The 482,141-nt window shown below is 52.0% G+C and overlaps 175 protein-coding genes and 1 non-coding gene across 176 annotated transcripts; 84 read left to right on the top strand and 92 right to left on the bottom strand.

Annotated features, from left to right (window-relative positions):
• Positions 1 to 835: 835 nt before the first annotated feature.
• Positions 836 to 1,486, top strand: PFLUO_LOCUS3835 (uncharacterized protein; the record flags this gene model as incomplete). The annotated part of the gene is made up of 1 exon (XM_073781124.1): positions 836 to 1,486. One exon carries the CDS (start codon positions 836 to 838, stop codon positions 1,484 to 1,486), a length of 651 nt encoding a protein of 216 aa, XP_073637910.1.
• A 576-nt stretch (positions 1,487 to 2,062) lies between these two features.
• PFLUO_LOCUS3834 (uncharacterized protein) lies at positions 2,063 to 3,273 on the top strand (the record flags this gene model as incomplete). The annotated part of the gene is made up of 3 exons (XM_073781123.1): positions 2,063 to 2,744; positions 2,832 to 3,192; positions 3,252 to 3,273. 3 exons carry the CDS (start codon positions 2,063 to 2,065, stop codon positions 3,271 to 3,273), a joined length of 1,065 nt encoding a protein of 354 aa, XP_073637909.1.
• A 1,041-nt stretch (positions 3,274 to 4,314) lies between these two features.
• PFLUO_LOCUS3833 (uncharacterized protein) lies at positions 4,315 to 5,212 on the bottom strand (the record flags this gene model as incomplete). Its single annotated transcript, XM_073781121.1, has 2 exons — positions 4,315 to 5,183; positions 5,209 to 5,212. 2 exons carry the CDS (start codon positions 5,210 to 5,212, stop codon positions 4,315 to 4,317), a joined length of 873 nt encoding a protein of 290 aa, XP_073637908.1.
• Positions 5,213 to 6,510: 1,298 nt separating this feature from the next.
• On the bottom strand, positions 6,511 to 10,488 carry PFLUO_LOCUS3832 (uncharacterized protein; the record flags this gene model as incomplete). Its single annotated transcript, XM_073781120.1, is given in 3 exon segments — positions 6,511 to 8,700; positions 8,751 to 9,894; positions 9,911 to 10,488. 3 exon segments carry the CDS (start codon positions 10,486 to 10,488, stop codon positions 6,511 to 6,513), a joined length of 3,912 nt encoding a protein of 1,303 aa, XP_073637907.1.
• A 269-nt stretch (positions 10,489 to 10,757) lies between these two features.
• PFLUO_LOCUS3831 (prephenate dehydrogenase (NADP(+))) lies at positions 10,758 to 11,873 on the bottom strand (the record flags this gene model as incomplete). The annotated part of the gene is made up of 3 exons (XM_073781119.1): positions 10,758 to 10,913; positions 10,970 to 11,101; positions 11,151 to 11,873. 3 exons carry the CDS (start codon positions 11,871 to 11,873, stop codon positions 10,758 to 10,760), a joined length of 1,011 nt encoding a protein of 336 aa, XP_073637906.1.
• Positions 11,874 to 13,091: 1,218 nt separating this feature from the next.
• PFLUO_LOCUS3830 (ribosomal 40S subunit protein S14B) lies at positions 13,092 to 13,879 on the top strand (the record flags this gene model as incomplete). Its single annotated transcript, XM_073781118.1, has 4 exons — positions 13,092 to 13,158; positions 13,230 to 13,302; positions 13,502 to 13,662; positions 13,728 to 13,879. The coding sequence occupies 4 exons, from the start codon at positions 13,092 to 13,094 to the stop codon at positions 13,877 to 13,879; spliced, it is 453 nt and encodes a 150-aa protein (XP_073637905.1).
• Positions 13,880 to 14,476: 597 nt separating this feature from the next.
• On the top strand, positions 14,477 to 15,979 carry PFLUO_LOCUS3829 (uncharacterized protein; the record flags this gene model as incomplete). Its single annotated transcript, XM_073781117.1, has 1 exon — positions 14,477 to 15,979. The coding sequence occupies one exon, from the start codon at positions 14,477 to 14,479 to the stop codon at positions 15,977 to 15,979; it is 1,503 nt and encodes a 500-aa protein (XP_073637904.1).
• A 201-nt stretch (positions 15,980 to 16,180) lies between these two features.
• PFLUO_LOCUS3828 (uncharacterized protein) lies at positions 16,181 to 17,098 on the bottom strand (the record flags this gene model as incomplete). The annotated part of the gene is made up of 1 exon (XM_073781116.1): positions 16,181 to 17,098. One exon carries the CDS (start codon positions 17,096 to 17,098, stop codon positions 16,181 to 16,183), a length of 918 nt encoding a protein of 305 aa, XP_073637903.1.
• Positions 17,099 to 18,099: 1,001 nt separating this feature from the next.
• PFLUO_LOCUS3827 (uncharacterized protein) lies at positions 18,100 to 18,561 on the bottom strand (the record flags this gene model as incomplete). The annotated part of the gene is made up of 1 exon (XM_073781115.1): positions 18,100 to 18,561. One exon carries the CDS (start codon positions 18,559 to 18,561, stop codon positions 18,100 to 18,102), a length of 462 nt encoding a protein of 153 aa, XP_073637902.1.
• Positions 18,562 to 19,262: 701 nt separating this feature from the next.
• PFLUO_LOCUS3826 (uncharacterized protein) lies at positions 19,263 to 20,776 on the bottom strand (the record flags this gene model as incomplete). Its single annotated transcript, XM_073781114.1, has 2 exons — positions 19,263 to 20,711; positions 20,768 to 20,776. 2 exons carry the CDS (start codon positions 20,774 to 20,776, stop codon positions 19,263 to 19,265), a joined length of 1,458 nt encoding a protein of 485 aa, XP_073637901.1.
• Positions 20,777 to 22,136: 1,360 nt separating this feature from the next.
• Positions 22,137 to 23,669, bottom strand: PFLUO_LOCUS3825 (uncharacterized protein; the record flags this gene model as incomplete). Its single annotated transcript, XM_073781113.1, has 1 exon — positions 22,137 to 23,669. The coding sequence occupies one exon, from the start codon at positions 23,667 to 23,669 to the stop codon at positions 22,137 to 22,139; it is 1,533 nt and encodes a 510-aa protein (XP_073637900.1).
• An 834-nt stretch (positions 23,670 to 24,503) lies between these two features.
• PFLUO_LOCUS3824 (uncharacterized protein) lies at positions 24,504 to 26,721 on the bottom strand (the record flags this gene model as incomplete). The annotated part of the gene is made up of 6 exons (XM_073781112.1): positions 24,504 to 24,924; positions 24,992 to 25,327; positions 25,381 to 25,536; positions 25,608 to 25,759; positions 25,820 to 26,488; positions 26,542 to 26,721. The coding sequence occupies 6 exons, from the start codon at positions 26,719 to 26,721 to the stop codon at positions 24,504 to 24,506; spliced, it is 1,914 nt and encodes a 637-aa protein (XP_073637899.1).
• Positions 26,722 to 29,010: 2,289 nt separating this feature from the next.
• PFLUO_LOCUS3823 (uncharacterized protein) lies at positions 29,011 to 30,345 on the top strand (the record flags this gene model as incomplete). Its single annotated transcript, XM_073781109.1, has 3 exons — positions 29,011 to 29,428; positions 29,497 to 30,107; positions 30,163 to 30,345. The coding sequence occupies 3 exons, from the start codon at positions 29,011 to 29,013 to the stop codon at positions 30,343 to 30,345; spliced, it is 1,212 nt and encodes a 403-aa protein (XP_073637898.1).
• A 361-nt stretch (positions 30,346 to 30,706) lies between these two features.
• PFLUO_LOCUS3822 ([4Fe-4S] proteins maturation) lies at positions 30,707 to 31,751 on the bottom strand (the record flags this gene model as incomplete). Its single annotated transcript, XM_073781108.1, has 2 exons — positions 30,707 to 31,075; positions 31,425 to 31,751. 2 exons carry the CDS (start codon positions 31,749 to 31,751, stop codon positions 30,707 to 30,709), a joined length of 696 nt encoding a protein of 231 aa, XP_073637897.1.
• A 225-nt stretch (positions 31,752 to 31,976) lies between these two features.
• PFLUO_LOCUS3821 (Kynureninase (L-kynurenine hydrolase)) lies at positions 31,977 to 33,605 on the top strand (the record flags this gene model as incomplete). The annotated part of the gene is made up of 4 exons (XM_073781107.1): positions 31,977 to 32,166; positions 32,219 to 32,565; positions 32,622 to 33,102; positions 33,157 to 33,605. The coding sequence occupies 4 exons, from the start codon at positions 31,977 to 31,979 to the stop codon at positions 33,603 to 33,605; spliced, it is 1,467 nt and encodes a 488-aa protein (XP_073637896.1).
• Positions 33,606 to 34,110: 505 nt separating this feature from the next.
• Positions 34,111 to 35,710, top strand: PFLUO_LOCUS3820 (uncharacterized protein; the record flags this gene model as incomplete). Its single annotated transcript, XM_073781106.1, has 2 exons — positions 34,111 to 34,383; positions 34,436 to 35,710. 2 exons carry the CDS (start codon positions 34,111 to 34,113, stop codon positions 35,708 to 35,710), a joined length of 1,548 nt encoding a protein of 515 aa, XP_073637895.1.
• Positions 35,711 to 36,009: 299 nt separating this feature from the next.
• Positions 36,010 to 36,695, bottom strand: PFLUO_LOCUS3819 (uncharacterized protein; the record flags this gene model as incomplete). Its single annotated transcript, XM_073781105.1, has 3 exons — positions 36,010 to 36,085; positions 36,141 to 36,493; positions 36,558 to 36,695. 3 exons carry the CDS (start codon positions 36,693 to 36,695, stop codon positions 36,010 to 36,012), a joined length of 567 nt encoding a protein of 188 aa, XP_073637894.1.
• Positions 36,696 to 37,394: 699 nt separating this feature from the next.
• Positions 37,395 to 39,792, top strand: PFLUO_LOCUS3818 (uncharacterized protein; the record flags this gene model as incomplete). Its single annotated transcript, XM_073781104.1, has 4 exons — positions 37,395 to 37,642; positions 37,689 to 37,764; positions 37,819 to 38,183; positions 38,235 to 39,792. The coding sequence occupies 4 exons, from the start codon at positions 37,395 to 37,397 to the stop codon at positions 39,790 to 39,792; spliced, it is 2,247 nt and encodes a 748-aa protein (XP_073637893.1).
• A 571-nt stretch (positions 39,793 to 40,363) lies between these two features.
• PFLUO_LOCUS3817 (uncharacterized protein) lies at positions 40,364 to 41,899 on the top strand (the record flags this gene model as incomplete). The annotated part of the gene is made up of 3 exons (XM_073781103.1): positions 40,364 to 40,874; positions 40,939 to 41,689; positions 41,833 to 41,899. The coding sequence occupies 3 exons, from the start codon at positions 40,364 to 40,366 to the stop codon at positions 41,897 to 41,899; spliced, it is 1,329 nt and encodes a 442-aa protein (XP_073637892.1).
• Positions 41,900 to 42,166: 267 nt separating this feature from the next.
• Positions 42,167 to 43,663, bottom strand: PFLUO_LOCUS3816 (phosphatidylinositol kinase- protein kinase tor1; the record flags this gene model as incomplete). The annotated part of the gene is made up of 2 exons (XM_073781102.1): positions 42,167 to 43,448; positions 43,635 to 43,663. 2 exons carry the CDS (start codon positions 43,661 to 43,663, stop codon positions 42,167 to 42,169), a joined length of 1,311 nt encoding a protein of 436 aa, XP_073637891.1.
• Positions 43,664 to 44,196: 533 nt separating this feature from the next.
• On the bottom strand, positions 44,197 to 47,844 carry PFLUO_LOCUS3815 (assembly of actin patch protein; the record flags this gene model as incomplete). The annotated part of the gene is made up of 3 exons (XM_073781101.1): positions 44,197 to 45,998; positions 46,051 to 46,134; positions 46,194 to 47,844. The coding sequence occupies 3 exons, from the start codon at positions 47,842 to 47,844 to the stop codon at positions 44,197 to 44,199; spliced, it is 3,537 nt and encodes a 1,178-aa protein (XP_073637890.1).
• A 902-nt stretch (positions 47,845 to 48,746) lies between these two features.
• On the top strand, positions 48,747 to 49,763 carry PFLUO_LOCUS3814 (uncharacterized protein; the record flags this gene model as incomplete). Its single annotated transcript, XM_073781100.1, has 1 exon — positions 48,747 to 49,763. The coding sequence occupies one exon, from the start codon at positions 48,747 to 48,749 to the stop codon at positions 49,761 to 49,763; it is 1,017 nt and encodes a 338-aa protein (XP_073637889.1).
• Positions 49,764 to 50,260: 497 nt separating this feature from the next.
• Positions 50,261 to 50,868, bottom strand: PFLUO_LOCUS3813 (40S ribosomal protein S17.e.B; the record flags this gene model as incomplete). The annotated part of the gene is made up of 4 exons (XM_073781098.1): positions 50,261 to 50,341; positions 50,405 to 50,602; positions 50,658 to 50,783; positions 50,848 to 50,868. 4 exons carry the CDS (start codon positions 50,866 to 50,868, stop codon positions 50,261 to 50,263), a joined length of 426 nt encoding a protein of 141 aa, XP_073637888.1.
• A 255-nt stretch (positions 50,869 to 51,123) lies between these two features.
• Positions 51,124 to 52,536, bottom strand: PFLUO_LOCUS3812 (uncharacterized protein; the record flags this gene model as incomplete). The annotated part of the gene is made up of 1 exon (XM_073781097.1): positions 51,124 to 52,536. One exon carries the CDS (start codon positions 52,534 to 52,536, stop codon positions 51,124 to 51,126), a length of 1,413 nt encoding a protein of 470 aa, XP_073637887.1.
• A 231-nt stretch (positions 52,537 to 52,767) lies between these two features.
• On the bottom strand, positions 52,768 to 53,927 carry PFLUO_LOCUS3811 (methylglyoxal reductase (NADPH-dependent) gre2; the record flags this gene model as incomplete). The annotated part of the gene is made up of 4 exons (XM_073781096.1): positions 52,768 to 53,565; positions 53,613 to 53,745; positions 53,796 to 53,847; positions 53,906 to 53,927. 4 exons carry the CDS (start codon positions 53,925 to 53,927, stop codon positions 52,768 to 52,770), a joined length of 1,005 nt encoding a protein of 334 aa, XP_073637886.1.
• Positions 53,928 to 54,438: 511 nt separating this feature from the next.
• Positions 54,439 to 61,717, top strand: PFLUO_LOCUS3810 (phosphatidylinositol kinase- protein kinase tor1; the record flags this gene model as incomplete). The annotated part of the gene is made up of 3 exons (XM_073781095.1): positions 54,439 to 54,565; positions 54,638 to 61,269; positions 61,328 to 61,717. 3 exons carry the CDS (start codon positions 54,439 to 54,441, stop codon positions 61,715 to 61,717), a joined length of 7,149 nt encoding a protein of 2,382 aa, XP_073637885.1.
• Positions 61,718 to 62,241: 524 nt separating this feature from the next.
• On the top strand, positions 62,242 to 64,029 carry PFLUO_LOCUS3809 (uncharacterized protein; the record flags this gene model as incomplete). Its single annotated transcript, XM_073781094.1, has 4 exons — positions 62,242 to 62,537; positions 62,625 to 63,054; positions 63,119 to 63,255; positions 63,303 to 64,029. 4 exons carry the CDS (start codon positions 62,242 to 62,244, stop codon positions 64,027 to 64,029), a joined length of 1,590 nt encoding a protein of 529 aa, XP_073637884.1.
• Positions 64,030 to 64,326: 297 nt separating this feature from the next.
• PFLUO_LOCUS3808 (uncharacterized protein) lies at positions 64,327 to 65,477 on the top strand (the record flags this gene model as incomplete). Its single annotated transcript, XM_073781093.1, has 2 exons — positions 64,327 to 64,608; positions 64,737 to 65,477. The coding sequence occupies 2 exons, from the start codon at positions 64,327 to 64,329 to the stop codon at positions 65,475 to 65,477; spliced, it is 1,023 nt and encodes a 340-aa protein (XP_073637883.1).
• Positions 65,478 to 69,489: 4,012 nt separating this feature from the next.
• PFLUO_LOCUS3807 (uncharacterized protein) lies at positions 69,490 to 69,732 on the top strand (the record flags this gene model as incomplete). Its single annotated transcript, XM_073781092.1, has 1 exon — positions 69,490 to 69,732. The coding sequence occupies one exon, from the start codon at positions 69,490 to 69,492 to the stop codon at positions 69,730 to 69,732; it is 243 nt and encodes an 80-aa protein (XP_073637882.1).
• Positions 69,733 to 70,486: 754 nt separating this feature from the next.
• PFLUO_LOCUS3806 (uncharacterized protein) lies at positions 70,487 to 71,468 on the bottom strand (the record flags this gene model as incomplete). Its single annotated transcript, XM_073781091.1, has 2 exons — positions 70,487 to 70,543; positions 70,599 to 71,468. 2 exons carry the CDS (start codon positions 71,466 to 71,468, stop codon positions 70,487 to 70,489), a joined length of 927 nt encoding a protein of 308 aa, XP_073637881.1.
• A 584-nt stretch (positions 71,469 to 72,052) lies between these two features.
• PFLUO_LOCUS3805 (H/ACA snoRNP pseudouridylase subunit) lies at positions 72,053 to 73,109 on the top strand (the record flags this gene model as incomplete). Its single annotated transcript, XM_073781090.1, has 3 exons — positions 72,053 to 72,413; positions 72,473 to 72,853; positions 72,910 to 73,109. The coding sequence occupies 3 exons, from the start codon at positions 72,053 to 72,055 to the stop codon at positions 73,107 to 73,109; spliced, it is 942 nt and encodes a 313-aa protein (XP_073637880.1).
• A 308-nt stretch (positions 73,110 to 73,417) lies between these two features.
• On the bottom strand, positions 73,418 to 78,052 carry PFLUO_LOCUS3804 (uncharacterized protein; the record flags this gene model as incomplete). The annotated part of the gene is made up of 1 exon (XM_073781089.1): positions 73,418 to 78,052. One exon carries the CDS (start codon positions 78,050 to 78,052, stop codon positions 73,418 to 73,420), a length of 4,635 nt encoding a protein of 1,544 aa, XP_073637879.1.
• A 1,054-nt stretch (positions 78,053 to 79,106) lies between these two features.
• PFLUO_LOCUS3803 (uncharacterized protein) lies at positions 79,107 to 82,757 on the bottom strand (the record flags this gene model as incomplete). Its single annotated transcript, XM_073781087.1, has 1 exon — positions 79,107 to 82,757. One exon carries the CDS (start codon positions 82,755 to 82,757, stop codon positions 79,107 to 79,109), a length of 3,651 nt encoding a protein of 1,216 aa, XP_073637878.1.
• A 4,221-nt stretch (positions 82,758 to 86,978) lies between these two features.
• PFLUO_LOCUS3802 (uncharacterized protein) lies at positions 86,979 to 87,899 on the top strand (the record flags this gene model as incomplete). Its single annotated transcript, XM_073781086.1, has 1 exon — positions 86,979 to 87,899. The coding sequence occupies one exon, from the start codon at positions 86,979 to 86,981 to the stop codon at positions 87,897 to 87,899; it is 921 nt and encodes a 306-aa protein (XP_073637877.1).
• A 1,099-nt stretch (positions 87,900 to 88,998) lies between these two features.
• PFLUO_LOCUS3801 (Polygalacturonase 1) lies at positions 88,999 to 90,130 on the top strand (the record flags this gene model as incomplete). Its single annotated transcript, XM_073781085.1, has 2 exons — positions 88,999 to 89,622; positions 89,672 to 90,130. The coding sequence occupies 2 exons, from the start codon at positions 88,999 to 89,001 to the stop codon at positions 90,128 to 90,130; spliced, it is 1,083 nt and encodes a 360-aa protein (XP_073637876.1).
• Positions 90,131 to 90,336: 206 nt separating this feature from the next.
• On the top strand, positions 90,337 to 91,205 carry PFLUO_LOCUS3800 (uncharacterized protein; the record flags this gene model as incomplete). Its single annotated transcript, XM_073781084.1, has 2 exons — positions 90,337 to 90,586; positions 90,643 to 91,205. 2 exons carry the CDS (start codon positions 90,337 to 90,339, stop codon positions 91,203 to 91,205), a joined length of 813 nt encoding a protein of 270 aa, XP_073637875.1.
• Positions 91,206 to 91,326: 121 nt separating this feature from the next.
• Positions 91,327 to 93,100, bottom strand: PFLUO_LOCUS3799 (uncharacterized protein; the record flags this gene model as incomplete). The annotated part of the gene is made up of 3 exons (XM_073781083.1): positions 91,327 to 92,273; positions 92,322 to 92,954; positions 93,001 to 93,100. 3 exons carry the CDS (start codon positions 93,098 to 93,100, stop codon positions 91,327 to 91,329), a joined length of 1,680 nt encoding a protein of 559 aa, XP_073637874.1.
• Positions 93,101 to 93,657: 557 nt separating this feature from the next.
• PFLUO_LOCUS3798 (ribosomal protein S15) lies at positions 93,658 to 94,499 on the bottom strand (the record flags this gene model as incomplete). Its single annotated transcript, XM_073781082.1, has 4 exons — positions 93,658 to 94,024; positions 94,135 to 94,192; positions 94,402 to 94,420; positions 94,482 to 94,499. The coding sequence occupies 4 exons, from the start codon at positions 94,497 to 94,499 to the stop codon at positions 93,658 to 93,660; spliced, it is 462 nt and encodes a 153-aa protein (XP_073637873.1).
• A 594-nt stretch (positions 94,500 to 95,093) lies between these two features.
• Positions 95,094 to 95,474, bottom strand: PFLUO_LOCUS3797 (60S acidic ribosomal protein P2; the record flags this gene model as incomplete). Its single annotated transcript, XM_073781081.1, has 2 exons — positions 95,094 to 95,264; positions 95,316 to 95,474. The coding sequence occupies 2 exons, from the start codon at positions 95,472 to 95,474 to the stop codon at positions 95,094 to 95,096; spliced, it is 330 nt and encodes a 109-aa protein (XP_073637872.1).
• A 457-nt stretch (positions 95,475 to 95,931) lies between these two features.
• On the top strand, positions 95,932 to 97,080 carry PFLUO_LOCUS3796 (uncharacterized protein; the record flags this gene model as incomplete). The annotated part of the gene is made up of 2 exons (XM_073781080.1): positions 95,932 to 95,937; positions 95,992 to 97,080. The coding sequence occupies 2 exons, from the start codon at positions 95,932 to 95,934 to the stop codon at positions 97,078 to 97,080; spliced, it is 1,095 nt and encodes a 364-aa protein (XP_073637871.1).
• Positions 97,081 to 97,282: 202 nt separating this feature from the next.
• Positions 97,283 to 98,649, top strand: PFLUO_LOCUS3795 (uncharacterized protein; the record flags this gene model as incomplete). The annotated part of the gene is made up of 6 exons (XM_073781079.1): positions 97,283 to 97,376; positions 97,431 to 97,470; positions 97,519 to 97,565; positions 97,617 to 97,627; positions 97,681 to 97,713; positions 97,765 to 98,649. The coding sequence occupies 6 exons, from the start codon at positions 97,283 to 97,285 to the stop codon at positions 98,647 to 98,649; spliced, it is 1,110 nt and encodes a 369-aa protein (XP_073637870.1).
• Positions 98,650 to 100,110: 1,461 nt separating this feature from the next.
• Positions 100,111 to 100,470, top strand: PFLUO_LOCUS3794 (uncharacterized protein; the record flags this gene model as incomplete). Its single annotated transcript, XM_073781078.1, has 1 exon — positions 100,111 to 100,470. One exon carries the CDS (start codon positions 100,111 to 100,113, stop codon positions 100,468 to 100,470), a length of 360 nt encoding a protein of 119 aa, XP_073637869.1.
• A 319-nt stretch (positions 100,471 to 100,789) lies between these two features.
• PFLUO_LOCUS3793 (DNA replication licensing factor MCM7) lies at positions 100,790 to 103,393 on the bottom strand (the record flags this gene model as incomplete). Its single annotated transcript, XM_073781076.1, has 4 exons — positions 100,790 to 100,864; positions 100,916 to 102,833; positions 102,886 to 103,019; positions 103,076 to 103,393. The coding sequence occupies 4 exons, from the start codon at positions 103,391 to 103,393 to the stop codon at positions 100,790 to 100,792; spliced, it is 2,445 nt and encodes an 814-aa protein (XP_073637868.1).
• Positions 103,394 to 103,691: 298 nt separating this feature from the next.
• Positions 103,692 to 107,531, top strand: PFLUO_LOCUS3792 (Peroxisome biosynthesis protein pex1; the record flags this gene model as incomplete). Its single annotated transcript, XM_073781075.1, has 4 exons — positions 103,692 to 103,802; positions 103,862 to 104,101; positions 104,162 to 104,240; positions 104,302 to 107,531. 4 exons carry the CDS (start codon positions 103,692 to 103,694, stop codon positions 107,529 to 107,531), a joined length of 3,660 nt encoding a protein of 1,219 aa, XP_073637867.1.
• A 3,218-nt stretch (positions 107,532 to 110,749) lies between these two features.
• Positions 110,750 to 111,703, top strand: PFLUO_LOCUS3791 (uncharacterized protein; the record flags this gene model as incomplete). Its single annotated transcript, XM_073781074.1, has 1 exon — positions 110,750 to 111,703. One exon carries the CDS (start codon positions 110,750 to 110,752, stop codon positions 111,701 to 111,703), a length of 954 nt encoding a protein of 317 aa, XP_073637866.1.
• Positions 111,704 to 117,781: 6,078 nt separating this feature from the next.
• PFLUO_LOCUS3790 (uncharacterized protein) lies at positions 117,782 to 119,170 on the top strand (the record flags this gene model as incomplete). The annotated part of the gene is made up of 1 exon (XM_073781073.1): positions 117,782 to 119,170. One exon carries the CDS (start codon positions 117,782 to 117,784, stop codon positions 119,168 to 119,170), a length of 1,389 nt encoding a protein of 462 aa, XP_073637865.1.
• A 3,364-nt stretch (positions 119,171 to 122,534) lies between these two features.
• Positions 122,535 to 122,826, bottom strand: PFLUO_LOCUS3789 (uncharacterized protein; the record flags this gene model as incomplete). The annotated part of the gene is made up of 2 exons (XM_073781072.1): positions 122,535 to 122,739; positions 122,813 to 122,826. The coding sequence occupies 2 exons, from the start codon at positions 122,824 to 122,826 to the stop codon at positions 122,535 to 122,537; spliced, it is 219 nt and encodes a 72-aa protein (XP_073637864.1).
• A 560-nt stretch (positions 122,827 to 123,386) lies between these two features.
• On the bottom strand, positions 123,387 to 125,862 carry PFLUO_LOCUS3788 (uncharacterized protein; the record flags this gene model as incomplete). Its single annotated transcript, XM_073781071.1, has 5 exons — positions 123,387 to 123,471; positions 123,522 to 125,132; positions 125,190 to 125,663; positions 125,720 to 125,788; positions 125,840 to 125,862. The coding sequence occupies 5 exons, from the start codon at positions 125,860 to 125,862 to the stop codon at positions 123,387 to 123,389; spliced, it is 2,262 nt and encodes a 753-aa protein (XP_073637863.1).
• A 1,235-nt stretch (positions 125,863 to 127,097) lies between these two features.
• Positions 127,098 to 129,443, bottom strand: PFLUO_LOCUS3787 (uncharacterized protein; the record flags this gene model as incomplete). Its single annotated transcript, XM_073781070.1, has 2 exons — positions 127,098 to 127,867; positions 127,928 to 129,443. 2 exons carry the CDS (start codon positions 129,441 to 129,443, stop codon positions 127,098 to 127,100), a joined length of 2,286 nt encoding a protein of 761 aa, XP_073637862.1.
• Positions 129,444 to 131,061: 1,618 nt separating this feature from the next.
• PFLUO_LOCUS3786 (Hsp70 ATPase ssc1) lies at positions 131,062 to 133,412 on the top strand (the record flags this gene model as incomplete). The annotated part of the gene is made up of 5 exons (XM_073781069.1): positions 131,062 to 131,088; positions 131,148 to 131,274; positions 131,336 to 131,401; positions 131,507 to 132,238; positions 132,373 to 133,412. The coding sequence occupies 5 exons, from the start codon at positions 131,062 to 131,064 to the stop codon at positions 133,410 to 133,412; spliced, it is 1,992 nt and encodes a 663-aa protein (XP_073637861.1).
• A 2,506-nt stretch (positions 133,413 to 135,918) lies between these two features.
• Positions 135,919 to 137,573, top strand: PFLUO_LOCUS3785 (uncharacterized protein; the record flags this gene model as incomplete). The annotated part of the gene is made up of 2 exons (XM_073781068.1): positions 135,919 to 136,308; positions 136,371 to 137,573. 2 exons carry the CDS (start codon positions 135,919 to 135,921, stop codon positions 137,571 to 137,573), a joined length of 1,593 nt encoding a protein of 530 aa, XP_073637860.1.
• A 1,300-nt stretch (positions 137,574 to 138,873) lies between these two features.
• On the top strand, positions 138,874 to 139,571 carry PFLUO_LOCUS3784 (uncharacterized protein; the record flags this gene model as incomplete). The annotated part of the gene is made up of 3 exons (XM_073781067.1): positions 138,874 to 138,913; positions 138,986 to 139,113; positions 139,203 to 139,571. The coding sequence occupies 3 exons, from the start codon at positions 138,874 to 138,876 to the stop codon at positions 139,569 to 139,571; spliced, it is 537 nt and encodes a 178-aa protein (XP_073637859.1).
• Positions 139,572 to 148,219: 8,648 nt separating this feature from the next.
• PFLUO_LOCUS3783 (uncharacterized protein) lies at positions 148,220 to 148,669 on the top strand (the record flags this gene model as incomplete). Its single annotated transcript, XM_073781065.1, has 1 exon — positions 148,220 to 148,669. The coding sequence occupies one exon, from the start codon at positions 148,220 to 148,222 to the stop codon at positions 148,667 to 148,669; it is 450 nt and encodes a 149-aa protein (XP_073637858.1).
• Positions 148,670 to 148,814: 145 nt separating this feature from the next.
• PFLUO_LOCUS3782 (uncharacterized protein) lies at positions 148,815 to 152,083 on the bottom strand (the record flags this gene model as incomplete). Its single annotated transcript, XM_073781064.1, has 5 exons — positions 148,815 to 150,330; positions 150,392 to 150,495; positions 150,859 to 151,577; positions 151,806 to 151,967; positions 152,032 to 152,083. The coding sequence occupies 5 exons, from the start codon at positions 152,081 to 152,083 to the stop codon at positions 148,815 to 148,817; spliced, it is 2,553 nt and encodes an 850-aa protein (XP_073637857.1).
• A 586-nt stretch (positions 152,084 to 152,669) lies between these two features.
• PFLUO_LOCUS3781 (putative NRPS-like protein biosynthetic cluster) lies at positions 152,670 to 154,993 on the top strand (the record flags this gene model as incomplete). Its single annotated transcript, XM_073781063.1, has 5 exons — positions 152,670 to 153,109; positions 153,173 to 153,198; positions 153,254 to 153,649; positions 153,699 to 154,843; positions 154,904 to 154,993. The coding sequence occupies 5 exons, from the start codon at positions 152,670 to 152,672 to the stop codon at positions 154,991 to 154,993; spliced, it is 2,097 nt and encodes a 698-aa protein (XP_073637856.1).
• A 431-nt stretch (positions 154,994 to 155,424) lies between these two features.
• Positions 155,425 to 156,714, bottom strand: PFLUO_LOCUS3780 (putative secondary metabolism biosynthetic enzyme; the record flags this gene model as incomplete). The annotated part of the gene is made up of 3 exons (XM_073781062.1): positions 155,425 to 156,146; positions 156,292 to 156,409; positions 156,499 to 156,714. 3 exons carry the CDS (start codon positions 156,712 to 156,714, stop codon positions 155,425 to 155,427), a joined length of 1,056 nt encoding a protein of 351 aa, XP_073637855.1.
• A 548-nt stretch (positions 156,715 to 157,262) lies between these two features.
• On the bottom strand, positions 157,263 to 159,032 carry PFLUO_LOCUS3779 (uncharacterized protein; the record flags this gene model as incomplete). Its single annotated transcript, XM_073781061.1, has 1 exon — positions 157,263 to 159,032. One exon carries the CDS (start codon positions 159,030 to 159,032, stop codon positions 157,263 to 157,265), a length of 1,770 nt encoding a protein of 589 aa, XP_073637854.1.
• Positions 159,033 to 160,523: 1,491 nt separating this feature from the next.
• Positions 160,524 to 164,738, top strand: PFLUO_LOCUS3778 (Antiviral helicase ski2; the record flags this gene model as incomplete). Its single annotated transcript, XM_073781060.1, has 6 exons — positions 160,524 to 160,753; positions 160,812 to 163,356; positions 163,414 to 163,693; positions 163,750 to 163,937; positions 163,989 to 164,168; positions 164,238 to 164,738. The coding sequence occupies 6 exons, from the start codon at positions 160,524 to 160,526 to the stop codon at positions 164,736 to 164,738; spliced, it is 3,924 nt and encodes a 1,307-aa protein (XP_073637853.1).
• Positions 164,739 to 165,097: 359 nt separating this feature from the next.
• On the top strand, positions 165,098 to 168,600 carry PFLUO_LOCUS3777 (Nonsense-mediated mRNA decay protein 5; the record flags this gene model as incomplete). Its single annotated transcript, XM_073781059.1, has 6 exons — positions 165,098 to 165,187; positions 165,288 to 165,366; positions 165,433 to 165,896; positions 165,955 to 166,139; positions 166,208 to 168,372; positions 168,428 to 168,600. The coding sequence occupies 6 exons, from the start codon at positions 165,098 to 165,100 to the stop codon at positions 168,598 to 168,600; spliced, it is 3,156 nt and encodes a 1,051-aa protein (XP_073637852.1).
• Positions 168,601 to 169,363: 763 nt separating this feature from the next.
• On the top strand, positions 169,364 to 169,963 carry PFLUO_LOCUS3776 (uncharacterized protein; the record flags this gene model as incomplete). The annotated part of the gene is made up of 2 exons (XM_073781058.1): positions 169,364 to 169,452; positions 169,723 to 169,963. The coding sequence occupies 2 exons, from the start codon at positions 169,364 to 169,366 to the stop codon at positions 169,961 to 169,963; spliced, it is 330 nt and encodes a 109-aa protein (XP_073637851.1).
• A 194-nt stretch (positions 169,964 to 170,157) lies between these two features.
• On the bottom strand, positions 170,158 to 170,793 carry PFLUO_LOCUS3775 (uncharacterized protein; the record flags this gene model as incomplete). Its single annotated transcript, XM_073781057.1, has 1 exon — positions 170,158 to 170,793. One exon carries the CDS (start codon positions 170,791 to 170,793, stop codon positions 170,158 to 170,160), a length of 636 nt encoding a protein of 211 aa, XP_073637850.1.
• An 848-nt stretch (positions 170,794 to 171,641) lies between these two features.
• On the bottom strand, positions 171,642 to 174,950 carry PFLUO_LOCUS3774 (putative NRPS-like protein biosynthetic cluster; the record flags this gene model as incomplete). Its single annotated transcript, XM_073781056.1, has 2 exons — positions 171,642 to 174,605; positions 174,654 to 174,950. 2 exons carry the CDS (start codon positions 174,948 to 174,950, stop codon positions 171,642 to 171,644), a joined length of 3,261 nt encoding a protein of 1,086 aa, XP_073637849.1.
• A 644-nt stretch (positions 174,951 to 175,594) lies between these two features.
• On the bottom strand, positions 175,595 to 176,503 carry PFLUO_LOCUS3773 (Protein vip1; the record flags this gene model as incomplete). Its single annotated transcript, XM_073781054.1, has 3 exons — positions 175,595 to 176,180; positions 176,258 to 176,344; positions 176,421 to 176,503. The coding sequence occupies 3 exons, from the start codon at positions 176,501 to 176,503 to the stop codon at positions 175,595 to 175,597; spliced, it is 756 nt and encodes a 251-aa protein (XP_073637848.1).
• Positions 176,504 to 176,769: 266 nt separating this feature from the next.
• PFLUO_LOCUS3772 (uncharacterized protein) lies at positions 176,770 to 177,828 on the bottom strand (the record flags this gene model as incomplete). The annotated part of the gene is made up of 3 exons (XM_073781053.1): positions 176,770 to 177,456; positions 177,509 to 177,546; positions 177,630 to 177,828. 3 exons carry the CDS (start codon positions 177,826 to 177,828, stop codon positions 176,770 to 176,772), a joined length of 924 nt encoding a protein of 307 aa, XP_073637847.1.
• Positions 177,829 to 178,160: 332 nt separating this feature from the next.
• On the top strand, positions 178,161 to 179,747 carry PFLUO_LOCUS3771 (uncharacterized protein; the record flags this gene model as incomplete). Its single annotated transcript, XM_073781052.1, has 1 exon — positions 178,161 to 179,747. The coding sequence occupies one exon, from the start codon at positions 178,161 to 178,163 to the stop codon at positions 179,745 to 179,747; it is 1,587 nt and encodes a 528-aa protein (XP_073637846.1).
• Positions 179,748 to 180,404: 657 nt separating this feature from the next.
• PFLUO_LOCUS3770 (carbamoyl-phosphate synthase (glutamine-hydrolyzing) cpa2) lies at positions 180,405 to 184,085 on the top strand (the record flags this gene model as incomplete). Its single annotated transcript, XM_073781051.1, has 3 exons — positions 180,405 to 180,765; positions 180,861 to 183,916; positions 183,978 to 184,085. The coding sequence occupies 3 exons, from the start codon at positions 180,405 to 180,407 to the stop codon at positions 184,083 to 184,085; spliced, it is 3,525 nt and encodes a 1,174-aa protein (XP_073637845.1).
• Positions 184,086 to 184,623: 538 nt separating this feature from the next.
• PFLUO_LOCUS3769 (uncharacterized protein) lies at positions 184,624 to 186,303 on the top strand (the record flags this gene model as incomplete). Its single annotated transcript, XM_073781050.1, has 3 exons — positions 184,624 to 184,887; positions 185,008 to 185,304; positions 185,368 to 186,303. The coding sequence occupies 3 exons, from the start codon at positions 184,624 to 184,626 to the stop codon at positions 186,301 to 186,303; spliced, it is 1,497 nt and encodes a 498-aa protein (XP_073637844.1).
• Positions 186,304 to 188,481: 2,178 nt separating this feature from the next.
• On the bottom strand, positions 188,482 to 190,136 carry PFLUO_LOCUS3768 (uncharacterized protein; the record flags this gene model as incomplete). Its single annotated transcript, XM_073781049.1, has 2 exons — positions 188,482 to 189,964; positions 190,030 to 190,136. The coding sequence occupies 2 exons, from the start codon at positions 190,134 to 190,136 to the stop codon at positions 188,482 to 188,484; spliced, it is 1,590 nt and encodes a 529-aa protein (XP_073637843.1).
• A 284-nt stretch (positions 190,137 to 190,420) lies between these two features.
• Positions 190,421 to 191,915, bottom strand: PFLUO_LOCUS3767 (uncharacterized protein; the record flags this gene model as incomplete). Its single annotated transcript, XM_073781048.1, has 3 exons — positions 190,421 to 190,659; positions 190,714 to 191,177; positions 191,443 to 191,915. The coding sequence occupies 3 exons, from the start codon at positions 191,913 to 191,915 to the stop codon at positions 190,421 to 190,423; spliced, it is 1,176 nt and encodes a 391-aa protein (XP_073637842.1).
• Positions 191,916 to 193,867: 1,952 nt separating this feature from the next.
• On the top strand, positions 193,868 to 195,172 carry PFLUO_LOCUS3766 (uncharacterized protein; the record flags this gene model as incomplete). Its single annotated transcript, XM_073781047.1, has 1 exon — positions 193,868 to 195,172. One exon carries the CDS (start codon positions 193,868 to 193,870, stop codon positions 195,170 to 195,172), a length of 1,305 nt encoding a protein of 434 aa, XP_073637841.1.
• A 1,058-nt stretch (positions 195,173 to 196,230) lies between these two features.
• Positions 196,231 to 198,105, top strand: PFLUO_LOCUS3765 (uncharacterized protein; the record flags this gene model as incomplete). The annotated part of the gene is made up of 1 exon (XM_073781046.1): positions 196,231 to 198,105. One exon carries the CDS (start codon positions 196,231 to 196,233, stop codon positions 198,103 to 198,105), a length of 1,875 nt encoding a protein of 624 aa, XP_073637840.1.
• A 475-nt stretch (positions 198,106 to 198,580) lies between these two features.
• On the bottom strand, positions 198,581 to 199,196 carry PFLUO_LOCUS3764 (uncharacterized protein; the record flags this gene model as incomplete). Its single annotated transcript, XM_073781045.1, has 3 exons — positions 198,581 to 198,916; positions 198,986 to 199,066; positions 199,122 to 199,196. The coding sequence occupies 3 exons, from the start codon at positions 199,194 to 199,196 to the stop codon at positions 198,581 to 198,583; spliced, it is 492 nt and encodes a 163-aa protein (XP_073637839.1).
• Positions 199,197 to 200,579: 1,383 nt separating this feature from the next.
• PFLUO_LOCUS3763 (uncharacterized protein) lies at positions 200,580 to 201,951 on the top strand (the record flags this gene model as incomplete). The annotated part of the gene is made up of 2 exons (XM_073781043.1): positions 200,580 to 201,889; positions 201,948 to 201,951. 2 exons carry the CDS (start codon positions 200,580 to 200,582, stop codon positions 201,949 to 201,951), a joined length of 1,314 nt encoding a protein of 437 aa, XP_073637838.1.
• Positions 201,952 to 204,632: 2,681 nt separating this feature from the next.
• On the bottom strand, positions 204,633 to 205,706 carry PFLUO_LOCUS3762 (uncharacterized protein; the record flags this gene model as incomplete). Its single annotated transcript, XM_073781042.1, has 3 exons — positions 204,633 to 204,893; positions 204,950 to 205,494; positions 205,562 to 205,706. The coding sequence occupies 3 exons, from the start codon at positions 205,704 to 205,706 to the stop codon at positions 204,633 to 204,635; spliced, it is 951 nt and encodes a 316-aa protein (XP_073637837.1).
• A 3,234-nt stretch (positions 205,707 to 208,940) lies between these two features.
• Positions 208,941 to 209,939, top strand: PFLUO_LOCUS3761 (uncharacterized protein; the record flags this gene model as incomplete). The annotated part of the gene is made up of 1 exon (XM_073781041.1): positions 208,941 to 209,939. The coding sequence occupies one exon, from the start codon at positions 208,941 to 208,943 to the stop codon at positions 209,937 to 209,939; it is 999 nt and encodes a 332-aa protein (XP_073637836.1).
• A 3,811-nt stretch (positions 209,940 to 213,750) lies between these two features.
• Positions 213,751 to 214,839, bottom strand: PFLUO_LOCUS3760 (translation initiation factor eIF3 subunit g; the record flags this gene model as incomplete). The annotated part of the gene is made up of 4 exons (XM_073781040.1): positions 213,751 to 213,806; positions 213,877 to 214,048; positions 214,134 to 214,758; positions 214,823 to 214,839. The coding sequence occupies 4 exons, from the start codon at positions 214,837 to 214,839 to the stop codon at positions 213,751 to 213,753; spliced, it is 870 nt and encodes a 289-aa protein (XP_073637835.1).
• A 3,474-nt stretch (positions 214,840 to 218,313) lies between these two features.
• PFLUO_LOCUS3759 (uncharacterized protein) lies at positions 218,314 to 219,337 on the bottom strand (the record flags this gene model as incomplete). Its single annotated transcript, XM_073781039.1, has 2 exons — positions 218,314 to 219,173; positions 219,262 to 219,337. The coding sequence occupies 2 exons, from the start codon at positions 219,335 to 219,337 to the stop codon at positions 218,314 to 218,316; spliced, it is 936 nt and encodes a 311-aa protein (XP_073637834.1).
• A 655-nt stretch (positions 219,338 to 219,992) lies between these two features.
• On the bottom strand, positions 219,993 to 221,707 carry PFLUO_LOCUS3758 (Purine-cytosine permease fcy21; the record flags this gene model as incomplete). Its single annotated transcript, XM_073781038.1, has 3 exons — positions 219,993 to 221,095; positions 221,169 to 221,385; positions 221,444 to 221,707. 3 exons carry the CDS (start codon positions 221,705 to 221,707, stop codon positions 219,993 to 219,995), a joined length of 1,584 nt encoding a protein of 527 aa, XP_073637833.1.
• A 1,339-nt stretch (positions 221,708 to 223,046) lies between these two features.
• PFLUO_LOCUS3757 (uncharacterized protein) lies at positions 223,047 to 223,298 on the bottom strand (the record flags this gene model as incomplete). Its single annotated transcript, XM_073781037.1, has 1 exon — positions 223,047 to 223,298. One exon carries the CDS (start codon positions 223,296 to 223,298, stop codon positions 223,047 to 223,049), a length of 252 nt encoding a protein of 83 aa, XP_073637832.1.
• Positions 223,299 to 223,360: 62 nt separating this feature from the next.
• On the bottom strand, positions 223,361 to 224,345 carry PFLUO_LOCUS3756 (uncharacterized protein; the record flags this gene model as incomplete). Its single annotated transcript, XM_073781036.1, has 3 exons — positions 223,361 to 223,898; positions 223,973 to 224,234; positions 224,333 to 224,345. The coding sequence occupies 3 exons, from the start codon at positions 224,343 to 224,345 to the stop codon at positions 223,361 to 223,363; spliced, it is 813 nt and encodes a 270-aa protein (XP_073637831.1).
• A 740-nt stretch (positions 224,346 to 225,085) lies between these two features.
• On the top strand, positions 225,086 to 226,580 carry PFLUO_LOCUS3755 (trifunctional dihydropteroate synthetase; the record flags this gene model as incomplete). Its single annotated transcript, XM_073781035.1, has 3 exons — positions 225,086 to 225,280; positions 225,331 to 225,539; positions 225,599 to 226,580. 3 exons carry the CDS (start codon positions 225,086 to 225,088, stop codon positions 226,578 to 226,580), a joined length of 1,386 nt encoding a protein of 461 aa, XP_073637830.1.
• Positions 226,581 to 227,233: 653 nt separating this feature from the next.
• PFLUO_LOCUS3754 (ER-Golgi transport) lies at positions 227,234 to 228,990 on the bottom strand (the record flags this gene model as incomplete). The annotated part of the gene is made up of 6 exons (XM_073781034.1): positions 227,234 to 227,262; positions 227,318 to 227,635; positions 227,696 to 228,411; positions 228,473 to 228,656; positions 228,708 to 228,843; positions 228,925 to 228,990. 6 exons carry the CDS (start codon positions 228,988 to 228,990, stop codon positions 227,234 to 227,236), a joined length of 1,449 nt encoding a protein of 482 aa, XP_073637829.1.
• A 318-nt stretch (positions 228,991 to 229,308) lies between these two features.
• On the top strand, positions 229,309 to 230,118 carry PFLUO_LOCUS3753 (mitochondrial import inner membrane translocase subunit tim21; the record flags this gene model as incomplete). Its single annotated transcript, XM_073781032.1, has 3 exons — positions 229,309 to 229,575; positions 229,628 to 229,812; positions 229,878 to 230,118. 3 exons carry the CDS (start codon positions 229,309 to 229,311, stop codon positions 230,116 to 230,118), a joined length of 693 nt encoding a protein of 230 aa, XP_073637828.1.
• A 363-nt stretch (positions 230,119 to 230,481) lies between these two features.
• On the bottom strand, positions 230,482 to 231,964 carry PFLUO_LOCUS3752 (L-galactonate dehydratase; the record flags this gene model as incomplete). The annotated part of the gene is made up of 3 exons (XM_073781031.1): positions 230,482 to 231,687; positions 231,760 to 231,864; positions 231,920 to 231,964. 3 exons carry the CDS (start codon positions 231,962 to 231,964, stop codon positions 230,482 to 230,484), a joined length of 1,356 nt encoding a protein of 451 aa, XP_073637827.1.
• A 394-nt stretch (positions 231,965 to 232,358) lies between these two features.
• On the bottom strand, positions 232,359 to 234,690 carry PFLUO_LOCUS3751 (uncharacterized protein; the record flags this gene model as incomplete). Its single annotated transcript, XM_073781030.1, has 3 exons — positions 232,359 to 233,951; positions 234,011 to 234,618; positions 234,687 to 234,690. The coding sequence occupies 3 exons, from the start codon at positions 234,688 to 234,690 to the stop codon at positions 232,359 to 232,361; spliced, it is 2,205 nt and encodes a 734-aa protein (XP_073637826.1).
• Positions 234,691 to 235,672: 982 nt separating this feature from the next.
• On the top strand, positions 235,673 to 237,383 carry PFLUO_LOCUS3750 (glucose-6-phosphate isomerase; the record flags this gene model as incomplete). Its single annotated transcript, XM_073781029.1, has 2 exons — positions 235,673 to 236,172; positions 236,222 to 237,383. 2 exons carry the CDS (start codon positions 235,673 to 235,675, stop codon positions 237,381 to 237,383), a joined length of 1,662 nt encoding a protein of 553 aa, XP_073637825.1.
• A 306-nt stretch (positions 237,384 to 237,689) lies between these two features.
• Positions 237,690 to 239,041, top strand: PFLUO_LOCUS3749 (uncharacterized protein; the record flags this gene model as incomplete). Its single annotated transcript, XM_073781028.1, has 3 exons — positions 237,690 to 237,865; positions 237,920 to 237,935; positions 238,040 to 239,041. The coding sequence occupies 3 exons, from the start codon at positions 237,690 to 237,692 to the stop codon at positions 239,039 to 239,041; spliced, it is 1,194 nt and encodes a 397-aa protein (XP_073637824.1).
• Positions 239,042 to 239,607: 566 nt separating this feature from the next.
• On the bottom strand, positions 239,608 to 241,230 carry PFLUO_LOCUS3748 (uncharacterized protein; the record flags this gene model as incomplete). Its single annotated transcript, XM_073781027.1, has 3 exons — positions 239,608 to 240,147; positions 240,205 to 240,933; positions 241,009 to 241,230. The coding sequence occupies 3 exons, from the start codon at positions 241,228 to 241,230 to the stop codon at positions 239,608 to 239,610; spliced, it is 1,491 nt and encodes a 496-aa protein (XP_073637823.1).
• A 1,597-nt stretch (positions 241,231 to 242,827) lies between these two features.
• On the top strand, positions 242,828 to 243,608 carry PFLUO_LOCUS3747 (uncharacterized protein; the record flags this gene model as incomplete). The annotated part of the gene is made up of 2 exons (XM_073781026.1): positions 242,828 to 243,129; positions 243,203 to 243,608. The coding sequence occupies 2 exons, from the start codon at positions 242,828 to 242,830 to the stop codon at positions 243,606 to 243,608; spliced, it is 708 nt and encodes a 235-aa protein (XP_073637822.1).
• Positions 243,609 to 245,133: 1,525 nt separating this feature from the next.
• Positions 245,134 to 245,892, bottom strand: PFLUO_LOCUS3746 (uncharacterized protein; the record flags this gene model as incomplete). The annotated part of the gene is made up of 1 exon (XM_073781025.1): positions 245,134 to 245,892. The coding sequence occupies one exon, from the start codon at positions 245,890 to 245,892 to the stop codon at positions 245,134 to 245,136; it is 759 nt and encodes a 252-aa protein (XP_073637821.1).
• Positions 245,893 to 246,132: 240 nt separating this feature from the next.
• Positions 246,133 to 246,621, top strand: PFLUO_LOCUS3745 (Cdc25 phosphatase Ibp1; the record flags this gene model as incomplete). Its single annotated transcript, XM_073781024.1, has 2 exons — positions 246,133 to 246,247; positions 246,311 to 246,621. The coding sequence occupies 2 exons, from the start codon at positions 246,133 to 246,135 to the stop codon at positions 246,619 to 246,621; spliced, it is 426 nt and encodes a 141-aa protein (XP_073637820.1).
• Positions 246,622 to 247,045: 424 nt separating this feature from the next.
• On the bottom strand, positions 247,046 to 248,780 carry PFLUO_LOCUS3744 (uncharacterized protein; the record flags this gene model as incomplete). The annotated part of the gene is made up of 5 exons (XM_073781023.1): positions 247,046 to 247,959; positions 248,010 to 248,214; positions 248,322 to 248,410; positions 248,441 to 248,579; positions 248,640 to 248,780. The coding sequence occupies 5 exons, from the start codon at positions 248,778 to 248,780 to the stop codon at positions 247,046 to 247,048; spliced, it is 1,488 nt and encodes a 495-aa protein (XP_073637819.1).
• A 317-nt stretch (positions 248,781 to 249,097) lies between these two features.
• PFLUO_LOCUS3743 (uncharacterized protein) lies at positions 249,098 to 250,178 on the bottom strand (the record flags this gene model as incomplete). Its single annotated transcript, XM_073781021.1, has 4 exons — positions 249,098 to 249,361; positions 249,428 to 249,814; positions 249,880 to 250,040; positions 250,112 to 250,178. 4 exons carry the CDS (start codon positions 250,176 to 250,178, stop codon positions 249,098 to 249,100), a joined length of 879 nt encoding a protein of 292 aa, XP_073637818.1.
• Positions 250,179 to 250,913: 735 nt separating this feature from the next.
• On the top strand, positions 250,914 to 253,172 carry PFLUO_LOCUS3742 (uncharacterized protein; the record flags this gene model as incomplete). The annotated part of the gene is made up of 3 exons (XM_073781020.1): positions 250,914 to 251,026; positions 251,083 to 252,589; positions 252,642 to 253,172. The coding sequence occupies 3 exons, from the start codon at positions 250,914 to 250,916 to the stop codon at positions 253,170 to 253,172; spliced, it is 2,151 nt and encodes a 716-aa protein (XP_073637817.1).
• A 338-nt stretch (positions 253,173 to 253,510) lies between these two features.
• On the bottom strand, positions 253,511 to 255,000 carry PFLUO_LOCUS3741 (uncharacterized protein; the record flags this gene model as incomplete). Its single annotated transcript, XM_073781019.1, has 2 exons — positions 253,511 to 254,378; positions 254,441 to 255,000. The coding sequence occupies 2 exons, from the start codon at positions 254,998 to 255,000 to the stop codon at positions 253,511 to 253,513; spliced, it is 1,428 nt and encodes a 475-aa protein (XP_073637816.1).
• A 174-nt stretch (positions 255,001 to 255,174) lies between these two features.
• On the top strand, positions 255,175 to 256,082 carry PFLUO_LOCUS3740 (copper chaperone; the record flags this gene model as incomplete). Its single annotated transcript, XM_073781018.1, has 4 exons — positions 255,175 to 255,192; positions 255,245 to 255,317; positions 255,371 to 255,505; positions 255,559 to 256,082. The coding sequence occupies 4 exons, from the start codon at positions 255,175 to 255,177 to the stop codon at positions 256,080 to 256,082; spliced, it is 750 nt and encodes a 249-aa protein (XP_073637815.1).
• A 2,092-nt stretch (positions 256,083 to 258,174) lies between these two features.
• On the bottom strand, positions 258,175 to 259,103 carry PFLUO_LOCUS3739 (uncharacterized protein; the record flags this gene model as incomplete). Its single annotated transcript, XM_073781017.1, has 2 exons — positions 258,175 to 258,903; positions 258,978 to 259,103. The coding sequence occupies 2 exons, from the start codon at positions 259,101 to 259,103 to the stop codon at positions 258,175 to 258,177; spliced, it is 855 nt and encodes a 284-aa protein (XP_073637814.1).
• Positions 259,104 to 259,661: 558 nt separating this feature from the next.
• On the bottom strand, positions 259,662 to 260,537 carry PFLUO_LOCUS3738 (uncharacterized protein; the record flags this gene model as incomplete). Its single annotated transcript, XM_073781016.1, has 4 exons — positions 259,662 to 259,817; positions 259,951 to 260,289; positions 260,405 to 260,432; positions 260,533 to 260,537. The coding sequence occupies 4 exons, from the start codon at positions 260,535 to 260,537 to the stop codon at positions 259,662 to 259,664; spliced, it is 528 nt and encodes a 175-aa protein (XP_073637813.1).
• A 1,684-nt stretch (positions 260,538 to 262,221) lies between these two features.
• On the bottom strand, positions 262,222 to 265,002 carry PFLUO_LOCUS3737 (uncharacterized protein; the record flags this gene model as incomplete). Its single annotated transcript, XM_073781015.1, has 1 exon — positions 262,222 to 265,002. One exon carries the CDS (start codon positions 265,000 to 265,002, stop codon positions 262,222 to 262,224), a length of 2,781 nt encoding a protein of 926 aa, XP_073637812.1.
• Positions 265,003 to 266,297: 1,295 nt separating this feature from the next.
• PFLUO_LOCUS3736 (uncharacterized protein) lies at positions 266,298 to 267,965 on the top strand (the record flags this gene model as incomplete). Its single annotated transcript, XM_073781014.1, has 2 exons — positions 266,298 to 267,791; positions 267,852 to 267,965. 2 exons carry the CDS (start codon positions 266,298 to 266,300, stop codon positions 267,963 to 267,965), a joined length of 1,608 nt encoding a protein of 535 aa, XP_073637811.1.
• Positions 267,966 to 268,076: 111 nt separating this feature from the next.
• On the bottom strand, positions 268,077 to 270,165 carry PFLUO_LOCUS3735 (uncharacterized protein; the record flags this gene model as incomplete). The annotated part of the gene is made up of 2 exons (XM_073781013.1): positions 268,077 to 269,191; positions 269,277 to 270,165. 2 exons carry the CDS (start codon positions 270,163 to 270,165, stop codon positions 268,077 to 268,079), a joined length of 2,004 nt encoding a protein of 667 aa, XP_073637810.1.
• Positions 270,166 to 272,340: 2,175 nt separating this feature from the next.
• On the top strand, positions 272,341 to 272,895 carry PFLUO_LOCUS3734 (uncharacterized protein; the record flags this gene model as incomplete). The annotated part of the gene is made up of 1 exon (XM_073781012.1): positions 272,341 to 272,895. One exon carries the CDS (start codon positions 272,341 to 272,343, stop codon positions 272,893 to 272,895), a length of 555 nt encoding a protein of 184 aa, XP_073637809.1.
• Positions 272,896 to 274,321: 1,426 nt separating this feature from the next.
• On the top strand, positions 274,322 to 276,206 carry PFLUO_LOCUS3733 (uncharacterized protein; the record flags this gene model as incomplete). The annotated part of the gene is made up of 5 exons (XM_073781010.1): positions 274,322 to 274,336; positions 274,395 to 274,544; positions 274,593 to 274,928; positions 274,976 to 276,112; positions 276,177 to 276,206. 5 exons carry the CDS (start codon positions 274,322 to 274,324, stop codon positions 276,204 to 276,206), a joined length of 1,668 nt encoding a protein of 555 aa, XP_073637808.1.
• Positions 276,207 to 276,629: 423 nt separating this feature from the next.
• PFLUO_LOCUS3732 (uncharacterized protein) lies at positions 276,630 to 278,009 on the top strand (the record flags this gene model as incomplete). Its single annotated transcript, XM_073781009.1, has 3 exons — positions 276,630 to 276,758; positions 276,830 to 277,677; positions 277,769 to 278,009. 3 exons carry the CDS (start codon positions 276,630 to 276,632, stop codon positions 278,007 to 278,009), a joined length of 1,218 nt encoding a protein of 405 aa, XP_073637807.1.
• A 480-nt stretch (positions 278,010 to 278,489) lies between these two features.
• Positions 278,490 to 279,937, bottom strand: PFLUO_LOCUS3731 (cytoplasmic; the record flags this gene model as incomplete). The annotated part of the gene is made up of 4 exons (XM_073781008.1): positions 278,490 to 278,585; positions 278,650 to 279,492; positions 279,558 to 279,689; positions 279,761 to 279,937. The coding sequence occupies 4 exons, from the start codon at positions 279,935 to 279,937 to the stop codon at positions 278,490 to 278,492; spliced, it is 1,248 nt and encodes a 415-aa protein (XP_073637806.1).
• An 800-nt stretch (positions 279,938 to 280,737) lies between these two features.
• PFLUO_LOCUS3730 (uncharacterized protein) lies at positions 280,738 to 282,696 on the bottom strand (the record flags this gene model as incomplete). Its single annotated transcript, XM_073781007.1, has 5 exons — positions 280,738 to 281,185; positions 281,250 to 281,793; positions 281,845 to 282,229; positions 282,298 to 282,311; positions 282,684 to 282,696. The coding sequence occupies 5 exons, from the start codon at positions 282,694 to 282,696 to the stop codon at positions 280,738 to 280,740; spliced, it is 1,404 nt and encodes a 467-aa protein (XP_073637805.1).
• Positions 282,697 to 283,211: 515 nt separating this feature from the next.
• On the top strand, positions 283,212 to 285,206 carry PFLUO_LOCUS3729 (uncharacterized protein; the record flags this gene model as incomplete). The annotated part of the gene is made up of 4 exons (XM_073781006.1): positions 283,212 to 283,279; positions 283,333 to 283,654; positions 283,709 to 284,306; positions 284,365 to 285,206. 4 exons carry the CDS (start codon positions 283,212 to 283,214, stop codon positions 285,204 to 285,206), a joined length of 1,830 nt encoding a protein of 609 aa, XP_073637804.1.
• Positions 285,207 to 285,877: 671 nt separating this feature from the next.
• Positions 285,878 to 287,137, top strand: PFLUO_LOCUS3728 (uncharacterized protein; the record flags this gene model as incomplete). The annotated part of the gene is made up of 1 exon (XM_073781005.1): positions 285,878 to 287,137. One exon carries the CDS (start codon positions 285,878 to 285,880, stop codon positions 287,135 to 287,137), a length of 1,260 nt encoding a protein of 419 aa, XP_073637803.1.
• A 433-nt stretch (positions 287,138 to 287,570) lies between these two features.
• PFLUO_LOCUS3727 (uncharacterized protein) lies at positions 287,571 to 289,121 on the bottom strand (the record flags this gene model as incomplete). Its single annotated transcript, XM_073781004.1, has 1 exon — positions 287,571 to 289,121. The coding sequence occupies one exon, from the start codon at positions 289,119 to 289,121 to the stop codon at positions 287,571 to 287,573; it is 1,551 nt and encodes a 516-aa protein (XP_073637802.1).
• Positions 289,122 to 292,155: 3,034 nt separating this feature from the next.
• PFLUO_LOCUS3726 (Aminopeptidase 2 mitochondrial) lies at positions 292,156 to 294,910 on the top strand (the record flags this gene model as incomplete). The annotated part of the gene is made up of 3 exons (XM_073781003.1): positions 292,156 to 292,307; positions 292,372 to 294,733; positions 294,788 to 294,910. 3 exons carry the CDS (start codon positions 292,156 to 292,158, stop codon positions 294,908 to 294,910), a joined length of 2,637 nt encoding a protein of 878 aa, XP_073637801.1.
• Positions 294,911 to 295,671: 761 nt separating this feature from the next.
• PFLUO_LOCUS3725 (uncharacterized protein) lies at positions 295,672 to 299,043 on the top strand (the record flags this gene model as incomplete). The annotated part of the gene is made up of 3 exons (XM_073781002.1): positions 295,672 to 296,436; positions 296,490 to 297,312; positions 297,362 to 299,043. The coding sequence occupies 3 exons, from the start codon at positions 295,672 to 295,674 to the stop codon at positions 299,041 to 299,043; spliced, it is 3,270 nt and encodes a 1,089-aa protein (XP_073637800.1).
• A 380-nt stretch (positions 299,044 to 299,423) lies between these two features.
• On the bottom strand, positions 299,424 to 300,615 carry PFLUO_LOCUS3724 (uncharacterized protein; the record flags this gene model as incomplete). Its single annotated transcript, XM_073781001.1, has 7 exons — positions 299,424 to 299,510; positions 299,561 to 299,628; positions 299,689 to 299,719; positions 299,783 to 299,874; positions 299,986 to 300,153; positions 300,235 to 300,465; positions 300,540 to 300,615. The coding sequence occupies 7 exons, from the start codon at positions 300,613 to 300,615 to the stop codon at positions 299,424 to 299,426; spliced, it is 753 nt and encodes a 250-aa protein (XP_073637799.1).
• A 2,957-nt stretch (positions 300,616 to 303,572) lies between these two features.
• PFLUO_LOCUS3723 (uncharacterized protein) lies at positions 303,573 to 304,913 on the top strand (the record flags this gene model as incomplete). The annotated part of the gene is made up of 1 exon (XM_073780998.1): positions 303,573 to 304,913. One exon carries the CDS (start codon positions 303,573 to 303,575, stop codon positions 304,911 to 304,913), a length of 1,341 nt encoding a protein of 446 aa, XP_073637798.1.
• Positions 304,914 to 307,039: 2,126 nt separating this feature from the next.
• Positions 307,040 to 307,387, top strand: PFLUO_LOCUS3722 (uncharacterized protein; the record flags this gene model as incomplete). Its single annotated transcript, XM_073780997.1, has 2 exons — positions 307,040 to 307,073; positions 307,176 to 307,387. The coding sequence occupies 2 exons, from the start codon at positions 307,040 to 307,042 to the stop codon at positions 307,385 to 307,387; spliced, it is 246 nt and encodes an 81-aa protein (XP_073637797.1).
• Positions 307,388 to 308,995: 1,608 nt separating this feature from the next.
• On the top strand, positions 308,996 to 310,175 carry PFLUO_LOCUS3721 (uncharacterized protein; the record flags this gene model as incomplete). The annotated part of the gene is made up of 3 exons (XM_073780996.1): positions 308,996 to 309,003; positions 309,168 to 309,702; positions 309,765 to 310,175. 3 exons carry the CDS (start codon positions 308,996 to 308,998, stop codon positions 310,173 to 310,175), a joined length of 954 nt encoding a protein of 317 aa, XP_073637796.1.
• Positions 310,176 to 310,603: 428 nt separating this feature from the next.
• PFLUO_LOCUS3720 (uncharacterized protein) lies at positions 310,604 to 311,540 on the bottom strand (the record flags this gene model as incomplete). The annotated part of the gene is made up of 2 exons (XM_073780995.1): positions 310,604 to 310,877; positions 310,948 to 311,540. The coding sequence occupies 2 exons, from the start codon at positions 311,538 to 311,540 to the stop codon at positions 310,604 to 310,606; spliced, it is 867 nt and encodes a 288-aa protein (XP_073637795.1).
• A 168-nt stretch (positions 311,541 to 311,708) lies between these two features.
• On the bottom strand, positions 311,709 to 312,188 carry PFLUO_LOCUS3719 (uncharacterized protein; the record flags this gene model as incomplete). The annotated part of the gene is made up of 4 exons (XM_073780994.1): positions 311,709 to 311,777; positions 311,919 to 311,983; positions 312,036 to 312,067; positions 312,127 to 312,188. 4 exons carry the CDS (start codon positions 312,186 to 312,188, stop codon positions 311,709 to 311,711), a joined length of 228 nt encoding a protein of 75 aa, XP_073637794.1.
• Positions 312,189 to 312,303: 115 nt separating this feature from the next.
• PFLUO_LOCUS3718 (biotin holocarboxylase synthetase) lies at positions 312,304 to 314,526 on the top strand (the record flags this gene model as incomplete). Its single annotated transcript, XM_073780993.1, has 3 exons — positions 312,304 to 313,640; positions 313,691 to 313,962; positions 314,018 to 314,526. The coding sequence occupies 3 exons, from the start codon at positions 312,304 to 312,306 to the stop codon at positions 314,524 to 314,526; spliced, it is 2,118 nt and encodes a 705-aa protein (XP_073637793.1).
• Positions 314,527 to 319,054: 4,528 nt separating this feature from the next.
• Positions 319,055 to 320,622, bottom strand: PFLUO_LOCUS3717 (uncharacterized protein; the record flags this gene model as incomplete). Its single annotated transcript, XM_073780992.1, has 3 exons — positions 319,055 to 319,155; positions 319,210 to 320,311; positions 320,362 to 320,622. The coding sequence occupies 3 exons, from the start codon at positions 320,620 to 320,622 to the stop codon at positions 319,055 to 319,057; spliced, it is 1,464 nt and encodes a 487-aa protein (XP_073637792.1).
• Positions 320,623 to 321,605: 983 nt separating this feature from the next.
• Positions 321,606 to 323,237, top strand: PFLUO_LOCUS3716 (uncharacterized protein; the record flags this gene model as incomplete). The annotated part of the gene is made up of 2 exons (XM_073780991.1): positions 321,606 to 322,010; positions 322,071 to 323,237. 2 exons carry the CDS (start codon positions 321,606 to 321,608, stop codon positions 323,235 to 323,237), a joined length of 1,572 nt encoding a protein of 523 aa, XP_073637791.1.
• Positions 323,238 to 323,676: 439 nt separating this feature from the next.
• PFLUO_LOCUS3715 (uncharacterized protein) lies at positions 323,677 to 324,701 on the bottom strand (the record flags this gene model as incomplete). The annotated part of the gene is made up of 2 exons (XM_073780990.1): positions 323,677 to 324,579; positions 324,636 to 324,701. 2 exons carry the CDS (start codon positions 324,699 to 324,701, stop codon positions 323,677 to 323,679), a joined length of 969 nt encoding a protein of 322 aa, XP_073637790.1.
• A 513-nt stretch (positions 324,702 to 325,214) lies between these two features.
• Positions 325,215 to 326,321, top strand: PFLUO_LOCUS3714 (uncharacterized protein; the record flags this gene model as incomplete). Its single annotated transcript, XM_073780989.1, has 3 exons — positions 325,215 to 325,243; positions 325,302 to 325,451; positions 325,508 to 326,321. 3 exons carry the CDS (start codon positions 325,215 to 325,217, stop codon positions 326,319 to 326,321), a joined length of 993 nt encoding a protein of 330 aa, XP_073637789.1.
• Positions 326,322 to 327,303: 982 nt separating this feature from the next.
• PFLUO_LOCUS3713 (uncharacterized protein) lies at positions 327,304 to 332,170 on the top strand (the record flags this gene model as incomplete). The annotated part of the gene is made up of 5 exons (XM_073780987.1): positions 327,304 to 327,969; positions 328,098 to 331,322; positions 331,388 to 331,471; positions 331,533 to 331,924; positions 331,996 to 332,170. 5 exons carry the CDS (start codon positions 327,304 to 327,306, stop codon positions 332,168 to 332,170), a joined length of 4,542 nt encoding a protein of 1,513 aa, XP_073637788.1.
• A 1,508-nt stretch (positions 332,171 to 333,678) lies between these two features.
• Positions 333,679 to 333,773, top strand: PFLUO_LOCUS3712. The gene has a single exon. It is a non-coding gene; the product is annotated as a tRNA-Leu (tRNA).
• A 1,403-nt stretch (positions 333,774 to 335,176) lies between these two features.
• On the bottom strand, positions 335,177 to 336,685 carry PFLUO_LOCUS3711 (uncharacterized protein; the record flags this gene model as incomplete). The annotated part of the gene is made up of 3 exons (XM_073780986.1): positions 335,177 to 335,899; positions 335,951 to 336,341; positions 336,390 to 336,685. 3 exons carry the CDS (start codon positions 336,683 to 336,685, stop codon positions 335,177 to 335,179), a joined length of 1,410 nt encoding a protein of 469 aa, XP_073637787.1.
• A 1,850-nt stretch (positions 336,686 to 338,535) lies between these two features.
• PFLUO_LOCUS3710 (uncharacterized protein) lies at positions 338,536 to 339,387 on the bottom strand (the record flags this gene model as incomplete). The annotated part of the gene is made up of 1 exon (XM_073780985.1): positions 338,536 to 339,387. One exon carries the CDS (start codon positions 339,385 to 339,387, stop codon positions 338,536 to 338,538), a length of 852 nt encoding a protein of 283 aa, XP_073637786.1.
• Positions 339,388 to 341,617: 2,230 nt separating this feature from the next.
• Positions 341,618 to 342,284, bottom strand: PFLUO_LOCUS3709 (uncharacterized protein; the record flags this gene model as incomplete). Its single annotated transcript, XM_073780984.1, has 2 exons — positions 341,618 to 341,959; positions 342,033 to 342,284. 2 exons carry the CDS (start codon positions 342,282 to 342,284, stop codon positions 341,618 to 341,620), a joined length of 594 nt encoding a protein of 197 aa, XP_073637785.1.
• An 808-nt stretch (positions 342,285 to 343,092) lies between these two features.
• Positions 343,093 to 344,063, bottom strand: PFLUO_LOCUS3708 (uncharacterized protein; the record flags this gene model as incomplete). Its single annotated transcript, XM_073780983.1, has 3 exons — positions 343,093 to 343,472; positions 343,536 to 343,717; positions 343,780 to 344,063. The coding sequence occupies 3 exons, from the start codon at positions 344,061 to 344,063 to the stop codon at positions 343,093 to 343,095; spliced, it is 846 nt and encodes a 281-aa protein (XP_073637784.1).
• Positions 344,064 to 345,096: 1,033 nt separating this feature from the next.
• On the top strand, positions 345,097 to 347,279 carry PFLUO_LOCUS3707 (uncharacterized protein; the record flags this gene model as incomplete). Its single annotated transcript, XM_073780982.1, has 9 exons — positions 345,097 to 345,105; positions 345,165 to 345,180; positions 345,230 to 345,728; positions 345,781 to 345,864; positions 345,917 to 345,993; positions 346,047 to 346,079; positions 346,130 to 346,269; positions 346,319 to 346,825; positions 346,890 to 347,279. 9 exons carry the CDS (start codon positions 345,097 to 345,099, stop codon positions 347,277 to 347,279), a joined length of 1,755 nt encoding a protein of 584 aa, XP_073637783.1.
• A 344-nt stretch (positions 347,280 to 347,623) lies between these two features.
• PFLUO_LOCUS3706 (uncharacterized protein) lies at positions 347,624 to 349,412 on the top strand (the record flags this gene model as incomplete). The annotated part of the gene is made up of 2 exons (XM_073780981.1): positions 347,624 to 348,571; positions 348,627 to 349,412. The coding sequence occupies 2 exons, from the start codon at positions 347,624 to 347,626 to the stop codon at positions 349,410 to 349,412; spliced, it is 1,734 nt and encodes a 577-aa protein (XP_073637782.1).
• A 1,511-nt stretch (positions 349,413 to 350,923) lies between these two features.
• Positions 350,924 to 352,035, bottom strand: PFLUO_LOCUS3705 (uncharacterized protein; the record flags this gene model as incomplete). The annotated part of the gene is made up of 4 exons (XM_073780980.1): positions 350,924 to 351,177; positions 351,234 to 351,517; positions 351,644 to 351,879; positions 351,934 to 352,035. 4 exons carry the CDS (start codon positions 352,033 to 352,035, stop codon positions 350,924 to 350,926), a joined length of 876 nt encoding a protein of 291 aa, XP_073637781.1.
• Positions 352,036 to 353,024: 989 nt separating this feature from the next.
• PFLUO_LOCUS3704 (uncharacterized protein) lies at positions 353,025 to 354,697 on the bottom strand (the record flags this gene model as incomplete). The annotated part of the gene is made up of 4 exons (XM_073780979.1): positions 353,025 to 353,671; positions 353,728 to 354,206; positions 354,259 to 354,430; positions 354,487 to 354,697. 4 exons carry the CDS (start codon positions 354,695 to 354,697, stop codon positions 353,025 to 353,027), a joined length of 1,509 nt encoding a protein of 502 aa, XP_073637780.1.
• A 1,698-nt stretch (positions 354,698 to 356,395) lies between these two features.
• On the top strand, positions 356,396 to 357,346 carry PFLUO_LOCUS3703 (uncharacterized protein; the record flags this gene model as incomplete). Its single annotated transcript, XM_073780978.1, has 2 exons — positions 356,396 to 356,578; positions 356,663 to 357,346. The coding sequence occupies 2 exons, from the start codon at positions 356,396 to 356,398 to the stop codon at positions 357,344 to 357,346; spliced, it is 867 nt and encodes a 288-aa protein (XP_073637779.1).
• Positions 357,347 to 357,680: 334 nt separating this feature from the next.
• Positions 357,681 to 358,163, bottom strand: PFLUO_LOCUS3702 (uncharacterized protein; the record flags this gene model as incomplete). Its single annotated transcript, XM_073780976.1, has 1 exon — positions 357,681 to 358,163. The coding sequence occupies one exon, from the start codon at positions 358,161 to 358,163 to the stop codon at positions 357,681 to 357,683; it is 483 nt and encodes a 160-aa protein (XP_073637778.1).
• Positions 358,164 to 359,035: 872 nt separating this feature from the next.
• Positions 359,036 to 360,010, bottom strand: PFLUO_LOCUS3701 (uncharacterized protein; the record flags this gene model as incomplete). Its single annotated transcript, XM_073780975.1, has 3 exons — positions 359,036 to 359,172; positions 359,244 to 359,822; positions 359,887 to 360,010. 3 exons carry the CDS (start codon positions 360,008 to 360,010, stop codon positions 359,036 to 359,038), a joined length of 840 nt encoding a protein of 279 aa, XP_073637777.1.
• A 599-nt stretch (positions 360,011 to 360,609) lies between these two features.
• Positions 360,610 to 361,209, bottom strand: PFLUO_LOCUS3700 (uncharacterized protein; the record flags this gene model as incomplete). The annotated part of the gene is made up of 3 exons (XM_073780974.1): positions 360,610 to 360,725; positions 360,774 to 360,884; positions 360,942 to 361,209. The coding sequence occupies 3 exons, from the start codon at positions 361,207 to 361,209 to the stop codon at positions 360,610 to 360,612; spliced, it is 495 nt and encodes a 164-aa protein (XP_073637776.1).
• Positions 361,210 to 362,215: 1,006 nt separating this feature from the next.
• Positions 362,216 to 366,528, bottom strand: PFLUO_LOCUS3699 (uncharacterized protein; the record flags this gene model as incomplete). The annotated part of the gene is made up of 3 exons (XM_073780973.1): positions 362,216 to 363,697; positions 363,754 to 366,078; positions 366,133 to 366,528. 3 exons carry the CDS (start codon positions 366,526 to 366,528, stop codon positions 362,216 to 362,218), a joined length of 4,203 nt encoding a protein of 1,400 aa, XP_073637775.1.
• Positions 366,529 to 369,150: 2,622 nt separating this feature from the next.
• PFLUO_LOCUS3698 (dual specificity protein kinase yak1) lies at positions 369,151 to 372,229 on the top strand (the record flags this gene model as incomplete). The annotated part of the gene is made up of 8 exons (XM_073780972.1): positions 369,151 to 369,721; positions 369,785 to 370,047; positions 370,102 to 370,301; positions 370,352 to 370,511; positions 370,568 to 370,827; positions 370,887 to 371,006; positions 371,067 to 371,425; positions 371,484 to 372,229. 8 exons carry the CDS (start codon positions 369,151 to 369,153, stop codon positions 372,227 to 372,229), a joined length of 2,679 nt encoding a protein of 892 aa, XP_073637774.1.
• Positions 372,230 to 373,195: 966 nt separating this feature from the next.
• On the top strand, positions 373,196 to 375,850 carry PFLUO_LOCUS3697 (Translation initiation factor 3 subunit c; the record flags this gene model as incomplete). Its single annotated transcript, XM_073780971.1, has 2 exons — positions 373,196 to 373,523; positions 373,584 to 375,850. 2 exons carry the CDS (start codon positions 373,196 to 373,198, stop codon positions 375,848 to 375,850), a joined length of 2,595 nt encoding a protein of 864 aa, XP_073637773.1.
• A 1,193-nt stretch (positions 375,851 to 377,043) lies between these two features.
• PFLUO_LOCUS3696 (uncharacterized protein) lies at positions 377,044 to 378,961 on the top strand (the record flags this gene model as incomplete). The annotated part of the gene is made up of 8 exons (XM_073780970.1): positions 377,044 to 377,097; positions 377,171 to 377,474; positions 377,548 to 377,674; positions 377,727 to 377,772; positions 377,838 to 378,136; positions 378,190 to 378,233; positions 378,327 to 378,707; positions 378,759 to 378,961. 8 exons carry the CDS (start codon positions 377,044 to 377,046, stop codon positions 378,959 to 378,961), a joined length of 1,458 nt encoding a protein of 485 aa, XP_073637772.1.
• A 1,066-nt stretch (positions 378,962 to 380,027) lies between these two features.
• PFLUO_LOCUS3695 (uncharacterized protein) lies at positions 380,028 to 380,549 on the bottom strand (the record flags this gene model as incomplete). The annotated part of the gene is made up of 1 exon (XM_073780969.1): positions 380,028 to 380,549. The coding sequence occupies one exon, from the start codon at positions 380,547 to 380,549 to the stop codon at positions 380,028 to 380,030; it is 522 nt and encodes a 173-aa protein (XP_073637771.1).
• A 1,895-nt stretch (positions 380,550 to 382,444) lies between these two features.
• PFLUO_LOCUS3694 (ESCRT II complex subunit Dot2) lies at positions 382,445 to 383,294 on the bottom strand (the record flags this gene model as incomplete). The annotated part of the gene is made up of 2 exons (XM_073780968.1): positions 382,445 to 382,757; positions 382,825 to 383,294. 2 exons carry the CDS (start codon positions 383,292 to 383,294, stop codon positions 382,445 to 382,447), a joined length of 783 nt encoding a protein of 260 aa, XP_073637770.1.
• Positions 383,295 to 383,565: 271 nt separating this feature from the next.
• PFLUO_LOCUS3693 (60S ribosomal protein L7) lies at positions 383,566 to 385,225 on the top strand (the record flags this gene model as incomplete). The annotated part of the gene is made up of 4 exons (XM_073780967.1): positions 383,566 to 383,582; positions 384,237 to 384,348; positions 384,546 to 384,712; positions 384,766 to 385,225. The coding sequence occupies 4 exons, from the start codon at positions 383,566 to 383,568 to the stop codon at positions 385,223 to 385,225; spliced, it is 756 nt and encodes a 251-aa protein (XP_073637769.1).
• Positions 385,226 to 385,952: 727 nt separating this feature from the next.
• On the bottom strand, positions 385,953 to 387,291 carry PFLUO_LOCUS3692 (uncharacterized protein; the record flags this gene model as incomplete). Its single annotated transcript, XM_073780965.1, has 5 exons — positions 385,953 to 386,125; positions 386,196 to 386,311; positions 386,388 to 386,411; positions 386,480 to 386,991; positions 387,121 to 387,291. 5 exons carry the CDS (start codon positions 387,289 to 387,291, stop codon positions 385,953 to 385,955), a joined length of 996 nt encoding a protein of 331 aa, XP_073637768.1.
• An 845-nt stretch (positions 387,292 to 388,136) lies between these two features.
• Positions 388,137 to 391,011, top strand: PFLUO_LOCUS3691 (bifunctional hydroxyacyl-CoA dehydrogenase/enoyl-CoA hydratase fox2; the record flags this gene model as incomplete). Its single annotated transcript, XM_073780964.1, has 4 exons — positions 388,137 to 388,292; positions 388,345 to 388,572; positions 388,625 to 388,823; positions 388,880 to 391,011. The coding sequence occupies 4 exons, from the start codon at positions 388,137 to 388,139 to the stop codon at positions 391,009 to 391,011; spliced, it is 2,715 nt and encodes a 904-aa protein (XP_073637767.1).
• Positions 391,012 to 391,497: 486 nt separating this feature from the next.
• Positions 391,498 to 393,921, top strand: PFLUO_LOCUS3690 (uncharacterized protein; the record flags this gene model as incomplete). Its single annotated transcript, XM_073780963.1, has 1 exon — positions 391,498 to 393,921. One exon carries the CDS (start codon positions 391,498 to 391,500, stop codon positions 393,919 to 393,921), a length of 2,424 nt encoding a protein of 807 aa, XP_073637766.1.
• Positions 393,922 to 394,746: 825 nt separating this feature from the next.
• Positions 394,747 to 396,774, bottom strand: PFLUO_LOCUS3689 (uncharacterized protein; the record flags this gene model as incomplete). Its single annotated transcript, XM_073780962.1, has 7 exons — positions 394,747 to 395,068; positions 395,126 to 395,179; positions 395,228 to 395,293; positions 395,339 to 395,528; positions 395,590 to 396,383; positions 396,442 to 396,575; positions 396,628 to 396,774. 7 exons carry the CDS (start codon positions 396,772 to 396,774, stop codon positions 394,747 to 394,749), a joined length of 1,707 nt encoding a protein of 568 aa, XP_073637765.1.
• An 878-nt stretch (positions 396,775 to 397,652) lies between these two features.
• On the top strand, positions 397,653 to 399,329 carry PFLUO_LOCUS3688 (uncharacterized protein; the record flags this gene model as incomplete). Its single annotated transcript, XM_073780961.1, has 3 exons — positions 397,653 to 397,845; positions 397,899 to 398,728; positions 398,799 to 399,329. The coding sequence occupies 3 exons, from the start codon at positions 397,653 to 397,655 to the stop codon at positions 399,327 to 399,329; spliced, it is 1,554 nt and encodes a 517-aa protein (XP_073637764.1).
• Positions 399,330 to 400,673: 1,344 nt separating this feature from the next.
• On the top strand, positions 400,674 to 402,484 carry PFLUO_LOCUS3687 (uncharacterized protein; the record flags this gene model as incomplete). The annotated part of the gene is made up of 5 exons (XM_073780960.1): positions 400,674 to 400,786; positions 400,840 to 400,903; positions 400,952 to 401,139; positions 401,351 to 402,421; positions 402,478 to 402,484. 5 exons carry the CDS (start codon positions 400,674 to 400,676, stop codon positions 402,482 to 402,484), a joined length of 1,443 nt encoding a protein of 480 aa, XP_073637763.1.
• Positions 402,485 to 405,422: 2,938 nt separating this feature from the next.
• PFLUO_LOCUS3686 (uncharacterized protein) lies at positions 405,423 to 406,879 on the top strand (the record flags this gene model as incomplete). The annotated part of the gene is made up of 3 exons (XM_073780959.1): positions 405,423 to 405,671; positions 405,776 to 406,660; positions 406,727 to 406,879. 3 exons carry the CDS (start codon positions 405,423 to 405,425, stop codon positions 406,877 to 406,879), a joined length of 1,287 nt encoding a protein of 428 aa, XP_073637762.1.
• A 557-nt stretch (positions 406,880 to 407,436) lies between these two features.
• On the bottom strand, positions 407,437 to 408,501 carry PFLUO_LOCUS3685 (uncharacterized protein; the record flags this gene model as incomplete). Its single annotated transcript, XM_073780958.1, has 2 exons — positions 407,437 to 408,232; positions 408,311 to 408,501. The coding sequence occupies 2 exons, from the start codon at positions 408,499 to 408,501 to the stop codon at positions 407,437 to 407,439; spliced, it is 987 nt and encodes a 328-aa protein (XP_073637761.1).
• Positions 408,502 to 408,819: 318 nt separating this feature from the next.
• Positions 408,820 to 410,266, bottom strand: PFLUO_LOCUS3684 (cystathionine beta-lyase; the record flags this gene model as incomplete). The annotated part of the gene is made up of 3 exons (XM_073780957.1): positions 408,820 to 408,882; positions 408,946 to 409,989; positions 410,051 to 410,266. 3 exons carry the CDS (start codon positions 410,264 to 410,266, stop codon positions 408,820 to 408,822), a joined length of 1,323 nt encoding a protein of 440 aa, XP_073637760.1.
• Positions 410,267 to 410,837: 571 nt separating this feature from the next.
• Positions 410,838 to 414,183, bottom strand: PFLUO_LOCUS3683 (Transcriptional activator of fatty acid utilization; the record flags this gene model as incomplete). Its single annotated transcript, XM_073780956.1, has 6 exons — positions 410,838 to 410,886; positions 410,947 to 412,642; positions 412,693 to 413,620; positions 413,679 to 413,696; positions 413,863 to 413,887; positions 414,044 to 414,183. 6 exons carry the CDS (start codon positions 414,181 to 414,183, stop codon positions 410,838 to 410,840), a joined length of 2,856 nt encoding a protein of 951 aa, XP_073637759.1.
• Positions 414,184 to 415,495: 1,312 nt separating this feature from the next.
• PFLUO_LOCUS3682 (Glycosyl phosphatidyl inositol anchor synthesis) lies at positions 415,496 to 418,704 on the bottom strand (the record flags this gene model as incomplete). The annotated part of the gene is made up of 4 exons (XM_073780954.1): positions 415,496 to 416,373; positions 416,423 to 416,667; positions 416,717 to 416,904; positions 416,959 to 418,704. 4 exons carry the CDS (start codon positions 418,702 to 418,704, stop codon positions 415,496 to 415,498), a joined length of 3,057 nt encoding a protein of 1,018 aa, XP_073637758.1.
• Positions 418,705 to 419,101: 397 nt separating this feature from the next.
• PFLUO_LOCUS3681 (uncharacterized protein) lies at positions 419,102 to 420,172 on the bottom strand (the record flags this gene model as incomplete). Its single annotated transcript, XM_073780953.1, has 1 exon — positions 419,102 to 420,172. One exon carries the CDS (start codon positions 420,170 to 420,172, stop codon positions 419,102 to 419,104), a length of 1,071 nt encoding a protein of 356 aa, XP_073637757.1.
• Positions 420,173 to 421,026: 854 nt separating this feature from the next.
• On the bottom strand, positions 421,027 to 422,019 carry PFLUO_LOCUS3680 (uncharacterized protein; the record flags this gene model as incomplete). Its single annotated transcript, XM_073780952.1, has 2 exons — positions 421,027 to 421,506; positions 421,564 to 422,019. The coding sequence occupies 2 exons, from the start codon at positions 422,017 to 422,019 to the stop codon at positions 421,027 to 421,029; spliced, it is 936 nt and encodes a 311-aa protein (XP_073637756.1).
• Positions 422,020 to 422,786: 767 nt separating this feature from the next.
• PFLUO_LOCUS3679 (uncharacterized protein) lies at positions 422,787 to 424,385 on the bottom strand (the record flags this gene model as incomplete). The annotated part of the gene is made up of 3 exons (XM_073780951.1): positions 422,787 to 423,010; positions 423,062 to 423,487; positions 423,539 to 424,385. 3 exons carry the CDS (start codon positions 424,383 to 424,385, stop codon positions 422,787 to 422,789), a joined length of 1,497 nt encoding a protein of 498 aa, XP_073637755.1.
• A 235-nt stretch (positions 424,386 to 424,620) lies between these two features.
• PFLUO_LOCUS3678 (mitochondrial dynamin GTPase Msp1) lies at positions 424,621 to 425,941 on the top strand (the record flags this gene model as incomplete). Its single annotated transcript, XM_073780950.1, has 2 exons — positions 424,621 to 424,686; positions 424,742 to 425,941. 2 exons carry the CDS (start codon positions 424,621 to 424,623, stop codon positions 425,939 to 425,941), a joined length of 1,266 nt encoding a protein of 421 aa, XP_073637754.1.
• Positions 425,942 to 426,743: 802 nt separating this feature from the next.
• PFLUO_LOCUS3677 (uncharacterized protein) lies at positions 426,744 to 428,657 on the top strand (the record flags this gene model as incomplete). Its single annotated transcript, XM_073780949.1, has 1 exon — positions 426,744 to 428,657. One exon carries the CDS (start codon positions 426,744 to 426,746, stop codon positions 428,655 to 428,657), a length of 1,914 nt encoding a protein of 637 aa, XP_073637753.1.
• An 877-nt stretch (positions 428,658 to 429,534) lies between these two features.
• On the bottom strand, positions 429,535 to 430,946 carry PFLUO_LOCUS3676 (Chitinase 2; the record flags this gene model as incomplete). The annotated part of the gene is made up of 5 exons (XM_073780948.1): positions 429,535 to 430,408; positions 430,457 to 430,575; positions 430,626 to 430,639; positions 430,712 to 430,777; positions 430,844 to 430,946. The coding sequence occupies 5 exons, from the start codon at positions 430,944 to 430,946 to the stop codon at positions 429,535 to 429,537; spliced, it is 1,176 nt and encodes a 391-aa protein (XP_073637752.1).
• A 3,357-nt stretch (positions 430,947 to 434,303) lies between these two features.
• PFLUO_LOCUS3675 (Fork head 1) lies at positions 434,304 to 435,076 on the bottom strand (the record flags this gene model as incomplete). Its single annotated transcript, XM_073780947.1, has 6 exons — positions 434,304 to 434,343; positions 434,405 to 434,446; positions 434,548 to 434,568; positions 434,637 to 434,697; positions 434,798 to 434,865; positions 434,943 to 435,076. The coding sequence occupies 6 exons, from the start codon at positions 435,074 to 435,076 to the stop codon at positions 434,304 to 434,306; spliced, it is 366 nt and encodes a 121-aa protein (XP_073637751.1).
• A 570-nt stretch (positions 435,077 to 435,646) lies between these two features.
• Positions 435,647 to 437,878, bottom strand: PFLUO_LOCUS3674 (uncharacterized protein; the record flags this gene model as incomplete). Its single annotated transcript, XM_073780946.1, has 4 exons — positions 435,647 to 435,889; positions 435,974 to 436,510; positions 436,577 to 436,749; positions 437,437 to 437,878. The coding sequence occupies 4 exons, from the start codon at positions 437,876 to 437,878 to the stop codon at positions 435,647 to 435,649; spliced, it is 1,395 nt and encodes a 464-aa protein (XP_073637750.1).
• Positions 437,879 to 438,502: 624 nt separating this feature from the next.
• Positions 438,503 to 438,955, bottom strand: PFLUO_LOCUS3673 (uncharacterized protein; the record flags this gene model as incomplete). Its single annotated transcript, XM_073780945.1, has 3 exons — positions 438,503 to 438,551; positions 438,664 to 438,791; positions 438,908 to 438,955. The coding sequence occupies 3 exons, from the start codon at positions 438,953 to 438,955 to the stop codon at positions 438,503 to 438,505; spliced, it is 225 nt and encodes a 74-aa protein (XP_073637749.1).
• A 460-nt stretch (positions 438,956 to 439,415) lies between these two features.
• Positions 439,416 to 440,685, top strand: PFLUO_LOCUS3672 (uncharacterized protein; the record flags this gene model as incomplete). Its single annotated transcript, XM_073780943.1, has 3 exons — positions 439,416 to 439,552; positions 439,741 to 440,299; positions 440,383 to 440,685. 3 exons carry the CDS (start codon positions 439,416 to 439,418, stop codon positions 440,683 to 440,685), a joined length of 999 nt encoding a protein of 332 aa, XP_073637748.1.
• Positions 440,686 to 442,006: 1,321 nt separating this feature from the next.
• Positions 442,007 to 444,607, bottom strand: PFLUO_LOCUS3671 (multicopy suppressor of a budding defect; the record flags this gene model as incomplete). Its single annotated transcript, XM_073780942.1, has 1 exon — positions 442,007 to 444,607. The coding sequence occupies one exon, from the start codon at positions 444,605 to 444,607 to the stop codon at positions 442,007 to 442,009; it is 2,601 nt and encodes an 866-aa protein (XP_073637747.1).
• A 1,946-nt stretch (positions 444,608 to 446,553) lies between these two features.
• Positions 446,554 to 447,158, bottom strand: PFLUO_LOCUS3670 (uncharacterized protein; the record flags this gene model as incomplete). The annotated part of the gene is made up of 3 exons (XM_073780941.1): positions 446,554 to 446,667; positions 446,761 to 446,910; positions 446,994 to 447,158. 3 exons carry the CDS (start codon positions 447,156 to 447,158, stop codon positions 446,554 to 446,556), a joined length of 429 nt encoding a protein of 142 aa, XP_073637746.1.
• A 644-nt stretch (positions 447,159 to 447,802) lies between these two features.
• On the bottom strand, positions 447,803 to 449,050 carry PFLUO_LOCUS3669 (uncharacterized protein; the record flags this gene model as incomplete). Its single annotated transcript, XM_073780940.1, has 1 exon — positions 447,803 to 449,050. One exon carries the CDS (start codon positions 449,048 to 449,050, stop codon positions 447,803 to 447,805), a length of 1,248 nt encoding a protein of 415 aa, XP_073637745.1.
• A 1,592-nt stretch (positions 449,051 to 450,642) lies between these two features.
• On the top strand, positions 450,643 to 452,622 carry PFLUO_LOCUS3668 (uncharacterized protein; the record flags this gene model as incomplete). The annotated part of the gene is made up of 4 exons (XM_073780939.1): positions 450,643 to 450,817; positions 450,891 to 451,188; positions 451,261 to 451,402; positions 451,462 to 452,622. 4 exons carry the CDS (start codon positions 450,643 to 450,645, stop codon positions 452,620 to 452,622), a joined length of 1,776 nt encoding a protein of 591 aa, XP_073637744.1.
• Positions 452,623 to 452,956: 334 nt separating this feature from the next.
• Positions 452,957 to 455,050, bottom strand: PFLUO_LOCUS3667 (uncharacterized protein; the record flags this gene model as incomplete). The annotated part of the gene is made up of 1 exon (XM_073780938.1): positions 452,957 to 455,050. The coding sequence occupies one exon, from the start codon at positions 455,048 to 455,050 to the stop codon at positions 452,957 to 452,959; it is 2,094 nt and encodes a 697-aa protein (XP_073637743.1).
• A 383-nt stretch (positions 455,051 to 455,433) lies between these two features.
• On the bottom strand, positions 455,434 to 457,352 carry PFLUO_LOCUS3666 (Vacuolar protein-sorting-associated protein 36; the record flags this gene model as incomplete). Its single annotated transcript, XM_073780937.1, has 3 exons — positions 455,434 to 456,993; positions 457,054 to 457,189; positions 457,252 to 457,352. 3 exons carry the CDS (start codon positions 457,350 to 457,352, stop codon positions 455,434 to 455,436), a joined length of 1,797 nt encoding a protein of 598 aa, XP_073637742.1.
• A 378-nt stretch (positions 457,353 to 457,730) lies between these two features.
• Positions 457,731 to 459,371, top strand: PFLUO_LOCUS3665 (uncharacterized protein; the record flags this gene model as incomplete). Its single annotated transcript, XM_073780936.1, has 3 exons — positions 457,731 to 457,800; positions 457,858 to 459,109; positions 459,158 to 459,371. 3 exons carry the CDS (start codon positions 457,731 to 457,733, stop codon positions 459,369 to 459,371), a joined length of 1,536 nt encoding a protein of 511 aa, XP_073637741.1.
• A 1,231-nt stretch (positions 459,372 to 460,602) lies between these two features.
• On the top strand, positions 460,603 to 462,627 carry PFLUO_LOCUS3664 (bud emergence protein 1; the record flags this gene model as incomplete). The annotated part of the gene is made up of 4 exons (XM_073780935.1): positions 460,603 to 460,608; positions 460,679 to 460,789; positions 460,902 to 461,663; positions 461,719 to 462,627. 4 exons carry the CDS (start codon positions 460,603 to 460,605, stop codon positions 462,625 to 462,627), a joined length of 1,788 nt encoding a protein of 595 aa, XP_073637740.1.
• An 886-nt stretch (positions 462,628 to 463,513) lies between these two features.
• Positions 463,514 to 465,477, top strand: PFLUO_LOCUS3663 (ATPase; the record flags this gene model as incomplete). The annotated part of the gene is made up of 4 exons (XM_073780934.1): positions 463,514 to 463,922; positions 464,000 to 464,456; positions 464,508 to 465,024; positions 465,088 to 465,477. 4 exons carry the CDS (start codon positions 463,514 to 463,516, stop codon positions 465,475 to 465,477), a joined length of 1,773 nt encoding a protein of 590 aa, XP_073637739.1.
• A 9,140-nt stretch (positions 465,478 to 474,617) lies between these two features.
• PFLUO_LOCUS3662 (uncharacterized protein) lies at positions 474,618 to 476,611 on the top strand (the record flags this gene model as incomplete). Its single annotated transcript, XM_073780932.1, has 7 exons — positions 474,618 to 474,896; positions 474,963 to 475,061; positions 475,122 to 475,195; positions 475,248 to 475,347; positions 475,403 to 475,824; positions 475,887 to 476,010; positions 476,063 to 476,611. 7 exons carry the CDS (start codon positions 474,618 to 474,620, stop codon positions 476,609 to 476,611), a joined length of 1,647 nt encoding a protein of 548 aa, XP_073637738.1.
• A 78-nt stretch (positions 476,612 to 476,689) lies between these two features.
• On the bottom strand, positions 476,690 to 478,705 carry PFLUO_LOCUS3661 (uncharacterized protein; the record flags this gene model as incomplete). Its single annotated transcript, XM_073780931.1, has 1 exon — positions 476,690 to 478,705. One exon carries the CDS (start codon positions 478,703 to 478,705, stop codon positions 476,690 to 476,692), a length of 2,016 nt encoding a protein of 671 aa, XP_073637737.1.
• A 1,361-nt stretch (positions 478,706 to 480,066) lies between these two features.
• On the top strand, positions 480,067 to 481,094 carry PFLUO_LOCUS3660 (uncharacterized protein; the record flags this gene model as incomplete). The annotated part of the gene is made up of 2 exons (XM_073780930.1): positions 480,067 to 480,088; positions 480,121 to 481,094. The coding sequence occupies 2 exons, from the start codon at positions 480,067 to 480,069 to the stop codon at positions 481,092 to 481,094; spliced, it is 996 nt and encodes a 331-aa protein (XP_073637736.1).
• Positions 481,095 to 482,141: the final 1,047 nt, after the last annotated feature.

Below are 482,141 nucleotides of genomic sequence, written 5' to 3'. Positions count from 1 at the left end.
CAAAATCAATTCCCCCGATATTTTTTAGGGATATCTCACTGTTTCGTTAAATCGCAGTTGGATTTGGGAAACGCATGTGATCTATACGAGCGTGTAGGGATTTGGTTGAATTTGACCCATCGATTTCAATGAAGACCTCTATTTAGAGGACGTTTGATGGGTAGATTCTAAGAAGGTCATGTGATCGACGATGCTGCCAAAATTCCAAGACCACTCTATGGAAATGAGTATCTCGACGTGCAGCTCTCCGTCTTTGCAGGGTGCTCGATCAACAAATATGAGCATGACAAACCTGGACCCGTCGGGCGGCATAGGGCAGGCTTGAAATCCCAAAATGGTTACATGACTAATCGGACAATTCCCAATCAAGTAATCGGTGGGCAAAAGACCGAGTGTTCAATGTCCCCCCCTACGTAAGCAACAGGCTTTGTAATTCCCCGGACTCTGCTTCTAGCGAGCCCCGAGCGACCACACGGACTTTTGACTACGGAGATGGCCGCAAACGGACATATTGATGATGGCAACAACCTACGCGTCGCTTGCTGCCTTCTGGTAGCTGAGCAAGCACTAACTAGGCTGTACAACATGTCCAAGACGATATTGTAAGCGGCCCTTATGTGGACTCAGACCTGATATCCTTGGTAAAGTTGATACCACAGCTATATATACCGGGTGTGAGCTCGTCAAATATGTGTTATTCCAAAGCATCCATCCAATTTATCATCAATTGATCTCAACAAAGTTCAGATTAGCATTTTACCACGGTCTCAACCCAACCACGCCCCCAACACTGAACAAAAGTCAGCATCTACCACAACGCAACAGCTTCTTCAACATGCGTGTCCTTGTTATTGGTGGTAATGGGGCAACTGGCCGTTTCATCGTCGATGAAGCATTACAGCGTGGCCACAAGGTTACAGCCTTGATTCGAAACCCCTCTACACTTCCCGCCAAGGAAGGTCTCACCATCGTGAAGGGCACCCCAGTGGAATCTTCGAACATTGAAGTCGCTTTCAATGCGGTCAAAGGCGACCCCCCAACTGCCGTGATCGTCGCGCTTGGATCCCCGAAAGTCAAGGGGACTCGAGTCATGACTACCGCGCACGAAAACCTCATCGCTGCGATGAAAAGCCATGGTGTTTCCAAAATTGTGACAGTGTCTTCGTTTGGCGTTGGGTCTTCTTTCCCGAATATCAATGTGCTGATGAGATTCGCCATCTCCCACACCAGCTTGGGGCATGGATTCGTGGACCATAATCAAGTCGATGAGATGCTCAAGAAGAGCGGACTGGATTTCGTATTGTTCCGGCCAGCGAGACTGGGTGGGGCAAAAAAAGCGCCCGTTCACTTCTTTGGCGACGATGGGAAAGGACTCGGTGTTTTCGCGGGCTTGGGTGGGATCTCGAGGGCGAGCGTGGCGGAGTGTGTGGTGGATGCTACTGAGAAGAGCACTTGGGATCGAACCACTCCTGTGATCACGAACTAATGGGTGGTCAAAGGATCGGTACTCTTTACAACAGAACTCAATGGCCTCTTGACAGAGAAAGATTCGCCATGAAAGATTGTGCTTTATGAAGCCTTATCTATTAGTTAATGTTATGCTCTCGGACATGATATACTTCAGTCAGTCATTCCATTTTGAGGCGGTGTATATTATCCACCACGAATCGCACTAGTAAATTCCAGATGGGGGCGAAAATCACAAGATAGAAGAAGTCTGGCATTCTGTGTATAATCTAGCTATCCCTTTTATAATACAGAACGCATAGTAAGCGAAATGAGCACACAATTTCAAGAATATCAAAAATCAAAAGCAGTTTAGTGCTGTACAAAACTTTTATTCACGGGTCCTTCATGCGGCCACCCTGGCATATAAATTAGGCGCCCTGTGTATTAGGCGGGGCTGGTCTTAGGCGGGGCTGTGTATTAGACACCCCGCATATCAGCCGTCCTAGAGATTAGGGAATCTTAAAACCCGGTAGATATCATTGATCCTAATTCTGATGGTATAGTGTATTTCACCTTGGAATCTTCCTGTCCAAATTCCGACGAACAATTTATCATGTCATGGTCCAAAGTGAGCGAACAACGATATGAACGTCCACTCGGCGAAAATGAAACGTTTATCAAGATCCTTGGCGATACCGCTCGTCCGTTCAATCGTGAACACTGGGCTATCAACATCGTTGCATCGGTAACTCCGCTAGGCTCACTCGCCAAAGAAAATCAATCCTTTCTCTTCCGCGAGGCATGGAAGGCTTTACGCTTCAGTCACCCCACGATCGCCGCCTATATCGTGGACGAAGAGAAATATGTCTACGATATCCCCGACCTTACCGCACTTGAAAAATGGGCAGCGGAAACCTTTCAGGTGATTGAGGACAAGACGGCCGATGAAGTCATCGCATCTGCCACACGTGTTCCATACGCGACTATGACCTTCCTCCCCCAGACGGGTGAGCTATTGGGCCGCTCACAACACTGGAGAACGGATGGCATCGGGGGCTTGATTCTAATGGACGACTTCCTTGACCTAGCCGCACAGTCTGCTATAGATACTTCCTCCCTGCCATGGGGGGAAGAGACCGTCCGCTTAGCGCCGTGTGTTGAGGAAGCGTCGTCCAGTTTTATAACGTCGGAGAAGCAAGACAAGCAATTAGCCCAACAGTATGTTGCAAGTTTTGGCCATGCCGCTGGGGCCATCGGAATCACCTCTCGCGCACCCGCCGAGACTTCCCCAGGTGGTACGTGCATTAGCCGTCTTCATCTCACTGAGCAAGAGACAAAGGCTGTAGTACAAGGCTGCAAGGCTCGGATGCTCTCGGTAACAGCAGCAGTACATGCGTCAATTGCCGCAGCCAACTATGCGCTAGCTACTGCTGATGATCAGAGCAAACACTACACGAGTACGATACGTTACAGTTTACGCCCGTTCCTACCAGAGCCATACTCTGGTCGCCAGTATGCCAGCACCATCTTCACGACAGGTTGGATGTTCCCTATTTCATCCGAGTCGTCATGGTCAGACCGAGCAAAGGCGTACCATGACGAGTACCGCAAAGGTCTCAGTCATGCATACATTTCGGCGCATCGCGAATACGCTATTGGGCTATGCAACCTTCTTCGCAGTTTGCCGAAGGACACCCCTTCATCAACCGATGTGGACATCAGCAGCCTCGGTGTATGTGAGAGGTTTGTGGCGAGAGAAAAGGGAACTGCAGAGCGGAGAATTCGCATCGATCGAATCTCAGGCGGCTTGGATATGATCAATAGACAATCTGTGTGTCATGTGTGGACTTTTCGAGACCAGCTTTGTTTGAACTTGGCATATAATGAGGCATTTTATGACAAGGCGGAGGGGGATTATTTTTTGCAGATTGTTAAAAACTCCCTGCTGCATGAGTTGAGGTAGATGCTGGCAAACATCCGGGTCAGACAAACCAATTATATTTGCTTCTCCTATACCTCTACATCATTATTGCATAAAGGATACGAGAATCCACGACACGATATACAGCACCGAAGATTGTCGCTGTAGGTCCCAAGTCAATCTGCACGAATGTTGTCTTCGGTACCAATGGGAAAGCGCCAGCCATGAGATCACTGCAAAATCGGGGTTGATCTTGTCTAGATATCTCGGCTAAGCTCCATCCCACGCTTCACGTAGTATGTTCTCAGGCTAGATCCAAATTTCACAGTCCACATACCATCCAGGATCGAGGTGCAAGTGAGCAGGTTGAAGGACTTTATATACAAAATAATCAATTGATTCATCCATCTCCCTCTGCCTCCCTCTCCCCGATTTGATTCTCATTATCATTCCCATTGATACGCTGATTCTCACGATCAGCCCGTAAAGGCCTTCGCATTTCCGCCTCAATCGCCCTCCGCCGACGTGCATCCCGCAGAACCTGCAAGAAATTGACGCCCACCTGTGCCAGGAAGATCAACAGAAATACGCCAATCACCAGCGTCTGCGAGACATACGCCTCCGAATTCGACTCCGACTCCTGCGCAGACTGGGGTTGACTATCACTATTCTGCTGGCTATTCGTGAACACCGTGGGTCCGCCACCACCAAAGGAGACGGATATCGAGAAGGAGAAGGGTGTCAGCGATGTTAGGAAGCTGCTGGATGAGGAGTGGAATGCCGTTGAGTATGGCGATGAGATCAATGGGATGAGACAGATTATGAGGAGAGGGACGGCTAGTCATAAGACAGACAGGAGCGATGAGCCGGTGGACCTGATGCCACTCATCCATGTTAGTGTTGTTCTGTGGATCGAGAACAAGAGAAGAAAGGGATTCTGGAACCTACAAATCTCGAGCCTCGATCTCCCGTCCCCAACGCGCTGCGATCTTGAGTCTCTCGCGGACGCTCGTCGCCGCCAGAATCGGGTACTTCTCTTCCTCGGAGAGGGGCAGCACGCAAGCCAACCACCAAGGATACCGCGCTGCGTCGTTGGGCACCGGTCCGTAGGCCAGCATGATGCGCGGATGGAGCCACGGAGCTGCGGCTCGGCGCTGGCGGCCGATGAACTCGCGCGACGCATCCAGCAGCTGCTGGGTCGACATCGAATCCACCGGCGGGAGGGAATCGACTGCTTGACCCTCCGGCTCTGACTCTGGTGCCGGGTTGGCTGGCCCAGAAGTCTCCGCCAACTCGAGCCGTTCCTCCTCTGCCAGCGAGACGTCGTCAACGCGCTCGACTTGTCCAACATGATACCCGTCTAGCACCCCAGCCTCCAGCACCTTGAACCGCGACACACCGTTGGCAATCACCAGGCTGCGTCCGTCAGGAAGTAGCTCATACCGCTCAATCAGCAAAAGCGTGCCGTAGCACATATACTCCTCTGCGCCTGGCTGTGTCCGCGACCGCCGGTTATACATGACCATGCCGAATTTACCGTCGCCGTTCTCGACGACACGTCGAATCATGAGCCGATACCTCGGCTCGAAGATATGCAGGAACGTCGGCATCGTCGGGAACGACAACGTGCAGATGAAGAGCGCCAGGTTCTTCTCGATGTCTAGCCCCGTCTCATCCTGCGCGAGCGCTTCGCGCCGGGCCGAGACCTGGTCAGGGAAGAAATGGTCGATTATCCCTGCTAGAGTTTTGTTCAGTGGTTCTGCCTGCACGGTTGGTGGTAGGCCCAGCTTGCGGCGGCAGATAGGACATAGATCTGTGTGGTCGAGGACTCGGGCGACGCATTTGCGGCAGAAGGTGTGTCCGCATGGAGTTGTAAGGGGGTCGAGGATGAGCGCGTAGCAGACTTGACAGTCTAGCTCGGCGCGCAAATTTTCTTCTAATGATTGGCGAGTGAGGTGATCGCGCTCGTCTGGGAGATCCCCTTCGTAGACCACCTCGCGTGCACTCCAGGGAAACCGTCCCTGAGACGCCAATTCATATATACCCTCCAACCGCCCCGCGCGTTCAATCTGCGCCGAATGCTGCTCCTGCGCCTCGGTCTTCCATCTGACTACCAGGCTGCACTGTTCTTTTTCATTTTCCAGCCCGGTGCCCGCACCCGACAGACTCCCCTCATACAGCGCAACAAGCTTGCTCAGCAACACATCCGCGCCACAGTCACCAACACAGTGCTCCCCAGCACATCCATCCCTTCCGTCCCAATGACAAAGAAACCCTTCCTCCCTACCTGCCGCGATAGGGTATGTGATGCCCGTCCGCGGGCGCGTCGGGGGCAGACACGCGCGGCACACCGTGTTACCGCACGGAAGACGGAGTGGATTCTTCAGGGGACACGAACAGCGATGACATTGGATTAATTGGACGATGACATGCGGCGCATCTGGTTGTTTTTCTGGTGACCTCGGCACGTCCGTCATCATCGCGCCTGGGTCAGCGGTGACATGCGGGGATTGCGGAGATGGGGGTGTGGTGGCTGCATTCTCCATCGCATGACATGAGACTGGGGGTCTCGGGTTTATAGAAGTTGAATATATATATATGGTCTGGTAGATAGGAGTGCATTCGGGATATGTACTGAAGACGAAGAAAAAGAAGGCGTTTGGGGTGGAGGGGCTCGTGATCAGCAGAGGCGGGCCAGGCGGGCCGAGTCCTGTAGATCGGCGAATCGGAAGTTTCTCATCCATGACATCTGACGGGCCACTACCAATCTCCTACTTCTACAGAATCATGCCAATACTGCAGAGATGTAATTCATGTTTCATTCCAAGGTTAATCCGCCCACCGCCATGCCAAAGATACAGATGCAGGAACCCAAAAAAAGTCAAACCAAACCAAAAAAGAATAAACCGAGCCCGCACCGTGATTGCTCGCCAGGCCCGCATTGCAAAAAAGAGGTCATAGATAGATGGATAGTAGAGGGGAGCATGCACATAAATCGTGGCACAGAACGACAGAAATTCAGAACGTGACGCACCGTCTCGTGTTCGGGGGGGTATAGTATTGACGATAGGTTCATCAGGAGTCAAGGAAGAAATGCCCATGCGAAAGAAAAAGAAAAAGAGTGGGAAAAACCAAATCGACTAGTCAGAGTTGGAGGACTCAGAGTCCGACGAATCTTCTTCGAGAACAATCCGCCGCATCACGCTTTTATCGAATAGATCCAGGGCGAAGCGGCGGGCGGGGAGCCGGAAATGGTGACTCTCGAGAATGCAGAGGGTTTTGCGGAAGAGGTGGACTTGGTGGAATCGTTCGGGCTGTTTGGATTTGATGCTGTGGAGGTCTGCGGCCGAGCGTTTCGACAAGACAGTGTTGCCCATGTCGACGATCAGCTTTAGGATCTTTTGGTTGACTGAGTCTCGGTCTGTGGTGGCTTCTTTGAGTTGCTCGCGCGGGGTGCGATTGGCTTCTGCGTCGAAACCGGGGAAGGAGATCAAAAACAGTTTGCGGAAATCGGTGGGAAGACAGAGACCCAGTGAGTTGCCCTTCTGGTCCACAGCTGAGTCCCATCCCAGATTTCGCAGCACTTGCAGCCCATGGCGACTGCGGGAGATGAGCCCCAACACGAAAAACGCAGTACCTCGCATGGTCACGACACCGGCACTCGTTGCGATCTGCACAATCCGCTGCACGATTTCCGATTCCAGGAACGGGGCGCCGAATTCCATGGAACCAACATTGCCAACGGCCCAGAGACACCCCTTGACTTTGAGCAGCGCCTCGGTGTCTTCCTCGTTCAACTGGAAATCGCGGATCGTCCAAGCAAAATCATTGAAATGGCCTGACTGTTCCAACAATTTACACCCTTCGGCTGTCCGAGCCAATTCCCGGTAGAAATGGGGAGGAACCAGGCCAATATCTCGGAGATCGACCAGATCCTCGGGCGCATAGCTGCTGCGTCGTGGCTGGTCGACATAAGCCCGGGAGAGAGCAGCCTCCACCATCCCAACGTAGGAATCGTTTCGTCCAAGGAACCAGTCGTCCATTTCTTGGGTGATGTAGTCCAGGCCATCCAGATAATGATATCCAACTGACGTGGACAGGAACCGCAAAAGAAGCGGCGCGCCAATCTCTCCGAGGTGATCAAGTGAGGGCCGGCACCTGACCACGAACTCGAGGTAATCGCGCTGGTTGCATGCCTCCTCGAGAACTTTGACGGCAGTCTGGCAGACCGTGACATCTGGGTCATATAGTTGAGTCACCAGCAGTTTGATGACCCATTCCGCATTGCTGATGGCTGCATTAGCCGGAAGACTGGCATCCCCCACGGCGTATTTTCTGAGGAACTTAGTTGCAAAGATTCGAATCTCCTTGGAGCCAATAGTGAGGGCCTTGGACAGCATGACTCGAAGATGGCTTTCCTGGGAGTAATCCATATTCCCCAAAAGTGTCTGGATCAAGTCGTTCCGATCTCGGAGCTCGGTGATATGGTAAAACATGTTCAGCATATGCCATCTCTCCATCATGACCAGTCCATTGGGCTCAGCGCTTAGAGTGCCTAGCATCGCAAAGTAACCACCACTCAAGGTATTGATCATTTGCTCTCGCGAGAAGAGAGGTGAGGCGGAAGTGAGACCACTCATCCGGTCCACTTGTGCCAGACATTCAGCGACCTGTCTCAGAAATTTATTCTCGGCCAGATATTTGGCACCCTCGGGAATTTGGACCAGTATGCGCATGAGGGCACAGCCGGTCCGAACGTAGCGTTGGTTTGGTTTGGTGTTGGGAACCATGGAAAATCGATACTTGAAAGGCCGGTAGAATCCAATAAGACGCTTCATGAACTTAGACCCCTTAATGGCCTCGTCCAGTCTCTTCGGGTTGGTCAGAGGTCCTTCAACCAACCGATGGATGAGATCCCATTTCCACTTGAGGTAGTTGACTGTGTTAAGCACATGGGTCTCCAAGATGGCATTGCGGAATTGTTGTTCGTCCATAGCAGGGCTCAATTTGTCCTTGCCCTGGTCAACGGGTAACAGAGACGCCGATAGATCAGCGTCCATGTTGTATCGATTTGCTCCGTTGTTGAAACCACCAGAGCGAGCCATCGTTCGGTTAATGCTGTCAATTTGGAAGATAGTTGAGGTGGATACGTCGTGGTTTTCCATGTCAAAATTGATTGCTGATGGAATCAAGTGTGCAAGGACTTGCAAATTGGCGCTGATCGCCTGAGGCAAAGAATGATGCGCAAGTTTGAGTACCTCGGTCAAGAGCAAGGTTGCCTTGCGTCGGAGGGAGGGATCGGATTCGTCTTCAACAAGATCAGAAAGCGCCTGGAATCGAGTTAGTTTTATAAATCAACTGAGCGAGGGCCAAGAAATACCTTTGGTAGTCCTGCCTCAACTAATGCTGCCAAAATAAGAGTCGAGAAATGTGCCGTAAGATCGAATCTGTCGCTCCTGGTGTCTGAGAAACCGCGAGAGAATTTGGGATCCGGGTCTGAACGCAGATTTGAGACTCTGCCATAGGTGGTGAGTCTCCTGCCAGCCAGAAAAGAGGACGACCAAGAAGGAGGCTTGATCCGAAGAGCGTCAAATAATAGCTCCATGATGAGGTCGCGAGCCAGAGGATCGGGATAGTGGAGTGAGTCGAGAAGGGAGCGTAATGGCTGGGATTCGTGCCTTGCAAGAACCACTAGACCCGGCCAGGTCTTTAGCATTGCAGATATCGCTCGCGCGGCGGACTTTAGCCGCCCATTGCGCAATGAATCAGACAAGGAGTCCGTGAAGGGTGCGAGGACGGCTTCAAGCTCACACCCTTGCAAGTACTTTCGACTCCGAGGGGTATCAAGAACATGCAAAAAGCTCGAGATCAAACTCTCCGAGGCACCAAAAGTCCCCTCGGCCAAAGCATCGTGCAGCGCGGAGAACCCGCCGGCGGAAGCGACCAACTCGGGGTCTTTGACCAACATCTCCGCCAAAGTCATGATCGATATGTTCCGAAGTCGGTCCTCGTGGTGCTCCGCGACGGAGACGATCGTTCGCACGATGGCGCGATCAATCTCTTTCACACCGTCTTTGACATCCAAAAACGCCCTTACAAACTTCAAAGCCTGTTCCCTTTCGATACTTGCTTTGCTTTCTTTGACCAGAGATAGTATGACCAGCTCATCGGTATGCAGCGACCGAATCGTCTGCAAAGACTTCCGGTCCGCGATGGCATAGCGAGTCAACCGGTATCCCGCGGCCACAACTTCCTTGCTGTCGCTCAGCAGCATGACCTGGACGCGCAGACCGAACACCGGCCATGCCAGATCATATTTCAACGAGGGGTACCGCTTGAACAATTCGACCAAGCTGTTTGCGCGTTCCACGTAGAAATCGGGCGACATCCCTTCGATTTCCAGTGCTTGTAAAGTTTCCGTCAGGACAAAGGTTGGCGACTCCATGTCCCCTTCGCCATCCTCCGCATATTCTTCATCCACCGGTCCACCGCGAGTGTCATTGCGCGACGGCGAGCGCATGGGACTGCTGCGAAAGAGACCCGAGAGGCGACTGCGAGGAGGGGGGGGACGACGGCGCCTGCGCACGTAAGAGTTCATCCTCCAGTTCCTGTTGCAGCTCCACCAGTTTTCGGTTGGACGAGCTGAGTTCGGACTCGACGCGTAACCTCTGTTCCTTGGTCTGTTTTGGGGGTTTCGCCAACAGGGCCTCCAGCATATTCTCGGTCCCGGTCTTGATCTTCATTTCCTTGGCGATCTTGTCTCGGATGACGGCCTGGCGCTCCTCGGTGTTGGGAAAGTCGTCCTCGCCGATCGATCGGCTGGCTCGGCGGGCGGCGAACGTGCCATCTGGTCGCGGGGTGACGCTCCTGGAATTCATACTCTTGAGCTCGGCACTGAAGCTGCCGGGCCCGCCAAAGGAGGGAGCCAATGACGCCCTGGGAGCCATGGTGGCACTGCCCCCAGACTCAGACCGATCATTCCGCCCTGTTCGTGAGCTCGCATCGTGCCAGCTACCGTCAGCGGAGGAGCCATCCTGGCTGAGAGATGAGCGGCCCTCGCCCAAAACACGGTGCTGGGTCGAGGTGGTGGAGAAAGCTGAGTTGTGCCCGGAAGCCATCGAGCTCCATCCAGCCCGTGGGAGGGTTGTCTAACACCAGTCACGAGGATAGGGCATTGAGAGCGGTGGGAAGGGAAGGAATGGAGCACAGGTAAGTTACAGAGGGGGCAAGTCACGGGTTGCGGGCACTGAAGTCGATCCGATCGTGATCTGACTAAGGGAGCCACGCTAGGATGTATAGCCAGGGCTGAAGCGGTTTGTTTGTTTGTGTTTCCCAATTGATCGATTAACCCTAAATCATACACGGCGTCTATCTCTATCATACACCATTATGCCTTGTTCTCCGTCTTCTCTAGAATCGTCTTCATCATCTCATTGCCCAGTTTGGCCGCTTCTGGGAACTGAGGCGAGAAGTACTGCTGGATCCGCTCGAAGCGGTCCCGATAGGATTCAAAGTCTCCAAAGGACACGCAGTCGGACCAAGCCTAGATGTCAGTCAGCACGCGTGCACGATTTATCAATCCCGTTCTTCTGAACTCACCCGTGCTGCAAAGGTAAACTCCAAATCGTCTGACCGGAAAGTGTTGTCGTCAATCGCCGTGTCGAGTGCTTCATCGAGCAGCCCCGGGTTGCGGAACAAGTATTCCGTGACGCCCAGCCAAAGACGAAACAGCTGTACACACATCAGCAACATCCTTGACTTTTTCTGCTCTCCTACATACCGGAGTCGAGCAGATCATGTGGTCATAGGGAACAATCCCCAATTTCGACCAGCAGTCCACAATCGCCAGCAGACTCAAATGGCTGTTCGGAGGCGACATTTCACGCGAGCAATTAGACAGAGAAAACCGATCCAGCACCTCGTCCTTCAGCAAGAGGTCTTGTCCCTCCGTGCCAGCCTTGAAGACCGATGCGCCGGCCGCTTTCACGCGGCGCTTCAGCTCATCCCGTTGTCCCCCAATCATGAGTTTATACAGATCGGTGACGGACTGTGCGTACTGGCGGATCTGCTGCTTGGCCGCCGGGTTGAGGATGGCCAGGCCGGCATAGACATGCCATTTGTTCGAGTAGATGCGGAGGGTGATGTTGATCTTGACGTTCTCGATCCCGCCGACCCAGCGTGAGATCTCCCAGGGGAACTGTTGGTTGGCTTCCCACGCGGTGCCCATGCTGAGGAACGCGGCGTGTGTGACGGCTTGGGTGTCGGCGGTGATGCGGTCATGCAGCTCGCCGGTGAGGTAGACAATCTTGGACCCGAACGACGATAGGATCTCTTCGACGAATCGCAGGCTTTCGTCCGAGGCTCGATGTTGGATCAGGACCTGAGGATGGATGATGGCAACGGTTATTTCAGGCACGTCCGGTCTGGGATGAAATCCACGTTCGGGCTGAGGAGGAAGGGTCCCATACCAGCGGCTGTCCTTCGGGATTGACCTTGGGGCCATGGAGTGAATGGCAGGATACAATCTCTACATCCGGGGGCAGGTGTTTTTCGAACGCCGCGAGCTCGGGGGCCTTGCAGGACGTTTGGCCGCCGACGATCGCGCCGGCCTTGGTTGCTTTTCCAACATGTCAACGATCCAACAGCCTCGAAGCACGGTGTGCAGAACATACAGGGCCCGAACTGTGCCACTACCTTGTCGATTATCCCGGCCTCTACACTGTAAACAATGAAATCGCTAAGTCTGGAAACGAGATGCCCATTCGGCAGGATGGTGACCCTTGGCTATGTACGATGAGTCTCTTGTGTTTTGCCATTGACCCTGGCAGGGGGACGTACTTGAGAAGCGAACTCTTGTTGTAAGGATTCATAGTTCTCAGGTCTGTCACAGGCGTGGATCCTTGATTATGGTTAGTACAGGTACGAAGGAGCATTCACGGGCCTATGGAATCACTCGTTAGCACGGATTCCCAGATGTCGTGGCAGAACAATCCAAAACAGCATCGAAGATCGATCAGACAATAAAAAATAAGGTAGCGTGGTTGTTACATCAGTGACAGTCCGATAGCCAACTACCGACCAGAATGGCGAGGTAGTCGACCGTTGGACCATGCTCGAGCCAAATGCACTCTAGTCATCATTCGAGAGGGAGAGAGGGTAAAGAAAAGAAAGAGCCAAGGCTTACCATTTAAAACCCGATTCTCGCCGTTCGACTAGAACGACAGAAAGATTTACCTCCATCCGGCATCACTCAAGCGCTGGGCATACATCTTGCCCATATCGCCCATGCCAATAATGCCAATCGAGGCATTGTCCTTCGCGAGTCCCATGTCGGGCAGTCGCGCACGCCCACCCGGGGACGATCGTTTCACACACTGAAGTGGAGCAGGCAAGATGAACGAAGAAATTCGCAGTGGCTGGTGTTTGTCAATTGAAATGCCAAGTCCACGCACTGGATTTCTGGGTCAATTAATTGCCAGGTTGAAGAGGAAAAGAAGGAAAGAAAGAGGGAACGGACAGAAATTTAAATAGCGTGGAAGTGACTCGCTCGGCCCGACTCCCGATCCGGACTGACACCTCAGCTGTCAGGCCGCAATCTCGCTTGACCCACCCGCGCCTAGGGCACACACTAACTCCATTTAATCTTGCGAATCGCTTCGTCTCTTTTTTTTTCTTCTTCTTCCATATTCCATCCACTAACCCCCCAACACCCACAGTCGCAATGCCTCCCAAGAAAGCCCCCGCTCCCGCCAAGGAGAACGTCTCCCTCGGCCCCCTGGCTGGTGATGGTGCGTTAGAAAACTTTTGTCGTTGTACTGCTGTGGTCATGACAGGCTGACCAGAGACATCTCACAAACAGGCAAGCTCGTTTTCGGCGTTGCCCGCATCTTCGCCTCGTTCAACGACACCTTCGTCCACGTCACCGATCTGAGGTTCGTCCATGACATGACACCCGTGCGATCTACACCCTGCGAGCCGTGACGGTGGTGTAAAAATCCCACCCGCGCCCAATTTGGTACATCTGGAACTGGAATTGGACGGGAAACGGGCAAAACAAACACACCTCGCGCTCAATGGAATGGTCTCACATTTACTTCCGGATTACATTGGCTGACTTGGGTTCTACAACAGTGGACGCGAAACCATCGTCCGTGTGACTGGTGGTATGAAGGTCAAGGCTGACCGTGACGAGTCGTCCCCCTACGCCGCCATGCTTGCTGCCCAGGACGTCGCCGCCCGCTGCAAGGAGCTGGGCATCAACGCTCTGCACATCAAGATCCGTGCTACCGGTGGTAAGTTATCCTTCCCCCCAGTCTAGCTGGCAGTGGAATCGGAATCTCACAATGCTTGTCAACAGGTAACGGCACCAAGACCCCCGGCCCCGGTGCCCAGTCTGCTCTCCGCGCTCTGGCCCGTGCCGGTATGCGCATCGGCCGCATCGAGGACGTCACCCCCACCCCCTCCGACTCTACTCGTCGCAAGGGTGGTCGCCGTGGTCGCCGTCTGTAGGCGTGTGCGGGACTGTCTTTCTCTCTTTCCTGCTTGGTTGGCTGGATGGGAGGCTACACGCGGGTTCTTTGCGCCTGCAACTGTGGATGGAATAAACGCGAGGAACGGCCCTTATTGCCTGGTCTTCAATTTTTTTCTACCCTGAAAAAGAAAATGTTCTCTGTCTTGGGTTGAGCTGTTGAACTAGGTAGTTATTAGTCTATGACCGCTGAATCAATGACTGAATCTGAGAATATTTGGGAGTATTGTAAATCCGCTATGTGTAGATGTCCGTAGGTAAACCGGGAGTGCGGGGAGGGCGGAGAGCTCGAACAATCTCCAAACCAACCGTACCACATACATCCATTAACACTACAACTCCCCCAAAGTCAAGGCGCAGCCCTTGTCCCATTGACATGACCTGTTGTGTCGAGCTGTGATTTCGATCCGAGCTCCCCACCTCGAGCTGACGTCGGACCCTCCTCCATCTTCGCAGCCGATTTTTCAAGCCGAGCACTCTAGTCCAAGACCACTACGACCGATACACATTATTGAACACAAGTGCGACACACACAGCAGCTGCCATTCCACTGACCCGATCCGGTCCGATCCGCAACCATGCCTCCTCCTCCATCCCTTCAGCCGTCCCCAACAATCCTCCTCCCCGACCTCCCGCCCAAGACATTTGTCGGTATCGACCTGATCACCTTTACCTCCACACCCAATTTCCACGGCATCCGCGATTTGCCTGAAGGATGGCATTTTCTCTACACAGGCACAACGGAGAGCTTCTCCCTGCGCAGCGGCGCGTGGTTCTACGTCGGCGATATCAGTCGCGCGGGGTCGGGCTCCAACTTCAACGATCATGGCGCCGGGACCGCGCTGGTGACGACAACATCCCGCCAGAATGAGCCACAGATATACATCTGGAGATGGAATCGCAACACCGAGGCCCTGGATTCTCTTTCAAATACGGATCCAGAGCGCCAGGAGGCCATGCGCTACAAGGCGAACCTAGGCTCTGTCTGGCAGCGCGGTGGCCTATTTCGGTATCGAAGCCGCGTGTCAGCGTCGATGTTGTCTAATCAAGGTCAATCGGGGGAGTCTCCTACCACACAAGCTGAAAAGGAAGATGATGATGACAAAGAAGACGAGACAGAGGAAAGCGGGCGGAGGGATTGGCAGGGACTGACGGATCGAATTACGCCCGACCTCCTGTCGCGCATTGTAGGCAGTCCTCAGATGGATGTGGATGGGCATCCACGGTGGACTGTTACCTCGGCGAGCTCGGCGAACCGGGACGCGGACCATATACCGGGCCTGGATGCTCCGAGCGAAGGCGCAGGCGCAGAAGGAACAGAAAGAGGTGCAGTAGCGGAGGAGCTACAAGAACGCGAGTTTGGGTTTCTCCCCATCGACCTAAAACGCACCTGGCGAGAAGGTGCCGTGGGACGAGAGCGAACGGAGGCAGCGCAGGATCGATCATGGGCGCTTGGCGAACTGGTCGAGCGCCACAATGCTGGTTCTGGTTCTGGCGATCAGCAACAAGCAGGAGAGACACAGCTGCTCGGCGAACTGCAGTTTACCTTCCTAATGGTAATGACGATGATGAACTACTCATGCCTACAACAATGGAAACGACTCCTCGAATTAATCCTCACGTCTCGGCGAGCAATACACGAACGAGAAGGGCTGATGAGCGCCGTGCTCCGACTACTGCTACTGCAACTCCAGCGCTGCGACGACGTGGAAGGAGGACTATTCGAGATAGACGGCGACGAGGGCGGCGCGTTCCTGCGCAACCTGCTTATGAAACTGCGGCGGGGTGTTGATGAGGTTGTTGCAGGCAGCAGTGGTGCGGCTGGGTCGATGGTTAAAGCGGAGTTGGGGAAGCTTGAGGCGTGGGTGAAGGCTGAGTACGACTGGGAGCTGCAGCGGGAGGCTATTGTGAGACGCGGGATGATTCAGTTGGAGGATGGGGAGGAGGTCGAGATGGAGATGGATGGGAATGATGAGGATGAGGAGACCGGGGAGTATGCGCCGCTTGTGGTTGATTTGGATGGTGGTGATGGTGAGCTCCAGGATGATGGGAAAAGGAGGGATATGGAGATGGAAGAGTAGGTATGTAGGTTGATTGTATAGTAATAAGATCATTCTTTGAGGTGATATTTCTTCTTCGGTAGTCATTCACTTTGCATGGCATGGAGTCTGTAGTTTGAGCCGGGTTCCACGACTGCTCAAGAAACGAGGAGCTACGGAAACTTATAAATAGCAGTATAGTACCGAAATTAGAGCTTTGACTGAGCCTATCTACCTCATTTATTAATCCAAGTTTAAGAAGCTCTCCACCAGCGCCCTCAGACCAGCCTCATCAAGCGTCTTCACACCTAATGACTCATTGTCTAAGCGATCCGAAAAGTCACAACCATAATCCGAATTCCATGATGCACAGATACAAAACCCGTACATGGCTGCATCGATATCTGCCTCCGCACCTTTGCTTAGCTCGGCCATACTTTCCTGCCTAATCGCCTCAGTATCCCTGCAGGTAGCCTCCCAGTCTTTGCCGTCTTTATCCTTTGCATACTGGATCAATCTGTTTTGTGTAGTCACAGCGGAGTGGATGTAAACAACGCGATTGGCAGTCTGGGCTTGGTTGTGGATAACGCCCAAAACCGCTTTTGCTACATCGGCAAGATTCGTGGCGCTAAAAGGGACGTCGCCGCCGTTGTAAAGCGTTGCAGTATGTTTGGCTGGATTAACAATAAATCCGAACTTGAGGCCCCAATCTAGGAATAATCCATTGGCTATCGCCGTGTAGGTGAAGTTTGGGTTGGCCTTGTGCTTCTCAAGGAGATACTTTTGGGTGGTGACTTTCGGTACGCAAACAGGTAACACCGCGCACAGCGGGTTCAAAGCGTCCATCCCAAATTCTGCAGGAATGAATCGTTCCACGCCGGCGGCTTCGGCGGCATCGATCAAGGGGTTCTGGTTACCTATCGCTAGTGTGGCGAGGCAAGCGACAACGACTTGGACTCCCTGTAAGGCTGGGATAATATCCTCAGCGGAGCCGAAGTTGACTTCCTTGACGGTGATGTTAGGATGAGGCTTCAGTTTGGCGGAGCCTCCACCAACGCGGGAGATGACTGTGACAAAGAGACCTGCGTCGAGGAGGGCTTTAAGAACGGGGCCGCCGAGGTTGCCAGTCGCACCAGCGAGGGCGACTTTCATAGGAGCCATTGTGCCTGGACGGATGATTTCGCCAAGGAATTATTCTCTAAGGAAGAAAGAGTCAAGCTTGAAGAGGAGACGTGGAGTTGAGGACCCAGCTTGAAAACCAAGCGACGTCAACAATGCTCCCCAAATGGTATTTATATAGACACCATTGGAAAACTTATCGCCCCACAAGCACTCTAGTATGTGGGCCACACTAACCACATCCGGTTTCGGATCCGGTGTGACCATTTCTGGCAAGACCAAGCCCTATCGAGGTTTTTGAAGAGGGCACCCTTTCCCCTCCTCGAAATTAACAGTTCAACCCGATGCTACAATGTTTAAGGATCTTATCGTATAGCTTCTTTAGCACTACGGAAGATAGCCCAAGCCTAAATCTATTCTAGTTCATAGACAATGCGTCATTTCACTGGTCTAATCGAATTGCGCAGATGTGTGAGGAAGCGGGCGTGAAATTGATTTATCTATCGCCCTACTCTCTAGACCTAAACCCGGTTAAGGAGTTTTCCGCTGCGCTCAGAAGCTTCATTAAAAGCTTCTATAAAGAAGATGCTGACTAAGGAATTGATACCTTCCTCGAATGGTGCATTAATGCAATTAGTGCAAAAAAAGAGACTGCTAGAGGTCATTTCCGACATTCGGGCCTGAAGATTGAAGTTTTAGGTTTCTAGGTATGATCTCAGTTGAGAATACATCTCTATGAACGCTCGAGAACCGATCCCTATTATGGATGCCCTATTCTATCTTTGTTTACTTTCTTGAATATCCCTCCGTCGTGATATCAATTGATATACCATCAGATTATAGTCATTCTTGAAATTACCCTGACCAATACACACTTGATCACTCTTTTCTAGCTCCATCACTAAGGCTATGGCGCAGATAAATCGTTTTAGGGTGGCGCATATGCGATCAAAATTATAATTGATGTATTTCCTAGCTTGTTACAAAACAGCAGCGCCCACACATTCAGTCTCTTTATCTGTAAAGTTTCATCTCATTTCTACCTAGTTGTTGTAATAAAGACCCCAATTAACGTTCGTAACCATACCTGCTTCAACCGCGCAGCTCATATCACCCTCCATGCTTATTAGATCATTCCACGAATATTGAACGGAAGAATCGATCAAATCAATGATATCCTGGTTACCAATCTGCACAATGCCCGTAAATGATGTTTGCGTCGCGCCGAATGCACAGCTGCCGTATTGGAGTAGCTGGTGCTGACTCCCATCGGTGAGTGTCCATACTCCGCCGCCAGCGATGTTGGTCGCGATCTGTTGGCAGTCGGAGACGCTTGGAGAGCCGCCGGTAGTTTGGCCGGTAAAGCTTGAATTGCCGCAGTAGTTCTCTGAGTCTCTGAGGACGAGCTTGTTGGCTGGGTGGATAGCATCGTCGCGAGTGGTAGGTGCGGCGCAGGCTATAGTAGCGAGGAGGATTGCGACGTTTGCAAAGATTTTAAACATCATTTTGGTAGTTTGGAGGTGTGCGATAACTATACTCTTCTCGTTGTATAGGTGGACTAATGATAATTGATTTGGGGTTCGGGATTGAGAAGCCTCTTATATACCATGCCCTAGCTAACCCCGGCCCGAAATTAGTTGAGCAGGGCCGTAAACAGGACTTCCGTTGAGATGTTAAAGATAGGTCAACCTCTGAACTTAAAAGCTGCTCTAGTCCAAATAGTTCTTCGTCGGCCCCTAAGTACGATATTGCTGTTCCGAATAGGGTTATCTGGCCCCTTCCTTCCATACAAACTTCTTCACACCAACAATTTGGGCCCCCTCTAAATTTTGGCCCCCACTTACTTCGTATGCGTCGTGACCACCTAAGGGACGGCGAAGACTGGTAAATGTCTAAACGCTTTTACCTCGTTTTGTCCTTAGAGGCTGTGTCACTCCATTATGACGGGATGCTGAACTCATAGGTTCTCCCCGAGCTCCTATGATCGAGGCGACGCGTCAAGCTGAGACCGAGTGGTCAGAGCTGTGTTGCATCCTGGCCAAAGCGACCTTGTTCTGGGAGACGGCAAGCTGGATATTCGGCACCAACGTGGCAGGAAAGAAGCCTACAGTCAACTTCTACTTGGGCGGTCTGGCGGCATATCGAGAATGGGTGCAGCAGATTGTGCAGAATGGCTTGGAGGATTTCGAGCGAACCGCTCACTCAGTCAACTAGCATCGCCAGGCGGGATGGTGTTGAGTGCAGCATCGGTATCGGCGTCTTGAACTAGCTGTTGCAGGTTCTGGCGTACAGTGAAGACTGATTTTGAGCTCTGAGGGAGCTGGTCGAGGGCACGAAGAATGATGGATGAGAGATTAGTATGGACTTCGCGAGTGATGGTTCGCTGTTGGTATTTGCGATGAATGGCCATATAAATAAGTTGTACAGATGCCAAGACATAGTCCGGACAAGGGTCAATGCCGATAAAAGATAATCCATTTCGTGGCTGTGCCGAGGACGAAGGTAAAGGTGTCGTGTGTTGTCCAGTCATGGATTGTGTGCTCCGATGTGACTCTGGGTCACCCACGACGTACGTGCTCTTCAGACCAAAGTCCAAAACGTTCAACGTTGCATGCTCGGCCTCAAGTCTTGTTTCGTGGATAGACGTGAGCAGATCGGAGCGATTGGCGGTTTCCAGGGCATGAGTAAGGATCAATGTGCCCAGATGATGGTGCAAGACCATTAGGTACCAATTCAGACGGTTGGTCTGATTGAGGAAATTAAGCTGTTTCTCACAACGGCTCATAAGGGGCTCTATGGTCATCTTGAATACCTCAATACCATCGCGGAAGGAATCCCACGCAAACAGAACCCGGTCCTCGTCGACTCCTTCTCGCAAGGCTTCCTTGACAGAAGCAATAGTCCGCCACAGGTACGTTCGGCAGACCCCTGCTGCCGAGATGATCTGAGAGGCAATCTCATCAGTCAGCTCGAAGCTAGCGTGGCGCCAGGCTTCCGTCCTAGCGTGAAAAGACTTGGTCAAGAAGCCTCGTGCAAGAACCCAAGCGGGTTCAGCGCACGCACCTTTTAGTCCGGTAGTCAAGGTCGAGTTGAACTCCAAAGTAACCGAGGACGCGGTGTCCCAGGTGACAGCAGCCCAGTAAGCGCGGCCTTCCAAGTCGAGAAAGGCCGGCCTAAAATCGGTGGTTGGCAGGGCAGACGCTGTCGTTAGCCCGATTGACCAGGCGGAGACATCGGAGCCGTAATATTGGCAGCTGCGGAGCCGCGAACGAAGCTGCTGGATCTGTAGCAGAGCGGCCTGGACACAAACAACGCCGTTGATGCCATCAAGCTCCTCCTCTTCGGAAATGCCCGAGGGCACTGGGGTCTGGCTGAAGAGGTACAATGCAAGGGCGGAGCGGTAAGAAACGCGGTTGACGACTCGTAGCATGTCTTTCCTTGTCGCACGCCAGCTCTCGCGGATGAACCTCTCGAATCGGCCAGCATCATCGCCAGGATTGAGATTCGGGGTGAGCGAGGGGAGCCAACGAGATGCGAATGCATGCGTCGCGCACCGCAAAGACTCATCTATTTCGTGGCTCCTTCGCTCCTTGCGTCGCAATGCTTCGTCGTCACCAGAGTGGTCGCATGATCGTCGTTCGCCTTCCCGCGTTTCCTCCGTACAGGCATCAAGATCGCGGAAAAGACGTAGAGGGGGAATGCTAATTTCACCCTGGGCATCTTGTCTAACGCCAGTTCAACGACGAAGCTTTCTTCAATACGCGAGGAAGCTTCACTTACACGACGGGACAGCCATGTGAGCCCACCCAAAGACCAAACAAAGTCCCAAATCCCGCATCGAAGATGTGATCACACCATCTCCCGATCTGAGCTTCAACCGAATCTGGACCCGGCGATCCATTGAGAGAAGTGGACAGGCCATCATCGCCATCGGCTGTCACGGGTGACGAGATTGACACCGCGCCAGTCACATCTCCATTTGCCTCAGTTTGAGCAACAATGGGCGGCCCAGATGATGAAGGGCGCCGAATGGGAGGGATGAACTGAGCTCTTCAAGGTGCGACGCTCTGGCAAGATTTCTTTTTGATTGTCCCGGATCCACTGGAACAGGCGTCAGTTTCGTAGGCTTGAAGCGAGATAGATTGATTTCGTTGTTACGTTGAAGGTGCACGGGCGTTGTCTGTCCAGGCATTTCGAGCATGAGCCAGACCAGTTGATATTGCCAGGTTGATACCCAAGTCGGGATGCGTCGCACGCGACGCGAGCTAGGCGACAGGCGTCGCAACTTGAGAATTGCGTCCTTTTTAGGAGCTCAGGAACCATGTTCTCCACTGAGAAGGCTTGGGGCGTGAGACGGAAAGAGTCTGGGCTTGACAGTGGAGGAACACAGAAAATGGCTCTGTTGGGTCTTTACCACCCTAGAGCCAGCCACCCACCATCGACCCCCACTTTTTTCTGGGATTATGAATGGGTTCGAAATGCCTTCGTACTCTAGGAAGCTAACGTAATTAACTAGCGAGCCGATCAGCTAACCATGATCGCGCCCTAACACGTCCCTTTCCCGTTTCCTACATGTAGATAACAACAAGGGTGCAAATCGATCTTGATCTAAGCATGTCCCTATGAAAATGAGTTGAACCAGTAATTCGTTGATCTATTTATCTCATCAAGTCTCTTTTTCTCTTCTGCTCGACAACATATTTTTTCTTTCCAGATGGGCAAATCGCCCAACAGCAGAAACCAGGGCAATGGCAAACATTGTACGCCCTTCCAGTAAATCATCCGACTTTGATTTTGAACCCGCGGAACCTGAAAACGTCGGGTTAAGGTAAGCAAGCAACAACAACAAAAAAAAGAAACATGAGTATGCGAACTGACAAAGCAAGGGCGAGGAGTGGAGGCGATGAGAAATAAATTGGGAATGAGAAAGGGGAAAGGGAAAGAGAGAAAAAGAAAAGGAGGAAGAAAAATCAATCATCTCAGGTCGTTGTCCGTTCCTTCTCGCATGCATGCAGACTCCTCCGTTCTTCGCCGTCAAAATAAACGAGTCAAATCCGTCCACAGATGGCAGACAGATCCTCTAGTAGACCCGGGCAAGGTTGCGCAGGTACCAGTCGACCAGACGACGGCCGGCCTTGGTCTCACTGACATGGATGAGGTCGTTCTCAAGCGCATAGTCGAGGTCGTTGGCAATAGCGGGCTCGCCATCCAGCAGGCCACCGTCGATCCAGCGGATCTCGCGGCTGCGCTGCTTGTTAACAAGCAGCCACGAGCGAAGCTTCTCGGGCTCGACCTCGAGGAAGCCAGCGAGCTTCTTGAGGTCCATAGTAGTATACAGCTTCAGGTAGGAGCGGATAGTGGGGTTGAACAGGGTGTTCTTAATCTCGTCCATGAATATGGAGGTGTGGTGGTCGACTGGGTCGACGTTGGAGGCTGGGTTGTCAAAGTCCGGCGGCGTAGGGCTGATGAACTTGGGGCAGGCGGAGCGGAAGAGCTCCTCGAAGATGGGGAGAGCATCAGGCCCGCCGCGCTGCATGCGGTAGAACTGCTCGCCGTACTTCTCGCGCACGGCCGAGTGGATGGTGTCGTCCAGGCGGGTCGGGTGCAGCGCGACGCAGATGGCGATCAGGGCGTACATCTGGTCGTTCTTCTTGGCGATGGCATCGTAGCTGTTACCGCCCTTTTGGAAGTTCTTCGTCCGCGACACATACACCAGGATGTGGCTGAACATGCGGATCGCGTCGGCGTACCGCCGCATCATCATGTACGAGAAGCCCACATAGTAGTACGTGGTGAAGTGGGCGGCCATCACGCGCGCGAACATGGCCTTCTTGTTCATCTCGATGTCGTCGAGTGTCTTCAGCGCAAGGCTGAAGTCGCCCAGCAGGCAGTGAACCCGCAACAGGCCGATGATCGAGAAGTACCCGAGCATCTTGTACAATGGCCGGGAACCGTACTCGCCGGCGAAAGCCATCGGGTCTTCTCCCCTCTTGATGGCAGCCTGCTGTTCATTGATCTGCGAGCGCTGGATGAGAGAGTACAGCACGTTCAGCACCGAGTAGCAGCCCCATGTGTTCGGGTTCTCGCGGAGCACCTGGGCCTCCTCCTCGTTGGACCCGCTGCGAGCAACCCGGTTGCGGTAGCGGCAGAACGACTCGAATTGGTAGATGAACTCATCAATCACATCCCAAGCCCAGTAATACTGATTGTCAGAGAGAATGTTAGTCTTATACAAAAAAGGAAATGCCAAGACCTTTCCCGTCCGTTCAATCGAAGAATGGGGGGGGGACAAAGAAACACCTACCGAGGGAACCTCCAAATCGACAGGACCATCCGAGTTCAGAATGTAGTGGAAGAGACTGCAGTAGTTGTCATAGCTGGCGAACTTGGTCTCTAGAGTAGCCTGGTACTCCAGCGGGGTAGCGGCCGCGGCGAGTTGTGCCTGGAGGTCTTGAGTCTGGGATTGGCCGCCGAGGGATGTCGTCCGGTCCAGCTCGCTCATACTATCATCGAAATTGACCTGCTCGCGATAGTCGTTGACGAGAGCCTCCTCCTCAACATCGGATTCATCGTTCAGGTTGGGGCGCGCATTGGCGCGGTCGTCGTACGACATGCTGGGTGGGGAGAGATTTTCTTGAAAAGCGGATCAGAGGGATGTCGGAGAAGGGGAGGATGACGAAAACAAAAGTCGGTTGAATGGCCGCAACAAAGGGCGCGGAAGTCGGGGTTGGCAGGGATCGGGCACAGTGGGTTTTGGCGGGAGAACGAATTTTGAGGGCTTTCGCTTGTGGCTTGTTATCTTATCAGCTGACTCATCGACAAACATCCAGGTCTATATTCCGCAAAATCAAGATGGCACGGTGGTATCTCCGAACTCAATACTATAGATCCTCTATGACAATGGCAACATCTACGTTCGATGGCCACAACCTTCACAATTGAACCCCCAAACCCGCAGCGGGGGGTACCTATGCAGTTATGTGTCCTCGTTAGCGAGGAGGGAGGCCACCGAAGGAGGGCTGACTGGAATCAAGCTACCCAGGAACAAACTACGTAGATGCGGCGAAAAGTCAAGAATTGAATCTTCTTCGTTTCTCTATCAAAAAGGACTATACCATTCTGATCTAGTGGGCAGGCCGCCCATGAGGAGTGGTCCAGGAAATGCTTCCGGGCGTGACAATCACACAGGGTATTCACACTCCGCGAGGCCGGGACCCTGTCCACGTACAATCGTACAATACAACGCAGCCCTGCCATCTGGTTCGAGAAGGTACGATGGCAGGGGAAATAGAACATCACATTCGACCCTACCGCGACAACCACCCTCTCTTCCCAGCGTCTCTTGATATCGGCTGGACTGCCGGCCACCACACGAGTGACTCGATGATCAATCATCCCATCTGAAATAGCGACGCGATGCATGCCAAACTTAACCTACGACGATGCTTCAAAGCCCTTCTCCGTGCTCGGGATCATTGATCTCAATCACTTCAGCGGGTATCTCGACGACGCCACTCTGGGCCATCAATCGAATCTGGCGGATAGTTTCGGCGATCGGTTCGAATCTGTGGTCAATTGCGGTTCCAAATCGCCAAAGCTCGGCGAACGGTTCTCTCGCTTCCTTCCAGGTTGCCAGCTGGTGTACGAGGACCAGGAGACCGGACCGAATGGCGCCGACCATTTGGCGAGGGATATACCGGATGCCGTACGACTGGCGATGGATACGGAGGCACTCGGCCGTCTCCTCGGCGGATCGGGTCTGGAGTACCAATGCTTCCTGTCGCCAAATGAGATTAGACGAAGGTCCTTGCTCATCGCGGCGAACCAGCATTTCAAAGAGAGCCATGATTGCGTGGAGACATTTCAAGCTTTCGTTTCATTTCCGTCAGCAAATGCCACTTACATCGCCTTTCGTTTCGTTGGGCGACTGCTTACCGCAAAATCAGGAATCCCGAAACCGGCTGGTCTTCAATCTGTGATACGTCGGGGCAGCGACTCAGCCAGTCCACAAAGCGATTGTATGGGTCTTGTGCTTTGACCCATAAATCGTCGATGCTCAGGGTCAAATTGTCCAAAAAGAGGTTTTGAACATCTGCCACGATTTCCATCAACTCGGAAAGTCCATCCTGCAGATCTGGCAGATGCGCTTTCTTCCTCGGATATACCAGCTGATTCAATCGTGGATACGGGACCCAAGCAACGTCGCCTATGCCGACTTGGAACCCCGGCTTTTCCAAATTCGGCGTCTTCTGCAGCTCCATTGCCATTTGTCTAGCACGCCAGTCAGCCATGTCGCAGATCTTACGGTGACGTAGGTCCCTTACGAATTCAGATTGAAGATACCCCAGGCAGTGGTTGAGCGAACTCGTTGCATCTCTGGCGAATGATTCGCCTCTGGAGGGAGAAACAATCCCATATCGTGGGCTAACTGGACCGCTTGTCGGAGGAGAAGCCAGCCCAGGTTGGCTTTGCCTTGACATCTATGACTGCAAACTTGTTTAGTCCTGGAAGAGCACAAACTGTGTCGATAATACTTCGGTAGGCGACATACACGCAACATATCAGAAGGAGTGATTGGACATTCGAAAGCGTTGGGCGGCCTTCTTCTGATTTCCACAAGCTTTCTGCCTCGGACAGAAAGAGCTGTCCTCGGAAAGCGCTGTCTTCTTGCTTGGAAATGACTTGCGGGCTATCGGAATAAACCTATATTGAGGAGTCAGCCAGGCTCCAGTCGGCAATGGGTATTCGTGGCGCGATTCGTACGCTTGCCATTGCGAGAAGGCTATTGACCAGGAGTGGGGTGCAAAACTCCGATGTCAGATCCTTTGCCTTGATGTGTTTGAGAAAAACGTCTTGATCAATCAGCTGGGAGCATGGATGATCCCAGGTGAGGTATAGCGAGATCAAGTGCGAAACTAGTTGACTGTCATTGGTGACCTTGGTCCACGGTTGCGCTGGAACCCTAAATCGGGGGATATCGCAGAGGTTTTCCAGCGTGACACGAGCATAAGGGTCGACGGTCCTCTGTGGCGGCAAGTCCAACCATTCTACGTCGTCCTTTTCCTGCTTCACCTGGACGTCTTCCCCTGAAACGTCCATGTCGTGAGGGTCCGGGAGCAACTGGGGGTGGGTGGAAGCGGCGATCGGGCTTTCGACAGCACGAACCACCTCCTCTATATCGAAGTCATCCATGCGAATCATCTTCACGACCCGGTTGACCTCATGCCTGTGCGGTGACCGAATCCTTGTGATCAAGTCGTCCAGCAAATGCTTGTAATTATGCAGCTCCTCGATCTTCGCCTCGAGGCCACTGATCTTGGCGGTATGCGCCTCTTTGCGCCGGAGATCGAGCGTTGGGTCGAACTCGCATTGGGTACCTGTGGCCTTGCACGCATTACACGGCGGTTTCGGTGGTTTGCCAGCACCACTGCACTATAGCCAAGCCGTCAGCTAGAACCAGGCAGCGGGGGGACGAGAGCATTTACCTTTCTCTTTGCAGTCTTGCATGCCTTGCAGGCCATGGAGGTCTTCTTCAGGCGCTCGATGCTGGCGGACGACTGCGGCGCAAATTTCCGGGGCCCTGGCAGCAGATGTGGAAAGGGCCTGGTCATATCGTCCTGGCTCTTCCTCTCCAGGGCCATACCCGTTATGTCTTCCTGGCTCATGATGTTCTCCGGGGCCACCAGAGGCCTTCCTTGGGGATGATGGGGTACCATAAGCATCAGGGGGGGGTTTCTTCCACAATGCAATCGCTGGCGGTGGGCGGTACCTGGCACTCGAAGATGCGTGTCAGCCACCCACCGGATTGTTTGAAGAGGGACAGGGATTAGAGGGAGACCAACCCGTTTAAGTCATGGGATTGTTTGACTATTGCTGGCCCGTCAAACTTTCCCTCAGGTACTTGAAAACCAAGTACCTGAGAAGATGCTGGTCATTGCGATTGAGGTTGCGACGGTGGTGGTGGTCGAATCGGAATGGAAGAGGGCGAGAAGCATTCACTCTGGCAGAGGACGAGTCCGGACGGGTGGTGGATGGAAAAGAGAGAAAGGGGAACGAGGTGTCATTCTTCTAGACCAGCCGTCACACAGATTATCCTTGATTGCAATCTGATACCCACGGACATCCTTCCGCCTCTGCTCCACTTTTCCCCTTCTCGCCTGAAAGAAACGGTGTCGTGGCAATTGGCCCGTGCTAGGGTGAAGCTATACGAACTAGTGCCATCACTGATCAGTCCGGGAACGAATCACACCCGATCCACGTCGCCCTTAGGGCCGGAAAAGGGTTCAGTACCGGCCAGGGTTTGTACGCAGTGGCGACATCCCAAGCATCTCGCTTGATGACCTGGAACCAACAACGTAGTGGCGGCCTGCCCAGGGGGGGGGGAGAAGGTATCCAAATCCTGACAATGATCTCCGGGCGTGTGATCGCCTATACATGCGGAATATTCGTCCACCAATAATTAATATATGAGCGGGCTGGCCGCCCGCCAATAATTGAAGGGTTGGACCAATTCCTGCTTTGGACGAGTCCTCCACTTTGGCACTAGGCGGCTCGGCGGCGATGAGATGATGTCAAAAAACATCAGGCTCATTCCACATAAATTCCACATCGTCAGCAAGCCCACCGCCCAAAGCTTGTTTCCCTATGGAACTACACCCATCCGTCTCCGCCCAGACCTCCTCGCCGGCGCTGACGTGCATCACCCGTCCGTTTCGTCCATTCCTTGCACAAAACTAGTTTTTCGTCCGAGTCTCTGGTACCTACGGACGGGGACGAAGCACGGTGTTCAGCGCGGGGCGTGTGGTGATTGTCTCCCCAATGGAGAATGGAGATAGGCGAGATTCTGCCAATTCGACCGGAAAAGAGGGCGACGACTACTAACTAGGGGATCGGCGGATTCTCGCATTCACCCACTCTCGGAGGAGGCGAAGCACGCGGCAGTCTCCCCTATGAAATCGCCGCGGAAAACCTATGGAGCATGGATAAACATTGTTATCCACGAAGGTTTGAGGCAAACTGATGTCACATTATTAATACGGAAAATACATCCATTCAAGAATCCGGTTTCGTGGCGGGGAAGGAAGTATGAGAGATGCCTCGATAGCTCACTTAGCAGCATGGGGATTTAGTATTCAATCATCGCGAGGCAGTAGTCACTAGTGAACGAATCACGATTGTTTTCACCATGATTTTTACCCATCGATAGGGTACCGACAGCCAGACAGAATCAAATCATGGGATCCCTCTTTCCCTTTGCTCTCTGTGGAGCGGCCCGACCGACACAGCGCAGATGCATCTTAGCGGCGGCCTTTATCTCAACGTCTTCCTCTCTTCTAGCTAAACTAACCATTCCCCATAGCTTCTATAGTTCGTTCCTATTTACACGGCTATCCTCGGACAGGAGTCCAAAAGTGGGTCTCCCTTGTTCCTCTCCGATCGATAAGGGGCCATCCTCGTTATCAGTCGCTGTCATTCACAGGGCGCGCGTCTGCCCTACGCTACTCTGCCCCTACATATGCACGTTCGACGATCGAGACTTGGTGACTCAGACATGTGTATTCCCAGATGTATCTTTGTCTGTACTCGAGACCGAATTCGAATGCTGAATTCATTTCCATATATCATAATTCGAATGGCTGTGTCTGCCGATGGCAAATGTGTATCCGAATTTTTTTTTAATTTTTTGGCTCGGCCCGCGTTCTTAGAGAACGGATGGCCGGGGCAAGCCGCGCCCATATAAGAGAGGCCCGTTCCGGAACTTCGTTTCGGCTTGTATTTTCTGAATCACAAAAGCAAATCCAAAGACTACACGATTTTCTGTTCGGGCACGGGAATTCTCGAGCTAAAACTCTGATAAGAGTGACTCACTCCATCCACTCCCCACATACTACCTTAAGTCATTGAATTGCTGCAATTGACTCTCCTCCTCTCCATCTCCATTCAATCCATCAGCAATGGGCTCCATCACCTCTCCAAGAATCGGCGAGCTGGACGCCTCAACCTGCAGCCTAACCCGTACCACCACTCCCCGCGATGTACCTGCGCCCGGTTCGCCTGAGGAATTGAGCCACTCCTACTGCACCGACCACATGGTCACCGTGCGGTGGACCGCCGAGACGGGCTGGGAGACGCCGCAGGTCAAGCCGTCCGAGAACCTCAGCATCCCCGCCACGGCGGGCTGTCTGCACTATGCGACGCAGTGCTTCGAGGGCATGAAGGTGTACCGTGGGTACGACGGGAAGCTGCGCCTCTTCCGGCCGGATTGCAATGGCGAACGGCTGAGTGGGAGCGCGGTGCGCTCGTCGCTGCCGGGGTTCCAGCCTGATGAGTTGAAGAAGCTCATCGCGAGGCTTATGGAGGTTGATGGCCCGCGTATGTGACTCCCCTCCCTTCGCAAGATATCTTCTGTGTCGGACTATAAATCTAATATCATGGTATAGGCTGGCTCCCGCGAGACCGCCCGGGCTCGTTCCTGTACCTCCGGCCTGCGATGATCGGAAACGGCCCACACCTGGGTGTCCAAGTGCCAAAGGAAGCCCTCCTCTTCATCATCGCCGTCCTCTGGCCAGATGTGAGCAAAGTCAAGAAATACGGGCAACCGGGCGCGCCTCAGGGCCTGCGCCTCTACGCCTCTCACCCAGACAACATCCGCGCCTGGCCCGGTGGCTTCGGGTATGCCAAGCTTGGCGCGAACTACGGCCCATCGCTGCAGGCGCACGGTGCCGCGCAGGCGCTGGGCTACGATCAGATCCTGTGGCTGTTTGGTGCCGAGCGCCAGGTGACCGAGGCCGGGGCGAGTAACTTCTTTGTTGTGATGCATAATGCCGATACCGGTCGTTTGGAGATGGTTACTGCGCCGGTGGAGAATCAGCTTATCCTGCCTGGTGTGACGCGGCGGAGTGTCTTGGAGCTTTGTCGTGAGAAGCTGGCGGACCGGGCTGTTGGGGGGTTGGCGCCTGTGCAGGTTGTGGAGAGGGCGTTGACGATTGGTGAGATTGAGGTGGCGGCGAAGGAGGGGCGTCTTGTTGAGGCGTTTGTCTCTGGTACTGCTGTATGTGTTTCTCTGTCTGGTCCTTTTTTTTCAACTTGTATCATGAGCTAACAAGAACAACCAGTACTTCATCACGCCCGTCGAGCTGATCCGCAGCGGCGATGTCGATATCAGCACCCTCGGTGCATCGGGTGAGCCGGCTGGGTACGCCTCCCTGATCAAATCGTGGCTTGAGGCCATTATGTATGGCAAGGAGCAGCACGACTGGGGATATGTCATTGAGAACGAGGAGAAATAGACGATGTATAGTTATACATCTCACGATTGGACTTTTTGGCGATAATCTCTCCTCGGTTTGTTAAAGATGGTCTTAGTTAATTTCAGGCCCGCTTTTCTGTATATACGTACGTTGATAGAAAAAATCTCGATTCTTTTCGCACATACAGACTAATATACTGAGCTTGGAATGGCCCTTTTTATAGCATTGAAGAATTTCGGTAGTAGTAGTGTATGTAACGAGAGAAAAGCATGAGAGAAGAGAGAGGTATAATAAGCCATTGTTCTATCTTCGCAGAGCACACGCATATGCCATACAAATCATGTTCTGGATGTACAGGATTGATCATGATCAGAATATAAATCATTGACCACCCAATCGATCAGTCAGTGACATCAAAACTCGTTCCACAACCGCAATTACTCGTCGCGCGCGGGTTATCCACAATCTTAAACTGGCTCCCAATCAACTCAGTCGTGTAGTCGATTGTGCTACCATGCAAAAGCTCCAACGAGGGCTCATCCATCACAACCTTCGCCCCCCCGCCCGGTGCATCCGTCATGGTTACATCTTCCTCGCCCTCGAAGATGGTGTCTTCTTCCGCGTCGATCTTGGCCGCGGACTCCAGGGACATCAGATATTGGAAACCATGGCAGCCGCCGCTGGTGACAGTGATGCGCAGGTGGTGGTAGGGGTTTTCTTCTCTAGTGGCGGAGGGGGAGGTGTTTGGGTCTGTGATTTCGCGGAGGCGCTAGATGATGAGGTTGTTAGTTTGAAAAAGAAGTAGACAGTAAACGAGAACAATAAAAGATCAAAAAAAAAAGAAGAATACATGCAACAGTCAGGATTCGCTGGTGGTCACCCACCCAACTACTAACTGACCGGCGTGTGGCTTAAGTACGGCTGAGCGGACGGGAAGCCCTGTTCTCCACACCCTGTGGTCGCATGTACTGAGAACATCCGTAAAGCTGCTCATACCGGGCTGGAGGTATGGTTATGCTCCAACTCAAGAGAAAGCCAGCACCACCACTACCCAAGTATTTCCCATCCGCTCATCCTGCCAAAAAAAAATGTGAAACCAAAGCAGTAGTCAAACGTACCTCGATCGCCCGTGGCGAGAGCTTAATCATGAGCGTGTCGCCATCTTCCCCGGCGCGCGGGTTCTGCGTGACTATTGTAGCGGATCGGACAGTCGAGGAGGAGAAGTAGGCATGTTGCGGACGGAGGAGCAAATGCCGAGGAGTTGAGGTTCTTGACAAACAGCGCGGGGCGTTTTGGTGAATGTGAATGTATTGCCGGCAAGCCGTGAGTTTGCCGTCGGGGAATGCGGAGAGACGCTGCGCCGGACGGGAGGTTGAATAGAGGCGGGTTTGCGGGGCTTGGGACAGCCGTCGAGCAGCGGTTGATGAGAGTAAGGGCCGTGACATGATGAAGACTGGGGTGTTTTAGGAGGAGAACATGGCGAAGGCGATGGATAATCTTGCTTAGATATCCATCGGCCATCGATTCGGCAGTATTGTCATTGGTCCGAGTCAGGCGGAGGGATGCGGCAGAATAAATGGGTGGGAAGGGTAGGGATCGGCGGTGGGATGACATTGCTCTTCTTTGCAAGTGGAAGGTCCGGTATACTGCTGCTCGCATCTCTCTACAGGATGGGCTCCAGACAGCATGGCCAGGATCCCAAGCATGGTCTCCCGCTCTCCTACCGCGATGACGTGAGCGCCTACACCAGAGAGTATGCCGAAGCACTCGATTCCCAAGATCCGCTGCGACTCTTCCGGGACGAGTTTATCATTCCGACCAAAAAGGACCTGAAGCGGAAGGTGTTGGCTAGGGATGAAGGTATATTTCTCGTCGCTTTTGCCGATTGATTATACTAAACAGCCCCCAACAGGCGAGGACGAATCCTCGGCTCCAAAATGCATCTACTTCTGTGGCAACTCCCTCGGAGTCCAGCCGCGCAGTATCCAGCAGTATATCGAGCGGTATCTGCGCACGTGGGCTACGAAAGGTGTGACAGGTCATTTCGTACCGCATGAGGATCAGCTCCTACCTCCATTTGTGGATGTGGACACCGCGGGAGCGAAGCTGATGGCGCCCGTGGTTGGTGCTTTGCAGAGCGAGGTCGCCGTCATGGGGACCCTGACTGGTAATTTGCACTTCCTGATGGCGAGCTTTTACCGCCCAACCAAGGAGAAATATCGAATCGTTCTAGAGGGGAAGGCGTTTCCGAGTGATCATGTATGTGTTGCCGTGATATATATATTGTCACAGCATACTGATTTAAGCACATACAGTATGCGGTCGAATCTCAAATCCGCCACCACAATCTTACCCCGGATGATGCCATGGTTCTGATAGAGCCAGAAAGCACAGACTCTCCCATTCTGACAACGGAACAAATTCTTAAAGTCATTGATGACAACGCCTCGAGTACTGCGCTGATTCTTCTCTCGGCCATCCAATTCTACACAGGACAGTACTTTGATATTGAACAGATTACCGCTCACGCCCATTCCAAAGGCATACTGATCGGTTGGGACTGCGCCCATGCCGCGGGGAACGTGGATCTGCGGCTCCATGACTGGAACGTTGATTTTGCGGCGTGGTGCAGCTACAAATATCTCAACAGTGGACCCGGTGGCATGGCGGCATTGTTTGTTCACGAGCGGCACGGCCGTGTGGACGAGAAGCAGGCTGATAGCGACGACACATTCCGTCCTCGATTCTCTGGCTGGTGGGGCCATGATAGCAAGACGCGGTTCAATATGGAAAATAGTACGTGCTTTCTTGCTGGCCCTCATGGATTGCAAGACTAACCCAATGCTCTAGAATTCACCCCCCAGCCCGGCGCCGCAGGCTTCCAACTCTCGAATCCTTCGGTCCTGGACATGAACGCCGTAGTTGCCTCCCTCGAAATCTTCGACCGAGCGTCCATGGCTGCAATCCGCCAGAAATCACTCAGTCTCACGGGCTACCTGGAGCACCTGCTCCTCACGTCCCCGCTCGACGCAGCCGCGGAAGACAACAAGCCGTTCACTCTCATCACACCATCCAATCCACACGAACGAGGCGCGCAGCTGAGTCTACGCCTTCAGCGCGGTCTGCTGGATTCGGTGTTGAGTCATTTGGAGGAGAATGGGGTGGTGATCGACGAAAGAAAGCCGGATGTTGTCCGTGTCGCGCCCACAGCCCTGTACAATACATACGCCGAGGTGTGGGAATTCTGTCAGATCTTCCTGGAGGCGTGTAGATTGGCAGTCCGGTCTCGGGGCGTTTGATGTTATCCCGATATCGCTACTGGTGTCCAATGAAATAAATAGAAATTAGATCTCGGCCTGGAGCATCAGTCGCCGAACTGCATTTTCCCTTCGAAAGAAGCCAAAGAAGCGAGTGTGGAGATTTATAGATCCGTCTAGACGCAGCTGCCTAGAGCTGCCTGGAGTGGGACCTTAGAAAAGGTTGACCGACTCGCAATGTTCATACTTTGCGTCCTTATCGGGACCTGACCCCCCCACCCCCGATAAAGCTCAAGTAAAAGAGGGTTCGGCTTTTCGGCACAGACCCAGTTTTGCCCCTCCGCAAATCAGGAAACGGGATGCCAGGAAAAAAAAATTCCGGCGCCGCTTGTCGCTGGTTTCGCTTCGGATTTAACTACGGAGGGTACTAGTTCAAATTAATTCTTCGTAGTGGGGTTTCTTCCTTCTCAACATGTTCTCTTCGCCGTTTAAATCGGCAAGCTTGGTGCTCGGATGTTCTCGCACCAACTGAACTGAACTGAACTGGATGGCCGAGCCTACGGAAAAGGACCTAGAGTCTGCCGCTGCTCAGGATGCCAATAATGCGGGGAATCGTCACGGAAGTAGTGGGCCCGACGTCGCTGAGGTCGACTACTCCGTCTTCACGGAGTCGCAGCGTCGATATATTGTCTTTATGGCCTCGTGGGCCGGCTTCTTCTCGCCGGTTTCGTCGCAGATCTACTTCCCAGCCTTGAATACCTTGGCCGAGGATCTGCATGTCACAAGTTCATTAATCAACTTGACCCTTACAAGCTATATGGTGAGTATCTCGGAAGGTTCTATTCTTTTCGTCTCAAAGCTCATGTCCCCAGATCTTCCAAGGTCTATCGCCCATGTTCATTGGCGACTTCGCCGACAACGCAGGACGACGACCAGCGTACGTTGTATGCTTCACTCTCTACATTGCAGCCAACATTGCTCTTGCCCTACAGAGCAACTACGCAGCCCTCTTCGTGCTCAGGTGTCTTCAAAGCGCCGGGATCAGCACAACCATTGCCCTCTCCGCAGGCGTGGTATCCGACGTGGCCACCGCATCCCAGCGCGGCTCATATATGGGCTTCGTCACGGCGGGATCACTCCTCGGACCCTCCATTGGACCAGTGATCGGAGGCCTACTAGCGCAGTATCTGGGATGGAGAGCCATATTTTGGTTCCTCGCTATTTTCTCCGGAACGTTTATGATCCCGTTCCTGATTTTCTTCCCCGAGACCGCTCGCGGAGTCGTTGGGGATGGATCACTGCCTCCTCAAAAATGGAACATGTCCTTGATCAGCTATCTCAAGTCCCGCAAAGCTCGCGAGGAGGGTATCACCTCTGACTCGTCCAGGAAAAAACTATCCTTCCCCAATCCTTTCCAGACGCTGTCCATTGTCTTCCAGAAGGACACGAGCATTATCCTATTCAGCAACGCAGTGCTATTCGCTGGGTTTTACGACGTCAGCGCCTCCATACCAGCCATCTACCGCGATCTATACGGCCTAGACGACCTCCAAATCGGTCTCTGCTACATCCCCTTTGGGGTAGGCGCCACCATCGCTTCCATCGGCAACGGCAAGTTCCTAGATTTCAACTACAGACGCATCGCCAAGAATTTAAACTTCCCAATGGTCAAGAACCGACACACCGACCTCCGGAACTTCCCTATCGAAAAAGCGCGGCTGGAGATCGCCTTCCCGCTCTTGGCGATCGGAAGCCTGAGCATCCTGGTTTTCGGCTGGTTCTTGAATTTCGGAATCCATCTCGCCGCGCCGACAACCATCCTGTTCCTCATGGGCATGTCCCTGACCGGGGCGTTCAATACCGTCAGCACGCTGTTGGTCGACCTCTACCCGGAGCAGGCGGCCAAAGCTACCGCCGCTAACAACTTTGTGCGCTGTTTGCTGGGCGCGGGAGCTACGGCCTTGATCGATCCCATGCTCAATGCTATGGGCAGGGGCTGGTGCTATTCTTTTATTGCATTTGTCATGTTGAGCACGTCGCCGCTCCTGTTGTTAGTGATTCGGCATGGACCGAGATGGCGTGAGGAGCGGAGGGTGAAGCTGGAGGCTCGGAATGGTGGGAGCGATACGCGGGCTAATAATGAGTAGTCATGAGAAACGATGATGTTGATGTCCCACTAAGACTATTAGATCCAATAAAATCTGTTCTGCACTGGCATAATAATGGTCTTTCGACTTACTATAGAGGACTTAACTTAGGATATTCATATTCAGCTTTAGACTATTCTTCATCGAACGTATTTCGAAACTACAAGTAGTAAAAGTGTGATGAGAATAATGCCTTCCCGGCACATGGTTCTGCGAATGGGCATTCGATGAATCAGGACGAAAGCAGCTTCAAATTATTCAGAAACAATCTATTTTGCCTCGTATGTCTCCTTCCTGCATCAGCTAAAAGCAAAATAAGCCCGCTCCAAAGGTTGCCGTTCTGACTCCCAGGCCAACCAATCCGACCTCGTAGTCCTGTCCACCCAGTCAGTTCAGTTCCATCAGAAAAAGATAAAGGATAAGAGCATACGGCAAAAGACCCATGGCATTAACCTTCCAAATCCCCAGAGCCAACAGTCCCAGCTGCATCAGTACATAAACCGCCTTGACACCGACCAGCTTCGCGCGCGTCGACTCGGTGTCAAATTTGGCGAATGCGGCATTGGTATTGAACAACCCCTGGATGGGACCCTTGAAGAGCATGAACACCATCATGATACTAAAAATCTGCAGGCTATTGCCGGACATGTACATCATGATCGCGTTCATGGGGATCTGCTTGGACGGGGCGATGGCGATTTCCCACGCTTTCTTGATCTTGAGCGCGTCGGTTTCTTCGGGCTTCGAGGTGGTGGGCTGCTGATCCTTTTGTTGTTTTTCGCGCTGAAGAGAGAAGGGGATAGAGTGAGCCTAGATAGTCTGGGAGTTGCGTGGAACGGCTTCTCACCTGCTTGCCTACTGCTTTGCTGCTCGAAAACCCGGGCGGGTCAGGGATGCTGGAGGCCGCCTTGGTAGGGTTGGGCATGGGCGAGTTGAGTGCGACGACCCATTGCGGTGGTGGAGGGGGAGGAAGAGGCTGCGACATGATGGCGTGGTGTGTTGCAGTGAAGAAGATGGATGATGACAGGGAGAGAGAGTGCGTCAAACCAATTCCTCCGCAATCCCGCCCGGCCACTCCGCCTTCTTCCTTCTTCCTTCATCTCTCCTTCCTCCTTTCTTTTTCTTCTCCCGATCCAATTCATTTCTTTTTCTTGTCGGGTGCAATTCCCCTTGCTATGACTACGAGCAGCATTACCGTCCATCCTCCCAGGCACTTTCGATCTCTCTGAACGCTTTCCGAACCCGGTTCCTTGAAGAACCCACCACGGACCCTTTTTTCTTGCCAGCTCTCCTCGACCCCAGCACAACGCACAACCTTTCCTAGCGCCCCGTCGGTACCTAAATCCAGTGCTGGCATTCTGGCACTTGGCTGGACTCTTTCCCGCTCGTTACGCATGTGATTTTATCGCACGGCCAGGCTAGTCTCGAATCCGTCGCTCTCAAGCGTTCCGCACCGGACCCCTCCTCCGTTGATTCGCCCACGCAATCATGAGTACTTCCGGGGGTGATGCGAAGTTGTTCGCCAGGGTATGTGATCGTGCTTTTGTCTCTTTTGTGTGCCCTGCTGCCCGTCGTGGCTTTTTTCTTCCCTCCTCCTTCCCCGCATCTTACTCCCCTCGACTATGTCTGTTCTCGAAGGCCTCACGCTTTTGTTCTCTACTACTGCCCCAAACTCTGATACCCCATGTTCATCGGCTTCGCCCCCTATGCTGGGACCTACAGCTCACTCTTTCCTCAATCCCGACAGGGCAAAGTCGCCGAGCTGCGACAGGAGCTCAGTAGCGGCGGCAAGAAGGACAAGAACTACTCCGCCAAAAAGATCGCGCTGAAGAAGATCGTTGCCAACATGACCATGAGCAATAACGATATGGTAGCCCTGTTTCCGGACGTGATCGACTGCATGAATTTATCCAGCTTGGAGATCAAGAAGATGTATGTCTGGCAGTCACACCGGTTAGTAACGTGCTGACATCTCTAGGTGCTTTTTGTTCCTGGTCAACTATTCAAGGATGAAGCCCGATGTCGCGCTGAAGGCGCTACCGATTCTGGTCCATGTATGGCCCGCATACCCATCAACCAACGAACTATGTCTGACTTTGGCTCAATAGGATATGGAGGACACCAACCCGCTGGTGCGCGCACTCGCATTACGAACCATCGCCTATGTACATGTCCGCGAGTTCGTTGAAGCGACCTTTCAACCTCTCAAACGCCTGATGCAGGACAACGATCCCTATGTCCGCAAGACAGCTGCCTTTTGCGTGGCAAAACTGTATGAGCACGACAAGAAGATGGTGGAAAACTCCGACTTGATCGATAGACTCAATCGCATGTTGAAGGACGAGAACCCGACAGTTGTTTCCAGCGTTTTGGCTTCGTTGGTGGACATTTGGGGCCGGAGTGAATCCATCTCCCTTACTATCGACTACGTCAGCGCATCGAAACTGGTTTCGATTCTGGCGGACTGCTCTGAGTAGGAACGAAACCCTTTGTATATGCGAATGACAGCTAACAGCCTTCGCAGATGGGGTCAAACCTATATCCTCGAAGCATTAATGTCTTACGTGCCCCAAGACACCGCCGAGGCGCTCCTGCTGGCAGAGCGAATTGCACCACGACTATCTCACTCGAATTCTGCGGTTGTCCTCACTTCTTGTCGAGTCATCCTCTATCTCATGAACTATATTGCCGACGAAAAACACATCACTTCGTTATGCAAGAAAATGTCACCACCCCTCGTGACATTGCTCTCTAAACCCCCTGAGGTCCAGTATCTGGCACTGCGAAACGCCATTCTGATCCTGCAGAAGAGACCTGAAGTCCTGCGAAATGATATCCGGGTGTTTTTCTGCAACTACAATGATCTCATCTACGTCAAGGTGACCAAGTTGGAGTTGATGTTTATGTTGACCACCAAAGAGAATATTTCCGTGGTCTTGGCGGAGCTTCGAGAATATGCCACTGAAATCGATGTGCATTTCGTGCGCAAGGCAGTCCGCGCCATCGGAAAACTAGCCATCAAGATCGAGTCGGCCGCGCGGCAGTGTATCGACACTCTTTTGGAGCTGGTTGACGCCAAGATCCCGTACATTGTCCAAGAGGCAACGGTGGTGATTCGCAACATCTTCCGCAAATATCCCAACCAGTACGAGAGTATCATCGGACATGTGATCCAAAACATCGATGATCTCGATGAGCCCGAGGCCAAGGCAGCCATCATCTGGATCATCGGTCAATACGCAGACCGGATCGAGAATTCAGACGGTCTCTTGCAGGATTACCTGGCAACCTTCCACGATGAGACCATCGAAGTGCAGCTCGCACTGCTGACAGCCACCGTCAAGCTTTTCATTCAGCGGCCCACCAAGGGCCAACAGATCGTCCCAGAGGTGCTGAAGTGGTGCACCGAAGAAACAGACGACCCGGACCTGCGCGATCGCGGCTACATGTACTGGCGTCTGCTCTCCACCGACCCAGCATCCGCCAAAGAAGTAGTGATGGGCCAAAAGCCCCCGATCACCGCAGAGAGCGAAAAACTGGACCCGCGCACCCTCGAAGAGCTGTGTCTTAATGTCGGCACCCTGGCCACCGTCTACCTCAAACCCATCCACCAGGTCTTCCGCGCTGCCCGCCCCCGTCGCCTCCAACCCAGTCCGGCCCTGCAGCGCCCACCCCTCGAGGACGGCACCGCGGGCATGCTAGACTACAACCCACCATCAGCCACTGCTGGAGCAGCCGGAAACACAAGCAACAGCGGCCTGGCTACCATCGTTACGACAGGAAACCCCATCAGTCCCATCAACCCCGCCCCTCCACCTAACTTCCCCGTCGCGGCGCCCGGCACCGGCCCCAACGCGGCCACGGGCCAGACATCCATGAACGACGCCGTCAACGCCGCAGACTCGTACTTCAGCGGCGTTGGCTCCCAGCAGATGGCGTCGATGGACCTTGGCGGACGTGATGACGGCATTGGCAATGGAGGCGCCCAGCAAATGCAGTACGTTGTCACGCAGAATCAGCAGCAGGTGTATCAGCCTCATTTGGCCGGTGGGGCTGCGACGGGCGAGTTGTTGTTGCTATAGTTGATCCACTTGGGGTTCGTCTTTTTGTTGTAATTATAGATAAAGCGATTGGCAATGGCCCTTCAGTATCCTTCATGGTCCAATTATCCGGCAGTCAAATTATCATCTCCTCCTTTCCCCTAGAATTGATGCTATTCACAGCGCCATCCCTCCTTTGTCTATACAATAAAGTGGCTGTCCGTCATCTCAGGTCCACGCCAACCTCATGTCTTTCCTCTAGCCCAGCTTCTCGCTTCCACGTAAAGCTGAAAATATTCTTTGCACTGCGCCAGGATGGAGGCTATACATACTACAAATGTAAAGAAATTAAATTCGGGACGCACGCCTGACTCACCAGTCCCTATCCGTATACTTTGCATTCTGATCGTTAACTGAGGTGTACCCAAACAAGCCAAAAATAGTAACGTGATTTCTGACCCTTCCTCTTCATATCGACTTCCTTCCAAGGGCATTCCTCTGCACCACAACAATGTCTGTAGCCAGACACCTAGTCAGATCAATAGCATATCGACAACCCCATTTCCTCCAAGCGCGACTGATTTCAAACACCAACAGAAACATTGTGAACCCAATGGAGCCTAGCAAAGTCAAGTACGAATATGTCGATCCCGACGAAGTCGAGCGCCTGGACTACTACGTTCCCGGCGGCTACCACCCGGTCCAAATTGGCGACAGATTTCACGACGGCCGGTATGTGATTGTTCATAAACTCGGATTCGGTCGATCTGCCACAACGTGGCTGGCAGAAGACAAGCAGGATAGTCGACTCGTTGCTCTTAAGATCTCCACTGCGGAATCAGCCGAGCGAACAGTGCACGAATCGCAAGTTCTGACACGGCTGGGGCAGGCCAAATCACGACTCCCTGGAAAGGCTGTGGTGCAGACCCTGCTTGATTCTTTTCCCTTGTCGGGACCGAATGGCCGCCATCGATGTTTGGTCATGGATGCTGCAAGGATCAATATTGATGAAGCTAAAGAGGCAGCATACCATCGTCTGCTTCATCTCCCGGCCTCGAGAGCTATTGCCGCACAGCTTGTACTTGGGGTTCAATTTGTCCATTCCCAGGGAATTGTTCATGGTGGTATGTCTGTCTCTGAAGCTCCCAGTGACGTGGAATCGAAGAATCTCACAGAATGAACATACAGATCTTCACCTTGGAAATGTTCTCCTTCGCCTCCCACACAGTCTGCAGCATATGACCCGTAAGCAGCTATATGAAAAGACTGGCGAACCCGCAAAGGAACCTGTGGTTCGTTGTGATGGTGCACCTCTTGGCCATGGAGTTCCCTCAGAACTCATTGTCCCCCTCTGGCTCGGACTTGGAAGCGACGAAATCACTTTGACCGATTCTCCTATCATGCTTGCCGATTTCGGAGAAGCATTTGATCCCTCTATCACAAAGACCTTCACCTGTCATACGCCGCACCTGCTTGCACCCCCAGAAGCGTTTTTCGCAGGGCCCGCGATGGACGACCATCTTTCCTTTCCAGCTGATATATGGACACTTGCATGCACCATCTGGGACATCCTAGGACCCGCACCCCCCTTTGAAGTGTTTGTCCCTACTCTTGATAGTGTCACAAGGGAACATGTCGAGACGTTTGGCAAACTACCCGATCGGTGGTGGGGGAAGTGGGCGAACCGGAACAACTGGTTTGATGAAGACGGACGTAAAAACGTCAAGGAAAATCTGAGGCAACATTACAGCAACAGCGCTAGGGGCTGGGATCAACGGTTTCCGGCATGCATACGGGGTGCACGACGGCGAGTAAGCAAGGCGGAGGAGACGGACTTTGAGGTCTTCGAGCAAGATGAGGAGAAAGCCTTTGGTGATATGGCCAAGTCGATGTTAATGCTTGAGCCGGGACAGAGGGCTACAATTGAGGATGTAGTGAGGTGCGAGTGGATGCAGAGATGGGGGTTACCCGCGCTGCAGAGGATGGAAGAGAAAGTGAGGGAGGAAGAGACTCGAGTTTTACATAAGAATTCATGATAATACGTTCTTATCTGCCTTTTTTGATGCTGACTGCTCTGCTCAGCTTCGTGCGAGCTGCCGTTTCCTATCCAGCGACAGCCCAGGTTGGTACATCTTTAGGCCGTCGGTGATATAAGCGTGCAACCCCCCGAGAACGAAAAGACTCGCAACACTCAACAATAGCAGTATTTGCATGGTCTGGGTAGAAATATGAAGTGTGCATGACAATAAGAGGAATATCCATTGAACTAATATCCATAAAGGTATTAGAATCCACAGCCACAAGCTGGGAAAGTTGACACCAAATACTAAGAAGCAAAGGCATATGTCCTTGCACGAGACGAGGAAAGGTTCGTTATGAAAAAAAGAAAGAACCAACGACGTGAACGATGAACCTCTCAATCCGCTTCAATCTTAGCATATCCACCACGCCCCCTCCGAATGCGTTCGTCCAAACTATCCTCCTGCGCGCGCTGATGCAGCTTCGAGACAAACCGGCCCTTATCCGAGCGCTGACGGTCATCAACCTCCTGCTGCTTCTTTTCTTCGGCGGAGATCTCAGCGATGCGGTCGCGGCGGATATGCTCCATTTCGCTGGCGTTGGATTGCATCTCTGCCAGCTTGCGGCGGCGCTCTTCGTCTAGATCTTTCTGGTTCGGTGCGGGTCTGCCGTTCTTGGGGATGTTGTTGGATGGTGCAGAAGCACGGTCTCTGTCTCGCCGGTTGTTGTTGTTGTTGTTCTTGTTGCCGTTGTTAGAGTACTCGCGGTTGTTCCGGTCTTGCGTTGGACGCGGAGATGGTGAGCGTCGCCGCGTATCTGAGTCGCGTCGTTCATCGCGGGGGCGGTTAGAATATGAGTCGCGTCTTTCGCGGTGGTCTCGACGATCTCGTTCACGGTCTCGATCACGGTCGTCTCGATGGTCACGATCATCTCGACGGGCTCTGTCGCTGTCCCTCCTGTCACGGTCCCGATCACGATCTTCTCCGCGCCGTCGGTCATCTCGACGTTCACGGTCTCGCTCACTCCTGTGTGGACGGTGCGACGACCTCTCCGGCGAAGCAGGCGACCTCGACCGATGACGGTGCGACGAGCGGTGGTGGTGCCGATGCCGACGATCATCCTCGGCCTCATCACTGTATCGTCTGCGCTTGGAATGGCGATCCCGTTCACGCCCGGAATCACGACCGCCACGTTTCTCCTCCCTCTCCTTCCTCCTCACCTGCTCCTTAACCGCAGCTTCATAAGCCGCCTGCTCCCTCTTCTTAACCTCCAGCAACGGATCATTCATAACCTTCGTCATGGTATCCCTCGCCGAAAGCACGCCAGGAGTAGGAGCAGCACCGTCTGCTCCATTCGCAACATCCGCCCCCTTCTCCAACTTCTTAGTGTCCGTATCATTCTTCAGCAAGACCCCATCAATCCTCCGCTTGCCAAGTAAGTACCCCTCCATCTCCTCAGTATACTGGCCCGTCGCACCTGAGGGCGCCTGATACATCCAATCAACGCGGCTCTGCTGCTTGCCCTTGCCGGAGGATTCTTGCAGACGTTGCAGCTCTTGGATCTGGCGCTCTTCTTCACGCTCGCGCCGAAGCTGGTCGATCCGTTTGCGCTCATCGAGGGCTTTCTTTTCCTCGGCCCAGACGCGCTCTTGGTTGCGCAGTAGCGAGGGATGCCATGATCTGGTGGGGGTATGGTGGTTAGCTTTTTGAGTTTGCGAAGAGACGGAGAGAGAGAGAGAGAGAGAGAGAGAGAGAGAGAGAGAGAGAGAGAGAGAGAGAGAGAGAGAGAGAGAGAGAGAGAGAGAGAGAGAGAGAGAGAGATAAAAGAGAGAGGGAATAAGCAGGGATGGCGTTCAGAGTACTCACTTCTTCAGGTTCAGATCACCGCCACCCATTTTAAAGTCTGTGGTGCTAATGAGAGACGAGGGGTGGGAGAAAAGCTGACGGTTGGGTTGGGTTGGAGAAGTTGCGATAGTCGCCCGATACGGAAATGGGATAAGCGCCACTGCTGCCTCAGGCTAACGAATCATGTGACCTGCATCAACCCGGGGAAATGGACTGAAATCATGTACATCGAGATAAATTCGATTCACTAACACACACACCTGTGAAGACTAAAGCGAAAGGAAGATCTCGGTGGAGCCAGAGCACAACCAAGTATAGGTAGAGTCATGCAAAAATTTACCACATGAAAGAAAAGGAAAAGAAGAACGCTCGCTCAATTCTCCGTGACACAAAAAAGACATCTTTGCTGCTTTCTCCCCCATTACCCACCCGGCAGCAGCGGGGTGACCCCCTAGATACAAGGGGACACGAAGAAGACAGAAAGAACAAGAAGAAAATAGACAGGAGAGAGAAGAGCCATATTCCACTCATACAACCACAATCCCCACCCAATCACCGATGTAGAACAAACAAGAATGAGGACTTATTTGCTGGTCTCCCAGCCCACCCAGTTGCGCGACATCACGCGCCACACTTTGCACTCGCCACTGCGCAGGTCACCCAGCTTGAAGCTTTCCATCTTGACCTTCTTGCTCTCGCGACCCTGTTCCCAGGCCCGGATCTTCTTCTTTGTACCGTCCCAGTCAACGACAACGCCGACGTGGTCCGGCTTGCCCACCTCGGTACTGTACTTCTGGTGCATCGTGCCGCGGTGTCCCTGGAACCGGGCATTGCGGAAGCTGACGATGTCACCGGCGCGGATCTCGTCGTTCTGGGAGACAGACGCGTTGGCCAGGTTCGAGTAGACCAATGCGCCATAGGCTCGTGTGCCGACGGGGAGTAGCGCATCAGGCAGTGGGCTGAGCAGATGCTGAACCAATCCGAAGGGAGTACCGTCAGCCACCGTTGTGTTTTGGATTGAATTGATGGCTTCGGAGATTCGGGTGCCGAGCTGGATGTGCGCCTCTTCTAGCTGGTCCTGACGGGGCTGGAGAGGCGGGGGTTCCTGACGCTGCTCCAGTGTGGCGTCTGCAGGGTTTTTGACATCGAATTGCACCGTCACCACGGTCTGAGAATAATCAAGGAACAGCACATAGACATCCTTGGACACCGTTGTCTTGCCACCTCGCTTCGTGGAGGAAGACTCTTCGACCTCATAGAGAAGATCTTTGCGGTTCTGGAAAGCTGGCGGAGGGGTATTGGGCTGAGTCCACCAAAGGGTACTCTCAGCAAGATCAACGTCCTGGGCAATGCATCCCTGGTCCACAGACGGACGAGAAACATCCATAGATCGCCGGACGCTAGGCTGGGCTCTCATAAAATCCATAGACTGACGCTGGCTTCGAGATGCGGATGGAGACGGAACGGCTGGAGCTTGGCTCGGCGGCGGCGGTGGCGGTGCGAGAGGCCGTTTCTCACGTTGCGCTGTAGAGTAGCTTTGCGGGCTCTGCACGGGAGAAGCATCGTACAGATCATCCTCGTCATCGGCGGCCGGTGCTTGCGGAATCGGAGGAGGAGGTGCCTCTGGTCGCCGACCCTGAGGAAGAAGCGGTGGAGTAGCCAGGCCGTGTTGAGGGGCAGCGTAGTTGAAAGGATCGTACTCCTCGTCATCACCAGCCGATGACTCCTTGTGCGGCGGCGGCGGAGGCGGTCCTCTAGGCGTGTCGATGGAGGCGCGAGCATTTCGCGGTGGCTGGCTCGGAGGAGGTGGTGGGACTGCCCTGGGGGCAGTTGGAGGCGGCGGTGGAGCCGTGCGGGTTTCCTGGGGGGGTTGGGGGGAGTGGAGAGAATGGTCATCGGTGATCATGCCATCATCGAAGCTGGAGTCACGCTCGTGGGACTTCAGTGCATCCTTGAACTTCGCTGAGGACGCAATATCGGTGTCATAATCTCCGTCGTACTCCGTGACCTCGCCTTCTGCTTCCTCGCCTGCCTGCCGGGGTGCGGAGATGGCACTACCGCGACTATCAGTAGTGGACCGGCGGCGTAGCTGATCCCGGGGTGGTGGGGGAAGAGCGCGGCCCTGCGATGGTGGCATAGGCGGATTTTGCGGGATGGGAGGAGGGGGGCGACTAAGTCTCTTGTCCTTCTCCGTAGTTGGAGTTGAAACGGTAGACGGCGTGTCGTAGACTGAGGAACGACGGGAGTCAAGGTGGTCAGGGATTGCTGGTGCGGGAACTGCTGGGGGAGCAGCGCTCAACGAAAGATTCTTCGTATGCACAGAAAGCTCATCATCGGACTCATCTCCAGTGTCTGTGGGTTTAGGGAGCGGAGGAGCCGGTCGACCTGGTACTAAACGTAAGCATTTCCACATGGGAAAGGAGTGGGCATGACCTACTTCCAGGAACTGGCGGAGGAGACGCAGGATGCTCAACTGGCACAGGTGGGACGGGGCGGGAGTCTCTGGGTGGTGGGGCGGGAGCTGTGCATTATGCTAGGTTAGCTGGCCATACGACAAAACAGTTATACAAAGCAACTTACCGCGAGACGGAGGAACTGGTGGAGCCCGGTCAGTAGACCTACGAGGCAGAGCACCCTCGTGGACCGTATCTTCCACGTCAGCAACCTCATATGCAGGATGCTGCTCAGAGACAGGGGTTGCCAAGGGTTCTGCTTCTTCCTTCTCGACATCGTCAGGCTTGCCGCCCATGTTCATCCCAGGCATTGGAACCATAGGGACCGGGGGAGCATTGGTAGGAGAGGTAACCTCGGGCTCTCCAAGTCTCTTCTCCGATTCGCCAGGAGTCTTTGGCTTGCGAGCTCCAGGAGCAGGCATGCCACCGGGAGGTCCGAAGAGACCCATCATACCCATACCACCGCTCATCTTGGCCATGCGGTTTCGCAGTTCCATCCGGCGTCGGGTTTCGGGGTCCATATCTTCCTCCTCCTCTTCTTCTTCGCCGGTCTCCTCTTCAACATCCGCCTCGTCGCCTTGCTGTTCAACAGAGAGAGACGATGGCTGACGCTGGATGCTTGCATGAGAACGCTCCTCCTCCTCCTCCTTGCTGGTGGAAGTTTCTCCAGCATCCTCGGAGTCTGCTGCAGCAGAATAGTCGGCATCATTGGTATCACTGACCATCTCCTCTGGCGGCGAAAAGGGCGTGGGCACTTGGGGAGCAGGAGCACTACCCCTCAAAGTATCAACGCTAGGATCACGCGCAGCCCCCGAAGCTTCAGTTGTTTCAGGTTCTTCAAGTTCCTCTCCAGGCGTCGCTGGTACAGCCGGTTCCTCAGTCTGCTTCTTCGGAGGAGGTCGCGGCTTTTCTTTCTTCGCCGCATCCGCACGACGTTGAGCCTGTTCCAGCTGTTGTTTTTGCAGGAGCGCAATCCTATCCTTAAGACTGGTGGGTTTGGGCTGATCTTCTTCGCTCTCCGCCGGCGCTTCAGCTGGAAGCGGGGGCGGCGGCCGGCTCTCAGAGACGGCAGGCTCGCGAGCAATTTGTTCCTGGACTTGAGGGTCTTCCTCCCGCTTGTATATTTTGGGGGCAGGTTCCCTTGGTGGAGGGACGTAGGAATCCTTGCTGGGAGGAGCCGGCACAAATGGTTTCTTAATGAAGGACGACGATGAGCCGCCGGGCTTGAAAGGTGTCACTGGTGCCGCGGCGGGCTTGTTGAACGCGGCAATGCGATCCTTGAACGACGAACCGCTCGGCTTCTCTGCGACAGCCGGAGGCGGGGGCTTCGAGGCTGTAATGGGTTGAGGGGCAGCCGGTTGTGCCGCCGGCGGCGACGAGGCCGCCTGCTGAGGAGATTGAGTAGGAGCTGGCTGGGGAGACGCAAGCTCTTCTGCGGCGGCCTGCTCCTCTACCTCTGGCTCCGGCAGCGAGCTGCTCTCCACGACAGGGGATTCCACGGGAGCCGGATCGGGCGGGGGAGCAGGCTCAGCCTCTTTCTTCGGCCTGGCCGGGCGCGATGGGCGCGGGGGAGCGGGCGGCTCATACCGCTCGACGAAGTTCTTGGGGAAAATACCTTCCTGCTTGGCCCCCGAGCCGTCTGTGTATACACCATAGTACCACTCAGCATCCTCCTCAGCGGTGACGGTCAGGACCTGACCAATCGGAAAGCTAAGGTCGTCATCATGGCCCGACGCATACTCGAAGACGGCTTTCACCGTGAACGGCGGGCTGGACATCTGGTCCGTTGGAACTCTCGCTCACGACGGGACTGAGAGGAGGGGGGAGGGGCAGAACAATGGGCGATGCGGAACAACCGGTGTGTAACGGTAGTCACTGGAGAGGGATGGCGGGCTGTACAAGACGAAGCACCAGATCTGAGACCTTGAGCATGCAGTAGGAGGATTAAATTGCTGTGTCACGGACGGAGTGAGGACAGTCAGCGTGGATGAAACATAGACGGGGGGTGCCTACCAGGAGAAATCACGGTGAGGGGGGGAGGGGGGAAGGGTGGATGGGATGGGGGAACAGTGGAAACACACCAGTTGAAACACAAAGGACCGAGCAGCCTTGGAGCAGGCCAGAGATTGTAAATCGGGGGAGGGAAGATGGGAGGGCCAGGGCGATGGAGAGGAAGGAGGGTGGAAGAGGATGGGGCAAGGAAGTAGTTAGTGAGGTGGTCGGTCGTCACTTGGCGGGATGAGATCCACTAGGGCAGATCGACTACGAACGCTGCTATTATTATTGTAGCGTTGGTTAGTTATAGGGACTCTGATTACACATGATCATAGTCCAAGAGGGATTTTTATTACCAGGATGGTCTGTCTGCCGGGTTCGTGCTCTATACCCCCCGTCCGTCAACCTTCCGAGGCCGACGTCACCAGATGTATATAAGAGTCGGGATGCGCGTCTCATTCGCAGAATGGAATGGACGAGAACTAATGCATAGTCCACTAGTTAAACTGAGTATTACCACCCAGACTGCCAGCTCAGCACCCAGCTCATTGGGCGCCCTCCATCACAATCCGGGGGAAATTCGCCTCTTTGCTCACGACCCAAACTTCTCACCTCGGCCACCTTTTCTCTCTTTTCCTCCAACCAACCAACCTAAACCATCCCATCCCACCCCCCATCGCCCACCATGACTACCCCTCCAGACCGAGCACAACAGTCCACCCTGAAAACCTCACTACCCACCGCCTACGCCGCCGTCAACGCACAGCAACCGCGCCCAGCACCACCCTCCGAACTCACTCCCGACGAGCAAGAAAAGTACCTCCTCGCCCGACCCGGCGCAACAGCCCAACACCTAGACATCGCCCTGCAGCACGCCCACCAAATCCAAGCCCAGAAAGACGCCGAGAACCTGATTCTCGACCGGATCCTGGACCTAGTCACGCTCCCGACCTCTCCATCCGCCGATCCCGCCGCACCCTCCGCCGAAGACGCGCGCACCTTCAAAGCAGCCCTGGTCCCCTTCCGCCCCAGCGACTACGACAACCTGACCCTGGAGCGGAACTACGACCAGCTCTGCGGCTACGGACTCTGTCCGCGCAGACATCGCAAGGAGGAGTGTGGTCCCGGGTCGCAAGGTAGTTTCAAGTTCAAATGGGGTGCCAAGGGGAGTGGGCCTGGTGGCCGTGGACGCAGTATGGATATCGTCCCGCAGGAGAAGTTGGAGAAGTGGTGCTCTGATGATTGTGCGGAGAGGGCGCTGTTCATTCGGGTGCAGCTTGCTGAGGAGCCGGTTTGGGAGAGGCGCGCGGGGGATAAGCGGAATAGGAATATTCTGCTCCTGGAGGAGGCGCGTGCGAAGCGAATGCAAGAGACGGCTGCTGCTGCGACTACAGGCTCATCTTCAAAGGATGTGCAGGGGAAGGAAGATGTTACGGCGGAATTGGATTTGGGCAACTTGACGTTGCAGGATACCAATCGCGGGAAGGAACTTGCTCTGGAGCGTGGTGATGCTGGTCTTGTATTCCGGGATGGTCGTGTGGATGTTCAGATCAAGGAAAAGGAACGTGAGCTGCATCATCCAGTTGCTGCTCCTCAGCTGCGGCCGGAGGATGCCGCTGGAGGTTCCATTGAGGGCTATGTGCCTTCGGAGGACCGGGGCAAGCAGCCAGCAGATGATGGAGACGTGCTCGATCAGATTTGAGACGGCGAAGGCCGTGGCATAGCATTTGAGCATTGCGATGCTCTCGGGCGTTTTTACTTTTTGCCATTGCTTTTGTTTTTATACCCAGGAGGCAGCAATGTGTACATTCGAAACCCTACATCTCTACAAATGACAATTCGGTATTGTTTTGCAGAACCTGCATAGAAAAATGCAAAGTCCTCGCCAACAGCGGGTCTTCTTCAGACAGGCCATCAGGCTGCTGAATCCTACGTATATCTGCCAGCGAGACAGACACGGAAAGGAAGAGTGATTGGCAATCAAGCGTCAACCCTCATGTAGAGAGAATCAGCGACACCGATCTCAGAGAATCATAGTTTTCATTCCTCATCTGTGCATAGCCTCCATTCTTAGAACCTAAGATAAGTCGAGCTAAGACACGCAAGCCAGTTGGTTATCGGATAAACGCCAGGAGTTGACCGAACAGAGACAAGACATGAATTTGGTTTTTTTTTGTTGCGGGTAGGGTGTGGGTGCGTTTAGCGGGGACCGAAGCGACGAGGGCGCTCAGCAACCTGCTGCTGGCTGACGGTGACGACGTTGACCTTGAGGTTGTCGAACTGTAGAGATTGTCATTTAGTAAATGCGGGTTTAGAAAGTGTAGGGGGTTGGGGTTGACTTACGCCCATCGACTTGAGCAGATCCTTGGTCTCGTTGTCGACGTCCAGCTGGCCGGACTCGGTCTGGGAGACGTCGAGAGCGGAGATCTCGGGGACGTACTGGTCCTTGCGCTCACGCTCCTCCTCCTGGAGCTTGAAGGAGATACCGCGGACGGGGCCACGCTGGATACGCTTCATCAGGTGGGTGGTGTAACCAGCGATCTAGTCAAAAAAGTCAGTTATGGCAGATCATAATATGGGACTGTGTGTTTCTCACCTTGTTGCGAAGACGCTTCGACGCAATGATGGCGATCTCATCGCAGATGCGCTTGTTGGTCTCGAAGTCGAGAGTCAACTTGGGGTAGTAGCGCTCGATGATGACCTTGGCGGAGCGCTTGACGGTCTGGAGGAGAAGAAAATATTAGAGGGGTGTTCAGTGGGTGAGTATTTCACGATAGTATGCTCACCTTAGTCCTGACGCGACCCATGTTGGCGGTTGTTGGCTGGATGAATGATCGGAGAGAGACAGACAGAGATCAGACTTGGATGGGTTTCGCTTGTGTGTGACCAGCCCTAGCCCTAATCGGTCACGTGAAGGGAGAGTGGTTACATAATTCGTGCCTGATAAATTAGGCATGAATATAGAGGACAAATGAAATGGAGGCTCGATTTAACTATATCACAACAGGAATAATGATGGGAGTGGCCCTACGCCACCAGTTCTAATAGTACAGTATTGTGCTCTAAGATCCAAGTTTCTCCACAAGGCTGCGAGCGACATCCTCCGTGCCCTTCATGGGCTGTCGAGTTGGTCGGTTCGCCGGAGTCATCCAACGCGCCTGGTTCAACGGGGTCCGGTCCAATCGAGGGACCCGACCGTGAGCACCACGGGCAACGTCTGAGACATTCGTGCCTTCGGGCGGCTTGTATTCTTCAACACCGTAAGGAAGTTTAGCCATTTCCGAGGCGCGATTAGACACTAGGCGGATTCGGCCAGCGGCATCAATGGAGGCCCGGATGGGACTGGCCCAGTACTTGGCACCGCCGGGGATGGATGCGTCAAAGGACATCAGGCCAGCCGGCATGTCGGTATGGAAGGTCATCCCGTTCAGATCCTCCACTGCAATACCACCCACACCCGCAACGGCCCTGGACGCCCGCCCCCTGAACCGGCCCTTTGGACGCAAGATGCGGGCCTGGACCGGCTTCTGGGTGACCTGCGGTCCGTACTTGGGGTGGTTGTATATCAGCGCGTGCGATCGCGAATATGACAGACCAGCAGAGGGATGTGTGCGCGGAGGACCGTTCTTAGCGTAGTCGATGGCTGCCAGACTGGTCCCGGGAGCCTCGTAAGCTGTGTTCGCAACGCGGTCATTGGGCCGATCCGGAGACGATGAAAGGTCCAACAATTTGAAGAGAACGGGTCCCATCTCGGTCGGGTTTGCGCGCAGGGTCTTGAGATACCGTCGGAAATCCTCTTCCGTGATGGTGGGAGATGCCAGCGTTTCCAAATCCTCTCCTTTGTCTTGGGCCTTCTTCCGGGCCTCGGCGATGCGCTTCTCAACCAATTGCTCACGCAGTTGACGCAGAAGCTCCGGCTTCCGACGGCTCACTGTGTTCAGGTAGGTTGCGAACTCGGCTTCCGTCAGTCCAGCCAGCCAAGGTCCGGTGTGTCGGTATTGCTTGACTCCCGGTTCGCCCAGGCCCTTGCTCGTCTCGGAGTTGTCGAGGGATTCTTCGAAGGGACTTCTGTGCTCCGGCATAACATTTGTCGCATATTTCATCTCGAAGGGGAGCGATATAGGCATGTGCAGCTCCTGGAACTTTTGAAGGGTAAGGGTGTGGTCCGTGGCAGAGTCAAAGTCGGTGACATGTTCATAGGTGTCAAGAGCGTTCAACCGGACAATCGGTCTTGAAGATTTTTCTGACGTCGACTTTGCCGGTAGCGCCCGCTTCAGACCCCAATCGCCCTTGGCTAGTGATGTTCGCGGTGTCACGATCGAGGCTCGGATCGGGTAAGGGAGCGTCGCGGTGTCGGATTCGCGGACAGCCTTGGACGTTGGCGGATCCTGAGGTGGGTTTAAGGCCGGCGGAAGGGCAAACAAACGAGACTTCCGCAAGAGATTCGCCGTTGGCGATAACCTGGCGGACGCCATCTTGCTGTGACGATGGAATTGGACCGATTGAGTCGGAGAGGAAAAGTTGAGGGTGTGGATCTGGCAGACCGTAGACACCAAACGCGCAGGTTTGGCAAGGGGAAGTAAATAAGGTCGTTAGTTCTCGTAGAGTATTTTGACCTTGCATCTCTTTACAAAGAGATAAAACAGAAATTTCTAAAATATTCGGAATTTATCTTTCGTGTATATGTATCTCCTCCATCTAACAATCTAAGCGCCAACAGCCTGCAATGAAGTAACCGTGTCTGAGACCGTCTCCTTCAGCGAGCGATATTTAAGCCCCAGCACCTCCTTGGATCTCGAGTTGTCAATGCCATAGATGTCGGAAGGCAGGTCATCGGGGGAGTCTTTGGGAGGAAGCTTCGACTCCAAATCTGGGTGGGTCTCACGGATGTTATCCGCCAGCGCCTTGTTGGAGTAAAAGCCAGCCGTGACAAAGAATCTCTGCCCGCCAGCCTCGGAGACTTCGATGGCTCGGACGTGTGCAAGTGCTACGTCCCGAACATCCACCCACAGGAACGTTCCCGTCGGGGTGAGGCCGTCCTTCATCTTGCCCTGGACGAGATCTCGCATGCGCTGGTTGGACGTATTGATGGCCTCGAGGGAGTTGAGGTAATGAACGATTGGTCCCAGCACGAGGGGCGGATTGATGGTGGCAATATCGAAATTGGGCTTTTCATTCTCGACAAAGTCCCAGGCTGCTTTCTCTGCAAAGGTCTTGCTAGCCCGATAGACATTGGAATGGTCCATGGCCTCATCCCAGGTGACCGGATTCCAGTTCTTTTCGCTGTAGAGCTTGGGATGCTTTTTCGGGTTCACAATTGCCGCAAAGGACGAGGTGATGACCACCCGCTTGACAGTTGGCGCGTAGGCTTTGATTGCTTTGAGGATTCCCGTGGTTCCATTGATTGCGGGGTCCAGGAAGTCTTTGCGCGGGTCTGCAACATTGAAATGGAAAGGGCTTGCAGTATGAAGGACATAGGTAAATGGAGGATTGGATTTGACAGCCTGTACAGGTTAGTATCCAGAAATGATAAAACAGAGTCAAGTGTTACCTCGTCAAAGGCACCATCCTTGGCGACATCTTCTACAACCACATAGGATAGCTTCTCCTTGGGCGTGTCGGGATGAGCATCGAGAATGCGCTTTCCCTTCTCTTCAGAACGAACTGTGACGACAGTATCGAAGCTGATTTTCCGGTCAGACTTGGTTATGTTGATTGAGAGAGGGGTTCATACCCATGCTGCAGCAGGATATCAACAATATGGGCGGCAATGAAGCCACTGCCTCCTGAGAATATAGTGAGCCAATGCCCACCAATCTAGGCCTAGAGCTGCATAGTGCATACCAGTCAAGAGTACCTTCACCATGATGATGTTTATGTTAAGAGTGTGAGAAGAAAGTTGGGAGGAAGGGAGACTTTGGCTTTATCTTCGTCATATTCCCCACTAGCGGGATTACAAATACCGCATTCCCGTTCCCTGGCTGTTTTGCCTGAATCCTATCATTGGATTCTGCCGATAGATCTGCAGTTCCCTACGGCTCGGCCTGAACGAGGAGATGTCCTGTTTCTGTGTGCATAGTTTGTGAGTCTATATCGTACTGGCCATATGTCTCATACCCAGGATTCAAAATCACAATTCATGACTGAGACATAATTAATCACAACGATAAGACTGAATAATAATCACACTTCGCATACTACTAGGTCTAGGGCCGTAGTAGTTAACTAACTAGGCCCTGCTCTCGTGGTGACAAACACCAAGTGGACCGTGCGCCCGACACGACCTCCCCCGACCACCTGACCTCCGTCCTTCCCACCTTTACTTTCCACTTTCTCGACATTGGCTTCAATGTCTCTGGGGTGTGTTGTGGCTCACCATGGCACAAGCAGGTCCCATCACAGATGTGACCCAGCGGCTGTTCACTGAGCTCAAATCCAAGAACGAGGAGACCAGGGTGCGAGCTGCCTACGAGCTCTACGACAACGTTCTCTCCGTCTCACGGGGTATGTGATCGAGCCCACTTTGACCCCCCCCCCCCAAAGCATCCTACTGACCTTTCTCTTCTTTCCATCCAGACTGGGCTCCCGAGAAATTTGTCGAGTTTTACAACACGGTCAGCCAGCGCATCGCCCAGCTGGTTGTGACCGGCAGCGATGCCAATGAGAGAATCGGCGGTCTCCTCGCGCTCGACCGCCTAATCGATTTCGATGGAGTCGATGCCGCCCAGAAAACCACTCGGTTTGCCAGCTACCTGCGCAGCGCCCTTCGCAGCAATGATAACGTGGTGTTGGTGTATGCGGCCCGGTCGCTGGGCCGTCTAGCGAAGCCTGGCGGGGCCCTGACGGCGGAACTGGTAGAAAGTGAAATCCAATCAGCGTTGGAATGGCTTCAGTCGGAGCGTCAGGAGAGTCGGCGCTTTGCCGCTGTGCTCGTCATCCGGGAACTGGCCAAGGGATCACCGACCCTGCTCTACGGCTTCGTACCGCAGATCTTCGAACTGGTTTGGGTCGCGCTGCGGGACCCCAAAGTCCTCATTCGGGAAACCGCTGCCGAGGCCGTGGGCGAATGCTTCGAGATCATCGCGGCCCGAGATATTCAGGTCCGCCAGCAGTGGTTTGCGAGAATCTACGATGAGGCTCTGCTAGGCTTGAAATCACACAATGTCGAGTGGATCCATGGATCTCTTCTCATTCTCAAAGCCCTGATCCTGAAAGGCACAATGTTTATGAATGAGCACTACCGCAACGCCTGCGAGATTGTGCTTCGCCTGAAGGATCACCGCGATCCGAAGATTCGCACCCAGGTCGTCCTGACCATTCCTATCCTTGCCTCCTACGCCCCTGTCGATTTTACGGAGATATATCTGCACCGGTTCATGATCTACCTACAAGCGCAACTCAAGAGAGACAAGGAAAGGAATTCGGCCTTCATTGCAATCGGGAATATTGCCAACGCAGTGGGTCCCGCCATCGCGCAATATCTGGACGGCATCATCATCTATATCCGGGAGGGTCTTGCGATGAAAGCGAGAAACCGAGCGGGTGTCGTCGAGGCCCCCATGTTTGAGTGCATTAGCATGCTTTCCCTAGCGGTGGGACAGGCTCTCAGCAAGTACATCGAAGCTTTGCTTGACCCGATTTTCGCCTGCGGTCTCAGTGAGTCTTTGACGCAGGCGTTGGTTGACATGGCACACTACATTCCTCCCATCAAACCTACCATTCAAGAAAAACTTCTCGATATGCTAAGCATCATTCTCTGTGGCACGCCGTTCCGGCCCCTCGGATGCCCAGAAAATCGACTTCCGCCAATGCCATCTTTCGCAAAGGATTTTGCACTTCACGAGGTCCACTCGGACTCGGAGATTGCACTCGCTCTTCACACTTTGGGAAGCTTTGACTTTTCTGGTCACATCCTGAATGAGTTTGTGCGCGATGTTGCTATCAACTACGTGGAAAATGACAGCCCCGAAATTCGAAAGGCGTCGGCTCTCACCTGCTGTCAGCTGTTTGTGCATGATCCCATTATCAATCAAACCAGTGGACACTCAATACAGGTCGTCAGCGAGGTCATCGACAAGTTGCTGACCGTCGGGGTCGGCGATCCTGACCCGGAGATCCGCCGCACAGTTCTGTGGTCACTAGATCGCAAATTTGACCGTCATCTTGCACGCCCCGAGAACATCCGGTGTTTGTTCCTAGCCGTCAATGACGAGGTTTTTGCTGTCAAAGAAGCCTCAATCTGCATCATTGGCCGACTCTCCAGTGTCAACCCGGCCTACGTTTTCCCACCACTTCGAAAATTGCTGGTCAATCTTCTGACAGGGCTTGGGTTTGCCAACACGGCCCGCCAGAAGGAAGAAACAGCCCAGCTCATCAGCTTGTTTGTCTCTAATGCGACCAAATTGATTCGGTCGTATGTCGATCCCATGGTGACCGCACTGCTACCCAAGGCGACGGACGGCAATCCGGGTGTGGCGGCTACTACACTGAAGGCCGTGGGCGAGCTTGCCAATGTAGGTGGTGCTGAGATGAGGCGATACTTGCCGCAGATCATGCCCATCATCTTGGATTCTCTTCAGGATCTTTCTTCCCATACAAAACGGGAATCCGCTCTGCGCACACTTGGACAGTTAGCCAGCAACTCGGGCTACGTGATCGAACCTTACCTCGAGTATCCTCATCTGCTTGCCGTGCTCATCACCATCATCAAAACGGAACAGACAGGGTCCCTACGCAAAGAGACCATCAAGTTACTTGGTGTCCTCGGTGCCCTTGATCCATACAAATACCAGCAGATCAGTGAGATTGAGCCAGATGTTCATCACATCAACGAAATCCAGAATGTGTCCGATGTCGCTCTGATTATGCAGGGACTCACGCCGTCCAATGAAGAATACTATCCTACGGTGGTCATTCATACCCTGATGCATAATATCTTGCGCGAAACCTCTCTTGCTCAATACCACTCAGCGGTCATCGATGCCATTGTCACCATTTTCAAGACTCTGGGTTTGAAGTGTGTGCCATTCTTGAGCCAAATTATCCCTGGCTTCATCTCGGTGATCAGAAGCTCTCCGGCCAGCCGTCTCGAATCTTACTTCAACCAGATGGCCATCTTGGTCAACATTGTCAGACAACATATCCGCGCGTTTCTGCCAGAGGTCATCGAAGTCGTACGTGAATATTGGGATGCTTCATATCAAGTACAGGGCACTATCGTGTCGTTGGTGGAAGCCATTGCCAAGTCGTTGGAAGGCGAATTCCGGAAATACCTTGCTGGTCTGGTGCCTTTGATGCTGGACACACTTGAGAAAGATACTACACCGCGTCGCCAACCGTCAGAAAGGATCCTCCACGCCTTTTTGATATTTGGTTCCAGTGGAGAGGAATACATGCATCTCATCATCCCTGCTATTGTTCGTCTGTTCGATCGATCGCAAAACCCGCACAGCATCCGCAAGTCCGCAATCGACAGTCTGACAAAACTGTCACGCCAAGTCAATGTTTCTGATTTTGCATCTCTCATGGTGCATTCCCTATCTCGTGTTGTGGCTGGCAGCGACCGCGTCTTGCGCCAGGCTGCTATGGACTGCATTTGTGCTCTCATCTTCCAACTTGGCCAGGACTTTACTCACTACATTCATCTTTTGAGCAAGGTTCTCAAGCATCATCAGATCACTCACGTCAACTACCAGGTTCTGGTCACGAAGCTCCAGAAGGGTGAGGGGCTCCCTCAGGATTTAAACCCGGAGCAGAACTATGCCTCCATGACCGATGACAACAACTTCGCTGAAATCGGACAAAAGAAGATTGTGGTGAATCAACAACATCTCAAAAACGCATGGGACGCCTCACAGAAGTCCACCCGTGAGGATTGGCAAGAGTGGATACGTCGTTTCAGTGTTGAGCTTCTCAAGGAATCTCCTTCTCCGGCCCTGCGAGCCTGTGCCAGCTTGGCCGGTATCTATCAACCATTGGCAAGAGATCTTTTCAATGCCGCGTTTGTGTCATGTTGGACTGAGCTGTATGATCAATACCAAGAGGAGTTGGTCCGATCGATTGAGAAGGCTCTTACATCTCCGAACATTCCCCCGGAGATCCTGCAGATTTTGTTGAATCTTGCTGAGTTCATGGAGCACGACGATAAGGCCCTTCCCATCGACATCCGTACCCTTGGTAAATACGCCGCCAAATGCCATGCCTTTGCCAAAGCTCTTCATTACAAAGAGCTGGAGTTTGAACAAGATCAGAACTCGGGTGCTGTTGAGGCGTTGATCACCATTAACAACCAGCTGCAGCAGTCCGATGCGGCCATCGGTATCCTCCGCAAAGCTCAAGCATATCGCGATGTGGAGCTTAAGGAAACCTGGTTCGAGAAACTCCAGCGCTGGGACGAAGCTCTCGCTGCCTACAAGCGGCGAGAGAAAACCGATCCGGATTCATTTGGCATTACGATGGGTAAGATGCGATGCCTGCACGCTCTTGGAGAGTGGAAGGTGCTTTCAGATCTTGCTCAGGAGAAGTGGAACCAGGCATCCTTGGAGCATCGCAGGGCTATTGCCCCTCTGGCTGCTGCCGCCGCTTGGGGCCGACGCCAGTGGGAGTTGATGGACTCTTATCTTGGAGTCATGAAGGAACAGTCCCCCGATCGATCGTTCTTTGGGGCTATTCTCGCCATCCACCGCAACCAATTCGACGAGGCCAACATGTATATTGAAAAGGCACGGAACGGCCTGGACACCGAACTGTCAGCGCTGCTTGGAGAATCATATAATCGCGCTTACAACGTCGTTGTCCGAGTCCAGATGCTTGCCGAATTGGAGGAAATCATCACTTACAAACAAAACGTTGGTGATCCCGAGAAACAAGAAGCCATCCGCCAAACCTGGAACCATCGCCTGCTGGGTTGTCAGCAGAACGTAGAAGTCTGGCAGCGGATGCTCAAGGTTCGGGCCCTCGTGACTGCTCCTCGCGAGGATCTCGACATGTCTATCAAGTTCGCCAACCTGTGCCGCAAATCTAACCGCATGGGTCTCGCGGAACGATCGCTCGCGGCATTAGAGACAGTCATCACTGATGAAAATGGCACGCGAACTATCGCGCCTCCCGAGGTCACTTACGCACGACTCAAGTTCAACTGGGCAAGTGGCCAACAACAAGACGCACTCACATCACTGAAAGAGTTTACCTCTGGGTTGACCGATGACCTGTCCAAGTACAATGCGCTCGCGCATGCCGCCGACCACCACGGTATCAATGGTGTCAACGGCATCACAGAGTCGAACCATGCAGATGCCTCGGGTGTGCGCGAACGGATCGGCGACGTTGCCAAATTCCGGAAGCTTCTTTCCAAGAGCTACCTGCGGCAAGGCGAATGGCAGACAACCCTTCAGAGAGGCGATTGGCGTGCAGAGAATGTCCGTGATGTCCTCAGCGCGTACTCGGCAGCGACCCAGTACAACCGTGATTCGTACAAAGCGTGGCACTCCTGGGCTTTGGCCAACTTTGAAGTCGTCACGACAATTGCCAGTCAAGCGAGCCGGGACGGTGTACCTGCACCAGTTCCAGCACATATTGTGACGGAGCATGTCATCCCTGCCATCCGCGGTTTCCTCCGGTCTATTGCCTTGTCTTCAACATCGTCTCTGCAAGACACTCTGCGTCTGCTGACGCTCTGGTTCACTCACGGCGGTGACCATGAAGTCAACACGGTCGTCACGGAAGGGTTTACCGCAGTCAATATCGATACTTGGCTCGCTGTTACTCCTCAGCTGATCGCGCGAATCAACCAGCCCAACATACGGGTTCGCGGATCCGTTCATAGATTGCTTGCCGAGGTCGGAAAAGCACACCCACAGGCGTTGGTGTATCCGTTGACAGTGGCAATGAAATCGAACGTCACTCGGCGCTCACAGTCTGCGACCAACATCATGGAAAGTATGCGCCAGCACAGTGCCAAACTCGTCGAGCAAGCTGATCTTGTGAGCCATGAATTGATCCGAGTCGCGGTATTGTGGCATGAACTCTGGCATGAAGGGTTGGAGGAGGCCTCCCGTCTCTACTTTGGTGACCACAATGTCGAAGGCATGTTCGCGACGCTTGCGCCTCTCCATGATATGCTGGACCAGGGGGCTGAGACGCTCCGAGAGGTGTCTTTCGCGCAAGCTTTCGGGCGCGATCTCGCGGAGGCTAGGCACTACTGCATGCTCTATCGCGATACGGAAGAGATTGGCGATCTGAACCAAGCATGGGATCTCTATTACACTGTATTCCGCAAGATCAGCCGTCAACTTCCCCAGCTTTCCATCCTTGACCTCAAATACGTCTCCCCTCGACTCAAGGATTGTTCCGATCTTGACCTTGCTGTGCCGGGAACGTACCAGAGTGGTCGCCCAGTGATTCGAATTATGAGCTTTGATCCGATCCTGCATGTCCTCCAGACCAAGAAACGGCCGCGACGCATGACGCTCAAGGGCAGTAACGGAAGCTCTTACATGTATCTTGTCAAGGGACACGAGGATATCCGACAAGATGAGAGAGTCATGCAGCTCTTTGGTCTGATCAATACTCTTCTCGACAACGATGGCGAGAGCTTCAAGCGCCATCTCTCAGTACAGCGCTTCCCCGCCATTCCGTTGTCCCAGAGCTCTGGTTTGCTGGGATGGGTGTGGAACAGTGACACTCTGCACGCCCTCATCAAAGAATACCGCGAGAGCCGCCGCATTCTGCTCAACATCGAGCACCGCATCATGCTTCAAATGGCACCGGACTACGACAGCCTCACTCTCATGCAGAAGGTTGAAGTGTTTGGTTATGCCATGGACAATACTACCGGCAAAGATCTGTACCGCGTGCTATGGCTCAAGAGCAAGAGCTCCGAGTCTTGGCTGGAGCGGCGTACCAATTATACTCGGTCTCTCGGAGTCATGTCCATGGTTGGGTATATCCTTGGTCTGGGAGATCGGCATCCTTCGAACTTGCTTCTGGATCGCACAACTGGCCGCGTTGTCCACATCGATTTCGGTGATTGCTTCGAGGTGGCGATGCACCGGGAGAAGTATCCCGAACGGGTGCCATTCCGACTTACGCGCATGTTGACTTTCGCCATGGAGGTCAGCAACATTGAGGGAAGCTATCGTATCACCTGCGAGGCTGTTATGCGTGTCCTGCGGGAGAACAAGGACTCGTTGATGGCTGTTTTGGAAGCCGTAAGTTTCCTTTTCTTTTTTATTTATATGTCTACCAGCTAACTAATTTCCTATCTAGTTCATTCATGACCCCTTGATCAACTGGCGTCTCGGTGCACAAGAGTCCCCCGACCGCGTATCACTGACGGCTGAGCGCCGACAGTCAATCATCGAGGGTATCAACTTTGAACACGGAGTGCAGCCGAGCAACTTCTCTCGCCCCCGTCGGCCATCCATCCTCGAGGGCGGTACTCTCGATGCCCAGGAAAACGTCCCCCAGGAGGCGCGTGAGGCACAAAACGCCCGGGCCCTGCAAGTGCTTGCCCGAGTCAAGGAGAAGCTGACGGGTCGCGACTTCAAGCACTACGAAGAGCTGGGTATCAGCGACCAGGTGGACAAGTTGCTCGCACAAGCCACAAATGTCGAGAACATCTGCCAGCACTGGATCGGATGGTGTAGTTTCTGGTAGTTCTTGGTTCTTTCTGACTGGACTTGGGAGTTGTTGGAGTCTGTTAACGATGTGATTACGAGTGTTTCCGTCTCTTCATTTCCCTTGTATCTAGAGTTACTTGTCCGTACCCCTTTTTGCTTGTTGGTGTTTGGCCTCTTTTGGGCTGCCTGTTCGTGGTGGTTTCTTCTTGCTCTGTCAGCCCCGTCCTTAATGATTGATATCCGGACTTAAGCACTTGAGTATACCCAGCACTGCGCATGTGAAATCTGGGGAAATCCTGGGGAAGAGCCATCCCACGCTCTCCGGGACATCCAAATCAACATACCGTAATCCGACCAGGTATTTATTTAAATTCTCACTGCAAACCACTTAGTCCATCCTAGATCCAACGTATCCATCCAGTCAGTCGCTAGCTAGGCGACCCGACCAACCCGAATAACATGCCGAGGTCAACTGAAGCGGAGACAACCAACTTAGTTCCCTCGTCATCCTCATCTCTTTCTTCCCTTTCTCCCTTCACCCTTCACCCCACCACCACAACCATGTCCACTGCGGACACAGCCGATGCCAGCGATGTGCCCCCCGTGGTACGCGACTTGCTTCGCATTTCTCTCAACGCCAAGGAATATCGCTTCCTCCACAAAGCCGCCCTCTCGCGCTTTCCGCCAGCTCTGCAGAACCAGCTACCCTCGCCAGCACGATACGATGCCATAGCCCGTCCCAGAAATAGACACAGCGAAGCCGCTGTCCGCGCGTCGCTGCGTGTGTTTTTGGGATCGAGCCTGGCGCTCAAGTTGACAGATTTGGTTCTTGCGAGGGTGAGAGGAGGCGCTGAAAAGTAGGTCTTCCTTGCCCTTCTGCTTCAAAGAATATCTTCGGTATCTTGACATCAACCTACTTACACATCTATCTTTGGTTTCGTCAGGTCAAAGACGCGCACCCCTTTCCTCCGCTCACCAAACTTCCGCCTCTCCATCTCCCTCTCTCTCCTCCTCCTCATCCATCGGGTCCTCTACCGCTTCCTCGTCCGACTGCGCGCAAACCTGCGCACGGAAGATGCCCGTCCCTTCTGCGAGCGAAACCCACAGATCTCGCGCGCGTTAACCTCACGGTTCGCCCCTGCCATCGGAGCCAGTCTGGCAGGTTTCGCGCTGGGTATCTGTCCGCAGGACCAGCTCCGTCTCACGGCGGCCATCTACACCAGCACGCGCAGCTTGGAGTTTCTCTTTAATGTTCTCGATGAAAAGGGGTATCTGGATAAGCGGCCCTGGTGGTTCGGCAGCTGGCTGCTAATGCCCGTGTCGTGTGCGCAGCTGTTTCACGCTTTTGTGTTTGATCGGGAGACTACACCTAAGGTAGGCATTTCTTTGACGTTGAAGGGGACTGGGGAAAATACAGTGCTAATGATGCGATCAATAGTGGTTCGGCAATGTCATCCTGAAGCTCTCGCCGAGCTATATCCAGAGCCGACCGGAGTCGCTGCCCGGCAATGTGCCCTGGCCAGAGAAGGAGGAGATTGTGGACTCGCTTGCTTCTATTGCGGATCTGCGCTGGCCGTAAGTCAAATGAGAACGGGTCCAAAGCCATTGCTAATCGATCCAAGCGCATTCGTGTCTCCCATTCTACACCCCGCCGACCCCAACACCCTGCCGTCCTTGGTCAAGGCTATCTCCCCAATCACCGGTCCAGCTCATCCCTCGATCTCGAATCTGTCCTGTGCGTTGCTGCACCCTAATGTCCCGACCTGCAGCACGGCCTTCCTGCATCACATCCTCCTGTCAGTGCCGAAGCTCGCTCGGTTCCTCACAGCGGTGACCCTCGCTCTGAGCATCCCCCGCATCAAGACGATCCTGACCCAACCGATCACCTCGGTGAACACCCTATCCAAGCGGATCATAACCCTAACAGCCGTGCTCTCCGCAGCGGTTGGCTCTGCCTGGGGCAGCGTCTGCCTCCTGAACAGCTCCCTGCCCCGCTCGACATTGCCAACAAAACGGTTTTTTCTCAGCGGTGCGATCGGTGGACTACCCTTCCTGTTCTTTAACAGCCGCGGCACCTTCCTGTACTTCTTCCGGGCGGCCGTCGACTCCGCTTACAAAACGGGCGTCAAGCGGGGCCTGTGGAAGGGCCGAAAGGGCGGTGAGCTGGCGCTCTTTGTGCTGTCGTGGGCGGTGATGGGATCTATTCTGGAGGCGAGACCGTCGGCGGTCCAGGGCGGTGGGCTGCGTAAGGGCTTGACCTTCTTGCGGGGAGATGGGTTCGCTGATCCGGTGGAAAAGGCGAATCGCAAGATCCGTCGGGGGAAGAAAGCCGAGGAGAAGACAGAGTAGTCATTTGTTTAGCCTATCATTAGTAGTCCTCTCTATAATCTTTTTTTTTTCTCTCTATCTAATTCGAGTGTTGTTGGAAGTCTCGGAAAGTGGCTTCCACCCCGCGAATTCCGATCATGTGTGGGGAACTGTTTAACCTCCGCATGCAGCACTACTTGAGACTCCCCTTTCACCTTGTTCTCCCTTCAACTCCTTCCTTCAACTCACCTCCAATTGATTGCAATAATCCTCCTATACAACAAAACACAAAATATGTCCGCCCACAGACTCAAAATCGGTTGCGCCGGCCTCGGCAGAATGGGCAAAAGGCACGCTCTAAACTTCCTGGAACGAACCCCTCGCGCAGAGCTGGTCGCCGCCAGCTCGCCCGACCTGGCTGAACTGGAATGGGCCAAGACACACCTCGCCCCGTTCGGGGTCAAATTATATCAGAACTACGACGATATGCTGAAGCAGGAGGGGCTCGAGGCGGTAGTTATCGCGAGTGCCACCAGTGTTCATGCCGAGCAGGCGATCAAGGGTATGGAAGCCGAGAAGCATGTCCTGTGCGAGAAACCACTGAGTACCAGCGTTGAAATTGTATGCATTCACTATCTTCCAACAATACAAATGAGCCGGACCGCCATGCGCAGGCAAGCATGGCAGGCGGGGCGAGCGGCGGCGAAACAACCACAGATATTGATTGCATGAGGCTAATGGATGTACAGTCCCAATCCGTCATCGACGTAGCGGCCAAAAAGCCGCATTTGAAAGTCATGTGCGGGTTCTCGAGGCGATTTGATGCCAGTTATCGAGACGCCGAACAGAAGATGAAGGCTGGGTCAATCGGAGTCCCCTCTGTGCTGCGCAGCCAGACATGCGACAAGCTCGACCCGACAGGCTTCTTCGTGGCGTACGCGCAGTTCTCAGGCGGGATCTTTGTCGACTGCTCGATTCACGACATCGACCTGACGCTGTGGTTCTTCGGCGCCGACAGCAAGGTCAAGTCCGTCTCCGCGGTGGGCAATACCGCCGTGGAACCCGACCTCCGCAAGCACAACGATCGCGACAACGCGGTGGGCCTGGTCGAGTTCCACGATGGCAGAATCGCCTATTTCTACGCCTCGCGGATGATGGCCGCGGGCCAGGAAGATACCACGGAAATCATCGGCACGCGCGGCAAACTGACGGTCAACTCGCAGCCGGCGATCAACCATGTACATATCTATGATGACACGGGCGTGCGCAGGGAGATCCCCCAGCATTACTATGACCGCTTTGAGTACGCGTTCGTCACGGAGGCGAACGAGTTCACTGCGGCTTGTCTGGATAACACGCCGCTGCCGCTTGATCTGGAGTCTGCGGTGAAGGCTGTGCGGATTGGTTCTGCGCTGCAGGAGTCGCTGATTACGGGGAAGAAGATGTTCTTTGACCTCCAGGGAAACCGGACGGAAGTTGCGCACCTTTAGATTTGCGGGTAGGATTATGACGGCATGATAGACCTTGTGTGATAGAAGGTACATACATTTAGCACAAATTGACCAATATACGTTCTGCTGCACCTTGCCAGAAATAGATTTGTGGATGTGCATACACATGTTGATCCCACGAGCTCGGGAACCCGTTTCCGGGGAAGAAGTCAATCAAGATAGTAAAAATACTATGGGCGCAAAGTTATATTAATTCCGACTCATAGGCAAGACTAACAGACGATCGACTTCAGGGCCATGGGTTCTCCCTATAAACTTGCGGGGTCGTGCTACTCGTCCGACAAAGCCATCGCCCTATTACATATGTAGCGGAACAGAAAGTGAGATATATATAGCCGTCTGGCAAAGGCATCGTCTTGCCTATAGGTTTATCTACACCTAGAATATGGGGACCTGTGAAATTGACGCCGAAAATGGCCGGTTCTAAGGCCTTTCCACTCGTAACACCTAGAGCGAGTCGCCGCTTAATCGCCGTGTGGCACCACTATTCTACACCTGCTGAGCCCTTTTAATGACCCTCCTAACCTAATAGTTAGTAACTTAGTTGACGGACGGTTGGCCCCAGTGGATCATGGGCCCTAGCCTAAAGTCCACTAGGAATGTGGGCCACGGTTAGGGACAGTTGGACCTAAATCATTGGACTTGTGTCTTTGTCCTTCGAAACGCAGCCCTCCAACCACGGCCACTCGACCCTGTAAAACTATGCATTTGCGGGTCTATTAGGATCGACCCGCTTCCGAACCGCGTAGACTCGTGGGGCGGTGCGGTTCTGAGATAGGAGAGTTGCGGATCTACGAAGGGCGGTTCTGGGTTCAAAAATTTAGAACCGCCCGGCCCCATCTCGAGGCCTATTCGGGAGAAGGGAATTGCCAAGGTATACACAGCGACTGTGGGGCTTGGGCGGAATGGGGTTGGATTCAAGCACGACACAAAGGAGCAAAAGCGCCACATTCAAATCCTTGCGCAAATCATTTTAAAAGGACTCTGCCAACTTTAGACTGCTTTCTCCACCCATCTATCTACTTCTGGCGGAACAGCCGGATAGCCTGTTAATCGAACTACCAGTGGTGAAGATCAAGGGGACCGACCAGCCTCTGGTGTGGTGTCGTACAGCGTTGAAATGGCTGCGGCATTATTTTGCGACGCCTTTCTTGGATCACAAATAGGGAGGAATCCTATCATACTTGAATTCCCGGACCCTAATATCAAACACGCTAATCTAGATATGGCATAGTAGTAGATCCTTAGCTTCGCAGGATTAGGCTTGTACCTTACATGACATCAGCGAGACTCTGAATATTGTATTTTACACGACACTGCTACCTCTTTGTGCCCCTCCTTACCTTCCGTCTACCTCAGCTCATTTCCCGTTGAGCGAATACTTTTGCAATGCTCCTTCGTTTACCAAATGAACTGCTGCAGTGCATCGCAGAGGATCTGGAACTCGCGGGCCATATAAATGCTTTTGCTCGAACAAATACCTACCTTTACAATCTCATGAATCCCTATCTTTATCGTTATGATGTACAACAACTTGGAAGTTCGGCATTATCGTGGGCTGCAAAACATGGGCAAGAAGCGACAGCTCAAAGATCGCTAGATCAAGGAGCTCATGCCCAATCTCTATCTAAAACTAATGAAACGCCGCTGTCACTAGCGGCACGGAATGGACATGAGGCGTTGGTCAAGCTATTACTCGCAACAGAGGGCACCAATCCTGACTCCCAAGACCCTGACGGACGAACACCCCTATCATGGGCGGCTCAATATGGCTACGAGGCAGTGGTCAGGCTACTGCTTGGCACGGAAGGAATCAACCCACATTCCCACGACTTTAACGGGAGGACGCCACTATCGTGGGCGGCAATGAATGGACATGAAAAAGTGGTCAAGCTACTGCTCACCATGGGGGGCATGGACCCAGACTCCCAGGATTTTGGCGGACAGACGCCCCTATTGTGGGCTGCAATGAGTGGACATAACGAGGTAGCCAAACTACTGCTCACTTCGGATGGTGTCAACCCTGATTCCAAGAATTCCAATGGAGAGTCATCACTATCGTGGGCGGCACGGAACGGGGATAAAGCAATGGTCAAGCTGCTTCTCTCCACGGAAGGCGTGAACCCTAACTCCCAGGATTCTGACGGATGGACACCACTATTGTATGCGGCCGTGGGAGGGCATGAGGCAGTAGTCAAGCTGCTGCTCGCCTCGGAAGTCGTCAATCCAGACTTACATGCTTATAACGGACGGACGCCGCTGTCGTGGGCGGCAGAAGAAGGGCATGAGACAGTAGTCAAGCTGCTGCTCGCCACAGAAAACGTCAAACCTAACTCCCAGGATTCTAGCGGACAAACGCCGCTATGGTGGGCGGCAGAATTCGGGCACGAGACTATAGTCAAGCTACTACAATGAGAGTGACAATGTAAATTGTTACAGAGGTTGCCTTTAATGCCATCTATTGCGACGAAACCGCTGCGAGATTCTATGGACAATTCCTATAAGCCCAACCGATTCCAAGTGAGCAGGGATTGTTGAGAAGTAGATTGGACTCTTATCACTCTGTTGGAGTCTGAAGGTCCCAATGGCCCCAACAGAAGGATTCTCTTGGGCAATCCACGTTCTCCACTCCTGACCTCACTCCAGTTCTTAGCGGATAGTCTAAGCTTTGATAAGAACGTAAACAGTAAACCGTAAGTTTTATAGGCACAAATTAGTTTTGAACTATATTTATCCCTGATCCCACTGTCGTGGGCCAAACCCACCAAGCAGCCAAGGTATAGTTATGCCACCTTCTGGTTCACGACAGCAACGTCAGATTGCGCTTATCCACTAACATGAGGAATACAATGGTTAATGGTTGCTTTAAGTACAGGCAGGTTCAAAATGATTACCTGCACTATCTAGCGCCTACAGTATCAGAGTCAATAGTGTAGCGATTGAAAGACAGAGGATTTTGAAGGACTGAGGATTCTTACAACTACGGCCCACCGTAACTTCGGGCAATGACAGGATCAGCTTGTTAGCGTTAAAATAAAGAAACTACGTTTCATGACCGAAAGGAACTAAAAGGGGGCCATATTCAAAACCGAACTCGAAGCCACGACTGACCAAATTTTCAAAACGATTTAAGCCGGGAGCTTTCTATCCTTTCTGTTGTTCTTCTCTTCCTTCCCTCAGTCTGAACAACAACCCAGAACCCCTCGTCTGAACCATCGATACAACAATCCGAATATGTATATCCGCTCGGTGAAGTTGCTGGTGGCCATCGCGGCGTTTTCTTTCTGTTTATCTGTCTCAGCTAGAGCTATCCATGCCTTAAACCCTGAGATTGGCAGGACAGCGAGAGACATCGGATCCCGTGGTGAGTGCGCTACAACTTAAGATACTCGTTACCTTGGGTCTAACATGTCGTGGCTTTCACATAGAACCAATCTATAATTCCAACGACCATCCAAGTTCGCGAGCCAAATCCGTGCGGGAAACATTCTTAGACTTTCCCGAAGTGTCTGATGTGGACATAGAGAAAAGAGATCAGCAATTGTCTTGGGCTGAAGCCGTGCAGAAGGGGAGAGCCCTTTGGGCGAATCTCCAACGTTATATCGCTCTTGACAACCCTCCCGCGGGTATCAAATACCCAGGCAGACGGCTGAAGCGATATGAGACTATAGTAGACAACACAAACGCACGTCCGCCTAATGTGATGGTTGCTCCCCTCGAATCGGACGGGGTGAACACGCGCAGAGGCTGGGAGTATATTGATGTCCGGCAAGATAACGTGGGGACATCGAACTATAAAAACTACTATTATTTCGACACTGCCTTGCAAAAAGGGGTCATTCTTGCCGATCATCAGACTCGCGGAGCAAATGCGCTTCTCCCTTGGTCCGAAGTTGCCTTCCAGCAGTACAAGGCCTTCCCAGGCAGTGTTCTTTCCAGATTGAGATACATATACAGGGTTACCATCTCCACGACGAGCACTCTAGTCATCATGGAGGAAGCAGTCCGCCGACGGGAATACCAGAAACGGTACGAGGAGTGTGGCGACACCTGGTACGGTTTTCGTCCTGGGAACCCCCCCTCGGAGTCTTTCCTCGCACTTCTGGGCTCCAAGAATGGCCGCGGAGTTGCCCACATGCTCATTGACCACTGCGCTGAATTAGGCAAGAAAAGCATTAAAGAAATCCAGGTCAATTTGGATATCTCGTCTATGAAGTTTGTCCTGACAAGTTAAGGGTCGATTTCTTGTTGAGGCTGGGAATGATGTGGCCTTCGGGGCTGTTAACCAAATGAAGAGGAAGGCGCACCCTGTTTCGCGTTGGGACAGCTAGCCTCAATGCAAATTTCTTCCAATCGATACATGACTGCCCTACCCCATGGGGGTAATTGTAGTCCGTCTGACTGGATTAGACTTCGGCAGAACCCATCGGGCCCATTACCCGACCCGACCCAACCCGCGATGGGTAATAGGTTCAGATGGGTAACCCGCAGGACCCATCAGGTACCCGAATAGGTCACAAACAATGCAAATATCAGGCAGCCCTATGACTGTATAACTGGCATTTTTCCTCCGGACAATTGCCGTTTGACTATTGGCACACCAGGACACAGGTTTTCAGATCGAGGTCATCGCTGGACTGCGCGACGGATCGACCAGTATCTCGTTTGGGCGAGCGGCCACCTAATAATACATTCTGTACTTATGTTTATAGCTTCCATGTTTTGGACATGCTGTCTAATGAAATTCGTATCTCAGGTACTGAGGACGGACCAGAGCTGGCAACCGTACGGAACATTGTCACTACAGCACCGTCTCCTCGTGATGAATTTGTTTGTGGGTATAAAAATATCCTGACACGTAAGACAATTACATCATAAAAAAAAACAGGCTCATGACATGAATGCTTCTTGTGAAGTGAAGAGTAATATCAACACAAGATGGGAATCTAATATAGAAAACAAAACAAAAAAAAGCACATTATAAACATCTACCACTTGATGACCTTGTTGGGGAAGTACTCGTCAATGAGTTCAAGGTAGTACGGCTGCAAGATAGTTAGTTACCTTGGAATTGTACCGAAAGGAGAAGAAAAAATTTACCTTGAGTTCTTCGATGCTGGGAATGTCATCGCTCTTGCTGTACAGATCATACGGGTTGAATGCCTTGACGGCACGCAGCATGTCGCGGTCATGGTCGTCCATCAGCTCGTGGTAGGCGCCGGCGTTGTGCCAGGGATAGAACGAGTGGTAGCGGATCATGGCGAGGGCCTCGGCGGGCAGGGTGGACTGCTCCTTGGCAATGTGATACAGATACTCATCATGGCCCCAGGAGAGCATGACGTTGTCCAGCCCACAGCCGGGCGAGTAGATGCCGAACTTGGAGTCGTAGATCTCATGCCCAAAGTCCTCGTTATCGCAGAACGAGTCCCGACCATAAATAATCCGGTCATCGAAAGCGCACCCGACAGCAAAGGTATCGCCAACCACATCCCATTGCCCGCGGGCATCAAAAAAGAAGAGCAGCTTGCCGAGGTCATGAATCAGCCCGGTCAGCTGCATCCAGCGAGGCTTGCCGTCTCGCCGGATCGCTTCGGCGGACTGTAGCAGGTGCTCGATCTGCGAGAGGCTGGTGTCGGGATCAGACTCGTCAATGAGCGTATTCAGCTTCTCCATCGCTTGCCACACCGTCATCTCCGCGCGGGTCTTGCGGTGAAACTCGTGTCGGGCCTTGAGGTTGTACGCAACCGTCTGCTTGGTGTGTTGCTCCTTGTAGAAGTTCTTGACTCGGTCGCAGGCGTCTTCATATTGTCGGAACTGGGTCTTGTCTTTGTTCTTGTCGAACTCGGATGCCTCGTAGAGATCTTTATTGGTTGCCTTGAGCACATTCACCTCGTCGATGGCGTCAGACGTCTCTTCTAGCGCCTGGCCGTCGCGCTTCGTATTGAAGGTCTCTGTGGCGATGGGTGCCATGGTGTTGCAATGTATTTTTAGACCAATTTTTCAAAAATAAGGTGGGTATATGTGACGTGCAGAGAGCTGGCGATGGCGCATCCATATATATTGCTCTCGATCGGTGGATCGCGTCTACATTTCCGACATTAATTTGCACGGCGGCGACTCCCCAGACATGTGGTGCCACAGAGCCAATCATCGTCGCTCTGTTGGCATCATTGTGCGCCTGGTGGAAGCATTTTTCCACTACATCGCGGATTCTGGCTTCCGAGACGAGAGGAGTGGATCTGCTATTATGTCAGGGCGATCGGCCCAGGATTCTGGTTTCCGATGGAATGACTAAGCCTGGAGTTTGGAGTGACCGCCTTCCATGGAGCAAATTCTGCCGGTTCCTGGTGGGTTGTCGGCCGTCGGCTAAATCAATCGGATCGAGTAGCGAAACTGTGATTGATGGAGTAATCATTTTCCTGTGGGGGTGGTTATGGTGGGGGTTGTAGTGGGGGATGGGTTACTTGTTCATTCCTCTCCTTCTTTGCTTCCTTCCTTTTCACACCCACCCACACACACACACACACGCACACACACAGACACACTCATACAGAATGGCTGCTGCAGACATCCACTTTAAGCTGAACACCGGCGCTGAGATCCCTGCCCTAGGGCTTGGGACGTGGCAATCTGCTCCCGGTGAGGTCGAGAAAGCGGTCTTTCACGCCATCAAGGTGGGCTATCGTCACATCGACACCGCGCTGTGCTACCAGAACGAGCACGAGGTCGGCCAGGGCATCAAGGAGGCCATTGACGCCGGCATCGTCAAGCGCGAGGACCTATTCGTCACCACGAAGCTGTGGAATAGTTACCACGCACGTGTCTCTGAAGGACTCGACACCAGTCTGAAAAACCTGGGGTTGGACTATGTCGATCTCTACCTGATGCACTGGCCAATTGCCATGAACCCGAACGGTCAGCAACGACTCTGAAACTACTGCTGAGACCAACAGTATTGATATGATCATGTACAGGCAGCCACCCCATCTTCCCCAAGCTCCCCAACGGAGAGCGCGACATCATCCACAGCCACTCACACGTCACCACCTGGCAGAGCATGGAGAAGCTCGTCGGCTCCGGGAAGACCAAGGCCATCGGTGTCTCCAACTACTCCGTCCAGTACCTAGAGGAGCTCCTGCCCCAGGCCAGCATTATTCCTGCTGCGAACCAGATTGAGAACCACCCCTCGCTGCCGCAGCAGGAAATTGTGGATTTCTGCAACCAGAAGGGCATCCACGTTACGGCGTACAGCCCGCTCGGCAGCACCGGCAGCCCGCTGTTCACGGCCGAGCCGATTGTTGAGGTTGCGAAGAAGCGCGGCGTTTCGCCTGCGACGGTTTTGCTTAGCTGGCACAGTATGTTTTTTATACCCCTTTGATTGGGGGAACAAATCTGACGTTAATGTTTACAGTTGCCCGTGGCTCCTCCGTCCTCGCCAAGTCCGTCACTCCCTCGCGCATCGAGGCGAACCGCACCGACCTCATTAAGCTTGATGCTGATGATGTGGCTACCATCAAGAAGTACAGCGATCAGCTGGCTGCCTCCAAGTCTTTCCAGCGCTTTGTCTTCCCTCCCTTCGGTGTGAACTTTGGTTTCCCCGACAAGATGTAAGCGGCGTTTGTCTATACATGCCTGCTTGTTTGAAGCGTATATACAGTTTATATAGAAAGGGCTACGAAAATCAATCGAAGATACGGGAATTACTACAATAGTGGAAATGAAAAGTAAACTCAACATGGTTGGTACACAATACAGAAAAGAAAAGAAGAAGAAAACAAAAAAAGAAAAGAAATTGTACATGTCGTCGTAATCACATCTCTCAATCAACACTCCCAGTTAATCTTTACACATTCCACGCTCGTCTCACATCTGATCGTCAACTGCCGCCGGAGTGACGGCCATTTCATTCGTTTGATGGTTTAGTTGGCATCACCCGTAGCCGCCGTAGGCCGGTTAGAGCTAGCCCGGGGAATCATGTCGTCCATGCTGAGTGGATCCAGACCCTTCCACTCCCGCTTCAGCAGACCGGGGCGCTGAGCAGCCGCCTGGGGAGTGTCGCCCTCCTGGGCCGGAGCCGGGACCACGAACTCACGGTATCCGAGCTCGTTCAGCTGGTCCTCCGGGATGGGATCCAGCGGGTAGGGCCTGTTCTGGTTCTTGAAGCGGATGGCGCGCACACGGCGTTCCTCACGCTCGGTGACGATCTTCTTCAGAAGGTCGTTGGTCAGGGCCTTGCGCTTGCGCAGAATGGCCAGTCCACGCTGCAGGGTGGCGTAGGGGAGGGTGATCAAGGCGATGCACGGGATGATAATGAAGGACTCGGAGGGCTTGCCGTCATTGATGGAGGGCATTTCGCCGAAGCGAACGTTCAGCAGCTCAGGATTCATCATCATCGAACTGGGCAGGGTGCGAATCGGGATGGGAATGCGGTCCGGCACGATCTCGGATCGGCCCTTGGTCCACAGAGGAAAGTCAGGGTCCACGGCCTGCAGGACGTACTCCAGCGAGTAGTTCGTCATGCGTTCACCCCAGACGCGCTGCAGCTGCTTGTTCTGCGCCTCGAAGTCGAAGGCGGCAGTTGTGGTCACGGGAGCAACGTCGAGGCAGCGGATGAGGTATTCGTTGATGCGTACGCCGAAGCTCAGGAACTGCTCGATGGTGTCCCATGACACCATCGTGAAAGCAATGTCCATGCCGCGCTGCACGATATCAGAGTAGCCCAGGAAGGCACCAGTGGCCGCGTAGAAAAAAGCGTAGTCGACCATGGCCTTGTCGAGATAGAGAGGGTTCACGGTGGGGTGAGCCACGGAGGGCTGCTGCTCTATGCCCATGGAATGGAGAGTGCACACGCGCAGGTCATTGTTGGTCAACAGGGGCCAACTGTACAGGTGTTTCAGGGCCATGCCGAAGGCGTGCATGCCGCGATACAGAAAACCGCCATGGACGTGGATCTCGTTGACCTCGGCGCCAGCACGGATGCTGAGCTGGGTGAAAATGTAGTGCAGAGTCGGGTTGCTCTGGACCATGAATTTGTGGACGGGGTGTGGGATAGACGCTAGAGGTGCCCAGTCCAGGTGCAAGACGATCTCCAAGTCCGAGATGCTAGTATCGCCATACATTTTGCGGACGTGGATAGCAAGAGGGGGCATCGGAGGCCTGGCCAGAATAAGGTTGTCTGAGTAGTAGGTTTGAATATTGCTGAGTGGAGGGTGAAGGTGTGGAGGAGAAGGGGAGTCGCGAGGTGGCAGGAAAGAAGAAAATTCAGGTGTCTGAGGCAGCAGAGGACCATGAAAAACAGGTCGAGGGTCCTGCCACTGAATGTGCTGGTACTCGTTGAAATGATATGGTTCCTGCTCTTCAGTCGAATTGCTTCCTCCTCCTCCTTCTCCCCCATTGCCATTGCCATTGCCTGAATCCCCAGCACCATCTGCATTCTGCATATCACCACTCTGCTGCTCATTGTTCGGCATATTTCCAGACCCTGCTGCATCTTCTTGATTTTGCGAAGGTGCCTCAGCATCTGCAGCCGAAGAAGCCTCTCTGTCCATCTCTTCAGCCCAGCTTCCTCCCCCCTCCGGATTTGCACAGGCTTGCTGCACAAAACTGGGCGCAACCATCAACCGCGTGTGTTCCACGGCCAGTGAATCAGAAGAAGGAACTCGAGAAAACATCATCTCCTTGGGTTTGCACGCCGGCTGAGAATGGGACCGAATCTCACGGGGGACATATGGCCGGAAAACGGGACGTCTGGTCTCAGGTTCATCGTCGTTCGATTCTTCTTCCTTTTGCTGTTTGTCGGGCTGGTTGTCAGCGCCATTGTGCGACTCATCCGCTTTCTCATTCTCATCTTTGAGCTCTTTCACCAGACCATCAGACTTTTCGTCCTTCTCCTTCGCGTTCTCCTTCTCATTGCCCACATTAGACTCCGCCGCCGTCTCCGTCGACGCGCGAGAAGATGACGGATTGATTGCAATGCTGATCGGCTCTAGTTCCTCAGTGAGATTATCGGGCAATGGCACTTGCCAAATCACTTGAATGGGTGGATCCTCTTCGGGATGTTCCTCTCGCTGCTGAGCTTCTGTCCCTCCCTGAGCATGTTCCTCCTGCTGCACAGTTTCTCCATCTTCCTGAATATGATCTTCCTGCGCCACAGGCTCCACCACTTCAGGAGTGTGCTGCTCCGACTGACCTGGCTCCGCAGGTTCATGAATATCTCCGGCCACATTGGAAACATCCAATTCCTCATTGTCAACCTCTGAAGGAAGAGCAGGATACGGCACCTCAGTATACCGAGGCGCCTGACCGTCAATAAGAATCATCGTGCGTCGGAGCCCGTCTCCCCAAGCCCGGACCGTTGCCGTCACGGGCCCGGAGGAATTCATAACGCTTCCGAAGCGGGCAAGCATATTTGAGAAGAGTCGAGAATCGAATCCAGTTTCATCGAATTCAGGTTCATCCTGCTCGTCTACGAAAGGATCGTCAACTCGTTCGAGAACAATCGGAGGCGGTGGCGGGCTGGGAGTTCGACTGCGCAGATCCTCAGGCACATAGGGCAAAGTGACTGTTCCATCGAAGTGCTGGTAGACAACTCCACTACTCTCTGTCTCCATGGAGTGGCATTGGCAACAATCGCCAGCGTGGTGCATGCAGCAGCACGACCGACCAGGAGGACGCATGCCGTAACCTCGCGGCCGATGGTAGCAGCATGTCGGGTGGAAGCCGCATCGCGCACGAAGGTGGTGCAAAGCAGTATCATTGGGCCACACGGCTCGAGGATTGACAACCGGATAACCCTCTGCATAGTACAGGGTACGCGATCTGGTGGGTCGCGGCGGAAGTGGAGGGGGACTTGGCGGCGATGGGGGGCGCGGCCGCGGCTCGCCGGCGAGCGGTGTATTAATCGGCTCGTTGACCACGGTAGTCGAGCCGCTTGAGTTGTCCACAGCAGTTGTCTCGAAAGATAGTTCAATGGCATTGCCTGTCTCCTCCACAATATGGACGGATGCGCCGATTTCCAACGAAGAAGCGTCTTCCTCGTTCTCCTCCACTAAGGCCGTCAGAGGACACTCAGGGCTCACACTGGTCTCAATATCATCGATCGACACGTGGACATTCAAATCAACCGTCAAGCTGCTCACGGCCGACTCCTCCGAGCGGGTTTCTTCGACCACCTGTTCAGGTTGATGCGCCGAGCCAATTTCCGCAGGCTCTTGATCACCATGCTGAATCTGAGCGATTGACTGCTCGTCTTCGGGAGCAAAATTCTCGACCGCTGAAACAAAAAGCGAGCTCTCCTGTTCAGGCACTTCCTGCTCAGGCTCCATCTGTGGCCCCTTTGCCGTGGCTTCCGACCCAATGGATGCAAGTGGGATGAAAGGATTGTATGAGGCTCCAACAGCAGCAGTACGCTGCGCGAGGCGCGCAGCCTCCCGCACGGCATTCTTCTTTCGCTTCTTCTTCTCCTTCTTGCGCCGGCTCTTTGAAGGCTCTTGAATCTCAGGCTCAACGGACTCTTCGTCGTCGTCGGTCGTATCCCGGCGTCCACGCCGCTCAGACTCCGGCAGCTCGTCACCGGTGATAATCTTGAAACTATCATCAGTATCATACTCAGAATCCGTTACGTCTGTCTGAGGACACGAAGAGCCAGGGCAAATTGCCACAGAGGAATTGGCCGCCTTGTCTGCCTCGTCCTTTTCAGATTTGGCATCGTCCTTGATCTTCTTTTGGTCCTGGCGAGCTTTTGCCTTGCGACGGGTGCCGATTACCTTCTTTCGAATCTGTGACTTCTTCTTGATATGGTTTTTTTTCTTCGTGCTCTTTGGGCCACTCTTTTGAGGCTTTGCGCGAACATGCTCACCAACTTTTGAAGAAAGGGGGCCAGCCGTGTCAGATGCAACTGCAGTCTCACTGTCGGTCTCTGCGGCCTCTTCGTTGCCGTGGCTGCTGCTTTCCTCAGGCTCTTTCGGCTCGTAGTCCCCCGTCTCCGTCTCGGCCTCGCTGTGGATTGGTTCTTCTTTTTCCTTGTTGTCAAAAGGAGTAGTCGAATCCGCTGGATAAGTGACAAGAATGGTCTCAGTCTGGCTGGAAGCAGCTTCTTCCTCTTCGCCGCGCTCGAGGCCCAGACCCGGCGGATATCTCGGGGTCTGTCGCGACGGACCCGCCTCGGAGGAGCCATCAATATAGGAATAAGCCTCCTGCGCTTCCAGCAGCTTTTGATTCAGGATGGTCTGCATAACGACATTTGCCTCATCATCTTCAGTGGCGATATCATAGATCTCGCGTCTGGCCACTGTGACGGCCGTGCATGCAAGAACCCGCTGTGTCAAATAATCCTTCATCACGTCCTTGATGTCTCGATTCTGCTCTGACGCCGTGGGCGAGGGAATTGGAGATTGCTCGCCCACGGACTCTGTGGGAGAGGAAGGGACGGAGGAGACCTCCTCCCCATCGAGGAACTTCAACACATGTCTTGCTTTCCTTGCTTTCTCCTTGCGCTCTTCCCAGGACCACAAATCCGTGGTGCTGCTTTCAAAGCGCGAGTGAAGGGGCGCCATGCTGAACAAGTGGGGGAAGGCTTGGAGGGGTGGAGTGGAGTTGAGAAGGGGAGTTAATGTCGAGGATGGAGGTTCAAGGAGGAAGGGCTTGAGAAGAGAGAGTGAGGACCTGGTGGTCCCCCTGATGGGGTACAAGATGTTGTTCTTTGAAGATGAGGCTTTTGGGGGTTGAGAAAAGCGGGTATGGAGATGAGTTGATGAAAGGTGATGCCTATGAGACACAGGCGTGGGGGATGGCGAGAATGATGAGAAGTGGTGAAGAAGAAAGAAGAGACTTGGGATAAGGGGATATTTTGAAAATTATCATCGTGGGTTACGCCGTATTGCGACGAGCCGTTACCAAAAACGCTCTACAGATGAAGCCGAACATGCGGGCCGTATTGTTCACAGTTCCGCCCACGCACGCCCACAACAAAGAGTGGAAGTGATTTTCACTACATGGAATAATTTCTTGTTGTCTGCTTTTATCATTCTAGGTTTTATTTTGTGAAATAAGGCACTCTCGTTGGCGCTTCTAGCTACAAATGCTCTGTATCCAGATATTTAGGCAGCGGAGTAGGGCTAGCATCGTCCACGTGATACGCCCATGCGACCAAACCAGAGTGGCTGCAGTTGCTGCCTCAGGCCAGATCCTCAGGCAGCGCTATGGCTACTGTACGTCTCGAAATCTCGAAACGGGTGTCCCCATCTAGTCATTGATTGTCTCTCGAACCCTGATGGGACTACATTGCTCTATTTAAAAGAACATGACAAACCACAGAAAAAAGAATATAATGTATATGTTTCCACTGTGCTACTCCATATGCCTGCACTTGCAAGTGGAAAAGAAAGGTAGTAAAAAAACAAACGCTCAAGAAACGCACCAGGTGGTATATAGGCAGTCATCATAGTAAAGGAAACAAGAACGGAAAGAAAGAGCCCGAAAAAGGGATAAATGGAGAGAGATAGGCACATCACACTGTGTATATACTCCACAAAGACATGGGATGACAAGGAGGTGGTTTAATGTTAGATCTGTATGAAGAGCGTTTAAGAAAAAGCAGCAGTATATCAATCAGAACATGCCTCCATCGACAGGGATCGCAGGAGGCGGGTATGCAGGGACGGCGGGAGCAGAGCCAGATCGCGAGTCCTTGCGCGCGCGTCCGTTCATACCACCGCCCTCGCTGGACATCTTGCGCAGACGGTTGCGAGAGCGGGGGCGCTTGTCCTCGTCTAGGAATGTGCTCTGTTCGTCGACGGTGGGGAACGGTGAGGAAGTGCGCGAGTCAGTCTTGTCACTCTTGAATGCGTCCATGATGGTCTGTGTGCCTCGCCTGCGTGGGTTCCGTGGTGGTATAGGGGGAGTCGGGGATTGGCTTGAGGGCGAGGGCAAGCCGACGGTCGGGACGTTGGATGTACTGGACAGGAAGGTCGGCTCGGAGATCTGCTTCTTGTTCACTGGCCGTTTCGGGGGTGCGTTATGGCCCGCTGCGCGTTGAGAGAGCACGTAAGAACCGCCGCCTGCGGCAGAGCCAGGCCTAGAAGACTGCTCAGAGGGTATGTCGTCGAGGGGAGGAGTGGCGTTGGCAGAATAGGGTGGTGCAGCCGGTGAGGGCCGTGGGGATACTCCGATCATGGAGGGCGGGGGCGGATTGCTGCCAGGCCGAGGGAACTGGAATGGTTGCTCGTACTGGAAGCTCGGGGTGGCCGCACCAGAGCGGCTAGCGCTGCGGTATCTGCCCGAAGCAGCAGACGCGGTGCGGTCGAACAAGGGGGCGGGCTCGCTTGCCTCCATTGAGGGACGAGCCGAGGAGGGGACTGAAGGGACGACGCGAGGTTCGAAATTCTCTGGCGCAACGAAGTTCTCGTGCGCGATAACCGTGCCCTCATCCACGGTTTCAAGGTCGTCGCGTTCAGCACGGTATCTGCTTCGGCTTTTAGACCGGCTCGCTGTCGCTGAGGCATCAGATCCAGAGCGAGACCTCATATCGCCGGCAGGCGAACCATCACGGCTGCGGCTGCGGCTAAGAATCGGCATGCGGGACCGGATCGACCGTTCGCCAACATTGGGGGAGCTGGAGCTGGAATGGCGGCCAAAGTTGAATGAGCGCGACTCCTCCTCACGCGGTGCGTCATCCTGCACCAAGGAGGGCGCGGAGGTATTTCCATAGCCAAACATCTTCAACCTGGAGTCGGATCTCTGGAAGCCTGGCTTGCTGGGTTTCTTGTTCAGCAGTGCGAAGGCATTTCCAGGTCTCGGCTGATCCGACTCTGGGGTCTGTTGACCTGGGATAGGACTGCTCGATCGGCTGTCCATTTCGGTCACGCTACGCATCTTCTCCTGAACCTTTCTGCGTCTCTCAGCCAGTTCAATGGCAAACTCTTCTCGCTCCTTCTGTGTCTCGGTGCTACCTTCTCGTCGATGGTGGAGTGCCAGCTCGTTTTGCCACGAGGCGTCATTCAGCATTCTGGCACTTTCGGGCGAGGCGCGTGGTTCAGCTGAGTCTTCGCTATCACGAGGGGTTGAGTCGTCCCCGGACTGTCTGGAGGCTGCTTGAGACCCGGACGTTCCAGGGCCGACATTCAGGGGCGACACAGCGTCTTCTTCGAGGTGGCTCGGCATAGGCGGGTTGGCCGACTCCCGAAGCAATGAGTCTTGGGTGCTCGAGTCGCTCATGCCGCCACCCTGTCGGTACGTGGGAAAACCGGAAGATGAAGAAGGTATGTAGATGTCGCTCTCGCGGCGTAATTTAGCTTGAACCATTCCAGACAAGTCTGCTCCAGATGGTTGCATGGTCGGTGAATCAGGCCGTTCGGCGGTGATATGCGTGTCCATACTTTCGTGCTCCTCAATTGGTTTGAGGTCGCCCACTTCCGAATACGTGACTTCAGGGAGAGTTTCCAGATGATCTCCGGTTGGGGTGGCCGGCTTGGATGCTGTGGTAGTGGAAGGGTGCATAGAATGGCCGTATTCCGTTGCGAAAGACGTTGCAGATGACACCTCGTAAGAGCGACGTTCGTCTCGGTCATCTCCAGATTCACTGGCGGTGGATGCGGCATAGAAACTGGTCATGTTAGGTCGACGGGGGGAGGCCTCCACGCTCGAGGCCCTGGAGTGATCAAGACTACGATTGGGATCGCTGCTGTAGTGCGACGAAGCAGACTCGGCTCGAGATCGGACACTGGACTTGGAAAAGCCTCTAGGACGGCCGGCAGGCTCGGGTGGTGGAGCTCGGCGCGGAGGCGATGGGCGCCGCAATGGAGGTGTGTTCCGTCCCTGATACATCAGGAGCTGGCGACGAGAGAATTGTTGTTCATCAAATGCGGTGGCAGGTTTGTTGAATAGACCCATAGCGGTGGCTTTTCCATGATCTTCCGGTTGGACAGCGGCAGCCAGTGCCGCACCGTCTTCCGTTTCGCTTGTCGGTGGACTCAGTGGAGGTGTCATCCCGAATCCGGTAGCCGTTGGTGAGAATCGTTCCTTGGTCAGCGTCTCTGTGGAAGGTTGGTGCCTCGATGACCCGGATGGCGAAGGGCTGTTGTCGCGAGGCACGGGTGGCGCAGAAAGAGGCGCGAAGCCGGGATCTGCGACAGCGAGCTTTTGCAGCCGGTCACGCAAACTGGTCGCGCTCTTGGAAAAGTTGCGGTTCAGTGGAGGAAAATCGGGAGTGCCAGCACGAGCGCGATTGAGGCTTTCTAGGCGACTCAAGGTCGAAGATTGCTGGTTCTGGGCTGCCTGGGCTAATCCTTGGCCATACATGCGGTGGGAACGCAGGGGCAGTGGCTTTCCCGTCCGGGCAGTATCGGCTGGGGGTTCAGGAGTTGAACTCAAAGGAGTCAAAGCAGCCTGGGGTTGGATGTTATGCGATTCGTCAATCGAAGTTGCAACGGTCGAAGTGCGGGCGTTGGTGGCGGGCCCGGAGGCAGTGGAGGAGTAGGTGGTACGCTTCGTGGACGAGATAGTCGAGTGAGCATCGTCTGATTCCCGGGGCATTGCGTCCCGTGCCGCTTGCTCGGCCGCCTCTCTCTCTTCCTTTTCCTTCAGTCGCAGCCGTTGGAAAGTGGACAGATTCAAATCGTTCTCGTAAACAGCCTTGCCCATTGCTCCGCGAGGACTGGCCTCGTTCGGGTTCGGCGAAGGGCCGGGCGAGCGGACGGGAATCTTATAGACCTTCTGGCGTCCCCCAAACAGGTTGTTGCCTTCCGTGCGTCGGCCACGACTCATGATGCCCCCGCCGGGTGATCGGTCGCCGGTGCCGTATCCTCCATCTCCGCCAGACACACCAGACACCCCAGACAAATAGGAATCAGCGCGGCCCAATGCGAGCGAGGGTCGACTGCCGTCGTTGGATTCGACTTCATCGATGTCCGCCAACGCATTGGGGGTATGGCTCAGCAGATTCAGACGCGAGACCCGCTTCGGAAACAGAACGCTGTCGTCGCTAGCCTTGCCGAGTTTTGAAGATGGATCGTCCTGTTCTCTCAGCATGCTGAATCGGGCGGACAGCTTCGGCATGAGCAAGCTGGTGCGAAAATCGTCGGAGGAAGGGAGGGCGGACGACAAGTCCAGGTTGGGGTCGGTGTTGTTGGAGGCATTGCTGTGCTTTATTTTCAAACTCTCAAAACTCAGGGCCGGCGGCGGCGCAGTATCCTGGCCACCTTCTAGCCCGTCCAGGGTCTCCTTGACCTCCTTGGCCTTCTTATGTCGGCGGAACCGATTCATGGCGAATGGTGCCGGGGTCGGCGAGGTGATTCAGATAGTTGCGGCGGCACAATGGACCGGTAAAAAATAGCCAGGGGGCTACATTCACGCAGCCCTCGAAATGGGATTGAAAGGTGAGGCAGGGGGATGGATTATCATTCACTAAGAGACAGACATGGCAATCAGTATCTCTGGAGGACGGCAAGTTTCGTGCAGCAGCAGACATACGGCGACGTGCTCAAGAGCGCGAGGTGGAAAAGAAGGGAATGCGGGTCTGGATCGCGTACCTGAGTTCAGTTCCCGTGTCTGTTTTTGTCAGCCGATCCGGAGAGACCAATCAGTGCCCCGATGACGGCGGTTGGACTTGTCAGAAAACGACGTGTATGGTGGGGAGAATTATTTATTGATTCATTCCTCTGACAGGCTGGAATGCCGGAGGAATGGAGTTTCAGAAAGAAGAAGACCAGAAGGCCCAGCAGTTCAAGTAGTCGATCGATAATAAAATCATCGTCTATTACTCTAGTTACGCGCTGTGGTACCTGCATCCCTTGTCGCAGGATGCCTGCAGACTGTCCCGTAGACAGACCCTTGCCGGACTTGTACTCCAGCATCGCATTCAAATTATTCCCATAGTCCTACGCGATGGCTCGAGTATTTTACCATCTGTAACTATATTTCCCGAGGGCGGCGGAATCCGGCAACGAGACCAAAGTAAAAAGAACAGACTTTGCTAGCGTCACCAGGGGTCTGGCCAGCGGGACCCATTGGAAGCCCTGTCGGGCGATGATAATTATGACCAGCGGCTTGGCAGATCCCCTAAAGGATGGATGGATGCGCTCCGATCGAACTCCTTACCTCCGCCTGACGGAAATCATCTAATATGCGTGCCCAAGACCCGGGGTGCAGAGGGAGCAGTGATAGCACGATCTATAGGTCGTGGCACTACTGGCACCTGCATCGGACCATACTCCCAGATGCAATATTAATTATTATTACCCCCGTCACCAGCTGCTCCAATCGCGTTGAGCCTGCCCCTGGACCGCTCGTTTTCGTGGATCCAGGCAAACCACGGTTAAGCCCCGTTCAACGCGGTTATCCACCCCATCCCCCATCTCCCCTGAGAACTCTTTTTTGGTGGTCTTTTTTTTTTCTCTCTTTCTCTCTTTTTTTTTCAGCCGAAGGTAAGGGAAAAAAAATTAGTGAAATAAGCAACGGGCCAAAAGTCCGGATTCTTCTCGGCAGTGGAACCATGATCTCATAGCGTGGGTATGAGATGAACAATAATAATGAAGATGGAGACCGGGACCACCGACTACTGACACCGGACATAGCGAAGCCTGAAAGGGGCAGGCAGGGGGGTGCGCTGTGTGGGCTTACAGCCGTTGTTGAGGACCCAGAGTGGACTGACTCGCTTGCTCCGACGGGCGTAGTGTTGGTCTTGCCCCTGGACTAGTCTTAAATAGTGCAGTCCAAATCAAGGAATCAGGCATCTCATGGTCTGTACATTGTCATACATCAGGTGCGTGCATCTGGTACGACAGATCTTGCTTTTTATTTGATCACACTTGCTAGATTAAGCAATATATAATTATTGGACGAGAATTGAGGGGCAAAAACGGGACGCTTTTCCGCATCTCAACGGGAGTGGAGCGCACAGTTAGTGCCCACCGGCCTCAACCTGTCTTAGTTATAGTTACTGTACCGTACAGTCAGTGTGTGCTGTTCTTCACACAGGTCAAGTTGTAAGCTGCGATCGGCTTCGGGGGCAATCGATCGTAGGCATTTATTGAGGAGGTAAATCGGTCGCAGATCTTGGTACAGATCCAGCACGAACCCGGCTAAGAAATCACAGGAACTATTGGGGCCGAACGGGGAGCTAAGTGGATGGGATCTAGTCCCGGCACTTTTCTGCCTCGTGTTGTTGGTTTCCACTTGACTGTTGTTTCAGCACTCGGTCAAGTATCTTTGGTGCCCAGCGCTCTCCAGAGAAAGTGAAATAGGGCTGCGCGACTAAGGATGTTGTACATATGCTGGCATCTGATTAATTAATCTATTCCGAACACTGTGTAATTCTAGACCGTGTGTCGGGACAGATAACCCGATCCCTCAAATATATATTGGGAGGCTTTCTCGCAGATTACACCGATCTAAGCCTGGCCGAAACGCTCGGACACCCTTCGCATGAGTTGAAGAAAAGTCTCAACTCCGCAGATGTGTTCAGATTTACAGGTTTAGGACGAATTCAGTTCTTGAAGGCTATTGTTGTCTGTGGTCCGATCTCGATGACTGTTTAACTACAGAATTGATTGTTGTCCTATTGAGAGACGCACAATGCTTATGAAAATGAAACCAAGCAGATTCAGGGACTACCTAAAAAGCCAAACATGTTCATCCTGCAGACATGCTTTCAATCCTCAAATGAAAGTCGCGACCGTTATTGCCTTCCATATCCGAAACAGAGAGGCCCTTTCAAACGCAAATCACATGATGCCACAATGATTTCACTAGTCGGCTCAGCCGCATCTTCTAGATATCCTGTGAGGATGACCTATATTTCTGTTGACGATAATGAGACTTATCGATTTGACTGCCTGATTTGTGGTAAAGAACTCTCTCGTATACCCCGCCCTCAGGTACTCCGATGGTGAATGTGGGTCGTATGTAATATGCCCATACCCGGATAACAACGTTCGAAAACCCTGATGGCTCTCTGTTCATGCGAAGTTCGAGTGAGACATTAAATTGCTCCACCTGCATCTAGAATATATCCATTCTACTTCTTTCTTGGTTTTTACTCTCGGTGCAGTTGAGCTACGGTGTATTTAGACAAACCCCCAATTGGCATAAAAACATAACTCTAGTCATTCCTATATCACTCCCTAACACATACTAAACCACCAACAGATATCTTCTCTTCCCTTGATTCTCATACCAATCTCATTCAGTTTGATGGGGAGAAACCTTCACAAACATCAAACACCCCTCTTCCGACGCCCGGTAAGGCCCATGCTCCATTCCAGGCTTGCGATACGCGTACGCACCAACGCCCCACGATTGGCCTAGTCTCAGATCCTCTAGACCACCCTGGAGAAAACACACCTCCTCGGTGAAGGTGTGCGTGATTATTCGACTGGGGTCTGTAGTGACGTGCGGTTCCCACCACTGTAGCGTGGAATTATCCTCGCCTGAGCCGTTTAGCATCAGTGCCCATATTCCGGCGCCCACGGAATACCACGGCTTTGCGATGGGCGACCAGATTGGTGTTCCTGGTGGTGGTGGACGAGGCGGGTTGATGAATTCTCTTTGGTGGAAGGTCATAATCTTTGAGGACTATAAATAGGCTGAAGTTGGGGTGAATACATAGGTATTAAGGTGAGATTGATGCTGAAAATATTGTTGTTCCTAACAGCTTGAAATGGACATTGGATCCTCGGCCCTACTTTAATGGGAAGACATGATTTCCCAAGGGAGGGGGGGGGGGGGGGGGGGGTGTGGTAGGAACATTAAGATATCCGGGGATTTGCACCATGTTGAGATTACATGATTGGTCATGTGACACTCCCTCGCGAGAAGCCGGTTAGATAGTCGAGGGAAGGCATGAAACCCTTAATCTGGATTCTCTTCAAACGCTGACCAAGTTTTCTGATGTAAGCCTTAAGCCCCGCAAAGAACTCCTCGATAGAGTTAAAATCCGGAAATAAAGGCGGCAGATATAGTAATTTGACTCCCGCATCAAAACATGACTGCTTGATTCGGTCCGAATGATGGAAAGAAGCGTTGCCTATAACAAGCACGACTTGGGTATGGACTGATAATACGTCTATAAATGGCAGAGACAAACATAAGCCCGCATAAAGGTGCGCATCTACATTGCCAGCCACGTCAAATAGTCTATTCCTGAAAATTGGGAACTCTACAACAACCTCGCCCTTTGCATACAGGATGTCACGAAACTGGCGACACCACGTGCACCCTTCGATTGTTTCTCGAACTCTAATGCCAAGACTTGTCATACTCGTCCAACCGTGTGTTAGGTACCATAGTTAGCCATATAACTGCACTTTGTAATCTACCCCAACTTAACGCTAATTGGTCAATTCGGAAACAAGAATTCGTCACCTTAGAACCGAATCCTCTCAGAAGGTAAAATAAAAGGCGGAGATGCACTTGTAGAATACATATCGATTAATTATTTCTCCTTCAGCTTAACTGGATCCGCAAATCCATATCGAGAAAAACAAAATGTCCTCACCATCATCTACCACCGACCTCACCCAAACCTTTCACCACTGCACTGCTACCCACGAGTATCATATCCGCTGGGCATCTCTTGGTGATCCTAAATTACCACCTCTGATATTTGTGCATGGTACCCCATGGTCTTCACGGGTCTGGAATACCTATGCCCGATCGTTTGCCAAATACTTCCATGTCTACCTCTTCGACAATCCAGGTTTCGGCGACAGCCCCCTTGGCAAGCCGCTTGACGACAAAGAGGAGACGATCGACAAGAAAGCCGCTCTAGATGCAGAACTCGCACTTCAGACAGAGGTGTTTGCTGCGCTCTTTAAATTTTGGTCGCTAGATTGGCGGCAGAAGCCCCATGTGGTTGCGCATGACCATGGCGGCTTAATGAGCTTACGGGCTAATATCTTACATGGCTGTGACTATGCGAGTCTGTGCTTGATAGATGTGGTTGCGCTAGGGCCGTTCTGTCAGCCGTTGTTTAAATTAGTGGCTGAAAACGAGGGAGTGTTCAATGCGTTGACCGGGCCAGTGTTTGAGGGGGTGGTGGAAGCATATATCCGCGATGCAGCCCACAAGGACCTGGGGAAACAGACGATGGAGATGTTGAAGAATCCGTGGATCTCTTCTGACGAAGGAAGAAGGGGGTTCGTGCGACAAATGATTCAAGCTAATAGCCGTAGCACTGAAGAGGTCGAGGCTCAGTACTCAGGGGTAGGAGAGAAGATACCGGTGCAGATCATCTGGGGAAAAGAGGACCGATGGATTCCTGTGGAAACGGCGGAGCGCTTGAAGGAGAAGTTGAATGCTGAGCGTGTGGTACTAATTGAAGACGCGGGGCACCTGGTGATGTATGATCAGGAAGCAATGTTAGGGGTCGAGCTGGGCTGGTGGTTGAATCATGCCAGTCATCTTTAGGCAGGAACTCTCCGGTCTACTATTAGGTTTCACACAAATGCAACTCTAGAGTACATACACATCCGTCAATGCCTGAACGCATGGAGAGCGCTTTCCTTTAAAACTATAAAATACACCTCTTCCTTCTTCCCTCTTCAGCAACTTTATCCTTCTATCCTTGTTGATGGGTGACGACTTGCTCGTTACTAGAATTTGATGAAGATAACTTTGCACACGAGAGCAGAATTAGGCACAGCGGGAATAACAGCAGCAAGTAGCTGGCAGTTACAACGGTCGCTAGAGGATGCTTCGGAAGGTGTTCAAACTTCTGATCAAACAGAAAAGTCACATGGAGTGTGATAGATTAATGAATAATAAGCCAGGTTTATAAAGTGAACTACTAACGGGCTAAGCCTTTCAATTGTAGGGCATGACCGAAGACACTAATTTTAGCATACTCGGGTAGCTAAGATCAAGGCATTATTATTCACCCGTGGTAGCATCATAGTTAATTTGGAACATACCAACTGACCTACATCCCTCAAAGTGACCAGTTTGAAGTTGAGTGGTGAAACCAACTCTCCCGCTAGTCCCCCCCACATAGGTAACGGTGCTGTGCATCTTAGCGTACTCATTGGCCAGCGGGCGGAGGTCTAGAACTGAAACAGTTTGATCCCTCTCCAAAAGAACGCCGGCGATCGCTGAAAATAGCCTTTTGTGCGGCGGACCCCGTTGTACGCACAATTATTTCTGCGGTGAATTGTAGGTTAGTAATTAATGGGTTGACAAACAAAGGAAAGAAAGAGGAAGGATGGATACATAATACGCTGGTTCGGGTTGACAGGTCCACGTCGATGTGCAGGGGAACGGGTGAGAGGCGGGAAAAAGTCAGCCTTGGTATTGTTTCACGATGACTGGTGCGGCGCTTGTCAGCTGGTGTCCAAGTACAGTATATAGGCTATCCACCGCCGGGCTTGGTCTTGGTTATTCAGCTCCACAGTAATCGAGTCGTTCTTTTTTGTTCCCTTTCGCGTTGAGGGTAATACCCCGCCGTTCTTTTCAACATTCGTTTCTTTCTTGTTTCTCGGGTCTGTTGACCAGACCCTCGTTTTCCTTTGAAATGATTTTCCTGTCGATGCTGGTCATTGGCATATCGTTAGTCGCTGCACTCCCGACACCTGTTCAAAAAAGGACGGATTGCACGTTTACTTCTGCGGCCAGCGCCATCGCTGGCAAGAAGTCCTGCTCCAGCATCGTTTTGGAAGACATCCATGTTCCCGCCGGAGAAACGCTGGACTTGTCGGACTTGGAGCCCAAGACCAAGGTTGTCTTCGCAGGCGAAACCAGCTTCGGTTATAAGGAGTGGGACGGCCCGTTAATCCGCGTGTCGGGCTCGAACATAGTCGTCCTCGGCACCACGAACCACATCATCAACGGCGGCGGAGAGCGGTGGTGGGATGGCCAGGGCACGAATGGAGGGAAGACGAAGCCAAAGTTCTTCTACGCGCATGGTCTGGACAACTCGCTCATCGCCGGGCTGAATGTGAAGAATACGCCCGTACAGGCGTTCAGCATTGAATCGAACCATCTGCTCCTGACCCATATCACGATCGACGACTCCGACGGCGATGACCTTAGTGCCCACAATACCGATGCCTTTGATGTCGGAGATTCTACCCACGTTACCATAAGGAAAGCGAATGTCCATAACCAGGACGATTGTCTTGCTGTGAACTCTGGCTCGGTATAGTCTCTCTGCATTATATAAGAAGAGCATCGCTAATAGGATATAGGATATTTTGTTCACAGGCGCCTACTGCTCTGGCGGACATGGGCTCTCCATCGGGTCTGTAGGTGGGCGCTCGAACAACAAAGTCGAGAACGTCAAGATCGAAAAGTCCACCGTGGTCAATTCGCAGAACGGCATCCGCATCAAGACCGACTACAAGCAGACGGGTCTCGTGTCTGGCGTCACGTTTTCAAACATCCGCTTGTCCAACATCTCGGACGAGGGCATTGTTATCGAGCAGGACTATGAGAATGGCAGCCCGACTGGCACGCCGACTACGGGAATTCCGATTACAGACTTGACTGTCGAGAAAATCAGTGGCTCCGTGCAGAGCGATGCGGCGCCGGTGTATATCTTGTGCGGAGAGGGGAGTTGTTCGGACTGGACGTGGGAGGATGTTGATTTGAGCGGTGGGCAGGCGAGTGATAAGTGTGCTAATGTGCCTAATGGCATTGAGTGTTAGTCTAGATAACTTTGAGCCAATCTACATATTTATCGGTTGTGATTAACCTTGGGGGCCAGCTCATGACGCCATTGGCCCGGCCCCGCCGCCATCCGTGTGACATGGTAATGATGATATAACTAGTAGCCGTCAAGGGGATAAAGCAGTTAGTTCGTCAATTTTTTCTCCTTGCACACTTTTCCTTCATCTTCCTCACATCTTCCAAAATGCAAGTCCTCCTACTAGGCGGCCACGGCAAGGTGGCCCTCCGCTTGACACCGCTGCTTTTGAACCGGGCATGGCACGTTACTAGCGTTGTCCGCAACCCGGAGCATGAGAACGAGATACTAGCGTTGGGAAAAGGCCACAAGGGCAAATTGGATGTGATGCTCTCAAGCCTGGACCAGGTGAAGAGTACATCGGACGCACAGAAGATCCTGGACGCCGTTAAACCAGATTACGTAGTGTGGAGTGCTGGTAGGTTCAAACATGCATATACCCGCAGTTACGCACGAAATGCTAACAACTCCCAGGAGCCGGCGGCAAAGGCGGCCCCGAAGCCACAATCGCCATCGATCAAGAAGCAGCGAAGCACTTCCTCGGCGCATCCTTCGCCTCCGCTTGCGTGAGCAAGTTCCTAATGATATCTTATCTTGGCAGCCGGGTCAAGAAACCAGCCTGGTTTCCCGACGAGGACTGGGCGGATACCATGCGGGTCAACACAGAGGTGCTGCCCACCTACGCGAAGGCCAAGCTTGAGGCCGATCAGTACATGACCGCGCTGGCGGCGAAGCGCAAGGCAGATACGTCGGCGCGTCCGTTCCAGGCTATTAACCTGCGTCCTGGGTTTCTGACTGATCAGCCCGCGACGCGGATGGTGGATCTGGGTAGGACCAAAGGTAAGGGGAGTGTGACCCGCGAGGATGTTGCTATTGTTGCGGATCAGTTGCTTGCTAGGGCTGATGTCGAGGGGTGGATTGATCTTATTAACGGGGACTTGCCCGTTGATCAAGCCGTTGAGAAGGTTGCAAAGGAGAAGAAAGATGCGGTCGAAGGGGAGGATGTTGATGGTATGGTTAAGAGGTTTTTCCCTTAGCTGGAGAAAATTGTATAGGGCTTTAGGTTGGTAGGTACTTATTTTTGGTATGGAACAAATGCATCGAATCAATTCGGTCTAATTTTAAATACAACAGATCTGAATATGTAAATAGCAAAACTTACAGTTTGGCCTTAAGGGCTGCGCCCTTGAACTGTTCCTTCAATTTTCTCCTCAAAATCTTACCGCTTGGGTTCTTGGGAATAGATTCTACCCAACGCAAGCCGCCACGCAGACGCTTGTGCGGCGCAACCTTGCCCTCCAACCACTTGGCGATTTTGGCAGCTTCACCTTCGGCGCTGACGCCAGAGGACTTGCTTTTTGCGCTGCGGACGGCACACGCCATTGGAACCTCCGACCCGTGGCTGTCACTCTGCACACCGATGACGGCAACATCGTCAATGGCCTCATTGTCGACGAGGATTCCTTCCAGCTCGGCGGGTGGGACTTGAAATCCCTTGTACTTGATCAGCTCCTTGACCCGATCCGTGATGTAGAAGTTGCCCTTGGCATCCTGGTACCCGACATCTCCGGTACGGAACCAGCCGTCGTCTGACAGGCACTCCTTCGTCGCGGCGGGATTGTTATGATATCCCAGGAAAATGTTCGGGCCTCGTAGGTAGAGCTCGCCGACCTCGGGAGCGGAGACCTCGCGCGGCTCCGAGCCATCTTCGGGCATGGTCATGTACTTGGCCTCCATGCTGGGCATGAGTCGGCCGACAGAGCCGATTGACTCGCGCCACTCTTCCCACGGTTGCGTGTGCGTCGTCGGACTAGTCTCGCTGAGCCCGTAACCCTGTTTGACGCCGACCTTGATGCGCGAATACACAGCCTCAACCAGTTCCCGAGTGAGCGGAGCCGCTCCAGAGTTCATCAATCGCAAGCTGGACAGGTCGTACTTCTCAACTGCCGGGTGTTTTCCCAGCAAAAGAACGACTGGGGGGACGATGTAGCTAAAGGTGATTCGATACTTTTCGACATGCGCGCACCACCTCTCAATGTCGAATTTCTCCATTACCACCAGATGGTAGCCTTTGTACAGAGTCTGGGTGAGGAGACAGGTCAACCCTAAGCTATGGTTAGTCTAATTCATTGCCTGTAGTGAAAAAGACAAACCGTAGATGTGATAGAAAGGTAAGAACGCCAGAAGCCGATCACCCTTGCCATCTGCGCCTCCGTTCCAGCTCAACTTGCCTCCCTCACCGGTAACCTGCTGCAAGATATTGGCTACGATGTTGCGATGGCTTAGCATAACTCCCTTGGGGACACCGGTGGTTCCTGATGAGAAAACCAGAAAGGCAACGTCCTCGTGGGCAACCTTGGCCTTGCGATACCGGGTAGCCCGAGAGATGTTAAGGACACTAGAAAAATGCTTGTGGCGGCCAGTGGGATCGCGCTCATCACCGACGAGGATGATGTGGTCTTCCGGGATCCCAACCTTCTTCGCAGCCTCTTTGGCAGTAGACAGCACTGATGCCTGGGTTGCAAGGACCTTAGCACCGGAAGTCTTCAGCTGGAAGGCCAGCTCGTCGGCCGTGTAGGCCGGATTGGCAGGAGAGATCACTCCGCCAGCCCAGAGCGTTCCCCACATCAGTACGGGGGTGTCAATACTATTGGGCGTGAACAGGGCCAGGACATCGCCCTTGTTCCAGTCGTAAGTGGCCCTCAGGCCTTTGCCGAACTCCAGCGAGGCATCTTTCAAGCTGGCGTAGGTGTAGTGGCGCTGGGTCTCGGCATCCTGGTAGAGGACTGGGCGGAGTTAGCATGGAAGATAGAAATATTGTTGCAGACTAACTCTTGTCGTCGGGGAAGGGCCGGTCTTTGCGCTCGAACAGGAACGTCCACAGGTCCACAGGCGGGATGGAGACTGGAGGATAGAGCGATTGTACGACCATTGTGGGGAAGATCTAGGATCGGGGCGGACGAGGGGGTGAGTATAAGAAGAAGAAGAGGCTATTCGTGTTGCAAGGTGTCAAGAGAGAAGAATACTGGAGCAGCAGAAGTTCGCCCAAGTACCTTTTCGGCGTTCTCGGTGGTCGGTTGGGGTAAGTGGGATAGCCTCGGCCCCGGGAAGTGGCTTGTCCCACTGACGGCCGACCGACCGGAATTAGGGTCGAACTCGGCAAATTGCTGGGGTACGGGGCTATTGTTATTGGACGGATAATAGTGAGTTATCATTGTTTCTGGAGGATAGAAAATACCGGGAACGGTTAATCAGGACTATGTTGTGTAGTGCACTTGGATATGGTTACAAGACTACAATCGCAGAGTGAAATTCAGGTCGTAAGATTGGTTTTTGTTTTGGTGAAGGGTCATCCAGCCGACAAAATCTTATATTGAAATGGCGGCTGACCCGCACTGGAAATACATGAACCCAAGAACCATCGAGTCCACCTTCATCAACACCATTTCCTCCACGCAACACTCCAAGGGAATCGTTTTTCGAAGTCGTTTACTTGAGGGGAATGAAACGGGAAGAGTGGGTGGCACCGATACCGGGACGACCGTGCTTGACGGGCTTGTAGGAGATGGAGAACTCAGCCAGGTAGTGGCCAACCATCTCGGGCTTGATCTCGACCTGGTTGAACTCCTTGCCGGAGTAGATGCCGACAACGCTGCCGATCATCTCGGGGACAACGATCATGTCACGCAGGTGCGTCTTGACAAGGTCGGGCTTCTCGTTGGGCTTGGCCTCCTGCTTGGCCTTGCGGAGCTTCTTGATCAGACCCATGGGCTTGCGCTTCAGGCCACGGTTGAAGCGGCGGCGGGCGCGGGCGTGGACGACATCACGGAGCTGCTCCGAGGAGAGGTCAAGGAGCCTATCAATAACAGTCAGATGTGTGATCTTCTGGTAATCCATAGCAGAATGCCATGCAAGTCCGCTTGGAAGTTGACACCATAGGTGTCGCTCTTGTCTGGGTGAACGTACTGGTCGAGGTCAATGCCGCGGTAGGAAAACTTGCGGAACTGTCTTCTCTTCTTGATCTCTGTAGGGCGAGGATTCTGTCAGCGACTCTGTTGTCTCGTTTCGTGTGTGCGTGCCCATCCTGTGTCCAAGTTGACGTCCACATTTCCATCTCTAAACGGACCACACAGATTCCATCTCATCACACATTCCATCAAAAGGCAACACTCCATCTCTTTGACGTTCCAATCGGGCGATATGGGGCAGGATGGGATATTGTTCAGAACGTACCGGCAGCCTCCTCGGCGTTCTAGAGACTTCATGTTAGCGGGTCGAACGAGGGCACAATGAGCAAGAAGGGGAGAACTCACGTATTCGCTGTCAGCCATTTTTGCGGGTGTTTCCTTTGAGGTCGCTTTTCGGACGTGACTCGAAAAGCGAAGGAAGATGGGTTGTCGGGTTGGTCGGTGTCGCTGATCGGTTGGGTGGGCACAAAGAATTTGGGGGGTTCGGTTAGGCACTCACATGATTCGGACAGCCCTAGCCCTTGAACGGGTCACGTGATACGGCGTCGTCCCTGAAGGATAGCGATCCAGTTCTGTTATTGTCGATTTATTTAATGGTTTTATGGAATATTTGCAATTTTCTGTTATTGGAAAGTGTACAGGGTCCCCTGGTAATTGTTAGGAGTTAAGACACTGCCAATCGGCATGGATCCTTGTGTAGTTGTGGATGGGCGTTCGAAGGATGTACTGTGAGGCTCAACAATACCTTGAGATCACTTCTTTACTTACCCGGCGATCCTATGGGCGACAGAATTTACAGCAAAAAATAATGAGAGCAGATGATCTGTATTGACTAGGAGCTCATTCCAGCTCACACATGGGAAATTCGTAACTGCATCGTAACAGCCTGAACCATACACAATTTCAGAAATCAGGCCCTCCAATTCATCATTTTTGAGGCTCCGCGAGGGAAAGCGCTTAGTCGAAAAGACCGAAGCCCATGTCCTCGTCGGACTCCTCCTCCTCCTTCTCCTCCTTCTTCTCCTCAGCAGGGGCAGCAGCGCCACCAGCAGCGGCGGCGGCAGGGGCAGCACCACCAGCGCCACCGGAGGGAACGGAAGCGAGCTTGGTGGTACCCTCAGCGATCAGCTGCGTAGCGAGTCAGTATTGTCCTTCCTTGATGTATCCAAAGTAACTAACCTCCTGGAGGTCCTTGCCCTTGAGCTCAGCGATGAGCTTGTCGAGGCGGTCGGAGTCAGCGTCGATACCGACGGAGGACAGAACACCCTTGACATCGGCGGCCGAGGGGGACTCGTTGCCGGCAAGGGCGATGAGCAGGTAAGCGGCGAGGTGCTTCATTTTGAAGATGCTGTTCAAAATTTGTTAGCGTCGGTGTAGAAACGGCGAGTGCAGCGCATACGTTTTTGAGAGATCGAGAACAAGAGAAACAATCGATTTAACCGCGGTTTGGGCGGAGACTGCAACGTCGAGTTCGAGGTGGTTGAAGAGTGAGTGGATGCGGATGAAAATTGAGGGAAAAAGTGCGATTGTGTAAGCGAGTTGGTCATGTGATCTCCTCCGGCTCCGATAACAGATAGACAGGGTTGGCCACGCGTTGTGAACTTGACCGTTTCACCGTATCTGACAGCCGACTGACATTTCGTCAGAAGAAGGGGCTCGCTACTCGGCCAGAGACTCGCTCTCGTGGTGTTGTACTCGGAGTCATGAAGCTGCCCCGTCGAACGAACCATCGACGGTGAAAGCTTCCCCTTCATCACTCTTGATCAGCTAGCTGAGCTTGCTTTCACCCTTCAACATGAGTGTATGTTGCCAGTCTTGTCACTCTGGTTAGCCTATGTTCTAACCCTCTGCTTAGTTCCTCGACTCCATCCTCTCGTCCATTCAGACGGACAAACCGTCCTCGGCGTCTCTGTCACAGCCGCCCGCTCCCCCGGCACCCTCCTCCACTTCGAAAAACAATGACCGCAAACCAGCACCAGCACCGCGAGACATCCCAGTGCGTGGGAATGTCAGTGGTGGAGCAAAACGTAAGGCCGAAGAATCGTTACCTCGTCCCACGAAATCCAGCAGCCAAGCACCCAGCAGACCAACTACACCACGGCCCACCGTTTCGCCTGCAGCTTTGAAGCCTGCGCCCAAGCCCATATCGAAATCTGTGCCCAATCCCATTTCGAAGCCTGCAGCTGCTTCTCAAACCCCCAAGCCGGCTGCACCGGTATCGAAAAATGGCGCGCCTGCCATCACAAAGACAGCACCAGCCAAGCCCACATCAGCCAAGACCGTGCCAGATCGACCCGCGCCGATGAAGGCCGCTCCTGCTCCTCCGTCGAAGGCACCACCAAAGGGATCCTTTGCAGATATCATGGCCCAGGCGAAAACACTACAACAGAAAGCGCCGACGCAAGCTGGTATGTTCCGGCATCAAGCAGTTCCCAAGGAACGTTTGAGCAAACTGGAGCGCAAGAAGCGGATCATGGAGGCGCAGGCGAAAGAGAAAGAACAAGCGCGACTGGCCAAGAAAGGCACCCCGATTGCTGCCAAGGGCAGAGCAGACGGAAAGAGACCGGAGCGGGAGGATGTTTCCTACAAGGGCACTGCCAAACAGTTGCAGCCTCCTGAGCCACCTGCGTATCGCGGAACATTAGGCATGTCTGCCGCTCGCGGGGCATATGATCGCAAGCGACATGGCCGACGACCCCGGGCGGATGAATACCTAGGCACGGACGAAGAAGATGAAGGGGACTACGGTGGTTATGAAGACGGATGGTCAGATGCATCTTCTGATATGGAAGCCGGCTTAAACGATGTGGAGCAAGAAGAGGCGGCGGCTCTGAGGAGCGCTAGACGTGAAGATGAAGAAGAACAGCGGGCGGAGGAGGAGGCCAAGAGGGCGAAGCTGGAGCGCCAGAAGAAGCTGGCTGCGCTGGCGCGGAACAAGCGTTGAGCCTTTCTGGGTGCTTTGTTACTAGCATTTGAGCGTTTTTCCCTGTCAATAACATAAATCGAACTTGAGTTGGTTGCTATAGATCGTTCTTTGTCAGCCCCACCCATGAGTGACATCACACCTTCCACGACTAACTTGTCTCCTCGATCTTCCATGCTAGACTCTGCAACTTGCCTTCCTCCTCCTACCCTTGCTCGCAATCATGGAATCCGTGCACCATGTGTCGACCTCGTCGAAGATCCTCTTCGGTAAAGTCCGCAAGATCGTACCGCCTATGCTTGAGAAGTTCCACAAAGGTTAGCTGGTAGTGCTGGGACCCAATTACGGTCTGAACTAACAATTGCACCCAGGACAACTCGGGCGTGTGGCCGTCATTGGAGGCTGTGTTGAGTAAGTGCGGTCAATTGCTTCTGGGTTTTTTGACTGACTAGTATAAAGCTACACCGGAGCCCCGTATTTCTCCGCGATGGCATCGGCGAAACTAGGTCAGTGGTGTTGATGTTTCGGTCATTGCCCAATTACTGACTCAAGTGCAGGATGCGATATGGTATTGCTGGCACTATGTCTTTCTGCCATGGTACGCTAACGACGACAATCCAGAGCCATGTTCTCTGTGAACGCTCCGCGGCACCTGTAAGAGAATGCAATCTTGAGCTTCCGACTTAAATCTGATATCGCGACTAGGTCGTCAAGTCCTACTCCCCGAACCTAATGGTACACCCAATCCTGCCAAGTGTGGACACCGTCAAAGACCCGAAATCTATAGACGCGCCGTCACTCGCCAGCCCAATCATCAGCATGCTCTCCCGGCTCCATGCGCTAGTGATCGGCCCAGGGCTCGGGCGCGACGAAGTGACTCTCAAAGTCGTGGCGGAGGTGATCAAAGAAGCACGAACGCAATCCATCCCGTTTGTGTTAGATGCCGATGGGCTTCTTATTGTGACAGAGCATCCAGACCTGGTGAAAGGGTATAAGCAGTGTATCCTAACACCCAACGTGGTCGAGTTCGGGCGCCTAGCCAAAGCCCTCGGAATCAAAGTTGCCAGTCAGGCGGACATCGCCAAGAACGAACAAGATGGCGATAAAATTAACAAAGAGACCGAGGCGTGTGAGCAGCTTTCCAAGGCTCTGGGCGGCGTCACCATCATCCAGAAGGGCTCTCACGATGTCATCTCGAACGGCGCCGCGAGTATCATCTCTGATATTCGAGGTGGCTTGAAACGCAGCGGCGGCCAAGGCGACACTCTGACAGGGTCACTGGGGACGATGCTTGCCTGGCGAGCCGCATACCATGCTCGAATGTGGGACTCGGATGAGAAGGATAATGACAAGGAGGCCGAGAACAAGGATGACGTCCGCGCGGAGCTTGAGGACGAGAATAAGCGCATGTCGCCCGCCACTACCCTGCTTCTGGCCGCGTGGGCTGGAAGTGCTATTACCAGGGAATGTTCGCGACGGGCCTTTGAGGCCAAAGGGCGTAGCATGCAGGCGAGTGATCTGACCGAAGAGGTGCATGGGAGCTTTCTGCGGCTTATTGGGGAGCCGGAGGCATCCAAGACTCATCTTTAGGCCTGACCCAAGGTTTCTTTCCTCGGGACAGTATTTATCGGGGTATAGAATCAGTCCGGTTTCTCTGTCTTCGAAATTGTTATTCGCTGGCTCTACCTGCATTCCCTTGCGGGATCCAGCCTTAGGCCCGCCACATCCAATACACCCTCAGGGGTCTGGTCTTTGTATTTTGATTCCAACCATGCTGACCTCGTACAACGTATATACGTTGATTGTAGTACAAGGGACCCTGAATCTGATATAGATATCTGGAATCAGAAAGCCTCTGCTCAGCTGCTTAAGGATCGTCCAGAATGGTGCCCGATCCCCGACTTTCACAGAGACGCACATACCTCTTGGTATACCCGCTATATGTGCATGAAATCAGGCGTCCGATGTAGGCTGGTGTAGCCGAGTTATGCAAGTCGCTGGCGATAATATGGACAGTACAACTCGGCTAGCATAAGCTATTATCGCATGTAAATCGTGATTGATTCCAGCGGTGAAGCCGCACTCCCGGAGATGCATCAGGCGTGGTATTCGGCTAGGGTAAGAACAGGCGCAGGGCTGCAGCTGTTTTGCATCGGTTTTTAGTCATGGGTTCTTCTCACCTTCGCGTTCACAGCGCTATCCTTGGCTAGGTTCCAGAATCAGTCTGCGCCAGTCTACACTCGGGCACATTCTGCGCCGCTATACCCAAATTTCTCTCGGCCAAACCGGAATAGCATATCATGAGCAGCACCTTAAACATGCGGTGGCAGACCTTTGCAGCAGCCGACTACATGTACCAAACTCTCTCTCCACCAGAATAGGGCTATATATAGGTTCCGCGGTGGTGGGAGAGACAAGGTCTGTATTTGGTCTAGGGCTTTAGCGGGGATAGGCTGCATGCAGGGACTTTGACTATGACTGCCTGAGACATACTTATAGTCACCCCGCTTTCCCTTTGTTGAGTTGGCGGACTTGAGTTGGCAAGGCATGCTGACAAGCCATCGACATCACCATTATCGACCATCTATTGGTGGTCTGTCGAGGGATTGTTTTACATCTCGTATTCGTCGCATCTCGCGCCGTCATGGATTGGTCAACCTTCTCAGGAGATTAGATGCATGAGAATGCCCAGAAACTAATATGTTGGAAAATAAACGAGTTAAAAAAAACAAACTAACAGATATTGCTGCTACCTACCGGTACGCGGTGCTTGGCGAGATGAACCGTGGAATGTGGTTAGCGAGAGAGACAGACCCCGTGGTCCGCCTGAACAGGTCAGAAAAATGAGGCGTTCATGCAAAAAAGACATGGTCATCCAAGCATTGGCAGCACGCCGTGTCAAGCCGAGGGTGGTGAACTATATAAAGACAGTTGAGAGCCCGTCAAAATATATACTAGATCAAGTCTAAGCATCCAATCAAACCAACCAAGCCACCCTTCAATCTATATACAAACAGAGCCTCACACAGCTGAGCTCCCCAAACCCTCATCATGAAGTCCACAACCACCATCCTCCTAACCCTCCTCTCCGCCACCCTGGCCATCTCAACCGCAATCCCACCAAACCCCAAGTGCGGGACCTGCAATCCGATCTCAGGCCAGAACAGCTGCGACATAACGACCTCGTGCATCAGCACGGGTTCAACCTTCCACTGCGCCTGCCGTGCTGGCTACAAGGCCTCCCAGCACAACCTCAATATTCACAACCAGTTCCGCCTGCCGATGCCCGAATATGAATTCCTTGTCTTTGTCCCAGAGAACACGGCCTGCAATACCCTTTGCGATAACCCTTATGCGGCGCCTAATGAGATTTGCCGGGAGGTTGAGCTTTATGAGCGTTGCTCGCTTTAGTTGAGGGTGGTTTTGATAGGTGGGATGAGATGTGGGATGGAGGGAGACCTCGTTGATAGAGACAGAAGATAAATCTGTCTAGTCACTCCTTAATATACTACAATACTGCACGGACAGAAAAAGAAAATATCTTGATTTAGTTACCCTAATCAGACTCCCTATCTCCAAGATTCGCAACACCAAAAACTCCCAGCCCAAAGCTCTACCGGTTCCGTTGCAGACCCTCATGCAATCTCTCGCAAAACAAGCCCACAGAAAACATTAAGAGGCACAGGATAAAAACAATTTAGCTAGCAGATTGACAGAAACAAAAAACAGATTACAATCCCATCTCGTCGTCATCAGCAGCAGTAACAAACAATAGACGCGAGCCATTGCCTGTAACTTGCCAGACCTAAGAAAATTGTCAGGAAATGTGATAGCAAAAAGATAAATAAAAACTTACACTCATTTCGGCATACTCGTTGATCGCGGTAGTGAGCTGGTCGTCGGTGAAGCCCTTGGCCAGCACTCTCTCGCGAATGCGGCGCATGCTCAGCTCACCCTCGTCGCTGTCTCCCACCGCAGCGGCGCCGCTCTCCATCATACCCCGGATCAGGGTGTAGATCTTGCTGGTCGGGGTGTGGTCGGCACCGGCCTCGCCGTCGTTGAGCAAGGATGCCTTGCTGACCTCGATAAGACGCAGGGCCTCGTCGACATCCTCGCGCACGACCTCCTCACTGAAACGAAGACGCGCCAAAGCCTGAGAGAGACGCACAATGCCCAGCAGGGTACGCGGAGAGACATGCGAAAACTGCTTCTTCCTGGCCTCGTCGGCCTTTTGCTTCTTGCGCATCGACACGTACGCGCCCACCATGTAGTCAGACACATTGGATGGCACCACGGGGCGGTATGTTCGTGCCTTGGCAACGTACTGTCGGACTTCGTGGGGGGTGAACATGACCGCCGCGTCCTCACTCTCGGGGTGCTTGTTGTGCATGTGAACGTAGGTGACGTGGTTGGCCAATTCCTCGTCGGTGTCGCGCGACGGGGTGTCCAGAAGCAAAAACAAAACGTCGAAACGCGACAGCAGCGCGGCAGGCAGATTGATATTCTCCACGGGCGAGATTCGAGGGTTGTACCGGCCGTATAGCGGGTTGGCCGCGGCCAGGATCGAGGTGCGAGCATTGAGCGTGGTCGTGATGCCTGCCTTGGAGATGGAGATGGTTTGCTGTTCCATCACTTCGTGAATGGCGGTTCGGTCCGAGTCCTCCATCTTGTCGAACTCGTCGATGCAGCAAATGCCGTTGTCTGCCAGGACCAGCGCTCCGCCTTCCAGCATCATCTCGTCCGTCACTGGGTCCCTCATGACCGCAGCAGTAAGACCGACACCACTGCTACCTCGTCCGGTAGTGTAGACGCCACGCGGGGCCACCTTGGTAATGTATCGCAACAGCTGAGATTTGGCCACACCAGGATCACCCATCAGGCAGATGTTGAGGTCACCACGGATGTGCATACCATCTCCCATCTCTTTCGTGACACCACCGATCAACAGCAAGAGCAGAGCCTTCTTGACGTCGAGATGACCATAGATCTCGGGAGCAATAGACCGAGAAAGGTATTCATACATGTTGCCCGAGCTCTGGTACTGCTCGATTTTGCGAAGAGTGCGGCTGTCCATGCCCATGTCGGTGTAAGACTTTTTGTGCTGGGTGATGTGCTGGGCCTCTAGGTATGTGTCGGTGAGCAGGCCTGCGCGAATGGCGCGGAAACCAGTGTAAGGAGTGGGCAGAAAGATGCCGGCAACGTCAACCATGTCGCCGGGGTTGAGCTCGCGAGTGAGAGCGCCGTGGCAGTGAATAGTCAGAGACCGGGGGATGTGGCCCACAGGCACCTGATCCGCCATCTCTTGGATCTTCACTTCTTGGAAGGGAACGAACTTCGAGGCACGAGTGGAGAGGAACAGCTGGCCCTTGGAATTGTTCTTCGTACACTCCTCCGACAAGCACTCTGAGAGGGGAAGGAATTGCTTGGTTGTAATCGGCTGGAAGACTTCGCATCCGCAGCGGTCACAGGTGTAGGCATTGATCTGAACTGACGGCTTGACGTCCGACACACGGGTGGTGATACCGCGGACGGTGATCAAGCTTCCGAGGTGTTCACCCTTGACATTGCGGACTGCCATCGCTTTAGAGTCACGTTGGTCGCTGGATCCCGAGGCAGTAATCGGCTTGAAGTTGAGCGTATACCGACGGGTGAGCTCTGGTGGGAACATCGTCGGTGCAGTCGCCGCATCCATGTCAGCTTCCACGGCCATCTCCATCGTTTCGTTGCGCTTCTCGCGTTGTGACATGATCACATCTAGCACATCATCCTTGAATCTGCACCAGGGTCAGTCGTCGGAATCGTGGATAGTCGTTAGCGTTAACGTACGTGACATCTTTTGTCTCCTTGGGCATAATCTCGTCGACCGCCTGCGACAGCACATCGATGTAGCGCTTGGTATTCTTCTGGATCGAGTCCACCAGTTTCAGATCCTGCTGCTCATCCGGAAGCGCTTTCTCGAACTGTTGCAAAAACCATGAGCTATGACTGCATACCCCAGTGCAACGCAAAAACTTACCACCGACAAATCATCCAGCTCAATCAGAATGTTCGATTGATCCCGGTTTGCAACATCTTGCAGGACCTGCATATACTTGAGCTTCAGGTCTTTGCGCCTCCGCGCTGTGTTGGTCTGCCCGCCCTCCGCCTCGTCGGCATCGTCCATGAAGTCATATTCATCGCTGGAGCGCTCGCCATCGATGTTCAATTCCTCCAAGGCCTCGGTGGCCGCGGCTTCGGAAGTGGACTGGAAGGTCTTGAAATGCTTCAAGAAGTCCTTGAAAGCATCCAATTGCTTCGTGTAATCAACCGGCGCGGGGTACTGCAGCAAAGCCATGATGAAAGGGGGTGAAGAGGGTGGAACGAGCGCAGGGTGAGAAGAGTGGATGAGCCCTTGAGAAAGAAAGACGGAGCTGTGGTTACGCGACAAAACACGACCCACACACGAAGGGGACGCGTGAGAAATGCACCATACCGGAAGGGGACTGGCGTCGATCGGAACGGATCAACCCTCGGTCCGAGCGCCGCGGGCCGAGTCAGTTCCCGGGAGAGCGTGACTGGCGGAGTCCGGGGTGTTTGAACCAGACACAACTCTCCCAGCTTCTGTGTGCGCCGTCTCATCTGCGCCTTCCAGTATGGCGCCCAAGAAGCCCTCTGCCACGGCTGAAGTGGCCCTCGTGCCTCTCAAGAACTGCCTGGTCAATCTGCCATCGTCGCTGGTCGCCTTGCTGGTCAATGCCAACACGGTCAGTCTGTCACTTCCCCGCCATGCCTCCCATCGCCGGCTAACAAGGTCCTACGACAGGCTGCCCAGAATGTCATCATTGAGTTGCAATACCGGTCGACGTCTCCGAAGGCCAATGGCGCTTCCCCGCAGCAGCAATCGTGCTTCTTGGGTTGGACGGGAATGCCGAGCCGGCGAAAGCTCGCGCCTGTCGTGGGCCGGGAGGGCATTAGCAGTGGCTTCTCCAGAGAGCAAGACATTTCCACCGTTGAGCTAGATACGACTTTTGGAAGGCTTCTCGGTCTTGCGGAAGGACAAAAGGTATATACATTCCTCCCCTGCTTCGTCGTCCCACGTGGGCATTCTCACACTCCTTTCCAGGTCGGGCTGTTCATACACCTGGATCCGCCGGTCGCGAATACCATTAATATCGAGCCACTGACCCCAGAAGACTGGGAAAGTATGTTCCATGGCACCGCTAGCCTACTATACGACGTCTTACTGACCCGTTTCCGTCCTAGTCATCGAGCTTCATGCCACATTCCTGGAGCTCAATCTGCTCTCGCAGATCCGTGCTCTACCAAACCCTACCTACAGCGCAGCACAATCGGAACATATGCACCCGCTCGCATTACACCTCTCTCCAACCTCAACCGCGAATATCGTTGTCACTTCTCTTACGCCAACTCTGTCAGAGGATTCGCCGTTTGCCAAAATTGCGCCGGATGCCGAGGTGATTGTGGCTCCAAAAACTAGAGCGAAGCCCGGGAAAGGGTCCCGCACAGACAGCCGAAGTGCAAATGGCAGCCGCAAAAGTGGTGGTGGGAGAAGTGCTGGAAGCACTGTGCGCCCGAAAAGTCGCTCTGACTCTTCCACCCGAGGCTCTCTCTACCTGAGAGGTGTGGACCGAACAGTGGCGAGCCAATGGTTTGATGAGGAAATGGAAGAGGATGCAAACGACGGCCTCCGTGTCTGGGTTGACCGGGACCTACTTGCAACCAATGAGCTTCGAGGAGCGACATGGGCATGCGTGTCGGTAGTTCAGCCATCTGGTCTCAAACCTCCGCCAGATCCCCAAAAGCACCTTGCCCAAGCGGAACAAAAGTCAAGCGAAGCCGGTTCTCCGACAGCGAAGCTTGTGGCGAAGCTGATTCCCTGGGAGGAGGCACCGGACTGTCGGCATGCGGCGATGTCCTCTTTGTTGTGCACGGCCCTCGGGGCGGAAAACATTGTGGGAGGAATTGTGCGTGTCGAGGCCGCGCCACCACAGCTGCACCGTTCAACAGTGAAGACCCTGAAGGTGTATCCTTTTATGGTAGATGCATCGAAGAAGAAAGATGGACTGAAGTTCGGTGCTGACACTGCAGCGTCTCGGGATGCCTTGGCCGAGCGCCTCAAAGTAATCTACGGTAGTACTGGGTCCGATATTGGATTGTTCTCGGGACCCCTGACCGATGGCATGATCTTGCCCAAGGCCGAGAACCATCCCTCTGTTTCTTCGTTCGATGGCGCCATCATTCGATTTGATCCGCCCTTGAAGGGTAGCACTGAAGATGCAAAATCGATGTTTGGGTGGCTGCTAGGCTCCGAGGCGAAGTTGAGCGTTGAAGTGCAGGCCGAAATACCCAAACCAACCGATGCAAGTGCATCACAACTTCCCACTGATGACCCCGTTCCGGATAGAATGCCCCAGCTGGTGGGAATCGATTCTATCATCTCTCAATCTTTGGGCAATTTGACCAAATCTTCGTCAATTCTTTTGACTGGCGGTCTCGGGGCCGGCAAGACGGCTCTTAGCTACCTCTTGGCCCACCGCCTGCGCAAGGAACATCTGTTCAACGTCAAGTACTTTTCTTGCCGCAAGCTTGTCACTGATGAGACGCGAATCTCCAACATCAAAGAGGTGTTGAATCGCCTCTTTATGTCTGCATCATGGTGTGCTCGCCTTGGTGGTCAGGCAGTGGTGGTTCTGGACGACCTTGATAAACTCTGCCCCGTTGAAACCGAGTTGCAAGTCGGCGGAGACAATGGTCGAAGTCGCCAGAACAGTGAGGTCATATGCTCTATGGTTCGGGAGTTTTGCTCAATGAACTCTTCTGTTGTCCTATTGGCCACTGCGCAGGCCAAGGAATCATTGAACAATGTCATTATCGGTGGCCATGTCGTTCGTGAGATCATCAACATGAGAGCCCCGGACAAGGATGGGCGACGAAAAGTCCTGGAGAAACTGACCAGCCAAGACAAAGCGGCGGATTCGCTCAATGGCCATTTTCGAACCACAAGCTCTTCCACGCATTCCGCACATGACTCGTGGCTCGATCCCTCGAATCCAGGAAGCCGCCCCAGCTCATCTGGAGGGGATGGCTTTGTCCTCAGCAGAGATGTTGACTTTTTGGATTTGGCGGGCAAGACTGACGGCTACATGCCTGGCGATCTCGTGCTACTTGTTTCTCGTGCGCGCAATGAGGCGCTTATTCGCTCCGTTCAAGACTTGTCTGCCGAATCCAAGATGATCACGCTCGCCTCTGAGGATTTTGACAGCGCCCTAAAGGGCTTCACTCCGGCGTCTCTTCGAAACGTGACCCTCACCTCGTCTACCACCACCTTTTCCGCCATTGGGGGTTTGTTCGAGACTCGTCAAACTTTGCTCGAAACCCTACAATATCCTACGAAATATGCGCCGATCTTCTCACAGTGTCCGCTGCGGTTGCGCTCCGGTCTCTTGCTGTACGGTTTCCCTGGTTGCGGCAAGACGATGCTGGCGAGCGCGGTGGCTGGTGAATGCGGATTGAATTTCATCAGTGTAAAGGGCCCCGAAATCCTGAACAAGTACATTGGTGCAAGCGAGAAGAGTGTTCGCGACCTGTTCGAGAGAGCGCAGGCCGCCCGCCCTTGTGTCCTCTTCTTCGACGAGTTCGACAGTATTGCCCCGAAACGTGGCCACGATTCCACTGGAGTCACTGACCGCGTGGTCAACCAGCTCCTGACACAGATGGATGGTGCTGAAGGTCTGTCAGGCGTCTACGTGCTTGCAGCAACGTCTCGCCCTGACCTGATCGATCCGGCCCTGCTGCGTCCTGGCCGTCTAGACAAGTCTCTGCTCTGTAACATGCCGTCTCACGCAGACCGAATCGACATCATTCGAGCAGTAAGTGAGAAACTGAAGATGAGCGACGAGGTCCGCTCTCGTTTCAGCGACATTGCCGCCGAGACAGAAGGCTTTTCTGGTGCAGATCTGCAAGCCGTCGTGTATAACGCGCATCTGGAAGCAGTTCACGATGCGCTGGGTGATCGATCCACAGGATCTGATAAGCCCGCCGCAAAATCAGGTGCTGCCAAAAGCTCCTCCGCAACCGCCAACAGCAAGTCATTCATCCAATTTCTTTACTCCTCAACCGAAGAAGCATCTGGTTCCGCGTCTATGCCTCCTCCTGCCGTGATTGCAGCCAAACTGGAAGCAATCAAGAACTCTCGCCGCCGCCAGCGCCAACTGGAACAGGGAAGTAGCGGTGCCGCTGCAACCCCGATGGCTAATGGTGCAGCGGAGGCCTCTGCAGATGAATTGCGTGACGAGATCATCGTTCGCTGGGATCATATCGAACGCTCGCTGGCTACCACGCGCTCTTCTCTCAGTGCTGCTGAACGTAAGCGCTTTAATGCTATCTACCGGGAGTTTGTTGTTGGCCGCAATGGCGAGATGCCCAATGGGGAAGCTGGAAATGAGATTGGTGGCCGGACTAGTCTGATGTGATCCGTCTATCGCTCTGGCTTGTTTCTTGTCTATATACTGTTTTTACCTTGTAGATATACTGCATTTGCATCTTCAATCGTTTTTTGTATTTATTGACATGATATGTTAATAGACATTGTACACTTTTTGTTTTACGAGAATATTGCTAGAGTCTATGGCTTCTTAGCTCTCCAAATTTTGAGACAAAGCAGCCACACAGCAGCCCCCAGATACATGAACCCGGCAAACAACTGCACTCTCAAATACGAATGCGCATCTCCGGCCTTATTTCGTAGCTGCACGGCAATGGGCTCAGACACAGCCGTGGGTGGAGCGAGAATCAACCAAAAGAACGCCAATGCACCAGCTAAATCCTCGAGTCCGACAATTTCCGCAGCGATTGGAGCAGCTGCCGCCCACAATGTCCCCGCTCCCAGGCCAACAGCGATTGCAAAAAAATACAGCACTCCGGCAGATGCTGCAAATGGCCACACGACCAGGCAAAATACTCCACAGAACAGAGAACTGATGAGGGGGATCTCAATCCGACCGAAAGAGTCACTCAATCTGCCCACCATGGGACGACCGAGGGCCTGGCCTAGATTCAAAAGAGCACTAGCAAGGCCTCCTTGCTGCTGTGTCAACCCAACTGCCACTGCATAGCTCGATAGACTGAATAACAACGCGATATAGCCCAAGCCGCTACATACACCCCACAAGAGATAGAAGATATATTTCGGTTGTCGGAATAGTTGCACTCGCATGAGATTTTGACCAGTTCGTGGAGCAGAGCTCGGCGGCAGCCGAAGGAGATTGCCACAGAGTACAATGACGACGAAACAGATGATACCGAGAATGCGCATGGCCCATGGATAACCGAGACTAGAGATCATAGCGTTCACTGCAAGCGAATATGTCAATCCACCAATCCCGGAACCAGCAGCGACAATGCCATTAACCAGACTTCGGCGTTTATGGAACCAGTGCGACACAACACCGACAGAGCCGACGAACGAAAAGCCCATTCCCAGTCCAAAACATACGCCCTGGGATAAAAAGAGCTGCCAGTTTTGGTGGACGAAGGAGGTACAGATGAGAGACAAAGCTATTAGTATGCCTCCGATTGATGTCACGGGTCGGATTCCGTAGATATGCACCATGTATGTCGAGAGAGGCGATATAACGAAGGCCATGGAGATACTTAAACCACCGACGAATGCATATTCGAGGGTGCTGGTGTTTGGGAATGTGTGATCGGAAAGGTAGTAGGAGAGAAGGACCCCGTAAGCCTTTCGGGTTTGCCGGTTAACTTTCACTGAATGTCATAGGTGGGGTTATAGTTCGGGAATGCATACGCTGTTGATACCCCATGTATGCCCATTGATGAGAAACACGGATACGGCGCATACCCAACCGTAGCCACCTTCAGGTAACTGCTTCGCTGATTCTCCAGCTTCGGGGGCTCTGGTCTGGAGCTCGACAACTGTGTCAGATGAATTGCCCTCCAAACGGCCATGAAAGCCACTAGGAGACGTCATCATGGGTTGGTGTATAGGAACTGTTTTTAACAGGAATTTAGAGGCCAACAAGTTTATAGCGTTTATAAGGACCTGGTATAAGACTTCTATTGTTGCTCACGGCCTCTTCGGCCCCGCTGCACCGAAATCGGTTCTTTATATGTCAATTCCCAGAACCGTTGGAATACTGAGATATGCTTTCAGCACATTTGATGACCAAGCAGTTTATTCTCATTTCTACGGAATCAGCAGATCACATTATAGTAGGTATTGTTGGAAGTGTATTCATTTCGTTCTCTGTGATTAGAGTTATGAGCCGGGTTACATAATTCGCTCATTAGCGGGCCTACCGGGCCCGAAAGAGCCGAAGCTCCAACGTGAGTCAATCTACACTTACCAAGCATCCTGGGAAGATACTTGGAGCATGACGACCGATACAATGGATAGAGAGCAAGATGATGCCACCGATCGACATGCCCGCACCAGCGAAGCTGGCCGCTCATGTGTTAGATGCTATCGAAGGAAGACGCGATGCGATCGCAAGAGTCCTTGTTCGCAGTGCGCTCGCATGAGGGAGATTTGCACATACCCGAGTATTCAGCGTGACACTGAAAAGAAGAGCTCATCATTACAGGATATCTCTGATCGCCTGCAGCGACTTGAGTCACTTCTGCTTGGTCAAATGAACAGAGAACCCCCATCTAGGGCTCCACCACCACCGCTGCAAGCAAAGCTATCAGAGTCAGCGACTTCTCCGGCTTCATATCTTTCTAAGTCGTCACCTGCGAATCCGTCGAGATCATGGGAGATTCTCTTGAAAGATGGCGAGAGGGTTCATTATGTCGACAACGCCAACTTACTAGATGTTTTTCAAGATGTGCGTGCTACACACCAATCAACTGGACAATTATCAGCTAATCATCTCGTAGGAAGAACGCATGAAGCCTCCTGACCGCCAATTTGACTGTGGGAAAGCTGCGAGCACCTCCATGGATCTAAATTTAACAACTGGAATATCTCCAATAGCACATGACAGAACCGGAAGTCCAACGGACCTATACCCGGAACCTCAACTAGCACTACGGCTTTGGAGAGCGTTTATCGAAAACGTGGACCCCGTCGCCAAAGTTCTGCATATTCCAACTACTCAATCATCCATGATAACTCTGGTAGCCGACCCGTCTCAAACCATATCATCCTTCTCAGCGCTGGCTTTTGCAATATACTTCGCTGCCACAACCAGCTTGAACGAGGACGAGATATCGAAAATTTCCTCGAACAACCGCTCGGAGTTGCTGGAGAAGTTCAAGAATGGATTGAATCAGATCATTATCGAGCTGAACCTGTTCAACGAACCCGACGTTACGACTGTTGAGGCTGTTGCCATTTTTGCGGTGAGCCAAAGAACCCTTCCGCCCGAGGTTTGCGGTCATGTTATCTAATTCAAAACAGACAAGTCTGCGAGTTCACGATCCTGGGCGTGGCGTCTGGATCCTAATCGGCACTGCCATCCGGTTAGCGCAGTCCATTGGCATTCATCGAGACGGGGCCGCTCTAGGGTTGAGTCCATTTGAGACTGAGCGCCGACTCAGACTCTGGTGGCATCTTAACCTACTCGATCACAGAGCGCCTGAAGATCATGGGTTTGCCTACAGTTTTGATTGGCACCATCAAGGACTGAGACTTCCACTCAATGTCGACGACGACTGTTTGTTCCCTACGATGGAGACACTGCCATCAGAATCAGATGCCTGGACACAGACATCCTTCGCTTTGGCTCAAATTGAAGGCACAAAGCTCTTGCAGCGTGTGCTCGGTACGATAGCAACGGCCCAAGACACCGCCGACCTTACAGGCGATCTTGAAGAAAGAAGAATGATTATGCGCGAACACAAAGAATGGTTCGAAAAGAAATTCTTTCCCCACAAATCTCTATCCAAAGTCCAAGAAACTGCTGCGGGTCATTACGCGACTGCACACATCAAAATGGACTTTATGTTGCAGGCTCGCGAGCATCTCATCTCACAAACAGACCACAAAAACTGCTCGACGCCTTCTCCTTCGAAGGGGCTCTGCGAAATAGCTTTTTCCACGGCCTGCCGCACGATTGAGAGTAGTTATTCGCTACTCAATGGCAAAACAACTGGGAACTTTGCTTGGTTATTCCAAACGTACCCACAGTGGTACGCTCTCGCATATGTTTTGCGTTTTCTATGCTCTTTCCCTTTGTCGTCGGAGACTGAGAAGGCCTGGGATCTGGTAAACAAGACATTTGATGCATTGTCGTACTCGGACGACTTGTCAGCAGTCGGTACTGGAAGAGGGAGCATCTGGCGATGTCTTGCTCGGATCCGACACCAAGTTTGGATTTCAAGAGGCGATTACAGACGATCTGCATCGGGAACACGTAAAAAAATCAACAAGGGGGTCTCGCAGAGTTCTCATGTCGATAAAGCAAACTTTGCAACTCACAATGGATCACCAGAGGATACGAATATCGAGTATGAGCAGAGAGATGAGAGCATGCTAGAGCCTGAATGGCCCAGCCAAAGAATGCCATCGTCGGATCTGTCTTGGAACATTGAGGGTGATTTGTTCAGTGACTCGATGCCAGATATGCTCTACCTGCCAGAATGGAACGATATTGTGAATGGAAGAAGGCCAGCCCCGACTTAGCCTATTCCAAGTGCCTTTAATCTTTCTCTAGCATCTACTTAGCTCTCGCCAGATTCAACAATTCTGCCCAGCCAGCTGCAGCGACATCCCTGATGTTTCATCGCTGAATGCGTAAAGAGGGTTTCTCTGATGCCTAAAGATCTGTCCAAAGTCTAGATTGATGCACGTGAGTGCATGTTCGACGCCCTCGGCCTCCCCGAACGAAGATAGACCTTCTTTTCACCCTCACAGACTTATCTAGATCCTTGAACAACGAACAACGGGACCCACCTCACTGGAAATGGCTCAAGATTGGGTTGCAAAACGTAGCATCAGCATTCCACTTAAGGAAAGAGACCTGGAAAAGCTTACATGGGGATAGGCACGCTTCGCTGCGCCCCTTGCGAAAGAACCCAGGTTGACAAGGATGGGGCGGATCCGCGAACTTGTTGGTAATTTCTTTCGGAAAATACTAGGCCACCACATTTTAAAATCCTTTGGATTTGTCTTTTATTCCTCCGCTAATGTGGACTGAAGTGGGACAAGCAAGATACATGTGAAAGGCGTTCATGACTTTCCGGGGGCCACGATGGCAAATTATTGGATCGTGTGGTGGGACACTCGAGGCAATCGACGAGAAGGGAAGTTCTTGGTAAAGGAGGTTGCCGTTGAGCACATTTCTCGAGGGGCGTTTTGTTTTCTTGGCTGTTTCCTTCGTGCTACTCAAGCCCGAGTCCGGGTTGGTCGCTCGGGTGCCAGGGAATAGAATGGAAAGATGAAGACAAGCATCTGGTCGCCACACTGGCGGAGTGGGAAAACAGACGTTTGTCTGTTCGTCCTGCCGGCCGTCTTTAACCGGACTGCATCCAACGTCAATCATCCAGAAAAGTTGGTGCCCGCCTGACAAGCTCTTGACATCGCGAGACTAGATCAACTGACCAATTGTCGGCTTTTGTTGCCGGCTATATCCCTGTCTTGATATTATCCTGCTGGGCATGTCATGCAATCTCAACAGCGGCGAAATACTTTCTGGCTTTTATTCCCTCGGGATCCATCTGCCGAGAGGGCACATGGGTTATGATACGACGCGATCGAATGTTGCCAGGCTGTAGATCCAGATGGATCAAAGTTTGGGATGACAGGATGACCTGCCGCCAATGAGAATATGCATCAGGTCCACTACATGGATTGAGGGAGGACAAGTAGGACCATCGGCGAAACATCCTTCACTGTGGATATCAGCAAACAGGTTGTCGATCATAAGAAAGTAACCCTCAATCTCAGGATCCATGGTACGCAGGTGATAGCCCAGGAACTTTGTGTTCAAAGGAGTAGATGCCTTGGAATCGGAGGCGCTGGTACAGGGCAACTTGATGTGCCAATCTTATTGAATGTATTCTGAAAAGGCTGAGGAATCAATAATGGCGGAATTGCCGGCCTTGCCGTGACAGTTCCAGTAGTGTGAATGGCCCGCGCGATGCTTGCTGCCATATTCCGTTAGACGTTGAGACAAACGCCCAGCGAACCCTAGAACAACCGGCATATTGAACCAGGGTCGCGGAACAGGAGAGTTCAAGAATATACAATATGCCACCCCGGCTGCTGCCTTTTTCGGAGAGTCTTGGTAATGGACTGTTCCAATGCTCTGAAAGTCTAAGTTTTCAAGAGCCCGCACACGAAACATTGGCTTCTTTTTTGTCGCCTGATGGTTTCAGGTTCTTCCATGCGATCCGGAAATGGGCCGCGGGATCAACCACGGTTCATCGTTGCTCGGCAGCGAATGGCCAGCGTCACACAGGGATGCTCGTCAGGACGTCGAGATATCAATACAGCCCCCCAACGGGCGGCAAAAGGCATCCGACAACGGGGCATGTGCCTTCGAAGGCCAGGCTGAGACAATGATGACTACTTCAGTCCATGGTTTGTTTGATGAAAATCCATGCGGTTCTCGCCCTAGTGGCGGGATCCCACCTAGCAAAAGTTAAATCGAAGTATAAATTTAGCACCCTAAAACTCATCTCAGAGGTACCTGCAGCGACGGATGTACCTGGTAGGGCTCGCTAGAGCAACCCTAATAATTATTCGGACAATTACCCTGCTTTATGTGTCGCGTGGAAAAATGTAGCCTTTTCGAAGTGATAGATCACGAACAGTGGAGCCGGAGAAGGCTCGTTCTCCGAGGTGGAGCTCCGGCACGGGGAGTGGCCGATCTACTACACACTCCATCCTATCTTCATGGATACAGCTTATAGTGATTTGGAACTGGCGGAGGAAACTCACCGCCCCTGAACGTGTCGACAAGGAGACAACATTCTCATCACTTCTCGGCAGTGTCAATGGCTTGCGATCTGCTATTACCTAGCCCAAAGTGGAAACAGCCCCTGTCCTATTTAGGATTGGCACGGCCATTGACCTCGGAGATATGTATGGAGTTCGAGAGGAAGAGTGAACGAATGATGCACAACATACCCCAAATCACCACGGCCTTCTATTGACTGCCTCCCCGACCAATCATTAGCTGTCGGGTGCTTTTCCAGAGTCCTGCGCTTTGCACACTACTTACCCAACTAGCCTGCTGCAACCTGGCCGATCTGCCCACTAATGCAAGTTCCGTCGACACGAATCGGACCGCAGTCCCACTTCGGGGGCTGGGATCTCTGGATCTATGATTATTCCTTCCACTCTAGATGTGTATTTCCACTGCCCTAGTAGGCCGAAAATTCTTTTCTGAAAAGCTGCCGTGTACGCCTTCTATTTTACCTTTCTTGCCCTTTCTTGTTTTCAGACTTCCTTGTGGGGGCTTTATCCGGATTAGGGCCCTCTTGGTTTGACGGAGACAAGAGCCCCAGGCTGGGGGTCAAAGCTCTCTGGAAGGTGGAGCGGGATGTGTCTCGGGCCGTCCATGGCTGCATACAGTCCCCAGTGCCGCCTCGTTATTTTTCTCGCTTCACTTTGTCGGTGAGGATGTCGCCAGCACAGGGCAATGCATTTTTTGTGTAGAGAGCTGCCGATCGGCCGATCTAATTTTCCTCATGCAGGATGTAAACTAGTGCTCGTGCTTAAGTATTTCCACAATCAAATAATTGCCACCCCTCGGTGACTATTCCGACAGGCGTGTCAGAAGCACCAAAGAGTACTGTAGTGAACATTAATGGTTTTCTGCTTTCTCACTGGCACTTTCCCACAGGGCTGCGATGAGGAGGGACCCGCTTATTGGCTCCCGGTGAGTTCCATGGTCTGATACATCATTCTCTGTCATGCAACTGGGGGCTACACGGGTAGCCTGGGGGGTTGATCATCACCTCTAGCCTTTTTCGTTTCATCTTATTTCATTTTCATGCAGTGACCCGCTTATCGGGTGTTCGCGCTGCCACATCTGACTTCATCGGGGCCATTTGGTCGTGGGCAATACACCCTAGTTGCCTGTCATTGAACAATCACCATACTGTTCCTTGCCCATCTCGGATCGGCCGCTGTCCGTGCAGCTGGGTTTCAGCCCATGAGACTTGGTTTCTATAGCACTGAACATGGTGGATCTAACCAATGACATGCGTCATCAACAATTACATTGATCGAGATGACTCCGATGACTCGATGCTACAGTTCCGCCGATGGGTAATCACCTCCATGCCTTTTGCGTCTCCATTACGTGAACAAAAAAATAAAATAAAAAGCAAAAATGGAATTCCAAAATTATCTTACAGAACCCGTGGGCTGGACCGCTCCAGTTGGACCCCTATGCACACTGCCTGCTGGCACCCATTCTTTGCCTCCCGAATACAACGTATCTCCCATGTCCCTGGCTGTGTCTGACCGAGCCTAACCACGGAAACCTGTGGCAAATGTGATGAAAGTGTCGTCTTTTGGCTCGACAGTGATGCCTGGCAAGACTAACTGGGGGTTGTGTCCACAGTAGGAAAGCTACCAGGGTCAGGAGAGCCAACAGCGGTCTGGTTCTGGCAGGAGGGAGGGCAATCCCCCAGTGCAGAAAGCTAGAAAATAGAAACTCGTCACCACCCAGACACATTAATCAGTCAAGGCACATCAAATATCAGTTCGTGAGGCACCATCCCCCTTGCCAAAGATCCTAAAGGCCCTTTATTCAAGCTGCAACCGGTCGTTGGCTCCATCATCAGCCCAGCCACAGTCCTGCACTAGGACCCTCCAAAAGAAATTACGTGCAATCTGCCACTGGGGTTATCCTATGCATTTGGCATCGGCACATCTATGCTTGGTTGACCTAGCTTCTCTTTCCTAGCGAGATCTTCTTCAATACAGTGCATGCAAGCTACTTGCCCGTCAATGCCACTGGTGGCTTGGTCTGTTAATTTGTACACCCAGTCGCACTATATTACATCAGTAAGTTCCTTTTTATTACTACACTTTTTTCCTTTTTCTTTTCCCTTTCTATTGCTGCCATTATTATTTTTATTTTTTCATTCTGCGCTTGCCATTCCACGATCTTCCTCATATCTCCCGGCCTAGTGCCCGCGGACCTTGCTTCTGCTTTGACCATTGTTCCAATTAAGCTCTTTAGCAAGCTGACCACAAAGTCCGCGAGTCTATGTGAGGCCTCTCAATTAAGACATCATGCAATTTGCCAATATCCGGTGACCGCATTTGTGGACGAGTCAGCGAGCCCCATTTCTTTTCTTTCTGTCTTCTGCTCACCCTCTTACTTGAGGCTCGACATATTCACTCTCTTCAAGCATGCCCTCATTTTATCACTCACTTCCAATCTCTTAATTTTATTCCCCACTCCCTCCGTTTTATTCCTTGCAAAACAGCGCCGGATTTCCACATATCCCTCTTTTCTCCTCAATAACACGTCGGCTTCTCATCTCTGATACCTTTGGTCCAAAGTCCGCGCCTTTCCTGCTTTAGAAAGAGCTTTGCCACAAATCCTCGCACAGTTTTGTGAGAAAGCCCCCACTAACAACCTTGTCATGGACCCAGTTATTGACCCTGTTACCAATCTAGACACCGGACTTTGCCACAAAAGACATCAAGGGCCAGGCAACGGCTTAGGTGTCTCGCTGGTGTCACCTTACCTGTCCATACTTAGGGTCCACGAGGAACCTGGCAAAACGCCGCTCGGGATGGATCCCTGTAAGTGTCTCTTGCTTCCATGGTTGTTCCGTCATGCGGTTGGTTAAATATCACCGCTGGTGACCTTGACCTTTTTCGCATTTTTTTTATCATCATCATCATCATCTTTTCGGCTCTTCTGACCGACGACATTCACAGCGTCTTTTCTTCCAGACCCCTTTCTGAGCTGCCCAACCACCTCCTCAGACGGTGACTATCTGGGTGGGCAAGCGCTGTGGTCCCATCTGCCGGCGTTTGGGACGGATGAAGAAGACAACAGTCAGCGAGTCGGAGCTTTCGCCTCGATGCCTGTTACCAACGGCGTGAGGTACAGCGTACAACAGCCAGCTATGCAGGATTTGCAGTAAGTCGTTCTATTCTTTAAATCTGGACTGTCCTTGCGCGCCACTTGGCCAGCCTCCCCTTGTCGATGCGCTTCCTCCGGGTCCAGGCAGCTTGGACTTTAGTCCGGCCTGTTTTCTTACCTTCCATACCCATCTGCTGCGTGCATGCGTTTCTTCCGATGCCTTGGCCCTTTTATCTGAGTTCATCTCGTGCTTTCCGGCTTCTTTCCCCCCTCGGCTCTCCTCTCTTTTTACACATCATGATCTCCGTGCTGCGCTCGGGTTCATCTGAATTTCTGGCTTTTCTATTGCTAAGCGTTCGCTCGCGGAGATTGTGTGGTGATGTAATTTGCTGAACGGGTCTTCTGCTTATAGGTTTCCTATCTCGACTTCGGCTGCAATGACACCACCGGATTCCTGCTCTGGTATGGCCTAGCCTCATTGATCTTCAATATGCCTTATGTTTTAACAAGGAAATTTTGCGACATACTTAGATTCCTTTTCTCCCATTTCCGGTCCTCTTTTCCCTCATCCTCCTCAGCATCATTCATTCGATAGATTCGGAGATTTTCGAGGCCTACCACACACTTTGTAAGTATGTCCACTTGTGTCTCAGTAGCTATGATGGCTTACAAGACTCGGTATGCACTTTAGACAACCTCCCGCTATGTCAACAACGATGCAGACTCTGGGACCCTCGATCAACTCTATTCCGGCATTTATGGGACGGAATAACGCCTACTCACCTTCTTATTCTCTTCAGCGGGGGCTGGGATTCCCCTTGGGCGATGCTTCTCGGGCCCACCAATACACGACCACTCGAGTTCTGGACACTGGCTTTGACCGGAGCCAGAATGCCTTGGCTCAGCCCATGATGGAACAAACTCAACGATCCCAGCCACAGGCCGACAATAACTCTGCTCCACCGTTTGAAGAAACGTGCGTCCTTGAGTCCATCGTGGCGGATATGGCAGGCACACAGCACACGATTACACCTGAGCTCCATGCCAAAATGGGTCGAGGATTCTTTCCTTCTGAAGGGAAATGGACCTGCTATCGCCGGAATTATTTCGCTGTCACCTGCTCATTTACACTGCAGCCCTGGCTGTCATCGGTTCCCCTGTATCTTCGCAAGCCAGATCAGACTCTGGAACCCATCCGAGGTTTTGCCATGTCCATCTCTGCAATCGTGAACGGGCAATATGGCGAAACTCGGGATCTTGTGCAGCATACTCCAAAGAGAGATAAGCAGTCTGAGACCAGGCCTGGTCGAGTTATTCTCCAACCCGCGCCACCCGTTTCGCTATCTGCAGGATCTGTCGCAAATGGTAGCAATTCGGGATTTTCGCAGTCTATGGACTACAATACATCTTTTACGAATACTGCTCAGCCCTGTCAGCCACCTACGCAGCATATTTTTCAGCGAATTCAGTTCCAAAAGGCAACTGCCAACAATGGCAAGCGCCGCGCACAGCAACAAACCTACAATCTGATTGTTGAACTCCAAGCTGAAGTTTACAGCCCTATTGATGGTAAAGCTCGTTGGGTCCATATCGCTCGACGCCAATCACATGCAATGGTTGTCCGTGGCCGCTCTCCGGGTCACTACAAGGATGGTCGCCGGGACAGCGCCGCTAGCATGGGCCCCGACACTAATTCCGGCGATGGCTGCGGTGGTTCTCTCCCTCCCGGACTCGGCCAAGCAGCGCGATCCCATCTTCTCATGTACGATTCGGGCCATCGTGGTCCTTTTGGCAGAACAGATTATCGACACATGCCAACGGCAGAGCATTCCCCGTTAAGCGACAGTCCTTTGATTTCGTCGTCTTCTTCGTCAGGCTTTGACTACTCAATCATGAATGATACGATGGATCCGATGGATACGCTGAAGAATGATCCCTATCTCAAGAACGATCCCTACCATGACCCCACCTTCACGGGGGTTGCCAGCCACCACCAGCACAGGCAGCAGCCCAGTACTGGAGGATATGACCCTGTCTACTCGACTTATGGCCGCTACGATCCCATTCAAAATCCGCACAGCTTGTGCACCTAAGCGACAATTTTTTTGACCGCACGGAACGAACCCAATTATGGACTGGAGCATGAAGGCGCGGAAGATGATTCTATGGCATTTGCTTTCTAGTTTCTGGTGCTTTTTTTTTCATCTTCGGTTTCTATTTTTCTTTTCTTGTGCCTTATTTTGAGCCTCATTGGTCTTCTTTAGTTCTCCGGAAGGACTAAGAAGATGGTCGGCATGAGCTGCTATCCTGCATCTCGACTTGCGAGTTAACACCACCCAGGGTCTCACACGCTGCGAAAAATCGGCCAAGGATTTTTTTTTACCTGAATTTTTCTTTTCTTGCCATGTGTTTTTACAATTAAGATGATCCCTTTCACAAGGAAAGCGAGCGTGCAGAATAATGCCACCGAAGAATGCGATCCTTCTCCCCCTCCATTCAAATTTCTCCATGGACAAGCTGCTAATTTGCGATTGGCCACAATCCACTCCTACTTGCAGCCTGACCCTGGTCAGTTCCGATCAATTTCAGTGGAAGCTGAAAATCTGCAGCTTTGCTTTTCCCCTACCTTGTTTTTTTCTTGCATCTTGCCTCTCTTTAAAACCAATAAACTTCACGCCTGCAGAAACATTTCACACATTCTGTTTTTAATATCCATGCACCCGTCTGCGGTACTAAAGAAATACAAAAATGAGTAGGGGTCCGCGAAGGCTGGTGGACTTTTATTGATTGTCCGAATGATTAACCTGGAAAGGAAAGTCGAGAAGCCAAACAAACGCTGCCAAGGGAAGACCCAGGGCTACGATGAAGGCATATTTCGCCAATCAGCGAGCGCGAGCAGTAGCCTTTTTTGGCCTTTGCTAGGCAGCAAGAATCTGCTTCTTTTGGCAGATGTACATGTACAGTTCAAGATGTATAAAGAATGTGCAAGTTGTGTCTTTGCTTCTTTCAACAAATCGAGATCGAGCATTGAGGTCATCGGGTGATCGACGTTGGATGATCGACATTCCAATGCGGGTCGTGGGGTATATTGCATGCTTCAGCTAAGCCTTGTTTTGACCTGCCGAAACTTGAGACATCCGCGGTGGCAATCAGAGACTGCACTAGGAACAAGCTGAGATGCAGAACTAACTAGTGTGGATATTATTACGTGTCTTGAATTCTATTGACCTCATACATAATCCTCCGATGGATGTGCAAGGCATGTTTCGATCATCCGCAGAACTAATTACTGAACATGAATGCAGATAAATATTGTCAAGAAAACAAAATCTTCCGTCTGCACGTCCGCACCTATTCTTCATCCAGTGCTTGATTTCCAAACACTACAGGCAAAGGAATCATTAGTTGATGCATCTCGTGTGGCTTGAAGTTCGGACAACAGATATTTGCTAAATATTGCCACTATGGAGAAGGTACATTTAAATAACAAATCGGATTATGAAAGGAAATATTTACTTGTATTTAGTCGGATATTCTTAAGGTGGTAGATGACGCAACAGCTCATCCACGCATTTCTTGTTGATCGTCTGTAGCAGCAACTATAACCAATAGATTGTGTAGAGACGCTGGCCTAGCAGAAGAAGAAATCGGATTTTGAATTATGCGCACCTGATCCGCACGACTTTGCCCTCGGTCCTGTACGTTGTACAAGTTCATCTGGGCGAGCAATTGAGACCAGTCTTGATCACCTGCCCCCAGTTTTTATTTTCATATTTTACTGTCTGTGCGCAACTACCTGGGGATGGAATGGACTGAGTCCAAGACAGAAGACCAGAGAAGAGAACGAGAAACATGCACCAGCACGGACCTTCTGCCCAACAGCCGTTGTAGAATCTCTTCGAATCCGAGTTTGTTGCACCGCAGATTCGGAGCTGACGAGAAACCACTCCCGCTACAAGAATAGATGGATTGAGATTGGCTTCGTTCAAAGGCTTAGTAGCGCACTGCAGAGAGTATGTATATCGGGAGAAATAAACAAGGATGGAGACACGTTCTTAGATGCTGAGAGGCTGGGAAAGTGCAAACAAACTCAGCATAGGAAAACGGAATGCATTTTATCCTAGTCAACAAGCCGGATAGGGCATAAAGTACAGCTAGGGAACAACCCATTTCTTTGATCCTGGAGACACGACATCCACTAGACCCTGGGTTGGTGGTGCGACAACCGTGAGCTGCAAGGCTTCTTCACTTTCAACTTATTGAGATTTCGATCGAGCCGGTGATTAAATTGGTTCGCCATTCATTCTCATCCTCATACTTGGATGCCTGTCTTTGTCTCCAAAGGGTCGAACCATCCTTGTCCTTCATGCCGCTTTGACGTTCGGGGCCCAAGCGGCGCAGCCAACTCTGTCTTTTCTTCTCATCAAGACAGGATTTGGTTGGTCGTGGAAGAGCGCAGAACATGTCCGATTTGCAAAACAACACTCTGCGTTTTGAAATGCAGCTGGGCATGCTTATACAGGGACATATGCTCGATCTCCTCCGGGTTTCACGTCAACGGCTTCCGAGTAGCCTGTCTCACGCGGACAAATATCCCGAGAAACACGTGAAGGAGAAGAAGAAAATATCCCGGGATGGCCATGGGCCCCTGACAATCCATCCCCGGTGCAACATGCACCGCCAAGTCCCTGAACTTTTTCTGAACCTCAACTAGCCCCGACGTGTCCTTTGCAGCAATATTGGTGTCTGTTCGCCCATCATTCAAATCACCATTCCATTTGAAACATTGGCAAGGCCATAGATTAAAATATGGGCCCCTATGTCATGGTTGGCTGCTGCTGCGCTGAGGGGCTGGCGGCTCTCGATCCGGACCGGGACACGCAGTTTGTCTCACTATACAGGACAGTTCCGGTGACGTCCGCCATCAGGATCAAAGGCCTGCAGCCTTCACACAGGGACTGTCAAACAGGCTGACCGGCCGTAGATAATCGGAACGGAAGACCGACCGTTTGCATAGTTGCTGGCGCACGTGGATGATAGCGCTCAATCATAGAGGCAAGATCGCGGCAGAGTAGCTAGGGCCTCTCCCCAAACGAGAAACAGCCCGGTCTGATTCCTCTTGGAAGGGATATGTGGAATGTGCTTTGGCAAAAGCGTGGGCAGGTCGCAATCTGGTCCTCCCAATTGGACAAAAATATACATCGAAACAGGGTTGAGTTTGGTTGGCGTTCACTCATGACCTCACAATGCCAACCCCGAGCCCAGCTCGGTCCGAGTCCGACCCTTGCGGCGGCGTGAGCAGCACATTTCCTTTCCCCCTCGTAGCTTCCATAGGGCTGAAAAGACACTGGGTCGGTTGTTTCAGCCCATGGAAGATATGAGAGGCCAGAAAAGTGCGCTTGCCATAAGGATGGTGTAGAGTAGTGTTGCTCGAGCCCTCATGACCAACCAGCGAGCTCATCGAGAGTTTCCCTTCTCCTCAGCACCAACCCTCGAAACCTTCAGCGCCAATTTCCGATCAAGCGCCTCCTGCTCTTCCTTTGAGGCTTTCATTCCCATCGCATCCTCGACCTGCGGTGCAGTCCACAACCCGATCGTCGCCCACGCCATGACGCCGATGCCGAACAGGGCCCGTGTTTTCGGCGAAAGAGAACGGTATGAGCTAGATTACTGAGAGTTAGCAAGAAAAGATTTTTGTGTTTGAGTAACCTACTTCTCCATCAATGTTTACTTACCTCAAGAGAGACATTGAAACTGGGTCAATGTTTGTTTTTGAATGGGCGTGTCGGTGCGAGAACTAACGAGGCCGTATGTCACATGATCAATCTTTATGCCTGAGGCCGAAAAGGGTTCCACGTTCTCGTAACAAGAAGTAGTAGCTTCGAATTGTCATTGTTACAATTAAAAGGAGACCATAATTAGTGCCGAAGGGAATATACCACGAGATATTACTTGAGGATATACAGAAATCGGCGAAGAGCCAGTATGTAACCGAACTTTTGTACCTAGCTAATCGCCATAGAAACTGTGCACGAAGAACATACAGATGATTGGTGCCATGTACGCCTCTGAGGCGCCTCAAGCAGATGCAATATAAAACAAGGCAGACAAGAGCAAGAAGACGGTGGGAAGATCCCCTTCAGTAGTGGTACCTTACCGTGTTCATTGCGGTCTGCTGTGCCTCCGGTAGGAGAATGTTGTTTCAGATTTGCAAGGCAAAAGGGGATCATTAAGTATTGATAAAAGTGGGTGAAACGTAGACCTGGCGGGGAAGAATGAAGGGGACCTGGCGCAGCCAGTAGAAAAGAATCAGCGACAGGAGAAAACAGGGAAAGTTTTTCGGTCCTGGACGTTGATCTGGAATTCAAAGATTCCTTCCAGGGTCGCAATGTACCTGCAAAACGTCAGTGTGAGCTTAATTAATACCTCAGTTTGTACACGTACAAGGTTCTGCCATCGGCTCCCCAGCCAACGCCAGCAGTGGAGTCTGGCTCTTCAGCACCGGGACCATGCATCAAGCTTCGGTCTGGGAGGTCATTGATGATGTTTCTGATCCATCGGGGGGAGTGTGCCTGTTCAAATCCCAGGAATTGCTGACGATGTCGATGCTCCCGTTCAAATGAGCGGTTATGTACTTCGTTTGCGATCTGCCGTTGGCGCCGAAGCCGCTCTGCGGCTACATTCGCTCGGATCTCGTAGTTGCTTAGACGTGATGGGTCATATCGCCTTTCCGGGCCACTAGGGGCCCGCTCGGTCCGTCGGGGTGTTGAGCTGGAGCGCTGGGACCTTAGGCGAGTCATCCCTTCCGAAGAGAGTCCGAAATCCAGCGTGGCGGGAGTAGGTCCCGTCACCTCGGGGGGTCTCATTGGCCGGCTACTTTCATGTCCGACGTCAATATCAGGGTCAACATTTCGTGAAGTACTATCAGATTCGGTAGACTGCAGTTCAGAAGGTGGTGTTGTCCAACTGAGGGTGATACTTGGCTGGCGATCATGGCTTGAAGTACCCGTTTCCGAAGAACGGCTGCCCTGGGACAGCACAACGGAGCTCTGGCGCCGTGGACTGGGACCAAGGTCGCCGTCACGCGAAATATTTCGGGGAGAATCGTAGAGATTCGGAGGAGACGTAGGACGCGAAGCTCGGATGGGCCCATCTGTAGAGCCATGGACTCGCATACGCACCGCTGGGTGAGGTTGGAGAGCTACCCTAGCTGGCCTTTCCGGTCGCTCGGTTAGTCCCTCTTCCAACCTGGATGTGAAACGTGCGTTGTTCAAAAAGTCCATGATCAATCTCTCTCGTTCTGTGAGATCTTGGATCAAGGTATCGCGTAATGAAGCACGATCAACGCCTTCTCCTGATTCATTGAATTCCTCGCCGAGTCTAGTTCGAGAAGTCGTCCCCATGCTTTCATCTTCCATGCGGTGGCCTTCGGAATCGTCTGAAAATGGCTCCATATGTACTTCTTGCAAACCAGGCGCGTCGGCATCCAGTTGAAGGATTTGCCTGCGTAAGAAAGCTTGGCGTACATCCGCGACTCCAGCCCTGCCATGGCCTTCCAACCAAACCAAGAGATCCCATGGTTCTGGCGAGAAGGTCATGCAACGGACAGCACCTCCTTCAGAACAGGACCTGGAAGCTGGGAATTGACAGACAATCGGGTCGCTGTTTTCCGCATCGCCAGCTTTTTTGTGAATGGTTTCAGTATCGAGGACGGTGATGATCCCCGACTGCGATCCGACAGCACACAGATGACTTGATGGGGAGAAAGCCACAGTAAAGCAGGTTGCATCATCCGGTCGTGGGCCGATATCCATTTCGACACACCATGTAAGATCGAAATTCCACCCTGTCAGTCTTTTGCCTGAGTCTGTGATCGAGGTCGATTCCCAGTCACGAGAGATCTTATAGAAGTAGGCCCGGTCTTCATCTCCAACGGCGGTCAATAATTTGCAGTCAGGGGAGATGGTCGCATAGTTCATGTATTTTGGATGGTCAAGGACCTTGAGTACTGTAGCACGGGTCAGTGAATAGACAGTAACTGTGCAATCGTTATTGCTATATGCAATAGTCAGCTTGGCAGTCAATGATAAGGTCGCTGTCTTTTGTTCTTACCTCAGGACCATCACATCTTCATCGGCTAGGCTGTCTTTGTCTCCCGGAAACCGATGGATCGTCACAGAATTCACAATACTACCACCAAACTTGTGAAGCTCCACTTCTGGAAAGTGATCGTGAAGAAGACCGCGAGCTCGTGGTGAGTGCCCATTCGTGGTGTCTGGTGATGCTGATCTTGCAGATGGGTTAAGGTCTAGTGGAAGCGCGCTATCGACATCGGAGTGTTGCGACAAGGAACCATGAACCCGCATGCCTTGGTCACCGATTTTAATGAATGCGCATTCGCCATTCTCTGGACCGCCCACACCGATCCAGCCATACGCAGCAGCCAGACCTCGGGGCTCGAATGGAATGGCAGCTATGCTCTCCCGCTTCTGGGCCGATATGTGGATCGCGTAAATGATTCGCTCAACAATGACATAAATCCTATCGGGGTCGGCAGTGCTGATGTAGTGGCGAAGCTGCGTGTGGCTAAAAGAAAGTCAGTTCTGCGGAGAGCGCAGCTCCGGGAGCGGGGGTGTACGGACAAGTTGGGGATTCTGAAGGGGAAGAACCGGCGCTTGGCCGAAAGAATGAGAGCATCAGTCGGATGGTGGCTGTGCGCATTGAAGATTAGCTCTGTCGTGTGCCAGTGTGGAGCGACTCACAGCAAAGTCGAGTCCGAGGTCATGATGCTAGCTTGGCCGGTGGCATTGTTCGAATGGGTGGGGGAAGTATGGCGCTGGCTTGCCAGGTTGACCGTAAGACGGATGGATGGGAGGGAGAGGCGTAGGCCACCAAATTTCACACGACAGAGGTTACAAGACAAGAGATGAAAGCAATAAAGTAGCGCCGCCTGATAACTAACTCTAGCTCATCGGGGTGATGACGTAAGGCATTGTCCGGGGATCGGATGCGGGTGACCGCAAGCAGTGACATCGCGATGAGATAACCTGAGAAGTATATCCTAATAATAAGTATTACCTCGATAGTTGACTAATTTAGTTGGTTTTCACTATGGACTGTGTTTGATAGCCTACTATTTCAATTGAATGCATGTGGATGTATATTTTGTGCTGTGAAAGGTAATTAGCATAGTTTGGTTCAAGGCGGCGATAGAATCTCTTTCACATTTAGTTTCTCACAAACATGTAAGAAATTGCACATCCCACAAAAGTGCATAGAAGTCTGTCAATAAGCTAGGGTGATTTTTTTTGAACCTCAATCTGTCCTTCCTTTTGCATTTGCCTAATCCCCAGCGCTGGACGCAGACATCATCCAGGGGCAATCAATCAAAGCTTAGACATTGTGAGTAGTAGGCGTGCTGCTCTTGGCAGGTGTACAGCTTAGCGCAGGTTGTCGGGCTGTGTTGAGCTAGCAACTCACGCAAATTCAGGCTCGTTGAAGAAGCTCACAAAGTCGATGGCAATGCCCTGGCTCGCGTATTCTTGAATATACCTCACGAGATAATTCGCAAATGCCTGTCTTTAATCGCTTGAGGAGCAGGTCTCTCTAGCCACTCCACAGAGGTCTCCACCAAATCGACTCAAAGTGAGTACCTTGACAAGAGTTAGGGCAGGACCCATTGATATCTACATGAAAAATAAAATAACTAAATAAATAAATAGGTAGATTTAATAGGACGCAAGAAAAGTATAAATTGCATCTAAAGAACCTCAAGCTGAGGCTACCGTAAACCTCGGACCATGGCCAAGCAGTGGGGAGAAGCCTTTTCAGAATGAGGAGGGTCTGATATCTTCTCCAGACCCCCACTGGACTAGTTGTCTGGGTTGAGGTGAGGGTGAACAGAAGTAAATGAAGTAAATGATAAGGCAAGGAGTATAGGATTTGGAAGGTGCGCCTGGGAGACAGTGCTGTCTTTCTGAGAAGAAGCAAAGGCGGCATACCCCAAGTACCAGGAGTCAATCACCACTTGATCTCCCAGCTGTCTTCCCAGGCCCCCTTGGATGTTCTCGCCTGCAAACCCGTGATCTGAAGCAACTGGCGAGACTGATCGTAAGACACCTGTTGCGAGTCCACATGCGCTCCATTGAACCTGACAGAACCACTGAATTTCGGCACACCCATCACGGTCACGTTGGCGAGGGGCGTCACCATGTCAAGCATATAGTCTCCATGTACCTTGGCCACTAAGCTAGACTGCCGAGCCAGGAAGCTAACATCCTTTGCCTGGGAGGGCTTTAGGCTTTCACCGTCATCAATATACAGAGATCCTTCCGCACATCCGTCGCTATCGAGCGCCACAAGAACACCCCATGGGTTGCGTCTGCTTTCCCTCAGAGTGTACGAGGGCTGTTGCATAGGCACGACGTAGCCGCCACGCACATACAAGGGGATATGGCCGAGAGGGGCATCGATAGTGGTATTGGCGAGGTGCGAGGATTCTGGAACGGCAGTCTGATTATACCAGTCGTACCAGGGTTGAGTTCCGGGGAACACGCCGTCCACGGTAGACACGTTGCCGTTCAGTACGGGGATGACCATGATGGCTGGACCAAGCAGGAATTGCCGATCTGCGCCAAACAGGCTGGGGTCGTCTGGGAACTCCCACTGCAAGGCGCGCATGACAGTACTGCCTGTCGTAGAGGCGGCGTGGAAGAGCGTGTAGATGTATGGAATGATCGAGTAGCGGATTCTGATCGTGTCTCGGCTCCATTCAGCCACGTCAGGCCATCCTGTAAAAAGAAGCTCTGTCAGTCTCGAAAGTCTGTATATATCGAGGAGGGAAAACATACTCCATGCCTCTCGTGGCTGCTCGCCTATCCCATAGTGATTCCGGTAGAAGGGAAAGAAGGCAGACAGCTGCATCCACCGACCACACTGCTCAGAAGTCGTATTGCCCCCAATGGCACAGGTATCAGGACCGAACATCGGAATACCAAACAGTGCATTCGTGAGCGCCTGCGGAATCGACCAATACATCAGCTGCCAGGATGCATAATTATCGCCCCCCCAGTGACCAGAATATTTCCCAACCCCTGCAAAAGTCGATCGACCGATGATGAATGGTCGTTTTCCGGGCATGGCTTTCTGTAGACCGGCGTTTGTCGCCCTGAGAAGTCCGTAACCAAAGATGTTGTGAACATCATAATGCTGGACTCCACCATATTGAGTGGCATTTGTGGCCACTGTCTTCGCGTTGAGATCTCCCTGGACATTATTAATTGCGTAAGGGGGCGAATTCACGTTTCGTTCGCCAGGCGCAACAGGTCCAGCAGGGGGCGACTTGGTTCCACAGCTGCCAGTACAGAAATTCGATGGCTCATTCATGTCATTCCAGATCCCATCAAATGGGATCTTCTGATGGAAATCAGCAATTTCGGTCGCCCAAAACCCTTCTGCTTTGGGGTCGAGCCAGTCTGGCCACACGGCATTGCCAGGCCACACCTGGCCGACAAATTCGGAACCGTCAGGATTCTTGATGAAAATACCGAGGTCATGACCATGATTGTAGCTCGTGTAATTTGTCAAGTTCCCTGGCCACCAGAGCGCCGCGTCAACGATGGGGATGAAATGCTGGCCATTATTATGAAGCTTGCCGATCAGAGCCTGGCCCTCGTCCACGGGAAAATTGACGGGATCTGTGGTAAAGTCCGCATAGGCATCCATGTAGTCAATGTCAACCCACTGCGTCTCCAGAGGGATATTGTGGTCCCTGTACTGGTCGATGTTGTTCTGAACAGCGGACCAGTTCGAATACCCCCAGTGACACTGATGAAAGCCGAATGTCCAGTACTGCTGCATGGCAGGCAACCCTACAATACCTGAAGTGTACTGGGCCGTCACATCAGCAGGAGTAGGACCGTCCATGAAGTACAGCTCGATAGCTCCACCAAGGGCCCTCCAAGTTAAATTAGTATCGCCAAAGACAGCTTCCAGCCCATGTGAATTCCGAAGATAAACGCCGTGGGAGACACCTTGCACTTCACCACTCTTGGCATTCTGGGAATAGCGCGTCTCCATGTAGAATGGATGCGTGCCGTACATGTTGCGGTCGACGGGATCTGCAATATCGGCGTTCCAGTTTGTTGCCACAAAGCCCGGTTGGAGCCTCAGGGCGTGAATGTGTTCTCCCAGGCCTGAGATGTTATAGTTTGACGGCAGCTGCGTCACGAACTCGAGGAACTGGTTTTCGTAAACCAGTTTGGAGCCTTGCGTGCTGAAGAGTGACTCATTAGTGAGCTTTCGCCGCACACTGAACCAGAAGCTGGGTGTATTGCCCCAATCGAAGGCAAGATCAGTGTCAGGCATTGATGTTGAGCTTTGGGGTTTGTCCACCAGGCCTGGAGGCAGAACATAATAGGATTGATTGCTCGAGTCCTTGCAGGAATAAGTAACTGGCTCCGTATTTCCATTTGCTCTTCATCTGAAAGGAGCATAGCGCTTACCATGTGCATCGGTTCAATGTTGACTGCAAGTCTATGGGTGTCTTGATACTCCACCGTGAGCTGAAGAGTCTCTATATCCGTTCCATAGGCATTGCACGCTGATCCAGCCAGTGCTAGTGTGGCCGTAAGCTTATTGGCATTAACATGCATGTCCTGAGCCTGATATCCAGGACAGGACGATTGAGCATTGGGGGAATTGGGGTTTGAAATTGTCGGAGTATAAGCAGAAGCTAAAGAAGCAGCCCAGCAAAGGCGAACAGCCGCTTGCTGGAAACTTTGCAACATGATCGCGGCTTTCGTAGTTGCTTGTATTCAAACCGACGAGCAAAGGAAAACACGAGCTCTCGGAACGACTTTTGCAGAGCCAAGGCGCGGAGCTTTTTCTATCCAAGGGGTTTAAGCTCGGACCACCACGCACTGACTTGCCATGACGATGACGATCGAGATCGTTGACCGGTAAGCCCAAAGAGAATGCGGGGAATTGGTGTGGTGCAACGGTAGCAATGCTTGACTAGATGATCGCTCAGGCACTGTTTTGATCCAAACCCCGCCTTTCATCGGGGCATTCCACGCCGAAACTCGCCAATGCATTTATCATGCTCATCAATTTTGATGATGGCCACAAAAAAGACACAAGAGCGTCCTTGGGTATACCTGCTCCAGGTATTCAATTGCATCTTGGGAAGAAACGGAGTACAATTTACATATTGTTTTTGAGCCTCGATCGGACTCAATTTGATCTTTTCCGACGCTGGTTCGTTGATGACGATCGTGCTACCATCGCGCGCGAAACGTGGGGTCGATATGTCCGTGCAGGGTGATGACCCTTTTTAATTCCGAGAAGTAATATGGGTGCTATAAGAACATTTGCCACATGAAAATAGTTAGTTACATAAGTAATCAGGAAATCAATTGCGAGTACGAGATTTAATCAAGTTCATTGAGAACTATAGAGAACATGAACGGTAAAGCATCGAGTCGTCTCGTATTAGTATTTCGCCAAAAAAGTTCCTTAACCTTTTCTCTCATTGCCTAACCGGTCTAGTCCTTCCTTACATAGAAAATGATATATGTGAAGTTTCCGTTGTTCAAGTTACTCGGTTTGCAAAAGCCGGCAGGAGAGAATTCCTCCAGTTGACACTTGGAAGGGCGAAGAACAGCGCGAATATTTGGAGCATCTCCCACAGGAGAAAGAAAAAATGATTGCACCTGCCTGGTGAAGACAGTGTATATACTCCAGGGCTCCGGCAGAAAAAAGACGGTGAGTCGGTCCCGTGACCCGCGGGATTTCCACCAGCTTCGACGGCCCGAAGCTTCCCGCGCAATTAAATTTCTACCCTCCGTTTTTCCTCCTGTTTCCATCCCCTTCATCTCCATCTCCATCTCCCATCCTCCCTTCCACCCGCCTCACTCCTCTGCGACTGAGCCGTCGGATTATATCCCCTTTCTCTCTTTGCTGTATTATTTAATTTCTCTGCACAATGCTGGCGTCTCGCTTTGCTCGCGCGGTATGTTTTTCCGAGGCAAACGAAAAAATGGCCACGCATAACTGACTTCATCGCGACAGCTCCCGCGCACTGCTTCCCTTCCTCGCGCCCCCGTCTCCAGATTCCCCGGTGCTGCATTCCGGCGATGGAACTCGACGGAAGGTGGTGAGGAGAAGGTCAAGGGTCAGGTCATCGGTATTGATCTGGGTAAGTGCTCGCGTGGCCACGAAGAGTCTTTTGGGCCACTGACTGACAACGTTGCTTCTAGGTACCACCAACTCCGCTGTCGCTGTGATGGAGGGAAAGGCCCCCAAGATCATTGAGAACGCTGAGGGTATGTGAAGACAAGCTTTACCTCGCCGGCGCTGCTCCCATGCTTGGTTTTCAGGGGAGCTTTGCCAATTGGTTTTTACAATTTGCTAACCTAAACACACGATAGGTGCCCGTACCACTCCCTCGGTTGTTGGTTTCGCTGAAGATGGTGAGCGGTTAGTCGGTGTTGCTGCCAAGCGCCAGGCTGTGGTCAACCCCGAGAACACTCTGTTCGCTACCAAGCGTCTCATCGGCCGCAAGTTCACCGATGCCGAGGTCCAACGTGACATCCAGCAGGTTCCCTACAAAATTGTTCAGCACACCAACGGCGACGCCTGGGTTGAGGCCCGTGGCCAGAAGTACTCGCCTTCGCAGATTGGTGGTTTTGTCTTGACCAAGATGAAGGAGACCGCTGAGGCCTACATGAGCAGGCCCATCAAGAACGCCGTCGTCACTGTCCCTGCGTACTTCAACGACTCTCAGCGTCAGGCTACCAAGGACGCCGGTCAGATCGCTGGCCTGAACGTCCTGCGTGTCGTCAACGAGCCTACCGCCGCTGCTCTTGCTTACGGTATGGAGAAGGAGGCCGACCGCGTGGTCGCTGTCTACGATCTGGGTGGCGGTACCTTCGATATCTCGGTTCTTGAGATCCAGAAGGGTGTGTTCGAGGTCAAGTCAACCAACGGTGACACCCACCTGGGTGGCGAGGACTTTGACATCACTCTGGTCCGCCATATTGTTGAGTCTTTCAAGAAGAAGTCTGGTGTGGACCTTTCGGGTGACCGCATGGCCATCCAGCGTATCCGTGAGGCTGCCGAGAAGGCCAAGATTGAGCTGTCTTCTTCGCTCCAAACTGAGAGTAAGCTTGCACCCCATGAGTCTTTGCAAACAATTTACTGACCAACATCAACAGTCTCGTAAGCATGCACCTCAATAAGTCTTGGAAACGGTTTACTGACAATACAATTAGCCTCCCCTTTATTTCTGCCGGAGCGTCCGGTGCCCTTCACATCCAAGAGAAGATGACCCGTGCCCAGCTCGAGTCTTTGGTGGACCCCTTGATCAGCCGTACCACTGAGCCCGTCCGCAAGGCGCTGAAGGATGCCAACCTCCAGTCCAAGGATATTCAGGATATCATTCTGGTTGGTGGTATGACCCGTATGCCCAAGGTCACTGAGTCCGTCAAGTCCATGTTCGGCCGGGATCCCGCCAAGTCGGTCAACCCCGACGAGGCTGTCGCCATTGGTGCTGCCATTCAGGGTGCCGTCCTGGCCGGTGAAGTCACCGACGTTTTGCTGCTCGATGTCACCCCCTTGTCTCTCGGTATCGAGACCCTGGGTGGTGTCTTCACCCGTCTGATCAACCGCAACACCACCATCCCCACCAAGAAGTCGCAGACCTTCTCGACTGCCGCTGACTTCCAGACCGCTGTGGAGATCAAGGTTTACCAGGGTGAGCGTGAGCTTGTCAAGGACAACAAGATGCTGGGCAATTTCCAGCTGGTCGGCATTCCTCCGGCCCACCGCGGCGTCCCTCAGGTCGAGGTCACTTTCGACATCGATGCTGACTCGATCGTCCACGTCCACGCCAAGGATAAGTCCACCAACAAGGACCAGTCCATCACCATTGCCTCCGGTTCCGGTCTGTCGGACTCTGAGATCCAGTCCATGGTCGATGACGCCGAGAAGTACGGTGCTCAGGACAAGGAGCGCAAGGCCGCCATCGAGGCCGCCAACCGTGCCGATAGCGTCCTGAACGACACCGAGAAGGCTCTCAAGGACTTCGAAGACCGCCTGGACAAGACCGAGGCCGAGCAGATCAAGGAGAAGATCGCCAGCCTGCGCGAGTTCGTCGCCCAGAACCAGACCGGCGAGGGCACTGCTACCGCCGAGGAGCTGAAGCAGAAGACCGATGAGCTCCAGACTGCCAGCCTGACCCTGTTCGACAAGATGCACAAGGCCCAGAACGAGCAGCAGCAACAGCAGCAGGAGCAGGGCCAGCAGGGTGAGCAGCAGGGCGAGAAGAAGGAGTAAATCTTCTTTCGACTCTCAACCTGACTTGTATTTTTTACTTTCTATTTTTCTTTTGTGTGTAAGAGACCCTATTCCTGTTTGGCACCTCATTTCGCATTTACTGTACACATACTTCCCACAAGGCCCTTGTTTCTCTGATCTCTTTCGGGTGTACTGGTGTTTTGATTGACAGCCCTTTGTACGACTTTTTCTTCTTGTTTTCCACTGTGCCCTTGATACACTCCGCCGAGTGTATCGCCGGGATTGTCTACAATTGTATCTAATGACATGACGGCAAAAGGGGGGCCGCCAAAAAAAGGACGTGGCTGTGGGCCTGGGTTATTGGGTGCATGTGACAATAGAAATCGGACACTTCTCCTCTCGTTTTAACCATTCTCATCTTCATGTAAAGCCGTTGTTGAGTAACCTGCATTGCAACGAGGGCTGCCTTGGTCTGCATGCAACCGCCGGTGGAAGCATCAAAAGAAGCCCCGTCAACAGGCCATAGGTCGGACAGCTCGGTCCGCCTGCCGCGGCTTGCTTCGAGCCTCGTCTGCTGTGTGATCCCGGGTTGGCCAGTCTGAAACCCCTTGACCCTCCCTTTCCCCCCCTATTATTACTGTGGATCGGAAAGAAACGTTGCCGCTAACCTATATTGTCTGCTCACACATGATCCGTCATGATGCTAATGGACCAATAGTCTGTAACGACTCGATTCCTTGCATGCCAGACGCACACTATTTGCTTATATCGTGGTGGACAGGTCAACATTGTACTTTGGTCCGTCCACTTTCTAGGGCCACGCAAAACCCTCCTCCTCTTACTCCTTCCTTGAATGAAGTCATTCGACATCCAGTGAGGCGACGGTGCAAGCGCGCAGTGGCCAGATTCTTTGCCCAACCCATGCGCAGTCACATCATAGCGACGCAGTTATAGTTAGCTAGCAAGGAAAAAACTTCTGAACCTGCTCGTTCCGCCAATCCAGACTCGCGCTGGTGGTGATTGAACAAGCGTTCGTGCAGGTTTGTTGGCGGCGCAGCTCCGACGGGCAAATCACCGTTATACACACACCAGCTGGCGGGGGTCGTCCGGGTGCTTGGGGCTTGGGGGGCTTTGGCTTAGACTTGGTCGTGGTGGTGTCAGTGGGTCTCTGTTTCTTTTTTTTTGTTTTTTTTTTTTTTTTCCTCTTTCCGGGTTTACGGGGGTCGTCGTGTGTTTTTCTCGAACACTCAGTACATACTAACAAAAGACCTCTAGTATTGTGTGTATTCCGTACCATGCGAATCCACAAGTGGAAGGCCTAGTTATAATTTTCTGCGTGTTGTGCCTTACCATCATTCGTCGATCATGTCCTGCGAGAAACCATCGGCCTTAGCGCGCCCCTCTCGCTCTCCGAGACTGGACTGTCCATTGATCCACCGTTTAGCCACATTTCCTTCCCTGCTTTTTTTCTTTTCCTTTCTGAGCGTAGAACGTCTGTTTCAACCGATGATAGTGCGTAATTTCGTTGACTCCATCCCAGGTCACTTGACCCAATAACAAGTTCCCCGGAAAACGTTGGTCAATGGGCGCCGGCGTGATAGTTAGGCAACGGAGTACGTGGTCCGTACAAGTAGTCGATTTTTATTATTCACGGCCTGATGTGATTCGACCGGAAACCCAGATTGTGACCACTTTGCCCGGCCTCACAAATCAGAATTACTAACACGGTGCCTGACAAGTGAACTAACTATTATTTTTGTGTGAGTTACATAATGATCTCCGCGACGGGGCTTGGCAACAACGAGGATTAGATCTAGTGCATACGATTGGCGCCTTCAGGATCCAAGTGTTGTCAGTGCCGCGAGATTGTATGGAATTAAGGGGCTAAGCCCTGGCCCAGCGCTGTCTGATCTCTCCAAATCTCATCGGTATTATGAAATGACAGATCATCTCCCCTCCCCCTTCTGACTAGGCCATGTATGTATACCTCGTGAAAAAACAATTATTGACCCATCACCCCTGATTGTGATTGTGATTTGATTACATCCCCCACTAGCGCCCAGCAAATCCATGGGTGCAACTGTTGTTGACTGACCGCAAATCCCCTGGTTTTACTTCATGCTAAACACGCTAGCCTCAGTACAATTAAATTAAAATGATCATCAGCGGTGCTGTGGGACATGTGTCGCACACTGACTCAAATTCCTCTATTTTCCAGTCTGTCATAATGAACCCATGAATAGAGGCAAGGTGATAAGGGAGGACAGTAAACAGTGCTAAAGGATCCGATCCCTTACTTGCAATAACAGCAGCAACGGGGGTCCCGTCAGTCGCGCTTATTTGATGATTATTTTTAATTTTCCCTGGGGATGTCAATCATTGCCTAACCGTCAGGCCCATAGATCGGAACTTTCTGTTTCTTTCGATCCTAGCCCTTTCCTCCACTTTGTTTTCTTTTCTTTTCTTTTTTTTCGAAGTATTATTTTTCTTTCCTCTCCAACCTCGATTTCCGTAGTATACTTGAGTATCCCAAGTATCTACGACCATGACAGCTGCACCACCGGTGCTTCACCATGGCCCCGATAGTGGGATGAATGGTGGTCCGACACATCTCCAGCACAACCACCCTCGCTACCACCCGATTGCCATGAACCCCAATCCGCCTATTCATCCGTCAATGCCTCCGCCAGACCAGATGGTGCAGAACCACCATTTCCGGCATTATGCTGCCCCGCCGTTGCATGAACAGCATCCGCCAGGACCACCACCGCTGCCTCCCAGCCCGACGTCGATCGACCAGATCGAGACACGGCTACGGCAGCTAGAGCACGAGGAGATGAACCGTATGGCAACCCGTAGCCACATCCTAGCGGTACGGAAGCGCGAAGATGAAGAATTCCGACGGATGACTGAGAGTGCTGAGGCAGAGGAAGAGGTAGCTTTTCTTGATATCATCTGATTTTTGACCCCGAACATGGCTAACATGTCCACACCCAGGACCTTCGACGACAGCGCAAAAGACTCAAAAGGGAGTCCATGGGCCTGGGCGTCAACTCGGCGGCCGACTCGCCGCCGCTGCGACCTACGCCTCCTCGGCGATTATCAGAAACCAACGCGGCCACGACGCTGGCCTTTTTCAAGCAGCAATCCCCGCCAGAACCCCGGCAAACACCTCTCCCGTCTTCTTCCACGCCGGTGCCTCCATCTCACGCCCAGGCACAACCACCACCACCTCATAGTCCGATGCCCCCGCCACCAACACACCATCTTCACCCACCACCGCCACCGCACCACCATCATCACCACGCACCTCTTGCGCCGCCTCCTCCCCACGGCCCACCACCGCCACAGCACCACCCGATGGTGCAGATGCACCACGAACCTGTCAGTAGCACAGGCTCCGTCCGGCGCAAGCAAAAATACACCATCAAGAACGTCGAGGCCTGGGGCGAGCGCCACGGCCGTCCCGCCTCGCACGATCCCTCCGGCCGCGCGCTGTGGAAGCGTCCCTCGGACGGGAGTCTTGTCTACCTCACCTGTCCGATCCAGGGCTGCGGCAAGGCAGACTTCGTTACTTTGCACGGGTTCATGTGCCATCTCACTAAGAAACATAAGGACCGCTCGCTCGGGAGCCAGTCCCGCGCTCTGGAAGTCTGCGGTGTCGTTTTCGATCCTACTGCGCCGTTGCCACCTGTTTCGGGAAAGCGTGCTTCCACCGAGGAAAAGAGCCCGCTGGAGTCTACACCCATGGATCAGGACCAGGAGCCCGACGATCATGATCAAGACGAGCATGAAGTCGATATGGACTCCGACGAAGCCGACGACATCGACCCGGACTCTTCCTCATCATACCGCGTCAAGTCCGAAACAACCGACCGCCCCATGCCAGACGCACACGAGTCCTCATCGACCCCAGCCGCAATGGCTAACACCCCCAACAGCACCACCATCACGCCTCCCAAGCCGCAGCCGCATACCAACGGCTCCTCCGCCAAACAGTCCATCTCGTCCATCATCGACCGCAACCCTGAAAACTCCGCCGAAAATAGAGAGGCATTGGCCGATGCCTCGGCGCAAGGCCTTTCCCCTTTCGCGCCGGAGTCTGCGGTGCCGCTGAAGCGCAAGTATGAGTTTTCGCCGCCGGCTGCGGAGAAGGAGAATGCTGAACCGCGAAGGGAAGAGAGGGGTCGTGTTGCGTGATTTGTATCTGGCTGTCACCTAATAATCTTATAGCGCTGCCAAGTTATTCTTAATATCTGTTCATGCATATGGGTCTGTGCTGTGTTTTGTATTGATTTTGTTTTTGTCAATACCCTCTGTTTATATCTGGGTGGCTCTTTGCGTCTCTTGCGCTGGTTGAATAGCGTGTCATGATGTTGTGGAGCGGTTCAATAATATTGGTCTTTGACCACAGCGCTAGACGGTAAATGAGGCACCAAAAATAGATACCTTGGGCGCCATATTACCCCATCCAAAGTCTTTAAGAATCTTTAATTGAGGGTCTCCAAAGCCTATTCAGGTCATTTTCACCCCTCTAGGTGTGAACTGTGGGAAGATGATGATATTGGTAACGCTAAGTGAGCACACTACTAATATGCGGGGGAAGCGGTAGCTGGAACTCAATATGCTGGCATATCCATTCCTTACGGGTGGCTCTTTAATTTGATAATGTGGAGCCCGGAATCCGGCGAAGTCACTGTGTAAATATCCGATCGGAGGGCCAGTACGAGATCAATATCTAGAAAACCAGATAATTTTCTGAGTACGGGGAATGCCGTAGTGTAATCGAGTTAAAGCTAGAAAGCCCGATTAATAGACTAGTCAAGCTGATCATATAGTATGATCTATCGACGATCACCTAGCGCTGCTCCTCGCTTTAATGCTTTAGTCTGACTCTCGACCGCATAGAAGGGGATTCCGAAGAAGTCGCTCTATATAGAACTCTGGGTTTCTTGCCGCAACTGAAATAGGTCTCCTTAACATTGCAAGTATCGGCGAGCTGGGACTTCATCTCCTATGACGATGAGGACTACATGATTGACCCACGTTTTGACGACGAGTTTGATCAACAAATCCCAAACGACACCGGATCAGAGGCGTGTAATGGTGCGATTCGAACACGTCTAGTTAATTGTGCGGTAGATCAAGCCCTAGGCCGAGCCGTCTTTCGTGCGATCTCCGTGGGCAAGCCCAAAGGCTCCGTCCCATTAGAGAAATTGAGTATACGGACGACTAATGTAGAGGAGTTTGGGGAAGTTGGGTTTCCAGTGCTGTTGAGGCCGGTGCTTAGGCACCTGAGCAGACCCTTGCAAGTTACGCAGAATGTCCGCGACGACAGCCGTGATGAGTTGCTAGTGGAGCAGAAAGAACCTAGTGACAAGTTCCCACCGGAGATCCCTGAATGGCTTCAGGTCATCTGGCGCCGCACTTGGCCCAAGAAGCTGGCAGATGAATGGTGGAATGACTGGCACAGCTTGCCTCTTGCTTCGGTAGACGCTTGATGCTTGGTGTGCGATGTATCGAGAATGAGTCAATGCGATGTGAGCATGGCGTCCCGCCGCAGGGGATTCGGTGCCACCTTAGCTTGAAGAAACATTGCTCCCACCCAATAGTGAGAACGGGCCAGCAACGATCCGCGGCCGCCCAAGAGGCCTGGTCCGTCAACCCGTGGGACCCGCAGGTCGAGCTGTTCTGTCCGCCGCCGCTGGACTCCCTACCGATGCCGGAGCTCCCTATATACGTAGGTTACGCCTGCCCTGAGGACGGATGCGATTCATACGCCGCGCGGACCCCTAGTTCGCTACACCACCATCGGTATAAGATCTATAGCATCCGCTGTCGTCTAGGGCGCCTAAGCCTCTCGAAGCCGTCGCAGCAGCCAGCACTACGTCCCGTGAGCTGCCAACGATTCTTCCCAACGGGCGGGGAAGCAGCTATTTTATAGTGACGCCCGCTGCGCAGGTCCAGCAGACTCAGCAGGTACTCGAGATGAGCGAGGCGGAGTTCGTACAGACGCAGGTAGCGGACGCGCTCCAGCGCTCGGATAGGCTCATGCGAGCCGACGAGGAGATCGCGCCTACGCATAGCAACCCGACCGAGTACTCGCCGTGGCTCGAGCTACGTAGTGGCCAGAGTACGTGCGCGGGCACGCCTTCCGTGATCTTGCGGCACTCGCGGCACTGCCCGACCCCACGATAGAGCCGATCCTCCATGCGGCCGAGATGAACATTGGTCGGCTAATCCAGGCGATGTTCGAATCGATCACTGGTCACCGCATCAACGAATTAGACTAGGTGAAGATTAGTTTTGAAGCAAAATTATAAAAATAATAGGAAAATGACGAAATTGATGAAAATGATCGTGACTTCCTAGCGGCCAGGGGCAACCGAAGCGATTGAGGCCGCTAAACGGGTGGACGAACGTGCCCGCGGTATCTGCCGATTGATCTCAACAATTTCGCCGATCTAGCCGCATCGAGTAGGAAGTCTTGACGTGGACACAGGTACAGTACTAGCTATGCTGATCCTCCAAGCGAGCCTTGCGCTGTGCTGTAACTGAGGGAGATAAAATCCCACTTGGATTTTGGATATGCTCGTTAGAGCATGCGATATGGGCAGCCAGACAAGAATACAAAACATGGAAGCACATACCCGTACAACAGCAGATCCTGTGCTGCGCGATGATGGTTTTTAGTGCCATTTTGATTCCTCATTTCGGGGCAATGTCAGCCGATTGCAGCCCCTGGAGCCTTCGCGTAACAAGCTTCAATCAATTTCCAAATTGTCGGAAGATTATCTCATAGTTCTCCAAAACAATGGGAGTATTGCCAAGAATCAAGAGATCCCTTTGTTCAGAGACAAGATTGAAGCCAGGGTAGACAACTCCTTCAGCAGGAAGTTTCCATCGGTTGTAGACCTCACTGATAATGAAAATTAGCATGGAGATTATCCAAGCTGGACAGATCTTATTCAAGCGAATCTTGGCCAGATGAGCCCTTCCGATGACCTCAAGTACCGGTGTCATGTCCGTGGAATATCGCTTGAGATATCAAAAGATGATGATGACGCGCTTTGCTCTCCGGTTCTCCGAAAACTGCCTCAGAAGTCAGACCCCGAGGACGTGCAAAAGGAACGAGAGACCGGATCCAAAATTATGGCACAAATGATTCGGCTCAATGAGGATCTCTTGCAGGGTAAGCGAATGTACAGATTGTACCAATTTATTTGCAGAATTAGCTGACATGATCAGGAACTGCCAATGTTGAGAAAGTTCTACAATTACTGCACTATGAACCCAGAATCTGCACTTCTGAAGAGCGTTAGTCATCATCTGCTCTTCCCTCTTTCCAGCAAGCGCAACAGTCTTGCATCCTTATACCACCAGCAGAATCCGCCAACGATTCGATGACAGTCGATAATGAATTTGCCAGTGAATTTGGAAAAGAGTGAACGGAAGACTTCGTCCCACCTCATGAAGAAAGCTCTACACAGCTTGGAGCAAGTTTTGATTATACGCAGGCTACTGCTGATCTCTCGCCCAATCAAAAAGGCACTGCCGGGACTAAGCGACGCAATCACGAGCGGTGGGGTCGGAGTCCTTCTGAAAAGGAAAAATTATCGGAATTTCTGCTTGATCGTGAAGGCTTTCCTTTGCAGCAAACAGTGGACGAGTATCATCAGCGTTTTGGGCGTCAACGCACTAGAAGCTCTATCAAAGGCCAAGATTTTTGTATGGGATTTGACACGTCCAACGACAAGACAAAACGTGCCAGAATGAGGCACCACGGTCCATTAGTGTTGAAAGTCAGCGCCATTCTACCGGACGGTTGCCATTCAACGCTCGGAAGGGGCGTTGGCGGTCAGGATATGTCGGGGGGGAAATAAAAATGAAGAGGATCGTCATATTGAGCCGATCCCATCTAGGCCAAATCCTAATCAGCAGCCTCCGACATCACCAGACTTTTCGGACAAGAGCTCTGCGGGAAATCAAAACTTACATTCGACTGAATTTACAACAACAACATATCTTGATCGGAATTCCCAACCCAATGACACATGCCAAGGATCTGAAGGAATTGGTTCATGGAATCCGGGTACTTTGAAAAAAAATCTGAATTGAAAACATGCTTTCATTCTAGGGTGGAGTTTGCAATGCATAGAATCATTCCTCGAGTGCCTCTGGGGTAAGCCAGAATTCCCAGTCAATCCGATTTTCCTCGTGATTGAAATGACCGGTATCCAATAGAATTTCGTCTCGTCTTTCACAGGTTGACGAAGTTAAATGTATATTCCCGCCGTCACAGGACCCGTCGGGAGCGCCTGTAGGTATTAAAGCTCAAACAAAGAGATCCTGATCAAGGCACCATAAATGTAGCAGACAGAAATCCAGCGGTAACAGCAACGACCCATCTCGATGGAGAGAGGTAATCACCTGCTCCGCTATCCTTGGGAGGATTGTATCCAAAGTAATCTGGGTCGTAACCCACTGTGAGGTTCCACGATGGGGCGGGACCGCTAGGTATCATAACGTCCGAATGCCACGAGTCGATCTTTCCATTGAACGTAATCTTCACCTTGCCATTGCGCTGGAGAGTATAATCAGGTGCGATCATCCAGGCAGCTGGTGAATTCCATGTAGCAGTAAGCTCACTTCTATCGAATTCAAACCCGAAACTCGGCCAGTCGGACCCATTGTATCCTATATGAGATAGATCTTTGAAGTCGATAGTAAACCTCTCGCTTCCAGTTCCATTGCATGCGGGCAAATAAAAGGACCCCATAGACAACGTATAGCTTGAGCTTAAGTTGCCTATGATATTATAATGTCCATTATTCGCATTTTCTATTGTGAGTGGGAACATTTGGGTCTCGATTGTATCGTACGTTAAGAAGCTAGGGACACAAGGGCTATTAGGTACACTTATCTCCATTCAAATGTTTAGAGAATAATACTCACTGAACAGAACTCTCTTCCCATTTCATCTCCTTCCCACCTTCTCCCACGGCGTTGTTGCTAGTGAGTATCTCATAATTATCCAAGAGAGCCTGCCCTTCGGGTAATGCGGAGATCTCGTGCCAGAGAGTCCAGATTGAATTAATAGGATTTGTAGAACTATTACTACTCGCAGTAGGCACCACAGCAAAAATACCTGGGAATTCAATGGTGATCGTTTTATTGTCAAAATCGTTGCAAGTCGTCGGAACCATACCAGGACCTCCGTACTTTAGCGTGCGCGTAACATCGAACTCGACTTTTGCGGTGCCGTTATAATACCTAGCCTATTAGGTGGTGGTTATCTTGCGACTTAGAGAAGACACTCACGATCCTGTCCATTGATATATATCTGATGAGCTGCCTCCCGGTGGCGTGTTGGTCGCATTGTCTGGGCGAAAGAAAGGGGCGATGTTTTCGCTCCACGCAGTGCGAGCGGTGATGCCACACAGGACCGCAGAAATAAGCCAATTGCGATGCATGATTTTGTCCCGGATTTATCTTCAAAGAGAGAAAAGAGTAGAAACGGGTTCAGGGTCCTTTATAAGCGATAGGGGCCGCCATAATTATCTCTGAACAAGCTCAGCCCCAATTTTTCTGGGGCAATAATACTGTAATAAATGGGCAGAAAATACAGCGCTTGACCTTTCTGGTTTACGACTGGCAGATCTTCTGATCAGCTAACGCGGGGGCGGGAGCTGACGATGCACGTGTTTCATCCAAGTACGCCACGATCCCTTAAAGTAACGTTAACGTATTTCCTGAGTGAGTGGGTCACTCACCCAAGTGAGCGGGTTAACCCAAAACGCCATAGTAAATGCATTATGTTTATAACTCGATATTTCAACAACCACAAGTTAATTTTATTGGATTATTAGTATACTAGTATTATTTACATACCCACTTTGACAACCAATACCACTGACGTCCATGCCGCACCAGTCTGGTGCGTCGAAATTTTGGCGAGGACAGCCGCCGCTGCCGTCCTCGGGGTTAACTCACAATCACCGTCTTGGGCGATGACCTTGGTTATGCGTGGAAGCAAACTGTTTCCCTTCCAACCGACATTTACTATAGCTAGTGATCCATATGACTGAGGGCACTGTCTCCCTCACATTCTCCTCACACTTGACAGCTTTCTGGTCTGGAGCACTTATTGCCTGAGAATAGGCGAACTATCTGACGGGATTCCGTGGGTTTTGAATTCAAGTTTTTTTTAGTCAACTAAGAGGCTGTTTGTCGACGCCGCCAAATTATTATGTTAAGAGCATCAAAATGTCTACGAGGAATTACACACAACAAACGTGGACATTATGGGGAAAAGTACAATATGTGACTTGTTCTCTGGCCGTCGTCGAACGTCACTCCTGAAGAAAAAAAAATCCTAATCGAAGCCGCTGGTTTGGGTGACGTATGTGCAAAAGGTCACCGAACTTTTCAAGGAACATTTTGTGGAGTGGGAGGAACACTAGAGGGCAGAGTCGTCTGTTGCGCCACTTGGGGGTAGGGGAACATGGTACCATTAACTTCCATTGCCCAACAAGCTTGGTTGATAATCCATCTGAATGATTCCTTCTGAACGTTATTGACTGCCAGATAAATTTCGGGAGATTGAAACTCACCAGAGTAGTGGAAGGATGACCAGCAAAGCTTCCCACGGGTCCGGGCCATGCACCTGCACTTTTCAAATAGTCAAGGTCACATACCGGAACATTCGACATGTAATTGTTTGCAGGCTTCCAGTCTGACTGTAGGAATTGAAGAGTCTGCGTAATATCTCGAACAGGTTCCCAGCAATTGCACTCAATTTGACTATTGTATGCAGAAGTTGCAAAATCCGTGGCATTCAAACCAAACTGACTTAGCTTGTCAAAGCCAGTCACAGGGTCGTACGCAGGTGCCGAATCGTAATCATCACTATAAGTATAGCTCTTGGTGTTTTGGATGAAGAAAAATGCTGTTGAGCCGGAACAGACTCTGGCAGAAAGATCCTGTGAATCCGAAACATCCAAATCGCAGGGGTGGACACCATCAATCTCTTCGGACACTTTCACGATAAATACCTGCTTTTGAATCCACAGCCACGATAATATCCCACTATTTATAGCTGCTCTAGCTGAGGAGCCAAATTGGTCAAGGTCGGCAGGTGAAGGAGAGGCTGCAAAATGGCCGCCCTTAATAAGCTGGGGCGGGCTATTTGGTTGATCAGGGTAATAGTTATACCACCCTGAATCTGGATTGCCAATAGAGCTACAGTTGACAGGTTCGTTGAGAGCTCTATTGGTAAAGTGTTCAACTGCATGTGTAAAATGCATTTGATATTGGGCGATGCGATCACCAATATTGGCTGAATCGTTAAATGCGGTAAGAGCACTATAACTTGTAAGCTTACTTCCCGAAGATTATCGAACGAAAAGCCTAACCTTATATCCGCCGTACTTGAGTCTGCAACAAAAATTCCTGTACCAAGACCCATGCCACCACCGGCTGCTCCTGCCGTAGATGCGGCGTCTCCTGCCGCTGCCTCTGCTATCACTCCCTCTGGTAAAATGCCAAACAGCGCAGCTAAGGCACCGAGTATAGCGGATAGGATAATGAATGCGGCTTCTTCAGAAGATGCTTGATGACTCTTTGTGGCACAAGTCCATTAGTATTGCAGAAATCCAAAAGGATTGTTCAGGGCATTCTCACAATGGGGTGTGTAGCGTCTGTAAAAAACGTGACCATCCCTTGCGCTTCGGCGGCGGAAGCCTGACAAACGTCTTTAAATTTTTGGTTCACCTGGCTTAAGTATGTTTGGAGATTGACGACAGCATTGAGAATCCACATGTAGGCTGGATTAAGGCCCTGCCTGCATAGTTCGATGCTGCCATCCGCATCCGCCCAGCCAAAGTTGCAAGTAAAGCTAATCCTCATTAGAAATCAGAGCGCTAGATGTGAATAGAGACAGGAAAACGAACATGTCGCACGTAAATTGTGATAACCAGGGTATCTGGTTATTCATTGATACCTGGTATACCATTCCATCTATGTAAGTTCCATGGTAACAACGGCTTGACGACATAAAGGTAATATCGGACCTTATCATGAATGTAAGCGAGATGGACATCTAGAATAAAGGGTAATAGTTTTATCATATAACTCACAGCATATCCACATAATTATCCATTTGGTACTCCTTCCATTTCTCAGCTGTCCTTTCATTCTGGTTTTGGCATAGACCTTCCCACTTCGGGTTAGGGTCGTGTATAGGTGGAGAGGTGGGCGACGCGAACGGGGATGATGGCGAGGAAGCCGTAGCGGCGCTACTGGAAGCGCCCCTTCCGGGTATTCCCTTAATAGAAAGGGCTGTTGTGCTCGATGTGGTGCTGGATGTGGTGCTCGATGTTGTGCTTGACGACGATGACGACGTGGATGAGGTGGATGCGGTGGAGGTGGATGGGGTAGTCGAAATCTCAGATAGCTGAGAGAGCCGTGTCTTCGATTTCCTAGAGCGAGTACACAAAGTCGACGAGCCCGAAGGGTGAGACAAAGTGATTGATGCCTTAGACTGGTCAATAAGCCGAGCGTCGACGATGGTCACAAGCTCAGTGATAGAAAGCCCAAAGAGCAGTATATCCCCCAATGATGGTAAAATCATCTTAGGGCACAGTAGGACAGTTGACTAGAGAAACCTTTCCTCTGAGTATGATCCGGACAAAACGGACCTCATATAGGACTATAAATACCCGGCTCCACCCTGTTTCACACCCTGCAGGGACTATGTCTAGGGATATGCTAATGGTATGACTACTTTCGCGGAATTGAAGTACTGCAAAATAGTCAGCCTTCTTGTAAAATGTTGTGGATAGTGTGTGATTACCCCAAAAACTGCGGGCTATTAGTTTGGCCCGTAAGTATAGAGGGCGGACAAGCGCATAAGGTTTAGGTTAGCGAATCCTTTAGCATTTATGCTACTCCATTTGGCCTCTATAGTAGATTTCCTAACTATAAATAGCTGGTTGTGGGGTTGTAGTAGTAATATTGCCCTAGATATTAGCGGGCGGCAACCTAATGTTGCTATACCGCACTAATCCTTATTCTAGGGCCATACTATGATTAGGTACATTTTTAGTGATAAATACTAAAATATCACTAAATAATCATTATTTAGAGGGTAGGCCGCTTACTTCCCATAATAAAGAGTACGGCCTATGAAAGGAAGCCTAAGTACGGTAGGCTACTAGCACCTAAAACAGAATAAAGTAGTAGTAGTCTTAGTAAAAGATATAAGCAAATAATTTTAGGTAGTCTAAAGATAGTAGATATAGTATAAGCAACTTAGCCTAAGTAGTATTAGCTTTCATGATCATAAAGCCAGCTCTTCCTACCTACTCTTAGAGTAACAAAATTTCCTAGTAGAGATATTTGAAGCTAATCCTAGGAAGATAGGGAAGTCAATTACCGTATGATAAGGTCGCACGGTGCTCCTACGATTAGGCCCTATGAAGTAGAGATCCATATAGAACATGCGGTGCCTAAACGTATGTTAGTAGATTTCGATGCGAGGCTCCAGAGGAATCTTGGTGAAATCGCTCTGCCTAGATTCGTCTAGTTAGTCGGTGAAGTCGGGCTAATCGGTCTTTTCGGTCCCGTTGTCGCCGGACTGAGTCACTATCGAATATCTAGAGCCTCTCGATCACAGAGTGGTAAGCAGATAAGCAGATCTTAAAAAGGAGTGGCTTTGCGCTATTAGAAAAAAAAATTTGATTAACTCTTCCTCCTTACTATTCATTACTACTTTCACAATGTTATCTACCACTAAAACGGAAAGAGCAAGTCACGGGGCGCCAGGCATTATCCGGTCTATATGTACATTACAAACCCTAATGATGTTATTCCATAGAAAATCGAGCTCGCCACGCTACCCACGGGAACGGTGGCCCACACAATACAAACATAGCGAATAAACTAGACCCACGAGTCAACAGTGATACAGGTAAAGCTTTCTTAGGGCGTAGAATTTCTATACACAAGAAGACTAATTAAATTGTTAGATAATCGGGATCCTGCTGATAAGCACCTTGGCTCAGTGCATGATTATGGCAAGGGCGGCACGAAGAGTAGCACGACCAGTCCTCATAATAGCAACATCGCCAACAAGCTTGACCCCCGGGTCCGCTCCGGCTAGGTCAACTGCGGCTGGCATGAAGCTAATGCAGGCAGCAGTTACGCCAATGCTAATGTGGAGCTACCGCCTCTCTTTTCACCTTCTCAGCAGTCCAAAAGGGTTCAATTTAGCCGCCTGATCAATACGTTGAAACGCGCAATTTTACTCTATTTAATAAATACATTGCAAGAGGCCATTCCAACCAAGTTCATCCCCTTACTAATGGTGTGGTTCGATTTGGTAGAGGGGGGCCGGTTAGGGCCAAAACGTTAGATGATTGCTATAATAAGAACGAGGCTGTTAGAGCCTCTATTGTGATTAGGGTCCGATAGATTGTGAGTGCCCGCCTAAGGTCAGGCACCTAATGATTGTGCGTCTCTTAAGGACGTCTAATCAAGTGCTCTGTTAGGAAGGTGGGTCGAGACCCACAATATGATACTAGGCAGCGAGATGAACAAGTCGCACTGCTCAGAATACCCTATCCGCCGTTCCTACACTATACTGTCGTGAGAGTCTATTAGATTCTTTCTGTCCTGTTACCTGATTGTTCTTATCCCTATCTCACCTATACTTTGAAAGATGGGAGGTATCCTATTTCCCGTAGTCTGCGCCGCTCCGCTAAGCAAAGAGGTCAGTGCCGTCTTCCCTCCCTGCTCTCCCTCCTTAGCCTTAGCTCAATACTAACCCCTAGTGAATTTTGTAGGTCATGGATCGTTTCATTGAGCAAAAGGGCGTTGACGAGGATCAATGGAACCTTACATTTGTGGATAGCATTGATGACTATTATTATGAGGCAGCAGAGGCACCAATCGAGGATGAAAGCAGCCCAAATTCCCCATTCATCGGGAAGACGCCTCAAGAATGTCACCAGCTGCTCTTAAAGCTTCTTGAGGATACAGAGTCGGAAATTATGACCGACTACTTTGCTATCATGGACGGGAGGTCAACACAAGACGATACTGTCCTGCTCGTGTGCGCAGAGAGGGATCTTGAGAACGAAGCCTTGGCCTGGCCGACTGTCCGTGCTACCTTCCAGGTTACGGCTGCCTCGCTGAAGTGCTATCATTCAGGGCACAGCAGTGTAGGGGAGGATTTGGAGCGTGCTGAATGCGAACACGACAATGTCTATCGTGGAGAGTGGTCTACTTGCAAATGATCGATCTTGAGGATAAAAGTATACGTGTAAATTCTATTTCCCTAAAAGTAAATACAATACGGCTCTCAAATCTATCGTGCGCAGTTCTTTGTCTCGGATTTGGATAATGCTTTGGCTTTTCTCCTGGATGGTCCAAAGGAAAGCCTCAAAAATTGTCCAGCCGAGGATCTGTCTTCAGCAGCTTCTCCATCAATGGAAACCTCTTGGCAGCAATGGTGAAATCACACCAGAATCCACCATTTGCCTTGCACATAATCGATGTATTAAACCTCGTTGGATAATTGCGCAGTACCGAATGCCCCAAAACAAGAGGTGGAGCCGTAACGCATTCACCAGAATCCTCCCTCGGTACAACAGCCGGACCGAAGTCGATATTGCGCCACGCACCGCACCAATTGGTACTTGAGTAGCTCAATGTATCCGGCTCAACGATATGGAAAGACTGCTTCTGTTTGTAGAGTTCCTTGGTGACTGCCCAGTGCCGCTCAATAGTTTCCAATCGCAGTCCTTCAACCACTGCGAGACGGTGCTTGTAGGCCAGCTCAGCGAGGGGTACTTGGCCTGGATTAGGCGTAATCAAAACACCGTAGGATACCGCATTGTGAAGAAAAGGCTTGTCGGCCGGAAGTAAAGGGTGCCTTCCACGGGAATTCATAGCTGTGGCGACGGCCACAGTTCTGGAGGATTTCCGGCCAAGCCAGGCCAATTTCATCAGAAGCGCAGCAATAACATCGTTGCTCGTCAATGGTGGGGTTTCCTCCCCGTATTTAGTTTTCAGAGCCTGTGAATGACGGTCGCGCAGGCTTTCGACCAGCTTGATGGGCAAAAACAACAAACGCCGAGTTTCCTTGCGGTGGAGAATGATATCTGGCACGTGGTTCATTACTCCCTTCGCTTTCTCCGATTTACGCATTATGCGGTACGTATTTTTCTTTCGGAGCACCTCCTTTGAAGGGTTCTTCAGACCGTCCAATGCGCCAGGCTCCAGCTGCAGAAACTCGGCCGGTGTCTCCCCTTTGACAATCTGCATCCAAGCGGTGATCAGGCTCCCCAGGCCCATCTGGTCGACGACCATATGCGGTATATTCAACGAAACCACAGTGGCGTCCGCATATTTAGTGACATGTACGAGAAGAAGTGGCGTATCCGGCGCCTCATATTTCCGCTCTGGAGGCCAAGTGGAGGGCGTCCACGCTCGTTCCAGTTCCGGGATCGAGCAGGGCCCGTACGAGATATCACACTCAGCTTGTGCCATATCGGGCAGCAACTGGGCATCTGCGAACGAAGACTCAACAGAGTCATTTGACCACTGAAACAGACGATAGTCGGCTGCAAAGCTCTTCGGTAGGCGATACGCCAGGCCTCCATCTTTGGAAACCTCGACGCGAGCTCCGAGAATCGGTAGGTGGTTCCTGATGAGTCGATCCAGTGCGACACGCATTGCTTCTTCATTGAGGATCTCCGGGACGACCAGGAAGAGGAACGTGCGGATCTGATCGATTGGCAGCCATTGGTCCATTGGTTCGATGGGGATGATCTTGGATTCCCCATTTGTCAGGACGTCGGATTCGTTTTTGCCTGCCATCGGGTGCGACTCGGGGGCTGAGAGCAATCCAGTCCGTTCTTGAGATATGAAAATTGAGGCATTCAGGAGGTCGCGGCTGTCAGCAGGATAGATGGCTGTCAGCCCTTGGCCCCTTTTAGACCGGGCTGGCGGTATACTGTCGATCGTTGCCGTATCTGGTAATCTTTTCACCAGCCCGGTTCAGGAACGCTTCCAGTGGCACCGCAAAGAGCTGTGACCCCCAAAGTATCGCGCTAATAGTCTGCCGGCAATTAGCGTCCGAGGGAGGCGGTAAAGAGAGGTACTTTGGGGGGTCACAAGACTTGGGCGGTGCCCCTGTGGCAGATAAGCAACTGCCTGAACCTAATAATGCAGTCTCTACAGTTGAGCCGCCGAAAGTATCCAGCCGCTTGTTTATCACAGTATAGAGGGTCAAGCCTGGGAAGACCAATCTATGTACTACCAACTGTTGCCAAGCTCCAGTTTCTACCCAAAAGGTATAGATATGAATATACCAGCATGAAGATCAAGTCTCATATTTATTCCTCACTAATAAAAAATGCACCACAAACCCTGTCCCGCCACACAAGCCCTCCCCCAAGACATCATCCCTCGCCCTCCAAACGCGAAACTCGCGCAGGGTCTCCCGCAGCCAAGCCTCGAATACCTCAGGCGACCGCTGCTGCTGTGCAACGATGCAGATCGTGGGGTTGCACGGGGAGGAGCTCGCAGTCGAGGAGGAGAGAAGGGGCTCTTCGGGTGAAGTGGCTACATCTACGCCGGGCCGTAGCCGGCAGAGTTCGGCGCAGGTGCGCACAAAGGGCGTGATTAGGGCGTCGTTGTAGATGCAGTCGCAGGAGAGGAGGAGGTCGAAGCCTTTATCTTCCTCGTCTTTGTCGGCCTGGGCATCGATCTGGGCATTGTCGGACTCGATGCAGCTTTTCAGCAGCTCGGGCTGATCAAGTTCCCAGTCCAGGGTGGTGAATGTGATATTGTTTGTTACTGCTGCTGCGGGCGGTTGCTTTTGCTGTTGTTGCTTTTTCCCCTGTCCAGGCCTACCTTTGGTTTTACTACTGCCTTTGCTTTTCGATGATGATGGTGATGATGACGGTACATTCAGTGAAGCATTGGCGTCCAGATTCGTCCGGAAGAGTCGGCGCACATACTCCTGATCAGTGGCGATGTAGTGCTGCACGGCCGGCGCCAGGGCCAGGGCGAGGAGAGCGGAGATGCCGCAGCCTAGTTCGGCGACGACTGAGGCGGCGGAGAGGAGCGAGTGCGTCCAGAGAGGATTGGAAGGGGAGGAAATCCATTTGGCGAAGAGGGGGGTGATTTTCCAGAGGACTGTTACCGTGGTTGTTAGTATATAATTGGCGAAAAGAGCTCTGATCGCAACGATTGCACCCCCGACGTCAGAAGCCACCCTCGGCTCGGCGCTCGGGAAACTAAGAAGCTGGGGAGCGGAGTAAGAGACCGTCCGTGCTCTGGGGTCTTTTTGCCCCTCCAGACCAAAAGGTCTGTGAACGGGAATTGGGACTGCAGATCAGGGATCGCGGAAGGAACTACACTCACCGGCGCCAGTCGTGCCCCCGGCTCGACTGGAGGATAGCAGAGTGGGCGACTGATGGATACAGTACTCGTGCTCGCCGATCACCAGGTCGACCGTTGCCGCGCGAGAGTCGACGAAGCCCAGGTTGGCGGAGGGGATGTCCTGTGCGAAGAGGAGGAAAGCTTCTGCAATCATAATAATCATATTCATGGGTCAGTGCGAATTCTATCAGGTCTATAGGATACTGACCCTCCTCGGCATCGGTGACTTCCTCGCCGATGGTTGCGATGAATTGGTCCATAGTATGTCGTAGAGGGAGCAAGTACGTAGCACGGGAGACCAGGTTCCCAGGTGCACGAACAGGAGTCGCTCCACTCCTGCCCCAACGAAAAACCACCCGGTCCTGATCTGCTCTGCAGTCGACACCGGTAGTCTCCTACTGCATTAGTATTATTGATTATTGATTAGGATGGTTAGAAGAGACGCAGATTGGAAGCCATAATTAATTAAGTGTCCTCTCTCTGTCTAGCTCGATTTACATGTCGCGTCCCGTCTAGTCCCAGTCCAAGCTCCTTCGTTCCCCAGCCACTTTTGTCCCTGCTCGTATTTGCTTTCTTCACCACCTCGATTAAGCTCGGCTTTCTCTCTCTCCCCCCTTACCCTTGTCACAATCACCATTCTCTGGTGCCGGGTGAGTTGCCCTGCCCTGACTCAGCTCCGCCTCCCCCAGCTCCGGAGCTCTCGTGTTCCCCTCCCCCGTATTCTCCGGAACTAACGTCACCCAGGATTTTCCACAGCCAACCCTCCCAAACTCCCTCCTCCCAACTTCCTCCTCCATCCCCCTCCTCCCACTTGAACCGCTCACCCCCTGAGCAAGCTCCGCCACTATGTCGAAGCGCGATCTTCACATCCAACCGCGCATGGCCAAGAAGGGTCCCTTCACCGTCGAGGCGCCCGGCTATGAGCACAAAGAGGGAGAGACCATCCCTCGACGACACCCAGCAGCCAAGGACGGGCTCATTCTGCGCCCCGCAGAGGATGTCGCAACCACCTACGATAACTTTCGTCGCTCAGCCCGGCTGTTCGGCAACTCCAAGGCCGTCGGCACTCGCAGCCTGATCAAGACTCACGTCGAGAACAAGAAGGTCAAGAAGATTGTCGACGGCGTGGAGAAGGAGGTTGACAAGCAGTGGACCTACTTTGAGATGAGCGGCTACACCTACAAGACTTTCCTCGAGTACGAGCAGCTCTGTCTCCAGCTCGGCTGCGGTCTGCGCAAGCTGGGTCTGGAGAAGGACAGCAAGATTCACCTGTATGGTGCGACGAGGTAGGCGAGCCGGAACCTTTGCAGATGGGAGAGGCACATGCACTAACTCAATCTTCCTTATAGTGCGCACTGGCTGGCCATGTCACACGGTTCGCTTGCCCCTCTATTTGATGAGATTTTTTGTTTGACTGACGTCAAATCTAGGGGCTGCCTCGCAGTCGGTTATCATTGTGACCGCATACGATACCCTGGGCGAGGAGGGCCTGAAGCATTCCCTGGTTCAGACCTCCAGTAGCGCCATCTTCCTCGACCCCTCCCTGATCAAATCGCTGTGCAACGTACTCAAGGACATCCCCTCGATCAAACACGTCATCTACAACACGGATACGGAGGTTTCCCAGGCGGACCTGGATCGCCTGAAGAATGACTTTAGCCATGTCAATGTGTTGAGCATCGAGGAGCTGCGCAAGTCGGGTGAGGAGAATAACGTTGACCCGGTCCCGCCCAAGCCGGAAGACCTTTGCTGCATCATGTATACCTCGGGCTCGACGGGTCCTCCCAAGGGTGTTCCCCTGACGCACGCCAACGTGATTGCTGCCAGTAAGTCCACCGTCACCGTGGAATACACCCAGGCTAATTCCCTCTCCAGCCGCCGGTGTGAACGAGATCGTCGGCCCGTACATCGGCCCCAAGGATTCCCTGTTGACTTACCTCCCGCAGGCGCACATCCTGGAGTTCATGTTTGAGAACCTGTGTCTGTTCTGGGGTGGCACGATGGGATACGGCAATCCTCGCACCTTGTCGGATACGTCCATGCGCAACTGCAAGGGTGACATTCGCGAATTCAGCCCCACTATTTTGGTCGGCGTGCCCGCCGTGTGGGAGTCGGTCAAGAAGGGTGTGCTGAACAACCTGAACAAGAACAACTTCATTGTGAAGAACATGTTCTGGGGCGCCATGGCGGCCAAGAACTTCCTGATGGCGACTGGGTTCCCCGGCTCGAGCTTTGGCGCCTCGATCTTGGACGCGGTGGTTTTCAAGAAGCTGAAGGAGGCTACCGGTGGCCATCTCCGGATTATGATGAACGGTGGCGGTCCTATCTCCAAGGACACCCAAAAGTTCCTGTCCATGGCGATCGCTCCCATGATCGGCGGCTACGGTCTGACTGAGACCTCCGCTATGGGCGCCCTGAACGATCCTATGGCCTGGAACCCCAACGTCCTCGGCGAGGTGCCCGCGTCGGTGGAAGTCAAGCTGGTGGATTTCCCGGATGCCGGGTACCTGGCCAAGCACTCCCCACCGCAGGGTGAGATCTGGATCCGCGGCGGCAGCGTGACTTCAGGTTACTGGGACAACGAGCAGGAGACCAAGGAGGCCCTGGCTGACGACGGGTGGTTCATGACCGGCGACATTGGCGAGTTCGACGTCAACGGCCACCTGCGCATCATTGACCGCAAGAAGAACTTGGTCAAGACCCTGAACGGCGAGTACATCGCTCTCGAGAAGTTGGAATCCGTGTACCGCTCCTCCCCTGTTGTTGGCAATATCTGCGTCTTTGCTGCAGAAGATCAGGACCGCCCCGTGGCCATAATCGTCCCGCTGGAGCCTGCCCTGAAGAACATTGCCAGCTCCAATGGCATCTCGGGCGACAGCCTGGAAACCCTTGTCCACAACGAGAAGCTCAAATCCCTTGTCCTGTCGCAATTGCAGCAGGCCGGTCGCGCAGGTGGTCTGCGGGGCATCGAGATCGTTGGCGGTGTTGTCCTGTCTGACGAGGAGTGGACTCCCCAAAACGTAAGTGGCCGACCTTTGGTCATTACCAAGTAGCTCAGTTTCAACTAACATATTTCATAGGGTTTCATGACTGCCGCACAGAAACTACAGCGCAAGAAGATCGTCAACAAATACAAGGCCGACATTGACAAGGCCTACGGCAAGAAATAAGGGAGATATATCTTCTGTGTTTTTGATATATCTTTCCCTTGATTGATGTCTTTGCTTTCTGCCTGTTATCATCTCCCGCGTTTGTTTGTATGTTAAGTTAGTTAATTGCTGCTTGTACCGTGTTATCCCCCCTCCTGTTGATACGAGTGTTCTTGTTATTGTTCTGACGACATGGCCTGCCTGCCTGCCTTTTGTGCAGCCTCTACGACGTAGATGAGATAGTAATGAATGCAGACGTCTATGCCTGACTTACCTTTTGACTTTTCTTCGGCGAAAACTTCTTTATCGGTAGCATATCGATTATCTTGAAGATAGTAAACAACTCCGTAATCCACCTATCACCAGAAACAGAGAAAGAATCTCCATAAATGGCATGACATGGCACAGCTACCAACCGACAATTACAATAAGTAGCAATGCCCGCCTACCTTCTATTCACCATTCCCATCAACCGTCTTCAGCGCCGGCGTATCCGCAATCCGAAACACGTACTTCACCGCACTCGCCTTCCCACCTTTCAGATCCACCAACCCACCCTCAACTCCATCCAACCCACCCTCACGAACCTGATACGGATGACTTCGGAACCATCCCTCCGCGAGTCCCCGACCAAAATACCGGAAATATACAAATCCAAAATCAGGATCCCCCTCCCGCGCCCCAGGCTGTCCATGCACGCTTCTCACATTTGTTTCGGTGATTTGGAGCGTAGGCGGTAGCTGGGCAGACGACGCAGAGAGCTGGGACTGAATCGGTAGAACAAACGCAGCGCTCCCTTGGTCATGCACCACGCGTAGCACGTTATCAACACTTCCATGCGCGCAGACTGTGTCAAATACATGGTACAATTCGTCAAACCCGCGCTCGCGCAACGCCGAGTGAATAGCTTCAACTAGAGCATCTGGATCCTGTCGATAATCTATGATCGTATCGCCTTTAGACCAGTCGAGGAGGGTCTCGACGTATGCAGTTCCTCCTCCTGCGACGGCGATGAGAGGGTGAATGTTGGCGCGCACTGCTAGCTTTAGTGCGAATGAGCCCACGGCTGTTGCGCCGCCGTATATTAGGACTGGCGTTGGCTTTTGCTTCTGGTTGTTTTTCCATGGATCTGGGAGGTCGAGCCGGGAAAAGAGGCCGAGTGCTGCTGTCATTCCTGCGAGGCTGGGTAGGTGGACGAGGTTTAGTATGGAGATAATTGAAATATAGTATCGCACTTACGGAATTGTTGCGGCCTCTGCAGAGGAATACCTAGTTAGCGTAGGAAACTCCAGTAGTTCCAGCAGATATACTAAACACACCTTCAAACGATGTATCCTTGGGGATATGAAAAGTCGTATATGCCCACGCCACAGCATACTCCGCATAACTACCCCCAGATGTCATGATCTCATGAAACGCAGCGACGCGATCCCCAGGCTATTTGTTTTGTGTTATTTCTCGAGTCAGTTACTAGTTTCGTGCATTATACCACCCAGCTACCTAAACCCTTTCCGGTGGATATTTACCTTGAATTCAGTCACGTTCTTCCCAGTCCTGTGCACAATCCCGGCGATGTCGTCGCCCTGGTTGATGTGCACGTCGAACCATTCGGGCCGCTTCCAGTCCTTGGGATTGCTCCCGGAAACCACTACTTTGATCACGACCTGGTCGTCATTGGGAGTGGGGATGGGGGAGTTGATCAGCTCGGTTTTAGGACCGGGGTGGATCAGTAGTTCGAGCATCTGGGCTGAGTTGGTTCTGGAGGTATTTGGTTCTTCGAAGCAGTTTCTTAGATCTGTCGGGTATTTAGAAGATAGAGAGGGCTTGCACTTATAGGTGATGATGTTGTTGGTTTATTTAAATTATATTGTCAATGTCGTGGTTGGATTTCGTGCTTTATCTGTATTACAAATCCAGCATGAGGATGCTTGGCCTAACTATGTCGGATACGGTGCCGAGTGAGAGGGGCTCTGAAACTCGTAACCTGCCTATTGTTGGTCATTATGTGGATCAATGGGGTCTAAGATTATTATTTTCAATCAAAAAGCATTATTAATGTCGGATAGGACATGCAATTATGAAAACATGAAGATAGATTTGAGTATGTAGAAGGTGAGTATAAAATCAGCAAAGAAAATTGAAAGAAGTGTGTATAGTTGTCATTGTCTCTTTTTGCTCCAACAAAATCAAGTATTTATACCCATAACGGGGCATTCGACTCGGACAGACACAAAGCAGGCCATACTACCTCAAAATGTCCCTGCTCTCGAGTCCCCGCGCGTGTGCACGCTTAGTACACGGGAAGCTTGAAAGCCGGGAACTCATAAGACCAGCTCTCATACGAGGCTCTGTCATAGACACAGTCAAAGGTGGAGTTGTTCTTCCACAGAGGGCGCGAAGGCCATTGGCACAACATCTGGGTTTCGCCTTCATATTTGCCGGCAGTAACAGTGGAATTCAGGCGAGAGGGCTTGACACCGTTCTCAACCCAGTTGATCATGGTCTGCATGTTGTCCTCGGGGAAAGGGCCAGGCTGGAGGGGGTTTGTTCCGCAGTGGGCAGCACCGGGGATCAGATAGAGCTGGTACCAGTCCTCGAGCTTGTGGAGGCTCTGCTTGTCAGAGAGACTGGGGTACATGATGGAGCGGACAGACTGCCAAAAATGGATCGATGAGGCGGTGGGTACGCTCGGGTCGGATTCGCCGTGGTAGTGCAGGAGTTTGCCGCCAGACTGCTGGAAGGGGGTCAGGTCCGGGAGGGTGGTCTGCAAGGAGTCCATGTAGCGGACCATGGCAGTGTTCATCCATTCGACGAGGGTGTCGTACGTGACCCCATTCAGGTTGGAGAGGTTGTCGAGATTGACCAGCTCGACGAACTTGGTGACGAACTCACCGCCAGTGGAGGGGATGTCTAGCTCCCACTTCTTGGTATTGTTGTTCCACTCGGTCTCGGCGTCGGATAACTCAGCTCCGATCTGCCACGATAGGTAGGCACGCTCGCCCTTGCTGTTGTGTAGACCGTCGTAGATGACCTGGGCAACGGCGACATCCTGAGCAGAGACGGTGCCGCTCTGGGTGGGCTGGTAGCTAGTGCTGCTACCCTCGCCAGCACGCTTGTTAAAGCCAAAGCCAAGGGAGGTACTAGACACAGCAGCGCAGTGGTACTTCTCGCCAATAATCGAGGATAGGTTGAAGTGCAGCATGCAAAGATCACTGCGGGAGATGACGCCGTCGGTACGGCCATCAAGAGGGTCACAAGCAGCGATTGTCGCGTTGATAATCTTGTCTAGGGCGCAAGGAGGCGGGTAGTAGTCCAGGGTCTTCTCGACGGCAGACGAGAAAACGTGGTTGACCTGCTGCTGGCCGTAGCGGAAAGCCGGGGCACCGGTGATCGCTCCGTCGTACTCGTCTCCATAGCGCTGGATCTGGCTCATACCCTCACGGCCACCGTCGGAGCATCCCTCGAAGTAGGTGTAGAGTTTGGAGCTCGAGGACTGGCCGTAGAAACCCTTGGTGACGTACTTGCCGAGCTTGGTCATTTCACCAAGAGCCTGGTAGCCGAACATGTAGGTGGCATCCCAGTTAATGGAGCCATTGCCGTAGAGGACAACCTCATCGTAGCTAACACCATCTAGAGCGTCGTAGCCAGCAGAGGTGGCACCTCCGACGGCACCATACTCAAGACCACCGGTAGCATCGGTAGACAGAGAGTAGCCTCCACCGCCAGCAACATAAAAACGCTTCTTGTAATCGGAAGGTTCGGGGAAGGCGTAATTGACAACTACAGTGTCGCCCTTGCCAGGGTGAGTATAAGTGATCGTCACATTGCAGAAGTTGTAAGTCTCGCTGCTGGCGGTGCTGGTGGCACCCATCATGCCACTGCCGCCGCTATAGTTGTAGACCGTGTTGGCAGTAGAGAGCGAAGGTAGCACATTTATGCCCAAAATGGTGCTATTGGAAGGCAGCGCAGACTTGACATTGGACACGGTGCACACATCGGTGAGAGAGGTGGCTCTGGCCGCCGCTGCGAAAGCCGCAAAGGCACTTTTCTGGAGACGCATGTCAAGCGAAAGAAGTAAGAGAACAGAACAAAAGAGCGAACTGAGAATAGCACGAATGACAATGGACGGACGAGTCCGTTCTTATAAGGGCTTGCGTCGACTACAGGCCCGTGTCTATCAACCCCGTGAATAATACGAAAGCGCAGAAACGGCCATATTTCCAGTTTGGGAAGGGTATTTACTAGATACACTATTGATCTCCCGGGCAGAGCGACCCTAAACCGTGGAACTAAGCTCGGTACTGGTCCTCCTGGCCCTAACGAGCTTCTGGGTCCTCACCAGCGTCGTCATCCCAAATCGGCACGGCCGGATTGTAGATCATACGTTTGGAATAGAGCACGAATTAGATCGCCACTGGAGAATCGGGTTAGAGCGAAGGGTGTACGACGCCTCTAGCACTGTGGCTCCGGTGTTCCTTCCAAAAGAAATAAGGTGTTTCGTGCAGAGGACGCGAATCGGGTAAATCATCGACCGGCTTGGCTGCGGGATCTGCAGAGGCTTACTCTGCGGGACCGCGTCACTCGCTCTGCGCCCCTGGCGATTCCATGTTGGATCCCGGATGGTCGACGGTTTGGAAGAGTTAGATCGACTTTTGGTCAATAAAAGTCAGGCATTAGGGGGTCCACTAGGATAGTAGTCGAGAATACAGTGGTTTGTTGTAAAGGTATGGCAGGTATTCTTTGACAATGGATCAATCTGAATGCTTTCCAGCAACGACGCGAAAGATAAACGAGACCAATCCCAGTGTATTGGTGATGCCTACCGCGTTAGATATTTCCCGCGGCGCTGCAGAGCTGGCGTCATCTTTTCTTCAACCTTGGAGGACTAAGATCGAACGCGACATGCGTGGGGCCGTTGCCATGCAGATTTTCAGATTTATGTGGGAAATTGAGTCCAGTACAACGGCATTGCGGATGAAACTAGGTATGTTTCCAGGCTTGAAAGGATTACATATTATACAGAGAGTCACATCCTGAAGAGCTCGAATCGCCTGGGGTCCTTCGTCAATTTTGAATGAAATATATATAGTTGTCGCTCAATCACAGTATAGTTTCAATTTGCAAGTAACAAATCAGCCAATTGCGTGGTGGACATGTACGCTCCACTATTTCAGTCTTCCCATTCTTTCCCTTTTATCAAACACTCTATAGCAAACTATGAATGTTGTATTCTACCTCGCATATACTCAGTGTGAAGGGCGTGGGTTATGACTTAATACTGCCGCCCAATGCCGCCCTGCCCTGCTCTGCGCGGGACACAACCAAGTCCTCCACTGATTGAGCTCTCCCTTCCCCACACTCCTTTTGAATCGAAGCGGCATTAGCAGCTGCTTGATGTTCGTTGGCCCTCGCGTGGCTTAGCACAATTTCTGCTGGACACACCGGTGCCCACTGCATTGTCTTGCACCATCTCGGGGTGGGGTGGGCTGAATCGAAAGCATCGGACCGCCGACATACATATTTTGACCCATCGTGCAGCTCACAGCGAGCTATGGCGGACTTTCTGGCCTCGGCTATGGGTCAGCTGAGATTGAATTCCAATGATCTCACCCCGTCGGCCTTCGATGCGCGACTTGCAGAAGAAGAGAATGGCACACATGATGACTTGAAGCCTCGCAAGCGAACCCAACCAAATGCCGAGGATCTGTTGGCGGAGCTAGAGAATGATTTCTTGACACCGTCACCACGGTTTGGTATCAAATGGTTGAACCATCTGCAAAAGTGCGTTGTTACCTGAGACTCTTTTTACTTCCGTCCATGGCTAACGCTCCTCATGCAGGCGATGGGATGTCTCGGCCGACTACACCGACCTCTTCGAAATCGCTTCGACACAGACGCGCACCGTTACTCGGTTCACACGGGAAGGATTGGAAGGACGGGTGACTGGATACCACGAAGTTACGGTTCCTGCTACGAGCACAAATGCAAAGAACTCTACGTCCCTCCTTCGCCGACCTGCAGGCCGTGCCGATTTTGTTAGGGGAGCGGCGGGTTTCTTTCCCTTTGCGCCAGGTGGTTTGGATGGTGTCGAGGCCCTTGCAGCCATGGAGGCCGATGCTCAAACGACAGAGCAATCGCGAAGTGGTGGGAAACAGTCTGGTCTAGACCGAATTATTGATTTTGGGTCGGAGGGTGGCCTATTGACCATTCCGCCAGGGTTTAGTCGCGGTTTGAAGCTTGAGGAGGCAAAGTCCAAGGAAGGCGCCGAGGGAGACGAAGAGGTCGAGCATGCTCTTCTCCAAGAGGAGAGCCATCTGCAAGTTGACGAAGCCGAACCAAAACCAGACGTTGACGCACGGTCAAAGGTTGAGGGTGAAGGCGAAATCAGCGATGAGGAGGAGGAAGAAGACATTGATGCCTTGCTTCCCGTCGAGTTCCCTGCTCTAGAGCCACACAACCTATTATTGGCAGGAGTTCAAAAACAAAGAGGCAGAGAATGGGCTCACGTTGTTGACGTGAACAAAGATATTCCTAACTTCAGCGAGCTCGTCCCGGATATGGCCAGAGAGTGGCCCTTCGAGCTGGATACATTCCAGAAAGAAGCTGTCTACCACCTTGAAGGTGGCGATTCAGTGTTTGTTGCAGCCCATACTTCCGCCGGCAAGACTGTCGTGGCTGAATACGCAATTGCTTTGGCGGCCAAGCACATGACGAAGGCAATCTACACATCTCCCATCAAAGCTCTCAGCAACCAGAAATATCGCGATTTCCGAACTACATTCGATGATGTTGGAATCCTGACTGGAGATGTCCAAATCAATCCAGAGGCAAGCTGTTTGATTATGACAACTGAGATTTTACGAAGTATGCTTTATCGAGGAGCTGATCTGATTCGCGATGTCGAGTTTGTCATCTTTGATGAAGTACATTATGTGAATGATCTTGAACGAGGTGTGGTCTGGGAAGAAGTTATTATCATGCTTCCTGAGCATGTCACTCTGATCCTCTTATCTGCCACTGTCCCCAACACATACGAATTCGCATCCTGGGTGGGTCGCACGAAGAAGAAGGATATCTATGTCATTTCAACTCCCAAGCGACCCGTTCCGCTCGAACACTATCTCTGGGCAGGGAAGGACAAGTTTAAGGTCGTCGATTCAAATAAGCGATTCCTGGAGGGTGGCTGGAAGAAAGCGAACGATATCATGACAGGCCAGGATAAACTCAAAGCTCAAAAGGCTGCCGAATCCCAAGCGCAGTCCCAGGCTGCGCGCGGAGGAGGCGGGCCTCAAGGACCTCAAGGACGAGGCCGCGGACAGCCCAATGGTAGAGGGGGCGGCGCCCCTAGAGGCAATGGGCAGCGAGGAGGCCCACAGCAACGAGGCAGAGGGCAAGGTGGACGAGGACAACCCTCTAACCGAGGCACTGGAAATATTGCTCGCACTGGCCGTGGAGGCGGCAGGACGTCAGCTGCTCAGGACAGGAATGTTTGGGTGCACCTGGTATCCCATCTGCGCAAAGCGGACTTACTCCCCGGATGCATTTTCGTCTTTTCCAAGAAGCGATGTGAAGAAAATGCGGACTCGCTCTCCAACCAGGACTTCAGCACTGCTTCAGAGAAGAGCTTGATTCATATGTTTATTGAGAAATCTCTCACCCGGTTGAAGCCCGAAGATAGAACGCTTCCACAGATTCTCCGGCTTCGTGAACTGCTGAGCAGAGGAATCGCTGTACACCATGGGGGTCTTCTGCCCATCATGAAAGAGATTGTTGAGATTCTGTTCGCGAAATCTTTGGTAAAGGTTCTGTTCGCCACAGAAACGTTTGCCATGGGTTTAAATCTGCCAACTCGAACGGTTGTTTTCTCGGGATTCCGAAAACACGACGGCAAGAGCTTCCGGGATCTTCTTCCTGGTGAGTATACGCAGATGGCTGGGCGTGCTGGACGAAGAGGCCTCGATACCGTGGGATACGTTATCATAACTACCAGCGGCAGAGACGAGGCACCCCCCGCTGGTGCTCTGCGGAAGATGATCCTTGGCGATCCGACCAAGCTTAGATCTCAGTTCCGGCTGACGTACAATATGATTTTGAACCTGCTACGTGTGGAGGCTCTCAAGATCGAGGAGATGATCAAGCGGAGTTTCAGCGAGAATGCCACACAAGCCTTGCTTCCAGAGCATGAGAAACAAGTCCAGCTCTCGGAAGCCAGTCTCGAGAAGATTAAGCGGGAGCCCTGTGAGATTTGTGATTTGGATCTGGCAGCTTGCCATGCGGCCGCGATGGAGTACCAAAGACTCACGAATGAGTTGCATGCGGGCCTGCAATCATCGCCTGTAGGAAAACGGCTCTTTACAATCAAGCGACTCGTGGTTTATCGAAAGGTCAGTGCAGTTCATACCGTTCTTCATTATGAGATATGTCTACTAAACCTAGTGCAGGATGGATTGCGTACCGCCGGTGTGCTTGTCCGCGAGGGAGTGACCGGTGGAAATATTCCCTGTCTGCAGGTGTGCGAAATTGGAACCATCAGCAACAAGCGCCACCCGAGCGATATTCTCCCCTTCTTACCAAAATTCCGCCCTTTCTTCCAGCAACTGCCCACCAGTTCTGCCAATATGCACCTGAAAACATGCAAAATCCCGCTGGCCGATCTTGAGTGCGTTACAAACACCCAGGTGAAGCTCGGAGGTCCGATCTGGTACTTGAACATCAGGAAAGGTATATACCCTCGCCGGCATCACCCCTGGGTTCTCGAACTAATACTTTTCACATAGAGGCCGTTAAATTCGCAGAGAAGGAGCTCACCAAGTACACCGAATCATGGACCGACCATACGTGGGATGAGCTAGATTGGGCGCGAGTCAAAGAATTGCAAGTGCGAGATATACTCGATCAGCGACAAGCTCAGGCCGACATTGCCCAGTCCTGCCAAAGTTTGAAGTGTCCCAATTTCTTGAAGCATGTAAGTGACGCCGTTCTTGTGTATACGGCTCGTGCTGATTCTTTCTTGCAGTTTGAGATGCAACATGACGAGTGGCAGGTCAAGGAGAATATCTCGCAGCTTAAACAGCTCATGTCGGATCAAAACCTCCAACTTCTACCGGACTACGAGCAGCGTATCCATGTGTTGAGGGAGCTGGGATTTGTGGACGAGCAGTCGCGTGTGCAACTGAAAGGCAAGGTAGCATGCGAGGTATGTTTCTTTTTCTCTCCCTGGTTTTCTTTTTACAATTCTATTTCCAACTACTAACCTGGTGTCAAGATTCATTCCGCCGATGAGCTTGTTCTCACCGAACTGATTCTGGAAAACGTGCTGGCCGAATTCGAGCCGGAAGAGATCGTTGCCCTCCTCTCGGCCTTTGTCTTCCAGGAAAAGACCGACAACAAACCCACATTGACCCCACGTTTGGAAAAGGGCCAGGAAACGATCGTGCGAATCTCGGAGAAGGTCAATGACTTCCAGGTGCTGCACCAGGTCATCCAGTCCAGCGAGGACTCGAACGACTTCGCCAGCCAGCCGCGCTTCGGGCTTGCCGAGGTCGTGTATGAGTGGGCCAAGGGGATGTCCTTCAATCGCATCACGGACCTGACGGATGTGATGGAGGGGACGATTGTGCGCACCATCACGCGGCTGGACGAGACGTGCCGCGAAGTCAAGAACGCGGCCAAGCTGGTGGGCGACCCATCGCTGTACACGAAAATGCAGCAGGCGCAGGAGCTGATCAAGCGGGATGTAATTTTTGCAGCGTCGCTGTACATGTAGCCGCATGAATCAATCATAGTTGCTTGCAAGTCTGGTAGTAAATCAATGTCGAACCTGTTGTTCTACTGTCTAGTACTAAATACTCGGTCAGTGGCTGATTAGCGGCGGGGCGACCGCCCGACCCAAACCCAGGGTTGGTTCTTCCCTCACTTTTTTTTTCCCTTCCAGATCTGTTGTTGCCCACCCGCTTGTCCCTGGACTCCCTGTCCAGTCTTGTTCTCTTATTTGGGTCCTCTTGGTCCTGTTGGTTCCTCTTCACTCTTTGATTCTCCCTCCCCTCCTCTTACCGCCTTCCCCCTGCTCTTTGGGGCCGATTGCTCGGCGTTTGGTGATTTCAGGCGCTGGGGTGTGGTGCGATAATGGATGTCACAGCCCTCCGAGACCGCATCCAGTCGACGCTGGACGCAAATGCGGAAATTCGTCAACAGGCGGAGCTGGATCTGAAATATGTATGTTGTGTGTTGCTGGACAAGCTGCTGGCGGGGCAGCGAGGGAGGGAGAGAGAGAGAGACAGAGACAAACTAACACACGTGGTGCCCCATTCTCTAGGCCGAAACGCAGCCCGGGTTCGTCAATGCCCTACTAGATATTCTGCAGGGGGAGCAGAACAATGCCATTCAACTGTCCGGTGAGTGCCGTTGCTCCGAGGTCGGATTTTTTTGTTTGTTGTCGCTGACTCCCTCATCCCACACAGCCGGCGTTTACTTGAAGAACCGCATCACCCGAGGATGGTCGCCGGCCGAAAACACCTCGCACTACCAAGCGAGGATCCCCGCGGAGGAGAAGCCGGGGTTCAGGGAGCGCTTGATTCCCGCTCTCGCGTCGGCACCAGCCAATGTCCGTAACCAGCTGGTTCCCCTCCTCCAAAAAATCCTGCAGCACGACTTCCCCGGGGAATGGCCGGGATTCCTGGACTTGACTCTGCAGTTGTTGGGCACAAATGACGCCAATACCGTCTACGCGGGCCTGCAATGTCTGTTGGCCGTCTGCCGCACATACCGATTCAAGGCCGGAGAGAAGCGCGATGAATTTGATAAGATTGTGGAGCATTCGTTCCCGCAGCTGCTCAGCATTGGGTCTAGACTTGTCGATGAGGAAAGTTTGGAGGCTGCGGAGATGCTGCGCATTGTGGTGAAGTCGTATAAACATGCAATTTACGTGAGTGACCACCATCCTACCCCAATTCGCATCCATTCTGACCAATTCCGGGGATTAGTTCGAGCTCTCGCCGGCTCTCCAAACCCATCAGGCCACTGTTGACTGGTGCACCCTCTTCTTGCGAGTCGTTGCCAAGACACCCCCAGCGATCGGCATGGGAGATTCGAAGGAAGAGAGGGAGCTGAATCACTGGTGGAAGTGCAAGAAATGGTCATATGCCAACTTGAACCGTCTGTTTGTCAGGTAAATTCTCTTTCCATTGGTCCCAAATTGGGTTGCAAACCTGCTCACATTACCCCTGCGCGCGATAGATACGGCAACCCAACCACCATGACCAAGTCCTCCACTCCCGACTACACGCAGTACGCGAAGACCTTCATCAGCACCTTCGCCCCCGAAATCCTCAAGGGATACCTGCAGGAAATTGACAAGTGGGTTTCCAATACCCAATGGCTTAGCACCCCGGCACTCTCCTATACCCTGGCCTTTATGGAGGAATGTGTCAAGCCGAAGGCAATGTGGGATCACTTGAAACCCCACATGGATAACCTGATCTCGCACTTCGTTTTCCCGATCCTGTGTCAGTCGGATGAGGATATCGAGATGTTCGAGGATGATCCGTCGGAATACCTCCACCGGAAACTGAACTATTACGAGGAAGTGTCGGCCCCCGACCTTGCTGCCACGAATTTCCTGGTCACCCTCACCAAGAACCGGAAGAAGCAGACCTTTGCGATTCTCACCTTTGTGAATGGAATTGTGAGCAAATATGAATCTGCCCCGGATGATCAGAAGCTCCCGCGGGAGAAGGAGGGTGCTCTGCGGATGATTGGCTCACTCGCATCGGTCATTCTGGGCAAGAAGAGCCCGATTGCGGATCAGGTTGAGTACTTCTTCGTTCGTCATGTTTTCCCCGAGTTCCGCAGCCCCCACGGATTCCTTCGTGCTCGTGCCTGTGACACTTTGGAGAAGTTCGAGCAGCTTGACTTTAAGGACCCCAACAACCTTATGGTCATTTACCGGAATATCCTGGAGTCAATGACCGATTCGGAATTGCCCGTCCGTGTGGAGGCTGCTCTTGCTCTGCAGCCTCTTATTCGCCACGACATCATCCGGACCTCGATGCAGCAGAATATCCCGCAGATCATGCAGCAGCTCCTCAAGTTGGCCAACGAGGTCGATGTGGATGCTCTGGCAAACGTCATGGAGGACTTTGTCGAGGTGTTCTCTGCCGAACTGACGCCGTTCGCTGTGGCTCTGAGTGAGCAGCTGCGCGATACCTACATGCGTATTGTGGGTGAGCTCTTGGAGAAGAACTCCAACAAGAATGGGGAAGAGGATACCTATGGTGACTTCTTGGATGACAAGAGCATCACCGCGTTGGGCGTGTTGCAGACCATTGGCACCCTCATTCTCACTCTGGAAAGCACCCCCGACGTCCTGCTGCATCTCGAGACTGTTCTCATGCCCGTCATCAGCATCACGCTCGAGAACAAGCTCTATGATTTGTACAATGAGGTTTTCGAGATCATCGACAGCTGCACCTTTGCCTCTAAATCCATCTCCCCCACTATGTGGCAGGCGTTCGAATTGATCCACAAGACCTTCAAAGCTGGCGCGGAGCTGTACCTGGAAGATATGCTGCCAGCGCTTGACAATTTCATTGCCTACGGCTCAGAGACGCTGGTTCAAAACCCGGCGTATCTTAATGCTGTAGTGGGTATGGTGGAGGATATCTTTACCGATGAAAAGGTCGGCGGTGTGGATCGGATCTGCGGGTGCAAGCTCGCAGAGACTCTGATGCTGAATCTCCGTGGTCACATCGACCAGTACATTCATATCTTCATCACTTTGGCCATGCGGGTCATCGATGCAGGAGAGGCCCGGACCAAGTCCTACCGGATCCACCTGATGGAGATGGTTATCAATGCCATCTACTACAACCCCGTTCTCAGTCTGCAAGTCTTGGAAGCCAACGGCTTGACGAACAAGTTCTTCAGCGCCTGGTTCTCGAACATCGATAACTTCCGGAGGGTTCACGACAAGAAGCTGTCGATTGCTGCCATCAGCTCGCTTCTGACTCTGCCGCCGGATAGTGTTCCGGAGAGTGTTCAACAGGGCTGGCCAAGATTGCTCCAGGGTGTGACAAGGCTTTTCCAGACCTTACCTGCTGCCCTTAAGCAACGCGAAGACGCTACCCGGGAATCCGACTTCACACTCGAAGACGATGGTGAAGAAGATGAGGATAACGACTGGGATGGCGAGGTCGAGTGGAACGAGGAGGAGGCTGAAGAAGCTGTGGAGGGAGATGTGGCCGACGAGAGCGCCGCATACCTCGAGTTCCTCAACCAGGAGGCGGCGAAGTTTGGCTCGTTTGCCGATGATGATGACGACGAGGATCTGGACGAGGAGAGTCTCCTTGAGACACCTCTCGACAAGGTGGAGCCTTACGGCATGTTCAAGCATGTTCTGCTGAGTACGTGACTCCTTCACATCTCCACTGATCATCTATTTACTAACACAATTTCCAGGCCTTCAACAGGAGCAGCCCCAGCTGTATGAAAACCTGACCAAGGTCCTTGGTCCTGAAGAACAGCAGGTCATCCAGGCTGTCTTCCACGAAGCCGACGCCAAAGCCATGGCGGCGGCCGCCAATGCCGAAGCCGCGGCGGCGGCGGGCATGCAGTCCAATGGCAACCAATAGACTTAGAGTCGTCCCGGGAGGATTCCTACGTTTAGAAGCCTGGTGCCCTCTTGCACATTGGTTTCTTTTGGGGGATTTTGCTTCTCATCCCGTCTCTACATGCCCACGAGCCATATGCCCCCAATATCATGTTTAGATCATTTACTTGATCTGCTGATGCTTTTCTTTTCTTCGTTTCTTTCTGTTTCTTCCCTCTGTTTTGTCCTGTCATGCCCCCCTCATGTCTCTGATGTATGCACAAAAGTCCCCCTTTTACCTACCCCTCCCCCTCGCTTTCTCCTCTGCCCTCCCCCACCTAATCATCTTCGATGCACAGGTTCCCTGAAGGCGATGATTCCTCACCCATGACAGTATCTCTATCATATCTGCATGAATTGTTGTCAACTTGTGAAATCGTAAAGAAATACTCACTATCCGTGAAGCTTTTTGAGTGGTCTATCTGATTGTTTGGTCGGCAAGGCTCTCTGTCGGCTGCGAATAGCTTTGCGTGAGTTCTTCTATTTATTTAAATACGGAGATTTTCTGGTCTCCGTCAAATATACTACGTATGAATTCTGAACACTGTCTATTCATGTATAGTCAGTCTACTCATTCTTATCCCATTCAGTATCCGGACAGTGGACAATAGAGACCATCACGTGATCAATTTCGATCCTATCCCAATGATGTCACCGGATAAGATATTCTTCAGTCAACAAAGTATAAAGCAGCTCTAACAGTTAGAGTACCCTTTGGATAGAAGTGACTAGCCTATTAGCATAGAATGAAATTCAAACAGCTTAAGAACAAGAAGCGGGAGGATGACAAGGCTGGGAAAAGACGTCATGATGATGCACAACCAGGCATGTTTCGGTATAGGGTTCTTGCGGCTGATAACGTCAGTCGTGGACATCAATTCAGGGCAGTTGGTTAAGAAAGCTATTTAACCTTGAATATTCTTGTCTCTTACATAAATCAATCCCTCTATCTCTACAATTTGACACCAACGCACAGACTGTCCACCAAACCATACCTGCCACCATTCCAGTCAGTGAGTTGACCTCCTCGTACCGACCACATTTCTCCCCCAACAAGCGTCTCACACGGGAGCACTATCAAGCATCATAGCTAACTCCATTCAAGACGGAAAAAAGCTCCAATCAAAATAAAATGTCTGCCCCCCTCTCCGGCCGTCAATCCCCTCCCCGAAGAGCGCCAAAGCGGCGCTCAGCAGCGTGACCCTCCGGCCAGCGGCAAGACCAACGTCGTGGATCACTCTACGCCGGAATCTGCGCAGCAGAAGTCTGAAGAGCATAAGAAGGTCGGGCTGCAGAGTAACCCGGTACACCCGTTGGAGAATGTCGAGGCGGCAAAGTACAAGTGATGTGTGTCGAGGGGGGTAACTATCTGGGATAGAAAGAGGAGAGAGAGATTGGTTGAGCAAAAGAGTGAAAATCTATTTTGTTGATTAAGAGTGCCTGAGAATGTTAAGTCGTTGCATACATCAGGCGCCTCCATATGAAGAAAATGATCAGTTTGAATTGTTTTTTTTTGGGGCATTTAATAGCCATGATAGTACTACTCCGCGGACGGTCCTTTCTCTGTAGGACTATTACACCTCGATGTGCAAAGGCGGAACATGATGGCTGGGTGCATTTTCGACAATACCTTTTCGGATATCCTTGCCGACTTCGCACCTTTTTCAAGTTTCTGCTTCCAGGATTCGGGTGTTGTGTGCGAAAAACGCGTAACGCTAAAAGCTTGAGAATTTTGTTCATCGGCAAAATCGTAGAAAGCATCAATTTTTTCCCGGTCAAACACGGAGACAATTTGCACGGTTGCATCACCTAGCAACCCGAACAGACCTGTCTGTGCACCTTCTTCGAAGCTAGCATGAATAATAACGACCCGCATGATGACCCAGCAGTTAGGCATATCGTCGAGAACATCATATCTCTCCTCATACAGACTGCGACTCCACGCAAACCAATCGGCCATAAGTGAAGGACGACCCGCTACTTGGCGACATTGCCAGGCAAAACAGGCCAGTGCACTACCGTCGCTTCTTTGGTAAATTGCTTGGTACGAAGGACCCCAATTCAGATGCGCAGCGTCTCGCGTGCGGTCTATCCAGGAATTGCCGAGAAATGCAGTGCTTGTACCGGGAATGAATTCATCGTCGTCTGGTAAATCGTCATGGAAATCCTCTGGCATAATGCCCCCTGATTCGTGGGCAACGTGGCGTGACTCTTGACAAACGCGACTGATAACGGGTGGAAGGGCATTCAGAACAGCCGAAGATAGAAGTTGACATGGATATAAGCCTTCGGCATTAGCTTGAAGATCAAGGCCTTCGCAGATGCCTTCGTAGGTTGGGTGATCCACTTCCCAAACGCGATATGGGAGACATAGCCGCCAAATTTCGAGTCGCAGCTCCGTGGGGAGCCTAGGAAAGGGGTGAAAGGATTTCTCGGCCATGAGCAAGAGTTTGAACTCAGGTTTGGTAATAGCAATGGGGCTAGGTGGATAATGCAGCCATCGAATATGAATGAGAAATCAATCAAACATAGTTCATGCAGGGTTGTTCCGAGGATTATCCCGCACTGCATGCCTGGCATGGACGCATTGGAAGTCCTTGGCAATGCTGTAACGGGGTATGGATCGTCCATAGTGGAGATGTTATGGCTTAGTGACCTCGACATTATGAATACCGAGAGATGATAGTGACTTGGCGTTTGTTTGAAGAAATTCCTCCACAAAGACTCGCATCGTATGGATCGAACATAAAATCTAGCTCGCGTATGTTTATATCAACGTGGGACAACAATGCCAGTGCTGAGTTGCTTCGGAGAAGCCGTAGGCTTCTCGCATACTCCATCAGCTCAGTAAGAAGAATCGTTAAAAACTGTGTGTCTAGCTTTCGCCATGGGGTATCAGCGGGTAGTGATAGATCGACGAGTTGAATTTTGTTAACATGTACACTGCGGTCACTTGCAGATTTTAGAGCGGCCAACACCAGCTGGATATGGCATTCATAGGGCTTTTCATGCATTGTCATCTATCTATATGCTGGTCCACCGTTTCACCCATGATTCAATGTATCTCAGTATCAATCCCTCAGTAACAGGGTCTTTGACAGCGGCCAGTAAAGAGCAATCTTTGACTGTCTGGTGAGTTTCGAAGGTAAGACCTTGGAGTTCTTGCTGGCCCTGTTCCGTAATGGCAGGAGCTGACTGCGGCTGACCATTACCCGCATACTTTGATCGCCAGAAATCGAGTAGTTTAATGCTTGGATTCTTCTCTGGATCCTGCACACTGTCTGCCAATTTCTGTAGCCACACCTGCGCGGACACAATCTCAAAGTCTGGCAGAGCTGAACCGTGTTTCAAAGCGGGAAGCAAGTCGTGCTTCCAGCTGAATGTTCGTGGATTGACGAGATGATACACCAGGTTGACATCCGATGAAAGCTCGGCAGTCCCAAGAGCTAGTTCTGCAACTGTTCGAGCGCATTCGTCGACAGGTAGCCAGCTGGTTTGCTCGTCCAATGCCGGCAGCACACCCGTACTCAACGCACTACGGAACATGAGCGCTACAGCTTCGGTGTCATTCCACTGCGCAGTGACGGTATCGCCACCAAGCTGACCGATTCTCAAAACCCGGGCATGCATGCCAGTATGCCGCATGGCGTTGCGGGTGATATGCTCCGTAACGAGCTTCGATCGCCCGTAGCCTATAGTCTGTGCGTGCTCCAGATTCTCGATAGCGGTCTCTGGAATGGACGCTGGCTTGGGGGTGTTGCTTGCAGCGCTCACGCTCGAGCAGAAGAAGAACCGTGCCGGAGTAGGTAGCTTGGAGCGCAGACAGAAATTGATGAGGTTGTAGGTTCCGCGGATGTGCTGTTCCTCAAAGGACCGCACGCCCAGGTTGAAGTTGACAGCCCAGGCACTGTGGATGACACATGTCAGGGATGAGAGAAGCCGTTCGAGGGTATGGGTGTCCAAGCCTAGATTAGGTTGAGACAAGTCGCTGGGGACTGCGCGAAGCTTTGCGGCCTCATCGTCAGTGAGAGCGATACTGCGATCTGATAGAGCGTTCATCAGACGGCCACCTGCTGCAGCTTGCCCAGGGGCCCGAACCAGTGCCCAGACCTCGGATACTGTTGGTTGTTTGAGGATTTCCGAGACGATAAAAGCCCCTAGATTACCTGTTGCACCAGTGACAAGCACGACTTCTTTCTCTGGCTTTCCCGTCATAGTGGGAAAGTGCTGCGTGAAGTGGGAGTATTTCTCGATCATCTGCCGCATGATCTGATATTCATCTTCCTCTTCATATTCTTCGCCGGTGCGCAGCTGATACAAATGCTTCACGAGAGCGCTGATGGTTCCTTTCTCGAAGACAATGTTCTGGCTCACTTTGTCCCCTTGCTCTCCAAGGTCAAGATCACGCACGATGTATCTCCATATCTGTGTGGTCTGCAGGCTGTCGACACCAGCCGAGAAGATATCGGTCTGAACACTTGGCAGCGGTACACCGAGGTCGTCGCGAAACTTGGCCAATAGCCACTCTTCTAGTTCCGGCACGTCGAGTGCAAGAGTTCCCTTCCGCTGACCGCTGCTTTCGAACTTGGCGTAGGCAGCTTTAATGTCGTCCTCGAACAGCTGATAGACCTGAGCGCGAATGCAAGTTCCCTTATCCGTCCTAGGATAAACAACATCGGCACCCTTGACCACGACTAGCTCCTTGGGGATGCGGGAAAACGTCTCGGCACGAGAATTTGCAGCCTCGACGGCGGGCCATACAGCTTCCAAAAACTCATCATCGCTCTTTTCCGGTGCCTTGTCAGCAGCACGGAAGATCAGGGCCCCGGGAACAGTTCGCTGAAAGCCAAAAACAACGCACTCCTGCACGAGTGGTTCCTCTCTGACGCGGCCTTCAATGGGGATAGGAAGCACCTTCTCACCGTTGACAAGGGTGATTCGATCATCCAGTCGACTCAGATACTTGTAATAATTGCTTCTTTGGGGGTCTGGGTGCCGCGTGAACAAATCAGCTGTTCGGAAACTATTCTCTGGGTTCTTTGCGCTGTACGGTGGTTTTGAGTTCGAGGGGCCTTTGCTCGGAAGACTGTCCAGCGCGACACATTCGAAGACTCCAGGGGATATTTCATCCATTAGGGTATGGTCGGCAACGGGACGATGCAGGCGCATGTATTGCCACTCGGTGTCACCCGGGGAGCGGAAAGAGGTCATGATCTGCCCTGTCTCAGTTGCGCCGTAGTTCGCAACCAGATTGACGCCCTGAGCAACAAGACGGTCGCCCAGGTCATCTGGACAACTGGATCCCCCATACAACACAAGTTCGGCTTTGGCCAACACCTGGATACCTTCCGGCTTTTCCGCCAAAAGCTTGATAACATAGGGCACAGCGCTGATTTGCTGAGGTTGCGCAATTTGCAGGGCATCGTAGAGGTTTTGATACGTGACTGGGAGAGAGTGGTTTCCCAGGTATGCTGTTGCTCGAGTATAGAATGCTCGGCCAATCTCCATCAGTCCGTGCGAGTGGAATAGCGGACTGATATTGAATAGGCGGAAGCCGAAGCTCTTACGGAAATTGGCCAAGGATTGGAGGTTGGTCAGGAATATTGGTTTCGGAAAGCCCGTGCTTCCAGAGGAGTGCAAGATCCATGCCATCTTCTTGCCCTCTCGCACAGGATCTACATTTGGGCGCTCGAATCGAGGTGAGCTTGCTGGGCGATTGAACCAGCTTTCTCGTTGCAATACCGAAAAACTGCGGCATCCGGGCCGCTCCACACAGATATCAGTGGCCATCTGCTGGAATTGCTCCGCAAGGATGAGCTGTCTGCAGTCTGCCATGTCCAGCAGGCGCGCGTAGGCCGGGGCAGTGAGACGAGTGGACAAAAAGAGCACGGCATAGCCGAGGCGATTGATCGCGAAGAAAGTCAACACTACTTCGAAGCTGGAGCCCGCAAGCAGAGCAATGACAGGTGCTTTATCGAGAGCAGGATCCTGGGAAACAATAAGCACTGGTCCAAGCAGCATTATAAAGGGACCTACCGCTGGTGGGAGTCCTTGCTCCATGTAGTAACGGACGGCGGCATCGGTATAGCGGTCGATATCACTAGCTGTATGCTCTTCAAAGTCGGCTGCTCCACGGATAGGATAGCAGATTAATGGTCTTTGGGCTTCGTCTGGCTGAGCAGCATGAGACTTGAGCAAGCCATCGATGGTCATGAACTGCTCAATAGGCGGATAGTCGGCGTGGAGAGTGCCATTCAGCAGGCGAGTTGCAATATCTTTGGTTTGAGACGGTTGCACGACCGCCGTGGTAGCAGTCTCAGAGGTTGATGCCATTTTGCCTGGAGCAAATTACCTACCTATTATCTCATTCGTGACATTTAATATGTATTTATATGGCTCTAAATCCAAACGCCGAGTGGTCATCCCACGTCCGGGTGTGGGGTGGGCTTTCGGATATGTATCCGCTTGAGTTTCTCCCCTTGATGGCCCGGAAAAATTAACATTTCCCGCCTACGAAAGTCCACACCCACTATGAAAATGCTTTTTTCGCGGATTTTAAATGCATTCTCTAATTGGGGAATTTGGATATTTCAAATTTTAGGCTCCTTTTTGATACAAGCTACAATCTTCGTATCGTATCGCCCTAGGTCTGTGCTGTTTTCATCTAATTCACCCAATAACCTCTTTTTCAATCTTCCTCCTCTTTTCTTTTATACGATGTGCTCTACTAAGCTATATAATAATGAAAAGAGGTGCAAAATAGGTATGTTGATTTGGTTACTGTATTAAGATACCTCGCGAGAGAAGTAAATATGACAGGAGCCGCGAGTAGTCAGATCACATCATAAGCGTAAAGACGTCTTGCAAGTTAACTACAACGAAAGCGAAACCGGAAAGACCCAATTCACAGCGCACAACAGAGCATGGACATCATCAGCGTAGAAAGCAGCAGAAGCACATTTTCCAAACCAACTCAATCACGCCTTGGGCTCAGTAGATGGCACCGCACCAGTAGGGTCGGAGCTAGCAGCCTCTCCACTCTCCGTCTCACTGCTCTTGCCCTGCTTCAGATCCGCCAGACGACGTGCCTCATTATGAATATCGCGGACCTGCTTATCAGTCTGCGCGTAGAAATCGCGCAGCTTCTGACCAGAGGGGTTGTTGAGCGCCTTCTCAAAGTACGAGTTCAGACCCCGCCAGCCCTCCACGGCCTTATCAGTGATGCTGTAGTTCTCGTCGAGGCCCTTGGCCCGATCGGTGGCATTGAACTTCTTGTCGAAGTTGCTTAGCGCGTTGGTGAACTGGGTCGAAAAGCCATGCTTCTGGTCCAGGGCGATCGCCTTTTGGATCGCGTTGTCGCTGACCACGTAGCCGTGGGCGAGGTACTCGGCAATAATGCGCGAGCGAGGCAGGTCTTCCTGGGAGATCCCGTCCTCGCCTTCCTTGGACTCGACCGCTGCGGCCGTGGGGCCGGCGACGTCGTCGAGAGTCGAGGCGCCTTCGACGTGCACGGCCGAGGTGCCCAATTGGGTCTGGTCGAGGAGAAGCGCGGTCTTTGCGGCGCTGGATGGCGTAACACGCGTTAGTGAGATCTCGGTGAAACGAAACGAGGTGCGGGGTAGTTGGGGGAGAGGACTTACGCATCTTTCTCGAAGGTGACGCTGGCGGATTTCGGCGCGTCCGGCTCGGCGGACGAGGGGGTGATGGTCAGCGCGGTAATCTTGCCACTGCAGGAGTGAGGATATTGTTAGTTTGTTTTGCGGGGTGCTGAGCTGAGCTCCACGGGGTATGGCGATGACGTACCAGAAGCTGAAGAAGTCGCGGACTTCCTTCTCGGAGGTGGCAGGCGAGATGCCCGAGACGTGAACGGTGGCTTGGCTAGGCATGGTGTAGAAGTGGGATGATAGTAGAGAAGGTGAGAAGAATTTTCAGGGAGAATGAAAGAGGAAAGAGGAAGCAGGCAGGATAATGCGATGTATTTATTCAAGCTAGCTACACGAGCGCCACACCATGACGTCGGCGGGGCTGCACGGCCACAGAATGCCGATGGATCATTGGATCGGGAAAGAGAGTTTATGTGTTTGCCTGCAAACACCGTCCGGAAGAAGAGAAAATCGTCGTCGCAGAAGAGAACCAAAAAAAAAAAAGAAATTCATGAATCAATCAGCAAGCGCAACTCCGACGATGATGTCCCAGCTAACCCCGAGACAGTCCCATCGGGCACCGAATCAAGCTCCTTGTACTTCTTCAAGGTGCCCTCCAGCTCCCTGACCCGTTTCCGCAGCTGGTCATTCTCCCGCTTGATCACATCCAGCTCCGACTTATGCTGCGCGGCCTCCTCATAGCGCGCCATGGGATTCGAGGTGGGAGCACTGGGCTGCGGCTGCGAGATCGAGGTGCGATACGGGTAAATCGAGGGACCATTCCCGTAATGAGGCGTGTGATGGTCGTTGTTGTGCTGGTATTGCGGGAAGGAGGTGAGCGAACTGACGGACGGGCGACGAGACATCGTGAGCGATGGCTCGCGACTGCGCGTGCGCTGGGGTAGGTCGGCGTGGTTTCGGGAGGAAGAATGGAGATTATTCTCGCGCCAGGGAGCGATGCCCGTGACGTTGGCGGCCATGGCACTCTGTGCCACTTGGGCGTTGGACCCGACGCTGGATGAGGATCGGTGCCGGTGCGAGCTGTTTGAGTGTGAGGAGGACCGGGCGAGGGTCGACGAGGACTGTACTCCGTCGGCGCTGGCCGGCTCGTTCAATGTGGAGGCGGAGGATGTCGTCGATGCCACCGAGGCCGTGTGTTGTCGCAGAAGAGACAGCTCTCGAGTCAGTCGGTTGACCTGGATTATTAGCTCTTTCGTGTTCATGGTATCGAGAGCGATTGTAGCTTACCATTGCTTCTTGCTCCTTCTCTAGCACCAAATGAAGGTCTGAGGGGGTCAGCGGTTTCGGATGTCGGAGTGGCCCTGGCCATGTCAGCTAACGCCGGACAAGTATCTTTCAGAGATCCTACCCTGCGCCGTGCTCGTGATGCCATTCTCTCCTGATCCGAGCGGCGGACTGCCGGGACTCAGCTGGAGAGGACTCGTCGGGACCTCGTTGAGGCGCGATAGAGGGGAAAACGGCGCCAGCATGTCAGGCAAGGCAGGCACGGTCGTCGTCGCAGAGCGAGAGCGAGAGGCTGGAGTTATACTGGGGTTGTCGGGGGCCATTGCGGTGATAATTTCAATGAATGACGAACAACGGCCGATGGGTTGGTTGGTTGGGGGCGGGCAACGTCACGGCTAGGAGCAGCAACACATCCCTTGCGGAAACATGTGCTGAAACATGCCTCAGGGGGGGGAGATAATGAATAGCCCCTGGACCCACGAGAGAGGCTGCAGATGCTACACAGAGTGGACAGATGTAATTGTACCAAAGCACCTTCACGACGTTGTTGCCCTATCTAGACAAGCTCCTGACTAAGACGCCCAGAACGGCAAAACAATAACTTTGCCTTCGTCCTGTCCTCGTTGACTGAAACATACATACATATATCGAAGTCATGCCCCCCGACATTCCTCCCTTCGCCGAACCCCTGGCTCCGTACGTCCACTCCCGCCAAGACGCCCTTCGCATCCGCCAGGCCCTGACGTCCTACCTCCGATCGCTCGTCATTTTCGTCCCCCACGCGGAACAATCCGCCCACCACGCTCACTCGCATCTATCGCTGTGTGCGCCGATCGACGCCGTCGCCGAGGTCAAACGGGTGCCCGCCGAGATCTCAGGCCTCAGGAAAGACTACCTCCAGGCACTGCAGGCCAACGTTGCCGCGCGCAAAGAATGGAGCTCCACGTCCGAGGAGGTTGCCTCTCGACGACGGCGCCAACGCGCCCCCAAGATCCATGACGAAGACGATCTGCAGGGTCCCGGGGCCGAACTGCGCGACTACCTGACCCTGCTCCGCGATCGACGCCGTCATGCGAGGATGCAGGTGTTTGAGCATTATCTCGATGAACTGCAGGCGCGGGAGGCCGTCGACGTGAACACCGTGGGGGCTGCAGTGGATTTTAGCCACCTGCCATGGGACGCAGAGGAATCTGGTCGCGATGGCGATAGCACAGACCTTGATGAACTTGTCCATCAGCTGGAGAGAGCTGTCGTGCGCGCAAAGACCCAGCTCGATCGGGAGAAGCAGTTGTTTAAGGAGATCAAGGCGCGACACGACACTATAACTGATAAACCCTCGCCCGCGGTTAAAGTCCTCGCACTCCAACGAACGCGAGATGAATTGGTACAGTGGGTGGAAGACCGGCTAGTCAGCGAGGGCGATCCAGACGACAGCATACTCCAGGAGCTGCCACCCGAGGAACTCGAGGAGGCTCAGCGCGTGCTGGAAGATCGCAAGATGCAGATTGCACAGCAATACGCCTCCTATCTACAAGCTCGGCGAGAACTGCTGGATGCCGCCGCCAGAGCGTGCCAACCGGTTATTCTCCCGGGCAAAACTCCCTCTCCATCAGTCCCCAAGAGCGACCTCGTAGCGGAGGAAACATCACCGCCCAAACCACTGGATGTCCTGTCCTACGCCAACGAATCCCTCCTCCCTCTATCCCAAAGCCAAAAGGCACTCGCGCTCCAGAAATCCTACTTATCTGGGCTCCTCACCAAGGAAAAGGCCACCACACTGCGAGCCCTGCACCGTCTCAGGGACGAGAGCCACCTGCTACCGGAATACCCGATTCTGGCTCGTCAGCCACGCTTCAAGCACGCCGTGGCAGCCCTCAATTCTCGCAACCCGTCCTATGCTACCTCAATCGACGAAACGGACGAGACAGTCGCTCTCGCCGAGGCATGGGCATTTGCCTCGGAAGCGGCATCTGCCAGCGAGCGGGAGTACGTCCAGCAGAAAGTAGTATTGGGGAAGGAAGTAGCGCAGGACGCGCGCAAGACGCTGGAGGAGGTCTACGGCATGCTTCACCAGGACCTCGACGAGGTGTTGCACGAGGATGAACGGACTGAACCGGAGGGGTCTGACATTTGGGCCTCTCAGGCGCAGCAGTCTACTCGGGGCAGAGTCAGTGGGGGCAGGACCGAGAAGAGACCCAAAGGGCCGTGGTCTGGGCTGAATGGCAAGGTGGGCGTGGAGTAGTTGGTTAGGGTAGGGCTATCAATCCGGTCTGTGTCTCTCCCGTGATCTCGATCTGGATATATTCCTTATTCCTCGCACGGTGTCCAAAGTTGCATCATCGTAGATAAGGGAAGGAGATTGGCGAGCGTTGGGGTCCGGCATCGGCGGGATCCTCTTTGGTGGGGAGGGGGAGAACATGGCCTCCCTTCTCCAGGGCAGACCATAATACTAACCATCTATAGCAAATAGATAACTATATTTGAGCGGCATATGATGTTTTATCTGTATCCCTCGTATCTGAGCCATTGAGGGTATCCTTCACACAGTATGAGAATGATGGTGGAGGAGCCCACTAGCAGATGGAGTCCGGTCAAGCCCACCAGGACAGCCGTGATTGACTCATCCCGGCCAAGGGAAAAAAAAAAAAAAAAAGCAAGAGAAAAGTAGTTCAGATCGTCAGAAATCTCCCACCCTCGTCCACGATTATCCTTCACGAACTCCGATTTCCATCAGTCGTGTGCTCTGGTTCTCGCGTGGAGCGGACGGTGAACCACGGGCCAATTAGCGAGCACGGGGAAGAAAAAAGATCGAGAAAAAAAGTGTAGACCGAACACTGCTTCCTCACGTCCCCCAATTCGCTCAACCAAACACCCATTGAACCATCCCGGGCAGTGCGCAATGGTTCTTGCTGCTCGTGGTGGGCAGGCCGCCTCTCTGCTGCGCCAGCGCTGCCTCGCTGGGGCTCGCCCTGCGCTGCGCCCATTCTCCTCGTCCTCGTCCTCTCTCCGCTCCGTGACGGCATCCCCAACCGCGACTCTGCGCCTGCAGAAGCTCACGCCCGCCCGCTCCGACCAGCTGCGCTCTTTCTCGACGACACTACACCGTCTCGCGGCGGATGCCCAGACGGCCCCCCAGGCCGAGTCTTATCTCGCCAGCGGCGTGGTCAAGCCCGGCAGCAACCTCGTCGATGTGAAGAAGGTGCTGGTCATCGGTAGTGGTGGTCTGAGTATTGGTCAGGCTGGAGAGTTTGATTATTCTGGTATGTATGACTGACAGAGCGTCAATGCTGGCTTGCTTGCGTTGCCCGTGGAAAACCCCCAGCCCAGTGACTGACTCTCCGGTTCTGCGTCACAGGCTCCCAGGCCCTCAAGGCCCTCAAGGAGGCTGGCGTCCAGTCTGTCCTGATCAACCCCAACATCGCCACCATCCAGACCGACCACAAGCTCGCTGATGAGGTCTACTACCTACCCGTCACCCCGGAATACGTCACCCATGTCATTGAGCGCGAGCGGCCCGATGGCATCCTGCTCACCTTCGGTGGCCAGACCGGCCTGAACCTGGGTGTGCAGATGAACCGCATGGGTCTCTTCGAGCGCTACGGCGTCAAGGTGCTCGGTACGAGCATCCAGACCCTGGAGACCAGTGAGGACCGTGACCTGTTCGCCAAGGCCCTGAACGAGATCAACATCCCCATCGCCGAGTCGATCGCTGTCGGAACCGTCGACGAGGCCCTGCAGGCCGCCGAGACGGTTGGCTACCCCATTATCGTCCGGTCTGCCTACGCTCTGGGTGGTTTGGGCTCGGGCTTCGCTGCCAACCCCGAGGAGCTGCGCAACTTGTCCGCCCAGTCCCTCACTCTCTCCCCCCAGATCCTGGTCGAGAAGTCCCTCAAGGGCTGGAAGGAGGTCGAATACGAGGTTGTCCGTGATGCCGCCAACAACTGTATCACCGTCTGCAACATGGAGAACTTCGACCCTCTGGGTATCCACACTGGTGACAGTATCGTCGTGGCCCCGAGTCAGACTCTGTCGGACGAGGAATACCACATGCTCCGTACCGCTGCCATCAAGATCGTCCGTCACTTGGGTGTCGTTGGCGAGTGCAACGTCCAGTATGCCCTGCAGCCCGATGGCCTCGACTACCGCGTCATTGAGGTCAACGCCCGTCTCTCCCGCTCGTCTGCTCTGGCCTCCAAGGCGACTGGTTACCCGCTCGCCTACACCGCCGCCAAGATCGGTCTGGGCCACACTCTGCCCGAACTGCCCAATGCCGTGACCAAGACCACCACGGCCAACTTCGAGCCTAGCTTGGATTACATTGTCACCAAGATTCCCCGATGGGATTTGAGCAAGTTCCAGCACGTCAACCGCGACATTGGCAGCGCCATGAAGTCGGTTGGTGAGGTCATGGCTATTGGCCGTACCTTTGAGGAGTCCCTGCAGAAGGCTATCCGCCAGGTCGACCCCAAGTACATTGGTCTCCAGGGTGACCACTTCGAGAACCTCGACGAGGTTCTGCAGAACCCGACGGACCGCCGGTGGTTGGCCGTCGGCCAGGCCATGCTCCACGAGAACTACTCCGTGGACAAGGTGCACGACCTGACCAAGATCGACAAGTGGTTCCTGTACAAGATCCAGAACATCGTGGACTGCCACAATGAACTCAAGGAAATTGGAAGTCTCTTCGGTATCAAGAAGGAGATGATGATGAAGTCCAAGAAGCTTGGTTTCTCCGACAAGCAGATCTCTCTCCTGGTTGGCTCGACTGAGGATGACGTCCGCGCTCGCCGCAAGTCCTTCGGTGTCACTCCGTGGGTCAAGAAGATCGACACCCTGGCTGCCGAGTTCCCTGCGGACACCAACTACCTCTACACCACGTACAACGCCACCTCGCATGATGTAACCTTTGATGACCACGGCACCATCATTCTGGGCAGCGGTGTGTACCGGATCGGTAGCTCTGTCGAGTTCGATTGGTGCGCTGTCAACGCTACTCTCTCCCTCCGCAACATGGGCAAGAAGACCGTTATGATCAACTACAACCCCGAGACCTACTCGACCGACTTTGACACTGCCGACAAGCTGTACTTTGAGGAGCTGAGCTACGAGCGTGTGATGGATATCTACGAGCTCGAGGCTGCCAGCGGTGTTGTCGTGTCTGTCGGTGGCCAGCTGCCGCAGAACATTGCTCTTCGCCTGCAGGAGAAGGGCGGTGCTCACGTTCTCGGCACCAACCCCGAGGACATTGACAAGGCCGAGGACCGTCACAAGTTCTCCCAGATCCTGGACAGCATTGGTGTCGACCAGCCCGCCTGGAAGGAGTTGACCTCCGTTACTGAGGCCGAGCGCTTTGCCGAGTCTGTTGGATACCCTGTCCTGGTCCGCCCGAGTTACGTCCTGTCCGGTGCCGCCATGAACGTCATCTACAGTGTTGATGAGTTGAAGGAGAAGCTCCTCAACGCTAGCGCTGTCTCCCCGGACCACCCCGTCGTCATCACCAAGTTCATCGAGGGTGCTCAGGAGATTGATGTCGATGCTGTCGCCTCCAACGGCAAGCTTCTCCTGCACGCCGTCAGCGAGCACATTGAGCCCGCCGGTGTCCACTCCGGTGACGCCACTCTCGTTCTGCCCCCCGCCAACCTGGAAGAAACCATCATGGCTCGCGTGAAGGAGATCGCCGAGAAGGTCGCCAAGGCCTGGAACATCACCGGCCCCTTCAACATGCAGATCATCAAGGCCGACCAGGAGGGCGCCGAGTCCCAGCTCAAGGTCATCGAGTGCAACCTGCGCGCCTCGCGCTCCTTCCCCTTCGTCAGCAAGGTCCTAGGCAAGAACTTCATCGACGTCGCCACCAAGGCCCTCGTCGGCCGCGACGTCCCCGAGCCCGTTGACCTCATGCAAGAGAAGCGCGACTACCTCGCCACCAAGGTGCCGCAGTTCAGCTGGACCCGTCTAGCAGGCGCAGACCCCTTCCTAGGCGTGGAGATGTCGTCGACCGGCGAAATCGCCTGTTTCGGCAAGGACCTCATCGAGGCCTACTGGGCATCTCTGCAGTCGACCATGAACTTCCGCATGCCCGAGCCCGGCGAGGGTATCTTGCTGGGTGGAGATATCCACCAGCCCACCCTCGCTAAGATCGTCGAGTACCTCCAGCCCCTTGGATACAAGTTCTTTGCTGCTAGCCCTGAGGTTAAGGATCACATCGAGTCGACCGCTAAAGACGCCGTCACTGTGCAGGTGATTGAGTTCCCGAAGCAGGACAAGCGCGCTCTGCGGGAGGTCTTCCAGAAGTACGATATCCGGGGCTGCTTCAATGTTGCCAAGACTCGTGGCAAGACCCTCCTCGATGAGGACTACGTTATGCGCCGGAATGCTGTTGACTTTGGTGTGCCTCTGTTCATGGAGCCCAAGGTATGTTCTGCCCTCGTCGTCTCTGCCAGAACAAACGACAGTTTTGCTAATGAATATCTAGACTGCCCTCCTCTTCGCTCAGTGCATGAACCAGAAACTCCCCCGCCAAGAAGGTATCCCCAGCGAGGTCCGCAGCTGGTCCGATTTCGTGGGCGGCAAGCTGTTGTAAATTGTTCTTGAAAATCCTTCCCCCCCCCATCTCAATTTTCTCTTGCACAAAGAAACAAAAGCCCGAATCAATCTGTCGACACAAAATTTGACTTGTGTATGGCGTAGTCGGTAGGGCATCTTATCTTGTTGATAACTAGATGGCGTGCATTATCTTTTCTTCTTCGTTTTTGATTTCGGGCTCTATTCGTTTTCTGTTCGTGTTTTGCTCTGCCTTTGCCTGTTAGGTTGCGTAGTACTCTAGTTAGTACTTTTTTGGAGTGATGAAATAATTTAGGTCTTCTTCTTCACCTCCATCTTTCAACCATAGTCCATGGATAATACTCACGCGACATACATTGAACTTATACCAATAAGTAGATACTTCACACAAGTGAATAGAAAAACGATGCCATTGGGAGATGTCATTTTCCGATTTCCTGGACTTCTGATTTGCCTAGAAGGAATGTCCTGAAACTACTGACTAATCACCGACAACGACATCAACAAAACCACACATTATGATTCTAATATTGACCCTATAACCACCGTATCTCAAGATGACGTCCTCTCCATCCATAACAACACTCTCCACCAAGACGGTCTCTCGTGACGTAGGCAATGGCATGGGAAATGGCCTCTTCGCAACAGGTGACATCAACACTGGCGAGAACGTGCTGCATGTCAAATCGCCCTTTGCAGCGGTTCTCGATACGCCCCGTCTGGAGGATACATGTTCTGCGTGTTTTGGGAGGCGGCAGCTAGAAGGCGTTACTGAGTTGAAGGCGTGTACGGGGTGTCGGGTTGTTAAGTATTGTGATAGGGTAGGTGCTTTCTTTCTTTTTGTTTTGAGTTTTCTGTCTGAAAATGAATCTCTATCAAACTATGTATTTCTATTTATAATACAGTTATTTTTGGCGGAGCTTTACTAACTTTCTATCCAGACCTGCCAAGCCAAAGACTGGAAATTCGCCCATTCCCTCGAATGCTCCATTTTCCAGACTCAAAAGCCGAAGATTCTACCGAACAATGCGCGGGCCATGTTGCGCATGGTGCATCGTGCCCAGAAACACAAGTATCATTCCGAGGAGATGGATCTCTTCTCGAATCTCGAGTCTCATCTGAGTGAGATCCAGCAGGATGAGGAGCATATCGGCCGGATTACCATGGTTGCCAAGGCGGTTAAATCGTGTGCGAAGACTGATTTGGATGAGGATGCTATTGCACAATATGCTGCAAAGGTACTTGATTAACACTTAAACCAGTTCTTTCTGAGGGCACACACACTAACGAGGTGGTTTTAGCTGGATGTCAACTCCTTCAATCTCACAACCTTCACCTACGACCGCGTCGGACTATATATGCATCCCTATGCAGCACTGATCAACCACAGCTGCGACTACAACGCCTCTGTGGGCTTCGACGGTGACGAGCTCTTCGTCAAAGCCATCCGGCCCATCAAGAAGGATGAACAGGTCTTCATCTCGTACGTCGACGTCACGAACCCCACCTCCCAGCGCCGGAAGGATCTATCAGAGAGATATTTCTTCGACTGTATCTGTTCCAAATGCACAGCCGAAGAAACCGAGATCCGCGAAACATCCGAGGAACTTCGCCAGGAAGAAACCGATGCCCTGCAAGCAGCACAGAAACAAGCCACAGAGCTCTTCCAAAACCCCACCACGGACTCAGACGCCTCATCCGAAACAATTGAAAAGCTCGAACGCTTCCTGCACATCTTTCACGAAACGACCATCTGGCCTCTCCACCGCCAGCCCTACCCCTCCATCCGAGACTCATTAATCCTGTCCCTCCTATCCGCCGGAAACTTCCCGCGAGCGTTCCTCCACGCCGCAATCCGGTACATGAAAATAGACCCCCAGCTCTACAGCGACGCCCATCCAATACGCCACCTGCACGCCTGGGTCGTGGCCAAGCTAGCCATTTACCTCTCCCAGGGCTACCAGCCCACCCCCCAAGACTTCAAGGATCCCATCCCGCTGCACGAGTTCGGGTTCAATTTCCACTATGTCATCTGGTACATCCTGGCGGATTTGACCAGTAAGCAAGCGGAAGGCTGTACGGTACCTAGCTTTAAGAAGCTTGTTGTTTCGAACTTCGCGACAGTTGATGAGGAGTTTAAGAGGAATGGTATTGATCCGAGGAATGCGAAGGGGACCGTTTCGGCGGAGTGGACGAAGTTTGAGGCGTTGATTAATAGGGCTTTGGAGAGGGAGTAGATTGGAAGCTGGAAAAATGGACTATGTTCTGGTTTAGAGTTGCTAAGAGGGCACTCTAATGTGGTTCACTTTTGTGGCCACTGTCTAAATCAAAGATTGTCCCTGGACTCGTCATCGGCAATGACGGGGCCTCATGCATTCATAAGTAGATACGCAGCGCTCAATTAACCAAATTAAAACCGAGGCATTCGAAATTATTTGCAAGAAAATACTGTGAGATTAAAACATAAACAGACTTCAACATCTCAGGACGAAAGTTCGTCTGTTGAGTAGACTTCCTCTCCACTGCGGAGAAAGAATCCATATTGTAAGATCAAACAGACACTCGAGAAATAACCACAGTGTTCTTGAGTTCACTACTACAAGTCTAGATCGACAATGAACTTACTCAATTCACCAGTGCGGAAGTACATCCACGAGATCGAAGGTTTAGTATGCACCCAACGGCAATGCTCTTAGACTAACAATCATCTCAACAATCAATTTCCTCTGGCAGCGGCATTATCATGCACGTTACCGCCCTGGCGAGCTGACTGCTTGGGTATGAAACACAGTGCGCACACCAACGTTCGAGAATGTTTTATGCTCCCTCCTCCGTAAGTTTTTCCTAATACGTTCATTTTTACGTCTCAGCTTGAGGGCCGATTTTACAATTTGAGCTACAAAGTGAAGCTGGAGTCTAGTGGGAGGACTCTATTTGTTGACCGGTCGATGTGTTGATGTGCCTCGGCGGCTAATAATATACATTTAGTTCAGGTTTCAGGGCGGTCCGTCCCGGTTCCCGTAGCGAATAGCACTTCCGAGGCGAAATCATCTATCAGGCGGGGTATGTACACTAGATTAAAGAGGAAACTACAGCGCCAACTCATCTTCCCTCGCCATCAAACAGCTCGTCGACTCCTATCAATAGTGCTAAGCTGCCAGCACTTTCAGCGAAGCGAAAATGGTCCAAGACGCGACATTGTCCTCGTCTTCAGCGAGCCCCAAGCCAATGGCTAACTACTCCGCCACGGCGCCAGACAAAAAGGACCATCTGGGCTATTGGCCAAACATTGCCAACAAATATCAAATTCCAAAATGGCTACGCGACAATGACTATATTATAGAGGGTCATCTGATGCCGACATATTCCTATCGACGCTCGTTTCGTCTGTGGCGTTGCTGGCACATGGAGACCATGAATATCTGGACGCACATGCTCGGATCGACAGCCTTTGTGGTGACCGGCTTCGCTCTTTATCGATATGCATTGGCATCTAGGAGTCTCCAGCTTACCCGCGGCGATATTTTCGCATTTGGTACATTCACCACTTCGGCAGTCGTATGCTTTGGTCTCAGCACAGCATTCCATACTCTGAGAAGCCATTCATACAATGTACATCATTTTTGGGGTCGGATGGACATTCTCGGAATATGTGTGCTTGCTTTCGGAGGCGCAACATCAATGACCTACTATGCATTCTATTGCCAACCCACTATCCAGCGACTTTACTGGGGCCTGAATTGCTTCTCGGCTCTGGCAGGCGCCGTCACGCTATTCGACACTGGTGGCGGCGGCAACAAAATGAGGACTCTTCGTGGTGGTGTCTTCACCATGATTGGAATATCCGCTATGATGCCCATATTTCATAGCGTCAACCAACTGGGGTGGAGTCGCGCATGCACTGAGATTGGGGCGAGATGGTATCTTGGTGAAGGACTTTCTTTGCTGGTTGGTGTGGGAATTTTCATCAGCCGGGTCCCAGAGAGATTGAGTCCGGGATCTTTTGATATTTTTGGTCATTCGCATCAACTTTTCCACACCTTCGCTGTGCTCGGTGGAGCCTGTCATCTCGTCGTCCTGATAACAGGATATAGTTACCGACAGGCACACCCACTATGTTGAGTTGATCAACGAATATGGAGTAATTAATCAAAATTCAGCCTCTAATCTATATATCCCTTGAAAGTGCGTTGAATATTTGCTTGGCCACAACTTAAAGGCTCTGTTGAAGTCGTTCAGGTGCTGCTCTTTTATAGCCTAACGCTGTTGTCAGGACCCACGGTAATGTTCCCTATGGGGATATACATCAGGCATACACGATAACAGAAGCATACTCCCGATCTTTCGGGCAGCTTGGCCTCTGCGATCGACAGGGAAATGATAATCGTATGTCTCATTAAATATTGTTATTTTGATTAACTGATGCAAGGGAATAGAACCTTTTTCTCTGTGATTTGTATCCTCCCCAACTCGTTAAAGTGATGGAGTGTATAGTTCAACCAATTCTGCATCTTGCCCTCCTCATCCATGACTGGCGACATACTGAAATCACATATGCGATACTGTGCTGGTGGAATGTGCCCCGGTTTAGCCAGCAGATCATATACTTGAGAGATTTGTCCTGGTAGGTTGTCGGGGTTCTCCTCTAGCCCAATGAGAACGGCCACGAAATGAGCGGCCGGAGTGCACATGACCAGTCCTTGTGCTGGGGGAGACTCCACTATGTATCGTAGTGCCTGGCGGCGTAGGTCGGGGAAGGGACAATGGAGCCCTGTGATGAAAAGTGGGAGGAATACGCCCATCTCGAACATAAAGGGCGGCTGCTTCCCTTCCGAGCTGCGTGTCCATGCAACCGCAGTTGGGGCCAAGTTGATGATCTGAGCGAATTCAGACTCGTAGGCGTCATATACACCTTGGTCAGGATTCAGCACGGCTTCTGCTTCGATGAAGACACTCATATATGTCATTAGAAGAAGCGCGGCTGCACCGTCGATGTTCGAGCCAGGGATGGGCTTCAAATCCGTAAAGATGCGATACCAGTGAGCGAATCTGGTTTTCAGGCACTGTTGTCTGGCCACCAGCTCTGATACCTCGTGCAGCTGAGCATCTGCTGTTCGGCGTAGATAAGCCTTGGAGTCAATTCTGAGAGCCTTCAATTCGGCTACAATGCTATACAGAACGTTCCTCGCCTCTTGGATCGATGTGAAACGCTCGTCTGGAACGGTAAAGGGAAGATCCGAGCTTTCTTCTGATAATCCATTAGCCATGAAGATCCATGTTCCCAAACGGCGGAAGATCGGTTCGAGGATGGTAATGGTCGAGGTTGCTGTTGACGTAGCCCCAACCATCAGTTGCGCACCCTGTTTGCACAGGATCTGAGCAGCTTTGCTGTTCCCCTGTAACATCTCGATCGCAATGAAGAGAATGCAGCTGATCAAGGACACCATCAATTCTGCCGTGCCCTGGTTAATACGTTGCTGTAGGACAGCCAGTGAGCGCGAGTACCAGATCAGCGCTTCCCGATGGTACTGATGTCGCACCGCAGCTGGATTATTCATACGCAACCAGGGCAGTGTCTCATGAATGGGAGGTCGCTCGTAGAGCGCGCTGAGCGAGATAACCGCATCCCAAATGACTGGCTCTACCCGGCAGATTTGGAGGACCGAGCCTGTCCAGAAGGCCTGGTCCAGAACTCCTGAAATTGAGGGGCCAGCTTGGTGAAAATAGTACTCAAATGCACGACGCTCTCGCGATCCCTGGTATAAAAACGGCGTGTTGTCCAGCTGGGGTCGCCCAATAGGCTTTGGGGAAGAACTGGTGTTATAGCCGCACCGCCGTCCTGTACTGGTACATCTCAGGCATTGTGGTTTCACCTCGTCACACTTGATACGGCGAATTCTGCAAATCGATTGTCAAATACAGCGACTGATCGAGTTCCTGGAGGCCAACTGACTTGCATGTACCGCACCCAGTCTTGGACTTGGTCCCTCCGAGGCGACCAGGGTGCTTGACGGACAGGCTCATAGCCAAAAGTAGGATTAGACGGTTCCAGTTTCTTCAACTCCGGCATAGGGAGCGTCAGCAGGCGGTCGGGGGAGGCAATCCAGGTTTGGAATAGTGAAACACTAAACCTAGAGTGGACGCGCTAATCTCAAGTAGGAAGCATGAGTTCGACGACAAGTTCTCGAAATAGCGCTGTCCTAAAACTAGCGCGGATGAGATAATCCTGAGAAGGAAGCACTGGTACCATGACCGTATTTGGGATAGAGAATCCGACCTGGCCAGCACAAATGCTGAAAGTACGGAGTGACAAACCTTCCACTGCGCCGTAATGCTCTCCCGCCGCGGAATCTCTCAGAGCACATCCTCCGCCCGTTGAGGTGGTCGAAGCATGCTTGTTATTGTACCATTTGATGTGTCTACTCCACCAACAATTTTGAACCCAAAATTTGCATATAGCTGGACACCTTCTGGCGAACCCAACACAAACGTATGCCACCCACGTAAATCGGCATCTTCACAAATACGCCGCATCATCATTGAGCCGATCCCTCGGCGTTGATAGTTCGGCTTGACTGACATAATCGTTATTCCTGTAAAATAATTGTCAATAAGCTATACTAGCTCAAATTCATAGACTGACTTACGGCATATCTCATTGAAGTCCTTCAGGACCCGCTCACGCTCTGCCCTTAACTGTCTTGACAGCGAGAGCCAGGCGTCGACATCTAAGGTCTCCAGCTCACAGTCATTTCCACCTCGATCTTTTAGACCATTTCGTTTCGTATCGCGCTGCCTTTCGTTCGTTTGAACTTGCTGCAGTCGGGGTCCTTCAATAGTCCATCCACAGAATCCCACGGGTCTGTTATCGACAGTGCAGACTTTGAGAAAGTTTTCCTGTCGGTCCTCAAATGCATCTTCATAAATGCTGGTATAAAAGCGGATAATCTGATCTAACTCATCTTTTTGTAGGCTATTCAAACAGGGGAACATGGTTCGGTACAAAGGGCCATTCCGGTTCGCAGGAACTTCAATGTCCCGAGCAATGCATTCTGCATCTGCACGCTCGACGTCAAGGAGTTTGAACAATGACATATCTGTCACGATTACCCTAAATGGAAATGTAATACACATATATTAAATCTCTGATTAGAATAAATCTGGAAATGCTCAACAATGTAGGGAGCGCAATAACTAATAAGCACTAGCACAATGTAGGAAATAAAGAGGGGAAATAGAGGGGTTGAGAAGAGGCGTATGATGCATCCAATTCTTGACAATATGCAGAAACTGGGTTTGTTATCTCTTCTCCAGGAGGGCCTCCCCTTGCTAATAACACTATGCCTCTTCAGTCCTCCATATGTCAGTAAATGTACACAAACTCATCGTTTTCCCGGTCCGTAATGTCCCAAGATATTACATCACCCAAAATTACTTGTTCCGCCTTCTGATCTTCGTTGATCTGTCGTTGCATGGACCGGTCAATAACTCTTGCGCTCTTCCCGTTTCGCACTCTCTTCTTGCTCTGCTGCTTGTTCAAGAAGACTAGAATGCCGATCTGAAGAATCACGCATAGAATCATGGCAACGAAGACGCCAAGCACACCCGCGATGCCTGGGAGATATTCTGGGGCCTGATTGGCACTGAATAGAAGCGGGCCTATCATATCTCCCGCGGACAGCCCGGCCTGGAAAAGAGAAAATGTTGTTGAAGTCTTGGTCGCCCCGCCAGTATTTCCCATCACCCACGCCATCAGAAGAGGATTTGCGGCAAACAAAAAGGCTGTAAGGTAGTATGCCACAAGTAGAGCAGGTCTCTGAGACTCGCCGCGCTTGAGACCCAGAAGCATCGCTGTACCTGCTACTACAGGGAGCATAAAGCCAAGCAAGATGACGCCTTTAACTTTCATCCTATTGGCGGTCCAACAGGAAGCGAGAATCACTATGGCTTGCACAGCTCCGAAAGGAATATTCAATAGCATCGTTTGATATGTATCAAATCCAAAGCCTTTGAGGATAAGCGGGCCAAAGAAGGATGGCAATGCTGAGCCAAGGTTCGGCAGGATCGCCAGGATAACCCACATCCAGGTCTTAGGGTCAATGAAAGCTTCCATAACCTGCGACCATGCAAATTCGTAGGTAACAGCTGTTTGGTTCGAGCGCAAGCGTTCCGCGCCTTGTATCCGTTCGTAATCAGTGAGGAAGCGAGCTGATGTAATACTATTGTCCAGTTTCCAATAAGCAAACGGTGCAGTGATCACAGTGGTCAGTCCACAAAAAAGGAAGATTCTGCTCAGTGATGAATTAGTAGAGTAGATATTTCAGTAGATCAGGAAATCTTACATTTGCCATGGGTATAGCGATTTGTAATAGATGTGGCCGAGGCCATACGACAAAGCAGAAGATACTATTCCGGCGGCGCCATTTGTAGAGTACCAAATAGCAACTCGAAGTGGTTGCTCGACGCGACGGTACCACTGACCCGTCATAATTGCAAATAGAGGCATGCAACCGGCTTCGAAAAGACCTAGGAAGAAGCGACAGGCGAGCAACCCAGCATAGCTATTGCATCCAGCCATGCATGATTCTGCGATTCCCCACCCGAGAACGAGCGATGGCATTAGTATGCGATGAGGTACCCTTACAATCAGCCAGGCTGAGAACGGCTGCCATGCCAACTGGGCGATAGGTGCGATCGATGAGACCATAGAATACTGACGCCCGGTGAGATGAGCATCCTTCTGGAGGTTGAAATCTGCCCCAGTTGCCAGCACAGCCTTATCCAAAACCTAACAATCCGCTGATTAGTATTCGGGAAGCAGAAGGGTTTTTCCTAATATCGTACCTGCAAGAAGTAGACCCAGGTCAGGAGAGCCAGGATTACTTTATCGGTCTTTCTCCTAATACGAATATTCTAGGCGAAAGGGTTTAGTCAGGTCCCTGTTTACGAGATATCAAGGTCGGCGTACGTCTTCATCCGTCAAAGCCACTGTCACATCGGCTTCCACAGTGGGGTTGGCCACATGCGTATCGGACTTCATGTCCGTAGCGGTTTCGAGGTTTCGATCATCCATGCTGGTTTTTGAACACTCAGCCCAAGGAAAGAAAGAAGCATCAAAGGTAGTATGGTTCTTACGCCGGCAGTGAATCGGACGGAGTGTTGGGATGAGGCTTCGTGGCAGAAGCTTTCAGTGCCAAAAATGGGGGAAACATTCCAGCAGTGGGAAAAACTCCCTCTTTATATATTTGCCCCGCAAAAGCTTCATGGGATGACAATACGGGGTAAGCCCAGGCCCAGGAGTAGGCTCGGGATTATACAATGGCTGTAGGTCTCTCCTGCCATGAGTAGCAGTATTTTGATTTTCCACCAAAATCAACGCCGCGTTGCAGGAAATCTGCGAATTTGCTCTGGTTGGAAATCTTTCCGTTCCGTTGGGCCGCGCACAGAACTACATTTCGCCTCCATATTTTTACGGGCCCAATTCCCATGGACCAGATCTGCCTACCGGTTTAGGAATATCGGTCGGATTCCCCGCATTCCTGAGTTGGAAGCTAATTGGATATGAACTTAATTGTAGACTTCTGCCCGCTATCCCTCGGATGGATCCGATCGCTTAAAAGACATCCGAGCCGATCGCGTAGATTTCCACGCGATGTTATCTATTCGAACTCTACGTACTAGATAGGTGTATATAGACTACTGAAAACAAAAAATAAGCTCTGGCTTTATAATCAGTCTCTAGGAAATCAACTGGACTATTCGACCCGGCGCTCAATATTCAAAAACTTCGAACTTTCTAAAATGCTTCGTCTTCCGTCATTTGATGCACGCCTAGGCATCATTCTTAATGTCTTATCGTTTTCAATTCTCTCTATTATTGCTCCCGCGCAAGCAACTCCACTAAAAAATGATGAGCACTTTGTCGGGAGCTTTAAAGAAACACTCGCCCGTGATGGCCAGGGACCGTATCCCTATTATCGGATCGTGGGGTTGACTAGCCTTGGAAACGGGGTCTTATTGGCAGCCTTCGATGGCCGCCCAAACGGAGGTGATGCGCCGTCACCAAATTCGATCCTCCAACGACGCAGTACAAATGGAGGCAAGACCTGGGGAAATCTGACTTATATCGCCAAAGGACAGAATGGCGATAACGACACACAGCAGTACGGATTCAGTGACCCGAGCTACGTGTTCGACCACACATCTGGGACTGTGTTCAACTTCCACGTATTCTCAAAAAATCAAGGGTTTGCAGGTAGCGAACTAGGTAATAACGACACTGATTTAGACGTGCTGAGCGCTGAAGTGTCGGTTTCAACGGATGCGGGACTCAGCTGGTCTACTGACCCTACACACCAACCAAATCTCCCGCCCATTGACTCTATAAACCCCGGGGCTCCACCACTGATTACAAAAATCGTCAAGCCGTTGGGCAAGACGGTCAATGGAGTCGCGAACGTGGGTGGAGTAAGAGGAGGATTTGCCGCATCCGGGGAAGGGATTCAGCTCCGATACGGCTCCAGAGCGGGACGTTTGATCCAACAGTACGTTGGAAGAGTTATACAGTCAGACGGTTCGACATCAATGCAAGCATACAGTGTCTATAGCGATGACAGTGGTAAGACATGGCAGATGGGTCAGCCCGTGGGTAGTGGCATGGATGAGAACAAAGTTGTTGAATTGTCCAATGGCGATGTCATGCTGAATTCACGACCAAGCGACAATAGCGGATACCGCAAAGTTGCGATATCAAACGACGGAGGTGAAACCTACTCAACTCCTAAAACCGATACCCAGCTGCCAGACCCAGAGTGCAATGGGGCCATCGCAAGGATGTACCCCGATGCTGCAGAGGGCTCGACATTGGCTAAAATCTTGCTTTTTACAAATGCGAACAACATGCATAGCCGCGAGAATGGGACGATTCGCTATTCCTGTGATGACGGAGCCACGTGGTCATCTGGCCGAGTATTCCAGCCTAATGCAACCGGATACTCGACCGTCACAGCGCTTGGGAACGACAAATTTGGGATATTCTATGAAGGGCCTGGTAATGATCTTATCTTTCTTGAAGTTAACAAGACCTGGATAGGGGTTTCTTGCTGATTTTTGCGATATCGTGTTTGGGCCACTTTAAAAATAAATAAATGCGTGAAACCGTACCTATTCACCCAATCCGGTTTCTCAAATTCACTTAAATACTTCCACAAAAAGACCTTGAAATTTACCGGGCAAAAAGGAGGCAGCCTATCCTCCCTATGGTCTACTGTACATGCTAGGACCCGGGGCCTCAGTGAGGTGAAAAAATATTACCCCGGACTGGGCATGCAAAAACTGTGGTAGACCTCACCTTCCGAAAGTGGTAAACACGAGCGGCCAGCACCTTGTCGTCGGAATTCGGCGGGACAGGAGCTGCAAATTAGACGTGTACCTACAGTAGTGAAATTCTCAGTTTAGAAAGTGTTTAAGCCATTCTTCGTTTTGAATTATCCGATCGGGTATCGGATGGAAGCTTATCATTGATGTCAGTATGGAGTTGTTACTTAGATATGCTTGCTGTACTCATAACCAATCGGTTGATTATCTCCTACACGCTTGGGGCGCAGGACGAATAAATGGTTCACCTCTGCTCTCATTCCAAATGTATTGAAACGCAAAAACCATACAACAATCCTGGAATTCTGGGTAAGGCATTAATCAAAAGCTTTACAATTTATATGTGTGAACTTGCATTGACTAGGCGAAGAATTTATAGGATAGCGTTATACGGCCATGATTCACAACAGCACGCAAATTATTGGTTATGCTCAACCTTGGATTGTTTCCCCAGGACAGCCGGTGGATATCAAAGTATGTTCCTACCCTGTAACTATTTTCAAAAGCTGACTGTATAGGTTTCGAGCACTGAGAAAGAATACAATCACCGTGTAGTACGCCTTCTCCAGGGATATAGCGGTCCACATGCTCCACCCGTTGCAACAGAGGAGATTGGTGAAATCCCGGCGGGCCATCATAATGATGGTTGCTATCAAGATGCTTGCCCAGGGTCTTATGCTCTTGTACCTTCTTGGAATGATGTGACATGCGTGGCTGAGGAAGGCCTCGAGTTGGAATTTTATGCACAACCATACTTGCTTGATGGTGGCTTCTATTGCCAAACCCTTATGTCGTGTCTCGATATTCAATCTCGAACTGGATTCGCAGTGGTCTTGAGGAACTCAAAGCTGGAATTTTTGACTGGTACAGGAGATAAAATCGAAATGTTTGAGAGTCAACTTCTTGTGAACCGCTGGCGGTGGCTCCGAGTCTGTGTGAGCCTCGTGGATAAAAAGTTCACTTCGAGTATCCAACAGTTGGTGCGTCTAGCCGAGAAGACCCCGAAAGGGGAAGTGATGACAAAAGATCTGTCGGCGCCCATGGTTTTGGGGTCGAACCCCTTGCTATTTGGTGCAGGCATGTTCGAGATTGATGGTCAACACAGCTCCAAACCATCATGCTTTTACAATGGTCGGCTCGACTCGCCATCATTTACCATTACAGGCCCATCATGCCGAATAGTCGCGCAGTATGACTTCTCAAAGAGCATTTCCACTGATTCTATCGAAGATGTTTCTGGGAATGGTCGAAATGGTGTGTTGATCAACGCACCAACACGAGCGGTCAAAGGATATGACTGGGATGGTTCTGAGCCAGATTGGACTAAAGCTACATATGGTTATGGAGCAATTCACTTCCACGAAGATGACCTGGACGATGCCAAATGGGCGACAAATTTCTCTATTGCTATCCCATCAACAGCCCGGTCAGGTGCATATGCCGTTGAAGTCAAGTGCTCGGACGGAACAAGCGACATGATCACATTTTTCGTCCGGCCTAATCCAAGCTCCACAGCTCAGGTGGCGTTAGTAATGACGACGTTTACATATCTCGCATATGCCAATGAGCGGATGTTTGACCAGAGCAGGTCGTCAGCAATGACAACTCCGGATGGAGTTAAAATTGGAGCAGGGAACGAATATTTCAAGAACCTGGACCGTCGACTGGATTTAGGTCTCTCGGCCTACGATGTTCACAGAGACGGGTCCCCTTGTGCATTTTCTAGTGCTCTTCGGCCAATTTTAAACCTCCGACCTGGATATGTTCACTGGGCGCTGGACCGGCCTCGCGAATTCAGCGCTGATCTTCTTATGGTTGGCTTCTTGGAGCGTTCCGGAATTCCCTACGATATTATCACGGATCATTGTCTGAACAGCTCAGATCAAAAAGCAACCTCTCAATATACGACAATCATCACTGGCTGTCACCCCGAATACCACTCTCTCCAAACTCTTGACGCCTTTAGCGCCTTTGCCAAATCAGGGGGCAATTTGATGTATTTGGGCGGCAATGGGTTCTATTGGGTCGCCGATATTGACGAAGCACGGCCTCATCGTCTTGAAGTTCGGAAGGGTGATCAAGGTTGTCGTTCCGTGACCTTCCCCGCTGGCGAACGAATGCACAGTCTCACTGGAGCCCTCGGAGGACTTTGGCGGAGTCGCGGCCGTGCTCCTAATTACCTTTGGGGTATTGGGGCATGTGCGTTCGGCACTGGACCAGGAAAACCTTACAATGCAAATTCACGATATGCGCAGGATCCTAAGTTTGCCTGGATATTTGAAGGGTTTGATCCAAACGAACCTATTGGCGAAAATGGATTCGGCGGCGGGGCCAGCGGTGACGAGATTGATCGCCTGGACATTTCACTTGGAACACCATCCAATGCGATCCTGCTGGCGAGAAGCGTGCAGCACGATGATACTTTCGGGCTTTTCAATGAGGATTCAATGTTCCCGATGGTGAACACCCTGGGTTCGAACTGTAACCTGGTCAGAAGTGACCTGATCTATTATGATACTGAGGGAGGTGGTGCGGTACTCTCAGTTGGTAGTATCAACTGGTATTGCAGTCTCGCTTGGGATAATTATGAGAACAATGTATCTAAGCTAACCGACAATGTGGTGAGGGAATTCGTGAAGAGAGGCCGGGGCGGTGGTCTTTGATTGAAGTCTAATCGTCTTCTTTTCCCTCAACTGTTCATCATTTCTCACATGACCCCAAGACTGTGAGGACCATGGAAAAGCTCCATTAGAATCAAATCTCACAATGTTTTCATGCTCCTTCTGATTTATGCCTGTCTGGAGTTTTCGGGAGAGTACACCTGCGGGCATGTTTCAAGGTCGCTTTGAGCTGTTGGCAAACCCCTGAGTCTAGCCGCTCAAGACCAGCAGCTGAACCTTTGCTTCGGGGATCCCAATACTGTGTCTACCGCCAAGGCTAAAATCCCAATTATGGTAGAGATTCTAATGGAGATGGTAACGATTTATAGCAACGCAGATATAATCTAAATTCCTATTCATCTTTTTATCTATTTCCGATGCACGTAAGAGCAAAGCAAGCAAACCAATGAAAGGGCATATCACGGGCTGGAGCAGAGGACTATGAGACTCCCAGGGAGAAGATAGGAAACATATTGCCTTAGAAATGGCCCTCAACCTCAACAGGCGTGTAGGCCTGCTCCAGGTACTTCTCCTCTTCAGGTGTGAGCTCTTTTCCGCGCGCAGAGAGAGCATCATCGATTCTCGCGACGCTGCTGAAGCCAATAATCGGGCTTGTTACTCGCTTCATTATCCATGCCAGTGTAACTTGAGACATCGTCCATCCCTTCTTCTTAGCTAGCTCGTCTACTCGGTTAATGATTTCTTTGGACTCGTCACGCATGCTCGAAGGGGTTTCATTGCCTTCGGAAGATCTGGTAGTGGTTCCTCGAACACTCAAAGGACGAGCGAGCTGGCCTTCTGCAAGGGGACCCCACTAAGTAAAAATCACAGGAATTAGTCGACAGAAGTATAAAGATTAAGATCGGAAAGCCCGCTTTCTTACCGGAATAACAGCCACGCCAGTTGTGTTGCAGAACTTGATCATCTCCCGTTCTTCTTCGCGATATAGCAGGTTGTAGCGATTCTTTGTAACTTTATCAATACATGCAATCCAGTCGGGGTCTATTATTATCACGTACCTGCATGGCAATGAATTTAGTCAATCCCTTCTGCTCCGCGTAGGCTTGCATCATGGCGAATTGGTAGGTCCACATTGATGAAGCTCCGAGATAACGGATCTTGCCTGAAATAACGAGGTCATGAAGAGCATGCATGGTCTCTTCGATTGGTGTATATGGATCAAACCGATGGATCCAGAATACGTCAATGTAATCTGTCTCCAGACGGTTGAGGGAATCATTCACTGCAGTGAAGAGTGCCGATCTTGAAAGGCCTTTCAACTTCAATCAGCAAGTTGCACATGTTGAAATGCAGTTGTAATGAGCTCACCAAACTGGTTCACGTAATCTTTGGTTTGTCTCAAATCCTCGAGGATAGGGTATGCGTGAAATTGTTGCTCTCCAACGCAGCTATATGCCTTTGACATTAGGACCAACTTGCGGCGGGGGAGATCATATTTCTTTATTGCTTGTGCGATGACTCTCTCGGAATCGCCATTGGAATAAATGTTTGCAGTATCCCACTGTCCCGATCTACGGTCAGTTTGTAGCTTCACAAACACGTGAGAGGGAAACGAACAGTGTTGATTCCACGATCATAAGCCGCCTTCAGTAACGGGAGCGCTTTTTCAGGCCCTATCACCCAGTTTGCCCATTCTGGGTTTCCAATGCTCATGCACCCGATAATTGGAACGGACACGCGGAGGCCGCTCTTTCCGACGAGCTTATACTCGACTTTTGTCGCCAACATCGACTTGGCGACTTCTTCTGGGAGAGCTAGCATTTTGAGTGATGGGCGGGGGTGGTATGATTGTTGGATTTCGAAGAAGTCGTATCTTGACGCAAAAAATTGAAGTAAATCTAAGTCAACAAGCCTTTTATAATAGATCAGTGAGGGTTTCATTACGAACATCTACTACAACTACTGTACAGCGTAGTGTTGCCAGGTTCCGATGGTCGGGTCGGCTTCCAGGTCGGATCGGTTACAACAGATGGATGTAGGTTTATCAGGTCGGCTTCCGTTTACAGTAATTACAGCAGAGTCCTCGCATACTTGAAAAGGAAAGAAGGGCAGCCGAGGTGCGCGTTCGCTTTTAGTAAAGATGGACACACCGCAGGCGCACTAAACCCTATCTGGTTACTTTCGTATTTTGATCCCGTTTCGGCTTTCAATGGTATGATATTGAACGAATAAATGCCTGGGTAACTTGTATTTTGATGTATTGGTAACTGTTGATAAACTATGATCACACCAAGCAACAGATATGTCCCAACTCGATGATATTTCCGCCTCGGTGTGCAAGAGTTGGTTGGACGTTGGTAGTGAATCGATAGGGATCCATCATGAGTCATTGTGAATCGTTCATTGTTGCCATTTCCAGGCTAAACCGAAAGGAGATTTGGCCGATCCAGCCCGACGGATAAATATCAGACTAGATCGTCAATGTCATTTTCGATATCAATATCAAGACAATCAAAATGGACAAAACTCGTCTCTTCCCTTCATCTCGTCTCCACCAGCGCATTTCAACCCCGCTTTCTATCCTCGACGCCACTGTTGCTCGATTCTCTGACACGGGTGCGATATGGCTGTTCGAACACGTCCCCGAGGATATCAACGAAACCGAATTTCGAGATCGTCTGCGCTCGTCGCTTGTGGACGCCCTTAATGACTTTCCACACTGGTCAGGTCAGCTGCAGTGGGCACCGGTGCGAGCAGGGGGTTCGCACACCGAACGCTTCAACCGACCCATAATCATATATGGCGACGAAAAGGACCCCGGCGTCGAATGGAGCGTCGTGCGACATCCATCCATCTCGGTGCAGGCGTTGACGCTCTCGGCTTCAGAGCGCGCATCTGGAAAGGGTGTCTGGATAGGAGACGAATTCCCGCAGAGTCTGTTTCTCTCGGATACATCACTTCCCTTGCACGATCTGCGCGAATTTGAAGGTCTCCCCGCCATGCAGCTCCAGCTCAACCTGTTCAATGATCGGGGATACGGTATTGGCGTCAAAATCGCCCACATGTTAGCCGATGCACAGTCGCTGATGGTGTTTGTCCATCACTGGGCGGCCAAAAGTCGCAAGTCATTCTCTTCCACCGACACCTCTTCTCTCATGGATGCCCCCATCTTCAATCCGATACTACTGGATGCATGCGCCACAGGGGACATTGATGGACCAGCCGCTGATCCTATGTTGGTCTCTGCAGCTCGCCAGCTCCCACTACACCGGTTTGACTGGTGGCATACCAACGATCCCGGATATTCTCATTATTTGATTCCAGCAACAGAGAATTCCAAACCCTCGCCGGAGATTCTCTCGCAGGTCGAACTATCGCCTTCTACCTCCGGGCCCTGGACATCCTGGGACTTTTCTCGGCCGGTGCGGTACACACAGCTGCACTATCCCGGAACCGAGCTCGACCGTCTGAAGGAACAGGCGCGAGCGGATGGTCGTCCGGACATATCCCGGTTAGATGCGTTACTGGCCCATATCTGGGCGATGGTCAGCCGTGCTCGCGGTCATGGTGATTCGACCGAGGATGTCTTTCTCAACTTCACGTTGGGGGCGCGAGTTCGTGTATCGCCTCCATTGTCCGAATCCTTCATTGGCTCGCCGCTGTTCATCACTCATATCAAGGCTTCGGGCGCTTCTGCCTGTACCTCCAGTGTAGGTCAAACAGCGAGCCAGATCCGGGATACGATGCTGCAGTTCACGCCTGACGCGATGGGCGCCATGCTACATGATGCGGCGCATGAGGTGTCCCCGCAGCGACTGTGGCAGGCGTTTCTGGGTACTCGGCATACATTGGTGACATCTTGGCTACGGCTTAAAGTATATCAGGTAGACTTTGTTGGTTCCAAGCAGCAACCGCGATATGTGCATGCGGTGATACCCAAAATAGATGGTTGTCTGCAGGTGATGGATCCGGGGGTGGATGATGGGGGCATGGATATTGCTCTGTATTTAGATGCAGAGGCGATGGAAAAGCTTTTGATAGATAGACAATTACATGTTTGACTAAAATAGACTCAGCGATGGCATATTCTCCATATTTTCAGGTTAATCGCTGCCTTCGGGAAATTCCTTTCGCGGTTAATCCGTACTTATATTATGGGGCGGTGGCATAGATAAGAACCGCTCGGGCCTTGGTCGTCGGCGCTAGACGCCTTGGGCGAACATACGAGGGAGATGCGCGATTGGCTAATATTATCTAGATCTTCGCTTATTTGCTAAGTTTGCACCACCCCTTCTAGTCTCTAAAAAACGGTATCGCTCATCCTGGAATTATGTGGAAATGCGGAATAGGCGTTTTCCCTAGTAGAACCACCAGGTAATCAGTTGTGACAATGATGAAAATATGGTATTCAGACCGTCTATCGTGTCTGTACCTATAGGGAGCAGAAAGCGGAGAAAACTGCGGGGTTCTGGGACGAATGTGGAAATTACGCTTCGTTGCCACTTTCCATTATGGGAGATCAGGTAATCAGGATGCGGGCAGATGGATCTGGTAAATTACTAGTGGGAGATTTACCCTGACACAGACATTTATTCATCATCCCAACACATTCTCCTCAAGAATAATGAGATCCTCATCTTTCGTCGCTGGTGAAACCGGTCATCGTCGGTCCCATTGTCCTCGGTCGCGAAATGGCTGCCTGACGTGTAAAGGTCGCAAGGTTAGATGCAATGAACGCAGGCCTCGATGCTATCATTGCCAACGCCTGAACCTGGAATGTGTGTGGAAAGATACCGAGTCGCGCCGACTGTCTCCTTTGGAAAATGGAGGAGCAGTGAATCCTCCCGAGTCAAACATCCGGGATTTGGAAGCCAACAAGCCGTCAGCTTCTGCTCACTTCTTTGACTTCGCTCAACCCATGACACATCCCACAGAGGCCTTTCCTTTTTATCAAGATATTTACATGCCAGACTTTACTGGCTTTACTTCGTCGGGACACGCACTGTATGAGCGTGCGCTGTCCACCGATGAAGATTCTCTGAGGTTGCCTCTTGCTCGACGACAGTCGCCACAACAGTCGACAATACAATCCCCAGTCGCCAATGTAGACGGCGAAACTTTGCTAAGTTTGGATCTGCCGCCGATTCTTGATCCTGTTGAGAACGGTCCAAAACGCGCTTCTGCACGGGAACTACTTCAGAACATGGCGGCGTCTTCTCCGATGCTCCGCTGTTCGATTGCGGCGTTTGAAGCCATACAGTCTAACAGTGCAGGGGAACAAGCGGATTACCAGCAATACTATGACAAAGCTGCAAATGGATTATCAGAAATATTCCAAAAGTCTGAAGAGGAAATGATATTAAGGAATACTGAACTTAAATACGTTCTGACTACGATTTTTTTTCTTACCTACATAAATGTATGTTTATTTGACACCACATGGATCTATTGTCTTGGCTAATTTGTATGTAGCTTTTGACTGCCAGGCTGGACTTGGCCTACATGAATCTTGCCAAGGCGCATAATGCATTGCAAACGTCAGAGAGGTGTGCTTTGGGCTCCACAGGTGCGTAGAAGAACATATTCGCTTACTTGGTGCAATTCTTGCTAACCAGAGCCTTTAGAATGGAGAATCATCTCTTGGATTCGATTATTAGATGCCCGGGCGGCATCGGCTGGTGGTGAAGGAACTTTGGTCAATGATACATCCGGAATTTATACATCGCCCCAAAGCGCAACCTCTCCGAGCTCAACGGCGCAAAGCTCGGATCCTGTCACAAAAACTGGCTCGGATGAACTTATCTATGATCTGCTATGCCAGCCCGGGATAGCATTCTTCCAAGAGATCCAGACCATTACGGGCCGCATCACCAGAATCGCTCACAATCATCGCCCCCGAGGAAGTGTGGAGGACGAGACTGAGGTGATGGCTATCGCCGCCGATATTCTGAAGGATCTATCTTCATTGTACGAACGGAGACCAGCACTTACAGATCTTGCGGTATCTGGAAATATTAACAGCGATACCCTGGCCGAACCGCTCGCATCAGGTATCATTCGTTCATTCCGGACGTATCTTGCCAACTTCTATGCCTGTTACATTCACCTACATCGAGTTGCACACCGCCATTTGGTTCGTTCGACAGCAGTGTTAACAGCGTTACGCAAAATTAAGGAAATGGCACATTTGATGGTCACCAATAATGAATCTATCCCGGTTAACATGTTGTGGCCATTGTTTCAATGGGGCGTCGAAGAGGATGACCATACCGAATTTCAGTGGATCCTGAAGACCATTCGCGGTCTTCAACATGTCTTCACTAACGCAAACATGACGGCTGATGTATTACAAGAGACTCAAAAGAGGCAGCGTGAGGGAGGAACTCGAGTCCACATTCATTCTGTAAGCCTGGAGTTGTTTTTCACTAGTTTCGCAGTTGTTTGAACGTCAATGGGGTATACAAAACATGAGACATAGCGTGATTGGCAACATAATGTATTCCCTTTTTCATCTATCATCTAGCACGTATACATATGCCTGCTATTTGACCTCTATTTACGTTCGAAACTTAGAGCTTCTCCTCAACTGAGAGCAGGGGAGTGATCAACCGGATTGCACGGTCTTTCTTCTCTTGGTCCACGAACTTAGGGATAGGTCGGCGGCAGTGTGCACTCGCCTCCGAGTAACCTCTCGTCTTCGCGGTGATCCATTTCATGCCGCTAACGTCTGAGGTGGCAATTCCCAATTCCGGTTGAACCAGCTTTTTCTGCAACTCAGCAGCTTCTGCGATTTTCCCAGCCTGGAACAGATTGAAGATCTCAACCATAACCTGCCAAATCTATCAATGATCGAGTCTCACTAGCTGGGAAATGATGTGCCCCTTACCTTAGGAAAGACGTTTGCCACGCCGGAAATACAACCAGTACTTCCAGCTGTCAGTGCAGCGACAAGCCAGTCACTCATTCCAGATAAAGAGGTAAATTGAGTATGTTCAAACTGCGCCGCTACTCTTGTGGCCTTTCCGATACTTCCACAGGTCAACTTGACGGCGTAGATGTTGGGGTGAGCGCCAAGCTCTTCCAGCATGAAGGGATCGACGTCGATACCTGACAAAAGGTTGGGGAAATTGTAAATCACAATGGGAAGCGGAGAGCGATCACCGACTTCCTGAAAGAACTCGACAACGGCCTTCGAAGTCATGGACCAATGGAACACAGCGGGCACCAACACCAAGGCGAAATCAGCACCGTTTTTGTGACCCTCGTCAATCTGCGCGAGGATGTCTCTGGTGCAGCCAGCCAAGATGCCCAGGGTGATGGGGAAATTGGTCTTTCCCTGCGCGTTGGCGATTTCACGAGCTTTTTTGACCAACTTGCCCTTCTCGGCCACAGACAGAGTGGCTGATTCGCCGCTTGAGCCGCCGATAACAACTAGAATTCGATTAGCTCAATTAGCGTTGCCCATATAATAAGCGCAGTTTTTGCTATAGAAACGTACGGCCATGCAAATGAGTGATCATGAACTCGAAGTGCTTTTCTTGGGTCGGCCAATCAATTTCCTGTCGTTCACCATCTTCAAAGAAGGTGACTGAAGGGCCGTGAATCCCCGGAGGGTAGAACTTGAAGGGGCTGGTGGAAGACATAGATGGAGATTAAGATTGTGTGATGTTTTCGAACGACATAGAGAGGAGATCTCTATTACAACAAATTTGGTATCCTATTAAGTACTTGTTTTGAGTGCTCGACAGGTTCGTATGTCCTCACATATGTGTGGAGCCCAAAATCAGCGACCATGAAGCCGATCGGGTCTGTCGGCTCGGGAAATTCTCCACACGATCGCATCCATAGTTGCGTTGACAGCGCGTGTGTGGGGCTCAAGATCCGTTCGCTTCGGTTCACTCACCAGACTCATCGAGGCATGCGTATTGGTAAAGGTATTATCTCTGTAGACTGAGCTACGTACTAAACCTGAGTGGTGGGCCTCGTCCATAGGGTGACACAACACAGAAGATGACATGAGTATAACTCAGTGAGAATGCATTTCCTGTCCCCAGCTCTACCCAAATAATAATTGCGTAGTTCCCGGCTCATGATCAGAGCTAGGTCGGGTCTTACTATCAATCACAGCTCCCCACCATTTTCCCGTGGCCCAAATTTCATCCAAAAGCACGGAAACTGAATTGAACATCCTATAACGGCTTTTGTCGCCCCAATGCACACAGTATTTTTTCACGAAATCACGCATATCTTCATCTGAGGTCTCGCTTCCTGCAAGAAAGATTGGAATAAGGAGTTGTTTTTGAGTCTGGGACATTCGTCGACAGCACCGAATGTGATCGATTGTCTTGCGCACTAATCGATAAACGCTGATGGACCCTTTTTTACGATCACTTTTGAAAATAATTTCAAGATAGAGAAGCAATGCGTATCGCCAGGCCTCAGCACAGTGGTATCGATCTTGTTGCTCGTTGAATTGATTAATGGTTTCTTCCTCAGTGGAATAGGAATTTTTGTTACTTGGTGGAGAGTCGGCGTCGTTTTTCCACTGGATGAGCTCCTGCTCTATTCGTGTGATAGGCGTCATGTTGAAAGTCAGCCATTTCATGGCTAACGCAGTCTCGCTCTGCTTCGCTAACTCGGCAAGTTGGAATAGGTGCATTAGTAAGTCTCGTGGACACCCAGTCAGATCAAAGAACGACCATTCATCTTGTTTCTCCCATCGAACCAGAAAATCTAGATAGGCTTTGTCTATTATGGGACTCTGTCGCGATATCAAGGCGAGTGTGGCATCCCACCTAATTTCCATAGTCAGCAAAATGAGGTCCATGATCAAAGAAGCATTAAACTATTACCATATTAGCATTCCAACTTGTGACCGCATGCGAGGTGTTGTCAATGCGTTTGGCCCGCCACGGGCCTGGAGCATGGAATATGCCCGCGTTAGGTGAGTCGACCAGATTCCCGTAGCGGAGAGGGTACACTAGACAATAGATTAGCATCTGTTCATGTGGCTTGGGGAGTGAACTACTTGCATCAAGGGTAAAAAGAATCAGTATAGGATCCAATAAGCTCAGGACTGGACTACTTTTCAGGGCACATTCGAGCAATTGAACAGCCTTTCGACGATGCTCAGCCGCTTCACTTGACCGGTTTCCTTCCAAGCGCTCTAGATGTTGACAGCATAGCGCTAGAATGGCATGAAAAAGAAGACGGGAAGGTTGAGACGTTTGACTCTTGCAGCGAAATGGATTGACAGCCCCAGGGATATCCCTTGTGAGAGGAAGCACGCAATACTCGGAATCATCTACGAGTGGTCAGCCTCATCTATCATCGTGCGACGGTGAATCTAGACGAGCTCTTACATAGTTCAAGGAGCCTTTCATGGTCGACATTTGAAATTTCGGAAATTGTAGGAACAGTCTGAAGATGCGACGGAGCACAAGAGAACGTGACTCCTTGGCTTTTTCGTGAACATGGGTCATCGGGAACACTTGGCTCTGCGTCCCCTTGAAGCAGGGAGGCAATATTCTGAGTCAGTGAGCAGGTTCGTGAGTCCTGTAGTGCTGGCCCAACAGGCCTATCTGATGTAGACGGAGGTGTCATTCTGGACAAGTCTATCAAGCCGGACGGTTCTGCTGCTAATGCATGTTGAGGCTCTATATCAAGGAACGGTGTGCAGCCGAAAATATTGGGAATTATGGAATCAAAGAAAGCGAAATCATTAACAAAGTGTCCCTCTTGCAGTTCTGCGAAATGACACATGAGACATTGCTTTCAAACACTGCTTACTCTTCCCACGGGAGGTAGACTTACCCAGATCAGCCAAGATATTGCCCCTTTGATAATCATTAGATATCTCCAAATCCCGCCCTGTCTCCCTAAGCACAACCTCTGCTGTAGTCGCTGACGAGACTTCTGGCTCTATCGATCGGCTCCCGTGCTCCCTTTGTGATGAGCATTTTCTTCGACGCTTCTTCGGCCTCGTGGCACCCTTGACAAAGCGGAATTGCTTATTTGAATTTGACCGTGCGGCAGATGCTGTGGGGACAGTCTTGGAAGAGGAGGCCGCCGCGACAATCTCCTCATCGGGTAGATTTTTGGATGCACCATCAGCCGAATAGTTGACCATGCGCCTGGGGTCCCATGAGAGAGGCGTTGCAAAGCCACCACATCTGCGTCCTTGACCGAGACATGTTGAACATCGCGGTCGACGCCGGTCGCACTTGTCACCCAAGGAAGCACAAGTATGACAGTTTGTCTGAGCAAATGCAAGTGAGTTTGTCCTCTTTCCTTGATCAGAAATCATCACGCCAGGTGCTGCTGGAAAGCAATCCACTTCCGCAGAGGGATAATTATGAGCGTGGTTTAGAGAAAAGGCCCCCTTCTACATTGGGTTGTTTCGATTGCCGATCGGGTGACGGCGTTATCTGCAATGCTGCCATATCGGGAAGGCGAGACCCCCGCATCGGGTACTGCTAAAAAAGGGTCGGATTCGTCGGATAGGAAAGTGGATTTCTGACTAGCGAACGTTTGGTTTATTACTTCCTCAATCTACTCAGGCTGCGAGCCGGCCAGAGTAGTCGGCTTCAGATACAGATCCGGACAGTCCATGGGGCTCGCCTAAACCACTCCCCAAGGCTTCCTGAATATTGCCCAATTAGGAAACTAAGGCACTGTATCACGACTATCCCTTCTACCTTCTTTCTATATTACTAGTTACTTAAAACACTCTTTCCTTTTATGTTAAGTGAGGAAATTGCAAACGCATGTGTCACTAAATGCAAAAATACTTAATGAGCGCCAGTCAACCCTTTTGAACCTTTCCTCAACCACTTCACCAACACTTGTTCACCAGGATTCTACCAAGGTCTTACACCATGTCTACTATGCAAAAAGTCTTTGCCGCATACCAGGCCCGACAAGCGACCCTTGCAACTAGCAAGAATCCGTTTGCTCAGGGAGTTGCGTGGATCGACGGAGAACTCTTCCCACTCCAAGAAGCGCGTATTCCGATCCTGGACCAAGGCTTCATGCATAGCGATCTCACATACGACGTCCCCTCTGTCTGGGATGGTCGCTTTTTCCGTCTAGATGACCATATCGCGCGATTGGAAGCCAGCTGTGGCAAGCTTCGCTTAAAGCTGCCTCTTTCTCGTGAAAATGTCAAGACCGTGCTTACAGATATGGTAGCCCGGTCTGGCATTCATGACGCCTTTGTCGAGATCATCGTTACCCGCGGCCTTAAGGGTGTCCGCGGTACCGACCCTAAGCATATTGTCAACCGTATCTATATGTTCATTCAGCCTTATGTTTGGGTTATGGAGCCCGAAGTCCAGCCCGTTGGCGGCACAGCTATTATTGCTCGGACTGTGCGCCGTACTCCGCCGGGCTCGATGGATCCGACTGTGAAGAATCTCCAATGGGGTGACCTTGTCCGTGGACTCTTCGAGGCTTCCGATCGTGGTGCGACTTATCCCTTCCTTACCGACGGCGATACGAACCTCACAGAGGGTTCCGGCTTCAATGTTGTTTTGGTGAAGGACGGCGTCCTATATACTCCCTCGCGTGGGGTTCTCGAGGGTATTACACGCAAGAGTGTGATTGACGCTGCCCGGATCAATGGGCTCGAGATACATGTGCAGATCATCCCGGTGCAAATGGCTTACGATGCAGATGAGATTTTCATGTGCACGACCGCTGGTGGCATTATGCCTATTACCACTCTGGATGACCGGTCGGTGAATGGCGGACAGCTTGGGCCGATCACAAGGAAGATCTGGGATACTTATTGGGCGATGCACTATGACTCCGCTTACAGCTTCGAGATTGCCTACTCAGAAGTTTCGGAGAAGCTGGCAAACGGGTCTCATCTTTAAAAGTTGTAACTGTATTGGGCGAAGTGAGAATGTGAATAGATCGATGTGTGTTATTCTCGCACAAAATCATCTACGTTTTTTATATGGCTCCAGTTTTCAGAATAGAAGTCGCGAGATATAAGGAGAGAGCCAGGCGTGGTTATCTAAGTTCTTTATTTCGCAGTCTTTTGCCCCTGCTTTTCGGATCAATACGGTTCATATTGGGCTGCCTTTCGTTCGTTGAAACTTGCTGCCGTCCGGGCCGTTCAATGCTCCATTCACAAAAATCTAATAAATCTGTTATCGACAGTGCAGGCCTTGAGAAAACTTTGCCGCTGGTTAAAAAATTCATCTTTGAAGTTCCGGTATAATAGCGAATTATCTGATCTAACTGCTCTTTTTGCTGGCTGTTTAAACGGGGGAACATAGTTCGGCACAAGGGGCCATTTCGGTTCGCAGGAACTTCAATGTCCCGAGCAAGGCATTCTGCATCTGCACGCTCGACGTCAAGGAAATTGAATAATGACATATCTGTTAACATGTTGAAACTAGGTTTATCTCCTCTTCCAAAGGAGGGGGCTGCATCTGTGCGCCGCTCGATCCTTCCGTGTTTGCTTTGGCGACCAGACCAAAATATCCGACGGCACCAATCAAAAATGGTTCCTTCCATTCCAAGTAGAGCCTATATAGAAAAGGCTCGAAATAGTAGTAAATCCGATTCTATTCGGAACGATCGAGTAGGAGCAATGTGAACAGGCCGCCCCAGATCTGCGCTTGGACCGCTTGAGGTTAGTTTCGTGGCTGCGGCTTGGCGAACCATGATTGGCCTGCGGCTCAACTCCTGTGAAGAGATCGACTATGGTCATCGCACATGGCTGCAAGGCCGTTGAGTAGATACCTCCACACGAGAAAAAGAAAAGAAAGTGATTCACTGCCAAAGTCAATACTGTAGTATTCGGGGTTAAAGGCTAGAAATTGGCCAGAAACCATGGGACGCCGTCTACACTCTCACGTCATTCTGGTGTTAGTTCCAGCGGAATCGATCTGCACCCTGACTAAGCCCGACAGCTGACGATCGTTGCATCAGCCCCGAGTCAGACATCAGGAGAGAAAAAAAAGCTGGCTCGAAAGAATTCGTTCTGCGCATTCATGCCATTCCAGTCTCCATGTTAGTTACCAGTCATAATGATGATTCTATGTTCTTGCTGAACTATGCGACGCAAGTTCTATGTTTCATCCTTGTGACCCCTTTCGTCTTTCTCCGCGTCCTCGTGCGATGGCGATTGAGCGGCACGCTGGGAATCGATGATGGTATGCATCTGGTGAACCTATTGAAACATGCATCTGCTAATTGATTAGCATGTTGTTTCATTGGATGGGTAAGACGCAGCCGATTTGCGATCATGCCAAGGCTTAGATGGTAACTAACCGACGGCTAGATCTTGTTCATGGGGTATTGCGCAAATGCCTTGGTTTGTACGTATATTATAGTATCCCTTCCTTGTTGGTGGTCTCGATTTGCTAATTCAGCCGCTAGATGGCTTCAAGGGCGGTACCAAGGCGCCTGGCGAGCTCAATGCACACGAGCTCGAAACTTGCGTCAAGGCAAGGCAGCGTCCAGACACCAACACTCCCAATTGCTAATGTGTACTATAGTTTTACTACATCCTCACTGTACTATATGCACCAGCGGCCCTCTTCGTCAAGACCAGTATTATCTGTGTCCTGATCAGGGTATTCCAACCTTTATACAGAGGAATGACGACCCTATACCTCCTTCTCGGTGTAGTCATTGGCTACTACACGATCATCACATTCATCAAGATGTTCATCTGTAATCCAATCTCCGCATATTGGACACCGTCTCAAGAACCCGACGCGCTATGCTTAAGCGAGCCAGGAGTGATCATTGCAGATTCCGTCATCAGCTTCATGACAGATATTGCCATATTCGCGTTTCCCGTCGTGTTCATCTGGCCACTGCAAATGCCCTTTTGGAAAAAGATTAAGGTCACTACTCTTCTTGGACTTGGAGGCATCGCTGTGGCTTTTAGCCTCTACCGACTTGTGGTCGGGATATACGAGATCAAAAGACCGGACCAGACGACCATGTTTACCAGGGCCATCCTGACCGCGTGGGTTTTCTTTCTTTTCCAGTAATCTCGAATTTGGAATTAACCCGTTTCTTTCGCAGAAACGCCGAAGTGGGACTGGGGCTAATCTGCGCCTGTCTGCCGGCCTTCAACATCCTCACCAAGCATACTCAGCAAAACCCAGCTCCCTGGAAAGGACTGTTTCGCCGGCACAAAAATAATCACCAGCTAAAGCATACTATCTTCGATGGTACCCAGTCTAGTCGATTTATCACGAGTCATTTGAGTAGCTCTGCACGCCGAGGCTCGACGGATTCAGCTGGACTTATGGTTAGTCACGAGCGCTCGGGCTTGTCTGCTGGAGAAAATACCGAAGCGATTATAAAGATGGTTTCGTTGAACCAGCATTGGGAGCAGGCGTCGCAAAAGTTTGTCTGGGACTCCTTTGGTCTGTTGATTTTTGCTAACAGGCTCCTAGTAATGAAGGGACTGATCGAACCGACATAATATAGATCTTGATGAATCAACAATAATTAATCGAATGACCCTTTTAATTGGTAGTCCTAATGTTGTATTTAGTTCAAAATGCGGACGGACGTGCGCGGCTATGCAGATACACCAGATGATAGGCAGCTCGGCGAGTAGAGAACACAGGTGCTTAATTAAAAATTCGATTCACGCCCAAAACCATCATGCGATGCGTGACTTAGTACCTAGGCCGCACGTTACTCAAATAAACGATGCTCAATCACGCCCGTGTAAACAGTAGCCGAGTTCGAATATCGCTGTGCCAGCGTGGCTCCACTAACACCTGCGATCATTGCCTGTCGGAATTGCTCTTTGTCTTTAGCATTGAGTGGTACCTTGTCAACTTTCGCCGTCTCAATCGTCTCCAGCCGGTAAAAGAATATATACCCGTCGTGTACTGCCCCGCCAGGTTCTTGAACATTAGGCACTGCGCGCGGCAATATCTGTTCAGGTCGGCAGGTACCATCATCGTTGAAAGGAGCGTAGGTCATCCCTCCAAGGCAGATGCTGCCACTAGTGACATTATTGTAGGTTAGCTTCTACTAAGGGGTGTCACAGAGCGTAAACTGAAGAGCGTTGTGACTGACAGGCTGAGGAGTGTGATAAGCAGGTTCATGGGTAGTCTGCAAGCAATCAAGGTAGTTAAAGTCACGGTTTACAATGTCAGGTATCGAGTGAACCCCAGACTCCCACTTGGATATGGGAAATGGCAGGAGAGTGACCTCGCCAGATTCCGGTGGCCCCTCAGCGGTACAGGAATATTGATATTCCGGATCTAGTCCTAATAGACTGGTTGGTATTAGCATTGGTTTCGAGAAACGATGGAAGAGTGCAGGTGCGGGCACAAGTTTCTTGTACAGAATGCCACCATTTTATTTGGCATAACCACCATCCCGAGTAGATTCGTGCAGGAGAATCTAGCAGAATCTCTTGATTGCGTTTGTAGATCCAACGTCAGTTCTTACTACTTCAGACAATTTTAGGGAGGAATATATTGAGTGGGAATGAAAATCTCTAGGCCATTGCTTTTGTATAGACTGACGAATGCAAGTAAATGACACGTTGGATGCCTTTCAGTAATGATCATTATCAATCAGGTCGTATCGGACAAAGAAAAAGAGCTCCAGCCTAGAGTTAGGCCCGTCTGATGAAAAGAAAAACAATCCAACCAAGAAGATCGTGAGAAAGGCAAATCAAAACCAGCAGCAAATCTAAGTAGTAGTACGCTTGGCAAACTCGACCCGAAGGATAAGGTGGCGGTAACCGACTGCAGGAAGATAAAGATGTTAGCACTGGAAACAAACTCCAGCAAAACGACACAGATGAGGAACACATACAGCCGTCCATTTTCTCGCACGCATGGGCCGCGTCGCCCCGGTCTGCATAGCTGATAAATGCGAAGCCCTTGGCCCGCTGGGTTTCTCTGTCTCGGGCAAGGAAGACTCGGGTGACACGACCGAACCGCTCGAAGAGGTCCCGGACCTCTTGCTCTTCTGCCAACTCGCTGACCTGTTTATCGGAAGAAAAAAAACGTTAGATGAATGAAATCACCCATGAAAATGTGGCAAGCCCGAAGGGAGGAGGTAAGACATACGTTCGTAACCCGAAGAGTCGCCAGATCGTCCTTCTCGAAACGACCGCCCATCTTCTCGCCACCACCAGCACCGCCCTTCCGCATATGAGGCGGCACGTAGCTGGAAGAGCCAGCACCCAGACCACCAGCAGCCTTCTCGTCGTCCATGTCGCCTCCACCGCCCTCGGTAGGCTCCTCGACGGGGGCCATGGTGTCCTTGAAGGGACAGCGAGCCGTAAAGTGCTCGCCACTGCAAATCCGACACTTGACCTTCTTGTCCTTGAGCTGATCCTTCATGCTGCCCTTCTCACCACCTTCCTTCTCGGCCTCCTTGGCCTGCGCCTTCCAGTTCACGCTGGGACGGAACACGATGTTCTCACCGACGGAGGTGGTGTCGAATGACGGACCCGCGACGTGACCCTTCTCCAGACCAAACTTGGCCCACGACCGGCGCTCCGCTACCTGTGGGTTGACATGTTCCCGGACGACTGTGGTCTTGATGCGGCGGGTGAGCTTGACTTTCTTGCCGTCCTCGTTGAATCGGTAGGAGATGACCGTCTTGGTGCCGTCTTTGTTGGCGATCACTTCTTGCGCGGGGAGAGCGGAGGGGTCGTCGAACTCCTCGTCGTCGGCCCAGGCGGCGCGGCTGCAGGTGCGAAAATTTTTGGTTAGAGCATATCTGGAAGAATCTGTGTAGGGGCAATACTCACTTCCCGAGTTGAGACATGGTGGGCGTTGGGGGATGAGTGAGTGTTGCTAAATTTCTGGATTTCTTTCAAACGCGATTGTGGATTTCTTTCATCGGCTGTGGCGCAGTTGTGGCTGGTGCTATGCGTCACGTGGTCACTCCATATATTCTACGAGTACCTCTAATGTTGAATATCAGTCTAGATTTCTAGTCTTCACGCGATACTTCCAGATCTTTTGGAGCATAGTCTCTTCCTTATGACCTTAAGAGTAGGATGACTCAGGCAAGCTCCTAACATCCCAATGGGCTGGTTTTATACAGTCAGTAGCGAAATCTGCTCCCGCCCCAACGACTGATTCTTTATTTTCAGGCTCAACTGCTGCTAGCGCACTAAAACAATTTGACTGGATTATTTCTCGCGCACGTATAGGGATACTAAATGTGGGCGGGATCTCTTTAGTGCGAACTGATCTTCGAAAGTCGATGCCTCTCCGAGGATGGAAAACCTTCATCGTCCGTCGAACCAGCCCGACGGTGTGGACGAGACTTGGTGGTCGGAAGACTCGTCGGTGATCCTTCGCGGCTTAGCGTGCGGGAATTTCGCCTTCGCCGGGTGACTTCCTCTGGATCAAGCGCTGAGCAGATCGATTCTGCGCTAGCACTCCTGGCATTGTCTCTTTTGGGTCTGACGGATTTCGAAGTCATTCGCGGCGTACTTTGGACATATTTTCCTGTGGAAAATGATGGCCTCAGTGATGGCCTCTTTTGCGTCTTCCTTCTCTGGGTCGCATTAAAGCTCTCCCACTCCCGGATCAGCCGAGCCTTCAACTGCTCCTCTCTGCCTTCGCTTTCATCATCCTCTTTGGCTCGACGACAATCGCGGTTCCGTCTTCGTCCCCTCTCACCACGGAGAGCGTGCGAGTGGTCCCACAAGAATTCCCGCTCATAGTCTGGCGCCCAGCGTTTCACAAGGATTATTGAATGGTCATTCTACTTGCCTGTGTCAACAAAATGATCAAAACTAAACCCAGATATCGTGCTAGTTCATCGGGCCCTCTCACAATGATTCTAGAATTTGCCATTGGAAACAGTGGATACGTAAAGACAAGTTGGCAATGAGGCATGCGATAGCCAAGCTAAGTGCCCGGATAGAGCAAAATCATGGTGTGTCGCCCAGAAAACGTAGTCAGACGATAGCTAAGCTAATTGCCAAGTTGGCGGAAAATCTTGGCATGTCGCCCAAAGAATGTACTCAGACGATAATCAAGTGCCGAGCTAGGGCAAAACCTTGGTTGAATTGAATTAACTCACACTTGCTGCCGCGTCATGGTCCACTTCACTGGAGGAACATGAGTGTGATGCTTCGGCCGGTCCTGCTAGGTCGTCCTTCTAGGTCATCCTGCCGGTCATCGCACAAGGATCCAAAATTACTCAATCGACGCGCTGTCTATACCTTTCCACATGAGCAGAATACCGGCGATACTAATAATTAACCAGAAAGGATATTAAGCCAAAACAAAGCTGTCATAGATTCGGTTTTATGATTTAATATAGGCCACTACCCAAAAACTTTTAGCCAAGATGGACTACCTGTGCTTTTGCTATCAAAGAGATAGGCGTAGCCGAGCACAGCCAGAGCAAAATTGACAAGAAAGATTATGATATGCCTGTTTTCCTCGGTATCCGTAGGAATGCCAATCCTGTGCCCAAACCTCGTCTCACTTAGCCGTCTAAGCATGCCCAGTGGTATGTCCAGTAGCATCGGTAGTAGGAACGCTATTATAGCTTGTGTGAAAAGGACAAAAACCGCGAGAATCATCATTATAAGAAGGGTAGACAAGAAACCAGGTAAAGTGCGTAAAGTATCGATGTAGCTGACCACTATCCAGGGAATAAATGAGAATGTTGCCATCATTAACTGTCGGCTGAGTGACAGGTTGTAGCTGTCGAAGATGGTCTGCAATGGGCGAGGCCGCTCTAATTCCATCCATGAATTGAAAATAGTAACGGCATAAAACATTATATTGAACCATTTCAAGTTGACCGAAATTCCGGCAGGGATTGTTGATAGCCGCAGTATTATAACCGGCACTGCCCAGGTAATCAAAGCTTGCCACGAGTGGCATATCTCCGTCGTAAACTCAAGCCACAGGCACGATTTATAAGACGGCGGACAAGAGGCGGGCATAGGATCAGGATTTCGGCATATCGCCTCTGCTGCGAAATTCAACCCCTCTCCAAAAAGAATGGAAAGGAGGAACATCATAGCGAAAGTTTGCGTAATGGGAATGCCGGATATGGCTAGAAGCTTGATTGTTTGTGGGATACCTCTGAAAATGATTAGGATCCAGCGACCGAGGGCACCCTTGTCAAATTTCTTCGGTTCCTTAGACCAGACTTCGTCTCGATAGCGGTAGGCAACTTCTGTCTTGAGATGTCTCCAGGATCGCGTTGGCTCAAGGTAGTAGTCTATCACGACCCGGACCAGAAATGAAAGCATATCGCCGATGCACAAAATGGGTGAAGACCGAAGCCAGAACCGGTATTGAGGTGGTGTGTCTAAGACTCGTCCGACGGGCTGGGTCATGGCCCCCAGGGCCAGCGGGACAAGAGCAAAGAATGCACCTTTCCACGTCACTTCATCAGAGCTTGATGGTGGTGAATTTGCTGAAGACATTGCTCGGAGATATGAAATAGCGCTTGAATCGCAAGAGAGTTATTGAAAATGCGAGAGCAATTTATGAATTGGTAGTCAAATAGTTTGTCTGCTGGGGTGCAAGGAGAAAGACTAAAGAAAAGAAGTTAGGGGTGCGCATTTCATTGGGTTCTTGGATTCAATTATGTCTCGATCTGTGGCTGTGAACCAACTGTTGGAGCACTGCCTCATATTGGTCACGTGATCTAAAGTTGGTCCTTCCTTAGTCAGCTCATAGTTAGGGTTACCCAAACAGGAACGCTAAATCGTCTCAAGTAGCTCACCGTCACCCAGTTATACGGTAACTCTAGGTGACGATGGAAAGACCATGGTTGTCCGTGGTCTTTAAATATGAAAGCGTAGCCTTTCCACTCTGCGAATCGTTTCATTATCTCAAGCAGAGCACGGACTTGCTTGCGATGGGCCAATCGGTGCCAGGTCTCTTTTTTCAGTGGAACCAGCGAGGCTGAGAATATGGAGTGAAGAAAAAAAAAGAAGAGAATCTCGTCTCAGGGCTCTCAGTGATTGATGGCAACTTACGGAAGCAAGGGGGAAGATTGAGAAAAGGTATCTCTGAAATGGAAATATGGAGTCCGTTTTAGCTCCTTGTTCTTTTTCTTTCTTTTTTTTTGTTCTCAGGTCTCCAGTTGACATAGATGGCGAGGTCGACACCGACATTAATGTCTCTTATCTCTTACTCTTGACCAGAATGTTCCCAGATAGTCGGATCTAAGCAGAGTGTCTCATATTCACATTACTCAACTCTATAAACAGATAATAAATCCCAATATCGTACAAAGTACTCCCCCCTCTCCAGCTCAAAACTCCCTCAACACCTCCTGCGTCCAATCCCACAATCTCTCCGCCAACGTCTCATCCGTCGCCCTCCCCACAAGCCCCTTCTGCGCATTCTTGCCAACAGGCAAATAATACTCCCCACTAACCACGCTCCCCTTCTCCGCCGTCGCCGCCCAAAGCTGACTATATGCGCCTTCCTCCAGCCGCAACACCATCCACCAGGCAATATGAGTCAGCGCCAAAACAATAATCTTATCCTTCAGCGTCAGATTATCCGCCAGCCCCGTCGGCACCACGCCCGGATGAACAGACACCGTCGTGATACCGGGGTACCGCGCCGCCAGCTGCTGCGCATAAAGCAGATTCGCCAGCTTGCTCTGTCCGTACCGTTTCCAGGGCCCGCCGAACGCAAATTCCTGCTCCGTGCGCAGATTCTCAAACTCGATCCCCTTGCCCGGGTGCATGGCGTGGCCCGACGAGGAGAGCAGGACGATCCGCGCGTCGCCGCCGGGCTCGCGGGCGGTTTTTTCCAGCAGCGGGAGGAGATTGCGGATCAGCAGCGCGTGCCCGAGGTGGTTCGTGCCGAATTGTACTTCGTATCCGTCCACGGTGCGTCCGGGGGCGAGGGCCATGATGCCGGCGTTGCACATGAGGATGTCGAGGCGGGGGGTGTCGGCGAGGAATTGCTCGGAGGCTTCTTTGACGGCGTGCAGCGACGAGAGATCGCATGAGACGAAGGAGACGGCGGTGGTGGAGCCGGTGTCTTTGATGGCGTTGATGATCTTCTCGCCGTTTTTGGCATTGCGTCCGCTGATGTAGATGTGTGAGGGGTTGTGTTTGGAGAGGTGGAGGGCGGATTCGGCGCCGAGGCCGCCGGTTCCTATAGTTGTGACAGAAAATGTTAAATACACGTTTAGATAAAGAATCTAATTTGACTTTTATAAAAGTCAAGCAGGAGGGGTACGAACCGCCTGTGATGAAGATGGATTTCCCCGTTAGGTCCGGGATGTCGGTGAGCGGGTTATACTTCAGCTTGCCCGGCATTATTGGGTTTGGTTCAATTAAGCTTCTGCTAGGGCGGCGGGGGACTGGGTCTGCGGGACAGGTATCTTAGTCCGGCGGTGACCGTAAATTGTAAATCGGACTGGACGGACTTACTCCTTACAAGAGCGGAAATAAAATTATCTCTTATATTTTCGTCTGGTACTACTCTCTACCGTGCCACTTTGCGGAGGAACTTGGTTGCGTTGACATTCTCCCGTCGGGGTGACTTTTCGCCGGGGTGACTTTTGCCCCGCCGGTCCGATTAACGTCCGCCACATGCGCCATATCAACCAATGGAGCGGACGGAAGGCCCTCGATTCGGTGATCTGAAATATCAGGATGGAATTATGCTCAGATGCTAGAAGCAGGGCGGATAATCACAACTGGTGGCCTGGAGATAGTAAGGACCTAGATTCGATCCTCTGAAGATGCCTCGGAATACGCCAAGAAATGAAGACATCACCCGAATAGAAAGTAAGGGTTTCGCAACCACTCAATTAAAGTATGCAGAACTCCATTCCGATAGATCCAAAATATTTAGATAGGCACCATTATGCACAGACAAGTGAATGACTAATGCAACCCATTTGAAATAAGATATGACCCCCCAATACAATCAATATATACAGACTCTTCTCTCCCCCCCCCCCCAAAATCACCTCCCGAAATACCGAATCTCAAGCGGGCGCATCAAGCAATACGACGTAAACGAGAAGGCGAAGCCCAGCTCAAAGCCGACATCCCCACCGTACGGCGCAGCACCCGCATGTTTGGCAATCGGGCCAATCCACCACGTCTGACTCATACCCGTCACCATACCGGCCACACCAAACCCGAACGCCAGCGTCGCCGCAATGCCCAGGGGCAGCTTGTGGCGCTGGTCGTAGTGCTCGGGGCGGTAGCCGCCGAAGCCGCGGCGGAAGACGAAATGGTCTGCGATAGCAATGCCGGAGTAGATGGCCAGCCAGTAGGCGATCAGGTTCATGAAGTTCTCGAGGACGACCTCGAAGTGGCTGTAGCCCGGGATGGCGATTGCGAGGGACACGCAGGAGGCGAGGAAGGTCCAGATGAAGCGGGGCACGCGCTGTGTCCAGCGGCTCAGGACTTGCAGGGTGAGGGAGACGGAGTAGATGTTCGGGCAGTTGTTGGCGATGATGGAGAGGGCGAGGATCACGAGACAGAACTTGCCGAAGCCGCCGAGGGGCTCGAGGACTGCGCCGAGGAGGCCGCCATTGCCGGACGCGAGGTACCCGGCGTGGTACTTGTTGTGCTGGTCGTTCAGACTCGTAGAGGTGAAGATGGCGATACCCAGGAACTGGGTGAAGAGCAGTGGAACGATCAGACCGAGCCAGGTGGCCGCGAAGACCAGGCGGCGGCTGCGGTTGGCAGGCTGGTACACGGTGTAATCGGCGGCGTAGCTCGTCCAGCCCGTCGCGAAGCCGTACACCGTCGAACCGAAGGAGAGACAGTTCCCCAGCTCGGACGTGCCGACGCCCATGGGCAGATTGACCCACTCCCCGGAGTGAGCGTAGGTGCCCAGGACGATAATGAACACGATGGCGGTCGGGATCCAGCTCCAGAATTCATACTTGTGGACGACCTTGTACCCGGAGAAGGTGATGAGAAGCGTGCAGAAGGTGATGATGAGAATGCCGGCAAACCCAGGGACGCTGGAGTTGACCGCGTTGAGGAGCTGGGCGCCGACGATGGCGTTGGCTGCGGACCAGCCGACACAGGCCAGGACGTTGAGGACGGCAACTAGACGAGGAGATGAGAATCTTGCGAAACGTGCGCGGAACCATGCGCCGGGGAAACAATGATGATCACATACTGCCTTTCACGGCCCACCATCCAAACCAGAAGCGCGACAGCACCATCTGGCGCAACCCGAAGGCGGGACCGAAGCACGAGAAGAAGCACACGGTCATGACGCCGAGGAGGTTAAAGAAGAGGCAGACGAGCATGGCATCGGCAAACCCGAGATAAAACAGCGAATTGCCCAGCACGCCAATGGCGAACGAACTCACGACCATGTTGGCAGCGAGCCACTAGAACCCGGGGAGTCAGATGTCATTCGATCAACACACATTGCGACGAAGAATATACCATGCTGCCAATATTGAAGTAGGAGGTATCCGTGCGCTCGTTCTCGGGGACGCGCTCGATGCCACGCTGCTCGACATGGAAACGACCCGCCACACGCTGGACGCGCGCGTACCACGAGTTGCCATACTCAAAGCTTTCGCCCGGCACGGCACCATCGCTGGCACGGTCGATCACCTCATCGCTGATGTTGGAGTCGACGGGGGTATTGTCCACCTGCGTGGCTTTCTCGAGGTCCTCGTCCTTACCGCGCAAGAACTGAGGCATGATAGGCAGGAGATGAGTGAGGACTCGAGTAGCTCCTCAGACCAGGTGGGTTTTGAGTGTTGGTATTGGCAGAAGAATTAGGGAAGGGATGAAAGGGAAGAACGGAACATTTTTTTCCTTGCTAATTTTTCTCTCTTTGGGCCCAAGTCTGGAAGCGATGGAGTTTTTGTATTGGTCCGCCCCACAGGACGACCCGGTGGCAACGGGTGTCGCGTGGCCAATGAGTGGCGCGTCGGGCTTATCAGTTCAGTGATTAGCGATATTACGGCAGCACCCCGGCGCAGGGTCCATGCACCCCTATCTCTGCCCTTCATTCGACCGGAGCGCCCTCTGTCCTGCTTTGCCCCTTGCCGTGAGACGGGATCCGCCGATGTGCGAGAGCGGTCTTACGATGTTGATTTGATCATTATCATGGTGGTGTGCTACCGATATGCTTATTTGCTGATCAGGAACGGCATAGATGACTCTGAGAATGCGGGGAATACACCTGCTGCTGGGAAGACAGTGCCTATGGTACGAGAATCAGGAAGGTCACAGAGAGGCTAGAAGCACGCACTACGAATGTATTTTATGTCCTAGACCCCCTAGAGACAGAAGTAGATTCACCCGTACAGTACTCCCGACCAGTTCACACGTGGGAAGTGCATATCATCCCCCGAACATGACTCGGCCCGAAATCTAAACTAGGGCAGACCTAGGCACCCAGTGCATGGTGTGCCAACCACCAGAACGGAAACTCCATGCGGCTCCCGATCGGTGTAGATAGCGGAGATCACCGTTCGGCCCACGATTGGCAATCCTTCTCGGCTGAATACCCTTTTAACAACTACCAGCATCAGCTATGACGGTGCATGAGATTGATCTGGTGCGTAGCTATTCCGTCCGACGAGAAAGGGCAGGTTCTAGATTTCGTAGGTAGTGCGTGACTGTTATCATTATTGGGTTCCTGGAAATAGTTACGTCTCTGATATGATATGATGACCATGTTCTTCTCTTCGGAGATGCTCGGTCTCTCACTACCGGGCATGCTCCGTGAAGGCGCTCTTGGTCGGTAGCGAATGGTCCTTTGCTGGGGATAATTCTAGGCTGAGAGATCAATAGAGTTGTGCAATGGCTGACAGTCCCATGGGTGCGTCTGCAGAGACACCTGCCGAGGTAAGGATCGGGGAAGCAGATCAAATGTAAAAATAGTCCCAACGTGGAGCTAAACCTTGCTTACTCGATCTCGGTCATACTGCCAACACACAAAGCACAATGCACCCAAGAACATCAATGTCTCATTTCGACTATTTACCGCTGGAGATGATGATCATATAACACAAAAAGGAAATCAATTTATTTACAGCTTGGCAAGCATCTGGTTGCCCTTCTTCAGCAGCGTCGCCGCATCGCCAACCAACTCGTCCACGATCGCCTTGGCGGACTTCTTCTCGTTGACGACGGCAGCAACCTTGCCCATCAGGAAGGGACGCGCGTTGTCCATGGTGTCATCGTCGACGTCCTCCATGTTCTCCATGTCGTACTCGACGGGGATGACACCCTTGGCGGTGAGCGTCTTGATCTCCTCCGCGCGGTTATCCTCCCAGTTCATGATGTAGGGGTTCTTGCGGACGCGCAGGGGACGGCCCTATGACACGTTAGAATACAAGTCTACTATTTTTGGAGGTGGGGGGGGGTGAGGAAGCTTACAGTGAAGATGATGGTGCGGATGTTATCCTCGAAACCGGCTGTCCGGACAGCCTCCTGGTGGGCCTTCGGGGCGCCGGCCTCCTCGGCCAGAATGAAACGGGTACCGATCCACACGGCGGAAGCGCCCATCATCAGAGCCGCGGCAACCGAATTACCGTTGAACAGACCACCGGCCGCAATCACCTGCACGGGCCCGCCGGTCAGAGGGCTCTTGCGGCCCTCGACCAGCTTGGCCACGGTGGGGATGAGGACACTGGTCGGGACGTCACCCGTGTGGCCACCACCCTCACCACCCTGGGCGCAGATGATGTCGACACCGGCATCAAGGGCCTTGGAGACGTGCTTGGGGTGGCCGATCATGTTCATGACCAGGATACCGGCACCGTGCAGCTTCTCGACGACGGGCTTGGGGGGAATGCCGACGGCGGAGACGAAGAGGCGGGCACCACTGCTGATGATAATGTCGACGAGCTCGCCGAGCTTGCCCTTGGTGTAGTCGTAGCTGGGGAAGGCCGAAAGTATTAGTGTTGGGGGTCCAGAATACGAGACCGGGGGATGGGGTAGGGGAATGCTCACTTGGTCTTGCGGGCGCTGCCACCAACCTGGGGCAGCAGCAGGTCAACACCGAACGGGGCGTTCTTGTCATTCAAGAAGCTCTTCAGCTCGGCGATCTGCTCGCGCAGCATGTCGGGGGTGTAGCCGACGCCACCGATGACACCCAGACCGCCTGCGTTGGTGACAGCAGCGGCCAGCTTGGGACCAGCCGCCACGTTCATACCTGCCAGCAGGACGGGGTGGTTGATCTTGAGCAGATCGGTAATGGGAGTGCGGATTTGCTCTGTGGTCGCAGCATGATTAGTGAACAAGTCGCCGAATCGCGTGTCACATGTGACGTGCGAGTAGAGGGAATCAGTAGGAGAGATGGGAAACACATACGAGGAGACGCCATGGTTGATATGGATGCACAACACTGGGGATGATGGGAAGAAGAAAAATAAGAAGAATCTGGGGAAAATTCAGGAGCAGAACCGACGGCTGCTATAAGGGCCTGGGGTAAGCCGAGGACGCACTTCACAGACAGTCTGAGCCGAGGCTCTCTGATCCTCTGGCTGACTCAGCTGGCGGGGTCGCCCTGCTGACTGCCGAGCATCGATTAAGGCAGCCAGGCAGCCACATCACCTGACTGCGTGTGACTGGTCTTGTTGCGGGCTGCTTGCGTCTGCTCCTGATGATCTCGCGTCTAACATGGGCTCACTAGCTGCCCGAGGCGCATTCACCGGTGTCCGTGGTGTAGCTTGCTCTGGTCTCTCCTCGGCTCCGCCATTGCCGGCCCATCCGCACGTGTGGATGCGAATTAACCGATCTTCATTTTTGTGTTCCAAGCGGCAGGTCCCCCGGATTGCCGAGAGTGGGAGACGCGACTCGAACTAACAGATTGTATAGATCGAGAAATTCGTCTCTGTTGAGCTCAAGTAGGTGTTCCTCCATGTCCGTAAATGTCTTATCGGACTTTTTATCTGTCCCACTTTTTCTTTTGTTTTTTTTTTTTATTCTTATTTTTCTCCGACTAAACGTCAACTAGAATCATTCTCCACGGCCATTGAACCATCCGCTCGAAATGGCCGATCGGGTGCAGTGTCCCTGAATGCGAGTATATTTGCGAGAAATTTCTCCGTTGGATCTAACAAAATGCAATCCGTACAAGGTCCGCACCGGGCCTTCATTGCGCTGGGAAGCAATCTCGGAGACCGGGTGGAGATGATCGAAAAGGCCTGTCTGGAGATGGACCGAGCCGGTATCAAAGTCAAACGGACCAGTTCGCTGTTCGAGACGACTCCCATGTACGTCCTTGATCAGGGCACGTTTATGAACGGAGTCTGCGAGGTATGTGTAGCTGCTGTGATATGAGGTATCATGCTGACCGACGCGCTCAGGTTGAAACTAGTCTCGCGCCATTGGAGCTTTTGGATACGCTCCAGTCCATTGAGATTGCTCTGGGTCGAAAGAAACTCATCGACAAAGGGCCCCGGTCAATTGACCTGGATATCCTCCTGTACGACCAAGAGGTATTCACCCATGAGCGCCTCAACATCCCACACAGCCTGATGCTCGAGCGGGACTTTGTTCTCCGGCCTCTTTGCCAGTATGGATTCCTCCCGGCCTCGTTTGCATCCCAATGCCAGCCTCTAAACCAAATCACAGACTAATCCCCAATGACCGCCCACCCACACCTCAAAAGAACTCACAGACATACGCCGCCTACCTGCAAGCCCTACCACCACCATCCCCAGTCCCCCAATCCACAACTCCAATCTCACCCCAATTCCCATCCCTCCACTCTACAGACCCTACCCGCCCCACCCACATAATGGCCATCCTCAACCTAACGCCAGACTCCTTCTCCGACGGCGGGCTACACAACACCAAGAACCTCGCCGAACTCACAACCACAGTCCGCACCTTCATCGCCAACGGCGCCACCATCATCGACATAGGCGGCGAAAGCACCCGCCCGGGGTCTGTCCCCATCGGCGCAGACGAAGAAATCGCCCGCGTCGTCCCCGCAATCACCCACATCCGGTCCTCCATCCCAGAAGCGGCCCACATCGCGATCAGCATCGACACCTACCGCGCACAAGTGGCCGAGGCGGCTTGCGCCGCGGGAGCAGATATCATCAACGATGTCTCGGCAGGTCTTCTCGATAAGGACATGCTGTCGACCATTGCACGGACCGGGAAGACCGCGATCCTGATGCACATGCGCGGCACGCCGCAAACAATGACGAAGCTACACGACTACCCCGGCGGCGTCATTCCAGACGTAGCTAGCGAGCTCCGTGCCCGCCTCGCCGCAGCAGAGGAAGCCGGGATCCGGCGCTGGCGAATAGTTCTCGATCCCGGCCTCGGGTTCGCGAAGAACCAGCCGCAAGATCTGGCGATCCTGCGAGATTTGGCATCGCTCCGCACGGCCGAGGGGTTGGATTCCCTGCCGTGGTTGATGGGGCCCAGTCGAAAACGGTTTATCGGGCATATCACCGGTGTGCAGACGCCCCGTGAACGGGTCTGGGGGACGGCGGCGACCGTTACGGCGAGCGTGGCCGGCGGGGCGGATATTGTGCGCGTGCATGATGTTTTGGAGATGGGGCAGGTTGCTAAGGTTGCGGATGCGATTTATCGAGTGTAGATGGGGATTTTTTTGTATAGATATACTTGGTGGTGCACTTCAGGTGCGAGGGGAAGACACATATATCTCCGTCAGGTAGTAGTTTAAAAATTCACGTACTACTTACTCTTAATATACCAACTTCCCCGCGTGACAGCTTAAACCACGTCGAATTGATTCAGAACTACGGTTTACTTCGAAAACAACATACCCAGGACCAGGATCAGGATATCAATTCAATTCATAATTTTCTCTCTTGATAATGACAATCCATCGAACTCACACCCCTCCAAAAAAGAAACAGAAACAAAAGAAAAACAAAAGTGATCAATGCCCATCAACATCAACATCAACATAAAAACATCCGGTCTTTGAATGGTGCAAAACAATCGGGGCGGGAGGGCAGGGGGAGGAGAAAATGCGACGAACATACGCCAGGCTGCAAGTTCAAAAAACCAATTTTGTCATTCTCTCCGCCATCAGCCAGTTGTCTTTTCTCGCTTCATCGAAGAACCACGACATGAAAATAGCTGGATAGAACTGGACGAGCAAGACGAGAGTAGAGAGGGCAGAGATAGCGGGACCGGGGAAACAAATGTACGTCACGCACGCACGCTGTGATTGCTATGTTGCTCAACGTGACAGGCCGAGGTAAGAAATAACTCGCTGCAGATTTAGCTGTTCAGGTAGCTGCGAATAGCGCCTAGGGGTTTACAGTTAGAAAATAACCGGAAAGGCCGTGAGAAAGAAAGACTTACCTTGTAATTTGGTAGCCCCCTCTCCAACCAGGTGCGACAGATTCTCCAGATCATCACCGGCCGTGATCCCAAAGCGGCGCACAAAGTCCTTGGCCGCCGTCTCCAAATCCCCGTAACCATCGTCCAGCGCGGGGAGCTCGTCCTCGGGCCGGCCGAAGTAGTTGTTGCTGGAGATGGAGGTTGCGCCGTCGAATTGGCGCAGGCGCTCCTTGGCCTCGGTCTGGGCATTGGGGTCGTATCGCTCGCGGCCGAAGTATTCGTCCGAGGAGATGCCCTTCTGGGTCCCAAAGCGGGTTCTGGTTTGAGAGAGTTCTTCCTCTGTAACGTGTATTAGCATGTGTGTGTGTGTGCGTACAGAAGAAATAGGAATAAACATACCGTCGGCAGGAGTACGGACAGGTCCAACAGAGCCAAACCCGGGCTTCTTCGGAGCCGGGGCGACAGCAGGACGCGACACTTGGCCGAAGCCAAGTCGACCCATACCCATGCCCAGCCGTTCGACGTCGCTTGAGTTCCGCTCGTGCGACGTGCTCGCCCTGCTCGGGCTGATCGGCGTAGGCGATGTGATGGTAGTAGTCGAAGACGCAGCGGCCGTCACCTTGGCATCCTGCTCGGCCTGTTCGGCCTCGGGGTCATAGCCAAGCTTCGCAATACGCTCGGCCTCCTCCTTAGCCTTGCGCTCGGCCTCGTCGAAATCAATCGTATCTGCAGTAACCACCCTCTTGGCTCCGAGCTTGGGCGCCTTCTTAGCGCCCAGAACGCTGCCCTTCTTCGCTCCACCCGCAGCCGGCTTCCGCGTCGCCGCACTAGCGCGAATAGCGGCCGGCGCGGGCGACGAAGCTTGCTCTTCCGAGGAAGACAGGGGGGACTTGGAGCGGGATCCGTTGGCATTGGTGCCCGCGTTCAGGAAGGGAGAGGCAGTTCGGCTCACGACTGGTGGCGTTCCGGTTCGAGAGGGCGGGTTGCTGGGCCGCTTGATCGACGGCTTGTCCCACGAGGAGAAGAAGTCGTCGTCTGGATCGCCGGCGGGAGTGTTGGCGCCATTGGACGGCGTGTCGACCGGGAGATCGGTGATGACCACTTCCTCCGGATATCTGTTCTGTTTGTCAACAACCAGCACTTTCTTCTTTCTAGGGATGTGGAATCGCCACTGACTGTTGCGCATCCATCGCCGCCCGCCGCTTCAGTTCCTCCTTATACTTGACGGCGGCATTGCACGTGTACTTGACCTTGGTATCCTTGCTGGCCAGCGCAGCAGACCCGCCGTGCGATTGGAAGTACTTGGTCGCGGACTCGTTCCCGCCGACTTTCATTACCCGCAGCTGTTCCCATTGCCACTCTGCATACATATAGTCAGTTTCTGATACGTCAAATCACTGAAGGGACGTACGGTCGAGGTTTGTGGAGCGAACAAAGGAGATGTGGACACCGAGGTTACGGTGGTGGGCTGAGCAATCCAAGCACAGATAGATACCGAACGGAACAGACGACCAGGTTGGGTTCTTGGAGCCGCAGTCGAAGCAGACCTGCGAGTGACCGAATTCGATTAGCCAGGACGTTTCTCACGGGGGGGGGGGGTTGTGGTGGGAGGGGTGGGATGTGCGCACCTTGTTTGCGGGCTTCAGCTTGAGCTTCTCAAAAATCTTTTGAGACTGCGCCTTGGTGGCACTCATGTTGGGGGTTATGGCAGAGCCAATGAACAGGAGGGAAGAAGAGGTGAAAGTCAAAAACGGGTGGTGAGAGGAGGACAAGGTCACAGCGAAGAGAGACAAAATAGATGCGGGAACGGCGAACGTGGTCGGTCAAGCCTGACTGGAGTGTCTGGACTGCCGCGGTAATTTACAAAAGGTAATACGCATTTGCCACGCCAGTCACATGCTGCAAATACCCAGTATTGTAATTTTCACACAGGACAGTGCCAGTGCACGTGACCTCCTTGCTTTGACGATTGACGCCGCAGGAAGAAAGTGTCTGGGTAAGTGACCATCGCCATGACTTCCCTCTATCTGAAGGCCCTCCCCCGGCCCGCACCCACGGCCTCCCTCGTGCTGCGCCAATCTTCTATCACCACAGAGCGCCTCCGTCGGTACGCCACGACGCACAGCAGCAGCACACGATCAACACGGAAAAAGAACATCACAGTACTGTCCGATGATGGAATGCTCCGATGGGGCGAGCTGTCGGGGAGAGAGAAAATGTCCCGTGCGACGCAGCAGTCCTTCAACTTTGTGATTGTGCTAGCCGGGGCTGTATTGACGGTATGCAACCAACTATTTTCAGACAGACACATGCTCATACAGCCTCTGATAGGGCGGCGTCTTCACCCTTCTATATCTGGAAGTCTTCTCACCAAACAGCCGGACCTGGCAATTCGAAAAGGCGGTTGACCGCATCAAGGACGATGCGCGGTGTACAAAGCTCCTCGGGGACCGGAGGGAGATCAAGGCTTATGGCGAGAATACCTGGAGCCGGTGGCAGCGGAACAGGCCGATTGCGTAAGTGGTGTGGTGTGGATGGTGGCTACCGTACCTAACATGCTGATGGAAATGACTGTATCTAGATCGACGACTGAGAAGGACCGACTAGGCCGCGAACACCTGCGAATGAATTTCCATGTCGAGGGACCTCTGAACTCGGGCGTCGTCTTTGTGCACATGATGAAGCCCTTGGACAAGAGCGAATGGGAGTATCAGCTTCTGGCGCTGGATGTCAAGGGGCACTCGCGCATTGTTCTGGAGAAAGCGTCGGAGAAGCCTAGCGTGGCTAGTTCGCTGAAGCTGTTCGGTATGCAATGGCGGTGATAGGTGAAATTGGGTCTGAGCAACTCCTTAATTCACCCGCACCTGACCATGTCCTAAAAGCGAGTGAGGGCGTCCAGAGGGATATCGACTAGGCACGGAACGAGACTGTTCTGCAATGCCGTGTCCGGACTGGATGTGTGTATTATCCACCAATCTGCGCAGTGTCCCTTGAAGACCACTGGCGAGGCCCGTCTCACAGACCGACCTTGACTGCGCAAGGCTTGTCCTTTGTATCATAATTTATGAGCTATGGCAGGAACTGTTATTTACTCGCCGGTAGTCCGGCGCAATCCTGAAGATGATCATCTTGGTCACTATTAACAATGAATGAAATACATATCAGCATGAAGAACAAATCGAAATCTATACTCTAGCCCCATCCAGAATGGTCCTTGCCTCCTGCGTCCTCCACCAACTCTTGCCCTCCTCACCGGGGAAGGCAAATTCATCCATGCTCTCGGCCTTCATCTCAACACTATACCCAGGCTCCATGGGGGTAACGTAGTACCCATCCTTCACGCTGGACGGGTGCACAAAGTGCTCATGCAGATGATCCACATACTCGAGCACACTCTTCTTCCCACTAACAACCACATAGTCAATCGTCGACAGGTGCTGCGTGTACTCTGGCAAACCAACACCACCGGAGTGCGGCACGATAGGCACACCGAACTTGCGCGCCAGCAGCAGGATAGCCAGCACCTCGTTCACACCGCCGACACGGCACGCATCCGGCTGCAGCACCGTCAGCGCGCCGGCCTGCAGCAGCTGCTTGAAGATGACGCGGTTCTGGCACATCTCGCCCGTGGCGACGCCCACGGTGCCGTGGGCGGTATTCGCAAGCGCCTTCTTGATCGCCGCGTGGCCGAGGATGTCGTCGGGCGAGGTGGGCTCTTCAATGAACCACGGCTTGAACTCCGCCAGCTCCTGCATCCAGCTGATCGCCTCCGGGACGGACCAGACCTGGTTCGCATCCACCATCAAGATATTCCCCTTATCATACCCAATCGCCTGGCGCGCAATGGCAAGCCGGCGCTTATCCTCCGCGATATTCCCGCCCACCTTCAGCTTGAAGTGCTTATACCCCAGCGCGACGCTCTCGTCCAGCAGACTCTTCAACTTGTCCTCGCTATACCCCAACCACCCAGCGCTGGTGGTGTACGCCGGGACCGCCTGACTGCTCTCCGCCTCGCGAATCCGGTCCGCCTTGCCGCCCTGGACATCCTTGAGCAAAGCAATAGCTTCGTCGGGGGTGATCGCATCAGTGATGTACCGAAAGTCAATGCAGCGCACGAACTCCTCGGGGCTCATGTCCGCGACGATGCGCCACACGGGCTTGCCGAGCGTCTTGGCCCATAGGTCCCAGAGGGCATTGACGACGGCGCCCAGCGCGAGGTGGATTACGCCCTTCTCGGGCCCGATCCAGCGTAGCTGGCTGTCAGAGACGAGGTAGCGCCATGTCTTGCCCCAGTCGGCGGTTAGGTCGTCGAGCTCTTTGCCGACCACGAGTGGCGTGAGTAGGGAGATCGCTGAGCAGACGATTTCGTTGCCGCGGCCGATTGTGAAGGTCTGGTTTGAGGATTGGTTAGAGTCCGTGGACTTGTATATTAATTGAAGTTCTGGCGTTGGTAGGGTACATACCATGCCGTGTCCGGCGTGCGGTGAGTCCGTGTTGATGATGCAGTAGGCGGCGGAGTAGTCGCCCGCAGCGTTCATGGCATCCGAGCCGGTCTTGTCGAGCGAGGTCTGCCGGGAATTTGTCAATCGCCGGTCAAATTGGCATTTGAATCAAAGGACTTACCGGAAACCTCACGTCGCGCGTGGTGAAGCCAGTGATCTTGACCATGGTGACGACTTAGTTTTCAGTCAAGCAATGGTTCGAGCAGTCAGTAGATGCAATTGCAGTCGCGGAGGGATTGCGGGATTGAGTAGGCAGCAGAGGGACACGCAAATAAATCGACAATCGGACGGCAATCCGAAAAACGAGAGAAAATGCCCACCTCATATACCCCACGCCCCTCCATGGAGAAACTCGAGAGAATGCGTCATTGGTGGATGCCCTCGGGCCTAGTTTTTCCACCAACCAGAGACACTGTGGGTAACTATAGCCAGCGGGAGATATCTCCAGGCGTAGGGTTATAGTTACAATATGTAATATGTTGTTGGATAAAGGTCCCTGAGGGATGCTCAATTGCTATTTTGGATGAACTTCAACTCTAGCAGATAATACAAGCCCACGGCTACGCGGACAGCCCGCGCTTCTCGCTCTCCGAGAAGAAAATGAGCATCCGCCACAGCTTGCGCACCAACACCTCAGCCTCCTCGTCCAGCGCCTCCGCCAGCTGATCTACCAGTTCCTGAGGTGATCCATGCTGGCGCACATGCCCCTCAACCACATCGACCAGCATCTGCTCCTGCACGCCTAGGTACTCGACAATCTTCTTCTCCACGAACGGCTTCAGCTGATCCTTGATCACGGCTTCGTCAACAAACTCCCACTTGACCGCCCACTTCCAGAGACCTTCCTTGTCCGTGGGGATCTCGGCAGCCAGCTGGCGCGCGGCCTGGGCTCGCTCCTCGTCCGATAGACCGGCGGCCTCGGCGGCCGTGTCGAACTTGATCGGGATGAGCGGTCGGCGCACTGTGCTCTCCGGCTCCTCCTCGTCCTCCAGGAGTCCCTCCACGTCGGCCACGGTGCGACGGCTGGTCGCGGCCTGGGCCCTTTGCGCGGCGGCACCGAGAGACAGCTTGAAGCGCTGCGGTTCGCGTGGCGCCTCTTCGGTAGTACGGGTTTCCAGCACCTCGGCTTGGCGGGCGAGGAAATCATCGGCCATCCCGCGAGCCTGTTCGCGCTTCTGGTCCGAGCGCGCGCGGTCCCGTTCTTCGGCAGCGTGATCGGCTTCGTCTAGCTGGGCCTCGCGGGCACGGAAGCCTGCACGGTTGCGCAGCCAGGCACCGCGATCTGCGTAGTACTCGGCAGATTTGCGGCTGGCCTCGACATCGTCGTTCCACTGGCGCATCCGGTCTTCCATTTCGTCATGCAATGCTTGCATCCGTCCGTCGTCCTCCTTGTCTCGTTTCTTCTCTCGCTCCAGAGCAGCAGTCCGACTGCGCTCGCGGTTGAGCCAGCGGCGTTCCTGGTCGAGGAACTGCTTTTCCTGTTCTGCCTGACGCTTCTCCTGGCGGCGTCGTTCCAGTTCCTCGTCGCTGGCATCGGAGTCTTCGCCATCGCGGTCAATGGAGACGGATGGACCATTGATCGACCCACCATTCACAAAAGACACGCCGTTTTGATAATCCTTGGGGATCTGCACGCCAAATCCCTTGGGACCAGCTGGTGCGCCACGCGGGCCCAGGGGAATGCCATTGGCACCCCCGGCAGGGCCACTGGGAGCGGATGCCGGTGGGGAGGCAAGTCGGCTGATGCGAGAACCGGAACCGCGCGCGCGCTCCATCGACTCGATCTCTTCCTCGCGTCTGAGCCGCTCGATGTCACGGCGGTTGCTGCGTTCACGGAAGGCTGCGATTTCCTTGGCCACATTCTCCCGCATCTCCGGTGGAACATCGGCCAGTTCATCCTCCACCGTGATTGGAATGGTCACCACTTCTCCGTCCTTGTTCACCACATCCTTCATCTCGGTATCGCCTTCACGATCAAGCGCGGATATATCCTCCTTCTGGGTGGGGGCAGACGGGTGGCAGAGGTCGGATAGGACGGCCTTCAGGTTATTGCGAGCAGCATCGAAGCGTGCCTGGCGTTCTTGCGGGTCGGTTTCGCCACGATTGGCTTCGAATTGTTCCAGATAGTTCATTGTGCTTTCATCGACAATCACCTGTCAAAGAGTCAGTTTCTTTCTTTTGAATGCTCAATAAAATTAAAAAAGATACATACCAGTAGAGTGCTCTTCTCGACTTCCTTTTCCTCTTTCTCATCGTCTGCGCTCGGCACTTGTCGCTTCACCGGTACCTCCACCTCCTTCAGCACCTCCACGGCAACTTCTAGACTCTCCGGGTCCTCAAACTCAGCAAACCCAAACCGACAGGGCTTCTCATCCGCATCGGTAGCCCGAATCCATCGTCGCAGAATCCCCGCAGACCGGAGAATACGCTCGATACCCCCGTCACCACCAGCACCCTCGGTAATGCCACCCACAAAGAGGGTGCGCACAATCTCGTCCTTTGTGGGGGGTTGCAACGGCATCATGGACTCCCTCGCATACCCCCGTTGGGAATCCCCGCCGCCAGCGCCCAAACCGGCGCGGCGGCCGGGACCCTCAGGGCCAGCACCGCGCTCGCGGCCCATCTCGGGGCCAGCGGCGGGCTTAGCAGGGCCCGACGTGCCCAGGCGAATCACCGGCGCAGAAAAGTTGATGTTCGGCATGTTCGGCGGCGGCTGGAAGCTGGCTGGGAACCCACCCGGGCGTCCGGGCTGCTGGCTGTTGTTCTGTTGCATGCCCGGTGCAGGACTGGTTCCGGGAGCGGACATCCCTGGGGGAGGTGCTAGTCGATCGCTGCGTCAGTTGATTTGACAATGAGGATGCGGTTGGGTTGGGTCGGGGGTCACTTACCCATCCCCGGCGGCGCGCCAGGATACGCGCCATAGTCTGGCCGGCCATAGAGGCCTGGATCTGAGCGGAGGTTAGCTTTGATCAGGGAGATAGAGCTGAGGGACTCACTTTGGTAGGGATTGTACATGGTCGAGTTGCGGGAGAGAAGAAAGAAAGTCGATCGCAAGACACGGCAAAAGGTGTTTGATGGGTCCGTGCGGGCTTGGCACGGTACACTATAAAATGTGCCTTCTTGTCTGGTCGCACGGTGGCTTCCTCGTTCTGGATTCCGATGGCGATATCTTTTTCAAGGAGTGTTTCTAGTGTGCTGGGAACCTTCTAATAATTTTTCCCGGCATCTATCTTGTATACGTGGAGCATTAAAGCTCTATATCTGAGCAAGACCATGGAGCTGTCCCTGGTTACTATAGCCAAGAGCCTAGACGCTTTATCCTCGGGCGTCTAGGTCAGAGAGTATCGAGCAGCATGTTCTGCGGCAATCATTCAGGAGAGGTGGCACAGACTGAGGCCATTCCTGTCCTTCCGCCGTCTCCCGTGAATAGTACAACTCACTCACTCCCTCTCCGTCAGAATCACTAGTCAAGACCAATACTTGTGTACCCGAGAGAAATATTCATAATGGCCGATTACCTTCTTCCGTAGCAATTTAGCCAAAATCAGAGATAGGATTCTTCTAAAACGGTTCGGTTGACTACATGTAGCATAGTGACGGACCACTGCTAAGGTGCCCCACCAAGCCGGACCCCAACACACCGGCGTTGACGCCATCTTTTTCCCTGCTTCTTCTTCACCTCATCTGACCATCCTCCGTCTAGGTATAGTCCCTGTTTTCTCATTCCGATTTTGCTCCTTCTCTCGCATACTCCTTCATTTTCCCTCCGTCTTCCTCCGTCTCCCTCTTCTACCATCATCACCATCGCCTCGTCCATCCCACTTTGCCCCGCACTGACGTTCCAGCTCAATCTAGACTACCAAACATTGCCATCATGCCAGGTTTCTCACAGGCCACCGAGCTCAATGCGTGGAAGGAGCTCCAGGAGCACCACAATGCTCTCGGGCGCAACATTGTCCTGAAGGAGTACTTCCAGAAAGACCCCCAGCGCTTCGAGAAGTTCACCCGCCGCTTTGCCAACACGGTGGACAACTCGGAGATCCTCTTTGACTTCTCCAAGAACTTCCTGACCGAGGAGACCCTGTCTCTGCTGGTCAAACTGGCCAAGGAGGCCAATGTCGAACAGCTGCGGGATGACATGTTCACGGGTGAGCACATCAACTTCACCGAGGACCGTGCCGTCTACCACGTTGCGCTCCGCAACACCACCAACGAGCCCATGCAGGTCGATGGCCACAGTGTCGTCGAGGATGTCAACTCGGTGCTCGAGCATATGAAGGAGTTCTCCGAGCAGGTGCGCAGTGGTGACTGGAAGGGCTATAGCGACAAGAAGATCCGGACCATCGTGAATATCGGTATTGGTGGCTCCGACCTGTAAGTGTTTTGTTGTGCGACCTTCAGCTTCATACTGACATGAAACTAGCGGCCCCGTCATGGTCACTGAGGCCCTGAAGCCCTATGGCCACCCCGATCTGACCCTGCACTTTGTGTCCAACATTGATGGCACCCACATCGCCGAAGCGCTCAAGCACTCCGACCCGGAGACCACCCTCTTCCTGATCGCCTCCAAGACCTTCACCACCGCCGAAACCTGCACCAATGCCAACACGGCCAAGTCCTGGTTCCTGGAGACGGCCAAGGACGAGTCGCACATCGCCAAGCACTTCGTTGCTCTTTCGACCAACGAGGGCGAGGTCACCAAGTTCGGCATTGACAAGAAGAACATGTTCGGCTTCGAGTCGTGGGTGGGTGGCCGCTACTCCGTGTGGAGTGCCATCGGCCTGTCCATTGCGCTGTACATCGGCTACGACAACTTCCACCAGTTCCTGGCCGGTGCCAACGCCATGGACAAGCACTTCCGCGAGACCCCGCTGGAGCAGAACATCCCCGCCATTGCCGGTCTGCTGAGCGTGTGGTACAGCGACTTCTTCGGCGCGCAGACTCACCTGATCGCTCCGTTCGACCAGTACCTGCACCGCTTCCCGGCGTACCTGCAGCAGCTCTCGATGGAGAGCAACGGCAAGGCCATCACTCGCTCGGGCGAGTACGTCAAGTACACGACGGGCCCGATCCTGTTCGGCGAGCCGGCCACCAACGCCCAGCACAGCTTCTTCCAGCTGCTGCACCAGGGCACCAAGCTCATCCCCGCGGACTTCATCATGGCCGCCGAGTCGCACAACCCCGTCGAGGGCGGCAAGCACCAGCGCATGCTGGCCTCCAACTTCCTGGCCCAGGCCGAGGCCCTGATGGTCGGCAAGACCCCCGAGGAGGTCAAGGCCGAGAACGCCCCGGAGCACCTCGTCCCGCACAAGACCTTCCTGGGCAACCGGCCCACCACCTCCATTCTGGCTCAGAAGATCACCCCGTCCACCCTGGGTGCTCTGATCGCCTACTACGAGCACGTCACCTTCGTCGAGGGTGCGGTCTGGAACATCAACTCCTTCGACCAGTGGGGTGTTGAGCTGGGCAAGGTTCTCGCTAAGAATATCCAGAAGGAGCTGGAGACGGACGGTGCAGGTGCCGACCACGATGCCTCGACTAGCGGCCTGCTCCTCGCGTTCAAGGAGAAGGCCAAACTGGCGTAAGCCTGCAGAGATCGTTGAGGCGTGACGAGCAATGATTTTCTATGTTTCAGATATAACCCAAAAAAATTGCACTGTTCTTTGGATTATAGACTCCCAGTAATTCCAGTAATTATATAACCGATGGTAAGAAAGTAGTAACTTGCTCGTGTGATGTACTGGTAGTCGTAGAGTTCCGAGTCGGGGCGCTATGCCGTGTCAATCTCGGCTTCTCCGCAAAACCAACAATTAATCCACCGTGTCTCTTCTCTCCCTGTCTCCGCCGCCACCACAACCCACCACCCAACTCGGGGCGGTCTATTCTCGGTCATGTCGAACCAATATCGCGAGAGCGCAATGCGTCGCTACTCGGTCGTGACATTGCTTCTCACCGTCCTGGGCGCACTGGGCCAGGTGGCCTCCGCGGGGAGCAGCTCCCAGGAGACCGGCGGAGAAGGATATCTTCCTGCCGAGGGAATTCCAGTATCATGCTTGGATCGGACTCTGTGAGTTTGTTTTGATCATAGGAGACAAGACACCGTTGCTAATGTGTGTTCTAGTGAGTACGGGGAACATGTACGCGACAATCCTCCCTCCATTTCCCTTGCACCCAATTCAGGACAACAAAAGACAAATCAATAAATACGAACGAGCCAATCCAATGCTAATATCTAAATCAGGTAACAGACGACCTCGGCAACCTCAAATACGTCCCCTTCGCCGTCTGCAACGAAACTTCCTCCCCCTTATCCCTGCACTACGGCACCTCCGAGACAATAACCTGCACCGTCGCCGCCGTCTCCGATGAACTTTACCACATCCTCGAATTCTACGTGCACTCCGACGCACCCATGTCCTGCCGCGTGCCCACCGCGCCGCTCTCATCCTCCCACAGCAACCCGAAAGGAAGCAACGACGATCCCGACGAGGAGAGCAGCTCTCTCGCCGCGCTGAATGAGAACGGCCCGTCGTTTACGCCGGTCACAATGGCCATGCAGGGGACACTGCAGCTGAGCCATTTGCATATCTGGACTGATATGAACGTGCTGCTGCATAATCTCGCGGCCGATCCGGCGGCGCAACAGCACAAGGGAAAGAAGAAGAGCACGGAGCCCGGGTACGTGATGGCCGGGACGGCGTACTCGGTCCCCGAGTTCGACGCCAAGTCTTCGCATGATAAAGACGAGCAAAGCATTGCTCTTGTCCGCGCCGCGCGCGATCCCTGGACATCAGGACACGGCACGAAAGTCATTCGCGGCGAGCCGCTCACCTTCGCCTTCCACGTTGCATGGGTGGAAGGCGGCGCGTCAATCGGCTGGCCCGCCCGCACACCGGGCGAGTCGTTCCTCTCCGAGAACGATGCAAAATCAGAGAGTCACTTCTTCTCGCGGCTGTTCTTCTTCGTCATGGCTGCGTCGGTGGGCGCATTGGCCGCGCTGCACTGGGAGCGCAATGGCCGGCGCTGGCGCCGTGGCTCTGTTGCGTCTTCATGGCGCGGAGAGGGCATGATGGGTGGTCTGCCGACTGTTAGGGGGAAGGGTACGGGTGTTGCCTTTGGGAATGGAGGTCGCATTAATGGATATGGCGGGTATTCTCCTGCTCCTACTAATGGAGTCGCCGCGCCTGCCAATGCGGGAGGACATTTTGGGTATGCTGGGTTTGGGAGTGGGAAGAAGGATTGATGTTGATGATGGAGGATGTATATTTTGAATATTGATAGATATTGCTTGCAGTCAGGTTGTTCATACTGTGTCCAGTGTGATGCTGTAGTAGAGGCTGCCAGAATATACATGACCAGATGAATACCTCGGGTTGTTACCGAATATGCCAGCAATTCACCTTCTTCCAGGTTGCTCAATCATCACGACCTATTTACATACAAGCGCAATGCTTCCCCTGCCGACAAAACGCTCCCATCTCATCATATTCTGCTTTATCTAAAGTCCCGGAGTAATTGCTCCTGTCCTCGCATGTTTGGTCCCCATGTGGATAGTACCTGATATATATTTCTCAGAAGGCATAGTCGATTAAGAGTACTGTTATATTAATAATATTTGATAAGCATAGATAGATCGAGGCGATGTTGTAACAGGCAAAGTCACCCCCCAACAATGACCATTGGAGTTTCAACAAATAACCACATGACCAGCTATGGACTACAGTCAACGCCTACATCGCACGATGATTGCGGCACTGGGTATCATTTGTAGTGACATATCGGTCTAGGATATTCCTTCACTTCATCGGTTTACGCCTTCACCTCGAAATCCTTCTTCAGCTGCTCTTCAAATTTCTCCCACTGGCCCGTCACCTTACACGCCGAGGACCAGTAGTTTCCCTTCTCATCCTTGCCGAGGATGAAGAACCCATCCGCAGGCTTGATCGGGCCGTGATTCTCTTGCACATACGACGGCCGGCACGGCACGTTGTCACCCTGGAGGTCCTGACGAGCCGGGGCAAAGTCCAAGTCGAACAAGCCCGCCTTGGACCAATTGGAGAAGCCGATTTGGGACATGCCGCCGTCGCCGAAGGTGACAATGGGCAGGCCCATTCCAGACGTGCGCACCATGCCGTAGTACGCCTCGTGCTGAGCACGCGTGCCTTGTTCGTTGATAGCGCGCCGAATCTGCCGAGCGAGCCAGCTCAGCGGCTTGGAAGTGATGTCGCCCGCGCGAACGAGGACATTGGCCCAGCCGAAGGCGTTGCCCACGTACGGGTGCTCGGCGGAGGCAGGGATAAGGTCGCCCTCAAAGGCCTTGCGGAGGGACATGGCGATAGATGCGGCAACCTGGAACAGAGTCAGTCAGTGTTACAATCCAGCGAGGCGACAAGAGCCAAAATTTACCGTTCGGTCAGGGTTCATCCCCATTGGGGCAACCACACAACGCAGGATCCAGGCAGTCAGAACGTCATTCTCGGTCAAAAACACCTTGGAGGGGTCTTCACCCTTCGCGACTGCCTCGGCGCGAAGCTCGTCAAGAGCTTTCTCCGTCTGTGGCCGCCAGTACGACTCTGGAACACAGATCATGCGGTTCTCCTTGGATCGGACCAGCGTATCAATCCCATACCCCAGCCCCCACTTAAGCATGCCTCCCATCCCGAGCTTACGGTCCATTAGAATATGCTCTTCCGTGGTGGGCCGCGAGCCTTGGGCCAACGTATCGAATGGATCTGAGTCGATCTTGCATGGGGTTAGGATATCGGCGGTCTTGCCCCAGAGCATGGCACTCCAGCCTTCGATGACATATTGCATGCCAAGCGCATCGAAGGCGACATGCTGCCACTGCAGGACTACGATGGTCTTGTCGGTGAACGAGTTGACGCGCAGCCCTAAGACCGGGCAGTCAGAGGCGAGGTAGTCCTTGATCCCGTTGGGTTTGTACCCAGGGTCCCACGCCAGTTCTGCCAGATCATCCGGGTCACCGACTATGGCGGGCCGAGTGTCTGGCTTCGGGATCCGGGAGGCTGCTGGGTGCGAAGCAGCAGGCATGCCGTGGTCCACGTGTACGAAGGAGATCGCGGGCCTGTCGGCCGTAAATTCTGCTGGAATATGCCATTCGATCTTGCCCGAGTCCTATGTGGTCACGTAAGTATGCGCAGGCTATCATGTCAACAGCTCCCATAGCGCCTGGAGAGGAACTCTTCTTACATTCTTCTTCAGCCGGCCTCCCAACCTTTGCCACCCCTCCCGCTTGACTAGGCCCTCAAGGGACTGTCGCAGTTTTTGAGGGTCGAGCACGGCGTCAAACACGAGTGAAGCGGCCATGTTGTTCCCCTGCACTAGTAGGCTGTTCTCGAAGAAATGCAATGGCAGCACGCGATCGCCCGGAACGGCCTCCGCGGCGGGCTTGCGTCCAAAGAACATGCCCATGTCGTCGAGTCTCTACGATTATGATGCTGCTGCCCGGAGGGGCCTGTCAATGCAGATGAGACGACTTGCTCCGGGGAAAGAATCCACCCCTATTCTCAATTGCCGTAAAATGTGTGCTGCCGAAAGCTCTACAGACCAGTCTGTTTCATATTTTACTTGGCATAGACCCTCCCCCGACCTTTTTTGAACTTGATTGGACTGAGTGACAACGCTATTACCCCATCTAACTAGCTCGAGCCTAGGATATGACAGGAAACATCCGTCCAGAGCGCGAGGCAAAGAAAAAAAGCACTAATTTAGCTCGCGTGCGACCAGACGCGCCAAGGCCTGAAACACCCAATCCCCTCTATAGGGCCCACATAGTTGTAAAGTGTTAGTTGGTGCACTAACTCCAGTAAAATTACCCTCTACAACTCTAGGTACTGTAGGAAAACAGAGCATTAATATGTCCTTGAATTTGTTAGGGTTGAGATCACCACAGCAAAAGAAATCTATGAAAGATACGTACATCGGCTGTAAAGTTCTGGATAAATGCGCCGACGATCTAAAGCGGCCCCTTTTGCAACTCCACTAGACTCTTTAATGCATTTTCTGGCTTCATAATTTTTAGTTCGTGATTATTTACGGTCGAAGGTACCACGGCCGTATTATTTTCTGCACTATATTAAAAAGGGAAGGTGGGTCCTAATGGATTGGGCGTTTTTTAACTCTCGGGGGGTGTTTTTGACACCTCTTTTGCCAACTAAATCCCCGCTGGCGACTCACGCAAACCAGTTCTCGTTGCTCCACTACAAATATAATCTCCAATCGGACCTGTCGTCGTTTGTCACTCCGCCGTCCCTGAATCGATGTGACAGGATCTAGCCCGAATCTAGCCCGCGTGGCGCAGAATTTACCAATTTTGCCGGAAATGACTGGGGGAGCGGCGGATGTACGGTAGGCATTCCGCTGTGGACTCGAGGCGTATAAAGGGTCAACACCCAGATCAGCGATATGGGTCGGCTTGTGTCCACAACTTTCCCCTTCAGGTGCGTGCAAGAGCTGCATCGGCGACAATGTCATCCACGATGGATCTGGCTACGATACCGGGAATGCCGCCGCCGGCCGGCCAGACATCGCATTTCCACGCGCCTTGGAACTCGCTGCAAATAGGGACGGTGGTCGCCTGGAGCATCACCTATTTCCTCGCTACATTCTTTCTTGGCCTTCGCTACTTCTAGTCCTTCAAGCTGATTAAAAAAATTGAGCTCGACTTGAGTGAGTTAAAAAAACCTCGCCATGACTCTAGGACCAGACGCTCACACTACCTGCACTTGATAGTCACCATCACGATCTCCTACGGCGCGGCTCTGTACTATTTTATAAGCATGCTTAAGCGTCAGTCTCCTGTGGTGTCTTGGAATCGAACTATCCTCTGACTTCTACGATAGTAATGGAGTATGGCTGGGGAAAGCACATGTGGGATGTTTCATTGGCAGACCTCATGCTGTTTAATAAGGCAAGACACGGATTTGGTACATGATTGATTATTCCTAACACAAAACAGGCCCTGCTCCCCAACACCTTGACTTACTTAATATGTCCTGCCATAACCAAGATGGCCATCTTGTCTGTCTTGTTCCGCATCAACCCCTCCACCTCCTACCGCTGCGCGGTCGTGGCAGTCGTCGTTGCGATCTTTGGCTATACTTTGACCTTATGCGTCATCACTGGAGGGCCATGTAATCCTCTCAAAACGGGGACCACCCAGTGTCTGGAGAATGTCGCCCTGGCTCAGGCAGTGCTCAACATCGCATCTGACTGTGCTGTCGTGGCCCTTCCCATCCCCACGATTGTGAATCTCCATTTTTCGCTGAAACAGAAACTCACCGTTGGCTGCCTCCTGGCTCTGGGATCCGGGTACGCTTCTCCTGTTTGGCGTCATGCGCCTTCATCTTTCTTCGATACGACATTCTTCTAATGCAACTCACAGTGTCGTCGTCTGCTCAATAGCCCGCCTACCATATGTCCTCCGTCTTGAAAAGACCCTCGACGTAACCTATACCGAAGCTATTCTCGGGGTGTGGTCCCTCGTCGAGGTCAACCTCGGCATCATCTGCGCCTGCGCAATGCGGTTCAAGCGGCTGATCGCGACATACCTGCCGCGCCTGTCGCTGTTCTCATCACACACGCAAAGTAACGGGAAAATCACGTTTGAATCGTTCAACAGATTTCAACCCACAGACCGGAAAGGCCAGCACACGTACCAGCTCCACAGCGTCCAGAATGGCAGCGCAGATCCGTTTGCCGGTAGCAATGAGATCTCCGTCAGCCGCTCGTACAAGGTGGATGTAGAAGAGGACGGCGAGAGCGTGGAAACTATTTTGCGTTCAAAATGAGGCATATTGGCACAGAAATATTCCACGGGCTACACGTAGTGTTTTCACATAGAAGCTGAAGAGCTCCGTCATATTGGTCTTTCTTCAGCTTAGTTTGGGTAACTAGCACGTGCGACATGTATATATCAAAAATAAAACAGAAATCATATATTCAGCATGGCGAAGATTAAACTTGCCTTCTCTGCGCAGTGCTTCCATTACGTGGAATAAAATGCACACAAGGGAAGCGATTGGGGTTTAGGTATGTAAGCAGTAGGGATAAGTCGATGGCTAACTTTGAGGGAGGTTATTTGTACTTTTATGCGGTTAGCGACGCCACTACTAGTCAGTTGTGGATTATCCCCGCTTCCTGCGCCCCACGTCCGAAGAACAATATAGCTTAATATTAATTAAATAATAAGGATGAAGTGGCTGACTATTTAAAAGTGATGATTGACAGCCTCTTGCTACTTCTCGACGAGCACGTTCATCTCTAGTGGCTTGAATGGCACCTCCTCAGCGTATTCCACAAGCATCTCTATATCTTCGTTCAACTTGAAGTATAACAGCTTGACCCTGGCATCGGGCTTGGGGAACCTTCCTACCATAACCCCGACGACCAACGCACCCCCCCGTCAGACCTTGACGTCAAGGTCTGCGCCAACGTCAACATCTGCGCCAACGACAACGATAACCGCCGCAACGACTTCTAAACATCACTCGTCCTCGAAAGCCTGGATCGCAGGCCCGGTGATTGGTGCCGTGGTTGGTGTGGCTCTGTTTGCGGCGGCGGCATTTTGGTGTGTTAGACGCAGGCGCAAGAGCAATGCGGATCCCGTGGGCTGGAATCCATCAGAAGGAATGCCAGAGGTCTCAGAGAACCAGGCTCATCTACCAGTGCAAAGTTCTCGGAGGGCAGAACTTTCGGCCAAGACTGCGTCGGCAGAGATGTCAGTGAAAGGTTCTGAGGTGGGAGAGCTTTCAGCCAAGGGTACGGCGTCAGAATTATCAGCTCAATATAATCCCCACGAGCTGCCGTGAAAGATCACTGGCGCCATATCTGGAGTATGCGTATAGTCTTCCGCAATTGTGCAATCTCACCAATGTGCTGTTTTATGAACACCATATGAGAGAGCTCTGAAGATGATGTGGAATATGAACATTAATAAATCGGATGCCAGAACTTGTCAATTTGATCATCATGGACATGATCCTCAACACGAATGCCTGGTTTTATCATCATTAAACCTATACTCAAACTGAATAATATATTAATACATCGGTCTAATTTTCCATTCAGAAATTGCTTCAGGGAGTTCATCGATTCTAAAATTCCTTGATAACACACTAGACGAGTTCTGAGGTGACCTTGTATTTGATGTATTTTTCTAGTTCGACTGGTAGTTGTACAACCCTGGGGGTAACAAGAAACCCAATTTGAAGTTAAAGAAACCACAACAAAAGAAAAGAAAGAAAGTACATAGTAAACAGTACACAGTACAGCATCCCTATAGTATCCTATATATACAACCGCATCCCTCAAACCCTACCACCCCTGCATCTGCATTCGCTGAATCTTCTTCACGGTCTCCTGAAACGAAAACTTGAAAAGCTTCCTCCACCGCTGCCTCCGCAACTCCTTTTTCATCTGCCCTCTGCGCACATGAAACTTCTGCCGCGTAGCCTGCTGCTTCACCTGATTGGACTTGCAAGTGGAGCCCAGGATCCGAATAGCAGCCGCCAGATCGCGGCCGCGCTCGGGCTCGACGTGTACCTGGCGCCCCAGTGTGGGGCCCAGCTTCAGGTCAACCTTGCGAGGCATAACCATGTCTTGATGGGAGGGATTGAACAGGCGCTGGCTTGCGTGTCCGCTTGTGTTGGTCTTGGTCGCGGACGTCGACTTGGGGAAGACCGAGCGGAGGTTGGCGACTGGGTTGAGCCTGCGCTTGGGCGCTTGGCCGGAGAGGTTCAGACCGCTGAGGATGTTGTCGAAGTCGTCGGATAGCTTGACTGGGTTGCCTTCTGTGGTTGAGGGAGGTTGGCTGGTGCTCTGGTCGGTGGGGGGTTCCGATGTCTGTGTTGTGGATGTTGTCGGGGTTGGGGTTGCGGTGGTGTCTTTCGCGGAAAAGGCAGACTTCTTCGGTGGTGGAGGCGTGGAGGATGAAGAGGTGGTGGAATTGAGCCGGCCTGCACTGGCTGTCGAGCTGCGGATGAAATATTGTGGCAGGGTGCCTGGCTGTCTGGAACTGAGCAGCCACGGGCTCGGTCTGGCGCGAAGGCTGCGAGCCAGGGCGCGGACCTCCATTTTCTTTTTCTGATTCGACGGCTGTACCGGAACGTGAAAGTCCTTAATCTAGGTACGCAAATTTGTCATTTGCAACAGCAATTGGAAGGTGGCTAGGCGTGGGTCGAGGGCAATGGAGAGAGCCGAAGGCAGCGCGGAAAATCAAAATGAAGCACGGCACGTGACCACCCACTCTGAGCACGTATAACGAACCTCGAACTCCAACACACCACGCCTACTGTCCACTATTCCTCTGCAAACATGTCCTCCATCACAATCGGAACCCTCCCCCGAATGAGTCGCGACTCTCTGTCGGCGCTCCTCCTCTCAACCAGCACGCCACCCAAACTAGCCATCATCGACGTCCGGGACTCAGGTACTACATACAACACTTGCTTCCACTAAATCCTATACTGATGTGACAAACCTACCATTACAGACCACATCGGCGGCCACATCCACACCTCAACATGGGTCCCCAGCTCCAGCCTCGACACTCGTATGCCCGAGCTCGTGCGTACCCTCAAAGACAAAGAGAAGGTCGTATTCCACTGCGCGCTCAGCCAACAGCGCGGCCCGTCAGCGGCGCTGCGGTATGCGCGGGAGCGGGAACGAGTCTACGGGTCCGAGGAGAGCCATAAGCAGCAGGTTTATGTGCTTGAGGGCGGGTTTGTGCAGTGGCAGGAGAAGTATGGGACTGATGAGCGGCTGACGGAGGCCTATGTGGAGGATATTTGGAGGGAATATTGATAACTTGGAACCCTCAACGCGGACGCTGGGGGTTTTTTGACTTAAGTCGCAACTATGTGTGACTGGAGGCATGATATGATACCACTGTTTTATGAAATGATGAAGGGCTGGAAATAATAACTAGACGATACCATATTGATAGAGATGCATTGAACTACATTTATCGATTCTAGGTTCCTCATCAGGAAATGAAAAAGGGCTAAGAAACGAACCATATAGCAATTAGAGCAAAGAACGCTCCAAGTACACAGAAATAGCTCCTATATCATCACTTTGCTGTTGATACCCCACAATCCGAGACCCTGAGTCTTTTAGCCCGTTCTTCCTTCCTTCCTACCTTTCTAAGTAACTCTATAGTCATGATTTATTGTGCATCTATCTCATCCCTTCCATATCATACAATATACTTTTTCACTTTCACGCCTCACTCAACACCACCCCCAAACCCAACAGGCCTCCTCCGCCCCCCATTCTCCGGCACAATAGCCATGACCTTATAGATCTGTCCCATGGATCCACCCCCCTTCTCAACCAGCCTCTTCCACCCAGTCTCCAAATTCCTCCTGTGCTCTTCATCCGCACCAACACCCCGCAGCAACTGTTGCATCCGTTCGGTAATCCCCATAGTCGCGAGGAAATCGCCCTGCTCAACCGGCCCATGCACTTCAACTCCGTCACTGCCTTCAATGGCCGCTTCGGCGAGCGACACGAAATCCACATCCGCGCTCACGTCTACCTGTCCCGGAGACGAGAGCGGGGGGACTTTGACGTGGTTCTGGATTCCGCGGAGGGAATTGATTGGGATGGTGTTTTGGGTTCCGTAGTCCATTATCAGGGCTGCGCCAGAAGGCGTCGTTTTGGGTGTTCGTGTTGGTGTGGATGGTGGTAATTGAGCCGATCGCGAACGAGGAGAAGCAGCAGCAGCAGTGCCGCCGCCAATCCGGCGTGCAAAGTCCGCAGCGTAGATGCGGCTCTCCGGGCTGACTTCAATTGTCGAGCCTGCTTGCGCCTTGAGGGCCCGGTAGCGCGCCGAGATCTCGGGGATGACCAGCGAAGACGGCGTGGAGGCCTTTGCTTTAGTTAATTGGAACTCCGGCTCGCCTTCGATGTTCTCCTCGATAGCTTTCGGGTTCAGCGTGACCATCAGCTCCCGCCATTGGGGCGTGTTAGCGTGCTTGGGCGGGCTGTGCAGCTTTGCTGGGCCTGTGGGAGTCATGATCTCACGAGGTTGGTCTGGATGTTGTGCATTTTCTGGTGCAGGGGGAACGCTCTCGAAGGCGTGGATGGGGAGTGCGTCGAAGAACTCATGAGCGAAGATAAATGGTGACTTTCCCTCTTCTGTAAATCATCAATATATATGCTTGCCTGCGTTTGAGGTCATGGCTTACCGTGCGGCAGCAGCCGAATATCCTCTACCCAGACCACTGGCACAGGGAAGTACTTGCACACGCTGCGATGCCCAATATCCGTCTCCTCCATGGCAGCCTCATCCCCACAAAGAAGCTTTTTCTGCATCTCCCTGAGGGTAGCACTCGCTTCGACGAGATAAATCGCCTCGACGCTAGATGCAAAGCTCTTGAAGTTGCGAAATGTCTGTTTGTTTTCAGTCGTCAGTTCTCAGACCCCACACTTTTCTTTCCACATAATCCTCCAGCCAGGAACAATTCAGGTCCACTCCGCGCAACGCAATTCAAACTCACCCTTAACATATCATCCATCAACGTCCCCTTTCCAGGCCCAACCTCCATTAATTGTACACCATCCGATCGCTTCCCCTGCGCCATCCATTCTGCAACCGTCCATATGCCAATTAACTCACCAAATACCTGCGATATTTCTGGCGACGTGACGAAGTCGCCGCCTTTCCCGAACACGGCCTCGCGAGTCGTGTAGTATCCGCCCTCGGGAGAGGTTAGGACTTGGCGCATGAATGCTGCGATTGGGATCGGGCCTGTGACCTATACATACACATAGACAGTTAGAAATAATGAGCTCTGGATGCGGCTTTGCGTGCATACCTTCATCGCGCTAGCTAGGGTGCGCGCAAGTGGCGTGGACCATTGTCGCTGGTCGAATGTAGAGTTGTAGCGTCGGGGACATGGGTTCAGTTTTTGTGTGCGCAGAATACGCGACACAGCCCGTTTTGTCGCAGGATTCATTCTTGTGAGCGGAAGAAAGTCGAGGTGCGCGCGTGGGTTGTCCGGCTCCGCCAAAGCTCCGGCACGTGATTATATCTCGAGCTTCAGTTAGGGTTTGGTTTGAATTGTCCTTAGGATGTTCTTGTATTGTACATTCTGTGACTTGAGGAAATAATTAACACCGCCGAAATATAAATGCCTAATCCATGGTGTTCTGTTCGATTAATATTCATACATTGTCATGACATAGCAGAAATCCAGCTCTCGCGCATCATCCCCGTACTCTGTCCGGATCCCTCGAATTCGCTGCATGTAGTTGGTCTGCCATTTATCACCTGTTAATTTCTCCACCTGTTCTGTCTGCCCTGCTTCGGATTGTCCACGGACATCTTGTCACTGTAAAGCCCCGACGATTTCTGTTGGAGTAGGTCGCCCTGTTCTCCAAATCCCCAACTGCCATTCTGGACAGCGGGAGCCGCCCGACGATTCCGGCGCTCACGATCGGCCTGTTTTCGGAGCTCGTCAAAGGGAGTCTGCGCCTGGGGAACAGCGGCACTGGCGCCGCCTGGTTTGAAGGTCATCGAGATCACTCGGCCGTCAGCCTGAATCTCCAGTCAGTACTTCTTTATCGACCATAGTCATGGATAGTACGCGGAGACAATCCTTACCCTCTGGTTATGGAAATTGGCAACCACATTCTCCGCCGTCCACTTCTCAGCAAACACCAACTCAGCCTTGACGGACGGGTGATGCGACACCACCCGACAGCTCTGCATGGGACCCGACGTGGGCTCGATGGCAGCCTGGATATCGGCAGCGGTGGTGCCCGGCGCGAAGTTGCCCCCCACGACCGTGAAGGGGCCCGACGCGCCCTTGATCGACAGCCCACTACCACCCCCCCGCACCGTGGCTTGTGGATTTGATGACCCCAACGCGTTGAGGATCTGATCTGCCTTCTGGCGACGCGTGTTGGTAGGCTTGATTCGTGATTGTGTGGATGGCGCGGCAGGGGCGGGTTTGTTCTGGGTTGGGCGGACGGTGGCTGATACGGAGCGCTGGATGGAGCGAGCGGGTTAGATGTGAAGCAGTGTGCGCCAATTTTTTATAGAGAGATTCGTACCTTTGCAACTCCAATGCGGCTGGCTAGACTGCCGGGTTTTGCATTCTGCACTCTGCTGCCAGGTTTCGCGTTCTGTGCTTTGCCTGGACCCGGCGCGCTCGACCGTCGGTTCTTGCCGAGCAGCTTGCTGGCCAGTTCTTCGTTCTTCTTCTTTTTGCGATCTGGATAGATGACGCCGGGTTAGATCTGAGCATAGGAGGGAGTCCGGTAGTTCAGTGATAGGGCGGCTGACCAGATTGAATGATCTCGTCGAACGACACCACCTGTGGCTGCTTGCCAGGCTGCTTGCTAGGGGCCATTGTGAGGAGATGGTGTAGGAGAAAAGAAGAATGGGATGAGGGTGGAGGCGAAAAGAAAGGGAGGAAAAGGACAGGGTTGGTGTAGTCGGGCGGTTGGTTGGTTGATGATTGGGCGAAGGAGAAAACCGTCCGTGGAGGAAAAGAAGCTCGCCGATCCGGACCCACATAGACGGCCAACTACTGTATATGTTCATACAGTGGCCATACTATAGAGCGACGGATGTCAATATGTTCATAGTTGACCCGGGATTTAAAGTGGAATTCCGAGTTTTGAATAAGAGCACTTTACTTCTGCAGCTCCAGGAGTTGAGTTCGGTCTCCTCTATTTTACCATGAGAGGGGCCTTCATCATTGGACCTAAAGAATAGAGCAGTAGAGGAAAGCGCGTCAGTACAAGGGTAATGGCTTATATGAATAATAACTCCCTACCTTTGTATGGGGATGTTGCTGCAGCTCCGTGAGTTGAGTTCGGTCTTCGCCATCTACTATGGGAGGCGCCTTCCTCTTTGGGTCCCATAGAACGAGACAAAACACCACAACAGGAGCAGGAAGTGCAACGGGGTGAACAAGTCGTAGAACTTCACTTTTCGACGATTCTTTTCCCTTTTCTTTCCTCCTTCCCCTGCACACGTTGTATTCCCACACCTTGTTCTCACCAGCACAAGACCTCACAAAGCCTCCTTTGCTTCCTTTACTTCTTTTGATCTTACAATACCACACCTGCGTCCTGAATCAATGGATCTGGAGAGTCAGACTCAGCAAACCCAAAACTCTCGGCGCATGTCTCGGCGTCGATCAGCGTTTTCCTCTCTATCAAAGGCATTCAGATCGGTCCGGAAGAGATCCAGGTGAGCTACAATTCCACTGATTGATACATATAAGCACGTGTCTGATGGAAGAAAAGTATCACCACCGACTCGCCCGGTCCACAGCCTCAGTCACCTCTGCTACTGTGCAAAGAGCGCGACCTCTACCCGGTCTACGAACCTCAGAATCCGCAACACAACTCGTCCCTCGTGAGCAACGAACAGCGTCGTCGCCGTGATGCACAAAGTTCTTCCGAGGCCCAGATGAAGGACTACTGGGCCACAGTCATGGCTGAAGAGGCGCCTCTGAAGAAACGACGATCTCGCTGGTCGGTCCTGAAGCCTGGATGGTTGCGCCGTCGATCCTCTGATGAGAGCAGCGCCGATTCTCAGGGTGTCCTGCCACCACCAACTCCAGGAGACTTTGGTCAGGAGAGACGTGCAAATAAGATGCCAAAAGAACAAACTAGGTCATCCACCGAGGAAATCCAGACACCGAAAGAAGGAAGCCAGCCAGTGCACAGAGAAAGCCAGCTGCAGCTGCCGAGGGAATACCGTGAAGCCACAACGGAAGAGGATCTCATCTTTGGGGCTCATCTGTATCGTACTGGCGAGCCCTGGCCCTCGCAAGAGGCAGATCATAGCAGATTCAGCAGTGTTGCTTCTGCTGCTGTGAATGCCGTCGCTGGTTCTGCACCTGTGATTAACGTGGAGATGTTTGACGACACCGGCGCTGTGATCCCGCAATACTATCAGGATCCAAACTGCCTTCAACCTGTGAGTGCTCTCTTCGATGAAGCAAACTTGTATGACAGCGGCCCAAACGCCGCTCTAGACTCTTCCTCGTTGCGTGCCCTTTCCATGGCATGGGACCAGGGATCGGACTATGTCGTACCAGAGGTCGATGCCAACCGAGAGAGGTTCGGTTTTGCTCACTTTACTTTATCCACAGACCAGGAAGTAGCCAGGTTGTCCATGGGTCTCTCCAACAGTCCAAGCATGAGAGCACAGGTGCTAGATGACTTTCAGTCAGTTGCATTGCCAGCGCGAGATCTCCCAGATGTGCAAGATACCCAATTCCAAGCAAACCTGTTCAGAAATGGGGTTGAAAACCTCCCAGGCACAGAAGAAAGAGTCTGTGAGCCAAATTACAGACCATTGATTGACGGTGAACGACAAACTATCGACCAAACAAAGTTCAACACACAACCACAACCACGACCTACAACCTCGACAATACCAGCATCCCGAAACTGTTCTGCTGAAGTCAAGATCGCATTCCCAGGAGTCTATCATGAGTTGCTGGAGCAATGGAAGACCCAGGATCAGGATGTGCTCTCGATTGAGCGCGACACCGCTGTCACTTCTCCAACGACAGTCCATTCCGACCTAGATCAAAATTTTGAGTCCCTCCGAATAATCGATGACCCCCCCGCTGTTAATGAGAACTCGCCTAATCCTGACACCTACTCTTCGGAAGTCCTCGAAGCCGTGAACCTTTCTGAGAGCGAATATGTGCCACACATAGAGCCTGTCACGAATGAAACTCACCACAGAAATCCGGAGGCACGACATTCTTTCGGGCTTCATATGAGCCTGAGCGAGGTGAGACGAGCCATCAAAAACACTGAACAGGCTAAGTTAACACCCTGAACAGTCAACAGACGTCAGACCCGAGCCTTCTGAGCTAGGCGAAAGGGTTCCTCCATGGCATTCGTTTGCCCAGAGAAGCCCAGCCGGAAACCACATCTCACATTCCTCCGAACAAGAAACACTCGCGTCCATATTCAGCGAATCCGAATTTTCAAGCCACTTCCGCTCAGACGGCACCACATCTGCCGGAGTCACATCGCCAACCTCTGTGTCCAATGATCCATGGTCACCTGCCAACGACGACGACGAGCTCCTCTTCCCCAACCCCTTCAAAGACGAATATTACTTGGTTGATGGTAAGACGAGCAGCCACTTCACCGATCGAGGCGATGACCTGCCCGCCGTCAAAGCAGCTTCGAGCAGCGAAGGCACCGTCCGCCACGTTCCTTGTCCTCATCAGCGGACATCGAGTAATAGGCCGCGCACACTGTCGGAGATCCCGCCGCCACGGATCCTGCAGTTCGGGCAGATGGATGGGAGCGACAGTGACGAATATCTTCCAGGGCATGGTGTGCGGCCGGAAGAGCTTCGTTGATTATTTCCATATGCCCATACCTCCAATCCCCTATCCCCCATTCCCGATCTTTAATTGTTTTGCATTATGCCGTTTTTGCGTTATGTGTGAATGTCCCCTTTATGATTCAACGCGTCGAAGGTTGTGTAGTTATTTGTATCCTTAACCTGTATCCTTAAGCACTTTAACAAGAACAAAAGCAGTGAATTCTTTTCTTGAACATCGTCCATAAACTGTATTGTATGGTCATAGGACCTAATTATCTCTTGTAAATCTCCAATGGTAATAATGCACATAGTCGTCGTTGAGCTCCAAGCTTTGAATTAGTTACCTGGTTTATCAACAGTTGCCTTGATACCTCACCCCAACCTAAGCGCAAACCCAGCACCCACCTCTCCCGTATCACCACCCGGTGCACCACCAAACACACCCGCAAAATCAAGCTGCGGTGCCTCCTGACCTCGCTTCGGCGCTTCAGGCGTGTGGTGCCGTCGCCGCTTCTCCATGCCCGCCTTTGATGGGAACGTCGGGAACATCTCGCGAGGTTTCGGGCGCGGGTCTTCCTTGAAATATGCGTGTGAGAGGCACTGCTGTGCTGTTGGGCGCGAGGTTGGGTTCAGGGCTAGTAGGCTTGAGAGTAGAGATAGGCCTGCGTTTGTGAGGTATGGAAATTTGGAACGTGGGAGGAGAGGGATTTTCCCGGATGATGTAGCAGATGATGAAGACGAAGGCAGACGGAGAGATTTGGCATTCGGCAAGGACCGGAACCCAGGCCAGGTCTGCGCATTCGGCGGGCCTGTCAGTTCGAATATCTTGGATACCTGGTCGACCTCATTTTTGCCCTGCAGCAGCGGTTCCTTGGTGAGCAGCTCGCCGAAGATGCACCCGATGCTCCACATATCGATCTCCGGGCCGTACTTGTCCGCGCCGAGAAGTAATTCGGGCGACCTGTACCACAGCGTGACCACGAGCTGGGTCAGTTTCGGCGGCGGATCGCCGTAGTACCGGGCCATGCCAAAATCGGCGAGTTTGATCTCGCCCCGGTTGTTCATGAGCAGGTTCGATGTCTTCAGATCGCGGTGCATGATCCACTGCGAGTGCAGGAATTCCAGCCCGCCCACGATTTGTAGGAGGACGGTTTTGATTTCCGAGGGCAGAAACGGCTCGCGCATTTCGTCGAGTAGGGTTTTGAGGTCGTGTTCTAGGAAGTCCATGACGAGGAAGACTCTATGGATCAATGATTAGTATACCTGGTTCCTGTGCAGATCAGGGGAGAAAGAAGCTCATACTCGTCCATTTTATTCCCCATAACCACCTCTCGCAGATAAACCACGTTGGGATGCCTTGCTTCCAGCAGCGTCTGAATCTCTCGCAGCCCAGTAACGGGGAACCCGTCCGGCGAGTTCTCCAGCTTGAGCTTCTTCAGCGCAACGACCTCGCCCGTCGTGATCTCCTTTGCGCGCGATACCCAGCCATATGAGCCCTCTTCGATGTGGTTCAATCGTTCGAAATTATCCACATGCCGACACGTCCCCCATTCCCGCGCCGGGAACCGCAAGAGGGCCGTGGATTGTTTCTTTTGCGGGGCGATTTCTGGGGCATCCGCGTCGGATCCAGTTGTCTCGGCGGCGTCATTAGAGAGGCGCCGTCGCTTCTTGGGGGGTCCGGTTTCGCCATTCGCGGGGTGTGAGTTGGTTTCCGGCGTTTGTGTCTGCTGGGCCTTGGCTTCGAGCTGGCGCTGCTTCTCCGCTTTGGCGCGTCGCTTGGCTTCCTTTTCGCGTTTCTGCTGGGCAATTATGGCCTCGGTTTCCGGGTCGTCGTCTGCCCAGCGGGATTTAGCCGTGGACATGGTGTGCGCCGATTCGGCAATTCAGATGGGAGAAGGTGCGGGAATAGTAAGGAAGTGCAGAAATGACGTTGGCTTGGGCCGGGCCGATCTCCGCCGATTTCAAATCAAACAATCAATCATTCTATTGCGACTTCTTCCCTCTTTTCATACTCCTCCTCATTGTTATTAGTCGCCATGATCGAACCATTCCAGGTATGAATGCTCTTATTTAACTGCTGCTCAGTCTGACACGATTCGCGCGCAGACGACCTTCGCGGTCCCGATGAACTGCGAGGGTTGCGTGAAAGACATCTCCAACTCTTTGAAGCAGCTCAAGGGTACTCTTCTTGCTCCTCAACCGATGCCTTCTTTGACTGAACTCTTTCTGCAGGAATTAACAATATTGACGTCAGCCTCAAAGACCAGCTCGTCTTCATCGAGGGCACGGCATCGCCCAGCTCTATTGTATCCGCGATCCAGAACACCGGCCGCGATGCGATCCTCCGTGGCAGCGGCTCTACAAACAGTACGCTAGTCTATTTTTTCTTTCAAGGGGTGGATAATCTGACTTCATCATAGGCTCCGCCGTGTGCATCCTGGAAACCCACTCCTCGGCCGTCTCCAACACGATCCGCGGCCTTGCACGCATGGTCCAAATCTCCTCGAACATTACCCTAGTCGACTTGACGATCAACGGCCTCGCTCCCGGCCACTATCAGGCCACCGTCCGAGAGGCTGGAGATATTTCACAAGGCGCCGTGTCAACTGGTGGGATCTGGGAGTCTCTCAAGGCAAAGGTACTCGGTCCCGATGCGGCAGCACCCAAAGAGCCGCGGGGGATTTTTGGTAGCGTGGATGTCGATGAGAAGGGCCGGGGAAATGTATTTTTGGACCGACCGGTGGCGATCTGGGAGTTGATTGGCCGCAGTATGGTGGTGTCGAGTAGCCAGGAGGGCCCGTTTAAGCGTGAGGACCCGAATACGCTTGTCGGTGTTATTGCACGCAGTGCTGGTGTGTGGGATAATGATAAGATGGTCTGCTCATGTTCGGGAAAGAACGTTTGGCAGGAGAGACAGGAGCAGGTTGGGCAGGGCATGGTTTGAAATGATATTAATGATGTTGGAGCTGCAACTAAAACGACGACCTGTGAATTCCCTGTTCGGACTAGTTTGATGCCTTCATACATGCTTATAAATATAAAGTATCTCTCATTAACTATATTGTTTCTCAGCACAGCACGTCCATGGCTCTACCGTGGATAAAACATCCAGTATTGGCTACAGTGGTTCTGTGCTTGAGCGACTCATCTGCTTCACTGAGCATTGCCATAACTCGTGAGCGGCGTAGCTAGGTCATCGCCTCGCAACACCTCAAAACAGCATTGTTTTTTCAAATGAATCCATCAAACTTATAGCCCTCCAAGTTACTTGTTTGCATTCATCGGTGACATCAAGTTCCTTGATGACTTGTCCAAAGCGGTATTTCCAAAATTGCCATCTCTCCAGAGCAAAGATGGCTTGTCCATGATAAAGAGTACCAGGCATCCACAACTGCAAGTTGGGCGATGTTGGGTTACGTTGAAGGGCTGAGTGGGTGATGTGTGTAAACAAGCTTTGCCCGTTCCATAAGATCCACTGGGCGGCTCCTAGTAGGAACGCGCTGCGGACTATCCTTCCTTTACTCGCCCAGTCTTCCTCAAGAGCATCACGCATCGCCCAAATGGCATATGTAGGATTCGTCGGCAGTATACGATGTTCAAAGAGGTGAGCCAGGAAAGAATTGTAGTTCACATATTCGCTGGGATTCTCCTGGTCTGGTCCTAGAATCCTCTGTCAGTTTATCAAAAGGACCATAGCTGGCTTTTGTTCCCTAACTAGAAAAGTTTTCTCTCATCGATTCTTTTAGACGTTGGAATCGGTAAATCTTCCCTGTCTTTGTTCATAATTTCAATTCCAAATTCACTAATCATGGCATATTTAGTGAAGGAAAGAAACTGACCTTTGAATCTAAGGTGCTGAAATAGCCTGACTCTGCAAGGGTTTCAAGTAACTTAGTTAGCCTGAGATGAGCGGATCCTCGGTATGAAGCCATCGCAGCAACCTCGAGGCAATCCTCGCCAAATCCAAAGATTTCCGTAGATAGGGCGCTATTTTTGGGCAGTATTTGCAGAATCGAGTGCGAAGTCTCTTCTAAGGATACCGGGTTGTCGCTTTTTAGATAGTCGCGTAACAGGTCGATGGCTTTGTTGGACGAGTAACTCGACCCCGCAGTTTTGTAGGCAGATCCCATGGCTCTGAAGTTGGTCTTGAGAGTTCGGGAGAAACTATTTGTTGGTGAGACTGTAAATCTTGAGATCAAGTGTCAATAATGTGGGAGAAGAGAAATAACTCTCACATGCGAGGGCTTAAGTAAAGGGCAGAATGCGGAATGAAACAATTTTAGGAACGCACTAGGAATCATCTGAAACGAGAGCGCTAGTCAAGCGCGTAGCAGTCCCGACAAGGGGGACCAAAATCCCGCATACCGGAAGTGGCTTGATGATAAAATCAAAGAATTCAATTAAAAGAAGAAGGATCCTTCGAATCAGGCGTTGTGTACGACGATTGAGCCTAAAAATTCATTATGCGAAACTTTTATATAAACTATTCAAAAGATTAGATCTCGTGCAGACAAACTTGACAACTTTTTGAACCTTTGTGGACGAGTATTCTCTGATATGAACCAGCTTACCAAAGCCTATAATGGCTATCAGTGGATGTCTCACTTATCATAGCTCTTGGTTTAGCCGCGATTCTAAAGTTACTATTGGGGATATCGACGCGTCAAATATTTTGACTAGTTCACGGAGAGGACCTACTCGTGATGATGATGACTTTATGGTATTGCATGCTGAATATAAAGAGAATCCAATGAATTTGCTTAGTTCTTTACGACTGCATTAAATGACAGAAGTCAAATTCATTCAGATGACCTTTCTAAACCGCCTGAAAATTCGAATGGAATGTTCCATTATCCAAACATAGAATAATTTCAATGCACATTAGCCATTGAGCTCAAAGCTCTAGATGAACCACACCCCCGCTGATAACATCCGCGGTTTCCGTCCACATTCTCTTGCTCTGGAGGCTGTTCCATTGCCTTATCAAGTAAGGGAAAGAGCCTAGCATCTGCCAGTCTCACAGTTGCAGATGGAGTTCACGCAATTGAAGCTGTATTAGCAGAGCTGGCAGGACGTTCTGTCTTCGTGGTCTCATTCTCTCGGCTAGGACGACTGTCACTAAATGCAAGGTTCAACTTTCGGTAATCCCAGTTGCGAGCAAAGAACAGTATCGCAAAACTCGACACCGGCACTATGAGTATGTCGAGTACTCCGAAGAAGATAAGACCGCCTGTGACGCCAATGATGTTGCCACCGTCAGTTAGGCCGAACGCAACCGGGTAAAGCAACCAAAGGAGATTCACCCAGCCAGCAAGAACAAGATAGTCGCGTTCAATACCAAGCAGGGCGGCGGCTTCACGGCTCTCGTTGATGGTACTCATGGCGAGAATTAGCCAGGAGAATGTACCAAATGCGAAAAAGCCCCATTTGTAGGTCGTGGTGGTGTAAGCGGCCACAAGATAGCTGATGACCCACAGCCAGGCGATAGCGATATTGCAGAAGATGGTGGTCCAAGAAACACCAGAGGCCAGACCGAGACCTAGGGCGAGAGAAGGAAAGGCCACGACCCAGTTGATATATTTGGCATAGAACATCGACCGGTTGACCCCATTTCCGAGATGATCGACTTGTTCGACGGCACTCCAGCCAAGATCAGCGGCTTGGGCGTAGTAGGTTATGGCACCGACCATGAGAGCAACGGTAAAAAGGTAGTGGAAAACCCTCTCGCTTTCCTTGGCGGCGAAGGAGAGCACCAAAAGGCCGATCTGGTCGATCACATGGGTGAGTACACAAGCATGACGAGACTGTGTGCCCAGTCAAGTGGCTTAAAATTACTCACAAAGGAAATCACATAAATGGCAGTAACAGCCCAGAGCCAATCTGATCCATGGGCGGAGAGAGCTTCATTAACTCCTGTGACGGGATTGACGGAAAGGGCATCATTTGCTCGCAACAAGAGACTCATTTTGAAATTGACAATGTTGGCTTTCTTCGAAATAGATGACAGTCAATCGAAAATTTGGTACACAAATGTAGTGTTCAAGCATGAATCTGGGTAGAGGAATGTCCTTCTTTTATAACAAATTCTTGAGATGATGGCTCCATGAATTGAATATATCGGGTTTCGGCGGCCGACTGGCCGATGGCTATTTAGGAGAGTATTCATAGATAATGAATAAACATTCGAGGCCGCTGGATAGAGCTCGGGGCGAAGTTTACATTGTCTCCGATATTTATTGATATTATAAAAAATGATTCCCGGAGCCGAAGACGACTGGCTTCATTCGCATGGCCCCCAGATAGGTCGCTCGGCGAATTATTTCCGGTGCGTGACTTTCGGTCCCTGAAACTTTTCTCCGATCTGTTTCTCCGAGGATCAGCGTATTGAGTGATTGCAAGCTTGGCTTTCAGGGTTAATTATACTTGAGACGCTAAAGCCGGAATCATCTATTTAGGTAAAGTGATATTTTTACGTAAAAGGCAGCCAAAAATGATACGTGGTGATTTTCCAAGCACGAAAGATTTATATAGCATTGGGAATGCTATCCTCGACATTCAAGCCGAATAGCTCGCTAGTTTTGGATACACATGATTGCGGCAGGAGATCCAGGTAGCTTTGCTGATGATTATTGATGTTTTTCAAGTCGCGTAGAATGTGAAACAGCTCTTGAACACGTAGCTGAAAAGATTCACCAAGGTGAATGTTTTCATAGAGAAATTCGGCGCAAAGAAATAAGGGAATAGGCATTAATGGATAGATCTGGATAATGAATGATTAGCAGAGGCTGCAGTTATTGAAATCTAACGCTTACCTTGGAGAACGGTAGCTCGCGCAGTGTCGTGGCAAGACGAATAATTGCACCAGAAGCCTCCAAGGCGTGCCTGTGATAGTTGTACAGCTCACTACTCCACTGAAATAGATCTGCAGATTCTCCCGTCGAGCCCTTCATAACTTTGCAGAAGTAAATCACAGTTGCTTGGCCTAGAATGTTGGCGAATAGCAGTAGAGGGTCGTAGACCTCAGTGGGTGCCGGATAGCATCGCTCCAAGGCTTGAAGTCGGGTTGTCAGCAAATTTTCCAGAGACCGAAGTTGCTCTGTCCAGTCTAGTGACATGTCTCCATATGCCTTGGAAATGTGGTGCCGTTGACTCTGAAGTAGACAACGCCCACAAATAGTAGCTAGGATGAGACACTCATTGAACGGGGACCGTGTTTTGAGAGTAGGCTCAGTCATGGCTTCGGATAGGAACGGCCCTAGCTCATACTTCCCGCTCTGAAACTCCCCATCTGGCACTGGAAGCCGAGTACATATCTTTTAATCGTCAGAAATCATGAGTTAGTTCACAATGTATGCACTGTTTTTTGTCTGATGGATCCACAGTGCGATTCTTACCACATGCTCATTCAAGGTAATGGGCCAGTCGTCGCGCATGGAGATAACATGATCCAAAAAATAGGCCATCCAAAACACCCTTCGCCGCTCCTCAACTTCAATCATATCATCACACTGAGGGGACAAAGAACCACGTCTTTCAGCGGGACTATCAATTTCATGGTAGCGCATTGCCTGTACCAAGCGAAAGGCACGGCCAGCACTCAACCAGGCTTGGCGGTGGTAAGTCCGCATCGACTCGAAAATCACAACTAGTACCCAGGCTTGAGCAAGTTCTGTGCTAACGTTGCTATACCCGTTGCCTTCGACGCTGAGAGATTCCAGCATTTGCTTGGTCTTCTGATACAATGGCTCTATAGTCTCGCGGAATTGAGACGACAGTAAAGCTGCCAGCGTCCACATGGCGTATTGCAAGCATCTCTGCGAGGCCGTCTTAGTACTTGATTTGGACCATTTCAGGAACCGTCTCTGATGAAGAATTGGTATTGATTGATGCACGCGGTCCAGGTAAAGTTGGTCCCTGGAATTAACGAATCAGTTTGTATGAAGCCTGGAAGACGACAGAAACCTACAATTCAGCCTGCAAGTTATCCGTGAGCGGGATAGGGATGTTAGAGACGAGGGAGAAAGTCGACGACAAGGACCTCTCGTGAGAAGGAGAACCCCAGCCCGATGGAAATCCATTCCTCAAGACAGATTCATGCTCAAAAGCAGGGTTCACGGGCACTCTGGGCAGTGGAGAGTCTGGAGCAGCAACCAATGCGGTATCTGCTGCTTCTGCCGGAGAGGCCAAGGCCGCCAACCCCTCAATGTTTCGATTATTATTCTGGGGGCCCTGTGGTAGCTGCTGGGCCGGAAGGCGGCTCGCCAACATAGCCTCCAGGTGCAATATTCGATTTTTCAACGCTTTAAGATGACCTTTTTTTGGGCCCCGTAGACCACGCTCCGTCACCTGACATACAACCCCGGTCTCTCGACACACGCTGCATTGCGGGTGCTGGCCATCGCAACGCAGCTTTCTGCGTCGGCACTCATCACAAGCGGCACCTGGGCGCTGGCGCCCATTTGTCTCAACTGATGGCGATGTTTTCTCTGACCCGGTGTTCGGTGACATGACCTTGAGAACTGGTGAAGGTTCGGAATCAGACTTTCTTCTGATCTGTCGAAGGATTCGAGTCGGTTGGGGGCCAGGAAAATGGAAGTGTGGATCGAGAAAGAGCTAGTTGATCCCCATGCGCGACTCTCTCGCCCTGATAAGCCGCTTTATTTGCCAGACAGTGCCATATTTTAAATATTGAAGCTAACGCCTTGGATGTAGGATCGGCCCCAGGGTTGCCTGCCGTCAGCTCGGAGATACCGACCCACTTGGGCTTCCGTTGGGTCGCCCGGCGGTTCTGACTGGCTAGAAAGTTCTTAGCATCGCAAGGAATATGCGGGTTTGAATAGATACTCCGAGGGAGGAAATAATAAGTCCGGACGGCAAAATTGATCTCCGCTATATCTAGATTGGACCTGGGCAATTCCAGTCCATGGGAATTGGGGCACCACCCAGCGCCATAGACCCACTCGCATGGAAATCTCGCCTGGGCCAATTCCATAAAATTTCTAAGAATAGACCTGTTTCAATGATAAAGATAAGAGATATCAGAATTTCCGTGGATTTTCATAGTATATAGGTCTAAGGGGCTATCACAAATAGTTATCGTCATCATCATCAAGATTTTCAGGACCATACCCGATTCTCAGCCTTTTGGGTGGCCAGTCATTCTGGCCCGTGTACTCGCAGGAAAACTCATGGTCCCCAGAGAAACACCGTAAGCCGGACTCCTTCACATCAGTGTCCTTCAGCCCCTGCTTTTCCGGTGTCAGGACCCACGCCATGGAGTTTGGAGGCACAGTGATAGTCAGGTGAAACATTTTCTTGTCACCGTCAGATTTGATTATCCAGTAGGATTTAATTGTCCCGTAGGGACTTTCATAACGCGTCTCAGCCCAATCGAGGGCGCCACCTGGATGCGGACGTATGAAGAATGTTTTCCAACCAGGCTCGAGCGCGCGAATGCCACCTACACACTCATGTAGCCAGTTCACAATCGACCCCAGGGCATAATGGTTAAAGCTGGTCATCTGACCAGGATGAATTGATCCATCCGGGAGCATGCTGTCCCATCGCTCCCACATGGTCGTTGCGCCCATCGTGACGGGGTACAGCCATGACGGGCATTTCCGTTCCAGAAGCATGCGAAATGCAAGTTGGGTGTGGCCGGTGAGGGTCAGAGCATGTGTAATAACAGGCGTCCCTGCAAAGCCCGTCGCGACTCGAAACTTCGCCAATCGGACCCGTCTTGCAAGACGCTCTCCTGCACTTCTTTTTTGCTCCGGCGTCTCGAGGAGATTAAATACCAAAGCGAGAGCGAGCGATGTCTGTGTATCACCCACAACGAGACCGTCTGGAGTGATATACCTCTTTTGGAAGGTCCCTCGGAGCCGCTGCCAGTCTTCAGTGTATCGCTTCGCATCATCCTGACGGCCAACGATGGCGGCGGCCTTGCTCATCACCGACGTGATATGCACAAGATAGGCATTGGCAACAAAGTCGCTGTCTGTATTACTTTCTCCAGGGTTATGTGCCGGGGCAGCCGGATCGAGCCAATCGCCCAGTTGCCATAGCGAAGGATCCCATAGCCCACTTGCATCGCGGCGAATCCCCTGATCCAGCCACATCTGCATGCTAGGATATTGGTGTCGCAAAATGCCGGGGTCCCCATACGAGGAATACAGATTCCAAGGAACCAGGACAGCAGCGTCAGCCCAGACAGCATGAGGGGCGTACGGAGGCCATTCATCCTTGAGGATGTTGGGAACCACCAGTGGAGGGACTCCCCCTGCCAATGCTTGCTCGGAGGCGAGATCTTGCAGCCAGCCGAACAATATCCCGGAAGTGTTGTAAAGAAAGTTGGCCGACGGAGAAAATATTTGAATATCGCCCGTCCAACCCATTCGTTCATCTCGCTGTGGACAGTCGGTGGGAATAGAGAGAAAATTCCCGCGCATACTCCAAATAGCATTCTCGTGTAGCCGGTTCACGAGGGGTTCTGAGCAGCTGAACCATCCCGTGCGATTCATATCAGTGTGAGTCACTAGAGCAGTGATATTTTCCTGCTTCAAGGGGCTCTCAGTATCTTCTGGCGTCCACCCTTCAATTTCCACGTAGCGGAAGCCGTGAAATGTATATGACGGAGACCAAGAGTTGAGAGTCTCTTCGGAACAGATTATAGCATCAGTAGCTTTGGCTGAGCGGAGCGGTCTTATTCCTAGCTCTCCGTTCTCTAGGACCTCTGCATAGCGAAAGGTCACACGATGTCCAGCTGTTTTCTTCAAAGACCGGACCGCAATTTTGCCTGTTAGGTTCTGTCCGAAATCGACGAGAACCTTTCCTGATGGACTCGTGAAAATCCTCCGTGCGGGCATCGTTTCGATTACTCGCACTGGAGGGCTATCAGGGACACTCAGCTGAGCTTTGGGAAATGGCAGGCTGTTTGCATTTTTCCACCCCAGCAACACGTCATGATCGGCTCTATGCCATCCAGCTTGTTCCAAAGTCATGTCGTAGATTTCGCCATCGTAGATCTCGCTGCTCAGAAGTGGGCTGTGCTTCCATGTCCAAGTAGAGTCGGACCCAACAACTAGCTGTTCTGCGCTGTCTTCAAAGCGAATCTCTAGTTGTAGGAGCACACCCAGATGGTCTCCGTATATACATCGACGGCCTTCTCCCCAAGCCAGTCGGGACGCAAACCAGCCAGGGCCCACCTCCGCTTCAATCACATTTCTCCTATGCGTCTGTAGCTGCGAAGTAACATCAAAGACCTGGTAATGAAGTCTGTGGTGGTAACTTGTCCATCCCGGTGCCATGACATGATCCCCCACAGACTCGCCATTAATAAACGCCCGGTATACCCCGTACGAAGTCACATAAATTCTGGCGCTGGTGACTGGATTCCTATGCTCGGTGAGTTCAAAGACCTTGCGAAAACGTAAGGGTCGGACGGGTCGATCGGGTTGCGGTACCATCGAGCCGGTAATCATCTGGGCTTTCCAATCCCCTTTATCCAACAGGGCTGCCTCGACGGTTGCCCATCTGGACCATTCTGTCGGGGTATCGATGATGTTAGGGCCGGTAGTTTGGCTGGGAGAAGCACCGAAGCACCGGACTCGCACCTCTGCCTTCTCCCTCGAGGCAAGCGGACTACTGGGCCAAGGAACAAGCACCGATTGCTCGCTTTCAAAATAGTGTGTTTCGATAGATTCATTGCGAGAAATCTTCAGTTCGTAAGCCTGCTGTATCCATTCACCTGAACCACCGCCGTTGCTAGAGAACCGCCACGAAATCCGCGGCTGCGCGTGTTGAACACCAAGTCCGTCCGGGTGATGCTCGAAAGCCGGAGCAGAGGGGTAGACTGACAGTATCATGATCGTCTGTCGTCGAGAACCGATTTTCTGGATATGACCGAGAAAAGAAAGATTGTGAGAACTTTCTCGAGGCGACAAGAGCCAAAACAAAACACCTATGATGTTTTTTTGAGGCGTGTCGGATAATTGTCCCCCTCAATTTGCATTTATCCAAAAAAATGCCCCCATTCGTTAACTGCGATCCTTCGGCTTAAGATGGCCCGGCTTTCCAGACGAAATAGGCAGTCGGTAGCTTGCGCGGGGTCACATCCAACGGAAAGCGTTCCCGAACCCCACGGGGTAGCCGGCGGTTCCATTGCCTGTTCTGGGATGACACCACCTAAATCGAGCTAACGGGTTGCTTAAGTGAGCGAGCCCCTTTTCCATCCGACGCCTCTTTGATCGTTGCGACAACTTCGTCATACAAAACATACATCTGGCTTTAACCCGAAGTCGATTGATCTTAAGCCTCAACTCCGTCAAAAATATTGGTTAATCAAGCTCAAACAAGCTATCAAGGTGTATGATGTATCTAAGTCTACCCTGCATTAGTAACACTAGATGAATGGATGACACGCTTGACAAGAAACCCATCAGAATTTGATACCGGGTATGCGCTTCTGTAAATTTGTTTGGATGCCGGGAGGAGAGCTATAAGAAGAGCAGGTAGAGGGATCCTCCCTTTGCCATTCAACCGCCTAGAAACATCCATCCATCGGCTTCTCATGGCTCTAACCGGACCCTAAATACCTCTTCCGTAGGGAGACTCCTTAACAATATTGTAGATTCAGCATAGCTTCCCCATTGTAGCTTGATTTCTGGAATGTGGCGTCATTCCGTGGCTTGCCTTAGCCCGGTTTCGAGGCATTTCCAAGCTAAGCTCATCCAAAGTTGTCAATCTTAAGCGCTGCCCGGCTTGGAAGACAAAGTTTTCCAGTACAGCCATCTGCTAGCCACCTGTGACTATTCGCCTCTCATCTACATTATAGTTTTCTTGTGAAAGCAGACACTGGAATCATCCCCCCAACAAGTGGTTTCCAGTTACCCCGGGTTTAAGACCCAATGGCTTGGATCTTGCGGGGGTGGGGCTGGTCTACTCAAAAAAAAACAGGCTATATACACCGGGTCTCACCCAACATTGCGAGCTAAATTGGCACAGCAGCGCAGCTATTTCCTTGTTATAAAGCTTCCTATCGTCCCCCACGGCGAGGTTCTGTTCTCGTGAGTTTCAAGACTATACGCTCCAGTATCACAGGTGATACTTGATAGTCAAAAGTGATCTCTAAAATACCCAACACCCAGCGTCCTCGCTTAAGATGGGCAAGAAGACTCCCGGAAAAATCGAGCCCGTGTCCGCTGAGCATCTCGAGGACACGCCCCCGGAGAAATGGCTTTCTGTCACAGATGCTCATAATGCCTTCACTGCGGAGCGATCGGCTGGTCTTTGGGAGTCGATGAAGCAGCATAAACGTGCCGTTCTCTGGTCACTCGTTATCTCGACAAGTATCATCATGGAGGGTTATGATACCGCCCTTATGCCGTCTTTCTTTGGATATCCTTCCTTTATCCGTAGATACGGAGATTATTTCCCCAGCATCAAGGAATATCAACTCACCGGCGCCTGGCAAGCCGGACTCGTCAACTCTTCCAACGCTGGAGTTATCATCGGCGGGTTCATCAATGGCTGGGCCTGCGACAGATATGGATATAAGCGGACCATTTTGGTGTCTATGGTGGCCATTGCGGCATTCCTCTTCGTCACGTTCTTCTCGCCTAACGCTCAAGTACTCGCAGTTGGCCAGATTTTGTGTGGATTGCCCTGGGGCGTTTTCGCAACCATTGGACCGGCGTATGCTTCTGAGGTCTGCCCTCTGGCTTTGCGCGGTTATTTGACTGTCTACATCAACGTGTGCTGGGCCACTGGCCAGCTTATTGCCAGTGGTGTCTTGAGGGGACTCGTCAATAATACAACGCAGTGGTCCTATCGTATCCCCTGGGCAATTCAGTGGGTCTGGCCGCCGTTTCTGTTTTTGGCCTACGTCTTTGCTCCAGAGTCCCCCTGGTGGCACCTCAGGAAAGGTCATTTCAGAGAGGCTGAGAAGAGTCTCCGCCGACTTTCTGACAAATCAGACGACGAAATAAGGAGCACACTGGCACAAATGACACACACTATTGAGTTAGAGAAGGAAATCCAGTCTGGCAGCAGCTACTGGGATTGCTTCAAGGGCATCGACTTGCGACGAACGGAAATCTGCTGTTGTGCATTTGCTACGCAAATGCTTGCCGGCGCGCAGTTTGCTTATGGGCCCTCATACTTCTTCGAGCAGGCCGGCATGACACCCGAAAATGCTTACATGGTCGGCATTGGAGGCACTGCACTAGAGTTTGTTGGCACCGTGTTCTCTTGGGCCCTCTTGACATTCTTTGGGCGCCGCACAATCTTTCTGACGGGTATATCCTTGCTCACTGTGATTCTCTTCGCTATCGGAATTATTTCTGCCATAACGAACAACACACCAGCCATGTGGGCACAGGCAAGTCTGTGTCTAATATGGCAGTTAGTTTATTCTTTGACAATTGGGCCCCTGGCCTACGCCATCATCTCCGAAACATCCGCGGTTAGGCTTCGAGCTCAAACTGTTGTCTTGGCACGGAACACATACAATTTAATGGCCATCTGGTGCGCTGTGCTGGAACCGTACATGATGAACCCTACGGCATGGGATATGAAGGGCAAGACGGCCTTTGTCTGGGGTAGCACCGCCGCGGTCATGACTGTTTGGGTGTTTTTCAGACTTCCCGAATGCAAGGTGAGTGCAAATAGACGATGGAATTTGTTCCGAGTAAACTCGCTAATTTAATTTCGACAGGGACGTACATATGAGGAACTGGACCTCTTATTCGCGAAGAAAGTTAGCGCCCGGAAATTCAAAACGGCAGTGGTTGAGCCATACGCAGAGGAAAGAGACGTGGTTCAACTTTAACGTTAAAAGACAGGATTTTGTTCTACACTGTCTTGCCATTCTTCTAGAATAATGATGTTATCCTGTGGCCACCAAGGACCAATCCCACTACAAATTCTAGAATCAATGCACTCATACACGCTCAAAAACAGGCATGTACCCAATAGGGCAAGAAACTTCAACCGTCTGCCCACCCTTCTTTTCCTCCCCTATCACCTCACCTGCAGCTGTAAACTGCTTCCACGAGGCGCCCTCAGGCAGATATAGACGGCGCTCCCGTTGACCGTGCTTGAGAACAGGAGCAACGAGATATTTGCTGCCGAACATGTATTGATCCTCCGCCTCCCACGCCTTTTTATCTCTGGGGAAGTTGTAAAACAATGGTCGAATAATGGGGTCACCTTTGGTGTGAGACTCATTCATGATGTCGCGAACGTAGTCTCTGAGCTTCTCACGGAGTAAAATGTAGGCCTTGCAAATAGCAAAAACCTCCTCGCCATAGGACCAGACTTCGTTGTCCGCGCCCGAAGCACACCAGCTTCCTCCAGAGTTACCGAACTGTGGCTGGCGTGGCTCTCGGTCCCCGTGAAGGCGAAAAACGGGGCAAAAGGCACCCCATTGGAACCACCTAACAAAAAGTTCTCTGAATTCAGGATTGTTGGGGTCACCTCCGTGGAATCCGCCAATATCGGTGGTCCACCAAGAGATTCCCGCTAGACCTGCGTTCAAGCCAGCGGCAAGCTGGTCGCGAAAGGTTTCCCAGCTACTAGCAATATCTCCAGACCAGAGCAGTGCACCGTACTTCTGGCTACCTGCCCAGGCACATCGGACAAGATTCACGACCTTGTCCTGCCCCGCCTCTCTCATTCCCTCGTAAAAGCCTTGGCTGTAGAACCTTGGGTATGAGTTTCCAATCATCTGATTCGGACCCTTGTAGTAGCGATAGTTATCGAAATCGTACATTGTATATTCAGGTTCCGCTTCGTCAAGCCAGAAGATCATAATACCCTTGTCAAAATAGTTGGCTTTGGCCTTGGACCAGACGTAAGAGCGCGCAGCGGGGTTCGTGGCATCAAAATGGCTGCAACTAGTATGGCCTTCCATAGCAAGGGTCAAGCCGCGGTCTTGGCGGATCAGCAGTCCTTTCGTGAGCATTTCCTCATAGTTTTCTGAAAGCCGATCGACAGTAGGCCAAATTGAGACCATGAGCTCAATCCCGAGAGACTTGAGCTCGGTAATCATGGCCTCTACAGAAGTGTAAGCAAACGGAATCATATGGCTTTGGTATCTACCAACAAGGCAGGAAAAATGGAAAAGAAAGTGCTAGCTTACCAGGGTCAGGCCAAAACGTTGGATCAAACTTCCATTCACCTTCTTTAGGCCAGTGGAAGAAGTCCACAACAATAACATCCATCGGGAGGCCAAGTTCAGTTTTATGCTTCCGAGCGACATTCAAAATCTCCTCCTGAGTCTGATAGCGCAATTTACACTGCCAAAATCCAAGGCCATACTCGGGCATTTCGGGAACTTTGCCCGTGACGTCTGTGTACGCTCTCAGAATTTCCTCGGGGGTATCTCCAGCAACAACCCAGTAGTCCAAGACGCGGGTGGATGTAGCCTCAAAGGTCGTCATATTCTTGCCAAAAACCGCACGACCAACGGAAGGGTTGTTCCACAGGAATCCGTACCCAAGGGAGGAAATGGCGAATGGGATGCTGGCCTGCGAGTTGCGCTGGGCGAGCTCTAGGTCGGCGCCCTTGAGATTCAGATAAGGCTGCTGGTACTGGCCCATGCCATAAATCTTTTCATTTGGATCAAGAGACTCAAACCGGGCAGTGACGTGCCATGATTCGGATCCTAACCGGGGTTTGAACTCCCTGGGCTCTATGCGTAGGGCGCTGGCCTTGGGATCCGTTGGGTCGACGCGGCTGCGTGAAAATTCCTCCAGGATTACTTCTCCTTTCTGGTTGGTAAGGAGAAGCTTACCACGAGCCGATAACGTGGCGGTAATTTTGCCGTTGCTCAAGGTTCCAGTCTTGTCGTGCGCGATAGAGCTCTTCGCAGACGCGGGTACGGTTTCATCAAGAGCCCAATTATCTGCGGGGAATGACGGCTCACGCGTGGAACGGATGCGGATTGCATTTGGTCCCCATGTATCTAAGCGTAAGGTCTCGTTGTCATGACTGAAAGTGAGAGACGAGGCATCAGAGATGAAAGCCATGGTGAGTTAGTCGACGGCGACGGCAGCGACAGAGGGGGATTGATAGGGATCCTTCTCGACTCGCAGAATGCCCCTCATATATTTCACTCTCGCTAAGCTACTTTGGCTTTGGAAATTGCATCACAATTCTCACACCAATTCTCATTCCTGCCGGACAAGAAGCCTCCGACGCAGAGTGGGGGGAAGATCACCCCGCAGCGGCTCTAGCCTTTTGGATCTGGGGTAAATCCCCGGGTAAAGTCCCGATCCCTTTTAGGTAGTTTCTAGCACTCAAACGGTCTATTGATAGTGCTAATATTGGGTTGCGACGAACTGAGAATTAGTACATGTATGCTTACACTGCACATATAAATATGCACAAACTAGTTAATTGTAGGACGAAAAATAATACGAGGGCCGAAAAATAATCGTCTTCATACTGGAAAACAAAAAATGTTTCATGAATCGTTCCATTCGAGTGGAAGGAATACATACGACGCTCCAAAGCGGAGGAAGGAGTAGCAATGAATCGATTACACTTGGATAGTCCAATGTGCTTGATTTTGCCTTCACTGCATATCCTGCGTTAATTTCTTTCTTTTTTTTTTTTTCCACTCGTGGAGATAAAATTGCTTACGCTTGTCGTTCCACAAGAGCTCGCATGATATCTTCGACGGGTGTTACCGTATCTATATTGTGTGCATAGTCTAATTGGCAACGACGATTACAAGTCAGTAAGCTGGTTGGTTCATGAAATGAGGGAAAGACAGCATTTTTTAGAGCCAAAATTTACAGAGGTCAATGCACTCAATACCAAGAGCTTTGAGGGTCATATCGCAAGCCTTTTTACAGTACTGAGCTTGATATTTGCCTGAAGCGTTTGAAATGGGTTGCGAACTGGACCCCAATGGGCATCCGTCCAATAGACGGTCCAAAATGTCGAACGGGCGAATCGACAAGCAGCATACCTACAAGAAAGAGCCCCACAATGGCAAAGCTACCCTGACCTCCAGCCTTACTGATCTTACGTCTTCGGCAGAACATCAGAATTCAGACTTCCCGAAGATGTACTCCAAAACAGGCTGTCGAACCTGCAAGTAAGTCGTAACGACTAAGAAAATATATGACCTTCAGGATGTGCAGAAACATTAATCCAGCATTAGGATCCGAAAGGTCAAGTGTGACGAAAGCCACCCCGCCTGTCGCCGGTGTGTTTCAACTGGCCGTTCTTGCGATGGCTATAGTATTTGGGGAAGAGCGGTCAACACTTCGGAACGTTGTCAGTCCGACCAAAGCTGTAGAGAGGGAGCTGTCCTCCCACGATCAATTGGCGCCCCCGTTCTTGCCACAAGTGCGCCAGAGAAAGAATGCATTGATTGGTTCATCTGCCGCACGGTTTCAAAGCTTCCGGGCTCATTCATCTCGGAGTTTTGGTCCAGACTTCTTTTGCAAGCCAGCCTGACAGAGCCAGCAATCCTGCATGCCAGCCTCGCGTTGAGCGCTGTTCACAAGGCAGGCGCAACCAACAGCAATAGCTGTGCTGCCGAACAGCTGGAGCAATTTGCTCTGCGTCGTTACGTCAAGGCAATTGATTATCTACACCCTCATTTTACGGCGAAAAACAGGACGTCTATCCAGACTATCCTCATTGCATGTGTGGTCTTTGTGTCCCTTGAATTCTTTCGTGACCACTTTGGAACTGCCCAATCACATCTTCAAAATGGGGTCAAAATAATAAAAGAAGCCAATTTGCTCCCCGTGGAGCATGACTTGATATCGGCTTCATTTCCTCAGCGCAGCCAGGCAGAGGACTGGATCCTGGATGCGTTCTTCAGGTTGCATATCCAGGTTGGGCTATTTAGAGGGCCAGATCACGGTTCTGATGTGCCATTCCACGTGAACGAAGGGGTCTCTGTTCCTCGCAAATTCCATTCTCTCAAACAAGCGTGGCAATCGTTGGACAGCCAAATGCATAAAATTCTGCGTCTGACCCACCTCAATCGACAACATAATGCAGGAACCGCACATTCACCCTATTCTACTGCGTCAATCAAACAACATAAAGAAATATTAAAGAGACTCAAGCAGTGGCACACCGCACATAAGGCCTCGAGTCAAGCCGTTCAAAGGCATGGGTCACTTGATGAGCAGAAGGCATACCTTCTTTTGGGCATACATCATACAATGACAACCATAATGGCCGAACTATGCACGTATCCCGACAACGAAATGGCCTCTGACACTCAAATCCACCAGTTTGCTCTCCTGATGAAGCAAATGGAAGACCTCTACGATGTTAGCCGGGTTGAGTGGGATGCAAGCTCGGTGGATAATCGCGTTGACCTTGCCAAGTCCATTATAGATATGGGCTGCATTGCGCCCCTCTATTATGTGGCCGTGAAATGTCGAGACCATCGCCTCCGACTACAGGCAGTCCAATCGCTTGAATTGGTCTTCCACCGAGAAGGGATTTGGGATGCGAGATCCACTGCGACTGTTGCGCGCAAGGTTATGGAACTAGAAGAGAGCGATTATTTTACTGCTGCCGGGCTATTTGATGACCTTACTATCTTTGCCTGTCAAGAACCACCGACACTACCCGAACATTACAGAATACGTAATGTTGGATTTGTGTCATCTGGAAACCCTGCGGAGAGGATCCTTTTGTTTGGTCGGAGGCCTCAAGGCAAGGGCGTCCGAAGCTGCATAGCAGAATATCACATGAGCTCGCAGAGCTGGGTCGATGTGTGATAGTGACCGGCGGATTAGTCTCCCGGATTTCACGATTTTGTGTACAGGCCTGGAGCGACGGACTAAGACTTATTTTTCTGCATTCTATTCTAGGAGTATTATTCAATATTATCCAGATTTTTTGGGTCGATCATTGCTATGTGCAATTCAGGAACCCAGCCTAACCCAGTCTATGGGGTTCCTCTCCTCTTTTCTCCTCGCTTACTGCTACGTTAATACTCCATGCCTCTAAAGAAAGCTCTCACAAGCGCCGTGGCGTAGACCCTAGCTTAGACCCTAGCTTGGCCCGCTAACACAGAAATGGTCTACGCGCTTCCAGCTTACCATGGTAATTAAATCGTTATTTCTTAGCATTTCAACCCCCTTGGTCACCCATGGATCCATACTTGACGTGGTTCCACACCGGCGGCCCGTTCACCCTTGTCGATCCCACGGGAACGGTCCTTTCCACGGGGAAGAGCAAAATAACCATGGCCGACCTGACCAGTATCACGACCAACTAACTATCCGAGGCCGACAGGTACAGTCAGCCAAGCGATGTCTGTGACAGGCGGAGAAAATCCGATGCTCAGACCACTCACAAGTGAACCCGAGCGCAAAACCGGCCACTCAGGGTGCCAAACAGGTGCTCCGGGTTCTCATTGCTCCTCCCGTCCTGCAGGTTATTTTTAACTCGTCACCGTCCTTTCTCCTCGGCGCTTGCTGCTTCCCCAGTCGGCCCGACTAGCCCTTCTTCCCCTGTCACCCCCTGCCCCTCCATGCAGCTCAAGAACATCACCCGTCTTTCTCTCCTTTCCCTCGACCCATGTCGGTTATCTCATGTAATCTGCTCCCCTCCCTTCTTCCTCGAAGTCTAGCCATTCGACTCTGCGCCGGATTGTGATCAGAGGCTTGGCTATCCAGACCGGTCTTTCTTTTGGGTCCTGCCCTTTCCCCGCCACTGGATTTTGGGACTAGGGGTGCTTTCTATTAATACCACACAGCGAGATTGGTTCTTGTGGCTGCAGCAAACGATTCTAGCAATCCACCCTCGCTCGGCGATCTTTTCCTCAGACTACGTTGTGATCAAATTATTACAGCGGGACTTAGAGATTCGCTTCCGATCGCTCGAATACCCCCCCGCCGCATTCTCTGTGGCGCCCGTGCGACTCTCGATACCATACTTCGGCGGACTATCTGTTTCTGGCGGGCCCGGACTACCAAATTTCCACTATTTGGGGTGTTGCGCAAGTGGCTATAATATCGCGATTCCCCTGGATGCGGCGTGACCTGCGTCAACCCACTGGCAGTAACCCGGAGACCAACACGCTCAAAGAGACTGTCTTCGTGTCCTTAGGGGAGTCGGATGGGAAGCAGCACTCTCCGTTGCGGACCCTGCCCACCGATATACACCCATTAGGCGTGGAGGAGGTCGGCATCTTCCGCAATGTCGCTCAAACAGGTGAGAGATATGGGGACTGGCATAAACGAATTTGAGAGCTGACGGCTTGTCGGTATAGGAAATTGAAACTTGGGTGCAGGCTCTGGATGCCTATGACAACCAAGACTTCGAGGAAGCTCTCCGCTGCTTTGATGCAATTGCGGATACATCCAAGATCCTTTTCAATTGCGGGGTCATATATGCAACTCTCGGCGAGCATGACAAGGCAGTAAGTCGAACTGGCAGACGAAAAGACGTATTTCGCTAACAAGCGCAGGTGGAATGCTATCAACGCGCAGTTGGGCTCGACCAATATTTGGCAATCGCTTACTTTCAGCAAGGTGTTTCCAACTTCCTGCTTGGCGATTTCGAGGAAGCATTGGTCAACTTCAACGATACCCTGCTGTATCTGCGAGGGAATACCTCGATCGACTATGAACAGCTAGGCCTCAAGTTCCGCCTTTACTCGTGTGAGGTTTTGTTCAATCGTGGGCTATGCTACATCTACCTACAACAAATGGGTCCCGGCTTGCAGGATCTTCAGTATGCCGCAAAGGAGAAAGTCACGACCGACCATGATGTGATTCACGATGCGATACGTGAGAATGCTGATGTATGTCTGCTCTGCGCTTTTATGTTATTCTACTCACACGCTCCCAGGGCTACACGGTGTTCTCAATCCCGGTCGGGGTTCTCTACCGGCCAAACGCAGCCAAAGTCAAGAATCTCAAAACGAAAGATTATTTAGGCAAAGCCAGACTCATTGCTGCATCTGACCGCAATCAAGGTGCAGATTCCCAGTGGAGACCACTGGTGCTTGACCGCACCGCCCTTGAAGACCGGGAGGGAGTATCGTTTGCGGCTACGAACCTCGTTCACAAGAATCTCAGCAGCCGCACTCGACAGCAGTCTGAGCCGCCAATGAATCGTAATGTATTTCCACCTACACCGCCACCCGATGACCGGACAGCAAGCCAAAGCTCAGCCTCTGGGAGTGGAAGCGCATCTTTACACAATGGGGCATCTTCTCTACGGGGTGGCCGGCCACCACGTCTCGATCTAGATCGGACAGGTGCCAGTCTAGACCGTCGCTCTGAAGGCCGAGCGCAAGTGTCGGTGGAGAAACCCCGGATAGGAACTACGCGAACAGCATCAGAACCACGCGGACCGCCGTCGCGAAATAACATGCGGGGCTTCGCCCAAGATCCTGGAGTTTGGACTCGCGAACCTCAAGGAGGAGGACATCGGAGGAACCTCAGTGACACTACCTATTCCCCCGCTGGGAGCTACGGAGATACAGATCCGTACAATTCTCCACCACAGCGGTACACCAATAACTCCAACTGGGGCCGGGGACACCGACACCAACCACCCCAATACATCGACGAGGAAGAGGAGTATAGTCGCGACATCTATGACGGAGACGCTCTCAACGATGGAGCCTTCGATATTGTCGGTGCCACCCCAGGCGACTCACCGGTATCGCACCGGAGAACACAATCTCCTGCGCGAGCCACGCGGCGTGCTCCCTCGCGACAGCGACCCGATGTCAAACGCTTCAGAACGAAAGTCCACGCGCCAGACGACACAAGGTACATTATGGCTGCGTCAGATGTCACGTTCGCCGAATTCGAAACACGCATCCGCGAGAAATTCGGATTCCGGTGTCCGCTCAAGATGAAAGTGCAGGATGATGGTGACATGATTACCATGGTTGACCAGGAGGATTTGGATCTGCTGCTGAGCTCGGCCCGGGAGGTCGCTCGACGGGAGAGGACGGAAATGGGAAAATTGGAGGTGAGTTTTTTTTTTTCTTATCAGCCCATTTTGAGAGAACGATTCTGATCTAACGGTGTTCTAGATATGGGTAGAGGAACGGTCTATGATTTGAGCTTGGGCTTGGGCTCGAGGCTTTTGGTTCGGGGCGTTCTTATATATTCTGGCTTGTTGATAGTAGCATCTTGATTTCGTCTATACCCTAGGTCCTGCGAATGGAATACACCACAGTTTTCAGAGAGATATCTCTTTGCTCTGTTTTTGTTACTTTAGACGAATCAGGATAGAGGCATTTGTTCCGCCATCGACGTATATATTTGTCAGTCCTATTATCTGTAGCATCAAGCTCTAGGTAAGTCACTGTCCACAGTCTGAAATTAATATTATGTAGTGTTTCAGGTCAATAAATCTGTGCTGCAGCGGTGGCTCCGTCTAAGCACATGCTGGCTCCGGGACGCGACACGGACCAAATATGCAGGATTGACGTTGACGTTTGTTGACAGCTCTCCAATTCCAATAACCACCACCCAGCACAACCATGACCGACCTCACTCCCGCGCTCCACACGCTGCTCTCGGCCAAGCATGCAGCCCCAGTATCCGCAACCGAACCCCGTTTACCAAGCACAGAGACGGCAGACGAGTTCCTGAAGGAGGCATACCGAATCGTCAGTCCGCACCTACACCAACACTTACTTACATACAGTCAATCTAATTGAACTTGCCGAGCCAAAAACAGAACTCACATATCCAATCCCTACTACAATACCTCCAGTCCATCCGACACGCCTACCTCTCCACCACAGCCCCGCGACACAACACCAGCTCCAACAATACGAATCCCAAATCCCGAAACAGCAACGCACATCACAACCAGCCCCCCTCCAAAACACAAACCCATCTCACCGACCCCGAGCGTGATGCCGTCGACTCCTCAACTGCGCTCCTACTCCGCGACCTAGCAGCCTCAATCTCCAACCTCGCCTCGGCGGAGTCCCTCCGCGTGGAAACAGAAGCGACAGTGCTACGCAAGAAATACGGACACGGCGTTGCGCATTCGCTGCTCTGGCGGTGGGCTGGCGGGTCCGGGGCTCTGGGTGAGAGTGGTGGCGACGATGCAGAGTCGAGTCAGGGGAAATCTGAAGAGCAGGTTCGTGCCGAGGAATGTGCGCGGGCCATTCGGACTGTTCGGGAGGGGGTGCTTTGGTTTCTGAGACGGGGGTTGGAGGGCGCGGTGAGTGTCCAGCGGAGTATGGTTGAGAAGCGCATTGAGAGGGCGCGCGAGAAGGAGAAGAGCGTTTTGTATAAAGTTGCTGGTGCTAGTGCTGGGGCTGCGTCTGGGATGAACGATGGTTCGTTTCCTACTGGTGGTGGTGGTGGTAGTGTGCCGGGCAAAACATCGGAGAATCCGCCTGCATACGGCGGTTCCTCGAAATCACCGACGTTGCCAACTCCCGACGCGGCGGTTCTCAGCGAGGCGGACACGGCGCGGATCGAAGCACAGCTCTCGCCGGAGCAATTGCAGCTTTTTGCGGAGGAGAATGACTCCATGCTCCGGCATTACGAGGATACCCTTGGGAAAGTCCAGTATGTATTCTCTTCTCACTTCTCTATATCCCCCACACCCTCCATTCGCAAATAAAGACACACAACACTAACACCAACTCACCGTCAACAGAAACGCCGAAAAATCGCTCCTGGAGATCTCCTCCCTCCAAGAAACGCTAGTCTCCCACCTCTCCACGCAAGAAGAGTTCATCACGCAATTGGTCACCGACGCGGAGCTGACATCGTCGAATGTCGGCAAGGGCAATCGCGAGCTGAAGCGTGCGACGGAGAGGCGGAGTACGGCACAGGCGGTGTTTTGGGGGACCGTTGGGTTGTGTACAGGGCTTGTTGTCTGGGATTTGATTTTTTAATACGGTATGTCCGGAAGGGAAGGGAAAGATATTTGGTTGTCTGTTGTATATTATCATGCACTCATTTAGCCTGGGTGTTCTGATATCCCGCTGTTGCATACGCGCCGTAGCAATGTATATTTTACCTTATTTTCAGGAATACAGCCTGTACGACATCCTAGCATCTGACCTGAGCATTGATATATATAGGACTGACGCATTGGTAATAGCACCATCTAACAACAAACACAAGCCAAAGACCCTAACCGAAAATCTCACTGTATTCAACGCGAAATCCCAAAAAACATCATAGATCTACAACATATAATACGAATGCAGCAGGACAGCACGACAGTCATCCATCCAACGTCTGGCTGACTATGACTATCGGAAGATGCCCCTCATAAAAGCCAAATTGTAGCAAGGAATACAACCCTCAGTCCTGCGTCAGAGTAATTTTGATCGTGCACAGAAGCCGTAAGCCTAAGCCTAAGCCTAAGCTTAAGAAGTCTCACGAACGACGCTGTCAACTGCTTCGGCGAAGTAGTCCAGGTTATGCGAGTTCAGTCCGGCCATGGAGATGCGGCCGTTCTTGGTCTGTAGCTCATCGTCAGCAAGTCTGCACCAACAAAAAAAGCAAAGAGAGAGGGAAGAAACGCACCATGTAAACATGCCACTTATCCCTCAACACCTTGACCTGCCCCTCGCTCAACCCCGTAAAACTGAACATGCCAATCTGATCGGTAATATGCGCCCAGCTCCCCGGCGTGCCCCTCTTCTCCAGACGAAGCCTCAGCCCCTTCCTCATCTCCTGAATCCGTCCACTCATAGTCCTAAGATCGGCCTCCCACTCCTTGAACAGGGCCGGGTCATTCAAGACCCGACTAGCGATCCTGGCCCCGTAAGCAGGCGGGTTCGAGATCTCTGACCGCTGCAGGATAGCCAGCTGGCTGGCGATATGGGCCGATGCATTGGATGCGTCAGCGCCAGGCGCAGAGACGAAGTGGAACGCGCCCGTGCGCTCGCCGTATAGACCGAAGTTCTTGGCGAAGGACTGCGCAACGCACAGTTCGAATCTCTGCTCGACGAAATACTGGATCGCCCAGGCGTCGCGCGCGAGGTCGCCGGAGGCGAAGCCTTGGTAGGCGCAGTCGAAGAATGGGAAGTGGTTCTTCTGCCGCATGACGGTTGCGATCTGCTTCCACTGTTCCTGGGTGGGGTCGACGCCGGTGGGATTGTGCGCGCACGCGTGCAGCAGGATCACGGAGCCAGCGGGGGCGCCCTGGATGGCTTGTAGCATGCCATCGAAGTCGAGCCCTTTGGTCTCCTTCGAGAAGTACGGGTAGTTACCCAGGGTGAGGCCGACATTCGTGAAGATCTGGTGGTGGTTTGCCCATGTTGGCGAGGAGAGGTAGAGGGATGGTTTGTTGGGGTGGAATTTCGAGAGGAAGAGGCCGCCGAGGTGGACGGCGCCGGTTCCCGAGATGGTTTGCAGGGAGCAGATCTGGTGGGGCGTTAGCACGTAGTGTTACCTGATGTGGTCGTAGTTTGTCTTTCGCGAGGACATACCCGTTTCTCTCGGATGGCAGGAGAATCAGACCCGACGATGAGTTTCTGCGCCGCGGCGGTGAACTCGGGCAGGCCGCCGATGGAGAGGTATTCGTGGTTGAGGGTAGGGTCGTTGTGGATGGCGTTGTCGGCCTTGCTCTCGTTAGCGAGGACTGGCAATGCAAACAACAGGGAGAACGAGAGGGGGATCGGTCATTACATACCTTCTTCACAACCGGCAAAATCCACGGCTTCGCATTATCGTCCCGGTAGGCACCAATGCCCAGATCAACCTTGTTCTCGGCGGGATCCTCGCGATAGGCCTTCATGAGACCGAACAGGGGATCCTCAGGCGCGGCGGCCACGGCTTGCGCGGTAAAGACAGGGGTAGTGGAACCCATGATGTGGTTGGAGAGTGCTGAGAGACGGGTGGAGGGGGAAGAAGAAGATGTTGTTGGGGGAGCCATGTTGGCGGGCAGGGCTGCGAGGATCGCTAAATACGTTACCCCGGACGGGACCGAGTCTGTCTGCTTGCGTTCACCGGATGGGGGGAATGGTGAGGGGGTGGACCTCACAAAGGAATTATTTGGAGTCACGATATTAGTAACGTCTGTAGGTCAAGTTCTTTATATGATCGTTTCTTCTCTTCCATCACTACCTCGGCCTGTTCCCTCGTGTCTTCCTCGCCCATGACGCAGCCGCTTCACATGCCCTCGACACCTGAGGCTGCCGGCCCAAATCCCCGTGACAGGCTGGGCGGCCCGAAGCTGAGTAACTCGGTGTTTCATGCGACAAGCGGGAAAAAGGCGCAAGTGGAGTCGGGGGAGTTTTCTCCGTGGGGAAAAATAAGACATAATCAGGGAATGGATCCGAGGCCAGCCGGGGAGAGAGCGAGGTGAGATTAGAGATGGCATCTCCGAATATTACGGCGTGACAATATATGTTCCTTTTATATGCAATAATGTCCCTGATCCCCCTATAAACAGTACATAGTACACACATGTAGTAGTATATGCAAATAGACCAAGACCAAACATAATAAATCACGTCGAAGAAAACCCAATCACGTATTCTTTTCCGCCCGTAGTGTGCTCAACGCCGTCCGTCTTGACAAAATGAGTAAGGACCGAAAAAGTGTATCAATCAATCAATCAATCGTAAAGTCATGCCAGCGCCAAAACATAAGAAAAAAAAAATAAGATCATGTCTCAGACTCGGCAGCGGGCGGTTCAGCAGCGGGCGCCGGCTGAGTCGGGGCCGGTACGGACGGTTCAGCCGGTGTTTGCACACCAGACGAACCCTCGACGCCATGAGCGCGGGTGCGAATGCGGAACCGGTCACGCAGACGTGTCGTGAGTCTGCGACTCGGGCGCGATCCCTCGCCTTGGCCTTGGCCCTGAGACTCTTCGCGCACCCGTCGGAGCGCAGCGAGGCGCTCCTCGACGGTGGCCTGATGCATGTGCCGCGCGTTCAGAGGGCTGTGGCTGTGCAGGAGTGACGTGAGACGTCGGTGCGAGTGAGGCTGCGTTGCATCGGCGGTCGGAGTCGCGGTACCATCGGGGGTGGTCTCCGCGTTGGTGTTCTCCGCGGTCTCGCCCTCTCCTTCTTCGCCCTTCTCTTCGGCTTGAGGCGGGTTGAGATCAATGCGGCTGGGAAGGATTCTGTTAGTATGGGCCCAGATAAGATAGGGAGTCGACCGGGAGAGGGACAAACCAGAGAGGACAGGTGCCAGACACATTCACCAGCCAGGGATCAATGCACTCCATATGGAATTGGTGGTTGCACGGCAGCACGCGGAGATCCTGGCCCTTGATGAAGTCGTCCGTGCAGATCGGGCAGGAGAAGTTGCCCGCGTCGGGCACATCGGGTTTGGATTCACGAGCGGTCGTCTGGGGGCGGTCGGATGGTTGTTCTGACGTTGACGGCGGGGGGTCGCCCGGTGCGGTCATTTCCACCGCGGTGATACTGTCTGATCGAGGCGGGGAATGCTCATGGGTCGCTTCCTCCGGGTTTGAGGTCATTTCGACGTCCCGTTTGGCGGCCTCGACGCTGTCTTCATTGTCGCCGAACTTGACAATGGGGATGGTTTCGAGCATGGCTCGGGCTATACCTCGGGCTCGACTTTGCCGGACCCGTCCGGCGATTCGGCGGGGACCATATCGTTCCGGGTGACGATGGGCACGCACGGCGCCCGTGATGATAATCCCCAGGAAGAGCGCGGTGATGATCCCCGTGATGCTGTAGAGGATGATCATCGCTGTGAGACAGTTAGCACGGACCACTCAGTCCGGGGTCGATAAGCACATACCCGTGTTGGGGCTGTCGTTATTCGTCTGGCTGCCGATCGGATCCGAGGAGCCGGATGGAATGTACGCCGTCGACATGGCGGAGAGGATGCTGAGAGAAGAGCCGGTGGAATTGAGAAGGGCCTTGGCAGCATCGGGGTTCAGCAGAGTAAAAACGTTGGCGAATTTCTCATCAGACGAGTAGTCGCAATGCCCAGCAGATTCACTGTAGAGGAGGATGGCTAGGGCGCTTCCCGAGGAGATGACGTTGGTGACGGTGTCGCTGGCACTCACAAACCCCGACTCATACTCTGATTGATCACAAGAGATACAGGCAATGGATGAATTGGGCAGCGACAAGGAATTACTGGGGGTGACGGCGACCGTCGAGCCGGTGAGATTGAATGCCTATGTGCGTTGGGGCCGCCCGTTAGTTGGTCGATTCGTGGGTTGCGACCGGACAGAATATCATTTACCTTGAGTTGGGCGTCTGAAAGGGAATTCAGACCCTCGGTCAATGGGGCGAGTTGTAGTTGGTTGAGCAGGCTATCGTGGCTGTGTAGATGGTAGCGGACACTGGAGATATCGTGGGAACTGTTGGAGGACTCGACGGTCACATCGGCCCGGGCGGAAGGGAGCAAAGAGGGGGAGGAGGAGGTTGAAGAAGAGGAGGGAGAAAGAGGCAGGAAGGGAAGAGTACATGGTCAGCCCTCCCCCACGATGATGAGTTCACGGGAGTTGGCGGATGGGGCAGTGTGGGGGCATTCCACTACGCAGGATACACGTCGGAAGTGAAGGGGATCGGGCAGGAAAAAGAAAAGAGCAGCAAGAGTGGACATTATTTAAGTGGTGAAAACCGGACCTTCGCGAGTCATGACGAACGGGTCACGAATGGGGGAGGTCCATCAGCCCTCGATCGCACTGGACTCGTCCGGATCGACGAGATCCGTGCTGACCGTGTTCGGGACTGAATACTAGCAGTGTTCGCTAGCTGTCGTATTCGTTCAGAGGAACCGGGTCCAGTCACCGGAGGCAATGAGGATTCTTATTAATCTGATTATGGTTTGCCTTCTTTTTCTTCTTCGAGCGATGCAAGAATAGCCGTAGGGATGGTCGTTCTCCAGTCATCCTGGGCACCAGACCCTGGCGGGAAAGGCCTCGGCTCTCATCGACCACGGTGAACGGTCGCGCAAAATGCGCCATGGCCGCCCGAAAACCCCCTCTTCCACAGGGGTTGCTTTCTTCCTTCCCCTTTCCCTTCCCTTTCCCCCCACACATCAACCACCCCCTCATGTCATGAATTCCTGATCTTGCTGTCCGGGTTTGTCTTTTGCGCCCGACCATACATTCGTTCTTGTCTCTTCGCCCCTTCATGGGACCCAGGCACACCATGCCCCCCGATCTTCCCCGCGACCGTCAGGGGACCAGGGACGAGCAATGGCCGCCAACACCCTTACCGTCCGTGTCTCTCTGCGGAGGCCGCTTCATCCCTGCTAACCAATGTCCTGTAGAACCTTTGCGATCGCCGAACTCGACACCGAACGCAACGAGCTGGCCCAGACTTGGAAATGGTTCAACAGCCATCTGTCGCCCGAGGATCGCGTGGTCGACGGCGATGCCCGCCCACAGACCGCTCACGACATTGTCGATCTCGTGCGCAAAACTCAGACCTACTGGATGTCCCGGCCGCGACAACGGGTGTACAGTCAGGCATCCGCCCTCTGCGATCGCCTGCTCCCTACCCTAGACACTCATTCGGCGTTGCTGTCCGTTCTGCCCGAATCCAACCTCTACGCCCTGCTCTTCTATGGGGTGCTCCAATCGTTATTGAAGGTGAGCGAGAGACCGAAATAGAGACTGTCACGAGTCTAATCATCCCAATCGCAGGCAACGGTACACTGTCCGCACCTCATGGAGGGACTGATCACAATTCTCCTCGATATCCATAACACCCTCAATTTTCCCGGAGGAACTCTTCCTCCGACCGATGCCGCGGCACCCATTGCGAAAATCTACGCCATCACATTTTTCTTGCTCTCGGAATTCATGGACTACTACGTGCGGAGATCCACCTGCAAGTCCCTGAAAAGCCACAACCAGGATGTATACGCCGAGTTTGATCATTTGGTCCATCTCATCCAGCACCGGGCGCGTGATCTCCCCTGGCGAGCGGAAGATCGGATGGAAATGGACGAGGAAGAGTCGGTCTGGGAGACCCTCCCGTACAATGCCCGGGCTCTGTGGGAGGAGACCCGCTTGAGCCAGATCGGGCGCCAGGGAACAGAGCGTCGGATTGCGGCCCAAAATACAATCACCCGCCGATTGATATGGGACATCCAGCAGAACGCAGAGGACCGTGATCGTATCCGCAATGAGCGAGAGCACCTCCTGGCGCAAGCCCTGAGTGCCCTGAGCCAGCAGCTGCAGCCCGTTGAGCAGAGTAGTGGCATTGCTTGTTTGAGCACGGCTGCCGTCCAGAATCTCGGTATGAATATACCCCCCTAACTCAAAAATCAGCGCGGTTTTCGCTAACCACCGACTAGATACCTCACAGTTTGAGTGGTCTCGAGGGTCGAAACGCCGTCTGGCCCGCCTCGAGCTTCAAAGTGCGTCGAAGCATCTTCAAGCGTACTTTGACAACAACGATCAAATCGCCGATGTTGAACCTGAGGTCAAGGTGGCTGCCGAGGGCAGTGTCATCGCGTCCTTGCAGCAATGGGCCACAAGCTTGCGGTCCCAGGCCCTGGCGGTGGGCGGGTCACCCACTGTCTCCCCGAGCCCTGTGGCGCTCACGTCCGCCTGCTACGCTTCGTCTGCCAGACAGGCACGATTGCCCGTCATTTCGCATTTCTGTTCCCTGCCCACGCAAGAGGTAGAAGGACTGACGCCGCAAGAGCAAGGGTTTATTGCCCTCACATACAGTCTAATCCGCCAACTAATCGATTGCCTTCCGCCCGTCGTGGACAGTGACGCCGTGCTGGATCTGGGCGCAGAGCGGTTCCGCCAGCTAGACGGACAGCTGGGCAGCTGGAAAGCAGCGTTGTCACTCATCGACACGCTCGTCCACTTTGCCCCGCCTCTGCTGGTATGTGTGATCGATGGATTGGACGTGATCATTGACACATCCACCGATGCCCCGATCCGCGAACTAGTCCGCGTCCTCCTCACCCACACGCACCAAGCAATTCTCACAATGCCCGACGGCACCCGCAGCCCCGGTGCATTGCTGAAAGTGCTCTTCACCGTCACTGGCCGACCCGCTGCACTGGTGGAGACCATGTCCGAGAACCACCTGATCATCAGCGAGTCGAGCAAGTCGAGCGAACCCGCACCCTCCGATCCCGTTCTGGCCTCAGATGTCGGGGTGGTCATGATGAATGCCTGAATGAGCTGACGCAACTATCTTGCTTGCCCGCTTAACGATTTTCTTTTTCTTTTTTTGTTCTTGTTTCTTTTCTTTTTTTTTTTTTGCTGGACCCCAGCCAAAGACGTTTGATTCGAACCATAGATCTTTTTTTTTATTCTTGACGAGATTTATCCATCAACGCATGGGACTACTGGCATGGGATGACGAATACATTTCTGTTGATGGGAGTTTCCGGGTGAATCTTGTGTCACCTTCATTTTGAATTCTCCATTCTTCTCGGCGTTGTCTTTTTTCTATCTTTCTTGTTTAGGACTGGCGTCGCGGGACGGATGTTTTGCTTTATTTGGGCCTCTGCCCTGTCTGGCCATGGCGGCGGGCACAATAATGATCTCGAGAGGGCTGTCTAGCCTTTTTGTTTGCTTTCGCTTTGATAGTAGACCTGTACTATAGACTGCTCGATAGCCCTCCCCTGTGATATCCTAACAATGACGAATCGGGCTCGGGATTAATTTTCCGAGTGGTCTTGCAGTTGATGTTTCTGTTCACCATGTCCTTCGGCACGAAATGCGATGCGGGGATGCATTGGCGGAGACCATATTCCGCTGGATTCTAGACTTTAAAATCGGATTGACTGCCGTCTTCTGTGCCTTCAAGACAGACACCACCACACACATACCTTAACCACCATAATGAACGGCCATACATCTCCCGCGCCCTCACGGCTCTACAACGCCTCCTCCGTAAACCTGGAAGAATTCAAGCACCTCTGCTCACGCACCACCGACCCAACCACCTACCCTCTCTGCGACAGCATCTCACACAATGTCCCCATCTACGACATCCCAACCCTAGAACAATCCCAAACCTCCTCCAACAACCTAAGCAGCCTCCAAGATGAATGGCACCACATTCTCCATTCGGGACCTGGCGTCTTCGTCCTACGCAAAATGTACAACCCAGCCAAATACTCCGCCGTCCTATCCGCCACAAACACAGCCTACGACTCTATAATCGCAACGGAGCAATCCTCCTCCGCCTTCTCCTCAAAAGGCGACCACTTTGCCTCTGGCGGCACCAACGACCGCATCTGGAGCGCTTTCTCCAAGCACGCTCTCGCCGACCCCGAAAGCTTCGTATCCTACTACTCCAACCCCTGGCTCGCGGCCGTCAGCACCGCCTGGCTTGGCCCCGGCTACAAAGTCACCGCGCAAGTAAACGCCGTGCACCCAGGCGGGGAAGCCCAGGCACCACACCGGGATTACCACCTCGGCTTCCCGGACGAAGAGAGATGCAGGCATTATCCGATTCCATTGCAGCTCGCGTCCCAGTTCCTGACTCTGCAGGGCGCCGTCGCGCACAGCGATATGCCGCTCGAGTCCGGACCCACCCGCTACCTGCCTTTCAGCCAGTGCTATGCGCCGGGATACCTCGCGTGGCGACGGGATGAGTTCAAGTCCTTTTTCGAGGCAAATTATATCTCGCTCCCGCTTTCGTTGGGCGACGGGGTTTTCTTCAATCCCGCGCTCTTCCACGCGGCAGGCGCGAATGTGATGGATCCCGCAAACGGCGGGTTCCGACGCGTTGCGAATCTATTGCAGATTAGTGCCGCGATGGGGAAAACGATGGAGAGCGTTGAGACGCTGCCGTTGATTCAGTCCGTGTGGGATTTGTTGGTGAGCAAGTATAAGGGTGAGGCCGGGGGCGTGATTGCAGATTCAGATATGGATCCCGCCCGCTGGAGTTTGCCCGCTAGGGAGGTCAGGGCTTTCGTGCAGGCTGTTGTGGAGGCGTATCCGTTTCCGACGAATTTGGATAAGCGTCCGCCGGCGCCTAGTGGGATGGCACCTGAGAGTGAGTTGGACGTTGTGGTGAGAGGATTGGAAGAGGGGTGGGGGAGGGAGAAGATTATGCTGGAGATTGAGCAATTGCAGAGGGATTCGAGGGCTTGATTTGTTTGGGTACATAGCTCTGTATATAGTCAATTGGAAAGTATTAAATAAGGATTGCACTAGGGACGTGTTCATGAAGTGCCTTCGATACTACGAGTTACTTGCATACGAACATAGATCTAAACTATATATAACATGCAGGCTTTTTATACCGACTGGTGTGACAGACTAAAAGAGACTGAGATCACAAAGGAGAGGGAACAAGCGAAGTGAGCTGTATTATGATGGGACCACTATGAAATGTGCTCATTTGTCTACTTATTTCTGTTCAATCTGGCACATCAAATGATTGGTTGAGTCTTTGGTGTAGATGTTCCTACACCAAGGCTGGAAAAGCTAAAGAACAAGAATATATGAATTTGGCTAACCTATATACTGAGCGCTGGATACTTCACATACCAATGAGACCGTAAATTTGGAGGCCAGAAACATGTCACCTCTCTTGATCATTTCGGCGCTTACGGGCCTCCCGCGGCTCGGGTAGGAATCTCGCTGCAAGCGATAAACCGGAAGCAAGTAGGACCAGAAGAATCCAGATGGCGTAACCCCCGGCCAGCTGTGTTCTCGCCCCCAGAGCAAAGATGCTGGTGAAGAGGGCCGGGCAGAAGGCCCTCAGACCGCTAACGCCAGTCAAGGCCAGAGCGTTCAGCGTGCCCAGGACCCTCGGCGAGGGCGAAATGTCGTTTATAGCGAGCTGGATCGCCGTGAAGCTCATGCTGACACCGCAGCCGACGGCCAAAATCACCGGCATGAAGATCCAGAAAGCCTTGAGAGATGCTTCGGTCCCCGCGCGCAGAAGGACATTGCCAATGGGGCAACACAGGAAGAATACCGGATAGGCAGAGGCGCAGAGGCGTATCACTCCGTTCGACCCGATCCTATGCTGCAATGGGGGGAAGATCAGGAGGAGCCACGCGGCTTGGGCGGCACCGTTCAGACCCATCATCAGCGAGATTTGCAGGGGCGTGAAGCCGTATCCCCCGAGATGTACGGGAGTGAACCAAAAGACCGGGATAACTGCCGTATAAGCATAGGCGAGGACCATGATGTGCCCGTACGTGTAGATGACCATGCCTACACCTGGCGATTTCAGAAGCTGCCACATCGAGGTATCACTGCGTTGAGCCGGCGAGTCGTCAGATGCAGGCTCCTTCTTTAGCGTCTCCTGAACAAAACAGGCTGTAGACAGGGTAGCAGTGACTCCAACTGCTGCCACCACCAGGCTTGAGAGCGCATATGGATAGTCCTTGAAGAATTGTACGGCTCCAAAGGCGCGCGGGTACTGGTGTACCGGATCGGCAAGGGCACCGCCCAACAGAGGTCCCAAGAAGATGCCCAGGTTTCCGCTAAAGGCGAACCAACTAAATGCCCGGGCTTGGGTCTTGGACGTGCTGTGCTCGGCCACCATAGTGCGGATGGTGACGATGGTCCCCGCAAAGACACCGGCAAGGCACCGAAAAAGAATCATCTGTGGTATGGTCTTTGCTAGCCCGAAGAGACCCGTCGCCGCGGTCACACCGAGCAAAGAGAAGACCAGGACCGGCTTGCGCCCGACGCGGTCGGCGGCTCGGCCCCAGAATATCATAACAATGGCCTGCGTCAGGGAGAACAACGACTCGATGACTCCGCTGTAGAAGCCGACATCCGAATCTGCAACGTCCCCGTTGTTCTGGACCATCTGGTTGACGTAGGGAAAGATGGAGAAGAAGGCCAGGGGCTCAATCGCTCGGGCATAGCAGAGCAGCAGGACCTGGAGCTTGGGCAGCGGCCTTTCCTCATCATCATCGTTGTCATCCGCGCCGTCGCCATCTGGCGGTGTCGACCCGACCGCAGGGTCCAACGTGCGCACGTCGGCGCGCGTGGCCGTGCCGGATCCAAGGAGAGCTGTAGTCTCATTTACATCATCGCTTTCGTCTCCAAGCCCGGCGGCAGGTTGTTGCCGGCCAGTATGATTTCTGTCTTTCCCCGGCGTGGTAGCGACCATATCTGGACGTAGGAACAGACGGTGTTGGGTCCACCGTGGTTTAATTCTGCAAGATTTAAAGATTTAGGTGAACTCCACCCGGAAAACGAACTTTAGAGAAGCGTTAGTCACCAACTTCCGACAATATTAAGCTAGTTAGTTACCTACGATATTATAAGCATGTAAACACTCTTAAAAAAATGAAACCAGAGTCAGAACAACACATACGAGATCTTTTGACCTCATGATGGACGGAAGCAAGGAGTTCATCATAGGAAACGGGCGGATTACCATCAATCGCATCTAAAAGTTTTGCTCTATCCTCGCTATAAAACTTGCGTGGACGCCCTGAGCGCTGTGTAGATTGATTATCAATACGTTTACTCTCTTTTGCGATAGTTAGCTTAATAGTACTAATTGGAATTGATAGGTATGGCGTATGAATCTTGTAGAATGTCCCAGCAACTTTTTTAAGTCCACTAGCTTTGTACGGGTGAAAACATCAAGTTCATGGCTCCGTTGGCAAATAGGAGACCGTAAAGGAGCCCTATAGACACGCAAGGGTCATCCAGTGCGAATAGGAGACATAATGGGTAACGCGTGGGTCAAATTACAAGTGCGCGACGCGTTTGAAAAGACGTTAAACTGACAGAGTAGTGGGGGCGGTCTATGGGCGGTTCAAAAAGGCGCTAAAATCGACAGTTTTAGATCTTTGGAACACCGCTGAACTTGGCGTCCCGTCGGCCCAAATATCCCCAAGCTAAATGCTGACAAGCCCAGGCACCAGAAATCGCCCCTTATATAGCCCGCAATACCCTGTCGAGTTAACGAAGGTGGGAATTTAATTTTTTTCGTCGTCTCCACCCTCCGTTGTATTCCCTTGCGGCAGCCATGCGTCGTTCTTTGAGCTGGCTTTTTGTATATTCAAATCTTTTGAGCTTACCGGCCACTGTCCTTGCCAAGGATGACCCAGACTACAGTCCTGCGGAGAACTTCCGCCCCGTCAATGTCACAGGCTTGAATGACATGTATACATGGGTCGGATCGTGAGTAATGTGCTAGCCGTAACATGTTTCGATCAGATGAATAACCGGACTGCAGGTACTATAATGCAACAACAGAGGTGACAGTGACGCCCCAGATGGGGCGTGAACCGGGCGACCCTCTGTGTCCGCCTTTACAAAACTACACGACAACCATGAAATGGAACTCGATTTTGGCTATCACGGAAAGAGGCACATACAATACGGGGTCCAACCCAGTCAACATCTGGCTGACTTTGATACCGCCGAATTATAACTGGTCCACGTTGCCTTGGGAGGATACTGTTTTTGAAAGCAACCAATTCTGGTGGGCGCTTGATTCGTCTCAGTAAGTATCATCACAGTCCGGGGTTTGGCCGTAGTCCGCAATTCTGACCTGTTAAGACCGACATGGATAGCGCAGGAGAACATGACTGCCCCTCCCGACTACTTCAATATCACAGCCACCAAGTCCCAAAATACGTTTTCTTTGACAGGCACACTGAATGATACTGATGGATACGGTTCGATGAATTATGATGATATTCGGATGCCCACATGCAACTCCAGTTACTATGACGGAAGCTGGCTTTTGTCGGTACTAGAAACTCCAGGCGACGAGTGGTGGAGCACCCAGGAGTGGAAGAGCTTCATGCTTCCTCAGATGAATGTTACGTTTGACGACCAAACTGCAAACCTCACACTCGATGGGGATTTTCAGGCATCTCCATTCTTGAGGTCCAACGACACGAATTACATTGGTGGATCTAATGGGGAACTGGGGCCGGCAGTACAAGGCACCATACGATTTAAATTCAACGGGGTGTTGGATGCTTATCATTCAGATGTTCTCGACATGAACGCATCTTCCCCGACTTGGCTTCGAACTGTCGGTTTCGGCAACAATACTCTTAATGTTGGGAACAGCGGGGTTGGTCGACTTCTTCCTAATCTCGGGGCTGCTACGATTGTGATAATCTGTACTATATTTGCAGTGTTTAATTAGGTTTATATACGGGGGTTTCCTTTGAGGCCGGATAGCAGCGTTCCAATCTAATGGTACAGAAAAATCCAAACAGCCACGGTAGGGACGAGAACAGCTAAACGGAATACTCCAAAGTAGAACCCATTTGGAGTTTCGGAGAATTCGCATCCGTCTGCGGACGCTTTTCCCTCGTCATTGAAGAGTGTCGAGTGGGACCTTATAGCTGCTGCCGAGTTTTGGGTGCCGTGGTAGTGGCTGTTGGGAGTAGTTGTTGTGTACCTGACTGGGCGCAGTACATCTGGGAGAGATCCGCGTCTCAGCTCAGCCTTCGTTTCCCAGATGCTCACTTTCCGTACCAAATGCCCAGTTATGTATATACTAGCGTCTTCGCCCATACATCCTGGGCTGTTACGGCTGTGATCCCTCCCAGGTTTTTAGCAGAGGCACTCTCCTTGTACATTTGAAATTTCTTTTGTCTGCTCACAAAATTCGAGGCTAGCTGCCCCTCTTGATCCCCGTTGCAGGAGCACCGAGATGGCGGAAACTAGGTCAACGTCATGTGATAACTCAAAGAGAAACACATTGCACAGCCCAGATCAATTACGCTTAATGACTCATAAAGTGTCACCGGAACCTTGATACCCCGGTGATGTTGTAGTAGGACTTGCATGGCATTAGGTTTTAGCGTGGTTTCGGTTACGGGCCGAGACACAAAAGGGGGAATGTCAGAGGGGTAAACAAACTGTTTTCGCATTCTACTGTGCCAGCGCGATTGGCGAGCCTGGTATCATCCGCTGGTCTCTGTGTTCTACTCGACTGTGGGATTACTTTAGCCGTAATTCACGGCCGACACTTGTCCCTTTCGGGTGATCGCTCCTTCCCCTCTTTCATAGGAGGAGGTGGGTAGGGTATATTTAAAGCAGCCAGGCTACAAAAAGCGAATCCTTGCCTCCTGTGCGCCGCTACTTTTTAAGCCCTTCCAAGATCTTCTTGGGCTACTTGTCCCTTCTTTCCCAAACCATACATACCCTACCACTCCAATTGCAAAATGTGTGGCACCCAAACCGGTGGCGTATCGCGCTCGGCAGACAATATCGACGGACGGGAGATCCTGCCTACGAATGTCAAGCCATTACACTACAATCTGACGCTCGAACCGAACTTTGACAAATTTACTTACGATGGAACTGTTGTTATTGAGTATGTTTTTTTCTCGGAGAGAGCGTATACATCGGCTCAAATGCTTACATGTACGAATCTGTAGTCTCCAGGTGAATGAGGAGACTAGCTTCATTTCTCTTAATTCCAACGAGATCGAGATCCATAGCGCAGCTATCTCTTCCCAGGGCTCCGTGGTTGAAACCCAGCCTGAGATCTCCCTGAACAAAGACGTCCAAGTCGTGACCATTAGGTTTTCTCAGGCCATTGCAGCGGGGTCTGACACCCAGCTGACACTAGTCTTCACCGGAGTTCTCAACGACAATATGGCGGGTTTCTACCGATCGTCGTATAAGACGGAGAGTGGAAAGACGGAGTATCTGGCAGCAAGCCAGATGGAAGCGACGGACGCCCGCCGGGCGTTCCCTTGTTTTGATGAACCTTCCCTGAAGGCTAGATTCACTGTCACCTTGATCGCTGACAAAAGCATGACCTGTCTGAGCAATATGGATATTGTGTCTGAGACTGAAACGCGAGGAAAGAAAGCGGTGAAATTCAATACTTCGCCCCTCATGTCCACCTATCTTATTGCTTTCGTCGTCGGGCACTTCAACTTCATTGAAACCAATACTTTCCACATTCCGATTCGGGTCTACGCTACACCGGACCAGGACATCGGGCACGGCCGCTTCTCGTTAGAACTTGCCGCCAAGACTCTAGATTTCTACGAGAAGGCATTTGCCAGCCAATTCCCGTTGCCGAAGATGGACATGGTGGTTATTCCCGACTTTGAGGGAGCGATGGAAAATTGGGGGTTGGTCACCTATCAAAGCATCTATTTGCTACTGGATGAGACGACCATTAGTGCCTCGCGCAAGCAGATTATCGCTGAGACCGTTCAGCACGAGCTAGCTCACCAATGGTTCGGTAATCTGGTCACTATGGACTTCTGGGATGGTCTATGGTTAAATGAGGGTTTCGCGACGTGGATGTCGTGGTATTCTTGCAATGTCTTCTACCCTGAATGGAAGGTCTGGGAGAATTATGTTGTCGACAACCTACAGGATGCGTTCTCATTGGACTCACTACGCAGTAGTCACCCAATCGAGGTCCCTGTCAAGCGCACGGATGAGATAAACCAGATTTTTGACGAGATTTCCTACTCCAAGGGCTCTGCTGTGCTACGCATGATATCAAAGTATCTTGGGGAGGACGTTCTCTTACAGGGTATACGAAACTACATCAAGACACACGCCTATGGCAATACTAAAACCAGCGATTTGTGGGCGGCGCTAGCTAATACTAGTGGCAAGCCTGTGAAATCGGTTATGGAAACCTGGACTATGAATGTCGGATTCCCTGTCATTAGTGTCACAGAGGACAAGGACTCATCCATTATTCATGTGAAGCAGAACCGTTTTCTGCGAACTAATGACGTTCGGGCGGACGAAGATACTGTCATTTACCCTGTGATGCTCGCACTCCGTACCACACAGGGTGTTGAAGATTTGATGCTAGCCGAGAGGGAAGGCAGCTTCAAGGTGCCCGATCTGGATTTCTTCAAGCTCAATGCTGACCACTCGGGGCTATACCGCACCTCATATAGTTCTGAGCGTCTCGCCCTACTGGGCCAGGCCGCTAAGCTGGGCAAATTGACCGTTGAGGACCGGGCGGGAATGGTTGCCGATGCCGGCGCCTTAGCCGCGTCAGGGCATCAGCGTACGTCTAGTATTCTCGAGATGCTTCAGAGCCTGAACTACGAGACCGAGTTCGTAGTCTGGAGTCAGATGCTAAACGTACTTGAAACTCTGCGTACTGCTTGGATCTTCAAAAATGGCGAAACCAAAGACGCTCTGAAAGATTTTCAATGCAAGTTGGTTTCTGAAAAAGCTCATGAGCTAGGTTGGCAATTTTCTGATGACGATGACCACGTTCGGCAGCAGTTTAAAGCCCTTCTATTTGGAGCTGCTGGTATGGCTGACGATGCGACTATCGTCCAAGCTGCGAAGAATATGTTTAGCAGCTTGGCTGACGGAAATCTCTCTGCTGTCCACCCCAATATCCGCGATAATGTCTTTAAGATTGTCTTGAAGCATGGCGGCGTCAAAGAATTCGACCTTGTCCTTGATCGGCTCCGCAACTCCCCCAGTTCGGACGAAAAGTTCAGCGCCTTATGCTGCCTTGGGGCTGCTGAAGATCCGGCTCTCATTCGGCGCACTCTTGACCTTGCCATCAGCACTGAGGTCAAGAGTCAGGATCTCACTGAGCCCCTTAGCTGTCTCCAGAAGCATCCAGCAGGCATCGAGGCGAGCTGGGCTTGGGTTAAGAGTAACTGGGATTCCCTGGTCAAGCGTCTTCCGCCATCCTTGGACAAGCTTGGCTGGCTTGTGCAGATGATTACGTCTAGATTTTGCACGGAAGAGCAGATGAAAGACGTCGAGAGCTTTTTCTCCTCTGTTGACACTAAGGTATGTTGTTTTCCCATTTGCTCGGCTTTTTTTTTTTCTAACTTGTTGGTACAGGACTTCGATCGTTCTCTTGAGCAAAGCCTCGATGCTATCCGCGTCAAGATCCACTGGCTCCAGCGGGACTGTGAAGACGTGGACACATGGCTAAGCAAGAACCAGTATCTCAAGGCCGCTTAGGAAACTGTGATTAGCAAAGAGGCTCTTCCGTGGCGGGGGACAGGGGAATCCGGGCAACGGCGTGGATGGAGTCGCGTGCGTGCCAACCGGATGTGGGCCGTGGACGAAGACAAACGGGGTGCCAAGGCCTTCGCCGGGGAGCGAGACGTGTTCAACGGCATCAAAGGCGGCCATTTCTGGCCGTCTGTTCACTGCCTTATTGATAATAAAGTAGTAGCTGTACTTCTGGTCGTGAGTTAGGGTATGACATCTTCGGTGCTTAGCAACAAGGCATACTTCGCGCAATCCCACATTTTTGGCTTTGATGAAACATGGTGTGGCTTGACCTACAACAACACATACCCCTGATTATGTATTGTTTCTTCCTGCGAGTCATGCTCTCATTTCGCATCTTCCCCTAGTTACTTTTTCATACTTTTTCCTATTCACCTTAAATTTCTTAATTCTCCGACCATCACATCATCCCCCGATCACAGTCTTAACCGAACCTCGGTCATCGCCGATCCAACGGGTCCACTCTGTGCTGTCGGTGGATGATCGACCGCGTCCAACACCAATCCCAACGCCGGACCAGGGCAAAAGCCGAAACAAGGCCAACGCCACTAGCTTGACGAGGGGAAGTCGCGCCGCAAACTAGTGCGACGTGATCTCCACTTGGCCAATTGGATCAACCAATTCCAGGACAGATCGGAGCTGAATCAGAAAAAAGTCGAAATCTGGACCGGGAATAAAAGCGAGGGGCCCCTCGCCAAATTGCCGCCATGGTCGTCGGCGGTTTGGGACTCATTCGACGTTCCAACAACAACAACACCTCTACACACAGCTACCGGAGGAATCAAAATCGGTACAAATACGGTAACCGGTTCAGCTACAACAGCAACAATTCGTTCTTTCATCGGTTCACCCCCCTTCCTTCAAACGATATGCCTGACGGGGGGTTTGGGAATGGGCCCCATGGCGATGCCACTATCGATATTCCCCTCCACGACAGCCCGCGCCTGACGCAGACGGGCTCCCGGAGTAAAGGGCAGTCCTCGCCTGACTACGTGGATGAGAAATCGGGTGCCGTAGCGGCACATCGCGGCCTGCCTGGTCGTCGCCACAAAGCACAAGACGATATCAACGAGGGCACGGGCAAACCCTCCGATTCTCCCGAAGATGGAACCATGAACCGCATGGGTCGCTTCTACCAGGCTCTTCTGAATTATTCCATTATCACTCGCTACCTATTCTACATCACCCCGATCGGCCTCTTGATCGCCATCCCCATCATCGTCGGTGCCACTGCCGCCCAGGACGCCAAGATCGGGGGTGTGCATATCTACTGGTTTTTTGCATGGATTGAAGTCGTTTGGGTGTCTCTATGGACGTGCAAAGTCTTTGCGAGGTTCTTGCCATACGTCTTCCAATTTTTGTGTGGCATTGTTAGCTCAGGGACGAGGAAGTATGCGCTTATTCTGCGTGCCCTGGAGACGCCCATTACGATTGTATTCTGGTGTATTATTTCGTTGGTGACTTTTCTTCCGGTAAGTTTTCCTTCCCCCTTTAGCTAGATGGAATTGCTGACAACATCTCACAGATCATGACCCTGACCCCCGGGAAACAAGATAGCGGCGACACGGATGTTGACTCCTGGGAAAAGAGCGTGAAGAATATCCTCTTCGCACTACTCGTGTGCAGCTTGATCTTTCTTGGAGAAAAGGCCATCGTCCAGCTCATCTCCATCAGCTACCACCGCAAACAATTCGACTTCAAGATCAAAGAGTCCAAACACAACGTCTACCTCGTCGGTCTCCTCTACGAGGCATCCCGGAATATGTTCCCCGTGTACTGCGATGAATTCGCTGACGAGGACTCCTTGATCTTTGACTCTATACTTGCTCAAAATGGAACCAATGACCCCAAGCCTGGATCTGATATTATGCCTCTCCGCATGATGCGCCAGGTCGGGCAGAATGTGGGACGCAATGTCGGCCGTATTGGCGACAAGGTCACTGCAGCTTTTGGAAATGTCGCCTCCGAGCTTACGGGCAAGCAAGTCTTCAATCCGAATTCCACACACTCCGTTGTGATTGAAGCGCTGGAGCGGAAGCGCTGCGCTGAGGCCCTGGCGCGCCGTATCTGGATGTCTTTTGTCGTGGAGGGTCGTGAGGCCCTGTACCTGGAGGATATCGTTGAGGTCTTGGGTGCTGAGCATGAGGCTGAGGCTCAGGAGTGCTTTGCCGTTCTGGATAAAGATGGAAATGGCGACATCAGCCTCGACGAGATGATTCTCACTGTCACCGAATTTGGCCGCATGAGGAAGTCCCTCAACCATAGCATGCATGACGTGGACCAAGCCATTCATGTTTTGGATAATCTGCTGCTTGGTGTGGCCTTCATTATTGGCATCTTGGTTTTTGGTAAGGCATTCTCCGACTTCTTCATGTTCCTTTGCTAATTCTTTCGCAGTCTCCTTTGTCACCAGTGGCTTCGGCACGGTCATCGCAGCCGGCGCCACCTCTCTGCTGTCCATAAGTTTCATCTTCTCCGTCACTGCGCAAGAAGTTCTCGGATCGTGCATCTTCCTTTTCGTCAAACACCCCTTCGACATTGGTGACCGGGTAGACATCTCGGACAAGTCTTATGTCGTCGAGCGCATCTCGCTACTCTACACTGTTTTGCGCAGCATAACCGACCACCGCACCACCCAAGTGCCCAACAACATTCTCAACAATCTGTGGATCGACAACTTCACCCGCGCCAACGCCATGTACGAACAGCTCACCGTCTCTGTCAGCTTCGACACCACCTTCGCCGATATCCAATTCCTGCGCGAGGAGATGGAGCGTTTTGTTCGTGACAAGGATAACTGCCGCGACTTCCAGCAGGACCTTAATGTCGAAGTCGTTGGCGTTGGTGACATGGACAAGCTGGAGCTGCGCGTCGATATTCGTCACAAGTCTAATTGGTCAAATGAGACCGTTCGTGCTGCGCGCAGGTCCAAGTTCATGTGTGCTTTGGTGCTCGCCATTCGCAAGATCCCCATCCGCGCTCCCGGTGCCGCTGCAGCCGAAGAGGAAAAGAAGGACGATGACAATTCCGATGCGGGTTCCACTGCCGGTGATGATCGCAAGTCTACTGCTCAGAACGGTGGGGTTGATCGTCAAAATGGATCTGGTCAGATGGGTCTGACAGCTGCTGCGGCTGCGGGTGATATGGCAAACTATGACACTGCCCAGTCTTCGGGCGTTGACAACGGCCGATCTACAGGGACTGTCACCCAACGCGGAGCAGGCAATCAGCGGCACAGCGAAGCAGCCATCGTTGAACAGCTGAACGCCCGGTCTCCAGCTGCAGATATTGGCCGTGATACCCGTGACGTCCACGATGACGCAGAGCTGTACCGCACGACAACAGGCTCCTCCAGTCAAGGCCGGCAACAGCTCAATGTCCAGCGCCGCAGCGTCGGGGCCGGCGCTCCCTCGCGCGAGCCATCGACCGGCCGCCGGAAAGAGGGCACTCGCGCCTCGGTCCCAGAGCAAGATAATATCCACCCGCCAGCACCCCTCTCCCCCGTGCAAGCGGGGCTGACACCCTCCTCCTCAAGCGAGGTGCCCATCCTAAGCGCACCCGCACCCCCAGGAGTACGAGGCAACGCACGCTACGAACCGCAACCACGGGTTCCAGCGCACATGACTTTCCAAAAAGCACCGGCGTCGGAAGCTTTCACCTCCCCCAGCTCGGAGTATTCGCGAGGCGCCTACTCGAACCCGGCGTACTACAGCCGCGAAAATGGTTATGACTCCATCCCGATGAGCAGTATCAGCACCCATTACAATAATAATGGCTACACACGACAGTCATTAGACCGCGACCGCCGCTCCGGCTCCGGCCCGCCCGTTTCCGCGCTCGAGCCGAGCCAGTACGAGGCTCCTTCACGGTACGACACAGTCTCCCCGCGCTCGCTGCGTGAGACTCCGTCTGCTCCCGCCATCCCAGCTGCGGCGGCTGCGCCTGGTGATGGTGCGCCCTACCAGTATCAGTACCAGGCTCATGCCCAAGGCCAGCCCGTGGATCAAGGGCAGGAGCATAAGAGGTCGACATTCTTGCCTAAAGCGCTGAAACGGAGTAACAAGAATTCGCACGAATAGTCATATAAAGTTCAATTCATATCATATAGGTGGTGTAGTGGTGGTGCATCCTGTTCGGTTCGTCTGGGGGCGGCTATGTCCATATTTACATTAAATGGTTTAGATGTGAGGTGCGATTTTGGCGAGTTGATTGATACACAAAATGGTTTTGTTTTTGGTTTCCTAATTTGATTTCAGTGGGCATTTACCTCAATTTATCTTGACATCGTTTCCACCCTCCTTTTCTCTGTCCGTTCTTTACCTACAGATTGTAGTTGACCTGTGGAGTGCCATGAAATATCTGCTTTCGAGATTGACAAATGCGAGTAAACTGTTTGTACTAAAGCAATTGATAATCTGGTCGTAGAAGCAGAGATCGCCATCTGAGCATTGCATGCGTCTCAAGCCTTACTGTTGGGCACACCGGTATTTTGCTCTGCAAGTGTGTCCGCCTTCAGCGCCGGTCGGTCGGCTTTTCCAGCAGTTGTCTTCAAAAGCCAAGTTAGTATGAATCTGCAACAAGATGCGATATACTTACACCACCATCTACCGGCATGATTAGCCCGGTGATCCATTTAGCTTCCTTGCTACAAAGAAACAGGATTGCTAAATGGTTGTAGAGTTAGATAAATTTGACGACTGGGAGCAAATTTGGAGGGGATTTACCGTTTCCAACGTCCCAGCCAGTTCCCTCTTGCTTTAACAAGTTTTGATTGATTCTTGCTTGCCGCATTTCGTCCGTCATTCCTCTCCCTCGTACCATTGGGGTGAAAACCATCCCAGGGCACACGCAATTGACCCGAATTTTCTCCGGGCCATGCTGTGCTGCCATGGCGCGAGTCATTTGAATAACTGCTCCTTTGGTTGTAGGATACAAGAGGCTAGGGTTTCCTCCAAGAACTGAGATGTTGGCAGTCAGCGTGTGGGAACCAGAAATCACAGAACGCGATTTGGAAGACTTACGCCCGCTCACAGATGACATGTTAACAATTGCTCCTCTTCCATTCTTTCTCATTTCTGGAATGGCGTGCCGACTCATAAGGACCATGCTAGTGACGTTGATTTTGAAATCCCTCTCCCAGGCGGCAAGGTCGAGCTGTGTAGCATCGCCCATTGCACCACCAACACCAACTAAGAGAATAATAAGGATCCAGATTAGCTTAGACCATTAGAAACTTCTATAGAGATGATGTATCTGGACCAGGCACTTACCAATATTGACGAGAATATGAACTGTCCCAAAAAGCTCGACCGTCTTCTCCATGGCCTTGCGACAACTTTCTTCCTCAGTCACGTCAGCCTGCACAACCGCAGAAGTGCCCCCCTCTAATTCAATCATCCGTTTAGTCTCCTCGGCCCATTCTGTATTGTAGTCGACGAGAGCCACCTTCGCTCCCTGCCGAGCAAGAAGAATGGCAGTTGCGCGGCCATTCCCGATCTCGCCTGAATTTGCAAAAGAGAGGTTCAGCTTAAATGTAGGCTCTATGCGATTAGGATTACGCCTTTTTAAAACTCACCGGACATGCGAGATCCAGCACCAGTGACGATTGCCACATCGCCGGTGAAGTCAAATGCTTTCGGAACAGAACTCATTATGGTAGATTCATGAATTTGTCAGGGTGAGTGATGGAGATTTAAATAACGCAAAACACACGGTACTTTTAAGTATTGGTCTGTTAATTTATCTTTCAAGTATGACCTCTTGTTATGGAGTAGGAATAGATCGCTGAGAGGAGTGCGGAGGCGTCGGCAAATCGCATCGGGCACTTTCCGACTACGATTTTTCATATACCATCACGAGACTGACATAACCAATAACTTGGGATTCACTGCTCGGCAAGTGGCCGTTAAAGGCTGGAGGGCGAATGAGGGGGCTTGCCTCTTCCCCTCTTCCGTGGGGGGAATCTCCTACATGGGGCTTGAAGCCTTGATGATAATATCGTGGCTGCCTCTTTCGTGTTAAGCTCTGAATGTTTATTCCAAGGAGCTAAGAGGTGCGAGTTGCTTCAGATGCTATACATTAGATTTTGGGCTACATAAACACACCGGACTTGGCGAGGGAAGGGGGAATTCCCTGGATAAAGTGTGAGCGAGGCTAAATGGAGCGAAATCTTAAGTCTGTTAGGAATTGATTGAGATGGCCTAATTAACTTAAGGTAAATAATGCTTTCTATAAAGATTCTTCTCTTCTGGTGGAACCGCCGCATGAACAACTATCCAGCTCTTTTCTTTCTAAGTGCATAAGAACTGCTCAACACGGTTTTGCATGCTATGAGGCAGTTCATGTTACTGTGAAAGCCAGAAATTAAACCAATCCACAACACCTCTCATGCTTTGCTCCTTGACATAGCCTAACTTTGTCAACAGTCTTTTTCTTGGTCTACTCTGCCGCAAACTTACGTTCATGCGCATTTTTCATGTTCCCACGGAGAGCAAATCCATGTTCAACCCCCGAAAATAATTGAAGCTGATATGTCTTTCTCTCTGACTGCAGGATGCTCAAAGCTTGACGCCGAGATTTTGTATCAAATGTATGATCCTCCTCTGCACAGGAGAGAAACAGTGGTCCTGGCACGATTTAAGATTTCGCTCGACGCCTCTTTTGATCTCGTAATTCACGTACCTTCAATTCTGTGGAAATGTTCTTCTTTCAGGAACGCAGGGTGAGCAAAAGCCCCCGCACTGACTTCTCTTGTCGATAGTGCATTACAAACGTATGGAGCACCGAAGCAATACCTATAGTTGGTTGAATCCAATTAGACATGTCACGCAGGTAGAGGAAGCCTTGCAAAACATTACCCAACACATGCATATTTTGTATTCGGCTGTCCATATAAGCTCTTCACCTCCTTGACCCATTGTGGTACAACCGCGTCTGCAAAGTCCATATGTTTTCTTTTCCATGCTTCGTAGTCGAAATCCGGGTTGGACTGATCGTGGCGGTCTCGTCTATGTTTCCACACCGGGTCCTACAAGGAAGGGGTCACCTATCAGTTGAGAGATCTAACAAAGCTTCACGCATTCATTTTCGGAATTTTACTTACTCCTCGAAAGTAGTCAATACCCAATACCAGATAGCCGGCCTTAGCAAACGTATCCATTACCAATAGTCCGTTTTTGAACATACCCCAGACATCTGGAAAGTAAAGTAGGATGTGACCATTCGCTAGGGTATCTGAGGGCTGTTTTATGTATGTCTCTACTCCTGCGATCGTGACGAATTTGCCTTGAGGAGTACCATCATGCATGGTGCCTTCCAGACAGCATGGCCCAGATGGCTTCGCCAGCCAGTTCGAGTTTGGATTTGCAGCCTCACCGGAAGACATTTTTCACTAGCCGTATGTGCAAAGAGTCGTTGAGAAAGAGACAACTATATTCTGGGTAGAATCACTTCGCATTTGAGCACTCCGCCTAGGTGGACAAAGTCGGCCAAATCCCGAGCGAATTACGTACTATATCAGGGATGAAATTATCGCACGTTTGCTTCCCTGCTGTCGGTGCACGGTTAGGGTCCACCCCGCATTTAAAAACGCCGGCGAAAACGCCGGCCGAATCCTAAGCATCAATGCAGAACTCACCCATCCTTTGCGCACGGCTGCACTGCCCCTTTCTCACCCCGGCCCCTTACCGAAACAATACCATCTGCAGCGGCGGTCTGCCGCCACACCAACACTATGGCGCGAATTCGCAAAATAGTGTGTTCTACTTGTCGCCGGCGGAAAAGCAAATGCGACGGCAATACTCCTCGTTGCTCAGCATGCCTAGCGACAAACTCCCCGTGCCGGTACGAAAAATCACCGTCAATCGCATATGTGCGCCAGCTGCAGGATCGCATCGAAGAACTGGAACGCATGCATAAAGCGAGTTCCGGTGCACCACCAACCTCTTTTGTCTCTGCTCTCGACCACGATGAGTACCGGGACCCTATTAGTCTGGATGCTAGCGGGGATGTGCAATATCACAATTCCCTATCTGCTATCCACGAGGCTCCATCCGAATCTTCATCAAAACAAGTAACTCCAACCAATGAACCACCTGCTGCCAATGGCATCGCTCAAGATGACAGAAACGAGGAAATGAGGAAAACACTTCGTGTGAACGCAGCTGCTCAGAGAAAATTCGAAGCTGAGCAGTTGGGGATTGCAGCTACATGTGTTGGCCTGCCAAAAGAACTGACTAACGTTCTGCTGCAGCTACATTGGTGCTGGCTACACCCAGCCTTCCTCTTCGTTTACCGGCCAGCGTTTACACGAGGCTTAAGCCTGCTAAGGACTGGTCATGATTCGAGCAATTACTTTTCCTTGACCCTTTTGAAGGTGCTCTGTGCTCATAGCTGTCGTTTTATTCGCTCCTCGGAGACTGTCTGGGGCACTTCACAGGAGGAAGAGTCGTCTCAACAGTTAGCCGAACGTATGATGTCCAATGCAACCGTTTCTCTGGCCATGGAAATACTTCAACCACCATCCATTGCCACTGTTCAGGCATTGCTCCAACAATCGGCACGGGACATTGCATGTGGACAATCATCACAAGCCTGGCTATATTCTGGCATGGCCTTTCGCATGGCTATCGACCTGGGGCTTCATATTTCGCCTGATAAACTCTGCCACCATACCGAGTCACTATATCCCGAGGACATAGAAATTCGAAAGCGCTTGTTTTGGAGTCTTTACTCCTGGGACAAACATATCAGCTTGTACTTGGGCAGAATGCCCAACTTTGTTATGGGTGCGGAGAGTATCTCGCTTGATCTCCTGGATGATTTCACCGAAACAGAACTCTGGCAACCCTTCTATGGATCCGATCCTAGCGTATCGCAATTTGCAACGTACGCACCTCGCACTGCACATACTATCTCTTGCTTCACATCATTGTGCAAGCTTTGCAAAATTCTTAGCCGCCTGATGTTTGAGCTGTACAGCCCACATCAGCCATCAAAAGCACCACCATCCAATCTCGATACAAAATCGGTGGCGTTTGCGGAAATCAACGATGAACTACAAGACTGGTGGAAGAAGCTACCTGAATTTTTGAAAATCAATACGGCTCAAGCTTCTTCGCCCAGCCCGCCTCCACACATCGCCTCTCTCAATCTTATGTATCATACGACCGTCATACTTCTTCACCGACCACTGGTCCACCACAAGCCAAATTTCAAGTTTCCAGCCGTTCAAAGCAGCTGGAAAATCTGCCAGACAGCAACATCAGCAATATACAAATTGTTGCAAATGTATGTTGAAACATTTGGGTTCAGCCACATTACCTATCTAAATAGCTATTGCACTTACACCGCAGCAACCACAGCTGTTTACCAACTGGAAGTATTTGACCAACCCAACACACGGCCACCTGGCAATCAGCCTATGTGGGATGAGTTGAAATTTTTGATCAACATTCTTCAGCGCACTAGCTCTGTTATGCCAGGACTGAATCGCAGTCTCGACATTATACGCACCCGAATAAAAAAGATTTTTGAGCGCCAGTCCGCAGCTCGCCTAGACTCCCTCTTTATGCCCGATGTCGACAATATTTCTCGCAAGCCTTCGGCCCAGGAAACCCTTGTGCCGCACACAATGCTACCTTCTTCAGGCGAACATGCAATCCAGGAAATACCTGCGTTTTCATCCTCTTCACCAATGGAGGAACTTACTTTCCTGTCCCACCATGAATCTAGAGCAATTACCTCTGCAAGCAATGCCCGAGAACATGAAGAATGGCTACCAGCATTCCCAGATCAAGGTTTTTGCTACGGATCTGAGTTGAACCTTCATATCGAAGAGAGTTTGACCCCAGAGACTCGCTCTGCGCTATTACAATCGAGCCTCGATCCACACTTGCAGTTAGATCTTCCGATTCAGTATGGTGCATTTGAATACAGTTTTCGAATATAGGCGTGAGATCGCAACGTCACTCATAGCCTTATTCACTATGTTGTACCTTTTGTATAAATTAATATTACTACTGCTCTACCGAATTTTAATCGCAAGGGAATCTTCCTCCTCCGGTTCGGAGTTAGAAAGCATATGCCATGTACAGGGATACTGGCCCAAAAGCCGGGGGTTGATCTCACTGTTCGGTGGCGAGTGAATTTCAAGCTGTGGTTCCCCGCTTCTATACCGGGATGTAGCCGACCCCGGACGAGTGGGGAAGCGGAGTTTGGCCGGCCAGTAAACACATCGGATAGTTTCTTACTCCTGTAATTCTAGCATTTCAAGAGAACTATATCATGATCGCTGTTGCGAGCCCCTTTTAGTCCCCTAAATGAAGCCTTGTGCACCCCCCTCGTGATCCTTGACCAGCTTCCTCCGTCCTTGTATCTCTCTCTTCATCGTCGCTATTTGTTCTTTATCTGTATTTTGTCAGTCACATCGAAAACTCTTTGCTGGAATCATGGCAGCAGAAACATCCATCATGACCGATAATTCTGAAGCACCCATTTCAGCCCAGGCGAAACCTCATACCGAGACAAATCATTTTGAGGAAATGAAGATGTCTGATTCCACCGAGGTCGATCAAGCTCGCCTTGACGCGATGGAACGAACCTGTGTGCGCAAATTGGACATTGTAATAGCGCCCTTGATAGGTGCCTTCAATTTCATGGTGCGCACATTCCATTCTGCACGCTTTAAAAGAATCTCCCGAGCCGGCTGATATCTTGTTCTTCAGTCTTACATTGACCGATCTAACATTGGGTTTGCCGCCACCCAAGGAATGATTGAGGATTTGAATCTAAAAGGCAATGAGCTAAACGTGAGTACAATAATTTGCTGGCTTTTAGATATCTATTTGTTTTCTAACATATCATTAAGGTCACCGTGTCCATCTTCTATGTCTTCTATGTGTTATCAGAGGTATCTCCGTCTCGCAATCTAGAACAAGGATTATAAACAGCCCGGCTAATACTGCGCCTGGAAAAGCTTCCCATCTCGATGGTCGCAAAGCGATGGAAATTTGAACGTGTTCTTCCGGCCCTCACCGTCGCCTTCGGAATTATTACTCTTGGGAACGGATGGGTAACCAGCTATGGTGGACTGGCCGCACTGCGACTGATTTTAGGTCTTTTTCAAGGCTGCTTATTTCCTTGCCTTGCTCTATTTGTCGCCAACTGGTATAAGCGTGAGGAGCTGTCTGTCCGTATGGCATTTTTATTTGGTACATTGCCCGCGTTCATAAGCTTTTGGACGGTTTATCAATGAAGGACTACATACTGACAATATGCAGCATCATCTGCCCTCGCCGGAGCTTTCGGTGGCCTTTTAGCCTTTGCAATCTACCACATGGATGGAATTGCGTCAATGGAGGGCTGGAGATGGGTTTATATCATCGAAGGAATTGTCACGATCGTTTTTGGGATTGCCTCTTATTGGATTGTCCCGGGCTCTTTCGAGACCGCCTGGTTCTTGAATGAGGAGGATAAAATTGCCATGCGGCATCGCGCAAAAGCTATGCACCAATACAGTGGTGGTCGAGGACATTTCAGCTTCCAACATATCTGGTGGGCAGCGAAAGACGGCAAGACATGGCTACACGGCTGTCTTCAATTTTGTGTGATCACTCCACTCTACAGTACGAACTTCAGAATATCTCTATTTTCCGGATGTTGGCTGATTTTATTCCAGGTTTCAACAATTTCCTGCCTATTATCATTGAAAATGGGCTTGGCTTCAGCAGCATTCAGGCGCAGTATCTCACTATCCCAGGTATGTTTATCATCAGACAATCAAAGGCTTCGTGATCGTTCAGGATAGAGCTTAATCCAATTTTAGTGCAATTGTGGGGTACGCTCATTTATATTTTGGTCGCATATCTCGCTGATCGCTTTCAAAAGCGGTATATCCCCGTCATGAGCTTCACGCCAGTCACTGCTCTGGGATACTTACTTCTCTTGTGTCCTATTCCCGCCGGTGTTCAATACTTCTCCACATTCCTAATCACCACGGGAATGTACATTATAGCAGGAATTAATCTGTCTTGGACGTCCATAAATTCTGCACCGGATGGGAAGAGGGGTGCTACCATGGGTATTACATTGACTATCACAGATATGGCTGGTACGTTATCCTCATTCCAATTATATGCCTCCAACATCTTAAATTAAAACTATGAATCAAATTCCCGGTGAACTTTGAATGCTGACTATGATCAACCAACAGGGGTGGTGGTGGGGCAGTTGTATCCCTCAAAGGACAAGCCCAAGTACTACTTAGGCAATGCGTGGGCACTTGGCACATTAGTTGTCGCTATAATCTTGTTCACCTTGGTGAACAGGGTCTACAAGCGCCGCAATGCGCAAAAGAACAGTGGACAGTCACGATTGGGCGAAGAGTGGGACGATCGCGCCGAAGACTTCATTTATCTGACCTAATATTGTCTGGGTGAATACATGGCAGATTTTTATCAACATCACAAATAAGTAACTAGCCCTACGCTATTTTACACATAGAGATCTACGCTAATGATAGGTGAAGCATCCTTGATCACCTTTGACCATGGTCGAGCTACAAAAAAGGTCGCATGATGCGAATATAACGAAGGATGGCAAGATAATGATGTTAAATCAGGTTGACTAAAGTGAGATTCAATCAAAGATGGCCTTGGTATCGTCTTCTGAAGACTTTAGTTCGAGAGGTGATACGAGAGCTTGTTAATTGAGGGTAACTAGAATATGGCTTGCGTAGGGTGATTCAACAGTGTCAGAGAAAAGAGATGACTCACGCCAGCGAACGACTGACATGAAACAAGTGGTCGAAGTCAGCATCAGGCACATCTAGAGTGGAGACGGCGTAGCCAGTGCGATACCACTGTGGGATCTAGGGGACAAGTTTGAGTGCCCGCCATAGTTACGTGACCCTTTCACCGCTCACGAATGATGAGTATATGCTAATTAGTGGTACTTTTGTCACTAAAGGAATGCTAGAGGGACATATTGTATGTGTAGGTGGCAGTTAGCGCAGCCTAAGTAAGAAATTCTGATGTTTCGCTGCATTTGGAAAGTATACAACGGGTGCGTGCGGGGCTCGTCAAATCCGTCCATTGGCCAGAAAGAAGGCCGATGACGAAAACCACTTTGAGCTTTTGGCTCGATAATCTACTGTGTATACGGAACTATCGGCACGGGCTGTCGTGTTCCAGGCATTCTGAAATCCAAAGTTCTTCCAACACACCGCCGGCGCTATCATCTACATCATCAGGTGTCGCTTTTGATGATGTCTGCTTCCTGTAAGATGGCACAACAACTTGAAACAGAACTGTATTTACTTACTTAGATTTGTCTGCAATAAATACTCTCTTCCCAATCATTCAATCCCCACATTCATTACTACCGCCCGATATACGTCATACATATCGCTTTTTATCCTTGGTTATCCGAATGGCCGCTTGCAACACCCAAAAAAAAAAAAGAACAGACATGAAAGAATATATATTTAATGGATTCAATAATCTGTGTGAATGACTAAAAAACCTTGCGTGCCGATTTTCAACAATCTACTCCTACAGAAACGAGGATTGAGGAAAGTTCCGATGAAGACATTGCTACTTTAACTTGGGGGCCCTCGAGAAAGCAGCCAGCAAAGGTCATCATTTGATTACAATCTAGCTCCATGGCTTCCACAATCTCGTCTCTCTTTTACTCATACGCCCAACAACTCGCACTCCATTCCCTGCGTCGTATCTCGGGTGCACAGCTCAAGGTTATTCTCCAGTATCAGGACCCTCCGGAAGTGATCCAACTGGGAACCAGTGATGGCTCCGAGCAGCCCGAATCAGACGTTACGCTCATTGTCCGAAGTCCTAATCTGTGGATGAGGATTTGTTCGTGTTTTGACCTGGTACGGTACAATTAGTTGGATTTGAATGTCAAGATGGTATCATTAATCAGACTCATCATTTCAAACAGGGGTTTTCAGAGGCATACATGTTCCAGGAAGTCGACTGTAACGACCTGGGTCAATTGTTCGAGGTATGTGTCTTCATGGCCATGTACATGGCATCATGTACATGATCATTCATAGCTCCCAATTACTCTCTTAGATAGTCTAACAGACAGACTAGATCTATATCAAAAACAAAAGCCGTCTGGGTTCCGGAAACCTTATCTTTCAGCTCCTACCCCGTCTTGCTTGGCTATTCCAACCTTCGAACAGCATAGGGGAAGTCCGCCAAAATATTTCGTCGCATTATGATGTCTCTAACAAACTCTTCGCTGCTTTTCTCTCCCCAGACATGAATTACTCCTGCGCCCACTGGGAAGGCGACCCACTTGAGTCACTGGATTCAGCGCAGAACCGCAAGGTCAGGAATCTCCTACGCAAAGCTGAGATTTCATCCTCACATCATGTTTTGGATATTGGCTGCGGATGGGGCGATTTGGCTATCAAAGCGGCTCAGACAACGGGCTGCCGAGTGACGGGATTGACCCTCTCAGACAAGCAGAAAAGCCTCGCGGATCAGAGAGTTAAGGAGGCTGGGTTGGAGAAACGGGTGCGGATTCTCCTTTGCGATTATCGGGATGTTTCTGGGCCGGACAACAACGGTCTATTTTATGACCGTGTGATCTCGGTAGGAATGTTCGAGCATGTCGGCCCTGAGTACTTGGATCAGTACTTTGAGATCATCTCTCGGCTTCTGCACCCTACACATGGATTGATGGTCATCGATGGGATCACCATGACCAACATGGTCCGTATATGTTTTTCTTGCGTCGAAATACTGTCAAAGTAAACTAACTAGTTCACTCACAGCTTCGCGAGACAAAATCCAATGTCCCGACCTTCATCGGTCGCTACATCTTCCCGGGGGGCTACCTACCAACCATCCACATGCTCCTCGATTCCCTCCACCGAGGCTCTAACGGAAGTCTGGAGGTAACCTCTGTCCAGAATATCGGGCCTCACTACGGGAAGACACTGTGTGCATGGCGAAACAACTTCCTTAGCAATTGGAAAGCAATCAAATTGGACTATCGCACCGAACGCCATGAGCCATCGGATTCGGAGGTAGAGACGTTTCGTCGACAGTGGCTTTACTATTTTACTTACTGCGAATCGGCGTTTCGTGAGAGGTTACTAGGGAATTACATCATTGCTGCGGCGAAGACACCAGAGCCGATGATGAATTTTGATGCTAGCCTTGGGCGGATGATTGATAAATAATTGATGAAGAAGAGATGTAATATACTATGCCATATCGTATTCAAGCAGAGCAGATTGAGATGTAGTTTGAACCTGTGGCACGGTGGTTTGAAGCTTGTTTTGGCAAGGTTTGTGTTCGATGAGAAGTCTCATGTTGACTTGGCTGTTTTAAAAACACATTTTGTTGGGGGAAAATATTGTAGTTCCAATTATTTTGCTCAAGTAGCCACAAACACCGTGAATCTGCAGCTAGAGAGACCGCACCGAGACCTTCCTCAAGAGGATAATTTCTGACATCAGGACTTAGGGAGCACGGATTCGGGACATTGAGAGCGAAGACGGTGGATAGCGTGCGGCAAGAGAAAGGAAAAGGATGAATATCTCCCAGAAAGCGGATTTGCAAATGATATACTGATGTTGAATTGCCCTCACACACGACAAATAATTATCTATTTACTCCCTGTCTCCTTCCACGGATATGAAACGGCATCTTCCTTGCGCACCCAAATCTTTGACTTCTTCTTGTTCACCATATGCTCCACAAATACCTCACGCGTGTGCTGCGCCTTGTACTTCCGGATCCAGCGTGGGTCCCACAGCTCGCTCGCAATGCCCAGATCCTTGCAGCAGCGAACCAGCGCGTTGGAGCGGCATCCCTCCGTTGCGGTAGGGATGCCGTCGGGAGAGAAGTAATCCTGTTCACCGCGGGCGACGGAAACGAGTCTTGAATTTGAGGTTATATTAGCATTTCCTAGCCTTGATTTCAAACATTTGAGAAAAAGATAAAACTCACCGGCCGTTACAGACAAGCGCATACTCCCTTGTCACAGTTTTATTGGTAACAATACTCTCACCCCGTGGCGCAAGACCCCATCCACCCGGTCCAAAGGCCTTGTTCAGAATTCGGCGGTACTTGATCTCGGGGAGGTAGACGATGCCATCGGGCTTGATCTCGACATCTTGTGGGTCCATCTCTGCGAGGAGGATATCGGCCGCTTCCTTGGGAAAGGGCTCCGCGCTGAGTCCGTGGAAGGACCGCGTCCAGTCGATCTTCTCCTCGGGGGCGTTTTCCAGCTCCAGCGGCTTGTCGTCCAGGCCCGTCTTGGAGATGGTATCGGCTGTTGGGCGGTGCGGGACTGGTGCCGTTGTGCGCTTTGTCGGGGTATCTGCTGGGATGGTTTCTTTGCGATCTGTTGAGGGGGGTGTGGGTGGAGTTTGGGTGGTTTGGTATTGTCTGGGTGTGTAGCCAAGCGCGCGTTTCGCGGTGGAATTGTTCAAATGTTGGGGGTGATGGTTGCGCGGGATTCGAATGGTTCGCGATGGAGTCGCAGAGCATTGAATGGCATCAAATGCCCGCCAGGGGCGACATCTGCTTAGGGCGGACATGGTTGTTGGGGAAGAAATGATGCTGTGAGGTGAAGTTGGAGCTAAAGGAGAGATGGTCACGTGGTGCGAAATACATGATCTATAGCTCGTATGCAATTCATGGGAAAGAAGAGGATATTTATTCCTTGTAAAAAGGATAAACAGAAATATTATTGTGAGAGGTATGAATTATGCATCCCTGGTCTGCGTCCGCTGGTCGTTGCCCTGGCGCTTCCAACACTCGCGGAAGGCTTCCATCTGCATTGCTCGTCAGTGGATGACAGTCGAATTGTGAGAGCCTGCAAGGATTTCAACTGATAACCATGAAGGAAACAGTCTGGGAGACTATTCAAGCGATCTAACAGTCCATGCCGACACCTCACCTCGACATCCACTCACCTCGTTCTTGCACTCCCGCCAGTCCTTCTTTGCAAAATAGCAGTCATTCATCTTGTCCTGCTCATCTGCACACGATCAGCAGTCGGTTCATGCTATGGATTCTTGTTCGAGGCTCACCTGCGCACCCAGTGCTGAAGATCCGCTTATCCCTGCGTGAAGTAATCCCCGTCAGCCCACACCCCAAACTACCAGCAGAAGACCCAATTACCACTCGTCCGGTTCATCATCATCTTCCGTCACCTCACGAGGCTGCTCCGCATTGTTCGACATGGCGGGAGTGGTAGATGACAGAAAAAACGCGGCTGGCATCGGATTGATGATCGTCTGTCTCTATCTTATCGGCCGCCCCGGCAATTTCTCGTCTCCAACAACAACTCACTCGGCAATGGCCACGCCCACGGGCAACGACGCCAATCTAACAGGCAAAAAACTCAATGTCCTCGTTTATTCTGGTTTGCTCACCCACTCTGCTTGGCAACTTAGCCGTTTTCTGACCAGCAATGCCTCGCTGGCTACAGGAAACGGAACCACCGTCGACTCGGTCCGCCACTGCCTCTACACGCTGCGCCGCCTGCTCGCTCCCCACTATGCTGTCATCCCGGTCACGGGTGATATGCTCCTCAAGGAGCCATGGATGGCTACCTGTGCCCTTCTCGTGATCCCCGGGGGCGCGGATCTGGGGTATTGTCACACGCTAAACGGCGCGGGGAACAGGCGCATTGCGCAATTCGTGCGCCGTGGCGGAAGATACTTGGGTCTGTGTGCTGGTGGATACTATGGGTGCAAACGCTGCGAGTTTGAGGTGGGTGATAAGACGATGGAGGTTGTTGGGGATCGGGAACTCGGCTTCTACCCTGGCACTTGTCGCGGTGGTGCGTTCCCGGGCTTCGTCTATCATAGCGAAGCGGGGGCACGGGCAGCAGACCTTGTGGTCTCGAAGGAGGCCCTGAGTTCTGGCACTGTCCCGGAGCACTTTCGGTCTTACTACAATGGTGGCGGTGTCTTCGTCGATGCGTCCAAGTTCGCAGACCAAGGCGTCGAAGTACTAGCCAGCTATAGCGAGAAACTCAACGTCGACCCGGGAGATGGCGCCGCAGCTGTTGTCTATTGCAAGGTTGAAGATGGGGCAGCAATTCTGACGGGGCCACACCCAGAGTTTGCCCCTGCAAATCTCGACCCGAAGGCTGACGGGTCGGAGTTTGCGGGCGTGGTTGACGCCATTGCCGCTGACGACAAGGAGCGAATCGACTTCCTGAAGTCGTGTCTGTCCAAGCTGGGCTTGCAGGTCTCCCAAGACACCACGACGGTTCCCTCGCTATCTTCCTTGCATGTGTCTGGCTCGAACGCGGAAGGGCCCTTGGAGATTTTGGCATTGATGGCAGATGCCTTGACCAAGGAAGGGGATGTTGAGTATCTAAAAGACGAAACCGACACTTTTCGCATCGAGCGACCTGGTACTTGGAATCTAAGTGACCTGGAAGCATCTTTGCCGGTTGAATCAGCCAAGAAGGACGAAGGAATCGTCGACTACCAGGCCATTATCAAGCGGCTTGTGATCCATGACGACCTTCCATCATCGAAGCTCACACCGTATTTCAACCACCATGCATTTTACGCCAACCTTCGCCACTACCAGTCTGAATCCCGTGAAGGAGCCTCGCAGTTTGGGTCCAACCTTCTCTACGGGGAGGTGTTGACCAGCACCAATACGATTTTGGAGAAGTAAGCCTTTCACACTTTCAATTATTGCACACTCATCTGACCAGCCATAGAAACACAAAGCTTCTTCGCCGCCTACCGCACGGTTTCACCGCCACGGCAACTGTCCAGGTTGCCGGACGGGGTCGAGGCTCGAACGTCTGGGTCTCCCCTGCTGGGGCTCTGATGTTTTCGACAGTCGTCCGCCATCCGATCGAGAAGATCCAGTCCGCACCAGTAGTATTCATTCAATATCTATCTGCCATGGCCGTGGTAAAGGGCATCAAGAGCTACGCCAAGGGCTACGAGAAGATTCCCGTGAAGATGAAATGGCCCAACGACATTTGTACGAGCCATCTCTTTCCTTCCCCACATATTCATAAGACTAACAAGTACCACAGATGCACTCGACCCTGCCGACCCAGAACAAAAACGCTACACCAAAATCTGCGGCATCCTCATAAACTCCCACTTCATGGCAAACGAATACATCTCGGTTGTGGGGATCGGCCTCAACGCCACGAACGCCTCCCCGACAACAGCATTAACAACACTAGCATCCCGCTACGCCGGCCCCGCCGCCGCAGCCGCATCACCCGTGACGCTGGAGAAACTCCTCGCGCGTATTTTAACCACCTTCGAGGAACTGTACACTCGGTTCCTGCGCACGGGCTTCGACCGCGGCTTCGAGACCATGTACTACGACGACTGGCTGCACATGCACCAGATCGTGACTCTGGAGGAGGAAGGCGGCGCGCGCGCCCGTATTCAGGGTATCACCCGAGATTATGGCCTTCTGTTGGCGGAGGAGCTAGGGTGGGGTGATCGAGCGACTGGCCGGGTATGGCAGTTGCAGAGCGATAGCAACAGCTTTGATTTCTTTAGGGGATTGGTGAAGCGGAAGGTGTAGGTTCGAAGTCCGTTGCGAAACACTCAGTCCGATCGAAATACTGTGTGTCAACAAAAAGCTACTGTTGGCTCGAATGTGCGCCTTTCATGAATGGATACTCTCCTACTCTATCTAGGTCATCGAGTTGAATTCGTGTTTTTTAATCCATAAAACTCAAGTCAACCTAATATGGTATTCGTCACCGTTGTCAACTGGCCTCTCCCCATCTCCTGTAAGCAAAACATTGAGAAAAATAAATCCAGGTTAGAGCATGGTCCTACTAAAAGTACGCTCAGCGAATTGGTCTAAGCCCTCGCTTTCTGATCGGCCCAAATACCCATCTCAAGTAAGAGAGTGGGCGGGCCGCGGATGAGGGTGACAGAGGCGAACCAGGCTGAGACTCGGCGAATCGCTTGGAAGGCTTAGGAATGACTTGTCGGAACGTGGTCGGTACAGTACGGACTAGTACGGGCATAGCCAATTGAGTACTTGAGAGTGAATTTTAGACACTGTAGAAGATACAGAATCAATGGGATGTGAGCTTAGTAAGGTCGTTGAGGGCCTTACGAACCATGGTTGAAGTCAACCATATCGGGGTGCTGAATATTCCTCGGGCGCCCTAGTCAGATTGCGACCCTCTTTTGTCGACATGCCTTACTGTTGGCTGTTGCAGGGGTGGGGCCCTGCAATTGACGTTATCTGGAGCTCCGGCAGGGGAAGTATGCAACACGTGATCTTTCTTTTGATTACCCCGCCGCAAAGCTCAGTCTTCTTTCTACCGACCAGAATTTTGAAGCTCCACCTAACGCTGCATTTCAGCGTGATAGTCATGAGCGGCAGGACCGAAGAAGTCAACATGGATTCAGAGGAACAGTATCCGCTCCTGACGGCGCAAGAAAAAGAGCGCCATGGTAATCTCTTTGAAAATATCACTGCAGACGAAAATGTGTTCCAATTTATCGGTTCTTCAAACGGACATATAACGACAGCCCGGTCGGTGTCAGCCAATACATACACGACGCAATGTCTTGGGGATGTGTCTGACCATACACTTCAGCGGATTTCAACAGACCGCTGCTGCAACGCTGAGACATCCATCAACCATCAACAACATGCAGGGAAATTTAAAGTACATGGAACCGGTCGCAAGTTAGGTTAACAACTCAGGCTTTTCAGGTATGCTGCTTCAAATTTTCGAGAGTATCGTAATAGCTAATAATTGAAGAACATACAATAGACGACGTTTCTATCTCTTCTTGATGAAAACGTGAACGATTTCTCTCTGCTTTTGACTTGAATCTTGATTCGTTTAACCTGCATCCATGAAGCTTGTGTATGGGCGGTATTGTCTGTTTCTGTGCTGTATAAATAATTGTCACGCTGTGGGCTTTCGCCTTTGCTTTTCATGGAGAGTTAGTCGATTCGAAGGTCAATCGATAGGACAAGATTAAGTCTCAAACAAATGCGTCTTTTTGAGCCATGGTTTTCCTCATTGGGAGTATTGGCAGAAGGCCAGAGAAAGTCAAAACATGTTAGATACACGCCTTAAGCAAATGAGAATACCATGTTTTTGCCCCCATGCTCGCACAGAAACCTGACTGGTATTCGCGCGCGCCAACGTGAAACATGACGTTGTACTGGGATAAATTTGGATCTATACCTGGGATAACCAATGATCTGCCTCACAAGCGTCGGTAAACGGAAGGCCCGGTCGGCAGGCGCTTAGGAAAATAATACTTATTCCTGCCCGGAACGTGAGTTGCACAACAATTATTTATCTGCGCGGCACCTGAAACCTTCGTCCAGAATCTTTTGTCGCTTTATTTTAAACAGTATTCTTCGTGTTTTTGATCGGTTTGAGAAATATGACCGATCCTCTCTCTATCACTGCCGGCATCGTGGGATTCATCGGCTTTGCCTTGCAGAGCTCCTTGGCACTCTGCAAGGTGATAGACGACCTCCAAACAAGCAAGAAAGATATTCGAGAGTTGAAGAAGGAGCTTGAAGCCTTCTGCCAGGTCCTCGAATCCGTACATCAAGTCGCTGCAGAGTTTCAGCATGAGTTAAGAGTGTTGGAACTACCACTCCGACAATGCGGCAAAGCCTGCCAAGAACTCGAAAAAATAATCACTAAATGTGTGCAACGCTCTGGTGCAACATTTGGCGCCTATGCTTCCATGAAATTCAGAGGTGATAGCATTGTCAAGTTCAAAGACATGTTAGCTAGCCACAAAGACACCATCACTATTGCTCTAAGCAGTGCTACTTTGTAAGAATCCTGAAATGCATTCAAAACGAATTCATGCTAATAAAATGATATAGCCGCAAAAATGCCGTGACAGCTGCTTGCGTTGAAGAGTGGAAAGAGATGGTTTGCTGCGCAAAGTCAGATCTCGAGGACCGTTTGAGAGAACTTGACGAAAAATTGCAATCTCTTTTTAAACATGCTTCATTCGTCCATGCACGAAGTGACACAGAGTTGCAACAAATTCAAGAGGAGAGGCAAAGCACAGAACAGTGTCTCGTCATCTGCGCCGAATTTTCCGAACACATTGAGAAAGTCGGATCCCAGATTGAAGCCTCTTCAGGGCCAGAAAAATTATACGCAGGCGTCAGTGTAACAAGACGGTACGCGGCGAAGCAAGCGTTGAGCGATCTGCTCGGGGATTTCAAGTCTGAGTTGGCAGGTGTCTCAAACGAATGCAACAGCATCATCGAAGGACTTGATCATCGACAAAATGGGATTCCATCACGATCAGCGCAAATATCTGGTGAAGATGCGGCCACAATGCAGCAAGTCCAAGAGGAAAGAAACAGCACCGCCCAGTGCCTTACTATCTGCGCCCATGCGACTGAGCAATCAGAAAAGATCCAATCGAACATTTTTGAAGATATCTCTTCGAGCGACGATTCTCAACAATTCGTCATTTCTTCGATCGGGCAACTGATCACTGCGAGACGTATAACCACGGGTTCCAGATCACTACTAATGCTGGGTCAATTGTCTGGCGACACTATTAGACAGGCATCTCGTGACCACTTCTCTTCTACTGCCGAGATTCTTAGGCAGAAGGAGACAACAAGATCTGAACATTTTCAGAGCCAGTACGGAGTAGGGCATCAGCTCAAGGCTGAATAAATAGAGGTGGTGAAGCTTTTGCATGGATGAGTACGGACTCTCAAAGACAATCTCGCTCTGCGGTATCTTTAACGCAATTTGAAAATTTGACTCATAAACCTTTTCTACGTGTTACAAGATCGAGCGAGCGGCATGGTGGGGCATGGAATGCGTTGTTGTTTAACTATTTCGATTGGAATATGCGTCATACTTCTCTTTTGTCCGGAAACAGTCTTTTTTTTTTTTCAGAAGATACCCATTGATGGCTAATCCCAATATGGATCAATGCAGTTTCTGGTACAGGCCGAGGAACAAAGCGTGAGTTTGGGAGTCAATCATGTTTTTGAGTTCTTGCGGTGGTCATGGGGCGTTTCAGCAAGTATAGTCTGCACAATGCCGGAACCTGTAATTTCGGTAAATTTGGTGATCTACCCGAAATACATCCAACCAGGTGGTGGACTAGCCCCGACTTAATTCGGTTTAACGCGATCGGGGCGGGGCGCTAGGAAAGATAGCGTGAGTGTCCGAGGGGTAAACTGTTTACGAATTCTACTGTAGACTTATCTCTCACACGAAGCCCCTAGAAAAAAATCAGTCTACCAGGACGCGATAGTCACTATGTAACTTCAAGGCAATTCTTCTCCTCTTGGTGGGTGGCGATCCACTTAACTAGTGCAGCTGAGCAAATGGCACAAGAGATTCTCGATAGGCAATCTGGGAAATAAAGTCGATCGAAGGATGAAGGACCCACAAACTGAAACAGGACTCAAGGGATGAAACAGCTCCAACCCAGGGACTAAGAGAATGCACAGCCAGACACACCCTACGCCTCTACAGCAGTTGAAGGAATCGACGGGGGCCATACTACAGTGGGTCCTCTGACCCTACTGTACAGACTCCTGCGCGTTCATAGATAAGAGCTTCTAGAGTCCGCCTTCCACCCGTGAATAATCGTAGTGCTCGCCCTAAGTCGCAGCGGGTACGGGTCCGCCCCGTCGTAATGATAACCGGTCCTTCATAAGATTTGTTCTATCTATAGTACTCTTTTCTGTTGGTTCGAGAATTCTACGATCCTTCGGAAATAGTTGAAGGTTTCGACGTCTTTGATTGCGGTTGTGAAAGGCTTTAATCCAAGTTCACTTGTGCGAATGCAAAAATTGTATAGTTCAGTAAGGCTCGGGCTTATTCCTAGCTAGAACGACCAATTCGCATCGAGGTTGTCCTCTGCATCCAGTAGTTGGAAGGATAGTAAACTGCCCGTAAAGCACTTACTTTTGTGAATCTTTTTAATCATCGTCCGTCCTTGCCACGCCGCACAACTATGGTCTTTCCATCGTCACCTAGAGTTACTCCGTATGCTTTCGCACATATACCCCGACGTGGAGAGCTGGCAGATATGAAGAGATGATTTAGTTGTACCACATTATCGTCTCAGAAAGCACGTCTCTGAATTGCAGCTCGGAGAGCGGCATCCACGTCTGATGCCCGGAATCCCGGAGCTCTTCCGAGGATTCTGAGGTTGGACAAAAGAACTGGCTGTTGTTAGAAAACATCAAAACCGGAGGATAGTCGATGTTCAGACTCACGCTCAAAAAAGCATTCAACATCCAGAACGTATGCCGATGGAGAAGAGTCCCATGCGTCCGCTTCGTACTCCGGCGGAGAGGCATAAAACTGGAACGCACTTTTACCCGACGAAGAACCAAACAAATCTTCAACTGTCGCCGAAGAAAGATCAACCTTCAAAGCAGAGTTGTTCAGAGCAACGCCCCGGTATTCGAGGTAACCCTGGACATCATGGCAATCAAACCACTCCCCATCCAGATCCAGTGCACGGAGCAGACTCATCCGCTCTTCTTTCCCATCTCGCTGGTCCCAATAATCATTCTCCAGATCCATAGTCCAGTCCTCCTGCAAAACCATGATCCCGCCACGGCGCAAGATATTGGACAGTCTACGCAGCACGCGGCCCGGTTTGCGGACATTCTCGGGGTAGAGGGCACAACCGTTCTGATTACGGCGCGGAAAATGCGTCCCTGCACCCCCAAGAGTGTAGAACGGTAATTTGTAAAACTCCAGCGAGCTCCCAATCTCTGACTTGATCACGCGTTGATACGCCCGCTTCAATCCGGGGATGTCGTGGATGCACGTCAGAAGGCCGAAGACACAGCTCATCGCCATCGGGTCTGAGCGTGGATCTGTTAACCAGCGGTAGGTGTGCTCGAGGCAGAAACGCTGCAAGCGTCGGGAGAGGTTGGATTCTTGGTGGCTGTAGGTGTAGATTGTTGCTGTTGGGAGAAGACGGTTTAGGAGGGGTGTATGAGATCTCGAGGGCGATGGTAGTGGTTCATGGCCATTTTCATGGCCTTCAACGCCCTTCACTGTGTGAGATACTTGATATCCGAATATATCGCTGAGACTGTCTGGGCTGTGCTCGGTTTGGGGACTGCCATCCTCTTCTATCATCCTTGTCTTGTCAATTTCGGCGAGAACCAACTGCCGCGTTTCGGCCAGGTAGTCAGTTCCCGGTAGAGCAGTAAGACTATCCGATTGAACAGGGCCTAAGAGGCTGGATACATTCTGCAGTGTCTGCTCCAGCATGGCCACCCGGGTCTTGAGGGCCTGGATGGTGGCCTCTTTCTTGAGCCGGTATGTACGCTGCGCACGCCGGACTTGCAGCCGCCGTTCCTGCCATGCTAGTCAGCACCGACCTCATCTTGGGTTTCAGTCAGTTGTACCTGAAGGGCCGCCGCATCCTTCTCTGACTCCAGTCTCGGGCGTCCTCGTTTCCGGGCGGGGGGATCCGCGAGCCCCGGGCCCGTTTTCTCGGGCACTTGCTCGGCCCCTGCTTCTTTTTGAGATGCGAGCTTCCCGCGGGGCCGAAGTGCGCGCCGTGGCTGCTCTTCATGCCCTAGACTCGGCTCCTCTGGTGGTGATCTGGGCATCGTTTGCAACATGTCGTTGCCGGCTCCGCGCTCCTGGCGGGCTTCCCTGACCATTTCGAGATAGGATCTTGACGACAAGAACGTATACCCCTCATCGGAGCGTGGATCTGGTTTTCGAGGTACCGTGGAGTTCATTTTCAGTGATGTGTAGGCGAACTGGGAGCATGTTCGCTGTCTACGTCTTTAGTTGTCGTGATCACTAATCCCTAAATCAACGGTCCGCTAGCCTCGGCTTAGTTTGGCCTGGGCCCACTTACCTGTTTTGTCTTGTGCTGCGGTCTGTGGGCCCTGTGTACATAAGCTTTCACACTTAATTCTATTTCTACATCCGATTCTGTATCCGGTGAATCGACGGTAGGAAGGGAAAGAATAATGGCGGATGAAGCAAAGAATCCAGCGGTTCCCTGGTACATCGTACCGAAGGATCTGGGTCTGGATCTGGGCCCAGATGTGGTCTTTGAATTCCTCTAACAAACGGTCGCAGCCAGCCAAAAGCATGATCGACTCGGGGCTGAATCCTTGGAACCGTAGATGCGGATGATGGAGAAAAATATATTTTCAAAGCTGGGCGATACCTAGCTTATCGAAGATATCCTCCTGAGACAGCCTCGGCCTAGCTTTTGCCGGTCCCACTCGTGCTCCGTATGGGGTCTCCTCCCGCTTTCTATTATGGGACAAGAACTCTGCAAACACCGTCAGACCCACGGCCCATTAACCAAGCTAGGAAAATGCATAATAATCATCAATCACGTGGGCATCATCCCGTAGCGGTAGAGTCATCTAGTTGGTAGATCAATATACATTCAGCCAGCACCTCCAGCCTTGCGGGTGGAAAAGTTGCCCCGAAGCCCGACACATCCACATCCACATCTGCTCTGACTAACCCCCCGGCGTCGAACCTAAATCCGGCCTAGTCAACGGTCATAAGCTACCTCTCTTCGCCCAGCGTACATAAGGAGCGTGGACTGCCTGCAAGCTTGAGTATTCTGACTACACTCGCGTACCCCCTACCCCGGCACCCCTATCTGCCAGCAGCCATGACACCCTCGTTCCTGCTAAGCTTTGCCGCCGCGGCGCTCGCGCTGCACGTCATCCGCTTGCTATTCACCTCGTGGCAGCGGTCGCGCCGGGCCAAGAGCCTGGGTTGCGGCGCCGTGCCCAGCTACCCTTTCAAGGACCCGCTGGGAATCAGCAACCTCCTGCAGTCGCTGGCCGCCGACCGCGAACATGCCATCCCCGAGCTGGTGACGAAACGCATGGAAGAGATGAGCAAGCTCGAAAACCGCTCTGTCTCGACCGTGATACTGCGCAACGTCGGCCGCGATAACTTGTTTACGGTCGATCCGAAGAATATCCAGGCTCTGCTAGCGACGCAGTTTAAGGATTTTGGGCTCGGGCCTGCCAGGCATGCCAATCTTCACCAGTTGCTGGGCACCGGAATCGTAAGTTTTGATGGTTTCTTCGCCCAAAAGCACTCCGTGTGACTAACACGACAATCGTAGTTTACGGCAGATGGAGAGGAGTGGTCGCGATCCCGCTCACTGCTCCGTCCTCAGTTCACCCGCGAGCAGATCAGCCAGCTGGATCTGGAGGAAGAACATGTGCAAAAGGCGATGCAGGCACTACCCGTGGCGGCGAATGGCTGGACTGCCTCCACCGATATCCAATCGATCTTTTTCCGCTTGACCATCGACTCCGCGACGGAGTTCCTATTCGGCGAAAGTGTAGAGAGCCAGCTCGGTGCTCTGCGGGGCCTCAACCGGCCCGAGGACAAATTCGCCTCGTACTTCGACCGCTCCCAGTGGTTTTCTGCGCAACGATCCCGATTTGAGAAATTCGGCTGGGTAGTGAACACCAAGGAGGCCCGGCACTCAGACGCGCAAGTGCATGCGTTTGTGGACAAATTCGTCAAAAACGCTCTAGACGCCGTTCAGAATGAGAAGAAGAAGCCCCTGGACGAAGAGAAGCCTGCTAAATATGTCTTCCTCGATGCGCTAGTCGCGTCAACCCACGACCCAATCGAGCTGCGCTCCCAACTCCTCAACATCCTACTCGCAGGCCGCGACACCACTGCCTCCCTCCTAAGCTGGACAATCCAACTGCTCACACGCCACCCAGCCGTCTTCCATAAACTGCGCGAGACAATCATCGCCGAATTCGGCACCTTCGCCGCTCCACACAATATTACCTTTGCCAGCCTCAAATCCTGCCAATATCTGCAACACTGCATGAACGAGGTCCTACGCCTCTACCCCGTCGTCCCCTTAAACCGCCGCACCGCAGCCCACGACACGACGCTCCCCCGTGGCGGCGGCCCAGATGGCCTATCCCCCATATTTGTCCGCAAGGGCCAGAGCGTCTCCTACAGCACCTTCGTCATGCACCGCCGGCAGGACCTCTGGGGTTCCGATGCGAATGAGTTCAAGCCCGAGCGCTGGATGGACCGGAAGGTTGGGTGGGAATACCTCCCCTTCAACGGCGGCCCGCGGATCTGTATCGGACAGCAGTTTGCGCTTACTGAGGCGGGATACGTGCTTGTGCGTCTGTTGCAGCGCTTCGATAAGATTGAGGATGTTTATCCCGATCGCAAGATCCGCGGCGCGCTGACGCTGACTATGGCCCCGGCGGATCTGGTGACTGTGCGCCTGCACGAGGCGGATAATGCTTGAATGGACACTCTGGCCGAGTCTTTGATGGTTTTTGGGAATGGAATGAATGTTTTTATGGCGTTGATGTAATTTTACTCTTGGATATTTTTTTATTCAAAAGTCCTTTAAATTGTGTAACCGCACGTATCAATTGAATGAACTCCCTGTTATGGTGATGAAAATAAGTAGCCTATATTCGGATATATATTCCCCACGAGGTATGACTACGACATTTCAAGGTCGTTCTTTCTGCTCCAGAAATCCGGCCCATCATTTGTGAAGAGTGTGCTCCGATGCACTTATATATCTTGGCAGCTTAACATGCCCAACCTCAAAAAGACCTCTCCAACACCCAACCAATGCATTCATCATCTATGCAAAAAGACAGCTTAGTTCCGTTCAGGTCATCATCTCATGTCATAGCGCATCAATATCAAATCTACAGCCGCGAATCGGATAGTCATCGCGCAAGGGTAAATTCAAAGGACCGATCACCCTCCCCCTTAGGCACGGCCTTGGCCTCGTTCCCGTAGAGGGTGCGCTCGAAGTACCGCACCCGACCATTCGGTTGGGCCAGGAGAACCGTCTGTCTCTGTGTGCCATACATCCCAGTTGAGTAATTCACCCCATCCGCGTGCGCAGCAGCGGGGTTCTTGGATTCGTCCTCGACGTGCGCGGCGGAGATTTCCTGCCCTGCTTGTTCGCGCGCACTGTGGGCGCCGATCACGGGGACGAAGATGCTTTTTCGGAGGTGGTTGATATATGTGTCGACGGTGCCGTCTTCTAGTTTGGTTAGACGGGGTAAGGTGTCGATACTGAGAACATCCAGGAGCCGGGCTATTAGCTGCTCCTCGTCCTCCATCTTATCCACATGCTCCGCAATCGCCTGTTCCATATATCTCTCGCCATCAACAATCTTCGGCCACGACCGATCATCCACGCTGGTATTACTCAATCCACGCGTCGTGTTCTTCTCTCCCGCCACCCAGGTAATATGATCCATATCCTCCGAGCGGTTCGAGACAATAGCAAGTGGCTCATTGATATACCCACAGACAAGACTGAACCCGCCCACCTGTTTCGCCTCGGGACTGGCAACCATGCTCTGCACGAAGTCGTGGGTTGTCTGCCGCTCGCGCGGCGGTGTTGTCAACCAGCTGTTGACGATCCGGCCGCGGCTGTGCGTCCCGATGGCTTCGCTGGAGGTTTGCTCGCGGTAGTTCGTTAGCACGGCGACTTTGCCGTGCGTCGTGATCCCCATCCAGGTGCCTTGCGTGGCACGTGCGAGGTCGCGTGAGCCGAGGACGTGTGTGTTTGGCGCTGGCCACCAGTCTGGGGCTGAGGTCGGTCGGTGGAGGAATTCCTGGGTGGTCGGTCGGCGGTTAGCAGGTGGGTATGTGCTACTGACGGTTGACTCACATCTCGGTTGTTGATGATGATCAGGGGGTAGGATGGGTGGGCGGTTGAGATTAATGCGATGCACATTATTGTAGGTGTTCTCGTGAGGAGTTGGAGAGGAGAGAGGAAGAGAAAGAACGGGACCGGTCGGTGGTCAGGTCGGCCTCGTCCGATCGCGAACAACTAAACACGGTAACTTTCAGATGAGATCTCCCGTGACGTCAAGACAAGGCGGTCGGTCACGAGAGCTGCGCTGAGGGAATGGGATGGACCGCACGTCTTATCTTTCTTTCCACACTCTCATCGCCCTTTCCCTTGCAGCGGCCGGCCGCTCTTGTCTTTGCTGCCTGGAGCTTCTCTGTACTTCCCACACACTCGATTCCCTTGACTCTTCTCGCAGAGCCAACGCGGGGTGAACACCAAACCTCATTCGAATAGCCACGGCAAACGGGTCCAAAATACTCAGCGCCATCTCTCCCCAGCTCTCTTCTCTTTGATCAGTAGTAGCTCCCGCTATACGACCCTCGGTGGCAGTCTTCCTCCACCGCCGATTTCGAAGCTTCCCCACATCGGATCGACAGAACAACCGTCACCATCACCATGTTCGGCATCTTTGCGGACCTGATGTCGTAAGTGATCCCCGAACACCTCCGCTGGCAGTAGAGCTCACTGTAACACGTGCCACAGCTCCGTGATTACCATCCTCTTCCCCGTCTTCGCGTCCTACAAAGCCCTGCGCTCATCCGACCCCTCCCAGCTCGCGCCATGGTTGATGTATTGGGTGGTGCTGTCCGTGATCCTGCTGGCGGAATCGTGGACGGTGTTTATTATCGGATGGTACGGCTGCTGCTGCTCTGATCCACCGTGGAACCCGCGCTGACAAGCTCCATCAGGTTCCCCTTTTATAGCTGGATCCGTCTGGTCTTCCTGTCCTATCTGGTCCTCCCCCAGACGCAAGGGGCGCGCCTGCTCTACCAGGACTACGTGGATCCCTTTCTCGCACACCACGAACACGAGATCGAGGAGCTGATCGGAAGCACCCATGAACGGGCCAAGACCCTGGGCCTGCAGTACTTCTCGATGCTGGTCGAGCTGATCCGGGAGAGACTCCTGGGTCTTCCCCCACAGCGTCCCGCACCACCGCAACCCACGGGTCCAGCGGGCTACGCGCAGTCGCTGCTGTCGCGGTTCTACCTCCCCAGCGCCGGGGGCGCATCCGCCGCCCCGGCCAGTGACTGGTACTCGGCTCTCAGTTCCGTCGTCGGCTCGGTCACGTCCCCGGGCAAGTCGCGCGAAGCACGCGCCGAGGAGCTGTCCGCCAGCGGCACCCTGCTGCAGCAGCAGATGGAGACCATGTCGCGCACCGAGAAGGCGCACTATATATCCGCCCAGCGCGAGACGTTGGATTTTTTGCGCTCGACCCTAGCGAGGGAGGAGCAGACCCTCGGCGAAGATCCCGAGACCGACGATTTGGCCTATGGAACGCCTCTGCGCAAGAATCGCAGCGAGCTCTCGTTTGATGTGGTCGACGATGACGACCTCGGCAGTCGATCTGCCAGCTCCAAGCGCGCCTCCGGTGGCCGATGGACCTCTGGCTGGTTCGGCGGCAACGACCACGACTCGTCGGGCTCGTCGGGCGCGGAGTACGCCGCGCGAGCCGTGGATGAGATCTCCCGGGCGCGAACGTCCGGCTATGATCGCTATTAAACTGGGCAGGGTAGAAAAATTAGAGAGGCTTGCTAACTCACGTTGTTCACCGAGAATCTCAAAAAACAAGAAAAAAGAAAAACAACGCGGAAATAAATGTATGTCAATGCGCGGCGGCTGCATGCACGCACGGCAGTCGATCGCCGGAATGCTACTATTAATTCACTCTGGCTTTATTTAACTATGTGCGACGGGAGTCGAGCGCAAGACAACAGGGATGTAATTATGTATCCCTTTAATGGGACTAGGAGTTGGACTAAAAAGGGATAGTCGTCGTTGGTCCTTCCGCGCGGGTGGCAAGGCCCATGGCCGAACGGGAGTCGGACGCAGGGTCAATTTATTCATTGTTCGGGAGCGCAAGTATTGTTCTCGACGGACGGAATCGAGCACGAGTTCTGTAAGCAGCAACGTAGTCAGTAGATACGAGCATAGGCGATGACTCCGAGTGACTACCGGCCCTGCACACATCGACATCATGTCATTGGTGGCGGCCACACAACAACAGCCTCAAGCCTGTTCGCCTTCCAACTCTCCCTCTCTTTTTTTCCCTCCTTTCTTTCTTCTCCCTTCCCACACCCTTTCGACCATTTTTTTGTCTTTGGTCGTTTTTTTTGCCCTGGTAAGTTGTTGTTGCGATCCTGACGCGCTGGTCCCTTTCCTTTCCTCCACAATTTTTTTTCCCTTCCGAAACAACTTTTTTCCTCCGCGTGGATTTTTTCTTCCTCCCACACTCCAAACCATCCCCAACCCAACATCCCAAAAATCACCATCAACCCTGGGACCACACGCTTCTTCCTGCGTCGCTGGTCTTTCTCCTCGGGTTTTCTTCTCTCCTCTCCTTCTAACCCTTTTTTTCTCCCCTTCCGGCAGATTCAGGATTGGATGTGGCCTTAGTCGAGCCTCCTCCACGCCTTGACATCACCGTCACTCTCTCGAAAATCCGATCTGCCTCTGCGCGTCTGCCGTGGATACCACCTGTCTAATGAGCTCGATCCCTTCGCAGTCGGGCCAACAAGGACAGAGCACCGCTGCCAACGCCGCCTCCGCCTCAACTCAGCCCGTCGCTGCCTCCCCGTCCCCCCTGGCTGCGACTGCCCCGGCGCCGCCTAGGTCCTACGCCAACGCCACGAAGAAGTCCGCGACGGACTCGACCGCCGCTCCCGTCACCGTGGGCGGCTCGGCGCAACATGGGAAGTCGACCTCCGTATCTCCTGTGAGCGGCAACCCCATGCAAAACCAACAGCCCCAGCAGCAGACCGCGTCGCCGGGGGTCACCATTGTCAATGGTGCCCCGACGGCGCCTGCTGCTGACCACTCGCGCAAACCGTCCGTGACCATCACGTCGGCCGGCACGTCGGGTTACATGCCCAACGGAGGGCCCGCCAGCCGTCCCAACAGCCTGCAGTTCGGTTTCGCCAACCAGCAGGGCTCGCCCAACATGGGCAATCCCGCTGTGCTCGCCGCCAACCAGTCGCAGTCCGGCTTGGGGGTTGCCCCGTCGATGAACCCGCGTGTTACCTCGCCGCAGACTTCTCCCTCCCCTATCCCACAGCCTGCATCCAGCGGTGGCCGTCCGCCACCATCGACCTACCAGGGCCAGGGCAACGTGCCAAACTTTGGCAGCTTTGGGGATGCTGGTGATGCCAACGTAAGTTCTTTTTGTTTCCCCCCCTTTTTTCTGATGGCGCTTGGTGCGCGATGTGTGAAGTGTTGCGGACGCGACCGCGCGCGACCTGCCATGTCTCCACAGATTTTTAACGTGCCGCTCACACGTAGATGCGTCCGACTCCGCAGGCACCTCTCGGACCCGGTCCTCAACATCTGCGTCGCGAATCGTCCCAGTCCACCCACAGCGATATGAGCAACCACATGGGCAGTGGACCTGGACGCGGTGGCTACCCTCACCAGGGTGGCCGCGGTCGCGGATACTCCCAGTCTGGCTACCAAGGCCAGATGCCATACTCGCCCGGCCCGAATTTCCGACAAACGCCCAACCAGCCCCGAGGCGGACCGAATATGGGCCCTCAGTTTCACGGTCCCAATCAGGGTCGTCCGATGGCTCCCTTCCCCAACTCGCCGCACCAAGCGAACCGCAGCCCAGCGCTGGCCAACGCCCACCCGACGACTCCCCAGATGAACCAGGTCCCCATGGCCCACCCCCAGATGCCTCCGCAGCCATACGGTGCCTACGGCCAACACATGGGTCCCCAAACTGTGAGAAACCCACCCTCTTTTCGTCATACCCTGAAACCTGCCCGGCGTGGCAATTTCCAAAGGAACAAGGCCCCTCGTTCGGCCTTGTTCCATCAGAACCCCCCCATCCCGGATCTTGCGCCTGAGAGCGGTCAATTTGAACATTATCTAACAATGATGAAAACCAATCAGGGATATCCCCAGGCTTACGATCCCAATTACGGCTACTACAACCCGGGCTACGGCATGCAGCAGATGCAGTACATGACCCCGCCGTCCCCTCAACCCCGTCCTGGCATGCCCTACAACGGCCAGGGTGCTTACATGCAGGGCCAGTTCCAGCCGCCGCCGCAGTCGACTCCGCTCTCGCGTACCCCATCCCAAGTGTCTACTGACCGTCCAGGATCGAGTCTCGGCCAGGGTCAAGGACCTGCTGGTCCTCCTGCGCCGGGCCACGCTCACACTGCGAGCAGATCGTCCAACAGCCCGGCTCCTGCGAAGCCGAACTTCGTCATTCCTTCCGCCAAGAAGAGCGCCGCCATCGTGATCAAAGACCCGGGTAGTGGTGCCGTGAAAACGTTTGAGAAGACTCCGGCTTCTCCGGCTCGCGCTACGCCTTCCCCTGTTAAGATTTCCACTCCCACATCCACTCCTCCGCCACGCACAGCCAGCGCCACGGACCACGTTCGCTCCGAGAGCAAGGCAAGCAGCGCCAAGACTGACGAGGAGAAGAAGCAAGAGCTCAAGGATGCCGTTCGTCAAAAGATCCTGGCAGACGAGAAGCGTGCTGCCGAGGCTGCCGGCAAGGAATCGGCTGAACCCGCCAAGGCGACGCCTGATGAGACCGAGCCCATTCGTGCTGCCGTGGAGGATCTCAGCCTGAAGGAGAAGGCTGCTCCTGCCGAGGAAGCGAAGAAGGCGACTGCCCCTGCGCCCGCCCCTGCGCCCGCCGATGAAGAGGAGATCGACTACGACGCCATTGAGCGCGAGTTGGAAGAAGTCGAGCGCAAAGAACGCGAGGCCGAGGAAGACTATAATCGCAAGAAGGCCGCCCAAAAGGAAGAGCGCGAACGCAAGGAGCGTGAGGAGCGTGAGGCCTACGAGACCAACATGAAGGCCGCTGAGCGAGAGGCTGAAGAGCGTGAGCTTGCCCGTGAGGCCGCTCGCGCCAAGGGTGGTGATGCCGACGATGAGTCCAGCCGCAAGGAGCGCGAGGACCTTTTTGCCTCCCTTAAAAAGGGTGGACTGGCTGCCACCGAGACCTCTACGCCTGGCGACAGTGGGACTGCCACTCCAGTTTCATCTGATATGTCGACCATGGGCCCGCCCGCGAAACCCGCCAGTGCTGCCGCCAAGAGCAAGCCCGGCCCGCTCAAGCTCGAGACAAAGACCGAGCCTGAGAAGCCCAGCGCGGCCATGAATGCTCTGCGCAATGCCAAGTTCCTTGAGGATCTTAGTAAGGTCACCTATCCTTCTTCGATCACCGCGCCCAACGCAGCCCTCAATGCTAGCGCGCCTGCGGACCGCCGGTTCCACTACGACACAGATTTCCTGCTCCAGTTCCAGACTGCGTACAAGGATAAGCCTTTAGTGGATTGGGATCTTCGCGTTCGGGAGACTGTTGGTGACGCTGAGTCTTCGTCGCGTCCACAGTCTGCTCGGACTCCCAGCATGGGCGGCCGCACCGCCTCGCGCGGCGGTATGGGCCCTACTGGCTTCATGGGCAACTTTGGCCAGCCCGCTCGTGGCGCCCTGCCTCCCGGAACCACCTCGGACCAGCGCTTCAACGCCTCGATGGGCCGCCCTCCCTTCGGTGGTGCTGTCCCTCGCCCCGGTATGGGCAGCATGGGTTCTCCTGCTATGAGCCGCAACAGCTCCACTGGCATGCCTGGCCGTATCGCTAGCGGTCGTGGTGGCCCTCGCTCCGGCAGCAAGCGCGACAACAAGCACTCTGCTAAGAAGGAAGAGGACTCCAACAAGTCCATGCCTCTCACCGCTGGTATGGACCTCAAGGCTCTTGTACCAAGTGGCACTGGTTGGAAGCCTCGCAGTGTTGGTCAGTCGGCGGCTGGTCCAGCTCTTGGTGGCGAAGGTCACATGCCTCCTGATGTGGTGCAGCGCAAGGTCAAGGCCGCTCTCAACAAGATGACTCCCGAGAAGTTCGACCGCATTGCCGACCAGATCCTGGAGATTGTTTCCCAGTCCAAGGATGAGTCGGATGGTCGCACCCTGCGCCAGGTCATTCAACTCACCTTCGAGAAGGCCACCGATGAAGCTCACTGGGCGCCCATGTACGCCAAGTTCTGCAAGCGCATGCTCGAGCACATGAGCGCTGAGATCAAGGACGAGAACATCCGTGACAAGAACGGCCAGGTCGTTGCGGGCGGCAGTCTCTTCCGCAAGTACCTGCTCAACCGCTGCCAGGAAGAATTCGAACGCGGCTGGAAAGTCAATCTGCCCCCGCAGCCCGAGGGCACGAAGGAAGAGGTGGCCATGTTGTCCGACGAGTACTACACCGCTGCGGCTGCCAAGCGTCGTGGTCTTGGTCTCGTCAAATTCATTGGTGAGCTGTACAAATTGAACATGCTTACTGAGCGTATCATGCACGAGTGTGTCAAGAAGCTGGTCGACTACGAGGGTATCCCCGACGAGGCGGAGGTCGAGAGCTTAACCAGTCTCCTCCGCACCATCGGTGCCAGCTTGGATAGTTCGGAGAAGGGACCTGCCATGATGGATGCTTACTTCGCTCGTATCGTCCTCATGATCGACACTCCAAACCTACCCAGCCGTCTGAGATTCATGCTCATGGTATGTGCTCTCTACTTGGTCTCAATCTACGGTCAATTTACAGAGCTAACAATTTTTGTGTTTAGGATATCGTCGATCTGCGGAATCACCGCTGGGTCTCCAAGGATTCCGACAAGGGTCCTAAGACCATCCAACAAATCCGCGAAGAGGTAAGTGTCCACTACTCACTATCTTATCTAGTTTATCCCAGCTGTTAACATCAAATTTCAGGCTGCTCTCGCCCAGCAAGCGGCCGAGATGGAGCGCGCGCGTCAGCAGGCCAACCGCGGTGGTGGCGGCGGCGGCCGTCCGACCATGGGCCGTGGCGATGCTCGCGGCTTCGGCGGCTACGGCAACCAGGCTCCTCCGCCAGACTACGCCTCGAGCAAGGTCGGCAGCGACGACCTCCGCCGTCTGCGCGCAACTCGCAACACCAACCAACCTCCATCATTCGGCCCATCCAGCCTTCTCGGCTCGCGCAGCAGCAGTGGTCGCAAGACACTAGGACCGGGTGGAAACCTGGTCCGAGGCAGTGATGACAGTGCTGCTAGCAGCCGCACGGGCACTCCTCCTGCCGGAAAGAAGGAGGACAAGGAGGCCGCTTCGTCGATGAACGCTTTCAGGTATGCACACCACCCCCTCGCGCTGTTTCTGGTATGTACGAGTATCCCATACTAATGTATCTTCTGTCCAGCGCACTCGCGGCTCTCGAAGACAAGGACAACGTTGCTACCTCGCCCCCGTCAAATCCCACGTCCCCGAACCTCACCAAGTCGCAGCCCGCAGGAGCGACGGCGGCAGCGGCAGCGGCAGCGGCCGAGCGCAGACCCTCCAAAACGCCCTCGAAGGATGGCGAGAACGCAGCATAGATTCCCTCGGAGTAATGATCAACGCTTTATTATTCTTCTTTTTTGGTTATCCCTTCAACAAAAGATTCTTTTTCTGTGCTTTGATCATTCATCTTTATATCTTGCTCCCACCCATGAGCTCCCACCCAAATGCGAATGTTTTAATCTGTCGTCGTCATTCTCGCCTCGTCTTGCATCTCCGACTGGTCGGTTCACTGGACTCGGGGAGCCGGGACTCAGGACCTCTTCTATTGTCTCCCTCCATCCATTTCCCCCTTTTATTATTTTTCGACTCGATTCATAGTGTACAATTTTCACATCTTTTTTTCACTTCACTTCATTACTTTACTTTTCTTCTTTCCATTTCCTGGGCGGCTGGCAGAACAGTGACCAGAGAGGATGGTGAACGGACTGACCAGGAGAGGGTGCCATGATTTGGAACGGAGTAGTTTGCTGTCGCTGTTGCTGTCAGTAGGAGCCGATCAGACCAGGTCAAACGCCCGGCCTGACGGAATATTGGTGTGAGGCAATAAGAGCAAGAAAGGAGAGAGGTTGATTGGACGATGAAAAAAGTGGCTCAAAGCATTGGTGATGGGCGAGCGAGTGAGTCGGTGACAAGCAGACAGGCAGATGGATGATGCACTCAAGTTGATTGAGACTTCTTCGCTTTGGTTGATCTTGTTGTTGCTCTTGCATATTTTCCTTTTCTTTTTCCCTTTCCCTTTGCCCCTATTTTCTCTTCTTGATCGTGTCTTCTCAATACCCGGAGTCTCAATCCCATAAATTCTTCTTTCTTGATTGTTTTATCTCTGTGTATTTTAACCAATTGGCTCTGCGAAGTATGTGATTCGCTTTCTATATACTGTCTTTCTCAGTTTCTTTGCATGCTGTTGCTGTAAAGGAAGAAAGGTTTGTAGTGTGATGTATTGCGGTGCGAGGACTCGCTCTCGCAAGGAACCTCGACTTCATCTATACCAAAAGGAGAAACTAGTTTAAGTAGGTGAGGCCAGACCCCTAAGCCTAAAGCCGACGTCTCACATCTAATATTCAGTATCCCTCATTTGTGTGTTCTTCTACAAGATGCCAATGTCAAAGTCAACGCTAAGAAGATCGATCTTACTAGTTTTCATTCCCTGGCCCAGTGCACATCCCATACACGAACGTGGACGAGCGCAGTAAAGAGCATGTGTATAGATGCCTCACTGGCACCTAGGTTTCAGGGCCAGCAATCAGTTTTGGAAATATACTGAGTCGCACCCACCCAAACTCTACCTATGAGAAAACAACCAACTAACTCATAGGTACTATAAAGCACTCCTGACACGGAGGTGAACGGGTCAAAAGGCTACAAAAACACAGACTATACTATACTTGTCTAATGAATGAGGTGCGCGACTAGCAATAGGGGTGTGCAATTCGCATGGCCCTATATTAGTACTCCACCAGTACTATGTGTGTTTACCACCTCTAGATCGAGATTATGTAAATTATGTAATATTTCAAAATTGCGAAAGTATTGTGCTATTGAAGCAAGTGTGGCCGAGTGGTTAAGGCGCTGTGTTTAGGTTATCTATGATAACGTCCGCAGTGGGAAACTTCGCGCGTTCGAATCGCGTCGCTTGCAACATTTTTTTTTGTCCGTACTCAAAAGCAATGTTTTTCTAGCCACTGTAGCCACTACTAGTCTTAACCCACGGCCCATTGAATGCCAACTTTCCGGACGACAAGATAGCAATCCTACACGAGCTGAAAGCTTTGTCCGTGCTAGATTTGCAGCATCTTAAGCAGTCTTCCCCGAGTGGAACCTTTTACCTAGTGTCCTTCGTTGCCGATAACTCGTTCCCAGTAGATGTTGGTCCCAGGGCGGAGCGCATACCACTTCCCTTTCCTCTTTTTCATGGGGTTGGACCTGTCCGCGGTGGTAGCGTTGGCCTCGGCAAGCCGCTATAGCGAGTTCATTCTGAACAGGAGTTGTCAGTCTTACTACCCATGCAAAAGCTTTCTGGAACTAGCTTACCCTTGTTGGCCCGAAGACCACAGTTTAGCAGGGCCCGAGCACCTCAAAAATCACTCTCAAGTTTTTGTCCAATTCGCGTGTCTTCGCTTTGTAGTGGGATGCTCAATCTCGGCCTTGAATATTGCTGAGATCACGATGCACATGACACTCCCTCAGCAGAGCCGTACAGATAGTCATCCAGATAGCTTCATTACTTCCCTCTTTCCGATATCTCACAGTTCATGATCTTCACCATTCCCTTCCCTGATCGCCAGTAATTCATCTTTCAAGATAAGTCTGAGTGTAGCTCGTTGTGTGAGGAAACCGTTGTAACCTGCACTGGACGAGAGATGGTGGACATCTGCATAGGCATGGGAGAAGACCCATATCGAGGGCTGGCAGGGCCCTATAGGAAAAGAGGGCGATGATATGGAGTTGAAATTCCGTAGGAGAAGGCGTCGCAGACTGACATCTTTGTATTGGTCTATTCTCGAGCGAGGAATATACATTTGTATATGTAAATAGGGGTTGCTGGGAGATGTGTGTGATCTTTTGTGTGTATATAGATGTGGAGGGAAAAGAGGAGCATGATGAAGGATGAAGGAGAGAGGGAGAAGGAAAGAGGAAGGAGGGGGTTTATATACCTAACGTGCTAGCAAACATTATTATGATATACTCCTTCGTTTTCTGGCAGGGATGCCTGTTTGCTTGTCTGCACAAACAAATAAGCAATGGACATACAGCACAATGAATAAAAAGATGGCATGCTATTCATGATAATCCTAGGTATGCATATCCTATACAAAGATCCGGGGCATGGCAGCCTGGACGCAAGAAACTAATGTATGCACGATGTGGTATCAGACGAGGAACGGGAAGCAAAGGAAAAGGACCTCAATAAGGCAATGCAGGTGGGCAGGTCCATGTAATAGGTAAGGAAAAAACAATGCTTGCTTGCTGGCTGGCAAGAAACGAACGCATCAACACAACAAGGCAGCAGGATGGAACGGATATGGATATGGAAATGGATATCAGCGCTCGTCGGGCTCTTTCTTCTCGTCGTCATTGTCATTAGAGACTTCAATTGTGGGGATGGAATGACGTTTCTGCTTCTTGGGGTCGGACTCATCGGCGTCAGTTTGGAGAGTAATAATCTCGGGCGATGATGGTTGGGCATTGTCGGATAAGTCGTGGTCGACAGCGGGCGGAGGAGAAGAGGAAGTCTCTCCCAACGGGTAGTCAGGCGAGTGAGGTCTCTGCGTGTCTTCGCTGATACTAATACTCTCTACCGAGGTGGCCGGGCTACCGCTCAACGGACTCTTCATAAGGCGGTCATCGAGGGAATTCTGATTCGGGCAGATAGCATCGGCATCCTCGTGGCTGAGACTGCTGCGGTCGGACAGCGACGTGCGAGAGTTGGCATACGAGGCCGGAAGACCGAGCGCCTCGGCAACGGCGGCTTCTTCGTCAGGGAGTTTGGAGGTGCTGCTCTCCGTGCTGGAACTGGCGTCGAAGATGCGGCTGCCGCGCCGCGAGCTCATTTCTAGGATATGGTTGTAGCTTCGTCGGGTTGGATCTGCGCGACGCTTCTTCTTCTTCTTCTCGCGTTTTGGGGATGGGCGCACGACTATCACGGGGATGGGGGATTGCTGGAGACAGTATTTTGATACGGAGCCGGGGAGTAGGCTGTGCACGCCTTTCATGTTTCGGCCACGCGTGCCGACAACGAGGAGGACCGGTTCGTATATGCGGATCTGGAGTTGTGTTAGAACAATCTCACCGGCGAGGGACCGGTTGGAACGTACCATGCGCTGGATGATATCCTCAACCTTGCCGACAGCCAATTCCAGAACCAAGCTGATGGACTTCTCATCTTGGCTATTCTTCTGGATGACTTGCTCGAACAGCCTCTCGGCCTCCTTGCGATACTTGCCCTCTTCAATAGCGGCATCGCTAGCCATGCGCGAATCCTTCTCCACCGCACGAAGACAGACAATCTCGTCCCCGTCATCCACCAACTCATCGATCAGCCACTCGAGCGCGAATTCAGAGTAATCGTTCTGGTCAGTCCCACACAGGAAGGTCCTGCTGCGCCGGGTACTCTGATAGCCCTTGTGTTTGTAATTCAGCGTCAGCGAGAAGTCGGCCGCATCCCGATTATCGAACGTATCAAAGGAAACACCTCGCTCGTAAGTCCTGCTGCGGTCAGTATTTTCGAATGTATCGTTGTGGGTTAAAACATACTTTGGTGGAGGTGGCGAAGGCCCCCGGTTGACGGCGAGGAGTTTGCTGTCCTTGTCCGCTGGGTCTTCCTTGGTCGGCGAATCGCCACGAGAGCGTCGCTTTTCTATAAAGCTCGTTGAACGAGTCGGCAATTGAGACTCCGTGCCTCCAACACTGAACTGAATGGATCGTCGACGGGGGCTGTGGGCTCGGGACTGGTCGGTCGACGCGGCCTCTGTTGCCTGTGTCGAGCTGCTGTTGGACACTGGGCGTTCCTCTGACTCGAAGGACGGTTTGGGGGAGGAAAGAGCAGACATTGTGATAGCGGTCGATCGTGGAGAATCGGATGTATAGGGAAGGTGTGTGTTGTTGTCACGCACGTGGGTCGATGGTCGAGTTTGCTGGTTGTGAGGGCTGAGACGACAGGCGCGGTTTCGAATGAACACTGGGATAACTTCCAAGAGCCACAGAAACAATGAATTCAAGTGATATAGCAAGAGCACGTGCTCAGCCGCTCTGAAGTTGCTGGCGATCCGCGCGTCCCAAGCGGCAGACCATTATTCTGGACGTGGGAGTTGGCAGCGAGCAGGGGGCACACCAGCGAAGGAATTATGCAGTTCAGAACAGTCGAATGCAAGAAAGAAAGCAGGCCAGAAGCTCGAGATGAGGAAGTGCGACTGCAGGGTGTAGGTACACCGTGAGATGAGAGGAGACGAGGGGACGCAAGCGGGCAGGCACGAGGGGCAAAGGGAAGAGGGAAGGCGGTGAGTACTATCTGATGGGTTTGCATTGTTTGCACTGTAGATCAGGGCTGCCTCCAGTTGACTAGTTTGGAGTTAGGATAACTATTAGAAGAGGGATTAACTGTTTGCATTGGATTTGTCCTATTCGAGTTATCATCGGGTACCAGTTCAGTTGTCAAGGGTCTGAATATTCCATATTATGTGGTAGCAAGGAAGGTCACCGTGGAAGGAACTGAAATTGTCAGCAAACGACCATGTTGACAACTATGTGGTAGAGTGGTAGATGCAATGCTTTATTTTCAACGATTGATGATACTATAGGAAAATAGCACCTACAGACAAGCGACATAGCCTAATCCTGTAGTTGCTAGAACAGGTCCAACCATTTATCATGCATCCCCCTCTACTGTAGTATCCGCCAGTCCGTGCGGCCATCCAAATCATGATAATCCAGGATCCCTGAGTACATAGTTCAGCTCACAACAGAACCAGTGAGTAGTGCAAACCCAACCCCGGATTAATATCCCCCATCCAAAAACAAAAAATCGGCTGAAAGGAATCGTCCCTCATCCTGGCGCGGCTGATCGGCACTCAACCATTCGGAACCGGAACGGCAATTGGTGTCGATCATGACTAGCGCAGAGCCTATGGAGTTTAGGGCCCCCTCTCCCCCCCAATTAATATATTCGATACTTCTGCGACCGAGAGTCAAATCACCTCATCGCGGGATGGTACAGATCTTAGAAACAGGATGGAGATCCCTAGATTTGCCCTGTCATTTCGTGACTTCACTGGTGTTGATTATTATTGAACTCTCTATCCGCAGTAGCGGGAATCCTGTGATGTGTATGATTATTGAGGGGTAACTCAGGAATGCATTTCCAATAGTGCCTCCAGAGAATCACACGGCCCGACGCTGGCGGACCCTGATTATCACCCCTAGCGCGTCGACTCTGCCGAGTTAACCGGGGGTTATCGGTCTTGCCCATCCAGCGGTGAACCGGGCAGGGATGGCGTGCTGGCCAGAGTCTGCGCTCGGGGCTCCGGAGCTGCAGCAGATCTACGGGTCACATGCACTGATAAGGGTTGAGTTTACTTGCTTGGTTTACGGGGCAGTACGAGTACGAGGAGCCAAAAGAGAGATGATTCTTGAATGTATGGATTGTGGAGAATGGATGAGGTAGGATGTACAGTCGGAATCAAAATTGTGGAGTCTCAACCTGACACAGAAAGGGAGAGCTGCACATGAGGGTGAGAGAAAAGAAAAACAATGTATGGATGAGTGGACATGAGACCGATGGAATGTCAAAAAGCGCCCGCTGGTATATCGTGAGAAAAGAACAAATGGTCGTCAAGTATCAGGGTATCACGGTAGAATGCAAAGAGAGACAGAGAGAGAATGGGACACAACGAGACAGACATGGTCAGTATGCCTCGATGAGAGTCTGCTCTTGGTGTGATGGTGGTTGTGAAACGTAATACCCTTGCTCTTCGAACAGATGGTTGTCCTTTAGCGATGGCAGGCTCGTAGTCTCCACAGCAGCAGCCTTCTCATTGAAGACCTCGATGGTCGGCTGCGGCGGCGAGGGCGGCAAGTTATCGTCCTCTGAATCATCGTCCGAGTCGGCCAGCAGCTCAGGCGGCGACTGGGATGCCCGCGACGGTGAGCGAGTGAGACTCAGCTGCTCCAGGTCCTCCACGTCGTCGTACTCGAAATCCGAGTCGGTGTCGTCGTCATCATCACTCTCGTCCTCCATCAATTCCTGTTCCTGGATGATGGCCACAGGCGAGGGGGCGCGTCGCCGGGGCGGCGGGGCGGTGATGACGAAGTCGCGCTCGTCATAATCATCGTCGTCGGCCTCATCCTCGTCACTGAAGTCCGAGTCCAGATCGGAGGCATCCTCGGGATCCCAGTCCTCTTCGGGCTCCTCCACAATCGTGGTGGTCGCCCATTGGATGTGCTTTGGTGGTTGCTCGTCCTGGGCTTTGGCGGCGCCGTGGACCGTCTGGTTGAACCAGCGTTCCTGCTCGTGCTCGGCATCGGCCAGATCAACCATCAGCGAGTCGAGGAGGTTGGCGTGGCCAACCAGCAGGCGCAGGTCATGGTCGGCCCGGGAAGCTTCGCGGGTCAGCTTCTTGCGGGCCGTGTGGGCGAGGTAGTAGGTTTCGGTGATGCTCATTTTCTTTTGCTGGCGCCGGCGAAATAGAGAGTCAAAGTAGGGGCTGGCAGCGGCAGCGAATGAGTTGGAGGAGGAAACAGAGGAGGGAGCTTCCATGGTGGGAGAAAGTGGTTCGGGGATTGGCGGAAGGGCTTCTTTCTATTGCGTGGATGACTCGTCGGTTTATCTGAGTCACCAGTACACAACAACCGGCGGTGAACACTAGGCAAGGAAGTGGGGATTGCCAGAGTAGGGAATAGGAATAATAATAATAATAGGCACTAACATTCCAGGCGTACGGGAATTCGAATGGTCCCTTCCCAGGAGGCTTCCAGCCCGTAATTATACCTGGCATGAGGCAGCCTCGCTTTTTGATTTTTCATCTGTCCGTTACAAACTCCGGCTCGGACATCGGAGACTGCGCGGGTGGTCTCCACCACCGACTTTGGGCCCATGACGGATCGATCTCCCTTAGGTAATGAACGGTGCCGAGGCCCCGGCTTATCCATCCTGGTGCTGAATAATGTTTGGTGGTTGTCAATCATCATTCTGGTGCGCCATTGCCATACACTCTCGCGCACTGCCGTCTCAGAAATGACAGAATCGTCGTTCAGCGAGGTCTCCTGTCCTCTTTTCCCTCGCTACACAGCACCAACAGGCCCCCATCCTGAAGGACCGCTATTAACTCCTACTTCCGTAGACCCTGGCGGGCCCCACTCGGTGCAAGCTAAACGCCGTCGGCGCACAGCAGTTTTTCATCCGGCTGACTGATGCCGCGGCTGACATAACACCGTGTTTTTGTCATAAACTTTGGTTTGCTCCCAAGGTTTCCCCGGAGCAGATTTCCAATCATTCGCATTTGCAATCCAATCGATCACCTCATTATTCTTCTAGATCTGATGATGACCATGACAATGCCAATGTTATCTCCAGCAACTCGATCAGGCCATACGAGGATTGCCTATCTCAGGCAAACAATGACACCATTTCCACAATCCCGCCGAGGAATGTCCCCTTGCCGTGGGCGCAGCACATGGATTCTTGCGGGCAAGTAGTGGGGGGGAGTTGTTTCAGCGTGGAATGTTGAAGACGTCACGGGGTGCCTCGTGTTTGCATTCGCAGACCTGATTCCCTATCCGGGTGCGCGCTGGTCTTGGCGCAAATCGTGGGTTTTCGCGGGTCGGTCGGAGAAACTGTCATCATACCACACGAGTCTATTCTCGCATCGATACCCATTTCCAGTTCATTATTAACGATGAACCTCCCCACAATAATAACCTCCACCCACCTAGCATTTTCCTTATCCAGCCCTACGCTGTCACGATCCCCGGGCCGAAGACAACTATAATTTTAGATATTCGTCCAGACTTGGGTGGAATATGGCAATCCCTATCGATCACTGTTGATTGGAGACCGTTGTTGACGCCGAAGGCTTAAATTAAGTCCGAAAACACCTAGGCTTCAACCAGTAGAGCCAAAAGAAGGAAGAAGAAGATCCCGTGAATCCCGGATTATCCGTTCTTCCTCTCCCAGGACAGTCCGCGGTCCTGTCGGAACCCGGAAACCGAACGCTCCGTGGCCCCGATCGCGCAACAAACCGTGTCCTGTCCGAGAGCCGCAACACCCGGGGGATCCACCTTCACATAATTTTTTTTCAGCTCTTATGCCCCTTATGCCCCTTATGGCCGTAATACCCGTCCCATCCGTTATGATCGACGCCGGTGCATCGATCTGACAGTGACTCCCTCGGTTTTGGCGCGCCGAGTGGATCGTTGCCCAGTGACTCATTTGGTCGGTTTATTCAGGGCTGACCCGAGTTCCACCGGAGCGGACGAAAATGTCCGGTTTTTGGAGCGAGGCCGTTATACCCGCATGTAGTAGGATGTGGAAATGTGCGAGAATCGGAGGAATTGATCTGAGATCGCTTGCCATGTCATTCTGATTTTTTTTCTTCCTGGTGGATGTTCCTGGTGGATGTGGTGTCACTCAGTTGAGTGGATACTTTTCCCGTAGAACCTCGAAGAATATTTCATTCGCATGTACGGAATAAGCGCGTGTCGATAGGTCAATTGGAAACTGCCAATTGCAAGACCCTCTCTCTAAACCATGTAGTAATTACGCAGGTACCTTGCTGCCTAGCCAAGGATAGCTTATAACGACATCCCCAAGATATACCCTTAGCCCCTCAAAAACGCGTCTCTATGAGAAAAAGGAATGATCTACTGTTATTAGACGACTTGGCATGTCGTATTCAGCGTCAACCTTGTCTTCTATTGCCTCGCTGCCTAGAGCATCGCCTTGAAAAAAGCTGCCTGGCACAGACTCTAATCCTGTACATCCCCACTCTCTATTTTCGAGCGTACACACTCAACATGTCCGTCCCCCTCGCAACTTCATACGACCGCGCAGGCTTCGTATAAAGTACCCTCCGGAAACTACCCTCTTCCGCTCCGTTAGCACACTTCTCCTTGCCATCCTCACCTACCACCCCAAAGACCTGCCCATCCCCACCCAGCGCAAGTAAATCCCAATGCACGCCTTTCAGGCCCCAAGGCGGCCCGGGCAGTTGCGGATCTTTATACAAGGGGAACTCAAGACAGATTAGCACGCCATGGCCATCGCGCTTGAGAATTCGAGCCATGCTCGCCGCCCATTGCGTACGTTGAGTCGGATGCAATGCGCAGAGGAACTAGATCATTACATGTATATCAACTCCGCACATAACAATAACAAAATGGAGAGAGGAGCTTGAACGTGCTTACTGTGTAGTCATATGCCAGATCAAATTTGGTCGTCCCGTCAACACCACCTTTACTCTCCCACTTGGAAGAAAAGAAATCTCCCTGCAGAAATGTGGCCGTGCCAGGGGAATCAGGGCTGGATGGTGATTCCCGACTGCCAAAATGATACGCAGACGGATTCTGCATCTCGGCCGCGGCGTAGTTCTCCGCTGCTTTCACTGCCGTGGCGGAGATTTCCAGCCCATATACGTCGAATCCATGCAGTGCTAGCATGACTACCTCGTAGCCTCGGCCACAACCCTGGAATTTCTCGGAGGTCAGCTAATGCTATTGCACTGTCAGGAAGACGGTAGAAGACTACTTGCTGGCACAATTGCTTTCTTCCTCTTTCCATCAGCTGTGAATGGATTGAGCAGTGCCCGTTCTTGCTCGATGGCATCTACTAATGCCGGAGATGTCTTGCCCCGATCCCAGAGGTCGCTGTGGCCCTCGTCCCATAGATTAGACCATCCGGATCCATGATCTTCTATTGGGCTTTGGTTCGTGAGCGTCTATACTTTTTTTTCTTCGTTGAATGTGAAGGGTACTGGGTACATTGAACTGCTTACCGATTGATAAATGTGTTGAGCAAGCGACTGCCCCCGCTTGGCTGAGCAGATTGACTCATTTGGCTCTATTCTTCAACCCAAGTTCCTCAACTGTTGGGCTGCAAAGATGTTGAAGGGCCAGATTAGCGCAACCCGTTGTAAGACGAAAGGATGTTCTCTTGTAGAAAAACTAGATGTGCGAGGACTAACAGGGGAAGAGTGCTCGGTGAACATCCTACACGTGACCGGATTACTGATGTAATGAATGTCTGCATTTTACAGTTGGGTAGTTATAAAATCCTAAGAACTAGTACGTCTGCGGAAGGATGCTTCAGGCGCCGACGATGTCGGTCCAGATGTCGGCTTGGATTGGTTTGGCGACAATCCGACTGCTAGACACCTGTATTTTATCAATTCCGGCGACCAGGCCGAGATGTTCAAAGAATGAAAGTATTCGCTGCATGCCTTTTATTCTCTAATTTTGCGCGCAGGTACTACAGATCAGTCGACTTAGAGACCTCCTCCCACTCCGCCAACAGTCGCAGGGTGTCCTCACACTTCTTCCTGATGCCCGCCACAGCATCAGATCCAATAACCAATTCCATCGGCCACTCCTTTTCAGCTGCGCCGTTTTCTCCCTTAACCACATCAACAATGCGCTCGACACCCTTCCTCGCATCACCAGCCTGGTTCCCATTTAATTTGTTGAAAATGTCCTCGAACGACTCGTTTAGAGCCTTGTAGTCATCGAACTTGGATGCCCCGGGCTTCTTGTTCTGTTGGCTCAAAAGCTCTGTGCGAAATGTGCCAGGTTCCACTAGGAGAGTTTTAATCCCGATGGGGGCCACTTCTCGAGATAGCGACTCGGCAGCATCTAAATCGCAAGAGTCAGAAGGTAGTCTTTAAATAAGGCAGGGAGATGTGAGATTTTGCTTACAGTGTATCGCAGCCTTTGAAGCACAGTAAGGTCCAACAGTGGGTGCCCCATCCCACGCTACCATAGACCCGATAAACACAACTGTGCCGGCCTTTTTCGCTCGCATATGCGGAAGAAATGACCTGGTTGTGTTGAGGGTGCCGAAGACATTCGTATTGAACTGCGCGTACCAGTCATCGTGGCTGACAATTGTATTTTACGTTAGTTTTTTTGCAGGCATATGAATGGAAAAGTATTGCCTCACCTGGTTTCTTCCACGGTTCCAAATTGTGTGTATCCAGCATTGTTTACCAGCACATCTACTCCACCGTACACTGCAATGGCCTCTTTGGCCTTGCGATCCAGCTCGCTTTGAGACGCAGTGACATCCAACTGCATGGTTGCAGCGCCGATCTCCTTTAGATGGGTGATTCGGTCCGCATTGCGAGCGGTTGCAATCACTTTATCTCCGCGATCCAATGCTGCTTTGACCAGTTCAGTGCCTAGACCGGAAGACGTTCCAGTGATGAGCCAGACGCGAGGAGACATTGTTGGCGTGACGGTATGGTTCTTTTATTCGCGAAGAGAAGAATGGTTTTCTTATGAATGTGGCGTAGGAAAATGATGTAAAAAATTAGCGGAAAACAAGCTCTCTTTATTGTTGATGCATTCCAAGCTAGTTGTGTTAACCCCGAAGAAGGGTGGCCATTGATTCGAGGTCCGGTGGAGTGGGGCTGACCCCGAAAATTTTCGGGATCCGAAAGTGATCGGGATCTTGGCTGATAAGCGGAGCGAGTGAGTGTGAGCGAATGGTTCATTCGATGAGTAAATTAAAAACAATGAACTAAAGAATAAAGGTCTTTTAGCCGAGATTATCGTTCATATCATCAAATCCCCTGCAATGGGGGCGGAATGGGATCAACTATGCTCACTCATCGCCGAATCGTCCTGATCAAGACGGATGGATCGGGACATGATCCTCGACGTCATGACTCCAACCGTCACCTCCAGCAAAGACGATATTAGCAGCAACACCACACTAAAACTTGATGATCGCGTCATTGATACAGAAATGGCCAGCACTCGTTAGGAAGTCCAAGCTGTTAAAATACCCTACAAATGAACATAATTAACACAATTAGCAGGATCGTAAAGTATGGCATCAATTGGCTGTTGGCATTGCCTTGAGGTGGCAAAAACTATATTCACACTTACTTAAGAACATGATTTGCAAACCCAGCTTAATTGCCAGGTCCATGATGTCTTTTGTGGAGAAGGCCTGCCAAGCAAATATGGTTGAGCGAATCAGTCTTTATACACGCTGAGCACGCTTAGTCTCCACCAGGGGAACTGCGCGTGACGAAGCTTGATTGCTCTTAAGGCAATTGTGAAGTTGTTTCTTAATCCTGCTTTCTTCCTTGTCTGTTCGCCCATATTTCATGCGGTCATGAGGGTATCATCTTACCCATGCCTCGTCCTGGCCATGACGGGCCTCGTTGTGGCTCAGGGAGGCCCGCCTTCAGTCAACTTAACAATATCCAAGGAGGGTGGGAATAGGTCTAGCACATTACTTTATGGGATAATGTTCGAGGTAAGAAGGCGTTGGAATCTTATTTACAGATCGTTGCTGACCTTGGTTATTTCATTCAGGAAATGGATCATTCCGGTACGTAGCTTCGGTACACTCCCGAAGCCCATGAGCTTACATTCCCAAGGTGATGGTGGAATTCATGGTCAAATCCTTCAAAACAACGGTTTCCAAGGCGCAGATCCCGGATTGACAGCGTACGCCCCAGTGGGGGATGCGCTGATCTCGCAAGATGCCTCGAAGCCCGTGAGCCATGCGATCACGTCCTCTCTTCAAGTATCGGTGCCCGCCCACGCGACCAAATACGTGGGCTTTGCAAATACCGGATACAATGGAGTCCCAGTCATGGCTGCCACATACAAAAGCTCTTTTTGGATGATGGGGGACTATTCCGGGACCATCAATCTGCAGCTCATTGGATCGCATAGTGGCATTATATACGCCGACCACAATCTGACGGTCGAGAGCAAAGCTTCAAAGTTTACTCAATATGAAACGTCATTCAACTCTTCTCAATCACCTGATGGAGATAATGAACTGCATTTGACTTTTGATGGATCCAAAGTTGCAGACAGCGCATTGAATTTTGGGCTGATTCAGCTTTTTCCACCGACCTATAAAGGACGGTATGCTTTGCACAGATGTCAAAAGAATCAACTATGCTGACATGGTTTCTAGTGAAAATGGACTGCGCCATGAGCTTGCTTCGTTTCTCGCAGAAGTCAACTTCGCGATTCTCCGGTTCCCTGGTGGAAATAACATGTAGGTATCGTTCTTAAGCACTTAGTCTCAACATGCTGATTAGGATCTCCAGCGAGGGCTTGGAAGTTGATACCCGCTGGATATGGAACCATACTATTGGACCTGTTGTGGAGCGACCGGGGAGAGAAAGTAAGGAACTCCCGCAAGTTCTCGACCAAAATCCATTAACCCTTGCTATGTAGGCGACTGGTTTTACCCCAATACTGATGCCCTTGGTTGGTTAACTCTCTACATTTGGCCTATATTCGTCGCTGACTATAAACAGGCTTGGATGAATATCTATGGTGGTGCGAAGACATGAACATGACCCCCGTCTTGGCCGTGTGGGCTGGAAAGTCTTACGGGGACATTATATCTGGACCAGACCTGCAACCGTATGTTGACGACATCATGAACGAGCTGGAGGTAAGCACCGACTGAAAATAAACGTGCTATGTAACTGACATAAACACAGTACCTCCTTGGAAGCCCAAAATCAAAGTACGGCAAGATGCGTGTCGAAAACGGCCGCCAGGAACCCTGGAAGATTGACTATGTCGAGATCGGAAACGAGGACGATCTTACCGGTGGCTGTGAAACCTATCCGGACCGGTTCACTCAGATATATAACGCAATCCACGACAAATATCCTCATATGACACTCATTGCGTCTAATGGAAACTACTCATGCCTGCCAAACCCGGTGCCTGAAAAGGTCATCCTCGATTTACATTATTACCGCAATCCAGATGATTTCGTTGCAATGTTCAATCTGTGGGACAACCAGCCACGCAATCAGTCCGTGATGATTGGCGAGTATGGATGTCGCAACGTTAGCAGTGCCTTGGGATCCTATTGGTCCTACATGCAGGGCAGCTGTAGCGAGGCGGTCTTTATGATTGGCATGGAACGAAACAGTGACGTTGTCCAGATGGCGGCATATGCACCTATGCTGGAACATTTCGGGTTTATCTCCTGGTCGGTATGTTCAGCACTTCACTGAAGGCAGAATATCCGGGTTTGAACTAACTGTACCTCTCCCATAGCCCACCATGTACGGCTTCGACTCGAGTCCTGGCTCCCTAACACCGTCAACTTCTTACTTTGTTCAAAAGATGTTCGCGTCGAACAAAGGCCATACCGTTCTGCCAGTAACATCCTCGTCGGACTTTGGACCGTTGTACTGGGTGGCAACAAAAAGTGACTCGGAGAACTATGTGAAACTTGCAAATTACGGGCCTGACAACCAGACCGTTCAAGTCAGTGTTCCCGGAACTAGAACGGGAAGGCTAGAGATGCTCTCCGGCGGTCAGCTCGAGAGCAACCAGCCTCAAAATGTGACTGTGCAGGCTGTTAATCAGAGTGTATTTGATGCACAGGGGAACTACGCAGTCAATATGCCACCATGGGCAATTGCTGTACTAGTTGTCTCGTAAGTTGGCATTGGAATAACTATCATGTCCATATATTTTTTGATATCGAGATCTGTAATTCTTCTTTGCACGTTGGAGGTTTCACAAATGAGGAACTACTGCAGCACTTGTCGAGGAAGTATCGGTGTAGTCTGGTTTATTACAGACCTTGCCCTGTGTCGGTAGCGGAGGCTGAAGCGGGCCTGGCCAGTCTCGGGCCTCCGAGGCTCGCGGGGCTTCGACTCCGCATTGCGTGCCGATCACCAACCAATAATTAGGTCATTTGGCAAGGCCATCGCCCATGGCCAGCCACAGGATATAAGGCAAAGCCTATCCTACCTCACACTGTAGACTTTACCCAGCCCAAAATGGCCGCCCAAGCACACGAGACGGTGCCGGGAGACGAAACCTACGGACCTGGAACCTATGTCGACAAGAGATTCCTGCCCGTACCAGAGGACGCTCACCGCATCTTCAAGTTTCTTGCTTCCAAGACACCGGGCTTCTCAAGAGACCCGGCGCTATGGGATACTGTCAGATTCGAGGGCCGCCCCGACCCCATGATTCCTGGTCCCATGAAATCTCCCGTTGTATCTGCCGCTCTTCACGCCATGTGCGGTGTGGTCGCCAACGAGTTGATAGAGATCCGAGACGAGAAACCAGCTAGCAGTTCTGGCGTCACTGTGAACACTGACCATGCCGGTATATGGCTAGGAACAACATTCACCGCGTACGTAAACGGGACCGACCTCTCGAGTTTAGCTCGATCTCGATCATTGGCAAACATCTTCGATCGAGACTTCGAAAAGGGATTCGGCAAAGGGCCTTTGTCTCTGAGGGCGACGGCGCTGTACCCAACGAAGGACTCGAATGTGTGGTACCAGCTACACGGGTCTTTGGATGCGAAAAGAACACTCAATTCAATGGGTATCAACATGGATGTGTCACTCAAATCGGTTTCGGAGGAGTACGACTATATTCGTGAGAATGTACAGAAATGGAGCCCGGATGAACTTGAGATGCACAATGTGAGGCATGGATTGTGTGGTAGTATTTGCTACTCGCCTGAAGGGTGGAGGAAGACAGAGATGGGCAAAAGACTGGCAGAATATCCGCTTGTCAACTATACCCACGAGTCCTACGCAAAGCCAACTCCACCGGTACCTTATCCCAAACTTTCTGATCGGAGACCCTTGGCTGGGATCAAGGTCCTGGAAATGGTTCGGATCATCGCTGGCCCAACCATCGGCGTTACTCTAGCTTCGTACGGAGCAGACGTTATTCGGGTCAACTGCAGCAAACTGGCGGACTTGAATGTGAGTTGCGGAATGATTCCCATTCTTGACGGAGACACTGACTCATGTCTAACAGGTCCTCCAATTGACCCTCAACGCAGGGAAGCGCACAGTTGATTTAGATATCAAAGATGAGAAGGATATGGCTCGTCTCCAAGAGCTCATTGGCGATGTCGACGTGTTTGTTCAAGGCTTCCGCTACGGCTCACTTGAAAGGAAAGGTCTCGGCCTACGAAGTATGCTTGAAATGGCCGCCAAAAGGAACAAAGGAATCATCTACGTTGATGAAAACTGCTATGGACCGGATGGCCCCTTTGCCGAGCGACCAGGTTGGCAGCAAATTGGCGATGCCGCCTCTGGAGCCTCGTATGTTATGGGAAAGTCTCTGGGTTACGAGGGAGGCACAAGTGTTCTTCCGCCTCTCCCAATATCCGACATGACCTGTGGCCTTGTAGGCGCTTTAGCAACGATGTTGGCTATCCGTGACCGCGCGCAGAAAGGAGGTTCTTACCATGTGGTAAGCTCACTTGTGGCTGCAGATACAATTTTACTTGATGAGGCCGTTGGTCTCTATCCTGTTGAAGTTGTGCAGCAGACTCTGAGCCCATTTCAGTTTGAGCGCAGCTCTCCGGATCAGTTTGTTTCTGAGATTATGATCCAGGTAATTGACGGTTGGAAGCGAGTTTTCCCAGAATATGTGGCTCAAGATTCGCCCTTTATGGCTAGGTTTGATGACAGTCCGTGGGGACGACTGGATGTGTTACAGACAGTTGCGAGACTGGATGACAGCGAAGCAACCCCTCACTGGAAAAGCCCTCCGGTGCCAATCTGCTATCATGCCAGTAACATGAACTGGGCTTAAGTAGCCTTACGTATATACATTGGGTCATACCCAACGTATGTGAATGCAAATAACTAAAAAATCAAATCCTGCTTGAGGTTTTCGGGGGTAAGCACGACTAGTAAAAGCTGGCACACTACTGTATGCCGTATTCAAATCCAAAATCCTACCTACTGTCACACACTCAGGGGCAGCCATTTAACTGACTCCAAGTCCGAGGGCAAAAAGCATACTGGTCGAAATTGCTGTAGCATTGGACAAGTCTTCAAAACTTCAAATCAACGAAATTTGCTGAATGAACCACTTCTTGATTCCAGCCGGCCGGCGGAGTCCACTCATATCTGCGAGGATACTCACCTACCATGGTCACACGCTCACCTTCTGGTAAGTACATAACGCTGTAACTGTCCGCAATACTACTCTATGCAACGACCCGATGTTGAAATATGTACAAATGAGCTACACTACATGCTTGTCATCTGTTTGCTTTCCAGTCTTGATGCAAACATCAAGGTTACACAATCTACTTGTAGGGCAAATAGCCTTCAGATTGCTGTATCTAATTGCTCCGTTTACTCCCCACTAGATTATAGAGGGTCTCACTGTGGCACGCATAAAAGACTGGGTTTCCCTGCAAGATGGTGACCTTGTTGCTCCTAGCGTGATGCGTGATATTCTGCGGAACTAGTGAAAAATAGATCATACTTAGAATCCAACCATTTCAGGCAATTCGCATCCTGCAGTTAAGCGGTTTTGATGTAACTTCTTGCAGTAAGCAAAAGCCGCAAATTTCGAGGTCCTCAGCCGCAGCTTGCAAATGTTTCCTGCAATGGTCGCACAAGACATTCAAAGTTTGTTTGACGAAGCTTTCGTAATTCATCTGTTCGTCATGTTTAATCTCCATGTCCAGAAGCACTATATATGGTCCATCGGGTGCCCTCACCCAACATCATCGCTCGTCCACTCACTACTCTGGCTCTGTAAAACCACTCGTTCAGTGTTATCCTCTCAGACATGGCTGCTCGGGCTCTTCTCTTGATGTTAGGTCTCACAACTCTGGCCATTTCGAATCCAATCGATATGAATCCGATGCAAGTCGTGCCTACATGTAAGCAGTCTTAAAACCATGCCCTATCTCCATACGGATGCTGATCCCTAGGAATAGGCAATCTTTACTATGCCGTGCAGAATGGAGATACTTGCTGGGATATTATCTCACGTAATGAGAACACCATCTCCATGAAACAGCTTCTGTGCTGGAACCCAGACGTCAATCCCTCGTGCTCGAACCTGATTCCAGGACGATATATCTGTATCGGGGTCGGCAACAACGGTCCTGCTTGCTAGGCGGCTTTTGTTACATCTTCGTCTCCAGTGGTCATACGTCTGATTTTCTGGATTTGGAGGAACGCTAGTAAGGCCATGTTTGGATGGACTACCAAAGAAGTAGAACATTTTCAATGTACTCAAGTGGCTGTGTTACACTTTTTACCAATGCGAGATTTGCTTTGTTTCCTGTCTGTGTTCAAGGTCTATGCTCCGTTCTTTCGCCAAGCATCAATCAAGAACTGCTTCATAGTAACTGGCTGCACATCTGGAAATCGAGCATTCAAGCGACCCTCTTTGGGCAGGTCAAAGACCCGATTGACAGTAAGCCGGCTCACTAGCGCAGTGACTTCCTTGGTTTCACTTTCCGCGTACTCCGTCCCATCCGGCATCGGTGGTACAGTAACATCCCCGGAGTTGATCCGGTCAAGACTGTCATAATGTACTTCAAAAGGGTTTCCTGCGACAGAATTCACTCAGTAAACCGCAAATTCAAAGAAAATTCCATAAACTCACCACAAATTTCCTCGGACATGCTTATGAGCTGGTTATAGGTCACTTCATCGCCAACAATGACAGTGAACTCCGACCATTCATCCAGATCAAGCAGTTTGATCATGTAGGTGGCCATGTCAGCCGTGTATGTCATACAGATCACGTCGTTGCCATCACCAGGAATTGCTGCTTTGCCTTTGGCTATGTTTATGCCGAAGGTATAAGGTTGGAGATTGGTTTTGACATGCGGCATCCCCCAATAGTCCATAAAGAAACCAGGGATAACCCGGGTATACTTCAGCGAGCTGGATTTGAGGCGATTAGCTGCGCCTAGCCAGTATTGAATACTCGGATCCACGGGAAGGAGGCTTCGGCGTATGAATCAGTCAATATGATCTCTCAATTCTTGCTGACATTCAGTGGGAGCTTACTCGGCGGTTTGGATGAAAGAATATTCACTGGGGATGAATCGTTCAGTGTATTTGGCTTTCTCTGCAGCCTCTATCAAGTTCAGCTGAGACTGGCTGGATTCATCTGACACAAGACCGATCGCAGAGATGATTGTGTGAATGTTGTGGCGCTCCAGTTCTGTTGTCATAGAGGCAATGTCATCGTAGTCGAGTTGGACATGTTGTGCTTTCTGCAAAACAACATCCTGTCTTCGCTCCTGAGAATAACTTAGCATCAGACTCGAAATCATGCTCTGCTCCAAGCTACATACACTGCGGGACAACACAACGACCTTGAATCTGGACTCCTGCACTAGCTTTTCGACAATGGTCTTGCCCACTCCGCCGGCACCTCCGGCTACTGCGACGATCATGATGGCGTTAGTAGTTTAGGATTCGCTAGTATATATCGCTGATAATTTGAGGACGAAAATTGGGTTGGAGGTAGTAGGAGTAAATGACAAAATCCGGGTTCCAAGCCGGGAGATGCCAGTGCCCCACTATAGGTTGCCTTGCCAATTAACACCCCGTTGTATAGTTACCTTTCTATATTTTAAGATGAATAGGCAATATAGGATATAGAACAGCTCGTTCCTACAAATTCTCATATAGAAGCCCCTCAGTCGAATCGAATTTAAGCTAGGACTAGACTCCGACATTTCTTTTCGGGCTTTCGGGCTTCACTTTCTCACATATCGGCGATTCCTCCGGCTATGACTAATGACGGCCCAAACGGCAGGAAAGCATATAAAATCGCACCTCCCACCAACTACTCCGCGATATCTAATCTCTCGCAAAGAACAAGCATCTCAGCTCGTTCCACCTTCTTCCTTTCGCCCCGGTCTATTTTCCTTTCCAGGCACCATCAAACAACCGCCACCATGTGTATGAAGGCTCATTGCTCTACCTGCAGTAAGTTTCGAACACAATCCGTCTTCGCTACGAACAATCGCTTATTTATTGTCCAACAGACAAGGTCACCTGGTGGGGCTGCGGTAACCACATCCCCAGCGTGATGGACTCGGTGCCGGAGAGTGAGTGGTGTGCTTGCGAGCCTAAGGTCGAGAAGGATGGGAAGAAATATCCGCCCAAGGCGGCAAAGGCTGGTTGATTGCATTGATATGAGGCGTGCTAAGCCGAGAGTTAGCGAAGGTGCTTTATAGTGATTAAATTCATCAAAATAGATGAGAATAGTATGTGGGTGCAGAATCAATTCGTTCCATTTCTCTACTTTAAGAACAGGATCCGAGATCTAAACGTTGTCTATTCACAAAAAAGCAACTCCAGGCTATACGTGCAAACACACGAACCCTTTATGCTTGATTGTACTATTAGCCTAGGTAACAATTCGCTCAGGCATGCTTCATCCATTGTTATTTACACCCTTTTCGGCATTCTGCTGCCCAGACGGAAGATATCCGAACGCCTTGATTTCCGCTGCCATCTCCCGAGCCCGCTTCACGGGATCCCCACCCCGGGAAAAGATCAAGTCGATATCTTCAAGACGAAGATTGCTGGTCTCTGGATAAAAAAGGTAGACGATGGGGATAAAGCAAAAGTTCGTCACCATAAAAATCAAATACGCCTTCCACTGAATGCGATCGATGATCACCGGTGTGATCATGACCACGGTAAAATTCCAAAGCCAGTTGGAACTGATACCAATCGCAGTGCCCTTGGTGCGAGCCTCCAGGGGTAAGATCTCGGGAACGTACACCCATGGGACTGAGTTAAGGGACATGCCGTGGATCAGCATGTACAAGAAAAAGAATGTAACGGAAGCAGAGGCGTATGTTTTTCCATTTGGCTCGTGCACCTGCGATAGGAGAGCTGCAACGAGAAGCATGCACACTCCCAGACCGAAAGAGCCTATCATCATCGTTTTGCGACGTCCCATTCTGTCCAGCATGAAAGCTGGTAAGAGAGAGCCTAGCATAAACATGATTTGGATGCACCCGCCAAGAATTTGAGAAAGCCGGTCACTTAGCCCGACGTTATTCCTCAGAACAGCTAGAAGAGCACAAAGTTAGTAGAATTTTGTCACACTTCCAGCATGGCCAACTTACTGGGTACAAAGTATACCACGAGATTAATTCCACCAACCTGGTTCATGAGCTGGATGCCCCAAGCCAGAAGGACCCGCTGACCCGTCTTGACCTCGTCGTTACGGAAGATAGTCCAAATTGACTTCTTCGTGGCCGCACTCTCAAGCTCAATGGCTGCTGTGATTGCTGTACGCTCGTTTGCTATGTACTCATCGTTTTCTTCGCGGTCATAGAGGGCACACAAGACTTGCATGGCTTCCTTCTCATTACCATGATTCATGAGCCAGCGTGGAGACTCCGGCAGCCCGAACACAAGCGCAATGACAAAGATAGCAAAAAGAATCTGCGTGGCAATTGGAAGCCGCCATGAAATGGGCCCCCCAACGAAGGACATTCCAAAATCGAACCAATAGGCCATGACAATGCCAACGGCGGTAAAGAGGACCTCGGATGAAATTAGTCGTCCTCGCGTTTTGCCTTCACACATCTCTGCTTGGTACCTTCATTCTACAATTAGCATGGGTGTCCATTGGAGCATGCATCGTAACATACATTGGAACTGTGGATGTCTTCAAGCCTGTACCAGCACCCGTCACCAATCGCCCGACAATTAGATGCGGTACAGTACAGGCAGTGGTTTGCAGTATCGCACCCACAATAACCACGCCCATGGCCAACCAGATCGTCCTGCGACGGCCAAGGGTCTCGCCAATGAAGAAGCTGACTGGACGCTACGTCAGTGATTGTTGAGCAAACCCTGGACACGGACTTTCAACTGACCAACACACCCCAGGAGACAGCCCAAATTATAGCAGCTAACAATGATACCCTCCTCCGTATCGTCCGGGTAGTTAAACTGCTTATTCCAGTCTTCATTGTCGACAATGCCACTGAAAAGGCCCTGGTCGTATCCAAACAAGATGAAAGCAACAAGGCAGCAGGACGTAACGGCGACCTGAAGGGATTGACCTCGGCCATACCACGCACGCATGATGGGCAATAACGGTGTGTAAAATGCGCCAGTCTCAAGTACTTTGTATCTTGAGAGCTTTGATTCTCTTATATGGCCGCGATGGAGGTACCCAATGACAACTGTAATAGAGAAAACGCGCACCGCGATCGATGATCCTGTCGCGTGTCCAATGACATTCCAGATTCCATTCCTGACAGTGGGCCGCGGAGATTCCAGTGTTGGATCTGGGAGGATCTGGACTCCATCCATACCAGCGCAAGTCCCATCATGCCTAGCAACTCGGCAATTTAGCCACTTTCTGTCCCGAGTATCGGCCACGGCTCAGTAGTAACCGATGGGTTGTACTTGCGGTGTTAGATATTGTCGATCCCGCGGTTGGCTTGCCTATTTGAGAATTCTCTCACAAAAGGAAGGCCTAACCCTGTCTAGATCTCTGTCTGAAGAATTATGTAGCTGGAGAAGATGGGTGTAACTCATAGTGTATCTCAGAAAGTCCGGCTTTGGATTTTTCTGGTTCTATAAATCAAGGAATGTTACCTAAAAAAAAGGTCAACCACAATAACGCTCAATTCTGAGACATCAACAACACAGATTCCTCCAACGACCGACGCAACTGCTCCTCTGCTGCAACATCCATCTTCGCTTCTTCATTGAGTCGGCGAGTTCTCCGTCTGATTAACTTTCGGATTTCACGAACCCTGTCGCACAGATCCACTCCCGTAAACTGACATGCGGCATCAGCGGCGTCCTTGATTTCTTCTGGGATCTATTGTCTTTATTAGCTATAGATCAGGCAATAGTTTCTCCCAAATGGGATTGTACCGGGATACAGCGATGGCGCACACCAATGCAATATTGACAGGACGTAAACCCCCGACCCCAGACGCAGACGTGGCTGGGGTATTCTCCCATCCGGAGGAGACAGCGTTGACAGGTCACACCGCGAATGCTTGGGGGCAGGCGACTTTTATGGCGCTTCTGGGGAGTCGATGTGTCTGCTACAGGACGTTTTGGCATCATGAGGAGGCACCGAATATGGTGTGTATAGTGTCTAACATTCATTCTCGCATTGTCGTAGAAAGGACCTCTATAAATATTGAGACGATTAGACATTTGAAAAATGGTACGATCGTAGTAAAGAAACTCCGTTGTTTTATAGCGCGAGTTGTTAAAAGAATATCCACGGTCAACAGTGACTGCATCACGGTGCAACGCCATGGATTTCAAACAAAGACTTAGATCTTGCTTCGGTATCTTTTGATGCATATCCTGCCAGGAATTTGAAACATTGCTATACATAATGCAAGACAGAGACGGCCTGAAACAGCATCAAACAGCTTCCTCTTGCATCTGCCACACTCTGTGTCCATTTCATACTTCCAAGTTGTGCCAGGGCGATGCCAATATGGATTACGTAAGATTCGTTGACACCCGTGTTCCGCGCACTTCATCACCTGCGCCAAACACTTCCGTCGCCCCCTTTGACAGGGCTGTTGCATAGACTCACAACCGGAAGGTCTCATCGCAGTGGCCTCTTGCCAATCACATTGAGCGAGGCGAATTACCCTCACTTTTTCGGCTCCCATTCTGCGCACATCTTGAGCCAATTGATTTAAGCGACTGTATAACGCAGACATCGATGCTCGGTGTAATTGCGCGACTCTCAAAACCACTAAACGGTCTTTCAAATTGTCATATATCTCCACTTAAGGAGCCATGTCAACGGTACCTGCTCCCGCTGCCCCGACAGCGAATCCGTCAGCAGTTACATCTGCCCCGCAAATGGCAGACGCGCAAAATGCAGCCCAGTCTGGGAATGGCGACCTGGCGCCTGTCAGCTGGGACTCCGAGATCCAGCTTGTGTCATCACTAGCAAAGCTCCAAGAACTAGAACGGAAGGTAAGCGGGCTTCCCATTACTTTACTCTCGGTCCCGTATGAATCAGGATGGAAAGAATAATCCAAGTTAACATCCTCATCCCAGATCCATGAACTACGCGCAATTCTACCCCAAGGACTACTGGAGCCTTTAGTACCAATCTCCAATCCCGACAAAGCCACAGCTGACAACACCATCTCATCATCACCACACCACCTACTAAGCGACCTGAACCAAACAGCTCGCGCTCGCATCGCCGACATCGAGCAGTTCCAGTCCATGTGGCGTGGCCCAGAGCTCAAGCCCGTCTGGGCACACGTGGAGTCCCGGATCAGCGAGTCGAATGGCCAATTACTGCAGTCCTCGGGGATGTGGGAAAAGGATTACGATGAGCTGCGAGAGGAGCTTCTCAAGGAAGAGAAGGAGAAAGAGGAGCAGCGACTGCGTGAGGAGGAGGATATTGAACGCGTGAAGGCTCAGTCGACGGAGGGTCAGTGGCAGGCTGTTCTTGACGGGTTTATTCAGAGGGATATCCCCGGTGTGCGCGTTATTAAGGGTCATGATCAGATGGAGATAGCGGTGGCACTTACGCGAGCAGGCATTTTCTTTTTGATTCATGGGTCCAGTGAACCTGATGAGACTGAACCTGATGAGACTGCCATGCCTGATTGGCAGATCTCGAGCAAAGTTGCTCCTGGGAAATCGCGGACGAAACTCGAGGATGCTATATTGGGCTGCTTGGGCTCGCGGCCCCGGAAGTGGGATCTGGCTTTCTTGCTGGTGCGTTGAGAATCGCTCTCCAAGAACCATACCCATACATCAAAGCTAACTCCTTGAACAGGACATGATCGCCTCATATGCAGATATAAAACAGACACCATGTGTCAAATGCCAGCGCCTAACGAACAACGCTGCCCAGCTACCAACCCTGCGCCGCGCCCAACCACTTCAACCAACCAGCGAACCACGCATTTTCGCCTTCGACGCTCTACATCCAACCTGCGCCTGAATATACGCAATACATTACTCTATATTCTAATGTTCTCATCGCACAAAACAAAAGTCCTAACGAACGCCAACACCTAAAAATACAAATCTAAGCAAGAACCGAACACTCTCCAGCTCACTCCGCATCTCCATGCGCCCCATAAACAATATCATGCCAATGATTCGACGGATACTCATCACCATTGCGATCCCAATACCGTCGTGGCACGCAGTGCCTCGACTCCTTCGACCCACCACGGCGCCATCCACCCGAATCGCCACGCGCACTGCAATACTCAACACGACTCCACGTGCCCTGGTCGGGAACGACGTACTTGCGTCTCCGAAAATCGTACCGCTCAGCTTCGTTGCGGCGCGCCCATGGGATCGGGGTGTCGTCTTCGGCGAGGTCTTTGTCCCAGCGCGCCCAGTGGCTTGTGGAGGAGTTGCAGTTGGACTTTTGGGTAGTCTTGCCGTTGCCGATCACGCCGACGTACATGTCCGGCCCTTTGTTGGTTAACACGTCGAGGAATCGCCATCGGCGTCGCCAGCGGGAGGGATTGCCAGGTCGTGGGTCTTTGGGCCAGATCCAGCCTAGAGTTGGTTGGGAGGGAGGCATTCTATGGGTGGGATGATCGAGGTGATGATGATTGGATTGGGGGTAGGCAGTTTTGGGGAGAGAGAAATAGATTGAATTGGAAAGATATGTCTGTTCTCGCGCAATATAACTATATCTCTCTAACAGGAGGCTGTAAAACACACTTCCACTCCCCTAGCTCCAGGTCTGACCTGACTTGATGCAGAAGACCTCTTCTTTGAGGTGATTGACTGATCCTCTTTCAAACCCAGCATATTCCACAGAAGTTCTTTGATCCAAGTCCCTGAGTCTGGTTCTCAATCTTTCTAGCTAACTAACAACCTCCATGCAAATACCAACCCCTTCTCTGGTGAGGAGATTGTTTGCTGCAGTCTGAGCTCAGCCTCAATAACAATGCTATCAAATGTAATGCTTGTGTGCAGCAAAGAGGTCCAGGTGTTTGTCTCAGGTGCTGATGTGCGTCAATCAATGAGAAAATCAGGTTGGAATGGGGATTCAGTTTGTTTCAAGCAGAATGTCTCTTAGAAATTTTTCTTCTCTTCTTTTGCCTGGGAGATCTCCTTGTATTTCTACTTCAATTGAGCCGTGTCAGGTTACCAGCCATGGACCACATACTCTTTCTTTTAGAAATGAAGAAGACAATCGATTAATGAATTACAATCCAGAAAAAAAAAAAAAAAATAAAGCAGCTAGCTCATCTCCATGCAAAGGAAACAGAAAATACACAAGCCCCGAGGCATGATCCATCCATCCACACACAACGCCGGTTTTGTTGCTATTATCGTAAAACCCAAGTCAAATCGCTTCGAAAACAAAAACAATGGATGCACCCGAATGCCAAAATCCAAAAAATATATCCACGAAAACATCATAAAACGGTGGATGGACCATCGTCACGTAGCGAAGGCTCCAAACCCGCCGGCGAACCATGTGAACGACACAACTGTTATGGCGGCCATGCCGAAGGTGAACTTGAGGCCCATGCGTTGGATGTCCGAGAGGGCTCCATTGCAGGTGGCACATTTGAATTCTAAAAGAAAATCATTGTTAGTGTCTGGTCGTGATGCAGATTGTACAAGCTAAGCTGCGCGGAGGACTCACGATTAAGAGGAGTATACGCCTGATTGATATACATCCCAAAGTCATACCCAACCAGGGAGCTCAGATGGCCAGCGCTGGGAATATCATCCAGCGACTTGCTGGCATCATAGACGTAGAGCGTGTACGTGGCCGTGAGGAGCGGGACGGTCATAGAGGCATCGGTATCCCAGACCACGGAACCCGTAGGCTTAGTGCTCATGTTCGAGGAGATGGTGTATGTCTCGCTGTTCAGACTGCAGGACGCGACGACGTTGACGTAGGACGGGGTCACGGAGAGCGAGGTGTAGTTCCACACGAAGGTGACGTTCTGGCCGATGCGGTAGTAGCTTGTCGACGAGGATGCTGGCGTGATCATCGAGATGCCTCCTGCGGCTGCGGCGGGGTCAATCGAGATCGAGGTGGTTGTAGTCTCAGACTTGGTGGAGGTATCTGTTTTCGTGTTGGTGGACGTGGAGTCGCTCGCGGTATTGGTATTGGTGTTGGTATTGGTGTTGGTTTTGGTGTCTGTGTCCGTGTTCGTGCTGGTCTGGGTAGCTGTGGAAGTCTGTACGATGGGTCCGGTGGATGCATCTTTGGGGTCTGAGAGGAGAGGACAGGAGAGGTTAGCGGAGAAGAGCATCACTCCTCAAGGGTCGGATCATACCTGCTCGCTTTTCCAGCGATTCACCCCCGCCCAAAAACCCGCCGAATGACCCGAATGACCACGCCGAGGACACCGTGCCCAGCAGCAGGAGAGCGTATAGCACGCTCAGCAGAAACGAACGCATGATGAGAGTCAGAAAAGAGATGTCCGACAGGCCGAATCGATATCACCCCTTGCCCCAGCTGAGGTTCCACGGACAACAGACTGCCTGGTGTTGGGTCGACACGAAAGAAGCTGCTGCTCGTCGATAAGCGAGTGAGTGATGGCGTCCTTGAGATTACCAGTGCATCCACAGTAACGAGCGTCGTAGGGGTAGCAAGGGTAGACCAAACACGGCGATGGGTGTGAAAAAGAGCCGGGCCTCTTTTTTCGGTCTGGGGTGATGATCAGCGGGAATGTGGGTTTTGCTGGGGTGGAGGCACAACAAAGACAGCCACAACAACGAAGTCGGCGAGGAAGAATGGGGAAAAGAAGCACAAACGAGCGACTGGAAAGATGGGATGACAAGGAAACGAAGGAGAAAAGAAGAAAAGGAAACTGACAGACCAGGTCAGGCGGCTGTCGGGTCTAAGCCTAAAGGGGACATAGTGGCTGGACCGGCATGTGAGACATCCTATTAATAGCGAATAGAATCGGACGAGACTTGTAGAATATTCATGGGCTATAATGGACATAAGGACTCTATACTATGATACACATGAGAGATCATCACCATTAATGCGCCTAAACGACATTGTACTCCGGCTTCAGCTGGACCTTGCTGCAAGTCGAGGGGATGTCCGCCTTGTATTCCTTGGCGAGGAAGAACAGCTGCGGCACACCATGGTACCAGTCGCACGCTAGAAGATGTTAGTCGATGATGATAGACAGTCAAGAAGGGAACATACCCAACCAACCACCAAACTCCTGGCTCTTCGCTCCCTCCAGCCCGGTCTTCTGGACGGAAAAGCCCTTGCCGCCTGCGCCGGCGTCAACGTTGACCTGAACGGGGTTCCATTCTAAAGACATCTGATATCAGCGAGCTATAACAGTCGCAAATGATGATGGGTGCTTACCAGCTTCGTTGACCGTAACCAGCTCCAACTCCCACTTCAGGGGGCTCTTTTCAACCATCTCCACCGTCCCGTTGCCGTAGGAGAACTTCTGGGCCTCCTTGGCACCCTGCAGCACGGCGTCGCTGGTCGTCGGCGACACGTGGTAGGTTGAGAGATACAGGTCGTTGAACTTGGGCTCGGTGGCGCCAAAGGACTTCAGGTTGAAGACCTTCTCCATAGGGCTGGCGGCCGCGGTGGTGGCCAGAAGAGCGAGGGTGAGGAATTGCATTATGATGGTTGTATCAGAAGATGATTAGAACGATTTTAGACGATTATAGTGAAAAGAAATCGACGGATTATTCGATTAATGAGATGATGAGATGACAAGTGAGAGAAAGGGGAGAAGATTCTCTCCTTCTTATATGGATCAAATCCGCCGCGAGGACCCAGGATGAGATTGTGATGATCAGTGGAGAAGGCGGATCCTCCCTCTGTGTTGGTGCGGCGTAAATAAAAGACACAAGCGTTACTTATAGCTTGCAGGATCTTGCAAGCCTACTGCTAACTACCTGCTGGCCCGATGAGGCTGTACTGTTTTGGTTGTATATCCCGCTAAAAATAAGCCTCTATCAACAACCTTCAGACTACTGAGTGAGGATCGCCCGAACGAAGTCGCTTAGGTGCAATTGATCCACACGGGGCGTCCATCCTTTACATCGGCGGTTACAGAAATACTCCACCGACAGTTCGCGTGTGGATCCGTGCCAAATCATGATGGCGATGTTGGGGCCGGATCGACGCCCCAGGCACTGACAAGACAGGGATCAAAAATGAATGGAATTTTTACATGGAAGTCCCTTTTGCCATTGATTGCCATTGTCGTTTTCGTGGGGTCAGCTGTATAGCGAAATCATCTAGGAAGATGCCTGGCTAGGACGAAGACATTGTCTAAACTCGTCTCCTGGGGATCAACACACTAATCAATCTCAAACCCCTGGGTCAGTCCTGCGCTCTTGGCTGGGCACACCGTGGCGTCCATGGTACTTAGGCACCTTTAGCAGTTTTGTGACAGGGCTCCGCAAAAGAATCGGGTACATATTGTTGCCTGTTGGTTGTTTTGTTGGGAATTCATGTTGCCAATGTTCATTTTTTTGATGCATTTGCCCGCTACAGTAGTGTCTAACAGGACTTTTTGATACGGAATCTACGCATTCCTTCTGAAAGATAATGAAGAGAAACATTAGAATTAATCTATGTATGCTGTCGACTTTGGACCACAAACCACCATGGATCGACTAAGACTTGGTCAAACGATAAACCTTGGTGATTTCCTTTCTCCACTTCTCCATTGAGATATTCACGCCATTCCAGGGCACAAGATTCTGAGACATGGCGCTGCTCATCTTCTCTTCATCCCACTTAGGGATGTAGATGTGGCTGTGGTTCTCCCAGCAGACATTTCTGTTCTTGATATCCTCCTTGCATTTGGATGTCAAAACCACGTTGATGCAGTCCATGCACCACCACATATCCCCAGGGGCTGTCCATGTGTGGCCACAGGAGCAGGAACAGGAGACGGAAAAGTTGCCTCCAGGAGCCTCAAGCTTCATCATCGCAAGCGCTGTGGCTGCATTGACCTCGTCCCTGAATGGGATGACAGCGTAGAGAATTTTCTGGTAGGCCAGAATGTCGTTTGTGGAATCCTCGTCCGACAAGAGCTCGATTGCCATTCTCAGCGTGTTGTGTACCATGCTCCGGGCCGCTTCCAGATCATTATAAATGTAGTAATACCGGGCCGCAAACAGGCTAAGTGGAAGGCGCATTTGGTTTTCGGTGACTTGCTCAGGGACAATCTCGGACATTCTGCGAAGCCAGTCCTTCGCCTCGTCCTCGCGGCCTGCTTCCTTGGCTGCCTTGGCTTTGTCGAGATAGATTGTTCCCAATCTATAGCCGACGAGGAAAAAGGTAGCAGCTAAATCCGTATTGGTATATGGGACGTCGCCAGCGGCGGCTTCCAACACTTTCATGATGTGTTCGGTTGGACAGGGGTGACGTGCGGCGAGAGCGCTAGCGTAGCCCTGTCGAAGACTGAACGAGGCGCGATACTTCTGGGCTTTTGCGGCGGATTCAATTGCTCCCTGGTAGACATCGTCAAAAATGCCGAGGTTATTTGTGTTGACCCCTGCTTCCAGAATGGCAATCTGGACCTTCTCGTTTCGAGGGCTCGTCGTCAGGGCAAGCATCATGGGAGCGAGATGAGACTTTGAGCGAAGTTGCTCAACGACACCAATCATTTCGTTCCACCATTGAACTGAGTGATATATCAACAAAATGTGTGTCGGAAAATGGTACTTGGCAGGAGCATGTTCAATGCAGGTCGAATACCATTTCTTCGCCTTGTCCAGCTGCTGATCATCCCAGTAACGATATCCTAGGGAATATTCTATCTCCGCAAATTCGTCCCGATTCACCGCCATCCAAGCCGGATCCCCTCCGTAGCGGCCGACCAGCTTCTCCAGAATGGCAATAGCTTCCTTGTTAGACTTGAGGAAACGAGCTAGGAAGGCTGAGGCTCGCCAGTTATTTTTATCAAGATCGAGGGCTGTGTGGCATCGTGCTTCGACTGCGTTGCGGTCACCGGACCTGCTCAATACAACAGCCATCTGGGTATGCCAGCGCGAGTTTGGCTTTTCAATTGGCAGTTTCTTGAGACACCACTCTTCAATTTGTTCATCTTTGAAAGACGGTGCCCCTTCCTGTTCGCGAGTTGAGGCATTCTACATAGTAGGATTTTATTAGCAGAGACAATAACTGCAAATGCAAAGAAACGTACCTCGGATACAAATAGCTTAACGATCTCAAAAGTGGCATAGGTCACTTTAAAATCTGAATCCTCCTCAAAACAATAATGGGCCATTCGAATTACAGAAGGCTCGGCGATGGTTTTGACGGGGTCTTGCCCATCTGCCATCAACTCATGGAGCCAATGCTTTTCCTTCTCACTACTCTGGGCGTCAGCGGACGTGGCCTTTAGCCACGTACAAATCAGTCCCACTGTGTCCTTGTTGCGTAGCCAGTCTGGGAACACCGGGATATCTTGGTTCGCCCAGAAAAGATTGTCAATGGCGGATTCATCGTGGAACACCTTCACGAGATGAGGTCCGATTTTGCGTTTCGAATCGGGGTCTATGCCGGCCAGATCCACTTCAGACATGTGGTCCACCAAGTGGCGTACTGCGTATCCTCGCAGTACCCTCAACTTGCCATGGGTCTCACTGGTCAACGCATGGAGACAAGCCCTGGCTAGCTGGAAATTGGCATTGTTCTTGTCCTCTTGATAGATCTGCTCTTGTTGGGGGCTTAACTTCTGCTGGAAGTGCTCTTCCAACCCAAGCTTTTTAACCAGGTCTGGAGGGCACACGTTGCCGAGAAAGTGCTTCAGGATGTCGACCTCACCCTTGTTTACTTCCTCATTATTCTCCTGGCGCTCTTTGGCGGCCATAGCCCGCTCCGGCAGTTTGCCCAAGATCTGCTCTGATCGGAAATTGACGTATCCGTTGTTGTCGATCTCGAACAATAGGAACTTTCTGAGCCGGTCCTCCAGAGGTCGCAGGGAGGTCGCATTGTTCTTCAACTGGAGGACTGCCTTCATTTTCTCGAGTGTCATCCGCTCTTTTGCGAAGGTAATCCAGAGGATCACCTCATTGATCTCCTCCAATTCCTTCTTCGAGCGACGCCGGTTGAGGTCGCGGACATCATCTTCAATATGATCAGTTAAACTTCTGCCCGCGTTGTCAAGGGCTTTTTGGATGTCGGTATCGAGATCCAATTTGCTGATCTTGCTGAGAGTTTTATCTATCATGTAGTAGTTTCCTCCAGTTTGTGCGTAAAGTCTGGTCTGAATGGTTTTCCTGAGAGCATTGACTTGATCGTCTCCCTTGTCGAAGAGATTATCCATCTTATCCAAGCGCGCATTGATGTACTTGCGGATGTCGTCCGCATTACGGTCCATAGAGACAGTAGGACACTTCAGGCCATGGCTCTGGAGCTTCTTGGCGGTTCCCTCGGTGGCGGTAAACAAGATTCGAACTGATCCTTTGCTAGAGCGCGAGGCGTTTAGCAGGAAGTTGAATACCCCATCATGAACATTGTCGTCACTGTCGCCAATCTTGTTCAGAACGATGTAGAACATCGCATCAATGGCCTTTAGTTCCTTATGGTTGTCGAGGAGGAGCCGAGTCAAGAATTCCTTCGGGTCGATGCTGCCAGCCTTTTCACATGTCGCCGCGGCCGATTGCATGTACGACGCATCGTTCTGGGCGAATTGCCAGATGATAGACTTGCCGAGCATTTCGATCCCAGAATTGGCCTTCTTCTCATCCAGGAAGTAAAAAGCAACGAGCTGTCTAGAGTTGATTGCCTCGCTGGAACCATTGGCTAGCAAGTGACTGACGATAGAAGATGCCAGATAGCTCTTACCAGAGGCCTCGCCGCCAATAATCCCTAGAACAGGTGCGTCTGAATTCTTCTTCGCCCAGTTGGTAAGTTCGCGCTCCCCTAATAACCACTGGCCCGTTCCTTCCACGTTGCGGTGGCGAATATTTTGATAAGTCGACCCCCAAGTTGCAATAGGTCCATTGCCATCCCAGACATCCGGACTTCTGCTGAAGTTCAGAATACGTAGAACAATGTTCCTGTCCTTCTTCTCTTTGCTCTGCGCCGTTTTCTCCGTTCGGTCTTGCTCCAAGACTCCCATTATGTTTCGGGAGTTATCGAGCGTCTCCGCGCCATTGAGGTACATATCGGCGCCCCGCTCCAGCTCTTCCTCCCTAGTGAGTTGATCCATCGCTCCCAGGGAATCCGCGAAGTCATTCTGCTGAAGGAAAGCAATCTTTGCCATCGTCTTGATCTTGAACAAACGTGAAGTTCGCAGTGTCAATGCCTTATCGCAAACGTCCACAAAATGGCGTAGAACCTCGCACGCTACCATGCTCAACTCGCGGCTCATCTTGCCCTTGGCATATTTGTCTAAACGTCCTAAAAAGCTCGCACATTTTTTGAACAGGTCATTGAGCGTTTCGAATATACTCGCGTAGCCCTTGTACGCATTGATGACAAAGTTGAGGGCGTTGTAGCATTGCCCAGCCGGGGCGAATACCTGTCTCAGATGAGCAACGCACCCTCTTTCTCCTAGAATTCGTTTTGTGCTTACCTGAGAGGCGGCATCGGCAACCATCCCTCCAACATTTGCGATAACGTCGAGGGTATTGCTGATAGTCTTCCGGATATTCCCCCATTTCTCGGACTTTTTCAGGCGTGCAGATCGCACGGCGTCCAGGTTTGCCATCACGTCTCTGGGTTTCAGGTTCTTGTCGTAGTCTTTGCCTTGAGACATTTGGGCAAGCTTGGCCATCCGCTGTTCCATATCCCCCCAAACTTCGGCGAGTTGTTTGTTGATATCAGCGTCTGCTCCGACAGGGACACTTCTGGGCACCACGGCGAGCTTTTCGTTCACCTCAACGTCAATCCCAATAGGGATTTCACTGGGTATCGCGGTGATCTCCTTGCTCATTACAGCGTTCACCCCGAAGGGGTCACTGCTGGGCATCACGGGCCGGGTTGCTACTGCTGTCATTGTGCCTCGTTGTAGCGTCTAGGGAGAGGAAGGAGGTCTCAGGGGCAGAAAATGCAGAGACTGCAGAAGAAGTACTTGCTCGAGCGGAGACATGACGCAAAAACTCTAGCTCTCAGCTCGCATAGGTTTGTTTACAGGCCGTGGATCGGCACTGGTTGCCCAATAGTATCATCTGTCGCCGTCGTGGCGGGTCATGGCCCGATGGCGGATCGGCACGCCATTGTCATCATGGCACAAGAAAATACTAAGTGGGAAACCAAAACAAAAGAAGGCCAGCCAGATCAGCATTCGCCTGCTCGAGTTTGAGCTATTAGGCTATTAGGCTCGAGTAAGCTTCGCAATAATGCCTGGTCCGAACCAGTCCAAAGCGATCAACTGTTCTTGCGAGATTGCCCCACTGGCCCCACTGTTCCCATCTGTAGGCATCCGATTGAGACGAACCTGCCCCATCCATCAAATAATGGATTTGGCGGTAAGTTTTAGGGCCGCTCCGCTCAGATGTCTCTGGCGGGGACCAATCAAGCTCGGCTTGACAAAAGTAGAATAGCAGTGGATTCGGACGGCTTCAGCCACCTATGAGAATATGACTGAGCAGTTTCATTGGTCTGTGTCTGAATCCGCAATAAGAGCTCGTCTCCAAGCCAAGAACGGGGGGTGGGGGACGTTGACATTTAGAAAATGTAGCCGCTAGTTATGCACACAATTGGAACGCCTCATTTGCTTGCATGTCGGGTGATACAGTCCGAACGGAAGCGCAGCTTGCTTCCTATATTATCTAGTATCGCATTATCTAACACACTCTGATATAGTCTTCATCCGGCTAAATAAGAGCATTCTTGCAAGGTCCCGATGTGGCACTCGGCTCAAAGCAAGCACTATTTGAAAATTTTACCACTTCGCGATGACCTCGGATGCAAGCACGAAGAGGTGAGCGAGTCCCTACAAAAGGATGGTTCATATGGGTTCGATCAAGATGAAGTAGTAAGAGGCGGACAATTTCTACAACGTTGCACCGCAAGTAATAGAAAAGGGTTTTCTGGCACATTCGCTTGTATCATATAATTCATAACGGGAAGTACTCTTACTATGCATGGGTTTATCACCGGTGACTGCAGGATGGATGAGCAGTATATCCTAGCATCTCACAGACATTTGCATACAAGCATGATTTTCTGAGAAGGAGGTATAAAACCGAGATATTTCCTGTTCATGTCGTGTTATGGCAAAACATGGTGGATCAGATTGTCGTTTCTCATCGAGTCAAATACTATACTGTCTTTCTATAACACACAGCGGCCCAATTGTCATCACTCCATCCACTACCTACACTACTTACCTACTCGATGCAGGAATCTTCTAGCAAACTCCGAGTTTAAAGTTCACTTCCCCTGTATATCCGACTGAGGCGCCCAAAGGCGACTGGCTTCTTTATCACTAGGCGAACCCACGATGAGTGGTGGGAACGGCGGTCGATGGAGAGTCTGCTCGAGTTCTCATGAAATTAGGAAGGCGTTTCGATTCAACGGGTGATTTGGATCTGAAGTCCAAGAGTGATCAAAAGAGGCAAACTACTGTAGACGGCGATGCTTCCTCGGTTGGTGCATCGGCTGTTCTACTAGCCATCGACAAGTATAAGACTGTTATCCAGGGTTTCCCGAAGATTTGCACTATATAGAAGCTTTGTGTTGATATTCAACATTGTGGTTTACTGGATGATTCTATCGGTCTTTTCATGTTCATATCTTCGGGGCTTGCAAACAGAGCTCTTTCTTTAGCCTTGATTGCTTCAATAGAGCGAGTGTCGGTGGCACCCAAATAGTCCCATCGCAGTAATAGTCTGCTAGATTATTGTCTTGGTCAATAAATCTACCTGTCAATGTGTATTTACCTGCGTCATGGTCTGTCCAGTTGGCTCCCTTAGGCATGGTTAGGCATGACGATCATTGGGCAAGAATCACGTCGCCAAGGAGACCGCAATGCTGAGCTGTCAGAGGGTATATTAGTAGAGTAGGTCGGATACTGTGAGGCCTCTGTAGTGAATAACGTTAGTTAATTGATTAGTTGTTCGTAGTTGGGTCACCTACAATCAACCACACCTACATGTAGTACTGACTCCATCGTGGGACTCCGCAGTTGTCAGTGGTGAGGTAACGACACAGTAATGGCGAAGATCACCACTCCTCTTGAGCCTTCTTCACTGTCTAACTCTCTCCCTCACTCACTCACTACTTCCATCCCGGTTGAATTGTTGTTGGATCATCCTCCACACTACTCTCGAGTTGGCGCCCCATTCTGGCCCTCCTCGCCCGCCTTTCCTTTCCTTCTCCCACTCCTCCGGACGATGAGCTGCCCATCCCCCCTTTAAACCCTTCCATCCCCTCAATCCCCCGTTGGCGTCCAACAAACGCCCAACTCCCTTGCTGCCTGCGCTCGTGTGTGCCTTCCTCCCGGCATCCCCACACACTCCCACCCCTGGTCGCAGTGCGTGTGCACTGTGGACGGTGACGGTGCTGGACTCGAGCCTCGACATTCCCCCTCCGCCTCCCCGTTCTCGAGCCCGACCACGACGGCCTTCTCCCCGTCCTCCAGTTCGTCATGGATTCCGGATGGCAACCTTACCAGGATCCCCTGATGGGGCGTCCCGCGCAGTTCAATACGGGGTTAGCGTCCCATCCCCAGCAGCTCCCGTCGAAATACGGCCAGCCACCCCAGTCTCAGCCGCCGGTCGGATACACGTACGAGACCTTCCAAACACCCGGCACCACGTCCAACCCCCCTTCCGCCGGTCCCAACTCCAAACCGATGTCCATGGCCTCCTCGCCCGCGGCCACGCCGCGTAGCCGGGATTATGTCAGTGATGCGGATACCGCAATGGAGGATGCGGACCCGTTCAACCGAGCGAAGTACCCAGCGCGACCGAACCATCACAGCCGCGCCTCATCTCAATTCCTCGCTCAAGCAAACGAAGAGTCGTCGGCTGCGCGCAGGTATTCTCCAATGAATAATGTGATGTCGCCCCCGCTGTCATACCCTGTGAGCCCCGGCAAGTCCCAGGGCGCCTACGGCTTCCCACAAGGCCCGCAGAACCCGCAGCCCCATGCTCGCCGGTCGCCTACGAGGGCACCTGAATACGCATCGCCTCCGCAGGGGTATCAGTCGCCGCCATGTGAGTGTCCTAATTGTGCCGAATGATGATCATCCGACTAATCCTGTTCTCTCTCTGTCACAGCCGCAGGTCGCCCCCCTCGACCCCCTCCGCTGCAATCCACCGACCTTAGCCCAGAGCAGTACTACCCGTTGTCAGCGGGTTCGCATCCGAGCAGCACATTTGGGCCAGGATCACGATCTCCACGCTCGGGCTCGTTGCAGTCACAAGTTCCCGGACGCGGTCCAGTCCCAAAGTTCCAGATCAAGTCTGTACAGGAGCTGCAACCACGAACGAGTGTGCAGCCTGCGTTTCGGCGCGCCAACCCAGAGGGAGGCTTTATCAGCGTACAGTTCCCCATGAATCTTTGCTAATTGACATTGAGCTAATCCGTCCTACAGCCACTTCACGCATTGACGACCCACCTTCCGGCGACTTACCGCATATGCAATCCAGGCTTCAACTACGAGTCCTCGCGGAATCCACGGCGTGTGTTGACGAAACCGAGTAAGGGGGTAAAGAATGACGGCTACGATAACGAGGATAGCGATTACATTCTTTACGTGAACGATATCCTCGGCAGTGAAGAGGCCGGTCATAAGTACGTCTCGACCCTCTTTGGTGAACACACTGATCTGACATTCGTCACAGGAATCGCTATCTAATCCTCGATGTGTTGGGCCAAGGAACTTTCGGGCAAGTGGTGAAATGCCAAAACCTGAAGACTCAGGAGGTTGTGGCTGTGAAGGTCATCAAAAACAAGACCGCGTATTTCAACCAGAGCATGATGGAAGTATCGGTACTGGATCTGGTAAGCTTCAGTTTGCTCTCATGGCTTGGACCTCTGCTCACCATGCGTCCCTACAGCTCAACAGCAAGTACGACAAGAATGATGACCATCATCTCCTTCGGTTGAAAGACACCTTTATCCATCGCCAACATCTGTGTTTGGCATTTGAGTTGCTCAGTGTCAACCTCTACGAGCTCATCAAGCAGAATCAGTTCCGGGGTTTGAGTACGACCCTCGTGCGGGTGTTTGCGCAACAACTGTTGAATGCATTGAGCCTCTTGAACAAGGCACACTTGATTCATTGCGACTTGAAACCGGAAAACATCCTGTTGAAGAAGTGAGTTCAGGAGTCCATGTCGAAAGTTTTCCCTTCGCTGACATTCGAAATCTTCGCAGCCTTGAGAGCCCCATTATCAAAGTCATCGATTTTGGTTCTGCATGTGACGAGCGACAGACGGTGTACACCTATATTCAATCTCGGTTCTACCGCTCGCCAGAAGTGCTACTTGGTTTGCCGTATGAGACACCACTCCCCTCAAAACTTTCTCCTCCAAAACCGTGCTAATGAGGCCTCAGATATTCATCTGCTATTGACATGTGGTCCCTTGGCTGCATCGTTGTTGAGCTCTTCCTGGGGTTGCCTCTATTCCCTGGATCGTCGGAATACAACCAAGTCTGTCGGATTGTCGAAATGCTTGGCCTGCCTCCCACCTGGATGTTGGAGATGGGCAAGCAGTCGGGCGAATTTTTCGAGAAAACTCAGGACGAGTTTGGGAGGAAGACCTACCGCCTAAAGAGCCTGGAACAGTACTCAAGAGAGCGGAACACCAAAGAGCAACCAAGCAAGAAGTACTTCTCGGCTTCGACTCTGGAAGAGATTATCCGAAGCTACCCCATGCCGAGAAAGAACATGAAACAAGCTGAGATCGAGCGAGGTACGATCCCACTTACTCCCAACCACTCGTGAATTCTTCCTAATAATCGCAATTGCAGAGCTGAATAATCGGGTCGCGTTCATCGACTTCGTGCGAGGGCTACTAACCATCAATCCCCTGGAGCGGTGGTCACCGCAGCAAGCCAAGTTGCATCCGTTCATCACTCAACAGAAGTTCACCGGGCCATTTGTGCCTCCAATGAACTTGAAGTACTCGTCTCTCAACAAGACCGTCGCTCCTGGTGTTCAGCAGCAGCAGCAGGCCGAGGCTGCCAGCAAACAGAGAGCAGCACAGGCGGCTCAAGTGCAGAACGCCTACTCGATACAGATGAACCAATTCCATCAACCGGCCCACGCTCAAGCTCCGCCCATGTACAACGGAATGTATCAGCAGGGTGCACCACCTCCCTACCCGACACAACCACCCGGATACGGCCATCAAATGAATCTTATTCCGGGCCAGGCGCCTCAATCGCAACAATATGCTCCGTCACAGAGCCTCTACGCGCAGGCGACAACCAGGGCAGGCCGGCAACGTGCCTCCACCATGGATCCTCAAGGCGGAGGCATTCCGACTACGATTCAACGAGTCGCTAGCCATCTCGATCCTAATGCTCCCATCCGGTTACAACCTAGTCCGGCATACTATCCTCCTCCCGCCGATGGTTATGTGGACCCAAATACCAATCAACGGCGACGTGGAAGCCGTGCCGGTGGCAACCAACGTAACCGCGACTTCATCCGCACTCTCGAGGATGGCGTGCTTGGCGGCGAAGGCTTTGGGGGCCAAAGTCAATGGCACTAAGCATGATTCCAGGCATCCAGGGTTCCGTCCGCGACGGTCTGCCGTTGATCGGTGCCTTCAGCCCTGGTCTGTGGTCCTCACGCTTTTCTTCGCGGCCGAACACCATACCTCGATGCATTCTCTCCCGGCAAGAGGAACGCAGTGGCCAATCCATCGACTTTCTGCATTGTCCTTTCGGTATTTGGATCCGCTCGGCCTGTCAGCTCCTTTCCGGTCCCAGCCTCGGACAATCCCTGCGGTTCTTTCAAAGCAGTCCATTTGACCCCGGCGACACTACTGGCGGGCAGGATCAGAGGGTCAGTCCTTCTCGTCTAACCTCACATAGGCCGGGTAGCCAGTTTCTTATGTACGGGCTCTCTCATTGGTCGGGAATTGGCCAGCCAATTGCCCGATGTCCTCCTCGATATCAACTCGTGCGGTCTTTCGGGGCTCCCTGGTTTCTGTCGCTCTGCTCTCTGTCTGGTTCTTGACCGAATTCCATTGGGTATCTGCGGCTGCGCTCTATTCCCAATTCAGCATAGCCTGGATCATGAAAGCCGCGCGCGAGCCTCCATCAGCCCCATTGCTTGTGTTATTGATTACCATCCGTTTCTTTTTCTCCCCGTGCCCTTTTCGATTTGCTTGGGGATGTCGGCCCATCTGCCCGTGTGCTTTCACTACTCTTTGGATACATTTATGTTTTCTTCTTCTTTTTTTTCCCTTCTCGGTCGGAAAATGTGGACAGGCACGCTGCAACAGCCTTGATTATCCACACCGTGTGTATAACCTAAGTTACAGTCAGTCAGTCAGGCATAGTTAGTTAGGCCAACCAATCATAGACTTCCAAGCTTGTTCTTGGCACCCGATCCCTTTGTGCTGAGTCAGCGGTCACCCCTCGCTTAAATTTTGTGTGGCTCTGGATTCAGAGCGGGCCAACAACTTCTTTGATCATCTGGGTTTCACCACTTGCCCTTGATTTCTGCAACCATGTCGCGTTTCTTCTACGGCAGCAGCGACAGCGAGTCTTCCTCGTCCGATGAGGAGGACGTTCTCTCCGGCCGCGAGGAGAATGAGGAGGAGTCTTCGGAGGAGGAGTCCAGCGATGAGGAAGTCTCTGCGGAGGAGGAATCCGACGATGAAGAGACCGGTGCCAACAAGTTCTTGAAGGGCGCCCTGGAAAGCGATGAAAGTGAGGATGAAGAGAAAGTCACGGTTGTCAAGAGTGCAAAGGACAAGCGCCTCGAAGGACTGGAGAACACCATCCGGCTGATCGAGAATGCCGAGAAGATTAATGACTGGGTCGTCATTTCGTCCGGTGAGTTTGTTTTCGGGATCTTCGGATCAAATCAGTGCTGATATGGGGGTTGTGTTGCAGAATTCGACAACCTGAATCGGCAAGTCGCGAAGATCACCCAGGCCGGCCAGACGCCCAAGGTGTACATCAAGGCCGTTGCCGACCTGGAGGACTTTGTCAACGAGACCATGGCCAAGCAAAAGTCGTCGAACAAGAAGCCCATGAACGCCCTCAACACCAAGGGCTTCAACGTGGTTAAGCAGCGTGTCAAGAAGAACAACAAGGATTATGCCGCCCAGATCGAGAAGTACCGTGAGGCCAAGGATGACTTCATGGAGAGCGACGAGGAGGAGAAGCCCGCGCCTGCCCCTGCCCCCAAGCCGACCAAGGTCGAGAAGATCGAGAACTTTGCCGCCGCCGCCGCGGCTGCTGCTGATGATGATGACTTTGTAACGGTTGGCCGTGGTGGCAAGACCCTGCAGTATACCCCCGAGAGCATTCTCAAGCACCTCCGAGTCATCGTCGAGTCGCGAGGAAAGAAGAACACCGACCGTCTGGAGCAGATCCGCACCATGGAGAAGCTCCTGGAGGTTGCTACAACCCCATACCAGCGCATCCGCGTCTACATGGCCCTCATCTCCACCCGCTTCGATCTTACCGCTTCGTCCACAGCCAACTACATGAGCCCCGACCAGTGGAAGCTCGCAGACCAAGAGTTCTCGTCTCTCTTGTCTGTGCTGGAGGAGAACCGCAACTTTGTGGTCAGCGAAGGTGCCGAGGAGTGGGAGGATGACGAGAAGCAACCGCAGCTCGAGCCCGGCCAGAACTTTTACATCCCTGGCAACGTCGTCTCGTACGTCGAGCGGTTGGATGATGAGCTCACCCGCTCTCTGCAGCAAATCGACCCGCACACTGCCGAGTACATCGAGCGCCTGAGTGACGAGCAGCAGCTGTACAACAACATCGTACGGGCCCAGCTCTACTCGGAGAGCCTCAACGCCAACGACAAGGGTGAATCTCGGCAAGACAATGTGAACCGAGTGGTGATCCGCCGGTTGGAGCACGTCTACTTCAAGCCTTCGTCAGTGGTGAACATCCTGGAAGAAGGCACATGGAAGGCCATGCCGCCGCAGTTGGACTCGTCTGTCTCCCCTCGTGCTGAGGCGGGCGATGTCACTGTTCTCATTCAAACCCTCTGCAACTACCTGTTCCAGTACAGCGATGGCATCATCCGCGCGCGGGCCATGCTGTGCCAGATTTACTTCCTCGCCCTGCACGACCACTACTACCGCTCTCGCGACCTCATGCTCATGTCGCATCTGACGGAGAACATCTCCAACTTCGACGTCAGCACCCAGATCCTGTTCAACCGCACGCTCGTTCAGATTGGTTTGTGTGCCTTCCGGTCCGGCCTTATCTACGAGGCCCAGACTACCCTCGGTGATATCTGCGGCAGCGGCCGGCAAAAGGAGCTGCTCGCCCAGGGTATAATCCTCCAGCGGTACTCGACCGTCTCGCCGGAGCAGGAGCGCCTGGAGCGCCAACGCCAGCTGCCCTTCCACATGCACATCAACCTGGAACTGCTTGAGTGCATCTACCTGACCTCCAGCATGTTCCTCGAGGTGCCGCTCATGGCCCAGACCTCTTCCGCCCCCGAGATGCGCCGCCGCATGATCTCCAAGACCTTCCGTCGCATGCTGGACTACAACGAGCGCCAGGTCTTCACGGGTCCCCCCGAGAACACCCGCGACGGCGTGATCATGAGCGCCAAGTTCCTCGCCGCGGGCGACTGGAAGAAGGCTGCGGAGATGCTCTCCTCGATCAAGATCTGGGAGTTGATGCCGCAGCCCGAGAAGGTGAAAGAGATGCTATCCGCGCAAATGCAAGAAGAAGGCCTGCGCACGTACCTATTTACCTACGCCCCCTTCTACGACAGCCTATCGATCTCGAGCCTGGCGGTCATGTTCGAGCTACCAGAGAAGAAGATCGCAGCCATCATCAGCCGCATGATCTCGCACGAGGAACTCGCCGCCGCGCTCGACCAGGTCAACGACGCCATCATCTTCCGCAAGGGCGTCGAGCTCTCCCGTCTGCAGTCCCAGATCGTCACCATGGCAGACAAGTCCATGAATCTGCTCGAGTCAAACGAGAAGACCCTCGAGCAGCGCACCCAGGGCATGGCCAACGCCTTCCAGCGCGAGTCCGGCCCCGGTGCCCGTGGCCGTGGCGGTCACCGCGGCGGCGGCCAGGCCCGCGGGGGAGCCCGTATCCCCGGTGGTCAGCAAGGCCGGAGACCTGGCGGCCAGCAGTTTGGTGGTGGTGCATTGGGCGGTGCGATCAAGGCGTAAATAAAATGTTTTCTCCCTTCCCTGTGATGTTAATGGCATGATTTCCTTTTGTTTGTCTTTTTTGTATTTCAGCTTTTTTTTTTCTTTGTGGTTCGTCTTTCAAAGCTTTAAGAGTGCGGGATCATCCCTCGTGCTGGTCTGACCCTTTCCATGGTTGGGGGGTTGGAAAAATTGTGTTGATCTAGATGATTGATTATTCACGCATGGAAATGATCCATAGGAAATGAAGAAAGAATTGAATTGACTAGAACAAGAGCATATGTCCTTGATTTCCTTTTTAGACCGTAGAAGGTATTCAACAAAGTCTGGAAATATAGTAAACACATACGAAAAAGTGCGCACTAGACTCACTAAAATTCGAACGGGCCTTTGAGTGGCATAGTATCTCATCCTTACCGTTTGCTATGTTGGACACTGTTGTCCACGGTGGAGAGAAATGGATGGTGAGAGTGAATATCAGTGTCTTGTCGATGGACGGCACACTAAGATCAGCTTGGAGTTGCACAAAAATCTTGCCCTCAAAAATCTTTAGGCTCTCGCCTTGCTGACCTTCATTGATAGGCGTCGACCCAGAATAATGTTTGAAAATATTTTTGTCAATCTAAATTGGCTAGAACCAACACTACCTAGGAACGCAAAAATAAAACACTAAAAGCGGTTAGTACTGTAATGAGACTGACTGCTGTAAATTTTAAATTTGCAACCCAAGCTAAGCCGAACGGCTGCCGCACGCTCCCTGGCCACATTAGGCCATGGCGGGACAGACAGGATGAAATATGTGACAAGTGTTGTTGCCTACCTAAAGATAGGTGGTAGTGGTAACACCTTAGCTATTGAAGCTAGATTGCTTTTGACAACGTACCTGACGGCCCCAGCTGGTTGACTCCTTGTCCGGCAAATTTTCTAACTGAAATTTCGGATAGCCTGTCTTCCCCGCACTGTCAACAACGAACCATTCCGGACTTCCGCGGTCCCCTCTCTACGATCCTAGTGGTAAGTGTTGCTTCCTAACCCGCGGAAGAGTACTTCCGTCCTTGCTATTCTAGTGTTCGGCACACTTTGGCGACGAATTCAAGAACCTAGAACGTATAAAGCATAGTAACTCATGCGTTTAAACGAGATTTTTAATCCAAAATCTGCACACTTGCACTCAAACTGACAAAGCAACAAATACGCAGCATTGACCATAGAAAATGTCAGCAGCCCAGACTTACGATTTCGAGACCAAACTGTTCATCAACAATGAAGTATGTCTAACCGAACCCTTCATTCGGTTCATATACATGGCCAGTACTGACTGCTCAATACTCATAACTAAAGTACGTAAACTCGAAATCTGCAAGAACACTCGAGGTTCGCAATCCTGTGGATGACAGCTTAGTGTCATCCGATGTTCAAGTTGCAGATGCTGCGGATGTTGACCTAGCCGTTGCGGCTGCAAACGCCGCGTTTAAAGGCTCATGGGGTTCGCTTACTGGGCATGAACGCGGTGAATTGATGATCAAGTTTGCAAACCTGTTTGAAGAACACTCAAAAAAATTCTGTTTCCTGGAGACCATTGCCATGGGCATGCCAATATCAGTCATTCAGGTCTTTGCGGCTCTAGTTCCGCGTTATTTCCGCTGTATGTACAGCGCACTCTTCTGAAGGACAAGACCTACCTTGATAAAATAGTGCATGCTAATGATGAAGTACAGATTATGCGGGGTATGCAGATAAGCTCGAAGGAGATGCCTATCCTGCAGACGATGGAGTTTACAAGTTCGTCCAGTACGAGCCTTTAGGCGTGTGCGCATCGGTGGCTTCGTGGAATGCGACTCCACTGTAAGTTGAATACACTCGTTGAATTTTAGTCATCTCTGATTGTCTTTAATAGGTATCTTGCATGGAAAATTGCGCCTGCACTAGCCACCGGTAATACGGTAAGTCATTTATCTTTCAAGGCCTTTTTTACTTGTCGGCTTAACGCTCCCACCGGCCGATATAGGTCATATTTAAGGCTTCTGAGAAGTCTCCTCTTGGGGCACTAGCGTTGGGCGACCTGTTCTGTAAAGCCGGATTCCCCCCGGGAGTGGTCAACTTCGTTACTGGCGCCGGAGAAACGGGTCACTTGCTCGCATCCCACATGGGCATTCGGAAGATCAGTTTTACCGGATCTGCTGCAGTGGGCCGCAAGATTCAGGAGGCAGCAACCAAGAGCAATCTGAAGAGAGTAACCCTAGAACTTGGCGGGAAGAGCCCTGCGATTGTGTTCGATGACGCGGATATCGAGAACGCATTGGCGCAGTCAGTATACGGCATAGCCCCTTTGTCTTGGATGAAAGTTGACGAGTTTTCAGCTGCACGCAGGGATTCTTACTCAACTCGGGCCAAATTTGTGCAGGTAATATTATCCATGTTTCCCTCGTTTTCTCTTTCTGGTTCTCCTCGATAAATGAGATGAGTAACATAACTAATGTTGGATAACTGCACTCAGCCGCCAGCCGAACCTACGTCCACGAATCTATTGCCTCGACCTTCATAGCAGCGCTTACCTCTCGTTATGAAGCAGCTTCTCAGACACTGGGGAAGCCTTCCCTCGACGTTAGCACTTCTCTGGGCCCAGTGGCGGACAAGATCCAGTTTGACCGTGTCATGTCATTTATAGACCACGGAAAACGTGATGCTGAATTAATCGTGGGTGGCAAGCGAAAAGGCGACAAAGGCTGGTTTGTTGAACCCACAATTTTCTTCAATCCGAAGAAAGGGTCAAAAATATATCAGGAAGAGATTTTTGGCCCTGTTCTGGTCGTTAAAACCTTCAAAACCGAGGAAGAGGTAATTGATCTCGCCAACGACACTGAGTATGGACTATCTGGTAAGTCGTCGCTCAAATCTACTGTATGGTGAGACTGGCTAAGACATGCAGCCTGCATATACACCAAGGATATAGGACGCGCACTTCGCGTCTCTACCTCACTGCAGACGGGCGCGATCGCAGTGAATTCCGCATTTATGCCTAACCCCTCGACGGCTTTCGGGGGTTTTAAACAGAGTGGTAACGGGGCGCGCGAATCCGGAAAATATGCCCTGAAAGATTACTTGGAAGCCAAAACAATCCATATCCAGTAGGCCTGAGATATCCCAATGCAAGTTGCGCTCGGCTAACAGATGAATAAGGCTTTGATCCTGTAGGATCGATTCGGCGGGAGCAGAATTTTCGAAGCCCTTCTTCGACAGAACTGTCCGTTATTTATCAAAGTTGTCTTTCAAAGGATGTGGTTCAACACGAGAAATCTAGTTGCGTTTAACAAAGTTTCATTTTCTGGCTTATTCAGGCGGTGACGCTAAGGAGCGAGTGAAATTCGCCAGTCGTAGTTGTTCTTAGCGTAGGTCGGAGATGGAGATCTCTCTACAAGGAAGGGGAGAAGAACGTCGGGAAGGTGAATGAAATGAATGAATGAGGTCTCTATTGAAATACTTCGATCCCTCCCTAGATCGAGGTCGATAAAGGGAGCTGGATGGTCAGGTCCTAGATGAGGACGATGGCGGAAAGCCTGCAATCACCAGGAAGAGTGCCAACAGTTCTGTTTGCGATTTATAGTACATGTGGCCTTTTCTTCAACTTGCCAGAGCCTCGTTGCCCAAAGAAACTTTGAGAAATTTTACAGACATAAAAAGTGCCTTGGTGTTCAAGAATATCAAGAGAATTCGCATACTGCTATGGCTCGTACCTAGCAGGTCTTAATAACCACTACCTGCTATCATGTTGGGGGGGGCGGGCTCATGAGCGCCCCGAGAAGATTCGTCGCCCTATTTGTGGCTTAATATGATAACAAAAGTAACTATATCACGGTACACTCGGTTCCTTTCATACATTGCCTTGAGATGCTAGCTCAAGCTTTACACGAACGTACTTAGATAGCTAGCTTTGACAATAATCACCAAGTAGTTGCGGATCACTCCAGCAACAAGGCATATTAAAGATGGTGGAAGTATATACAGACAAGCAGATTCCGTCCGGCTTTCGCAACTTCATCGGTTGCCGCAGAAGTCTGATGTGTGCCACGGCAAGGTTGTGTTACCTACCCCATACATATAAGATGGGCTTGGAAAAGTTCGGCAGATTGCGAATCCACCATGCCTGACGTTTCTCCTATAAAAGGTGCCGAATCCTGTCATGCTGATTGATGCCGGCTTAGATCTTGCGCCTCGCATCCTTTTGTCCAGACTTTCGGTCTTGGAGAGCATGGTAACCCAGAAAGCCGAACGCTCCCACGGCTAGCACGCCAAAAAAGTATGCCGGTGCCAATGCAAGGAAGCTGAAGATGTTGGCTGGGCCTAGGCGGCTCTTGCCGAACGCGAGGCCACGGTTGGGGGAGATATTTGCGAAGAAATAGAAGCCAACGTTGGACCAGCCGTCCATCTGGACGATCCAACCTAGCCACTCCGCAGTACTATCCGGAAGGTCGAGATACGGCAAACCCAGCGCGGTAACGATAACCATGAATCCATTGGCAGCTGGACCAGTGTGGCACCTTCGCCAGCCTTCCTCGCTGCCGGGTACGTTGAACGGAATGAAGACACCAGGGAAGACTTCGAAACCCCCCACCAGGTACCACCACAGCCCGAGGCCGCCTAGGAGGGTTGACAAGATCATCCATGAGCCGTGGCCAATCATTCGGCGTCGGAGATCGGATTGTCGGGCGGTGGCGTCCATATTGTCAATTGCTTGTCTCGAGGACTCGATAATTGTGGGGAAAGGCGCTGAAGCCGTGCAAAAAGGACACTGAAGTAAGTAGGTGAAGTAGAGAAATTCTCAGAATACGGAGGATGCCATAGAAACTTATACTTTTATAAGGCAGGGATAAAGAATGCACCTCCCCGCAAATTAGCGGAATTTTTCCCGAGGTTTCCCCTATTAAGAAGCGGAAGTCGCAGAAATGCAAAGCTGTGGGGATGCGGGGTCCCCAGAGCACATGCTCCTCGGCCTACGAGGTGGCGTCCAATTAGTAGAAGGCCGCGGCATTCGCGGATCTCCCATTCCGCGCCAAATATGTCCAACCGAAATTAGGCCGAATTGAGCTATCGCTCGAAAGAACAAAAATAAGAAGAAAAAAGAAAGGCAAGAAGAGAACAAATCAAAACAGCTGACGCGCGTAATTCTCTCTGATGTTCCCGCTGGTGGCAGGAATTATTCTTTTAGCTCCAATCAGCTGGCGTTGAGATCCAGCAACACGCTCAAGAGGTCTTTAGGTGACCTTGCATCATCTTCCAGACCCAGCCTATTCAACCCTCGATGCTCAGCTCTGGCGGATCGAAGTTAAAAAGTATTTAAGGATGTGAATTGGTCGTGCCAATTTAGATATGCGAGGTACGGTAAATATCTACGCTACCATAGGAGAGGAGAGTAGGGTCCGACCAAATGGGGATTCATGTACAGATCATGTTTATGTAAACATTATTATGACCACTACGTACTAATAAATGGTTACGGATAGCTAAAGATGGTTTCAGGACTGTTAGCAGCCAGCTAAGCATCAGTAAGTATCAGAGGCATTTAGAATAGAAAATCGTCGCATAACTAAGCATTTGGTCGATCCCGTCCCAGCTGTAATAATGTAATTAACCATGTTATCCCGTCTCGAACCGTTGCCAATTCGCCAAAGGTATCCAACAGCAATAAAAATTTGACATAGGCAGAAACTGAATTTCTGCTTCGTGAAAGGCTTTTCTTAAGGTGCGTCCGCTTCAACATTCCTCAAAACTGGCTTTTTCAAGAACCCATTCTTCCATCGCAAAGGAACTTTTAGAGCTGAAATAAGCATCAGCCATCTCTCACGGGACTAGACTGAGCATGATCACTGGCTCCGACTGCGTGCTAAAATCTACTTAGTGAGCCGGGGGTGAGCGCCCTCAGTGAAGGGTGGCTGCCCAGATAGGCAAGCCCCATAGTAGAGAAAATCCGGAACGTACAGGTGCATATGTCTATCCTTGAAATAGACCGTTACTCAGAACTTGTTTCGGGCGAATGTATATATTTTTGCCAGACATATATGCAAGTAAACCTTAGGCATAGGGCTCTGTACTGAACTAAATTTCTCATTGATTGATTATCTAAATCCTTCTATCTACAATTCGTTCTTTGCTAAGTCTGCCCTCGGCGGTGGCGGCATATCACCATGCTCTCTTGCAGTCATTGGACCGAGAGGCATCGCAAAACAGGGCATGTTCTATCGCGGACAGCTGTCGACATGTCTTCCAGGCACGCGCCCATCTCGAAGCGCTCTCATAGAAACCTGCTAGGGGCAGCTTGGATGGCAGAGGGCGCTTGTATTGAGGGGTTTCTCTCCGGTGATGAGCACACTGTGTTCATGATGTGGACCTGACGGCCACTCTTTGCATGGGTGAAAGCTCTGCATCTTCTCGATGTGGTTGACGGAGTTGTCAGTACAGAACCAAATTGGCACTTGGTTATCAATATTGGGCGGGGCTTTATATTCTCGGCGTCTAATCCCTCTTCGATCCGAAAAGGCCTCGTCGTTCCCTGTCACTGTCCATGTCAACCTGGGGGCGCGCACTTTCAGTATTTGCGTCTGAGCAAGTGTCATTCGTTCATCTACTATCATCCAGCAGATTCTGAGGCGACCAATACTCCTTCTCCGGTCCTTGGGCATCCAGCCAAACGAGACCGTCGGCAAGAAGATCGTCGATGACGGTCTGTGCCCGAGCCTTCTCCCAGCTCAAATTCAAGCGCAGCATCGAAACGCTCACAAATCCCAGCAGTTGAATCACTTCCAGAACAGTAGCCTGATCTGTATTCAGCTCCTTGGGGATCGATCGGATGTACTGCTTGCTGCCGACCAAGATGATGGAGAAGCCCGAGCCAAGCGGTTCGAGGGAGCGGACTGCACGCAGGATGTCGTCGCTGTTCCAGCCATATTAGCCAACCTCCCGTCTTTAAAGACAAAGTTAAAATAGAAATCATAACATACTCGGAGACCTGCAACCCACTCCCAATCGCCTTCCCCTTCCCCACCCGCTTCCGACACTCCTCAACACCAATCAACCCGCCATTCTCACTGCGTGTCTCCCGACACAACTCCACGACCCGCACCGCAACTTCAAAGTAAAAGTCGTTCATGTCGCCGCCCATGATCTGCGTCCAGAAACTGCCCCCCTCACCCAATCGACGGGCATTCTTGCCCTTGATGTTGCTGGCGGCTAAGGGGTCCACGCCGATGGTGTTGCACATGCGCGCAAACTCGGCGCGGAATGTCGGGTTCGACTTGATGGTTGAGCTATGTTCGAGGGCGAAGGTGTGCAGGAGTGACTGGAAGACTGAGAGTTGGGTTTGGAGGGACGCGGTATGCGTCGAGCGTAGATTGGCGCCATGGGTGGCGTAGGACTGGGTTGCTTGGGTGCGGTTGGCAAAGGCCCCGATGCCAACACCTCTACGGGACATGGTGATGGGCTGTCGTGTTATGCTGTTTTGTCTTGGAATCGCGGCCTAGGACTGGTTGTAGTCACGTCACCTGACCGTAACCCTTATCGTGGCCGATAAGGGCTGTGGTGCTCAAACCAGCCTAGCGCCGAACCTATCCCCATCGGGTTTAGCGTGTTCTCAGCACACCCACACAGCCGATTTTCTCTCACTCTTTTTCTCTTCTGCTTTTTGTGATTCTTCTCGACAACCCTCGCCGACCAGCCAACTCTCAGCACATCGGACCTTCACCATGGCCCCTACCACTGCGTATGATTCCCTTTGCAATCCCCTTTCGCACTGATTCAATCTCTGCTCGAGATTGTGAGGTTTCCCAGGTATAGTCGTCCTTCTCGCTGGAGATGCTGCGGCTGTCGTCCTCGTCGACGATGGTCGCCAGGCACCAGCTCGATCCTTCCTGCACCCTCTTCTCTCTCCAACCGAATGTCTTCGGATCTTCGTCCTGGAAACAATGCGCGGATACGAGAAGGGGGCCGCGGAGTCTTGAGGTTGAAAGCAATGCCTTCTCCTCCAAAAACATTGTTGTTCAGCTATCGTTCTTGAAGGCGGCGAATGTGGTAACAGCATCACCGTCCCAAGATTGAAGATCGTAAACACATACTTCCTGGACATTGTGTTCGGGGTATTGTCGGATGAAGGCAATCAAATGGCATCTTGCGGGTCGTCGTCCGGTTCTGCGAATCCTCACTCTGAAATATTGTGTGACTAGTAGCGAACAAGTGGAGACGATACCAACCCAAGTGCCTGAGCCCTCACCGATCAAATCCATTTCGTCGAGTTTTTATTATTATATTTGCCTTCAGTTCGAGAATGTGGTGCTATATGCTGCAATTCTTACACTCGGCGAAATTGTTTCATGTCTTCGTGATCATGACGGACAGACTATACTAACCTCCAAAACAGCTCCATCGCCACCAAGGACCAGGTCCTCGTCCCCGAGACCCTCCTGAAGAAGCGCAAGAGCCAGGAGCAGGCTCGCGCTGAGCGTCGTGCTGATGCCGACAAGAAGAAGCAGGTCGGTTTCTCCTCTCTTCAATCACAAACCCTCCCCTCCCAACTTCCCTGATGACAACAACCAACCACGCGACTAGACCAAAAGGTCGATGCTGTCCGTTAACCATCTTTCGGGTCTGACACTATCCGTTGATGACACTCGCAATTGTCACTTGCACGATTTGTTCTAACATTGTGCTGACTGAGTTCTCAATACAGGCCAACAAGGAGAAGCGCGCCGTCATTTTCAAGCGTGCCGAGTCCTACGTCAAGGAGTACCGCGACGCAGAGCGCGAGTCCATCCGCCTGGCCCGCGCTGCCCGCCAGGAGGGCAACTTCTTCGTTGCTGACGAGCCCAAGCTGGTCTTCGTTGTCCGTATCAAGGGGTATGTCATCTTACTCTTTGTGTATCATAAATCTATGCTAACCCGCCTCCCAGTATCAACAAGATCGCTCCCAAGCCCCGCAAGATCCTGCAGCTGCTCCGTCTGCTCCAGATCAACAGCGGTACCTTCGTCCGTCTGACCAAGGCCACCCAGGAGATGCTGACCATCGTCAACCCCTACATCGCCTACGGTTACCCCAACCTGAAGAGCGTGCGCGAGCTCCTCTACAAGCGCGGTTACGGCAAGGTCGACAAGATGCGCGTCCCCCTGACCGACAACCAGATGATCGAGGAGCACCTCGGCAAGTACGGCATTGTCTGCATGGAGGATCTGATCCACGAGATCTACACCGTCGGCCCCAACTTCAAGCAGGCCAACAACTTCCTCTGGCCCTTCAAGCTGTCCAACCCCACTGGCGGCTTCCGCACCCGCAAGTTCAAGCACTTCATCGAGGGCGGTGACACCGGTAACCGTGAGGAGAACATCAACGCTCTCATCCGCCAGATGAACTAGTTTTGTTTCTTCGTCACTTCCAAAAAAAAGATTGAGTCTGTTATGAACTGCATGGGTTGTTTGTTGTTTGTCCAGCACGGACGGTTTTTTATCTCTGTCAAGTAATTTATTTCTCTCTTAGCGATACGAACGTCTGGGATTCCCGATAATTGAACTGCTTCAAACAACCCATAATCGTATTATCTATCTCCTTGTAATGCTTAGCAGCGTGTCGCTTTAGATTCGTAAACTCAGTAATAAGAGAGTGCTTGCCGAGTTCCAACAGACCCGAAAGTTGTAAAAATCGTCCCGAGGTCCGAGAACTGTCAACCACGGGAGTTGCACGTCGCACCATCCGTGTCTAGACGATCGACGGAATTAACTTTTCAGAAATTGCTCGTGAAATAAGATTCGGAGCGCAGAGGAGTATTCTTAAGTGATCAATAGAGGGCTCTGTGCAGCAGACCGTCTCAAGTTATCCACTCATCACTGGAAGTAGATCCCCCCACGAAATATATATATTGTAGCGCAGGGAGAACTCAGCATCACAACTTGTCCTCAGGATTGCAAAGGTAGACATACGGAGTACATGACACATCAATTGACCAGAAACCCAGCCACTCCAGCTAGTGTATACCGAATTTCTACTCAATTCCTTCCGTACGTACGTCTAGCTCCCTCTATGTATAAACCTGCACCTGAAAGTGCCACATGCAGAAGCTCACTCAACGCTAGACCCACGCGCAGATCAAATCCGTATGACGTCCTGCACCCTCCGATTGCGATCGACGACCAACCGAAGCTGTCTGCCCTGCCAATCCGCCTGCGTTGTCGTCGCAGTGGCGGAGCCACTGTTATGCGGCGCGGGCTTGAAGGCGCCTTCGCGGAGGGTTTCGGTGAAGAGCTCGTAGGAGGGGTAATCTGTGTTTATGAACGATACGTAGCTTGGGTCAGCTTGAGATAGAAGGGAAAGGAAAGGAAGGCAACGTACAGCCGTCGACAAAGTGGTTTACTTGTTCCTCGGTCATTCCTGTGCCCTTGGCGGCGCGGAGGGTTCGTTCTTGTTCCTGGCGCCAGTCGTAGACAAAGTGGTTATCCTGGGCGTCGCTGTCGGGGAGAGATCGGTTAGTGGATTGAACGCCATCATGGCTTGAGATGTAAAAAAAAAAACAACCCAACTTACATATGGATCAAGGCATCGAGCTTGCTGGCGGAGTAAAACATGTTAGCAATGCCCTGAAACAAACAAAGTCCAAATAGTCAGGAGCCACTTACTCCGTCAGCACATCGTACCGCTTCAATGCCTCATTGACAGCCCGCACATCCTCAAACTCGACATGTCCCAAGCGTCCCCGATACCCACCAGCCTCTTTTTGACGTACGGCATCCTCCCATTTCTTGCGCAGAGTCCGCTCATCCCACGCGCGGAACCCCACGCACCATCCCTCAAAGATAACCACTTTCACGTTCGGTTTCCCCTCGTCATTGGTGTTGTTGACAAACTCCCATTGGTCGCGCGGGACGCGATCTCCCTGTCCATGGAACGCAGACTTGTCATACTGCGGGATAGCAGTGGGACGCTCCGCAGCGAGAGAGGCAAAGACCTGCTCGCCGAGCTCTAGATCATGCGTCGACGGCTGGCCGCGGTGCTGGAGGAGCGGGTTTGAGGGATGGGCCTGCGCGAGGGCCACCTGGTCGGCGTGCGTGAGGTAGAGGTCGTCCAGGGAGAGGGTCACCACGGAGAGAGAGTAGGGCGCGGAGCGGAGGGTGTTGTAGAGGGCGGATACCTCGGAGGAGGTTAGTTATGCACTGCAACTGCAAAGAGAGAGAGAGAGAGAGAGAGAGAGAGAGAGAGAGAGAAGAGAGAGAGAGAGAGAGAGAGAGAGAGGGCCGGGAACGGAATAACGGCTGCTTACCAGCACGGTTTTGCCGGCGCCCTGTACCCCATTCAGGCCCAGGAAGAATGGCGGGGTCTGGTTGGCGGCATCGGCATCGGCTGCGGTACCGTGGTGCTCGGCATGGGCTTGGAGGCGGGATAGTAGAAAGGGGATACAGTGCTGGGACTTGTCGTCCACGATCTCCGGCATTGTGGGGAGGATGAGGGTGGTTGGGGGAGTTACAATCTGCCGGGGTGATTCCATTCAACCCCGGATTCTGCCGCTCGGGAGGCCCTCCACTGTCATTCTCTTGGACTGACAAGCCGAAGATGCGGTAATTAATCAATTATGGTATAGAAACAGTTTCTTTATTATCAATCATCATCACCACCATAATCATCCAAAGTTCAGGTGCACACGGTGTCGAGCCCACCATATCGATGAAATTGAGCTATTCCACCTCGGACGGTGTAAGTGCTGTCATGTCGGTCTGTACCGCGAGCTCTAGACAAATGTCCTGGTCGCCCACTCTCGACTCAGGTGCCTTTCTTGGTCACCATTAAAATATAACAAAGACTCATTGACTGTCATCGTGGTGACTAGGAAGGACTTATGTTCAAGTCCCAAGCAATACGGGTGATCTCCGTGATGACGGAGTTGCACTGTCACATGGGGGTGGCCGTGGTTCTACAGCACCGGCGACCGATGAAGGACCTTGTCAGATAATGCATAACTCGTCGGATTATGACAATCATAGTACTAGGACATCCACAAGCATCGAATCCGCCTACTTGCAGAGTATGACACAATACCTTTTCTCTTCGGCATGTGAAGCAGTGTATCTGCCACGGTAACGATACACCCCCATTACCTAAGTTACCGCAGGCCACTGAGCCGAGGTCCCCGGCCGTACCGAGCTGTTGCCCTTAAACTCCCCTCTTCCGCTTTCTTTCTGCTTGCCTACATCTTGTTCCTTCTCTAGTTCTTCCTCCCTAATACTAGTCGGACAGTTCACACTCTTGCTTTTGTCTTTCCTTTCTCCCCCCCGCAACAGAATGTCCGAGTTGCGTTTCGATAACCAGACCGTCGTCGTCACCGGTGCCGGCGGTGGTCTGGGGAAGGCTTATGCCCTCTTCTTCGCCGAGCGCGGTGCCAACGTCGTTGTGAACGACCTCGGTGGCTCTCACAAGGGTGACGGCAAGTCATCAAAGGTGTGTCCATTCTGCCACAACCCCAACTAGCTCGGTACTGACCATGTGAAAGGCGGCAGATGTCGTGGTCGACGAGATCCGCGCCGCCGGCGGCAAGGCGGTCGCCAACTACGACAGCGTCGAGAACGGTGAGGCGATCATTGAGACTGCCATCAAGAATTTCGGCCGCGTCGATGTGCTCCTCAATAATGCCGGTATCCTGCGGGATATCAGCTTCAAGAACATGAAGGATGAGGATTGGGATTTGATCAACCGGGTGCACACCTACGGTGCCTACAAGGTGTGTTTGGACTGCTCTGCAATCGCGCGACTTGATTCTAACTGGTTGTTAGTGCGCACGCGCCGCATGGCCTCACTTCCGGAAACAAAAGTATGGCCGGGTCATCAACACCGCCTCGGCCGCTGGCCTGTTCGGCAGCTTCGGCCAGGCCAACTACTCAGCTGCCAAGCTGGGTCAGGTTGGTTTCACGGAGACCCTGGCGAAGGAGGGTGCCAAATACAACATTCTCGCCAATGTCATTGCTCCCATTGGTAAGCTACGACACACACTCTAAGAATTGGGACCGAGTTGACTGACTGCAATCCAGCTGCTTCCCGTATGACTGCTACTGTGATGCCCCCGGATGTCTTGGATAACCTCAAGCCGGACTGGGTGGTTCCCCTCGTGGCCGCTCTGGTCCATTCCTCCAACACCACCGAGAGTGGTGGTATCTACGAAGTTGGCGGTGGCCACATGGCCAAGCTCCGCTGGGAGCGTGCCAAGGGTGCTCTCCTGAAGACTGATGACTCCCTGACCCCTGGTGCCATCGCCCGCAAGTGGAACGACGTCAACGACTTCTCCGAGCCGGACTACCCCACCGGTCCTGCCGATTTCATGGGCTTCCTGGAGACTGGCCTGAAGATGCCTTCTGCCCAGTCGGGAGAGGAGCCTGACTTCAAGGGCAAGGTGGCCCTGGTCACTGGTGGTGGCAACGGTCTCGGCCGTGCCTACTGCCTGCAGTTTGCCAAGCTCGGCGCCTCCATTGTGGTCAACGACCTCGTCGACCCGGAGCCCGTGGTCCAGGAGATCAAGAAGTTGGGTGGCAAGGCTGTTGGCAACAAGGCCTCCTGCGAGGACGGCGATGCCGTTGTCAAGAGCGCCATCGATGCCTTCGGCCGCATCGATATCCTGGTGAACAACGCCGGTATCCTGCGGGACAAGGCTTTCACCAACATGGATGACAACCTGTGGAACTCGGTTATCAACGTCCACCTGCGCGGTACCTACAAGGTCACCAAGGCCGCCTGGCCCTACTTCCTGAAGCAGAAGTACGGCCGTGTCGTCAACACCGCCTCCACCAGCGGTATCTACGGCAACTTCGGCCAGGCCAACTACGCTGCTGCCAAGCTTGGTATCCTGGGCCTCTCGCGCACTCTTGCCATGGAGGGCGCCAAGTACAACATCAAGGTCAACACCATTGCCCCCAACGCGGGTACCAACATGACCCGTTCTATCATGCCCGAGGAGATGGTCCAGGCTTTCAAGCCGGACTATGTCGCCCCTCTGGTGGTGCTTCTGTGCTCTGACATGGCCCCTGAGCCTTCGACCAAGGGTCTGTACGAGTGCGGCAGCGGCTGGTTCGGTCGCACCCGCTGGCAGCGCTCCGGCGGACACGGGTTCCCCGTGGACGTCAAGCTGACCCCCGAGACCGTGGTTTCCAAGTGGAAGGAGATCGCCAACTTCGAGGACGGCCGTGCCGACCACCCCGAGGATGGCCAGGCTGGTGCCGAAAAGATCATGGCCAACATGGCCAACCGTGCCGGTGGCGATGCTGGTGGTGATGCTGGCGGGAACGAGACCCTCCAGAACATCGAGAAGGCCAAGTCGCTGACCACCGAGGGCACCGCATTCGACTATGTTGACCGTGATATCATCCTCTACAACTTGAGTCTCGGTGCCAAGCGCACCGACCTGCCTCTGGTCTACGAGAACAACGAGCACTTCCAGGCTCTTCCCTCGTACGGTGTGATCCCCTGGTTCAACACCCAGACTCCCTGGAACATGGACGACATCGTCAAGGACTTCTCCCCCATGATGCTGCTCCACGGTGAGCAGTACATGGAGGTCCGCAAGTTCCCGATCCCCACGACCGCCAACACCTTGACCTACCCGAAGCTCATCGACGTGATCGACAAGGGTAACGCCGCCCTCGTTGTGGCCGGCTACACCACCAAGGACGCCAAGACCGGCGAGGATCTCTTCTACAACGAGTCGACTGTCTTCATCCGCGGCAGTGGCGGCTTCGGCGGTTCTGCCAAGCCCACGGCTGCTCGCCCCAAGGCTGCCACCGCCGCGTACAAGGCCCCGCAGCGTAAGCCCGACGCCGTGGTGGAGGAGAAGACCTCCGAGGACCAGGCAGCTCTGTACCGCCTGAACGGCGACCGCAACCCGCTGCATATCGATCCGGACTTCAGCAAGGTCGGCGGCTTCAAGACCCCCATTCTGCACGGTCTTTGCTCGCTCGGTGTTTCAGCCAAGGCCGTCTTCGCCAAGTACGGCGCCTACAAGAACCTCAAGGTGCGCTTTGCCGGCGTCGTCCTGCCCGGTCAGACTCTCAAGACCGAGATGTGGAAGGAGGGCAACACCGTCCTCTTCCAGGCTACCGTCGTCGAGACTGGCAAGCCTGCTATCAGTGGCGCGGGTGCCGAGCTGCTGGATGGCGCTAAGGCGAAGCTGTAAAATATCGGTTGGGATCCCCGCTGAGGCGATATATCTCGACATGAAAGTTCGAGCATTGCCCCGGTCAAATTGTGCCTTTTGTTTTTCCTCTCTTTCCTCTTTTGTATATACATACCTCCGGTGTCTTTTGTTGTATTGTTGTTTCTTATGAGATCAATGGGATCTTCTTCGATATCAAATTCCGTCGAGTGTAGGAGCTGGATATGACAGGTCGAGCTACCTAGACAGTACACGGATAAATTCAAAAATAGAATAAGGATGTCGCACAGACCGCAATCCACGATGAACGGATGGTCGCCTGTAGTTCCGGGATCCCGCCTTACATAATTCCAGGCATACCCCATTATTTTCTTTCTCTCATTCCTCACATCACCACCCCAACTCCATCCTTATTTATCCTCCTTACCACTTCTCCAGTCAATCCTTCCGGCTATCTCTCCAACCATCTTTCTGATCGACGATGTAGCACTGCCCTCGCGCGATACAATGGTGCTCTCGCTACCAATCCCCTACTTCTCACGAGCCTCCACATCCACATCACCCCCGCGCCCCGCTGCCGGTGACAGCTCCTCCTCCACCCCCTCCGCAGCACTGGCCCCTCAATCTCGCCGACACCGCAGCTCAACTGGCTCAGGCTCCTCATCAAACTCCTCATCTAGCCGCAACATCTGGAGACCCGCCGTCCTAGGCCGCTCCTCCTCGTCCCCCACCGCCGGTGACGCGTCGCAGAACAGCAACAGCAACTCCATTACGCTCAGCGAGGCGCTACGCAATAATCCCTTCGGGAGCACCCCGCGCGCTCGCGCAGTCCAGGTCTCTATTCGTGAGGCGGAAGATCAGAAGCGCGAGCAGGATGAGCTGAACGCTGCGCTGGAGCAGCTTGCACGCATCTTTCCCGATGTCAAGATTGAGGTGTTTAGGGAATTGCTCGTGCGGTTTGATGGTATCAGTCGGCTGCAAGTTTGTGTTGAACAGTTGCTGAGACACAAGGATGGGTGGGTTGCTGGGAGGTGGAATCTTCCCGAGGCGAATGGGACGACAGATCTTCGTGGGAGTCGGCATGATGGTGGAAGCGCCGATGAGCTGGTTCCTGCCGAGGAAATGTTCCGGTCTGATGAGTACAAGATCGTTGTTCGAGCCGTTCTGGGTAAAGAATTTAGTGGCCTGAGCAAAAGTACCGTCGACGCTGTGCTGGCTGAGGTCAACTTCAGCTATACGCGAGCACGACCGACCTTGCGGGACCTATCGCGTCGGACGTGGCGCGCTACTTTCAATAGCATCTTCCCCTCCTTCAAGCGAAAGAAGGATCGAGACGAGCATCCGCTTATGGGGTGGCAGCGTCGGGCAGACGGAGAGCTGATGCCGCGGTTGAAGGAGACAGGGTGTGCCGAGCTGGATGGGGAGCTGTACGCAGCCTTGGTGGCCCCGTTGCTGCGGCAGAAGCGCGAAGAGCAGGAAAATGGCGATTTTGCGTTCGCCTCTGAGCTGAATGAGAAGGAGGCCAAGGCAGTTGATGCCCTATATGAATGCGAATGCTGCTTCGCCGACGTGACGTTCGAGCAGATCGCCACATGCTCTGCCAATACTCATGTCATCTGTTACCATTGTATTCAGCGGACGGTTCATGAAGCGCTTTTCGGACAAGGCTGGGGCAAGTCCGTGGACCTGGAAAGGTCGACGCTCAAATGTCTCGCGCCGCTTTCAGTCAATGCCTGCGACGGATGTCTTCATCCAGAGGTTGTCCGGCAGGCAATCCTTCTCGATACGTCCGGTTTCGAGACGTACCGCAAATTCGAAGACCGACTAGCCTCGGAGGCTCTCCTCAAATCGCAGCTAAAGATCATCCGGTGTCCGTTCTGCTCGTACGCTGAGGCCGACCCGGTCTATCATCCTTTGTCGCGAGGTGTCCGCTGGCGGGTTCGGCGCGATGGGGGACTCATCCCGTCAATTCTCATGACACTTTTCCTTCTTGATCTGGTTCCCTTACTCGTCATTCCGGTATTGATACTGCTTCTTTTCGACCCTGTCGCCGTCAAGGCCATTTTTCATAACGCCATCCGCAACCTCTGTCTTAAGATCCGTCCCAAACGATTTACCTGCGCCAGACCTTCCTGTCAGCGTGTCAGCTGCATGGCATGCCAGAAGCCGTGGCGCGATCCCCATGTTTGCCATGAGCCACTGCTTCTTGACCTGCGTGCCACAGTCGAGGCTGCCCGCACTGCTGCCGTGAAACGCACTTGCCCCCGGTGCGGGCTATCATTTGTCAAGTCCTCAGGCTGCAATAAGCTGACTTGCGTCTGTGGCTATTCTATGTGCTATCTCTGCCGCAAGGCCCTGGGTTCACCAGGACGACCCGTCAAAGCGCACAACAATGGCCGCGGCCCTCTTCCACAACGTCGCGTCGCCATCTACGACGGACCCGTTGAAGACGGAGCGGGCCATCTCTCCGATGACCCAGATGATATCTCTGAAGACGACGAATTCGAAGAACCCGAAGGCTACAAGCACTTCTGCGAGCACTTCCGAATCAACCCGGGCTCCCGCTGCACCGAGTGCAGCAAATGCGACCTCTACCAAGCCGAGGACGAAGAAGCTGTCGCCCGGCGCGCGGGAGAAAAAGCCGAGCGCGAGTGGCGTCTTCGACAGGGCGCATCCAGCAACGGCAACAACAGCACCGCCGTTTCGGCCGTGGGGTTCCGCAACGTCAACCGGGATTTCTCCTCGTCGACAGAAGGCCGCGCTATCGATCGTCGCTCCTCGTCTGCGTTGTGGGACCTACAACTTATCGGGCCGGGCAAACCTTGGTCTTACTGGTTGAACGATGTGTGGATTGATGGCAGGTGGAAAATTGAAGGACAGGCTCTGGCAGACTGGATCGTCGAACGGGTTGTCGTTATCGACGAGATATGATGATACCATTGCTGTCGCAAGCCGTTCTTTTTTTTTTCTCTACACTTCTTGGCTGCGACATCTATTTTCGGGACTTTTACTTCTCGGTCAGCTTTTATCTTCTGTTCATGTTTTATCACCTCTCTCGCGTTTGCAAAAGCACGTTGCCAAATGGGGTCGGCGTCTCTCTCGCGATGGCTCTGGACTGGGATATATTTGGCGGGTTTCCTTGTTCTTCTGGTGCTAGCTAAACGGATGGGACGGATGGTGGGCCTGGATGGATGGGAATTTTTTCATTTCGCACACGATGTGATGACTGTCACGAACGAACACTGGCATTTTCTTCTCGACTTGTTTTAAGATTCTCTCTAGTACTCTGCAGACCCCTCTTACTTAGCTGGGGTTATCATTTCACGCTCTTTAATGAAAATGGTTCGAATCGTCACTTGAGCAGACGGGGTGCTGTTGCCATATCCTAATCGTCAGAGGGTTGATTAAGTTCAGCAAAAGTTGTATAGACATGTGTGCTATGTAGTAGCTCATTTGAGACTCGGTTCGGCTCGTGCCGAGCTCCCTTTATCTGCAATGGCGGGTTGAAGACCACAATAGATTTTATCAACGCGACTTATATGATTCCAGAGCCGAAAGCATTTGTGCGATACAGATCTGAGGTAATAGGTCAGGTTGATTAGAAAAACATTGCATTGTGCTGTCTCTCTATCCTCTCTGTATCAACTCCTTTTCTTGCAGAATATCAAATTTGTTCTTGAGTTCAAAAACCACGGCTCATATGCATAGATGCGGTCCTTAGCATGCAACCCCCCTTCCTTAGCTTCGAGATGAGAATCAGCCACCTCTCATCTCCTCATCAGACTCTCCCTTCATCCTCTTCTTCCCCTCTTCCTTCAAAGCTTCGTCATCTTGCCGACTTAGGCCTAGCTGGGGCATCAGCCAGAATGCCAGGAAAACTGCCAGGGAGGCAAGTGACGCCCCGATAATGAATATAATGCGGAATCCTTTTCTGTAGGCTGGAATCAGAATGTCACGCACATGCTGGGCGTTTTCCGGAGAAAGACCCGACAGATATGTCCGCGGGCTTGAAAGGAGTGAGCGAGACTCGACTTCACTGAGACCGAGGTTCGAGACAGAAGATGCAACGACGTTGTTTCTGATGGGGTCAGTTTACAGATTGTTTAATCGCAACAAACAGAATGAGAGTCCTTACATGATTGTTCCAGCAATGGCGAGGCCTAGAGTTCCGCCAAGGCATCGCACGAAACTGGAATTCTGTTAGTATTTGTGGATGAAAATGATGATAATTACCCACTTTCGAAATGAAGTGACCACAGCCATGTCACGCCGCTCGACGCCGGCCTGGATTGCGATCAGAGCGCTGCACGCTGTTAGCATGTTCTATAGAAGGTTGCACCAAACCTACGGTTGTAAGGTGTTTCCGACGCCAAAACCTGTCACAATGCCGTATCCGATCTGTTTACCCAGTCCAGAAGACTGATCGAGGGTTGAAAGAAGACCAAGTCCGATAGCCCAGATGATCCAGCCAAGCAGGATGGCTTCTCGATAGCGGCCGACCCAGTGCACTACAAGGCCTGAGGCGGTGCTGCTCACGGCTGTAGAATTCATTGGTCAGACTTGATGCAACAAGAATAAGGAAAAGGGTAACCCTCTTACTTTGCATTAAAGTTATCGGCAGCAGCATTGCACCAGCTTTCACTGTGGAATACTCAAATACCAGCTGATAGAAAGTCGGTATGTAGTACACTTGCACCAGAAAGTTCCACCCGTGGATGAACATTGTCAAAGACGCGCCATTGACGATGCGGAATCGGAATATGTGCATGGGAACGAGTGGAGTAGATGTGCCTTTCCATTGCCAAATGACAAAGGCAACGGAAATTACAACACCGACCACAATTGTTGCAATAACATGCGCGGAGTTCCAGGCATACTGGCCACCACCCCAAGTGAGGCCGAGAATCAAGACAGAGGTGCCGCCGAGGGCTAGGAGAACACCAAAGAAGTCAATTGCCCTCACCTTGACTTTCCAGTCTCCAGTTACCTTGCGCAGGGGCATCAAAAATAGCACAGATAGTGTCGTTATCACTGTGAGTGGAAGATTCAGTCGGAAGATCCAGCGCCACGAGTCGTGAGATATCGATGCCAGCGCACCACCGATGACAGGACCGATGCCATTTGCAATGGCAACCACTGCGCCTAAAATGCCTTGATACTTTCCTCGCTCGCGGAGGGGTACAACGTCGCTGACAATCATCTGGGCAACGGTCAGGAGGCCGCCGCCGCCCACACCCGTGAAGGCTCGGAAGACGATCAGCTGTGTGACAGTTTGGGCGAGTGACGCTGCCAGTGAACCAACGAAAAAGATTGCAAGGCCGACAAAAAGAACAGCCTTACGAGACCATATATCTGACAGTTTCCCATATAGCAATTGGAAAGACGTGGATGTTCTACTCCATTATTAGCCCGACAGAAGCTTAAACCTTCGTGGAACTTTCCACCACTCACATAAAGTAACCGGAGGCAATCCAGGCTGTTTGATCGCTTGCGCCCAATGCATTTCCAATAATAGACAAACTGGCCGCCAAGGTCGTTTGGTCCATTAACGCCAGCAAGTCGGTGGTAGAGCAGGCCAAGAAGATCTAGGAAAGGGTCAGATGCAGGTATTTTCAGGGCCTAGAGGTTGATGCTTACTGTGATTATGGTTCTTTTAGGCACGTAATTAGTTTGCTCATTGAAAACAGCAGCTGTAGTCCCCGTGCCATTTTTGTCTGCTACCACAGTGATCTCGGCCGGCGCCTCGGTTCCCTCCTGCCCTGAGCTGGGAAGGACAGCCGCCATGGTGTATTCTCTGCCCTTAGGTCAATTGGGTAAGAGGCGTGAAGACAGGTTCAGGTTCTATAAAGAAAGAAAAAATAAAGAATAAACGACGGATTCGGTCCAATTCTTGGGCGTCGGCACCCTATGCTGGGGAGCTTAGACGAAATAGACATGGATCGACATCGTTCTCTCTAGACTATTGGCAGCCGATGATGATCTGCAGTATGGCAAATTTAGAGCCCTCAAAACTTCTCAAACACTCTCACGGTACTCATCTGCAGATAAGCATAGACTTGCTTTCTTTGGAACTGACAATTGAGGACCCGGAGGAATTCTTGTTTCCCGGAATCCCGTTCTCAGGGATCTGCGAAGAATTGTTAAACCGAGACACGAGGGAACGAACCGCAGTGCACATACGCACGAGAATACCAAACCACAGAGAAGAGAAGTGACGCAAGTCTTTGGGTGGATCATGCCGTTTTCGACACGCTTGACGATAGCCACCCACAGGACTTGTGACTAACCAAATTGACCCGATGCATATAGCGCTAGACTCACAATCGGACCTTGAGACATATTCCTCCCCATATCGGTCCTGGTTCCAACTTACGTGATTTGCTGGCGCTTGCAGCCTGCGTTACCTTAGTGGCTTCGGGGACCATATTTTACTCCGCGTGGTGTAGCATACCCTGAATTTTGTGGGACACTTAATAGCAGATCTCACTCTTTTCAAGGCTTTGAGCGGCATTTTGAGAACAAATGGATGGGGAGTGGGCCGACAAAGTCGCTATGAGAGTATATCGTCATGCAAACCCGCCATTATTTAGTTCATCTCTCCCCACAAAATCGACATCCAACGAATGCATTCTCACTTCCGTACCTTGGGAGTTTGATCAAACATGGCGAATTTGAACGAGCAAAATGTTTACTTTGGCCCCGATTCGTTGAAGAAATACTTTGACCCGGACTGCCAGCCTCCATTGCCGCTAGTAGAGCTGCCCCGACATCTGAATCCCTATTATGACGATGGTGTACGGATATACGCCAAGATGATGACCATGCACCCGGCAAATAACGTCAAAGCAATGCCAGGTATGACAAGCCATTGCCTTGTGGAAGCCTAATTAGCGCTGATATCTGATTAGCGTTGAACATGCTCGAGTCGAGCGTGGTGTCTAATAAGACAAACACAATCATCGAGTACAGCTCCGGGTCAACGGTAATCTCAATGTCGATGATTGCAAGGGTTATGCACGGGATTTCAGATACCCGAGCATTCCTCAGCAACAAAACCAGTGACGCCAAGTTGAAGTTGATGCAATTTTTCGGTCTCAACATTACTCTCTTCGGAGGACCATCTCAGCCTGAGCCAGTGGATGCGCGAGGCGGAATCCAAAATGCCAGAAAAATGGCGATGGAGTCTGAAACAATCGTCAACCCCAACCAATATGAAAATGACCTTAACTGGCAGGCGCACGTCCGATGGACCGGCCCCCAGATCTTCAAACAGTTGCCGGAGATCAACGTCCTCTGTGCCGGTATGGGCACTTCTGGGACCATGACCGGGCTAGGAACCTACTTCAAGAGCGTCAAGCCTTCGGTTATGAAACTGGGTGTCTGCACAGCACCGGGGGACCGAGTGCCGGGCCCCAGGTCGTATGCACTATTGCGGCCAGTCGAGTTTCCTTGGCGGGAAGCTGTGGATGCAATTGAGGAAGTGGGTTCTTCTGATTCGTATACTTTGTCCCTGAACTTGTGCAGGGAGGGGCTGGTATGCGGCCCATCGTCCGGTTTCAATCTTCAGGGCTTGTTCCAAATGCTGGAGAAGCGAAAGTCAACAGGTACATTATCTGATCTGGCTGGCCTGGATGGAATCACCCACTGCGTCTTTTTGTGTTGCGACTTGCCGTATCAGTACATCGAGGAATACTTCCAGAAGCTCGGCCCTGAGCAGTTCCCTCCAATTCAAAACGAGGTGAGTTTTTATGAGTGCGACATCTTGATATTATTGTTGCAGGCAGCTAACCATACTTCTATTTGTATAGCGCCTGGCCAAAGTCGATCTCCATCGATACGATGAGAGCTGGGAGCGCGACGCATGGGAGATCCTTCCACAATTTTACGGATCACCACGGAGTCTTGCACAGTGCCGTCTAAGCGAGATTACTCCAAAGCCGCACAACTGGGTGATAGATTTACGCAGACTGCCAGATTTCCACGCCTGGCATCTCCCCGGCTCGGTGAATCTCCCTCTGTCGAGCCATGGGCCGCACACGCCGTCCCCGTTTTCAGATGCGGCAGTGCTTGAGGCTCAGTGGGTAGAGTTGGAGAGAATCTTCAGTAATGCTAGCTTGGTCTCAGACCTTGATTCGCATCGTGTTTTGTTGCTGTGCTACGATGGGAACACGGCACGCGTGGCTACAAGCGTGCTGCGGGCAAAGGGCCTTGATGCGGATAGCATACGCGGCGGCTGCCAGGTGCTCAGATCGTACGGTATCGGTGACGATAGAGTTCCAGCCCCCAACAAAGTGCCCTACCGGACAACCGTTTCCGTGTCGGCCATGCCCCTTGATTAAGCTGTCGGAGATCGGTGAAAGCGAGATTGTCGGGCGGAATGTAGGGTTAGAGCTGCCACGTGAGCGAGACGCTAACCCAAATGCGGCAAACCATCGTCTGCGCTGTTTAACCATAGTGAGACTGGAAATCCGTTAATCATTATTAAATGTGCCTCTTATTTGGTTGATGAAATTCTGGGTACTTCTTGTCCGCCAATGACCTTTTGTTTATTTGTCTAGATGCAGTTGTGGTTGCGTAAATGACGCTGGTGTGTTCCCTCCCACTCCGTTTCGAAACCATCCGCATGCAACATTCCGCACGGGCCGTGATCCGGTTGAGCATGATTATTCCATGCAAGACCTAAATGTCCGTATTGCATGCCTTTTTTTTTTTCTCCGCTGCCAAGAAGTGTTGGTGGAGGGGAGGGCTCGGCGATGACATGAATAAGCGCAAATGTGCTCAAGGCTAACCCTAGTTGGTCAGGAACACCCGACCGCTCGCAGGAGTGAACAAAAAGGACAGTGAACAGAAAGACCAAAAACTTGCTCAATTGCGAGCAATCGGACAGCTCGGTTGAGCAACACTGGAGAGCGTCATCGAAACCAAGCTCAAATATGAACCGCTCACCCTTGGGACACAGCAGTCTCTCTGTCGGTATCCGTTTTCGGTTCTGCAACCATCGACGAAGACGATCGGGTTGAAAAGGATGGTTGCACTGAGATCTGCCAAGCTTTAATCCTGGCCTATCTCGCGATCTGAGTTTTCCAAGTGGGATCATAACAATAGTAAACTGAGGCGAGGACAGTACATTTCCCTGTCACATTCTCCTCGAGATTAATGAGGTCTATCTGAAGAGTGCCGCGATGATGATGGATATGGACATGTCGGGAGGAGGTGCTCCTTGGCTGGACCAGCCGGTGATGCTTCATTCGTCTCGCGCAGACAATTGCACATTGACCGAGGCGCAATGTCACTATCGCTCTGGACATTGGCGATATTGGTATGCAATGCCCCCAAGTCAAACTGAGCTTACTTGCTAATCCGAATATGATATTCAAGGTACCAATCTGACCATGTGTATGCGTTGAATACCGTGTACTTTATGTGTGCGACCATCGGCGTGTTTGCGATCTCAAATTTTCTCGTGAAATACATGCCCGACAGTGTCAAGAGGACCGGAGTATGGCGCAAGATAACCTCCGTCTCTCGCTACTTCGCCTACCGGGGATATAGGTTTCGGGCTACGCGATACTGGTCTCCCTCGTTGGGGGTGATTGCCCTAGGAGTGGTCGGTGCTGTTTTCTTCTTCGGTATGTGCCACTCGAAGACGCCTCGAAGAAAGCGAGTTGATCAATATGACAGCAATGACACTTGGACCCAAGCCTTATTACTGGCCGACGAATGCCAGCTACGGAGGCAGCCCGCCTATTGCGACTCGAACTGGCTGGATGGCTCTTGCCTTGCTGCCTTTTGTACTGTGAGTACTGAATTTTTCGATAGGTCAGACGAGCTACTGATAGCCATCCCTAGAGCATTGAGCACCAAAGCCAATATGATCTCTGCCTTGACTGGTGTTCCACATGAAAAGCTCCAGGTAAGGTTTTAATCTGCTTCTCCGAGGCATGAAACTAACCTTAACCAGGTGTTCCACCACTGGGCCGGTTATGCCATGTTCGTTCTGGCCTTAGTCCACACATTTCCCTTCATTGTCTACAACATCTCGCAAGGTGAAATGATAGAGGAGTGGAAGACAAGCATAGTCTACTGGACTGGCATTGGTGCTATCATTCCGCAGGCATATCTGACCATCATGTCTTTTCCTTCCATCAGGTAAGACAGACAGCCTCTAGCCCCAACCAAGCCAGAGCAGAGACTTACCAGCATGTCCAGGAACCGTTTCTATGAGTTCTTCAAGGCAACCCATATCTTCGCAGCTGTGGTGTTTGTTGTCTTCTTCTTTCTCCACTGTGACTTCCGTCTTTCCTCTTGGTATGAATCATCCTCAACCCCAAGCTGTAGCAAGTCACTAAAAATTGAAAAGGGACTATTTCATCGCCACCGGCACAATCTATCTTCTTTGCCTATTTACTGCACAAATCCGCACCTATCTCATGCATGGCCTTCACAACGCAGTGATCGAGCGCCTCCCCAGCGGTCTTGTCCGCGTGGCCGTACCAACCATTATCAGATGGACTCCTGGTCAACACTTCTTTATCCGCTTCCTCACACCAGACTTACATCTTCTCACTGCGCACCCGTTCACCATCTCCTCTGCTTGCTGCGACCCAGCTGCAACAGGCAAGGCATCCGAGCTGGTCTTCTACATCAAGCCGCACGGCGGCGTAACCGCCCGTCTTGCAGCCCTCGCCGAACAACGACCCGGCGGATCCAAGAGAATCCTCCTAGAAGGGCCATACGGCGGCGTAAGTGCACCTCTCATGGCTCGCTTTGACATCATTCTCGTGATCGCCGGCGGCTCAGGCGGCGGATTCTCGCTCGCTATGGTCGACGAGGCTCTGCGTCTAAACAGTCTATCCGACTGCAGCAGCGCCAACAAGCCAGCCTGCGAACAAGAAGTCCGCCGCCGGAACCTGCAGGTCGTCTACGCGACGCGCGATACCGCTATGGCAGACTGGTACATCGAAGAGATCGATTCGCGCCTCTCCCACTCGACCACACTAGCCACCACGGCAGACAACGGCTTCGACACATCGATATCTGTGCATATCACCTCGCACCGCATGTCGGCCCTTTCACAGCCTTCTTCGACCGGATCCGTCTCTACGTCGAACCCCGACACTCCCGCCCCCACCGCCGAGGAAGAGAAGGAAAAGGGGACGTCTTGCAAAGATGGAACTGAAACCACGACGACAGGCTCTTTTAGCCTGAATGTCAGCCGCGGCGCACATCCGTACATCCCCGATCTCATAGCGCGTACCGTTGCCTCCGCACGCGAACACCGCTGTCCTGGAGGCCGGAAACCGCGCATTGGCGTGGTGGTGTGTGGACCGGCGTCTATGCTGCATGATACCCGGAACGCCGCGGCGGCGGCGCAGAAGAGCGCTCTGGCCGGCGAGGTGGAGGAGCTGTATTTGCATTCGGAGTCTTTTGCGTGAGTTTCCCTAGACCATCAAAATTTTGAAAGGTGCTAACCTCCTATAATTGCAGGTGGTAAACGCTATTCTGTACATTGTTTAGGGTTGATTGTCTGTCTACTCAAAATAATTTTTTCTTTTGAAATACTGTAAACTCCAAATTAGCCTCTACTCGTAGAAAATCGACCCATCATACACCTTGAGATGGTGTAGAAGTGGATCTATGGTTTGAGTTCCCCGGATCCAAAGTCTGGCAACTCTACCAACCTTGCACAGTACCTTTTACATAGTAGCCCCACTTGGATCTTATCGCTCCAGACCAAAGTGTCACCGTATGGCATTGAAGGGTTCTTGCGCTAAAACTCAGTGTGTCGGGGCAAATGATTTCACACACACACACAAACACAAACACGTTGTATCAGAAGGCGGTGATGTACCTCGTCAAGCCACTACGGGTGCTCCCGAAAGTGGATATTCTAGTTCCCGGGAACAAGAATCCGTTCCTGACTTTCACTGCACCTTAATGACACCTCTATTTCCCTTGCATCTCTACATAAAGGACTCTACTTGCTCTACGATAGTGAAAATAGCATATGTACAGTAGTCAACGTGGTAGCCACCAAAGTATTGGAGCCTGCCTTCGAATAGTTATGATTCAAGAACCGAGGTGGGAAACCCCATTAGATATCTGCTAAGAAGATACAACTCTCAAAAAGATAGATACAAATCATGCCAATTCGTTTACAACTGTCGCAGTGTTCGGAGGAAGCTCAGAGCGATCTCCCCTACTAGCGAGCTCCGAGGGAGCAAAATTCTCTTTAGTCGCAAGCTCCCTGGGTGTCTCGTGACTTCGTGGAAAATTTGGTGGAGGATCATCTAACTCTACCCTTTGGGTCTTTTTGTGTCGTTTGAGAAAGTAGAAAAAGATCGCTGCTCCTATCGCAATGGCCGCCAACGGGATCGCGATTCCAATGCCGATCTTGGCTCCCTCTGATAGGCCACCACTTTTATTATTGTTGGACGAGTTGGACGAGTTTGCTGCTGTCTCGCTGGCTGCGGTTGATGTATGTCCCGACAAGGGTGTTTTTGATGAGCTTGTCGTTGATGAGCTTGTCGTTGATGGGCTTGTTGATGGTGAGCTTGTTGTTTCTGGAAGATCGGACTTCTCCCAAATCAATGGGATCCCGTCCGCATAGATTGTGATTGGTGTTGCCAGGGTGGATTCGATCACTACACCGGTCGTTGAAAGTGTAATGGTTTCTTTTGCTGATATGATTTGCCTGCATTCATGATTTTGAGAGTAGAAGTTCATGCTCCTACTTGGAATCAGTATTTCTCAGGCCCACTGAGAAGAGAAAACCTACGTAGGACAGCAAATAGCACCACTCGTGCTGCCGGTCACATCTAATCCATTCCATGATCCGGAAAGCTGGCCAGCAGTGGTCCATCCAGTCGGACAGTAAATACCCGGAGAGTCTGCGAAGCATAATGTAAGTAATCTCATACCGGCATTTTCTAAATATCTTTCTTACACCAGTATGTGTTCCAGTATGACGGGGAAGCAAGTAGAGTGCCAGGCACGGTGCCTGTGGGCAAACATGTGTAACCCGTGTAGTCCCCAAACCAGTGCCCAAAGAATGTGGTGGACTGAATTGTGCTACCCACAGCAAAGGAGACCTCGGACAAGGTCTGGAGGCATGTTGTTGGTGGGGTGAACGTGGTTGTCAGTGGCCCCCGGTTAAAGTAGCTTGGGTCAGTAGGGCTGGCGGAGTTCATCACGAAGATGGTTGTTCCTTTCCATGAGGAGGAGGTATTGGAAGTGAAGAGTTTTGTGAGAAAAGAAGAGACCCCCTATCTTTGCTTTCCAGCAGCGTCTGGCCAGACGCGGCTTGAGTAGGGGTGCATGGCAAGCCTAAACGAACCCCGGACCAGATACAAATCCGATCAGCCCCACTTAGGGCCGGCCCAAGACCTCCCAAGGTTATGCGTGAGCTGCACCCTGGCTTAAGTCCTAGGCTAGGCTGCGCTCGGGTTGGTTACGGCGGACGATAGTCTTGGGAATCAATGATAGGCCTATCCATATGTAAATCTACCAGGTAGTCAGGTCTGACAAAGATTAGAACGATGGTGTTCACGCTATCTATCATGTCTGTAACTTTAAGGGGCGGAGAAGCGGGAAACCCCGGCATTCCAGGCGTCCCAGGGCGCCTAATTTTCACAATGGGAGATCGGGTGGTCGAGACGCCGCAAGTGGACCATATAGTAAATTACAGTGGCAATGCTAAAGTCTGAGACCCTACCAAGTACCGCGCTAATAATCTGCAGGCAATTAGCCTCTGCACCACTCAAAAATTGCTATCGATGGGCAATATGTCCCTTATGTCGCGCAAAAGCTCTTCTCTCATAACCTACAACTCGGTGTGGATGTCACGCGGTAGTCACCAATATTACAAAGCTCGTCGGGTCAATAAAAGCCCAACATTCTTCATTCTAAACTTACAATTACTAGTAAAAACTATGAACACTCTCCAATTTTAGGTGGTTCTAGGATGTTATGGCTACCCGACCACCCGAACACCCGACGAGCGTAAATTTCCTCAGGAAGTCATCCATGTTATCGCTACTCTCAGTACGCGTGCTCTTCGGACGGAATTTGCCCAGGGAAAATTAGATCAAAAGCTAGCCACTACCCGATAAGATTTAAAACAGATCACCGACGACCTACAGGAAACTATCTGTCTGGCTTGTCGACCTCCTCTACAATGTCAGCCAGAGATATCTTTGTGACAGGGTAGAAACAGACTTCATACACGTCAGCACTTGGTTAGTGCTGACTATCCTGCATCGATTTCCAGAATTAGCTAACTAGTTTCACTTATGTACTAGTCAGTAAGCCGACCTCTATTTCAATTTAAGCGCACCTTCTCCCCCCCCCCCCCCTCTACAGTCAGGTATCTATATTTATGCCACACAATCTCATACCCGTCTGTCACACTCATTTGTCGTCGTCCTCAAAAGATGCAATCCTCACCATCATTGACCGAACTCGCCAAGAGCATTTTGGAAGATTCTCAAGCAATAGACAGTTTCTTGTCTTCGCATAACCTTCCGCAGCCCTCTTTTGCCTCTGACGGAATCAAAGACTTTCCCGTGGGCACCGAGCATGCCGATATCCATGCCATCCGGCACCGGCTTATTGATGCAACAAGAGAGCTGCGGGACCTTGTAATTTGTCCTAAAGATACTATTAAATGGATGATCATGAATGTCAGTAACCTGAACTCAATGAGTTTGCTCTGCTTCGTCACTGCTCTATTGGAATGCCCGAATAAATTCTCATGTAAGGTTTTCCATTAACGCTCCGTGGACAGGACCACACCCTCGCAGCCAGCGTGCACGCTATTTCCCATTTCAAGATCGCCCAGGCTGTTCCAAAAGAGGGATTAATATCTTTCGCCGAACTTGCCCGAGCCACCGGTGTCGCCGAATTAGACGTTGCACGCTTCGTCCGCCGCACAGCCATCAACCATATCTTTGTTGAGCCTACCCCTGGCCACGTCGCGCACACGGCCGCCTCAGCCCTTCTATCTGAGGACCCCCAGATGCAGGCTCTAGTTGCTCATATGTCCGAAGAGGCCTTTCCCGCGTCAGCTAGGATCGTAGACGCGCTAGAGGTGTCTACTGGCTGCGGAGAACCGCGCGACAGCCCTTTTGCATTGGCCTTCGGAACAAGCTTTTTTGAACGGAAGGTGGAGCAGCCAGAAACAATGCATCGATTCGGGCTTGCGATGAGCAGCTGGAGTGAAGGGGATGGGACCCGTCAGATGCGCGATTGCTACGACTGGGCCTCTCTGCCCGGTGGGGGCAAGGTTGTCGACATCGGCGGCGCGTTGGGCCATATATCGCTCGGCATCGCAGAAAAGTTTGAGGGTTTGGAGTTTGTTGTTGAGGACCAGCCACCACTGACGGAGCAGGCGCGTAGTCTCATATCCTCGTATCCAGAGACAATCTCAAATAGGGTGAAGTTCTTGCCTCACGATTTTTTCCAGCCGCAACCGGCAGAGGCGCGGGCAGCCGATGCTTATATTATGCGGTATATCCTCCACGACTGGTCCGATACCTACGCCAAAAAGATTCTTAATAATGTCTTCGAGGCGATGAAAGAGGATAGCAGACTAATCATCGCAGATGCGGTGATGCCGCCCGCGGGAGTGCTACCGAAGTGTCAGGAGGAAGTCCTCCGGAGCTTTGATGTCGTGAGTAGTAACAAATTTGAACCAATTAATGGACTTGGATGCGTCAGTGGCTGATTACTGTCACAGAGTATGCTTGCGCAACTGAACTCCCAGGAACGTACACTGGAGATGTGGAAGAGACTGATTGAGGAGTCCGGTGGCGGACGATGGAATATCACTGATATTCTTAGCCCGCCGAAGGGCGAATCTATTACAATTCTTGAGGTCAAGTCTACCTGAAGACTTCGACAGCCCTGCTTTATAGGGATAGCAATGCGTTGAAGAACAACTTCTTTCCAGTATTCTGTCTACTAAAGTATATCTGCTGCAATTTAGAGGGAAACTGGACAAAGCGCTACTTATTTCGGCTCGTTCATTGCGATGTTAAAATTTGGCAATCATTTCATTACACAAAAAAAGAATAAATATCCAAAATATCAGACAAGGAAGATAAGGAAACCAATCCCAAAAAAGAAAGCCCGAAAAAACGCCAAATGATGAATGAGCCATGTCCATCTAGTGATCTATAACACGAAATGCAGAGTCCCAACTCCCGAGGAACAAGTCCTGTCTGAACTTCAGTGAAGCAAGACTCGACTTCTTCAAAGCAAAAAGCAAAAGGCAAAAAGCAAAAACGCCAAAAACAAAAGCAAGGCGCCAACATGTAAATCAACTGTGGTGAGTGGAGAGAGTAGGAGTGTATATGTATGCACATCACAGCCTGTATATAGATAGAACAGAGCAAATGCAAACAACGATCGAGAAAAAGAGTCATATCACCAATGGCAAGGAAGATTTCACCTCCTCTCAAGCCACTGCATCAACGAGGCCCTCATTCTAACATTGACCACGCCTCCAATACCGTAAGCGGGAACAATCTTGGCCATGCGCGCAAAGCAGCTAGGCACATAATCCCTGCGGATCCTTGCCAGGCGATCCGTCCAGGGCAGGCCACCCGTCGGCTGTCTGTTATACAGATCCAAGCCGAGGAGATGCATAGGCGTGCTGGCGAACTGCATCAGCGCGGGACAGGCGAATTGCGCAGTCGCGGCTTTCATGTTCGGGGTGGAGGCGATAAAGTCTGGTATTGAGGGGGCGATGAGGGCGGGGACGTTGAAGGAGGCGAAGATGGTGACGCTGTCGCGGAGGCAGAATAATGAATATGAGACCTTGGGGATGGTGGGCGCTGCTGGTGCTGTCTGCGGGGGTCTTTGGTGGGAGTGAGATAATGGCGGACTCCTCAGCGCGGAACTAGGCTGGCTGTATATCTCCGAAAGAGGAGCCGGGGAGGACGATGCGCCAAAGATCTTGGCGAAGCGCGCGTCTTTGTACATACATATCCCCATGTTGACAGTCGTCGTGGAGATGAATTTGGCCGGCCCCGGTGTGACGGTGGAGTAGCTCTGGTTGCGCAGGGTGGAGGTTGCGGTGTCGATTGTGTTGGCGGTTAGGTAGGTTGATGTGTACAGGGTGTAGATGAGGAGGAAGGGCGCGCTGAGGAAGAAGCCACTGGGGCTGCTGAGCATTGATCGGAAACAGTTGGCTGTGGTCTGGCCGATGGGGAAGCCTTTGGATGCTTTTTCAATGATTGCTCTGGAGGATCGATTACGGCGATTAGCTTTCATTATCTTCATCATGGCCGGTTAGAGGGAGGAATGTCGGACAACGCACCGATCAATAATGGTGATCAGCGGGCAGGTCAGCGCGCCTGCTGACATTGCGCTGGCGATATCGACGCCGAGCCGCAGACCTATGTCCTTGGAGTTCCATGTCGGCGGTGTCGAGCGCGCGATGGGAGAGCGTTGTTTGATGGTCGCCATGGAGGGAAATTCTGACGCATTCTGCGCGACGGCCTCGGGCATCTCGAAACGAGTGGATGAATTTCAACGATGGACAAGCATCGGACAAAACGGAGAGTCGGAAAAGAATGACTCGAATGGAAAAAAGAAAGGCGACTACCGAGAATAGTCAAGTCGATGGCTAGTCAACAGGGTTGGTTCGTCTTATCCGGACGGACGAGAAAGGGCCGGGCGGATGGCCGATGCCGGAGCTCGGATAAACGATGAGCAGCCTACGAATGTATACATAGCACCGACAGTAGTTCCCACCGAAATTGCAACCAAATCATGAGAATATTCATTGCCCTAACGCCATCCGAAATATTGGGTGTGTATATACTACTACGAGCTGGGGTGCGCCTGAATGCCATCCAGCGTCACATTGACGGCGCCGGCCTGGACGAGCTAAATGCACGCAAAAGTCAGCAAAGTCTCACGGTAGGATATCGGATCCAACACCGAACTTACCGCTCGTCGCAAATCATCAATCAAATCATCCACATCCTCAATACCGACACACAACCGAATCAGATCCTCAGGCATCGCGCGCTCCGCCCTAGTCTTCGCGTCAATGCTCGCATGGCTCATCCGACAGGGCATGCTGATGAGACTATTGACACAGCCAAAGCTAACAGAGATAGCCCAGATCTTAGCACTCTCAACAATGCGCTCGCTCACAGCCGCATCACCCGTTTCGAACGAGAGCACCGCACCCGCGCCGCGCGCCATGGAGTTATGCAACTCGTACTGCGGGTGCGAGCGCAGACCCGGGTAGCGGACCTTGAAGCCGTGGGTCTCGAGGAACTCGGCGATGCGGTGTGCATTGGTTTGCTGCTGCTCCATGCGCACTTTCAGGGTTTTCACTCCGCGCATGAGGAGCCAGGAGTCAAAGGGCGAGAGACCGCAGCCGGATGCGTTGATGGTAAAATACAACCGTTCGGCGAGGGCGAGGTCGTTGGCGGCGATCACGCCGGCCATTAGGTCGTGGTGGCCGGATAGGTACTTCGTGCCACTCTCGTAGACAATGTCGGCGCCCAGGTCGAGTGGGTTGAGGAGGAGAGGGGACATCATGGTGTTGTCGACGGAGACGAGGCAGGCCGGGTTTGCTTCGTGTGCGGCGGCGGCAATCTTGCCAATGTCCACAATCTTGATGAGTGGGTTCGTAGGCGTTTCCAGCAGAACCATGGCTGTTTTGGGGGTGAGCACTTTGACCACTTTTTCGGGGTCTGTCGTGTCGACGTGGTGCACGATGATCCCGCCATTTGTCGAAAGGTACTTCAGCAGCCGGTTCGAGCCCCCGTACAGGTCGTCGCCGGTGACTACCTCGTCGCCTGGTCGGAGAAGCCGCGAGATCACGTCGAGGGCAGCCATGCCGGAAGAGACAACCAGCGCGCGCTGTGCGGACATGATCTTGGCGAGGTGTCGCTCGAGGTGTGTGCGGGTGGGATTGCCTGAGCGGGTGTAGTCATACTCGCCGCCGCCAGCGCCGGACGTTTGCTTGAAGGTTGCGCTCTACAATGACCAAGCTGGTCAGCATATCCTGATTGTTTGAATAGTGTATCTCAATGCTTACCTGGTAGATTGGCACACTGCTGGCATTGTACTGATCGTTCCCCTCGGTAAAGACCAGCTCGGTGGCAATAGCATATCGGCGACCGGCGTGCGGGCTGGACGGCGCAGGCGAGGGCGGAAGGTCATTTCCCTGCAGATCGACGTGAGGGAAGGCCTTCTTCAAAGCGCTGGATGGCCCCGACGCAGCGTTGGGTGCTTCGGATCCTGACGCCGACATCGCTGCAAAGCGGGGCAGAGGGAGCGAGCGAAGGGAGGGGAGGAGAGGTGACAAGGTTAATTGAGAGAAAGACGGTAGGGACAAGTCAAAGCAAGGAAGAATATAGGGAGTCAGAGTGTCCTGAAGTATGAAGAGAGAGGGTTAGTTCGTACCGAAAATTGTTGATGCGCTCGATGACTCTGGCTTGCCCCAGAAATTGGCAGTGCACGATGATTGGCCGAGACAGGGCTGCAGCGATTCCGTCATCCGCCAGTCCGAATACGGGTTAGTGCATGGTGTCAATTCCTCAGGCATCAACCCATATTGTAACATACGCCGAGGAACCAAGTATAGACGAGAAGAATCAATCCATTTTGCCTTCCTAACACTAACGCAGCAGACACCGTAGCAAAACCAATATCCACAGAACCAAGTCACACACTATAACCAAAGAAGAAGAACAACCAAAACGCCCCGATCCTGTTCCACTGTGTTTTGGGGAGTCCAGAAGAAAGATTTTATATACCAGCAGGAGTAGATGATAGGATTAGGTTGCTGCTACAGAAGAACTTTGTGCAATGTTTGATCAAAATCAAGCCGCCAGATCGCCAAAGCCGCCGTTGATGCCGAAGAATTGGAACCTGAAACAAAGAAGATGAGCATGAAAATCAAACCGGCGGGAGTGAGAAGAGGGAGCATACCAATCTTCCACGTTCAAGGTCGTCGGCGCAGTCGGCCCACTGCGTGAGCTGCTGCTCCAGTTGTCGTCCTGGCTGGCCGCGTCCACCGCCGCGCCATTCAGAGTCCCGTCCAGGCTTTGCATCGGCCACTGCTGGCCCTCCAGGCCAAACATCTGCTGCGGCGCGGCCGTGGCCGGCATCCCCAGGCCGGCAGGAACACCAGACATCAGCTGCGGGCTACCCTGCGACCCAGACATGCCGCGGGTAGGGACCTGCTGAGGCTGGGCGCCCACAATGGGCCGCTGACCGAGGTTCGGGGCTTGCATGTTTGTCGGCATCTGGAGCTGCGGGTCCATGGTCGTTGGGGGAGGCGGGGATGTAAGTTCTGGGAAGATGGCCGTGCCGTCCGGGAAGAGCTGGTCGGGCTGGAAATTCTCCCAGAGAGAGGGGGAGAGGTTGGGGGATGTGCGGGTTACCAGGAAGAAATCGGGAGGAGTGGCAGGGAGAGAGAACTGGGCGTTGAAGGGGGTGGTCGGACGAGTGTTGCCGCGTGAGACGGCTGGCCCTCCTCCCACAGGGTCCTGGGCACCGCGGTGCGCGTTTGCGTTGGGAGACGTCGGGCCCAGGGGAGGTTGGTTGAGTTCCCGGGAGGGCGTGACGGCCGGTGTCTGAGGGCGAGAACGTTCGTACGAGACAGGAGGCGTGGGACCGCCGTTGGGCAGCCCAAGATCCATATCGTCGAACTTGCGCTTCGGTGGCTCTGGCTGCTTCTTCGAGGCAGCGCCGTGATCATGCCGGGTTCGCTGGTGCCTCTTACCGGCAGCCTTTTGCAAGCGCTCTTCCAAGATCTTGTTCCCGAGAATAGACTCGAACAGCGTATTCACCATCTTCGCGACCAGCCACACCTTGGACACATCCTTGAGGGCATGCATGCAGACGTGGATCCTTTCCTGGCAGGTTGCCACAATGGAGGGGACCGACGAACGCATTTGATACACGTGCATGATCAGAGCCGAGAACAAGCTGTATACAATGAATGCAGGCGCATATCGGATCTCCTGGTGGGCCTGCAAGTTCTCGATAATGGATGTGATCATGCCCGCGGCCTGGAAAGCAATCGTGCGCGATGGATACGCCATTTCCTCCGTTCGGTAGCTACCCGGCGCCGACGAGGCGGGTGGCATGTGCGCCCGGTGCAGAAGACAGAGTGTGGTGTAGTAGTTGGAGTGCAGAAGAGCAGCCCAGAAATGGTGTTGGGATCGTTGCCAGCACACTTCCTTAGGACAGTTCTGCAGCCAGTCGGCCAACGCCATGTCCGAATGGGTGAGATCCATAGCGTTCATACGGCGTGACTTGGATGCCACCGAGTACTGTTGCGAGAGCACCAGACCCATGATCTCGCACAGCTTGACATACTGCAAGAAAAATTGCACGTGGACCGGGTCCGGGGGATATTCGGCCTTAATGTCGAGCTCATCTTCGATAAAATCATCTTCCGTCACCATCTCGACGTCCGAGTCATCGGTATTGATTCCAATCGGCCGGCCCAGCGCCACTGCCACGGATCTGTCGCGAGTGAAGAGCGCCCACCAGATTCTCTTCCAGAGTCTCTTGTCGGGCTTGCTCAGCTGGGAGGTCTCCACGCTGCGGTGCATGCCAGAGCCCTGAGCCACAACTATTGCGACTCGGGTCCAGTAGAACACGTTCTTAGTGACATCTACCACCCAGTCAGTATCCAAATGATTTCGATCGTCTGAAGAAACTCACCCTCAGGTCCTTCCCAGTACCAACCCAGAAGCACCAACGCTTGCACGATGGTGACCCGATCATCCTCATAGTTGGCATCATACAGGGCCTTGGCCCGCTTGTAGAAGGTCATCGCAGCGGGCGTTGTCGAGCCATTGGCATCCATGAGCTGTGGGTTGGTGCACACTCGCGATCCGGCCAGCAGGATCGCCTGCAGCAAGAGCAACGACGGCGGGTTTTTGGGGTCCCGGTACTGGCGCATGAACCGACTGCGGTTGATGATGGGCACGACGGGCCCGACCCATTTGAAATAGGCATCGACCAGCTCATCACAGAGCGGTTTCGGCGGAAGAAGAAACGCACCCCGCTGGTGGAGAATGTCAATCTCCAGGTTATCCAAGTCTGTCAGACGCGCACGCGATCCTCTGATATTCGGCGGCAGTGGGTAGTGGACCACGTCTGTCGTGCCGTGACGATCCTGGACCAGCAGCGACAAGTTCGACGATTCGCCCAGGTATGCCACGCGGCCGGCCTCTTTAATCGGGGCGCGCGCAAACTTGGGCTTCATGAACTGCGCATAGGCGTTGTCCGCCGAGGCCTGCATGGCGGCCTCCGAATCGGTGAGAGAGGTGACGGGCATGCCGTCGACAGCCATCCGGTTGCTTCGGTATCCAAGGACCTCCTCCTTATCGTCTGAGTCGGTCGAATTTCCTTGTTGGTCGCCGAATACAGCAGGCATGTCGGAGCCGGCCGAGGGTTGGAAGTGAGCAACCGCCGCGTCCACCACGGACGATGCACTTGGAGGCGGACTGTCACCGTACTCAGCACCATCTTTGCTCTTCGACTGGCCTGGGTTCTTCTTGCGTTTCGGGGTGGGGATCTTGCACTCGATGGAGAAGGCGACGCAGTTGGTGCAGGGGACGCCCAGGCTGGCGGCGTCACAGCGAACCTATTTCCCGCGAACGTCAGAACAAGCGACCGTATCAATTTTGTTCGGGGCTACTTACCTTGCGAGAATGGCATGTCTAAAACACAACAATAAAAAAAAAAGTGGTTAGCTTGGTCACTGGTAATACATATTGTGTGCGCTTCTTGTTTGCGATAAGCAACGGAGCCGAGGTGCCGAGGCACCCTTCCCCCCAGCAGCACCAGATCGATCGCGTCTCGACCGTCGAAACAAAAGGGACGTACCTCGCACGCGCGTGATGCACGTTGTCTAGAGATTAGATAAATCGAGTCAGCATCTGATAATATAGTGGAAGATCGTCTAACGTCGCCGCCAAAATCTCCGTCTCTTCTCCTCTTTGCGCCCGTAACAAGACCCCGCGACCGCATCGGCCCCCATCTAACACAGAAAAAGCGCATTGCTTACCTTCTGAAACTCATCTGTGAGTTGTTTGGACCACCGCGCACGTTGATTCCGGATGTTCCTGTCGAGCCCGCGGCGCTGGGGGCAGGGCTGCCTTGGGTCGCCGGGAACGATTCGGCGTGCGACTCCGTCGTAGTGCTCATGGCCGACTGCCCACGCACTGGATCGACTTCCAGTAGACTCTGTAGGGAGGGGCGGGAGGGTCGGTAGAGAGGAAAGGGGGGGAGAGAAGGTAGGTGGGAGTCAGAAGAGGAGGGGGCGGAGGGAAGGAAGGAGTATAAAGGAGGGACTGGGGCTGGGGGTAGAGAAAGGGGATTTGTGTGGGAGGACCAGGATAGACAGGGTCTGGGGATTGGGGATGGATGGAGGGAGGGTAGGCTGTATGGGCTGTGGCCTACTTGAGCGCCACTCAAACCGGAAGGGGGAAGAAAAAGGACCGGAAGAGGAAGAAGAAGTGGAATGAATAGGGAGGGGAATATCAGAATGGATGGATGGGATGGATGGGATGGGATGGATTGTGAAGGGAAATCGGCGGGGTGTGGCAATACCAGCGATCTGAGGTCATGGTGGAGATGAGGTGTAGAGTGGCTGACACGACTAGGCAGTCATGCTTCTATTCGTGAGCCTCCCGGTATACATCCTAGCTATGGTTTTTTTCACTCCGTTGAATTCCTGTCTCATAATAATCATGTATGGTGTACTGTCGACGATATACTTCATCGGCGGTGGATGTGTCAAGAACTGGGAAAGTTACAAGTACCGCACTGGTTTCACCCCAGTCCACTCCGCCGGCGTGGAAATACCACACACGGCCACCCTTCAGCCTCTTCCCCCCGATAGGGGGGGTAGTCGATCAATCAAAGGGAACACACTGACCACTGTAGGTAACAACAACAATAATATTCATGGCCTAGAAAATATAGTTACCTAACAACGATGGAAGATTCCGGTTCTCGACTATCTTAGTGAGACAATAGCGCCAAAGCCATCACGCAGATCTAGTGCTCAGCGGGAGATCATGCGAGCCGATCGCGTAACTATTTCCAACAGTCTGGAAGTAGATTTTGCGGGGAAAGGGAAACAGGGAAGCACGCGAAGGATGGGTGCGGGCGTTTGCGGGGATGGTGGTAGGGGTTGACAGTCAGTGCGCGCGTATGGCTGACTCGCGAGAAGGCGTATATTGTTCTGGTGTATGGAGAGGCAAAGAGAAGGGCAGATCTTGTGATGCCGAGGTTCAACTGTTCCGCACAGCTTGGGCCAATCACGTTGTCTCTGAATAAGCCCGCTGTCCATGCCAGGCACCGCAGTGGAGACTCTCGGGAGTCATAGAACGATGGTCACTAGTAGGAGCAGTCTATTTATTCAACAACCATAGATAGAAATACAGTACCTAAGTACAAAGATCACGCCCCCAATTAAGAAAGATCAATACGGAGTCCCGTAAGCGTGCAAGTATCACCCACCCTTCTTCTTCGCCTTCGTCTTCACCTTCTTACTCCCCCCGTTCCCATTCCCATTCGTCGGCGGATCTCCGCCTCCACCCTCGTGGCCGCAATCCACGGAACCTTCCACAGCACTCGCCACCTTCTCCCCCAGCTTGGAAGCAGCAGTGGGCCACTGCCCAAAGTCCACACCGCTGACGAAGACCTCGCTGAGGAACTCCAGGCCCGCGACGAAGGTGCACAGGAAGCTAGCGATGCAGAAGTGGCTGATCGTCATGCCGATATCCAGCCATGAGCCCTCGTCGCGCACCATGTAGAAGAAGTTGAGGGTCATCACGTCCGAGAGCGCCATCACCACCATGAACAGGGCGCTGGGCGCGACTTCTAGGCGGCGATTGAGGATCCCCAGATTGGCACTGATGATGGCGAAGGGAATCAGGATCTGGAGGATGAGGAGCGCGCCTTGGCTGAAGGGGTTAAACACGGGGAGTAGGCGGCGGACACTTTCGAGAGAAAATGTCGAGATAGAGGCAACGTTGCCGGTGCTGAAGAAGGCGGATTGGAGTAGGAAGAAAAAGAATAGGGCCACGCGGGTGTCGGAGAGGGTGAGGGCTCGGTAGTGGTATGTCTGTCCCTCGACGGTGGCCGTCGCCGTGTCAGGTTTCTTTCTGTCCGAGACAGGCGTCGAACCGGCCGTGTGAATGTAGATGGCGTGTTCAAGGCGAACCCATGTTACGAGGGTCATGCAGAACACAAAGTAAAACAGGCCTTCGTAGGAGATGGCGAGGATGATGAAGGTCGGTGAGAAAGTCAGGAAGATGACCATGAGACGGTGCAGGTAGTGGCTGTTGGGGTACAAGCGATGCAGGAAGGGCGATGCGAGGGAGGCGACTGCGCAATGTTAGACAGAACCTGAGAGACATGCAGCTTCAAAACTTACCCAGGACGAACCATCCTACCACCACGTTTCCAAGGGGTAAACCTTGGCGAGCCTGAAGAGAGAAGACAGTAGACCGCGTGACAATCAAGGCGAGAAGAATCATGCCGATCTGTGAGCCCATGATAATCCGCGCGCCTAGACTGCTGAGTGAGGCTTGCGATGAAGAGCCGCGGTGGCCAATGATGGCATCCTCAAAAAGCAAATACAACACGCCGGTGAAGAACATCAGAAACGCGCCATAGGTACTAGACAGCCAGTCAGCCAGGTATTCATTTGGTGGTTCAAGAAACCTACATGGTATCAATGTTCTCCATTTTGGTCACCGGGAGAAGAGTAAAAGTGGCCATCAAGCCACTGCCAACTGCCCATGTTGTCGACAGAAGCACATGGCTGCGAATGAAGTTCATGCCGTAGAAAGCAGGCCAGAAGCAGGCCAAGCCAAAGCAGACTGTGAAGATTTCCCGGTGAAAATACGATTGGACCTGGCGAGGAACGAGTCAGAACTTGCAAAAATGAAAAAGAAGAGTGCGACAAACCAGAGCCTCAAGGACAGCAAGGAATGCCAGCAATTGAAGTCCAAAATTCAGGTAGCCCTTGAACGAACGGACATGACCGAGAACAATCTGCCGGCCGGCAGTCAAAGCCTTGCGGCGAGCGAAAACTTCTTCCCAGAAGTAGACGGGGAACACGGCGTAGAAGTAGTACCGCCATGAAGATCCCTGGTAGAGGAAGACAGAAAACAAAACGACCAGAATGGATGAGAAGAACATGGTGCTGGCCATCGTCCGATTTGAGTCTGTGGCGCCATGCAGGACGTGCAGGTCGATCACCGAAGTGAGAGCGTACGCGATCCAGCCCAAGTAGCCCAGAGAAACGATGGTGCGCAGGAAGAGCCAATCATACGTTTGCAGGTAACGCAGACCCTCGAGCGCCGTGACCAACAGCTCTGAGGATAGAGCAATAGACTCCTCATAAGCGCCGTTGGTGATCAGTGCCTCAACTTTGGAGAGTCTTCCTTCGACAGAGGTTTCCTCATGGCCGGAAAGAGGCTCGAAGGGCACGTACCGAAGCACCGACTCCCTCTTCTGCTCTTCCTTGACCCGATACATCTCTAGCACACCCCGCGTATTTGCCAGAGCGGCCATTGCTTTCTCCTGCGGGCTGGCATCAAGATAGTCCAGCGGCAGCTGACCCACGGAATTCACAGGGTAGTCCAGACCAACCAGATATGCCATGAGAGCAGCCACATCGGCCTGTGCCACGTCATGGCGGAGGACATGGTCAAATCCCCAATCCGACGAGAACCCGTCTTCGTGGCCAGTCACCTCCGCGCGCTTGGCGGTTTTGGGGCGCGCAACGCCAGACCCCCATGCAACCAACGGCGTTCGGGTGTTGTCCGGATGCCCGTCTCCATGGCTGCCCCTGTCGCTCATCCCATGGTCCGCGGTGAAGACGAATGCCGTTTTGCCGTCTCCGTAGAAGTCCTCCACCAACTTGGTAACCGATTGCACTCCCTTGTCGACTATCTTGATGTTGTGCAGGTATTCCTTGGAGTATGGGCGGAACGCATGGCCGGTGGTGTCCAATCCCAGCAAATGCAGGAAAAACACTAATTTGTCGTCGCGCAGCTTCCGATCCAGCTCCGGGTCTGTCTTTGCAGACTTGAACAGCCCGTGCACCTTGTCAAATACCCAGGTATCCAAGTGTGTCGCGTCCACGCTGAAATCCTCCGCCTCCTCACTGTACATCTCCGCGTCCACCCGGCCGGGTACCGCGCCTTCCTTGAACATGGGAAGGATATCCGGACTACCCCAGCTCCACGTGTGCCGGCTCTGGTTAAACACGCTATCAAAGTTCACAGGGTTCAACTTCCACCCCGTTGTCACGGCCGACACGTCCTCGTACAGACCCGCAATGAGCGCAACATGGCCGGGGCGAGATTCGGTGGGAACGCGGGTATGGGAGACGCCAAACGTGCCATGTGAGAGCACCTGCGAGCGAATAAAGGGTGCCAGGCGGATCAATTGGTTGCTGTTGTGATCGGTGGATTCGGGGGACGGGTCCGGGAAGGCCTGGAAAGCCTTGTCGGCGCGCAGACCGTCGGCGACGAACAGGACGAGGCGTTTGGCGGGGGCATCGGTGCCGGCAGGTCTTTCGACACCGTAGGATCGCATGCCCCGGACAATGGGGCTCACGAAGTAGATGTCGAAGATGGAGTAGGTATAGATCAAGTGGAAGACCACGGCGAGGGTGAGAAACCCAACGCGACCGAGACGCGCCATGATTTCGCTCCGCTCACAGGGGGTTCCAAAGGAGTGTGGAGTTTGGAGAGTGAAAAGAGTGGACAGAATCCCCTGGATGGCACAAAAACAAGAAGCTGCGGACAACTCGTTTGGGGAACTTGGGAGACTTGGCGGTGAGCCAATCAGGCCGTGCCAATGGAGAATTTTGCCAGACACGAGTATCAAGGGAGGTAGATGACTGGGCTATGGGACCAAAAAATGGGTCAAGTCGAAGATTTACAACTAGAATCGGAGGACTTGTGAAATAAGCGCCGAAAGTGATCTTTTGATGCTAGAACCGGCTGCCTTTCCACCCGAAACTTTGGACGCCGAGCCGCCGCTGGGCCACACAATATCAACATCCTCCCTGAGGAGACAAGAACATGGTGAAAAATCGTCACGGGCCTACTCCAAACCTATCAATAATATTCCTCAGGCGTCCATCATGAATATGCCTCTCTAGCATTTCCACCTTCCAGGCTTGCCAGTCGGTGTCCTCGAGTCCAAATGCAGTCCAGATGCCACGGACTAAAAGTAGAGTCTCATCCCAAGGCAAATCAACATCAAGACCAAAGAAGAATCTTCGTAGTTTCTCATCTTTGCTCATGATACCAGCCAAGTCAGCAGCTCCCTTAGCGTTCAAGAAGCGGGCTAAGGCCTCATCATGAATCGTCAAGGACGACACGCCGTCGTAAATATTGCCCATTTCTGCTGTCACCAGAGATGGTCCAAATGCTTCACTGGCAGGAACGACCCGAGCCATTTGCCAATCTATGATCCCAATGATATTCAACTCATCGTCCACCATCAGGTGATCTCCCTTATCATCCACGTGCTTGATGTAGAATTGCTCCGGGGTTTCTGCAAAAGCCTGGATCTGGGACTTCAAGTACGAAAATACTAGGTAGGCATTCACAGGAAACGATGTGAAAAGCTGACCGTCAGCAATGAGGGTCATGGTTTGCTCCACAAATGAAGTGTAATAGTCGTTGGCTGTGTCAAAAGGGCCGGAGGGACTCTGAACGAGGAATCGTTCACTAGCAATAGCAGAGACTACTGGCTCGGAAGGCGAAGGCCCCGGGAGAAGAGATCCGGCCTTGGAGAATGGATGGCGTTGGAGCTCAATCAAGATATCCGCCAAGCTATTCCATACCCTCTCCTTGTCCTTGTCGTCTGCAAAGCGCTTCCCACGGGGTCCTTGTAGGTTCCAGGGTTTGCCAGTCATTTTTTCCATAAGAATATAACTCACACCTACCTTGTTGTTCGTGTTGCTAGCGATGCCATAATCAAATGCTCGAGGAGCAGGCACTTTGGTGGTTTCAAGGAATTTGAGGGTGGCATATTCGCTGCGAACAAGGTAGTCGATGAGTGATTGAGGAATACTGCTGTTCATTCGAGGTACTCGAATGAGCCAGACAGAGCCATCATCGGGGAAGCGAATGCGAGCATGATAGTTGGCGCAACCCATAAGGGACCCGCGTCCCCACGCGGGTGGGTGCTCAATCTCGCATTTGCGACCGCCATTTAGTTGCGAGGCACGCTGGCAGACAGCATTGTCGTTGATTTTCGTGCGAAGATTTTTCACTTCAGCATGTACATTGGCTTCGAACACATCATCTGAGAGGGGCTTATGGTTGTCAGATGCGAGTCAAGTAAAGAGTTCTGTGCATAGAATGTACCGTGTCATCGCATGTATGAGACGGCGGGCGACGATGGGTTGCGCAGAGATGGCGATTGCATCGCTCACAGGGACCAAAACCGCGTACACTTGGTAGCTCGCAGCCCGCGAAATCACAAGTAAAAAATCTATCCAACGTGAATGCCATGGCGAGTTGGGATGGGTGATACACACTATGTGGGGGGTTACGCGACGGTGTATTGCAGCGCCAAACTATAAGCGGGAAAACTAACCCGAGGAGGGAATTCACAGGTCCTCGTTTTACAAGAAGAAGTAGAGCGGTATTAGAGAATCAGAAGAGATTGTAAGGCAGACCTCGGTGAATCAAGGCAGTTGGTAGGAGGGGGAAGATTCGCGGTTTTTTGATGAGGGCGGGCGTCGTCCCCCTGTTTTACCTTTATCACCTCCATTCTCGACGATCAAGTGGCCCGATCCATTATCTGGCAGTCATTTCGTCGCTGCAGGCTGGCCTGATAGCACTCCCACATAGCAGGTACATAGAGCGATCTACATCGGGCGAATGAAGACCTGCCTAGCCATGGATCTGCCGGTGGAACATTCACCATCGACAACCGTCAGCAGAACGGTGATAGAATACTAACTATTGGATCGCGCTATTCTAATTCGTACATATTGACTGCAGATCAACTAGAGACATTGCCAATCGACTGGATCATAACCAAGGTCCACTTATTCTGAAACCAGACAGCTCGCACCATAATCTGCGGAATCGTCTTCAGCCCGAACTGGCGCTTGTGTTGAATGAGCATCCACGCCGCTCCTCGACCGTTTGGGGTTCCGAGCAAAGCTCGGTAGCCACTGGTGCCTTTGTTCAAAGCCACACCAACCTTGAGCCGTGAAATGGGTACCCCGGCAAGCACTCGAGACAGAATTCCTTGCGTGTCACCATTCGTAGGGTTCCATCGCATCACATATCTAAGCGAGTCGATGTTGGTTCCGGCATTCTCGCATGATTTCAGCCACTGGAGGAAGACCACATCGGACCAGTTCTCAAGAGGAACTCTGCGTTGATTTGGCGCGAGGCTTGCGGGACTGTTGTTGTCGTCTGAGATGATCAGGCCGTTGTAGCCGTTGAAAGAGTTGCTATATTGGCCATATGATGGCTGATATTGTGTAAGACTTCAAATCCTATTACCTGTCGATTTCATCTAGACACGTACCTGAATCGTTTGCCCGTTGTCGTTCTGAACGGCGTTCTCCTGCATCCACGAAACATACTCATTTTGACATTCGTCAATTCCCAGCTGAGAAAATGTCTGGTCGAGTGAACCGTGGTACAAGTCGTCCTCTTCCTCTGAATCAGGGCCCTGTTCCTCCCAGCCCCATCGCTCAAGGTCCGAATATGAAGTAAACGGGCTGTTCAGAGGAACTCCGTTTCGGATACTGCTCACAACTACCTGAGCTTCTGCCCCTGATTTTTCCATTGCCTTTTCAAGAAGGGTACCTTTCGCAATTGCCTGCTGCAAGGTAAGGTCGCGCGCTCCAAGAAACTTGCCATCGTGGACATTGTCAAGCGTGTTATCAAAGATGGTAAGATGGTCAATGGCGATCGCATGTGTTAGGGAAAGGACGAACAGCCAGGCAAAGGCCAGGAGAGACAAAATTTTCCTGTCCATCGTTGTCGTGATGATGTCAAGGAGATATCTGAAGCCTGCGATTTCCTGGAAAAATATTTGTGAATTGAACGAACACTGTCTTCTAATACTGAAAAGAGATTAAAGTTCGGCCGCTTTACCAAATCCTGAAGGAAGAACACGAGGCTGAGACTGGACGAGGCTGAGACCTGACGAGGCTAAGGCCTGACGAGGCTGAGACCGGCTATATAACTATGTGATCTTGTTCGACATGGCATATCTGCCTGTACGTACCGTCATGGGCCACCGAATGGTAATGGTTCAATAATTATATAGACTTAGCATTGTGGACGTTCACTTTTGCAGCCAATAGAAAGAGAGTAAGAAATGCTTGGTTTAGGAACTGTCAAGGCTAATGGTCCCATACAAAATCCTCCATGCATTCGCGTAGGTCTGCCCCTAAACCATCAATGGTAGGGGAAATAGCCAACATTCTATAACGGGAGCGCTACAATCAGACTATTAGTACGAATTGGGCTACCAACTATGTTAAGCGCTATCCAGAGCTTAAATCGCGGGTTTCTCGTCGATACGATTACCAAAGAGCTTTATGCGAAGATCCGCGCATTATTGTGTCTTGGCTTGAGCTTATACGACGAAAAATCGACGAAACCGGTATTCAACCTAAGGATATCTACAATTTCGAGTGAATTCACAGGTCCCGGTATTACAAGAAGAACTAGAGCGGTATCCAAAATATAAGAGAAAATTCCAAACGCAACTACCCAAATCCCTATATAGCACCATACTCACTGCGCCGAACTCGATCGTCGCTTGGTCAATGCATCCATCACTCTCGTGTAAAACTTGGACGCTTGCTGTCGATTGAAAGTAATGTCTACCGTCAAGAAATCCGGCAGGATATCCACCAATTCACGATCCCGGTTAGGATCCAAGAGAGGGAGATACTGGAATTCCGCAGTTTCGTAGTCAGCCGTGGAGGCCATTGGAATGGCGAGTTTGAAATGCAGAGCTGCCCCCAGGTTAGCAATTATCCAGATCAAAAAGACAGGAGCAAACTCACATCCATTGACGCCGGTCTGAATACAATCATACAGGTGATCCGATTCGCGGATTTTGACATCGCGGACGATCAAGCCCGTGAGATCGCTGTACAGATCCTCCTTGAGCTGCGCGACCTGTGCAGCTCCGGCAGTGGCGGCCAAATTTGCGCGATTGGCTCCTCCACCCTTGATAGCACTGCCGGGAGCCTTTGCAGCGCTCTCGAGACTCGCGGCTGTGTTTCGGGCCGCTGCGAGCTTTGTTCCGAGTGTCTTGATCTCAGACTGTGCGGAAGAAAGCTGATTGCGCGCCTCGTCGGCCTGTGCCTGGAGCCGTGCCATCTCCGTGTCGCGGTCCTTTAATTGCTTTTGGAAGCCGCGGCTCTGCTGTCCGAGAGTTCGCTGCGCCTCCAACTCCGATTTCAGGGAAGCAATTAACTGATTCGATGCTAGTAGGTCTGTTAGCTTTGCTTCATAACTTGTTCCGTGAATGAGCATACCCGTAGTGACATTCTCACATTGCTTCCGCAGCTTCTCCATGTTGGAATTTGCCTCGACAATGCCGATTTCGCGAAGATTGCGGTATTTGATCTCCAAAGCATCATGCTTTTTCGTGACTTCACCCAACCTCCGTCGCAAGTCGGGATCCCCGCCCTTGGGTTCGGACTCCACGCCCAGCTTGCGCTTACGAGGAGAGGAGTCTTGAGAGTTTCGCATAGCGGTAATTCGAGCACGAGCGTTCTTGGTGACATAGCGACTGGCACTGGGTGGATCTGGGAAAACTGTCTCGTCCACCCCATCTTCTGCATCGTACTCCTCTTGCTCCCGCTGCGACTCGGGCACTTCATGCGTGGAGACCTGCCGCCGTGATCCACGGGGTTCGGCCAGTGTCTGGGAGGTTTCATTGGAAGCGATTTTTCGTGTACCGGTGGGTGTGAATTCGAATTCACCATCGGTCTGCATTTGCTTTGTCGCGCCGGTCGTGCGAGGCCGTCCTCTGCCACGCGTCGCCGCAGGTTTGCCAGCCTTTGTAGTCTTCGTCTCCGTCTGGGCAGCAGCATCTTCATTTTCTTGCTGGTGGTCGTCGGCGCCGTCAGTCCCCACTGACACTGCGCGGCTATTAGCTCTTGGCCTTCCTCGTTTAGCGGGTTGCTTAGTTGCTGCCGGCCCGGCCTTGGATTTGGGCTCTGGCGCGTCCTCATGCGAGATGCGTGGTCGACCCCGTCGCTTCTTGGCGGGGGGTTCGGGGTCGGCAGGAAGGTTCTCCTTGTCGGTCAATTGCATTATGTCCTCGTCGTCCGAGTCGACGAGTCCCGAGATCTTGGAGGGCGCTTTCCGCTTCGGCATGGTGGGGGAGGGCTAAGAATAATGTGCTGAAAGGGAGGCCACTCACTGAACTATGGGGTCAAACACGCGCGAACCAAACCACAACAAGAAGACCAACTCGCGTCATGGGCATGTGATCTCCAGCCACAAACGCCACACTTGCCCCGAGGCCCAGCCAAGTAACTCTCTCTCTTACACTCCTCCCTCACTCTCTCTTGACCACTCCCCTAGTCCCCTGCCAATATTTTTTATCGTTATGGCTTCAGCGGGCGGTCGCCGATGGCAACAGTTCCTGCAGGAGCTGGTCATGATTGCCGGCACAGTGAGTGACATTCCAGGCACTACTAATCATGGCCCCGAACTGACGTTGTCTCCAGTCGGCCTCGGCATACTTCCTCATTCGTTACCTCCTGTCGCGCGTTGATTTCGATCCAGAGAGCCAGAAGAAAGAGGAACAAAAGCGAAAGTCTGCTGCTATCTTGCGCAGGTTGGATGGCGGAGATGAATCAGACGGCGACTCGCCGCGGAGAGGAGGGACAAAACGGGGAGGACGCCGACAACGTCGCGGGGAGCTCTCACTCACCCAATATGAACAAGCGATCGCTATGGACGTTGTCGCTCCGGAAGATATCGCCGTCTCGTTCGAAGACATTGGAGGCCTCGACGACATCATCGACGAATTAAAGGAGTCCGTCATCTACCCGTTGACCATGCCACATCTGTACACCTCTACATCGTCTCTTCTCACCGCGCCATCGGGCGTGTTGCTCTACGGCCCGCCGGGATGCGGCAAGACCATGCTGGCCAAGGCCCTCGCCCACGAGAGCGGAGCCTGTTTCATCAACTTGCATATCTCGACGTTGACGGAGAAGTGGTACGGTGATTCCAACAAGCTTGTCAATGCGGTATTCTCTCTTGCGCGCAAACTCCAGCCCTCGATTGTCTTCATTGACGAAATCGACGCGGTGCTCGGGACTCGGAGAAGTGGCGAGCACGAGGCCAGCGGGATGGTCAAGGCAGAATTCATGACGCACTGGGACGGTCTGATGTCCGCCAATTCAATGGGAGAGCCGCAGCGCATTGTCGTTCTTGGCGCGACCAACCGCATTCAGGATATTGACGAAGCCATCCTCCGACGAATGCCCAAGAAGTTCCCGGTTACCCTCCCTCCGGCGGCGCAGCGACTTCGTATTCTCAGCCTAATCCTCAAGGACACCAAGGTCGACCGTGATTACTTTGATCTGCACTATCTGGTCAAGACAATGGCCGGTATGTCTGGTAGCGACATCAAAGAAGCGTGTCGCGATGCAGCCATGGTCCCTGTGCGGGAACTCATTCGCCAGAAGAAAGCCAGCGGCGCGCAAATGACTGCGGTTGATCCTCAGGAAGTGCGCGGTCTTCGCACAGAAGACTTTTTTGGTCGCGCTGGTGGGATCAAGGTCTTTCCGCAGCCTACGCCGACTGCAGCTAAGGTGGCCAAGGACGCGGATAAGGAAGAGAAGGAATGGAGCACCGAGGATGAGACATCCTCCGAGGCCGACGGGCGACCTACAGTGATGGCTGAGCCTCCGGAGTGACTTGTATAGTTTTTTGACATTATCGTATTGGCAATTCGCCGCACGAAGAGGGAAGGCGTTGGATCTTGGATATGTCGGATTGATACGGGGCCGTTACCTCGGTCTTGTTGCTTTTGTTGCGCGATCTTTGTCTATAGAATTGCCAACGGACTTCTTGTATAATGTACACATTGAATAACATTGCAACGCATACATACATGATGAGGTGTCACCGCGTGGCGGAGGTACCGGTACCTGTCACTCGGCATAATCCCCCAACCAACGTCATGTACCGCTACTTGCTCGCCGCCTGCCGATCATCCACCAGCCCGACCGAACAAGCGTTTCTCCTTCATTACGCTTGGTGGCTTCTTATCCTTCTGGCCCGTCCCTGTACAGAGTCTGCCACCAACAACTCGATTGTTATTCCGCCATTCTTTTCTTTCCTCGTCCTCCATTCTCCGTGCTGCTTGTTCCAGGGTGGGTCGCCATCCTCACTCCCTAGACAACCCTCATCCACGGCCCGTCCCATCACATCATCCCCAGAGGTGGCTCGCTGGTGACCCGCATTGTACGAGGGAGTGGCAGCTGTGCTATTAAGTACTCGCCTCCAGAGTCCCGGCTGGGTGCATGATTGCCCCTTGGCCTCTGTGCTGCTCGCGTCGTAAGGCCACGAATGCGCCTCTGAGGGTGGATGACGAATGGGTCTCTTCTAGGAGACCACCGATGGCAATCAGTGCCTTGGCGACACACAACTGGTCTTTAAGGGAGCAGACGAACCATCACCCTTGAAGCAAGGCTTCTATTAGCCTCACGGATAGGAATGAGTCCCCCAAACACCTTTACCGATGCTTCCCCGAGCTCCAATCCCGCCAGCGCGAGCGCCAGCACCCGCACGTCCACCTCCGAGGTCCGGTCGCGTCCTCGCCGCTTCGTCTCGTTAATGGATGGGGATGACGATACCAGTAACAGCAATATCTCCTACAACAATGACTTGCAACCACTCTCCTCTGCCATTTCGGAAATTGGGGCCGCGAGGTCCCGCGGTGCAACTCCCTCGCCCTTGTCCTCCCGTGGTGTTTCGCCCCTACCTATGATACGCCCCTCCCGTGCCCCCGAATCGTTCAATCGCGGTGTCCGCAACGAAATCACCTCTGGTTGGAACGGATCGCCAAAACAGTCCTCCTCACGCGCGGCGGTGGACTTCTTGGACTCGTCGTGGTCATCCCTCCAGAGCATGGCATCTTCGGTATTAGGGAGCGACATGGGACGGATAGCACCAAGTGGTGCCGCCCAGGGACTTTCACGGAGGAAATTATCGAGGCCAGATGTAAACTATAACGCGCCGAGATCAAGCAGTTCAACATGGGGTCCTTCGGGGCGTTCAACCCCGGAAATCGGAGTGGGTACAAAGGAAGAACGACAAGCGATGGTGCAGGCGAAGAAGCGCGAGGCTCTTTTACTTGCTGATACCGGTCCAACCGCGAACCGCAATCTTCGGCATAAACGAAGGATTTCCGAAGACTTTGCCGATCAGACGCCCGACCCAGAACATGACGAGGAGGCCTTGGCATACGTTCACAATGTACAAGCAACTGACAGTATCACGGGCGTGACGATTAAATATGGGTGTCAAGCTGCGGTCTTCCGCAAGGCGAACGGCTTCTGGCCCAATGATGACATCCAAAGCAGAAATACGGTTCTTTTACCGGTCGACGCATGCACAGTGAAAGGCCGACCCGCTCAACCCAAGGACAGTGTGAATCTTTTGAATAATTCGTCTTACGATCCACTCGAAGACCCCAAAGGCAGCTCTATTGTCCCACCACCCACACCTTCTCCCGCACGAACAACTTTCTCTCGCACATCCGAGTCGGAACGAAATCGGACCTGGAAACATGAGTCTTGGGTGCAGATAGATGGCTTTCCTGCACCGGTGGAGATTGGCCGCATTCCTCGCAGGTCATTGGGATTCTTTCCTCGCACGCGGCGAAAATCGATCCCCTACACAGACATAGAGCCATCTGGCTCCTCTCGAGAAAGCTCCAGACTTGCCTCCCCGCCGGGGTCACCACGGTCTTCAGCAGGCAAGCTTCCGGGGACTCGACCCCGTGACGAGCAACCAAAGCCAACAGGCCCCTCATATCCTACCCGTCCACGACATCTCCGTCAGCGCAGTAGCATCCAGCTCACTGGTACGGGAGTGGGCACTCTTGATTGCACCTCAACCGTCCCAGGACCTGCTTTGGACGGTCTAAGCCGGTTCTTCGCACAACACATGCCAACGCTAGCTCCACCTCCACCACCCGCCAACGTCCGAAGATCTTCCTTCGAGTCTGCATCAACAGTGACCTCCACCACATCAACCGGCCTCGAGAACATCGGCGGTGCCTTCGAAGGCTGGGTTCGAAAAGTCACTACTCGCGCCAAAGCTGGAATCACTGAGCTGCAACAAGGATCACCCAACCAGCGAGCGTACGATCGAGGCCGCCACACAGGCATCCGAGGCCAGGGCGATCTGATCGAGCTAGACGACGCTTACTCCTTGGATGGCCGGAATTCTCCTGCTTCCTTTGCCCGTGTACCAACACCCGACCTCCAAGGCGGCGCCTCGTCCTCGTCCTTCCGCTTCGCCAGCCCCTCCGTGTCTGCGACGAGCAGGTCTCGCGCAACAACGGGTCTTGGAGGTGGAGTTGGGCCGGCTTCTCATACCTCCGAGCGTCTGAAAGATGACTGACCGACTGACTGACTGATGTGTCTGATTTTCCATCTGCAATCTCGTACATAATAGAGGCCTCCGTCTCGTCTGTGGATTGGATTGCAACGGGATGTTCACGATTTGCATTTTCATTTCTTCTTCTCCTCTTCCTTTATTTCTCCTTCTCTCATCCACGAGACCCCTTCATGAGCGAGCTTTGTCTTTTTTCCCCTACTTTTCTTTCTCTTTTTCGCAGCGACATTCCAGACAAGAAAGACTATTGGGCTCAGTCTCACATGCACATGGCCGGTCTAGACAGATTAGTGCGCTCTGCATACCGCGGCTGATTTGATCCGATAGGAGATTGGATGGATGGATGGATGAGTGGATGGTTGGCTTGTGTGTATGTCAAGATAATAATAAAGCTGCTGTGGCAGGATCTTATCTATGTCTTGTTTGGTGGCCGGCATCATCCCCGAGGTCGTTTCGTTTCTGGCATGCATCGTGGATGTACAAGTCTGATGGCACTATGTCCTGTATCCTAGAATTTCACAATATAGTTGCTGGCTATTGAAAGTTGAACTGTGAGTGGCCTGTGCACTAAGAAATCGAAGTGTTCCATCAACAAGACTGCCCATGACATCTCTACGGTCGAAGGGTAATTGGGCCTAATTATTTCGCAAGACGAAAATGATTTCCAGCCTAAGTCATCACCTGCTTACCCTTTAGGTGTTTCTGCCGACACAGCTCGGGGGGGCAAAAGGACGCGCGCAGTGAAATATGTGTTCTGACTCCAAATATGTACAGGAGAAGGGTATTTAAAGCTGTTTCTCATATGTACAAGAGAAGCCTATGATAACAAATTGGGGAAATGGCCTCGTGCATGACAAAACCTCTGGACCAGCCAAGATTCTCATTACTGGCAAGAAGACCAGTACGCACCACCGGAGACGCACGTATACGGGGACTCGCACTGGGTAGGACCAGTATATCCCTCTCCGCCACACTGGCCCCATTGAGCAACGAGGCTCCCAGTAGGGTTGGAGCCGGAGCTCGACGTCGTTGTTGTTGTAGTTAAAGTTGTAGTTGCAGTTGTAGTGGGAGGGCTGGAGGCACTAAGATCACTGACAACCTCGTCGAGGAAACCGCTATTGGCGTAGAGCTGCGACATATCCCACATCATGACTCCTCCAAAGCTACTATACTGCTTCGAATAAGCAATAGCATCCTGGAGTAGAGTTCCACTCGCATAGCCGGCACCAGCAGCGCCGGTGTTAGCTGGAATACCTAGAAGGACCTTCACGTCGGGATTCGGGCTGCTCTTGGCCCAAGTATCCCACACATCAAAATTGAAATCAGACTGATTGGCAGATCCCGTCTGGAAGTTAGATACTTCGCAAAAGTTGTTGTAGAATTGCACCATGACAAAATCGAAAGCAACGGCGTCAAGAGTCGAGCCATCAGCAGCATCGGGAAAGACGCACTGGGGTGCCGCAGACAGATAATAGTCCTTTCCAGTAGCAGCATCCATCAAGCTGCGAAGCTCGGCGCCAAATGCCGGCAGGTTATCGACTGTTGACTCAAAATCGAAATCAAACCCATCGACGACAGCTTCTCCAAAAGGACGGTCAATCGCGACCCCAGTCTGGGGGCCGAACATATCCCAAACTGTCTGCGCCGCATTTTGAGCATCAGTTGTGGAAGACCAGCCTCCTTGAGTGTACGTAGAACCTCCGAGTGACAGAAGAATCGTCTTGCCGTAGGTTGTCTGGCAGGTCTCAATATCATCCCTAATCGGCAGTTAGAAAATGTACGAGTGGTGAAGAGGATTGACCTACGCAATCTGAGTACAGTTCAGGAGATTGGGGTTGTCAGCAAATGCGGTGCAGTTGTTTCCAGCGTTGGCAAAGTTCGTAATAGGAGGAGAGATGCCGTCCATGAATGCAAGGGGGATGACCTAACAAGCCCATTAGCTTTGGTAGCCTATAAAAATAGATTCATACTCACATCGATATCAGTATCTGAAAGGGAGTAAAATTTCCCATGTTAGCTTCTTCATCTACAATACATATTATGGTCTTGGTGAAACCTACTGGAGCAGTAGTAGGCGAGATTCTGCTGGGCAAGCGAGCCGGTAGACTGATCGTACGAGTTTTGTCCTAATTGCCGAACGCGTCAGCTCTATCTCTTATCGTATCAACTCGAATGTAGGAGTCTGCTCTTACCCCAATATACGGCAACGTTTGAAGATGAGCTAGGACTAAACCCAGCGCGAACAAAGGAAGCCAGGGCCAGGCCTGAGCCGAGAAAGCTCAATGAGGAGACCATTATTTAGAGAGTTAGATTGAAGAATGAAGCACCACAGGTGTAAAGAAGTGAAGAGATGCAATAAGAAGCTTTGTTGCTGCTGATTATAATGGTATGTGATCCGAGGGGTTAGCATGCTGATTAAATAAGTTCTAACCTGGAATGCTAGCAGGAACAAGTGACATTCGGAGGTGACAACCCTTCAGAGTTAGAGGTAGAGTAACGTGGACTCTAGAAGGCTCATGTGTTTGTGATGTGTGACGCTGAAATCCTCTAGCGCCCCGTCGTTCAAGTGAATCTGTAAGCAATGAAGCAGATAAAAAGCCAAGGAGCACTAACGCTTTTACAGACGATGTTACTATACGCTCAAGGGCCAAGGTAGCAATTACTATTTCCTAGATAAGGATCGCAACGTTGAGTTGTCAGCGACATACAATATTCGAATGATATGCACTATTCGAATAATATGCAACACTCGAATGTCATGCGCCACACGAATGATATGCAACATTCGAATGGCAGGGAAAGAAGGGAAAGGAGGTCAACTGACGCTTAATACAGACATTAAAGGGAATTCAGTTTGTGAAAGAAATTAAGTCCATGTGAAGTAGACCAATAGAAGGCCGTTGCTTCCATGCAAGTGCAGTAGATCCAGTCATAAGGGTGGCATTTGTTGGATGAAACTTGGCTACATTTGGTGGATGAAACTTAGCTACATTTGGTGGCTGAAGAGATCAGGGCAGGTCGTCACTCTGTTATGTAGCAATAATGCTACCAATCATATTTGAACTTTTTGGACGCTGAATCACACCTTTAAGCGAGATTGCAGGATCCTCTTCAATTTCTTGTATTCCTCTGGCAATGTGGTCTCGTCTCATATCTGATCGTAGGTCAAGTTATCGAGTTTGTCCTTTTGGTGTTGCACCTACAACTCCATGCATTCAGCATAGCTGTACTTAATTAAATTAATACTAGGTTCCTGTTTGTTCATATCTCAGCCAGTCAACAGGGGCACCGTAGCCGCCGGAACATCGAGTGGCGTTGGGCCGTCCCTCGTCAACCCCGCTCACCCGCTCCCCCGATTGTCACCCCAGGTCTATATCATATCCATGAGAACACCACGGCCAATCTAACCATAAACAGCAGCGCCTAGTCCCATCGAATCGATTTCTCCTTGGTAGTATCTGAAAATGTCGGACTACCCCCAAAATAAAACGGAGGTAGGCTGAGAGAGCAGCAAAATCAAGTATTCACCAAGCGCACGATCTGTCTTACTGAACCGTGTCGTGCTAATGGCGGTGCTGATAGCCTTGTCGGCCTTTCTTGTTCTCTATAAATCTTCTCTAGCTGGAGAATAACTGCGCATGTAATGTAGACCTTATCTGTGCTATGGCCTAGGCCCCGTACGGAGCCGCGATTCTCTAGCTTCGATTCAACTCGGAACGCCAAGACTCAAGTTCTAGTTGTAGAAATCCAGAACCGCGGATCCAGCTCTAAGAGTCTTAGAGCTGAACCTTAAGTTCCGGACCAGATACAGAAGTAGGTCAAACGATACAAACATCCCAGTCGCGTGATCCAACGCAGCGCTGGTCATCACCGTTGCTACGTCGTCCACGGGGTGAAATCATGAGGTAAGTGTCATCAAGTAATTTTGATTTAATGACTAAATTTATTAGGTGTTCGCCTTTTAATGGATGATTCGGCATTTTAGTCAGTACCTATGATAGGCATGCAAACCCCCCGGCTTCTATAGCGTGGAAATTATCGATTTCCCTTCACGGGCAGCCAAAGCCCGGTCTTCCAATTTAAGAGGTTCAACTAGGATTTATTTCATGTGAAAAAACTGAAGTATCTAGTTCGTGTATATTTTGCCAGTTATTGCATAGTAGACGTTGGTTGGATGATGCAGGCACCCTAAGCCCAGTCTAACATGATCGCATACAATCATCTATTCAACAATTTTCTCCTAGAAATCCCCGCCAAAAAGAGGGCTTGATCCTAAAAGGAACGTCGCTTCAGCACGCTCTGTACAATCGTCAGATACGGGATCACAGTCCAAAATTCATGGGAAACCTTACGCCGCAGCTGCTATGCCAACTCGTCTCTTGCGATTCCTTTCCGCAACTTCAGGCCCGTAGTTATTGAGATCCTCCTGATATCTTTTGCCCCTTCGGCCACTTCCCATGCGCTTAGGTGGCTGACGCGGTGGACTCGGGGGCTGCACAGGTTGAGGCGCCGAACCTGTCTGTTCCGCCAAGTGGCCATTTTTGTTCCTTTTGCAGAGGAAAGGCAACAGAAGGAGACACATTATTATTACAGACGAGATGGGAATGTCGACAGAAGGTGAGAAGAAGAGTCAGTCAGATATAAACGGTCTGCTTAGCTGCGGGGGGCTTTACTCCTTTTTTATAGAGCAACTCGGGAAAGTCAAATATTCCAGAGCTCGTCTTCCTCGCATCCTGGTTGGTTTTGTTTGAGAATTGTCGAATACTCTTCCCGATCTGCGATGGGGGATTGCGCAGCCCTACCCTTTCCAGCCGCAGACCATCTCGAGTGTCTCCGCGTCGGAGAAGCGCTAACCCGAGAACATGCACTTTTGCGAATGTGCAGATAGGGTACCGATGGTTTTTCACTTTTGTTCATCCGCGGATATTCTTCAGCTCCGCAGCAATCTCAGTATGTCGCGACGAAGCAAAGAATTTAGTTGTTCGGGATTTCCTCTCGTAACTGAGAAGCAGCTGTGGCAAACACTTGGTGCTTCTATTGTGCTTTCGAATATATGTGGTGATTTTCCCTTTCTTCAATCGTCAATAACTTGTTGAATAATAGCTCGCGTGCGTCTATAGGGGACTTCTTGCTTCCGGAGGAATTTCAAACATATTATTAAGACGAACTACTTTTAGCGTTAGCTCTTATTTTCCTCAAATGTTTCTGCTATAGGGTGTGTGTCGGCTTGGGAGTAGGAATGATTTTCGTGCTGAACCTGTCCGCTGTTGCTGTTTGCTTAGACGACGCTCGCCGGACAAAGGTCATTAGCTTAGTCTTCAGGAAAGTAAAATGGTTAATTTGAATGTTATAACGGCGCATATGGTGCTTAAATTTGGAACCGAGATGGTTTGATATACATCGAATACTTCCAACTACTCAAGCATACAGGTGCACATCCGCATTATGATATATATAGAAGCATGAATGATGCGACGATCCTTTTTAAGTTCATTTTGATCCAGCGCTGGCCAGTTTTCAATACAGACAGGAGAAAGAGAGAGAGAGCATCTAAAATCCCTTCTCAGTCCATTCGGTAGCCATGAGAGATACTCTCAAGCGATGACGAGAGGATAGGGACGGAGAAAGAAAACTCAATTCCTTCCGACGAATCTAGGCGGTCTTGCCGTTGACCGAGACAAGCTCGACATCGCTGTGGAACGTTAGTCCACCCGTTCGTTCCGTTTTGTGTTCCTCGGGAGGGAAGGACTTACAAGACCAGGCGGGAGTTTGCGGGGATCAGGCCAGGGAAACCGCTGAATGGGTATAGTCAGCGATGTGTATTTCTTTCTTGTCTTCCGGTGAGGTAGAGGGAATGGATGGAGGAGGAAATCAAGGCGACTGATGAGTCACGTACCGGTTGCCATAGCCGTAGTCACTATAAAACAAGCTGTCAGTTATGTCCTGTTGCATATTCCATTTCGCAAGACGTAGAGTCGCACTCACCTGCTAATGTTCAGAATAGCGCGCTCGCCCAGACTCATGGTCGGCACGCCCTCGTCCCAACCTAGCAAAAACCATGTCAGCGACGTCGCCTCATACCCCACATTCTATGTAGCAACTCCACTGCACCAAAATGCGGGAAACGGGAGACAAGCAAACCGTACCCTTGATGAGTCGGCCGACACCGATGGGGGAGGCGAGGGGGGAGCCGCGGTCCCGGGAGCTGTCGAACCTAGATGTCACATAAAGCGTTAGACATATCCTGCGCAGAATTCGGAAAGTAGACAGGAGAAGCGAGGGAGGACGTACTTGGTGCCCATGTAGTGGTTGTCAGCCTTGCTCTGGTCATACAGGCAGCCCGTGTAGTGGATAGCGACATTGTCGCCATTCTTGGGGAAATCGACGCCGTTGCCGGGCTTGAGAATAGTCTTTTCGACACCCATTGTGATGATTGATGGAATTGAATTGAACCGAAACGAAGGTGGAGGGGGATAGGATGGATTGGATTGGATTGGATTGTGAGTGTGGGAAGAAGAGAAGGAAAAAGAAGCGGGAGAGAGAAGGCGACGCCGAGGGGCGGTAAATATGCTTAAGTGGGGGTTCAGTCACGACGTAATCATCATCATCCACCACCTCTTTCCTTAACGAACGAACTATACGGTAGGAACAACACAATATGACGCCTCCCGTGCGCCGGGTTGCGTGCGAATAGAGGTGGATTCATACTCGCCGTGACTAAAACTCGTACTCCACCTCGCTCTGGGCCAGCTGAAATCCGGGGGCCGAATCCCTTCAATGGGACCTGATCGGCGGCGGGGATGCAGGTGTGAACTGATGACGGTCAGGCCACTTGACAACAGAAATCACGATTTCTAATTCGTTCGCGACTTCGGCGCCATTGCGGGAGAGTGTGGCGGAGGCGACGCGGATCGGCGGGGTCGCTTTCGGGGAATTGGAGAAGCAGACAGTCTATTCTCCTGTATACCTAGTAGTAGTTACTACGACTCTTATCTCTATGTACTCTTCCAAAACGCCATATCCTTCAACTCGTCAATCGAAACAGATGCCGTCTGCGTGCGAGGAAACCGGGCATCAACCGTGGCTGTGGCGGATGGCTCCGCCAATGTCAGATAATGCAACGACGAGATACCCGCTTTGTCGAGGAAGTCCAGCACGCGGTGGAAATTCAAGCCGACCTGGTCAATGCCGTGGCTATCGTCCGAGAGACAGAACCGGCCACCACGCGCCACAAATTCCTGTCATTCCAATATTAACGAAGCCCCAAGAAAAGAAAGGCCGAAAAAAAAAGACCCGAGAGAGAGGAACTGAGCAAAACTCACCTTACAGATCTCCGCCTTCGGATACGGCTCACTCATCCCCTTCCGGATCGCAGCCGAGTTCAACTCAATGAGTCCACCGTACTCAGCAATGAAATCCAGATTCCGCAGGATCCGGGTCCAAACCCCCGGAAAGGACATAAAGCTGCGCTCCATGTCATCACTCTTCAAGCGAATCAGGTCAAAATGCCCCACAACGAGCGGCCGCAGCTTGCGTAGCATATCGAACTGGGCATCGAAGTAATCTTCAAACAGGCGCTCGTCGGTGCCCCCGGCCCGCTGCCGCGCCTGCTCGTACATGGGTCTGTCGTAGTCAATTGGCACGGTGTGCGTGTGATGCACGGAGCCGACGAAGAATTCAAAGGGGAATTTGGAAAGGGAGCGCGAGATGAGGTCCTCTGACGACGGCCGGATCCAGTCGCATTCGAAGCCGATGATGATCTGGATCTGGGAGGCGTATTTTGTGCGCAGGCGCACGGCTTCGGTCCAGTAGGCTGCTTCGTTGGATGCGTGCCATGATTCTGTGTTGCCGGCCTCGATCTGTGATTGTTGTTAATAATGCCCGACATGGAAATATTCTGAGATGGGTGGCGTTGGTGGGCGTACTTCTTCCGGGTAGAAATCCTCTTTGCCGCGGGGCATATGTTCGGTTAGGCAGAAGGTGTGCATCTTTTGGGCGATGGCGGTCTGGATCATCTCCTCCGTTGAGTTTTGGGCATGTCCTGGGCAGAACTGGCCCGAATGGCTGTGGTGTGAGAATGGCATGGCGGGTGTGAGGTCTGTGAGAGGTGTTAGCAATGGGTTAAGCAGTTGCAGTAGGTGCTGTCTGGGTGGGCAGAACATATAGAGCCCTGATATACATCCAAAGTTCACAACATACCTAGTCTGCTGGTCTATAAGAGTCTTGACATGGATGGCGATATGTAATGAGGTTGATAGTCGAAGTCATGGCAGAAAAGCGATAAGGAAGAATCGGGGTCCGATATGAGCCCGGTGGGACGGACGGGACGAGGTCCCAACATTTGCTATTTACATACAGCTGTTCCCACTCAATATCATGCTAACCCCTAAACTAAATTCTGATCTAGATGGCAGGCTTCGCCTACGATAGCATTCTAACAGGTCGGAGCATCAACGACACTGCACATCCTCACACCTAAGATCCGGTCTTGGCGGAAATTGCGAGAGCTATATCGCAACATAGCCCAGACGCACCGGCGTGCTTTAGACAAAGTCGAGAGCCAGTTCCTGCAAGAATTCCGCGCGGTGAGCCGTGATCCAAGTCCGCCGTCGTCAAAGCGGCACACCCGGGCGCAGGATATAGATCGGTCGCAGAAGCCCAGTCCCAGCCATATAGCTTCCAAGCAACAAAGTAGATATAGTTATCCCAACCCCCAAAACCTCTCATCCAGCAGCCAAAACAGTCGCAACCACATACTCCCCATCATGCGAAATAGACAACCTACCCACCCTATCCTCCATCCCCCCAACATCAAGAAACACAATCTCCGGCCTCGAACTCTTCCCGTTCTTCACGGACATCCTCTCACTATCCTCCTGCTCAGCCCGTACCATAACATCCTTCCACCCAATCGACCCCGCTCCGCCGGCGGTGGGGGTAGCTTTGCGCGCGGCCTCTTTCGCAGCGAAGCGGCCAGCCAGCCAACGTATCATGTCTGGTGTTATGGTCGGAGTTTGGCGTTGAGGTTGAGAAGGGAGGGATTCGCTGGTGTAGGACGGAGGGAGCGTGAAGCGGGTGGTGAATTCGTGCTGTTCTTGGGCGCAGAGGATACGCCGCGTGAAACGCGTGAGGTAGTTGCCGGGTCGGTTTATGAGGCGGGCGATTCGTGGGATGTGTACGATGTCGGTGCCGATGTGGAGGGCGAGGGGGAAGGGGAGGGGTTTCATTGTTGCATGAAGATGTTGCAACTCGTCTCTTCCGGATAAGGCGTTCTCGGAGAGGACAGTGTGGTGTGGTTGGTGGTGGTTGAGGTAGGTGAAGGTTAGGAAGTGGAAGGGGAAGGTCGAAGAAGGCGAGTTGGGAAGTTTCCAGCGCGTGACGCGATCGCGCCAGGGCTTGGATAATTCGAGAAACGCACTCAATGGCTTTACCAGCTGTCCTTGTCTACAGCTGCGGTAAGCTACGCACCCAATTAATTACCTGCCAGGGTCTGCTACAAGCTCAGAGCAACACCCCGAGCGGTCCCAAAAGCCACACCCGACGATTAAACCCCAGATCAAACAAGGTCAAAACAAACATTGTTTTTCTATGCAGCGTACAAGGCCCCCCTATGTACAAACCAAGAAGAAAACATCCGACATCCTCTCACCCAGTCTAGTCCGCTCAGTTTCTTGTCTGTGTGACACAGGACGTCCGGGACAGGAGAAAGAGAAACACAGCTTATCGAGTGTTGGTTATCGGATTGCAAGCGCATCTAACGGAACAGGACAGGACAGGTGAGACTTGGCTCATGCTCAACCTCCGAGGGCCTGCTCTATCGAAATCAACCATCTCGGGAGGGGGTTGGTGTTCTAGTTGCTGGGTTTCTTCTCGCCGCCATCGACTTCCTTCATGAATTGTCTGTCCGGGGGATATGGTGTTAGCAATATTTTTCATTTGGTGGCTGTGTGGGTATAGCTTTGCGGGACTGTGTTGGGTCGGGGTTTGTTGTGTTGATAGAGGATGCACGCACTGGATGAACTGCTCCTCATCCTTGGAGGAGGCGCTGATCGGGGGACCTTGGGCGGTCTTGGGCTTGTCACCGCCGCCCATGGCGAGCCAGGCGCCGGCGAACATGGTGCCGAGAGTGGCCATGGAGAGCTGTTGCGCGGGCAATTGGTTAGTTGGAGGTTGCTTTCCAAAGAGGAGAAGATTGAGAGACAGGAATGATGGCTGGACAGTCAGGGGGCAATGGCGATGTTGGAGACGGAACTTACGACGTGGGAGCCGACCTTCTTGCCGGCAATCTGGTAGTAAACGACCATGTTGGAGGAGTGGGATTGGAGTGAGTTTGGACACGACGATTGGGGAAGTTCAGGGCGGATGCAGAGATGGTCAAGTCAGGTGCTGAGTCAGGTGCTTGGTCAGGTGACCATCCGAGTTGGCCCGGTGTCACGTGAGAGTTGAAGCTAATCAACAAGTTGAGAGCAAGTGTATGTCCTAGATTCGATAGATGTGAAGAAAGAATGTGAAGCGTAAGAGAGAATGGTGTTTATGGAGTATGAAATAGGATAGTTGTTGCATCCCGTGTTCCTCAGATCCAACCCCAAGGAGGCTCGTTATCGAACCTCGGAGAGTGACCTGCTTCCCGCGCGCACTGTGCACGGTATACTTCGGCTAGGCCCTGCGGTTAACATGCCACCGTAATAATCTTGTTTCCTCACCCTCTCTTCTCTCACTCTCACTCTCACCCTTACTCTCTTCCATTCCCTCCCTGCCCACACCATGTTCTGGGGCAGCAGCAACAATAGCAACAAAGAACAACCAAAGTCCAACCCGGACGAACCCTCAGCAGCAGCAGACAAGAAGCCGCCCGCGCACGACCGCGACGAGGGCTTTTACGATGACCTCTACTCCTCCTAGTACGTGCCACTTGCTTCCTTCTCCCAACCCGGGTTGCCCGCGTGCCCCAAGTGGAGAAAGAGAGAGCGGGCGCAAGACACCCACCCTTGACAGCACTTCCCCGGGCCACCAACGGCCACCTCCGCAATCCGCGCAAATATAGCTAAATCCACACCCCCAAGCTAACAAAAAAAACCTATCATCATAGCTCGGTCGACTCTACCGAAACCCCCTACCGCTACGCCGCGTACACCAACCGCCTCCGGACAATCCTCCTCTCCGCACACCGCTATGTAGCCTACACCTCAGACATCGGCGAGTCCTTCCGCCCAGTCGCACACCCATGGCTCATACGCTCCGCCTACGGCATCTCATGGGCATATCTGCTCGGAGACGTAGGACACGAAGGGTACAAGGCGTACCTGCGCAATCGGCGCGCGCTGGCCCCGCCAGGCGACGCGTATAAAGATGCGAGCGAAGGCGAGATTAGTTCCCAGGGACGAATCCTCCAAGGCATGGCGACGGGAAATCTGGGCGGGCCGTTGAACCCCCAAACCCAAGCCAATGGGAAAGAGCTTGTCCCGTGGCCGACGGCGCAGATCCCGCTCGCGGAGGATTATCGCTTAATTATGGCGAAGCGCGCGATCTTTCAGGGTCTTGCCTCTATGGGATTGCCGGCGTTCACGATCCATAGCGTGGTGAAGTATTCGGGGAAAATGGTGAAGAATATGAAGAATACGATGCTGCGCACTTGGTCTCCTATCGGGGTGAGTTTGATCTTTCCTCTCGCGCTGCTCCCCTTTTTATACACTTATATGCATGACCTGGTATACTATCCAACTACCTCAAGGACAAAGCTAACCTCTCCAAGCTCGGCCTCGCCGTGGTACCCTTCCTCCCCTACTTCTTCGACGAGCCCGTCGAAGAAGCGGTGGAATGGACTTTCCGCACCGCTCTGCGGGCCTATGGCGGCGAAGCGGCCGTGCGCTCGTTGCCGGCTAGTGCACACGACACCGACAGCCATGAGAGCGAAAAGGTTAGTCACGCGGCTCTTCTCCCGTGGGAGGAGTACAAGGCTGAGCGCGAGCGGGCACGGCAGGTGCGCAAGGAGCGAGGTGGTGAGGACGCTGCTGGAAAGGAGAAGAAGGATTGAGTACTCCTCTCCCTTTTCTTTGTGTGAATTTAGCATCTACACTAGAGGTTGTTGGTGTTACCCGTCCTCTCCCATCTTTCATATATTCTGTACATATACTTTTACTCCCCTTCCTCAACATCGTCTGCACTCTTCATACCTTTTCTTCATTTTGGTGCCCTTCTGCTCTGCTATCATCTCTACAACATATACTATGCAGATATACAAAAGTAGGAAAGAGAAATAACGAGAAGATTTCCATACTTGGTTTTCCCCATGACCAAATTAAAAAGCGAGATGCAAGACATGATGCGACTTGAGTGGGATCCCCCTTGATTCGGCTCAGATATTAATAAATAGCTTACGCCAATCTGCTTTGATTGAACAAGGTGAAGAGGGGACAATTGCAGGATCAAAAATGCGGAGTAAGTGCGACGACAGCTCCGCTGGTGCTACGCACTTGTGCAAGATGGAGGGACATGCAGTGCGGGCGAGGTTCACAGTACGCCCACTACAATCCTGCGATACAAAGCAACTAATTTTTAAAAAGATTTTATCATCTCATTCACTACCATAGCATCTAACCGAGGCCCCAAAAAGGGTCTCGCAAAGACGCAATAGACAACACAACACATCTGTACAAAGACAAGATTACAACAACACAACAAAATCACAACAGGATAAGAAAAACAACGCGAAACAGGGATAGGGGAGAGAGCGTATATGTAAGAGGAGGAACGGAGAACATCGACTTCGTCAAGGAACCCGGCCATCCCAACCATTAAGGTGGTGTTTGTTTGTGAGCAAGATGCAAAAAAAATATGCAAACTTCCAGCCACGGAGTATATGACCAATTCAAAATGAATTCCCCTCTGATTTGACCTGACCGGAAGCCAGAAAAATCGTCGGGAAGAAGAGTGAATGGGATAATAAACAAAAGGGGGAATAAATGAAGATGAAAAAAAAAATCAGTACACACGCAGCGCGGCAGTTTTGGGTGTCGTCGCTCGGAGTATCAAGAAGAGAAAAGCGAAAAACATAAACGCCCACAGGAATGGCCGCTCAAAGGTTTCCACAGGGAGAAGAAGAGGAGAACGTGATATATGACATGTGTATGTTCCCTTGGACGGGATGATGAACCAAGAAGAAGAAGAAAAGATATATCCAAGGGAGGCTTTTGTGCATTTTCCTACTCTTGTCCGCGCCGGAAGCGAAGCGCGGAGTAGCGAGGGTGCCCTCGTGGGGTGGCGTGTCCTCCGCACACGCAAGCAGGAACGGGAAAAAAAGAGCAGGTGTGAGAGAAGCCAGGAGAGACAAAGCAACGCGAGTCGAGCACAATCGTCTAGTTCCAGCCCAGAGAGTTCTCGGCCATCACTGGCGCGCTGATCATCTGGCCTGAGCGGCCGCTTCCAGCCTGGCTACCAGACATGCGAGCACCGGCCGCGAAGACCGAGCCAGCGGCGGAACCACCCTGGCTCATCTGCTCGACGGTAGAGGCAGAGCGGCGGTGCAGCTGGCGTCTCTGGCGGTAGCGGCGGGCAAGCCAGAACATACCGGCGCCGTAGGCGGCAGCACCGGCGACAACACCACAGCCAATGCCAACGGAGCTGACCTTGGTCTTGGAGCTGGAGGCGGAACCACCGTTAGTGTTGCTGTCGCTGTTGCCGTTCGAGTTGTCGCTGTTATCGCCGGAGCCGCTGGTGCCAGAGCCGGTGCTGGAGGAGCCCTCCTGGCCCACAATGAGAGGGATGGTCGGGTCGATCATGGAGAAGAGAGTCTTGACGGGCTCGCTGGGCTGGTTGTACAGACGGGAGTTCGGGTTGTGCAGCTCCTTGCGCAGCTGGTCGACGTAGCGGCGCTGAATGTAGGCCATTGCTAGTGTCGCGTTGTAGCCGGTCGTCTTCCATGAGTAGTAAGGCTCTAGAGCGAACATGGTCACCTGTGTCTGGAGAATCGACAGAGCATGCTCCAGACCCTCGGGAACATACTGGAAGATCTGAGCCGAGGACATCGAGGTAGTCGCCACGAAGCTCCATGGGAGCTCCTGGTTGAAACCCAGCTGGATGAGCACCGAGTTCTCCGGTGGGCTGCTGACTTCAGATCCGGGGGAAATAGAGCCCGGGAGGGCCGTGGGCTCGTGATCATTGTCCGTCGAGGTGGGGTTGTTGTTGTCCTCGGTGTGAGTCGGCTTGGGCTGGTGCAAAATGCTAGGACCAACCCAGTCGTTGCTGCTGGTAGTTTGATCGGTGGGCTTGAGCGTGGTCTCCGGCTCCTTGGTGGTGGTGGTGGTGGTGGTAGTGGTGGTGGTGGTGGTGATTGCGGACGTAGTCGTCGCAGATTCGGCGGCTGTGTTTGTCGGCGTGGGTGTCGAAGTCCCAGAAGTAGTGCCAGAGCCGGCACCGCCGGGATGGATCGAACCAGAGGGGAATGGCACTTTGCCTGTGGTGGTGGGCATGCCCGTAGCGGACGAGGGACCAGGGATGGTGCTGCTGCCACTGCTGCCACTGCTGCTGCCGCCGTCGCCGCCGCTGCCAGGAAGAGATGGCGTGGGAATCACGAGGCCAGTGGTGGTAGCGTTCGACGTGCTGGAACCCAATCCGAGCATAGACTCAATGGGTGCAAGCGGGTTGATCGCGGTGGTGGTTGTGGTGGTAGTAGCCGCAGGAACGCTCACAGGAATCGTGGGGTTTGTCGTGGTGGTGGTGGTGGTAGTGGTGGTGGTCTTACCACCGAGACCGAGGTCACTGCCCACGCCACCCAAGACGGAGCCCAAGCCGGATCCCAGGCCGCCCAGCAACCCACCATCCGTCGTTGTAGTCGTGGTGGTAGTTGTATCCTTGCCATCTTTACCACCCTTGGTCTTGCCGCCATTGCCCACTTCGGTGGGCTTGGAGGCGGCGTCCTTGGTGGTTGTAGTGGTGGTCTTACCACCGAGACCGAGGTCGCTGCCCACTCCACCCAAGACGGAGCCCAAGCCGGATCCCAGGCCGCCCAGCAACCCACCATCCGTCGTTGTCGTCGTGGTGGTAGTTGTATCCTTGCCATCTTTACCGCCCTTGCCCACTTCGGTGGGCTTGGAGGCGGCGTCCTTGGTGGTGGTAGTGGTGGTCTTACCACCGAGACCGAGGTCGCTGCCCACTCCACCCAAGACGGAGCCCAAGCCTGATCCTAGGCCGCCCAGCAACCCACCATCCGTCGTTGTCGTCGTGGTGGTAGTTGTATCCTTGCCATCTTTACCACCCTTGGTCTTGCCGCCATTGCCCTTCTGGGACACTTCGGTGGGCTTGGAGGCGGCGTCCTGGGTGGTCGTAGTGGTGGTGGAATCTCCACCAAGAATCTGGCCGGCCAAAGAAGAGATCTCACCCAGAATACCACCACCACCACCATTAGCAGACTCGCTGGTGGTCGCAGAAGTGGTCTCGGTGTCGGCGGTCTGCTTCTTCTCGGTAGGTTCCGCGGGCTTCTTCTTCTTCTCGGTTTCGGTGGGCTCAGCCTTAGCAGGCTTGGCCTTGGCGGGCTTGTCTTTGGCGGCAGCTGCCGTGGTCTTGGTGACATGGACCTCGGTGCGCGGAGCAGCAACCTGAGTACCTAGGTGTGTAGCACCAGTGATGGTATGCGTGTGACCCTTGCGGTCAACGGATTCCGTCACGTCGATGATCACGACTCGGTCCTGTTTGCCGTTGCCATTACCGTTGTTGTTGTTGTTCTCGGTAGTGGGTGCGGGCTGGTTGTTCCCGCCCAGCAGCCAGCTTTCGATGTTACCTGGCTCTAGCCAAGGGTTCTGCTGGCTGTGGCTGCCAGTCTGGATGGCTCTCTTGATCTCCTTGGGGAAGTAGTACTTGGGACGGTCGGTGTGGACCGGCGGCTCTTCCTCAGCGACGGCGAGCTTGAAGCCCCCGAGGGCGAGGAAGGCTGCGAAAGCAGACCAGGTTCCGGAACGCATTATGTTGGATGAAGTAAATCCGCTAAAATGTCATAAAAATCCCGTCAGGAGGTCTCTCGAATCGACGAATCGACTCTTAATTTGAAAACGAGTGGAAAGGGGGTTTGTCGGTCCCCAAAAAATAGAACGATGAATAAAAAGAAGCGAGTGTGTTGTTGGTCACAAAAAGCAGCTGTAAGGAATGAACGACGGCCTTTTGAGGCAAAGATGTCAGGCTGGAGGGATTGATTGAAGCGATCAAAGAACCGGGAGATTGCAATCGGGTTCGATGCCAGGGGAATCGGAGAAATCGACTTGTTCCCAGTGCCGAGTCGAAGAGGGAATCAACGACGACAGGCGAAAGCACGACGAAGCATGAAAAGAAAGGAAAGGAACGAATGAGTTGGAGTCGAAAGGAGTGTGAGCAAGAGGAGACGCCCAGGGGCAAGGGCGATGGGGGCTGTGGAACACGTGTGGGCGAGGGACCGTCAACACGGGGTATGGTATGGTCACGGTATTGTGCACACGCACCGGTCGGCCGTGCCTGACCAGGTTGCATGGCGGGAAATTGCAGTCCTGCCGCCCGGGGTTTTTGTGTCTCCCAGGCCGTACGTAGTAGTTCCCCAGTGCTTATTTTCTCAGTTCATCTTCTTTCGTCTCTTCTACCGTCGTTCTGTTCTGTCCTCCCCGGTGGCTATTTTTGACTCTATTGTAATTCGTATCTGCCCAGTCCATGCTGGGCGTGCTCATCGCAATTACGCTAGCGATTGCCCAGTTCGCGCCGTCGCAAGATCTAGACCAACGGCGTCCAGGCAGTGGATCCAATGTGGCCCCGGCGTGTACCTGGCTGTGGTGTTAGTCACCCGCAGTGCGTGCCCGTATTCTGTTTCGTGTATCGCACTAACCCCTTCCGCGTTGGTGGCTTTGCGCTTGGATCGCTCGCCTAACGCAGGCGGGCAATCGATCAACAATGAGCGTCCCTTGGGCTCCCTCGCAGGGGCCTTTCGGGCGTGCTGGCTTGCCGTGCCTTTCCTGTCGTACAGACTAACAACCAACAAAACCGGGTGCGGGAGGGAGGCGGCGGAACTAGTAGTTGTCCGAGCTAACTACTTCTGCCACGCCGTCATGATCTCGAGACCTCGGGGTAGTGGACCAAGTAGTCCAGTGTCGGATGCTCCAACAGAAGTTCGTTCCAACGCATCCAACAATTATCACAGGCCACGTGCCTGATCGGAATGCGATGGCAGCTGTCGTCATCTTCGTCATCATTCCCACATTGCTGTCTGCCTGACAGGCGATGATGCGATTGAAGGCGAGGACAGGAATGCTCGGCTACTTTGCTCTCGGCCATTGGCCATTAGGGAGACCCTTTTCGCCTCTGTGCGCCCCGGAGGAACCCTTCTGTCTGAGCGGCTCTGGGATCAGCCGCGGCGATCCTTTTTTCCTTTTCGGTCTGCGGTACATACTAGTGTGTGTAGCTGCTGAGAAAACGGCCGTCGGGATCAGGATCGATCTGCTATACAGCCACAGCCGCATGTCTCTCGGGAAATTACCGCAGGGCTTGAGTGCAGACGGACGGCAGGCGGATGAGTGATCCGGTGGTGTCGCACGACCCTAGGGAGGCTGAGAAATTTGGCCCCGGGGCCAGACCAGTCCTTGGCCATCATCCCCGTTCTTTTGTTCTGTCGCGACATCCCATCTATCATTCTTTCGACTCCCTACACTATTATCATCCCTATACTCATCGACGGTATAATACCAAGCTAATCGGTTCCTGGGCTGAAGCTGTCGGCTCCACTAGAATCCATGGTTTCACCCGCGTTTCGGATCCATTTCCGCGTCACATGACCATCCACACCTTACATCCCAGGCACTGACAGAAAAGTAGTGGAGCACCGGCACATCTGGACACTGCGGCAGCGGGTCAGGGGAAATTAACGACACGAATTTTTTGAAGTGATCTCATATCATAGTCTAGAACTCCGGCCCTTGCCACCATTATTCTGTGTAACCAGTCCAGAGCACTCGATCTCCACATCCGTTCCCATCGGCAAGGATTTGACGCTTACGCAGGTCCGCACCTAGACATGCAAGGGATTGGTTAGCACCTACATAACGGTTCTTTCTGGTCTGGCCTGTATCAAAACATCAAAAGGAAAGAAAAAAGGACTGACGGGTTTCGGATCACCGAAAAAGGTCTCGTAGACGCTGTTCACGGCGGGGAAATTGGCCATGTCCGTCAGGAAGATGTTGACTTTGATTGCGTCGTGCAGGCTGGATCCGCCGGCTTCGAGGACGGCATTTAGGTTTTGTAGGATTTGTCGCTATCACCCAATGTTAGTAATTCCGTGCTGGGAACTAGTGTACCGCGGTGCAGATAGGATGGATGGATGGATGAATTGCTTACCGTTCGGTCCTGGATACTCCCCGCAACCAATTTGCCAGTGCTGGGATCTGCCCCGACCTGCCCGGAGCAGTAGACCACGTCGCCGACGATGAGGCCCTGGGACAGGAAGGGAGGTGGAAGGGGAGCCCGCTCCGTGCGGACGGCAGTGCGTGTTGCTTTGGCCATTATTTCTGTGGTTGTGGTTTTGTCTGGGGGGAGGGGTGACTCGGTTGAGGTCGGATTTGAGGGGATGCGGTGGGGTTGGTCCTCCCGACCCGCCGGCGGTGTCGGGTTAGGGTTGCGCAACGATTATATGTAGAATACTAACTAGCATGATAATGGTTTGGATATATCCGACTCGTGCTATTAGGATACCGCCAACATTTGGTTGCCAGAAAATATGGTGGTCAATTAGAGGTTCATGTAGCTAACCCGCCCTCCTCAACCAAAATATATATCCCTCCTCATCATCACCCTCTTCTACGAAAATGACCATTAGTCTATTGTTTTAACCATTTCCATCACATATAATCGGCTTTTGCTCCGAAACAGTGTTGCTGGGGTCCGAATAATATGAGCTATACTCGTTTTTGCAGCAAAAAAGGATACAATCGGCCCGGGAGTCTTTGTAAAGGGTGTAGATATTATGATAGATGTCTATGGCCTGATATGCAAATTGAAACCCTTCAACAAACGCGCTCCGAATCCCACGAGGCTTGGCAAAAGCTTGAACCCATCTGGCACCGAGTAGGCACAGTCACCAGAGATCCAGCTCGTTAGAGTACGGAGTCCATGTACACAAAGAAGCAATATGTTGGAAACTCGGCGACTCAACCGGCATGACACAGATTGAACAGGAAATAGTAGGTTTTCAGCGAGGCAGCTAGAAGCGGTTTCCGCACCCGGTCGAAAAGAGTCTTGTCGTGGAAAGTCAAGATTCGCAAAGCCCATTTGTCAATGACGGTCCGCGGGGAGCCATCAGTGAAGAACAGCCAGGTCAGCGAATCGTTGGTCAAACTGGCCGTGCGCTCCGCCCGGACAAACAAGTCCTCCTCAAAGATCTTGATCTGTGCCGGAAGCTGAGTGGCGGGCTGAGGGGAGCTGGCGGCCATGATAATAGCCCGAGACAGCATCAGCGCATCTTGCATTCCCAAATTAACCCCCTCGCCGGCAAAGGGTGTCATGACATGCGCGGCATCACCAATCAAAGTCACGCCCGGACGGTTCTCCCAGCGCCAGCCGACAGGGAGCATGTAGAGTGAGCGAGCCTCCGGATCCTGGGCGTGGCGGATGAAGTTGAGCAGCTCGGGATGCCAATCATGAAATTTATCAGTGAGATGTTTTCTGACGGCTTCCATGTCGTGGACATCAAAAGGGAGCTTCTCCATCCAGTCTTCCGGGAGTGTGCACCAGACACCAATATTTAGACTGCCATCGCCAATCTGTTGGCTCATGATAGTGCACCCATCAGAGTATGAGAAGAGGGATCCTCGATTGGTGAGTTTATAGCTGTCCGGGAAAGCTTCTTTGGCATTGGGAATTGCGAATTTGAAACCGCCCATGCCCGAGTAGTTTGGCGTTTGGTCTGAGACCAACTTGCGGATTTTACTCCAGGCGCCGTCCGCGCCGACCACCAAGTCAAACCCAGACTCGGTGCCTCGGTCGAAGATCAAGTTGTGGTTTTGGTCGACTGAGCGCAGATGATGACCCCATCGGATCACCTCGGGGGGCACGGAGTCGAGAAGCATCTCACGGAGAGATCTGCGGTCTATCTCTGGACGACCGTGGGAGGAGCCTTCGGTTTCCCCGGGGAGGTTGAGGTACCTGATGAGCTTTTTGTCGCAGACGATCAACGACTCGCCGTCGTAACGGACTCTCTTCTGGAATTCATCCCAGAGACCTGCTTCTTTCACGGCGGCGAGACCAGTATCAGGATGCAGATCGAGCGATCCGCCTTGTCCGCGTGCTTCTCGAGATTGCTCGGACTCAAAGACCACCACATCGATGTTGGGTTTGTTAAGAAGGAGTCGGGCGAGGGTGAAGCCCACGGGCCCAGCACCCACGATAGCGATTCGCATTAGGGTCATTCGTCGAGTAAGTAATCTGGTGCGAAGAAATACTTTTTCGGAAGACTTATGGCCCTTTATGTATCTTTAAATGCTAACAAGGCTAAACAGCAGCCTTCGCGATTCTTACCTTAAACGGTCACTTTGATGGTGATGGTGCGGAAACGATCAGAGTCATGATTGGTCCGAGTTTCACCGGGTGGATGATCAGTTGAAGGGCTTCGCTGCACCACTAAACTGCTTTAGGTAGGCTTGATTCACTGGTCCCCAAGTTGGACGCCGAACCAACAGCGACGCGGCCGTCGGGGGCCGAGTTGGGGGCGAACAATCACATTAAGGAATATCTTGAGCCAATCATGGGCTGCGTCTGGCGTCATACTGGGTCAACAACAGGCCAGTTTCATCGCAATTGTAAACGTCTTTGGCATAGTAAAGTCGCATGGATAGCCCGAATAGGGTTCGTGGGGCGTTGGCACAGACAGGGACGGAGGTGCTTGGTTTGTCGCGCTCAATAACTGGCCCCACTTTGGTTTGTTAGAGAGTCTGTGCAGAGGCTGAGGGATATTGCAGCAGCACTGTTGCGAGTACAGGTACGTAGGGAGACTGCCAGGGAAAGTCTTACGGAAAAGTGCTCCGGGAAGAAAAAGAGAACGAGATTCTTGAATACCACACTATGTGTTGGGATGCCAGCATGGTGGATCCATGGATAAAAGTTTTGTGCAGCACTAAACTGCTTTTGGTTTGGATATTATTAGCACAGAGCGCTCATTTCGCTTACTATGCGTTCTATATTATAAATAGGATAGCTAGCTTATACTCAGAATGCCAGACTTCTTCTATCTTGCGATTTTCGACCACATCGAGAAATTACCAGTTTAATTCGGGGTGGATCGCAAACACCGCCTAAATTTGACATTACGTACTATTTAATGCTGGTAGAAAATATTTCAAGACTGAATAGCCTTTGCTTAAATATGTTGAAGTTGGGCTCTTTCAGATGTTGGTTGCTGTTTCGAGGGTGATGTAGCAAGTATATCTGTCTGCTCATGGTCCTTGGAACTCAACTATATCAAACTGCCATCGAGTCCTGAAGTTCTTTCATGGACTTCTTTTGACCATGAGTGATAGAAGGATAGAAAACGAACAGTTTTGATCCATCTTCCAGCGTATCAGCCAAGTAGTACCAACAATGGATGTGTGCTGAGATGGTGATGACTCGATAAAAAGGATACCAAAATAATCAATCTGTACTTTCAAGCTAAACACTCACAAACACTAGGATATAGGATCGAGTACTTCCGCTAAATACCAGTTTCCTCTAATGATATGTATGGTTGTCGACTGGAGCTATTCTGATATCAAGTGTAGTTCCCAACGTACAGACCTACCATCCCATCGCCAGCAAGCAGTCTCGCCAGCCTGCCCACAACAAACACTTCCCTCGCTTTCTACATCAACAAATCCCCCACACTCGTTCCTCTTTGACTCCAGACTCGCTTTCTTCATCTCCCAAGGGAAAGTATACTCTCAACCCATTTCGTTTGAACCTTTTGACACGTTCAACTCTCTTACTGCTTCGTGATATCCAGCCTTTTCCTTTCACAATGGATTCCCCCGAGAATCCATCCAAAACCCCGAGACTCACCAGCCCCAAAATCACACCCACTCAGCCCGGCCCATACGGACTGGAAGTGCACAACCTGACCGCAAAGATATTCCTCGACCGGCCCCTCAAGGATCTCGTTCCTGTGCGGTATCTGCGTATGGCAGATAGATTCTGTAAGTACTGTTTATATTCCACCATCTCCCTTCTTACTTGTACGCAAGAGAGACGCCCCACTGACAGAAACAGCCACCGTCCAACGCAAGGCTTGGATCTTCCGCACGGGCACTGATGACGCCCGCACCGTCGACCTGGAAGAGTGGTCCATAGTCGACATCCGCTACAGAGGCGTCTTCAAAACCCTCGCCAAAGTCCCCTGCTTCGACAAGGGACTCTGGGATGGCGGAAGCGAGCTGTGCCAAGTTGAGCTGGACGCGAAGAAGCCGCGCGCGCAGGCGCAGGTTATCTACGCGCTTATGAATGAGATTGGCGAGATGTTGGGGATTAAGAGGTCGATGAGTGATGGGAAGGGCCACTTCTACCTCAGGTGTGTATCATTGCCAGCCCATCGTCCGTGTTGCTTTTTGTTTGGGAGGTGAACTGATCGAGCTGTATGTAGACCGCGCCTGCTCTCTACACAGATGGAGTATTGGACCGGATACCGCGAGAAGCACAAGGACGGGCCTTTTGCGGAGGGGTTTCTGTCGCTAGACTTTGAGGGCGAGAGGTATCGCTCGCTGCCGATTCTGCCTGTGTCAGTGGTATGTCTTTCATCACACCACTCATGCCTGAATATACAAACTGACCAAAAGGCTCCCAGACAATGGAGGAGGAATCTCTTCTCTCCTGCCTCCAAGGCAAATTCAAGCTCATGCTCGGCCAACTGTTGCTTCATGTTCGACCCCTCCAACCTCCCGGCGACAAGCTGCCCGATCAAGAGATCTTTCTTTTGGGTCTGCACGGCTCGAAGCTGCATATCATGCGCGCTTTCTTCCCGGGCCAGAAGACGTCGAGTCTCTGGTGCAGACGCGAGCTTCCAGCCCCGGTACCGACTCTGCCACTGACTGCCTCGTCGCCATCCTCCCCTGCAACGCCTACGTCCTCTGCCGCGCACGTGGAGTACTTCACCCCCAACTCTACACCCGCCGCTATCTCCGAAGAAGACGAAGAGGAGGAGCAACAACCACACCAGGAAGAAGCGGAAGACGAACAGGAACGGGAACACGAAAGAGGCCGCACGCGGCACCGCAGCAACAGCACGCGCTTCTATGCGCCGCAAAACATCGAGCGTCTCCAAGCGCAACTCGCCCAAACAACTCTGAGCAGACTCGACAACGAGCCTAACCTGCGGACGTTCCGCGCACTCGCAACGCGCGAATACGACCTGTGGCAGAGCGCCGACTTCGCAGCCGCAGTACAAGCACTTGTAGCCCTGCACCTGTATCTACTGAGCGGGCAAGCGCGATGCGGCGCCCTAATGGATACATTCCGGCGACATCCATTCCCCAGCCCCGGCGGCGCAACACCCACGCATGAGGAAGAAGAAGAAGAGAACGACGAGGAGAATGAGACTGATGCGGAGGCTGAGGAGCGGGTTCAGCATGATCTGGAGATGGAAGTGCTGCGGCTTAGTGAGCTGGAGGAGCGGTTGAAGAGGGAGGAGATGGATAGGAAGCGTGAGGATGAGGAGGCCGCTAGGCTGAGGGAGGCTATGCGGTGGAGTGATGGTGATCGCATTAGTAGTCTGCAGGGGAGTAGGCAGCCGTGGTGGGATTTTGTGTGGAGAGATCGCGAGGAGGAGATGGTTCTGTTGGGGAGGGAGACGGAGAGTGGAAATGAGATGGAGATGAAGGAGAGATTGTCGGGAGAGAGGGACGGACTTGAGCGTGGGAGTGATGGTGATGAGCAGGAGAGTATGGGAATGAATGGATCCCACTCTGAGCATGATGGGGATCTGGATGCGGGCGTCGGAGATGATTGATTTCGTTTTGTTTATGTTGCTGGCGAGATCATGCCCTATCTATCACCTGGCGAGCGAATAATGTACGATACTGATGCAGGAAATGCAAATCTAATATTGTTTTTCTTTCATTCTGTCTAGTTCTAGATATGACAGCAATGCAATCCGATATCATGCAGTGAGCAACACGGCTCATGGGGTATATGATGGTATGGTATCAAGAGTCAAAAGGGAATGGGGCGCAGGAGTCAATCCCACTAAAATCAAAAACTGCGAGATCAATCGCATAACAAGAAGATCAAAAGGGTCATAAGGGGACATAAAAAACAGAAGAGCCTTGCCAGAGGTTCTTTCTTCACCGTCGGTACCGCCGCCTCTCCGACTCAAAGGCCGTAAAGGCATCGAAGCCGCGCCCGTCTGGGCCGCCGGTACGGAAGAACTCCGTTACCACTGCGAGGGCGTAGCACGAGGCTGCGGTCGCGGTGCCTGCCAGGAGCATTCGCCGAAGCGCGGTGTGAGATGTTGATGTTGAGGATGAGGATCTAGATTGCGAGAGAGTTGAAAGTTCAGCGTCATTCTTTGCAGCCGAGGCTGGTGGCCACGGGGACCAATTGGGAGGCCCACCTGTAAACACCGTTTCCTGCCTTGTGACCACTCTGCTCTTGTTGTTCTTGGGGCTGGATTGGAGTGAGTCGTGGCGGATGTGTTTGGCGATTTCGGCGTTGGCGGCCGCCACTTCGGCGAAGTGTGCGCCAGGCACGGAAGATTCGAACTTGCGGAGGACCAGGATATCGCCGCCGCCGGTGGCGATTTCGTAGCCGTCCTTTTGCAGCTGCTCCAGGTATGGCGTGAACTTGGAGAGGTTGTGAAGACGGGAGAGGACTTGGTTTGGGGTCCTGCTCTCGCCAGATCCGAAGAACGAATCGGCCTCCGAAGTCGTCACTTGCTTCGATGTGACATCATACGAGAGGATGCGATACGTGGCAGCAGCCTCGATATCCTGGACTAGAGCCTCATTTTGGGCAAGGAAGTCCCCGACGCGGTCCTCTGAGCCGTCGAACTGAAGAGGCCGGAGTTCGCGCTGCGACTCCGTGGAAGTATAGCGGGCGCGAATGGCGTTGGCGGTCAAGGCCTCGGCATTCTCGCTGGCTGCCTCGGAAAGGAACTTGGCTGCCAGTTCATCGCCGGGCATGCAATCGACGGAGACGTTGGCGTTTTTGACGGGAGAAGGTTGTGCCATGAGACCAGGCTGGAACTGTCCATCCTCCGCAGCGACGGGATCGGCGATGAACTTCGCCTCCAGTTCACTTCCCGGAGGGCAGTCAATAGAGGCACCTTCATTTTGAGCCTCGAAGGTAATCATGGCTTCGATCTCACTGCCAGGCGAGCAATCAATGCTCGAGCTGGCCTTGGTGTTCGCGTCTAGGTTCACAGAGGCGAACTGCGCCATGAACTGGGCATCCAGTTCGTTGCCGGGAGGACAGTCGACGGGGACATTGCTCGTGTTCATCTGTTGTCCGAACGCTTCCACGGGACGGCTCTGGTCTGTTGTGGCGGCGGGGTGCGACATGAACATCGCCTCCAGCTCACTGCCGGGCGCGCACTCGACGTTCGTGCGGGTGCTGAGTCCAGCGTCAAGGTTGAGCGCCTTGGCGCTCGACTGCACCTGGAAGGCTCCAAGCTGGGGCTGGTCGTTGTCGGAGCGGACAGTCTGGGAGATGAACATGGCTTCCAGTTCGCTGCCAGGGGCACAGGTGATGTTGACGTTGGGCTTCACGGACTGGTCACCGGGCACTCGGGGCTGATATTGCCCATCATTGAAGCTGGACGGGTTCGAGAGAAAAGCAGCCTCCAATTCACTGCCGGGTGGGCAATCTACGGGGTTGGCATGGACTGTGGTGATGGGCTCTGGCTGCTGCGGCTTGAAGCTGCCGGGCTGGAACTGACCGTCCTCAACCAAGGACGGATCTGACACAAACTTGGCTTCGATTTCACTACCGGGCGGGCAATCCACAACAGGTGATGATCTGGGTGCCATCCTCCCCGTGATCGGGTCATATTCGAGAGCTGATTGTTCGCCGCTCTTCGTTTGCCACAAGGAGCGGGTATCCGTGGGCTTGTTGACGAACGACTGCACGTAGCCCGACCACTTCTCATAAGCCTGGAAGGGCTCCAGTTTGCGTCCGAAGACTGCACCGACGGGATCAGCGTTCAGCGCCTCCATACGCTGGTGCATCTGCTCGCGCTCTGCCTCCCAGAAGCTGCGGGTCGCAGACAGATCGGAGAAGCTGGACCGAGATCGCCGAGTGCGGTCCTTCTGGTCACGTTGACTCCGTGCACAACGGTACATACCGCGGGAATATTGGGTTGCCACCAGCGGCGACAGGGCAGGACGGGCGTGGCGCGAGCCCGTTGACGCCGCCGCGGAGATGGCGACGGAGGAACTCATCGTGAATGTATTCCGGAAGTGTCCACAAGGTGACACTTTCAGTATAAGAGATAATTGTAGATGAAACGGAAGAAAGAATGGTCTCTATGGCAAGTCGGATAATCTAGGGATATATAACAGCGGATAGGACTAGAGTCCTCCGACACGGCGGGGAGGGAGTGGGTGATCATCCGGGGGGAACCAATCACGGGTTGCGGGGAGCCTGACTCAGCCCTCACCTGACGTCAGGCTGCCTAATGCCCCAAGTTCCGCCGAACCGCTCCAATCCTTCGCGCGTCATTGCTGACTCCTAGTGAGCGCACGGTTCTGTTCGTGTCGCAGTTGGTGGAGCCCTGGGTGCAACACTGGCGATTGACCGTCATTCCCCAGTCCGCTCGGGTATCTCATGCTCCGAGGTGATTGGCCCAAAAGCGCAGCCCCTCGATGCCCTCTTCGCGACAGAGAATACCCCGGTCCTCCGCCATCTCTAGTTCCTCTGCGGCCACCCCGACGCTCCACTTGAACCGCTGTGCGGCCTCCTGTGCCGTCACCGCGCGTCCGAATTGAGCCCAGTCCCACGCGAGGGGCTCTTCGGGCGGGACTTGCCGTAGATCCTCCATCCAATCCTGGAGTTGGCGGAGTGTCTTGTCGTCGCTCCAGTCGTAGCGTTGGACCACCAACAGCCCGCTCTTGAACCGACGGAGTCGGACCGGCAGTTTGAGCTTCTCCCACAACTCCGCCGCCCGCTGGAAATCGGACGGGCTGACCAGTTCGACTCCATTGCGGGAGCGGTTAAACACGGCCCACAGGTCGATCAGGCTCATAATGCCCCCTTCCCGGTACAGGATTCCCTTTCGGTCATCGGTCAGATACTCGGCAAGGTTGCGGGATAGCTCAGACAGATAGAGATTCTCCGATCCTGACCGGAGCATGTCTTTGGTTGTCACCATCCCCAATGCAGCCGCCGACTCGGACAGCACGGCGTTGGTCTCTGCGGAGCCCTCTGTGCTGGCCATGCCAGACTCTCGTGCGAGGGTTTCCGCCAATGCAACGATCTGCTTTGCCGATGCCATCAGAGCCTCGAGATCTTCAAAGGCATTGCCGATCACCATCTCGTTGTTCTTTCGGGCTTCAAACCCGCGCTGTTCCAGACCAGCAATTCCCACCCCCTGGGATCGTGGCGGTGCGGGCTGAGGGCTTGCCAATGTTGTAGTTGCCGACACACTCGGCGAGGATGTAGCCTGTGATGGTGGGGGTACTGGAGGTGCATTTTGAAGTAGCCACTTCCGCTGGATCAAGGCATTCTTGAGCCGCTCGTGGAAAGTCTGCACCCCGCCATCACGGAAGGAAAGCTTGATGCTTTCACTGACTTCCGTGTTTGTAACACGTGTCTGCTCGAAGAACGGAGCAGGGGAATCGGCACGGTTGCCAGCTGCAGCTGCGCCAGCCGGTTTCAGAGGAGCACCGCACATCTCGCACTCAACCAGGGATGGATGGTTCACAAAAGTACATCGTGGGCATGATACCGACCCGCCACGCTCCAAGGGCCCGAGAGATGAGCTGCCATTAGATTGAGTATGAGGTTCCGCTGTTGGCACAGGGAGTTGACAAGGTTCCCGACTTGTTGCAGCGTTGATGGCTGCTTTGAGCACTGTTGTAAACGGTGGGTTGATACCGCATGCCAGGCAGGGTGGTAGATGCGTCGCTGCAGTAGCCGTGGCAGGATCAAAGTTAGACGGGACGGGGTTGGAGAAGGAGCAGATCGGGCAGATCCAGGTCGCGTTGACCGGCTTTGGAGAAGGAGATTTGGTAGATTGCGACAGAGTCGACAATGACTTCACCGAGTGTAGGTGGGATGGTGGGACGGCAGGACTTGCGCTTGCGCTTCGGGACCCATTGGCTCTGTTGTTCTTTTGTGGCTTGGGATATATGGTGACCTTGGGAGAGGATTTGAAGAACCCTGCCTGAACGGAATGTCAGTAGCTGTCGTTCAGACCAAACAAAAACGAGAGGGTCCCCCCCACCTGGTACTCTGCTCGATCGATTTCCTTCAAGTCGATGCCCACCGAGTACTTCCGCGGCTCCTCTGCAGCGACATAGCACACACGATGAGATGTCAGGTAGGCATGGCCGTTCTGGTAGTTGGGGATCTTATATTTGCTTTAATTCGCGAGTTAGTGGTGGTCATGCGAGTCATGGCCCAAACAACCAACTCCACTCACCCTTCATACAAGCCCACGGCATCCTGGACAAAGAGGAGGGTCTCATCGGGCAACAGCAACGGCCGGAGTGCAGTGGTCAGGTCCAGAGCCTTGAAGAACATCTAGAAGGCTCAGCATCTCCGGTGCCAACGAAAGAGAGTGGTGTGACTGATGGACTGCACCGATTGATAACCCGATAAGGGCGACCCTCGGAGAAATAGATATTCCGCCGCTTCGCTTGGCTCTGCACTTTTGACTTTCTTCCTCCCTTGCCATCACAGTGTGCCTTCTTCTTCGACTCTTCTCTCTCGCCTCACTTATCTGATCGACTCCCGCCCGTAGCTCTCCTTGTCTCTATCGCATCCATCTATTTTCTTTTCTCTCCCAAAATCTCACTTTCCTCTCTCTCTCTCTCTCTCTCCTACCCAGCCTCGGCTGGGCTTCTCCCTCCTCAGTCTTCTCCTTCGTCCGTTCTGCATCTATTCTAGACATCCCACGGAATGAACTCCAGCGTCCCGCCGTGGCGTGCAACTGCCTCGGCTTCCAACACGTCTTTATTTCATCAGACTGGTAAGAACGTCCCCCTTGACCGACTTTTTCTTCCGGATGGTACTGATGACTATATAGCACCTCCAGCCTATATCCCGGTGCAGGCACGCCGTAGCCTGGCTTCTAATAAATCTACCCACACAGCCTCCAACGGATTTGCCACTCAGCCGACTATGCCTACAACAGCCGACTCTGAGCCGCGAAAGCGCATCGAGTTCCCACCGGCTGTACGATCGTATGTGCAGCGATGCTTTGCGCCAGACAACCAGATCGCAGGTGTTAGCAACGCAGAAATGCAGGAGAAGTTGAAAAATGTCATCACCACGGCGGCAGAATCCAACCAGCTGGAAACTATCGATTGGGAACGGCAACCACTACCCCAAGTAATGGTCCAGAATGAGCGCAACAAGATCCTGGCCAACCCCAGTGTCTCAAGCTGGGCCGCTGCCGGACAAGCATCCTCGCCGCACAAGAGAAAATCCTCGGAGGGCCACCAGCCGGAGACTGGCTCGCCACCGTGGAGGAAAGCTAATCATCGCAGAGGTTTCGAAGATCGAGTCACTTACCCATCTACAGAGAAGAGGCAGCGCTTGACCCTGGACGACTCTAGTAAGTCCAAAGCTAATTTGGAAATGAGGAGGAAACGCTTCGAGGGCGCCGGAAGCGGCTATGGCTCCCCGTATTCCCCATCTCCTGCGCGCTCTCCGGTCCCAACTGCAGCTGTCGACCAGGGCCCGGTGGTCGGTCGATGCCAAACTCTGGAGAAGAACTATTTCCGTTTGACGTCTGCTCCTAATCCGGACACCGTCCGTCCACTCGTGGTGCTGCAAAAGACCCTGGATCTCCTGAAGAAAAAATGGCGACAAGAGGCCAACTACGGGTACATCTGTGACCAGTTCAAATCCCTCCGTCAGGACCTGACCGTCCAGCACATCCGGACCGAGTTCACGGTGCTGGTGTACGAAATCCACGCGCGGATTGCCTTGGAGAAGGGGGATCTTGGTGAGTATAATCAGTGCCAGACGCAGCTGCGGGTGCTGTACGCGCAGCAGCTGGGCGGCCACCCAACAGAGTTCAAGGCGTATCGTATTCTCTATTTCATTTACACCCGCAACTGGACGGCCATGAACGACGCCCTGGCCGATGTGACCGCCGCGGACAGGCAAGACCCGGCCGTTAAGCATGCCCTAGCAGTTCGGTCTGCCCTAGCGCTGGGCAACTACCACCGGTTCTTTCAGTTGTATCTCGACACACCGAATATGGGGGCGTATCTGATGGACATGTTTGTTGACCGCGAACGCCTCTCCGCGCTGGCCGTTATCTGTAGAGTGTGAGTTTCCTCCCCCATCAATCCCGAGTTATTGCTGATTCGTAATAGGTACAAACCCGACGTCACCATTCGGTTCATCACGGAGGAACTCGGCTTCGAGTCTGATGAGCAGACGGCCCGGTTCATCCTGGATCATGCGTCGGACGCCCTGCTCGAAGAGCGGGAGGGGTCCGTGAGACTATTGACCGGCAAAGCGGGCCCGGTCTTTGAACGAGCCAAGTCAGAAGCCCACCGCGTCGTCGACATCAAAGGGCAAATTTAGTTTTCTCTCATCCCCGCATTTCGAAAAAGGCCGGCGTTTCTTTTAGCGCCACTTTACATCCGGCTTGATCCCTTTCTTCTTTTCTGCACTTCCATTTTCTCCCGCTCGGCCCCCATGGCCACCCCATGGAGGGCTCGCGATGATACTAATACCCCCGACGGCATTTGCTCTTTTCTGTTTGATTTTCCGTTCCTGGCGTTGTGATATGGGGGAGCATGGATCATACATCCATGGTAGCGCATTCTCAGATCTTTCACTTTTTCCACACCGTATACGCAGTATAGTAATTCCTCAATCTATTTCCGTGGATCCGAATCCTGCCCCGCCACGTGGGTCCCACACACCCAGTGGCGCATTCATTCTTTCGCTGGGTGTGAGACCGTAATAATCGTGGCAACATTCTAGAAATTCTAGAATTCGACAGGTACCCTCGCCTGGGTCGAGTTGTGGTCCGTCCAGTCTGGCTGAATTCCTTTCTTCATCTCGAACGGTTCAGCATCACTGACATCATAGCTTGTAAGGGGCAAGGATCCGCGGAGGTGCTCAGCCGTTAATGGATTAGCAAGGAACTAGTTCTTCAGCTCTCACCAACCCTGGAGTCCTAAGTGATTATTGCTCTTGTGACTACATCTCCCGCGGTCGCACAATAATCGTGCCGCCGGTCGGCAGAGTGCCAGTTTCTTTGTCTGCCGATCCGAGTGACTTGCGATGGATTAGGTACCAAGTGAGCCACGGGACCGATGATGGTTAACCGCGGATTAACAGGAGTGGGGTTTGAGGGGAAAAGAAGTCGGGTATTTTTACTAGACAGGAGTAGGGAACACAGGAGGGTGTCTTGGAGATAGGAGGAGGTAGTATTTAAGCGCCCACTGCATGGGGCGCAGAACCACTCCCCTGGGAGTAGGTATAGGTGAGGATATGGCCACACGATTGGTGATATACTTGTAGAACCTTCTTTTCGCCCCTTTGTTGCCTCGAAGAATTAATCATTTATGCTACCTCCTATGGCAAACCACACTTAGCGTGCTTCACATCTTTGGATCCCGCCGGCTGTGTGGTTGGAACCGCAATACACTTGCTGTCAGTTGCTGCCAAAAAAAAAAATTAGGGACTCGTCGTCTCTCTCCGCTCCTCCTCTTTCTCTTCCCTCTTCTTCTTTCGTCTTTCTTTCTTGCTTCCTGTCTCCCTTCCATCTCAACTCTAGCTTTCTCGCCCAGGACACCGCTCCAGCATGAAGGTGCGTTTTGGATGCCAGAAGCCCGAATCTTACAGCCACGTAATTAACCCCTCCACCATTTTACCTTCAGGCCATCCGTCGCTCCTTGAAGGGCGGCGAGAAAGATCCCAAGCACCACCACCACCACCACCACATCTCCATCACCCCCAAGTCCGCGCTGGCCATTCTTCCCCCAAAGAAGGTGAGTCTTGCCCTCCTCGAGTTGTTGATTATTATTCTTGCCCTGTCCTGCCCTTGCGTCCCACTTTGCCTTACCGCCCTGGCTGACGCCCCCCATTTTTTCCTCGCGCTAGGTGATCAAAGCCCTCTACGACTACACGCCCGACCCCGGCAACACCCAGGAATTGGCCTTCAGCAAGGGCGACTTCTTCCACGTGATCAGCCGCGAGGACGACTCCGACTGGTACGAGGCCTGCAATCCGCTCATCCCATCTGCCAGGGGGCTGGTGCCCGTCTCCTTTTTCGAGGTCATCGGCAAAAACGAACGAGATAGTGGGGGCTCCGTCGACCAGAAAAAAGACTCCCACGATTCAGGCTTCGCCGACCGAAACCCTCCTTTTCACTCCGCCTCCGATTCCACCTCGTCCATCAACACTCGCCAGGCCGGTTTCAGGATGTCCGCCCTCACCAAGGGCCAGGGCGCCATGGTCTACGGCATCGTCCAGTATGATTTCCAGGCCGAACGTCCCGACGAGCTGGACGCTAAGGCTGGCGAGGCCATTATCGTCATCGCTCAGTCCAACCCGGAGTGGTTTGTCGCGAAACCGATCGGTCGTCTCGGTGGCCCCGGCCTCATTCCCGTTTCCTTCATCGAGCTGCGCGACATGCAGTCTGGCCAGGCTGTAACTGACCCGCTCGAGGCGGTGCGACGGGCCGGCGTGCCCAAGGTGGAGGAGTGGAAGAAGATGACGGCCGAGTACAAGAATAGCAGCATCACACTGGGCAAGATTGAGGCCGGCGGTGGCGGTACCATGCTGGCCGTCGCTCCTGGCATGGAGAAGATGTCACAGAGTGGCCAGAGTCCTGGCCATATGAGCCAAAATGGGAACCCCTATGTGAGTCCTTTTTCTTTCTGTGGGAGGTGAGGCAAAAGCTAACCACCCGACACAGGGCTATCACCAGCGCGACGGCAGCAAAGGAACCATGGCCGGGCAAGCACCCATGTCCCAGCCTCCACAAAATTACATGCTGGCACCCGTGGTCGCATCGATCCCGCGCTACTGCTTCGATAACGACAAGTACTGGTATATCATCGAGGCGAAGATGGAGGATGGCCGATGCTGGGAACTGTCGCGGTACTATCACGACTTTTACGATTTCCAGATCGCCCTTTTGACCCAGTTCGAGGACGAGGCCGGCAACCGAGGCCGGCCACGGACTCTCCCCTTCATGCCGGGCCCGGTCACCCATGTGACGGACGCGATTTCCAATGGCCGACGACAGAACCTGGACGAGTACATCAAGAAGCTCCTGGGCATGCCGCCGCACATTGCGCGGTGCCAACTGGTCCGACAACTGTTCGCCCCACGCCAAGGGGACTTTGAAATCGACCCCAACGCCTTTGGCGAGGAGGCCCGGTACTCAGACAACTCACACCACTCCGCCATCATAGAGCAGACCGTATCCCAGCAGTCCTCGCTGAACCCGATGAACGCACCCCAAGACCGGGCCTCGCAGCAGCAGCGCGCCCAAGGGGGGCCCATGCCCTTCAGCAACGGCGGCCCGCCAGCCATGAACCGCCAACCCAGCTCGACCCAGGTCTCGACGAGCTCGGGCTCCCAAGCGATGAAGGTCAAGGTCTTCTTCCAGGATGACCTGATTGCCATCCGCATTCCCTCCGGTGTCAGCATGCAGCATCTCAAGGATAAGCTGTCGGACCGTCTCAAGATCCAAGAAGAGATCATCGTGCAATACCGCGACGAGTCCTCGGGCTCCTACGTCGATCTGGTGTCCGACCAGGACCTCGAAAATGCCATGCAGCGGAATACCAAGCTGACCCTCTTCGTCAGCATCGCATAATCAACCAAGCAACCAACAAAAAAAGCCGTTTGTTTTCTTTTGGTGATAGAATTGGTTTATCCTCGACTTCACTTGACTTGCAGTCCACTTGCCACCATTTTGCTTTGTCTTTTGTCCCTTTTTTTGCAACGAGTCACGGTGCATTTGGCGTTTTGGGATTGTTCTCTTTTTGCGCCCTTATCATCATCATCATCCCTTTTTATGAGCGACATTCGACTGATTCCTGCCGGGGGCAGCGATGACCAGAGCGCGATTTTTGTTACGAATATGATGCGTGATGTACGGCCATGGCTTTATTTTCTTGTGATTTGACTTCATTTTCTGCACCTTTCTCCTGCCATCTACTTTTCTTTTGTCAATGACTTTGTCTGGGCTGTTCTTTGCCGTCTGATCTATATTTCGAGTCTGGATTCCCTTGCACTTTTTGCTGCTGCGGTGATGTGTACATATTTTCTTTTTTTCTTCTCATCTCAGTGCATATAGGTAGTTCTCTGGTATACTTGGTCCGGCCATCTCTCACAGTACAGTCTAGTCTCCCATTGTCCGCCGAATTAAGGCCGAGTCGAGTCACATGATCCTGATGCAACGGGCGGATTTGTTTTGTCTCAGGAACGAGATAGAAATATCGCAAATACTAGGTTGTTTGCCCTGTTGCATTAATAAACCCCGAGGATTCACTCAAGCATTTCTAGCGGGTTACTTTTCGGGTGGCCATATACTGGGATCGGGTGCCAGATTTGCCCCCGATACTTTTCATCCTCCGGCAGAACACAATTCCCGCAAACACTACCTTGCCTCGGTTACACATCTCACCGCACCCAACGTTGCGCGCACTCCTGCGTACTCTATCTCCTGGCGAAGAGACAGATCTGCCATACCTACCCCAATGAGCAGATCATCCATTAAGCTCTGCGCCGACTGCCTCCCCGGCGCGCTGCGGTCGTCTTCGCCACGGGGCGTGCGTCCGGCGGTGACGCTGCAAAGTGCGGCAGCTCGCGAACAGCCATATTCCACCGACCGGAGGAAGGCTGTGCACGCTGGTAACACGCGCTGGAGACAGGCTCCTTCCTCTGACTCAGTTGCTGGGTGTGGTGTCTCGTCACCACAACTTGTTGCGATACGCGCGCAATTGCTGCGGGGGAGAGGGTTGGCTACCGTTCGCGCGGGTGATGCTACGAATGCGGAGGATGCCACGAAAAATAAGCCAGCGGCTGCAGAGCCGGAAGATGGGCCGTTGAAGGAGTATGAGATTCGTGTGCAGGAGGGGAGGTTGCGGGATGATGCGTATCAGAGAGGTGGGTTGGTCTGGGGGTTCGATTGATGGGAGGAGAGTATAAAGTCGAAAACGACGACTAATAATCGTGTCTTACAGGAATCGTCGAGAGTCTACAGTCCCTATTCGAAGCTCTGAAAGGATACCACGCTCCCAAAGTCATCCACCCCAGCATCGAGTCCCTGGACCCGCAATCAAAGCAGTCATTTTTCGGCTCGTTGTTCAGCCGCGGCAGCGCATCCAAGGCTGCCACACACTCCGTCCCGGAGAACCTGCCCAAGGGACTGTACATGTATGGCGATGTGGGGTGTGGCAAGACCATGCTGATGGATCTGTTGTTTGACACGCTCCCGCCAAACATCACGTCCAAAACGCGGGTTCATTTCCATAATTTCATGCAGGATGTCCATAAGCGTATGCATGTTTTCAAAATGCAGTATGGGAATGACTTTGACGCGCTGCCGATGGTTGCGGCGGATATTTCGGAGACGGCGAGCGTGCTTTGCTTCGATGAGTTTCAGTGTACCGATGTTGCTGATGCGATGATCTTGCGGAGGTATTACTCTTTACATACTCCCCTATGGACGGCAATACTGACGCACCATAGACTTCTCGAATCCCTCATGTCCCACGGCGTCGTCCTCGTCACAACATCCAACCGCCACCCAGACGACCTGTACAAAAATGGCATCCAGCGCGAATCCTTCATCCCCTGCATCAATCTCCTCAAATCCGCCCTGAACGTCATAAACCTCAACTCGCCAACAGACTACCGCAAGATCCCCCGCCCACCCGCAGCGGTGTACCACCACCCCCTGGGCGAGGAGGCAGAGCGGCACGCCAAGAAATGGTTTGATTTCCTGGGCGATCCGAACAATGACCCTCCACACCCGGCTACGCAGCATGTCTGGGGACGGAATATCCAGGTTCCGTTGGCGAGCGGTAAGGCTGCGCAGTTTACCTTTCAGCAGTTGATCGGGGCTGCTACTGGTGCAGCGGATTATCTGGAGTTGGTGCGCCACTATGATGCCTTTATTGTTACGGATGTGCCATCTATGAACCATACCCAGCGTGATCTGGCTAGACGGTTCATTACTTTTATTGACGCTGTCTATGAAAGCAGGGTTAGAAACCCCTCCCCTCCACCCCTTTTCTAATAATCACTCGCTAAAAACAAACAAAAACAGGCAAAACTAGTCCTAACAACCGAAGTCCCCCTCTCAAACATCTTCCTCTCCGAGGCCGACGTCAAGAACTCCCTAGAGAGCAAGGGCAACGGCGAGGGCAATAACATCAACGCTACCGATGACCACTCTGACATTTCAGACGCAATGCGTAACCTCATGGACGACCTGGGCATGTCCGTACAAGCACTCAAGAATTCCTCTATCTTCAGTGGCGACGAGGAGCGCTTCGCTTTTGCGCGGGCGTTGTCCCGTCTGTCTGAGATGGGGAGTCGGGAGTGGGTTGAGCGCGGTGTGGCTGTTCCTGGTGGTGCGGTGAGTGAGAGTGAGTCAATGGAGGAGAGGAAGGCTTGGTTGAAGACTAGGTCGCATTGGAGTGAGGATAATATGTGACGTGATGTCGTTAGATGTTGATATGGGTATAGATTTTGAGGGTTAGGTGGAGATTGGCTGTATTTAGAGATATACCGTGCATATACATTGGACATACATAGGATAATGTCTGGCGTCTCGTGACTTGTTCTTTCCGTCTTATTGCTGCTCACCCTTCGCTCCCCGAGTAGAACTAAGCACGGCCCTAAGCGGCCTAATCTGCTCACGGAGCACAACACAATCATAATAGTCCGTTCACTTGGCACTCAAACAGCAGGGGGATAGCAGCTCAGGATGGTACGCAGGTAGCAGTTTATAGCAATTTCGCGTAAAAGTTCTAACCAACACCATGTAAAACACAAGATCTATTCTAGGAAACGGAGGATCTACAACCATATAATATTGGGAGTAGCATGTTTCAGGCTAGGGTTCGGGATTTAATCTGTGATAGGATCTTGATATATAGGATCTTGATATATAGGATCTTGATATATAGGATCTTGATATATAGGATCTTGATATATAGGATAGATCGAATTCGGTTTCACCACTCGCACACAGATGTTCTTTCTCGAGCCCTCTTTCGAAACACACTGTAATGGATCAATCCGCTTCCTATCTCCCTGAAGTACCCGCAATTTCGTGAGTTAATTCCGACCTCACCGTGTGTGAAGACCGGAAGGCACATGCCTGCATAATCTCGTTTGTACTGTTTGCCTCTCTCCTGTATTTGGTCTGCCTGCTTTCTTTTCTTCTTTCTTCTTCTTCTTCTCTCCAGTTTGAAGATGCTTGTAGAATGTCACTTATTCTTCTTCTTCGTTGAACCGGACCCGCAGAAGGGCCTGCAACAAATTGAACTTGCGGTAGCGCATTGCTAGTATCTCAGGTTCGCCAATCCTGAAGGCGTCAGGTAATCCCAAATAAACCTAAAATGATGACATACAGCCACTTGTATCGTTGATGTCTGTGTAAATCGGCCACCTCAATAGGTTCCTCTATCCACACTATCAGTTGGCGAAACGACAAGTCGAACAATTTTGGAATCACCTGATCCATCCTCCATTGCTCGCCACAGAAGTATTCTAGAGCTACTGCTTTCGATTTTGCGCTACATACCAATTGACATTCGCACTGGGCGAAGACAACGAGCGTCCTGCCCAGTAATTCGTAACCTTCACGATATCCACTACATTTCGAACACTCCTTCGAACGTCGTCATCGGTGACGCGAACTCGATCAGTCTCTTGATCGTAGTATCGAGTGGGTTTGGTCACGACATTTCTATGCAACCGTGAATTGAGCCGTTAATGCTACGTTTTTCGAGCTAGACTTGAACCCTTCGATCTCTTTTCGAAAACATCTACTATAGAATAACAATCTTGAATTAATCTTAATGATAACTGTCTCTGCATTTGCATGAATGTATGGGGAAACCTGCGTAGACAGGGGAAAACCCATACAAAGACTTGTCAAGCACACCACAATACTCTGTTGCGGCGGCCAGTGCTACTATTGACGCCCCGCATATCAGCTGGCTGTAATCAGGTAGTTATAAACCTCTACATCAAGGGTCATTACTCACAACCTGCTCGCGCCACATGTATTAGCTAGCTGTATTCAAATATTAAAGGGACTCCACACCGAGGGTTGTCACTCACAGGCTATGCAACAGATTAGTTAGCTATATTCAAGTAGTTATAGGTCACTTAGTCAAGGGTCATCACTCACACCCTATTCACGTCACTTGTATCAGCTAGCTGTTTTCAGGTAGTTAAATAACTCCACATTGAGACCTATCACTCACACACTAGAACACACATGTCAGCTAGCTATCAAATGATTATAGGACGCTAGGTCACGGGTCACTACTCACACACTATGCACAATATCTCTGTTAGCTAGCTGTATTCAAGTAGTTATAGGACTCTTATGTCAAGGGTCACCACTCACAACCTGCTTGCGCCACATATATTAGCTTGCTGTATTCAAGGAGTTGTAGGTCTCCAAGTCAAGGGTCATCACGTACAAGCTTTTTACGCCATAGTATCAGCTGGCTATATTCAAGTAGTTAAATGTTTTCGACTTTTGAGGCCATCACGTACATTCTATTCATACCACATTTATTAGCTAGCTGTATCCAAATAGTTATAAGTCTCTTATGACAACGGTTATCACTCACGTTCTATTCATGGCACACATATCAGCTATATTCAAGTAGTAATAGGTCTCCTAAACAAGGGCCGTGACTCACTTTCTATTCATAGAACACATATCAGCTGTATTCAAGTAGTTATAGGTCTCCATGTCAATAGTCATCACTTACACACTAAAGCATATATGTTAGCTAGCTATATCCAAGTGGTTAAGGACTCTTAAGTTAAGAATTATCACTCACGCCCTATTCACACAAAACATATCAGCTATTTGTATTCAAGTAGTTGTAGGTTTCACTCACAGTCTGTTCGCGCCACATATATTAGCTGCCTATATTTGAATAGTTATAGGTCCCTACAACAAGGGGGTTATTGCTTACACCCTATCCACGCCTCATATATTAGCTAGCTGTATTCAAAGAGTTGCAGGTCTCCAAGTCAAGGGTCATCACGTACAAGCTTTTTATGCCATATGTATTAGTTGGCTATATCCAAGTAGTTAAAAGATTCTGACTTTTTAAGGTCATCACGTACAGTCTATTCATACCATATATCAGTAGCTATTTTGATGTATTATAGGTCTCCAAATCAAGGGTCATCACTCACTTGCTATTCACAAAACATATATGAGCTGGCTAGATTCAGGTAGCTATAAGTCTGTACATCAACGTTCATCACTCACAATCTAGTCACCACATATATTAGCAGGCTATATCCAGGTAATTGTAAGTCTCCACATCAAGGGTCATCACTCACTTGCTATTCACACCACATATATTAGCTTGCTATAATCAAATAGTTATAAGTCCTTGTATAAAGGGTCATCACTCACACCCTATCCGCGCCACATGTATTAGCTAGCTGTATTCAAATGTTTAAGAGACTCCACATCGAGGGTTGTCACTCACAGCCTATTCACACCTTATATGTCAGCTACCTATATTCAAGTAGTTATAAGTCACTAAGTCAAGGGCTATCACTCACACCCTATTCGCGCCACTTGTATTAGCTGGCTGCTATTAGGTAGTTAAAGAATTCCACATCTCTGGTCATCACTCACACACTATATAGCATACATATCAGCTATCTATGTTCAGGTGTTATAGGTCTCCAAATCAAGGGTCATCACTCACAAACTAGTCACCATATATATCAGCTTGCTGTATTTAGGTAGTCATAAGTCTCCACATCAGCGGCTATCACTCACTTGCTAATCACACCACATTTATTAGCTAGCTGCATCCAAATAGTTATAAGTCTCTTATGACAACGGTTATCACTCACTTGCTATTCACATCACACATATCAGCTGGCTATACTTAAGTAGTTATAGGTCTCTACTTTAAGACTCATCACTCACACACTATAATGTACATATTGGCGGGCTATATTCAAGTAGTTGTAGGCTTCACTCACAGTCTATTTGCGTCGCTCATATCAGCTGCGTATATTTAAATAGCTGTAGGTCCTCATATCGACAAAGAAGTTATTGCTTACATCCTGTTCACACCTCATATATTAGCTGGCAATATTCAGGTAGTTATAGGGCTTTAAGTCAAGGGTCATCACGTACATTCTATTCATATCACAGATCAGCTAGCTGTATTCAAGTAGTTGTAGGTCTCCAGTTCAAGAATCATCACTCACAGGCTATCCAATAAATTAGTTAGCTATGTTCAAGTACTTATAGGCTTCCGCTTGAAAGGGTATCACCTACTTCCTATCCGTAACACACATATCAGCTACCTATATTTAGGTAGTCATAGGTCTCCTCATCAAGGCTCATCACTCACACACTATTCACGCCACATGTATTAGCTAGCTGTATTCAAGTAGTTGTAGGTCATCAATTCAAGATTCATCACTCACAGGCTATCCACACCGCACCAATATATTAGTTGGCTGTATTCAAGTAGTTTAAGGACTCCATATCAAGGGTCATCACGCACACCCTATTCACGTCGCATATATTAGCTAGGTATATTCAAGTAGTAAAAGGACGCCACATAGAACATCGTCACTCACAAGCTATTTTTTATCACACATATCAGTCACCTATATTCAAGTACTTATAGGAATCCACATTAAAGGTCATCATCACCCACAGTCTATTCACACCACATATATCAGCTAGCTGTTTCCAAACAATAATATAAAATATCATGCAAGTACGAAGCATCAGATATAATAATTCATACCTGGCGCTCAGATAGCAAAATTCCTTTGTGTAATTCGTTTGGAGCAGCCATTGCCATGCTGGCAATAAGCCCACAGATGAACATGAAAGCCCGCATTTCGTCTTTTATATTATTTGCAAAAACGTCTTTTGACAAATTACTAAAGACCGGCTTTTAGCATGATTCGGTATGGCAATGTTGGAGGGACACACAGGACAAGAAGAACGTGTTGAGTCAAACAATACTCTGGGTGTGATTATTAAAAGAACTTGGTTCGCTTTCTTAGAGCAAAATACACGCATATGCCTAGCCAACACAACAGCTTCGCACCAGGTGATTACACAGTGTGGATCAAAACTTGGTGCATTAGGGCTAGTAGGGATGAGCTATCACACGCGTCGCGCGACTGAAAACTTTAACACCCATTACTCTTCCGTAGCAGGCTAATTATTGGCCTGACCCAGCCGCTCATCACCCGATGCTGCGGTTCGAGATACCAATGGCAAAAATGCCTCAGTATTTACTCTCTCTCTGGCGGCGACGTTGCATTCCATCTTCCTCCAGCCCACTGATTTTTGATCAATTCCCTACCCCTGAGTTTTGGCCAACTTTTCCCCCTCGGTCGTTCCTCTCGTTACCCTGTTCACTACATATCTTGTCTCAGCCTCTCACCACCGGCTCGTCCTTCGAAGACTTTCATAACGGTATCACCAGCTTTTACAACCCTCACACTCGGGCAAATGAAGCGCTTGAGATAGGCGAATCTATGACAGTCGCGCTGGATGGCTATATCAAGCTTGCCGGAACACAGCACCGCCCAAAGGGTAACGAGATCAATATCGGCGCGGATTGGTTCCGGATCTGAGATCATGCCAGTTTCGTCGGAAAACTCTTGTCTTCCTCGGCCGTGCATTCCAGAGCCTCAATATTAACCGAGCTGATCGGGTAGGTGCGAGCCTGACCTATCAGCGCTCACCGCCTCCGTTATGTTTACGTGGGCTGGAGCCTCAGGCCAAAATATCTGTCGAGGTTAGGAGCTAAAGACATATCGTACTGAAGGTGTCTACATCGCTACGAATTTCTCCTACTACGGACGACTGCGAGTTAAAAATTTACGGGCACCTCGCGAAAATCAAATCGGCCCACTTAGGGCAATCACTAATCCAAGAGCTCTATGACTCCTTCGAGCTCCGAGGCTATGCCGGCAAACACCGGAGCCTCGTCCTTCAGCCGATGCACATAACGCTCCTCGAGATGATGACACTAAACCTAAAACTGTTTGATCTACCCCTTCTCAAAATGACATTTAAGACGATTATTATTAGCGCTCGATTTTCTATATACTAAAGCCAATACCATTTACACTAGTACTATTCCTCTCAAACTAAGACAGAAAATACCTACCTGACTTAACCTTAGCTAGATCTAAAGACCGATAATCTGGTGCTTAGCCTAGAGGATAATACAATGCTAGCCGATCTTGCGGATGAAGAGATTAGTTAGCTGAGTCCTCGAAAAAAGATAGATGAATCGCGCACTATATACCAAAGCCGCTAATTCCGCCGACCCTCTAGAGGGAATAGCTTCAGTCTACCTATTCTTTCTGATTTTGGGGAAGCAAGAATTGGGAAGATATATGAGTCCGGTCCTTTTGTACAGCCGAATATCTATCGAGTTCCAGAGATCATATTTGAGATGGCCTAGGGAAGCGACTTTCCGGCACTGAGAAGGAGTCTTTTCTTCATTTCCTTCGGTCCATGCTTAAGTGGCTGCCGGAAGAGCGCAGGACAGGACCGGAAGGCAGCTGCTTGACGATCCGTGGCTGCTCTGATCCCACCCAATCTTATTGGGATAATTGTCCTCCAAATTTACGGCGGGGTAGTATCTGAAAGTCGCAATGGTAAAAATAGCGTATAGATATACATTTCATTGTCACTTTTTCTTTTCCGTATTTTTTTCTTGTCTACTATGTATACACACGTTGATTGGAAACTTCCAAGGTTGGTTGACTACCCTGAAGCTATAGCTCGAGACCCACTTACAGATCTCGATATCAAGTTTCGTCAAAATCCGACTTATTGTGCCACATCGAGAAGTCGTCCGGTCTAGCATTCTTCACTTAGCGATCTGCATCGAGTAAGCTTGATCAAGTCACGTTATTGAAGGCTGGGATATTGTCAGAGCCCCTGTAGAATTCTCCGTTGCTCTTCTTTGATTCATTGGAGCGGTTGCATCGTAAATCTCTACGAAACCCTAATTGACCCAGCAGCTGACTCGCAAGGGCTTGTTGAACAAATTCAATCGGATCTCTGGCAAATAAATAGCATTTTTGATGCAACTGATCTTATTAACGTCTGTCCCAGCATCGAACACCCCCGCTAGGGATTTCGCATACCAGCGTCGTCCTCACATACTTGGCTGCGGCCGGCCCCTCCAACGCCAATCCAGAGTTACACGACCGCCACTGACATCGCGACACCAGCTATTGATTTCTGACTACCTTGTGGGCAAGCATTCGGAGTGTCTGGACATATTGCTCTCGGCTATGTCTCTCATCTATTTTTGACAACTGTTTCTGAAATTCTGTCTGGGTCAGAGTGAGTACTCTCCACCGTCTTGGGGATACATCCGCAGACTTTCGGATCCTTTTTGTTAATCCCTTTGAAAGGAGGTTGATTCGCTTGTTTTCTTGCTTGATCTTAATCCCCGCGACGCTCAGTCAATCCTAACTGGATTCATCACCTTCAGAATGCTATTTCGCTTGTCGCGCTCGACGCGCTTGGTGGTTGTAATTGGCATCTCGACCTGCTTCTTTCTTGGCGAGATCTCTGGTCTGCTACTGCAATTACTTTCATGTGATTAGGAAAGTACACGCTGACTGAAGATAGTGGGATTTTACACGCATTCACTAGCTCTCATAGCGGATGCTTTTCACTATGTATGTGACTGTGGCAACCGTCTGCACCCGCAAGCTATCTTATTGTTTCGCTGATTCTTCCTAGTTAAATGACCTGGTTGGATTTGTGATTGCCCTCGTGGCCTTGAAGGTATACCTCGACAAAATCCTGTAAAGGACCAAATCCTCATCTAATCCGCGCTTCCTAGATCTCTGAAAGTGATGAATCGCCTAAAGACCTGTCCTTCGGCTGGCAGCGAGCTCAGCTTCTGGGTTCCTTTTTCAATGGAGTGCTCTTGTTTGCACTGGGTATCAGTATCATGTTGCAGGCAATTGAACGGTTTATCTCCCTGCACCGTGAGTCTCTTCTTGTTTCTATAATGGAAACATAGCTAACATAAGCTCCAGGCGTTGAGGATCCAAGACTTATGTTCATTGTTGGGAGCATCGGCCTAGGCCTCAATATTATTAGCGCAGTATTTTTGCATGGTAAGTTGTTTTGTTGACTTGACCACACGTAATCGGACGACTAACTGTCTGAAGAGCATGACCACAGCCATACCCATGCCCCTTCGCCATCGGTAGAAGATCCAATTTCACCGAATAGTGACATTTGTGAAGTGTCTCTCTCCAAGGTGTGTTGTCATTCCACCCCATGAGAGATATCTCACTGACAAGGTCACTTCACAGCATCATAATCATAAGCACCATTATTCTGAAAAGCTCCGCTCTTCGGTGACTGATAAACACGATCATAGCCATGGCCATAGCCATGATCATGGTGATCTCGGAATGTGGGGAGTTCTTTTGCATGTTATTTGCGATGCCGCAAACAATCTTGGTGTCATGATTGCTGCTTTGGTCATCTGGTTTGCCAAGTACGATGGTCGGTACTACGCAGATCCGGGTGTAAGTATGGGGATCGCAGTGATGATTATGCTATCATCTCTTCCGCTGGGTAAGATGGGATATTCGCCTTCCAGATAAGGGCAGCAAGCTAACATGGCATGCATCTAGTTCGGAGATCTGGACTCATTCTGCTGGAAAGTGTACCGACGGGAGTGGATATGAAGGATGTGCAACATGACTTGGAGCAGGTGAGTAATGTATTCATCCGTCTTTATTGGTTCTATGGGTATTAATAACCTTGACAAGATCCCCGGTGTTCACTCTATCCATGAATTGCACATCTGGCGCCTAAACCAGCACAAATCACTCGCTTCAGTGCATGTAGTAGTTGACGACAGCTCAGTCACCAACTTCTTGAAAACGGCCAAGATCATCAATGAGTGTTTCCACGCGTATGGCATCCATTCGACTACGCTGCAACCTGAAGTGCTTGTGGGGGTAGACCGTGGCAGTATGGCTCTCAGCACAATGGACCAGAGATCAATTCCCCGGTGCCAGATTGTTTGTGGGGCAGTGTGCGAGGAATTAACTTGCTGTGGATAACCAGTCCTCAGTTGGTTCTTGGACGGTCGAGAGCTTTTAATTGTCCTTATTCATTATTACTATGGGGGACCAAGTTATTCCTCAATGAAGTAGCCTTCTCCCATCATACAGTAAATGAAATCGTTATTGCGTTCAGAAATAATGCGCTGTTCGACGTGATAAGCGTTAGCATAACAGTTGGGTTGCCGAGCATAGATAACAACGGAATTTCTCCGCGGATAGTCGTCAGCTAACTAGCCTATAAGACAAGTCTGAATCTTGACGGGTGGATGCGGGGGCCTCTCCTCGGCTGTGAGGACTAGTTATATGTATTCTGGCTCCGAGATAGGAGCAGCTTGGCCTCCTGGCGGTGCGGGGATTGAGGGGAAGCTCACACGAGACTAATAATATACTCTTAATTCCACGCTTCCCTCTTGGCTTCACTCTACTCAACATCTGTGGCTGCCGCCCTGTCCCTAAAAACGCACAACCTCTACAATCAACATGTCGCTCCAGACCTGGGAAACGAAAGCCCAGAAAGGCAGAGACATTTTAGAAAACTCCATTCCAAAACAATGGCTTCTCCCCGCCGATAAGCTTCCGCCCGCAACGCAGAAGAACGTTACGGACCTTCCACGGCAGAGCGGACTGCTCAATGAGCGCGAGCTCAGTATTACCGACATGTCTGCCACGGCGCTGGTGGCAGAGATGGGTAAGGGCAGTCTCACGGCCGAGGAAGTGGTAGTCGCATTCTTGAAGAGGGCCGTTCTGGGTCATCAGCTGGTGAATAATCCTCAATTCTTTTGCTTTTTAATGATGCGACGCTGACCTTTTCTGTTACCCATACAGCTGAATTTTGCAACGGAGTTTATGGCCGATGAGGCTATTGCTCGCGCTAAGAAATTGGATGCTTATTATCAGAAGATGGGGAAATTGGTTGGCCCCCTAGTGGGTTCATCCTATTTGTAGATTTGTATTCGGAGAACTAATTATACAACCAACGCATAGCATGGCGTTCCTATCAGCGTCAAAGAGCATGTTGGCCTCAAGAACCGCACCTGCAATACAGGATATGTCTCTTGGTATGGGTTGATTAGGAGAGGAAAAGAGAAAGAGTAGCTGACGACATCACAGGATCGACAAAGTTACCTCAGAAGATGCGCTGCTACTGCAGTTGCTTGCGAACGCAGGAGGCATATTCCACGTGCGAACAAACCAGCCACAGTCCCTGATGGTAAGCTCTAACTAGTGTTTCTCCCGTCATGTAACCCTTGACTGAAAACAAACAGCATCTTTGCTGCAGCAACAATATCACTGGCCAGACACTGAACCCGCACAACCGTGAACTTACCCCTGGAGGCTCTTCAGGCGGTGAAGGCGCCTCGATGGGGTTCCGCTGTGCGCCACTAGGCATTGGTACAGATATTGGCGGGTCGATCCGATGCCCTGCGGCGTTTTGCGGCGTTTATGGGTTCCGGCCCACAGCACTACGCAACCCGCTTGTAGGCATTAAGGTTGCTGCGGCCGGCCAGGAGTCTATCCACGGTGTTGTGGGGCCATTAGCAAGTAGTTCCTTGGAGGATCTGGAGTTGTTCCAGCGTGCTGTACTAGACCAGGAGCCTTGGGATGTCGATACGTCCTTAGTCCCCATTCCGTGGAAGAAGGTGATTCCGAGCAGGGATATTACTATTGCTATTATGTGGGATGACGGGTAATTTGCATCATTCTTCTTCAACTTAGTTTCTGTTCTTTGAACTAACATATTACATACAGCTGTGTGCGACCTCATCCGCCCATTACCCGAGCTCTACGCCATGCGCGAGACAAATTGGTGGCAGTTGGTATCAAAGTCGTAGACTGGGAACCATACAAACACGGCCATGGCTGGGAAATTATAGTGAGTTCTATTCTTTTAATTTCTTCACTTCCAAGTTAAAGATGATATCAAGTCTGCCCTTTACTACCCCGATGCGGCCACCCTCCAACACAAGCAACTCCAAGCAAGCGGTGAGCCCGCCTGTCCACTAAGCGAATGGTCCTTCTCCTACAGCAAAGGCAAAACCCTTACACATGCCGAAACATGGGCCCTTCAAGAAGAACGGGATATCTATCGCGACGAGTACCACGCGCTTCTCAAACGGCGCGGTGTGGACTTCATTCTTAGTCCTGCGTATCCGGCTCCCGCCGCTGTGTTGGGAGAGTCACATTACTGGAGCTACACTGCTATCTGGAACGTGCTGGACCTGCCAGCTGCCGTTTTTCCTTCAGGGCTAGCTGTTGATAGTGAGTTGGACATATTAACGGCCCAGGATGCGAAGTATATACCACGAAGCGAGGTAGATGAGAGGGAGTGGAAGAAGTACCAGGGCCCTGACAGGTATGAGAAGGCACCAATTGCTCTACAGATTGCTGGGAGACATTTTAAGGACGAGGAGACTCTGGCTGCGGCTAGGGTTGTTGATGAGGTTGTGAATGGTGTGAAGATATCAAACCTTTAGTTTGGTAGATCAATGAGCAGCTCGAAGCCCTGAATTACAAAAACATTGAGTTTAAATATCACTATGTCAAGTGCTTTTTTACAGGATAACCAGCTCTGCAGCCGAGAGACCAGTAGTTGTGCGACAAACAACCACACAAACAGTGCGCACCAACAGTGGGCTTGTCCATCGCTTCCAAGGCATCTCGCGAGCCGATACTGGATAGCAAACCTCGATCTTCCAGTTTTTGTCATCAACAGAGACCTTTTGGGACACGCCATTGACGTAGCAAGACATGTCTTGGAGGTCGGAGTTCTTTAGATCCACCGTGCCCTGAACTTGAAGATGGACTTGCGGTCCTCTGATTTCTTTGCTCCTCATACTGACTGTCATAGACGGTAGCGCCAATTTGGCAGAATCTCCGCCGTAAGTTTGAGCTGCGGGTTCCAGATCAATAAAGTCAGAGTTGAGAGCCGGCACTAAGGGTGGCTTTTGGCGGTTTCGAGTTGCTGCTTCGAAAGCGTATCCAAACTTCAAAAGAGAGTTGTCATCGTAGGCCTTTCCAGCAAAAGTCAAATTGACAGGCATTTTGGTATCGTCCATGGTTCCCATTGGTATCGAGACAGTTGGGACACCCAGATGACGTATTGCCAGATTGCCGTTTGAATACAACACTCCGTTCCTCCAAGCAAGCCGGGATCCCTCGCTGTCAACATCTGCATTCGAGGGTCCTACATCACCGTTTGCTGGAAAGACGACTGCGTCCAGATTCTTATTTTCCATCCAGTCTTCCAATGTCTGGTTCCTTGCATGTTCCAACGCCTGTAAGCCTTGTTCCATGCCTGGGAGCTCAAACATAGAGACTGGCTTCTTGGATGGATAATTCACCAAATCGAGCCAACTCAACTGATTGTCTGCTTCATCTTTGCCCTGTAACGTTCCAGGTTCAAGTGGGAAGATCATATGAGGATCGACTTGCGACAAAGACTGGCAGTCAGACTGGCCATTCGCAATCAAGAAATCGTCCCAGACATGAGCTATAAGTTCACACCGCTCAGTTTTAAGCCATCTCTCTGGTAAACCATCAATATTTGCCCACTTATCAGTGGTTGGGTCGCAGTCTTCGTATGTCGTCACGAGCGGAAAGTCAACTTCCACAACGGTTGCACCACATGATTCCAGACTTTGCTTAGCACTTTGCCACAGCTTCACCATTGAAGGTCGAATTGACATAGACGCGGAGTCTTTCGCTTCCAAGTACATGGAGGGTATTCCAAGCCGCTTTCCTCTCAAAGATTGTTCATCTTTCAGCCCCACAAAAGAATCGGGTCGAGTCTGGTCAGCCGTAGGTAGCGGAATAAAGGGCTGTTCGTTCCAGAAGTCTCCGGTTGTCTTAGAAACATTCACTGCGAGAATATCGAGAACACGAAGCATGTCATCCATTGTCCGTGTGAGGGGAACTAGTACATCGCACGTTGGATATAAAGGAAATACCCCTTCTAGCGAAAGGAGTCCTCTTGACGGAGTATACGCAACGAGCGAGTTGTTTGACGCAGGAGATCTTCCAGAGGACACGGTTTCCGTACCTAAACTGAAAGCTGCAAACCCTGCTGCAGTTGCCGTGGCAGAACCATTTGACGAGCCAGATGCGTAGGCGGCGGTTAAATAGTTGAGATTGTATGGGCTTTCTGCCCGACCGTAACAACCACGCTGCATCCCCCCATTGGCCATCGCAGGCATGTTTGTCCTACCAAGAACAACGGCACCGGCAGCTCTCAATTGCTTCACACAAGTTGCGTCGTCCGTTGCAACAAGATTTTCGAAAGCTGGTGAGCCAGCGGCGACTGTCATTCCCTTGACTTTCATATTATCCTTCACTAGAAATGGAATGCCTTCAAGAGGTCTGGGAGGAGTTCCCATAGCCCTACGAGCGTCTGATGCAGCAGCTTCCTCAAACACGGAAGCGTTGAGGATGGGAATGGCGCTAAGTTTGATTCCACCCGCATCGTAAATGCTGATGCGTCGAATATACCGCACAACCAATTCAACGCTTGTAATGTGCCTTGAGGAGAGTGACGATAAAATGTCTGAGATGCTTGCATCAAGAATACTCATGTATTCTTCTCTTCCCGCCGTGATCTGCATATAGATTGTTATTTAATTTGGCCACAAATAACAGAGACGAACTTACTCTTTCCATTTCAAGGATTCAAGATGAATGAGATAAAGTCCAGGAAGGATTGATGCGGCTTTGCACAATTTAAAGCGTGAGAGAATATTAAACATGGGCTTCCCGCAGTATATATAGCTGAATGGATGATACTTGCCCCGCTCTTTTCTAGGGGCAGTACTCTCAGACAAAAAAAAGAGAGAATACCAAAGTCTGTCGGAAACTGACTAGAGAGGAAGTTACGTCACTCGTGTCTAATTGGCAACTCATGCCTTGAGAGACCGAGTAGATTACATCCGGCTTTGTGAGGAGAGAAGAGGACCGACATCCTGTGGATGCCATTTCTTTGCGGAGTACTCGAGTCGCCTTCCCCTTTTGGCTTTCCTACGCAGGTGACTGATCCTGAGTCTGGATGTTAATCATGGTTCAAACTCCGACCTCGGCCCCAAACGAACTGTTATTCTTCCTTAATATTTGGAACTGTTAATTAGGTAGAATAGGAGATACTAGTTATCTGACGTTCCTTCTAGTTGATCCACGGCGCAACTTGTCCCTATTGGCTCACTTCTTCGGACGTTCCGGCGGCAGTGGAGACCCCTGAAATAGAGAGGGAATTTGAGGGATAGACCCCAAGGAGTTGTAAACTGGACAATTCTTAATTGCCTGCTGTTTGTTAAACTGCTTGGACTTTCCTTCAAAGGTTTAAGGCGACTCGAGTTTGCTGAAGCTACAACTATCTGAACTCGTGGGAGATGAATCCGATTGGCTTGAGATACCTATCCCGGTTTTTGCCTGAGCGGACTTTTGTCCGCTCTTGGGTTTGGTCTCGGGCCCGGTATCCACTACCATCTACGGGTCAGTTTCAAAATAGTCATGTGCCATGAGAGAAAATCGCGCTTTCGCAGCCCGCGGACCCCGGGAGGCAATCTCATGAGCTAACAAGGGAATAGGTTGGACACCGAGATATTTCTCGTTGCCAGTGACTTAACTTCCATCGTTTCAATCAAATTCTTATATATATAATTTCCCCTTCCCAATACCGATCAATGGTCTGAACCACAAACTCACAAGAGAAACCATCGAGCCCCCTTTTGATATTGGTTTCGGTCTGGCACCATTTGCTTCCTGTTCGCAACAATCAACAATGACAGCCAAGTCAGTGAATGCTCAAGAACATCCACGAATGTCGAAATTGAAACTAATAGATTCTTTGCAAGGTTTAAATACCCGGCTGAAACTGCTCGCCATATTGCGACAATACTCGGGTTTCCCTCCAAATGCTCATTGCCCTCTGCCCACTATCGCAATGCATGTCAGGAAATATCTCAGTTGGCCAAGTTGATATCTGAATTTGAGCCAGTGCGTCTGTACACGAAGCCTGAAGACGTCAATTTGGCACAATCAATGATTAGCGACAAAGACTGCGGGTCCTTTGGGGTCGACATCACTCCATTCGACACCAATCATCTCTGGGTTCGCGATACAGCGCCAGTATACGTTATTGGTAGCGATTCAAACCAAGAAGACAGAAATAGGCGGCTAGCGATCAATTTCAAGTTCCACGAATGGGGCAACAAAATCTCTCCGGAGCACGGATTAGAGATCGACTACGAGTGGCCAGACTTGGGTGAAGATGAGATTAAAAAGAATGCAGGTTTCGCCAAACGGGTAATTGAAAACGATTTCCACCCTTCCCCAGTGACCTGTATTGAATCAAAAGTGCGTTTGGAAGGAGGCGCCATAGTTTGCGATGGCGATGGTACACTGATCGCCAGTGAGAGCAGTATCATTGACAACGAACGAAATCCTGGGCTATCTAAGCAGACTATCGAAGAAGAGCTGAGCCGCTTGCTTGGAGTTGAGAAGTTTATCTGGTTTCCGGGATTCAAAGGCCTGGATGTCACAGATGTTCATGCAGACGCGGAGGTGCAGTTTGTTCAGCCTGGTGTTGTCGTCATCTCTCGGCCTCATCAATCTGCCCCGAATGAATGGTGGAAAGTCTACGAGCAAGTGAAAAGAGCGCTCACACTTGAAAAAGATGCAAAAAATCGCCAAATTCAAATTCACACCATCGATGAGCCTGACCCGAAGTTTACGAAGAATTCAAAGCATGAGGATCCTGCTACCAACTATGTGAACTTCTATTTTGTCAATGGAGGGCTGATTATCCCTGGCTTTGGGGATCCAGAAAAGGACATACAAGCACTAGAGACCATGAAGGAACTGTGCCCTGATCGAATTGTCAAGCAACTTCATGTCAATGCCCTCCCTCTGAATGGTGGCGTTATACATTGCTCCACACAGCCTGTCATTGATATCAGCGGCGGTTTCTGAAAGATAGTACAGATAATCAACATCAAATCCAATAGAGAAAAAGCATTCACCACTTTGTTTTTGTGATATGAATTCTAAATTGAGCAGTTTTCGCTTGTGTAGTCAGATCTGCGCTAGTACGTAACTGACAGACTAAGAAAAGTTCTTACCGCTGGAACCCGGCACTGGTCGGATCCACTGACCTTAAATTCAAGAGTTGTTATCTCCCGACACAGATAGCGGACAAAAGTCCGCTCGGGCAGAAACTGAAGACGAGCACCTGCGAAGGGAAAGAGAAGCCTATGCAAAAGGATGGCTAGGCATAAAGCAGGCAACAATCTTTAATTTGCCATGGCTTCATGAATGACAAGCCAGGCTTTCCCCCCTTCCCTTTTTGCCTGGTCTTTCTGATGCTATTACAATAAAACTCAAAATAAAGCCGTCATGATTGATCGTCTTAGACTCTATAGTAAGATTATGGTCGTGTCCTCTTTCCTCATTGAGGTATCGGCTTGCCCCTAAGATACTACCAGGATTCGAGTCGGCAACCAATTATGAGTCTGTCGTAAAATCTTTATTATTCGCAGATTCATCAGTATCAATTCATGTTCCGGATACCCCGCATCTCCGCGACCCATCGCCAGGCCCCGAAGGCTAAGGTTCCAGTATGGCCCCGAAAACTGGATCCGCTAAATTTCATTCGTGCAAAGGTCACCTTATCTTCCTTTTCTTTCAATAAAGCTGGGAGATTGGTTAACAAGCGAGAAAAAGCATTATAATTGGAAAAGGATATAAATATTCCATACTGCTCTTTCCACTTGGCAGCAAAGATTTCAACGGTCCTGTTTCTTGTTTGATATCTTCGCACCAGCTCATTTAACATGGATCTGGAACAGCCTCTCAAGCCGGTCCTATCCGATCAAGATGCGCAAGATGCGCAAGATCTTGCGATGCTGGGACATAGCCAGGCTTTGACTCGGAAATTCGATATGTGGAGCATGCTTTCTCTCACATTCTGCGTCCTGGGTATGTTATTTGGTCATTATCTACCGTGTTGTTTCGTGGCTG

This window comes from Penicillium psychrofluorescens (genome assembly GCF_964197705.1).
Source record: "Penicillium psychrofluorescens genome assembly, chromosome: 2".
Lineage (NCBI taxonomy): Eukaryota > Fungi > Ascomycota > Eurotiomycetes > Eurotiales > Aspergillaceae > Penicillium > Penicillium psychrofluorescens.
Note: the sequence above shows the minus strand (reverse complement) of the source record. Positions and strands in the feature narration are given on the sequence as shown.